Source organism: Corvus hawaiiensis, chromosome 4 (genome assembly GCF_020740725.1).
Source record: "Corvus hawaiiensis isolate bCorHaw1 chromosome 4, bCorHaw1.pri.cur, whole genome shotgun sequence".
NCBI classification, from domain to species: Eukaryota; Metazoa; Chordata; class Aves; order Passeriformes; family Corvidae; genus Corvus; species Corvus hawaiiensis.
The window spans coordinates 209252-649755 of NC_063216.1; the positions used below are offsets into that span (position 1 = coordinate 209252).

At 46.5% G+C, this 440504-nt stretch overlaps 8 protein-coding genes and 2 long non-coding RNA genes across 24 annotated transcripts; 3 read left to right on the top strand and 7 right to left on the bottom strand.

Annotated features, from left to right (window-relative positions):
* Nucleotides 1-14037: 14037 nt before the first annotated feature.
* On the top strand, nt 14038-114009 carry IQSEC3 (IQ motif and Sec7 domain ArfGEF 3). 4 transcript variants are annotated; one of them, XM_048299979.1, is made up of 15 exons: nt 14423-14589; nt 56584-56664; nt 74821-75109; nt 81631-82709; nt 86855-87016; nt 96274-96396; nt 97096-97262; nt 99374-99513; nt 100310-100435; nt 101566-101665; nt 104030-104191; nt 104931-105023; nt 105455-105498; nt 105582-105661; nt 107739-107823. In XM_048299979.1, the coding sequence occupies exons 4-14, from the start codon at nt 81637-81639 to the stop codon at nt 105654-105656; spliced, it is 2265 nt and encodes a 754-aa protein (XP_048155936.1). In that variant the 5' UTR covers nt 14423-14589; nt 56584-56664; nt 74821-75109; nt 81631-81636; the 3' UTR covers nt 105657-105661; nt 107739-107823. The 4 variants fall into 4 exon arrangements, with proteins under 4 accessions (XP_048155933.1, XP_048155936.1, XP_048155934.1 ...); XM_048299977.1 differs by having other exon boundaries at nt 107722-107809; XM_048299976.1 differs by lacking the exon at nt 105582-105661 and having other exon boundaries at nt 14038-14589; nt 107722-114009.
* LOC125324331 lies at nt 90856-100929 on the bottom strand. Its single transcript, XR_007202933.1, has 4 exons — nt 100862-100929; nt 98500-98667; nt 96082-97427; nt 90856-91502 (listed from the first exon to the last, which is right to left on the bottom strand). It is a non-coding gene; the product is annotated as an uncharacterized LOC125324331 (long non-coding RNA).
* LOC125324330 lies at nt 103982-104931 on the bottom strand. The gene is made up of 2 exons (XR_007202932.1): nt 104545-104931; nt 103982-104139 (listed from the first exon to the last, which is right to left on the bottom strand). It is a non-coding gene; the product is annotated as an uncharacterized LOC125324330 (long non-coding RNA).
* A 6793-nt stretch (nt 114010-120802) lies between the features above and the next one.
* On the bottom strand, nt 120803-145584 carry LOC125324326 (sodium- and chloride-dependent GABA transporter 1-like). Its single transcript, XM_048299990.1, has 14 exons — nt 145330-145584; nt 140611-140742; nt 139829-139929; nt 137183-137292; nt 136682-136814; nt 135369-135503; nt 133486-133589; nt 133064-133188; nt 132261-132373; nt 128021-128152; nt 127203-127305; nt 126684-126784; nt 125742-125909; nt 120803-123031 (listed from the first exon to the last, which is right to left on the bottom strand). Exons 1-14 carry the CDS (start codon nt 145577-145579, stop codon nt 122927-122929), a joined length of 1812 nt encoding a protein of 603 aa, XP_048155947.1. The 5' UTR covers nt 145580-145584; the 3' UTR covers nt 120803-122926.
* A 16-nt stretch (nt 145585-145600) lies between these two features.
* Nucleotides 145601-211145, bottom strand: LOC125324325 (sodium- and chloride-dependent betaine transporter-like). 7 transcript variants are annotated; one of them, XR_007202930.1, is made up of 18 exons: nt 205107-206392; nt 204505-204592; nt 195359-195555; nt 191618-191752; nt 190150-190290; nt 188634-188721; nt 186965-187097; nt 183990-184124; nt 182421-182524; nt 180847-180971; nt 180474-180586; nt 179604-179741; nt 178210-178312; nt 171904-172004; nt 170657-170827; nt 167160-167551; nt 156746-156834; nt 145601-145685 (listed from the first exon to the last, which is right to left on the bottom strand). XR_007202930.1 is itself a non-coding variant. In XM_048299985.1 (16 exons), the coding sequence occupies exons 1-16, from the start codon at nt 205255-205257 to the stop codon at nt 167408-167410; spliced, it is 2067 nt and encodes a 688-aa protein (XP_048155942.1). In that variant the 5' UTR covers nt 205258-206392; the 3' UTR covers nt 165172-167407. The 7 variants fall into 7 exon arrangements, 5 of the variants coding, with proteins under 5 accessions (XP_048155942.1, XP_048155944.1, XP_048155945.1 ...); XR_007202929.1 differs by lacking the exon at nt 145601-145685 and adding an exon at nt 147025-147098; XM_048299985.1 differs by lacking the exons at nt 145601-145685; nt 156746-156834 and having other exon boundaries at nt 165172-167551.
* Nucleotides 211146-213321: 2176 nt separating this feature from the next.
* LOC125324435 (sodium- and chloride-dependent GABA transporter 2) lies at nt 213322-244997 on the bottom strand. Its single transcript, XM_048300280.1, has 16 exons — nt 244915-244997; nt 244748-244812; nt 243115-243336; nt 237998-238132; nt 236866-237006; nt 236217-236301; nt 233936-234068; nt 229853-229987; nt 221260-221363; nt 218429-218553; nt 217763-217875; nt 217479-217616; nt 216328-216430; nt 215606-215706; nt 214999-215169; nt 213322-213825 (listed from the first exon to the last, which is right to left on the bottom strand). The coding sequence occupies exons 3-16, from the start codon at nt 243329-243331 to the stop codon at nt 213706-213708; spliced, it is 1821 nt and encodes a 606-aa protein (XP_048156237.1). The 5' UTR covers nt 243332-243336; nt 244748-244812; nt 244915-244997; the 3' UTR covers nt 213322-213705.
* A 10810-nt stretch (nt 244998-255807) lies between these two features.
* KDM5A (lysine demethylase 5A) lies at nt 255808-303785 on the bottom strand. 3 transcript variants are annotated; one of them, XM_048300278.1, is made up of 28 exons: nt 303595-303785; nt 301655-301732; nt 300496-300618; nt 298170-298340; nt 297548-297682; nt 292329-292434; nt 291677-291765; nt 288569-288727; nt 286122-286241; nt 284868-285026; nt 283084-283265; nt 281368-281530; nt 280453-280572; nt 279041-279235; nt 278756-278937; nt 278364-278488; nt 277963-278113; nt 275114-275228; nt 272017-272372; nt 271342-271480; nt 270295-270474; nt 268733-268894; nt 267182-267733; nt 266264-266407; nt 263767-263926; nt 263020-263240; nt 260467-260877; nt 255808-258920 (listed from the first exon to the last, which is right to left on the bottom strand). In XM_048300278.1, the coding sequence occupies exons 1-28, from the start codon at nt 303757-303759 to the stop codon at nt 258708-258710; spliced, it is 5076 nt and encodes a 1691-aa protein (XP_048156235.1). In that variant the 5' UTR covers nt 303760-303785; the 3' UTR covers nt 255808-258707. The 3 variants fall into 3 exon arrangements, with proteins under 3 accessions (XP_048156235.1, XP_048156234.1, XP_048156236.1); XM_048300277.1 differs by having other exon boundaries at nt 275114-275231; XM_048300279.1 differs by lacking the exons at nt 291677-291765; nt 292329-292434 and having other exon boundaries at nt 275114-275231.
* Nucleotides 303786-306902: 3117 nt separating this feature from the next.
* CCDC77 (coiled-coil domain containing 77) lies at nt 306903-325523 on the top strand. 2 transcript variants are annotated; one of them, XM_048299962.1, is made up of 11 exons: nt 306903-307149; nt 308505-308721; nt 309921-310063; nt 311602-311698; nt 313003-313060; nt 313806-313903; nt 314849-314997; nt 315327-315567; nt 316418-316543; nt 316629-316781; nt 318563-325523. In XM_048299962.1, the coding sequence occupies exons 1-11, from the start codon at nt 307070-307072 to the stop codon at nt 318707-318709; spliced, it is 1509 nt and encodes a 502-aa protein (XP_048155919.1). In that variant the 5' UTR covers nt 306903-307069; the 3' UTR covers nt 318710-325523. The 2 variants fall into 2 exon arrangements, with proteins under 2 accessions (XP_048155919.1, XP_048155920.1); XM_048299963.1 differs by having other exon boundaries at nt 313809-313903.
* Nucleotides 325524-327384: 1861 nt separating this feature from the next.
* On the top strand, nt 327385-391944 carry B4GALNT3 (beta-1,4-N-acetyl-galactosaminyltransferase 3). The gene is made up of 20 exons (XM_048300566.1): nt 327385-327526; nt 367210-367313; nt 367995-368072; nt 374640-374735; nt 375288-375378; nt 376224-376324; nt 376697-376764; nt 377287-377365; nt 377796-377862; nt 379579-379722; nt 380122-380231; nt 380701-380801; nt 381429-381505; nt 382091-383078; nt 384186-384484; nt 384848-385001; nt 385688-385760; nt 386214-386367; nt 387095-387221; nt 388008-391944. Exons 1-20 carry the CDS (start codon nt 327385-327387, stop codon nt 388114-388116), a joined length of 3162 nt encoding a protein of 1053 aa, XP_048156523.1. The 3' UTR covers nt 388117-391944.
* A 1575-nt stretch (nt 391945-393519) lies between these two features.
* On the bottom strand, nt 393520-439618 carry NINJ2 (ninjurin 2). 3 transcript variants are annotated; one of them, XM_048299965.1, is made up of 4 exons: nt 439337-439618; nt 396960-397191; nt 395466-395660; nt 393520-394574 (listed from the first exon to the last, which is right to left on the bottom strand). In XM_048299965.1, the coding sequence occupies exons 1-3, from the start codon at nt 439367-439369 to the stop codon at nt 395497-395499; spliced, it is 429 nt and encodes a 142-aa protein (XP_048155922.1). In that variant the 5' UTR covers nt 439370-439618; the 3' UTR covers nt 393520-394574; nt 395466-395496. The 3 variants fall into 3 exon arrangements, with proteins under 3 accessions (XP_048155922.1, XP_048155921.1, XP_048155923.1); XM_048299964.1 differs by having other exon boundaries at nt 395476-395660; nt 439337-439613; XM_048299966.1 differs by lacking the exon at nt 439337-439618 and adding an exon at nt 437177-437195 and having other exon boundaries at nt 395476-395660.
* Between the last annotated feature and the right edge of the window lie 886 nt (nt 439619-440504).

The window sequence follows — 440504 nt, forward strand, 5'->3', positions numbered from 1 at the left end:
GTGCCACAGTGTTTCACGTAGGGCTCAGGCTGAAGCACTCAGGCAATGCTGGGAAAAAAACCCCATGATAAACAATGAAAATGCAACTTCTTCAGTGCAAACTTGAGTATAAAATGACTCCTGTATTACTGCCATGGGTTAAAATGGTACCTCTCTGTACGACTGCACTGAACTAGTGTCTCTGATGCACCTTGAACTGGTTGGTAAGGAAAAGCTGGATTGCAAAGTTCTCTGGCTTAAGTGTCGCTGGGAAGACTCTTAGCTGTGAACTCCAAAATGCCGTTCCTCACATTGCATCCACACAGTTTTGCACGCTCACAGGCATAGCCTTTGTTGACTTAAAAAACCCCCCATGTTTCGGACATAAAGGTATATCAGTGAAACAAAGGTAACAAAAACAGACCACAAAGAGTAGAAAGTCCCTGGAGAGGAGCATGGATGAGGACAGTGTTCCATGCACATTCTTTTATTCTGTATCTCCTTTCCACACTGCCAGAGCACCCCCAGCCCTGAGAGTCCTGAGTGGGGCTGATCTCGCTGCCCACGTGAGATCTGTGGGAGCACAGCACAGCAGTGTGGCTGCAGGCTAATGCTTTTATTTCTGTAATGTGTAATCCTAAGAGCATGGTAACAGGAGGTAGGGATCAAATCCATGTTTCTTGCATAACTGAACAGAGCATTCCCGCTAGGCTACCTGGCAAGAGATCAAATCTCCCATACCAGGCCTTTATAAAAAAATAAATGAAAGAGAGAAATATTAAGAACAGCCATGGCTAAGAGAAAAGCAACAGGTATTCTAAGGTCATCCATTTAGCCATGCTCTCAACAGGCCCAAATGACTTGTTTGACTTTAAAGTCAACACATACAAGACTCACAGAATCTGCAACATTCTGTTACACCCTCACATTCTCTAACAACCATGTACACAATTCTATACTCACAGTCTGTAATACCCAGCTATTTGCCATGCAGACCCAGCTACCATTTCATATTCAAGCCAGAAGTCAGCTATCCAAAGCTCCTCCCCTTTGTTGCAGCCACGGACCCCATTGCTGGCTGTCCTTCTGTTGCCATAACAAAGTCAGGAGTTGTCATGAATTCACTAACTGCCCTCTGACACATGAAGAGGGCATGACCCCAAGGAAGAAGGAGCCAGTTACAGCTCCCAGCTAACATGTTAGTGAGTCATCATGAAGATCATTCTTCTTTTGATTCTGACATCCATTAAGTTCATTTAGAACAGTGTGAGTGTTAAATATTAGAGGTTGCTTCCAAAAAAATTGAAGATTGATACTTTTTTTCCATCCTGAAAGGCTCAAATAAAATTCAGCATTCTGATGAAAATTCACTGCACTCCCTACCCAGCTTTGGACATCACTTTTTAAAAAAATTCTTCTGGACTTTTAATTCCTAAAAGGAGAAGAAAAAGGATGGAATTCTCAATAACATTTCTTCCTTTTTATAAAAATAGCTCTTTTAAAAATTAATATTTTTCAAATCACGTATATTTCAAGTAGGAACTTTAATAGTATTTTATCAGTTTCCAACATTAGCTTCAACGTTTTTAAATGCACATTTTAATGCTTCAAGACATAAGTTATTGCTGGATACAAACTAGGGGATTTCTGAATATATTTGGAAAGTTAATAAAAAGAGAAGCATGAAAAGAGATGCAAGACCCTACATTACAGATTAGAACTAAAAGGAACTGGAGAGAAAGATGTTCTATTAAAAGTCTACTGAAAATATTAGTGTGTACTAAGACATTCTGACAAATGCTTGTCTGAATAGTGACAGCAGGACACACAAATCATTTTAGGAGAGTCTGTTTCCAAACAGAATAATGAGAGGTAAAAGCATGGGGGGAAAAAGAAAAAGCTTTCATTAAACAATTTATTTTCATTATTGTCACCATCAGTTAGGATTCAGTCCTGCACCATTTAATTGTACTTTTGACATTGCCTCCTAAAAACATATTTCAGAAAATTAAGTAATATGTGGTTAAGAAAAATTTGCACTTAAATGGAATTTGCACTTTAATAAAAGCTTGTTCCTCCAGAGTTAGTTTCAAACTGGAAACAATTTTCCATTTTTTCAAACATAAAAGCTAAATAACAGAAATCAATATTCCCTGGGAATGAGACTCACACCTGTGAGAAGTTCATCCAAATTCCTTGTTGTCAATAGCAGGCTCCTGTTTTAGGATTTAAGAGGATGTTCAAATGGTTGGTTTGTGCAAATAATTGATTATTTGATTTAGTTGTTGAACCAAAAAATTAAACTCTGCTTTTTTTCCAAAGACATGCCCAAAACATTGTTTTCAGTGTATTTGGTAAATAATAAAACCTCCATAGTTTCAGGGTGAGTTATTTGCTATTTGTTTGGTCAGAACCAACATTAGTTCTGTAACCTTTTTTTTCCAGGTATGTGCAATAAGAGCAAAGGACTAGATTCATAGAAGAACCTAGGCATTACATTCAGAGATTTTTTTCCCAGTTCCTACTCAAATGGAATTTTAGTGAAAACTCGAAATTCCTACCTGAAATAGTTTCTTTCTGAATGAGCAGTGAAATACATGTTAAACATTTCCAATGAAGCCATTAGTTTTGCATTTCAATCTTGCAGATGCTTTGTATTGCTCTTCAGTATTCACATGAAGCTATTTCACTTCAAAGCTTATTGTGTGAGTCTATTATAATTCCTCTGTGCTGCAGGCCAGATTTCCTGGTGGTCCTTAAGATTATGCCATATTAACTGCCTTGTAATAGCTGTATGCCAAGGTGCCATGTTAATTCCACAGGATTTTTCTCTAGAAACATGAATATTTTTTTGCATTTGTGTTGTAACATCAGGTCCCTACTTAATTCTAAGACCTACAGATGTAATCTTTCTTTTCATTTGCAAAGCAGTAGGATATATATCTCCCACTTCAGCCTTTAATTCCCCTTCCATTTTAGAGTGATGTGAAGAGGCCAAAATAATAGTGTGCAACACAACATCTATTTTAACAGCATTTTGGTCATTGTTTCATAATAAAACCAGTGTATTTGTTTAGTAAATACTTCTATCAGTATTTCTACATGCTAGCTACACTGCATAGCTCATTAAAAAAAAAAAAAAAGTAAAGCTAAGCATCTATAGATTACTCCAGGCTTTAATTTTTTCCTGTTCCTGGGAGAAGACAAAGGGCTTAGAAAAAAACTAACCCGAAATGTTGTCCTCATTGTTTTAAATCTCAAAAATATTCAGTGAGTGCATTTCAAATTCACAAATAATTTTTCATTTTTCATTTTGACAAATGAACAATTTATGACTACATCCATTTTATCATGGCCTTCAGTTGTAGGTGAGCACATCCACTAAAATGAGCCAGGAACCAAGGATTTTCATTAGGAAGACACGACCACAGCCAAGCTCCCAACCTCCCAGCTCAGGCTGAGCTTCAATCAACAACAAAAGACATGTTCTCAGAGCTACACAGAACATGAATATGAACAGAACTGAGTCCAGAGCATCAGGGTTGAGCCCAGAAATCCTGCAAGTTTGTTTGAGGAGGCCTCTTTGTCTATTTTTATCCAAGTATTTTGCTGCCAGGCAGAGGTGCTGAGTTGGATTGCTGAAGACAGGCTGCATCCTGCCCTGAATGGTGAGACAGGACCCGTGTCCTCTGCCTGCAAGGCCTTGGGGCACTCCTGCCTTTAAAGTGGGCGGTTGTGGATGTGTCTGTGTGTGGAGCAGGGACTTGACCTTTCTGGCATGCAAGGAAGTAGGTAGGCACAGAAATGGCCAGGACAGGCCAGTCCAACAGCATTAGGAGCAAGAAACTGGCTTGTAAGGAAGAGTCAAAAGGCTCGGGACCTTCACAGAACAACTGCTGCAGGGGAGAAAGAATATCTGAAAGGATCCAGTCACATAAACATAAGGAAGAGAAGGATTTTTGGGTGTACCTCAAAATGAGTATGTAGGACTTTTCAGAAGCAAATAAAAATATAAACCAGCTAAATTGGTCTAGCAGTGGTGGCACTATATCCAGAGGACAATTGGGGCAGCTCCTACCTCTTATTATGCTGACTGGGATTTACAGTTGAGAGCTCCTGACTTTATTTTGGGCTTAATTCACAGAATCACAGAATGGTTTGGGTTGATAGGACCTCTGGAGATCATCTGGCCCAACTTCCCTGCTAAAGCAGGATGCACAGGATCACATCCATTTGGGTTTTGAATATCTCCAGAGGAGACTCCACAGCCTATCTGGGCATCCTGTGCTCATTCCAGTGCTCTGTCAAAGTAAATAAGTTTTCCCTCAGATTCAGATAGAACTTCCTGTGTTTCTGTTTGTGCCCTGTGCGTCTTATCCTGTTGCTGGGCACCTTTGAATAGAGTCTGGCCCCATCCTCTTGACTGTATTCCTGACAGTCATGCAAATGGTGGCACAACTCCATTCCTCCTTTGAATACAGGCAGCAGGAGCTTGGCCTTGAGAACGGACCATTACCTTCACAAAAGGGAAGGAAATACAAAAAAACTAACGCCAAGCCCAATATTGTTTCAGTCACATTTGGTACCTTATAGACCTGTTTTGTTCAGTTTGGTATAATACTTTTTATGTCCTGAGATCTATGGGCTGAAACACAGGAACGTATGTTATGGAAGAATCCCCTCTGCTGCAGAATCTCAGCCACTCCATTTCCAGGAGCTCAGGACAACATGACAAACTAGTGCCAGGTGTGCATTAAGAACAACTGGTTTTATTTAGGTCCTCCTGAAAATTACTTTTGGTCTTTTTAAACTGACTGGCTTCATTCCACAACCACCGGAGTTAAAGAATAAATACTCTATCACATTTTTTTCATTACATCCAAACTCATGCCATATCAATAAAATGTTATCTGCATCTGAAAGACTGGCAGAAAGAGGTAAGTGGAAGCTGCAAGCTGATGCTCTGGCTAGACAGACTTTTGTGCTTGGCTTGAACTCACTGATTTCAAAATGAGGCCTCATGCACCTGCTTGCCTGGAGCAGCTTATAGGATTGGGGTCAGAACTGCAGCTACCAGGGAAGCCTCTCCCTCAACCCTGCCTCCAGTATTTTCTTATCATCATCATGCTTATATCATCTTTAGTAGCACTAATGCAGCCTGATCTCTCAAAACTATGTCGTACTAGTGGAAGAAAAAAACCAATGCTTGTCTGCCCTCTACTTCTCTGTACTCTCCTTCTTTTTATTTATTATCATTGTGTTTTTTTTAAATGATGACTCTGTGAGAATGCCAGATTTATTTTGGCAGATATGGCTGCTAATTCATATCTACTATCACTGAGAGACATGATCTGAATTTGGGATGTCTCTCTATTTATAACCTGTTTGTTATCTCAATAAATATTTGTGATTTGTTTATCTGACACAGATGACATTTTTGTTATTACAAATATGCTTCTTGGTCATGATTCACATTGGTCTCTATTATTTTGGACTGTTTTCATTTATCTGTAGGCAGCTCATTCTGTTTTATATATTCTGTCACAGTTGGTTGTGTTTTGCCTTTTTGTGCTGATCTCTGTCGAAAAAGCCCAAAACATCACATAAAAAATTAAAAACCAATGAGAATGTGTCCAAAACCACCACTTTACCACATCCGTCCAGCAGTAATTTCAATGTGAAACAGAATAGAAACCTGAACAGATGGGAAGCTTTTAAACAAATCATAACTTATCAGCAAGTAGCTCTGGCTCCTTTAGGATCCAGACCTATACGCTCTTCAAGTCTTACAAAGTGGACTTCAACCCACTTTTCAAGTTTTGCGTCTTCCTTTTGACTGTACTCAGCATGTCTTTATAACAAATATTCAGCCATTCTCTTCAGTTTACTGGGAGCACTTTAGGAACCTTTCTGTCTCTTTTTGCACACTCACTTCTCTTCCACAACTTCCACACCAGTCTTGCCTGCAGACCAAACATCAGCCTTCCCCTTGCCTCAGTTCTGCCCAGCACAGTGACTGACCTGCATCCTGTGCGTCCTCAGTCCCTGCCCTCTGCCACTTCCACCAGTCTCCCTGTGTGTCATGCTACCCAATTCACATCAATTTTTGTTCCCCACCAGCCAGCCACTGTTGTTGCTTGTGGCTCCTTAGCCCTCCCTCCTTCCAGGGACAAGACCTTTTGTCCTTTGCCATTTCTCTGCTTCCCAAGGTGAGCACTGCAGAGAATGCTGCAGAGGGAACGAGTAACTGAACTGTTATCTCTGCAAGGGATGGAACGACAAAGCAGTGCTGCTGTGAGCTGTGGGGATTTTTTTCTTTTTTCCCTCTTTTAAAAACGGGTGTAGTGGTGTTTCAGAAGATATCCTGCTCACTATCTGAAAAGATCTGCTAGGCTGCTCTTACTTGAGAGGCGTGCAAATAAGGTAGAAAATCAGTGGGGAATTTCTCTCTGGCTAAGGTCAATATTGTAAGTTTTCAGCTGCTTGCCTTGTCACCAGATTGGCATCAACCATAGCCAAAATCCCATCAGTTGTGAAGAAATTCACAAGACTGAATGGCTCACACTCAGAGCTTTACCTTACGTGAAGCTAGCTCATGCAACAGGAAAACTAGACCTGTGGTCTGCCACCGTTTGACCTATATCCTGCTCTTTACATCTGGGGCTCCCAAAACAGAGGGGTCTTTTGTGTGCTTTGCATGAGGCAGAGGTTCTACCCCGTGGTGTCAGTTGCAGTAATGTGGATGGTGGTAGATGTCTGAAACAATTCTGTTGTGTTCCTCAAAGAGAAGTCTGGAGGAACTTTTGAGTTTTGAGTTTTGTCTCTTCACATACTCCTTGAAATTCTTTCAGACACCAAAACAGAACACAGAAATATTTGTCACAAGTCAGCATGTCTGAGCAGAAGGGATCCTGTCTGAAAGCAGATTTGAAGGCAAAGGTTGACCTGAACAAAAGCTTGACCTCATAAATAATGGGCAACAAGACATAGGAGCACATCTCAGCAGCGACCTCTTCAGCAAACATTTGGGCTGCCACTAGTTAGACCATGCTGCATATCAGGAAGGCTGAAAGATTACCTCAAAAACCAAAAAACCCCAAAGACTCAAGGTTTTAGAAAATTACATCATTTAAAGAGATTAGTTCATTTATCTTGCTAAAAATAATATCATCAGGTGATTTGATCAGTCACCTTCAAGGGGAGAAAAACTTGAGGACTAAGGAGCTCTTTACCTTCGTGGAGAATGGTATAATTACTCATGTCTGGAAAATAAAAAGGATAAATTCATATAAGAAAAATATTCCAACTTGTCAACGACGACAGAGATTAGCCACAGTGACAAAATATCAAGGAATGAAACAAATTCTCTAACTTTTCCTATCTTCCCAGTGGTACAAGAAGCATTTCTGGAGATACATTTTTCTTAAACTCATGTTCCAAGCTGCATGAGATTATACAGTATGAAGCACATCAGGCCAGATGCTTTATTGGTTTGTCCTGGCCTTAATTTCCCTGAGAAGTCAGCATCTGCTTATGAAACCTGAGCACAGACCAAACAAGCCACACTGTCAAGGTGAAACAGGACTGCACTGAGGGTCTATAAACAGAAAAGGCTCTCTTTGCTTCAGATGAAGATTGAGTAAAGGCAGGAAGAGTCCTCTGGTATCTTCATCTTTAGTCCAGCAGCTAAAAGCCAGGTGTTATGGTCTGCACTCTTACGTTCTTTAAGCTGAATTCTGCAACAAGGTGAACTCTCTTGTGTTGGGGCTGTTGAATTGTTAGTTCATACTGATAGCATAAAATTAGAAGCAAAGGGAAAATATCTTCTGTATACCAAACATAAAGAGTTGAAATGTGGTAAGGACAAATGCTTCTTCTTCTTCTGTCAATTTTTTTTCTCTTCAGTGGAACACAGCTAAGCTGACATAAATATTTTAAATAGCTGCTCATCAGAAAAATGCTGTACTGTAGCCTGAGCTGAAATGCATCCTGTTCATGAATGTTTTTTGTTTTCTTGACAGTATTTGATTTCTGTCATTGCATAAAAAACTTTTAGTTGTAGTATGAGTTTAGAGCTAACATTATTCCATTTCTTTTTATTTTTTCTCTTTTTTTCTGTGTATCTCACGCAAGGTCAGATCACACAAACTTGTCCCACTTGAAAATCGCCATATAATTTGAAGGAGCCAGTCGGATAATACTGGGAGAATCAAGCTCATATTCAGGTTTTTTTTTCATTTTACTGCAGTATTTACAAAAGACTGAACAACTGTCAGCTCAAACAAAAACCTGATTGCCTCTGAAGAAAATGTCTCTGTGTAGCTTTTGCTCTCTAGAATTAATCAATTAAGTGGTCAAAGCTTAATTTAATGAAAAAGGCAGGAGATAATGTAACATTTAGCAACATGAAAAGGGGAAGTGCAACCTGAAGAGAGACCTTGATTCCTTTTAATTTGCAGTAAATAACAGAAGGCTGCAACAGCACAGTTCAAATACAGACAAGATTTTAAAATGTGTCAAAACCACACATCTCAACTAAGGCTACAATCCAGAATTTGTAGCTTCTCCTGATGAGCAGCTGTTTTAAATATTTATATGGCAGTTTAGCTGTACTCGACCTAAGAGGAAAAAAGCCCCAACCAAAATGGAAAGAAACTGAAGTGTTTGTCCTTACCACATCTCAGATCTTTGTATTTGATTTATAAATTGAGATGTTCCCCACTGCTTCTGGTTTTATGGTATCAATATGAATTAACAATTCAACAGCCACAACACAAGAGAGACAGAGAGATTTCACCTTGTTGCAGATGTCAGGACTGCAGACCACAACACTTGGCTTTAGGTGCTGGACTAGAGGGTGCCAGAGAACTACTCCCACCTTTACTCAGTGCTCACCTGAAGCAGAGGAAACACTGCTGTTGATTCCAGTGTTTTTTAATTACAGGCACTGAGTGGTGTCCTGTGTGATTGTGGGCAACACGCTTCTCTTGTGTTCGCTTCATTTTATCCATCTGTTTAGCAGGTGTAAGCAAATAGTGACTTGGCTTGGACTGAGGATGGTGAAACATCTCTCATTGAGCTGAATAGTTTTGGATGCAGCCTCAAGTGAAAGGAGCCTGAGTGAAAGAAGCATTCAGGAGGTGAACCTTTTTTTTTTTCTCTGGCCATGAATTATGCATGAGAACATTATGATTGTCTTGATTCTATCCTCTATTTTGAAATTATTCATCTAATTCCTGCAGATTTTTTTTGGTCTGCAGGCTGTTTGCAAGCAGTTCTGAGAATTCCTACTTGAGCAGCTGCTGACTTCCAGGTGAGGCTGAAAGTGCCCCTGTCTTCCCCCCGAAATCAGAATGGAAGATGGCAACACAGGACCATGATTCTTGCATCTCTTACCTTCCATCTTTCACTCTAATTCTGTGGGGTTTTATGTGGTTTGTGCTATGCTTCCTTTTGTGTACTCCTTAAGAACTTAGATCTGGTGGGAAATATCAGCTGTGGGGATTTCACTTGCGTTTCTGACAGGACGAAGGGGAGAAAATGTTAGGTAAATTAAGGTAGTTGGCCAACATTAAATGTGCCTTTCCTTAAGTACCAAGGACTTGACCTTAAATGCCAATAATCTTTGTTGTATTCTGTGTCCTTGTACACACTTTCCTAAATTCTCTTTCTCCTCAAAGAAAGACAATAGAAATGCAGGTCTTATAGAAGTATAAAAAACCCTATCATAAGCTTATGATAATAAGTCCACAGAATCATAGCTGGGAGCCTAAGCTATATGCCCTGCTTCTCCAACTGGAAGCACTTTGGATACTGAATTACCACGAGTAAGTTGTTACCTTGCAAGGCTGAGGCATGGAAGATGGAGGAAATTGGGATCAAATGCAAGTAATGAGGAAAAGACTGCCTGGGTTTGCTGTGATGACCTCCTGTTCAAGAGGAGATAGTGTAACTGAGAGGAAGGGAATGCCTCAAACAGAATTTCAAATGGAAAAACATGGTAAGTCTCTCCCTGTCAAAAGGCTGGAGTGATTTGTTTGCATCAAGTTTCAGTGAGGTGTTGAAAATTGAAGTGAGATTAGGACCTCTCAGAAAATGTTGCAAGAATACCCTGCAGTGAAAGTTTTTCTGCAGTTGAAACACTTAAACCTGTTACTATCTTCCCTATCATGTATGCTTATTTGTAAACCTTTATTTATGGATTCATTTTACTCAGAGTAAATAGCTAAAGAAATAAAAAATTAAATCATGTAGTATTAGGCCTTTCCATTAAATCCTGGGGCTTGACTCATTTGCATTTTGTTGTGGCTTTATAATGCATGCTTATTTTAATTACTACTGCTGCACTTTATTTGTAATTGTGTGTGCAATGCCCAAGCACCTTGCTAAGTGGATAAGAAAAACACTTTATTCCGTAAGAACATAATTAATCCATTATTATTCATTATTATTTTTCTGGAATGGACTGGAAACAATCAGTACTTTGAAAAATACAATACCAATAAATTATCTATGGCAAAAATAATTTTAACAGAATTCAGGCTTTCCTTATCTTTGCCATTGCTTCCTTCCAGGTAATATCTCTCCTAAAGAGAGAAGCAGCAGCATTTAATGACCTGAAGTTTGGGCTAAATGCCAAAGGTATTTGAAGTCAGAGATCTGTTGTGGTTTTTGTGTGTGGTGTCATCATGTGTTTCCCCCCCACCCCCTTCCCTCCTGCTGCATCCTCCGTCCCCAGCTTCCTGCGTGGCCTTGGACAAATCATTTAACCACTCTGTGTCTGCATTTCCCTTTTTCTGATGGCTACAATCCTACCATTCACCTTCTACAGAACGGTACTTCACCAGTGTGCAGATCTTTGCAAATGATGTATGCTAGGTATTGTGGCAGCATAATCAAAGGGCCACAATGATGGCTGGACAAAAAAGGAGACGTTTTCCAGCTATGTAGGATTCTTGCTCACATAGAGAAAGAAGACATTTGGTTTCTGGTGATGTCCTTGCAGATTCCTCCTGGATGAAAACCCCATCTTTACTGAATTTTCCTATTACAGATGATGATGCAACTCTATTAACTCTTGAAGTTTTGTATGGAGAGCCCTGCATAGTCCCTCACATTAGGCACAAAAGCATTCTGCTGCATTTTCTTTTGGCACATGCTCTCTATAGATACCTGGAAGGTCAGGGCATTTTTGTCCACCAGTCACCACACCTGCACAGAAAACAGGTTTGTTTCTGATTCTCCTACTAATCTGCTTGGTTTTAGCTTACCAATACATGGCTGTAGGTCTCTGTTTAATTTATGACAAAGATTTGTTAGTACAAATCAGGCTAATGAGGCTGGTCAAGCAAATTAAAGGCGCAGAAACAGCGAGTGACTACATCAGGTTCACTCTGTACAGTTGAAGTCACATCTTCTGATAGGCATTGAAGCACCGTGACACAAGATTTCCAAGCTGTTTTGCCCCAGCTCCAACCATCCAAAGCAGGAATATTTTTTCTTTTTGGTTAGTATTTCCTTAAGAATACATGCCACGAGCTGGCTGACTTTACCTGGATAGGCCAGTATGATGTCTATGACCCTTATTTCTTCATCTCTTTTATCCAGCTGTGCTGCAAAGAACATGATGTCCACTGCAAAACCAGAATTCTGCAAAGGGCTTGCCTTAAGATTTTAAACAGCCTCCTCTCTTCTGCCAAATAAACAATCTGTGCCTGAAGTCTCTCCTAGCAATGCTCTGTGTGTGCGTGTGTTTGTGTGTACGTACATGTATGAGTGTGCACAAAGCCACCCCTGTTGGTATCTCAGAATCTACTAATGCCTAAAGCATATTATTTCCACTGCTGTCCCTGGACTCTGTTCCTGTGAGGCAAGACTGAAATACTGGTGTTCAGTAGTGCCTTTGAAAGCAGACAGCATGCCAGCACAACTTCTCAAATGATCACTTCCACTCTTCCCCAAATATAGCTTAGGTGTTTTTACCTCCTGTCTTCCTCCGTGTGCCTTTTTTCACATTCCCCTATAACCATCTCTCCCCTTGCTAAATAATGCCAGTTTCTGCTCAATCTCCTGTCATAAAACATTAATGACACACTAGGCAATGAGATGGAGGAAAGTTTCCCCTACAATTTTCCAATAAAATCATAAATGTGTTGGATTTGAATGCTCATGCTCTTTAGAGTTCACTCTGGGGTCTTCCCCCAACACACAGAGGACATGTGGCAATGTTTCATGATCTCCCAAAGCCACCTCTAAGTGCTTACAAGAGAACTGTGAATAGCAGTTCTGATTTAGGAGGAGTCTGTGAACAGTTTCTAATCCTGGTGATTCTGTTTGCATCAGTTTACGTTCCTAAGGCTATCTATGAACAGAAGAGACTGGAAATACACCTTTCAGCTCATCTGAAACAGAGATTCTCTTTCACATTTCTTCTTTCCTCACTTCAAGAAATCCTTGCTACAGTGCAGGTTTTGCTGATCTGAAAAGGCAAAATGAGAGCAGCTCTAGACTCAAAATCACTTAAAACCAGTTGGTTTTCATTATGTGGCCTTGAACTTTTTGTACAATCAGTCAAATCTACTGACATGCTTGTCTAACACCTGACTGCTTGTTATGCCTCCTGGATTTTCAGCACCCACAGTGATGGGATAGTATTTTAGCCATTACAGAAATACCTTCATGGATCGACACAGAAGTTCCTGAAGTTATTTTACTCCCCTTAGGCAGGTTATTTACTGATGAATGTGCTGTAAAGCACACAGTCTCTCAGACTCAAGGCTGTAAGTTTGCAAACACTGATGGCTGTGGATAAAGAAGGGCAAGAGAAGGTATTTATTGAGAAATGAAGAAAACCTGCATGGAGTCTTACAGCAAAGGCCCTGCCTGTCAGCTCTCACATCTACAGCAAAACTCCACAATAAGCCCTAGCTTATTTTCCAAAGAACCTAAAGGACACCAAAAATTCCAAGGAAGAAGCAAGTTCATTTAACATCCATTTTCCTCAGAAATTCCTTCCGAGAGATTTAACCCTGCATTCAGGTTACACAAAGGACATTGAGGTGCTGGAGGAAGTCCAGAGAAGGGCAAGGAAGCTGGTGAAGGGTCTGGAGCTTAAGTCATGTGAGGAGTGGCTGAGGAAGCTGGGGGTGTTTAGCCTGGAGAGGAGGAGGCTCAGCGGAGACCTGATCACTCTCTACAACTTCCCGGAAGGAGGGTGTAGTGGGCTGGGGATCAGGCTCTTTTCCCAGGCAGCCAGCGACAGGGCAAGGGGAAAAGACCTCAAGCTGCGCCAGGGGAGGCTTAAGTTGGGTATTATGAAAAATTTCTTCACTGCAAGAGTAGTTAAGCATTAGCACAGGCTGCCCAGGGAAGTGTGGAAGTCCCAGATACAAGCAGACATGGCTCTTAGTGCTATGCTTTAGTGGGCATGGTGCTGTTCAGTCAAAGGTTGGACTTGCTGATCTTGGAGGACGTTTCCAACCTTAATGATTCTATGTTTCTAACCAGGTAAAAACAGAGACGTTATCAACACGGCAGCCAAAACTAGACACAATTATTCAAGTCACTCAGGAAAAAAAACCCAAAGAAATCACCGAGCTACCCTGAGTAACGAAACCACAGCAACACTCAGAAACGCCGGTCAGGGAGGAGGAGAAGACCGGGCGTTGGAGGGGCTGCAAAGGGCCCCGCAGAGGGCTCGCCCCGGCGCCGGCCGCTCCGCTCGGCAGCGCAGCGAGGCGCCAGCGGCACGGGGGCGCGGCCGGGCGGACAGGGGCCGGCGGCGGGCAGCGCTCCCGAGAGAGCACCGGGACGGGACCGCAGGACGGACGGGACCCCCGGGCCAGATGGGACACACGGGACACCCCCACCCGCCGCCCCGGTGCCCCCCGCGCGTGCGCGGTGCGGCCGGGGCCGGACCCGCGCGGGGGCCCCTCCCCCCCGCTCCCGTCCCTGCCCCCCCGCGGGAGCGCGCGGCCGCTGGCGGCGCGGATGCGCGTGCCCGTGCGCGCGGGGCGGCGAGGCGCGTGCCCGCATCCCGCGCCGCTCTCGCCGGAGCGCCGGCGGGCGGGCGGGCGGCGGGGCCCGCGCCGGCGGCCGGGGCATGGAGAGCCTGCTGGAGAACCCGGTGCGCGCCGTGCTCTACCTGAAGGAGCTCACCGCCATCGTGCAGAACCAGCAGAGCCTCATCCACACCCAGCGCCAGCGCATCGACGAGCTGGAGCGGCGGCTGGACGAGCTGAGCACCGAGAACCGCAGCCTCCGCGGGCAGCAGCAACAGCAGCAGCAGCAGCCGGCCCCCGCCGAGCCGCCGGCGGCCCCCGCCGAGCCGCCCCAGGGCCCCCCGCCCGAGCAGCCCCCGCCGCCGCCGGGCCAGCCCGAGCCGCTTCAGCACCACCAACAGCTCCCGGCTCAGCCGCCGCCGCCCGCGGGCAAAGCGGCACCGGCGGGGCCCGGCGGCGGCGGGCGGGCTGCCGGCCACCAGCACCCCCCGCCGCAGCCCCACCAGCACCCCGCCGAGAAGGACGGCAGGGACAAGGGCTGCTGCGCCGCGCTGCTCCAGCACAAGACCCCCCAGGCCATCGGCAAAGGCGTCCTGAGCCGGAGAGCGGAGTAAGTGCGAAGGGGGAGAGGGGGCGGGCAGGGGTGGCGACGGGGAGCGGGAGCGTAGCGGGCTCTCTCCGGGCCCGCATCCAGCAGGGAACTGGGTTATACCCCCCTGCAGCCTCGCACGGAGGGAGAGGCAGTGTGTGGGTGGGTGGGGAATCCCTCCCTCGATGCGTTCTCGGGGAGAGCAGGCAGAGTGCAAAGAGGAGCCAGGATGCTGCTTCCAAGACGCATCAGCCTCCCGGTTCACCGCGCTCATTCCTGTAGACAAGTGTCTGTAGCCCGTTTGGAGCCCCTCGGGCAGCTCACCCGCGGTGCTCACACACGGCATCGTGCCCTCATTGTCTGTCAGAAATAAATAGATCCGTGATCTACGATGAGTGCGGTTTAGCCCAGACACGGGAAGCCTCGCAAAGCACAGCAGCGTTGTGGTCGCTTCTGTTTGCCTTAAGTTGCTGGTATCTATCAAAAAACCCCCCATCATCCCTGGAGTGAGCTGGGGTTTTCCTGCCCTCACTGATGTAAGGGGTACATTATATTGCATGTGATGTATATATGTTCATAGAGATATAGATGCTGTACTTAGGTTTGACATTTAGGGTGCTTATCGCACTCGTGTGTGGGTTGTCTTTTTTTCCTGTCTTTTTTTTTTTTTTTGTTGTGTGTGTGGGGTTTTTTTGTTTTTGTTTTTCTTTTTTTGTTTGTTTGTTTGGGGTTTTTTTTGTTTGTTTGTTTTTGGTGAGTGGCACCTGACATTGATCCAGCTCTCCAAAAGGACAAGGTATTTTTTGCTGGTCTCTCATCTTCAGTGAAGAAAGCTTGACTACTAGTACTGGATACTGAAATGTATTGTGTGCGCATGAATGTATAGTAAACAAAGACGAGCATTCCAGCACTATAGGTGGTGGAAAGGGCTACTACTGAAGAACAAAATTCTCTTGGATTATGTATTCAGTATATGCCATCAGTTCACCAGCTGGTAATTACAGCTGCAGTCAGTACTGTAATTTCCTTTGTTTAGGCACTTCGAAAGAGGGGGTTGTTTTCTGGTTGAAAGCCAGAGTTCGTGAAGTTAGAAGGAGAAGGAGCATAGTTTCTGTTGTGGCATCTTTCAGATAAGAAAGAAACTAATATAAGTAGTAAAACTAGATTGAAATATCTTTCCTAGAATTGTTTCTATTGTCTTGGTTATAGTAATGTCAAAACAAGTGAAGTGCACAACACACAAGTACACAAATGAAGTACACAAGCCCAAAACATCTTCCTTGTCTCTTTTGACAATTTAAATAAAGGGACCCTTCTCTCTCATGTTTGTTTTGAATACACAAGCAGAGCTACAACATGGAGCTGGATTTTCCACTGGTGTAAGTAGAGTTACACCACTTCATAATAGCTAAGCATCTATCATGTGGTTCTATGAAAATCAGAGAAGATATTGCTATTGAAAGGAATGCTATTAAAGGAATAGGTACAGTCAAGGCATGCTTGAATCCCAAAAAGCATATGTTTGCTTCTAAAATACTGCACTGTAAGTCTCAATTTTGCAATCACAACTTAGAGGAAGTGAGTGGGCTCCTCAGAGTATTAATGCAGGTAGTAAGCCTTTGCAGGATCTGGCTCTTATTCATTATGAAATAGCTGGAGTTTAAAAAAAGAAGTGGGGCCAGATCCTGAACTCATGCCGATTAGTGTAAATCCAGAATAGCATGGTTTGAATCCCTCAAGTCAAACCAGTAAGAAACCCAAATAAAAATGCATAATCAACCTCATTGTTTTTTCAGGAGTGACTCCCTGCAGTGAAGGCTGTGTAAGAAACATCATCTTGGCAAGGGCTTTCCTTGCTTCTGCACAGAGTTTCTAACATACGTCATTACATGAACTGAAGAATCAATTTCTATGCATAAGCCTAAATACTTCCTCCTTATCTGAGCTCTTTTCACAGCGGGGTTTGACTGGTGGAAGAATTGTAGGGTTTTTTCCTTCATGCCAAAATGCACAAAGAGAAGTGCATTAAGAACACAGCTGATTGCTGGTGTATCATATGATGATCTTTCTATTTCAGATAGATAGAAGGCTGGATGGAGCCTTTTTTGTGGAAAGTCAGGGCTGCTGCTGGGGATAACAGAGCAATCCCTGCAGCGTTCTTTGCTCAGGAAGATTAAAATAGACTGCTTCTGTTTCCTTCTATAGCTTAGGCAAACCAAAATCTTTGTATAGAAAAAGGAAATAGGAGAGGTGCCAAACAGTCTACATTTCTCACTCCTGCAGGTTTTTTTTTTCCCCCCACTGATTGTATATACTGGGTTTCATCCTCTCTTGTCTGTGACTGTTAGAGGGAAATCAAAGAGACTGCAAAATTTAACTTAAAGGCAACTTGGATGAAGGGTGACAAGTCTTTCACCACCTACTGACAGGATGCCCAATACACCTTATGATTCAGCTCACCAACCTGCGAGTTGTATTTTTGCTTTTTTGTGACAGCAGGGGACAGATGCGTTAATATCTGCACAGACCAGGTATCTGGTCTCTCTTCCTTCCTTCCCCCCATGTCCAAAAATATTTTTCTCTCTATTATAAACCCTAAAATTCAATGTTATCTATTTTTTTTCTTAGCTAAGTGTAGAGGACTGACTGCTCGCTACAGAAAATGGCCACTCTAAACAGAACAAAAAGGATATTTTAGCTTGCTGGGATGCGGTGGCTGAAAGCAGGGGTTAAAGCAACACCCAGGCAGTGCCCCCCCATCACTGCCCAGTAATGGAATTTCCTCTGCCTTCCCAAAACAGGAGGTTCTGACAGTGTGTTTAAGTGTGGACTTGTGCTGGTCCTTCTCACCTCAGACATGGCCCAGGGATTTTGCTCATTTTGAGTCAGGTTTGAGGGTTTTTTGCAGCCCAGCTTACCTCAGGCTCTGGATAGAAGTGAAGACCCAAGCTTTTGGACACATGTGACTATTCATGTCAGCTGGGCCAGTCTTCCATAAGGGATGTCTTCTGCAACCGAAACATCTCTCTTATTTTAAGGAAAACTTCAGTCTTATTTTTGCTGTTAGTTTTTGTAAAAACTGACAACTTTTCTTTCTTTAAAGCCTTTAAAAAAAAAACCCAACCAAAACCTACATTTTAAAAGGGAACAAAAGCAAGCCTATCTCTGGAAATGGAAGAATTCCTGAGTTATGCAGAGGCCCCTAGTTCTTGCTGTATGTCTTTGTGTGGGAAAGGTGGCACTGAGCTTACCTATGAAAGGAGAGGAGGAAAAGGAGAAAGGTTTTTGCAGAGATTTTCAGCAAGAATTAGGTTGATTATTATTCCACAGCATCTGTCTCTTCCTACCTTAGGAGGCTATTGCATAAGCACCTCACAGCTTTAAAAACAAAAAAATAAGGTCATTCGTCATGGAATGTTTTGCTTCAAAAACACAGGTTGCCAAATTAGCATAGCAAAGATCACCCCTACTAGGAAGCCTCTTGTCTTAAGGGACCATCCTAAAGTGTCGGCAAATGCTGCGAGTATAAATTTTCCATCCCTTCTTTATCAGAATGCAACCTTCTTTGCCAGTCCCCAGTACCCTTCATTGAGTATCAGGGAAATGCCACAGGGTTGAATTTAGCAGATTAAGTCTAAATGACCCAAATCCTCCTGGTTTTTATCAGAGGAACTCTCAGTAGGAGCTGTCTGTGGAAAGACTTCAGATTCTGAGCCCAGGCATTACTGGGAAAACTCACTCCGATAAATACAATTAGAATAATAGCTAATAATCTGTTATAGTTCCTTCCATCAAAAGACATGGCTGCAATTCACAAACATTTTGTATTAAAGTGGCATTAAAGTCTTCTTTTAACCATGTCATCAACAGTGAAAAGAAGACATAGAAACAGTATTTGTCTGGCGTGACATAATGGATCTAAGTATTGTCTTTAAATTAGTAGCCTTGTTTGCTCTACAAGATAACTCCTCATGCAAAACAAACTCTTAGAACTCTTAGAAGAATTTTTTCTAAAATCACATTTTCCCAGACGTCTTAAAGCTAATTTTGGACTTGCATTGGATTGAAATCTATATTATTTTATTTTGTACTGGTTTAGGATAGAATTTTTTATCTTAGTAAAGAGGCAAATTTTAAAAGATGATGTTAAAGTCACTTAGTTGCTTTTGTGTTCTGAGACTGTTTGCTGTTTTTTTGTTAATTTCAAAAGCTCAATTATGTAACTTTAAAATGAAGATATTGCATATGCAGAGGTGCTGTTTTCCATAATTTTTCTTTTTAACTATGCGTTGATGTTCTATTCTATGGATTATCTCCAGGGTAAAGGCATTAGAAAAACTTCTACAGATTTCAATGGGAGCTAACAATAACTGTAAATATTATGGTTTACCATTAACATATTTTGCTATATTTGCGCATTGCACCAGCACAGAAAAACCTCCAGCAATTAAAAAAAAAGATCAGAACAATTCCAAATGGCTCGTGTACCCCAGATATCCATTCCTTTCACTTTGGGCACACAAGGAATGCTACTTTTGCCCTCTTCTTTCAGTCTCTTGGTTTTCCTCCAGCATATTTCAGGGTTTAACTCCCTTGAGCTTTCACACACCAGAAATAGTTGCATTGGTGCTGCCCTGGGTTCTGCAAATCCCTGCTAGCAATGTACTGTCTCAGCATCAGAAGTTATTTGGAGTCGAGTGCTGTAAGCAGGTTTCAAATGACAGGGGTCTGCATTGGCACAGCTTCACAGATGCTGAAGTCCTGCTTAGATTATTTTGGAATAAAGAGCATACCCAAGAGGAAAACAGAGAGAAGGCTCTCCGACTACTTCCCATTTAAAGATATATCCATGCTGCTTCCATTGCAGTCAGCTAAGATATACCTTATGACACGAACACACCTGCATTGTACCTACAGCAGGGCCTGTAAAATCCAGGCAGAGAAATATGGAGTTAATGATTCACAACAATATTTAAGAAATAACAGACGAAGTGAGAGATGGAAAAGGACTTGGCTTAGGAAGGGTTCAGGATGAAGTTCTAGGTATAGAATTGCTGAGTAAGGACAGCACAAGGACTTCCACCCATAGGGATAACACTACTGCAGGAAGCTGTATAAAGTCCCAGCCAGAGCAATACAGTGTCAAGGCTGAAATTTCTATTGTGAGAAATCTCCTTGGTGGGATGGGAGCATCAGGAAGAAATAACAAGAAAGGAATCTTTGAGAAACAATGTCTAGCAGTGCTTTGGACAAACACGTCCTCTCTATCTTGTGTCCTGAGCCCAGTTAGAGCAGTACCCGGAGTAGCAAAGACTTGTACTAATCATTTAGCAAGAGAAGCTAGGGGCTGAAAACAACAGCAAGAAGCTGAAATTTAAAATGCTTAAATAAGAAGGGATGCAAATGCATTATTTTGGGTTTGTTTTATAAGATGGTGATACTTTTATGTCACTCAGCTGTGTGCTCTGTTGCAACCAGGCTGCTCTTCTGTGGTGGCAAGGGTACCTTTCTTCCATATGCTTTGTATTGACCCATTTGCTGTCACTTCCGAGGCAGATCCAAGGTAAGGCTCTGTGAGAAGGCTTTAGGACCAGTGGACTCCCATGGCAACACTTTTAGCATTCAAAATAATACACACACGGCTGTTTGGAAAAGAATTAAGGGAAAAGTGTCCCAGCTGAGTGGGTGATAACAATGCCCTTGAGAATTCCTGCCAGGGCCTCAGTGCCAGGTGGCTCTTGGGCTGGCTGTCCCACTCTTTGCAGCAACTGGCACTTCCACATCCTTCATTAAATGATGTGCACAGGAATATCCAGTTTAGGCATGCTTCAGACAGTTTATGCACGCAGCAGGTGGCTACTTATATGAGGTAGACTGTACACGTTCCCACCTACTCTGTATTTGAAATTATTTACACTTTTAGTCAGAATAAATCAGAGAAATCTCACCTCAGGATGCTCATGTAGTCCTTAGATAGAGTCAGACCAGAGCTTGTCAGCGGGAAGCTGGGTTTGCTATTAATGATGGTGTCTACTTGTTAAAAAATAAAGTTCACGTGATAAAATGATACGCACTTCTGCAAGAAAAATACCTCTACACAAATCTATATATTAGATTGCAGAAGTGTCTCCGTTTTATTTTTTTTCCTTCTGCCTTGGAATGCAGGTTGAAACAGGAAAAAAGAGCTACAGCCTGTCTACCATAATCTTTCTGTACATAGGGTTTATTCATCTTCTGCTTTTCTGTTATTTTCCCTATAAATGCCATTTTAGGTTGCTTGTTTTCTTCTTTCTTTCCTAGTTCAGCAGTAGTTTATTTCTCTTTTCTAGTCTCAGTTATGAAACCTTTTGTTTTTCTCCCTTAGGACAATGTTATAGGAAGCCAGAAATAATTCTCTGTTTAAGAGATGGAAAATATTTTATTTGCTTTAAAATTACCTGTCGCCTGTGCTTGTTACTTGGTCCACATTCCATGGAACCAGATAAAAGCAAATAAGAAAAAAATAAAAGAGTAATTTATAAAGACAGGGTCTGAAATGTGACCATTTTCTCTTTTTTTCCTAATTTAAAAAAAAAAAAAGTATATATATGTATATGTTTTTTTCCTCTCGAAGAGATGTGCCTTGAAACAAACTAGTATTGTTCTTGTATTCATCTATTCTGGAATATGTAATTTCATACAATTAAGCCCTAGGTGAGAAAATGAGAGTCTTGATTGTTGGATTTGTTCTGCCCAATGGCTCTGTTTAAGATCTCAGTTTGAGCATTGGACTAGCAGTCCTAAGATCAAACTTTAATGCCTCCTAAATTTATTTTTAACCGACGTGCGGTGCTGGACTGACCCTTTCATCTCTGTGTATTTTAAGATCTGTAACAAAGCAGTTGGAGATCTATTGTTATAGACAGGAGTGGGCACGTAGCTCAGGAACAATCCTTTTTCTGAATTCCAGCATAGGAAGCAGTCTAAAGCTCCTGTCCTTGCTTGCAATGTGTACTGCAAGGCAATATGTATATTTGCACATAAAAAAAAGAATGTATTTGCATGAGCATTTGTCTACAGAAATGTCTCAGAGCCAAGTTGAAACAGCACCTAGTTTCTGTGCTTTTTACATACAGAAAAGCAAATCATCTGCTGGAGGAAACCAGTGCATCCTTACTGACGTCAGTACAGCCGTGACAATTTACATCACCTGAGGATCTGTACCAGATTTTGGGTATCTGTCTTCTCACGCAAATACACATCCCTCCACTGGTGTAAATGAGTGCTGATAATAGCAATGGATAGCAATGCATAGAGATAACAGTGAACAATGAGAAAACCATTAAGCAGCATTCTCATTCCTTCTGTAACAGGTTTGTGATGTTCTCTCACGGTATTTTAATATAAGGTGGTAGGAGTTTTGCTGCTTCAGGGTTATAAAGATATATTTGCTCTTTTGATAATTTTTTTTTCTCTGTGCTGTGTATGCACAGTCTGCTTCTCACACAGGTATTATTGTATTATTTTTATTGTTTTTGCTAAGATTATGCTCATTGCTCAGTTCTTATTTTCATGTAGTCTGAAGTTGCACTTTCTGAGAGAGCTAGAAGTGGATCAATATTTTCCATGATTAGTCACATCTAAGAGAGAACATTTTGATGAAATTGAAGTGATTTTGAAAACAAAATTAAAAATGGAAAGTCTCATCCTTCCTGCCCTCCTCTAGCTGAAAACAAGGCGATCTGTGATCTGCAGAACTAATGAAGCTTGGCTTCCAGAAGCTTTGTGTCACAGTTATATTTTCTGATGCCTAACAAGATGTGAGTTCAGATCTAAGCTTCTCCTGGTGTTGAGGCTTTTATAACGTCTCGCTCCAACATGGAGACTTCTCTGTGGAGAAATGGCCTCAGTTCAGTCAGCAGCCTTTTCCTCATAGGAGAACCTACAAAGTTCTCTCTGTTACACCTGCCAGCTACTTTATGGAACTTGCTAGAAGTTAGTATCTCTGAAATCACTGTAACTGACTCAAACTTGGTTGAAACTCTCTGTGGGATTTGCAGTTACAAAGCAGAAACCCACATAGACACATACACACAGAGAGAAACACATAGGAGGAAAAAAGGAAAATATTATATGATCACAGAAATCATGTTTTTCTTAGGAACTCAAGGAGTAAAGATCAAGTCCTAAGATGTATTTTTGAATCCATGTACCAATACATCAGAATGGCTGAACAGTCCACTCCAAATCTGTGACCCTCTCTTGGAATTGGTGTTCTGTTTGTAAAAGCCACTTAAAAGTCTTGGAATAGTAAAGTTATGATGGATTGGGAAATTACTGTAGGAATTCAGGGGACACACCAGTAGAGGTTTACCACTGGCAAATGGAGTCTGTTGTTCCTCCTGTCTTTGCATATGAAGTTGGTGGATCATCTTGTTCTACCTGCCAACATTTGCATGGGCATGGGCTGCTGCTGAGGCTGCTACTGCTAGAGAGTTTATATTTGCTGAAGCTCATTAAAGCATCTCTGTCATTCTCAAGAGAAGTAGAAAATTGACACTGGAATTATTATAGCTCTTAAGAAGGCTTAGGATTTTCTTCAGGCTTTGCTGTACTTTGGATGTTTCTTCAAATTCTGACCTTTCTATTAAAATTTAGGACATTGCTGTCAATCTGTTTGTCTCTGTCATGTTGCTTTCTAGGCACTCCTCTGAAGTGGTTCACATTATCCTGCTCCAGTGTGAGAATTGCTCTGGCACTGTTTCTTCTTCTTCAGCCTCAGCATCCAGCATCTTGGTATGGCAGTGCCTGGGTGGATCCTGCCTCCATGGAGCATCTTTGGATCTGCCTCCTGGAGCAGTGTGGTTTTGACCCTAAGGTTCTTCATAAACTTTTTAAGTGACAGCATTTTCAAAAAGAGAGGGTATTTCTCCATATTTACAGAGATTATTGCCTTTCTTTTTACCTCAGTGATGGAACCGAGCTCAGCCCTATCTTTTCTTGATTTTTTTTCCCCCCTGTGAGGAATTCTGATTCTGCCTCTTTTGGGCAGTTCAGCTCTGCAGTCAGTTCAGAATTCTCACAGATGTCCTTGTCTTTAATTTGCTGGGTTTTAATTTGCAAATCTATTCCCTGTAGGACACCAGTAAATTGCCTGTGTCTGCCTAGGTACTCACATGGCCCCCTTCACCATAGTAACTGAGTATCTGGATTTGTCCTGATGTCCATGGACACTGGACCACTAACCTTCACCTGAACTAGCAGGGAATCTGAGGAATCTCCTACCTTTGCTCTGAGCATTCACTGATTCCCATGCCAAAGAACTCTCTTCAAGTAATTTTCTTCTATAATGTTTTGTGCTAATAAAGCTGTATCCAGTCAAACTGTTGAAGTAGATACACTGCATGGCTCAGTAATTTGTGCTCTTTTACAATCTAGGTAGGTCTAAGAGCCAGATTCTGTCACCACTTAAATGTAAATCTCCGTGGCTGAATTCACTTTACAAGGTGGCTTCAAATTTGAAGAGACATGAGATACCATCATACACATCTTCTGATGTTACAGATCTTCTTGAACTGACTTCCATCCCACAACTGGAGCTAGTTAGAGTTAGCTATTAGCCTGTCAGATTCTCTGCATACTTGCCATGACATTCATTTGGGATGGCACAGCCAACTGCTGTAATGCTTCCCCCAAGAATTCTTAATTACTCATTTGGGAACTGTGATCCCCATGTTAGCTCCAGGAACATCCATTGCTGGTCCCTTGTTTCTGCTGAGAAAGGGGTGAGTTTCTCCTTTTTGTTAAACTGAATACAGAAGTATTTTCTTCACTAGACATGCTCTGACTGGAACTATTATACCACCTTTATCACCTCATTTACCATGGCTCCTACACAGCCATGTGTACAAGCTGATAGGGAATACCAGAGTGTATCCTTGATGGATAAAAAGTGTTGGCAAAGAGCTTGAGTCTCAGACATTTAAAGGTATTTAGCCTCCCCCAAATGGAAGAAAGAATCTACTAGTTTTTAAGGCAGGGATCAGACTTCTGCCAAACTCCATTTGCTTTCACCAAGTTATTTTACAAGCAAGCAGAAGAAAGGAAGTACGGTGACAGGGGAAGAGGGGAAGAAGAGGATGAGAGGCATCTACAGTGTATCTCTACTCTCTGCTAAGGGCAACCCTCAGGCTGGTTTTAAGTCTATGTTAGCCCAGTCTTCAAATCCCAAGCCCAGAAGCACGGCTGGAGCGTTGCCTCAGGAGTACATCCTGGCGGTGTGCACATCTGCATGCTCCCTGAAGGTTCTGCAGCACTCAGAGATAGGACATGCCATAATTTGGGCTTCAGCAGAGGTTATCTGTGGAGGAGGCTACGAGGTGGTAGAAGAGTGAACAGCAGTGGAAAGGAGTTAAAAGGGGAAAGGGAGAGGACCCAGTGGAAACTTTAGAATGCAGGAGAGCTAGGAGCCCAGCAGAGGCTCCTGTGAAGCTTTTGAATGCATGGTTCATTTACATGTGTGACTGTAATGATGCTTTGGTGTAGCTGGGGGAGGGATGGAATGACAGAGGTTTATGTTCTATTTTTATGAAGCCTCTCACTCAGGAGACATTAATAATAAACAGCAAACACTGAACATTATCCTTAACAGATACTGACTGGTTGAAGCCCAGTAGGCAACTCCTGGGCATAAGGAAGGAGCCCACTACTGTATGCCCAGAGTTTATGTGATTAGTTCTCATCACTGTGGGGTGAGAGGTTTATCAGATCTCATAAAGCAATGCAGTTTAACCTGGTTGGGCAGTGCTTGGGAGATCTCCAAGAAATACCCAGAGTGCTAGGAGAGGACAGTGGAGTATGTCTGCAGATAGCACGATTTTTGGGTTGTCTCTGCCTGCCATTAATAGCTCTGTTTATCAGATTAAATGTTGGGGGTTGACCACCTGTGTCTCCTCACAGGATACACACACACAGAGCAAAGGCGTTATGCCTGTTCACATGCCAGAGTAAAATCGTCCTCACACACCTCTCACTGTTTTGTCTCATTGACAACAGGCCTCCTTTCCTGTCTTCAACTTGTGAAGTTATTTTCTTTTGTGTGACGTAGGTTTGAGATGCTGACAAATCCTCACTAAGCACTTTACATCCTGCTACCTTAAGCACAAATAGTAATATAAAATAAAAGGAATCAAAGCAATTTTTCTGCTGCAGTTTTTTACAAGGCTTCATTGCAGTCTGCTAGGGCCAACTCTCAGATCTAACGCCAGAAACACTTGCATTTAAGAAATAAGCACAAATACACATTAATGTTATATTTAAAAGTGCTTCAGGAAGTAAAGCACTTATTCACAGGAGGAGTATTGCTAGTAAATGTTCTTACCAATATCTAAAAGTGCAGCAAATAGCAAATATGTAAGCTTTTCCTCCAGTATACCTCTAACCATGGCAAGATCTTGTGGCAGAATGAATAATAGAAATACCATGCAAATGTAAGTAATAATAATAACAACAACAACAATAATAATGTCTTGTCTGCATTACTGTCTAGCAGTAGATCCTTCAGTTCTTACAAAGGTAGTTCTCATTTGACAGGAGGGAATGAAGACATGGAAAAGTTTTGCTTGAGTTCACCCAACCAGTCAAAGCTGGGAGTAAAACCTGTGTCCCAGGGCTCTGATTTGTCAAGTAGGTGCAGTGCCTTGGAAGAGAGACGAATGGGACAAGAAGCGTTAAACGTTATGAGGTTATGTCTATGGCAAAAATAATATTGCTCTAAATCCTGAAATCTGATTTACTCCCTGGACAGTTTGATATCAAAGAATTTTGGCCAATTAAAGATCTATAATTTGGCTGAAAATCCTTAACAGCCATTCATGATTGGTGTCAGTTATGTACACTAGAAAGAATGAGCATTGGAGGCTGGACACAAAACTGAACATTGAATTTGAGTAGGAACTGAGACACGTGGTTTCACGTTGGCAGGGCTGTGAATGTGTATTACGTGCAAGTCCAGCGAGGTTTACAAAAGAAGCTAGTCCAGCAAGAAAATGTGTTGGAGTAAAAAAGTACAAGAAACCACACACACATACTGGAGGTGTTTTGTTTCTTGCAGCAATGAACCAGATATGAGTTACACAGAATGATGAGGGGTAGAGAAAGAAGGTAGGTTAAGAAGCTATAGTCTGCTGTTTCAGTCTGCTTTAATGGCAGAAAGCTCAGCAAGCACCTGGAAGACACCAGAAATATTCCTCTCATGGCAGCCAAAGGAAAAGCCTCTTACAGAGGCAGGCACTGCATGCAGCCTGGGGAAGCAAAAAGTAATTATCACATACAGAAGTGCATATTAGTAAGTTGACAGAGTACCTTCTTCAAAAAACACTGCCTACCAAGACACAGTTTCTCCTTCCCACAGCTCTATTTCCCCTCCCCCCTGTCCTCCTATTACGTACAGAGCCATAGAGGGGTCTGCGGCCTTGTCCCCTTGTCCCCTGGCACAATCACAGCAGTACATGCAATCACCAAGTCATGCAGACAAAGTCTTGTGCTGTCAGATCTTTCCTGCCTCACCCAAGGAGAGCTCTTGCATGATGGATGTGTCTGGCTTAATTGGATTCTGGGCTGAATTTTAATGTCCAGTAATATGAAGAGCATTTGTGTTTGCCCATCCCTCCTGGCTGTGGTACAGGGTTTGATGGTAACAAGTTTCATTAGCTTACTCTGGTTAGCTTTTACCCAGGGACATCACTTTGAAATGGATCGTCCATCCTACCTGGTTTCCCATTCTGTACTGGGGCAGACCCCAGTGGTTCACAGACCCAAGTGCTCTGTGGCATACGCTGGTGCATGGATGATAGCGGGAACACCCTGGGAATTCTTACGCAACTTGTACCACAGTCAATAGGTGAATTCAGTGAAGACCTAGGCTGCATTTGTTAACAGCAGAGTTGGCAAGGGAGGTCTAGAACAAGGGCTAGAATGCCTTCAGGATGTGAATGTGCCTTGGATGTTTTTGGAATTTCTTTCTCTTACCAGCAAGGAGTTATCTGTGTTGGTTACTTTCTCCTCTCAGCTTGTACTGTAGGAGGATACTGATTTCCTCAATTTGAAAGGACTTAGGATCTTGGAGTATCACAATCTCACTCTCTCTTCATTATCTTCTAGCTCTGTTTTTTTATTTCTCCATTCTGGTGTTATTTGCTGCTGCTTTGAATTCCCTGAGGTGAACGCTAACCAGAGGCACAATTAGTAACTGTTCCCTGGGGACCCAGTGTGGCACTAGTTGAAGATATTTCACAAAAAATAGTTTAAATATGACCAATTTAATGACATTGCTCTATTACTAATCCTTTTTTTAAAGTCACAAAGGAAAGTTAGGACCTGAGTGGCTCCTGATAATACAGTGGCATTTGCAAAGATAGCAAGAATGACACTGGCCTTCAGGAAAAGACCTTAGAGCCCCTCTCCAAACTTCACTGACTCCTTCCAGACAGCATGTCCTGTTTATTCTTACTTAGGTCACCCTTGTTCCTCTTTCTCACTTGCAATTTTAACCTCTCTTTGCCGCAAACCTCTGTTCTACAGCTCTGCTTTGAGAGCAGAGTGTGCAAGCTACACTGTAGGGGCTGTGTTTGAATATAGCAGTGCTGAGAACAAGGCTATGAGGAAGGTTTCTGCTGCTCGATTCCCAGAGAGCTCTTGGGAGGACAAGAAGCATGGCATGACAGCAGGTACTGAACAGTAGGATAGGTAGGATGAAGTGGCATGGGGATGATACACCTGTATCCTTATTAGAATATGTCTTCCTTTCCCTCTAGATATACATATCTGGCAGGCAAGTGAAGTCTGAAGGAATGAGGGGTTCAAAAGTACATAAACATATATAGTCACTCACCATTGTCTATGAACTGTCATGTGCTTTATGTCACCTCTACTCAGTTTTTACAGCTGGTGACTTACATGGGTTTCAGAAACCCACTGAATTAACAAAATTATCAATAAGGAAAGATGGAAGGGAATATTTGCCCAATTTTTTTTTAAAAAGAACTTCACATTTAATTGTTTTGTTTAGTGGTGCAGTGATGACTACAGAAAAAAGTCAGCTCTTTTGACCTGTGTTTTCTGCTTCAAAGAGTAAGTGAGCACATTCTGAACCTGAGACTAAGAATGCCCCAGAGACAGCTTAGGAGAAACTCTGAGTAAGCAAAAAAGAAGTCATGCTACAAAAATGAAAAACTAAGGAGAGCCTTCTAAGCAAGAGGAGTCAAGCTTGGGAAACTTCTGACAGGGCACAAGAAAACACAGGTGGGAGCTCTCAGTAGGCAAGCAAAATGCAGACTGAAGCAAGCCAAATGCTGCCTACCTGTCACCCAGTTCCTGTCCTACACTGGCACAAAGAGCCACAGTTACATGTGCTACTCAAATCAAGCGTAGCCTTCTTCAGTATCAACATTCAGACCACAGCCTGTGGAGCTAAAAGACTCCTCTTTTAGGAGGAGTCTCTCTCTCACTCTTTTAGGCAACCTCTTTTGCCTCTCCATTCCTGAGCTGTTGTAGCAGATAGCGCGGCAGGTGCTGTAGGATCAGCAGCAGCCATGGCTTTACTCTGGCACAAACTTCAGCGATGTATTTATGCTGCAGCAGAGGATGCTCCTGTTTAAACTGAAATAGTAGCTGTTGTGTACTACCACTACCCTCTGCTAGCTGGGGAGGTCTCTGGTGACAGTCTGACCATAGAGTGGCTACCATCTCAGTAGGCTACCATGTGTTTGAATTAAGATAAACTAAAGTGAGCTTAGTGGTGTTTCTGTGGGTAACAAATCCAAGTTTGCTCATCAGAGATGTTGTGAAAGTCCAGAACTGCGTTTGTGAGGTTGGAGTTGCTGGGCAGAATGTATACAAGAGGTCTGCATTTTAAGAAAGAGACATGTGTAACTGGAGGAAGTGATGCTGCAGGACTCAGATGAAGACAGTGTTGTGCAAAGGACTAGCACATGCTGCATGTGGCAAGATGGGTGAAGGAGAAAGACTGGAGTAGCACGAGAAAGAGTAAGACAGAATTCTAATGCATCTAATCCACCCTGGAAGAACAAGCAGTATATAAATTATATACTTATATATATAAGTATATATACAGATATGCATCTTCCTGCATCAGCAGCAGAGCTATGTGGATGAGCAGGTCTGGGCTAACAGGGTTTGGGGGTACTGGCAGCGATATGGGTGCTCAGGACTAAGCTAAAGCAGGTGCTGCAGGTGAGAAGAAGCTGCAAAGCTGCCCAAAGGAAACCTGCCTGCACTCTGCTTGCCACAGACAATTGCTATTAATCTTTTGCTTCCCCAAGCACTGATATTCATATAAATTATGAAGGAAAAAGAGAAGTTCCTCAAATGAAGCAGGAAAGGTTCTGTAGCTTCATATTTATGAACTTAGATAAAAGAGAACTTGATAGGGATCTGGAAAAGTGACATCTCAATTTTATCCTGCCCGTCATGGTGATGAATGCAAGCGCTGGCTGATTACTTGCTACTGACCCCTCCCTTTCCCTTGTCCGCTTTAAAGTTCCATTTCTCAGGGCCTCCTTTTCACTGAACAGTTCAGGCTGTTCTTTGTCCTTACAGCCTTGTGATCTCTACTAGCACCAAGCCAGAAATCACCTCATTTGCTGATAGGTATTCTAGTTAATAACAGCAAGTCCATCCACTGAGGATATTTCTGGCCTGCTTTGCAAGATGGGAATGCTGTTTCAATGACACAATGCTGGCATACCTGTGGGGATGCTTGCACCCATTTGTGTACCTGCATGTTGCACACAGTCTATGCACCCCTGGGAACCTGGGATGACCCATGCCACTCACCAAGCCGTAATTATAATGGTGGAGAGAGCATAACAATTCCACAGATGGCTGAAAATCTCCTGGGTAGAAAGCCTTGCTGAATTTCCATGCACAGGATTTCTCTGTGTGTGTGACTGGGGATTTGACTATGAAGAATCTAAACCAATTTTCTGAATCAGTCTTTTGATGTTGTCATTTTAATTATTAATTACATAAGAATAGGTTTACATGAAAAGAGAGCTCAAGCTATCTCCCAAACAGCATTCAAACCAGTCTCCAAAATAAAGATTTTCCACAGAATAAACTCTGGATCTAAAAAGAAAATGACTCATATATTTTGTCTGTTTCCAGTGTCTTCCAGATGCTTAGTGTGGCATTCCTGTTCTGTTACTTTGCCACAAATGGAGAGTAACCATGGAAGGCAATGAAGCCAATCCAGCTGAAGTCCACAGCCATGAACAGGCAGAAGTGAGGAGAGAGGAGGGGCCCCCTTGGTGTTCTAGTGGACCTGCAGGCAACAGATTCAGATTTAATTAAACTTTGAGTAGCTGGATTGAGCAGTTAATAGAGAAAGTTATTTCAGCCTTATAGAAGTACAAGCTGCATTGCTGACAGAAAAAAAGATCCTGAATAAGCAAACAAGAAGGGTAGTACACTGTATCAGTAGAGGCTGTTGCCTGTTGTGAGAACAATTGGCTGTAGTAATGGACGTGGCATGGCTCCCAGTGCCGCTGCAGATTTCTGCGCACTGCTGCATATCTCAAGGTTCATGCCCATCCTGGTTCTACCACAAGTGAGACAAAGATGCATGGGTAAATATTTTTTTCTTTTTACTTGTGTTTTAACTTTTAGCCCCAACAGATTTTGGATTTACTAAACGCCCTAGGTACAAAGTCTTTGTTAGTGTCTCCTCCTTTTTGTTTAATTCAGTCAAGGATATTGGAGAATCACAAATAAGAATGTCAACACACTTCTTTCCTTCCACACTCCAGTATTTAAATAAAAAAAAACCTCAAAGAAACTCATCATCATCAAGACCCTCACAAAATGGAATGTAAGTTACCCTGCCTGTATCCCTCTTTCCCTACTTCTTCCCTGACACACACTGCTGAGAACGAGAGCCTCAGGTTCCTTTTGGCAAGGATCTGACACAAAAGAAGAAGGAGGTAAGTTTGAATAAAAACTGTGAGAGGAAAGGAGATATGAAATTAAAAATACAGTGCCATATGAAGGCATCCTTTACAAATGATAAAGAAACAAAAAGCAAAACACTTTATTATACCTTGCATTTCCCTGCAAAGTATTTAGAGGGACACAGGAGAGCAACAGTCTGTTGTAATACATGCATAGTTAAGCAGTTGCCTCTGTTTTGCCTCCTCCTTTAACAGACTGAGGGTCTTGAGACAGACTGCAAGCCTTCCCAGGGAGAGATAATAAAGAGAACATTGATACAAGGACATGTTAAGAAAAATGAGTTTCATGAGAGTGATTTATGTAAAGGATCTTGTAATCACCCCAGTCCCAAATGCTGCCTGGCAACTGTGTTTTTTATGAAGGAAGTTAAACATGAGAATGACTGCTGCATGGCCCTCTCCTTCAGAAGGCTGGGTTAATTAAACAAAGCAAAGCAAAACAAGAAACAGCTGGAAGGAGGAGATGAGGTAGTAGCTAATGTTAGCAACTGCTACATTTCAGAGGCACACGCCGTCCGGGAGCCACAAAGCTGCAGCACATTGTGCAACATGGCACTCAGTCATCCAAAGTTTCTGCTCCTGCATCAGATGGCCTTGCTACTTTGCATGTTGAGTAGTCCATTCTCAGATCCAGCATTGTGGTTTTGAGCAGAGCTAGAGGTGAGGTGGAAAGTTTCCCATTCTCAAATGTGCTAGTATTGCTTGATCCCAGAGGTTCACAATTACCTCACAGCTTATGGAATTTCATATGGAGCACATTAGTGCAGGAGCCTCTGGATTTGTGTGTTGGTGTGGAGGACCAGCCTCCAGATGAATTTGAATTTCAGTTTGTTATGGTTATACAATTTAATTTTTTTCTTTCTTCTTGACTGTATTCTCCATTTCCTTCCATTATTACTAATACTTCTTCTTACCTTTCATTGGAGTACTCCTTGGATTGATGTAAAAGCCCTAACTTAATTAGTTGCCAAAGCAGAATTAGGATGCCCAAACCCCGTTGTAACACTCCCCATCTACCTCTTGTACTTCCATCACACTGTTCCTTTCCTCTTTTTGTTTTGCTCCCTGAAGGTTTTTCTTCCCATCAATCTCCCATTGGTCAAAAACGTCACATACTTAGAAAGACAGGGGATTTTTGTTTCATCTGAGGTCAAACAGTAAATGTAAGTGCCATTCCCTTGATCTTTTTGAGAAGCAGAGGCTGCCACAGTCTTTCTGAGCCATTAGAAGCAAGAGAAAGGCTGAGAAAGGTGAACAAAATGCTGGCATCTCCTAATTTCATCCTGACACTTGGAGCTCTCAGTACCAGCTGTAACAAAGTCACTGGTTCTAGTTCCTTGCAGACAAAAGCAGCCATGCTGTAGATGTCTAGTGACAAAAATCCACAGCACTTTTATTCTGTGTGCACTGTAGGCAGCAAAACACTTTCCAACAAACTTGGAGCCTCTAGCAAAAGATCAAAAGAACAGAAGCCAGAACTAGAAAATGTCACAGAAAGAGAGCAAAGGAATGCAAGACTATTACACAAGTCTTAATTACTGTAGAAATAAAGTGTGATAACTTAAACTCAATGATCCTGGCAAGCAAGCCAAGGTGTCCGTGTGAGAGAGTGAGGATTAGAAAACACAGATAGGCTGAGGAACAGCAAAAAAGAATGCAACAAATGCTTTGGGTTTAGAATCTCCCAGAAAACAAATGGAAGAAAGGCACAGACTTACATATGCACAATCAAACTCCTCCCTCCCCAACCATAACACCTCAGCAGCCCACAATGAAGGAACCTGTCTATTCCTAGGCATTCACAGAATCTTTTTTTAGGGCAGTTAGCACATGAAAAGATCAACCTGTTGAGTTGGACTTAGATGGCCTGCATATTTCATATCTACATAGAGACTATGAAATTTTGGGTACTATATAAAAGAGAAAAAAACCCAACCCCATAGAGATTCAAAACACCATAACTCCTTCTCTGCTTGCTAACATCTCATTGGCACCTCCTGGCCTCAGCTGTGGTTTAGCTTCTAAAAGTTGAGTCAGACTAGTTGCAGACATACCTTCAGAGGTTTATGAGTTCAGCTCTGGATTATGGAGAAGAGGGTGATAGGAAATGTCACAAATAATTGTCTTTCCCAATTTAAGGATCATGACAGAAAATTTCAGGCTATGACACTGAACTGTTGAGTGAAGAACATCAAAGAATAGCCTTCCAACCTCTAATATCTTATCCATTCCAGCTCACCACTGTTAGATTTCAAGAATCAGTGTAATATGGAGCTGTACACAGATGTGAAAGTTCAATTCACCCTTAGTCTCTTTGCTATTTGATATTCCTAAGGAAAATCAGGCATGCATTTCCTTTCTGCACATGGCCCTCAGCAGTGCCCAGCCCCACAGGCCATCCCCAGAGCATCCCTTTGACACAACCAGGCAACACCACCTACTCCAAGCATGCTCTCAAGGTGCCCATGACCATTCCAATGGATTCTACTTCTCTTCCTCTATGATCCCAGTTCTATGGTCTGCTAGAGGCTTTGGTTTGCACTTCACAGGGGCTCTTACACAGCAATGCAATTAAATTTCCATGAGTTTCCAATAGTTGTGTGAACTTTATCAGGGCAATTCTTGGCATTTCTACCTTGCACTGAAGCAGTAGCTGAAGCAGTTAAGAAATTCTCTCCCTCTTATACCCTGCCTTAACAAGGGTTTTCAAAAGCTTTTCCGCTTAGAAAAAAAAGAGTTTGTGAATTAAGGAATTCAGAGCATATGTAATTGGAAACAGTTCCATCAAATAATGGCTGTAGACTGGAATTCCCCTCTTGCCCTGAGGGGCATAGTACTTTTTTTTTCCAACCCAGAAGAATATGAATTTCCATTTACAGGATCTCTTTTCTTTCTGAGCACTCAGACTGACCATTATTTGCCACTGAGACACAGCTGCCTCTGGGACAGAAAGCAGCAGTTCTCTGTAATCAGAATCGCCATTTATTCCACAAAATCTGTTGTACAGGTGTTGGGCTGGCAAACTGAGACCAGGCTGTTACTGGTGCCCTGGTGATTTTTGTTAACCAAATGGAGTTTGACAGAAGACTCCAAGTTTAGACACACAAGCATGGAACAGCCATAACAACAAAAAAAATCCTTTTAGTCTTACCAGGAGTTCGAGTGGCTTCAGCATTCCATCGTGCTGAGGACACTGAGCCTTACAGCAGCATGCCACAGCTCAGGTGCAGTGGTGCCTCAGAAGGAAGGGTATCACTTACTGCAGCATCCCCTTTGGTTTCTGTTGGAAGTCTGTAATCCAGGTGCATGCCCAGAGTGACTCACATATAACAGCCAAGGAAGCTTCTTCACCTGTGGGCCCACTGCATGTTTCTAAACAGACCTTTCCAACTTGGTGAAAGAGGTCTAACAACTGTAGTCAAAACTTGTCACAGTCTGTCTGCTTTGGAGTCACCCTGAATATGACCTTGCTGTGAATTTTGTCATTCTAAACAGAAGGATCTTACTCCAGTCCTTTTCAAAGGAGAGATGCATGCCTTTGAATGTGGCAAGGATACAACACAAGTAATGCCCAGTCTTATTCCTAAAACATTTCTAAGTGCCAGTCTTGAACTAGCTGAGCCTCAATCTGTGCCTGTTTCCATATTTTTTCTTATATAAAGGCTCCTCATGCTGCAGTTTCCACTGGTGAAAGGAAACAAAGCTATCAAACACAAATGAAAGGGTAATTTCCCTTTTTCTAATCCAGTCAGCTGCAACAACACAGTCGGAAGTACAGAAAGGCTAGTGCAAAGTGATGAAGAATCACACGGAAGCTTATGGAGGTCTAAAAGCAGTAGAATGGCATACTCTTGTGGGAGCTCACAAAATCCAGCCTGTATACTTGCTTTAGGACAGCACAATAATTGTAAGGAAACCAGACATCTTTCAAGGAATGTTGGTTTCTGAGGACATGCTGCAGTCATGTGCAGTATCTTTAGCTTACCTGCAATCTACAGTCGAGCAGGGCAGCTCTTAGTGCCTATCCAAAGTGACTTACTGATCTGAGCATTTATTTGCAAAGAGAGTTCTATTCAAAGGCAAAGAAACTCAGGGGCTCACAGTGGAGCAGCACATCTCAGATTTGGAATCTGAACAGCAGTGTTCCCATCTGCTCTGAATGACTTTAAAAGGCTCAGTCTTCCAAAGTCACCAGGACATTTCAGGTGCTCAGTTTTCATTAACACTCATGGAAAAAGAGCAGTTAGCTCTTCCCAGAATTACTTAAATCCTTAAATAATCTTCCAGTATATTTTGCAAGGGAAAGTGTTTAGATATCCCTGACTCAAAGCTCCTCCTCACACAGCTCTGCAGCATACTGACTGCCAGATCCCATCTGATGGGATCCCACCGGATGAGATGGGTAGGCATCAGTGGCACTCCCTCTGTTTTTCTCTCCCCACTACCTAGCTCATAAAGCACTTAAGGGATTAATGGGAGTATTTTAAAAGTTGCCTATTGTTCTTATTCCAAACAGCTGCTCTACCTTAATTTTATGAAATATGTTAGTAGTGCCACAGAGGACAAGGTAGCTTCACTGCTTTTTTTGCCCAGCTATGCTCCTCACACAGGTTGGAGTCTCAAGACACTTACGTTTAGCATCCAGATATTAACTTTTATCTCTTTCACATCTTCTCCAGCAACCAGGTTTCTAACACCTCCCCCTCCCCAATACGAATGCAGTCACATTTGTATCCACAGTCACCACTACTGCATGAGGAAGACCATGCTATGCCCCAGATCAGTGAATAGCTGTGCAATGTCTTTCCCACAGTATGGGAGCAGACATCAGAATGCCAGCAGATGGGGTGGGTGGGGAAGAGGAGCTGAGTGTCTTCACAGCCAGTTCTGAACTGTACTAACACCCTTTTACAGGGAAATAGACTGCATTTCTCAGGTGAAGTTCAGCCACCCTAAGCCAAGCTGGACCATGCTGCTAAATGAGGGAGAAAACAATGCACTCAATCTGTGATGATGGGATTGTGCTACCAGAATAACGGCATCTAGTGGCTAGTCTCCAAGAAGATAAGTTAGAATTCAGAATCCCTTTCCACTGAGGACAAGAATAAATTCTTGTAATCTCCCTCTGGCAACATTTGAGAATATTTATGAACACTAAAACTAGCTAAGAAACCACCCACACATTTTCAATGTATGATAAGGTCTCATGAGAACCTGTATCTTTCAATAAAATGTGATGCTTAAGAATCAGCAAACTGTTTTTTGTTCCTGGGTTGTTCATTGGAAGGTCATTAAAAAAAGTTAACCAACACTTAAAAGTCTTTTAGTATTCCTTTTGAGCCAAACAAGCACTTCTTGTCAGGAGGTTGTTTGGATTCTAGCAATTTTTGACTAGTTGTTGTTTAATGAATTGTCATTTAGACAAAAGCCTGAATGCTTTGACTTCTTTTGCTTCACCCAGAAGTGGTATGGGTCATGGCATCTTTGGAGCAAGCTGTCAGAAAGCAACGCAACAATTTTTGCCTCTAATTGGGCCCATTAAGAGAGCAAGGAAACTTCCTACTCATTATTCCAAGAATAGCAACAATGCCTTTTGAAAGAGGATTAGCAGAATATTCAAGTGTGGCAGTACTCCTCTACTCTGAAAGCTCCTCCACTGATGCCAAGCAGCAAGATGAGTCTGCAGGAGGAGGGAGCCTGCACAGCACTGGTGTGGTGGTGTTCATCATTGATGACGTAAGTTGCAACAGGCTGAAAACTCATAGCTATTCCACATGAGCAAGCGAGTTATAGCAATTCCTACTGGCAGGCTCAGCAGAGGAATTCCCGTCTGCAAAAGCTAGCAAATTCCTTGAACCTAAAACCAAAGACAAGGCAAAATGCTAAAACGACATGGAAGGAGGGAAAAAGGCTGCTTTCCATTCTGCGTACATGGTACAGCCCGTCGCTTTTGTGTTCCTTCCTCACACAGTAAGTTCCACAAAAAGGAATATGTATTGGGATCAAGCACAGAAGAGGATAAACCTCATTATTTGAGGGCTGTATTTTGTTTATGTGAGTTGTTTTATAAGGAGAAGATGTCTCAAATGCTTATGTGGAAGTTCGCTGGCGTTTGCTCCTGTCAGCTGGCTGAAGTTTCCATTTTGCTGGCTCTCCATTTTATTTTTCCCTTTGCTTGCAGTAGCTATTAGTGAGGATCAGTTAGGAAAAGAGATTTGGTGTTGCATGTTAGGGCATGCTGCAACTTTTCAGTTTGATCACTTTATTATATCAACCCAAATTAAGTATCTTGCTTATGCTGCACTTCCTGCCTCTTGATATACTTTCTGTCTGAATGGAAGCAGGCAAGGTGTGAGGACTCAAAACATGTTAATGTGTGCCTTGGGAAAGGTAACATTTTTAATGAACCCATGAAATAGACCCAAGTTCTAGACAAACCCTTTATCTCTGGTTTTCTTTGAGCATATGTGCCACCTGCTTTTTGCAGTATAGTGGAATAGATGGAGAATATTTGGTTTAAGTAAGCCTGGAAACTGGAGGAAATAATCCTAATGACAGCTGCACATTCTCATGGAGTTCCTCTTTTATCTCAATCAGGAAAAGATTCTTTCTCCATAAGAAGATATCTGGGGCTCCACTTCTCTACTGTCAACCTACAAGCAGATGTTTAGCCTCGTGCTGCTCTGCCCATTTGTGTGCTGCTGCAAGACTTCCATGAGCTTTAGTGGTGATTCCAACAGAAAGGTGTTGCTTACTTGGTGTGCTGGAGGTTCTCACTGCATTATTGAGGTTCTGTGTTTTCATCTAGAAAGGAGGAGACTGATTAAAATACCTGCAGAGCTGGCCTGTCAGTAACAACTGTGCAGCACAGGTCAGCTTCATTCCTGTGGTTTGTTAGTGATGTGAACCACTTCATTCCAGTTCATTTTGTGCCACCTTTGCTACTTGCAATGAATGGCTTGCTTTGCTCAGCCTGTAAGCCCAGGTTTACACTGCTCAGGTTCGGGGCCTTTTAATGGTTATATGAGTTCATTTGCTATCCCAGTGACTGGTTACATAGCATCTGCAGCCCTGTCAGAGCAAGGATAATGCTTAACCCACACAGACACAGCATAATGCTTTTGAGACAGACATACTCTGCTTGGACCACAGTTTAGTTTATGTAGAAGAGCACCAGGATTCAAATGCCATTCTTCTCACAGAGAAGAATGTTCTGTTCCCAGTGCTGACTATTCAGTAAAGGAACTTACTTTAGGGAGACCTTTAGGGGAACTACTGGACAGAAGTGACTTGCATTCTGTTCTATAGGAAGTTTCTCCCTTATTTAAAGAGTCTTTTTGGTCTGCAAAGTATCCCAAATCAGGAGTGTGGAAGGGCTAGATTTGACAGATACAGGCTTTAGCAGTTAAGTGTTGGTTGTTTCTGTCTTTTAATCAGCACACAGCTTCTTCACCCCCCTGACTTGTTGAGTTCTTTGTGCTGGTTCCTTTCTCTCCTGTGAAATTAATTCTTTCAGCTCCTGTTCAATATGGTGTTAAGTGCCTACTTAATCCTTTGCAGTAGTTTAAGTTGCTGAATAGAGAGAGAGCTTGGGCTACTGCTTAGAAACCAGGACTGAGGTGTTAGAATTGTAGGAGCTTCATGCTACAGACAGGCTTGCCGTGTGACAATGGGCAAATTCCATCGCCTGGTTTCACTCCAGCATCCCCCCGTATGAGCAGATGAGTGTTACTCATTCCCCTTGCAGGGGGCAGCACGAGGTGTCTGCCAGTGGGGTTTGTGGAGGGCTTTGAGAATGCTGCCTTTGAAAGTTGAGCATTGTCACTGCAGTGAGCGCTGGATGGCTGTACATGTTTGACAGCATGCTGTGGAGCAGAGAGATGAGTGGGATTGTGCATTGTAACAAAGGGGAGACAGTTTCTGAGACAGCTTTTGAAGCTCAATTCCATATATAGTTTTAATATATTTTAATTTAGACACAATTCAAGGTGCCACAACTTCAGAAGTTTCAGTAGGGGCTGAATCAGGCAGACATATTGGAACACTCCTAGTGCTGTCCCAAAGCCAGCACTGAGCTTTGGAACTTGAGAGCCTCATATGGAGAGAATCATATACTATGCTCATATACTATGCTTAACAACTCCATTTTCTCTTTGAGTCAGTTTAGGTGGAGCAATTTGACTTACAAACACTGGTGAGAGAGCTCTCAGGAGGGCAGTTTTAAATTGCTTACACGTAATTCCTATTTTTCCAGCTGCTCAAAGCAACAAATATGGGTGACAAAACAACTTCTTCTCCCAACAGCTGGAAGTTGGAGCCTGAAAAGAGTCAAGAGAAAGTATGAGAAAGGCCAAGAAAAAAAACCGGAGAGAGCATTTTGCTAGTCTCTGAAAAAGATTGATATTATTTTTGGTATTTTTTATGTTTTGATGATTAGTTCTATAGAGGTGTATGACACTCCAAATGCAATGGCACAATTTGCCAGTGAGAATACTAAGAAAAAAATGTGGAGGCTGAAATTCAGATCCAGCTTAGCATTTTTTGCAGGTAAGTTCTTTGGATTTAGAGCTCATTTAGGAAGGGAGAGAGCCATAGGTTCAAGTTCCCACAGATTCAGAGCAAAGGTTTTCCTCTCCAGTCACTCAGAATTAGGCAGAAGAAGAACAAAGCTCATTCAGTCTTCCACAGGCCATATCAACAATCGGAAAAGCCTGTTATGAAGGTCATTTATACAACAGTCAGAGGTCTCCTTTTGGCCTTCTGGCACACTCATGAGAGGATGATGTAAGACAAGATACGAGGTAACTAAACATAGAGATCATTGCTGCTGCTCTTTTCCTTTCAAACGGAATTTAGCCCTGCTGAGAAGTTCAGAGTTGACATCACTGAGGTCTGAGATTTCCTGTTTACCTCAGAAAACAAGTACAGCATGGGCTGTGGTGGCTCAGGCTTCCATGGAGTGCCTCAGCAAATCATCATCACCCCTCACCCAAAGGGACGTGCCACAGGAGCATGGGGCTGTGTTCCTGCATCCACCATCACTTCCCTCTTTCAAAGTGTCTTCAGCCCAAGGATCAAAGGTCTTTCCAGACACTCCTAAACAATGTTCCTGCCACCCACAAGAGGTTCACTGATCTCAGTGAAGAAATGGGGCAACTACTTATTTTTTTCCTGAAAGTGAAGTACTTAGCACCTGCTACTGCCAACTGTGCCTGCTCTCAGCATTGACTTAGTGGGACACAGTAAGTCAGGTAGGACTTTGTAATACTGGCACACAGACTGAAGAGAGATTAAGTGGGACAGTTGAAACCTCTCTTGCTGTTTCAGTCTTCTTGTGGCTCATGCTGGATGAGATTGGCTCAGTTGGTTGGAGCACAGTGTTAATAACACCAAGGTTATTGGCTCAATCCCCATATGGGCCATTCACTTAAGAGTTGGACTTGACAATCCTTGTGGGTCCCTTCCAACTCAGAGTATTCTATGATATGGAAATAAATATTATGTATTGTGGATTATATGTGAGCCATGGATTTTTCAGAACAGTATGCCTTGCACACATAATCTCTCTCTAAACCCATGCTCAAGAAGTATTCAGGATGAAATCATTAAGGGCTCTTAAGATCAGGCTGTCGATTCTGCCACCCACAGTAAAATATTCGCATTTGAAAGCGTTTGGTTACAAATGTGAAAAGATTGAAGACAGGGAGGACAACACAGGCATTGCTATGAGAGGCTGCTGTGTGAGAAACCATATTGCTTACTGATTCTCCCACTTGCAATGGCAATAAATGACATTTCTCGAGCTACAGACAGAAGAATAAGATCTGTTCATAAGTAAGAAGAGCCTTCATTTGGATGCAGATAGTTAGCATTTGAGTCAGGACAGCCCTTAAGAGCTGAATTGGCTAGGATTCACTGCATGAGACTTGAAATCAGATTATATACAAACTCAGTGGAAATACTGTTTTAGTGGAAGCTGGAGGAGATCCCAGATGAATAACAATCAGATTCCCTTTCAACCCTTGCTCTTGGACAGCTGCTTCTTTTGTATGTGCTGGGAAAGATTAAAAAGTTTGGAAACAGTATTCACATGGTGCCTTATCACAGTTCTGGGGCATTCTCTGTCCTTCTCACTGCACAGAGGTGCTAGCAGCTTAGTAAGACCAAGGTTTGGCATTCAGGAGTGTGATGTTAAAGCATCGTGTATAGCCAGCCAGGGTACATTCTGTTTCAGTCAAACCTGTTCTGCCTTGGGAAAACTTAAAGGACAAAGGACGATTAGATGTAGAATCGATGCCTGCACAAGCAAGTAGGTGGTCAAAGACACTGCAAGCTTTATTTACCCTTCTCTGGCTGGCATATTGACAGCAGTTATTATATGTTTCCTCTGAAAAGAGTAAGAATTCCATAGAGGCCTCCAAACTCCGCCCTTATATTCTGTACCTTCGACTCTACATGGAGGTCTCGCTGTGTGTCATGGGAAACTTTTCAATCCTCTGGAATCCTTCCAGTTTTTTTGCTAATGGGGAATCTCTCAGTACATGTATGTTCTCCTTACATTTTATTTATGGGGTAACCTCTAATATGGTTAACCTTTGCTAGACTCTCTGATCCTGGGAGAAGCCAACTGCTCCAGGTGGCACCTTAACAGTGGTACCTGAAACATGCAATGGAGTCGTGGCCAACAGTTACACCCCATGGCTGAAGCAGCAAAACCCCCTATTTTTTCCTCTACTGATGCCTTTTATACAATTCAGCACACACTTTTATACAATTCAATTGTTTCTCAAAGAGACGAGGTGTCCTATGGCATTAATCACTATGAGATCTCAATAAATGCTAAAAAAGTGTGGTCCATTCAAGTGCAGCCTAACCACAAGACTCCAATCTGTAATGGAACCTGTTCTACAAGATGGGAAATTCTGTCTCTGTCCAACTGAGAGTGGGTCACTGTTTGGAAGGGAGAATGGGAATAGAATCCAAGTCCTGCTATCATAAGACCTAATGAGACAGACTCTTCTACTTAAGTTATTTCAAGAGCATAACTTTGGCAAGGAAAAATACTGCTATTCTAAGACCTTGCAGGTTCAAAAATAACATCCTGCTGGAACATCTCAATGTACTCTTCCACTGAGCCTTGTCTGTCCTGGGTCAAAAGTAGCAATATGATCTTCATTGCCTTAGTACTGTATTAGTGTAGACACACAAAAATAAAATTGTTATGGCAGTGGTTGTTCCTAGAAATAAAGGAATTAAAGTACCTTGTTACAAGGACATAGAAACAGGTTCTGAAATATCTTATGTATTCCAGTTATTACTTTGAAAAAAAAGGGATGGCATTCTTCAACAAGCCTAGAAGGGTGGGAGAATTCGATTGTGCTGCACAAAGGTACAAAGCCTGACAACCCCAGGTTGGGCAGGAGTATTGATCTGCTGGAGGGCAGGAAGGCTCTGCAGAGGGATCAGGACAGGCTGGATCAATGGGCCAAGACTAATGGTGTGAGGTTCAACAAGGCAAAGTGCTGGGTCCTCTCCTTGGGTGACAGCAACCCCCTGCAGTGCTACAAGCCAGGGGAAGAGTGGGTGGAAAGCTGCCCATCGGAAAAGGTCCTGCGAGTGCTGGTCCACAGCAGCTGAACATGAGCCAGTGTGTTCCCACGTGGCCAAGAGGTTTATTTTTTATTAAAAACTTATTTTGGTGAGATTGTTTTTCATGCAAGAAGCTTCACTGTCTCTTCATGACACCTTTTGTACAGCTCTGGGATCTCTTTATGCACTACACACTTCTTATACCACACAGCTGCTGCCAGAAGTGGAAGTTCCCCCACCACCCAGCTTCCAAGGCTAAACTAGAGTCTAGACAGAATGTGTTCACCACAAGAATCAAGATTTCAACAGCTCCAAGTGCTAAAGTAACCACAAATGCAGATACAGCCACTGCTGTTGCCTCTTCCCAAGATGGGAAGTATTGTCACAGCCCAGCATGCAGGGTCTGAAACCATCGCTGATGTAGCTTCACAGTTGAAGTGTGAAACCACAAATAGCACTGCCAGCTTATTCTGAGCCACATGGTGTCAGCTTATGCTACAGCCCTGCTGGCACCAGGCTACTGAAGCAAACTTGTTAAATCTCTGTTGCTAGAGGAGATTGCCCAGCTGTAAGTACCACGGAGTTCAAAAAGTCTGCATCAGCCATTTTGTTTCAGGAGCAGAAACATAATCAATCCCACAGCTCCTCACTCTGAATTCTAGTAATTGTTTATGAAACTCTCCTGAAATATCTCTGCAGAAATCAGGCTCTTGCAACAGAGGAAAATCTCTTATGTTTATGTTTCCAGAACCACATTTTATATCTTGGTTTTTTTTGTTTTTTTTTTTTTTTTTTTCCAAATACAGAGGGCTCCAGCACACGGTGGGAAGTTCCAAGCTTCATTAAGTAGAGAACAGTAGTGGTTTTGTAAGTGGAATGCTTTAGCAAGTAAAGAGTCCCCATGAGGCACAATGGGGAATAAGGCACTACAGAGATATCCAGGCGTACAGACAGATATAAGTAGCTCATTGAATTCCAGGTGAACTGCATATGGTGGCAGGTGCAGGCTGTATAGGTTCCTATAGTCATCACTGACTGAAGCACTGCTCCTTTGGCCAGGTATATATCTATAAATGAGTGTTAGCTGACGTTGGTATCTTGTTCTTAGATAGGGCATGGATGAACAATTACTGTATGCAAGGCTAAGAAGAGATGCCTTCTCCATTTTTGTGGTGATTTTTCCCAGTGCTGCCGCACCAGAGAGAGTATAAAATAATCCAACTCCTGCAACTAAGACTAACCTAAACTGTCATTGTCTTGATAAATTGACTTGACAGAACATTGTATGTCCTACTAGTTATAAATCTCAGGAATTATTGAACAGTTAAGATGGGCAAAGGGAACAACTCTCATACATTTTCCAAATATTAGAACACCTCATTAATTCCACCTGTTCTTCTGCAACTTTAGCAAGGCCAGGATTTTATGAAGCCCCAAGAAACTGTGAAATCTCCTCTTAACTGAAAACCAGGTATCTGTGATGGTCATGTGCTGAGCATTCAAGTTGCATCCTCTCCCCATTTGTGTTGGTGCCAAATGGTACATTCTTTCCAGAGCAATTACGTATGCAAATACAGCTGCTCTTGGTGTCAGCCAGCTGCTGTGTCCACAAGCAGCCTTGAGCACTGCCTGCTTTCCATATGTCAAGGCCCTGGTGGAAGCATGTGGGTGTGTTTGGAAGGGAAATGGGCAAATTAAATTTCCCCTGAAGCAGTGGTGACTATTGCTAACTGTTCCTTGAGGCATTACAGTCAGCTCTGCAACTGGGCCTGCACTTTTCCTCTGCTCTTCTCCTTCCCACAGCAGTAGCAACTCAGCTCTCCAGCATCAGGGAACAGCACAATTTAGCCTTGGGTATGCCAGCAAGCAGCCTGTGTCCAGTTCTGCATTCCTAATTCTCCTTGTGGTCCTTCTGCTTTACAAAATCACTCCTTTTTCAGTTATGGGTGTCACTGATGCAGCAGCCCCAGATATGTGTAGGTGTGGTGGTAACTGGGATTCCAGAGCCAAGGCTCCAAAACAGAGCTCTAAAGTGTTCTGCAAGCCAAGCCTTGATCTTCCTCACTGCATTCAATTGCATTCCTCGTGTGTCAAGCCCCAACAGCAGAGCTGGGGCACCTCAGCCCTTGGCAGCAGGATTTACTGCACAGAACAATCCTGAAATTCTTGGTGAGTGTGAAGAATAACATCACCACTGACATTTAGTGCATCAGCCCAACATGGTAGGAATGAGCTTTCCAGCTTCTCTTTGGTTGCTGGTGTAATTCACTGTCATGCTGCACTGGTATCCAGCGTGGAACCCAGAGCTGCCTGTGGGGTACCAGCAGCACATCTGGCCATGCAGTGCTAACCAGGGACAGGTCTGCAGCAGACAGTGTTGCCAAGGGCACAGAGAGCTCAGAAGTGAGCCGTGGATGCAGCTAATTTACATGCTTATGAGATTCTGCATTACTGAACAGCACTCCTTCATTTAGATTTGTGTCATTCTCCAGTGCTAGGGACATTTTGATTTTAGCCTCTGGAAAATTCCAGGGTTTTCTTCCTGTACTAAGGGGTTAAGTGTGAGTGAGAAGCCAGTAAAAAGTGTAAGCTTGATTAAAAACAGATCAAATATTAGTCATAATAAATATCCTTTTACTGAGTCCAATTCTGACACTTATTCAAAAAGTAAAAATAATTTATTCTTACTGAGGAAGAGACCTAAATTCCCTTTATATCTCACAGTCCCAGTAATTATGAAAGGGATTGCCAATTCCACTAACACAAGCCTTTGCCTTTTTTTAGTGTTCATATGTATTGGCCCAAAATAGGAGAGAAGAAAAAAGGTGTTTGCTCTGCTAGCAGAGCACTCAGGCAGAGTGCTGGCTCTGGATCTCTTTAGAAGGACCACATACTCATTGGTATGAGCTGAAAAACTGTAATTATTACATGAAGAACTGGAGGGGATTTGAAGAATGCTTATCAGTGTAATTAAAAGTGAGCTTTTGCCAGCTATTTCCGTTTTATGTAGTTATAAACCTATTATTTGAACAAAGAAGGAAGGGCCTTTGCATGGTACAAAATAGAAGAGGTATGAAAAGATGTTTCAAACTACAGAAGATCACTATCAGCATGCATCTGCTGACATGTAATTATTCCATTACACATATAAACTTTAAAAAAATGATGATATTGAAGATAGTTGGAAGTGAAGGATGCTGTCTTGGAAAAGACATGTTATCTTGGAAAAGACATGTTATCTTGGAAAAATAGCTTTCAATTAAGAAATTAATGGACACAGTTTCTGTTTGTGGTAATTATTTAACTGAAATTATTTCAGGAACTTACACAAACTCCCCCTCACACATGCTTTTGATTTATAGCAGCTTCCTAGTTGTGATATCTGAAGTATAGTTTTGGCTACAACTTATGAAACCTCTGCTCACTGCAGTGAGTGCTGCATGTGTCACCAGAGGATCCCCTCCACATGATCAGATGCGCACACACGCTTCGAATATCAGACTGCTCTTTATTATAGAGTAGCTGCTTTTCCTGAATTCCACTACTCAGCCTGTTAGCAAGCCAAAGCAAATGATGCTGTGGCTTGTCTAGAACAAAAAATCATCAGCTGTTTCCACCACTGACAGAGGATCTGAACATGGCTGAAGGTGCACACTGAACTGCATAGTCCAACATACAGTGTTTCCTCCTCCCATGGCCATTTTGGCCTCTTCCTTTTTGTGCTTAAAGGCACCAATCCAATTAGCAGACAGCCATGCTCTATGTGGCTGATGCTTCTCTGGAAGAGAGAAATCCAATTTAAATGGAGTGAATGGGCTCCTGATTGACATGTGATTCAACAATATTTCAGGAGATGCAGGCCCCAATCCCTCTACCAGCTAATGATAAATTCTCTTCTTCCCAGGATGTTTTTCCTGAAAGTTGATTATCAAGTACTATAATCTCCCTCATCCCTGTTCCTACTGTGCCTTAGGAAAGAAATTAATAGCAAGAAGAGAAGCTTCTGAGTGAATCACTTCCGCTGGGCACATAGGGGAGCATGAGAAGCATCCTCCGTAAACACAAAGTGTATTTCATCAACAAGCAATTCTGTAAGAGACACCAACGTATCAACATCAGAGATACAAGTGCCCCTCTACTGAGAGTTTTTAGCAATGCTAGCTTTCCCCAGGCCGTCCCTGTGTCCCAAATTGGAATGTTTTGTTCCGTCCAATTTAAGTACTATTTCCAAATCCCTTCAAGCTGCTATCTTTTATAAAGGCACCGCATATGCATGCAATACATTACGTTTGACTACTTTAGGGTCTGACTTTGTACAGTAGATATTTGATCTTAAGTTTCCTCCTATGGACAATTGCTCTCATGTAGATTGTCTCTGGTTATAACAGAATTAGTGCACAGATAATTGAGAGTGAATTTATCCTCCTTAGTTCACCTTGAGTGAGTTATTTCATCCCATTATAGCTGAAGCATCAAGAGCCACAAAACTGCACCAAGTAATGCCCCACCTAGCATGAGAAATGCTGAAAGTGGGTCCAAAACCTGACCCCAGACTTTGCTTCTGGCTATCACAAGGAGATATCAGTCAGACTGGACCCAGAAGCCAGCATGGACTCTTCCCCCGCAGCTGATTCCTGAGCACATCCCATTCCTTTCCCCACTCTTGCTCATTTCTAGCATGTGGGAAAACCTGGCAGTTAGCCCAACTGTGCCTGGTAGACTTAACAAATGGATGAGATTTCCTTCAAGTGTTTCTGGGTGACAAGATGGACTTGTCAGCAGCAATTTTCACTGAATACAGTGAATTCACAGGTGACACAATTCAGGTGAAATCTTTATGAGAAGTAGCCTGTCACCAAGAGAAAACCATGTGTTTAGGTCCATGGCAGAGGAACAGACCCTGCTGAGCCAGAACACGAGGCCACAGTTAATTTTCACCATCTCCCAGATACATTGCTGACTCTGATTCTAAGTCCAAAAATGCCACCTTACATTAAAGAGGGTCTATCACTACATGCTCAGACCCTCTTTGTACACATCCACACACATTTGTCTAGTGGTCATGTTCTTCGTACTGAAATTGCTGCAAAACACCACAATTTCTTTCCAAAATCCATGCACCCATCTGCCAGTCATGCCACATTTTCCCCCAAGAATTTCTTCAAGGTAAAAGTGAAGATGTACAGGAGAAATGCCTACCACTTATATGGACTAAAGTAAGCTGCGAAACCAACTGTTCAGGAAGATATGGCATTAATCTCCCCATCCCTAGAAGCAGATGGTGATAAGTGAATGGCACATTTGACATATCTGTTGTAGTCACCCAATGAGTTAACCAAAAAAAGATCAGATCACAGCAGCATTGGCTCAGACCTTCTTCCTCCAACACAGGAAATTCCATTTCCCCAGCACGGTGCCCTGTGCTTATCCTTCCAAGCTGTGCTGTTCTGAAAACCCCACAATAGCTCAGAGACACACATTTGTGTCAGTGTCACATTGGATTGTCACTTTCCAAACAGTAGTGTATGTAATGCATATGGTATTTTATACTAGCAAGGGCAATTTTGTTTTAAGACATTTCATAGGGTCTCTAAAATCGACATATTCTAGTGAGAAACTGTAAATACTCTGGCACTGGGAATCTCATCTTCATCCCATCTCCTAGCACTGAAAAAAGAAATTTATAGTAATGCTATGCAAAGGATGTATGACTTAAAATGAATTTTTTTACCAAGAAAGAAGACAATGATTAAGCAGGTGCTAAGTAAGTTTTAGAGGATGAGCGCTGATCTTTCAATAATCAAATTTATAGAGAAACATCATGGAAGAAGACATTTTCTCCAACACTCATGAGATGATCAAGACAAGACAAGTTCCAGACTACAAAACATATTTGATTTTTCATTTCTGGCAGGCAAGCAGAGAGAATAGATGCTCCTGGCAAGTTCCTCCCTCTTCTTCCCTCCTAGCATGACTTTGAGTGGTAGAGAGAAGAAGCAAGAACAGCTTTGAGAATGCTAAAGAGCTGTAGGATGATAGGCACTCAGGTGGACTGAAAGAAGGGCTGCCATGCATCCTGGTGAGGCTGGGCATGCCTGTGTATGTTGTATATTCATCCATCATGCTGCCACAGCACAGAGTTTCTTCAGCAGCTTGCTTTTGTTAGGCAGGAGCTATGTGCTGGAATGTAGACATCATCTAGACACAACTTCATTTTTGTCATACAATTAACTAGGTATCTAAGCTTGTGGAGGGTTACAGACAGAGGTAGACAGGCAGTGGCTAAATAAGTTAAGAAAATGCTTGATCCCTGCATCCTAGCGACACTCAGGTTGGGATTGTAGTAGTTACTGGGAATGTAAAATAAAATTATTGTGATGCCTAAAGATTTTTAGCTTTTTATATTTTTCATACATTTGTAGCTTTGTAGGTTGCTAATACATGGCTGTAGCTCCCAGTACTTTTCCTACCCTTTTCCCCTACATTTTAGAACAATAAGCTAACATTCTAACACATTTCTGACATACTGTTTAGTCTTATTCCAAGAAGAGAACCAACTACAAGGATGTTCTGTTTTCCAATCAGAATCTGGAAAGACATAACCAAGTGGGCCAAAGAAGCCCCTTGACTGATTCCAGTGGGCCAGTACCTGGGGAAATATTACCTAACCAACTACTCTCCTAATTGGACAGTATATGATAGGTATGCTAATCAACTAACCTTATCAAAATTGTAGAATTACTGTACCACATGCAGGTTTTGCCATATTGTGTACTTGAAGGCTTTCAAGTAAAGCTTTGCTTTTATATTACCATTTTAACGTTGTTTGGGAAGGTTTGTTCTATTTCCAGGCAACAATAGCTTCAGGCTTGTTGCACTCCTACACTTTAGTGTCTTGGGTAATAAGGCCCATGCCCCTTAACACAGAATTTTCTCAGTCAGTCACATTTGTGGTTCTGGTTTGTGTAACTGCTTTTCTGAGATAGCCAATATCAACTGTTCAAGAGGAAAGATTTAAAAACAGCTACAGGCTTTCTAATGCTGATAAGTTTGAGTCCTATACATTGGCTTTGGAAAAAATCTGCATTAAGTACTCTAATAGGATAGTCCTTAAAATGTCCAGTTCCTCTCTGAATCTTATCAAATTCTTGCTGTCAACAGTATCCCATAACAAATGAGGAGGCCATCAAATTTACAGGGACTTAATGAACTTAAATTGCAGAAATTACTTTGAATTTATTTTTAATCATGTATGTTTCCTTACAATATGAACCCTGCCCATACTCAACTGCCTCCAAAACACCAGTCTAATGCCCTACAACTGAGATGAGCCATTAAGACAGCTAGAAAATTTTAGTGGTATTCTGCAGTGAAAAGTGAAGAAGTGGGGAGAAGCAGCTAGTTGTTAGACAGTACTCTTTTGGAAACAGTGCCTTTTTGAGATCTCACTTCAACTCTCAGTTCCAGTCAAAAATAGATCTATCACAGAAGGGAGGTGATAGAAGGAGTAAGGTCTGCAGCTAACCTTAGCTAGGTTGTGTCACAGCTCCATTGGTAGGTAGAGGTAGCATTGAGCTACATTTTGGGGGAGTCAGAAGACTGCAACTGGCCTTTCATTAACTTAGCATTGCTAAATAATTCCTGTTTGTGGTTCTCCAGTGCTCATCTTACGAAATGTAACAGCCAGTAAAACTTCATCTGAGATGACTTCAGTTCTCCTTTGACTCTTTCTGCCTTTAATCTTCCCCTGCTAGGCCATGATTTTCTGCGACTCCATCTGTTCTCTTGGCAGTTACCCGAAAAAAAGGCAAGATAGAGACAAGTGGCAAAAGACTCCAGGAAAGCTGAGATATCCAGCACTACAAACAGTGACTTTTGGTCAAAGCCTCTGGCTTTTCTTCAAAAGGCAGAGGTTTAAAGAGAAAACAGAAAGGCTGCATGAGTTGGACTAGTTATTTACTGATAGCACATTCCTTGATTCAGCATTGTCAGATTTCTAAGAACTGCTGTGTGCTTGGGCCAAGGGCAAGGCTGCTGGATATGCAGGCCAGTAGGGCTCAAGGATCAGAACCCAGAGGTTAGTAAGTACTGGCAGTTGGGGAACCCAGTGATCTTCATTTATGGAGCATGCCAGCAATCCTACACAACTGACCAGAGCAGTGGGATGCAGAGGTGTTGCAGCATGGTAGAGAAAAGCACGCTCTGTGTACTCATAGTGAGAGCAATTTTCATTCTGTCTTGTTTTGGCATTTCTTGTAGTCTAAAATCATTCATGCAGAAAAACACAGAGCTGCTCTTTATCTCTGGGAACAGGCCACACAGGATATATGTTTAATTAAAGCTGACTGCTGGAGAGCAGGGAGCGCCACCGTTTTCCATATGCTGTCTGGACCGGGGTTTGCTTTTGTGGGGGTGCAGGAGAACAAAAAGAGGTTAGGTTTGTTTACCATAATGCAGCTCTCAGCAGATGGGCATCTCTATTTCAAGACAGCTCTCATCAGTGCTAAACTACTGGGCACTGATGCTTGGGGGGCAACACTGACTGAGCAGAAAGCCCATGGCACTTGTCCAAAGGGAAGATACAGCATTAAGGGAATTTTAGGAAAGTTTGCCCTCCTTTAGCCCCGTGATGTGCAAGCTACAGAGACTTTAAATTTTTGGCCCTCAGTTCTTGTTCCCTCTACAACGCCAGTTTTTAAGAGAAAAGAAGCTTATCCCCTTGGGAGCCATCGATGAAAGACCAAGGCAGCATGAATCAGGGGCCCCTTTGCAGCACAGTCCAACTTTCTGAGAAGCCAGAAAGGTAGAGCTAACTCCTGAGCTGACTAGACAGCTTGTGCTAGCCAGGAGGTTGGGCACAAGCCTCTCTGAAGTTCATCACAGAGCAGGAACTGCTGTGGCTGGACAGTTCATTCACAGATACCCCTATTGAGGCTGTAGGCAGCTGGCTGGAGGATACCTCTTGTCAGGAGCAATGTTAAAGATATCTGAATAAAATTCAGTCAGCTGTTTTCTCTCAGAGGAGAGAGGGCTAATGTTTCAATTGACAGCATGGGTAACTACTGGGCCAAGCTATCTCTGCATTTAAGATAGGTCTGGACTGTCAAATCCTTGCCTCCGGAGTGTGCATCCCAGCTAGATGGAGCAAGGCACTGACAGGCTCAGGCTGTTCTCAGTCTTCCCTTTGCATCTGTGCTTGCCTTTGTCCTCTGCTGCTCCTCCACACACGGGTCTCATAGTGCTGGAAAACCTTACCCCAGCATGCCTCCTCCTTCTCTCCCTGAGCCCCTTCCTCTTTTGTGCCACCCAACTCACCCAGAACACCTTTTCTTCTTGCTGGTTTTCCCTTCCAAGCTTTCCTCAGAGTACAGACCAAGAGATAATAATTTATTTTTAAAGCAATAAATTGGAAATAGAACAGTTCAGCAGTATCCTGGCAGATGGGGAGAAACTATCTCCACAATCACCTGCCTGATCTGCCCGTGATAGTGTGTGTTTAATTTCAGTCTCTGCAATGGTTTGAAGAAGGCAAAGCAGAGGATGTACAGAAAAACACAGGCAGAAAAGCAAGCCCTGGGCCTACCCTTTTAATTGCTCGACCATTGCCACCTACCAGAGGCATTTAAAAAGAAACAAAATTACAGATCCACACTCCAAAGTAATGAGTGAAGTTACATTGCCTCCCTCCCTGTTTTTCAAAGGCTGAAACAACCTCATGCTTTCTAGGGTTTAACTCCTGAGAGGCCGCATATTCAAGTTATGTAGCCTTTCTGGCTTATGAAGTTAAGATTTGTTTAAAAACAAAATAAAAAGGCAGCATGGAAAGGAAAACAAAAAACAAGAAATCACCATCAAAACTATTATCCTGACTTATGACAGATACTAAATATCTCAAGGCTCACTTTAAACTTCAAACTTGCAAAGGCTGACAACACCACAGGAGGAGGAAATCCAGGTAGCCACCAGACATTACAATCCTGACAGGCCCTCCTGAATCACAACAACAAAAATAATGTCTTACCTGAAGACTTCGCAGTGTTAGGAAGACAGTTGCTTTCCTGGAGCACTTCCTTGAGGCTTAGAAGTGGCAGTGAGGCTCTAGGACACTTGCCTTTTGCACCCAGAGGAGAGCAGCTTTGTCCTGATAACAACTGACACACAGCCTCTTCGGGTGAGAAGGGATCAACTTCTCCCACAGGTTAACCCTCTCCCAGCTCCTGTCTGGGTGCCACGATGCAAAAGTGAGGGTGTGGATTTGCAACATATCAGATATGTGCAGGATCAAGAGATGGAAAGAAAGAGGAAAAGGAACAGAAGTAGTCTCCACGGCAGAACCCAGTTCCTGTGGTGTATGCCTGGGGAGAAAAAAAGAGAAAGAGAAGCAAGCTGTAAAAGAAGAGTGCGAACAGCCCCAGAGCTCCAACTGCTCCTGGGCATTTGGAGAACTTGGATTTAATAGGAATAATAAGATAACCTTCCCTGCTTCCAGTCATGGGAAGAGCTTTCAGCACAGGCTTGGAATACCCATGTGCAACTCATATATTTACCTCCATCAGGCAGTATCTGCTCCTCACCACCTCCCTGGTAGATTCTCCATGAGAGTCATGGCCCCTGGAGTGGGACATAAGGATCCCACTGGAGGCAAATTTCTGCATGTGGGCATGATCAGCATCTGGTGGTGGTACGTAAGGGGCACAACTATTCCAGAGATCTTGGGATCTCCATGGTTCAAGACAACTTTGGTTTGGGTAGAAAACACCCAAGGCTGTTGTTGAGCACACATAAGAAATCATGAGAACCAGAGTCAGGAGCTGACTGCAGCTGCGGTGCTCAGAGTGTGCTAATTCTCTGATGAGGATCTGGGATACTTTTTTTTCTTAAACTGCCCACAGGAGACTGAGCCTAAAGTCCTGAAACTTCACACCACTCTTCCTTTCCCTGCTTCCCTTTTACTTTTCTTTGTGTTTCTACCATGATAATTAACTAGCAAGGCATTTCATCTATATATAAGCTACTATTTCTTAGGTTTTTGTCCATCCTTGTTCCTTCCTCTTTTTCCCTGTTTTTGCTCCCTCTTGTTTGCTTTCTTCAGGTGCAATTAGGAATTGTCATTGTGCATCTGCTGTTTGAATAAAAGCAGAGAACAGTGTAGTTAATTTAGGGAAATGTTTAGATTAGAAATGGCTGAAATGTGGGGTGTCTATTTTTTAAAAGATTTTTTTTGGTAGCTGTTGAAGGCTGTAGAGCAGCTTATGAGGAGCAGCTGAGGGCACTGGAGAAAAGGAGGCTGAGGAGGGACCTTATCACTCTCTACAATTCCCTGAAAGAAGGTTGTAGCCAGGTGGGGGGTTGGTCACTTCTACCAAGTAACAAGTGGCAAGACAAGAGGAAATGGCCTGAAGTTGCACCCGGGGAGGTTTAGATTGCTTATCAGGAAAAATTTCTTCACTGAAGGGGTGGTCAGGCATTGGATCAGGCTTCCCAGGGAAGCCGTGAAGTCACCATCCCTGAAGGTAGTTAAACGACATGTAGACGTGGGGCTAAGGGACATGGTTTAGTCGTGGGCTTGGCTGTGTTAGGTTAATGGTTGGACTCAATGATCTTAAGGGTCTTTTTCAATACAAATGATTCTTTGTAAATGAGCAGTGTGATAGGATGTAGGAGCTGGAGTATTTGTGTGAGCCTGCTTGAAAACAGACTGAAGTACGATCCCACCACTTGCTCGGTCTCTCACTCTCTCACTGCCAGCATCAGAGGGGAGACAGGCTGCGGTTGCTGTGGGGACAATTCGCCACCACTGCAAGGCTTTGCCTCCTGCTGCCTTCTCCTACCGTGAGTAAAGCTCTGCTTGTGGGAGCGGCCGTTGCACTGAAACCCCATGGCTCCTGCCACAGCTGCCGAGCTTCTGTTACCTCTTGCTTGCTGCCCCGGGAGAGCCGGCCCTGCCGTTCCTGCTGCCGCTCCGAGGTTCCTGCTGCAGCCCATTTCGCCCTCCAGCCCGTCCGCCATCGCCGCGTGAGGGAGGGCGGCGGCCGAGCTCGCGGCACAGCGCCCCCTGCCGGCGCGGGAATCCCCGAGGCCGCCCCGCCCGGCCGGGAGCCACCAGCGCCCCTGGCGGCCGCGAGCGGAGCTGCGCCGAGGGGAAAGCGCCGGCGGCCGGGAGCGGCTGGGCCTGCGCTCCGCTGCTGTGCCTTGGTGCTGCCACAGTTACTGTTGCTGGCTTGCCTTGTTACACACACTAGTAAAGAACTGTTATTCCTGTTTCTCAGATCTTTGCCCGAAAGCCCCTTAATTTCAAAGTTATCATAATTCAGAGGGAAGGGGGTCATATTCTCCATTCCAAGGGAGGTTCCCGCCTTCCTTGGCAGACACCTGTCTTTCAAACCAAGACACATTGACCACAGCCCTGACCAAAACCTCCACTGAAACTGACGTAAGGAGCATATGAAGAAGAGCAAGTGGCAACCACTTGGTAACAAAACACCAAACCAACAAAGAGCAAGGAGACCCCAGACCCCAATAATGCTGTTGGTCTGGACTGTCGCATGAGGGATGGGGAGTTTAGGTCATAAAGGTATAATTGTCCAGGGATTTATTTGTTTGGGGTCCCTCTTTTGAGGCACCAAGGTCAAGATACCAAATACCATAACTGATTTTTTGCAATAAACCTATCTAATGGAAATGAGAGCCCAGTGTCAAAAACTTCTGTAACACTAGGATTTCTTACTTTGGATGAAATCTTTTGTCTTTCTTATCTAATAAACATATTTTTGTCTTTTGTTTTCCTGTTTTGCTCAAGTTTTTTACTTCTTAGGGTTTTGCTTTTCTCTTCTATGGTCTCTTTCTCTTGTCATGGTCTCAGTCCCCATACCTGTGCTTGTTCTGTCAGTTCTCCACTACTATTCCCGGTAATCCCCAGCAGTGGTGTGCTAAGGCCATTTCTGTGCTCCAGGGAGGTTTCACGAGAATTGTCTGCAGAGGTTATTTAGCCACTGGTAAGAAAAGATCAACTACTTCACAATGTATAGGAAACATATGTAAGAAAACACATATAAGGACATATTTCTGTCCCAAAAGAAATAGAACTAAAGACAGACAAAACTGTTTTTCATGAGATGTATGGGATTGTGAAACAAATGCTGCTAGAAGGAGAACTTTTGGGTTGTGCACTTTTGCCCCATTCTCCACAGGCTGACATCAGCATGAGAACAGGTAAGGTAAGGGAATAGAACTCTCAGCCCCCTTTTCTCTGCTCTCCTCCACCTTGGAGTAAAAAATGTTCATATAAGAATTAGACTACTCTTTCAGCATCACTGGGAGTCACTGTCCCCTTGGAACAGCTCTAAAAATGGCATTCTCTCTTGAGCTTTCTGCTGAGTGAAGTGAACACTGACCCACTGCGGTTTGTTTTTTCTTGCAGGAATGAAACTGTTTTACACCAGTTCTGTTGCCCAGCAGCTGATGCAGAGCAGAAGCCTTCATCTCCAGACTCCTCACCAAGGTGGGAAATTGTTGCCAGCAAGATCTTTATTTTTTCTACTTCCTTATCATCCATCACTGATCTTCCTGCCCCAGACAAAACTCACATATTACACATGCCAATCCACTTCCATCCTCCCCTACATCCCATGTTCCCAGCACTGCTGTCCCTTGCTTTTCCCTCCCAGAGATTACTGTTTGTACTGTTGTGTAATTGCTTGCAACCTCCCCCGACCTCCACTCACATACACACAAAATGTTTTTTCAGCCTCTTTTCAAATATCTATCTCCATCAACCCACATTCATGCTTGTACCTCTTCTTACTGTATGTGACACTGACATGCACATGCTTCACTCTTCTCCTTCAAATTATTTAGCTCACTCTATGAGGTTCCTGGACACACACTATAACCTTTAAAGTATAGCAAAAGTCACCCAACAAACTCAGGGTTCTGTCTCACACCCTGAATCAGGGTGGGGGGAGCATTTTTGCCTGTGTCAGATGGTCTGAGCCTGCCCCCAAAGAACAGCTGTAGACAGGTACTATTAACTATCACCAGCTTGTATCCAGTACAGCCAGGTGTGGGGGCACCAGCAGTTCTCAGCTCTCCCTCATCAGTGAAAGATGTCAGTGCCAGGACCAAGGAGTCTGAGGAGCTTCAGAGGTACTCGAGACGCACATACGGCATTTAGCTTCCATGCTTGGCCTTGTCCCTCTGTTCTTGCCATCTCCTTCTCCTCTCACGACTTCCCACCCCTACATCCTACAGACCTACTCTGTTTTTCCAGGCCTCATCACCCTTCTGAAAATAGCAAAGAGGTTTCTCTTTAAAGATTTCTCTCATTACGCTGCTAGGCTTACATCTGACCTTTGGCACCTGTGTAAGAAGCCTGAGTTACTAGCACGGCTCTGAACAGAACTGGGCAGCTGAATTGCAGTAGTGAGGCTACTGCATTTTTTAAATGAAATTTCTCTTGTTCTTCTCACTGGAGCAGGCTGTGGTTTCTGATTTCCTTCCAAGAAAAAGTGTGAGTGCTGGACAACTGTGAAGAGAACAGGGGTGGGTGGGTGTGTATGCTCAAAAGTAGGGTTTGGCTACACTTGGAGACAGGGTAAAGAAGCAGGACCCCTCCTGCCCATGTGTGTATGAAGGTGGAAGAGTTAACCCCCATGATCAGTCTGCGCTGAGGGCTTTCAAGCATTGGTAAAGTTTGCATGACAGCCCTTTCATGGCAGATGGGGAGATGGCAAGGAAAAGGAGGCAACAGAGGAGGAGACCATGGAGATTTCTGTGGTAGGGAAAGCCACCTCTCCCTTACATTTCTGGAGTGAGAGAATTTTGTTTAAGTGCTCTAGTTTGTCTAGAAAAAAGGCTCAATTTTGCCATAGTGTTCTATCTTCATACCCTCATCCTTGACCCTGCCCCATTCTTGTCCTAGCCTCCATCTTATTTCTGATCAGTTCCCTTAGTTTCTAGAATGTTCTTGTTCTACAAGGCTGTCAGTCCCACAGTCTTAAGCTCTAGGATAATTTTTGTCATGTTCTTTGCCAGGCCTTCCTTTTGTCCTGGTGATTCTGAAAGGTCCTGCCTATCCCTTGAGCCTGAGTTTGCCTGCCCTGCTTCTGCTGGGGTCTGACAGGTAAATTGAAGAAGTGATCATGTGTTTCAGTAATTTAACAACTTTGCCAAGTTGCATCCAAAGACAAGTCTGAGCCAGGAAATCCTGAACTGGGGATGAATGACCATGACCCCTATAGCAAGTTGCATCTGGACTTCTTGTACTGATCTATGCCTTGTACTGATTTGATGCCTTTTGCAGCTTGTCCCACACTGCAGGCCTCATGCATTCCTTACTTTTTCCCCAGACTTTCTCATGTTCTTGCCTTTTCTAATGCCTCCAGACCCCAATAGCAGTCCTGAATCTGTCTGTGTGCGACACAATATTCTATGCAGAGAAAAAGATGGTTGAAGCCACCGTGGCTGTTTGAAGGTGAGAATAGGCACAGAGAGTTATTAAACTCACCAGTTAAATTTATGCTGGCCATAAAACATCTTCAAGTCTCTGCCAGGTCCTGCAGTCAGACATGGGCTTCCTTCATGTCCGAAGTAACATGTGCAATGCAGTGAGGAAGGCAAAAGCATGACGGAGAGGGAAAAACACAAAGTCAGCATGGAGCTGATATCCATATGCTGTTGTGGAATGGCTCAGTAGGCTTCTAGGAGAAGCTCATCAGATCATTTACAGAGTCTGTCACCCTGCTCAAATCATGAACAGATTCCTGATTGAACCAAAGCAGAACAAAAGTCAATCAAGACTGAAATATGTGGGTCAGACAGCCTGAATAGGCAATCAGTTCCTGGGCGAGCCAAACATACCCCTAAATAAGCTCATCAGGGCTCCCAGTGGGAGAGCCTGGTACGTAGGAGCTCCCTGTGCACCTCTTCTGAGTGCCACTGAACGGACAGCCAGTCACAAGTGGTGCTGTTGTGAATTCTGATAAACCAGCTTGGGTTTATTCTCTCTTTTCCCCTTCCTGATGGTTTCCCTAAATGAGATAAATCCTGTCAGAACTGATGCCACTAATAACCATCAGCTATCTAGTTTTAATTAGAATTTGCTTCATTAATGCCCCAGCTCCTCTCTGCACAGCAGATTAAATAATGTACTTGCAGCTCATTTACACAAACCCCCAAACTGCAAGGCTGAGCTGCAATCCTTTAATTAAACAGCCCAGCTGATCCTTACCGCTGCCTCGGCTCATCAGTCTAAGCCGATTAAAGAGAATAGGGACTAATAAAGAGCATAAACAGGGAAGTGACTCTCGGCTCTTCAAGGGACTTGGAGACTCCAGTGGTGATCAGCTGCTTTCTCCTTCTCTAGCAGGAACCATACCTCAGCCCACATCCCTTCTGTTTGGGACCTGCAAGAACGGTTCTGTTCTCAGCAGGAACCCAGCCTCATCTTGTGGGACAGGAATCCTTTGGGGGACTGAGGTAACACACAGCAGAGAAGGGGAAGACAAAGAAGGACATCAAAACAGTGAGATGAGTGGATGCCTGACTGCAGAAGAGACCAGCAGGACCAGCCATGCAGCTCAAGAGAGGGGCAGGAAGAGAAGCAAATGCAGGGAATAACAGTAGGAGGTTGACTGCAAGGAACAATCTGGGACAAAAGTTTGTCTCTGCTTGTGGTCTCTGATGGTCATTGTTGTTCTTGTGTGGTCTTCCCTAACATTTCTCTGCAAGATTTCTATCTTTTTGCTACCAGCTAAAAATGTCTTGGCTTCACATGGATGGGAATGATTAGGAACATGTCAGTGTCTAACCACTCAACAGAAGGCAACTCAATGAGGCAGTTGAGATTATTCCCACTCATCTTGTTCTGCTTTGCTTCACTGACTGCCACAAGCAGAGCTAGCCCTCTTCTCTCCTCCAGCGTGTGAATTCCTTGCGGGGAAGTTGCAGCTCCATGAGTTTAGCAATGCAAATTTCCCACCTGGCTGCTTTGCTGGGTTGCACCAACAATTAGCAAAATTGGAGCTGTAGGCCATGAATATTAAGAGACAGATTTGATCCCAGATTCTGCCAAAAAGCTCAGAGCCAAAGTACAAGATGAGGTGATGGCAGCAGCAGGCAGATTTCTGTTCCTGAACTCTGAGGTCTTTCCCATATCAAAGGACAGTATAAATCATTCACCATTGTCTCCGCTGGACTTGTACACCACTGGCTTCATGACCGTAAGCCATCTTGCAGGTTGAGTTTCCTTTGGGGATGCCAAATATCAGGCTGAGTGACATGAAGAAACTCCAGGGATGGCAGTAGGAGCTAACCCTGCTCCTTTACTGAGGTGCTGATTAGACTCTAATTTAGCCAAACCCTGTAATTTCATAAAGCAACGGCTCTTTTTCTCGCTGGCTTTTGCCTATTAATGGCAGGGTTTCATTCTAGGCATTTGAATAGCCTAGTAATTGCATTTCCCACTTCTCCCAGTCACATACAGTGGAGACTGGCATCCCAGAACAATGACTTTAAAATGTGTCCAGCAGCAACCCAGTTCTAACAGGATTACATACCATTTTCCTTTGTGTGAGGTAATAAGGCTGAGATGAGAAAGATTTGTTTCTATTAGAGTAATGAGAGGAAATGACGGAGTCACAATTGGAGGGAACAGTATATTCATTCAGTTGCCTTTCATGGGCTTTTCGGAGTCTGCCTCTGTGGTGCTGAATAGGAAATCAGCAGAAAATCACCTCTCCTCCTGTGATGGGAAAAGTTCTACAGAAAACTTTAAGCATCAGGGGTAGGTCTGCTTTGGCAGTGGACTTGGGAATAGCACTGGAGTGCCAAAGCATTGTGGAAGATGTACAGATGAGACCTGACCTGCTTTTAAGGCAAAGGAGACAGAGTTCTCTCAGGAAGAGGAAGCAGTCTTCTGGAAGTGCTTGGATGTGTACTGAGAAGAAGGGCTAGGATCTGAAACATCTTTGGAAAAGTTGGGCAAGCTCTGTTCATATTTTCCTCACTTTCCAGAGGGAGACTGCTGCTTAGATCAGGGTTAAAACATGATTAGTGCCACTGGAAAAGTGTTTACTTCATGACTGTGGACCAATGAAATTATAACTCAATATAGTTTGTAGTTTGAACAGCTGTGGACTCATTTCTAAAGTGCCTGCTGGATTAGTCACCATAACAGACTGGCTGCTTCCTGGCACCAGTTAGTAGTAAAGAGACATGTGAACCACTGGCTACTTCTCCAAGCCAGCCTTCCTGGCATTTCTGGAGAAATTCCTTCTTGCCCCATTTGTGACTTATCAAAGTACTGAAATGGAAGTGTGTGTTCTTGCTGGAAAAAGTCCTTGGTGCTTGTTGCTCCATTTTTATATGTGGGAGGCTGATAAGTGGATGGACAGATTTTGGACAGTTTGTTCAAACAAAACCTTCAAACATCTTTCCTCCTAGCTCTCTGAGCTGCATGAGTATGCTGCACCCTCAGCAGCACACGCTTAAAGCCCAAAATCTGATTTCATCTACTTCTGGACATCTCTGTCTCTGAGTCTTCATGTCTCTTTACCTGAAGTCTCTGTTTCCATTGTACATGCATTTGTTCTTTGTCCTGTGAAGTCTTCCTGGAAGATGTTGACACAAAGGAGCCATGAATATTATCCACTGCCCAGTCACAGCATCACATCCCTCTTTGACTCCCCACTGCTGTAGCCCAGGAGCATCTCTCCTCCCACTACAGCTCTCTGGATCCCCTGGATCACTCTAGGTCCTCTAAAAGTTAGATCCTCCAGAGAAATTCCCAAGACTTTGTTTGGGTTGTGATTGCAATGTTCATTAAGGCTGAGGCCCATGAAGTTGTTAAGAACTGAACCACTCACCAAGTGGATGCTGCCTCTGGACATTACTGAGGTACCTTGAAAAACAGTATCCATCACTCTTTAAGCACTACAGTTAAACAACTGAACTACTCAACATTTTATCTTAATGTGTGAAAGACTGACCTTGCCTGACAGGACAAATACAAATCCAGTTCATGAAATGGGAAATTATAATTTCTGATTTAAGATTGCTGGCAGGATATTGTATATAGAATCTGGAGGTCAGTGCTTCATTTCAGCTCAGAGCTGCTCTGTGGCTTTGGCTCAGGTGTGAAACATGATGATGATTCTAGTCTGTATCAAATCAGATTTATAACCTCCCACTTAAACAAGCCTAACAACTCTGCCTGATTGGCCCCCAGCTGGCAGTGTCAAGTGCATGTTCCTGCAATTAGTGGACCATGGAGGCTAAATTCTTCCCTGATTCTTAATGAAGAAGACTCCAAGTCAGTCTTAACAGGATGTGGACATGCCAGTGCAAAGCAAGCCCCTACACCCATGGTCTTGTGTACTCTAAGGACAAATGACCACACACAGAGCTCACCAGTCTGACTTCTTTCACTTGCCCTGAAGTCCTCCACAGCACCGGTTTTGAAAACACACATAAGTTTGAGCAACATTTCTGCTTTGCTAGCACATCCTGTTTGTGCTTCTCATTTCTTTTCCTTATTGAGGTCATGGGCATGAAGAGAAGATTTTTTTCCCTGCTTCTTAACAGCTCATCTACTTCTTATTCTTCCCTCCCCGTAGACTTAATAATCCTGTTCCAGATAGTACCACTGGAGGTTGCGGGGATGCTGCAAACAGGCAGAGATGGGTCAGCAAAGTTCACATAATTATTCCCCCAGTTCACAGTTTTCAAAGTTTTGATTCCAGTCTGACACAAAGTTGTGGGACAAGAGTAATGTCTAGACCCATATTTGAACTCTTCCTAAGCTGGGGAGTGAGAAGATTCCTCACTTTTTGTGGGTATTTTGTACAGTGAGGACTAGCAGCTTCAGTTGCTTTGTAGGAGCCTAAGTCCAGAATCACAAAGATGTTTACTGAATGTAGATTTAAAGCAAATAAGGAAACACTTAGATTTATATGCAAAAAATATTTTAGAGCACATCCTTAACATCGTAGTTACCAAGAACCTTGGGAATCTCTTACAGGGAGGTATAATTGGCAAATCTTCTGGTACTATGACCTGGGAAGAATGGCTCTTTCTGGAAGCATCCAAAGAAACCAGAGGTCTGTTTCAGATGCAGCGTCTCAGTCCTGTAGAGGAGCTCCACCAGGACATTTTGGCTCCCTCTCCCACACAGGCATTTCCCTGCTCCTCTCCAACAGCTGGTGCAGCTACTTTCAGGCAATTGTGGAGAACATGAGGGTGGGGAAGTAAAGTGAGGAATAGATTAGCTCTTCAGCTCTTCAACAGAAGAAAAATATTTCTGGTGGAATCTGGAATCTCCCTGTCACACTGGTTGCTTTCCTTCCCTCAGTCAACACTTTTCTTCAGGATGGTGGAAGATGCTAGGAGAGAGGCCGAAGAAAACACGCTTGAAGTATACTATTTTGAAACTGCAAAGATGCCCATCAGACGCATTTTCTGAGAGTCTGAAGCTGTGTCCAGCCATTGCCTGGCCACATGTTCTTCCAACTCATTTTCCCCTGTTGCTTCTATCACTTACATGGGTCCTGCCCTAGAGGAATTTAGACTTGGATTCAAGTGCTCTTCTCCCACATGTGCCAGTGCTTGCTATTTCTTGGGCCATGGTAATATGTGTGAAAAAGGATCAATCATAGCCAACTTTACAGCTGTGGGAGCCTCTTTCAACAGCTGTTGAGATCAGTTAGTGGCATTAATACCAGGCAATTCACTCTGGCTTGCAGATGATCCTCATGTTCTCTCTCCTATACTGCAAAGAATTCCTTGCCCATACCATGGCAACTTTTTGGTACCAGGGGAATGCAACATAAACGCCTGCTCTATCCTGTGTTTCCTGTGTGATAATGCTACAGACATGCACGGGAAGAAACTATGCCAGCCTTGGAAATCATCCTGTATCTAGCACTAGAAAACGGGCACAGACGGTTGGTAAAATAATAGCAGATGGACTGTGGTGGAGCTCACACCATTCATCCTAATCCTCTGCTAATATCATCTGACCTGATCTGCATCAGTCAAGATGCACACAGCCCCAAAATGGAGCCACTCCAGACCTTTTGTACACTAAGCTGTGCTCTGGTGAACTTGACAGGTGGTTTCTGTGGACCCTCTGCCCACATGCTTGTTAATGGCTTACAAGGCAGCGACAGATAGGGAAAAGACATGGAAAAAAGAGTCAAGGAGAAAGAAAGGGAGACAGACTCATCCCAACAAATGTAACAGTGCTACTGTAAGAAAAATAGATGGCAAACATACTGTACAGAGAGGAAGAATAACAGGAGAGAAGAAGCAGGAAAAGCAGGAAGATAAAAAATAGCTTAAATGAAAGAAGGAACTGCAGGGAACAAGAACATATGAGCAGGAGATAAATGAGCAGGTCCCTTGGCTGGAATAATCCTGTTCATGCCAGCATTCTTTGGCAGTGACACAGTGAGACTGTGGCCTTTTATTACACATTTTCTTGTAGTGTGATGTCAATCCAAAGGCCTTTTGTCTTTTTGGTGCTCTGAAACACTAACTCACTCCTATGAAAGTTCATCTTCTGGTCACCCCTATGGGACAGGCTCTGTGCTCAGAAACACTGAGTTCTCCCTCTGGAAAAACATCTCTGTGTACTAGAATTCCTGCTCCTGCGTGTGCCCCTGGCAGGTTTTCATATGCTTCAGGAAGAACTGAAGAGTCTGAAATGCTGAAGAGGAGCACACTGTACAGCTGCTCAGCCCACCCTGTTTGGGTTCTGCAAACAGAAGCAGATAGCTGAGGGAGCACATGTAAAAAAGTTGGGAGGTATTTGGACTGTGACCTCACCTGTTCAAAAACTGCAGTATAGCTAGAGACTACTCCGTCTTCTGTGAGAAAACATCATCCTGAAGAAAAGTGTCATAAACAGGACCTGAGTTCAGTGAGATTTTTCTTATGAGACTGAGGAACCTAAGTCTGGCCGTGTCACTTGGAAGTGTGTTCCACTAACTTTTATCCATGCTTGGCACTTTGGCTCTTTCCACACACAGATGGTACCATTGCCCCACTGGAAACACTTTACTTAGTGACTAGAGTTGTGTGTCACCTTTGTCGTGTCCCACACTGGTATGGTGGGACTCTGCTCTCCTATACTGCTCTCCTGTAAGCAGGTCATGATGCTGTTATTGTTGCCTGTGTACCTCGGTTGGCTGCAGTCTCTCTCATTCCCTCTTTTGCAGAAAGAGGGAAGATGGGGATAGGCTAGTGCTTTTTTCCTCGTGCCTTTGGAGGTGACTGGCAAAATATAACCAATTCCTGTAATTTCCCAGAATGCACTGATGTGAGAGTGGTAGGTCAAGATGCACAAACCTGGATGGTGCAGAATGATGTTGTGAAAAGTATCTCTGTGCTGTTACAACACAACTGGATCTGATAAGAATGTTACAGAATGTCCTAAAATGGAGCATATTGGGCTAGATCCTCCACTGAGGAAGTTGCAATCCACAGGAATAAAGCCATTTATAACACAGGCCAGGATACTGCTCAAAACCACAGTAGGATTGGTTGAGTCTAGGCAAACTTCATGGTTTTTTTATGATCTTGCCCCAAAAGTTCCATGTCTGAGAACAGAGAATAGGGGTAGGAATAATTTCCATTCCTCATTGGTAAGAAAAGTTGAGGTGCCCTAGGGAAACATGAGCTTGTGTGACCAAATATGTAAGTTGCTAAGTCATCCTGTTTTCCAAACGGGAAAGAAAAAAGATAGAAAAAGAAATAGGGCCTCAGGGAAGAAATGTGACATGAAGTGGATCGGAGTGTAAGTGAAGCAGCAGAGACAAAATAGATTAAAAACTGGAAAAGTAGAGCTTTGTGCCTGCTGCATAAGGCTGTGGGGGTGGTCACTTCATTGGGGAAAGGAGGCAGGAATGCTAACCATGCTGTTTCTATCTTGGTCTTCAGCTAAAGGGCAATGCAAGATATCCCCTAGATCTGAACAGAGAGGCAAAGTTAAAACCTGGGTAATACCCGATTTCCTAAAGCTGGTGAATGCTGTTTGGATTGTCTGTATTGAGGAGGATGGTGATTTGTGGCTTTGTTACTCTTTATGTTGAGGAGAACCAGGCTTCCTTCTGCTTGGTTTGACACAAGCAGTGACCTTCTACTGGGCTGCAGCAGAAGATGAAGTAGAGATGAAATAGCTGAGATAGTAGAGATGAAATAGCTGAGATACTTGAGAATAGAAACAAAATTTATCTGAGTTACACCAAGATCTTCCCATGAAGTGGCTCACTCACTGCCTTCACAAATCAATTACCCTGATGGCTTAGGAAGGAACCGAGAGGTGCAGTCCAACCTAGAGTCCATCACAACAGGTGGAAAAAGAGAACGGCAGAAGCACTTGCCTAGGTCTATAAATGCCGGGAGTCCCTCACCCAGCTCACTGCTGGATTGGGAGAGCAATGGGCTGAGGAACATGCAAACTTTCCTTGTCTTGTAGAGACTCTCCTGCCTCCCAGCCCTGAATTCATCTCATTTTAGCAGTGAAATTCTGTCTTCTGCATGATTGCACCGGCAGGCTTTTGTCAGCGAATTTGGTGATGTTCAAACCTGCCTCGGGGATGAGGAGCCAAGAGGTCTGACTCGAAGTGGCAGAAAGACTGCTGCTGAGAAGCCAAGTTTCTCTTTCCCGGGGTGCTGAGCGGGCAGTTACACTAATGCAGGATGCCATCTGCTTTTTCCTTCTCTAAAAGGTCATGTTTACCAAACACTGCAGAGGCAAGAGAGGTGTGGGGTTAAAAAAAAGTAATTAAACCCTGCAGAGCAGGGCCTCCTGTGCCTTCAGTGTTCACTTGGTGCTCTTCACACCTCAGTGAAGCACAGGTGCCCTGTTTGAAGCAGCCACAAGAAACCCTGTCTGCAGTGACAGGCCACGGGACCTGTGTCTAACCTGCAGAGACAGCACAGCAACCAGCCCAGGGTGCCAAGCCCTGAGGTGAGACAGGCAGCTCAGAAAGGGGCTCCACTTCCTAGGCTGAGCCGTGTGCTCCTGCAGCTGGTGAAACAGGAGGCATGGAGGGGAAGAGGAAAGAGGGGTGTGCCAAAGAGGTGGCCCAAGTGCCATTCTGAGGTGTCACCCAGACACATGTAGGAACTATAAGAAAAAAACTATGACAGCCACCCACACCACCCAGCACAGCCAGCCTTGCACCATGAGCACCACTTCTCATAAAGTGAGAGCTGCCTTAGCTATTCCAAGCCACCCTCTGGAGGAGCCTGTCTGTCCTCATGGAAAAGCAGAGATCTTAGTCCTCTGGTGGCTGAAATCCATCATGGAGAGCCAGGCCCTCAGACAGGTAGCCAGCCCAGTCTGACACCTGGACAATCATCTTTGCACCAGGAGGGAATGGGGTGCTTCAGAAATGTTTAGCTCCTGTAGTGCTGTTCCATAGCAAAAGGCACAACAACACAACAATGTGGGAATTACACAGCACACAGGGATCGAGTTTAAAGACTAAATCTGAAATGAAGGCCCTGACTTTGGCATGATGGTCCCTGTGAGACAGGAGGTTCTCGCTAGTATTATTACATTCTCTGTCTGCTTAATGCACATCTCACTGAAACCACTTCAAGTGATGCTGAAAAGAGGTTGCCTGGTTCAGTCTAAAGGATGTTAAATTTAATTGATTTCCAATATATTTACTGTACAATACTGTCAAATCTATTTTACAGGTGTGCATTCCAGACCTTTTATGAAACAAATAATGCATACTGGAATGCGTAATGAGCTTGGCTAATTACCATTAATTCCTCTTGGGTAAAACTAGTGTGAGAAGATGGCTGGATGCCACTGCTTTGCAAGGTGTTATGTGGATGTAGACAAAATCAGGATCTTGTTCCTATATTTGTCTTTGTTGGGGGAGACTGTCTGAGAAAGCTGCAGCTTGGCTGGCAGGGGATGATTTGCCAAGATCAAGTTCCAAGTTCCCTGCCTTTCTGGCAGGAGAGACTTTTGCCTTCCATCAGTTTCAGCAGGCTCCCAGAGAGCATTGCCTCCAAATCACCCTAAAACCTGAACTTATAAGCAAATCAGAAGCAATTCTTTTGCACTCAGGCCCCCTGCATGTCAGAAATCTCTCAACTTTGAAAAGATCCCATAATATATTACCAAGCCTCTCTCAGCTTTTTTTTTTTTTTTTTTTTTCATTGAATTCTGATGAACCCATTCAACATATGTCATGGGTGTCCTCAGGGAACACTGAAAGGAAATAAACTGAAAAGGCACTTTGGACTCTGCTAAGTCAGCAGCTGATATTTTTTCCTGAGTAGGGAAGCTCAGGAAAGACAGAGGGAACACAGGTTCTTGCAGACTTGGGGTCTGGACTCCATTCTACTGGCATTAGCTAGTGAACTCATTTTCTAATTCTCTATATGGCACTTTGTAGGTTTTTTTTTGTTCTGACATCTCTCAAGCTTTGAAGTCTCGTATAAGGCCATGAGAGGCAATTAATCAGGCCATTAATCACTTACAGCAATTTAAGAACACTGTATGTACAATAACCAACCAGTCCTCATAAGGAGCTCTGTGAAATGGATGCATAAATTTTTGTGGTCTTTCACAACCAGTCCATGTAGTCTTTGCCTCAGTTACAGGTCACAATCCTGCTCACTGACTGTGAATACCATGCAGAAGGCGTTTGGAAAGTTATACATGGGAAACAGAAATATGGTCTTCCCCTGGAGTGACACAGGGACACAAAAAAGAGCTGAGATAAGCCTCTGCAGGACCTCACAGCCATAGCGTCCTTCTGTGCGATTAGCTAGACCTTTTTGCATAACCATTGTACCTAGCAACAGGGCATCTGAACATCCTCTTCTTTAGTGACTGGTTTCTTAAACCACTCACCAAATCCAGAGGTGCCACTGCTATTGTTTGTTACTTTGTAACAAAATCGCTCTTATTTATCTTCAAAATCTGTTCTTCTTGGAAAGGGAGAGAAGGCGCAAAGAGATGAGTTCTGTGTGCTGACCACATGGGAGCTCTGTAGCTCTGGAGTGATCAGTGAGAAAGCTCAGTTTTAATTTCTTACAGGACTAACATTATTGTCCTTGAGAAGAGTAGCTCTTCTGGCCCCTGAGCCCTGTTTAGTCACTCAGCTACCCTGCAAACCCTTTCCTGAGAGCTCTGAAAATTACTCTTAGACCATGAACTGATCCTGGTATTTAACAGTGATGCAATGGAATATAATGGCTGGAGCATCCAACTTCTGTGCTCCTGCCTGCAGGTCTGCCTCGAAATATCTGAGGGGAAGGGGCTGCGTGTTGTTTCTCAAGTCATGAAGTATGGGAATGTCTAAGCCTGACAGTCAAGATCCAGTAGATAACCATGGTTCATCTCCACAGCTGTCAATTAGAAGCACAGATCCTTGCCCAGCTGGAAACATGTATTTCCATCCAGCAGCAAGGAGGTGATGAGGAGTATGCAAGGAAGTGCAACATCCTGATGATGTAGCAAGTGCAAAGCAGTCATATCTCTCCCAGGACAGACAGTGACACAACAGCTCTGTGCAGACATGGGGAGCTGATACTGCTAGAAATGGGCATATGGGCTTCTCTGGCTTGATAATTTACTGTCACAGATTTGGTCTTTACGCTCCCAAAACAGCAGGGAGGGAGAAAAAAGAGAGTAATAAAAACCCCTCACCGTGATACCATTTCTCCTCTATCCTCTCCCTTCATCCTTCCCTTACTCTAATCCTTACATAAAATCTTCCTGAGAAACCTGCACATAAAAGCTAAGTATCAGAAGTCTTACTTACTTGTGCTAAATAAAAATATTTATGGATGCCAGCTGAATTGTCTCAGTGAGAGCTTTTTCACCATCCCTCTTTCTTGAAACAAACACTGGGATTCAGCTCACAACCCTGACATCCGTGTTGTGAAATGCTAGACTGGGGATAGTGTTTTATATAAGCCCTGAGTCAGATTGTCTGTAGTCACCATTTCTGTTGACAAAGCTGGCTGTGTCTGCCACAGGCATATCAAGTCAGCAGTGCAAGCGGACATACCTGCAACACGAGAGACATTTTTCACAGCAGATGGAATCTATCTGTAATAGTGACTAGGCTTGTTGTTGTGGGCCATAAAAGTCATGTAGGAACACCTAGGAGGAAGAGAACAGCTGAATTTGTAGTCTTCCTTTTTATGTGATTGCAAGTGATTTACATTAATATTGCAGCTTTGAATCAGACAGAATTCAAAGAAATTACAAACCTTCCCTAACTGATTGCGTGACTGTAAAAGCCGTGAATAATGGTGGCATATGATACTTGAGGACAGCAAGTAAAGAACACTGATTACAGCTGAAACTGCAGGGGTGATGCTGGGATTCAGAACTAAGTTGACCTAGCTGGAGTTTGGCCGGGACTTTGGGATTCACACCTTAGACTCTGCGTGGGACTTCTAATTATGACAAGTGGTCAGACCAATTTTCTCATCCAAGAAACAGAATGTGCAATAGCTCCATTCCCTTTCTTCATCCCACAGCCAGGGAGTCTGATTGCTTACTGGCCAAGGGAAAGCAAATGAATTCCCCTAATTTGCTTAATAACATTTTTTTTTCCCCAGAGATCTTTCATGCTATACTATCTATCCTTGCCCTCCTTACTTTCCGTACTGTTTGTTACTGTGATTATAATAGATCCTTGAGCCTTCTTTTGTTAACAAAACCTGTGTCCTACCAATGCAAATCAACGGTGTCACTTGGGACAGAGGGAAAATGTCAGGATTGTTAAGTTTTAGTTTATTTCACGGTAGCATCAATTTTGATCTTTAGCAGTGTATTTTATTTCTTATTTGGGGCTTCATCAGTCATTGCTACTGGAGAACAAAGAATAGGCCTTCCCAAAACACTTCCTCAGAAACAGGTTCAAGATGGGAGTAAACCTGGGATGAATACAGGTTTGGTAAGTGGAACCATAGGGCTGTAATGGTAACATTCAGACTGCTAAGCAATATCAGTCTTTACCCATTTTTTCCACTGCTTATAAGTCACTGAAGTTTACCGCTGAAGCTGAAATTTCCCAGGTTTGTTCAAAGGTGAAGTAGGTCTGCCTTTTTTTTTCCCCAGATTTTTTCACACTAAAAAAACTTAAAAATGGTTCAGCCATTTTTTATCACATTTTTTCCCACAACAGAACATGCAGAAACTATTCCCACTTCAGCAAGAGTGTTTGCTATCGCGTTCTGGACAACACAACAGCCAAACCAGCATGGGTTTAAAAGTTTATATTTAGCATAAAAACATCTAGCTGAAAAATGCCTTTGAGTGCTCCAGTGGAATCTGATTTTGATTTGACCGAATTTTGACCCTGAGGAAATTCCATGCATAAGCACAATCCGTTCTGTATGGCTGTATCCACCGGGCTTGGAGCATGCATGGAGGAGGAAGGCAGGGTTAATGTGTATGTGTGCTTAGCTGATGTCCTTATCCCAGCACAGGGTCTTTAGGGGCTTCAGTAATGCCCTGGGAGAGCAGTGCTGAGGCTGATGGTGCTTCTCACACATCTGTGGCTGAATAGTCCTTGCAGTCTTAGGGCCCTCCTGTGTTTTGAGGAATAACCTAAATGCCTAAGGAGGTTAACGGAGGCTTCTTGAGCATTTTAGATTGGTCCAACACCCTGTGCCTCCCTGGCAAGGGTCAGAATCGGGTCTGGTGAGGGTACCTAGGGTCAGACACTGCCCAGTCATCAGTAGATCCATGGTGATGTGGCAGGTCCAAGGGTTAGTTAGGAAGTCAGTCTTCAAGGTCCAGATCAAGTGGCCTGTGGCCACATAAAGGGGAAAGCTGTGGCAGGGCTGGAGACCAGCACTCTTACAGTGTTTCTGGGGCAGGGATTGATGGCTCCAGGCTGGGGAGAGAGCCTGGGGAACCTTCATATCTGGAAATATATAAGAGCTGCCTGGAAAAGGCCCAGATCAACCTTATCTGTCTCCGAAAATGGCCCTTCTCTGAACAGGGAGGTGGAGGAGAGACCTCCAGCCTTCCCTCCCAGCCTAGGTTAGTTTGCGATTCTACAAAGCCTGCTAGTTTTACTTCTGCATTAGCAGAGGATGCAGGATATCCTGTCACTGTGAATGTTACTCACTCAGGCTCTACACTGTGTGTGACAGAAAACCAAGCAGAGAGATGCACCCACCAGAGGTGATGTCCTCCTTATGGAGCAGCAGGACTGAGCACCGCAAACCCTTAGGCACGCTCCATGTTCTACCCAGAGCAGCCAGGGGAGTCCTCGGGAAAGCAGAGCTAAGCATATGTGCCAGTGTTTAGAGGACCATCATGTCAGGGAATATTTGCTGGCGTCTAGAGTCCATTGAGGCTCCAAGGGAAGTCAAGGGAAGGTGAGCTCTCCATCTGACTGCCTCAGGCCCTGACTTGCCCTAAAGAAGGTCTGCATAGCACATTGGGCACTGTGGCCTTGACTCAGCAGAGCAATTTGGAGTGTGTGTCTTGCTGAATGAGAGCTTATGCATCTAGCTGAAATTGCTTTATAGGGTACAGTCCAGTTCCCACTGAAGTACTCAGGAAGCTTTTGCCATGCACTTCAATGAAAATGTGATCAAATCTATGTCCCCTGGTCGTCCCTTAGGCTGAGGATAAAAATTGCTGCTCTGTTGGTTAAAATCAGAATGGATAGAACGGGGGCTGCCAATAAAAATGTTACAGTGAGATCTGTAAGGGAAAAGCCCTTTAGTAAGATTTCCTGCAATGTGGATGGATGTAGAACAGAGAGAGTTAAAATCAAGAGTTAAAAATATCTTTAGGTGTAGGAAAAAGTGTAGCATCAAGAATAGAACAATGCAAACTTTTATAAGGTGTTCAACCTAAAAGAACAGTTTTATGCCTCATTTTAATGTATTTCCTGACTGATGAGTATGCAAAGACGTCATTTTAAGACTCTTTGACAGTTGGTTATATAGCATTTATGTAAGAGACTGGTTTCTTCTGTGAATTTATTTTTTTAAGTGTAACTAGTGACTACAGGTATATGTATAAAAGAAGAAACTTTCTAAATTTAAGTCCTTCATCTTTCTTAATTCTGAAGTTGTGGTAGTGCCTGGCTCATCAGACTTGGAGCCCTCTTAGAAACTGTGGGAATATTTCTAAATTTGACTGTTAATCTGTTGAACAGAAAAAGCTGCCATTGGAGAGAATAAACTTCCTTTCAAAGTACTAGTACGTGTGCAAAAGTGCTCTGAGGCTTAGGAGGCAAAGTCTATCTACAGCTAGAAGATTTGGACTCTTAAGGGCTTACAGCACTTTTGAAAATGAGACTTAAATGCTTCTAAGTAATCTGGGCACTACAGAAAATCATATCTAATTTCCCTCTTTTTGCTCTGACATCAACACCAATCATAAAAGGATTTATTATCTAGTTGATAGCAGAACTGGTTTTATGTGGAGCAAAACCAAGAGAAAGAAATATGATTCAGAAGTGAATTAAATAATTTGATAGTGTTTAAATATGGGAGGCAGTACATATCCTTGGTTTCAGTGAAATTAAATGCCTTGGTTCCATAGTAATTATTTCCAAAGTTGATGTTGTTCCCAGCTAAATGCTCATCCCTTGGAAACCATTGAAACTGTGTCTGATGGACATGGTGCAGTAGCAGCCAGAGTCCATGTAGGCATGAACGCTCCTGGAAATCATAAATTATTCCTCTGTAGCCACAGGAAGGAGGCTAAGGTAACAATGAACAAACACTCTCACGGTTCAAACAGAACCCCAGAATAACAAAATCTTGTTTGAAATTTGGTGATTTTGGAATATAGTTGGGAAGAGGGGTTAAGTACAGACTTCCTCATCACTTCAGTGGATCAGACATATGCTAATCCCATCCTGCCTGGAGCAAGATGTCAGCTCTCTTAGAGTGCACTGTTGTCAGGCCCTAGTTTTGCACAACTGCTGCTGTGGCTGACAGGAGAAAAGAGAACTTTCCCTTCTCCACAAGATCTCAGTGGCAAAGCAATTTGTGTGTCAGAAGGAGGCGGCTTCTTTCATGGAAGCTCTGCAGTCTGTGATGGCTGTATTGGAGACGCTCTTTAAAGGGTCAGGATCTCAGGGCTGGCTGGCTCTGCTGCCTCTTTATAGTCTCAGCTCTGCAAGAGTTTCTCTGGAAACTCTGCAACATTCAGTCACCCCTGCCCCATTTCCCACATGCCCTTAGACACTCCCAAGGGAAAACTGGTTCCTTGGGATCCAGGCTCCATGCCAGATGGGACTCAGAATGTGCAGGGAGATGCTGAGCAATAGGCAGCAAGTGCACAGGGGTGATTGCCAGCTGCTCCAGAGGGCAGGAGAGCAGTCCATAGGCCATAACACCCTCCTTGGCTCCCCGCCTCCTCCAGCTGCAGCACCTGGAGCAGAGGCAGCCAGGCAGCTCCTGGAGTCACAGGACTGGTTCATACAGGGGTGCCTGCCCTTAGAGAGGGAGGCATCAGAGCTTTGGCTGGATCAGCCTTGAGTCCTGACCCATCACTGGAGGAGACCCCTGACAGCCCAGGCTCCCCAGACATTTAAAATGCAGCTCAGGGAGTGAGTATAGTGAACAACAACAAACATGACCATAAACCAAATATAATATAAACAAATAAAAAAAGAGAAACGTTGCGTTTTGTTCACAGTGACGATCCCAGCGGTTCCACAAGCAAGAAAGCCGGGTGTGAAACGGAGGATCCGAAGGAGGCCGGCAGACAGAGTGGCCAGGAAGGCAGGTCCGACACCCTGACGCTAAAAGCCCAGCATGCGGAGCTCCAAGAAGAGCAGGCAGCGGGGTGTTCCCCTCTGGTGCAGAAGGCGAGCCTCCACCACACGGGCTCCCCAGTGAGAGTGCAGCGCAGCAAAGGGACGGCCTCGTGTTCCCATGCAGCTGCCTCCGATTATGAGCTCTCCCTTGACCTAAAGAATAAACAGGTACCAAGGCTTCCTCCTCAGGCTGTGGGAGAAGGGGATGGGGCGGGTGGGACTGCATTTGCACTGTGGTGGGACGACTTTCAGCAAGTACTTTAGCCTTTTGTTCACCTTGAGCTTTGGCCCTGCCTACCTGCCCCTTAGGCTTCCTGGGGCTGATGGAGGAAGTAGCTTCCCCACCTCTGGCTGAGTCACCCTTTCACCCAAACCTGCCACTGTCTGCTCCTCCTTGCCTGGATTCTGTGGTCCAAAATGGACCTAGAAACCCAGCTGTGAGTGTAAGCTTAGAGATGGGCATCCAGAGGTAGTGCCTTGCTCCCAAGCGTACAGTGCTTGTGGGGCTCCCAGCAGCTGGTTGTTCCAGGTGACCTCCCTCATGGGAGAGTCTCCAAGAACCATCTTGCCATCTTGGATCATGCGGGGCAGGCCCCCAGCACACTTTTGCATTGGCATGAGCTTTCAAGAGGAAGTGGGGTTTATTCAGTGAGTGTCCTGCACAGTATCTACCATGATATTTGTACACTGCTGCCACCACTGCCCTCAGTCCAGAGTAGGATGCTGAAAAGATAGGCAGGATTACCACGCTGAGAGAAAATGACTCAGTCCTAGAAGTTGCAAGCCTTGCCTTCTGTGCCTGAGGCGCCAGCCTAGCTCCAGAACACAAGCGTGCCCGTCTCTAGCTCCATCTCTGGATGGGCTCCCAGCAGGGGACAGTGGGACAGGGTCTAACAGCAGCTGGCCTCCTCCCTCACAGATATTGAGGTGGAATGTGCCCCCTCCCTCCATGTCTCTGCAGATTACAGTCCAGGAGAGCTGTTGTGCTAAACAGAACCTAAAGCATAATTTCTGCCTTTTCCCTGGGAAGGCAGCTCAACCAGAGGCTGTAGGATATGCAGACCATGCAGTCTGTGAGGTGAGGAGGACAAGCAAACACTAGTGACAGTGTCCAGATTATGTTCAGTGGGAGAATTCAGTGGGAGCTGTGCTATTGCAGCTGAAGGGTCTCAGCTAATGAGGTTTTCACAGAAGAAGCTGCTACTTCTGGGACATCTCTCTACCACTTCTCTCAAGGCACTGATTCTGTCCCTAAACATACATGTCAGATCAATGACCCAATAATTTCTGAGCAAAGGAGACACCCTGGCTCTCTAACTCTGTCTTTCTCAAAATACTGCTTACTCAACTCAGACAGAATTCTTGCTTCACACCAGGAAAAAAAAAAGAGAGACTAATTAACTGGCTTCACAAACTAATGTGACACATCCTCAGGGTGGGCCACATCTTGACTGCTATATATGGGCTTAGCCTCCTCGTTGTCCTAGAGCTGCTCTGGTTTGTCCTGGGGAGTGTCTGTCCTGTGTTATTTTAGCTTTAAGGTCATGTTGCCATATCATTGTTCTTGCAGCAGAGGCCAAACCTGCCCTGGATGCATGTGAACAAGAGAGATGTGTTTAGCTGATTGTTCATTAATGGCTGGTGCCCGCAGAACTGACCTTGCAGGGACTGAGCTTATCTCCTTGGTGAAACCACTTTTCTCACAGCAAAGGGGCCTTACAATTTGTGTGCCCCTTCAGACGCACGGATGTCCTCAGTGAATTGCCTCCAGCTCTGGCAGGGGGGATTTTCAGGCAGCAAAGAACACTATTTCTTCCACCCTTGCACTGTAGTATGTGTCTTTATAGGTATTCCTATCAATTTACTCATCAGGTAGTTCTCTTAAATGGTAATAATGGTAGTAGGACCTGCACAGTGCTGTCCCAGTAGAGCCCTACTTATAGCAGAACTTGTAATACAGGAATAGAACTTACACTAAGAAAAACAGGTGGAAGGAGACATTTTTAGTCTCACTGCACAATTGAAGTCACATTTACCTTTTGAGAGAGGACTGAGTGCTAGTAAGGAAGGAGGGTAAAGTGCAGCCTCCTCTGCAGAGCTTGGACCAGTCATTGCCCCTCAGCATCATCCTAGAGAGCTCATGAGTGGCTTCATGTCTCTCCTTGCTCCCTACCCCATGAAACAGAGAATTCTGATAGTGAGCAGAGCAGAAGTACTCTATGCTTGTGATGCCTTTTCCTGGTCTTAAAATCAGGAGTCATACACAGTTAGAAGGGGAAAAGGGATTTTACCTTGGTATTTATTTTAAGGATCCTTAGGTGCACACGGCCAGGTCGAATGCACTGAAATGCACACCTCAATGCACACCCCAAAAGATCTGGTATAACATTATAGATGTTACTAATTAGCAGATCTATCAAAGATTCCCCAATGAGAGGCTCGAGTGAGCCCCCCTCCCTAAGGAACCTTCCCCTGGATGGTTCTATCTCAGGTTACAGAATGTGTTCTGGAGAGGACCTTGGGGTCTGGGGCGCACTGATCCCTAGCTACGAAGCTTCTAAATGTTTAGTCTCTTAGCTTGACAAACAAGTGCAAGAATGTAGGCAAAAAGCACTAAGAATACAGAAGTTGTAAAAAGGTATAACAGGGGTATAAAAGAAAAGGCAAAAAATCTTCATGGCATCACTGGGGATCACAGGAAAGAGGAGCATGCTTTCAGTCACACATACTCTTGGGCTGTGCTGAAGGGCAGCAGGTGTCCCGTGGATGAAGGAAAACACCCCACTAACAAATATCCCTTAGAGCAATGTCCTTCCATTGTGAGAAGCTGGAGGGAGGGGGAAGCATTAAGAATGAGTGAGAGAGAACATGTATGCTTTGTATGTCTTTTTTTTTTTTCTAATTTTGTCTTTTTTTCTTTCTAATTTTTTTACAATGCATGCATTGCCTTGAGTGACTCAGTTTCTGTCCCTGAGCCTGATTCTTTTCTTGTTTTAACATGGTGGCACATCACCATGCTCAGTGGCAACCAGTGCTAACCGAGAATAAGAACAGGCCATGATCTCTCCTGGCAGATTTATGAATTTATGCCTATGGGCAACAGAGCCATGGGGCATGAGCCTCAAATGTTTGGCTGTATCCAGGCCTGCACTTTGGCTTGCCTTAGGCTGACCGTGTTAAATCTCCCTTCATCTGCAATCCCTCATGGCAGTGGATATTTCACAGCCATTTCTAATTCAGCCACAAGGCCTGAATTGCTCAGAATGGGTATTCATATTGAGGCCCAGAAATGTATTAAGCTAATTATTCTTTGAAATCCCTGTGATCCCCCTCCTGCATTTCCCTTCCTTTGGTGCCGGCTGTCAGATCATTCCCCAGAGAAGAGTAGCTTTAAGTAGGCAATTACTTGTGATTCATAGGGTTTATTAGGAGTGAGAGAAGGCCAATCAGGTCTGGCCTTTCTCGCCTCTCAGATGGGAAGAGAAGGTTCCTTCAGCCATACAGACATACATCTCCATTACCCGTGACTGCTGTGGTGCTAATGGATGCCCTTTCCTCCTCTGGAGAGGAAGAACACAGGCTACAGCTGTGTGAAATCCTTAATTCCTTTGGACTGTCAGTTAGCTCGACCTGACAGCAAATGAGTAGGTCTCAGACATCAATAAGCAGTAAATGGCTGGGCTACAGCAAAGAAAAAGAGATGGAGACCCACTGCTACCAAACACAAGAGGGGAGGGTGCCTCTCTCTGGGGGGGGGCTGCGTCTGGCTCTGCCAGTTTTCTCAAGAATCCCCTGGAACAGTCCCTGTCCCTGTTATCCCAGCTGAAAGGTACTGTAGGATTTCCCTTTCTTTGGACAGTGCCAGTTGGCAGTGGACCACATGCAGAACCCATTCTTGCCTCCCTGGTATGAGCCAGAAAACAGACCAGTTGGGAAGTCCTCTCACTTTAGATCTTGTTCTGCTCCTTAATGTCTTAGTCCTCCGGGAGGATGGAGATTATGAACTGCAAAAAGCTGGTGATGTTTTTTATCAAGGTACTGACAGCTTGCTCTGTTCCTTTAGACTTTTAGAAGGATCTCTCCTCACTAGTTATTGAAGTCTGCCATTTTTGGAACTGTCCTTGCATGAGATAAACTGGCCTTTTACTTCAGATCAGCAGTGACATCTTGTCTTGGCCTCTAATAAGATCAGAGCATATGAATTTTATGTTTTCAGAATGGCTGTCACCTCTTTGGAAACCTCAGATAATTGTAAGGCTCCTGCTTCTGCTTTATTTTGCATTTTACAGTTATTCTGTCCCTCCCATTTGTTCCTCTTTCCCTCCTAACACAATTAGCTCTACATTTTCATTAACCAGATCATTATTTTAAGTGCTCACGGTCAGTTGTCAGTAATAACTGTCTGGGTTGGGCCTTTGCAGGTTATTGGTTTAATTTACACTTATCTGCATGAGCCTTCCTCCTGAAGGAAAGCGCCAAGGGATACTTCAGTCTCTTTCCAGGCAGGCCAGCTTTAAAGACGTGTCAGGAGTGCTGGTTTTATGGTGGGATTTAAGATGTCCTTGTTTATTCAAAAGGCCTGCTGCCAGGTCTTGTGGTAAATGACACTGAATCCATGATTACTGTGGGGGTGATTTTTAGCATCATTTACGCAGACCCTTTCTGGGTGGGCAGCAGTGAAAGTATTAGGCAAATGTTCTTGAAATTAGGAGTAAGCAGAGCTCTGAGCCAGCTGCCTCTACAACTGCAGTGATCAACCCCATTACTAAGAAAACTGCTGGTGTTTCTCAGTGCTGGTCTTTGATGTTTGCCTTGGACAGACTGTGAGCTCAAGGGCCAGGCAGACAGAAAACAGAAGCCAACCTGATGTTTGAGCACAAGGCAAAGGTCCCTGCTTCATGTCCAGAGAGGGAAATATGAAAGGATGCACTCCCCATCCCACTCTCTTCCATAAATATCAGCCTCCCAGTACTTGCTCCACAGCCAGGATATCAGTGCAGGCAAAAAATGGCTGGGCTTATGTTGTTCCTCTCTGCCTGTCATCTCCCAAGGTCACATTATCTTCCTCTGCTTCCAGAGGAGAAAGTATTGGAAGGATTCCAGAGGTCATTTGCACTTCTCATAGCTGTCAGACCAGGCCTCCACGTGTACCTACGTCACTCACTGATGGTTTTATCTGTAACTTTATGTCATGTTGTAAAAAAGAAGAAGGAAGCAGGTGACATGACATGACTCTGTGAGCTGATGCCTCAGTCTCACTTTGACTGTGAAAGCAACTTGCACATAAGCTCAGACCTTGTGTGAGCTCAGTTCTTCAAACTGTGTGAGTACTGGGCCAACAAGGCATGGTGAGGGACAAGTGGTATGTCTGGGGATGAGGATGCAGTCAGTAAAACTTGTCCTTTGGTTCTGCGAATGAGCTCCTACTCACCACATGACTGATGCATTGAATCCTCTGCTAATCCAGGACTGACTTAACCAGCACTCTCAGTCCTGCCCTTCATCATTTTTTGGTTTTTCTACATGTGTGCACACACTTATTAACACTACAGTCTGCACCTGCACTCTGCCCTGTGAAGTGCCAGCGATGTAGAGTTCAGCTCATAGTTCAGCCTAAGTCTCAGTGAAGGTAGTTTAAGTTCATTCTTTTTTTTCTTCAACCCCATCTTCCACCTTCATCTTCACACTGTCCCCCTTGTCCTCTGTTAGTCACTCGTTGGAACCAAATCATCTGTCATTCTCCTGGAACTTGTTGGTGAAAACCCAGCTGCAGAGGAAGAGTGGGGAGATTACCAGGAAGTTTAAATTCTAGACTACAGGAATGACTATACATACCTGCTTTGCTGAAGCCAGTTGAGATGGTGCTCAGCTGTGTGTTGATGTATTTACATGTGTTTGTTTTTACCAGCTCAGGAAAATCCTCCTTCTACTTGTTTTTAGTATCTTGTCTCGACACTTAAAATTCAGATTTTTTTACCTTTCAAAATCGAGAGTCTTTCTTTTTCTGGGTATTTTTCTTTTCATTGCTGGCTGACACCTGAAGAACTCACATATCAAAAAGGAAGACAATCTGGGATCCAGAGTGCTTTTTAAGAGACACAAACTCAGAACAAACCCAGCCTCCACTAACTTATATGGAAGTTGATGTTTCTCACTAACTGCTAGATCAAGCCAGCATTCTCTGCATTTAAAAATTGAATTCTCTTCCCTTTTTCTAAATGATTTCTCCTTTCCCTGAAAGTATTTCCTAAGGTTGCTGAGGAGGGGAGGAGCACTAGTAACACTCTGAGACAAGAGATAATGCTTAACATTACCAGGGCACCGCTGAGCAGGAAGACACATTGCTGGAACGTTGTATTCCCAGTGATGAGCTTGCCCTAAAGGCCATCAGAAGTGAGTCTGCAAGGGAAGGGCACCTGCAGGCTCCAGCTTTTATGACTGGCACTCAAGCAAGAGGCATGATCCTGTTACAGCTGTGAGGAAGCTCGTGGTGCTGATGATTTAGCCAGTCATGCCCAAAGGGGAACCTTCTGTTGAAATCAAGGGCATGGCATTGCAGGGAAAAGCTAATTCAGTGTCAGAAGTTCCTTTGACAGTCATTGAGGACTAATCAGTGTAGGGACGGGGGCAACAAGAAGCCATCGGGAGGCAATTGGCAAAAACTAATGTCTCTGTTCTCTATTTTTCAGATCGAAATGCTAGAGCACAAATACGGCGGCCACCTGGTGTCTCGCAGAGCAGCTTGCACCATCCAGACCGCGTTCCGGCAGTACCAGCTCAGCAAGAACTTTGAGAAGATCCGCAACTCCCTGCTGGAGAGCCGCATGCCACGCCGCATCTCCCTGAGGAAAGTCCGCGTCCAGAACTCAGAGAGCTTCTCCGCGGAGAAAGCCCTGGTGGAGGGGTACAACTTCGTGGGCATCCCACTGGTGAGGTCCCCGTCCTTGCCAGCCACCATCAGTGGGGCACTGACCGAGCTGGAGGACTCCTTCACAGAACAAGTTCAGTCCCTGGCCAAATCCATCGATGATGCCCTCAGCACCTGGAGCCTGAAGACCATGTGCTCCCTGCAAGATGGGGGCTCGTACCAGATCAGGGAGACCTTCAGCGCTAGCTCCATGCAGCCAAACCAAGACTTAGAAGCTGAGCTGCAGGATCAGGAAAAGGAGGAAGGTCTCCTGCCAGATACTCTACCCAAGAGCAGCAGCACTCTCATGATGGCTTTTCGAGATGTCACAGTTCAGATTGACAACAAGAACATCTCTGTCTCCTCATCTACCTCGGTGTCCATGGCAAACTGTCTCAGCAGCAACGACCAGGCTGGGCTCTCTCAAGCTACCAAGACTGAAGAAAGCCCAGGAGAAGGGAAGGGAGAAGCCAGTGAACCACCGTCTGCCCCAGAGAGCTTGCCTGAGAACAGCCACATGCTCACCGAGGTGGATGTCAGTACCAACGGCACGGGGGACAGCAGTGCTGAGCCGGATCAGATGGCGGTGCAGAAGCTCCAGTTTGACACAAGCAATGAGGCAGGGCAAAGCAAAGGCTCCGAGTCCGAGAATGCAGACAACTCAGAGCAGCTGAGCAGCAGCAGCACCTCCACTTCAGCCAAGTCAGCCTCTGAAGTGTCCTCAAAAGAAGCCCTGCAGGCCATGATCCTCAGCCTCCCAAGGTACCACTGCGAGAACCCAGCCAGCTGCAAGTCCCCCACACTTTCCACAGACACCATGAGGAAACGCCTTTACCGCATTGGACTGAACCTCTTTAATATGTAAGTAACTCTTCCTCTGCTTCCCGGCCTGTGTTATGCCTCACAGGGACAGATGATGGCAGGCTCTTGGTCTAGATCCATATCCAGGGAAGTTCGTTTCTATTCAAGGGCATGACCATCTGGGCATGCAATGCACAGGACAGGTTGGCTTCCCAGAAGCTCTTTCCCTAAATTCTCCCAAGCACTGTCCTTCTCTTCTGCCTAACAGAGGAACAAGCCCTCTGTCCCATGAGTAGTGTCCATGCTCTCAGAATTCACTGAACCTTCAGTTCCAGTTGCTGTCCATTTGGCATCCACCAGATGAGCCTGGAATCACTCTGGTTCACTCTGTTGCAAAGGAACAAATGCAGCTGGGACTGTAAAGCCAGCCCTGGTTACTTAACATAGGGCAATTCCAAGTAAAGAGACAGAGAGACAGAGGTAGAGCTGAGCATAGCTAGCCCAGTATGAGTCATAATGGCAAAATTATGTCTCTGGCTGTCATTTTTCTTCAGATACTTGGGTAGATTTTCGCCTGACAGACCAGGTTTAGTCACCTGTCTCTCACATATCTGAGTTTGATATCCTATGAGAAGGCTGTAGGTGTGAAAGCAAAAGCAGAGCTGAGGTTACCATCAGAGGAGGGTAAGTCACAGGGTCACACGTAGATTGGCAGAAAGCAGCTAAGGAGTTTTAGATTTGCTCATTGCCTTTTGATGAGACTTTTCTCATCTAAGCAAGCCACAAGAAGTACTGGGTTTTACTTTATCATCACGCTCTCATATCTCTGTCTTTCATTTTCCACTTGAGTCCCCTAACAATGAGGAAGAAATGTGCCCATACTAGGAGAATGTTTTTCCACACGTTATTGTGGGCATTTTAGTCAAAGCAAGGACTGATCGTTATGCAGTCCTAGGCAGAAGTTTGTCACAGACAAAGGGGCAATGCACAGGACTTATATATGTGTACCATGGAGGCTGTGGACTCCAGGAGGCAGGACCCAGGAGGACAGGTTTTTAGGATTGGTCTCAGAGCACATCTAGAAGGGAAGTGATGTTAGGTCAGACAGTTTTGGGACTCTTACAGAACTGAGAAGGACATGTTTCCAGTTCTAAGGTCAGGTTGGAGGACAGGAGTGAGGAAACTAACGTGTTAGCCTTGGGGAATGACACCTTTCTTCATTCTCTGAGTGGTATCTAGGGGACACATGGTTCCCTTTGTGACTTCCTATCCAAGGGGCTGGGAAGGCCATTAGGCTTTCTGCAGTTATTTGGTTGTTGCTTTCCCTGTCTATTTCCAGGAGAAGCCAGAAGAAGTTTACTATTGTGGGGTTTGGGATGTGGGCACTGATCCGTAGGGCATGGAGCTGAGGCTGTTGTGTGCGTGTGCTCACATCCTTTTTCCTGGCTTTCCCTGGAGCAGGAGCTGAAAGCCTGCAGTTTCTAGTGGAATCTGCCACAGTCTATCTGGCCTTGCCCTGCATTTTTGGAAGGCAGTGCTCTGGCTCAGAGCACGCCTTTGGAAACACATCGATGCAGTGTCACTTTCCCCATCCTTGCTGCACTGTGAGGGGGTGAAATCCCTGGAATGGCGAGTGCTTCATTATGCAGCACTGCTGTAACAGCTCAGTGTGTGTGGGCAGCTGGCTGCGTGGGCAGAGGGAAAGCCAGCAGGACGTGAGGAATCCCGCAGCATTTGCTGGCTCTTCTTCACACCCCTGCAACACCAAAAATGAGTAGCAGGGACCAGGCTCAGGAGAGAGGGGAGTAGAGTTGTCTGCTGCACATCTGGGTAAAAGCTGTATGCTGCACTACATGGGATACATCTGCAGGTGTTCAGTGGCAGAGATGCTGTATTGCTATCAGGATTTTGTGGAGAACAAATTGAATCCTGGGAAAAACTGATGAAAGGCTGCTGTTAGTGAAAGAATATTTGAGTTATAGTCTAGGCAGTTCAGGAGAGCTGTCACAGCTGGACTGTTTCATCCTGCATCCTCTGATGGCATTGTGTTTGCCACCTCTACTGAACACCTGTACATCCATGCCAGTGTGTGCATTTTTCTGGCCATATTCAGCTCTCAGCTCCTCTGGAGTGGATCCAAACTCAGTCCAGTGACCGGAGTCACACAGGTGTAGCTGAGTTCATCCTCATGTTGTGAACACCATACTGTCCCTAGCCAAACACCAAAGTGTGCAGGTGGACGTTCATTTTATGAATCTCTGTTGCTTAGTTTGACTTGTGTCCTGACCATATCACCTTTGCACTTAGCAGGGAACTTTACCTGTACTCTTCCATGGTGAACCAGTAGGTCTGTGTGATAATAAAGAAGGTGTATTGCTGCTTTTCCATGAAGAAGGCCTGGGGTTTTCAGTATCAGATCTTGCACTGTCCTATTTATAAATTTGATTGTTCTTGCAGCCCTCTCCCCAGGGATGCCACACTGCCCAGGATATTTTCTTTTGACATTACAGAGTAAGCAGAACTATTTCAAGCCCATCTACTTTTTATATGCCCGTGAGGCCCCTGTAAGGAGCAGGCCATTCTGCTGAATGCTGATCCCCTTATAGCTAGACATATGTTGCTCACCCACATACTTCACCACCTGACAATGTCACAGTCTGTGCCTGTGCATATCATGCATTCGCGTGCTCTGAAATCTCATCCTATTCTTTCCTCACCCCAGGAAACTGCCTGAGCAAACTCGCTCCTTGAGCCTTGACAAAGAACCCTGAATTTGGATTAATGATGGAAGTATAACATCATTTCATGAAGTCACCCTGTTACCTCTCTCCACTTGCTGGCTCAAGAAGTGTGGCAGTCTTCCTGCCATTGCAGTGATTCACCTCAGCAAAGCACATCATGACAGAGACCCTTCAGTGAGACAGACTGAAATATAGGAAGAAAACTTCCTGCACAATACGCCCGTACAATTTGTTCTTGTCTGCGCTGCGAGACAGGCACCACATAGGCTCGCAGGCACTCCTAGGATACACAGGGGCTCATAAGAAAGATGGGGACAGATGTTTTAGCGGGGCCTGTGGCAATAGAACCAGGGATAATTGTGTTAACCTGAAGGGGGGCCGGTTTCAATTAGATGCGAGGAAGAAGATTTTTACAATGAAGGTGGTGAAACACTGGCACAGGTTGCCCAGAGAGGTGGTGGATGCCTCATCCCTGGAGATATTCAAGATCATGTTGGAGGGATCTCTGAGCAACCTTGTCTAGTTGAAAATGTCCCCACTCACTGCAGGGGGGTTGGAGTAGATGGCCTTTAAAGGTCACTCCCAACCCCAACCACTCTGCTTCTGTAAGAGCTGCGTGTGCAGGCACAGACACTAGCACACTAAGAAGCAGAAAATCACTCCCACAGCCAGGCAATCAGGCCCACTCAGCACCAGACCTGTTCTCGGAGAGACACAGCCACAGAAGGAGAAAAGCCCTCTGTCTGCAAGCCACACACTGCTCCCTCTCTTCTCTGACAAAGCATTCTCTGGGTGCCTTCTCTCACACACAGAGATTTCTGCCTGATGGCATGGATCAATAGAGAAGGGACAAAAAACACAGCTAAGGGTGGGGGAAGTGGAGGAAGAGATAAGCAAATCTGAATATGGGATTTCTGTTCAGGCAGCCAACATCAAGCTCAGGTGAGGCAGGTAAAAAAGTATCACTCAACACTGAGCATTGAAAATGTATGAAAAAGAGAATTATTTATGTAACAGAAAAAGTGCCCATCTTTGGTTATCCCCCTTGGAGCCTTGAGCCTCGAGCCTCATTTGCCCATAGACCATGGCAGCAATGTCTCCTAAGTTTCTTCACAGAAGAAAGAGCCTTTGACTCTGGAGCAGATGGATGGCAGAAGAGTCACTGACAAGGTGTGGTACAATGCAGCAGGACCCTTTGAGGCAGTGGCATGCCACTTGTGATTACCAGGTGACAGCAGGTGCTGCAAGTGACACAGCAGGTCCTGTGACATCTTTTTGTCCTCAGCAGCAGCTAGGGGGGCACATAGCAAGTCACATTTCCTCACGCTAACCAGTCCCATTGCTGACACACACATGAACTCGTAGGAGCTCAGCCGCGTACCAAGGGCTGCATTGATGCAAGCCATGGGGTGAGCCTCTGAGAGATCAACGCAAACTCACCATGTCTCTGTCCTTCCCTTCCAGAAACCCAGACAAAGGCATCCAGTTCCTGATCTCCCGAGGCTTCATCCCGGACACCCCCATTGGGGTGGCACACTTTCTGCTCCAGCGGAAGGGCCTCAGCCGCCAGATGATTGGGGAATTCCTGGGCAACAGCAAGAAGCAGTTCAACAGGGACGTCCTGGAGTAAGTGTGGAAATCTCTTCCCCTCCTCCCTGCACTCTAAAGGAGTTGCCAGCCCACTCTGCCCCTGGCTGCACCAGGAAGAACTTTGTTGTCCTCCATGCCACTTCATCCCCACTCTTCAGGAACTCCACCATTGCCAATCCCTATCTGGCATCCCTCAACACATTTCCCAGCTATGTGATTGACCCTTAACATCATCAGTTTTTTCATTTCAGTCCCTCCTCAGAAGGCCTACGGTCACCTAGCAGGAGTTCAGCACTGTCAGGTGGTAGAACTAGACATGGTGGCAGGTTTGGGGGCTGCGAAACTCTGAGGCTATCCCATCCATATAAAGCACTTCTGATGCCTTCTGGGAAGTATTAAGAGAGGCAGAGGAGGAAAAATATCTGCTCCTTGCTGTGAGACCAGCAGGGAGAAGTGAATACTGGCTATACACTCAGTTTTCTTTCTGTCCAGGTTGGAAATTGGTGGCCCTTTGAGTTTGTCCAAGTGCATTAGGAGGATAATAAGAAGGGGGTTGGTCCTGTTTGTGGTGAGGAGGAGGTCTGCATATGAAAACATGCTACTAAGGGCTTGTCATTGCCACAGCAGCCACAGAGCACTGAGGAACATCCTCACTCCAAAATCTCCAACAAGCTGAGCTGTCCTTTTCCAGAACAAAATCTGAGGTTTCCTTCCTGCTTCTGTTCAGTGGCTGCCTGTGCTGGATTGCTACCTTCAATTCTCTCACCGTGACCCTCTCCTGGACACAAGCCATGCATCTCTCAGCCTACACCTCTCTCCTCATGCAAGTCTAGCTCATTCAGAGACCCATTTCAAGGCATGACCAGCACTCAGCTAGGCTTTTCTTTTATTATGCAGAAGCACAATTCTTAGTGAGAGCTGCCTTTCCATTAGGCAGGAAGTCCTTTGCACTGGGTCCTTTATTATGTTCTCCCATTCTCCAAAATGTTCTCCATTTCCCTTGAATTTTGCAGTGGTTTCTCTTGAACCAAACCATACAAAAACTCCAAATCCCATACACGCACCCCACTTCTACTCCAGGGAAAGACTGGAGGATACCAAAGTTCAAGAGCTAAATCTAGGCCCAAATTTTAAAATTGATTCCAGCTGCAATTGCTGCTTCTTATTGTTGCAGGCACCTGGCATGTGGTCTATCTCTTTTTTTAATATACTGTAGGGGTATTGATTTGGCCAGCAACAAGACACATGTACTCTCCAGCCTCTTCATGCTGAGAGCTACAATTAAAAGTAATTGCCTCTTTTTCTCCAGTAAGCATTGTGTGGGCTGCTTCCCCTGACAGATAATCTGCTGAAGTCCAAACCTAGCCTCTGCACACACAGGGAAATATTGCAACAACAGTAGGCTGACACTTCCTTGTAATCCTAAATCTGGCATCATCCCAGCAAATGACCATGTTCCTCTGCCTCACATAGGACTACGAACTCTGTGTCACCAGCTCCTGGGAACAGTCCCTATTGCAAAGCCTGGCGTCAGCCTCACTGTCCAGGAGCTGCTACGTTGGGGTTGCCTGTCCCGTTTCTGCACGTGGCCCGGGGGCCACTGGAGCAGGTGGCCCTACTCCATCGTGCTCATTACTCGAAGCTTCCACTGCCCCTCTTACGGTAACACTCCAAACGTTCAGTGAAAGAGTGACCTTGCCCATCCTATTAACAGCTGTAGAAAACAAGGCTCAAAGATGGGGACTGAGATATTAAGGATGTGTGCACATGGATATATCTTGGGCAGGGACTGAAGAAGTATCAAGCAACTGGGTCTGAATTCAGGGTTCAAACCTGTGTCTGATCTCTCCAGGCAACAGATGATATGCTTGCACTAACAATCTGTGCTGCCATCCCCTCTTCACAATAAATGGCTGATTCGTCTTCCTTAAAGGCAAAGATGAAAGTAGGCTTAAAATACACAAAGAATATTCTAAAACAGGAAGGAAAAAAACATGCACGTTCAGCTAGTTATAGCTGTGCCATTTGAAGGTACTTTCTTCCTGTGCCAGTTCCGAGCTTGGGGGTAGCGATGGTTGGTGGGCTTTGCAAGCAAATTTTTTGTCAACGGCTCATGAGGGCTGGATGGGCAATGGCTGCACACCCAGCAGCATGCTATGCATGGAAACAAGGCATTGAAAGGAGAAATTATGGCCCAGAATTATAATCTTGGTTATTTTTCCTGTCCATGCTGCAGGAAGAAGAGGGCTGGCAGTGTTGTACAGTGTGCTGGCATTTCCAGTGCCCTGTATCTCAAGGGCTGGTCACAACTTATGAGCTGTTTCTATGGGAACAGGAGGCAGATCAAAGACCTTTTGGCATTTTAGAACTGTCTAAGACCTAATCTGGTTCTCATTCCCTATCCAACTCCCATCAACTAGCTCAGGAACACGGACACAGGTTGGGAGAATAAACTCTGCAAGGGCTGTCTTGCTGTCCCCACATCCACCCACGCTTAGCGAAGTTAAGGTACATGGTATTCCCTGGAGAGCATGTGGCAGACAGGAGAGCTCATACAGTAGCTTTTGCACAATTTGCCCAATACCACAGTCATTTCTGTGGCCCAAATGGGCAGAAGAAGAACAGGCACTTAGTCCTGCCAAGGTCAAATGCCCAGGCAGGGTGGCTGTGAGCAGGCAGTAGTGCTTGGACAGGCTCTGATCATCTGCAGCGAGCAAGCCTGTATGCAGGCAGAGATGCCTGTGCTCTTTCACATCCCAAACCTGACCCTGGAGCCTCCTCTACCTCCCAAAAGCAATTTCAATTATTGATGCCACTTGCTATGTTAGTTTAGCTTTCGCTCGATGTGAAAACTTATGTTGCAGTTGTGTATTGTAAGCAATGTTTCTATTGCAGCCAGGTTGAATTAACCCAGCTGCATGAATAAATAATAAGACAGCTTTTAAAACATCTTCAGAAGTGTCAGCCTCCCTTGTGCATTTGGAGGCAGGGCAGAACTGCCCAGGTTACAAACTCTAGACTCAGCTGTAATGTCCAGCCATAAGTCTGTACTCTGCAGAGTTCCCTTGGCTCCTGCAGGTATTGAAGCTGTGCTGGCTGACAGACAAGCCAGCCTCTGCCTGTTCCTGCTGTCAAACAGCAGAGCTGAGGAGTGCCGAGTGGCACCTGGCACTGTGAAGATGATCCCACTTTACTGCCCACCCAGTAAATGTAAAACTCCAGAGAAGTGCTATGCTGGGTGCAAAGCCTTTTATGCAGAAGGGCAGGGGTTGAGGTGAGGCAAGCAGTTTATGAGGCTTGAGCACTTTGGTGTGCTGTTTTGCCTTCCCACACCTTCATGCCCAGCCCCTAAATGCCCTGAAATTGTAATCTCCTTTCCATCCTCCTGCTCTTATCTTTCAACCTTTAACTGATTTTCTTGGAACTCAAAAAAGATGTCTGGATAACAAACAAGTAGTTCGACATACTAACCCAAGGAATAACAGAGAGAGCAGGAGATTTTCAACAGTTTCTGACTATAAATGGCACACATGCATTGATAACACTGAACCACTCCAGTTTGTCTCTTTAGGAAGATGCAGTATGTAATTAGCTTTTTTAGGAAAGGCTTCAATCTTTAAAACTAGGATTTATCTCACCTGTTGTTGGCCACCACCAAGTTTAGTGTCTTCTAGAAATTTATTAATTCCGTTTGTCAGTGGAGAGACACAGGGCCCTCCAGAGTGTTGTTTTTCTCAGTGTGCTAGTTTAGGCTGGACGCACAGCTTTTAGGCATTTGGTGTTACAGGGCATAAATCCCACCTGTAACCTATTTTAAGCATCCCACAGGAAAACCATTCACTGTGATCAGCATCCCACAGTAAGATCCAAGAATCTCCTTCTACAACCTGCCCTGCTGCCAGCTAGGAGGAGTCACTGGTGACCTACCCCAGGGTTTCAGTGTCTTCCAGTCCAGGGAATACAGCTGGAGAGAGGTAGCCCAACCTGTTAAAGCACCTATGTGGTACTGAGCAGTTTTAATCAAATCTATTTGTCAAGTACTGCAGAAAAATAATTTTGTTGCTTTGAAAAAGTCAGGCCCAAGGCATTAACACAGTTTTAATATGAGACACATCATCGTTCTTGCATCCTTTCTTCATTCTGTGTTTATTTGTTGCTTTTGTTCTCTTTCCTTCATACTTTCCTTCACTTTAGTCCATTCTTCCCCTCCTGTTCCTGACTCAGGAATTGCTTCCATTTATAGTTCATTCATGAACAAGATAATGTGAGTGATTTCATGAATGGAGTCAGCTGTGCTGCTGGTACTGGATGGTTTGTGTTCGGCTCGTGGGACTTGGAAGTGCAGATGTGGCTGTCCTGGTGCACTTACTGTCAGAGGAGAAATGGGCAGGGATTCCAGCAGAGGAGACATTGTGCTGAGTTGGGGTCTGGTTGGTGTTAGAGTGTGGAAGTTGCTGCTGGAGACATTCTCCGTGCGGGTGAGCAGGTCTCCTGTCTGTCAAGCCTGTGTTGTCTTCTCTTTCTGTCATGGAGAGTCAGAGAGAGAAAAGCTGCTCTTAGTAAGTGCAGAGCTGGGAGCCCAGCAAAAGGAGTGTCTCTCAAAGAAGAGTTATGTTCCTCTTGGACAGGCAGAAGGACTTGTCAGGCTAGGCCAAATGAGCTTTCTTTCCCCTTCTCACTGAGGTTGCTACAGAGGATCAGTAAGGGACTTGCATCACAGGAGGGTTTGAGCAGGAGCAATAGATAAGGATGTGATGGAAACAGGACAGAGGGAAGAACGTGTTCTGACCTCCTGCTGCAAGCAGGGCTGTAGCACAGACCAAATGTGAGTAAGAACAGCCTTCCCATGCCAGGTTTGTACAGGCTGAAGGTGAAGCTTGAGTGTGCCTAGTCCCCAGGGAAGTTCAGGAAGGAGCCTAAGTAAGTAGCCATGTGAGCTACCAACAACCACAGGAGGGCGAGTAGGCATGACAGCCCCAGGGAAAACAGGCAATACATGTCCTGTAGCATTCTCCAGAAAGGGAAGACTGGTGTGGGCTGTGGTCTCTGTTGTAGAGACTATCTTTCCCAAGAGGGTGTGGAGGGCACGACTGGGACACACACCTGCTAACTTTTCTCTCTGTTCAGTTAGCACATGCAGGGCAGTCTCCTCCCAGGGAGCTGAGCTCTTCTATGATTCACCCAAATCCTGGTTCATCTTCAGAAAGCTTGTAGAATTAGGGAGACTGCGGGAAGGGATGATTTTTATTAATATCTTTGTGCCTTGTGATTTTAAACTTTCCACCTGGCTGCCTCCCCCCTTGCTCCCTCCCTGAGTGGAGGCTGCAGGTTCATTACAGACGCTTTTAGTTGCATCCCAGCTCCTGCTGCACCGTCACCTGAGCGGAAAAGCTGGAAAATAGGTCATTACACTTGGGTGAGCAGATCCCAGCCCCACATGATACAGCTGCTTCCTGCCTTCACTGAACCCTTTTGCCACAGGCTTTTTTGCCATGCCTAGCCCTGTGCTAAATCCTCACAGCCCTTCCGCCATTCTGTCCATGCACTTTGGGGGGATCTTTGCCCTGTAACCTGGGAGGCAGCATGGCTACAACAGAAATAACAGCTGAGCAAAATAATCCATCTAGGAGCCCACTCTTTGGTCCTGGTACCTGGTGTGCAATTCTCTGCACTTGCGAGGTGCCTCAGGGCAGAACAAACTCCTCGTGTACACAGGTGGCACGAGAGCCCTCAAACCCTACCATCTTGTTTATGAGGCAGGGAGCCAGCGCTTTTCCTGCTCACTTCAACAATATGATCCAAACATCCAAAGTCATATCCTTGAAGATAGTGGGCTAAGTGAATCTCTGGGTGCACTGCGAGCTCAATTTGTGTGGCTTCTTGCAATTTCATGGGCAGGAAGGAGTTGAAGCATGAGATTTTATAAGGTGATTACTGTGTCCCTGCATCATCATCCCTTAAGCCTCCTGATGGTCCTGGAACAGGCATCTCACAGGTGTCCAGCTGTTTGTGGAAAAATGAACTCAGCACTGGTTTTGGCTTGTGCACATAAGCTGTTGGTTTATTCCTGGGAGGCAGAGAGCCAGCTGCTCTCATATCTTTTGTCCGCTTCCATGATCTCTCCCTTGGAAAGAAAAGACCTCCTTGCTCTGGTTTCTCAAAGAAAAGTTGTGCTGTATTTCAGGGGATGTCTGACACAGTTACCAGAGTGCATTTGGAAAGTTAATGTGTGTCTGTGCAGGAATCCGACATCAGGGAAGGCTTCAAAACTTCCAGCTGTCTAGAAGAGGAGCAGGAACATGGCAGCCCCATAGCACAAGGCTGTTTGGCTCTTTGAATGGACTTTTCTGTGTCAAATTTGGTCATAAAAAGTATCAGACAAGTCTGATCCACCTTTCTTTCTGTCTGTCTAGCAGCAGAAACAGCAGCCTGGTGCCTGATGGCTCCTCTAGGAGCTGTTCTTCAGGCCTTTGGCACAGGATTTGTCAGATAAACCAAATCCAAGCACAGGCTGACTTCACTTGAATCAAACGTTCTTCCTAACCTGTCCTTTCTGCCTGGTCAACTTTTCTCAGTAAGCAGGACAGGGGACACTGTTCTTTGGGCTGCGAGACAAATGGAAGAGGCTCCCAGGAGTTAGAATTTACAAAGTAAGCCTGCATCAGTCAGCCTGTGAGAGAAACTCTCATAGAAGAAGCTGAGCATAACTCATGCAGCAATGCCTGAGTTTGAAAACAGCTATGAACAGCTGCCCTGTCCCACTTGTCCTAATAAAGGCTTGATGCTTTCTGTATTAAGGAAATGGACTTTATTACTCGAGATTTGTACAGAAAGGGGAGGATGTGTTAGAGCAGCCTGTGTGGAGGGGGAAAGACTGATCAAAGAGGGAAGGAGTAAGCAAAAGATAGATGATTTAATGCTGGTGGATTTGAGTTACTAGGGTGACCTCAGAGGTGTCCCTGGGGTGTGCAAGGACTCTGTGTTCACATGTCTGGAAGCAGACAATAGCAGCAAAATCACCGAGGTCAGTGCTGAGAAACACTGCACACTGGAAAGGATTAAAAAATGATAACAAAAGCCCAAGTGCAGAGGTGGTTGCAGCTGTGAACACAATAATGACTAATAAGAGGAAAACTGTTCTTACTATCAAAGATGAATTCCAAGAGGCAGAATGCCTTGATGTTAACCCAAGGGAGTGAGTATAAGTATGAGAAAAATAAAAATAACAAAGGAAAGAGGCAGTGGAGGAAGTTTTTCTTATGCCAAGTGTTTCTGCAGTCCATCTCTTGGAGAGATAAAAAAATATTTCATGGAAGATTTCCTATGAGAGCAGTCCCTTTGATTCTCTTCTCTTGCTCCCTATTTGTTCCTGAATTTCGATTATATGGACTTTGTGCAGAGAAAGAGCCCACAATTCCTAGCTGAGGTTGTAACAACTCTAACCTCAGAAGATACAAAGCACTTTATGTTCAGTCAGAGCTCTTGGTAAGTTATTCTGCGGGTGTCACCCCAGTTAAATGATGACATCTCAACTCCTGTATCAATAAGGCAGTGGAGGAGACGTCTCTGAGCATTTGAACTCTGTCCCTCACCCATCTGAGGCATTGTGCAACAGATTTTTATTCTAGCAAGGCTGCACATGGCACTCAACAGCTTAGTTCACAAACCACTTCCCGATAACCCACAGCAAACTGCAGCACTTAGAAAAGACCAACAAACACATCCCCAGTTTATCTCAGAAAGGAAGAAGAAACTGGTAACAGCACATCCCTTTATTAGTAGAGGTTTCTTTGGCAAAATTTCCAGATAATCCTAGGAAATAGAAGGATGCAGAAGAAAGCTAATCCCCTCCCCCTCCTTTTTCTCTGTACCACTCCTCACAAGGTCCCAGACAACCTGTCTTGGGGAAAATTTCCTCCTTAATAACCTTAAATTTGGGATCAGTTTATCCTTTACCACACGACAAAGCAACCCAAACACAAAGAATTAAGTCAAGGGGTTAAGGGGCTGATAGATGTAGAATCCAAAGTACAGAGAAGCAGAAAATACAAAGTTCCTGAATTTTTAATACTCTTCTAATGTCAAGGTGGTCCCTTTAGCAAATTGGTAACTTGTATTTAAGGAAGGCTTAAAGTAAATGGGATTTTGGCACCTGTGACTTTCTTCATCTGTCAGACAGAATTTCAGCTTTGAAAATTTATTTTTGGGAAAGAATAATGACAAGCAGGAAGGTAAATTGTACATACCAAAGTCAGCAGAAAGTAGATTAATTCAATGTCTGTCTTTGATAAAATAACTAGTTTTCTAGAGGGGGACATACAGAACATAATTCTAGACTTCAGCAAAGCATTGGACATGAGAAATTTTTTGTTGAGAGTAGAAGAGAGAGAAATTAGCAGAGGAATCATAAATGGGGGAGCAAATTGGCTGATACAGACATTAGTGCCTACGTACTCTGCTGAAATGGGAAGTTGGGCCTAAGGGACATTATGAAAAGGGGTTTCTGAGTCTAGTCTTTTGATTAATGCTTGCAGTAATGACCTGAGCACAAAAGGTAGGAATATGCTAACAAAATGTGCTGAAGCCACATGGGAAAGGTGTTGTCATTACAAGTGACTGAAATATCATGCAGTAAGAATCAGTCGATTATTGACTAACACAGAGAGCAAGAACTGTAGTGGTAGGTGCTGGAGACTAACAGCAAGGCCTTTATGAGATGAGAATGCTTTAGTGGGGAATAAGAGAGGTGGCATCCCCTTCTTGGGGCTTCTAAATTGGCCTTGAGTTACCAGTGGGCAGTGAATCGCATCGAAATGCAAAGTGACACCAGATGAGCAGGTGATGTTGCAATGTTATTTCTGTACAACAGCTCCCGTTTCCTATTTTCTCTGAGCTGACTCTGGTCTTACTGATATTGATATAGGTGTCTAAATATCTGTCTCAATAAAGATGTCTATATAATATCTATACACATATATATACTTTCTCTGTGTATGCATATGTGAATGTATATGCTGTCTATGGTATGATACGTATATATCATGGTGTATACATACACACACATATATATAAATATATAGTAAGGCAAAAGAATTGCTCACCAGCTGTAGAATGCAGGAATCACTTGTGTGAAATCACTGCCCGTTGTAAGCAGAATCCAGGAAGCCATAGTGATGTCCCAGGGCCTTTCCCATGGGATTGCCCTTGGGGACTGGGCCTTGGTACCACAGTGAAGGAGCTTGGTGTCACCCACGTGAGGATGTTCTGATGAAGGCTGTGTCCCCCTCTCACAGCTGTGTGGTGGACGAGATGGACTTCTCAGGCATGGAGCTGGATGAAGCCCTGCGGAAATTCCAGGCCCACATCCGCGTGCAGGGGGAGGCGCAGAAGGTGGAGCGGCTCATCGAGGCTTTCAGGTAAGAGGAGTCCTTCAGGTAAGAGAAGAAGCCCTGCAGCCCCACTGCTGCAACCAAGGGAAGCAGGGAACACAACACACCCAGGGCAAAAAGCCAGCAGTCATGGAGAGAAGGGCCAGGGACTTCCCTTCCAAAGAGGGGGATCATGGAGGGGCTCCTGAAGGATGGAGTTCTCTGTGGCACTGCTGTGTCACAGGTGTGGCCTTGTCAGATGCTCAGTGGCATGAAGGGTACAAGGGGCCAGCATGAGGCCAGTCCTGACATGGCTGCCAGCAAGGGATTCCCTCTTCACTGGTGACCCACGGGAGGAGCAGCAGAGGGGCTTGCAGGGGGGCTGGGTTGCTCCCTTGGTGCATCCAGAGGAGTGCTTTGTGCTTAGCAAGGCAGGCTGGAGCAGACACCTCTTGTATTACTCTTGTGCACTGACGCACTCTGAGTAGTCCTCTCCAGTCTCACTTGCTTTTTTGGTTCCTGAGGACAAGGCTGAAGTTTCAGTGGCCTATTTCAGCCATTGGTGGGGAAATTTGCCTTCAAAGAGCAGTCAGTTCCTTCGCATTTGTGTGAGAGGTGGAGTGAAAGGAGGAATTTGATCCACTTGTGATAAAGTCATTGTCAAGCTGGAGCAGAGTGCTCCCATGTTCCTTGTTAATTGTGTTAAGTATGTTAATGTTCCATGTTGGTGCATCCCTCCTGCTGCAGCCAAAGGTACTGCATGTGTAACCCAGATGTGGTCCAGCAGTTTCACAACCCAGACACCATCTTCATCTTGGCCTTTGCAATCATCCTCCTCAACACGGACATGTACAGCCCCAACATCAAGCCTGACAGGAAGATGATGCTGGAGGACTTCATTCGCAATCTGAGAGGTGAGGGTCCTGCCTTGATTTTTTTTTTTTTTTTCCCCGTCTTGCTGTTCCAAATTCTGCCTAGATGAAGGCAGGAAACACCTAGTGGAACCGCCTTTCTCCAGGTCTGCTGCTGCTTGCCTGTGCGCCAGACATGGAAGGCCCTTTGAGGTGCCTTCTAGGGTGCTGGGGAAGGGAAATTCTAATTAGCTTTGTTTTCTGCAGGAAGCTGTCCAGCCTTCTCAGAAACCAACCATTTTCCTTTGAGAGATGGCTTCATCTTTTAAAATATCTCATTGCTTGGAAACAGTCCATTGTATTACATTTTCCTGTTGTTCAGCTCCATCCTTCTTAGACCCTGCTGGATTGTGCTAAACAAGCCCTACTTGCTGCTTTGAATATATGAACACATTTTCCTTCTATTCAGGATAAATCTTCCCCTTCTTAATTGCCTGCAATTACTTGCAGTAACTGTAGGTGTGACAGAGTTCATGCATACATTACCTCTTTGCAATTTCTGATACATCAGTTCCCCAAATCAATTTTCTTCTATTTTCAAGGTCGGTCCTTTCCATCCCGGTAATAGGTTGTTAAAAGCACTTTTTCAGATGTGGTCACAACATACTCATATACAGAGCTACTGCCTCGTCCTTATTTTCAGATATAGTAATGCAGCTGAGTATGGTTTGGACTTTTTGACATCATGTCTAGACAAATTATTGTCTAATTTCCCAGCCATATTCACTCCTAGGTCATCCTAGGTCGGCCATTTTCCAAGTTTCTCTTACTGCACATCTGCAATTCAGATAAAGCTCCCTCAAAGTTTTCCCAGCGTAAATTCCTGTCTTTTTTGAAGATTTTGTACTTCTCTGGGTTCCTTTGACTTTTTTCTTTGTCCTGATTGCTGTACAGAAAGCGTCATCTCAGCCTCCCACACCTTCCACAGTTTGTCACCTGCTTCAGACTGGTATAATGTGACACTGAGGCACTCTTTCATGTTAATTCCATGGATACTGAATGGGGCTGCTACCTGCCATCATCCCCTTTAGTACTACAATTGATAGCACTAAAAAAAGAGGGGTTTTTTTTTTATGTTAACTTATACTTAGAGTTGCCTTAAAATCTGTCAGTTCACACCACAATGAATTAAACCAGAATGAAGGTCACTCACCCCCAGTGTGCAACACACCACAACTCATAAGAGTGAGTGAGTGTCGCCCCATCACAGACAAGGGGAGACAGCTCAGTCCAGACTCACCTGCAGGCCAATGCCCAGGCCAGCAGCTTCAGCAGCCTGTGTTGGAAATGTTATTCAGGATACAGTTGCAAGGATGTGGGTAAGGGAGCCAGGACATCTCAATGCCTCTCCATTCCTCAGCAGTTCCCCACCTGCATCACTCAGGATAGGACATCTCAGACCAGGGAGCTGGAGGGAATGCAGAGAAAATCGGTATAAAATGACTGGAGGAATTCAGTTTGGAGGAAGGACTGGCAGCTTGGTTTGCAGTGTTTGGTTCAGGGAAGGGTGAAAGAAAAATTTTGTGCCAGTCTCTGAAGGGTCAGGCAGCAAAATTTGGAGAATTATCCAAGGAGATGTAGAAGAGAAAAGGGGCAGGGTCAAGGCAGAGATATCACAGACAGAATTGCAGGAAAGTATTACTCCTAGGAGACAGCACAGAATGAAAATGGTGGCGATTACCAAGCAGACAAGGAGAGGTGATGCTTGCATTGGCAGGAAGAGCTGCTGAATCCCATCACAGGCCGTCTCCATATCTAGCACTTCTGATGATACAAAATCAATGCAGGGGTTGCTGAGTGGCCCAAGATATATGAATGTGAAATTGTGGCTATAAAACCTTAGGGAACACATGGAAATGAGCCACCATGCAGAGCAATGGAATAATGAATGATGAAATCAACTGCATTGGCCTTAGAGATGTCAGTCTCTCCTGCTGGTGCATTAGATGCATTAGAGAAAGAAAGGAGACAGCCTAAAGTGAAACACTGCTGTTCCCCTTCAGCCTTCCCAGCACTGCACAGTGCAGAGGCAGTAGTGACCTGCCAGGGACCACTGGTTCTTCCCTTTTCTTTTCTCTCTGACTGGCCTGCCCAACATTTTCTGTGTTTGGCAGGGGTGGACGATGGTGCTGACATCCCTCGGGAGCTGGTGGTGGGGATCTATGAGAGGATCCAGCAGAAAGAGCTAAAATCTAATGAGGACCACGTGACTTATGTCACCAAAGTGGAGAAGTCCATAGTTGGAATGAAAACGGTGAGCACCCATAACCCTGCTGGCACCCACTCAGCCCCTCTGTCCCCCACTTCCCTCCCTGCCCTCTTTTCTGTATTTTTCCTCTATGCCTTTCTTCTCTTACGTAATACTTTCCTTGCTTGTCTTTATAAATTTACTCCTTTTTCTCCAAACTCTTTATTCCCTGCTATCTCATTCTTTTCTAATTTTGAGGGATCTCCTTGGCCAGAGTTTACAGTATCTAGTGCAGTAATTGTTTGCCCAAGAATTTTACTGCAGGTCCTGCCTGCCAGTGCTCAACTGATAGCTCTGCAGTGTTTCAAACTTTCAGGCCTTTTAAGGGTGTAGGAAGTGAATGGCAAAGTGATAGAAAGCAATTTTATCCATCTGTCTCTAATGAGGTCCCTAAAAATTGCTGGGGTTAAGAGATCCCCAAATGCACAGCCAGCTTCTTTGGCAGTAATCAATCTGTAATGCAAAAACAGACATACTGTGTACCCAAAATAAAGCAGAATGATTTCTCAGAGCCCAGGAAACCTGCAGATGAGCAGTGACCCAAGGATTGGGAGCCAGAGGTAGGTTGTGTGAGCAAGAAGGTTGCCTTTAGCCTGCCCTCTGATTTACCCGGATCACAAAGGCTTTCTCTGTTACTGCACCAGCAGGAGAATTGATGGTAAGGAGTGGTGGTGAGGAGGTGATTTGTGCGGGCAGAGAGGGTGGAATTGTGTCCCTGGGCAGGGTTGTGCAGTCTGAGGGTGGGGGAGACCCAGAGTGGCCCCTCCTTAAGCTGCTGCATGCCCTTGTGTGCTCTCTGCAGGTCCTGTCGGTGCCCCACCGCCGGCTGGTCTGCTGCAGCCGCCTGTACGAAGTGACTGATGTGAACAAAGTGCAGAAGCAGGCAGCTCACCAAAGGGAAGTTTTCCTCTTCAATGACCTGCTGGTGGTGAGTGTGCTTTGGCAATTAGGCACTGCAGTAAAAACACCCACCCTAGTTTCTGTAAGGAAACCTAAAACCAGTCCTTAACATCCATTTCCCCCCTGTTCTAAGGACAGACTAGCTCCCAGTTCATCAACATTGTAAGACACTGCTCTGGATCCTTCACTGTTAAAAACCTACTGAATCTAAAACTCCAGTAACCCTTGAAAAAACAAACTGTCACATCCCACAGCCATCCAAGCAATGTCATTGCTCTCTCCCGTGCCTTTGCCAGCAGGGAGGTTCATTTCATGAAAGGGAGGTTCATTTCTTTGTCTGTTTGTACTATAGTAGACAGAGCCCTCTCATGCACTTTAAATCTTTCCTGCCAGACACCTTAAAATCACTGCCTTCTAACGTGGAAAAGGCTGTAGCAGACTAGGTAGCACTTACCAGACCCCCAAATGTGTAGAGTATTTTTGAAAGTGTCCTGCCCCAGTGATGGCATTAGGCAAGTACAGGAGAGCAGAGTTACACTGAGGCTGGAAGGAGGCCAAACAAAATGAAAGTTCACTGAATTTAATGGTAAAGTGAAACTCTGGTTTCTGCCTGCAGATGCAAGGCTAAACCCAAACCCTTTTGTAGAAGGAGAGGGTAAGAGAGCTTTACCCACCTATCCTTCTGCACCCATTTGTGCAGTCGTGAACCTGGGGAGAGGCTCTGCTCCTTGCAATCCCTCTACTCCATGGGAGAAACCAGATCCATAATATCTAGTGCTGAGGTGTGAGGGCAGCACAGCATTCACATCTGCTCTGGCTCTCAGCTCTAAGGTATTTATGACAGGCTTCCCTTTGCCTTTTGATCCGTTCCTTGGTGAAGAGAATTACTCTTTCAAAGTCAGAAATGTTGTAATCAAAAACCCAGCAGCTCTGGGAGAGAGCTGAGTGGGCCCAGGGCGATGCCTACAGGATTCCAGAAGTGTTGTTACAAGTGGAGCATTCCAGGCAGCTCTCTGGGCAAAGAGCAGGTCATTCACCAAACACTGCTCCCATGTACACTTAGCAGAGCTTGCAGAAAGCTTTTTTTGCTTTGAGCAGTTTGCATCGTTCTTGCCCCACTGTTCGCCAGCACCAACAATGCTTCTCTCCCTCCAACAGATCCTCAAGCTTTGCCCGAAGAAGAAAAGCTCCTCAACGTACACATTTTGCAAGTCAGTCGGCCTGCTAGGGATGCAGTTCCATCTCTTTGAGAATGAGTGTAAGTCCAGTGCTCCTTGGCTGCCTGCAGGGGTTTGGCAGGGAGAAGGGGAAGGAGGGAGGGGGCTGTGGGAGTTTGCATTAGGAGAGATTCTACCACGGTTAAAAGTGCAGGAGAGAAAACTGACGCTTGGTGCCAAGGAGATCACTCTTTAGGTACAGTGTGATGACAAGAAGCTCCTGGTACTTCTCCTAGGTCTGAGCACCTGCAGAAGGGCCTCACTGAAGGATCTGGCTTGTCATGGTTTCAGGAACAACGCCAGTGGTGAAGACTGGGGGAATCAATCCCAATATACATCCTACAGAGCTCTCAGAAGCCAACTCTAGGTGCAGAATCTTGTTGACAGAACTGCTGCTGCCAGCTTTAGCCCGTCTCCCCTCACGCCCAAAGTCACAACCCCCACCACTGCTGTCGGGGTCCCTCTCCCCGCCGCGCAGCCCCGGGCGGGGGGCGCTGAGGGCGGCACGGGGTTTCCCAGCCCCTGCTCAGCCCCGCTCCCATTGGCTGCTCTGTGCTCCCTGCGCGGGAAGGGCCCTCGGGCCGGGACGGCCTCAGCTCCTCGGCACAGCCCGGCGGGGCGGCTGCAGGGGAAATAAACATCTCCCTGAAACACCTGTCACGAAGCGGTCCATATAGATTTCTTTTCCACGGCCTCCTTGTTTGGCACGCGTGTTACAGTAATCCCCACTGTAACACACTGCCTTTGATGCTGACAGAGGCTCAGGTGCTGCTGCCCCCTCCCCGCACAGTGCCATGCTGTGCTGAGAGCTTCCCAAGGCAGAGGCAGAGCCCTTGGATCAGCACCCACCAAAGCATGGCGGGAGGCCAGCCCTAGTCAGCCTGACCTTGATGGTCTGGGAATAGAGCCATGATGTGTCATGATTGGGGCTGGTTGTGCCGTGGAGGAGTTCCAGAAACAGGCAGGCTTCCTGCTGGCACAGGCAGAGGGGCAGCACAGCAGTCCCCGGCAAGCATGGCTGATGCCCCTGGGGCTTTGTGAGCACATGAAGAACATGCTGCAAGGCAGGCAAAATGTAGCAGCGCTGAGGCTGTACTAAGCGTTTTCCATCCCTCCTCTACTCCATTGGCAGCGTGAGTCACTCCCCCAACACCCTCCTCTGCAGCACGAAGACACTCCCACATCCCTGTGGGAACTATAGGGTCATTCATACCTGAGCATGCCCAGGAGCCACCATCAGAGCTGGAATCAGCTTTTAGGGGTAGCGTGACTATCCTGAGAGTGCCCAAAGATCTTCTGGCAAAGGCACCCTGTTGTGTATCCCCTGCAGAGACAGTAAAGCAGATGTCCCAAAGAGCTTGTGATCTGAACAGAGGAGAGAGACACAGGGTGGGAAAAGGGCTTGGCACGCAAACAGGGGGAGCTGAGATCTGGCTGAAAATAACAGGTTAGGCCTTGGCTTGCTTGGGAAAGGATGATAAAGGAAGGCTGCCCACGGAAGGCAGGCAGATGCAGGAGCAATGGGGAAGAAGTGAAAGCAGGAAAGGGGAAGACAGAAATTAAATTTAGAGGAATGTGAAAGGAAAGGAAGAAAGGGATTGATTGAAACCACCAGCCATAGAGCAAGTGTTAGAGGAAGTCCAGTCAAAAGTGTGGCAAGTTCTCTGCACTCTTGTGTTCTCCTGATTCTGTTGGCTGAATCTCCAATCACCACCTCCATGCACACAGCCTGATCTTTAAAATGTAAGGCCTTTCGCTGTTATATTTTCCTCTCTTGGCATGTCATTTCCTTTACATTCCTGTGTGTTTTGCCTGTGGAGAGTACTAAGCAGAGACCTACAAACCCGCATCTTTCCCTTTAGTATTCTCTCTGCACAGTGCAATGAGCTCCCCACCCATGCTGGGCCAACACTCCTCCTGTGTTCTCTGCAGATGAAAGGAGAGGCTGGGGAGAACTCTTGACACTGTGGATGCAATGGCTGTTCTGGCTTTGGCTCCAGAAGACAACCTCTCCTGCTGCATCTCTCACAAGAGAAAAAGTGTTGTTGGCCTCATAAACACTGTTTACTCTTCCGCACATTGAGACAAGCTTTACAGTCCTGCCTCTGTGCTCAGGTTCCCAGGGCTGGTGTTGCACTAGTAGTAACTAAGAGCTAGAGTTCCCTGCTTTTGGCAGCACTGTGGTGCTGGTGACACTTGCCTTGCTGCTGCGGCTTGGTCCTTCTGCTCTCTTCAAGGGCTGCAGTGCTGCAGGCTCCCGCAGTTTGCAGTGTGACAAACTCTGGGTGTGCAGTTGCATTGAACTCATGCTGAAAACTCTCTGTCCTTCAGATGTACCGAAACAACCAACTACTCCATCAAGAATGCCTAGCACCTCTTTATTTTGTTGACACGTCTTTTTTCAGATTACCCCCATGGCATTACACTGGTGACTCCAGTCTCAGGCTCAGAGAAGAAACAGGTACTTCACTTCTGTGCTCTGGGTGCTGAGGAAATGCAGAAGTTTGTGGAAGACCTGAAAGAGTCAATAGCAGAAGTGACAGAACTGGAACAAATACGAATTGAATGTAAGGGTCTCTCATAAATTCACACTCCAATGCCATCACACTGCATGTGACTACAAGGGAGAAAGGGTAAAGGAAAGGTTCTTCAGGAGCAGGGGCAGAGGATGAGCAACACAAGTTGCACAGGATTGTCCTGGGTTCACTGATAGGATGAAAAAGCTGTTGGGCTCTGTGGCCACTGGCCAGCAGGAGAAATGGAAGGACTTAACTACTTCTGATGCTTATGAAACATGGAGTGTGATACAGTGGCCTGGAATAGGGAAGCTTAGCCTGTCACACCCAGAAGATTCTTCTCTGCCCTATACCCCTTTGACTATGCAAATATGATCTGTAGATAGCTGGGATAGATCTGGTACCTTTAACAGGGTTGTCCTTCACTCCAGGAATGTCCAGAGGATGAGCAGTCTGTGTTAGACAAGATGTCCGTGTAGCCTTTGATGGCCTTTCCATGTACAAACCAATGAGCCAAAGTAGCTCAGCTCCAGTGGTCCCCATCTGTGAAGCACTAGCCAATCCTGTATAAATGTAGGTCATACGTAGAACGTTGTATGGCGATACCTTTCTCCACATGTCAAATCCTCTGCAGTTTCTGTTCTTCCTTGGCTGTTCCTCTCTCCCTTCTTGACGCTCGTGATTTTCTTGCATTAATTCTCCTTGCTGACTTCCCATTTTGCCCCTTCAATATGCTGGTGACCTTCCCTCCATCCATCTCCTCAATTATTTCCATGTGTCTGTTTTGCAGGGGAACTGGAGAAACAGCAAGGGACAAAGACTCTCTCCTTAAGGACCAACGGAGCCCAGATGGAACTGCAGTCTAAGCAAGGCTCTCCAACAGGTAAGAGGGCGCCCAACACCCAACTTCTCTTGGTCAAGCAGTGCTGCCTTTACAAATGTGTTCTCACTGATTCCTGTGAGAAAACCTGCAAAAAGAAGTGTTCAATTTCGTATCCTTTAGCCTTGGCCAAATAGAGGAAATATGAGAGCATATACATTCTTCAAATACCCTAGAAAAATCCCTGAAGTCTCATTACCCAGTCTGTAGCTGTAACATCTGGTAAAGAGGTGTTACTGGTAGAGCATGGGTAACTTCTGAAGAACCTGGCCCACTTTTCTTCCCTGAACTGGTAAAACCTACCCCATTAAGTTGCAAGAGGGTCTGGATCGGCCTTGCACCTCTCCCTTTAACTCTCCAGTCCACAGTATGAGGTCCAGCTCTTGACTAGAGGGGCAGACCTCATGAGTGAGATCTTTTGTTTTGTTTCAAAGGCAAGAAGGATTTGGGGGAGAAGGTCTCGGACAGCACAGTGGAGGTAAGTAGAGTGCAGAGCAGCTGAGGTAAGTAACTCTCCCTCACTTCAGCTCTTCTCACATTCTCTGTTGTTTCTTTTCTCAGGTTTTAATCAATGCCTCCCCAGCCAGACTGACAATTTTACCAATTTCCAGAGATACAATTAAAAGTTACTGCTAGGACGGGTAATACAACTTTCAAATCCAAACTAAACTTCAAAGCATTTTCAATCCGTTTTTATAACTGTAACATCCTTCATGGACCAAGCTCCAAACGCTGTAGACTAACCCACCCCACTGCTTCTGGGGAGACTGAGAACCCCACTAAGGACTTCCCTGACATGCTAACTCCATGCAGCATCACATGCAAATTCCCCTCAGCCCAGCTTTCCTGCACAATCTCTGCAGCTCTGTCTCTCCATCCCCCTGAAGGGGATTAAGCATGGCCTTTGTACACCAGATTTCCTTAGAGCTTCACCTTCCTAGGTAGGGAGCTTGGCTGTCCTGTGTACATCTATCTTTGCAGGAATGTCTAGCATCCAGTGGGTTGCCTGTTTCTTCGCAGACACCCATATTCCCACTGCCTGTGAGGAAACAGGAAAATGCAATCTTCACACTGAAAATCTTATCTACTACTTCCTACTCTCTCTCTCTGTCTGGAATATCTCCATTCTTCTGAACTTGCCCTTTTCCAGGGTAGTTCTTTCCCCTCTTATCAGCATGTATTTACTTGAAGAATTCAGATTGTCTGTGGAGAGTGGGTGCAGCTTCTTTTCCCTGGAGAGCACCCTATTTCCCTGCAGATGCCCCCTTCCTGGGAAAGGTGCCTCTGCCAGCCAGTTTCCTATTCCTGTTGGGAGAAGCGTTTCCTTCTGTAGAATGGCTTCCATGTATCCTAATATCATTGGCACTTCATGGCCCAGCAACCAGTTTTTCCTATGAGATGTTCCACCACCTAAATAAATATTGACACAATATTATATCCTGCTGTGCAGTGAGTCTGAGCAACCTCCATGCCTGGATAGGGACAGACAGCTCATCCTTGTTCCAGCATGGTGGGAGGCTTGGTCACTCCACAGCTCCTCCTTTCCAGTTGCTGGTGTTGCTGCAAACCCTGTCAGACCATCAGGGCAGCCCCACTGTCCCACCTGTGCCCCTGCCTGGCTGGAAGTGCCACGCCAACCTGTGAGCACTTGTTTCCTACCCAGGGCTTGTCACTTGACTGACATTCTGTTTTGAGCCAGCAACATAGCTCTGGTTTGGGGTCTCCATCAGCCCATGTCCTTGCCAGGAGGAACTATAACTTCATCCATCATTTGGGAAGCATTATTTCCCTGCTGCGCTTCCCCTGCTAGGAACCTCCAGTCCAGGCCAGCTCCTCCTTTTCAGACTGGTCTCAGTGAGCTCCCTTATTTGATTCCATTATCAGCACCTCACTGTGGAAACCCTGATGACCTCCTGCTTCCCTACCTGCTTTCAGCTGACCAAGTATTACTCTGCCAGCAGAGGAGCATTTCCATTTCTCTGAGATTATCTAATCTGCTGCCATTTCATCATGAATTTCTTTAATCATTGTATGAGCTAGATGGGCATTTTTTGTTTCTTTTATTTTTGTTTTTTTGAAAATCATTTCCTTTCACTGACAAACCATCAAATGGATCAGAGAGAGCTGCCTTTTGCTAGGCTATGTCAGGTTTCTGCTTTTTCCTTTGTAAAGAGATTAGCCAGTCACGTGGAGTACCTTCCTACTCAGAAAGGCAGGGAGCTGGGAAAGGCTTGAGTTTCTCTGTCGCTCTCTATCTCAGACTCAGCTGCTGTCATTTTGCTGAAACTACAGCCTCGATTACCTGAAACCTTTCGGTCTGGTCCCCCTCTCCTTTTTGCTGGTGGGAACAAAGGCATGACCTCGAGGTCTGTTCATTACCATGAGAATTCACAGACACCACCACTCCTAGAGTCGATTCGTGCTCCCTGTGCTGTTTGGATAATCAAAGTTGCACTGCATTTGGGAATGCCGGCTCTGCTGCCTTTGACGTGATGGAAAGGACGGGGCATTTAGGCTAGATGGGGACAATGGGGCAGTTGAGGGTGACTGTGCGGCCAGGGCCGTACCTATTTTGTTTTTTGAGGGAGGGAGGGTTGAATGCATGTAAGGTTGTCCGGTGGCGGGGGTTCAGGGCAGCCAGTAGCAGCAGATGGGAAAAGTCTTGTAACATTTAATGCTTCTTTGGCTGTTTCTAAACTAGGTGTCAATTCACAACAGGCTTCAAACGTACCAGCACAACTCTGCCCTGGGGCCCGAGAGTGGAATGCAGCCCAGCATGCGTCTTAACATGCCACGGGAGCGGCTGGAGACAGCACTGGTGCCCTCGCACCCCGCCTCAGCGGGGACACTTGTACAGTGCCAGCAGATTGTCAAAGTCATTGTCTTGGACAAGCCGTGCCTCGCTCGGATGGAGCCGGCCCTCAACCAGACTCTGACACGCTACGTCACCTCCGACTCCTGCACCTCCACCCCCTGGCACGGTGTGGGCAGTGGGCTCCCTGGGACCCCCATGAAGCTGGTCCATCAGCCTCCTCTGCCACCTCCACCCCCTCCCTACAACCACCCCCACCAGTATTGCCCCCCCAGCTCCCTGCTTCAGAGGCGCAGGTATTCCAGTGGCTCACGCAGCCTCGTGTAGCCACACCACCAGCACCAAAACAGCACAGACTTCCCCGCTTCCCGTCCCCACTGCCTCCCAGGGACCCTTTCTGCCTACAGAGATCTAGTTTGTGATTTATTTTTTAGTAAAACAAGAAGAAAAGAAAAAAAAAAGCCAACTGACCTAACTCTTACCCTGTCTCCCCTCAAGATGATGCTATTTGTGAGGAGCCATCTATAGAAACTGCCAACCTCCATGCTCACATATCCTCACACCTGCCAGCCCAGCTGGCCTCTGTGCTTGTGCTGTCCCCATGTAGCACTTTGCTGCCCTGTTCCTGAGAGGCTTGATGACCTGCTGCTTTCTAGGCACTGTGTCTTCCGTTTCCTATTCCTCAGCTTCCTTTCCTGCCTTGCATTTACCTGGCCATAGGTTTGTACCCACCCTGAAACTTTGCCAGCCTCAGAGAGAAACGGACTCACCCGTGCCAAGGGCCGACTTTGGGGCACTCCTGGGGGTGGAGTTCTCCCTGCCACCACTGCTGCCGCCTACTAAGCTGGAGCGAGAACTTGCCCCACTTGCCACGCTTCCTCCTCATCGCTCTCCAAGTATTATCTCCTTGCAGCAGCCGGCTCCAAGCAAAGGAGTGCACGAGTGGAAGAGAGTTTGAGAGGAGGAGAGACTGTCCTGAGCTGCACTAAAACACAAAGATGGCCTCACTGAACACCAAAACTTTTTCTGTTGTTATGTTGGAGCATTGTACCAGAGAGCTCTGCTGAGACCTAGCAGACCTCACCACATGTAAATACACCTGTATGGTAGCGTACGTATGCGCATGCTTACTAAGGAAACACCAAGCAGTTCTGAGGGAGCAGAAGAGAGGGATTCAGCCCGGGGATTTTCCTGGAATGGATGTGTACTTTTCCAAAGAGATGGCACCAAGAGGTGCCCTCCCACCTCAACACACTCACACACACACACACACACACACACACACACATGATTATGTTCTCTAAAACAGACCCACCTCTGCTTTCCTCCTTCTGGCTGGTTTTGTGTTTCCTGCCCACCTGCATTTTTGTATTCTGAAAGCAAAGCTGAGTGTTATGTTCATCTTCTGGGGTGGGTGTTCCATTCACTTGAGCTCTTCCACCTGTGTTAGAGGGAAAGGGTGTTTTGGAGACCACTCATATGAGGTCCCATCTGTATCTCTTGCCTGGCTGTATTCTTACCTCCATCAGCCCCTTCCTATAGGAAAGCTGCCCAGATACCAGACTCCAAGGCCTCTTCTCTCTCCCTCTCTATCCCAGCTTCAAAGTGAGAGGAGGGGCAGATCCTGAGATAGAGATGACAGCTCAGCTCCTCTGCTTTATTGGGGACATTGACGTGAAGGAAGACAGCATTAAAAACGGGCTGTGGATGTATTTTTAGAAAAAAATCTCTTTGTGCAGTAGGAAGGGGAAGGTATTAATTAGCTTAAAGGCTTTGGTCTCACTCCTTCATTCTATCTCCCTTCGAGGTTTAAGAAGATCAACTTCAGGATTCTAAAATAGGACAGAATGCCTTTTAGGGCCTTTATTTTCATTTTATTTTATGAGGGAAAGACAGAAATGCTCTTCCTTCCTGTGCAAGGCTGAGACATGAGCACTGGGTGCTGATGATGTAATGGTAGAGTGAGGAATGGCAGGGGTTGTTGCCATTGGTGGGGATGTGCAAAATGTCAGGAAAAGGGAGACAGTGAAGACAGATGCAGAAAACTATTTTTTTACCTTGTGGGGTAAAAGGCACACAGCAATTTCCTTAGGGATTGTGCCAGCGTGCTCATCTCTAGGGCTATTGCCAGTGACAAAAGCCACAGTGCATCAGGGACAGGCCCAGTGCTCCCTGGATGCCTGCTGGCTGTGCTGGAATGTTCAGGGGAGAGAGTTCAGCTGTGTGACCTGGGCAGAAGCCCAGCTGGAGTTAGGGAAACGGACAGAGGCTGGAGTGAAGGGTCCCTGCACTTGGCCAGCCCGCCAGGGCAGGAGCCTGCTCACCTCCAGGTCCTCTTCTGTCTGAGCCTGACCCATGGACCCAGCTGTGCCAAGAGATCTGAGCTGTTTGCTTAGCTGGGCACCAGGCTGCCACTTTTATCTGCAATAGTAAATGTACTGACTGGGAGCCCCCAAGCATAGCCTCTGGGAAGAATGCAGAAGCAGATGACAGAAAAGATTGTAAGAAAACCCTGAATAGAAGCCCAGTCTCCCTCCAGACCAGAGAAGCTTACTCCTAGCCAGCCCCCCAGGGCAGTTTGGATGCTCTGCATCCTGAACTGGATGCTGGGAGAGGTCCTCACCCCTGGCCAGGGCTCAGCCCCTCACCTCCCAGCCAGCTGTGAGGCACAGCTGGCCTGATCTGCTGCTGACTCCCTCCAGGGTGACACCCTGCTTCATCACAGCAGCCAGAACCTCATCTGAGCTGCCCATAGCTTCCCGAGAAAGCATGTGTGGCATCTGCCATTGTCTGGTCAATGCAGTGTGTGGCTGCTGTTGGTTTTGCTCTCTGCTGCAGTGGAAGGGGTGTCCAGGAGGCACTGGCACTGTCCTCCCTTCCCAGTAGTTCTTTTGCTTTCTGAGAGGAATAGCAGTACTAGGTTTGGGTTTTTTCCAGAGTGCAGTGAGCCAATGAAGCTCTGTGTGTGTTAAAATAAATAAATTAGATTTTACTTGACATTTAACACAAAGTGACAACAGCAAAAAACCTTAAGATACTTGAGGAAATAATTTTTTTAGATAAAATATTTATAACAATGCCTATGAAGTTCCTACACAAGATGTTTGCTGCTTTAATAATTGATTGGGAGAGCTACACGGATTTTAAAGAGGGAATAAGGAAACTGCCTTGAGACTCCCTTCTCCATGCTGGATGAAGGGTAGAAGCGAGTGAACTGAAGTGCTGAGGTACCTGAGGCACAGAATTCTCTCAGAGCAGGTTAGTTCTGTTTCCCTGACCTTGCAAAGGCTACTGCTGGCCTTGAGCTTTGGACAGAGAAGCAAATGTAGATAACCCTTGCTGTCTTCTAGCCTGCTGGCTACCACATCTTCTGTTGGGTTTAGCTGGAGAGGCACAAAACTACTCTATTCCAGGTTGTCATGGAACAGGTTGGTCAAAATTCCACTGCAGAGCCAACCCCTTCGGACTTTACTTCAAAACACAGATTTTTTTTTTTTTATTCTTTGGAAGGTTGGTCTCGAAGGATGAAAGCACTTTAAAACATATCTGCACCTCGTCTGATCTATTGTATTGTCTGCTCCCACGGTCCTCCCACGCGCGCCAGTGAGACACACAGACTCAGTGTAGCTGCACAGCTGTGAACAGACACCCTTGCACACACACTGACAGGGTGCAGGCTAGAAGGAGCATCTCAGTGACAACCTAATGAAGGACAAAATGTGTACCACAGCCCACCTGGAGGGACCAGCCCAAAGAAAAATCACCAGCTCTTGACAGCGGTGATTCTGATCATGAACCTAGCACAATCTTTCAGGTGGAGGAGTCAGGCAGGGAGCTGCTGCAAAGATTAACTCAACCCAAATGAACCAGTGTCTTTTTGCTGCCAAATTCATGCCCTTCTATACTAAAAAAGGAGTGGGGGGAGAGAAAAAAGAGATACCGAGTGAAAAGTGTTCTGCAGTGGGTGTCAGGTAGTCAGTGGACAAATGAGAAGGTGGCTTTGGTGAACAGTAGGAGAGACTGAGCTGTGTTACACCAGGCTCTATCCTGATGCTTGCTCATGCTGGTGCAGGCCCAATGTAATTAATCTGTTTGCACCAGTAGCAAAGGGATGGGCAAATGTGACAGGAGAATCGAGCCTTGCAAACACTCTGGGTTGAATGCAGTGCTTGTCCACTGCTGTAGTAGTTTGTAATGCCATAGTCTGGGCCGCTGGGTTAGCAACACTCCGTGCTTCCACAAGGCTTTCAAAGCATCCCACTGTTCACGTTTTCTCTCCTTCCTGTAGATGAAAGGTGTGGGTATGGTCCACAACCAGAATTTCATCAGTACTCATAGTGAAAGGTACCACGAGATTTGGAAGCATTGGAGGGCCTCTGAGCCATAAGGGTTTGAGTTTTGTTACATGTTCTTCAAAGGCTAAACCTGCAACTACCTGCACATGTTTCTGAGGTTTCCAAAAGAAATCTGAGCCCTAAACCAAGGATGCTGCTGCTTGGCGGAGTCTCTGCTTTGAAATGCAAGTTGCTGAGCAAGCTCCCCCCGTCTCCCACTCCACCAGCTGCCTCACTGTGCTAGTGTAGGCTCCAGGGACTGCCGGCAGTGTTTCGTGAGCTAGAGCTGTCCTTGTCCTGCCCTCTCGTTCACAGCCATGCCTGGGACAGCAGCTTTGAAGTCACCCAGCTCTTCAACACTAGTCACGACCCCATCTGAATGTGTCTTTTTAAAATCTAACAACAGAAGTGTTACCTGTGCGTAGGCTTTTGAAAGCACCTGTCTCTGTCTGTACCTGTCTCCTGCTGTAAATATCACCAACAAAAGCTTCCTTTGGGAAAAGTGGTGTGGTCACACCTAGCAAAGAGTCCAAATGGCTAATATTTTGTAACAAAAATAACAAAAATAGATCAGAGGTATTTTACCTGTTCACTCAATAGAGTTTTAGAAATTATATTGAGATAATGTCACTTGTGCGCCAATGTCTTCTTTGCCTCAGCCCCCGCCGCGGTGTCCCTGGGCTGCAGCTGTGTGTGCAGGCGCCACGCACCAAGGGGTGCTCCCATGGAGTGCTGAGCATCCCGGATTCCTGCTGGCCTCGGGGGCAGCCTGCTCCGGCTGCTGCTGCTTTCTCGTCGAAAGCAGCTGGAGCTAGCTCAGTGCTCAGGCTCTCTGAGGATCAGATCCAGAGGAAATCAGGAAGCAATAAACTTGTTCAGGAGGTGGCAACTTAATTGTGAAATTCACCCCTGCAGTGAGGCAGAGAGGAAAACGGTGAGGGGGGAAGGCAGAGCCCTTCTGTGCCGCAGCTCATTGCTGTCCGTCTTGCTGGATGCTCTCGGCCGTGCAGGCTGCGCCTCGGGGAGGGAGCCCGCACAGCCTCGCCGAGCGCTCGCTGCTGCCCGTGCGCCGCGGCCCGTGTGGAACGGAGGAAGCCGTGCAGCAGGGACCAGCACACGCCGTGGGGCAGTGCTCACAGCACCTGCCTGCGCACAGGAGCACGCCTCGGAGAGCGTGTAGGCGCCTCTGCAGAGCGTGCTGCACAAAACCGTGGGGCACGGGCACCAGGGGCTGCCTGAGCAGGACAGCTGTGCTGGCTGCAGCGTCACCGCCGCAGCACATCTCACCAGCCACGCAGGCTCAGGCCTGGGGAACACTTGGATGGGAGACACGTAAGGAAAATGACGTTTCCTGTGCAGATCAGATATAAGTGCGTATTTACACAAAGCATAACCCCAAGGTTAATGAAGCTGACCTTTGAGAGAGACTCAAGCACGTGCACACAAAGCGAGCTCTCCTCTCCGAGGGCAGGGGAGCCAAGCTACATCTCTGCAGCTGGGTCGAATAGATGCTGGATTCAGATTGCACCTGCCAAAAAACCCTTGTCTATAGGTTGCAAATTCTTTGCTGGCTTCAAAGAATCCCTTAGATCCCCAGGCCCACCATGAAACACTTGGGAGGACAGAAATCCCTCCCAGACACAGACAGGATATTTCCCAGGGATTCAGAGGCTTCCATTTATGTTTTTGTGTGCCACGGATATGTTATAAATCAGCCCATCCCAAACAGTCATTTTCTAAGATATTTTGAAACAGAAGATTATTGAAGTTCCTGGCGGATGTTTAGATCACACACCTGGCTGTAAAGATGAAAGCAATAAAACCAGATTGTCTATATGTGAAATACTCCTCACTTGCTCCAATGTACAGATACTGTTATTAATCAGAAGATGGCAAGTCTCTCTGGGAAGGATACTATGTAGACATACGTAGATAGTGCTGGTACAAAGAATTAGAACCCAAAAATCAAATACCACAATTGTCACAGTGCACCTGTACCCTGCTATATCTATACGGCATCCATTATGTGCAATAACTGATACATAGTGTGGTTGGAATTGATCAAAATACACGGCTCTTTTCCACAGAGAATCTTGAGATGCAATTTTTCTCTGAAACTTTTCAGATAGACTTTTAATTAAGCACACATCCCTCAAATGTTTTGCTGTGGGTGGGGTCTATCCACCCCTGTCAAGCAAAATGCAGACTCACCACTGAACTCAGCACTTCGCAGCCTGCTGCCTCCTGCGTTGAAGGTGCTGCCTCTGGGGTCAGAGACCCATCCCAATGCCCCCACAGAGATGGGAGTCCTCCCGGAGCGGTGTGGTGGCAGGAAGGTCACCATAAGCCAAAGCTGCCATGTGTCTGCAGTGTCACTGTTGTGTGCAGGTCGCCGTGGGTCCCTTTACACCTCGTCTGGGGTACTCTGGGAAGACTGTGCTGGAAGGGGGTGCCTGGGGCACAGCTGACCAGAGCCAGGCTCCACCGCTCCCCACAGACTGAGGTTTCCTGTCATCACCAGCTGCTGGGAAAGAGTCATTGCCCAGACCCTTAATTCAGCAGCCTGGAGTCATGCACATACGCCTGCCTGACCTGGGAAAGGTGGCTGAAAATAGGCAGGTGCCTCAGGATGATGATGCAAGGTTAGCAGGGCTGTGGGATTTAACCAGTTTGGGAACTCCGTCACACTTGGTGGGTCTTGAAGCTACTTTTCTGCAGCTAGTGAGTGCAACTGAGGTTAAATCTGGCTGAGGAGCTGCTTTCTGTCTTAAACCATACAATTCGTGAGCTGGGAATGTTCTCAGGCATGTAGGGCAGGATCTTATTTTATACAGCACCCATGCTCCAGCCTTGGGGTCTTACAGTGTGGCACAGTTATCAATGACTTTTTTGAAAACAAGAATCCTGTCTTCCTAATCCTTCCTCCTCATGAAGGGTAGGGTGTCCCAAACAATATCAAGTTCATTTGAAAAAAAACAAACACAAGGAACAGAAGGATCTTCTTCCACAGGAGTGTAGGATCAAGGCTGTAGCAGTAAAAACACTTCAAGTGATACATACCCATCCTGATATTCTATGTACAGCTTCCTATTCCCTCCCAATACAGAAGGCTTGACTTTTCAGTTCATTTTCTTTATCTTGTGGATTAATCCCAGCCAGCAACTAAGTACCTTGCAGCTGCTCACTTTCTCCCCCCCTCCTCTACCCTTGGTGGAATAGGGAGGAGATTAGAAAAAGTAGAACTTGTGGATAGAGATAAGAGCAGTTTAATAACTGAAATAAAGTGAAAGAATAAAAATAATGAAATGAAAATGCAAGAAAGATGCACAATGCAATTGCTCACCACCCACTGACCAATCCCCCAGCAGTGATCAGCAGCTCCCAGCCAGCTCGCCCCAGTGTATGTATGGAACATGAAGTGCTGTGCCATGGAATATCCCTTTGGCCAGTTCAGGTCAGCTGTCCTGGCCATGCTCCCTCCCACCTTCTTGTGCCTCTCTCACTGGCACAGCATAGAACCTTTAACATAGTTGTTGCTACGTAGCAACAACTAAAACATCAGTGGGTTATCAACATTATTCTCATACTAAATCCAAAACACAGCACCCTATGAGGCCACATGAACCAGGGCAGAATTGTCTTCCCTTTCTAAGAGGAAAGAAAAGAACCCATCTCCTGGGATCTGCCCTCAGCCTTTAGTGTCAGCTCACAGCTTCTGGCATCCCTAGTGAAAAGGACAACCCATCCAGCAGCTCAGGACATGCAGCCAGAAAAGAAATGTGCAAGGGAAAAGCCAGAGCCCTATTTAAATAGCTCATTCATAGTAAAGCTCCAGCCATCTGTCGACTTGCCCTAGAAGAGGCACAGCTATAATAATTAGCAGAGGGAAAGGCTGCAGAGATGCCAGTGAAAAAAACCATCAGTTTGCTAACATTTTGCATGGGTCTGTCACGAATGCAATGGGAAGAAGGAGAAGGAGTTAAGAAGTGCAAAAGAAGAAAGATCACTGTACTTCTTCAGAGCAGACACTGCTGGCAGGGTGGGACAGAAGCTTTCCAAGGGCTGCAGGATGCTTTGGGCTGGTGCAATTTGGCACTCAGCATCCCAAGAGCAGATGCTCCACAGGGATTGGCAGCAGCCGATCTCACTCAGGTCCCGAGGCTCTGCCCTGCAGAGGAGTTCCCACAGCTGGAGGGTCACTCTGGGGTCTGTGGTACTGCCAGGGATGGGGGCAGCCCCCACGGGGCTGGGTGCATGTGATCCCCACCAGGCAGTGGCTGGGATGCTGCCAGGGGGTCTGGGCTGCCATATCACTCACCGTGGCTGTGCTGCCCACCCAGATAGTTCCCATTTAAACAGTGCTGGCTGATATAGTTCTGCCCTCCATTCCCAAAGAAAGAGCCCACTCTTTCTTTTCAGAGCTCAAAACGTCTGGAATCTCCTGTGAATCCATTGGTGCAGCCTGACAGTGGCACCTACCCAGCGCTTGGCTGCACTCCCTAGTGCCAAGGCAAGTGCCCAGGGGTGGGATACCCCTATACCCCGGGCTTGCAGAGCCCCCCCCCCCACACTCTCCCACTCCCTGCAGAAGTGCCGCTCCGACAGCCCCTCCCGCAGCCTGGAGCACACCAGTGCCACTGAGCCTCGGCTGCCGATGCCCAAGCACTCACGGTGACTGGGGCTGTGACAGCTGCCCTGTCACCACCTCCCCCAGGAGCATCACCCCTCACAGAGCTGAAAAGCCGCTTTAAAATAAGAATCTTGGATAATAACTTCTAATCCCTTCATTTGCAGCAAGTGCAGAGAGGGGACAGAGATGTCAGCTCTCTTTCTCTCCCCCGTGCAGGACCAAACGCACTTCAAAAACACATCAAAGTATTTGTGCCACGGTCTGGGCAGGCAGCGACACAGAGTGGCCGCTTGGCCAGGACATGGTGGCACCATCAGGAGGGCAGGGAGAGGCAGAGGAGGACGTTGCCCCTCTCCAACCAAGCGCAGCCATCCCTCTCCATCTCTTGCCCTCCTTCACACCCAGGAGTTATTTTTAGAGGTGTGTCAGTCAGCTCTGGCGTGTGCTGGAGGGGGATGCACAGACAAGAGGGTGGCAGGCGAATGGGCTCAGCCACTCAGACAAGAACAAACTATCCGAAAGGCACATGGGCTCCCTGGGACGGGCAGAGAGCAGGGCAGGGAGCTGGCACTGCCTGTGTGCTGCGATGGGGGCACAGATGCCCCCAAGTCCCAGGGCCAGCCCAGGGGCTGATGTACCCCCAAGGCTGTGTAAGGGGCTCTGGAGCCACTGAGCAGGCAGCAGGCAGTGCTCTTTGGGTTGATGGCAAGGGATGAGTTTACACGACAGAACCTTTTGTCTGGACAGACACAGAGCAGATTTTTTCTGGATCTGGGTCAGCAGCGTCAGCACAAAACTAGCAGGCGCATTTCTTTATGGGGTCACTGCAGGGATATTTGTATTTTCCTGAACAGTTCAATGCAATACAAACTGGCCAAGAGTCTTCTCCAAGCCATGCAGCCTTCAAAGGGAGAAAAACATCCAGCTCTGCCACCATGCCCTGCTCTGCCAGTGGCCCCTGGGCTTGTGGGAGATGCAGTGATCAGGCAGCAGTGCCCCCCAGCAGGTTACCTGCCCCTGTGTTCTGGCTGGGGGACCCTCGGAGGCCAGCCTGCTCCCCATATCATTACACCAGTGATTCAGACAAGTCCCTTCCTGATGAGTTGGTTTTTTTCATCTGGAAGCAGAAACACCTTGACCCCCCAGGATAAATCCCTTCATGACCACTCTCTACAGGGCTGCAGCTGTGGGGGTGAGGGCTGCTTGTCCCCAGGAGCTGTGGTGGGGACACATGCCACCCCACGAGGGCACATGGCTGGTCCCTGGGGCCCGGTGAATGCTGGTGCCGTTTTCTTGGCAGAGCAGTGGCATCATGCTGGGCTGTCAGGAGGCATCTCCATCAGCGTCATGGCTGTCTGGTATCGGCGCGGGGAGCACTAACCTCTCCTGAGCATCTCCAGACACGGACACTTCCCGGCTGACAGCATCACAGGCATGATGGACACATACTTGTCAGGAGCCCCACAGTGCCCGTGGCAGTGCCGCCTCAGCCAGGGCTGCAGTGGGGATGCTGGGATGCACCCCAACCCCCCTGTGCGTGCACACCACGTGGCCTCCAGTGCCAGTGTTGACACACAGAGCTGAGCACCGCGCCTCATGCACTCAGCTCCCGAGGAAGACAGACAGTGCTTGGTGAAAGCTGGTAGCCCTCAACACAAGCCAAACCACAGTGGATATGTCCCCTCAGTGATGCAGACCCTTTCCCCATTTGGCCATCAGCATCAAATGCAACCAGGATCCTCCAGTCTCGAGAGAAGCCCCCTGGAATAGGCAAGGGATCAGGACAAATTGCTCATCCAGAATGACACCAGCTTTAAGGGCACCCCTGATGCACAACACAACTCCTCTCCACACACCATTTAACAGTGCTGTGGCGAAACTACAAGCTGCACAGTGGCTGGCCAGGCAAAGCCTTGCAGTGCCACATGGCATCATATCCTGTCATGGACATGGCACACGTGTTTTACAACCAGCTGCCAGCTGTTGGAGCACATCTGCTAGAATGGCAGCAGGAAGAGCTCCCCTCTCCCATGGGAGAGGATCACACCCCGATCTCCAGGGGAAGCAGCTCTTGAGCAGCAACAGAACAATCCTGCCTTTCCTATGGCCCATGTCAGCCCCCACAGCAGCAGAGGATCAGGGCAGTGGCTTTTATTTTATATTTTGCAGGCCTCAGGAAAAAGAGGATTTCAGAGGGATTTGAACACAGGTCCCTAAATAGCTCCTTAGAATTAAGAGGTTTCATAAAGGATTATTTCAAGTGGCTGCCTATGGTGGGAGGGAGAGGCTGGTAGTGCTGGGCAGGCGAGGGGGCAGAGGAAAGGCAGGAGTGCTGTAGGTGAGCACAGGGGACCACAATCCCCTTCTGAACCACAGCAGTGGGAACAGGGGAGCATCCCACACCCTGGCTATGTGTCCTCTGTTTTGGGTGAGTCAGAAGGAATGAGGAGCAGAGTGGTGGTCAGCAGATGTGACACACCTTGGGAACAGGACAAAAGTGGTTCTTGCAGTCAATGAACAGGTATGGCTGCTTTGACAGACCCACCCACAGTGGCATTTCAGAGGTGTGGGATGAGCTTAGGGGGGTCTATCGCCATCCCTGACTCTAGATGGGAAACCTGTGCCTGATGGAGGTGGGAATGCTCTTCTAGTGCTAAGGATTGGATGAGTTTGAAATGCTGGAGAAGGGGATCAATCCATCAGACAGAGCTTGACTAAGGGCAAATTCCTATTTGCAGGGTTATGCATGCCAGACTTCACAGATCCAAATATTCATGGTGGAAATAAAGTAGCGCAAAAACAGGAAAGGCCACAAAATCTTTCAGAACAGGCACAGCTCTGTGCACACTGGTGGAATGTGGGTTGAAATGTCTTTCTGAAAATACCAGGAGATAGTATTGCATGGCACAACATTTTCTGGTGCAAAGAGGAAGAGAAATATCTGGAACTTCATTATAATTTTGATATTGGGATGGAAATTGGTTCTTAGGTTCTTAGAGCCTCTGTGGGATCCTGAGCTCCAGCTTTCAGTAGGCAGAAGGTTTGAGCAAGAGGCTAAGCCACAGGCATGCAGGAAGGAGTTCTAAGCTGGAAGAAGAAGTGAGAGAAACAAGGAAGAGAGGTTGGTGATAATAGAAAGAGATAGAAATAAGGAAAGAATAGAAAGGAGAAGAGAAAGGGGGAGAGCTGTAATTTGACAGTAGTGGAACTAAGAAAGCAGGAGGAGAAAAGCTGAGGTAGATAATTTCCACTGGACAGATGATAGCAGGGAAGGACTGAGGCAAGAGAACAAAAAGGATCAAGGCAGGAGAGAGAGCAAAGGAGAAGGTCACAAGCAGAAAACTGAGTAAATGGTTAAATCTCACCAAATATTGTTATTATGAGCAGCCCCTGCTGCTACATCTGGAATGATGTACCGCAGGCAGGGCCACAAGTCAGAGAGATGCTGGGGCTAAAATCCTAGCAAATATGAATTGGGAGTTTAGAGATTTCCTCAGCAACCAGGGAAAGAACTTTGTTTTCTGGACCCTTCCTTCTCCACTCCTCTGGAGGAACAACCTTTGAACAGCTCTGACAGCAATCAAACTCTTTGGCCAAGAGTTAAAAAAATTACCACTGACACTGATTTGGTCTTCCTCAGACCTGAGCTGCCCCAATGAAGTTGGAAGAAAAAAAGTCTTCCATGGTTTTAAGGCCTCGCTCAGAAATTGAGTCCTTTGCCCATCACGCACCTATGCCACCCTCAGTCTGCACATGAGGGGAGGGAGGTTGTGGGATCTGGATGCACAGGCAAAAGCAGGTCTCTAGAAGGGTCATTACTGCAAAGTTTAGAGCTTTAACACATTTTTTGAGCACAGATGTCCCTCTCTAAGGTCATACATGTTTATAAAGAGTGGTTTCCTTATTGCCCTGGTTCATAAAAATAGGTGAAATTGAAATAGAAGTTTTCAGCTATACTGGCACAGACAATTAAGGGACAAGGAAAGATGACACGTCTGTAACTGGCTGAGATTAATGGTAATGAGCTATGATTGCAGCTTTCAGTGTTTGGTTTTTGGCTCTACAATACCAAGCCTGTAAATTCAGCATTTCCTCATGTCTATTTAACAGCTGCGGTTTTTTTGACACAAACACTGTAACAATTACACGTAGGACAGGGCATGATCTCAGCTCAGGGTGTTGGACACCACAAAACATGAACTTACTGCCCAGCAGCCATAACTGCTGAGGGCCATGTGTACAAATACAAATTGGTTACACATCTGAAGCAACATTAATCAAGATTCACCGATGAGTTGGCAGGGGACCCACTCCTGAAGGGGTCTGACTTTAGCTTTCACCAGAAAACTTCTTTGTTCCTTCTGTTACTGATCCACAGGCTGGAAGATTGGCAGGAGAGCAGGTTGGCCCCGTGCTCTGGCGAGTCCTGGGGACAGGGAGCACAGGGCCAACCTGCAGCATTTTGAAGCTACTATTGGAGTGCAAGACAATTGTGCAAAGGCTCATCACTCAGCTGTCACCTGCAGTAGGACCCTGGGGGACTACAGTGTGTCACTTCCGAGACCAGACTCTTTGGTAGGAAAGGTAGGTGGGACTTACCTTTTCTCGGATGCTCATTTATGCGTTTGTTGACTCTGATCTGGAGCTGGGAGTGTGAGCAGACCTGGCAATGCTGTGCCAGGGGAGGGGAGAGACTAATCAGCACTGAGTCACAGCATGTGTGCTCATCAAACACTCTGTGTACAGGGCTATCTCTGTGCGGGGTCACTGGGAGGCTGGCACAACCGCAGCGTCACTGCCACACCTACACATGGTGCTGTGATCAGCCACCTCCTTTCACAAAGCTTTATCACCAAGAAATATGCTGCTGTTTTAGGAAGGCTCTGAAACACTTCCCAGCCTTCTCCAAGGTGTTACTCTCCTCCAGCACCATCTACAAGAACTCACAGCCCTCTGTGGTTTGTGTGTTGGGAGTTGGGATGTGCCAGTGACAGCAGCTGACTGAACAGACACTTCCCAAGGGAAGTCAGCACTGGTTCACAGGGGTGGGTATGAGCATGGTGGCTGCATCCTGCCAACTGCCTCAGGAGTTCTTGCCTTCCACCAGCTGGGATTTAGGTGTGGCCACTTCCTGAAAAAGGTGCAAACTGAACCATCCATGGGCATTATGCTCCACCTTACTGTTTCCCACCCAGGGACAGAGTCAGAGAGCGTGCTTGGCAGAAACTACCCTGTTTCTTCTTGGGTGGAGATTTGCACAGTGCTGTAAAATCTCTATCACGCAGCCTTGCCTCTGCATGAAGCTTGTGGTCAGTGTAGGAGACTTGAACAGCCTGTAGCAAGGAGCCCTCCATTTACCCTTTTAGCTGCCTTTTAGGTCAGGGTGTGGCTACTGCACACAGCTGCAAAGGGCAGGATGCTCCAGAAGAGAAAGGCTGCCTGCTCCACTGGGCTCTGGCTCACAGTGCCAGCCCCAATGGATGCAGCGAACACGTCTGGAGACTGTGCAGGGCTGAAACACGGCACCTGTGAGCAGCACACACTGTCCTTAAGGCCTTCTCTGGGTGTAGGGTCCTACAGCTACCAGCATGCAGAACTCCTCACTAGAATCCCTTGTTCTGCACTAGAATCCTTTGCTCTGCACATCCCCTCCAGTTACGTATTTGCTGGTGTTTTATGCTCCATCAATCAACAGCCATCTGGGATTTGAACCTGGTGGCAGCAATCTCTCTGGGGTGAAGCACAGCCGTGTGCTGCGCGATGCTCTGTGGAGTTTCACATGGAAAGGCAAGAAAACCAGAAGTGGACAGGAATCAGTCTAAGCTCTCTAGAGACACCACCTCTCCTCAGGAGGAGGAAGACGTGGGCACCAGCTGCTCCTCCCTGAGGGCCTGGACCAGGATGTTGCAGGATGAAGATGGTCACCGCACAACGCCCTGGTGGCAGCTTGTTCAGGGCCTTGGTCAGCCATGCCAGGAGGAAGAGCCATGAACAGGTTCCTCCACCGGGTCCTCTCTTGGACAAGCAAAAGCCACTGCAGAGCCAGGGACAGCAAGCTGTGCCAGAGAAGCTTGAGGGACAACGTGGAGTGGGCAGCTACAGGGCAGGATGAGGAGTTCGGGCCTTCCTCCTACACGGCAGCATCCGAGATCCTCCCATTCAAGGACGTCTTTGGCTGGAGGCCGTTGTTCTGAGCGTGCACCTCTGGCCTGGGCTGTGTCATCTGCTGCAAACGCTGCCCGGGAACGAAAGGAGAGAGTGTGTCAGCCAGGGCTGGGGGCAGCAGCTGAGGGCTGGGACCCTCGGCCCAAGGCTCAGAGCTGACCCTGGTTACAGGGCGAGGGGATGGTGCATGGAGCGACTCCTCCAGCATTTGGCAGTACCCCGAAAGCTTCTGCAAGTCACCTTTGCTTTGATGCTGCACAGAGCACAGCAGCTCCTCCTTTTACCTGAAACATGGGGAGCACCCTGATAACAGAGGCAAACTGTTACCAGGCGAGACCAGCGGCAAGGAGGAACAAGAGAGAGCTGCAATGCCACAGGCTTCAGAGCAGACTCATTTTCCCATTAGGGTTGATTACAAAGCATTACTAAGTAACTACAGCAGCTTAACAAGGTTGCAGTCTGTGCCTTTGATGCAGATCAGAACATCGGCCTGCACAAACCTGCGCACAGCAGCAACTCCTGTCACCCTGAGCTGATCAAAAGAAAATTGCAGAGTCAAGTAGAGTGAAGCAAGAACCCAGGAAAATATGGAGGGGCAAATCATTACGGGAAATGTGTGGCATCAAGAGTGATGAAGAAGAATGAACCACTTTTGCCAGTCAGGGAGGGACTGATGCTGAGCACTGCAGAAGAGAATGCAGAGGAGGATTAAGCCTGACATGAACAGACTCACTAAGACAGGTAGAACCTCTTTCCAGTAAAGGGAAACAAGCTCCTACCCTCCAACACCACTGAAGTGGCTGTTGCTGGGTGAAGTCCCTGAAATGTTCACTGAACTGCTTCTGCCATTCATGGTATTTTTTCCCTCTCTCACATTCATGCTCAGTAGGATCAAAATGACTTGTAATCTTTCCTGTCTGTCAAAACCACTTTATTCAGGATTGGCATCTAATTTCCCTCCAGCTCTATTACAAATTAATCCAGGATCTGTGCATATAAGAGGCCAAGAATTCTCTCTGTCTCTCTGCTACCAGCACAGGCACACACAGATTAGCCTACTTTCTTCCTGCTGCCATCTGCTGCTCACTTCTGGGTCTATGAATGATTGAGAGGGGTCTGGGTCTCGTGATGTTTGTGGGCAATGTTAGAGGAAGAGTCAGATAGGGAGGGTGCACATCAGCCACTCATGCTGTTTACTGGTACTGATGGTTTGCACAAGATGCTGAGGGGATGGGTGGAAACACACTCATGGGGCTTCCCTCCATGCCCCTGGGGCTGCACAGGAGTACACAGCACTCTGGAAGCACTATGGATGTACTCAGCACAAGCCCTTGGTCAGGAGGAGTCGAGCTACTCCTGGGAGGTTGCAGAGCAGTCGGGGCTCCCCCAGATGCTGTGATGTGCTCTCTCCATTTCCAGTGAACAGGATTGAGAGCAGGCAAAGAGTTGAACCCATATCTGTGCTTTCAGGCTTCCCTTCCCCCTTTTCAACTCACATTATGAGTGAATAAGAAATCTTTTAAATGTCTGAGAAAGGGCCTACTATTGGAATTGCCCTGGCCTTGAACCTGAAATCAACAAAGTGGCTTGACATAACACCCTGGCTTGAGTCCTGCAGGAAGGACAAGTACCTAAACCCAGCTTCAGATGAGAAAACAGAAACTGAAAGCAGATCTGAGACCCCAAATCCACCAACTTCCCACATCAGAGCCCATCCAAATGGAAGGCTGGGAGGAAGAAAATGCAAACCCACCTGCAACTTCACCTCAAAGGTAGAGAACCCGAAGCTGACCTCAGCCCAGTAATTCCAGCCATAACTTTTCTGAGTCAAACTTTGTTAAAATACGGCATCCCTAAAGTAAGCTCATGTGATTTAGATGGCATCTGGTTGCTGTTCCAGCTGGGCTGGGAAAGCCATAAATCAACACTCCTAGGGTGACTTCCTACACCTGTAGCTTGTGGCAGACAGCACCGAGCCAGGGACTTGGGGCACAGTGCTCTCAAGACTGAATGTCAACACTGTAAATAAAATCTGGACAGTAGGGTGTGACCTAGAGGCTCATGATTCACTGCTACATAAAATCCTGCGCAAATTACTAAAGAAAATGTTTTAAACAAGGCTAGTGTGGTGGGTATTGTGGGTCTTTCTTGTTTCCTAACCCCTCAGTGACTGAGTGAACTGAAAAGCACATGACAAACCACCCCTGTGCTTGTCTCTGCTGCTGGCAGGGCCTAGCCTGAGATATTTCAGGATTCAGGCCTGGAGGATGCTGATCTCCCTGCTGAGGAGTGCCAAGAAAACTTGCTCATAGCCAGGGACTGTCAGGAGCTGGGATTTCTCTGGGTCAAGAAACCTCAAAGATTTCTTCCCAAACTCTTCCATGGCTCCAATACCCCACACCAAAGGGATATTCAGGGGAGGAGGGCTCCATTTTTGTGGTGGTGACCACACAAATCTCAACGAGGAACAACAGACATAGGGGTAGACCACTTGAAGGTCTACCTGCATGTCCAGCCACAGCCCAGCAGAGCTTCCAGGGTTCAGATGTGTCCTGCTCAGCTGTGCTGGCAGGTCCTCTCCAGCGAGCCCATGTCACTGGAGGCTGTTCAGTGCCCTGGGACTGATCTGAGCCCTCCCTGGGGGAGAGGGTGCACAAAGCTCCTGCAGCACCAGCCTGCTGCAGTCTGACAGCTCTGTCAGCACAGGGCTGCTTGGTCCAGGCTCAGTTTAGGGAGGAACTTGTCCTGAGCAGAGAGCAGAATGGTGAAGCTGTTCCTACCTGCCGGAGAGTCCCTGTTGAGGTGAAGAAAGAGTAGAGCATGTACCCTGGAATCAGAACCATGGAGGACAGGGCCATGAGCCAGCCGATGCCTTGTCCCCACGCAGGATAGACATATTTTCCCAGTGTCAGAGGGGTCATTTCCACCACACTGAAGAAGAACACACCCTGGAAAAGATCCCCAGCCATTGCAGGGGAGAGTGTGCAAAATCAGGGTCCAGCCATTCTTTGCTTCATTATCCTCTTAGGTCCCAACAGCCTTACAGGAACCCAACAGCTCTACATTAGTCTAGATTCTTTCAGCCCACCAGCTGGTAATTTCATATAATTTCTTCCTATCCTATGTAAAAAACTGGAATTGGAATACCCCTGATTTCCTTCTTCACTAGACTACTCAGACAAGCAGCGCCCCCACAGCAGCTCCTATGCAAGTTAACAGCATCCTCACAGCTGGTCTCAGGAGTCTTCATCTTCCTGTCACTGGCCTTATCACACCACTGCCTGCACTGCTTCTGCTGAAAGGGTAGGAGCCTGCAAAGGCCAAATTGCTCTGAAGTCAGTTATCCTGCATTTGGTGATAGGTTTTGTTCTCATAAGCCTGTCAGAGGCTGAAGCTGGAGTAGCTGAAAGCCAGAACCAATAACAGCTTTTTAAAACATTAAATTATTTTGCTTATCTTCTGGCATCTCATTAAAAAAAAAAAAAAAAAGAATTAAAAACTGATGGCCTCATTTAGATTAAAAGCAATCATCTAGAACTTTTTTACGGGTGATTTCCAGCAGGCAGAGTGAAAGAGGCTCCTGTACCACTTCATCCATCCCAAGTCTGCCTAGGACCCCCTTGCACCAGACCTGTGCTGGGTTGAGAGCACAGTGTTTCCCTAAAGCCCATTTAGAGGCCTTTCTAAAGCCCCTCCTGCAGATAGGATTCCTTGGGTCTTACCAGGCAGACAAGAGGTGTGAAGAAGGCCCAGCAGATCTTCCACCAGATGCAAGGCTTGTAGCCAATCATTTCTTCAATGTTCCTGTAAAACCTGTTCACACCTACAAGAAGAAATGAGCACTGGAAAAAACCCCCATCTCTGCACCATGAGAGGTCCTCCCCTCTTCTCATGGCAGAGCACAGGCCAGGCACAGCAAGAGGGTGACGATGCTGTGGCATGAGAAGCATTAGCTGGAGGGGACGGGGTACTGGGACACAAACTCATGCTAACAGCTTCCATGTTCCTGGTGTTCTCTTGAGGGCCCAGAGGGAAGGACCCCGGGTATCTGCCAGTCTGTGCAGAGGTCTTTGTGATGGCCTGCAGAAGTGAGAGGACAGCCTTCCACTCCTGATTTCCTGAAGTTATCAGTCTAAGCTATTTTCAGTTGCAAAATTGTCATTGTTGTCACTGGCTTCGGCTTTTTAAGTAACTCACTATGCCCATAGGGGAAACACAGGAACGAGGTGTTTTGTGCTTACCATAACACCAAGAAATTGAGATGGTCTCAAAGAAGACAAGAAAGAGAAGACACATGCCACTAGCTGAGTAGTAATCAAACAGCTTGAAGACATAAATGCCGCCCTTAAAAGACAAAAACAAGGTCAAGGAGCTCAGTTATAGATTATGATCGACAATATCAGCCAGCAGCTTGGATTGCTACTGTCTCTGACTGTTGGTTTAATGTTAATCTCCTTGGACAGTACAGCCACTGTTGCAATGTTTCCACTGGAGTCTGGTTCCCAGCAGCAAAACTGATGTGCTCTTGCAGACAATTACCCAGCCTGTTTCAGCATAGCCGAGGGTGAGGAGAAAAGAAGAAATTCACTAGGCTCTGTTATATTCCTCTGCTTTAGAAGGAGTCAATTTAGTGTGCTCTGTCCCTCCCAGGAGTTTTGCCTTGCCTCTTCATGAACTCACACTGCTCCACAAATGGTCTTCAGACCACCCAGCCCTCAGTTCCCCTCATGTGAACCTCAGCTTCAGCTCCAGAGGTTAAAGCCCCCAAGAGACCAGGTTTTTTTGTGTTATCTTAACTCTTTGCAGCAAGCATTCCCTAAATTTGGCCTCTGTTGGCTTGAGTCCTTATTGCAAATAGCGGAACACCAGGCTAGACTGACCTGTAGGTCACCAATAGGATGGAGGCATCCTAAGTCACTTGAGATGTAGCAGTGATGAGCAAACCCCTTTATCCAGAATAGCAGAAATGCTGTCACTTCTCCCAAAGCTTTGGTGTTGTGCTATGCCAGGGTGGCCAGAAAGGTGTCAGGAATGGAGGGACAAGCATAGCCATCTGTACCTGCGTGATGTTGGAGAATCCAATGAGATAAGAGATGAAGCAGACCACTGCGATGAAGATCTTCTTCCTGGCTCTCAGAACTCGAGGGTACTCATCCAGCAGGGCTGTAATGAACCCTTCCACAGTGCAGAACTATGGGAGAAGGCATACACCAAGGATGGATGGATGGATGGATGGATGGATGGATAGATAGATAGATAGATAGATAGATAGATAGATATAAAAGTATCTTAGCCTGACATCAACCCCACACACATTTAACTTCAGTGCTGAGAACCTTAGTGATTTATGGACTCTCTGCAGACTCTAGAAAAGAAAGAGGCATCTCTGCACAAAGTTGGTCTGAACCATCTTCTGAAAATTCATCTCTCTCCCCACTGAATATAGATAGAGCTAAAATCACTGAAGTTAAATACTTAAAAATAGCTGAGATAAATCTCTGCCTTTTGCTTCTCATGAAAAGCCACCACTTTCTTCCCCCAAACTCTCTAGGGCCTCCCCATCACTGCCCTGCTCCCCACGTGCCAGGGCCTGCGTCACAGTTGTGTGTCTGGCTGCTGCTGGGACATATGCCGGACTTTGATCGCTCTTCCCTTCTTGCTCTTCTCTGCCCGTGGCAACAGCACTTGTGCTGTTCAATGATCTAAAACACTCAGTAAGGACCTGCATTACCCAGTCTCGTGTGCATGTGAATAACATTTGACTACCCAGTCCTTGGCTTTATTTCACTTTTTCAAGCACACAACATTAAATGCATGCAGCACACCAAAAGCCCAGCCTCACAGCGCAGCATCTTTCTAGAGATGGAAACCCCTGGATGGTTTGTGCAGCGCTGTACCAGGCACAGTATAATAATGTTGTCTGCACATAACACATAACAAAATCCCCATGAGTGTTGCCTTCCAGTTTTCCTACTAGTTCTGCCTTCTGACACAAGGGCAGTTGGACTGTATATATGTGAAGTGCATCCTTCCCTCCTATTTCTTGATAAAGTGTGAGATTTACTTTTATATCTCGCTCCCAGGAACTACAGGTAACATACCTCTCTCAGAGAGCACATCATGCCTCTAGCTACAACCCTGGAAATTTATGAGGGCAGCAAACTGGCTTCCCTGGTCACGATGAGCAAATGTACAGTGCAATGAAAACTGAAGCGGTTTCATCACTTTTTGATGTCAGTGACTTCCCTGTCCCTGGGGATAAAAAACGCCCCTGGAGTGGAGGTGAAGGTATACAGACCAAAAAGAACAGCAGGGGGTTGGGAAGATGTGTGGAAGAACAATGGAGAGCCTGAGCCTATAGCTGGGCAGGGATGGGGGAAGAGCTTGCACGCTGCTGACTGCTGGGGCTGGCTTCCACGTGGGCCGGAGCAAGGCAAAGGGAGATGTGCATGCCCAGGGTTTTACACCCGCACAGAAAGCCAGTATTCCCAGAGCGTCAAAGCTCAACTGCTTCCACCTGAATTTTTAATGAGCTAAGCTTTTTTGTTGGACACGAGTGCCATTAAAGCATCTTTTGCCATTCATGCATGGGTTCAGCTGCCTTTATAGCCACTGACAATGAATTCTTCACCCCATCCCACCTGGCTTGTTGTCTGGAAGAGTCAGGACTGAGCCGGCACCAGAGTGTGAAGAGATAGCATGACTAAAAAACCACTGTCCAAAGCCATTCCTTCCACATGGATGCACGGCCAGGCACTGCTGGAGCCATTGCAGGGCCAGGGGATCTGAGACCAGAAAGGGAAATGGGCTTGGAGGGAAACAGGGGTGGTCAGGGGCAGAGGGTGGAGTCCAGCAGAGAAGAAGCAAAGAAAATGGTGCCGTAGATAATGGGATGGAGTAGAACTGACAGCCCTTTGGTGCAGGAAGAAGGATCAAAGTCAGGGAATGCACAGAGGGAAAGACAGGGAGATGGGTGATGAGGAACAGGGCTACAAAGTGAGTTGAATTCTCTTTGTCTCCTATGAAAATTAAGCTCCTGTGTAATGGATGAGGTGGAGAAGCAAATGGTTGTACATTGCTTTTTCTAGCCATAGAACAGGCAATTTACTGGAAATTGCCTCATGACAGCCTCAGACTTCATAGGGGATGCATCCTGGAGGAGGCTCAGCTTTCCAGCCCCAGGGACTGCAGCTGCCTGGCCTGAGGTTCACTTTTCCCAGCCTACAGACCAAACCTTGGCTGCTTGGACAAGATATGTAGGCACCTGAATGAAAGCATTCTGCTTTCAGAGTGGTGAGGAGCTGAGCACTGGGGCCTCCTGTTCTTGCCTCTTCAGTCTGCTTTCCAAAAAATTCTGCTTTTCCCACCAACTCTCTCCAGCCACAATTTTTAGTACATATTCTTCTCTTCCTCATATATCACCCCACGATCTTATTTCTTTCCTAAGCATTTTATTTCCATTAACTTCTCTCTTTTGCTCTTTTTCCTGTTCAGGGACTTAATTATTACACAAGCTGCTGGGTCCAGTAATCTGGGCTTGGGAGTCAATATAGTCAGGAGCTCTGTCTGAAGGAGAGTCTCTCTCCCACCCTCTCCCAATGTCAAGGGCTTGCTATTCCCTCCTCAGCCACACAGAGTTCCCTGCTGGGATGCACGGACCCGTGGGTAGTTTGACCACAGCTGCCAGATGTGCAGCCGAGATCCATGAGAGTGGTCTCACTGCTGGCAGCTGGAAAGCCTCATGACCAACCCGTGTGAGGTGGCCTCATATGGGGCAGACACAGGCTGACAGTCACAAGACTTGCCAGCTCCCCTGGGGAATAAATGCCTGACCTGGAAACTGGTAGGTTAAAAGGAAGCATCAGCATATTACGAAAGAGGGTCCAGACGGGAGAGAGCTGCAGCCCGGCTGGATCGGAGCAGAGGGAGCACCAAGGCACGCGAGTGAGGGCACAGGAGGGAGGTGTCTGTCAGAACTGGGCTGCTGACCCAAATGAAAAATACCCGCTCCCCATCTGCAAATGCCACACAGGATGTGTAATCAGCACGTAGAAAAACAATTATTTTTTTAACGGAATGCTTCAGAATGCATGTGGAATTGCAGCCACTGCTGTTGGTTGCTTTATATGCATAAGCTGCCATGCTGCTGCTGGTGTGTTTGAATGAATCAGAGCTCCAGCACGCAGACAGAAAGCTTCTTTGCATGTATTTAGCTGTGCTTTTCAAAAGCTTGTTTTCCTTTTGATGCTTCATTCCCCCCCAGCCTCTTCCTCCAGGCAACGATAGCCCCCCACAGACTGCCTGCCCTCCCAGACTGCCTGTCAGAAGGGACGTGGAGAATTTCAAGGGGCATTTTAGAAGCAAATGCAGCAAATAAATTCCACAGAGTGCTTACAGGGCTTGTTGTCATGTCTCGGACTATTTACCAGCACTGAGTGAGTAATCCATGGAGATAATTTTTTTTTTTTCTGTAAATGTAGCTTCTTTCAGAACATTTAGGCATTATTTGATTTTTTTAATTCTTTTTTTTTCTAAATAATGTCTGTGGTAATGCAGTCATGAGCTTTATAATCTGTTTATGAGAGTGTGACATGACTGAAAACCAGATTTGGTTGATTAGATTTTTCTGGAAACCAAGTGTGATTGTGAAGGAGGCTTGGGTTTATGAACACTACCTGTAATCCAAGAGAGCATCCATTTTGTACTGGAGGTTTGTGCTGCAGCAGAAGAGCATGTGGGCACAAAGGAGGATATGACAGACCAAGCGCAGGCTTTTGCAGGAACCTTTGATTTTGATGCACTCAAAAGGAAGGCACGCAGCAATTCACTGCTTCACTGGGTAGCTACTTTTATGTGGAATTATCAGGAAAAAGAAGTATCACCACTTGTAAAAACACGGAGATAATGGTTTTTGTTTTGTTTTGTGAGGGCTCTGAGGGGGCAGGGTGGAGACATCTAACAACTACATCTAACTGCTTCCCCCTCAAGTATCTTGTAAAACTTACCTGATGGCAAAGCAATCAGGGTACCCAGGGACCAGCCTCTTCCAAGGCACGACTCCTGCCAGGACCTATCCCTGCTAACCTATGGACCAGGCCAGGGAGCTGCAGCTCTGCTCAGGGCTGCAGCTGGCATCAACAACAATGCCAAAATGCTGCATGAAAGCACAGCCCTCACACCACGAGAGAGTGAAAAAACGCTCTGCTAGCACTGTCCCAAGTGCAGAAGGGGACACCACCCTTGTACCTGAAGACATTTTTGTATCTTCCCTCACTTTGTCCCTGGGTCACCTGACTCACCTGACTGTCCAGACCCAGCATCATCAGCATGGAGAAGAAGAGGATTGACCAGAGTGGGGACAGGGGCAGCTGTGTGACAACCTGCGGGTAGGCGAGGAAAGCCAGTCCAGGACCTGCAGTAATGAAAAGAGGGATGAGCCCATGTTTACAAAGCATCTGATGGGAAGTCTGGGCTAGGGGCCATGGTTACATAGAGAGATAACAATTACAGCCAAGAACTGTGGGGTTTTTGTATAGGAGCTAGGAACACCTGAGCCTTTGTGCCTGTGACACAGCAACCCAGTGGGATGCATGGAGGCAGGATGGGGAGACAGAAATGACTGGAGAAACAAGTCCTGCAAGCAAGAAAGTCATCAAATTATTGCAACCAAATGGAGCTGGAGCACTTTGCTAGAAAAATAAACTGATATTCAGAGCTGATTACAACTTTCCTGGTGCCCTTTTTTTTTTCCATCACAAAATGCTGTTTCTTGAGATAAAAGCTTTCTCTGGGAAGACAGCAATTTCAAAATATGTCTTTCTGCAGAAAGACACAGTCCCAATCTTGGTTAAAAAATTATTTTGAGATCACAATCTCAAGCTTTTGCATGAAAAAGGGACTTCAAATTTTGGTCACATCTACCAAAAACAGGTAGCATCTATTCTCCATGGGAAGGTTTCAGACAGCAAATGGCCTAAATATTTCACCACAGCAAAATAAAACTTCGGCACATCTAGTCAGGAAAGACCCAAGAGCACCCCATGCTCCCTTACAAATGGTTCTTACAGGTTGCTGTTGCATTTGAACATGGCTTTCTGCCTACCTGAGGAGGCCAGCTCTGACACCGACTTCTTTGTGATGTGTGACATGAAGCCAATGATAGAGAAAATTACAAATCCCGCGAATATGCTTGTGGTGGAGTTTATACAACAGACAATAATGGAGTCTCTGGAAGAGAGAAAGAGTGAGAAAAATCCACCTGCAAGTCCCTACCAAGAGCAGAGGGTGGGGTAAACAAAAGACCAAGCCCTGTGGAGAGCTGGTGCTGTCCCTTGGACAGGTAGCAGAGGTGACATGCTAAGTGTCCTGCAGGCAGGGAGCACCTCTACAGAGATCACAGTGTGTCTGTCCCCTAGGCTGCATGTTGCCAGCAAGGGGACAGCCGAGATCAGGCAGATTCACCACAACCCCCTCCCTCACCCATGAGCACTCCCTGCCACACAGGAGGATGGAAAAACAACTGACCTGTAGACGTTGTTGTGGAAAGTGTTGTAGCTCCCCAGAGCAATGAGGGAGCCCAGCCCCAGGCCGTAGGAGAAGAAGATCTGAGTGGCTGCGTCCATCCAGACCTGCAGACAAGGAGCCAGAAGAGGAGTGCAGCAGAAGGGGACTCCGTGCTGCAGGTGCATGTCCTGCAGCAGCTCAGAGCAGGACTAGCAAGGGGACTGGGTGCAGACTGTGGAGCTGTGGCCTTGGGTGCACAGCCCAGTGGGGTGGCCAGGACCTGAGGGAACCCTGTCAGTAGGGCCGAGTCAAGAGTTTCTTACTAATATCTAATCTGAAGCTATTCTCTTTCAGTTTAAAGCCATTCCCCTTGTCCTATCACTGCATATCCTTGTCAAAAGTCCCTCTCCAGAGCTTTCCTGTAGGGCCCTTTATGTACTGGAAGGCAGGCGATCTGCATCCTTCCCATGTGTCCAGTGTATCAAAGTGCAACCTGGCCCAGCATCAGACATATATCCTCAGCCCTCCAAAATGTGTGAATCAAAGCTGCTCCGTGGGATGGAGGTGGATGGATGAAGGGTCATGCATCCTGTTTAAAACTACAGAGGAGAGGAAGGCAGCTTGAAAAGCTGGCCCAGTGCCTTAAGGTCTTAAAGCTTAGAAAGCTGGTGACTGGTGACTCTGGAGTCACAGGAGTATTGCTGCTGAAAAAGGAAGAGTCTTGTGACTCCTTGTCTTGGGGTGACCTTATGATGTGTATCCCATATCGCTGCCTATGCCCAGAAATTAATTTTTGTGCCTTTCTATGCCTCTAAACTGAGCCTGAGAGGGGGAAGGAAAAAACTGAGCAAAACTTTCTCAAAGCAGTTTGCAGGTTGTTCAAGGTCACACAGAGATAGCAGGTTTTTTTTCCCCCCCAGCTGCGGCAGGGGAGCGAGGAAGCACCCAGCTTGCTGCTTTCCAGTCAGCTTTTGGCCAGTTTTTTCAGTTTCTTGTTCTCTGGAGAGAGACTGAGAGTTGGACTTTGCTTTTCCTTCTCTGGAATTCCGGATTTTCTCCCTTTTCTACTGGACTGCTTGATTGCTGTAACATCAGAGCACATTGGGAGGACTTTCCACCGGGCACAGAGGGCCTGGCCCTGGGCCAAGCCCCAGCTCCGAGGAGACCAAAGGGAGGACTCTGACACTTCCCCAGGTTTTTCCTCTACAGCGAAAGATTTTACCATTTAACATTATTTTCCTTTTCCCGTGTGTTTGGTAAATAAATAGTTTTATCTTCTTCACTTTCCTTCGAGGAAAATTTATTTTTTTCCTGAACCTGGTGGGGGAGGGGTGGTTGTGCCTTCTCTCAGAGGATATATTTCTAAATTTGGCCAAACTGGAACACTCCTAAACAATTTTGCCTTTGCAGGGGTCTGGGGTCCCCTCTGGGCTTCCACTGACCAAGGCAATCTTACTGGCCACCACTCATCATCTAAGCACTTCCAAAAACTGCTGCTGTGTGTGCTGCTGTGTCTTGGGCTGCTTCTGAGGCCCCCATGCCAGCACCACCACATCGTCCTTTCTCTGGGACCACCAGAACAAGGCCAAACCACCAGCCCTAGGACAGTCAGTGAAATGAGCCATTCCCAGCCCAGAGGGGAGGTCCCTCTGTCAGGATGACTTCTGACTCTCCCTGCCCTGTGGATAACACTGCTTGAGTACAACAGAGCTGCTGCACAGATTTCCACCCATGAAGGACCTGTCCCTCAGCTTTGTCTCAGCCTGTGGGACGTGGGTCATGACTGCTTGAACAGCGTTATTCCAGCGTTATTTTAAGTACTTACAACATTCATGGGAAGTGCCTGGGGAAGCCTAATGCAGACAGAGCTGGGAGATAAGAGCTTTCCTCACTAGGCTACAAACCTCAGAGTCAGAAAGCTTCCTGAAGTCAGGCGTGAGGTAGAAGAGGATCCCCTCCTTGGCTCCTGGCAGGGTGACTCCCCGGAACAAGAGGATGAAAAGCATGAAGTAGGGGTAGGTGGCTGAGAAATACACCACCTGAAAAAGACCCCATGGGAAAGAAGCCATCAGCCCACCAGTGCCCAGGAGCTTTCCTGCCCATGCTATTGTTGCATCTGGTGTGTCCTCTTGTGAGGGGGGAAGGCTCCCAAGCACACCCACTTTCAGCAGCATTTCCTTGCATTTGCTGTCTCTCATTCCCATGCTAGTAACATTTCTGGCTGTTTGAGGTTTCTCCCTGCCAATGATACACAAGGGCACACTAATCACAAAAGTAGCATGCTAAAGTCTGGATGGAATGCCCAAAGACAAGGGAATTGCACAGGGATAATTTTAGTGCACAGAAGTAATCCCCTTAAGTCATAACATCCTTATTTTGCAGAGCTAAAGCTGGTGTTTCTCTAGACCAATGCATCAAGCAAGACGATTCCACTGCTTTCCTTTCAGCACTGTTTCAGGATCTCACAGGTATGTGCCATCCCTCACCACAGGGCCCACACCAGTAATCACCAGGGCTTTGCTGTGGCTGTGTAGCTAAAGCCTGCTTGAGAGCCACTGGGGAAGTTAACAGCTTAGGTTACCTACCCCTGAAGTGCTTCTTTCTGATCTCTCCTCTAGATTATTCCTTTCATAATAGTGTCCCGCTGCACCATGCTGTGCTCTAAATAACACATCCCAGCATCTCAGCATCGCTGTTTCACTAAATGAAGCAATTACCTTTCTGCTGTGCTAGCCTGGAGTGCTGCACAGGGAATAACAACGGGCTTCTCGTCTGAAGGTCTCCCACCAATATCAAAAGGGCAGCAGGGAAATTTTCAAAGGAGATGGTGAGATTTTTTCCACCAGAGGCAGTTTAAGAGACTGTGATTGTCCAAAGGGGGAGACCACAAGAAGCTTCGCTCTCTCAAAGGGCTGTCCCAAGGTGGGAAATACAGGCAATTTCTGACAATGCCTCTTCTCAAAAAGAGTGTGCGCTCAGACCTAAGACCTTACAGGGAAGAGCTATTCTCTGCACTTAGAATGAAAATTACCATAAACATGGTAACAATTTTTACAGCTGTGAAAAGTAAATGTCAGGAATTTAATAGTATCTACTGTGATTTTGCCTCTAAACACCATAATCTCAGTTACAGACACAAATAAAATTGAGTCTGGAGGATATTTTGACAATGCAGCAATGAGAGGCAGCACCAAAAGGCCCATCCCTCACACTGTACCTTGCCCGTCCACTCCACACCCTTCCAGATGGAGAAGTAGACCAGCAGCCAGGCCAGGGCCAGAGTGCCAGCCAGGGGCCAGCGGATGGTGCCAGGCTCCCCCAGGCCCCCGGACATCTGGTGCATGTTTCTCCTAAGGGTGGGAGACACTGTGTTAGGAGGAAATCCAACAATCAAGGGATTTGGAGCTCCCAGAGGTGGAGGGTGAAGGGCCAGGTGCAGACAAGCGTGAGAACCCGCAAAAGCCTAGAGGGAACGGAGGTTCATGGTGATGGGATGAAGGGAGGAGAAGAGAGGTGGAGAGGCTGTTTGCCTGTCCATCCACCTGACCTGCATCTGCACCGCGCACCCCACGGCCACCATGGCCAGTGGCTGGCTGTAATGCCCTCCAGCCAAAGCTGCCCAAGGGACAGCGCCAACAGGCACAGCCGCAGCCCTGGTGGGCAGGCACGGTGACCGCGGCGAGGGGAGAAACCTGGTGTGGGCAGGCTGGGGACGTACTCCCAGAACTCGGTGACAGCGCTGGTGAGGTTGGTGGTGTCGTTCAGGGAGTAGTTGGAGAAGCAGTGGTCGGTGTTCCAGGCGTTCCCGCAGTTCTGCCACGGCAGGTCCTGCACCGGCACAAGGACAGTGGGGTTATCATTCATGTGAGATCTCCCAGCTGAAATCTGGCTTCTTTTAAACTGAAACCCCGTAATTTTTTTGCAAAGAGAATGGGCAGCTCCACTGGATGGGCATGCCCTCGTAGCCAAAAGCATGGAACAATTTTCCAAGATACGATAAATTGGACAAGAATTTTCCAGGAAAAAATATCATTATGTTATTAGGGCAATGTTGTAGGTCCAATAAAATGTTAGCAACTCCCCAGATAAAAAGCCACTTCCAATTAACTGTTGGTAATTAGTAGCTACAAATTAAAATAATATCAAGGGATATTGTGTTTATAACCAATACAGCTTTTTGCTGGCTTCAGTCAACAAGTGGTTGGAATCTACTACACAAAGAATAAACAGTGATTTGTTTCTTATGTTTCATTTACTCCAACTTCAATGCTTAAAAAGCGACACAGCCCTGAGAATGGAGGCAATGGATACACAAACAGACTGTTATAACACAAGCACAGGAGTAAATTTAAAGGTCAGTAGCTGTTTCATGCTGTCCACTGCCCTGATTATAAGCAGCACAAAGGGATTCCTGGGAGATGTTTACACTGTGGGTAGCAGTGTGATGGCAGCACAATGCTACAGACTTAGTGCAATCAGCTCTGGCACTGCAGGCAGTGAAGCAGCAGTGTCAGGGGCCGTGTGAGCGTGCAGGGCAAGTCACCCGAGCCACGTAGGGCCACGGCTGAGCCGGCCCAAGGAAAGCAGCTTGGATATGTCTCCCTGCGCAGCTATCTCTTTTCCCAAGCACAGTGCGTATAGATAAATGCGGAGCAGCTATTCTGGGTGATTTCCCTCTGCAGATAAGACCTGAGGCTCCAGCTCAACAAAGCTTTAAGATGTTTGTATCCATCCCTATTCATCCACGAACACAGACCTCTTCCAAAATACTATCTGTGTTTTAAGTGCCTTGTGGCATCAGTGCCCTTAAGTGCTGCCCTTACTGCTCCGTCTAAATCAGTTCACTCCAGCAGATGATACCTTCAAACGTGGTATCCTGGCAGAACGGTGGCTATTGGAGGGGCGGGGCTGACATTCCAGTGGCCACCCAGGCCACTGCACCTACCCGGTGATTTCGCTGAGGACTTGCTAACTGCATTGAAGCAAAGGCAATGGCTCGGGCAGCGCAGCACAGCATCTCTTCAATGTTTGCACATTAGAGACGCTGCGAAGCTCTCACAAGGAGGGGCAGGCTGGGGGCAGTTTGTTGCTGCTCCATTTCCTCTGAATTTCAGAGGACAGAAACTGCAGAAGGCAGGCTGGGCTCCTATTATAGTTCAAAATACTCTTAGTCAAATTTAGGAGGGACATGGGACAGACATCAGCCTAGCTTTTTCATTTGTGCCTTGGGTCCTTTTGGGAGTTTGGAATTATCTCTGGCAAAAGAAAAGGTCTTGAGCCAAACACCTGGATCTGCCTATGTACATACAAGCACTGTCACCAGCCGGGTCTGTGACACCTGAATGTACCAAAGCCTCGTCCTGCCCAGGCTGTAGTTGGGATGGGTTCCTCTGGGGAAGACCACTGTTTATTTGGGATGCGCCTGAGAGTGCATCTAATCACCCACAGCCAATAATTTTGATCTAGATCCAGGAGTCTACAGTAATAGCTAGTATTGATGGTAGAAGCACAGTTGGGAATGCCAAACAGAAACTCAGAAAAAGTCTTGATAGATAGTGGAAATTTTTGCTGAAACAAAAAGTAAAACTGGATGTACAGTGTCCACTCTAGCATTTCAGGGTTATATCTAAATGACATTCAAAAAGATCCCATTTGAACCACGGGGTTGATGTCTTTGAGGCTGCAGATTGCTCAGAGAGTTACATTAAGGAAACTCTTACCAGTTTCTGGGCTGAAATAAATAATTCAGGTACCAAGAAATTAATACAGGGTGTGATTCTAACCTTCTATGGTAGAAGACCCTGCTGTGGAAGAGGAACCCACTATAAACCATAACACCAAAGCACACACTAAGAGACAGTCACAAGCAGATGTCTAGATACTTTCTGAATCATTTTCCCAGCAGAAAAAAAATCCCTTGGATATCATTTATCAAGAGAGGAGTGAATAAGAACTAATTAAGATAAGGAGTAAGTCCTGAGAAATAAGACCATGATGTGACAAAACCTGACAAAAGCAGTTCTGGAAATATGCAGCTCAGATTTGAGCAGCCCTAGAAATAAAACAGAAACACAGGGTGAGTTTTAAAGACTGATGAGAGCAGGGTTCCCAGTTCCCAGTTCCCATAGAGGGGCTGGGACCATCCCCTCCAGAGGGCAAACATCACTACCTGTCAGCACTACAAAACTGCCTCCAGGGCTGATGAACCTCTTGAGGAAGGGTTCAGCAGGATGCTGACAAGGGCTCTTTACACAAATGGCAAGCAGCCAGTGCCTGCTTTGGGGCATAAACAAATCACTGCCCATAAAGGAGTGAGGACCCAGACCACAGCCAGGACCATGCTGCAGACATGCCCGTGACTCACCGCAGTGAAAGAGTTGAAGAGATAGTAGAGAGCCCAGGCAATGATGACAATGTAGTAGATGTTCAGCCAGAAGGACAGAACCATAGCTGCCAGTCCCACACCTGCAAATGAAGGCAGAGAGCAGCATCAGCCCAGGTCTCCAGTACCCAAGGGAGCTCATGGGCACCACAGCAAGTTTCTTTTGAAAACCAGAGAAAGGGAATTGGCTCATCAGAGTGTGCTAGAATTGCACTGTGAGCTGGTCAGCAAGGGAGGCTCATTCCCTCGGGTGTCTCACCCACCCATTTCCACTGGGGGAACAGTGCTACCTTTCAGTGTGCTACCAGTACTTTATGGACAGAGCTCCATAAGAACAACATCTTGTCACTTCCCTGGCAGAATCACACTTTCCCACATCCAAGGCATTTCTAAATCACCACTAGCTTCTAGAAAACAGCTACTCCAAACATGGCAACAGGTTGCATTCCCATGCAATTAAAACAAGCATACGTAGGGAGGTTTGGGAAAACAAAGGGTCTCCTGCAACCAGAACCCCTCCATCACAGTCCATACTGCTCATAAAGTTCCTTCTCACCACACAAAGCTGCTTGAACGGAGCACAGCGCACAGCGACTGCAGACATCGAGGTCAAGGACAGCTTGACAAAGACAGAGCAGAAAACCCCTCCCCTCACCTGCCACCCCATCCCAGTCCCTGGGGATTTGCTGATTCGCCCTCAAACCATCAATGGGGTTTTGTGTGTAGTTACGTGCCATTGCTGTCCCAAACACACAGCACAGTACCTTTGAACATGGGTGCTAATCTCCAGACTCCCAGTCCACCAACAGAGGTATACTGGCCCAGAGCAGTTTCCAGCAGGAAGAGAGGAATCCCAGCAAACACCAGCGTCAGGAAATAAGGGATAAGGAAGGCCCCTGAAAGAAGGAGCAATGTTATCAGGCAGTTTCCACTTTGATCAAGAAGGAAATGCCTCCAGGTGCATTTTCTTGCTCTGCAGCACCTGTGAGATGAGGAGCAGCCTCTCCCAGAGAGGACAGTTTGCAGCTGGAGTTGGTGTGTTCAGTGAGTCTCCCACTGAGGTCACCACTGCTTTCCCCTTATCACTGTGGGTATATATGTACCATGTATACACAGACATTGACCTCACTAGCTGTGCAATGCCAGGCTCACTTTGTTGTTAACTGTTTAGATAGTGCTAAACCCAATCTGACAACAAACCCAAAAGCTTGGACACTGACATTGGTAATTTGTTGATGCTTTCTGTCTTACCTGCAGACACTTTCAATTCTTCTTCTTCTTGAGGGAACAGTGCACAGGAATATCTGGCATTGGCCACTGCCTTCTTTGTTTATAGCTAATTCAGTCTTTTAAGAAAACTGTGACCAAGACTGTATTGGCTCTAGTAACAGTGCTATATACCCCCCCATCTGTGTTTTAGGTTTTACCCTTAGAATTCCTAGTGAAAATATTATTCTTCTTCATGGCCCTATGGAAATCATCTCATCACTAGAAAGGAGGTAGAACACCCATTCACTAGAGATATTACTGGCACCCAGTTTTTAGAAGAGCAATTAGAATAGGAGAGCCTTGCCGTGTGATTGGAAGGCTGTACAAGTTCAGGTCATCCTGACTTCTAGGACCTGGGACAAAGCTCATTTTTACCTTTCTTATGCATGCCATAATTTCTGTGGAGGACAAACTTTTGCAGAAGATGCTGGCTGGGGGCAGAGAGAGGACCCTCAGTTTGCCCAGAAGCAGCTGGCCATGTTCAGGACAGCACTGATTCCTGCTCTAGCCATAGGGCTGAGCTGTCAGTCTGAGTCTTCTCCAGATACTCATGGGAAGCAAACATGAGAGCCAGCAAGCAGAGCCACTCTGGAGAGCTGTGGCCCAGCTTGCACCCAGCAGAGCCAGGCTCCAGCAGCTGCTCTTCGAGGGCAGGGAAGCAGCCAGGCACAGCCAGGGATGCTGGCTCAGGGGACATCCAGCTGGGGACATGTGCCTGCCAAGCAGGGAGCTGAACCCAGCTGGGAGAGGCAGGTGCCAGCACCCGGCATGGGAGTCCATGGGAGGCAGCATGCAAGAGGAGCTGGCAGTGGGTGGTGGGGAGAAAACACTCTCCGTGCCAGCAGTTCGGTGACCATGAGCCTGAATCACAAGCTGGCGTGGAAGCGCAGGCTCTTGGCTTCACCAGCGGCCTGGCGCAGAGGAGAGAACAGCTTTGGGCATCCCTGTGCCTGCTCAGCATCCTCCTCTGTGCGCTCGCTAGACACCACAGCCTGCGGGGTCCAGTCCCCTGGGAGCCCTGCGGGAAGCCAGCGTCTGCTCCGAGGACACAGCAGCTGCCACCCTGCTGCTGTGGAGTTTGGAGGCTGAGCTTTGCGGCAGAGCAAGTGCCTTCCTTACAAGCAGTTAATGAAATTTGGCTGCAGCCCTGATGATCCTGCATTTCTCATCTACAGCAGGTCAGGAAGGTTTGTAGGTAAAGGTCTTAATAGACTGTTGGGGAAAAAACCCACCAATTAAACTTTTGGACACAAGTCCTTTATCCTAGCTTGACAAAGATGCTCAAGAATAGTGGAAAATCTACAAACCAGACCATCTCCTTGAGCTGAGGGCTATTGGCAATGACACTGTCACTCTGGAGGGCCAGGTCCCCAAGCAGGCATGGATAATATCCCTGGGTCCTGTACAGCCAGATGGAAAATCCGTTCTGCAGGCCTGTGCAAAATATGGTTGTGTGTGACCTTGTGAAAGTCCCAGCTTGTCTCCAGATCCATGGGTGTCAAAGGGTGATGACGCTCGTCTTGCTCAGAGCACTGACCCTTGGAGGCAAGGAAAGATCAGCAGCGCCTGGCACTCACTGTGCAGCCCCAAATGTGCCTGCTCCTAATGTCATACAGCAGAGAATAACAATTAATCCTTAAAACAGGGAACACTGCCCACGAATCAAAAATTGAGCATTACAAGCATTACACGCTGTTGCTTTGAGTCTCAGTGCACAAAGGGGGAGTGCAGGATGCTTATTTAAAGAATTGTTTTTCTCTCAAGTTATTCAAGCTTAGGATCTCACAGGCAATTTTTAGCACGCACTGAGCCGCATTTAGAGTGAATTTGGAGCCCGGTACAATACAGAGGGACTGTATGAGGTTAGAGGTTGGTGTAGAAGCTGGAGCCATGGGCACAGCTGGGCACATCCAGCTGCGTGCAGGGCCATCAGGGAGCCCAGGCATCACTTTGGGTGAAGCCTGCCCCCCGCAGCGGATGGGCCGAGCGCTCAGCTGCCGTGCCCTGGGCTCCCTGCGCCGAGCAAACCAGCCGTGAGCCGATGCAGTGTGACAGCGGCAAGTGAGACGACAATATTTCCATTCAGTTCAATTTATCTGTGCGTAATGGAAGCAGCCCACACGACCGCGCGCCGAGCAGCGTACATGCAGGACGCTAAAATTAGAGTCCCGCCCACAGTCTGCTGCGCTCCGGAGGCGCCTCCGTCGGGGCAGAGCCGAGGCGGTGCCCGGCCGGCTGCGAAGGCGCTGCCGTGCGCTCCCGCTGCCGGTGACGCCGCCGCGCGTCAGCGCTGCCGCCCGGGGCCGCCGCTCAGCACCGCGGGCTGCGGGAGCCGGCAGCCGCCGCCGGCAGGGCCACGGGAAGGAGCCATCCAGGCTGCCGCGAACGGCACGAAGCGGCACGGGAGGCAGGGGGTCTGGGAGCAGGCAGGCACCGATTCCCGCATCTCACCTGCCTGGCGTTTCTGCTTACAGCCGGCTGCTCCCTCTGCGTGCCCGCGGCTGCCAGGGCAAAGATCACCCCGTGTGCCATTGCTAATGCTAATAATAGTGCTCCACACCTCTACAGCACCCTCTCTCCTAGGTTCTCGGCTGACTTTGTTTGTAGGATCGATTTTAGCTTCACAACACCCCTCATCTAATTATAGGCATTGTCATCTCCACCTTTATGTGTGAGGAGACAGTCACGGGCAGCACAGAGCCGGTGTGAGACTTGAGATGACGCAGCAACCACGGGGCAGACGCTGGCTAACAAGCAGTGCTGGGACCTAGCCGTGGGGGAAATGTTCCATGGGGAGAGCTAGCAGTCAGAGTGGGGCTAGACAAAGACGACAAACCTGCACTGTGGCTCTGGCATTGGCGGCACAGGCTCTCGGGGCAGGCCTGGATGATCTCATAAACCTCACTCGGCTGCACATTTCCACCTTTCCACAAAACCCAAAGAAGCTGTGGATGCCCCATCCCTGAAAGCGTTCAAGGCCGGGTTGGATGTGGCTTTGAGCAACCTAGTTTAGCGAAAGGTGTCCCTGCCCTTGGCAGTGGGTTTGGAACAGGATGATCTTTAAGGTCCCTTCCAACCCAGACCATCCTATGATTCTACAATCAGTTAGAAATCTTGTCAAATTTGCTAACTTTCTGGTCTCCTGTTTGGACTCACTCCACATGCTTCAGAGAAGGGGCCTAGATACCCTTAAATGCCATGAAGTTAAATGGACAGTTCTTCAGGGAGCAAGACCCTTCTCCTCTTTTCCAGGGTTGGAGGAGAAAAGCATCCTACACCATCTGTGACACAGACAGCAGAAGTGGGCTAGTGATATGAGGCGTCATGAGAGCCAAAGGCAAAAGGAAAATAAAAAAGACATGGAGAAGAAACTTGAGAAGAGACCCTCAGAGCAGCATGAATGAATGTGGCACTTGGGACAGGGGCTCCAGGCTGGGAAGAGCTAAGAGGGAAGCAAAGAGCAATGTGGGAACACTAGCAGGCAAAGCTAAAATTATATATACAGCCTTGAAGGTGAGGAAAAGGGGTTTGGACCTGTGTGGGAAGTCTGTAAAAGGGTTCAGGGAAGTGAGCAGCTCTTCAGAGGGGAGAAGGAAGGAAGTTTTAGTAACAGGCACAAGCAATGGGAGAGCTGGGCACGGAGTGAGAAGAAAAAGCCTCTGCTTTACTGACACCAGCCCATACTCCCCTCCACAAAAGCATGTCCCTGACAAGGCTGAAGAAATAGCACCATTTTAGAGGGGAGTTGAGGCACAGAAGTGTGTTTTCTGACTTGATCCAAGATGTGCAGAAATTGTGTAGCTGAGCAGGGAGAATTCCCTTGAGAGTACACTGGACTGAGGAGAACCCCACCTTCAACAGACGCAAACTGGTGTCTCTGGAGGTGCCCCAGAATCCAACTGGGTGTCTATTTGTGCATAGCCCTCCCTGTAAATAAATGAGGTCCCACATGATTTTTATTTTTTTGTAGCCCTGCAAATTTGGACAGCAGAAGTGTGACAGAACTCAAACTGATTGTTTTATTTCTGTGGACTACTTCTTCCCAGCCTGCACTTGCTAGTAAAGCCCACAGGTCATAGAAACTTGTCTCCAGACAACTTAATAATTCCCATCATGTGGGAGAGCTCTCAGCTGGAGGACCACCCATTTGCCCAGACCCACACCAAACCAAAACCTGCTCAGGAACAAGGCTGCTCACTGTGCATTTCTCTCACCTCCTCCATTCTTGCCGCAGAGATAAGGGAAGCGCCAGACGTTGCCCAGACCGATAGCATAGCCCACACAGGACAGCAAGAAGTCAAATTTCCCCTTCCAGGAACCTCTGTCTGGGATCTCCTTCTTCTTCTTCTTCTTCTTCTTGGTGCTCACAACCTCAGGGCTGATGGGCTCCGGCTCCTCCAGGGCTGCCTGCTTTACCTCAGAGGGAGAATTCAGCTCCACGGAGGTGTTGTCCATCTTGCCCATGGCGACTCAGAAGTATGTCCACTCTTGCTGAGGGGCTGGAGGAGCAGGAAAGGCAGTTTCTGCCCTGGCCACGTGAAGACAAGATGGGAAGCACTGGGCAAAGCTCCTGGTGAGAAAGGAGAGAAGGAAGGTGTCCTGTGTCAATGTGATGTGTCAGACTTGGTTGTTACCAGTACGTAACAAATCCCTCAACTCTCATCTTACCTGCTTCTCATCCCAGGGCTCTGCAGGAAGAGCTCTGGGACCAGTAGGCATGCAGCAAAACCACAGGTTGTAGGTGACCCACCACAGAGCAGTTCAGGCAGAGAAACATATCTGTCCCATCTGAGTGACAGTGGAGGGGGGCACGATGAAGGTGCCACAGCTCCCAGGTCTGGGGTCCCAAACTGAGTGCAGCAGCCACAGAGCCATCTGAGAGTTTCTGTGGCCCAGCCAGCCAGGCACAGCTTTGCAGTGGCACCTCCACAATGGATGTGCTTCACTTGGCAATCCCATGCCTTAATCCCTCACCACGGCAGCAACACAGCCGTGTTCACAGCTCTGCACCTGCAACATCTGGCAAGGGAATCGCTGCTCTGCTCTGCTCCTCCCTGGGCACCACGTTGCATGTGTATTCAGCTGGTGCTCACTAGTGCCTAGAGCCAGCCTGTGAACCACTGAAATCCCACTCAGCCAGGACTCCAAAGTCCTGACGATTAATTGGATGAGTCTGACAAAAAAAATTAATTAATACCTGCATTGATTTTAGGCCCTAAGAAGTATATAACCATCACACTAAAACAATTTGGAAAGTGAGCAAGAACAGGCTATGTTACTACACCTGTCTCTAAAACAATATTGCACTCGTGTCTTGAAAAATAAGTGCAGTTCTCCCTTCCTGAAAAGTCAGAAAAAGGCATGGAAGAGAGCCAAAAGGCTGCTTAAAAGTGTGGAGCAACTTCCAAGTGAAGAGAGTATAAATAAAACAGGATACATTGTTCTGTGGAAGAGGTAGCTGGCAGGGGCCTATAAATGTGTCAGTGTCATAGAATACAAGCATTCACCAGTTCTGACGCAAGAACTGCACGGGATTAAACCGTGACTGGCAGGTGGTAGGTTCAAAAAGAGCAAGAGGTGATATTCCAGAAAATGTGCAGCTATGGAGCAAGACTCCCCACTGCAGGACATGCTGGATGCCAAGAGCTTATGACTTCAGAAAAGGAAATTAAGGAGGTAAATAATGGAAGGAAAACGCACCAGGAGCTACTACTGCAATTCTGCAAAACCCTGAGCTGGAAGTTGTTGAAGGTTGAGGGATTCTTCCAAGGAAATAACACTCCCTGCTTTTCCTGGTTTTATTCTCTCCCCTCGGCATCTGCCCTCAGCCAGTACAGAATACAGGACTGGCATGGGGTTTGCTCTCACCCACTTCTCAGCCCATTTTGCAGAGACAAATTTAATCCTCACCAGGGGCCCTGAGGGTGATCAGTGCTACAATCTCCCAGACATCTGTTGACAAAAACATTCATAGATGCAAACACTGGAAAACAAACAAACAAACAAAAAGAAAAACAAAATGGGTATATCAGGAAATGAATCAATGCTGTAAAGAGGTGTCATGCTCTAGCAGTTAAAGCTGACCTTGCTTGAGCTTCTTACTATTGGCAGTCTAGTCTCCTAGCCAAAGAATACCTATTTGTCCCATGGATGCTTGGGGGACTCGTGAACTGGTGTTTCTAAAGTGTCCTAGACGGACATGCTCTCCCAAGTCCTGGCTCAATGGCAGTATTGACTCCTGCATACTACAGTAGGCATCCCATAGTTACAGCAGGTGAATTTTGTTTCCCCACAGAATTCATCACTGAGGTTAGAAAAACTCTATCAACTGCGAAGGGAATGGCTGAACCAGGAAATAACTGTAATTCTTTCTGATAAGTCAGTGGAGAAGCCAGAAGTCCCTTTGCTGTGGGATGAAGCGTGTAACCAAACCCTCTGAGCTATGGAGCCCACACCGAGCCTCACAACTCCTCTAGCCCAAGGACGGTTGCAGTAAGCCCAGCAGTAAGTGGCATCATGAAAATGGTTTCTGGGGAGAAGAGACCATTTCACATAGCCCATGAGGCAGATGCCAGAAGAGACCATTGCAAGACACTCAGAGCAAAGGTTTTGGTTGACAGATCCCATTTCCATCCTACACCTTGTGATAGCACTGTCACACCAGCTCCTGGCTCCTCACCGAGGCAGGGAGAAAAAGATTATACAGAACATGTAGAAGGAAACTAAGATAAAGACAATTTATAAATCAAAATAGAAGAAATAGCACCAAAACCCTTAGGAAGAAGTCAGAGCTGGGCTAAGTCAGGATAATTAGCTATACCTGGAGACATAACAAATTGGACTCAGCAGAAGCCATTTGGACTCACTTCTTTTTTTCTGTAGACAAAAAACAGTAGGTAAGCTGCTGTCTTTAAAAAGTATTTATATATCCTGCTCTCCCTGTGCTCTTTTCCCTGTTCCTGTTGCCACAGTTCTGGAGTGATACTGCAGCTGGATGGTCACACCTCATATTTCATATACCTGGGGTAAGATGATTAAGGAGCAGCAGACCACACTGGCTATTTCTTCTTACCTGAAAAGTGAGGTCCTTCATCTCCAGCTCAGAAAGGACAAGCCAGATTCATGGAGGTTTCTCCACAGTCAAGAAACAGAAAAACAAGCAAGATGATCCCACTGAGGATTCAGCCCACCTACAATCCCGTCTCTCTACAGTGATGGATGATTAGGGCAGAAGGGCTCATGCATGTCCCACAGCCCGGCTGTGCCATGTCCTTCCCCAGACACATAGCCCTGACCAGCAAAACCACAAGTGTCTGTCAGTCCAGGCCAAGTGTTTGACTCCTGTGTTGCTCACGTGCTGGAACAAGTGGTCCTACTGGGATGAAATGTCAGCCCGTCCAAACTTATCCACATGGGTCTCCTCCAGCATGAGCGCAGGGCTCTGTCCTGTGCTGACAGCCCAGAGAGAGCAGAGTCGGTTCAGCAGCTCTCTGTCATGTCAGATTATTTGTTCTGAAAAGCACACGGCGCTTTGGGCGCAGCAAAATGCCTGAAGGACTCAAAAGGATAATCAATAAGAGCAGAGCTACAAGCTGGAGGTGGGCTCTGCTTTGCAAGGACTTGAAGACAAGGTCAAAGAGTTGCAACATGACACTATAGCTGGTCTCTCATTCAGCTTCTTCCAAATGCACCATATTCTGAAGCCAGAACTTTCCAAGCAATCAATGAAAGCTAATGCCATAAATCCCTGGCAGTAGAGGAGTTACCTGTGTTTCACCAAGCTGTGCCGAAGGCCTGGTCTTCTGCTGCTCAAGTCAATAAAGACAATTGCCTGGCCCCAGTGGGTGCAGAGCCAGGCTGAAGTGCAGTCTGGCAAACAGACCTTCTTCTTTTTTTGAGGGATTTCGCTTCAAATAAGAAAACAGCACTGAGAAAGCATTGCTGCCACTTGAAACTCTGCTGCCCGAAACACCATTGCTAACAACAGTGAACTTTTTAGTTTCCCCTGCTTCAGCATGAAATATTAACAATCTCCTCAAATTTGACAGAAAGCAAAAATTACAAAGGCATAAAATTGCCCAAAAGGAATCAGCAAGATGACCTATGAAAACATATGTAAGAAATACTTTCACACACGTCCCCACCTCTTATTTGCCGGTGATTTAACAGCCACACAAATCGCTTCTGACCCATGCAGGTAGAGCCACAATTAGTTTAATTACAGAGTGCAGGCTGTTGTTCAGTCAATTAGACTTTTCCTTCCATCCACACCATTTTAATGACAGCCAAGTAGCCCCAAGGTTCGTGTGTCTTGTTTAGAGCTGTGACCGGCTGATCAGGGCACAGCAGACTCTCGGTCGATTTTCTGCTCACTGCAGCAGCAGCCGATGCTGGAGCTTCCCGCACCCGTGGAAGCTGGAGGGTCTGGGCAAAAGCTCTCTGTGGGAGCCTGAGGATTCTGGTAGTGCTGGCCCCACATGGAGCCCACTCAGGGCTGGAGCATTGCTGTCCTGTCCAGCTGGCTCACAGCCCTTGCTGTGTGCTGCCCAAGAGGTGCCCCTGCAGTCACCCAACCTTTCATCTCCCTTCCCCTGAAGACAGGTGATTGCTTGGTTGGAGAAGTCAGCACTCACAGAGGGTGTAAAAGAAAAGTAAATCAGCTCTCCTGGGCGATGGAGCTGCTGGGTGGCCTGCAGCTCCACCCCCTTTTCCTCCCTCTTGCATAAGATCTGGGTTGCTGATGCCCAGCTCTGACCTGCAGCTGCCTCAAATGTGCCTCATCCTCCAGCAGCCCATGTCACTCTTAATAATGTGGCAGGTGAGGTTGGCACGATGCCACAACCTTATCCAGATGAGAAAGGGCAATCGGGGCATGAGCCACATTTCATAAACCATCAAATAAATAGGACTTTCACATGAGGCCAGGACACATCTTGCAGCCCCCAGCCATGATCCCAGGAGGGCTATGGCAGTACCTCACAGCCCAAAAAAGTTTTTGGAGCTGCCGGGACTGCCATGCAATCGCTTTGCCAAGGGGCACCTTCATTTTTGTGTTATACATGCAGGAGGAATGGGGCCAGCTATGGCAACAACCTCCCCATCTCCAGGTGCCCATTTGAATTTCCTCTGGCTCCTCACCCCATGGGGGAAAGCGGGATCAGGTCCTGCTCCTGGCCGCAGGCTGTGCTTCACCCACCACTGCTGCTGTCCCCTTGGTGTCTGTGGCCACCTTACACTGTCCCTAAGGAGAGCAGGGGGTTGTGCCTTTTTTGGAAGATGCAAATGATGCAGCATCTGAATCATTTTAATGTTATCACTTAAAACTCATCCTGGTCCCTGAGAAGCTTCCCCGGGAAGCAGAGAGAGGGCAGGACTCTTTTTGGGCCCCAAGAGACTGTCCTGACCCAGTCTGAGCCACCACAGCAGCGTGAGGATCAAGGCCAGGCCATATCCCACTCCCTCATGGCCTCGTCTGAGCAGACTGCACGTTCCCAGATTGGGAAAGACAGACAAGTTGCTTAAAGGCATCCCTGTCTGCATCCTCCTCAGTGAAAGTACCGCGTTAAAAAGATTAAAGGCCGATTTCTGCTTATTTTAAATGTGCTGATTAAATTTAACAGCCTTTTCCTTTTCTTATATAGTGCAACCTGTCACGCTGGGATGCCAGTTTCATGATGTTGGTAGTTTATGTGGTTTTGCTGTGTTATTCTTTTGCTCTGCCTGAAGCAACATGGACATTTTTAGCCCAGCTTTATTCTGCAAAGACCCATCTGTCTGATCCCAACCACAGTTACTTTTTGAGTTAACTGGCAAGTTTGACCCATGCTTGAAAAAAGAGCACAGCTCTCAAAGAAGTTCCTCGAGAAGCAGAGAATGGAGGGAGAGAAGAGCTTCAGGTTAGTGTTGCTCCAGAAGAGGGGTGGTGGGGTGACCTGCTTTTCCAGGGAGGCTAACGGAAAAACCTTCCCAGTGCCTTCAATGAGAACATCAGTGTGGCAGAAGTGCCTAGAATGGGCACAGAGAGGGCAGCTTCAGATGGAATTTCTCACTTGCTTCATAGCTCCTGTGCCTGTTCGTGACAGCCCAGCGTGATGTCCAGGCACTGCCACCAGGATGTGGACAGCCATCCACACTGGCCCCTTCTCTCTTTTCCCCAGACAGGCTGCACTGTCACAGCTCAGTCAGTGCAGCCTGAATTGCTGCTCACTGGCCACTACCTCACCAAAACTATGCCTCTGAACCAAGATTTTAGCTTAAATCCTGATGTGAAGCAACATCCTGGGGGAGACTTTGGCCTTCCCAGGGGTAAACTGCCCTGTCTTGCCAGGACTCACCAGTGCTGTGCAAAAGCCATGGCTGTGCAGTGCATGAGGGCGAAGAAATCGTAACTTCATACACATAAAGCTGGATTTGATGCAGCTCCAGAGATGTTGCTAGTGATGTCAGTGGTTATTTGCTGTATTTGTCTTGGTATGCTTTGGTGCGGTTTTTTTTGGTTTTGTTGGGTTGTTTTGTTTTGTTTTTTTTTTAGTTTTTGCTCCTTTTTTTTTTTTTTTTAAATGAAGTCATTGAACTGAACACATTGGGCAAAATTTGTGTTACAAAGGAAAGTGATGATATGCACTTGAGAAAGTCACCTTGGACTTTGTTCCCATAATTTAAAAATGATAAAAATGAATAAGGAATAAAAACTGTGAAGGAAAGAGCAGAAACAAGCATGGGAATGATCCAGCATCTGCTCTGAGCTGTCCAGCATTGCCAGGGAGCTACCTTGTGTAGCAGAGGAGCAAAGGACTGGCTGTCTCCTGGGGCTGGGAAGCTCAGATTAGGAAATGACCCATCCACAGGGCACAGACAAGTTCAGCCTGCTCCACACCAGCCAGCACCTGCTGCCCTTGGAGTAAGATGAGCAGGTAAAAACCCTACACTGCCTCAACAAATCTCTGCTGCTGCATTCAGATGAAAGCACAAAGAGGAAGGTAGATGGGAGAAGGATGAGAGAATCACAGACTTTCCCCCTGCTCCTTCTGCGCAGGGTCACAGCAGCTACCCAGCACCTCATTCAGAACACAGCGCCTCTGAATGTTCCTGTCACCATTCTGGCACACGTATCCAGCTCCAAAAAAAGACTAGAGCCTCACCAAGCACAGCACAACATTGTTTTCCTGCTGCAGCACGGCCAAGCTGAAGAGAAAATCTGTGTTCATTCTCAGATGCCAAACTCTTTGTTCTCCTTCTCCACGAACCCAGAGAGATAATCATGTTCCAGAGCCCTCAGGCTGCCACACAGCTCCCTTTGTTAATATGCTTTTTTTGGGGTGGAAAATAGAGAACAGCAGAGCCAGCTGCCTCTGCAGGAATCTTGCAAGAGCATTGGTAGCCTGCAGCCCCTTGGCTGAGGTTTTCCTCAAAAGAGCTTGGAAAGCATGCTCATTACCCAGAGCACCATTCCCTGCTGTCCAGGATCAACCCGCAACTAGCTGGGCATTATTATCTCCTATCCTCACTTCTTGTGCTAAGCTCGATAGAGCAGTGCAGAAGGAGCAGCTCTTCCCCCAGGACTTGTGATCAGGAGATAAGGCAGAAGAAGGAAAGGTTGTCCCTGTTGCCTTGGCTGAAGACTTGAGTCACATCCCACACAGCCCATACCAGGGTGCAGGCCCTGGCCCTCTGGCACCAGGAACAGCCTTTACCATATGAGCATCTCCACAGGGGCCAGACAAAACACCCCCTTGCTCTATCCCCAGCAAACACAACTCAGTGTCATGGGCATGTCCGCCCGCAGTATAATGACATTAGTTGCTTGTTCCTTCAGAGGAAAATGCATTTCCAGCTGCATTTTTGTTCTCCACACAACAAAATCCCGAACTGTTGCAGAGCTTTTCTTGGAAATGTGCTGGAGGTCTCTACCAGGTGCTGGCAGAATCACAGCAAGGTCACCAGCAAATTGAGGAGCTTTGGTATCCAGACTGCAGCTCCAAGAAGCACTCATGGGAGATAGAGAGCAGGGAGATGGTAGGAGGGGAGGGAGGAAGGGGATGGGTGAGTTTGTCCAGGTCTCCAGTGCTGGGGAGACAGAGAAGGGATGGGGAAGGCTTCACCAAAGGAGAGAGTCACCTCCTTTAGGGTCTGAGTCTCTTGCAGATAGTTAGGAAGGAAGGGCACAGACACAGACTCCAGAAACATCCCAGCAGCTGTACAGGTGAGGAAGCTGAGTTCACTGCCACAGACCACCAGAGCTTGCAAGACCTTTGTGAAGGGGCACCAAGAACCTGGAACACTGTGTGTCAAGTTGATCCTTGGGGCTGAAACATATAAGGCTAGGGAGGGCTATCCCAGCTCCAGGGAGGGGCAGCTGAGCCTATGCCTCTTCTGTGGGTATCACCTAACCCACTCCCTGAGCCCTACTCACTGCAGACCCTCCCCAGGGAAGCTTGCCCCAGGTTTTCACATAAGTGCTGAGACAGCCTCTTTACTGAGCCATCATTTGCACTCACTACACTTTTCCCCAGCCCATAGGCACTGTGAGAAGCTTTCCAGTATTTGGGACCCCAGTACCATTTGCGGGTCTGCTCTGGGACAGTCATCTCCCCTCTTGCTCTGCCTGGTAGTGCCAGCTCCCTGGATGGAAGCAGGAGGTTGCTCACGCAGCAGGGCAGGGAGCAGTGCCTGCAGATCCTTCCCAGCCACCCCCACTGCAGCATGGGGGAGAGATGGTTCATGCCCCTCTTTTCCACCCTCTCCAGCCCAGGATTTGCTCAGTGAGCAGGTTTTGGAAGCTGGTTGCTGCACCTGCCTGTTAACATCAAGGGGAATCCAGTTAGCTCTGCATGGGAGTGATAGAGGGAAAGTTGCTGCTGTCCCAGCAACCGGTGTCTTTCTTGACCAAGAGGACATTGCCATGGCAATGGCAACCAACAGAAGACATTTAGGCATTGCGGTGGTGCAGCTGTGGGTAAAGCTGTGCTAAACCTGCTCTGCTTCACGCTGCTCCAACTGAGCACCAGGCAGGGCTGTCCTTGTTTGCTCAGCTCTCCATCACCTTTTGGAAGACAAAAACAATCCTGCATCCTGCCTTGTCCTCAGGGTGCTGCGCCACTCAGCCCCACATCCAACGCAGCATGGATGAGGAGAGCTCAGCACCTGCACTGCTCTTGCCCAGGGATGCTCGTGCAGGCAGGTGGCTCTTTGCCACCACTGCTTCGACATTCCCTTCTCTGCCCCCAGTGCTCACACCCCAGACCACACACTGCAGTCCCAGTGGACTCACCTGCCTCACAGTGCCAGCCGGTGGCGGGTCCTTGGGGCGCACAGAGCTGCTCACGGACACACCAGCCCAGGGATGTACATACAGACCTGCTCCCACAGGCAGAGGGGAGCTGTGAGCCCCTCCTGCAACAGGGCCCTTCTCTCCCTGCCTCACCCCACACTGCTTCTCATTGCAGTATCGACAAGTCCTTAATGAGCTTTGAGCTCATGTCCAGTCAAATCAACACCCTGCATGTCGTGGGTGTGGGGCGGGGGGGTCCCACAGCCCCTGGAAAATCACGTTTGCTGGGAGAGAAGAGGCTCCAAGGGCATGGGCACGAGGGAGGACAAAGCGAAAGGGCCTGATGCCAAAGAAGGGGGAGACAACAGGCAAGTGGGCTGTGAGGGGTTGGTTGAACCCATATTGCTGCAGCAGTTCCTGCAAGGATTTGTTAGTTCCTGCAAGGATCAAGTGCATTACTGGCTCTGGGTCAGACTTATGGGGTGGAGGGGGCAGCCACAGGAAAGCGGATACTTCTTTTTGAAGTGGCAGGTACCAACCATCAGCCAAGGAAAGGAGCCACATGTGAATAAGCAGTTGCTTAGTGTGTAAATCTTGTCATTGGCTCTAAAACAGTTTGTGCGTAACCTTTATTTCTCTTTCCTTTTCCTTTCTGGGGCCCAAGATAATTTCCATCCACTGGGATTAGAGAGAAGTCGCTCTCAAAAGCAGCATGGGGGAGCTGCCGACGCCGTGAGCATCACCTCGTTAGAGGCAGCATTGACAGAGAGGCAGGGGAAGGAGCCCAAGTGAGTTAAAACAAAGTTCTCCCCAGAGATGACACCTTAGCACTTCACCAGCTCCTCTCTTTATGTTAAAGCAGAGCTAGGGGTGCTCAAAATAGTGACAAAAGTACATTTAGTGGCTTTCACTGCTGAGGAGACAACACAGTGCCCTGACTCCCCTCCTGCCCCCACACACAAGCAAGGGCTGGCTTCACCCCATTCATGACATTGCACCAGCTGCGTGGAGGCTCAGGTGCGCTGAGGGTACCAAGGTAACACCACATTTTTATTCCTTGCTATCAAAACTCACCTTCTTTAAAGGTTCCCCTGTGTCTTAGAGCAGGCAATCACACTGTAACCTTACCACCACAGCTAACCCTGACACAGCTCATGAGCCAAAGCCCTTGCCCCATACAGATGGGAGGGAAAACAGCTGCCTCAGAGCTTTGTTGAGGTTGCTGCTTGTGGTACCACCTACATCTGTGCTATTATCCTGCCAACAGGCTGTGTTTAAAGATCACATTTCAGACTAAGTGGTCACTAGAGGAGATTGGAGGAGGCAGTAAGACCCCCATCAGGCTTTTTTGGCCATTAATGGAGAAAGACAGTGGTGCCAGAGAGGCTGGAAAGAAGGAAAATGGAGAAAGAACATTATTTCTACTGGGTAAACCCAGGGGGCTTTGAGAGCTGAGTGGCTCTCCAGCACACAGGCTGGAGGCATCCTGACAAAAAGGCATCCTCTCAGAGCTGAAGCAAATGCAGTGAGTGGCAATCCCTTCTGGAAGAAAGCTATGGGTCTGACAGAGCACCCTCATCCCTCTCAGGGAGTCTGTGTCCTCCACACCACTCTGGGAGTTTGAGTACCTCGTATTTAGCAGTTAATGAAGTTAAAAGAGAAGTAAACTACATCTGTCTCAGGAATCTTTCCTTTAGGCTCTTAGCTGGGATAAAAAATCAGCCAGTGAAAATGTGCTGCCTTTGCTCCCTAGGAAACCCATCCTGTATCTCTGCAATTGAGCACAGCCTGCACTGCCCAGGCCTGCAAGCACAGGGAGCATGCAGTGCACAGCAGGGAAATCATTATCACCCACCACGCCATGCAGCACCGCTGGAATTGCTGCCAGCTGAGTCCTGCAGGAGCAAGATCAAATCCCTGCCTGATGAACTAAGGCTCACAGTGTCTTGGAGAGCTTTTCTTGTGGCAGTAGGGTTGGAGCTAGAAGATCTTTAAGGTCCTTTCCAGCCCAAACCATTCTATGATCCTGTGATGCAAGTCTTGGTGAAAGCAGAGCTGGCAGAGGCACACTTCCCTGTCTCCTGGGAATTGTGCAGACACTGCCCTGGATGTGCTGGAGCCTGTAGGAGGATCAGCTCTCCCTTGTCTGCCGAGCTTGCTTTGCAGTTGCCACGGAGCCCAAGCCAGGTGAGGGCTTTTTGAAGGTAATGTTGTGTTACTGGGTCAGATTTGCTTTGGCCAAACCAACCAAATTAAAGGAGGTACCTGCAGGTAGTTTCAGAGGGGAGCCAGCAGCAAAGCCCCTGGCCTCCTTTTGTCAAAAAGAGTGGAACTTCAGCTATCAAGATATCGTAGCTCACCCTTTTCTGAGTCTGGCATTGGCCCATCCATCACTGTTCTCTCTCAGTCTTCAATCTCTCCTCAAGCCCAATTGCTGATGTGACACCTCCTAAAATAAAAAGACAGAGAGAGACATTAGCAATTTGCTTGCAGGGCAGGTGGAGATCTCAGGCCTGAGGGAAGCAGCCTGTTAAATGTGTTTTCACAGCTCTCCATAGAGTCCTGGCTGAGGAACACCTGAGAACTGCAGTGGGTCCGCTGGAAACACCACGTGCCATAGGCAGACTCCTTTCACTGGAAGCACAGCAAACCATCTCCCCACCTCATGCACTTCTGGTCTGGAAAGAAAACAGGCCAGAAAGTGACCATTTCCACTGAAGGGATAAGAACTGAATTTGAAAGCCACAAGTGTTTTCGTATCACATTTGTTGTGGTAGTTAGAGGCAGAAGCAGGCTGTGAGTATCAAAGGTGCTGGAGAGAAAGGCCTCTTACCATCAGTCTGAGCAATGCCTGCTTTTCCAGAAAAAAGGGAAGTAGGACGAAGAAAAGGAGAGAGTACATAGATATTTCATACTTGGCAAGAACTAGACATGGACTGGTAAGCCCAAATGAATTTGGGAACATGCCTTCGAAGAGAAGCAGAATTCATTGGAAAAGATGGGATTTGGAGCTGCTCTCTTGGTTGTTTTCCATGAACGTTCATGAGACTAAATTTTGATTCACCAGTGTGTTCTCAGAAAATGAGAGCTTGGCTGATAGACAAATACTCGCTGGCTTCAGTATTTGCATTCAAAGCATTTGGGCTGCCACCTCCAAAGCTTTTGGTGGTTTGGGAAATTTCCAGCAAAAGAGCCCAACCCCACCAGATAATCTGTGTGAGTAAACACAAGTGCAAAGAGTGTTTTCTGAATAACAGCTACTGGATGTGATGACAGTGGTGAAAGCAGCCAAATAATCAGGCTAGACATCTCTTAGTTTAAAATCCATTTGCAGAAATCATTAACACAATCATTGCAAAATAAGCAGAAGTATAATCACTCAGGGATAATTTGCAAAGAGGAATAGGGCTGCACTCACTGAAAAGAGCTGTTATGAGATATGAGGCTGCCTGGCTCTGACTAACCCACCACGTCCACCACCTCCAAAGAGAAGCAAAGCTGGCCAGCACAGCAGGGCTGGCAGGCACTGCTTTTTTGAGCCCAGTCTAAGGCATGGCCTCCTCCTCTGCAACCTCAGCAATCCTGCCAACCTGCAGTGGGGGCCAAGCTGGCTGGCCTCTTTCCTCTCTGAGCAGGCTCAGAGCTCAGGTCTGGTCTGACTCCTGACACCCAGGCCATCCTATCCTAAAGGGTGGCCGGTAGGGAATAGACAGGGAAAATGTGTGAGAGCAGGATAGGTAAGGTAGGACAATTCCTGTGCTCATTCCTCCCAGCGTTCACTCACAGGTGCTGTATGTGACTCCCAGCCCAGGTGGCCTGTTGAAAACCCCCCTTGTGGTGTCCAGAGTTTCTTTGTCACCAGTGGCTGGACTGTTAATACCATAATCACCTGCCAGCCTCACTGACCTCTTCTCCCCAGGAAAACTGCCAGAATCTCTGCTACTCCTCATCTTGGGCATTCCTGGTCAAGTTGGGATGAGCCAGTCCTATGGCATGGAGAAAGGTCTTGCCCCCCACACTTACAGCTCTCCACAGGCTGCCAGCCATGTTTCCAGGGCACACAGCTTCTTTGAAATATCCTTTCCCTGGAAACCCGTCAAATACTTTTCACAGATAGTACTTTTATTTACAATTACCTTCAGCCACTGGTATTAAATCTGCATTTATGCCCCTTGTCCCTGCAGCTGCTAGGAGCCCTTAGGAACAATTTCATCTGGAGATGACTTGTTTCAAAGACTGGGCATTTTTAAATCTCTCCTGCTGTCAACAGCACAAACAAAACAGAACACGGTGAAGGAATAAAAATGTAAAAGAAATATGGCAAGAACAAAACTGAAAATAAAAACAAGAAAAGAAAAGGAATTTCCACCACTGGAGGAGATGAAAAGTGACCTGCCAAAGAAAAACAGATTGGGTTGGAGTGCTTTTGTTCAGTGCATGCCTATTCATTTTCTTTCCCCTGGAATACTCTGGAGACAGGGAGAACTAGTGAGATAATGTCACTGGATATTCTGGCAGTAAGACTTTGTCAGCTGTGAAACAGCCAAGTTCTGTTAAGCTCAGTGGTTTTTGTGTTGTTTGTCCTGTGCACCTTACCATAATTCATGTGGTTGAGAAACACCTGGGAGAAAAACTTCCTCTGCTAAAAGATTTGTCAGCACTGAGATTTCGGTCAGCAGAAAAGACCTGAAGGACCAAGAGTTGCCCAGCACAAAATGAAGAAGATCAATCTGACAAGTCCTGAGATGTCTTATGGGAGGAGGGGGATATTAGGTAGCAGAGAAAGAAAAGGCCACTAAAATAAAATCCATGCATTTAAAGATGCCTCCATGTAATTTTCCATATTCTTTCTTTTGATGAAGAGCCTTCACCTCCAGTTTGTGTGGGTAAAGTATTTCCAGGTGTGTGACCATTTTTTCCATTTGGCTGAAATAAATGAGGCTGTATACATGGATGTTTCTGAGAGAAGAGAAGCACACTGCCCCACACATTATCGTGTCTGTGGCTTTTGCCAACAGCTAAAGCCCAGTGAAAGCTCAGCCCTCTGCACCGTCACATCTCCTTCTCCAGGCACAGCACAGCTGGAGGTGGTGCTTGAGGTGGTTCCTGTGGGTAGCCCAGCCCACTCTTCTGGTAGGGCTGACACCTGCAGCATCTCACTGCGATGCAGATTCAGTTTCCCGCTGGGCAAAGCCAGACCTGAGTTGCCCTTCCAAAGCATGAGGTTTAATCACCAGTACCCACCTCCCAGCAGCTGCCAGCAAGCTCCCAGGCTGATTGCTGGTGAGTCTCTAAGTACTGGTGACAGTAAGGCACCTGCTTTCAGCTTTCTCCAGACATGTTCCAAAGGCTGGAGTCCCCAGAGTACGAGCATGCCTTAGGTCCAGGTGACACAGGGACATGGAGGTTCCTGGGTGGCCCCAGGGGCCACATACCACCGGTGTCCCTGGTGTGATTTGGGAGCAGATTTTAAGTGTGGCAGTCTCCCCTCACCCCCTTCTCCCCAGCTATCTTCCCTGCCACAGGGGTGTTTGAGTGACACTGGGTGTGCTCTGTCCCTGTGACATGCCCAGCAAGCATCAAGGAGCACAAGGCCCTGGGAACCAGAAAGTGAGAGCTATCATGGACACCAGCCACGGGATTTCTGCAGGGAGGATTCCTGGCAGGACCTGTGTAACAGCCGTACCTACCCACTGCAGGGTGTTCTCTTAGGTCGTGTCTACCCAACCAGTGTTGCCCAACTAAATCAAAACAAATTAGGCTAAATTAAACCAGAGCAGCCCACTTTGAAGCATGATTATTCCAGCTTAAAGTCCATTTGGGTAATAAGTGGACATAGTCACATTGATGAAAGTGTGCCTGTGCCTGCAGGCTGTTTTGATAAATGTAGTTAAAACAACCTGATCATCTTTCTGTCAGTGAAACTGCAAGAGACTCACAAGGGACTGGAAAGATTTAGCTCTATTGCTTCTAATCCATCAAAAACAGTGTGAACAGTAATGCTATGTTCAGCTTAGCTCAAACTTGATCCTGATGGACTTAATATAAATTAAAATTAGTGTGAATGGAACATAAATAGAAGTGTCTTCACATACTTTGGAAGATTTAACTGAAATCACATACTCTGTGAAACCAACCTAATTTTAAAGTAAATGTGTCCCTAGGTCTAGTTACATCATTGGTGTAGCTCTTATGATTTTTTTTCCCTCTTTATTAAGAGGCTTATGCTAATAAAAGCTCTGAGGTAGATGCTTTAAATCAGCATAAATACAGTTATACTGATGGAGCTTATGCCACTTCCCAATAGAACAGTATGGCCATGCTTTCCTACAGGGAGAAGCCTTATTGCACAGCTGTGTTTGACCTCAAAAGCTCAGGGGTGTGGGAAAAGTGTGATAGATGTGGAGGAAAAAGAGGACAGTATGAGATGGAAATGAGGGTTACTGACAGAGGCAGTATAACCACTGTCTACCACAGGTGTTCCATCATGATAAGGACACAGGCCTTGGAGATAAGGAAGAGCAAAGGCCTGGCTCCTCTGTGAAGTGCCACACAGGGGCAACCTCATTTATTACTGCATCGGAAGGGACGGAGCCTCCACTGTGAGGGGAAATATCTCCAGCCTGCAGCCTTGCTGCTGCTTGGCTGTGTGGTGCACACACCCAGAACCAGCCTCTGTCTGCAGCAATCAAGTTTCACACACCCCCAGCCTCCAGGGAAATTGCATCTATCGATAGGATTGGGTGGTGGGAAATTGCTTTGCCATCGCTCGATGTGTCCTACATCAGCCTGCCCGAGGGACTCTGGCCAGAACAACCAGAAGGTGCAGCTGACACCTCTGCCCACGGTCACTAAAACACCCTTCTCTTCCTTCCAGAGAGAGAAGAAATTTTGGAAAGCTTTACCAAGATTACAGATTACCTCTACTTGTAAATCCAGAGCCTCACAAACTCAAGATGCTGACAGCAACACACTTACCACCAGCCTCTGCCACAATGTCACAGTAGTGATGTCATTAAGACAAAACCTACCAAAGCACAATTCTCCCCCAGATGCCCTAACACACACACGCCCATGTGGAGACACTGATGTGAGATGTTCTGTACCTCTAACTTCCCAAAAGGGATCAGCCCCCTTTCACCTTTCTCCTCTTCACATGAAACCTCACAGGTACCCCAAGGCCAAACAGCAAAGGCTTTGCTGCTCCCTCCCTTGACCACAGAAACAGGAAAGTGAGCCTGAGCTCAAAAACTCCCAAATACAAGGGAAATGCCACCCCCTGTCTTGTACTGCAAAAGAAGCTGGAGTGGGGGTCATAGTAAAAAAAATTTCAGGCACCAAATAACTTTTGAAATCTAATTGCAGCAGGTAACCCATGAAAAGAAAAAAAATCAATTCCTGTTATTTTCTCAGCTTAAATACTGTAAAGTGAATATGTTCTGAACGTGTTCAAATATCCTTCACCCACAGGCTCTGAAAAAACTAACTGTGCCTGACCACACTGCTTGCCTATGTGGAGATACAGACTCCCATGCTTGGGCTCCTGGACAAGGGGGTTTATGGGACGGGACAACTGGAGGCTGCTCCTTAGCTTCTGTTTTACTTGGCTGGTAATTTATGCTTTGACTAAGGTGTAAAACAGGTGTAAAGCTGAGCCCCGAAAAAGCATTTTGAGGTGGGAGAGCCTGGTGTTGGTGATGAGAGATAGACACACCCAGGGAAGAACTGGACAGGGCACAAAGAGAGAACCCCACCACCATCTCCCTGTTCCTTGACTGATGTATGCATCACACCAGTGCCAAGGGGAGCCACAGTCACCTAGCCTGGCTGGGGAGTTCACATCTCATCCAAAAGCACTGCACAAGAAACTAACACTGCCTGGGCATGATTTCCCCAAAGTTCTGAACCAGGCCAGTTCCCATTGCCAGGCTGCCTCCCACCATCCCAGCTAACCCAGGGCTATGGACTTACACTGCTGTGCCTTGCCACTGGCGGGATTTCTCTTCAGCAGCTCCTGGACCCACTTGCATGCTGCTTGGAGCACTCCAGCATAAAGACCCCTGCTTCTGGAGAGCCTGATGAAGAAACACCAGCTCCAGCTCTCAGGTCATCCTCACTTCAAAGCTAGAATGTGGGGAGGAAGCTCCTGTTACAGCGATGGCCCTTCTCCAGGATATGTGAAAGTGACAGGTTGCTTTTATGCTTGAGGGAAGTTTTATTTCTCTGTGAGAAAAAGAAGATTATTTCATGTCCTGTTGAAATACGAGGTCCAGAAAGGCACCAGATGGCCTGTAATGTCTCATCCTCCTCCAGAGACCACTGTCTACACCATGGTACAACAAAAGCTGCACACTTGATAAAGCATGTTTTGGAAAAGTTTAGTGGCCACTGGCAGATAACGATTGAGTGTAAGCATGCCTCTGGTCCAAACCAGCCATCCTAGTCCAGAGCTCCCATCCTGGCTGTCACCCAGGCTGGGCAGGAAACTATTCTACAGCCTGTAAAAAAAACCAAAACGAAACAGGAGAAAAAAATCAAAAAGCCACTTCACAGAATGGTCTTGGCATGTCACCAAAACCAAGACAGGATGGAATTGCCCACAACTGGCTTTGCACAGACATTGAAAGCATTTCTCCCTGGGAATCCCTTTCCTTTCCACATAGCTTTCCAAGCTCAGGCTTGACAAACCAGAACAGGCAGCTCTGAAAATACATGTCCTCCTTTGCAGCTGTGGGTCAGGGATGCAAACCAGAGCCAGGATCATGCTCCAAAAGCAGTTGAGGGGGCAGGGCTTATTGTGGGCTTTAAAAACAGCACAAAGCAAAACACCCTCCACACTGTCCATCCATGCACTGTTAAGACACATTGCTTCTCTTCCCCTGGCAGGTTCAGGAGTAAAGTCCTTCACTTTAATGTCCCAGCCCTTCCCTGCAGCCTTGCACAGAGAACTGGACAGCAGCACATGCACATCTCTTCAGCCTCTCGAGTCTTAAATTTTAATTTTTGAAGAAGTTATTTTATCTTCTCCTTTGATGAACATTACTCCCCTCTTACCCCATTCAACCACAATTTAGCTAATTATTAGAAACTTACCATATGTAAGCACGTGTAACCTGATAAAGCAAAGGACTTCAAGAAGACCTGATGACTGCTATATGCCCTCATGACTGCTGACTGTCTCTTTCCCAGCCCTCATTTGCTGTGCAACCAAGTCACTTGGCTCACGTCTCTTATTTCCACCTGTGCAAGGCCCACCTCTCCTCAAGATGGGGGAAGCATCTCAGCAAACCCCTCCTGCCACACACCAGGGAAGCAAAATCTCAGGGAAGTCTCCAGGTTCCAGCACAAACCACACAACCACTGCAGAATACCCATAACTCACACAAAACAAACACAGCCTAAGGTCTGAGAAACCCCTATTCTTCTAAGAGTTTTCATTTCCTCCGGTTCAGTCCTTACTGCCCTTTTTCTTCTTCCGACCCTTGGCAAGCTGTGTACCTGCACAGGGGAAATCAAGAGCTTTGCTCAGGATGGAGCAGTGGTTCCAGTCCTTGGCAGCTAGCCCCTGCACCAGGGGCTGTGGTGGGCACGGCTTCTCTCCAGCCCAAAAGCTAAGGCGAGGGCTGGAGGGAGGGCATGGCTGCACCTCCAGCTTGTTGGAAGCTACAGCAGGTCACTGTCCTTCGCCGTGATCACCTGGGACAGGAGAACGTTTGAGAGCCAAGGAGAAATCCCACTGCAATTCTCCTCCCTCCAAAAAACAATGTTGAGGGTTGAAGTCACAAAACTTGAAGAGATCCTGGTGATTGATATTTGATGGTTTTATCTTTCTTTCTTCAAATTTTGTCCAGTACAAGTTTTCAATGACCGTTTCCTTCTTTTTTTACCATTTGTCACTGTCAAAGGAAGAAGGGAAAGAAGGCCGAAGTGGGAAGGAACAGGAATAACAGGATGGAAAAGGATAATACAAGACCTTTTGTCTTGATTTCTTTTTTAACAAACTATGTTCCTGTCTTTCCTTCTGGAGAGAGGGGTGAAAATGACCTTTTTATGAAGAAAAAAAACCCCATCAAAACCAGAACAATAAATGAACTGGAAACCCAGAAATGGTAGTTAGGTGTTTACAGGTGTCTGTCCTTTCTTCTGTATACAGTGTTTTAATTCCAGCTGGGAGGAGCAGCACAGTTTGGCCACCTTGTACCTTTTCTTGGACTCCAAATGCATCGTGTCTTGGCACGTTATCAACAATTACGGGGGAAAAAAAATAAATCTCTCCCTCCTCTCCATACCAGCCATTCAGTAGTGTATTCCTGGTGTGTGCAGGACAGGAGCAGTTTCCCATCAGACTCAGAGGTGCCCGATTCCAGGGGTTGATGGAGACCTGTCAGACCTGTCACATGCATGCAGCAATGCTTGAGATATTTGTGTAAATTTAACAAACCACTACTTGGTCTCTAATTGTGCTGGGGGTCTCACAGCAAAAAACAGCCACTGGTGGCATTTTCCCCTGTTCCCTCAGCTGGGTGTATGCGGGTGTTTTTAGTTTTTAAAGGAAAGGGAATTAAATGACACTGGGTCACTGAGCTTTGACTTAAAATTCCTGAAACTTTGTCAATTCCATCCAAAGAAACTGGATTAATTTCCTGATCCTGGGAATTCTATGATTGCTTTCAATGGACACAGCAATCTCTGTGTCTGTTGAAAAAAATCCTCTGGCTTTATTAAAGTAAGTTGCTTCCTGGCAGAGATGGGACGCTATTGTCAGAATATACATAAGGAACAGAGGAACAAGTTCATGTAGTGTTTATTTTCAATAACACGGCCCCACATTTGTGTTCCAAACCGAAAAGTTGTTTCTGTCTAGGACTTTTGCAGTGTTACTCAACTGCCTCAGAAAAAGAAGTGAACACATCTCCACAACTTCTCTGACAGCACCACACTACCTTACATCTCAAAGGCATGGCAGCAGGAGCAAAGGGGCTAAATGTCCTACCAAGGATTGTGCAAGAACCAAGACTGGGAGGGAGCTGCTTGTCCCACCAAATCATGAGCAACACTGGTGGGAGGGAGAGGAAAAATCATCAAACTACTTACCATGAGGCCTGACTGCAAGCCTCTGGGTGCTAAGCTCTTCCCACAGTATTTGCAGCATGACATCCAGCTCTTTAAAAAAATGAAAATACAATAAATGGTGTCCTATGTGATGCTGCAGTCCTTCGCAGGGAATGTGAATGAGGTTTGCCAGCTTTCTCCACCTTCCACAGTAAAACATTTTCAATCAACTGATAATGTCCCAGAGAGGTACAAATTCTGGTACTTGACTTTCAGCATTCATTTCACCAGCAGTTTGCAGTTTTTCGTTTTTAAAGGAAAGGAAATTAAACGGGGAAAAGATTGCCCTATGCTAATTCTCCAGTTAAACTCAGAGGAAGCTGCAGCAGATAAGGTTCCCATAGCAATTGGAATAGGTACCGAGCCACGCAGATGAGGCCCGATTTCCCCCCTTGCTTTCAGTGCCGGTCGTTTATCTCCACACAGCACGGGGAAAAGCAATTACTTGGAACAAGGAACAAGGGAAAGGAACCTGTGGCATCTGTGATTCATTTTGATGGCCATTCTCTGGCGTGGTTGGATGCACCAATATTGCAGCACAGCCGTGCACCAGCACGTGTACCCTTGACCGCAGCAGAGCTCCCGGGGTGCATGCTGCCACTGGCTTTTCTGGTGGGTTTAGCTGTGAAATTTTGACAGGCATTGAAGCAGGATTTGGCAGGGAGCTTTACAGCCCCAGCCTCCACAGGACAGAGTCATCTGGCATTGCACCAAACCCCGCATCCAAACACAATTCCTCCCACCCATCACATCACATTTTTGACTACCCTAGCAACAACCAACCTTTAATTTGACAAAATCTGCTTCCAATGAACCCATCTTACCTATTAATTTTGCTTTATCTTGCCTGAGCTGATGATTGTTGCGCCTGATTATGTCTTCCTTGTCCCCTGAGCAGTCATCTGCAGCAAAGCCAAGGGAGTGCAATCATTCTCCCAGCCTCTTCCCAAAGCTACTCTGCAGCACAGGATCAGGCCTATCAACTCCTTCATTAATTCCTCTACAAAATGCCCCAGCAGTGCAGTTAAATCTGTGGGCGTGCAGTCCTCAGGGTCTCATTTTCCCAGCTGTGCTGCAGCTCTTTTTTTTTTTACCAACTGCTCTGGGACTTTTCTTGCACTCCATGAATTTTCTGAAAGAATTGTCAAATATTCATCGGTTTCACTCTCGGATGCGTTTTCACTGGGCCGTGTAGTTTTGACCAACATCTAGTCCCCTAGATAGTTATTCCTTACCCCCTTTTCCAGACTGAGACTGCCTTGAGATCCATCATCATCAACTACGATGGCGTTGAGCACTCTGTCACTCCTTTCCCTTCCAGTGACAGCTGAAGCTGTAACTACTGACACTGCAGCCTCCTTTTATCATTGGCTATGATATGTTCCTGGCTCTCTCTCCCTTGCACATAGGTCACCTAGCAATGCACTTTCCTTTGTCATCCTCCAGCTTCTTATGAACTACTGAACCAACTTACTTATTTCCTGTGCCAATGCCCCATCATTTTGTGCTTTTGCACCCCTAACTTGGTTCCTTCACACCTTTAATCTCTGCTCTCCTTCACCACTCTCACCACTGTGGTTTCTTTTCCTCCTCCCAACAAGAACACACTTTTTTTTCCCCTTTTTTCTTTTTTTGCTACAATGTTGTTTTTCTCTTCCTAACCTGTGTCAGTACTGAAGGGCACTTCTGACAAAAGTGTGCTGCACTCTCCACAGCTGCTGACGAGAAGAGTTGTCCCCAAGGTGTAAAAGAAATGCTGTTCCCAGTGGGTGCAACCAGCTGTCTGGAAGGAGAGGGTGTCCCAGATGCTTCTGTCACAGATGTGAAGGAATGAAGGGAAGAGAAAAGAAACCACTTTGGGAAGCAGAGAGCAAATCAGTCTGGGTTATGGAGGAAACATCCCAGATGCCTTAGAAGTGGGTTTCTCTCTCTGTGATGATCACCTCCTGGACCGGAGGAGACCATCCCTCGCGCCTCAGCTCTGACGGCCCCACCACGTGCCGCTTCTTCGGCTGCGGCAGGTCCTCCGCCGGGGAAATCAGCTGCTTCAGTCGCTGCGGAGAGGAAGGCGCTGTTAATTAAGCTGATGAGCAAACTGACAGCCAATAGTGATCCACAACCATTGCCGGGGGCAAAGGCATCTAGAGAGCCAATGCTCCCAGCTCCCTGTTCCTCTCCTGCCGAACGGCCGTGAAACAGAGAAGGAGAGCAGCTTTGCTTCGCCTGCTCTCTGACAATTATTCTGCCCCTGAGCTCAAATCTGGGCTGTGGACTGATAATCTGATGTACAGTGCTCCTCACAGACCTGCTGCTGTGAGGGAGGATGCCAGCAGTTAGCACCACAGACATTGTCTGTGGCAATGGGAAAAACACCATAAAGCATTGCTTTTCCTATACCAAGTAACTTTCCCTTGATTTTGGTGGGAGCTGTGAAGCCTTTCAAACGGACTGATCATCAGATGCTGGGCATCTCCTGCTATGATCCAAAGCAGGGTGGTAGGCGATACCTACCTCAGTGGCATTTCCCAGGTAAAGCAGTCCCTCTGCAGACTGGCTCCTGCCCCAGACCATCCTCAGCTCCCCTCTTCCAGTCAGCCAGACTGTGCTGGTGAAGGCAGGGCTTGTGGGCTTGTGAGGCAGCTGCCTGCCCTTAGTTCCCTCTGTCCTGTGCAATGCAGAATGCTACAGGCTGTTCCACACACATGTATGCAGTGTTGTGACAACTTTGGGGAGTTTATTCTTAAAAAATGAAAATATCTTTGACCTCTTCAGCAAAAAATGCTGGTTGTCAGCGACAGCTGCAGTGAATTTCTGCTCTTCTTCATCCCATATTTTAAGTCACTCTGGTGCCACACAACTTCCTGAGCTCCTGGTTTTCTCCCAAAGCCCAGTAACGATGTCCTGCAGCTACCTGCCAGCTCCATGGGACAGCCTATCATTTCCCAGCTGAAACCTGACTTTCACAGTTACTAACTTTTTCCATCACAAGCTGTTCAGGACAGTGCATGCTCCTCCCATGCAGAGTGCATCACAAGCAGAGCATCCATGACTCCTTGGATTCATTTTAGTGCTCCCACTCCTTGTGAAGTGTCTGTCAGAATCACAGATTTTGTTCATTTATTCAAAACTATTTGCCCTGTGATTTCCAAAATTGACCTTGGTCTGCAGCTGTTCTGTGGGCACTTCATGGTGAGTTTTTAGTCTTTGGAGCTCGAGCTGTCTTAATCAGGCACATTAGGAACCAGCATTTGCATTTCTTGGTCAGTCAAGTGTAACAAGAGGAATCAGTTTGTTGCAGTGACTGATCATAATTACCAATTACAAACTTGCTTTCAGTGAATGGTCTGCAATATTCAAAGACTCTGTTCCTAGAAACATCTGTGTCAGGAAATTAATTCACTACAATTCTGGAGTGTGACTGGAAAAAGACAACAGGTACATCTTGAGAAAATTTGTTTTAAAAACAGGTACAGCTATCCCAGAAGGTATTTTGTGGCTGGCTTTGATTCTCCCCTGAATCAACCCAGGTTTAGCAGCCAATACCTTCCCACACACCTGAACCGCATCCTTGGAAATTTCTTCATCCTAATGTAGCTGAGGAGTCCCTGGAAATTTCAATTAATAGAATGTAAACAAGGACAAACTGAAAACCCCTTGATCAAAACAGGCCAAATCAATTCCTCAGGTGTGCTCTACAATGAGCATTAACACTCTTCACAGCAGCATTTCGGTCCAAGGGCTTGAAGCACTTGGCCCCTGGTGAGAGATAGTGCTTGTTTAGCAGGCAGGACATGTGGGCAATTACTTCTCTGACAGCTCCAAGGCCTCATTTAGACATAAAAAGCTTCTGAGCTGTGGGGAGTCAGACATGTCAGCCACCCCGTCAAACTCTTCAAACCAGCCATGCATCATCACTAAATGGCCCAGAGCACAGGAAAATGCTGTAGGAGGTGGAACTCGAAGTGTGAACTTGGAGCAAATCATACCACAGCACCCTGGATTCCCCTGCAGTTCCTCATGTTGGGAAGTGTACGCCTTCCAGCTCCCTTCCAGACTCATAATCTCTTCATGTCTGCCAACAGCAACCAGGAGGCCAAAGGGTCAAAGGCAGCTAAACAGGAACTATTTTAGTGCAAAATTCTTCTTCTCTGGCCTCCTGCCTGCATGGCTTATGCCTCTGTCAGTGTTCCACTGAAGACTTCAGTCGCTACCAGTCCCATCTGGACCTTGTTCTGTATCTTTTCCTGAGCCTCAGAACAGCATTAGCCCCCTCTGCCACAACTCCTGCCTCTCCCTATTAAGATTCTTATTTCCAGTCAGTAAACAGGAGCCACTGTGAGCACAGATTCACCTTCCCTGAGACAATGGAACAAATGAAGACTACCTGTACCCAGCCCACCCCTGGATGTGTTGGCAATGCAGGGCCCTCCTCTCCATAAGCCCACCATGTGACTGTCACACCTACACCACAGCCACAGGGATGCTCTCATCCCCTGTTCACCTGCTCCCTCTGCCCACCCCACCCTCCAACCAGCTGCAGTGAGAATGGGGAAGGACCAGAAGAGAAATTGTGTAGAAATTTAGATGTACTGTACATCACTCAGGTGTTTCTTCATGGGTCAGGTGAGGTGTCATCTCCATGGTACCATCTCCCTAGATACAGTTCTTCCTAGGACAAGGACAAAGATGTCTACAGTGAAAGAGGACAGGCTCGGGCATGGCACAGGGTAGAGCCTTACAGCTCTGTGAGCACATCCTCTTTAGTAACTATGGGTAATTTCTTTTTTGAAAATAACATGGTCCTGACCCAGGGCTACAAGAGACAAGAAGTAAAGGCAAAACAGAACCTGTTTTTGCACTTGGTTTGCATTGGTATCTACTGCATATATACTACATATATGTCCCTATATTGCACTGAGCATGATGGTGCAACACCGCACAGAAGACTGCACATTTGATGATCAGCCTGGGAGCTGTGCTGAGACCCTCCCAGCTCTCCCAACTGCCAACGAGAGCTACAGAGCATTCTGGGGAGGGGCCACTCTCACCAGCCCTTGCCTTCTCAGAGGAGAAATGTGCCAGGTACCTCCTCCCTGGGGCTCATCCTGAACCATCTGTGGGAGCAACAGCAACACGCCCAGTGACCGCAATCTCAGTACCTGTTTCAGGGGTCCTTTGGTTTTCAGAAGGATGAAGATGGCATAGAGAGGAATACAGACCATGGAAGAGAGTGCCATCAGCCAGCCTACCACATAGCCCCAGGGTGGGTACTCGTAGGAATTGTTGTATTTCAAGGGTGTGTACTTGATCAGGGAAAACAGGAAGACGCCCTGGGGAGCAGAAAACACAAACATAAGGAGAGCCAAGGGGCAGTGAGGCCCGGCAGCCTGGCCACCCTGCAAGGACTGGCTGCCCTGCAAGGGTGGCAAGGGTGTTCTGCCTTGCATGAGCCAGCAGGGACCTTGCTGGCTGCAGAGAGCAGAGCCTGGTGCATGCTGGCTGCACGAGGAGTTCTCAGAGCCAGGGCCAGGCATCTCTGCAGTGTAAAGCCTTCAGGCTTCTGCAGAGTTCAAATAAGCGAAGTTGGAAGCAGCATTGAGGGTCCAGCAACATTGAGATAGCAATTTATTCATATCAAAGACAAGAATTTTTGTTCTTCCTGGCAGAAAGACTTCAGAAGAACCACACAGGCACAGATTTACCCTCCTGGGGCTCTCTATCTACAGAGCTCTCAGACAATTTGGGCTGGTTTAAAAATTTCCCAAATCTTCAAGTCCTGCTGAAGCCTGGGGACAAACAACTAGGAATCTTTTGTAAGTTATAGTTATAGATCCCATCTGTGTTCCCACTGAGGTCAAAGAAAACAACTCTCAACATCAGATACAAAACCAGAATTTGGCTCAGAAAGCATGTAAAAGTCAGTGGAGCAAGACTGGACACAAATTCAAAACAGGCAAGAACTTGCCTGAATTTGGGTGCATTTTGTTTAAACACAGTCACAGAAGTTTTGGAAGAGATTTAATAACATAGAAAGCCAATGGCTATAGAAAGATATTTCTGAACCATGGGCAGTCCCAGGAACACAGGCTGAAGCAAGTTTTTCAGAACAGGGTAATTCTCACTGGTCTTCTATTCATAGGTAATTTGACCAAACCTCTCCAGGCTTTGAGGATACATTTCCTTTTGCCTTCACAATACACAATTGGCTTCTCAGGCTCAAATAATTTTCCAGGCAAAACATAAGGCTTTACAAAGGAAATAAATGGCTACCTCAGCTATGGACAAGCTTCTGCTTCTCCACAGCAGTTTAAAAACTTTACAGCAGCACCTTGGAGATAAGTCAGCCTTTTCTTCTGAGAATTTGGGGACCCAGAGTGCCACATCATGATGTCATAATTGCACTTACCAAGCACAGACCCGGGGTGAACACCAGCCAGCAAATCTTGATCAAGGGCCACGGCCGGAACCCAATCATGTCCTCAATGTTGTCGTAGAAGCGGTTGGCACCTTGGCCACCAACCAGCACAAAGTCAGAGGTCAGATTGGTTTTGTTTCCTTCAACCACTATTCACATCAGATCCCAAACTTTCTTTATCCTTGGTGTTTACTCCTGGTGAAAACATGGCTATCCTAATAATAGAGCAGCAGGTGATGGGGTTTTCTGGGATTGAAAAGGCCCATCTGTGGCTAAATAGAGATGGAGGGGCTTAATTTCATCCATAAGTGTCAGAAAGATCGACACTGAAGAAAAGCACAGTTCCTCAGACAGCAGCAGCTCTTAGTGAGAGGATGCAGCCCATGCACTGGTAAGGACTGCAAAAGGAAAAGAGGAGTTCCTGGTTTACAGAGAAGCAAGGGAAAGCTCGTGCAGGTTGAGCACATGGGATTGTGCGAGTCCAGAGTGCTAAAAGGAACAAAGAGAGTGGGGAATGCCTAACAAAACCCTCTCTTCGTAAATAAACGTGCTGGTATACCAGGGAAGTCATGTCAAGAATCACGACTGAGGTGGGCAGGACCCCTGTCATCAAGACCCTGTCTTCCACAGAATATTTTATTATTGGCATAAACTCTGAAAACCTGGCAATTAAAACACCTCTGAAAACCAAATCTTCCATCTGCAAGTGCTGCTGTACTGTCTGGTGAGAGCTGTCTGATGGGTGTCTGATCTCCTTTTCACTGGTTTCACTTACTGGGTTACTTTGTTCACAGCGTGTGGGATCCACCTAAATCTCATGGTGCCCTGGAATGGGATACAGTTCAGAAAAGCACCTAGAAGTCCTGCCACCAGCCAGATTCTAACCATTGACTCTTCCCAACCCAAAGCACAGAGGGCAAACATATGCAATGGCATAGAGGAGACAATAAACTGCAGATGGATTTCAGCAGACCTTGCAATAGGCTCTAGGATGTCTCCAAGTATCAGGAGCCTAATGTTGGCCAGAAAGAGACGTAAAATGAAGAAAAATCAAAAAGTCATTTATAAGGTGCCCTAGCACCTTTCTAACCACAGCTAACCAGATATACCAGACTGCCTTAGGCAAAGTAAGATGACAATATTGGACAAAAAAAATTGAGCTAGTCTGTCCAGAAAAACGGCTACCAGTTAAGCACCTCTGGGATGAAATAATACCGTATTTGTCTCGTTAAAGTTTTATCTTGGTGCTTAGCTGATAAAGAAGGATTCTGCTTTTGGGGATGTTCATCTGTGAACTCATGGTCAGGTCAGTTCCCAGTTGCAAACGTGGTAAGATTTTGCTTCTTTATATCTCAACACCAGAGGGCTGGACTGGGCAAAATATGTGCCTGTAGAACTGGCCACACTTGTGGATGTTTGGAGTTTGGTGAGTTGTATTGTGGTTTGTGGTTTTTTTGTCTCAGAATTACATTCTCATATTACATTTCCTTTAAATATAGTAATTCTACAAAAGCACATTATGTGTGCTGCTTTTTTTTTTTTTTTTTTGTAATTCTTTGCATTATTTTCTATATCCCATGACTAATGCTTGCAGAAAATCTCTTTTAAACCCAGCTTTTTGAATTATTTGGTGGAGGGGGGAAGCAGGAGGATAGTTCTTTGAACACCTCTTGGTGTTGAGTTGGCAAGTTAAAAACCCGCCTCAAGCAAAGACAACAAGCTGTGGTATATCAAGGGACATGCAGCCTTGTGTGGGAGCCCAGCCTACACCAGAGAACTTCCAAGCTGTAAATATCATGAGGCTTCAGATAGAATTTCTGAAAATATATTGGGGATGAAAGGAGATGAGGTATATAAAATTAATTTTGCCAAAAAGCCGAAATCTTCCACAGGGTGAGAAAAAAAAAAGAGATATAGATCATGTGAATGGCAGTTTAGAATATAAGCACAGCACAGTGTCTTCCACAGAAACACACTGCCATGTCAGACATATGACAGATAAATTAATTCATAATACAGCTTCATGGCAGATAAAGTTTCCCTGCCAATTTGGATCTAGGATCTAGTCAAAGAGACATATCAATTAAAGAAATATGAAAATGCTAAACAAAAAGAACACACACACACATCCATCCCCCAACAAGAAAAAAAAATCCCACAACTTATGTTGTTAATTATGATGTGCCTCCACCTGTCCTTGTCCCTTTTCTCTGTAGGACAACCGCCAGGTCCTAAATTTCCATGGCCTCTATGGCAGTCAGAGGGTGATGTGATGAAACACAATGGGGACTGACATGAATGTCCTCAGAGAGTATATGAACAGGAAGCTTTACATAGTCTACACTTCACAGGCAGATGAAAAAGTAATCAAGCTTAAGAAGTCATCAGTTCAACCACTCAACACTGGGTTGTTGAGCAAATTAGAAGCTGGAGGACACATACTGGAGCAATGTGCCTTTCCTTCCCAGCACATTAGAAAGCTTAGATAAAGTTCCTGCAGAGAAAACCATAAAAATTTCCCCAAAGAGATTTTTGTTGGAGTGCACAAAGATGTTTGCTTCTATCTCCAATATTTCAAGACAAGGAGGAATGGGATGCAGTCACTGGACAGCTAACCATGAATGCTAGTACCACTTCCCTTGTGCAGATCAACCCCATATACCTTCAAAGTGGTTGTGTGCTCTTCTGACAAATCATTTTGCCACGTAAATGCACAGGAATAAATTTCACAGGAATCTAACTAGAGATTTGCTAACATCCTTATCTCTTGTCCTTATGGAGCCCTTCTCATTTTACGCAGCTTATAAAAACAGCAAATGAGGCCCAAATTAAAAGGGACAAAGATTGAATTTTACTTTTAGCATATTCAAAAAACAGTGAGTTTCACAGTTCTGCTAGTTTGGAATCTATAAAAACTCTCTCCCCGTTTTATCTCCCAAGTTACATTTACTTGCATTCATCTATATCAAATTTCACCCACAACATTCCAAAAGGTGATGACCATGGCTCCACGCCACAGTACCAAGCGTGTATCTGCTCCCTCTCTGTCTCAAACCTGCAGCATCAACACCTGCACCAGGTCTGTGCAAAGAGCCAGCAACAGAGGCACCCTGGCACCACAGCTGCACATCCCAGCACCACGGCCGCGCATCCTCTGCGTACCAGGCGCACAGAGCAGACCCGTTATGGCCCATAAGGAAGGTTGCTCACAGCCAGCGCATCTGAGAGCATTCAGCACACAGAGCCAGAGCAGGCCCAACAGGCAGGATCCAGGCAGGAGGAGGCTGCCATGCCACGCCACGCTGGGAGCCACGCTGCATGTGAGCAATGGAACCAGAGAAAGATTTATCATAGCACAACACGGGTTTACCCCAGGGTCACCCACAGGTACCCTCTGGCATCAGTTTGCTTTAGCTGCGTAAACAGCCCTAGTGATTTCAGCCCCGGCTCTCCTATAGTAATGGAGGCTCTTGCTTTCTCCCAGAACAGCTAATCTTAATGTGCATGCTGTGACTGCCTGGGGAATCTCCTCTGCAGCACATTTTGGTGGCATCATGTTGTGAATCTCAAACCCCAAGCCTGCTTATAGAAGGGCTGTCTGTCCCAAAGTGGGAGGGAGAGAGGAGAAGAAGCAGGGAGACACCAGAATCCCTGCAGCACTCTCCTCTAGATCAGCAGGTCCAATGCTGTACAATCCTTCCACAGGCAGGGAGCAGTACAGGGGAAATCCTCAGGTCTTTGGGAGAGCAGCTGCCTGGCAGCAGGGGGAAGCTGCCAAGTGGTGGGTGGCTGGCGTATGTGCTGGGAGAGGGGAAACTCAGAACGCATATTTGTGTTAGCAGAAATGTTGTAATTCTTCACAGTGTAAGCAAGAGGCTCAGCCCTGCCAGTTCTGAGGCTGGGGAAAAAAGCCCTTTAATCAGTGCTAGTCACTTTTTTCCCCCACTATAATGCCTCACCTCAGCCCTCTGACTACATTTTTGACCAGAATTACCCCAGTGGATGCAAAGCAGAATGTCAAGAGGGTAAAATCCCACTGTGTGGAGTGTGGCACAAATGAACCCATGGTTGTGAGGAAAAGGGTCACTTCTCTGTCCCCAACTACTCCATCTCCCTTTAAGGCTGCTGGGGCAGCATCACCTCTCCTGTTACTCATTGTCTGCCATTGCTCCTCTCCATGGGTCATCAGAAAGGGCATGTGGCCTGTGTGACTGTAAAAGTGGCATTAAACACCAAAGCATAATTCAGTTTAATCAATTAACCTAGCATGGTGATCCCCATCCTGTCACAGATGGATGGGGATCTCCATGCCCCTTTAATCCCAGAAGGACTGGGCAGAAGCTGACTCAAATCTGGCCAGGGTCTGCTACTGCAAGCTGTGAGGTGAGCTTCCTTTGAAGGAAATCTTTCTAAAATAAATCTCTCTTAGGGATCTCCTGCATTCCCTAGAGCTCGAGACGAAGCAGCTGGACCAGTCACCCTTTCAGTAAGAGAGGAGTTTATCCAAACCAGCAATTGACTCCTGCTCTATATGAAGCATTTGGAGAAACTGGTAAGCCCTTCACCAGCAACTGCACTGCAGCCAGTGCAACCTCTATAAAACTGTAAGCACCAAAAGGAGCACACAGGGACTGACTGCCCATAACAAAGCAAAGGTGGCACCAAATGGAATTGGCAGGTGGCAGATTTAGAATGAGGAAATGAGAGTGACTCCTCACACAACACCTGAGAAAGCCATAGAACTCCTTGCTGCAGCATTTTGGGGATGATAAATGCTTAGCCAAGTCAACTGGAAAAAAATAACAGAAGAGAAATAAATAGATTTCGCTTCTGGCACTGGAAATTCCTGGGCAACAAAATGAGTATTGCATCTGGTTTTAGGACACCCAGCTCAAGAAAGACGTGTAGCTGTCAGAGTGGGTCCAGAGAAGGACCATGAAAACTAAGAGAGGACTGAAACACCTGTCCTGTGAAGACACACTGAGAGAGTTTGGGCTGTCCAGCCTGGAAAAAAGAAAGCTCCAGGGAGACCTTGTTGCAGCCTTTCAATATATAAAGGGGGCTTGTAGAGACATGACAAGGGCTAACAGTTTTAAATTGAAAGAGGAGAGGTTTAGAGTGGATACAAGGAAGAAATTTTTGACTCTGAAGATGCTGAGACACTCGAACCGGTTGCCCAGAGAGGCTGTGGATACACCACCATTGCAAATGTCCAAGGCCCAGCTGGACAGGGCTCTGAGCAACCTGGTCAAGTGGAAAGTGGCCAAGAGGGTGGACTAGATGACCTTTAAAGGTCCCTTCCAAAACAAACCGTTCTATGGTTCTATAATAAGTTGTGAAAAGCTGAAGAACATTCACAGAGAGTATCACTCCTAATTTTTCTTCTATTGTATTCCTTCATGAGCTCCTGACCACTGAGACCCAATGTGATGCTGTGTTTGCAATCTTTCCCTGAGGTTATGATGGCAATGCTGTTTGAAGTAGTTGGAACCAGCAGATGTGTGACCGTGGGATGTTGAGGTCTGGTCTAAGCTGGCATCTACTGCAGCTGTGCACAATCCTTACAGCTATGAGGCTCCTGTAGTTCCATGAAGCAAAGAGAGGGAGCAGCTGCTCTGCATCACACACAAGACTCTACCCAAAACCCATCAGCCTTGAACAAGCTTCAGGGAGAAAAATCAAAGCCTTTGTGCTCAGAAAGAGATCTCCCCATGGGATATCAGAGAAGACTCTTCTTACTGCACAGACTAACAAGCAGTTGGTTTCCTCCTGATAGTTCATGAAGTTCAGTTTTATCCTGCTCCTGACTGAGTAGTTAAGTTACAGACTTCACTGAGAGCCAAAGCAGTCCCTCCTGTTTCTTTTCTGAGTGCCATCACAGCCAGGATAAACAGGAAGCAGGAATCATCACAGAAGTAGCACATAGCAGGTTTTCATCCCAGCAATTTCTGTTAGATTAACTGGCAGGACTAAACTAAATGCACAGTGTAAGTAGACAGGGACAGACACCAAAGAACAGCAGTCACTCCTCTATAGCTGATTATCTAATTCAAAGGGCAGATGGGAAGAACAGCAAGGTAGTTCAATATGAGGCACCTATGGAGAAGGAAAAAACATTCCTAGTCTAAATGTGGAGCAATTAAGAAATGTTGCAAGGAAACACAGTGAAAACTAGACAAGAAAGAAGATAATTACAGCACTTCTTTGCCCCCTGAGGATCTTCTCTATCCACTCCCACTTCTCAACCCCCATTCTTGCCTTGATAAAGAGCAAGACAGACTTTTGTCCTCCACTTACCATACACCCATCCTACACAGATGACTTCAAAAACAGCCAGGAAGAGCAGGCATGTGCCACTGGCAGCATAGTAGTCAAAGAGCTGGAAGATGTACATGCCACCCTGTTGAAGAGGTAGAGAAAACAGAGCCATGGCAAGACCATTCCACGTCAGGGAAAAATGGGTGGGCCAAGCAGAAGAATAGCAGCAGAAACACTGAACCTAGAGCAGGCAGGAGAAGAGCCTTCTCTTGGGGCTGCCCTCACTCTGTTCCAAAAACACCATCAGGCCTGGTGGCAGGAGAGTTTTCATGCCTATTCTATGATACTTCTGGGCTAGGCAGGCTTCTTTGTGCATAAGAGCAGGAGCTGGTTTGTTTGGCTGTTTTTAAACAGTTAGGAAGTTTCCAGAATAATTTTTGACATACCATGTAGCAGTGCAGAACTTAGCACCCAGAAAATTGTGATCTTGAGCACCAGGATATTCAGATACCTCATTTTTCTTCATCCAACTTTACATACTACTCGTGGCCCAAGCTCTGCAATGGCAGAGGCTCATGGCTTTCCTGCTGCTTCTGACTTCAAGCTGAGCCCTGCAGAGTTGTCATCAGCTACCTGTACAGGCCCATGGATGATTTTCATGTGATTTCTCCAAGAGAAAGCCCCTCCAGGTCAAGCAGATGCTTTCAAATAATGCTGAAAGGCTCTAGACACACAGTGTCACTCAAATCGATTACCACAGGAGTTGCCTTCAGCCAGGATCCTGCTGGAGGATCATTTGTCTGTGTCTAAGGGGTTTAACAGGAATTAGCTGTCACTACAGAGCCCACGGAGGCAGCACAGGAGCTCTAAGACCCTCACCCAGGCTTGTGGTACACACAGAGCACAGCACAGCACCATGCAGGAAGAGGTGCAGCGTTTAGCTGCAGAGCAGTGCAAACACTGTGTGCCTGGCACCGCACCAGCACAGCTCTGCTCCTTCTGGTCCCCAGGATCACAGGCTTCCCACGGGCTCCAGCAGGGTTATGGCACAGCCATTACCCCCAGGCTCCTCTCCTGCTGCTCTGCTTTGTGTGGAAAGCAGCCAGCAAATGATCACTGCCCTTAGAAGAGCTTGTTTTCAAACAGCTCAGCTTGTTTTAGCTCCCAGGTCTGGTATTTGCATGAAGCCGTGTGTCAGGCAGCCTCTCTGGGCTGTGGGACCAGGGTCTCTGGAAGGCTCAGTGATGCAGTGAGTGCACCAGTGTCACACGGGGTCAAAGCAGCACTGGCTGTGAGAGACACCAGCTAATGCATTAGAAATGAGAGACAATTAACAGCATCAAAGACAAGCTTGCAGTCTCTGCCCAGACCTCCAGAGCTGTGTAGCACGGGGTTTGGTGATCAGCTGTACAACCCAGCTACTCCTTGCTTACCTCAGTGACCAGCAACAAGCCCAGCAGGTAGCATATGACTGCAATGGCCAGGATCAGCAGCTCCCGACGCCCCTTCTTCCGAAACACACCAGGGAACATGTCGATAATAGCTGTCACCATGCTTTCCACACAGACGAACTGCAGAACAAAACAGGTCAGAGAAATGAGCGTCTCTCCTTCCCCAAGCACGCACTTCTCCTCACTGTCCTTTTTGTCCTCCCACCACCCAAATCCTTATTTTTTTAATTTTTCTTTTCATCTGTCTTGTTTCCACCAAGGGCCAGCAGAAACAGAGGAAAAAGACCTGGTTATCTGAGTACAAGGGCTGAGGTATTGCAGAGCAGAGCCTGAGCAAAACACCTGCCTGATGGACATGCGGGACACCCTCTGCTCCCCTCATGCCCGCAGCAGGGCTGCACGCTGCGCTCTACGGGGTTTGCTCTTGGCATAACAGGGGTATGGGTTTGTAGGAGGTGGGCACACCAGTGAAAAGAGGACACATGGATTGCTCTGGTGGGATGCAGCAGGGAGAAAACATCCCCATTCCCCATCCCAGACTGCACTGCTCGGTGCTGGGCCTCACTCTGTAGTGTGCTCTGGAGCTGGCACAGAGAGGGGGAGATGTAGCTGGGACACCCTCACACACACAGGGAGGAGAAGCCAGCAGAGATGCCAGCAAATAAAACCACTGTCCTGCCATTGGCCCTGGCTCCAAGCTCCCACAGTGTGAAAGTGCTGCACACAATGTAGAGAACCTATTCAAGGTACCAGCAAAGCACATACCCACCTTACCCTTTCCAATGGCCATGGGGAGTGCTCAGGGTGGGGACAGGCACCTGCATGTTAGGTGAGGAGGAGAGTTTGCTGTACCTGGCTGTCCAGTCCCAAGAAGATCAGCATGAGGAAGAAGAGGCAGGACCAGAGCTGAGACACAGGCATCATTGTTACTGCTGTTGGATATGCTATGAAAGCCAGGCCAGGACCTGCCAACAGACCACAGGATGACCACTGCCCTGCAGTACAGAGTAAGCTCACATACTTCTTTCAAAGCTCCTATTGCCACAACTGCTGGCCCACCCACGGCTGAAAGCTGTGTTGAGGAGTACTGGTCATGCAGACCTCTCTGCAGACACCCATAGTCATAGAGGATGTAGAGAACATCTTGGGTTTCACCTCAGAAGAGTGCCCTCCCCTTCAGGCTGTTTGTTTTCCCTTGGCTCTGAAGTCTCCCAGAAAAACTTACCTGATTCGGCCACTTCTGAGATAGGTACACCCTGCTCTCGAGCCATGAAGCCCAGCACAGAGAAAATGGCAAAGCCAGCAACAAAGCTGGTGGCACTGTTCAGGAAGCAGAGCGTGATGCAGTCCCTGCAGGAAGGAGGCCAGAGAGAAATGGGTGTTTCCTGCTGCAGAATGGATCCACTTAGGATCATGTCTGTACTCAGCTTCCCTGGTTGGACAGCACTAACCAAGAAACAGCAATGTTGTTCTTGAACCCACTCAGAAGTAAAAAGCTCAGAGCAGAGCCAAGAGCTCAAGAGTTATAGGACTATACATGGCATAGCGGGTGAACACAACCACACAACACATAGCAATAAAAAAACTGACAAGAGTCCAGAGAATAGTAAAAACAACAGAGAAAATGAGGAAAACAGAAAATTAGAAGAGAAAAGAGGTTGCAAAAGTAAACATAGTCAAGAAAGAGGAGTATCTGAAAGCATGAACACATACAGGTTCAGCAGGTCTAGTAAAACAAGGGTAGTAGGATAATAAAAATCCTCACCTGACAAGGGCTGTGTCTACACTGTCCTTATTAATTATGCTCAGGTGGAGGCTGGCATGTGCTATGCTACTTGTCCTGAAACTTATGTGCACTTGCTCCTTGTGAAAATTGGGCACCACTCTCAGCTGGCTGGGCTGGAAGCCCCACACCCCTGGATCCTGCCCGGGCAGCTGCTAGAACTGACCCACAGCATCAGCTGCTGTGGGGCACTGTGGGCACCCGGAGCTAAGCTGCCAGAACAAGGCACCTAAGGAATTAGAGGAAGGTGTCAGCACACTGCTTTATTGGTGACAGAAACATTTTGGAAGAGCCAGGGGAAAGTATTAACTGCCCAACCAACAGCCATGGCAGCACCTTTTGGAGAACAGGACAGATGATCGATGTCTCCCAAGCACAATTCCATTTCACCATCTGTGCTGGAGAAATATGTGAAAGAATAACAAAGTCCCTGCTTCTCGGGGCTCTGTAGAAGGTGTCAAAAATGGTCCTGATAGCTCCACTGAGCTCCATGTCAGGCCATGGATAAAATAGATCTGTAATCCAAGGGCAAGGAGAAGGCCAGACAGACTTGATTAATCTCCTTGATAGGATCAAAAGGCCACTGGCAGTACATTACTCCGATGGTAGTAAAGCACTGGAGACTGGGGGCCCGGCCATCATCTTTGTACCACCTCCCCTGTGTCGCAGATGTGATGGCAGAGCTGGCCATGTCACCCCTGCCCATTCACTCTGTCAAAATAGACTGTGCTGTCTACACAGTGGCTGGAGACACTCTCCATTTTCATTCCTCCCTCTCCTCCAGTCTGTCGTTTCCACGCTGACATGTGGAAGTCAGGAAGCACTATTTAAGCCATTTTCTGTACTCCTCTTTTCCCTCAGCCATTCTCCATCCCTGTGCTGAGTCCTCTGCAGCTTCTGCACTCTGAGCAGCTCATTAGTCACAGCAGCATGACCCAAGGTCTCCTCCTCTGATGCAGCTCTGTGCCCTCTGAGAAAATTTCCAGAAGGAAATGAGGAGTGCAGGCTCTTCCTACCTGTAACAGTTGTTGGTGTATTTGTTGTAGCTGCCCAGAGCTGTCAGGCACCCCTGGCAGATGGCGTAAGAGAAGAGGATCTGAGTACCTGCATCCAGCCAGACCTGGAACAGAGAAGATCAGTGGTCTTCAGATCTGGCTACAAAATAAACAAATGGCTGTGCCCTGTCAACAATAACTCCTCCAGTCATGGAGAACAAACGCTGTGAGACAGAAAGGGGATCTGCAGCAAATGGAGAAACTCAGATACCTATCTGGAAAAACTGAGCTATAGGACTGGAAGTCCTTCAGGAGAAGTCTCTTGAGGAGACCGTATTTTCACATCCCACTCAAGGTGACACCATTTCTCCATCCCACACTTTTGCATTCAGGGTAGAGATGGCATCCCTGATAGCATGGCTCTGTCTGAAGCTGTCACTGCAGATGTCTGTGGTCCCTACATGACCCAGATGATTAATCTCCTTGCAGAGCCACTGGTGAGTCACCCCAAATGAGAGTGTGAGCAACAATCCGTGTACTCCCTTCCCTGCTCCCAGATCTGTTTCCCACATCTCTGAGGCCACAGTGCAGGGTGAAGAGCAGAAAATTGCCCAGCTGAGAGACTGCAGGCCAGTCACCCACCCAGGCTCCCCTTTGCTCTGGCATTTCATGGGAAAAGCTGAGTGGGAGAGCTGGGCTCCATGGGAGAGCTGAACTGTGGGCTGAGCTGCAGCTCTGCTCTCACACAGTCCCAGGGAAAGCCCTGAGCTGGGAGTTTCAGGCAGGCAGGGAAACAGCCCACCTTTCTGATGGTCTCCAGGTTCCCCACTCATTCTCTTTTTCCTCTAAGCAGCCCCCAGCTGCAAACATCCCAGCAGCTGGAATTTGGTAGCCTTCAAAGAATCCCAGCCCAGGCACTGCTGCCTAAGTTCACACTGATTTCTCACAGATAGGTGGGTAGGCAGGAGCCCTTCAGGCACGGACACACATCCCACTTGAACCAAAGCCCTACCTTCTGCCTAAACTCAGTAGCAGGATCTCACTGAGGGTTTCCATGAGCTCCAACAACTGGTGGCAGGGATTGACCCTTTGGGCAGCCCCTGCCCCAGGCAGGTGGGACCAGCCCCCAGAACAGGTGAAGGGAACCCAGCTGGTCACAGCCCATGTCACATGCACGCCTTTGGTCTCTGCAAGCACAGGGACCCCACATGTCCTGGGAGGGCCTTGATGGAGCCAAAGTGCTAACCAGGTCAGAAAAAAATTAAAAGCGATAGATTATATACCCCCTTCCTTAATTATCTGCATTTAAAAGCCAGGAAAAGTATCTGTTACATGCTAAATATTTGATACACTCTTCTGGTTTTGCTGAGCCCATGAGTGGAAATGACCTAATATACACACATGCTGCAGACCATGAGCAAAAAGGATATGCTGTTCAGGTGGACTAGACCCCTCTCAGAAGTTTTAAGGATCCTGGTTCATTGGTCTCCTTTCAGAGATGACAGCTAGATGCTCAGCTAGCAGCAGACCCAAAGGCCAGAGCATTGAGAACATTCTCGTGGCCAGCATTTGCCTGACACCATCCCTCACCTGTGGGTCTGCCAGCCTGGAGATGTCTGGCTTCAGGTAGAAGATGATGCCCTCAGCAGCCCCTGGCAGCATCACCCCTCGAACCAGCAGGATAAGGAGCATCACATACGGGAAGGTGGCAGTGAAGTAAACGACCTGCAGGGGCAGGGAAACAAGGGGAGAGAGGGTCAGCAGGAACGAGGGCAGGCATCACCTCACCTCACCCCACCCCAGCAAACGTCCCTGACTGCTTTTGGCTGTAGCTGCTGCTGCTAACATAGAAGAGGGGTGGGAAAGAAATTAACCAAGCTTACATCTCACTGGTGGTTTAGTCAATTGACATTTTGTTCTTCATTCAAGACTCTGCCACTGGTTGCTCTGCTTTGTTTTCTCTTTCCAGACAGTGTGATTTCCCTGCTCTCCAGCTGTTCCCTTCATCTTTCTAAAGCTGCAGAAGAAACCCAGATCTCTTCCTGTCACTGAGTTTTAACGAGGAGTTATTAAAATGGTCCTATGCCCAGCGAGAGTTTTCCAAATTAAACACCAACTTTTGCTTTCCAACTTGAGACACCTATGAGGGGTCTCATTTCCAGGAGTGCTCATGCATCACTCTCATCCCTTCAATGCCTCTGAGCTCACAGGTAAAAAATGGGGGCAATTCAAAGCCTTTAAAGAAAATGTAGACTTTTATTTTCGTAATACCTATTTTTACTTCTTTTTGTGTGTGATGTAAATAGATATTACAGTAGAATTAATCATCTCTAAACCATTGCTCAATATAACCTACTCTTTTTTTCTATTTGCAAAATATTTGTCAGCAAGTTGCAACTTCCTAATATTTATTCATTACTAAAATTCATCCAAGTAACGTGGAGGCTTGTTTACTCCATGGATTCATAGTGATGGGCCTAAAATGACTTTTTTTGTGCTTAGTAATAATTGGTCAAATAAGTCACAGTAAATGGTACTTTTGCTGTTCCCTGATTGAATGAGAATGGCAGTACTTTGGGCACAAGTATTAAAATCTACCTTCAGAAATCACTTTTAAGGAACATTTATGCACAACAGCTGAATGCATAAGGAAGAGAAACATAGGGCAAAATGAATAAAAGATAAAGGCTTTTAAAAGAAAATGAGTCTTTATGAAGTTATTTGAAATTATTGTCCTGAGGTCACTATGGTTGCTTTAAGTTTGGATTCCTTAAATCACAGAAACACAAACATAAGGATCTGGCAGGGTTATCTCATTAGAGCAGCCTCTCAGGCAAGCACAACCTCCTGTTTAATCTGGAGCTGTTGAACAAAGTTATGCACCTACTCAGAATTCTTGGGTCTTTCCCACTGCTTATCTTAGTACATTGTCAGCAAAGAAAAAGAGGGGAGCAGTTGAATTTTTTGACAGTGCCCCTGTAATACTCAAAATTACTGCCTGCAGAGAAGACAACTGGCCTGTTTGACTTGTAGTATATCTGGGGACAGAAACCCCTCCCTTAGTGTTGCACCACATCCATAACACCTGGCTGGTAAATAGCCAATAGCCCTGTATCCTAAAAATTTTGATGGAAAAGTCTTCTGTAGTCTCAGGAAGACCATTCCATTTACTACATGTAGTCACTGCTTCCTCTCACTTTCTGGTCTGGTTTTGCCAAACCAAATCAGCTAAATCAGCCTGACTGAGCTACTTAAGCTTTCGCCTTGTGCAGATAAGTTTTGCACACTGGGGCAGCACGAGGCAAAGGAGAAATTCAGTGGACAAGTCTGAGAGCTAAAGAGAACCTCGGGAGACTTAATTATTTTTCCATGCAGATCACAGCCTGTCGGACCCAATCCCTTGTGAAGATGGCACTGTGGTATTCAAATTAGGGGGCATCAGAGATTCAAGGTTTAAAATGCAGACCATCCATCACCTCTCCCCATAAATGTGGAGTCTGGCTCTCCTTCCTTGAGAAATGGTGGACAACAAGTCAGGACTAGCAAGAACCAGTAATCAGCAAAAACTGGGAAAAATCTAGTCAGGGGAGCAAGTTATCTCATTCTGTTGAAATGGGTGTCCAGTGCAGTTTTAAGGTAGCAGATGGGATTTGACACTGAAACACAGGTGACAAGTACGAAACGGAACACTTGTCAAGAGTAGTGATTTGAAGGAAGAAATCTGTTGCAGAAATTAGTTCCCTTCCTTTGCTATTGGGACATCTCCTGGACACCCACAAGACTAATCATCAATCATCATTAATGATCCACCATCTCATTGCAACTCCAGGAAAGAAAGAGGTCCTGAGCAAGTCAAGGCCATGGCAGTGTCCCTAATACCCAGCCCAAGGCATCAAACACTCACTCACTCCAAAAGGAGAATCAGTCCATCTGCTCTACAGGATGAACCTCAGGCTCATCCCAATTGGCTCCAGCCCCACTAGCAAAATGCAGAAAGTGACCAACTGACCCAAAACCCGCAGATCCAGAAGGAGCACAAAAGAGAGAACAAGGACACTTTTCCCACCCCAAGTGCTTTGCAGGACAAAGAAGCAGGAGAGATTCATTATCTTTTCACTGAGCTGGTTATAGGCAGCAGCTTGTCTGTTTTGCTCAAGTGTTTAATTATTGCCAGGGATGGGAAGTCTGTCACTGCAGAGGATCTTGTTAAAAACACCCTCAAGCCACAGCAGGACAACACAGTGGTGAGTGCATGATTCCCAAGGGCACTTGGGGAGTATCCATCAACCACTGTGGGTATCTGCAAGGGAAAATGTGACTCAAAACTCCCCTCAGTTCGCAATTCTTTCCCAATTCTCCCCTCCCTGATGGACCTACTCATTTATTCTTCCTCTTAGGGTTCAGACACAACTAGTGTATATCAGCATGGCCCCAACAGGTTTTAGGTTTTACTTTGGTGCTGTGTCTCCTGCCTCTACTTCATGTAGAAGGGAAAGAGATTGGGGAAGAAATATAAGATGGGTACAAGGAGGCTTATGACCTGGGAGGATAATCTCCATTCCTACTTTGCCTGTTGACTTGACCCCTTTCCAGATGCAGAAGTAGCAGATGGTCCACGCCAGCAGAAGACACAGAGCCAGCTCCCAGCGCACAGTGCCCAGTTTGTGAATACCATCCGTGAGCCCCAGGACTCGCTTCCTGCCAGTGTCCAGGGACAGGGAGAGAAGCATTAACACTCCACACCACTCACCCATACAGACCCTTCCCATTTACCCCATCCAAAGACTTAACAGCCTATCTACGATACATCTGCCCGTGGCTCCCAGCCATGCAAATCATGCCAGCTCTGCTTAAGGCTCCCCTCTCTAGTCATCTCTGCTCCACCATGTCCTGTAGCTGACCCAAACCCTCCCACTCTCCAAACCCATGGTGCCATGGCTGTCAGACCCACACCACACAAAATCAACACCTGCTCCCCATCGCTCCCTGAGCCTGGCAGCTCCCCAGCAGAGACAACTCAATCCAAAGCAGGCCACCAAAGCCACTATCAGCCCATGGCCACCATTCTTTCTCCCCATATGCTATAGACACCCTATATATAAGCATAAATTATCTTTATGATTCCCATGCCCTTCCCTCAGCCTCCTTGCTTGACGATTCACCATCATAGGTAGGCCACATGAGAGCTCAGCACTGCAGCTCATGCAGTTCCCACAAGCCCAACCCCACATTTACAACTCCTCTGCACATCCTGCTCCAAATTAGTCCACTCAGTGTCCCCTTGTGCTCTCCACAGAAAACCTGAACAACTGTTTCAGAGGGGTCTCAGCTCTCACTAAATAGTATGTGCAAGGAACAGGGCAGGAGAGGGGACCCAGCACTGTGCAGACTTTCTGCAACCATGGGAATTTATCATCTCTACGTGCCCTGTGGTGGCTGCAACAAACAAAGGACAGTCAACCTTTTCAAAGGTACTTTAGGAGCCAGAAATGGGGAAAACACCCAAACCCAACTGCTGAAGCTGAGTCCCTGACAGCCCTCTTCTTTATAAGACTTTCCTCAGTAGCATATGGGGTGGTCGGGTGGCTTCACCGATGACCACCTTATCTGGGACACTGTCTGGCCTGCTGCAAGACCCCTCATTCAGACTGTGTTTTAGTGCCTCCAGCCCCAAGTTCCTCAAAATTCTCCTCCTTCCTCAAATTCCTCTCTGGCATCTCATGCATCCATCTCAGATCCCTGCCCTCCAGGGACGATCCTGAACAGCCTGATAGACCACTTCCCTTAGACAGCAAGCAGGACTAGGTCAAAAGAAGGGAAAAGGCAGTTTTTCCACTTTGTGTTTCACTGTGGAGGACTGTTCAGTCTGCCCTGGCCTCTCACATTTGCCTACCACGTGTACCTCTGCTTGCAGCAAGTCCTCGCCTGCTTTTGGTGCCTCTCCCAGTGGCCACACTCACCCAGGCAGCTCAGTGCCAGAAAGCAAACACACCCTCAAGGTGCACATGAGCACCCCTGGGCAGGCATGCAGTGAGCTGCTTTTGAGGTGTACCCAGCCCTCACACCCTGGGCTCTGTGCCCATCCCCTTGGCAGCTCGTTGTGCTCCCCATGTTCAGATCTGACACGTGGCACCTCGCTTGCTCCTACAGACACACAGCCCCCTGCCCAGGCACTGCTGCCGCTGGAGCCTTTGGATGAGAGCGAGCCTGAACAGAGGGAAAACAATCACATACTCCCAAAACTCAATCATTGAGGAGGTGGCGTTCGCTGGCAAGGTCCTGTTGTCCAGGCTGGATCTATTCAGAATGTCCACACAGAGATCTACCAAAAGAAAAGGAAGCTGATGAGGTGAGAAATTCTCTAGGGCTCCTCCACGAAGGATGCTCCTTGCCCTCTAGATCCTAACCCTCACTCTGGCAGAACACAGACCCTTCACCCTGTGCTATAGAGCATCTCATTAAATTCTTGCATCTCATTAAACATCACATTAAACTCTGCCTCTCCCCAGCTATGAATCCCAATCCAGCAGTAGCCAAAGGCTTCAGGAAGGGAAGAGGGGAAGGAGAGAACAATTCCCTGCCAAATTGAAAACAGATGGCTGCAAAATATACATTATCAAGGGATAGTGACTATGAGTAGCCAGGATAGAAAATCCCATTCTCTTTCCACATCATGCACCATTCCCTGTCCACACATGCATGCATATGTTCACACACACCACAAAGGCCTTCCTGTTCTCCTTTGCCATCCCCAACCCTGTTACAGAGCGTGAAATAACTAAAAACAGAGGAGATGGCACACATCCAATGCACCTCATCTTGCATTTTGCCAGCCAAAGACAATCCACTGGAAAACCAAGGAAACCCAGCTGTTGTTGGGAAGCTTCTCTCTATTAAGAGAACATACGTGGCTTTCCTTACAAACAAACCCATGCTAGGGAAGCTGAAGGAATTGGATCAGCTCTTCTAAAGGCTGGTTACTTCTGCTGGGATGGAAGGGCAGAGAGACCTGTTAGTGAAAGGCCCACAGGATAGAGAAATTTAACTAATTGCAGAAATTAACTGATGCAAGAGGAGAAGGGAGGGAACCAAGCTGCTGCCAAGCAAAACAACCTGTTCAACATGTTAAAAAAGTCCTGATAAGGACATTCACGAGGATTACCTCACATCTACCCCATCTTCCCAAGCTCAGCCCAAGCACCTTGAGTAAAGCCAAAGCCGGGTCTTCTCTGTTGGGCAGAGTTAAGTGAATTGTGAGCACAAAGAGATGAGACCCCTGCTGAATGTAACGGTATGGAGGCTGTGTGGATGTGATTAACCAGGAAAACAGTGCCCTTAAGAGTTTTGTGTTACTGGTTCTTTCATTGGGAGACATGAACTGGCAAAATCCTCCAGTGCAGGCTTGGCCTGATCTATCCCAAAGCTGAGTGCACCGAGGAAACTGTTCAGGCACTGGCAACAACCGTCCCAGTAACTCCAAACAAATGGGTAGAGTAAGGGAACTGTAAGATAAACTGTTGTACCATAATAGCTAATAAAAAGCTCCTGCCACATGAGGAGGGCTCTAGATTGGCTTGAAAACTCTACCACTCACCTCTCCTGCTTGCCAGAAAATGCCTATTTTTTGGTGACATCACATTGCAGCTCATGAGAGCTTCTTATCCAAACAAAAAAAAAAATATTTTCAACAAAACACAAATAATTTCTGGGAATTGGAGAGAAGCTAGAAGCTGACCAAGGGAAGGTGTACCTGAGTTCCAGGGGTTATTGCAGGTGGCCCATGGTAGCACTGAAGTGAAGGAGCTGAACAGGTAGAAGAGTGCCCAGGACAGGATGATGATGTAGTAGACATTCAGATACCCCTCAATGACTTGGGAGGCATATCCAATTCCTATGAAGAAAAGCAAAGGAGGTGAGGATGGGACTGGCAACCAGCTCCAAACACATCAGACTTAACCCCGAACAAAGACACAGGTCATGCTGTGGCAAGAAGGATGCAACACCAACAACACGGCCCTCCAGAGGATAGTGCAAGATCTACATAAGGGAAAGAGGAAGGATTTTGTGACTGTGCACGCAGACAGGAAACATTGTTGGTAACTCTAGACAGGTCTGTGGTGAAACAGCCAGAAAACCTTACGCTGCTTTGAAAAATAAATTTCTGATGGCTACCATGCCACTGCATTATAGTGCCTCTTCTTTAGAAAAATACAGCTCTTGCCTCTGAAGAAAAGAAATGCAGCTGAGTCTCTTACTTCTGAAAAGACTCAGGCAAAAAACATCCTCACAGCTGATACACACCATGCTCAGCTTTGGTCTTGAGTCCTGCTTGTGCCCATTGCTGATCAAGACCTCAGAAGAGTAATCAGGCCAGAAAGGCCCAGTTCAGTTATTTAAAACTGGTTGTCAGTGACCTTTGAGATGCCACTGCTGTCCAGCTCCAGGCCAGTGCCAGAGCACAGGGGTCTCCAGTGCAGGAGGTCCCAGACCCCCAGGGAGTTTCAAATAGCACTGCATGCCCATGCTCGAGCAAACTAACCAAGCTCCACTCTGCCTGAGCACAGGTTTCTCCAACTGCAGAACATGGTTAATAAGCTCTCCCCTAGACAAGAGAATTGAGGAAATTATATTCATGAATACAATAATCCCATTAAATAACCTTCCCTGGGGCCCCAGAAGTCCTGGTTCTTATCCCCGTGGCTTAACCTCAACCCCATCCCATCTCTGGGCTGTCAGACCAGTGCATACAGTCTGATTCCCCCAGTTTGCAGGATGTCAGCCTGCAAATGCTGCCACAGCAGCCCTGGGCACGGGAGCGGCAGGGAAAGCACTAGAAACCAGCTTTCCTCATCCTCTTCTCACTATTTGTTCTGGACTACACACAGGTGTTTGTATATTGACACTTCCATCCTTCCTCCTTCAAGCTGGCCATCCTGCTTCTCCTCTCTCCCAGGCTCTGAGCTCCTCAAAGCAGAGGTCGTGGTTCAGCTGGACCAGCACAGCCCCCAGCCAGCACCACACACCCTCACTCACACACAGAGGGGTCAGGGAACTGCCCCTGCACACAGCAGGCACCAGGAGGAGTAACAAGGCTGTGAGAGAGAGGATGGGAGGGAGAATAAAGCAGAAAGAAAAGCCAAATAATAATATTTTTTTAAAAGGATCTGAGCCACTAATTGTTAGGAAGTGTTGCCAGTAAATACTGTAACTGGACTCACCTTCAAAGATGGGACATATCTTTCTCCAGGCCGTCACCCCTCCCTGGCTGGTGTACTGCCCCAGTGCCGTCTCCAGGAAGAACAGGGGGATCCCACAGGTGAAGAGGAAGATGAGATAAGGGATGAGGAAGGCTCCTGCAGAGAGGGTAAAATGCTGCCTCAGAAACCTCTTCAAAAACGTTATCCTCACAACCTCTTGCCAGGTAGCTGGGACCACAGCTGGAATCAGCTACATAAACATAAATGTTTCTCAGAACTAACCGTGCAACCTCTGCTAAAGAAACAAGGCCTGCACCGCCATCATTTCTCAGAAAAAAATACAAGGGTGGTCTGTCTTGTGCTACTGCGGTGCTTCTGCATTTGGCATGGGCGAAAACCTAGAGGTAAGGAATAGCCAGACAAGGAGCTAAAAAAGTATAGTGCTGAAGAAATTCTCCCTGCTTCATGCTCCTGACCTCATTCCAGATTTCAGCAGGAATGGGGTGAACAAAATAACTCCTTGTTTCACATAACCACATTTGTTCTGCCTTTCATGAGAGTCACAGCAAAACTCCCACTTGCCCAGAGGATACAAACCTGGAGGCTGGTGACATTTCTTGGTAAGTAATAAATTTGCCAGGATATAAATTTACTTGAGACATATTTCACGTCAAATTTGGAAAGCAGATTGCACCAGAAGAATGGAAATAGGGGAAGAGTATCTTTCCAGCATTTTCAAAATGAAGAAGTTTAACTTCTATCTTCAAAATCCTTTTTTTTTGCTAAAATGTAGAGAAATGTCTGAAGAGAAATCAGCCTGAAATAGCCCCCAGACTAACCCTTGTCAAAATGGAAGAGGAAGGAGAGAAAGAACATGGCTTTTTTCCAGACACAATAACCAACATAAACAAAGCATAAGAAAAAAACCAAAAATAACAACAACTAAAAAGTTTAATGCCCTGAAAAAATGGTTTAATGCTCTGTTCAGCTGTCTGAAATTTTCTGCCTTTTCAGTTATGCTGCCAAACCAAAACACCAAATATATTCACTGCCCTGCTCAAAACCACTCCTGAGATCTCATTTTCACAGCTGACCTTCCTTCCGTCATTTCACTTTTTCCACATCCTTAGTGTAGATTTTCACACTTCCTCTCCCCTCCAAACAAGATAAGGTGACTGCTTTCCTCACTGAAACAACTGTGGCAGTCTTGCCACTTCATACAATAAACTTTTGGTAGTGAACACCTCTCTTGCCAGTGCCTGGAGAGCATCTCAGCTGCTTGCAACCAAGATGAGGGTGCCTTTCTCAGCCACTGTCCCCCCAGGCCCTCTCCTTCTGTGCCAGCACAGGCATCCACACTGGCATTCCTTCCTGTGACAATTAGCAACTAGGAACACTTGCCCTTGTTTTTAAGCCAACAGTGTTGCAATAACAAAGAACCTCCAAATTTCCCCTAAACACAGCTGTGTGTAGCTGCAGGAGACCTGGGGCCTGAGGGAAGGAGGCTGGTTCTGGGGGTCAGTCTGGTTTGCAGAGTAGGGAATGGGAACTGCAGGCCCTGAACTAGAGGCAGCAGCTGCTTTCGGTGCTGCAAGATATCTATGCCAAATCTGCAAGACAGCTTTATTATCCTGCACACAGATGACCCTTTCAGCAGATTCCAGACCCTCTCTTCTGATAGAATCTGTCGCAGAGATTGACCCATTTTGGTCTCTGAGCAACAATGGTTTTCTTACACCTCTATTGTCTTGTGTCTCTTAACTGTCCCACAGCAGTTACCAGCTGAAACTCCTGTTGTGATCCTCTCCTCAATTTGCTGCTCCACTGGAGGAGACTCAGCCTTGAGTGGGGCCCCCAGAAACAGATGCTCTTCCCTTATGCGTCAATAAGAAGTTCAGGATGCTGAGCAATCAGATCAAATTTGACAGTGCAGCAATAGATAAGGTTACAGCTGGTCACTTTACAGAAAATTAGCACTATTGTTTCCATGGCATCTGTCTTTATAGCTGTATAACCATCTCAGTACATCCAAAGGTGGAGAAAGGTGACAGGACAGCAGTCTCCAGTTTGGGGGGTGAGGGTGGGACAGGGATGCAGCATTTGTAGGTGGAAAATACCTTTTTTGCAATTTCAATAACTTTTCCAATAGTGAGAATATCCTTGAGTGTCGTGGGAAAGACACTGCCTTGTCCTGTACCAGAGTTCTGGTTCCCTAGAGCCCCAGAGAGAGAAAAGTACCTTCTACAGCAGTACCATACTTTTGGCAAAGGGAATGTGTGAGCTGTGAGGGAAGGACTCTCCCATCCTAACCTTTCCCAAGCCTAGCCTCGTTGCCCTCTGAATCACAGCCTTAGATATTCCAGAGTAGTTTAATTAGAAAGAAAAATGTTATTCAATAGATATTTAAAGTGAACAAAAGTAGCCTTTTCACTTATGCTAATTAGCATACAAATTGCAAGGACTACTGAACTGGGTACCACAGGCATAAACTATGCAAAGATATCATCTGAGCTCAGGGAGAAATTTTCCATGCAAACCCCATGATTCCTCTCTCAAAGCATCACTGCAGAACAGGCTCTTCAATCAGATGCACCTCCAGTGTTTCCTAACCCCCGCCCATCTGACTTGCTCTTGGTGCCTCCCATCAAAATATTGGAGGATCTGCTAAAAATCATCCCAGGTTCAAGAAAAACTCAATTCCATTTTCTTTAACCATTTCTTACCATGCCCCTCTCTGGTTTGGAGGACATATTTTATTGTCTCTTGTTTAATTTGGATAAACTCCAGCAACAGCACAGAGGACAGGAATTTGGAAGGCCTCGGAAAAATTACAGAGGAGCCACTCAGCTATTGGTGAAAGCTCATGGCACCTTGGAAAAGAAAGGCCTTTGGGGCATGGTCTGCAGAGAAAGGAAGCTCAAAGAGAGGAGGGAGGAAAGCAAGTCCCAGAGCATTATTTCAAGGTGTCTCTAGAGAACAAGAACAAAAGAGAAGTTATTGCTGTATTTGACATGTAATTTGTTATTCCTCCTTTTCTTTTATAAAGTTAGATTTTGATTCACCAAGAAAAGTTAGTGACAGTCAATTATTCCCTTAAGTTTCATTTTATTGTTATAAGAAATTTTAACTTTTAACCATATAATGATCTTATTGAAGTGTTACTGCAAGAGAAAAGGAGAGCCATGAAAAGAAACAAAAGGGAAGGTGAATGAACCTTTTTTGGGGATGTATTTCCCTAGCAGTGGTTTGATCACTGTACAAATTGCTCCTGGGGAAGAGGCAGAAACCTCCTCGTAGGGTCCATCAGGCCTTGGCAAGGATACCAGCAAAGGATACCAGCACTATCTAAGCCTTTCCTCCTCTGTAACAAGGGCCTGAAAAGATGGAGTTGACACCAGGAGTAGGAAAAAGGAAATATGTAGGAAGAGGTCACCGTTGGCTTTTCTGACCACTCACAGCATTTGGTATTTTCCAAAGACCAATAATTTCTTGAGATACCCAAGAGCCTTAAGTTGTTACTAGAGTTCAATTTTTTAAGAGTCTAGATTTGAGATTGCTGTTTTAAGAAAGAGTACCCGCTGGGGAGCTGGATTCACCCCTGAGTTTTTATTCCTCCTAGTTTTGGCAGGATCTAACTTGTTGAAGGAGAGAATAAGAGAGTGCCTGAGGGTACATGGGGCATAGGAGAAATGGGTTCAGGCATGCACGTGTCTCTTGTCATACCTACAGATCTGGAACAATTCATGTGTGCTGTGAACTCACCACCACCGTTCTTGTAGCAGAGGTATGGGAACCTCCACACATTACCCAGGCCAATGATCTCCCCAGCCACAGACAGCACAAACTCCATTTTGTTCTGCCACTGGCCTCTCTCTTCCATTTCCTCCACTTTTATCTCTTCAGCAGATGTAGTGGCCCCATTGGGTTCTCCTTCCTTGGATACAGTTCTTGTCATGGCTCTGTGGGACAGAAGAGAAGGAGAGCATGGGATGTAGGGAGCTGCTGCAGGACCCACTTGTGGGAAGAGGAGTGAGGGGACCAGACACCACAATAGATGTGTTCCCAGTATCAGCATGAGGTTCCCTCATCCTCTGGAAGATGGTTTCTTTAGTGTCAGCACAAAGTGTTCTCCACAAGTTACATCTCCACAAGTTACATCTGAGCTGAAGGGACAGAGTGAGAAGTTGCTGTTCAGGTGAGAAGAACCCACCTGCACTAGCCCTTCATGGGACTCATCCCAGAATTCACCCTTCCCTCCCCACAGCCCCATTCCTCATCCTTCCCAAACCACCAGTGTAGTGTACCTCCATCTGCCCCTGACTAAGTGCTCTGCACCTCCATCATTGCTGGAAGCTTGCCTGGGACTTTGGAACCAGCAGTTCAGACTAAGAGAAAAGGAGCTGGAGCTGAAGCAGGGAATGGAGGCAGAAGGAGTTTCTCCTCCCTGTGTGCTTTATACAACAACTCTTTCTAGAGTGGTTTCAGACAGCAGGATAGAAATATGAATAGGATAAATAGTCTGAACAAGAATGGACAACCTACCATCTTACTTTAAGGTATTGCTAGGAGTGTTTTCTTCGACCACCAGGACACCATGTTTCACTACCACACATTCATGCCACCTCAGCAAAACACACACACATTTTTTTGGCCTAGGCTCTCCTCAATAAAGAGGTACCAGCACCAGTCCTCCACCTTTGCCCAACCTTGCAAAGAATACAGGGCAAGGAAGCAAAGGCCCTCGGGTGAGCAAAAGGGCCTCAGCTTGTGAGGTGTTTCAGGTCTGAGCAAGGGAGTACTGAGATTAGGCAAGCTCAGGTACTGCAGTGAAAATAGTAGGGGCAAAACACCCAGCCATGGAAACACAGAGCAAAGTCACTGTTGAAAGAGGCACACTGAATATGGCTGGGCCTCTAGGGAGGCACATGAAAGACATTTTCCAGTCTACACTAAATCCTGAATCGCACGTAGCATTTTCTTAATTAAGCAAAGTTAGTGGCTGCTTGTTACAAAATATATTTTTCTATCATTCACAGTCTTTTTATTGGCTATTAATTTAAATCCAGTCAAAATTAACACAGGTGCTTAACACTGAATCTTCTATCCGAATTATTCTTGCATTATTACAGACATTTGATTATGAGAAGAAACTGAAAGGTGAAGAGAGAAAGCTCCCTTTGACTTAGCTAAAAAATTTCTCCTCAAGATCTCATTCTAATGAGTTACCTGAGATAGGGATGCACATGTGAGTCCAGACAAAAACACAGACCTAACACAGAGCAGGGGAGCTGGTGAGCCGTGCCAAGGAAGTCCTAAATCTAGGTACATCTAATTGGAGGCATTACTGAGCAGAAGCTGGCCTTCACTTTCTAGAAGTGACTGGCTTTAGCCAGACATACACTTTTCTTTGTTCAGATTAGGAAACTACACTGAAAACAAGTCTCTCCAAAGCAGCAGCATCTCTGCTTCCATTCCCATCAGCTGGGACTGCAAAGAAATCAGGGCTTTGTTCCTTTGCAGCAACTTGCAAATTCATTTTGCTGGTGGTTCGATAAGTTTTTTAATAGCACATCTCTCATTCCTTCTGTACCACCTAAAGGAACATCCCCATCTTCAGGGAGCAACAGGGACAGCAATCTGCATCACCCACAACACTCAACATTTCCACTGCCCCTGCATCTGCTCTGGGCTATTTAAATGCTCTCTCCCAGGCAAAGACCAAGCTTGGCTCTGGAGGCAGGTCAGGCCAAGGACCTCTCCCAGTCAGCACCTCAGTGGTGAGCAGGACCTCATCACCTTGGATGTCCTTTACCTTATAGGACCACCAAATCATCTGCTGACCCTTTGCACCAGGATGGCGCACCAGGACCATGATGGCAAACGATTCCCTCCCTCCTTGTGCCTGGTGTCTCTCCAGCCATGTCCCTCTGGACAAGCACCAGGTGTGAGCCGTCTCATGGTGAGTAGGGACTACCAGGGAACCTGACCTAACTGGAAAGAGCAAGTGTAGACCCTAATACCTAACTGTCCTGGCAGCCAAGGAATACTGTGGCATTTGTTGTGGTGTAGTTTTCAAGGAGGCAAGCAGGAACAGGAGCTGGTGGGCCATGCTTGCACTTATCCATACAAGACAGCATCATTACCAAAGTGTCTCATTTACTTCTGTAAGTGAAATTATTTCCTAAACGCTAACCCTCTGGATATATCAGGCCCTGGGGCAAAGAAAGATGCTTGTGTATGAAAAGACAACTTCTAATGAATGTTCACAGCAAAACAAGTAGTTCTTTGACACAGGCATGTTTCCTGCCTGTTATTCAAGTAAAGAAAGGAAATCAGATCTCACAGTGTAATACACCAATTGCTCTCTAAATGCCCTAGGCAACAGGCTTTGTTCCCCCATCTGCTTTCCTGAAGGGCTCATCTTATTTGCTTTGCTATCAGCAGCAGATTTCCATGGACTCTGACTGGAGGACCGAGTCTCATGCAAGACATCAACCAGCGTAAGAGAGGCTACAACAAGAACAGGGGGACATAAACCATAGAGGAGAGCAGTCAGGGGCCAGTGAAGACCATCCTCCAGGCTAATGTAATTTCCTCTTCGAAAGCATGGCAGAAAGATCCTGGTTCCTGTTAAATTTGAGAGGTTTTTAGAGCTACTGCCAGTAAGAGCTTAAATGTGGGCAGTACTGCAGTGGGTACAACCAGTTTCCGTGTCAAATGCAGATGAATGAGGGCACTGAGGAAGCAACCTCTGTTTTATCCCCAGCCCTTGCCCTTTATGGTCCATATGCTGGAAAGCACCTATTTACTGGTATGGCTTGCACTGATCCAAACCACCAACGGCTACAACACCTGTGGATCTGCATGCCAGCGTGAAGGTGAATCAGCCCTCTAACAGGCTCCTACAAACCTCTAACCACACACTTAAGGAAGGTGGTGAAACCCAGGAATCAAGGTACACACCCTAAATGCTGGCTTGCAGCAGCAGCTCTGCAGCTCACCAGCAGCTCAGTGGCACAGAGGTCCTTCCAGTCCCAGCTTTGCCCCCTTCACTTAGCCCTACTGCTGGGTTGGATCGGGAGATGGAATCATCAGGTCCTCCTGCCAGCCATTTCTCAGCTTCTGAAGCCCAGGCAAAGCCTTTCTCCCCACTGCCTGCCTGCAGCAAAGCCTGCCAGCTGGCTAATCAGTTTATTCCGATGCTGCAGCACAGTCTCCTCATCTCTGAGAGGAGCAGAGCTCCACGCACTGTCAAATGTGAGAGATAAAGTAACACGTACTTAATGAAACGTGTTTGATCTGTCACAGTCCTTGGCACAGTCTAATTTGCTGCAGTCCAGGGCACGTTATCAACTACAATGATGTTTAAGTCTGGGTTTATTGAGAATGTCCCAAGAAGCTGGCAGGAGAAGACTAGCTAATTCTTTGGTTTTATTCTTTTAATGTAAGGTGGATCCAAAAGCCAGCCTATTTCTACTAATATTTGTGGTTTATTTCATTTTTGCTAGACCTGTTTCACACATGGGTGCAGAGGAGGATCACAATCAGAGAATCACCTCCTCTCACCTAGCCCTGGGAAGGGAATGCATGAGTGCCAGCCCACAGCCCCAACCCTGTCACCAGCCTCCACCTCAGGGACACCTGGACCAGGACTTGGACTCTGTATCTGTCCTCTGACTCCTGAATAAGCCAACATGAAGGATAGAAGTTGGGATGCTGCAATGAGGAACACAGCTGGGACAAACACAGAACAGCAGGGGAGACACAGCACTTCTGCCTTGATTTTCCTGATTTAAAAAGGGGGAAAGCTATGGCTATGAAATCAAACCTTTTCAAGTGGGAACAGAGGGTGGATTAAACTGGTGCCCAAAGTTTTGGCCCTTCATGGCATGAACTACAACTTCTCCCTTCCCAAACAAAGCCATGCACGTTACACATCCCCACTACTTCCCTCTCTGCTTTGCCTGCTGTTTCTATGAGAAAACCTATTCGTACACTTCCTGGCTCTTTTCCTGAACATTTAATCCTCCTGTGCCCCTGGCTCTATATGCTCTCAGGCCAGATGGGGACTCAAATAACTTCTTGTTTCCAGCTAGGAACAATTTGGTTCTCCCACAGCAGTCACAGCCACCTACTGTGTTACATGCTCCCCAACAGGCAAACATTTTCCTTTCCCTTTGGTTGCCCTCTCCTTAATACATGAGTTTGGAGTAAAGACTGTGCCCCTCACTGCTCGCCTGCACTTTTTCTGCTGTTCCTTCACCAATGTTTGGAAAAAAATCCTATGACTACTTCATTCCCAGCCTCTTTTTCCCTTTGCCATGAAGTTTTCCCAACTGCTAAAATGCCATCTGATGCAATCCACAGTCTACCCCTCTCCTGGACGCTCTCAGCCACCGCCACCACCACCACCCTCTCTCCTCAGCTCCCTCTGACCCCACCGGTCCCTTCTAGAGGTGCTCTGCTGTATTTTCAGCCCTCAGCACTTGGAGGAGATGGGTTTTTTTGCCCTTCACAGAAATGACCTGTAGTTTGTCATCTTCCCACAGAGGGTAGTGGGCTCCCTCTATGCAGCTCCATAGGAAATGGTACAGGATTTGGTGCTGGGCTTGCTGCATGGAGTTAGCCATATTTTTTTCCCAAAATATTTATTGCTGGGAATATAAGAATACACCTGGGTTCATGTAGGACCTGGAAAGAGAGCAGGCAGCATGCAGGCAGCCATAGACACAGAGCAACAAGTTCCATTCTTGAACATTTGAATGGGGCAACACAGTCTCCCCTTGGTCACAAATTTTGGACTGTGTTTGCCCCACACCTACCACCATGGGATCCTTCAAGAGTGGTCACAAAGGGCAAGGCAAACCAAGTGGTCACTCAGCAGTTGCCTATAATGTGCTGAACAAACAATGCAGATATGCAGAACAGCATTTTTTGGCTTTGTTTGGAAACAAGATGCCACTGAAGGTGGGAGGTAGAAATAAAAAGAGGAGAAAGAAAGTATCATTTGAACCAAAACATAGTGCTATCCTCAGCCTCTCTCAGGGTAAAAAAGGGCTTTTTTAAAGTTACTCAGGTGAGGCAAGGAACAAGAGAGAGACAAGAGAGAGAAGCCACCTGGAGTTTTGGCGCCAGAGGAAGAAGCCAATAGCAATTCTCCTAAAGCTTTTCTTCCTGCAAGCTTACTGTCTGTTCCTGACTTCTGTCAGACAAGAGTTCATACTGCTGGGAAGTTCACATCCTCCGCTTGACCTCTTCTGCTGTTCTAGCATAAGGCAAATGAGAGGAGCACAATCTCCAGAGGGAATAGTGAAACAGAGAGAACAGCAGACAGAAATGTCTCTAAAAAGCAGCTGATAACATTTATGAGAGGAAGCAGTGTTAAAGCTCCCTTGGACACTTGAAGGCGCTGCCTGAACTGCAGAATGAGGAATCACAGGTGACAACACAGACAGCTGCACTGCATTTATATTTCTTGGTTTCATGTTGAAACAAGCAGCAAGCAAGCACGTAAGCTGCAATTTAAGATGGAGAGGGAAGAATCAAGAAGCAAGAAGACTGGGCTGTGTTACAAAAGGAGGAGCAGGACAACACAGAAAATTCTCTGGTTGCACAATCAGAGCCAGCAGTTAGTCGGCAGCTGAAACCCTGCGCTGCATTTTGATGGCAGGAGGTGGGGGCGACTGTGGGAGCAGAGACAGGAAATCAGGGCTCAGCGAGGAAGAGCAGAGCCAAGGTACAGCTTAAGAAACAACACGGTTGAATTAGTGCATGGGGGCTGCTACTGCAATAGGGCATCTCTGCAAGATGGACAAGAAAACACTAGCAGTGGAAGCACGTGCTTTCCGGCCAATCTAAGAGCAGCTACAGGAGCAGGGACAGCTGCTTCCAAACGGGAATGCTGCTGGAGAATGGCTCACTCCAGCTGCATATCAGAGAAAGACAAGGAAAGATGTAGAAAAACTGATCAACTCCAGGACAGCAGATGAAATTAAAATGCCTTTCATTTCAAGCAATTGTAAGTTAGTTGGCTTCTTTACACTTTCCAATTAACTTCCAGGTTCTGTGGGCTGCAGGGTATTCTGAAAGCATCTGTTCAGCAAGGTTCGTGAGGCACAGGAGGCTGATACAAGAATCAGATCCTACCTGTGTTTCTCCAATGTGAAATAAGAGCACTGCTTTTGCAGTCAGTGACTTTGCTACTTACTGAGACCAGAAAGAGTGAGCTAAGGAGCAACTGTGAGTTTACTAAAGACACAAACATCTGCAATACAAGCTGCAAGAATTATAGAACCTCACCCTTCAGAGCACACCCAGTGCAGGAGGGTGCCAAATGGCTCCTGCCCTGTCTTCTGCTGCTGGACAGGAGAGCCTCCAAAGCCCCTAACAGTGCCTGCACTTTCCTGAGGATCAGTGGCAAATCTCTTGCTAAAAGCAATGTAGGCTGCTGTTCCCAGGGCCAGATCAGTCTCTGTTGGTGTCCATGGCTCACCAGCCCTGCTGCGGGCTACAGAGACGCATAGGTTGTTTCTTTCTCTAGCCTAGAAAAAAAACAGGACTAACTGATGAAGTCCATAAATGGTATCTGAATATGACCAGAAACCAGCCTTTGCATCAAACCATATACTCTCAAGACCTCCATTAAGCCCATAGTCTGGCTGTATCCAGTGCAGCACAGCAGGAAGGCCAGCCACAGCAGGATCCATCCTTCTTACAGAGCACCAGTGATAGGTCTGGTACAGACACAGATCCAGGCCCCAGTGGAGTCCCTAGAGCCACCTACCTCATGGCTGGAGGTGTCTGGCTGAAGTCCTGGGGCTGCATCAGGCTGGCTCAGAGGTCCTTGTGTGCAGCCAAAGCATGTGGCCAGCGCAGCTCCTGTCACTGGCTGGAGGAGCAGAGCAGGTGAATGGCACAGCGGGTGAAAAGTCATGCTGGCTCCTGCAAACAGGCCCCTGCACAGCAGGGCAGCGACCTGTGGTGCAGCCCAGAGGTGCTGCACAGGGACAGGACAGAGTCTGCAGGATGCCTACAGGGCTGCCACCTCTCTGAGGCAGCAATTTCACAGAGCAAGACACCAGCCAGCAGCCCTGGGCAGGTGAGATGAAGAGATGGAGGCTGCCAGCCCCCAGCCCTGCAGCTTGGCCACCTGCTGCCATTCCAGCACAGCCTGAGGCTGGGGGTGAGGGCCAGGGAAGAGTGAGAAGCAAAGCCGCTGGAGCAGGAGAGCAGAGGAGCCAGCACTGCAGCCGGTGGTTCAGAGGTGGGAGAGCAGCACAGGGAATTTGGCATCACAGTACTCTCGGCACTTGTATCTAAACTCCTCCAGGGAGGCACACCTTGCCTGACCTCCCAAAAGTGCAGCCTGAGGGCACTTGCTGTCAGTGATGGGAAAGAAACAGGGAGCACAGAGGAAGAGCACTCAAGCGAGACTCTTCCAAAAGGTAGGCAAGGTTGAGGCATGACACATTGCCTTATGCTTCCCAGCAGGGAGGATGAGGGGAACGAGCAACGTGTGTGGCAGAGCCCGGTCCCTCAGCACAGACACGTGTGCAGCCAGTGAGGAGGAGGGTGACAGGGGCTCCCTGCCATGACTGTCCCCTCGCTGTGCTCCCTGCTCAGCCCTGCAGAAGGATCCCAGCACCCTGTGTCACATCCTGGGCAGGCTCAGCCATCTTCAGGCGCTGCTCAGGATGAGTCATATCAGGTGAAATCAGCACAGGCAGAGGCGCATGGACACCATGACTCCAGCAGTGCCGTGAGCGTTTTCCAGCAGTTCCTGCTGTAATGGCACACTGTAATGTGGTGGGACTGCATCCCACCTGCACCCTCCGAGGGGCCAGGCACCTGCTCTCCAGGCTCGGGCACCGAAACTTTTCTGTAGCCCTGCCCATGAGCACGGTCAGGTAGAGATACGGCACAAGGCTCTTTAGCCTGCCCTCTGCAGGGACCGCATCTGCAGCCATGAATCCGGCAAAGTTGGGCTGTTGCAGAGCTGCAAAGGTCAGGTCCAAGGTTCAGGCTCTCATATCAGCTGCTGTCAAAGAGGAAAAACTAGGGCAATGGCATTTCCACTGGCATGAGATGAAAGCCCTGATTAGTAGTGATTACTTTAAAAGCACTGTTGATTTAAGAAGACACAGATCAGGTGTTATGAAACCCTCATGTATTCTGCTTGCATTTGTTAACAAATATGCGCACAGATCCCAAGAGTTTAGCACATGCAGAAACTGTCTCCCTGCCTCACCCCTACAGGAACAAATTTGATGAAACCTCAGGGGCGAGAAGAACAAGAAGTGCACTCCCAGGCACATCTTTTAAAACTGCAGCCCCCAAGTCAATGCACTAGGGTCAGCACCTCTGCAGGGCAGCACAGGAGGAGAGGACTCATGCTGGCAGTAGCTGGAATGCCTACAGCCTACTCCACTCCTAGCACCTTGGCTCCTGTACCTATTATCAACCAGTTATCTCTGCCCTTCATCCCTGTCCCTGTCTCACTCACTCTCATCTCTCTCCCCAATCTTTCTGCTGTCTGAGTACTTATCTATCACTCTTTCCCTTTCTCTCTGCTGCCGCAACCTTCAGTACCAATTACTCATCCTTCAGGCACGTCTTTGCTCTCAGCTTCCTGGCACCCCCTGAGCAGCATCTCAGCCTGTCCTTTCGTTTTCCAAAGGAACCATTGAAAGATAAACCTCTTCCCTGGGTTGATCCAAACTGATTATTTGCTCCTTATTTTCCATCTCACTTTTCCTTTGCCTAACGTTGGGAAGATTTTGCCCTTGCAGATTTGCTGGCCCGCTCTCCAGAGCACGGCGAGCAGCTGGCGTGCAGCAGCTGGCTGCGGGAGCACTGCAGTCACCGGCACTCCCAGGGTGATCTGCTCAACAAGCAAACGCCCAACTCACCTGAACCCAGCGCAGGTCTTCCCCAGGCAAGCCCCTTCCGTCCTATCCTGTCCTTTCCCGTCCCACTGGAGTCCAGGCAGGGAATCCACTGAGTGCCAAAGAGATACAGCAAGAGTTAAGGCGGAGACTACCCTCTCTCCTCCTCCTGTCCCACCCCTTCCACCAGCTCCCCCCACCAAATTATCACCCAGCTCATGTGTGGGTGGTGGGACTTAGGGAGGGGAGGTGCATCAGCACAGAAGAACTTTCTCCCCTATTCCCCTACCACATGCACCTCTCCAGACCTTGAACTGTGGCCCTGACAAGAAAGCAAGATGAGAAAACAGCCACAGGCGGGCAGGGTAAATGCCCAGAGTTTGTAAATATCAACTACAGCAGTCAGGGAGTAACTCCACATCCTCTTGTCCTCAGCAGGGTGGGAACTCTTCCCTTGCAGACCCCACAGCATGGCCCAGGCTGGCTGCCACATATTCCCACTGTTCTAGGGCTCCACCACTTTAGTGGGATAGGGGCATCCCTCAATGTCATCCTACAAACATGCAGAATGAATCTCCATGAAGCACTACATTAAACTTTCTTCTGTGGCCAAGCTCAAGACTCACCAACACCATCCAACAGGTGGAGCAAAAGGCAGCGGGTGGCTGAAGGGGGAACGCTTGCTCTGGGGTCACGCAGCCCCCTCAGTGCCTGTGCCGTATGCTGGGAGTACAAACACAGCTCATGGGACAGAGCTCTGTCAGCAAGGAGAGGCATTGCTGGAGTCTTTACAGTGTCTGGGTGCTCACTAGAAGTGAGCAATCCCTCTGTGCCTTTGCCCTGGCAGCTTTCTTTGTATCCATCTCAGCCTTGATGTGCTTTTCCGGAGCTTCTCATGAGCAACACCAGTAGCAGGCATTCCAGTTACACCGTTTTTCTCAAGATACTTCAGCTCAGCTTCTCTCTTTTTCTTTTTAATGGTTGTGTTTAATGCTATCACTGTTTTGTCTTTTGCTTTGTCTGTTAATGTGCCTGCCAAACTCCTACTGACCTTTTCATGCACCCATGTGGTCAAACCAGAGCAGCATGCGGGAGGGAACATGGGACATACCCAACACGTGCTCAGCTATGTCTGGACTCACCAGAGGAGCATTTCTCAGCCCCTCAGTGGGAAACACAGGAGCTGACAAAAGGCCTCAATGCCACAGTGTGGGGAAGAAGTAGGTTTACCTGCCTGCACACTCTGTAGAGATAGTTTGTACTGCTGTCTCTAGAAAATCCCCCACGGGTGCTAGAAGCCAGTGAATCAGATCCCATTAGAGCATGCTGGACTGCCCTGGGGACAAACGATGCTGCAGAGATGTGTAAGGGGAATCAACCCTGGGCTGGCTGGGATCCTCAGGACAAACCACTGAGGCCAGTGCTGGAGGCAGTAGGAGAAAACGTCTCCATTTACCTGGGGCTGTTTCTGGGATTAAACACTCCAAGCATGCCATTGTCAAAGCTCTGGCTTTCACCTACCCCATGGGCTGGTTGAGAGGATTGGTCTCATACCCAAAGAAATACAGGCTGATTCTTCCTTTGTGAGATCTGGCATCAACATCAGAGGGGACAGGCTACGCCTTCTACCTCTTAGGGGCTGTCTCCAAAGTCCTGAAAGACGGCAAGGTGAAGAGCATGTGCTGGCTCTGCATTGCCTCTGACCCTGCTCATGGAGGACAGTGCCACTGCCTGTTCTGTCACAGAGGACTGGCATGACCCAGCACAACTGAGAAAAAGGTGCAATAGAGGTTATCCAGATATGAAAAGGGGATTGAGATAAGCCTAGGTAAGCAGAGCTGACCTAAAAACTTGATTTATCCATACTGAAGGGTTGCACAGGAACATCGCAGGGTTTTTGCAAAGCTGTAGATGGGAAATGACCTGTGACATTAAGGTAAAACAAGAAGAAAGTCAACCTAAATGAAAACTTTATCCAGCAATGTGTGAAAATCATTCTCCAGGAGGGAAAAAAAAGGCTGTTTCTGTTTTCCAGCCCAGAAGGTACCAGAAGTTACACTCAGGCTTCAGAGTTTCCCACCAGGCAATAATTCACAGGGGTTTTAAATCCTGCTATGGGCACAGGGCATATTTTCACCACACCAGCTTCTATGAGAGGGATTTCACTAGTGTGATGACCCAGATTGAAAACCAAAAATCACCTTCTGAGCAGCTCAACTGATGGGGTACAGACTGGGCTCAGTCCCATCCCAGGAGAGAGCCAGGAAAGGGCTCTCCCTGACCACCAATTGCCACCTTCGCTGGCACAGTCAGCCCTGAGCAGGGACTCTGGGCTGAGCAGCTGTGTAGGTAGGACAGGGCTGCTAAAGGATGTGACAATCTGACTGCAGGTCACCCCATAATGTGTGCTCCTCCTCCGTAAGTGTGGGTGAGGTTGCTCTTAAACACTCATCCCCAAAAGGGAAGCACTGCTTGCAATAAATCCTGGAAATGTCCAAAGCATCCCCCATCCCAGGCAGCATGAACCCCTCCCAGACCTGGGACCCCCTTGTTGTGAGCTACTCACACACCAGCAGCACTCAGATCTCCATATCTCTCCTACGGTGCATCCTGAGGAAGCCCCATTCCTGCACCCAAGGGTGCACAGGGGAACTGGGGCAGCACTGCTGTCCGACCACACAGAGGTACCCACTCTCTCTGCAGTTGCTAGCTCAGAGCCAGCTGCACGGGTTTCCTTCTCCTCTCATGAGCAGAGTAAGAAAACTCTCTTTGAAAGGACCAGATTCCCTCAACCTGGCAGGCCCAGAGCTGCTGAAGACCAGGACTCAGGCTGCTGCGCCAACCTTTGGCCCAAAGGATGGCTAATCCCTACCTCAGATCTGTCCTGCACCTCCTCAAAGCTGTCCTCTTCCCCACCCTGCTCACTGCCTGCCAGCTGGCAGTGCCCTCTTGCCTCTCCTTTTACCATTTCTTTTCTTGGAACACATGCTGGCTTTTCCTATCATCTGGGTGTCCCCACCCTTTCAAGCCAGCTCTAACATGCCTGCTGAAGAGCCAGCCCAGATCAGCAGGCTGCCAACCTCAGGGCCATGCTCCCTGGCAGCAGCAAGGCCTGGAACCCCCGAGCCAGTGAGACACAAGGCTTCAAGGCAAAACAACTCAAATCTCCTCCTAGCCCAGATTTTGGGAGAGGTTTGTCAGCATGACACCCTGTGGGTGAATCCAAGCTGTGCTTTACAAGCATTAGAGGCTGCAGAAGCAGTTGCTGGGGCAGTTGTTGGAGTCAGCGGAGCCTGCAGCCCTGGCTGCCCCCCTCGCTGAGCCACCTGCAGGGAGAAGCCACGGCTGCCCATGTTTGCACAGAACTTGCCCAGAATAATCCCGCCTTGTAACACTTTTGCTAACAAAATAGGAGAAACTCTGGTTCCCCCATGGGCACAACACTGCTGCTTCTTATGCTGAGAACATGCCTTGCTGACTGAACAGTATGTTTGCAGGGAATTTTCCCCTAGGCATTAGTATAATTTATTTTTTATGTTTATGGCTAATTTCTGCTTGAGTAAGCCTGTGACTTCTGACAACAGTTTCACTGTAACTAATCACAAGTGAACATAACCAAAGCAACAAGAGCTAATGAGGCCCCACAGAACCCCGACGGGCTCCAGCAGCCACAGCACCGCTCTCCTGCTGGGCTCCAAGGGAGGAGGAGGCTGCCAGGAGCCTTTATCTTTGGAAGTACAGGCAGGGTAAGACATCCCGTTTCACAGCATTCCTGGTACGGGAGAGGATGAGGCAAGGGCAAATGGCTTAGGAGCCCAGAGTCAGCAATAAAGGTGGTCAGCAGGGAGGACTGGCAATGCTGGGGAGACATCTGTACAGCCTCTCTGAGCCCCACAGCAACGCTCACTCTTGATCAGAGACCAAGAGGATCACAGAACAAAGGCAGGCAGAGGACACGAGGGTAGGTGCCTGTTTGCTCCTGCTTTCCCTCCCTGCTTCCTCAGGGCAGCTGAGCCTGGTGTTGTGGGACATGTGACAGCAAACACCTCTGATGCACAGGGCACAAGGATGTGAAGGACAAGGTCAGATGGAGACACAGAGAGGCACCTGTTGCTGCTGCCCAAGGTGTTGCAACTCTGGGCAGGTCAGGTGGAGAAGGGGGTAACCAAACCACTGATAACTTCTTGGAAGTAACAGCTTCCCAAATGTGCCTTTGTGCTCCCCCACACATGCTTCCCTTATCTTTGCCATGCAGATCCCCCTCCTGCAGGCTGCTAATGATGTTAGCACACAAGGGCTCAGCCAAACGCCTGCTCTGTGAGATATGCTCATTTGCACCTGCCTGTAGGACACACTTAACAGATTATTTGGGGATCTCTGCTTTACAGGATAAGGTATCCCTCGAGTTAACATGTTCATCTTACTCTGTTCTCTCCATTTATGCACCATGGCATCCAACACATCCACTCTTCTTGTCACCAAAATGTGCAACATGACTCACAATACATGCTTCTACAACAGCCATGAAAAATTGCCTTGTAGACATCACTAAAGGTGAAAGGAAAAAGACTTCTCAAGCATCTGTTCAAACATCCCAGGATTTGGGATGCTCTCCATGACAGCAGATGCATCCTCATCCACAGGTCTGTCCCTCAGATCTGAAGTCTTTTCCCTGCCCTATGTGAGCATCTCCATCCATGGACAAGTAGGGCTGAGTTTTCTCCCCAGGCACCACTGACCCAGAAAGGGAAAAGCAGAGCCTGGTTTTCATGGACAGATGGATGGACAGGTCATTCCAATCACCAATGACCTGGGGCAGAATCTCAGGGACTTCTTTATTTGTAGGTGAACTTCTCATTTGAAAAAAAAGGAAAAAAAACCCCAAAACCAAACAAAAACCAAACCAACAAAAACCCCACAAAACAAACCAAACAAAACCAAAAATCACAACCACCACCACCACCAAACGATCCATGAAAAAAAAGGCTCTTTAATCTCATGCCTGTTATCTAGTAAGTAATGGGTTGAATTCTCAGACTAAGTTGTAGATTTTGTATTCTGAAGGTGGGAAATACCCAGTGACCACACACCTCTTGTCTAAAGAGAGATCAGCATCTCCCAGCTGGTGAAAGTATGGTGCAAATTCCACAGACTGCAAGGCTGATCTTGGATGCAATGAAAATCCCTTTCACCATATTCCAAATCATAAACAGTCACTGTATGCTGAAATCACCATATTCCAAATTTCACCAAAATTTTTTTTTAAGCATGGGGTCTTAAAAGTGCTGGGAAAAAAATTTCATGTCTGGAAATTTCAAATAAATTAATTTCAAATTTAGTTCATCAACCTTTTCAATGACCAAGATAGAATATACTTGGTTCATATGTCAAGCCAGGTGTCATCAAATCTAATACTTTCCTTAAAGTCCTGTCAGAAACAAGACACTAATTTAAGAGTATTCAGCAAAACATTTGGTTCTCTCGCTTATCTGACCTACCTAGCTCATCCAATGTTTTACAGCAATCGGGTCATGTAAGAACACAGGCTTGGGAGATTTCCTGGCTTGTATATAACCAGATCAACAAGCTACATGCCCAATTCACTGGACACCAGTCTATTTTGAAACAAAGAAAGTCACAAGCCTTTCAGCAAACTCACACTTTGCCTCCATGCAGCCAAGTAGACTTTCTGTATCAGCCAGATTTTAGAGATAGCTGCAGACAATCACAGTTTTCTATTATGGTTAAAATATCTTCCCAGTGGGACAAACCTGTTATAGATAGTACTGGAAAATGAAAGCATAATTCTATTTAAGGTTAAAATTGCATGAATAAAAAATCTGTTACTGGAATTTCTGTATTGAACTCAGTTCTCTCATTTCTAGCAGTAATTTTTACCAGCCAGTTCCGTATCCATGTGGCAGGGCAGCTGGTTGGCTCTGTCTTCCTTCCGTTGTGAGTCTCCTCCAAAAGGGGCTTTCCCTGGATTTCTGGATTCTTTACTACCCTTAGCTCATGCATGAGCACCTTGAAGCGCAGTCGTAGCAGGAGAATCTGAAGCTCTGAGGCTTTTAGGCCGCCCATGAAAACTGTGGCAGCCAGCTGAGCTCCCGACCTCCCAGTGTTCTCCAGAGGCAGGGAGGGAGACATGCAGAAACTTGAGATTTTGATGTGGGAGGTGCAGACCTACCAAGGGGGCAACCCATGGTTGCACATGCAGCCTAGTAAAAGGAACCCACCCACCTCACAGTCCCTGTGGAAAATAGGCTGGGAAAAGGGAAAACAGGCTGGTAGTGAGGTTTCCACAGCCATGCTGGAAGGAGCCAGAGAAGCCCTGGAGGGCCACAGCTCCGAGGGCGCTCCTGCCCGGAGGTGAAATCTGCACCGCCACAGAGCCTCCCGGCAGCAGATCCCCTCCGTGCTCATCGCACTTTCACAGCCTCCAGAACCAAAGGTCCGCAAACTCCTTTCCGTCACAGACCTGTCTCCCATCTCAGGTTCCTAGGCTCCAAGAACACTAAACTAGGGAAAACTAAGCCCAGGAAAACCAAACTCAGGAACATGTCATTGCCTAGAGGACTAAACCCGTTCGTGCCACAGCTGGGAGCAGAGTTCTGAGATCACCGTTCCCTGCGGGAGGCAGATGTCTGCAGAGAAAAGCTCCACAGGGAACCGGGAAGGAAGGGGGAGTAGAATGGCCGTGTCACCGAGGCGCCGCTGCCCCTGACGGCCGGGCGCCGCTGCCCCTCAGCCGGGTCCCCCTGGCCCCTCACAGCCGGGGACCGCTGCCCCTCACAGCCGGGGGCCCCCTGGCCCTCACAGCCGGGCGCCGCTGCCCCTCACAGCCGGGCGCCGCTGCCCCTCACAGCCGGGTCCCCCTGGCCCCTCACAGCCGGGCGCCGCTGCCCCTCACAGCCGGGTCCCCCTGGCCCCTCACAGCCGGGTCCCCCTGGCCCCTCACAGCCGGGCGCCGCTGCCCCTCACAGCCGGGTCCCCCTGGCCCTCACAGCCGGGTCCCGCCGCCCCTCACAGCCGGGTCCCCCTGGCCCTCACAGCCGGGCGCCGCTGCCCCTCACAGCCGGGTCCCCCTGGCCCCTCACAGCCGGGGGCTGCTGCCCCTCACAGCCGGGGACCGCTGCCCCTCAGAGCCGGGGACCGCTGCCCCTCACAGCCGGGTCCCCCTGGCCCCTCACAGCCGGGTCCCGCCGCCCCTCACAGCCGGGTCCCCCTGGCCCCTCACAGCCGGGTCCCGCCGCCCCTCACAGCCGGGTCCCCCTGGCCCCTCACAGCCGGGTCCCGCTGCCCCTCACAGCCGGGTCCCCCTGGCCCCTCACAGCCGGGTCCCGCTGCCCCTCACAGCCGGGTCCCCCTGGCCCCTCACAGCCGGGTCCCGCTGCCCCTCACAGCCGGGTCCCGCTGCCCCTCACAGCCGGGTCCCGCTGCCCCTCACAGCCGGGTCCCCCTGGCCCCTCACAGCCGGGTCCCCCTGGCCCCTCACAGCCGGGTCCCCCTGGCCCCTCACAGCCGAGTCCCGCTGCCCCTCACAGCCGGGTCCCCCTGGCCCCTCACAGCCGAGTCCCGCTGCCCCTCACAGCCGGGTCCCGCCGCCCCTCACAGCCGGGTCCCCCTGGCCCCTCACAGCCGAGTCCCGCTGCCCCTCACAGCCGAGTCCCGCTGCCCCTCACAGCCGAGTCCCGCCGCCCCTCACAGCCGGGTCCCCCTGGCCCCTCACAGCCGGGTCCCCCTGGCCCCTCACAGCCGGGTCCCCCTGGCCCCTCACAGCCGAGTCCCGCTGCCCCTCACAGCCGGGTCCCGCCGCCCCTCACAGCCGGGTCCCCCTGGCTCCTCACAGCCGGGTCCCGCTGCCCCTCACAGCCGGGTCCCGCTGCCCCTCACAGCCGGGTCCCCCTGGCCCCTCACAGCCGGGTCCCCCTGGCCCCTCACAGCCGGGCGCCGCGCAGCCCCATCCCACGCGAAGGCCGTGGCTGGGGGCCTGGGGCCACCTTGTGGCTAATGGCGCGGATTGCTCTAATTCGCTTTAATTTGCTTTAATTCGCGGCTTCCTGTGCCCGCGGCAGCAGAAGCCTTGGCCGTAGCGTGGTGCCCATCAGTGTCCTTGTGTGCTTCAGGAAGCTGAGCGCCTCCGGCTGCTGGCTCAGCTCTGTCCAGGCTCCAGCTTCCTCAGGGTTTCCTGGGAGCCATCCAGCTTCCCAGGGTTATGTGTCCTCTGGCTGCCCTCCTCGGATGCTGCAGCTACAGCACTTAAAACACAAGCTCTTTGAGGTTTTGGTTTGTTTTTTTTTTTACCCGAACAGCCTGGAAACGAGGGACCCTGTTTGTTGACATAACACACAGATACCGTATCCACCACTCAGCCCTTCTGCCATTCATAGGAAAACCAAAATGACTGGCTCCAGAGCACCTGGAAGGTAGTCAGCGTGGAAAAAGACACAGACCTGCAGAGGCAAGGGAGAGCTTCCCATGATCCCTCACCTGCAAGAAGAAAACACAAATCCACATGCTCCTCCACACCCCAGGAAGAGCCCAGTGACTCATCAGACAGATGACATTTCTGCAATGGCTCCAGCAGAAGGTGGCATTGCACCCTTCACCAGGGTACCCTAGGCCTACCACTTACAGGAGCCTCTGAACCACTGTTCCCTGTTTTCCTTCCTACCCTAACCAAGCTTCCTCTCCTCTGGCCACCTTCCCGTATCACCGTGCCAGTGTAACAGAGATCCAGACCAGGATGTCCAGCACAGCTCCACTGACACACATCTCACCTAACACGCTGTTGGCAAGGAATGCTGGTGGGACAAAACTGAGACAGAGCAGATCTAGTCAGGAAAAACATAGATTTAATGGAATGAATGGAGAAGCTCCCAATGTCCACACTGGAGCCACAGCTCTGAGACTCTGACACTCTTTACTCCAGGGTCAGTCCTTCCTTTCTGCCCACCAGAAGCCTGGGAATGCTCAGGAACACTGGTGCTTGACGTGCCCCTTCAGAGCTCTCTCCAGGGAGAGAATTAAGGTGCATTGCTAACTCCACACAGACCATCTCCATGGCAGCCTCTTCCTCAGCCCTTCAAATCTCCCAGAGAAGGGAGCTCAGCCCAGAAATCCCTCTCTTCTTGGCGAGTGAAGAATCCTTGCATTATCCAACAGGTGGCAAAGGCTGTACAGAAACCATCCAGGGGGGAGGGAGGGAGAGCCACACTGGTCCTAGCAATGAGATTCAAGCTCTGTCAGCGTCAGGAGGCCAGCTCTGGTGGAGGGAAGGGGCTGTCCTGTTCCCGGCCTGGAAGGCAAGTCCTCAAGTGGGCAGGTGAGTTGGCGGAACCTCTGGAAGGCAAAGACAGGCACTAAACACTGCTGCAAGGACAAAAGGTGATCTGGGCTCTCCCCTGCCAGTCACAGGTTTCATTTGGCCCGCCAGGCCCAGCTGCAGATCTGGTCCCTAAATGCTGCAGATGTCCAAAATAAGGACAGTCAGCACTGCAGAAACTGAGGGGATAAACTCATCTTCCAACTGCTTGTCCCAAGGCAAGGTCACAGGTCACTGAGCACGTGAGATATCTAACACATGGACAATGGAAGAAAGCTCTGTCCTCCATTTGCTCCAGGCCAGGGCTAGAAAACAGTCCAAAGGCAGGTTGGTGACCAAGGACCTCCAGGTCATGCCCTCCATCAGCACAGAGCCTGTGCTCACAGGATTGGCTTTAACTGGGACAAGTGCATGAGGGGTTACTCTCACACCACATCATGCTGTGCAGCCTTGCCATGCCCCTGCAGCTGTTCCCACTCCTCCCTGTCCGTGCTGGACACGGGGGTCAGGGACCCATTGCTGTCACAACCCATTCTTGAACACTTGCAGGAGGCAGGGAATGAGAGGGATCCTGGGGGTTCAGGACTGTTTGTGAAACCTCACTCTGAAACTATGAGCTGTGGCAGGGATGGGATGCTCATCTGGAGCAAGGCCTGGTTTTCTAGTTCCCTGCCCCTCCAGTGTAAACCAGGGCAACCAGCAATGCATCACAGCAACTCTGGAAGCAGGGCAGACCCAGAGCATTAAGAATGTGATGGAAACTCCAAATTCCCAGTGATCCCCTCCATTCCAACCCTATGGCCTCAGCTTAGATTGGTGAACTCAGCTGACCGTAATGCTCAGGGGATCTGGAGCTTTCTCAGAGGAAGTCCTCAAGCCTCAGTTAAGGGCAGCATGGAGATTATCTTTATCCTCTCTATCTAATGACCTTCTTCCTGGTGGTACTTGTGAAGAGATGGAAGAAATAAAAAAAGGGTACCATGAGGCAGCAGCCAGCTTGGAGCAGCCCTCCAGCAAGGTAGAACTTAAAAAAACCCAAGTCCGTTATAGCAATTAACTCATTCAATTGATTTATTCTGGGCTCCTGGCTAATCAACCTGCAACATACAAATGATTCTGCTGCAGGGCTGGAGATCAACACTGAAGCACAGCCCATGCCCTCCTGATCCCAGAGCACCCACCAACCTCACCTCTCTGAGGGAGCCTTTGATGGTGGAGAGTTTGTAGACAACCCAGAGAGGGATGCACACCATGGAGGAGAGGGCCAGCAGCCAGCCCAGGGTGTCTCCCCACCACGGGTACACGTACTTCTTGTTGTACGTCAACGGGGTGTATTTGATCAAAGAAAACAGGAAGGTTGCCTGGCAAGGTGAAAGAGACCAAGAAAAAAAAAAAGAGAACGAAAATCAACGCTATGAGCAAAGAGAGGTCTTCCTGGCGAATACACACCCGCACAGAGACTCATGGTAAAAAGGAGCACCTCAGGGCAGCAACAGAGGGGACTCCAGTTAAACAGGGTTTGCTGGGACAGCCCCCACAGGCAACACTGGTCATGGCACCAAGGAGCTTGTCCCACCAGCAAACACCTCTGTCACAGCAGACCCTCTCCCCATTGCTGAGCCCCACACCTAGCCCCCAAAGCAACAAGCACAAATAACAAAAGGCCCCCATAGTACAGGCCACACAACCCCCTACACATATGCACATCCCTCTGTATAAATGCAGGTGTCTGTATCTCAGGGGCACCCAGCTCTGCCCATCTTCCTCCCCACAGCTCTTCCTCCTGTGTGCCCTCACCATGCAAACTGCAGGGGTGATGAAAAGCCAGCAGTATCTGATGATGGGCCACGGCCGGTAGCCGATCATATCTTCAATGTTATCGTAGAAACGCTCAGCACCTGCAGAAGAGGGCAAGGATGGGATCCCTCACTGCCACCAGGGAAGGAGGGCAGCAGGGTCTGTGTGTCCAGGGTCCTGCTTCACCACTGTTTAGGTGCAGTAGCCTCAGCACAGCCAACAGTTGGGTCAGGGAGCTCCTCAGGAGTGTGGCCAGCTTCAGTCTTTGTCCTGGACTAACTTCCTATGCCCCCAGAAGAGCTCGGTGGGTCAGCAGGGCCAGCCCCTCATCCTCTCCAAGGCTAGGACCTCGGCCCAGGTTTTACCCATACCTGGTGACTGCCAATGCCGATAGAAGGCTCTCAAAAAACGTTTGATTCTCAGAAACCTCTAAACAAAGGTTGAGAAAAGATTTTCCAGACATCTCCAATTCCCCAAGGAAGGAGGGTGTCAAAAGCAGGAGCACATAGGAACATGCAGGGGAAATCTGCCAAGCAGATCCCCCAGGGTGTTCCTGTGAGGAAGTCCCTGCCAGTTGAACCCAGGGGCACCAAAGCAAGGATTTAAATTCTGCCTTGCACTGCAAAGCAATTACCAAGTTGAGCTACAGACCAGCATTCTGAGGATGAACCAGACAAGAGCCTGAGATGCCAGAGCTGGGGACCCCCGTAGTTCATACTCACCATAGACCCAGGCGATGCAGAGAGTCTCGAAGATGGCCACAAAGAGCAGGCACATGCCACTGGCAGCATAGTAATCAAAGAGCTGGAAGACATACATCCCACCCTGGGAAAGGCCAAGTGGGCAGCAAGGTGAGAGAGAGGGGGAAGGAATCAGGCAAAGAGCTAGAGCCAGAGCAAGAAACAAACTCAGTATCTTCCCCAGAGCTGGAGGCATCTCCCTCTCTGGGACAGGGCACATCCCTTTTACCCAAGGCCTGACAGAGACACGCAGCCACCCTGCTGCTCTCAGGAGTCTGCAACCCTTCATTTCAATGCAGGGCAGCACAGCGGAGGGCAGCTGACTGCCAGAGATTGTGGGGATGTTTTAGGAGAAGACAAAACCTAGGCAGCTCTTGTAGCTCGAAGTGAAGATGGAAACCCCCTTAAGACACGCAATCCATCTGATTTACTTTAAAGTCCCAATTTGCAGAAGGAAATAACTACATGCAGCCTGGCTGTTTCACTACCCAAGTCTGCAGGGCTACCTACAAAACAGGCCTGTGGGTAAGTCCAGGCACTATGTTGCATGTACAACATCAGAGACAGCTTTTTCAAAAGTTATGCCCCAATGAAAACAGAAAGTGTCAAGAGCATTCTGGCAGCATCAATCCACACACACATATTGCTAGGCAGAGTTGAAAGTTTTGAACAAGAACAGTTAAGCTCCCAGGCAATTAATCACAAGGATAATACAGAGGATATCAGTATAATAGATAAGGGGTGCACTCAGGCTTGACAAGCTTCTTTGTACCAAGTGCTCCTGTAGCTCCATTCAGGAAGAAAGAGAAGGACAAACACACTCCCCTTCCCATGCAACAAGCTACAGCTGTAAAGGTTTGGTTTGTGTAAAGATAAATTTATAACCAAAACATAGGCTGTCCAGAGCTCCAGCTATCAGTCTTGGCAGGAGAAGTATCAGGACTGTTACTGGCACAAGGGGTAAGTGCTGGAAGGGAGAACATAAATGGCATGAGGAGGGCAGGGCAGCCTCCTGCAGGCACAGGGCGCAGGGCAGCAGGATGGGACTCAGCAGCCCCAGTGGTGACCCCACCACCCACCAGGTCCCACTCTGTCCTGTCAACCACCATGCAGGTGGTCTGAGCCCAAAATACCTCTGTGAGCATCACCAACCCAACCAGATATGAGAGGATGGAGACCAGCAGGATGAGGGTCTCCCGGCGGTTCTTCTTGCGGAAGATGGTGGGGTACATGTCCACAAGAGCCGTCACAAGACTCTCCACGCAGACAAACTGCAAAAAGCAGAGATCCCACCTCTGTCAGCCCATCCTGACTAGCTTCCCAGCCCCACTGGCTCCCCCTCAGCCAAGCTGAAGCCTGTCCTGAAGAGACAGTGGCTTTTGTCTCGTAGGGAATCGCTCTGCTCCTGCGGCTTTACCTGACTGTCCAGTCCCAGCAAAACAACCATCAGGAAGAAGAAGCACGCCCAGAGCGGGGAGAAGGGCAGCATGACCACAGCCCGAGGGTAGGCGATGAATGCCAGGCCAGGCCCTGCAGGGAGAAGGGCTTTCAGAGCAGGCAATGGGCAGCAGCACAGCACAGCTGGTTGAGACGTGCCTGAGGCAGCCACGCAGCCAAGGCACAGCCTGTGGCCATGCAGCCTCTCACTCCAGTAATACCCGTGCTGTGCATGAAACTCAGGCTCCTGGAGCAGTGAAGGAGAAGCAGGAAGGGAGGGAAGGGGACACAGCAACCTCTGGCTTCTTCACTGTTGCAAGAACTGGGAGCCAGGGGAAGCCTCTGAGCCCAGGGACCATGGCACAAGCCTGGGCGTATGCCATGCAGTCACCTCAGCACCCTCCCCACAAGAGACAGCAGCTGCCTAACCCCAACCCTCACCCTTAGAGGCAGCTTTTATTAGCCTCAAACCACCGCCACTACATCTCAGTATTTCATGAGTGTGCACTCATTTGCACTCATTTCTCCCTGCTTTTTGGAAGTGGAAAGCAAAGGACGGGAAACTGCAGCTGCAGGCATCCCCCTGTCGCTGGGGGCTCAAGTGGCAGCACCCCCACAGCCCCATCCCACCAGGGTCTCCACTCACCTGACTCGGCCACCTCGGCGATGGGCACACCCTGCTCCTGTGCCATGAAGCCCAGGATGGAGAAGATGGCAAAGCCAGCCACAAAGCTGGTGCCGCTGTTGAGGAAGCACAGGGCCACACAGTCCCTGGGAGAAGGGGACAAAGCATCAGCCACGTATGACCCACACCCCATGGCAGCCCCCCAGGACTCTTCTGCCCCAGCCACTGTGTCTCTCCCAGCACACCTGCAGCTTGACTCAGCACCAGAAGCTGCAGAGAGATGCCCCAGGCTGGACAACACAGCAGGACTCCCCCATGGGAAGCCTTGTCCAAGGACAGCATAAAAATGCATTTCTCGCCTAAGCTCCTTGCTTGTGAGATAGTCTTCCTACACATCTAAATGCCAGGAGTTTTTTTCTCTTTTTTTTCCCCCTCTCTCTCCCCTGGTCCCCCCTGTAGCAGCATGTAACAGTTTATTTTTGTCTGAGAAGGGAACATGGTTTTTTTTCCTTAATAGATTTCTTGGACCAGTGACAATCTTCTGCGTTCTCAGAACTAGTAGGTATCTCCCGGTGTTGCATTATGAGAAAAAGATAATCACAGCCATCCAATTTATTTTCTCTGATCTATTCCCTTTTGTCTCTGTTTCATCTCATTCTCATCCATCAACACTTTAAACTGAACATCTCTTATCTATCCAATTCCTTTTCACGCTCCAGTCTCTCTAGTCCTCTTGCGACTGCAACCCTGGGGACAACAATAACATTTGCAGCATCATTCTGAGATATTCTGAACCAAACTGAATGCACCCCTTCTGGCATTTCATGGCCTGCTCTGACTTTATTAAATGCTAATCTGAAAATCCCATGTGATTTTTCTGTATCAGTCTTTATTTATATAGCATTTTTGGGGCTCTGTGCTCCTCCTTGCATGTTAACTAGGTCTATTCTTGGTCTGCAACCTTTTCTAGAGAAAAAGTACAATTCATGAAAAGCCCCTGGTGTCATACAAATTCAGATTATTCCTTTCAAAGCACAGCTCGTTGCATTGTCAAAGACTGCACAGCACCCAGCACTGTTGCTCAGCCTTTGCATTTGTTTTCTAAGGCCCAATGAATCTCCCAGTTGGAAAGGAAGGCCACACTCCACCAATCCCAGCTACCCAATGGGAAGCCCAAGCCAGAACCTCATTTCTCCAGTGGCTATAAACTGCCTGCTCGCCACTCAAATTATATTCTCAGTAATTTGACACAAATTCTCACATGTTTCAAATAGTTCCTCATCCTTCCTGGTGTTTCTCCCTCTTTCCCCTGGATGTATCAATGACAGGTCAAACCCTCCTTGGAAAGGCATGGGCTGGAAGGTGCTCTCCCCTTACCTGGAAGGTGGGAAGGGGTGTCATGGTAGAGAGTAAAATGAGGGGATGGCCAGATCAGAGAGATCTCTGCAGATTTACACCTGAAAGGGAGCCTGAAGAATTCCCTTGCGGTGACAGGAAACAAGAAATGGTCAATGCTGTTTGATGCCATCTAGGATCACTGCCATATGTACAATGGTTCCTACTGCCCATATCCTTCTCCAGGTCACCAAAGGTTACACCTGCCCTGGTATAACAAAGTGGGACACCACGCTGATGTCCATCTCCCCTGTTAAAGCCTGGTTCTGGCTTCTTATCCAAACTAAGCTTGTAGAGCACAGGACTGACTCATCAAAACTGGGTCCACGCCTGGGAACAGGCTAGTCAAAGGTTTGACACCAAAACTAAGAACAGCATTCCTAGAAATGCCGAACAGCACAAAGGGTAAAAGCACAGCACAGCATGCAAACAGACACCTCTCCCCTTTCTACAGCAACTCCCAGCTGCAGTTACAGAAGCTCTTTACAACCCTGCTGCTGAGCAGCCCCTGTCATCCTCTCCATGTTATATATTAGACTGGGGATGCAAAGGGCTAATGTCCAAGGACATGTTGAAGGCCAGAGACAGACCCATTACCTCTTCTTTTCCTACAGCTTTTTCTCTCAAAACTGGATGTGGGAGAAGGGACATGAAAAGAAACAAGAATCGCAGCCCAGCTGCTGTTGGAGAGGCAGCCTCGCAGCAGGAATGAACTCCTAAAATGACAAAAGATGCCAAGCAAGGATCACGTAGCCAGTGGTGTGCCTGAACCTTTGATGGCAACAACCACAATTTTGAACTTAAAAGATGGGAGGAGAAGTCAATGCCAGGAGCAACCCAATCAGTAGAGAAAGTGTGGAAAGACAGGTGGCCTCTTCCTCTCACACAAGCCTTTTAACTGTGGGGATGGATACACCTACAGCAAAATCAGTTAATTTTCACTTGACCACTGCAACTCAGCAGCCCGATTCCATCTGGCAACCTGGTCCGTTTCTGCTCCTGCAGTCCAGCATGCAATAAACAGAAGTCACATCTGCAGGCTCATATGTAACCATAGATAGCACACAGGAACCAGTGACAGCTGTGCCAGTCACTGCCTCCAAATGAACCACAGAAGGATAAATCACAGGGTGAAAGGACTCCAGCTGAGAGCCATTAGACTTCACAGTTCTGCTTCCCCTGTGGCTACTCATGCACCCATGTAATAGGAGAGGCTGTAGTGTGGGCTGGGGTCACAAAACTAGTGAAGAGGATCTAACTTTGCCAAGTGTGGAAGAGGGGACAGACAGAAAATTCCCCTGGGTATAAAGCACAGAGAACTGGATCTGGGGAGAAAACACCTGGAAAGAGTTTTCCTATGCCTTGAGTAGAAACAGAAATCATGACACTTCCACAGGCCAGCAGCCTCCAGCAGATCACTGGTGTTAAGGGAGGGGAGGGCTCGAGGCAGCAGTTACCTGTAGCAGTCGTTATGGTATTTGTTATAGCTGCCCAGAGCCGTCAGGCATCCCAGACAAATTGCATACGAAAAGAAGATTTGAGTGCCTGCATCCATCCAGACCTGCAAGGGAGATGCAAACAGAGGTGAGAAGACAAGGCCAGCACAGACGGGAAGAGGCAGAGCCCGGAGGCTGCTGTAAGCACCAGAAAGGCCAGGGGTCAGAAGGCCAGCAGTGCTCCGCATTGAAACAAGCCTTTTCTAGAGGCAGCTTGTACAGTGCCAGGAATTGCAGTGCTCAGCAAGGCACCCAGTGGGGCTAGGAGTGCCAAAGGGAAGGGATACGTCAGGCGCCTCATCCACCCAAACCACATGTAGCTCTTCATCACCACCTTTCTTTCTTTGACAAATCTGCAGCACCCTGTGACACTCCAGAGCCTTCCAGCAGCAGGAGACCAGACAAACACTTTCCATGAGGGCTGAAGGAGCCCTCTGCCACCAGAGGAAGGGTACTTGATTTGAACAAGCCTAGTCTCCCACTGGCCAGCGTGAGTACATACAGCTTGTGGTGGTGGCCCTTCCCTCCAAGACCTCACATAAAGGCTCCAAAACTTAAAAGAAATTCAACTGGGTAGGAGTACTAGAAATAAACAGAGATGATTGCAAAAGACAGCTCCTAAAAGAACATACAAGAACACTGTTATTCCCATGAGGCACTCTGCTCTCACTGTCAATAACACATCCCAGAGCTCTAAGGCTGACAGTTGTCAATGCCAAATTTCATCTGAAAGCCTAGCTGTGTGCAGTCACCAATTCAGTCACTGTCACTGCCTTCTGCAGACAGTAGTGAAAGCAGGAATCAATGGTGAGGAATGAAGCAATGACAAAGATTATTAAATAAACCTCTGTTCTCGAAGATCTTTTTTACTAGGGGTTTTATAAAAGAGATAAGACAGTCATTCAGCCAGTGCTGAAGGGTAGCCACATTCTCGAGACAAAAGAAAAGCAGAAGAAGAGTATTACTGGGACAACTGTATGAGGAAAGTCTCCGTTTGACTACACTCCCCTCTCCCAGAGTAGCAGTGCCAGTAAGCCCTCGGACAAACGCCAGCCTTGCCCCAGAGCCCCTCTGAGAAGAACAGGAGCCAATGGAAAGCACCACAGTGGTTTTGATGACTTCAAATCACACCTGTATCTGTCAGCCAAGACCTCATGTCCTGAGGCAATGGTCAGCTGGACAGCACCTGCCCAACCACCCCTGTTGCTCAGGCCAACCTCACCAATGCATGGTTCTGCCTTTCCTCCTTTGTACTGGCCAAAGTTTAATCATGCGGTGAGAGGTTTTGTTTTATATTTACCTCTTCTCTTTCCAGGGCTGATGGGCCTTATGAAGGCGTGTTGCAATCCCATTAGCTGCCATTTTTCCAGAAGAAGTTCTGGATTTGGCTCAAGGCACAGATGCACAGAATAAATCCTCTCCCCGCCCACTGCTGCCAACCCCAGCAGGGAGAGAAGGCGAAGTGCTGCTAGGGTTAGGTTTGGTGAAACTGCTCTCCCTGACTGTTCAGCAAGCCACTTGTCTAACATTCAACCCCACAGCCTTCACTTAAGTCCATGGAAACCCTGGACTCTAGGTTTCTGATCAAGCAGAGAGTGAGATCAAATCTCTGATTTGTAGAATGGGAAGGGACAGGTGATGAGGTGGGACTGGAACAACTAATTCAAGGCACTGGGAAGTCAAAAAGTAATTGACCTCAGTGTATTTTACTCTTTTTGGAGATGAATGGGAAGATGGGTTTAGAGCATAAGGTATTAATTTTTTTCAGTTCAAAAATATTAAAAAAAAGATCAAAGCTCTTTTTTAAATTGATTCCTAAAGCATCAGTGTGCTTGTGTGGGCAGTAAGGGCACAGCTTTCATTCTGTAGCTACATTTTAGGCACAGCAAGACACTGAGGTGAGCTGGACCAGCAGACACCTTTGCATCAATATTTAAACATCTTTGCAAAGACTGGGATCAAATGCTTTGTTAGGTTTGCTTTTTATTTTGCTGTTCATTGCTAGAGCTTGTTTTCTATCAAATTTGAGCTCAAAACACACCCTCTCATGGGGTTTGTAGCTCTTGTAGTTTAATTTGTCAAGATAACAAGACTTTTGCCATTAAACTGCCTACCCCACGCTTGTCATAACATTAGACTCAGTTGATGCTTTTCAACCAGATTTAACAGTTGTCAGAAACCTCAAGGATATCAACTACCTATGAACTGCACGACAGGGAATGGGAAAAAGACAGAAACTCAGGGTCCCCACTGAGCAGAAAGCTACAGGGAAGAAGAGTCAACCAGTGTTATATACCACATAAATCACACAAGCAAAGGAGAAATACCCCTCAGGCAGGAAAAGAACTGGTGCTTTACCAGCCATGCTGGAAGCCAAATATCAAGAGGCCAAACTTCATTAGCTCTGTGGCTTATGACGTGCCTCATTTCTAAAATCCAGTGATAACCCTGACTGTAGCAGAGACCAGCGTGGGGTCTGTAGGCTCCTCACTTCACTGCCTGCTCTGCCCAATCTAACACCTGTGGGGTGCACACCTGGCTGTGTGGGAGCCCAGCCCCACAGAGCTATCTTCAGGGAATACAGGACCTGTCTTAGCATATGATCCCTGTTTGAAGCAAGGCAGCCTGGGGCTGAAATTGTAAATAAAGCGAAGCTTGGCTTGCAGAGCTTATGATCCTACTTAGCATGACTGTGAACACCAGCTCAGGCTGCATGCACATTATTTCACACATTTAAAGGTTACCACAGCTCTTGGGCCAAAGTACAAGAGACATCTACAACCTTCCCAGTCTCCTTGCAATTCCCAAATTGCTTGGGGGTCAAAGGACTGCCACAGGACTGATGCCATGTGTGCTCCTGACCCACTGGTGATGGAGTCAAGCAGCAGCAGCAAATCCCAGGACTGTGGGGTCACTGGGATTGGAAGGGGCCCAGCCTCCTCCAGCCTCTCACCAGCAACACCACTGCCCTTCGAGACCCACAGAGCTCATGGGGGCTACATGGACCACTCATTTCAGCAAACAGCCACTCAAACCTTTCCTCCCCAACCTGCTGCCTGTGCTTGTTTCTCTCCCTGTAGTCACTCAGAGAAATGGTTTTTTCAGCTGTTCCCAGACCACTCTGACTAAAGGGCCTCACAGGGTCAGGCAGGGCTCTCTTTCCACTGCAGATAAAAGCATCCTGCTGCTCTCTGGCCACTGCTCCCAAGAGACTGGTAAAGTTTATACTGTTCAGATTTTGCTGGCATATTGGCAGCACAGGTATTTTGATTTAATTGTTGTCTGCATTTTTCTAAGCCATCCAGTTTATTTAATTCATAATTCAATTTCTTTGAACGTGTTGTTTGCTCCAGTTTGCAATAGCCTCCTACTCTCTGCTTTTAGCCAAAACCTTTACACCTGAGCTGCAGTTATCCAAGATGGTTATGGCCATTCCTTCATCCCTTAATTTTTTCAGCAATATTCATTTTATTACATGTACTGGAATTTAATAGCTCCCAGTACCAAAACAGATCCTTCCTTAGGAAGTTCTCAAAGCACATACAAATAACAGAAAGACCACTTTTGACCAAAATGTTATTGAACCCTGGGGGATGCCACACATCAGATATAGGTGGCATGCTGAGAAGCACTGAACTGCCCCCATCAGCAAGCAGAGATGACACAGCACGGAGTGAGGACATGCTGCGTGGAGGGTCACGCTTGCTGTAATGCATAGCAGAGAGCAAAAACCAGCCAAATCCTGAGCCACAGTTCAAGCAGCATTTCTTTTGCCCCCGACATCACGGCTCACGAGTCAGCCTGTGGCGCTGGCACTACCCACCAGCCACCCACTGCACCACACAAACACATCCCTGCCTTAGAATGGAAGATGGTGACTCCTATGGTTTCACTGCAAGACTCCCAGGGCACGATTTCCAGATGATTGACATTTCCCTTCACTCAAGACTGGCCCATAGGTCCCAGCCCAAAGATGCAGCCCACGTCCCACAGTGCTGCACCAGCACAGAGCTGAGGCCCTGCTGCACAGCCCAGGGCAATGCTTCCCCCATCCCCATTTATCCCAGCAGAGAAAAGACAGAGAATGGGTCACTGACATTTCTGGAAAATGTTCCTGTTCGTCCTGCCCAGCCAACACCCAGCCAAGCATCACATTCCCAATCCTGAGCCCCATCCGCCTGGAAAATACTCCTCGGGAGTGAGGAACGGGGGCTTTGTTCCCAGTTAATCTCCCTGTGCCAGCACTCAAGGCCCCTACAACGCCCTGCCTGAGAACACTGACCTCATGTCACCCCCACACCTCAGGACACCGGGGGACCTGTAGGGACATTTTGCACCCAGGAGGGCCCTCCCACCACTGGGGTTACTTTAAACACATGAAAACAGGTCCCTGGTTCGTCCCAAGGAACGCAGCTGCCTGCCCCGGGGAGGTGCAAAGGGGCGAGTGGTGCTCCGAGGGCGCTCCTTGCTGCCTGGGAAGCCGGGCTTTATGGTCCTCCCCGCCCTGCTGCTTGCGGGCAGACAGACAGACGGACAGCTTTATTCCTTCCTGCTATGTCAGCGCTGAGATCAGGCTCAGCAGGGCTGCACGGCGGGGCCCCACGGCAGCAGGGCTGGGAACAGGCATGGGACAAGGAGGCGGAGGAAGCCGTCTAAGGTAAATACAGCTGCGGCTCACCCCACAGGGATGCATCGCTCCGGCAAGGCGGAGGAGACAATTCCAGCCCCGAGCCCCTCTGGCACGCTGTGGGAGCATCAAGCTCTCCCTGCCTGCAGCCCGGTACCTGGCCTCTGTCCCCCGGGCGGAGCAGGAGCAGTGCCCGGGCCCGCGGCCCCTCTGCCACGGCATGGGGTGTGCGGTGGGGACAAGCGCAGCTGCCAGGGACAGCCCTGCCAGGGACAGCCCTGCCGGCGCACGTGTCCCCCACGGGCACAGCGGGACAGCCTCCGCACCAAACAAACACAACGCCTGCAGAACGGGAAAGCGGGGTGCCGGCAACAGCACAAACCCGGCACACCGGGTCAAGGCAAAGGCCTGCCGGGAAAGCAATAAATGAGGGGAACAAATAATATTTAGCAGGCCTGTGGTCGCCCTCACCTCGCACAGGGAAGCGGCGGCGTTCGCTGGCCATAGAGCAGCAGCAGGAAGGGGCTGAATTTGGGGCTCTGACCCCTTCCCAGCGTGGCTGCAGAGGCCCATGGTTAACCCAGCAGGTCCCAGCCCTTGAAGATGCACACACCTCTCACATCCTCCCCGTGGTGGCTGGAGGGGCTTATCCTCAGCTCAGCATTGACTGTACGAGCTGCCCTGGTCCAAACCTAGACCTCAGCATTCTCCCTCTGCAGCCACAGGCAGAATGGACAGACCCCCCCAACAAACTGGGGGCATCTTCTTTTGCCTTCCCTTCCTATCCTATCTGTTGGGAAGCAAGATCCGTGTGGGAAATCTGCAGGGGAAAACCCTGCTCCAAAACACAACCATCAGGGAAATGGGTGAAAGAAAATGAGAGGGACATAGGGAAGGATATTCAAAAAGTAATGCACAACTCGGCTGGCCATTGGCACCTCCCGTGCCTCCCTGCCCCCCGGACTGGGATACAGCCCCCAACTTTAGGGGCCTTCAGCACACCTGGGATGGAAAGCAGCTTGTCACAGAAGCTTCTTTCTTTATATAAAGACTGAATGAAGTACAAGCAAATACAGCAAGGTGGGAGTTTTCTGGAAATTTCAGGAGGAAAGTAAGAGTGGGAGGCTTTGAGAAACATTTGCTGGTTTTCTAGAGACAGATAAACTCAGCAGCCTCTGAGCACAACTCTCTCTCCATTCTTGCTCATTAAAGCTAATGAAATTTAGCTAAGAGACTTGATACCACAGTGAAAGGAGACCATTACATTTCTTCTCTTTAAAGCAAACCCAAACACACAAGCCATCACTTTCTGCATCAAGCCCATCAGTTTTCTCTTTATATCTGTCTGTCTAAACAGTGACTGGCAGTGATATGAAAGCTTCAATCAACAGAGAGCTGACAGCACCTGAGAAAAGTTCTTTTAATGACAAGTTTTACACACTTAAATCTTATTTCTACTCTGAATTCCTCTCATTTCATCTTCTCACTAGTGGATTCCACTATCCATCCCTCTGCTTAATGACATTCATAAATTTCCAGCATTTCCTACTGAATAAAACAATTGATAAAACTGATAAATGCAAAGGGTGGAGTGATCAAAAGTAGAAATGGAGGATGACCCCAAAACCCTTTGTTGGTCCACGCTGTGAAATACACAGAATGATTCTGGAGCACAGCAATGCAGTCAAGGAGTGGGAAAAGACTTTGGGCCTAATTATGGCTGACATGCTAACGTCATAATATTAAATATTCTACGTATTAAAAAAATGAGCTATTGCCTCGTTTTTTGGACTTTTTTTTTGTTTGGGGACACAGTTCAACATAGATGATCTCTTTGGTGGTTTTGCTGTTATCTGCTTGTATTAGAGCATAATTGGTCTTCATTATTCAACACCTTGGTTTGGCAGTTCTCTGTATGGTCTGATCTACATATCAAATGCAATTCATTTACCATTTTAATTATAGGCATTTCACAGATTGAGGAAATGAAGGTGCAGGAAGATTTAGGGCACTGTAGACTTCACAGCCAGAAGAGACCATCATCAATCAGCTCGACTGAGCTCTCATAGACAGGATTTCCCAGTTCTGTCCAAGGTCACTTGGCAGGTGAAAAGTGATTTCCACACACCAGGCTGATATTCTGACACTTAATCACATCTCAGCTGTTGCTGCTCCCCTGGTAGAATCTGATAAATAATTCATCCCCTCTTTTCACCTAGTTTTTCATATGCTTTAGAGGAGCTTTGATTTTGTCCCCTTACATATTGTTTGCTCTTTTTTTAAACCTCCCTTTGAGATGCCTTCTCATAAGGCTCAGATTGGAGAGGTTATTTTAAATTTTTTTTTAATTTCCAGAATCCCTTCCCAAGCACTAAAAAATCTCCCATTTTTCTGGGCAGTACAGGATTGCTGGTAAACAATTAGAGCTCACTGTCCTTTGAGCACAAATCAATTATAATCGACTTGGTCCCCGTGGGCTGGCAGGACTCACACCACAGTTCCTGCACAGAGACGGAGGGGCACAGCCACACACGTGGGGCTTGGGGCACTAACCCTTCCCTCTCCGAGGGGAAGTCACAGGAGAAGCTCCAAGCCCTGCAACACAGTTCAGTGGGATGGTTAAAACGTGCTACAGGAAGGCAACTGTTGCTGCCAAATCCTGCTTTTCTCCCTCAGAAGTGAAGCATTCATTGGGGAATGATGGAGTTGGGGAGGGAGAAGCAAGTTTTTTTCCCTTGGTTCCGCAGAGTTTTCCTGCCCTGGTTCAGAGCCATCTTCTTATTCTGTAGGGTTGCTCTGCCTTTCAGCCAGCATTTTCCAGGCTGGAAGGAAGCTGTGCTTCTGAAGCACAGGCTGCAATTGAAAGAGTTTGCCAGGACAGACCTAATGCAGACACAGCTAGAACCAACCACGGCACACCTGAAGTGGCTTAGTTCAGTCCCCTGGGCAACACAGCCACGGTGACAATAGGACTTTTCAGAAGGGAAGGAGCACCATTCAAAAATATTATTTCATTTCAGAAGCCTCTTGCACCTGATCAGCACAAATGGAGACACTAACACAGTACAGACCTGTCCTCGCACCCTTCCACACTCTCCTGCACCTCCATGCCAAGGGAGCAGCTGTCCTACCCCGCGCTCCTGCCATACATCCACCAGCACTTATGTTCCCATTCGCAAAATTAATAACTGAGGCAGCATTGGTGCTAGACCAGAAAGAGTTAACGGAGTTACCAAGGGTTTTGCTGGCCTATTTTCCAGGCAGGCACCCTTTAATCTCCTTTGGAAACACCTTCACACAAAGGCTGGTACAGCAGCTCAGCTGGAGCCAGGATTTAACATGGAAGAACTTGTCCCAAAGAGATTAAAAGCTGCAGTCGGGCGCTGACCCTCCTGTCAAACAGGCAGGAATTTCTCACCAGGGATGGGAAGGAGAGGAAGGCAGCCAGGCCCCAGGGGCTGCTGCTGCAGCATGCCACGGCTCCCACCATCCATGCACCTGGCATGCTTCCCAAGGAAGATGGAGCAAACATGCCAGAAGCAGGGCTCATCCCCACAAGCTGCCGGCACGGTGCAAAGTGCACCCATGCACAGTCTGGCTCCACAGCACAGGAGCCTCCTCAGGAAAGGGGAGGGACAGCTGGCACCACCTGTGATAGAAGGTTACATCCCACTGCCCATACCCCTGAGCAATTCAGAGTCAACTCAGGAAAATATGGGAACAGCACTGGCGGGCAAGAGAGCAGGGACTATCAGAAAACACACCAGTATCACAGCTCTGCCTTATGGCCACAGAGGGGGAAAAGAGGGGTCAGAAGGTAGAAGTTGGAAGGAAGAGAGTAGGAAAACAAAAAGGAGAGAGTGAGGGCTGCCAGAGGAATCCATGCAAGCACAGCTTAGCCGTTCATTCCCCCCCGCTCCACCTTACCTGAGGGTCCCCAAGGCGACTGATGTCTGGATAAAGGTAAAAGAGGATTCCCTGGGATGCCCCGGGTAAGGAGACTCCCCTGATCAGCAGAACAATCAGCATTACATACGGGAACGTGGCAGTGAAGTACACCACCTGGGAGGAGGAGGAAGGGACAGGTGTGAGAGAGCAGCACGGGCCAGAGCACACAGTGCCGGCCGGTAGCACAGCACTGACCCAGTCAGGCTGCTTTGCTGAGCACCTTGCTGTCTCCTGCCGTAGGAAGAAATGCATTTTAAAATGCACTCAGGAAACTTATGACATGCCATTGCATGTATGGAGCCAGAGAAAACCTTTTTAATCCGAGGAGTGATCCAGACCCTGAGCCAGGCTGTCAGCAGGTTGGAGTCAGAGTGGGTCTGCTAAAGCCAGTGGTGTAATATCCACATGCATCAGAGAAGGAGCTGACCCCAGTATCCATCTTCACATCCCTACTCCAAACAGAGCCCGAGTCACACACACACAGTCTCTTCTCCATAGCGTTTAGTGGCGAGGGTGAAGGGGTGTGCAGGTGAGAGATACGCCCTGAAACGTGATAGCCACTGAAGGACCACCGGGGACAGTGCTGGGGTCCCCAGCTCAGAGCTGGAACTGGCAAAGGGGTTGTGCCCAGCCCTCTCCACTGCAGCAACTCGGAGCTGCTGCCTCTGAGTGACCCCAGCTCAATTACCCATCACGGGCATTTTGGACAGAGCAGGGCTGCGTGTCTCAGAATTGCCACCAAGCATGCAGACCCAAACAGGACACTGAACATGCGTCCTCTTGCTTTTTATGCCACTAGCCCCATCAGCATTGCAGACATACTCAGGGTAGGGTTAAAATCCCTTTCTCTAGCAAGGGAGCGACATCCCTTGGGGGAAAGCTGGAAACCAGTATCAGCTAATCCTTTCAGGGACTTCACCTGTGGTAAATGTGACACTCACTTTGGGGATTACCAGGGTACTTTCAGGACTGTTCAGGCTAACTGCTGTAGCATGCCACAATGACACCACATCGCAGTCTGTTTCCCACACAAACTCGTATCGAGAACTCATGCAACCTCCTCAACAATTCAAGTAATGTCATTAATCCTTTTGCATTGCTTCCACACCTTAAAGAATTATTGACCATCTGAGAAGAGGTTGTTCACTATCATGCTAGGCCAAAACAGAAATGTTGCTTCTTCTGGTTTTTCCTGTGTGGACGTGCTGAGCGAGGACTTGCATCAGCATGCTGCACCTGAACGCTACCCTACAGCTCTTTTCTCGGCTCTGGCAGTTGTGCACTGGAGAGCTCATCTCTGGAGGAAATGCAAAATGTAAGGATGTGAAGTGATCCATTTCTCACACCTGCCCATCCACCCAGAATAAGCTGCTTTAAAATCCACCTAAAGCCCACCACCCCTTAGCAGGAGTCACAGGCTGTGGCACATCTTCGGCAGTTTCTGCCTTAGGGGATGTCCTAAGGGGAACAAGCACATGACTTCCCTGGACAGTACAACCACCTCTGCCCTGCCCCTGGATAATCTTCATGATCTGAGTAGTGATTCAAAAAGAGATTTTGTTTTCTGGACCCACTCTGATAGACTCCATCTGAATAAAGCAATGTCCAAAGCACCTGACGCTGCAATGCGAGTCCTCCCCTAAGTCAGGACACACACTCTCCAGTGATTCAGTTTTGTATTGCAGGACAGGATTTGAGAGATATCCCATCCTTGAAAAAACCCAATACTAGACTATCATCTCTAGCTGCAGCTCCAGGTTTTCTGTGCATTTCGTGTGCCCTGCTCTACATATCTCAGCAGTCTTGGATAACACTGACACAGATCAGTGAAAAATGCCTCCTTGCTGAGGCTCTGGATTGCCTGAGATGTCTGTGTGAACAGATCCACCCCTGTCCCTCTAAATCTGCATCCTGAACACTGTAGAAACCAAGGACAGAATCCTTCAGCACAAGCAAATGCCATCATTCCCCGTAGTCTCAAATTTTCAAGGAGCCTCTGATTTAGAGCTGTACAGTGACAGTAAATCAAATCTGCAGGCCCTGCAAGTTTAACCATCATCACTGTATTTACCACACAACCAAAGTCTTCCTTCAGGAAATAATGGGATGCAAGTCTAAGCTTCCTCAGCCATGAAAGCCAGATTAAAAACAAAAATCATAAAAACAACTCATTGTCTTTGAGCCTTAGTGCACATTCTTCCAGGATGCCAGGCTGCACATACTTGGCTTAATCTCTAAATAACATCAGCTTTGATGAGCTCAGGATACAAACTGGTAGTTGTCTGGCATATGATTTGGATTCACATTTTGGTAACATCCTATCTGCTTTACAGCCCATGTGAATTAGTGTGTTAAGCTTTTCACTCCACAGTCACTCACACCTCCACCGAGACCAGAGGCCTGAATTTGGAGAAGCTTTTGCTGGATTAAGATTGCCAAACTTCTATCTAACAACAGGAACATCTGGATCTAATGAGATATTACTCAGTGCTTGGCTCAGGCCCAATCTTTTTATTTTTTGGGCATTGTTAGCACTAACTACATCACTAGGAACCTTGCCAGGATCAGTGTGATTGTTCTGTCACATGCTGGTCAACAACATCCAGAGTTTTATTTGAATCTGATCCACATGCCTCGGCAAAGTGGTTCCATCTGTGACAACCTCCTGCCTGTGAGAGCACTCCTGGGGGTCGGGCTGTCCCTGTGCTGGAGGATGAGAACCACTGCTGATCCAAGTAGGGTGACTTCAGCTCAGGGTGTTTGATCCTCCACAGGCAACTCCTCAGAATTAAGGAATATCTCTTTCCCAGTGGGGTATATTCCCACAGCCATCATTTTAGTCAGGTTATGAAATATGTGGAGGGTTGATAAACCTATGGACACTGTTGCTTCACTGAAAGAAGGTTTCTGTTTTCAGGATCTCACCATCACTAGTACTTTTTGCTAAAAATCATTTGCATTTGGCCTAGAACTTTTATCTAAAATAGATGGAATTTTTTCTCAGGACTTCCCACACTACGTTTGCTGTATCTTAGTATCGTATTAGGTGTTATTAGACTGCCTCTGCTTTCTTTTACCAGGCTGCCACAGCAAGCAGTTGCTCTTTTCTTCTAATTTTACTCCATGGAAACCAGAAAATATTATCCCTGCAAGCTGCTTGGTTTCCCTGTCATGTTTCATAATCCCAGACCATTCTGGAAGCAAGAGAAACTGCTAACATCCATGCCATCAACTTGATGGAAACGGGTGCAGTTAAAATTTACACCCCATCACACATGATGGCTTGTTCAAGACATGCAGAGAAGACACCATTTAGGAAACGCACTAAACCTTTTCATTTCCATCTGTTCTTGCTGGCTCCAGACAAAGCTGGCTAGGAATGGGGTCAGGAGGCGGTAGCAGAAACTAAGTAATGGGGTCAGTGCAAATGAGAGTGGCACACTGTAACAGACGGAGCATGGAATGGAGCTGGACAGTCACACCAATCCTTCCCAAAAACAGTCAAAGAAATAACTCTGTAGTGACTAGTGTGGGGAAGGAAAAAGGAGACCTTTATTGCTGGAGAACGTGAGCAACTGTAGGAAGAGTGGGGACAAACAAAAAGAATAAAAAGACAACTCCCATGGTGCTGAGGCAGAGAGGGCTTTGAGGCCATCACGGTTACCTTTGTTCATATCTAATTAATTTGAAGGTTTTCCAGCTGCACTTGCCAGCAGAGGCAAAAACATGCTGCTTGCTTACCCTGTGGTGGGAAGGAGGGGAACAAGCAGCCACCCTGTACAGAGGAAGAATGCAGGGTCTCCTGGGCCTGTGGATGGAGAGGGGCTGGATGGGGATATACCTTGGAAGTTAATGCTCTGAGATGCCTCAGTGCTCCCATCCTTTCCTACCCAAAAGCACAGAGCCTGGCTCACACTCCTGCTGCACACTGAGCCCTTCAGCCTCCTGCCAGCTTACGCAGACAGAGGTTCCCGGGGACCTCAAGGACCTCTCTGTAGGTGAGTAGAACCAGTGCTCCAGCTGTGACCAAGGAAAGAAGCCTGACCTGAACCAAGGACTCACCTTGCCCGTGGACTTGACCCCTTTCCAGATGCAGAAGTAACAGATGATCCAAGCCAGCAAGAGACACAGAGCCAGCTCCCAGCGGAGACCACCCAGGTGCTGGATGCCGTCAGAAATCTTCAGCACTCGCCTCCTGCATTGGGAGGAAGCAAAGGAACATGCAAGGGTCACTGATGCTGGCCACTAACATTCCCAACACCACGCTGGTTCTCACCTCCTCAGTGCCTGATGGCTTTGGGGAGAAAAGCTGTCTTACTCACCAGGGCCAGGTCTGAGCTGAAAGCCCCGAAGGAATTAAGCAGTGCTCTCCTCTGAAAAATACTGCCAGCCTGGCAGGTCATGCATGGACACGCAAAGTTCACCTACATTTCTGACATGCTCCAATCCTCAAAGTGAGGGATACACTGCACTTACCATGCAGAATCCATCAGGATCACCCAAGAAGCAATGCTGTCCAACCCCTTCTCCATAGCACACTTCTCTCTTTTGTGGCAGCCACATAATTCACCTCAGGACACGGAGCAGCACAGGGCATCACATTCTGTGATTAAGACCCAACCACGACCACCATAATCCCCACTGCACAGTCAGAAGAGGCCACCTAGAGCATCCTCTTACAGCCAGTGTGGAGATAAAATCCTGGGCTATGTAGACCTTGGTACAAATGGGGTCAGATAATAGCAGCCTTTCCATGCCATGTGTATGTCAAATCTTCCTTGTCACTTACAAAAGGAAGGACTCATCCTCCTCCATCTCCTACACCACACAGTTGGACCCGAGTGTGAAACCCCAGGGTGCAGTCCCAAAAAGCCAAGCCTGAGACAGGCAGAGAGGGACTTGCACAACACTGGAGCCCAGCAGCAATGTCCACGCTGCTGCAAAAGACAGCAATTATCCCAAAATAAAGGTGCTGCTGGGGAACCCTAGTCTAAGACATACTGCTGCCCTCCCTGCCCCACAGCCTTGCAGCAGATTGAGGGGGTGAGAGAAGGCTTGGAAAAATCACGCTGCTCTCTCAGATGCACTTCGTCACGTTGCTCTTTTCCTGCTTCTAGGGACGTGGACTCTAACCTGTGGAAATGGTGCCCATGGACTGGAACTAACTGGGTGCTGTACTGCAGCCAGGAGAGACCTCTGGAGCATGCCATCAGCTCACTGGCAGGTCAGAGCTCCTCAAAGAAATGCTGGCCTCCTACCTCCCTGCCCAGCGAGCACAGGAACAGATGCTGCATTAGAAGCAATGGACGGTGGAAATTTCCAGTCCCATGCCCGTTATTCCTCAGTAACACAGGGACGGTCACAGCAGTGATGGAAACAACAACTTTTCCAGTGTTCAGCCTCAGGAAAAGCAGTCTAAGGCAGGCCACCATCTAATCACTTGTGAGCAGCAGGCAGAGGGAGAACACAGGCTCGGAGAGCACACAGGAGACAAAGAAAATTGAAAAACTTTGAAGTTTAAAAGCAGTGTCCCTGTGCTGAGCTGAGGAAGCCCTGGGGGTGCCGCGTGTGCGCTCCATCCACCGCCAGGGGCAGCGGGGGCAGAGCCCTCCATCCATCCAAACGCACAAGGGAAATGTGTGGTGGCAGCAGAGGGGATCCCTGCACAGTCACTCAGCCAGGGCTCAGTGCTCAACTGGGCCGCCAAGGATCATCAGAGATCCTAAGCCAACAGACTTATGCCCTCATGCCAGAAATAAAGCTTCTCTGTACCTCAGGGTAACTAACACAAGGGGAGAAAACAATGAACACGAGGGACCAAATTTCAGTGTGAAGTTGTCTGACCTTAGCACTGGTTTTGATTTTGGTGAGTTTCTCTCCTCAGCACAACTTGCATATTAGTCGCCCTGTAGTGAAAACACCACTTCTTTTTCTCTTTTTGAGATGAGACTAGCTCACCTACAAAAGTGACCACCCACCATGCCAGAGCCTCCTGGGAACATGCTGGTGTCACACAGCAGCATGGATTCAAAGGAAAGAGGTCAGTGAGACCAAAAAGGCCAAAAGGTCCAGAGGGACAGGAGCACAGCTTCAGAGAAGGACAAAATCAGGTGGCTCTGAGGCATGCCAGCACAGCTCCAGAGCAACACCATGGGCCCAGTGATGTTAACTTTGGCTGACAGGGCTGCTCTTGAGAGCCGTCACTCTGACCTGCCCAGCCTCCCGCCCTGTGTCCTCTTCTGGCAAGGGCGGGTTAATAGGATGTGCTGCTGCAGGGTTTGTCCCTTGCCCAGGGAAATCATGTCTGTGAGGGAAGGAGTGTCCAGGCCTGTCCTTTACTTACTCCCAGAACTCGATGACCGGGGACGTGGCGTTTTCGCTGGTCACGTTGAACGTGGAGTTTGCCTTCTGGAGCTCCAGGCAGTTCTCTGCAGGAAAGGCCCAGGGAGAGGAGGAGTGTAAGCAACAGTGCCCGGAGTACCAGAGGATCTGAAAAATCCCTCCCTGTCCATCCACAGTGTTGAGACTCACTGACATTGACTCCAGGACAAATTTCACACAGTCCCAAGGACGCACAAAACAAAGTCCCTTCTATGGAAAGGCTGGCAAGAAATCTAGGACACTTAAGATGACAGCAGTTAATTTTTCCTTCCAGTGGGCACAGTCCTGATCAGCACTGGGTCTGTGGCTAACACACAGAACAGGATGACTGAAAGATGCCAAGAAGGAAGGTGCCCATGGTAGCTGGAGCCCAGAGCAGGAGTCACCAGGGAGGTCACCACTGTCCAGCACTGGTGCTCTCTAGCAAAGACCCAGATCAACCAAGCCTCTCCCACAAAAGTGCCAACAGCACTGCAGTGACCCAGCACCCCAAACCCCATGTGTGCCACCCACACAGGAGCAAGACACTCTCCTGAGGCTCGGCCCTGGGCAGCAGCAGGTTTCCTTCAGCTGAGATCTGCTGGAGGACAGGGAGAGGGCTCCACACTCACCTGTGTTCCACTCGTGGTTACAGCTGCCCCAGGGGAGGTTGATGGTGAATGAACTGAAGAGATAAAACAAGGCCCAGGCCAGGACAATGATGTAGTAGAAATTCAGCAGTATGACGATGACCTGTGAGGCGTAGCCAATTCCTGCAGAAAGCGAGCCCCGAAGGCAGGTGACCCACATGCCAGGAGCAGGATTCCCTTTGGGAGCTGCTGCTCTGCAGCTGGAGTGCGCTGCCAGATGAGTGTCAGTGGGGCAGCCACCAGAGCCACCATCCCCTCCCCAGCGGCCACCGTGCCACATCAGTGGGCACCCAGTCAGGGGCCCCAGGCACCCCTTTTCCTGCTGCCCCACCACAGCCTTCCCTGGTCAAAGGGTAGCAATGGGAGGGACCCTGGGCAGGGGATGGGCAGATTATGGCTGGAAAACCACCCAAAGGGCAGAAACATCCCATGGTGCTGCACCTGCTGAGTCACATCTCTTCTAAAAAATATATTTTTTTTATATTTTTCACTTTCCCATTTCATTTTTATTTGGGAAGCTCTTGTATTAACACTGCACACCTGCTCTGGGAGGTGTTAGAGAAACATCTAAAGGTTTTGGCACGTGAGGAGGAGGCAACTGTGACTTTCAGAGAAATCATGGAAAGTGGCTTGAGGCTGGATAACTGTGATGAGACAGTGCTAGAAACAGAGGATCTGACTAACAATTCATTAAGAGAGCTGACATCTTTCCCCGGTAAGCTTTTAAGCCACCTGCAAACTCACAAAGATGACAGAGCATTGACTTAAAAAAAACAGCAGCATGTTTTAAGTTCCTCATAACCACCAGAAGCACTTTCCCCATTTACCTCTTAGAGGACAACCTTGATCGGGCACAAAGCTCCTGGCCAGAGCTGTGGCCCTGAAGAAGGAAACTGGGATGCAATGTAACAATGAGAACTGTTTGGTGAAAAAGGTGACCAATTTTTCCAGCACGATTTTGGAAAGGGAGCAACCAGTGGCTCCCAGGCAGGTGGGCAGGGGATGTGTGGAGGTGCATAACAACCCAGGCTGTGGGGAAACACATCTCTGCTCCTCCTCCCGGGGCCCCGGGGTCTCCCCACCTCACCACACCCTCCCAGCTCCCCCCACTCACCTTCAAAGAGGGGGCAGATCCTGCGCCAGGCCGTCACCCCTCCCTGGCTGGTGTACTGCCCCAGCGCCGTCTCCAGGAAGAACACCGGGATCCCACAGGTGAAGAGGAAGATGAGGTAGGGGATGAAGAAGGCACCTGGCAGATTCAAGTGGCAAACAGAAGAATAAGCCCCATGAGGTGACTGAGGTCAGACTGTCTCCAGCCAGTCACCAGGCAGGTTCCTCCTGGGTGGGACAGCCAGGGAGGGATGGGGGCTGTGGAGGTTGGAAGATCACAGACAGGATGTCAGGAAAAAAATTCCCCCACATTTTATCTTCTGGAGTGATGTGATTACATGAATAATTCAATATATACAAAGATTGGAGAAGGAAGTTGTCAATAGCTGTATGGAAATACAGAGGAACACTGCTGTAAAGACATTACAACTTCTAATGAGGTTGGTGGCTCCTTTCACACTGATTATTGTGACTGAGTAAGCTGACAAACCCATGGATGACAATACCAAGGCTCTGAGGAGCACATGGAGACTGACACTTTTGCCCAGTCTGTGGGTTTGCTTGCCAAAAAGCAGCAGACATGCAAAGGAAGAGCAAGTAGTGCAGGAAAGTATGTAACTCACAGCAGCAGCCAGGGCTGCCCTCCTGTTCCAGCCCTGCCATGACACAGGCAGGGAGAGAGAAAATGCTTCAAGCTTTTGATTACCCCAGTGTCTCGGTTTTGAAAGACAGGTGTCTGCTAAGGAAGGCAGAGGCCCCCCTTGAAGTGGCAGATATAACCCCTTTTCCCTCCAAGTTATTATATTTTGAAATCAAGGGCCTTTAGGCAAAGATGTGGGAAATAGGAATAACAGTTTTTTACTCTATATATATATATGTATATAACCAGTCAAACAAAACAACAACAACTATGGCAGTAACAGCAAACAATCACAAACCCAGTGCCAGCCTTCTCGGCTGTCAGGCCCTTTCCCCTCGGGTGCAGTTCCGCTCGCAGCCGGCAGGGGCGCTGGCGGCTCCCGGTGAGCAGGGCAGGTGCGATGGTTCCCCCGCGGCTGCAGGGGGCGCTCCGGAGCGAGCTCGGGGAGCACGCGGCACTGGTGCCCCGGGATCCCGGGAAGGGATGGAACAAAGGCTTCACAAACCCCTGGGCAGCCGATCCCGGACTCTCGGGAACAGGAGGCTGGAATGGCAGGGACGAACGCAAATCCCGGGTGGCAGACGAGATGTATCCAGATGGGAAAAAACCACGGAGGCCCAGGCAGGCAGGGCGAGCAGGGCTACAGCGTAGCGAAAGCTCGAAGCAGCAGCGGGGCAGGGCAGCCACAGCCCGGTCTCCAGCAGGGCAGGGAAAGCGGCTTTTGGGGTCCCGGCGTTGCTTCCAGCAGGAAGAAAGAACGGCCAAAAAGAAAGCAGCAGCAGCTCCTTTCTCTGCAGCTTCTCTCTCCGGACGCTCAGAGCGAACTGCCCCCACACCCAGGTGTAGACAAAAGAGTAGCCAGGCCCGCCCCACTCCCCTTTTTGTCTTTCTTAAGTACAGCTATTTGTCCCCTAGCAACATGCATATGGGAGAAAATTCCTTTAACAGGAAAACCTAAGACTAAACTAAAACCCCAACACCCAGGTTAATGTTGAGTACAGTAATGGCCTTTACCCCACAGAGCACAGGAGACAGCCCTGCAAGATGGTCCATGCACATCATGTGCCACTGACCCGTCATGTGCCACTGGAGCTGCTCAAGCCCTGCTGAAAGGCAGGGACACAGGTCAGGAAAGAGGTAGACCCAAGCAGAGAGCAGCATCTTGGCTGTGGTGGGCTCAGATGGCGTGCAGGGTCAGGGGTGGCAACCCAGGCAGGCACTAGTGGTGGTTTCCCTGCACAGGCCTTCTCCCTGCCTGTGTGATGCAAACTGGCTTTGGGCTCAGCTCGGGGGGCGTGTATGGGAAATAACAATCCTGGTGCACGAGAACTCAAAACGCAGGAGATTTCATTAAGAAGCTTAGCCGGCATGCAGGGGCAGGGAAAGGGAAGGGGGACTTTGGGGGCTGGCCAGGATTCCCCCCCTGTGCTCATCTCAGCCGGGTACAGAGCCACAGCCCCCCCTTCTTGCAAGAAGAAAAAGGAAAAGGAAAATAGACAAGGGTGGGAGGCACCTTGGCAGCTCCCTGTGGACAAACAGGAGCTGAAAGGGGTGCTGGCTTAATGGTTTGGCTCCATGATCTTAGAAGCCTTTTCTAATCTCAGTGATTCTGTGACACCTGGCAGCCCTGCGGGAACAACGCACATCTGCCCACATGCTGACCCTCTACCGGTGAACAGAAGCTGGTGAAGGCAGATGGCAGGGGAAATGGCGTTGTCTCAACACCATCCCCTCAACTCCCACCTTGCACAAAATCATATCATCATGAAAGTCAAGCCTGTTCCCAACAAAGATTGTTGCCATATGAAAGGTTGTATTTAACTAAACTCCGGGACAGGTCTCTGAGGCAGCAGGTCAGGCTCTCCAGCCCAGTTTTCCTCTATTTGCAGCCTGCAGTCTGACTTGTCCCCTAACCTCCAATTATCTCGAGTTTCAGGAGGGTCCTGACACGTGGGCTGTGAAATAACACAGAATCATGGTGGAGAGAAGGAAAAATTTGCAGAGACCTGTCTCTGCAATGCCCTCATATCCCAGGTTAGGGGACACAGGGTGAAATGACTCCATAACCAGCCCCAGTGCCCTCTCCATCTCACTTTCAGCAGTGGGGGCCCTTGGGACTGGCAGATTTGGGGTGCTGGGAAGGGGGTGCAGTGCTGGCAGCCACACCACCAGACAGGCTTCCCTGGTATTTCCCAATCAGCGGGGCCAGTCTGCCCAGTGAGGGCCTGACCCTGCCACTGCAGGTGAAAGCAAGCGCAAACAAGAGCAAAAAGAACAGATTTTTGCTTCTCTTTGTTGTTTTTCTCTACTGTGTAGGGCTTTGGTATCAGGCACTGAGCATTAAATATGTAAGGGACTACTCTGCTTTTGTCATGCTGAAATATCCCTAAAGAAAGGAAGACTGGCTCTTTGTATAACTCAGATTTTGCAGATACCATTTTCTTGAAGAGGCTCATATTTAGGCAAGCAAAGCAAAAGCTGAGAGAAGTTATCACCACTGCCTGCACACAGTTCAGCAGGGAGAGGAAGAGTCATCCAGCAGGGCAGAACTACCTCAGACTCTACTCTTGTACCAGAACTACCTGTGGCACAAGAGCTGATGGTTGTAGGCTGGCCATGATCAACCTGGGGTTGGAAATTAAATAAAGGCCCTGCACCTTTGTAGAAGAATGGGAGAAGCAAGTGCCTAGACCAGCATTCCTAAAGGAGTGTAAGACAAAATCTCTGGCAACTTTTAAAATTCAACTGGAGGCGTTTCCTGCGTTTTGATACAGTACTGCCTGGGGTAGGCTGGGTTCCGTGAGGCAGAAGGGAGCCTTGTGTCCTGCACCACCTCATCACAGTGCTCTGCCCCAGGAGAAATCTTACAGAAACCGCTTTCCTGGCTGCACAAGAGTCTCATGCCCCATCCTTGCTCTAGCCTCGTGGAAGGCCAGAGACGAAAAATCTGCCTGGGACTTCAAACTCCTCACAGTCTCTACTACTTCACAGGACTTTGCTTCAGGCCCATTTTTCCAGGGAAAAAAGGCTGAGAAATCCCTCTGTGTCTTGCCTGTCCTGCTCACACAGCAGCTCCCCTCTCCCCAGAGCTCTCCCTGAGCTCTCACCTGGCACCAAGGGGTGCCTGGACAGGATTCCAGGTCCTGCTCCATCGATGGAATAGTACCCAAGGAAAGTTGCAGCAGTGGGAGCAGACACAGCTCAACAAGCAGCCAAGAAGAATTTCCCACATAAAAAGAAAATGCGGAAAATTCTCCTTTTTCAACAGGGAAAGAAACTGCCCGACCACCTGGCAAAAAGAAACAAGCACTGAACAACACACAGCATGAAAGTAGCTAAACAGTGTTTAATCCTCTCTTATGCCACTGGGATGAAAGCAGTTTAGTGAGGCCCATGAGACTACCCCAAGCTCAAGCCAGGGGATTTCGGCCCTGAGCCCTCAGTGCTCACTCCCCGCCAGCTCCCAGCCAAGCGCCGCTTCCCCTCTCCCCTGCCCTTCCGGAGGACCCAATTAGCAACTAATCACCAGACAGGGAGAGCAGCTCCCTCTCTCTACATCTCACTGAGTCGAAGTTGAGAAAAACCTTGCGTTTTCATTTTTTAAAGTTTTGTCCTTTAAAAGGCAGCCACAAACTGCAGAAGCCCCCAGCAACCCTCCACCTGCACGGCGAGCCCACCTCTGCCGCCACGCCGCAGCACAGCGTGGCCTCGGGGATGGCGGAGCGCAGCCCGAGCAGGGCTGGAGCGCAGCAGCAGCACCCTGCCTCCCTATCCGCACACCCATCTGCACCCTCACAGCCCTGCCACGGGGATCAGAGGCAGGGGTCCCCTCTCCTGCACCTTGCAGCTCTGGCAGATGCCAAGGGAGTACCATGGGGGGCAAGAGGGGTGCTGTACTTATACACCGAGGCAGGAGAAACCCCTTCAGTCTGCCCTGTCCCTGCCACCTGCCTCCAGCGCCCAGGGGACAGCCCTCCATGGGCACACACAGGAGCAGGACCTGTGTTCAAGAGCTCCTGGGAGTTCCCCTGGAACTTTCCTCCTCACAGAGCCTGCAGAGACACTGGGGCCCTGTGGCCTCCCCACCGCTCCCTGCTCTCCCACCAGGACCCACCGTCTGATCCACACAGGATGCCTGGCGCTCCTCAAGGAAGCGATGCCTGAAGCGAGACACACTGCTCAGAATGCTGAGTGCTCTCCCTGCTCTTCCTGCCTCCCCTCTGCAGAGAGCCACCTACTTCACCAGCAGGACCAGAGCTCCACACACCTCAGGTGTAGCTCCACACAGCTTCAGCCACCAGAAACCCTGCGACATTGCCATGTCCCACCTGGTTCAAAACAGCCCCTGGCTGGGGCCCAGATGGCAGTACCATGTTGGCAGGTTGGCATCTTCTCTTTGGACTCACGAACTGGGCACAGCTGAGAAGCTGGGAGGGATGGTGGAGTGGTGCTGGTGGCCAGGTGCCCCTGGCTGCACTTACCTCCACCATTCTTGTAGCAGAGGTAGGGGAAGCGCCAGACATTTCCCAGGCCAATGATCTCCCCAGCCACAGACAGGACGTACTCCAGCTTGTTGTTCCATTGACCGCGCTCCAGGGTCTGGTCCTCCTCCTCTTCTTCCTCCTTCTCCTTTTCCATGCTAGGGTGTGTGGGCACCATTTCACCATTGCTGACAGCACCAGGGACACTGTAATCCATCCCACCTTCAGAAAGAGTTTCCTTCATTACATTCAGCACAAGCCATGCAGAGAGGCAGAAATTTGGACCATGGGAGGCAAGAGAGGGGCAAGGACATGCGCACACACACCTCAAACTGTTCTTCTCTTGCTCCTCATACTGATTCCTGCTGGTGCTAAGAGTACAGTGCATTTTCACTGCTGAGTCCAAAACCAGTCCTTAACAGCCACTATTAATTTCATTATTTTAGATTGCCTCATCTCAAAACACTCCTGTCTCTGGAAGCCCATCCTCCAAGCCCAGTGTTCCACAGAAGACCCAGCAGCTCAGGCTGGAGCTCCCACTGTGCCAGGTATGGGGAACAGACTTAGGGCTGGAGGGGGATGACAGCAGGATCAAATACTTGACAAGGTATTTTATAAGGGTTTCTCTTCTCCTATTGCTGCCTACCAAGGTCTGGTTTTTCAGACCATGCAATGGATGCCACAAAGCACAGAGAAGTCCTAGATACAGGAAGAGAACAAACTGAAACGATAGGAAAACAAATTTATCCTTTCGATGGTAGCAACTTTTGCTGACAATCTTCAAGGCTGCATGAAAAGGTGATTTTCAGAACGGTGCTATCCTTCTAATAGCAGGATAAAGTGTGCAGAAGTCACGGGCATCTGGGATCTTGCCTTTCTCAAGGTCTGCCCTTCCAAAGATCTGTCTGTTTCCTGCAGAGCTCCCCACAGTACTGCTCTCAGATCCTGTGGCACCATCTCTAAATACACGTGTGCTAAGAGAAGATCATTAGAGAGCAGGTGGGCACCCCTGCACTGTCCCTCCTTCCCCCAAATACCTCCAAGAGGACACCATGTGGAAGGATCAGGGAGGGTTGAGCCTGTTCCTCGCAGGCGGGATGCCCCGCTGGCTGCCAAGTTCCACAGCACAAAGGGTGACGATTGTGGTTCTTACCAATTCCCAGTGTCAAAGCTGGGGTTGCTGAGGACCTCGTGCCAACGAGGGCACCTTCCCCCGCACAGTGCCAGCCCCTAAGCCTGCTCCCTACCCTGCAGAGCGCGCTGCCCCCGCCGAGCCTTACCCGGCCATTCATCCCTGCCTGCAACTCCCTCGCCAGGAGAGCAGGAAAAGGCGCTGGCAGCAAATGACACTCTCCCCTGTCCGGGGAGAACTAAAAAAGGGGCAACTCAGCACTTTCAACCTCTCCCCTCCCCCGACTTAGTCCCCCTATAAAACACTTGGAGACATGAAGAGACTAAGGAACACTGGCAAGCATTTGACAGCGGCCGAAGGGAAGGACTGGGAGGACCCCTCCACGCTAGAAAATTATTAAACAGGCAGAAAACGCTCCGTGACCTCTCATCCACGGCAGCCCCGGGAGGGTGAGGGGCACAGGGGGAGCAGGGCAGAAGCAGACGGGGGCAGAGGTGTTACCTTGCGGACGGCGCTGTCGGGGCGCGGGCGACGGGAGAGGCGAAGGCAGGACCGAAAGGTGCTGGCTATTTGAAATGTGGAAAGAAAAAATTCAGCGGTGGTGTAATCCTAGACTTCGCCCAACCCACATTCCTTCCCCCACCCCCCAGGGCTGGACAAAAACCTACACATGACTGATTTCATGGCCAGTGCGAAGGGGCTCGTTCCCCCGCCTGGGAGAAGCGCTCCCGCTGCCTCTGCCGGGCTCTGTCCCGGGCCGGGCCCGCCAGGCTCCCGCTCTCCATCGCCTCTCTGCCCACGCTGCCCCTGCAGAAAGGGGACACCACCACACACAGGTGCCTCCGCAGCGCTGCCTGACGGAGTCGAAGCCCCGAGACCTGCTGGGAAGAGGTAAGAGACAAAATATGAATTCCTAGTGAATTCCCTCCCATCGCTGCTCCTTGGTAGGGAGGTCATGGGCACAGGGCAAGGTCCTGCATCGCAGCCTGACCCGCGATTTCCAGGACTGTGCTGTGGCCAGGAGCAGTGGCAGGCAGCAAAGCTGGAAATAAACTCAGCTAAGCGCTCTGCTGCTTCTTACTAAGGGCCCAAAGCAGCCTCATTCAGAAAGCTGGCAGGTTGCAAACTCTCTTCCCTCACACACAGGGATCTTTGCCACCGGTCTTTCCCAGGAGCCCCATCCCAGGACACCACTGCAGAAGCTGCAATGGGAACAGACAATCAAGCAGTAGATGAAAAATCACATAGCAAGGAGACAAGCTCCAGTTGTGCATGCCCAGCACTGGGCTGCAAAATGAGCTGTGCTTGCTCCAGAAAGAGGTCTTGGGATTACAGCAGGTAATGATGACATGAGCTCAGTGCTTAGAGGCCATAAAAGAGGCTAACAGAACAGGACATTATTCATGGTAGATATGTTACAGCTGTGATGGTCCAATGATGTAGTGAGGCAAGGTTTTAAAATATTTTTATTATGTCTGTTTATAAATATCTGAGGCAAGAGGGGACAGAGAAAAAAAACCACCTTTGGGATCAGTGTCCTTGTATGAAGTGTGTAAAGTGGCAGCAAAACGTGTACAGGCAGCCTGAGAAGGTGGTAGGAGAAAAACAGGAAAGAACCAGCAAACACTGTGGTGTCACCGCATTAACCTGTGGTGAGCCCACACAGCACCAGACTTCCCACGGGAGAAACACGGAAATGGAAGAGGCGCAGGCAGAGGTAAGGAACTAATTCAACCAGGGAGTGATCAAATATGGAACGACTCCTCATTTCAGGAATAGATGCCTTGGTTGAAAAGAGGGTAGGTAACAACAGAGGTCTAGGAAAAAGGAAGACAGAGAAGATGAATATATTGTTCACTACATCTCACAATGTAACAACTAATGTCATTTGATGAAAAATTAAGATTTAAAATAAATTTAAATACTTCTTCCTCCCACTGTGCATAATTGAACATGGTACCTGTGGCCATTACTGCAGAATATCATTTGGAAAGGAACCAGGCAAACCCACAGAGAGCTGCTCCTCTTCTACAGCAATTAAACAGGGTGGTCCAAATAAAACTGCTCCACTCCTCAAACCAGTGATTCTTGAAAACCAGGGAAGATGGTTTTCCCATAATTCCTCTTCCAGAAGAGGAATTCTGCAATATGGTGAGGAACGGGAAACATCCCGTTCTGTGCAAAAACCATCTGACAGTGAATAGTGCAGCTGTTAAATAGGCAGGGTAAGAATGCAGGCATTAAAAACAGCAGTAAAGACAAATCATATCTTGCCTTGTGCAACAGACTGGTGCAAGGAGAGAGGGGATTGATTAAGGAAATATTTCTAGAGACTGTCAAACTCTTGAATTTGTCAGCATTGCTGCATGAATACCCCTCCGTAAGCACAATTACTGCTGCGTACAGATAGCAATAATCTTATCAACAAGACGACAAGCTAATTGGCAGGAACTAATAGACTATGATAGGAAAGTGTGCAATCAATTACAGACTATTTGACTTCCACCCGATGAGATAAGGCTGCGCTGAACACAACAATAACTAGAAAATGAAAACAAATGTTCAGTGTAAACATAAGCAGTGAGGGGAAATATTAAATCTACAAGTGCAAAAGCAAGCTGGAAAATCCTGAGCAAAGCATGTTTAAAGTAAAGCATCACTTTACTCATATTCTGGAGTGAACTAAAAAAAAGTCCATATAGTTCTGGGAGATGTTACTTGAAAGATAGATAAAAAAAAAAAAAATTCTGTGGAAGATAGAAAGAGAACCAACAAATACCACAAAGGATCAGTTAAGACTACAGAAAATAAAAGATAATTTCAATACATATTTTTGAAATGGTAGAAGGCAAAGAAACTGAGAGGGACTTTAATCAACCCATCAGAGGCAATAAAAAAATCTAAAGGGAAAAATGCAAATAATGAAATCTCAATGTCTAAGATTTTGAGTCTGTAACTGCATCAAAGGCAAGGGCAAGAACAGGGACAGTCAAAAACAAAGCCTTACCAGTTAGGCTTGCAAGAAACACATAAGAGAAATGGAAAAAGGTGGATTTTAAAAAGAAATATCAAAAAGGAATAAAACTAGATATGGTGTAGTAACAGGAAAACAACTTCATCCAGAGATCTACCGAGACAACACCATTTAAAAAATTCAATAGATACACACACATATTTATATGAATGAGGAGAACACCAGGGAAGAGCTTTTGTAGCAGTATGTGCCACCTGGAACTGTGCAAGCTGAACCCCCCGGGCAGCTGCAGAACACCTTCCTGCCAAAGCCACAAGTGCTGGCAAGCGGCAGCACTGATGCTGGCACCTGTCCCACAGGCATCACTCTCATGCCAACCCCCAGGACGGCACAAGGGGGTTACTTCGTGGGGATCTCCCTGAAAAGGGTGTGAAATGAGAGGCTGCCTGTTCAGGAACCCCCTCAGAGCACAGGGCTGATGATGGCACCAGCCAGAGCAGCCACACTCCTCCCAGCCCCATCCCAGGCAGTCAGGCTGTCACCCATCGTTTCCTGGGACAGTCCATGCTGGAGCAATGCCTCCAGAGCAGGTCCTGCAGCAGCCTCCAGGTCCAGGCAGGCTGCCAAGCACCGAGCAGCTGTTCCAGCTGTGCCGCGGGGGCACGGCTGGCTTAGACGCTTCTCCCCAACACCCATTTTGGAAAGAGCAAGAGCTCTGGACCAGGGGTGTCACTGTCAGAGTGCCTCACACCTCAGCCAAGACAAGAGCTGGAAAATCCTAAAGGCCGGTAATTGATGTTGCATTTTGCTCTTATCTTTCTCTTTACCTTAGAACATTCGCCAAGATTTCTGCCTTCAACTTGGTCCCAGTCTTCCACCAGCAGCTGAGGCTGTGCTCCCAGGGAAGTGCTTACAGCCCAAAGAAAGCAGATGTGGAACAAAAGCCTCTGGAGATAATAAGGTCCTTCCACATTGTCTGGGTCAGGTGTACATAAGAACTGGCCCCAGCCCACGCCAGGAGTGCTGATGCTTCATGCTCTGGTAGCAGCCACAGAACCTACTCCCAGGTCTGGTCTTGCTTCACGTTTATGTCCAGCTGAGCAGAGAACAAGCGTTGGATTTCTCTCCTCCAAAGCACCAGGCCCCCTCCAGCCACCTGGAGAGGTAGTTCCAACCTAAACAGAGGAGGGTTTCAAAAGGCACTGTCGGGGTCCCTCTCCCCGCCGCGCAGCCCCGGGCGGGGGGCGCTGAGGGCGGCACGGGGTTTCCCAGCCCCTGCTCAGCCCCGCTCCCATTGGCTGCTCTGTGCTCCCTGCGCGGGAAGGGCCCTCGGGCCGGGACGGCCTCAGCTCCTCGGCACAGCCCGGCCGGGCGGCTGCAGGGGAAATAAACATCTCCCTGAAACACCTGTCACGAAGCGGTCCATATAGATTTCTTTTCCACGGCCTCCTTGTTTGGCACGCGTGTTACAGTAATCCCCACTGTAACAGGCACCTACGTAGAGGAATGAGGAGGGAAAAAGAGGAGAGGGAAATGTTTACTGGGGGACAAGCACAACCTCTCGCTGCTCTGCAAGTAGCAGCTACTTTTAAATGAATTATGCTCCAAACCACCAAAGTCTTTCAGGAGAATGATCTGGGCACAACTACTGCTGCTGCTTCGCATTCCGAACACGAAAAGCCATCAGCCACATCTGGCTTTTGCTGAGCACTGAGAGCAACTGTGCCCCCAGTTCCACCTCCTCCTCTGCCCCTCTGCCCCTCAGCACAAACTGCCTTCACGTCTGCTGGGGCAGTGCAGTCTTGTGAGCCACCTCCCAGCTTCCAGGAACACAATTTGCTGTTATGTTATCTGGGAACCAAAGGCAGAGCAAATATGATGCTTTTCTTCCATCTGATAACCACCCTGCTACTGGCCTGCTCAGCCTGGAAATGTTTTTCAGCTTAAGCAACCATGGCTGTAGCAAGCAAAATTGTCACAAACATGCACAGAAAGGGGATAAGTAGAGGCTGACACTGGCTGGCACATTACAGGAACCTGGAGACTGCTCAGTGGAGAAAGAAGCCAAAGCAAGCAGCAAGGATTGACTCCTGCTTGAGCCACTAAGCTCTGTCCCAGAAAGGCATGTACATTTTGAAATTACAGTGGCAGAAGCAAAAAGCCAGCGCCTGCAGTTCCTGCATGACAGAAGATTCTGCTGCAGCCTTTCAGACAGCCTCATTTAGACAGAGCCTCCCTAGTGAATAACTGCTTCCAAATAATGGCTTGAAGGATGAGAATCCTGAGGCTGGAAGAACCCTGTCCTCACTGGATGCCTGCAGAGCAGCATAGACCTCACTTCTGTGCCCAGGTTTGCGCTGTGAGATACGTCTGTGTGTGGACACCATGCTCTGCACACTGGAGATAAACAGGTGACATTTCTGCATGAGCCAGAGCTCAGGGACTGCTTCAAGTGTGGGCTGGCATGCTCAGAGTGCTGCAGAACCTGCTCCTGAGGGTACCACTGCCGTCCCCCTGCTCCTCTGCAGGCAGGAGCCGCGGGCAGTGCTTGCACTGCGCTCCGTGTGTAGGTGACAGTGTGCGGGTTTGCTGCTCTCTATGACCATGGCAGAGCACAGGAGGAGATAAGCTGAGACCAAAAGAACAGTGCCCCTAGAACTGCTTTGGTTGCAACACAAATTCCCAGCAGCAGCAGAGCTGCAGATTCCTGTCACCCCTCCCTCAGCTGTGCCCAGTGCCAGCAGTTTCCCCCAGACCAGGATGAAAACAGCAGGTGCTCCTTGGGTGTGCCCTTGGCTGTCTGGAGCACCAAAGCCAAGACTAAAGCAGGAACACACAGCATTGCATGCACAGTCACAGCTGCAGTGGGAGTGCAGCAGGCAGATCTGTATCTTACCTCTGCTTTCACCGCTCCTTAGTACCCTGTCCCATTAAGCACTCTGGCCCTTTGCACACATGAGCAAGGAAAAGTGGTTTTTCTGCTCAGAATACAAAAGCACCCTCATTTCTTTATGGGCCAAGGGCAAGCACTGCAAGGTTATGCCGATATAAGCACATATGTATAGATACCTACATAAATGTTTATAAAATAATAAAACACAATATAATATAAGCAGGAGCTGAGTAGCAAGCAAAGACTCCTGAGCCTGGAGACTTCAATGTTTTTAGCATCTCCTTCTCTTTTCCCCTTAACTCCATCAGGTACCACCAGTTCCTCAGGCCTCTTTCCTATTTCCACTTTACAGCAACCTGAACAAACCCTTGCAGAGTAACTGCAGGAATAGAGCCTGAACACATCTTAGGGATACGGCAGAAGTCACTGCTCTTCCAAAATCTAGTCGTGGGCCTCCTGATGGGAGAGTTGGTAGTTGCATGAACAAATTAAAACTCACCAGTTTGTTGTTGCAGCCAAAGAAACAACGGGAGGACCATATACCAAAGGAAATCATAATTCCAGGCTAGTGATGACAGCAGTGGTGCTTAAGTGGCCCCACAGTGAGAAGCATCGGAGGAACAGATTGATCAGGTACAGGGTAAATTGAGGGATAGAGAGGGAGCTGTACATTGGGACCACTGATGATCTTTCCTTATGCTCTGTACATCCTACTCCTCTGAGGTGAAGATTTAAGTCTGAAAGAGACTGTCTGCAGGAAGAATGACAGCAAAGCCATTGATAGAGCAGGGATTTGCATATCTCTGCACCCTGTCTGCCTGCAAGGGGGATGTTCTGGCAGAAAAAAGGAAAAAACTTTCCTCAGAGGTTGGACAGGGCTGTACTCACTTAACTGATTCCTCCACAGAAAACCCATAATCTGGTTTTAAACAAGCAAGATTTGGGCAGTGATCTCAGAGCATCTGTTCATACTTCTTTAAACACTCTAAAAAGTAAAGAAAAAAAAAAAGATACTTCTTAATTCATGACTACTGGGCTGGTAACTACTCAGAACACAAAGTTTCCATTCTGGGAGAAAATCCAATAATCAGATAGTCGTTGGTTGGCAGAGTGAGAGAAGGTTTTTAGAAGTTTCTCAAGAAAGAAGTTTTCTATGCAAAAGTTGACAAAATAAAAACTCGGGCATTTAAAAGATGGTCAAAAAGAAATAAAACATGAGTTCAGTTTTTCCAGCTTCCAAAAATCAGAATTACAGCAGATTTTTAAAAATCCTTGCACTGTCAGGAGATGTTTTCTCTTAAAAACATCACAGGCAGCCCTCATCTGAGCACAAGGAGTGAGTGAGAGCCACCAGCTCCCGGCCACTGCTCAGCAGCAGCAGTCTGTCTCTTGCTTTGCTCCTCTGGTCTCCAGCAGCCCAAGGCAGTGCAGGAGGAAGCAGAGGGACCTGTGCTGCCAGGTTGCCTCTCTAACCTGCCCTTGGCTGCCCTGCTGAGGTCCCTGCAGACAGAGAAGAGGAGCTGCACTCCCCAGCACTCATCCACTGAACTGGCCCCGTGCGTGGTGGGGCTCTGTCACATAACATGAGCAAGGCCTCGAGCCTTCACTCAGCTTCCCAGGTGGGTGGAATTCTGCCTGAAGCAAGAATCACAAGCCTTCACACCATGGCTGATCCCCTGTCTACAAGTCATTCCTGTTCTGGTAGTCAGTTGCAACATCTGGCACCAAGTCTCTTTCTTTCAGGCTTATTCAATTTGCCTCAAAAAAAGAAAAAAAAAAAAAAACAAAGAAAAAAGAAAAAGTAATTTGTCAGTTTTGATAACTTAAGGCAATCTTATTTTTCTATTGATGAGTGCCAGAGATGAAAAAGTTAAGTTAAAGTTAAGCTTCAGATTAGATGCAGCGGATGCCTGAAGCAAGCTACCCCTTCCAGCCAAGAGTCCTAATGATGCCAATGGGCAGCTTGCAGTCCCCCAGCTTTTGTGGGAGTAACCAGGCAGCCCTAAGAGGGTGGGAGGCAAGACCTCCCCTGCTGGGAAGGAAAAGAAGTTTGGGAGGAGCAAAACAAAAGTCTGCAAAGGAAGTTTGTCCCAATTCCCTTTGGCCTCACTTCCCTGAGAGCAGGGACTGCCCAAGGTGTAATGAAAGGCCCTGGGGGACAAAAGCAAAAAGCACAAGGACCAACCGTGTTTCTTTGAGATCACCAGAGCTGAGAGAGAAACAGGGACGTGGAACAGCTGCTGCTTAGGACAAGGCGAAAGCAAGCTCCTTTTTGCAGAAATCTCAGGTATTGCTTGTCCAGCAGCACTCTCTGCACAGTCTGTAAACAGGAGTTACACAAAGGTCGTGCCCATTTTCTGCTCCAAACAGAACAGTGGGAATCTGACCCATCAGCTTCCTGGAATCACATTACTCAGCAAGAAAAAAACCATCCTTTAAGTTATGAACAGCTCTTCCATGGCTGTGTACTCTTCCATTTGTCAGCTTTGTGTACTCTCTAACACCCCTAAATCCCAGTCTGACCATTCCAAGATTATTTGTACCAGGAGCCAGAGGAAGCCAATGCCACGGTGGATGGTAAGGCCCAGGCAGTGAGAAACCCTCACCAGTAGGATACAAACCTGGGTCATGGGCTACACCAGCGGCGCCTCCCCTGGGAGCAGCAGGTGGGAGCAGCAGCACCACACACTCACCTGGGGCTGCGCCAGCAGCAGCAGCCAGGGTTGCTGCCAGTGGTTCCACTTCTCCACCGGGGCTCTCAGCAGCGATTCTCTCCCAGGAATGGTTCTAGGCAAAGCTAAAGCATCTGCCTCCTGCCTCTCTCCTGCCTAAGAGACTCGGGAAAGGAAACAATGGGATGTAACGCTATCAATGCACTGACAATATCTAGATTAACTCAATTTCCAGCTGTATGAAGTAAAAAGTTAAATCGTTAGCTGACAGGAGTAAACAATGTGCTACTCATCCCACAGCCCACTAAAACCTGAGCTGTTTCTCAAGTTTGTAGCATGGGTTTGTGTCACAGAACAGCAGCAGCAAACACCTCCCTTCTGCGGGGAGCGACAGCCGCGCCCATTGCTTGGGGTTGAGCCGAGCACGGGCCGCACCAGCCTGGGAAAGGATGCGGCCCTTCCTTCTGCTGGCAAATCAGCCACCCATTAACGGCAGGTGCCAGGCTGGCCAGAGACACCAACCATCATCCCAGGACCTGTGTGCAGAGGTGGCTGCTCCCCTCGGATGTAAGCACCCACAGCAGCTCCCCCTGGCACTTGGCTTTAAATGACTTTTTGCGGGGGCTGTGGGGGATATACAGACAACCAAAAACTGACCTCTGAAAAGCCTCCAGTTAAGACACAATGCCCCACCTCGGATTAAAACTATTCACTGCAGCAGAGCTTTTGTTTTAAAGGCACTCAGAGCACAGCTTCTTACAAGCATTTCTGTTTTTCAACAGAAAAACAGAGCTACTTTCATTTCCTCTACCTACAACTTAACACTCGAGCCAAGCCATCCCATTACACGAAGCTCAATGCTCTCCATGTCTTGCTGTGCAGTTTCCAGCTGTCCCACGCATTTATCACCCTCCCAAAGCCAGCGTGGCTGGAATTCCGATAAGGGCTGGATTTTATTGCACCTCCCTGCTGCCTCAGTGCTCCAAGCAGAGTTCCTGTTTGGTTCAGGCAGGCTGACCAAACACATTCTTAGCGACCACAGCTGCAGAGGATGTGAAGCAGTCCCCTGCTTTTCATTTGCATTTAACTGGAGTAAGCCTCAAATCTTGCTTTAAGCAGACTACAGCACTCAACTTCTTAGAGCAATTTTAGCAGTTATTTCAGGAATATCTAAGAAACTTTTTCCACCCCTAGGAAAACAGCTGTATGGAAGATCATTTTCTTGATAGACTGTGATGAACCCTGTGTACATCATGCCCATTCAATGAAGGGGAGAAAGATGATGGAACCAATCCTCCTCAAAGCAACATGCAGGCCCATGAGGGATAAAGTGACTGGTAACAGTCACCACTATAATCTTAACCCAGTCTGGTTGCCTTCTGTGATGAACTCTATGGACAAGGGGAGAGCAGTGGGTGTTTACCCCGATTTACAGCAAAAACACACTTCGGGAGTGGATGGACAACCTACAATGGCAGTGAAAAATGGGGTGGACTTCTGTGCTCAGGCTTCAGCAGTCACCAATCTGAAATCTTGGGAGACAGCCAGCTGCAAGTGCAGTACCTCGGGTGTTTTTTCTTATCCACCTGGGTGGTGGCATAGGCACAGTAAGATGACAGCAAACAATGCTGGCAGAGGACAGGAGCAGCAGAGCCCAAAACATGGGAAAAGGGAACTCCCATTCAGTTGGATCTTTCCTGGCTGAAGTGATGTGCTGATGGAAAGTTTATGCCCACGAGTCCTGCATCGGAGAAATTACAAACCAGAAGGCCTGGGGCTAACAGTGGCCAGAATGAAAAGGAGTCAGCAGTACTTGCAGCTGTACAGGCCAGCCCTGTGGGAAGCTGCACAGTAAAAGTATGAGCAGCAGGTAAAGGAAGTTATTTCCCCCCTGTATTCAACATTTTCAAGCTGTATGTAGGGTAACATATTATATTCAGTTCTGGGCTCCTCAGTACATTGACCAACCTGCAACAAGGACCACCAAGACCATCAGAAGGCTGCAGTTCACACCATGGCTCAAGGGAAGCTGAGCTGGGCTTGTTCAGCTTGGAAATCACGGCTGCAGCACCTGCAGGCTCCAACTACCTAATGGATGATTAGAGAAAATACAGAGCCAGACTCTACAAGTGGCAGCAAGCACACTACTGCAAGTGAATTTTGCACTGAAGATGCTACAAAACCAAAGGGGAAATCAGAGAGGTCGTCGAATGCTCATCCCTGGAAATACTCAACATTTTACTGGACACAGCCCTGAAAAATTTCACCTGCTTTCAAAGTTGGCACTGCTGTGGTCAGGAGGTTGACCTGGATGACCTCCAGAAGTACCCCCAACCTAATTACTCTATGATTCTAAAAACTGAAAAATATCAGTGCAAGTTTCACAGTGCGGCTGATACAAGAGACAACTGCCTGTTACCTTATGCTGTGTGACTGTATTCCAATCCCTTCAGATAATGCCCATCATATCAACAGTATTACCTTATGAAGTAGTAGTCCAGGCTGCACAAGCATTCAGTTGCAGATGACCTGTCAAAAGCATAAATCCTAAAAGCAATGTACTGAAGGTCAGGAGTGACATTTATCTCTCTGCAAGCAAAGCTGCCAAATTCGTGGCCCTGTTTTTTTACAAGAAAAACCTGAAAACACATAGTTTGTATAAGCTATACAACTCAAGCCCTGGCCATTTTCAGCTCCTCACAACAGCTCAGGTAGTTTCTTTGATCTTTTTTGTCAGACACACGAGAAGAAGTAACACCAGCAGTGGTGAGCAGCCTTCGTAGACTACAGCATTAAGACACTCACCTTTCTAGATACACGAGCTAATGCTCCTTGTGCACTGAGATGTTGTCCCCAAAGCATGAGAGTTTTCCCACAGCTGTAGCACACCTGTAAGAACATTTTTATCTTGGCTTAATTTTGGCTGGCTTCTCTGCATGCTTTTACAAAAATTCAAACCCCTAGGATCTGGAGACAATACCACAGCTGTAGCTTCAGGTTTTTCAACCACTAACTACATATCTACGGGTTTTTCCAAAAGTTAACATTTATTCATAAGTTCATACTATCAGCAATCCTTTGATAGGAATTATGCTCTTAAAAAACAAGCTTAAAACAATAAGATGTAAAGCTAATAATGGTCTTCAGTTTATGAACACCTTATCCAAAAGCAGACAAGACATCTGTGACCAGAAAGAAGTGTGGCAACCTCCTTTCAACAGTGGAACAGAGGCTCTCCATGTGGCTACATGAAAAACAGCTACTAAAAACGTGACTTTTGCATATGATTTGCACATTTCTTTCTGCTGTTTGCTCTTTCCTGTGCTTGTTACAAGCAGAATGACCACGGTTGCACTGTAGAGCTGTTTGTTTCTTTCCATCTTGCTGTAACTAGTGCTACTGTCAACACTCTCCACCACACCTTCTACGCAGAGAAACAGGAACATGCAATGCAGCTTTACTCAAAAGGTCTCTTTTCCAGTTGATGGTGATTACATACAACAACGACTTCATCATGACAGAGAAGGCAGGAATGGTTACGAGGATATGCTCAGTGGCCCACAGGAGATGCTAACCATATTTTCTCTGTTGTGTCACAAATGCTAGGAGTCAGGAAAGAATACAGAACACTGGGATTCTTTAAGAAATCTTGTACTAGTCTACTTCTGGAACGATTAAACATCTGTGACAGATAGTTTATCCACTCCATATAGGGAAACATTTATGTAGTACCATCAGTTAAAGCTTGAAGGAAAGTAACAACTGTTTAAATCAGTTTACCAAAACTAAGCATACATTGAGAAGAAAAAAAATGTAATTGGAGGCAAAAAGAGGGTATGTCTATCTAAAGCATAGACTCCTTCATAAATAAGTAAACAAATAATACTCTTAAGTTTGCTAGGGTGCCCGTTCAGCCACATGCTTAACCACAGCTCGCTTTTGCTTTTAACACCTCATTAAGTCTTTAGGGAGCAGGAATTAGAAGTCTGTGTCCAATTTGCACTCAAAGCTCCCAAGACCCTGGATCTTCTGCCCTCCATCTTATTTCTTTTGCACATTTTCCTCTTTTCCTCTTCCCAGGTAGCAGGCACACATAGAAGAAAACAATGAAGTTCTGTCTACCTGAGCTGAGTTCTTTTTTTTTTTTTTTTTTGGATGGATAATTCTGCCAGATAAATAAACTTCCAAGTATTAGAGAACAGGAGAAGGGACACAGAACAGTCAAGACAGCACACTTTTGTTTTTGTCAATATTTCTTTAAATCCCAGTCCAGCTCCTAGTAAGACTGGACACTACTTACAACACTCCTAGAACTGCAGAAGAATGGAAACACAATAGGGAGCGAGTGGAGAGGGGGACAAGACAGCCCAGGGGCTGACTTCAGACATTCACATACACAAGGCCAGCATCCACTGGAGTCATTAAGGCCCAGATGCCCCACTAACAGGAACAAACCCAAACACAAAGGTAGCACATGAAATGTATTTACCTATTTAAACACAGGCAGCTGGTCAAGCTAGAATGGGGAAGGTAACTGCTAATTCCTTGTACTACAAGGAAGGAATGGAATAAAAAAACCCAAGCCCACGGGCAGGTTTTTGCTTTGTGAACCTCTGTCTGTGCTGCTGGTTAACAGTGGTAAGTATAAAAAAATCAAAGAAAAATAATCTATTTATAGAACAAGTCAGTAGTCTGAGACATTTAGAAAAAAGTAAAAACAAGTCCTTCTTTAAAAATGGATTTACTAAAACAACTGTCACCCAGGATGACCCCAAGCCCTCTGGTCCTCTGGCAAAGCCAGGGGCAACTTCAAACAAGAACTGTTGCTGATTGTACACTGGTACACATCCAGCAAAGCCAGCAGGGAGGGGGTTTGCACTGTGAACAGCATCTGCAGACTGCTTGCTGGTATCACAGGAGGCCATGCCCGTAGCCTGGTGATACTGGAAAGAGTTGTGAGTGAAACTTTTCACAGAAGCACATGTCACTGTAACCTCTGAGGTAAGTGGGCTGTCTTCTTTCCTTCCCATCCCTGGGTACAGATCTCAGAAGCTGTGCCCTGGGTGCTGTACCTCCTTGCCAGCTCCATCCTGCACCACGCAACTTTAATGTGCAGGAGTGCAGACCTCTAAGCAAAGCCTAGAACAGGAGAGAGCATCCCTGTGGAAAGGGAAGCACTCTGCTCTTCCCAAGGTCTGGTCTAGCTGAACATTATCAATGCTTTCTGGCCCTCCTCAGGACAGGAAGATCGGTTGTTTCCCACTGAGGAAAAAATTTTGCCTAGTGGAGTAGAGTTGGGTTTCTTTTTTGGTAAACAGAACCTTTGCTGATTTCTGAGATTATGAGCTCCTCTGCCCTTTAGCTACAAAAGAGAAATGAAAAGAAATTCATCCACTTGCTCCCACCCTTATAGTGTAGTGTTAGCTGCCTGGATATGGAGGCAATTTCACTCTCCCAAGACATTCCTCTACACGCTGGGTTGGCATGGAGAGGCGAAAGGTAACTTCCAAAGTCACCTCCTCAGGGTAACCTGGTAGGTCTAAGAGCTCCAGCCCATGCCCACCAGTTCCAGGCCAGCTCCACTGCCAACACATACTTCTAACACCCTGAAGTGTCTAATCTAACAGCCTCGAGTTTGCTCAGTCCTTGAGAGCAACAGCCACACTCAAAGATGGAAACACTCAAGTCAGAACACACTGGCTGGAGCTCCTCATCAGGCGGTGTCTGCATAGATGAGCCGGTACCACGGTGCCTCGACATTCCCGTTGTCCGAAGGAAGCCAGCTGTCAGGAACGGACCAACTCCACTGCACGTCTGTACATCCTTGGAAGTGAAGCTCAGGGGCTACATCAGCTTCAAACCCTCTCTTTCTGAAGGGTTCCAGTGGTCCATTTCCCAACAAGTTCTGGGCATCGAGAGTTGCTAACTCGTCTCCTTGAGATCTTCCACTGGTAGTTTGTAGCTCAGCAAGAAGGGAGGAGGTGGGGCGTGAGCAGGGCTGCTGGGGCCCTGCAGGGGTTTCTTGGCACAGTTTATACAGATGTAATCCTCGTTCTCAGCCATCTCTGGGGAGACCCCAACACACACCTGATGGAACCACTCATCGCAGCCCCCGTCACACTGCACCCAGTCCACCTGCAAGAGAGCACAGCAGCAACACGTAGCATGTTACAAGGAAGGACAGACAGGCACGGCTTCTATGAAGAAAATACCTCCTGTTAAACCTACCTGAGCTACCAAGAACATAACAGCTTTGGGGCACAAATGATTGACCCTAGAGAGCTTGTTTTAACAAGCTACTTCAGTTTAAAACAAACTAACTCTTCTAACAAACCTTGCCCCTCTGGCATCCTGCAAGGATACAAACACATGACTGCTCCTGAGGAAGATGACTCAGCTCTCTGCAGATCAAAGGAGGTGTGCTAAAACACATTTTAAATGTTCAGGGATGGTTACTTCAGCATAGGTGAGAGTCTCCAAATACACCCTCTTAGACTGCATTTTCAAACAGTGGCTTTTGCAACTCAACGTCCTAAGTGTCAGAACATTTAAGCTACAATACAAACTGAGCTGAACTTGCTGTAGAACAATTTGTAAAAGACAATAAATTAATTAGAATGTAGGAAGGAAAAAAGACGAATTATGTGATTTCTGCAGTTCTTTGAATAAAAGTATATGCCAACTGGAGTCAGCGGGCAGAAAGTCAGATTTGCAGGGTAAGAAACACATATTCTCCATCCCAATGCAATCCACTGGTACAGCTATAAAAATTTTTACTGCTGTAGTTCTGCTTTCAACTTAGAGGGGAATGTGAAAATGTACCAGAAAAGCAACAGTAGTGGCAACCTATATAAAATGAAGAAACATTATCATCATACAGATTTTATGTTAGTTCTTAGCCAACTGCTCCTGAGCAAGTTGTCCAAAGTGATTAGTAATGGACATCAACAGCTGCAGCTTCGGTCATTACATTCCTGTATCTGCCATCTTTTGACAAGTATGTATGTATGGCATTCACCTCTTGAAAGTACAAAAGTACAGAAATGTACAGAAAAAACATTTGGAAAAGATTTTTGATCATCAGTCTGTGTTAAAAGCTGACAATCAGGACTGGCAGTACCACAGAGGCAGATCAAGTTTCTTTTGTAATAATCCAATCAGGTCTAAAATCATTGATTATTTATCTCCAACAAGCAAAATGAACCACTGAAGTTTGTAGATCAGTCAGCCTGCAGCATCACTGTTCACAGAGTGTATGCAAGAAACACAGAAAATCTACTTCATTTAGGAACATCACACATCCCACTCCTGCTCAGAAACACAGTAAAGCCAGGAACATTTCTGAGTCAAAGAATTAATCCTTTGGATCAGCCAATGCATATGTGCATGTTGCACACAGTCAACAAAAAATTACACAGCTTTCAGAAGTTAAACTTCCTGACCAAAACAGAGTACCTTTTCCCAGACTAATTTTCCATCTTCCGTTTTGAAGTACCTAAGAGAATAAGGAAGTTCTACAGTTTAATCTGCTAAATCCATGTACCTACCCAAGTACTACTCAATCCTCTCTCATTTCTAACCACACCACTTTGGTTTCTCATGCTGTTCAACTTAAATATTAACTGGCACAAGAGTTCTGACTTAGCACGGAATTTCCTGACAGAACTAAGGGGAAACTCACTTTGTCCTTGCAGGGCCTTTGGCAGTTCTGAGCAGCACACACAGCATTCTCATCATCTGACTCTTCTGCTCCTGACCAGTCATACTTGGAAGGAATATCCAGAACCTTCTTCTCTCTTTTTTTCTCTGTGCTCTCCTTTGCCAGTTCTACCTTTGCAACAACTGCCTTCTCTCGCTTCTTCTTCCGCTCCTCTTCCTTAGCCAGTTTCTTTGCCAGCTTGTTCAGCTCCTTCGTCTTATCCATGGTGAGTTTTAGCTTCTTCTTCTTGGGTTTTTCCAGTTTTTTCAACTCTTTAGATTTTTGCTTCATATCTCCAAAGAACTGCTCTGCTCTCTCCAGTTTTCGTTTACGCTTCCTCTCAGAAGAGTCCCTCCCTCTCATTTTCAGTGGTTTTTCATCCATGCTGTCATCCTTCATAGAAAAAAAGATACACTTTATTCAAATTTCAAATTTGAATTTGATACACAAAATTCAAATTTCCTGCAAACCTGAGGTCTGAGAAATGTACTTACCTCTACCTTTACCCTGATATGGCATGAAGAAATCTAGTCAACAACATACCGTTACAAATTCTAAACAAAAAAAGCACTTAACTTCATTTTCATCATTCTATAAAAAAATTTGTAAGTGTTATCAACTGTGTCAAAGTACAATCAGCCAAAAATACCCAGTGGAAAAAGTAAATTATCAGCAAGGGTAAGAAGGCAAAATAAGCAATCATTACAACTCCCATCTCACACTGTTTTTTAATAGAAGTTGAGAAGATTAATCATTTGTTAGATGCTCTTGCTTATTTTTCATCTGAGGTCAGTCTTGCCTGTAATTATTTTTGAGAGAAAGCAACTGCTGTTTTGGAGATTAAGAAAGAGTAATTGGTGAATTCTTAAAATGTATCATCAACTCAAGCAAGAAGAGAAAGCAACATCCGTTATTTGAACAGCTTCCAAACTGGCAGACATTGTAAATATCCTGGCGTCATCAAGAGCTCTTAAATAACAGATTCAGATCAGAAGTGGGGCTTAAAATTGGCTAACTCTGTCCCTGCAGGTAGCATTCACAGTGACAAGTCCCATTTATATCTGAAAGATTCACTTGTGTAGTCCTTTGTACAAACAGGACTGACTTGATTTCAGTTAATGCAGCTATATACCTTACCCTTAATAATTATTAATAGATTAAAAACATACCAGAAGCCAGTAAAGAGACTGTTTACTGTACATTACTTAATATAGCTACTCCACCCAAAACCAAATCCTCTCAAGATTATTTTACTGAAGTCTACTTATTTTGTATGTGAACAGACATAGAATATATTCAATTCAAAACGAGCAAGTTTTCAACAGTCAAGCAAGTATTCATACAGGTTAACCAGAAAATGTTGTAACACATACACACACTCTACACCTCTCACCCCACTCTCCTGGAAAAACCATTGCTTAACTATTAATATAACAGTCTGGCATATTATTTATAAATTGTTATTTGCTGGCATTAAAACTGCTCTTCAATCAACTCCCTGCCAAAACCATTACATTAAAAGAACATTAAGCTTATGTAGTACTCAGGCTGAAAGGTGGCAAAGCAGCAGCACTTGGGAGGCAGGGGCAGTTTTATACTACACAGCTCCAACTGATGCAGTTTGGCACCACTTTAACTCAGCCACTGTGTATGGATGGCACTCAGAAAATGAGACACCAACTAATATGTTCACCTAACCTCACTGTTCACAGCATGTAACCTTCCGTCCTGTATTACTGTACACCACCAAAAAGCCAGGAAAGAACCATCGTCTTGTGTTCTTCCTGTGCAGCTCAGTAACCCAACAAGCCATCATGTAATCCACAACTACATATGGTCAAATTGACCCCTAACTGCAACTGACAGATGATAAAAAATGGGCTCCACTCAAGTTCTTCAACACAGCAGCTGACCTTCTCTTCCAGCACACATCCCTTGCCCTCCGCATGAATGCAGCTAAGTGATTTTGACTAGACCTCAGAATCAGCAGATAAACCTGCCTGATCCACTGGCAGCTGGGCAAAGCAATCAGGACATCTTCATTGCTATGTCTGTGTTAGTCTGAGGAAGAACACAAATCTTATTGTCTGCATTATCAAAACGTGTTTTCCTCAGTAACAAAGTTCTGTAACATACAAGTATCACATTATATAAGCCAAGTGTAACTTTCCATCTTTCTAAATGTTTCGTGTAACTCTTTTGCAGATTAGTTCTGTTTCCAGGCATAATCAAGAAGAGTGTTTCCTCCCTTAACCTGTTACCTTCTAAAATAAGGTTTGCACATGGGACTACTTGAGAAAACCGTTCTAAATATGGTTGACTGTAGAGGATAGCGCTACGGTAGGAGTGATCAAGAACTGAATTTCTGGACCACTTTTTCTGTTATTTTCTGTAATCTATTACTCTCTCCAGGTGAAATCCAAACATGTCAAGCAACTGAGCACTCAGCTATTCAAGATCATATTTATATAAATCCACCAACAGCCTGTGGTGGGATTTTTGTTCCACACGGGAATATTTCTTCAAGTTCCATACCTCCATGACATGAAGAAACCTGTCCTCAGAGGGTGGATGAGTGGCCTGTAAAATGCGCCAGATGTGCTGAGTTTCATCCAGAGATACCTCCAGCAGATCTCCTACCATCATCAGATCTTCCAGCTGAGCTTTTGCTCCAGGTGACAGCTCCAACACAGGGGGCTCCAAACTGCGAGGTACCAGCGGGCTCTTCCGAGGCTGCTTCCTTGGAGTGCTAGAACCTTTCAGACAGGAGCCAGGACACAGAATCATTAAGGCTGGAAAAGACCTCTAAGATTACTGAGTCCATGCCAAGCCCACCACTAAACCAGGTCCCCAGGTGCCACACCCACATGTTTTCTGAACACTTCCAGCGACAGTGATTCCACCACTTCCCCAGGCAGCCTGTTCCAATGCCTGACCACCCTTCCAGTGAAAAAATTTTTCCTAATATCCAACCTAAGCCTCCCAGGCAAAGCCACATAAAGATAAAAGGAAGAGATCAAAACCAAATGACATACTTGTTACAACAATCTAAGGTGGGAAACAGTAACAACCAAAACACACTGACACAGGTTTATGTATCAAACATCAGGAAACTAACTGCAAAGTAACCCTGCTGTACCTTCCTGCAGACAACCTGTACTGTACAACCCGTATGGATAACAGAGCAGTTCCCCTCCTCACTGACTGCTCAGCCCAGTTTTTTAATCTTAATTGATCTTAATTTACTTTTAATTTTACCTCAATGTATACAAAAGCAAATACCTTGAGAGCAACTTTTAGAAGCAGAGGAATAGGCATGTTCAGCACAAAATGAGGGAGCAGTCCACATGTGTGTCACCACCTCTTCTGACTTAATGGGGATTTCCTCATCACAAAACAAATTGGGCTCCAAGCTGCTGGAAGATTTTACACTGGCATTGTCCTGAAAAAGACCCACAGAAAACATGCAACATCTGAATCCAGAAAATACCTACTTCAAAGTAAATTCTACTAGAGACCAAGCAGTCTGCTGCTCCTAAAGCCCTTCTCCGAAGCACTCCATCAGAGATACCAAGACCATGTGCAAAAGGTAAAAATTACATCCCTACTTAAATAGTGGATGAACACAGGATCTGTGGAGATAGGCAAGTATATTTATAGTTGCACATGAGAAACACTTGACAGGTTTCCTCACTCAGCAGTCCCTCAAGTATGGTCTTCACAAGTCAACATGATGAGAAGAGGCTTTCTCTTAGCCTACATAATTTATTATTTTGCTTGAAAAGTCTGACTGGAAGCTCATAAAGACCTGTATCTTCCATAAAGCAGGGGTAAGCTGAGTAAATTACAGTGACTACAGAAAGAAATTATTTAAGATTTTAGAGGTATGGAAAAAAAGGGCATTCCAGCACAGCAACAAATATCAATATAATGACAATCAAACACTGCCCTGGGATCAGTACTTTTACAGCAGTCTTAAATCAGTTTAAGTTCGGACCAAATACTGAAAGAAGAGGGCTGTAACACCTGAGACTGTCGTGAATGTTTCCATGAACAGAGTAACGATGGCACTGACTTGTGCTCAGCTCAGTGTGTTGTTTAAGACACTGAACAGCTCGAGGCATTAGTTAAGATGGATGCCTGACTGTTTGGATATAGGGACATGTACCTTCAGGTGCAGGAAGAACCCATTAAGGGAGATTAGGAATCTCTTTGCAGTAGGAGAAGCTCTGCTTGACTTTGCATTACATTAGGCAGAGAAACCAGAGGAGCACAGGCCCACCTGAGTAGATTCCCTGATGATTGGAATAGAAGACAAATTTTCACACAACCAATCAAAATTCTTCAGGTGTAAACTAGGAGACGCAAAGTTAAAAACCAACCAACCAAAAAAAAAAAAAACCCCAAAGTCGCTCAGAATTTAATTATTTTTATACTGTTGACTTTTCCATGTTGGTTTTTTCAGTTTTTGATGCATAGACGTGTTCCAGTGTGTGCTCCAACAGATTTTTACTTCTAGGTTTCTACAATTACATATGATTGACATCCAAATCAGAAGGTTAAGTAAGAGATTTTTAAATGATGACAACAGAATCATTAAACAAATGAAATTATGCTCATGCAAAACCCTGAGATCCTGGCAAGCATATGCCATCCTTCTTGACATATGTTTTATCACAGCCTCAGAAAATGCCACATCCTTCAGAAATGCCTTATTAAGACTCCTGATGCAAAGAACAGTTTTGGGGATTATTTTTATATATAAAACTAAATTCATTAAAAGCTGTAGCACCCAACTGCATTCTTGTTGGCATTTCACTGGGGACTGTAAGATAAATCTGTGTATTTGCATCAGGATGCTGAGAAACAAAACGCTAAAAATAGGAGATTTCAGCAAATCAGACCTGGAGAATGTGCTGTCCCTCTATAAATTAGAACATCTACCTTAGAAGAATTTACACATCTCTTAAAATAGCATCTTCTAAAGTAGAGATAACACTATCACTAAAAAGAAAACATTGCTCAAGAAGAAACTGTGGCATTGTCTTTTTCTCTACATATATCAAAAGAACAATTCAACACATTGAAAATACCTGGTTATTTCCACAACTGCCTTTTCTCCTGGAAGTTCTTCTCTAGTTAAAGAACTTTAACAATTTAACTGCAGTTACAATTTCTGAACTGAACCCAGATGCTAATTTTACAACATGATCCAGACGTCTCAAAAAATTCCACACTCCAAAATGGAACACATATACCTCCTTTATATAAGGGTTGAATGAAGAGGAAGGTATGAAAACATGAACACAGCTCTGGCATCAGGAAACTTCTTACACAGCATGCAGTTTTTGAAGACTGATCTTTTTGCTGTGCAAAAACTTTCCAAGAGCTCTCCATACAGACATTTATATATACGACTTGTGGTATCTCGGAATGTGGCATAAAGACAATGTCCATCCTCCAGGGTGTTATAAATACAAATCCCTTTGTAAGTGTATCTTCTTCCTCAGCACTAAAAGGCACCTTTTGAAATTCAAACAGGACTTTGGAAATTTTGAATAAAAACATTACAAAACTTCACAATTCAGTGAAGTTTTGAGTCAATCTCAGTCCAGAATGGAGACATTCAGAAAAAAATCAAGAACTACCTCTTCTGCCACACACCCTAGGGCAGAATATACACAGCTTAAGATACAATAAATATTGCCAAAAAATGGATTAATAAAAGACAGGTATTCTGTATTAACTCCATGCAGACAAACCACTCTGGATTACTTACCTTTATGTCATAGCCATATGTCTCCCTGATGTCTTCATCAGAGTCTGTCTCTTCATCATCATAATCCAAAGTCTGCCGTGGGGATGAGGACACACTTCCTATCACTCTGTTAAAGGCTGACTGCTGAAAACTTGTCAAGTGTCCCTAAAAAAAAATGGAATATGGAAGTGAAACAATAAAATTTCCAGGAAAAATCTGTAAAAACCTGAAGTGTTATTAACAAAGGAAACAGTGGTTCTTTTGGCCTGAGGATAACTGCCTGGACATCACAAAAGGGACCAATCACAGCAAGACGTGAAAAAGCATAGGGAAATATCCAAGTAAAAGGTTTCATTAGATTCTGAGTCCCTGATTTTTAATAATAGTGACCAGAAAGATCTAGATACTGCTCTTCAGTGCTACAAATTATAGCCTCTTCACCACAGCATGACCTGACCTCAGTCTCAAGGTGAAGAGGTCAGCTATGGAATTATCAGTGTTTGACTACGTTCCTCGCTGAAATTTACTAACAAGACACCAAATGCCTGGGAATCACAACCCATGAGAAATTTAAATACTGAGACCTTGGATTCTGTCACGAGGAAAATGGAATTTGGACACCAAGGTAGCAACTGGTTTACACATCTTGAAGCCTGTACCCAGCTGTTACAGCTGACCTGATATTTCTTACAAGCACCTTCAGCAGTGGCTATTGACAGTGAGTACAGAGCAAGAGACCTGTTCCTGAACAGCAATGTACCTGGACAGAAGCCAGCCAAAACCTGAGGTGCACTAAACAAAGTAAGAAGTTTTACCATGTGTAGTCCACAGCTTTTCACTGCCCTCCCCTCTTCCCCATGCCTCTCCAACAAAAACAAGGCATTTTGACACGCTAAATTAGGGCAAGCACAGCAAAAAGCAAGACACTCCCATCCCTACCTGCAGGTCGGGGTTAGCTGCTGCTTTCTGTAGCTCTGCACTGATGATTTTCTCTGTTTTCTCCCGAGCTGCCTGCTCCACCATTCGCTGGCTGAGCACGGAGAGCTTGGCCAGAGCAGAGGACAGCTCGTCGGTGGCCAAGGCCTGACGTGCTCGGTCCTGCCAGCTCATGGCTCGCTCTGTCAAGCACTGCAGGGCCTCCCCCTCCGGCAGCCGCACCGGCAGCTTCTGCAGGGACACCAGCAGGGACAGGATGGTCTCCAGCCGCGGCCGGCGGGACCGCATGCACAGGGGACACAGGAACTTCACTTCTTTGGCCTGCCAGCTGGAGCCCTTCTTCTGAGAGCTCGTTTTGGGCAGGGGCACACAGCTACTGTGAAACCAGTCCTTGCACAGCTCGCACTGCAGCATGAACCCGCTGGCAGTTTTGCGGCAGATACAGAACTTGACTTCTTCGATTCGGTCCACCATGGTCATCTTGGCCAGGTTGGCTGCCCTGAGAGCATGCATGGCTTCAATTTCCTTCTGTTCTCGCTCCTTGAATACAGCCACCTGCCCAGCGAGGACAAAAAACATGGCATGACCTTCACAGCTAAGAGACTTTTCATTTTATTAGCAACACAGGAAAAGAAAAAAACCCAGCCAACTCAAACATATAAAGAAATGTAAAACCAGCCCAAAATTTAGGAACTGCGTGATCTAATTGAAACTTTATCTAAGATACCTCCTCCTCAGTTGCTCATTACTTCCTAGGGTCCTTCTGATAGAGATGCTATGTAAACTTTAGATAACCTTCTCACCATCTACAAAGTTTCTGAAGTTGGTAATTAAATCTGTCATAAAGCCACCAGAAGAACAGGTTCTGACGCCAGAGAAGAAGTCAGACTCTGTTCCATTCATCAGTTTATTGAGACAATGCAGATGAGCATTGTTTCAGAAGCATCTTGGTGACCACATTTCTCAGACAACTTGCACTTCCTTAATGTTTCCCTTCAGGTAACTACAACCGAGCATACCACAGTCAAATAGACTGTGTATGAGCCATATTAATGAGCCTGCATATATTTCCTTTGTTCCCAGGGAAAGGGCAGCCAGATGACAGCAAATTCTTCTGATAAGTGGCATGAATATCCCCCAAAAAAGAGCAACCAAATAAAACACCCCCTTCAAGCCCAGTGCCCACGACCAAGGATTTGCAGGCTGACCACAAAATTGACCTAACCAAACGTGTTGGTACTGGTTAAGGCAGAGCTGCTCCTCATTACTTCAACGTGATTTCAATTAGTGTCAATATTATGAGCAGCCACAGATATTAACCCGAGAGCATTTAAGTCTTACACATACCCAATGGTATTAAATACCAGCAGTTACACTCTGAACTGTGCTTCCCTCTACTTTCACTGCAATTGAACCATACTCGTGTCAAACACCACATTATGAGGTATCTGTTCCAGTGAAATTTATTTATCAGCTCTTCCCTAGGATTTCTAGAAAGATGAGAGACAACTTAAGCCTATGTTATCAGGAGAGAGCACCTTTCATGCTCCTTACCACAGCTGCAGCGTCCCTGGCCTCCTCCAGGCCATCCTCCAGTTCACTTAAGGATTCCAAGTCAAGATCTTTCTCCTTTTCCTTCTCCATCAACTCCTTTGCCCTCTTCCGCCTATTCTTACTGCTCCCATAAACACCGATATCAGTTCGTGGGCTCAGAACCTGTAACCACCAAGCAAACTTATCCTGTCAGAGCGAAGGATGCCAAGGACATCTCATAGAGGAATGACAGCAGTGTCACCAGAGAACAAGAACTACTCAGCAATCTAACACCTTTGATACCTGTCAGTCAATGTTGGGAAAAAGAGAATGAACAGGTAAGGACAGAAGTATCTCATAGTTATGGAATTTGAATGTAACCCGCACCACTGTGACACGGCAGGTCAAACTGACAGCCACTGTTTTCTGATTAAAATGACAGAATCTATTCAGATTACACCATCATACATATAGCTAACCAAAATACTACATGCAGTTAGATACTCACAGTTCAACATTCACTTTAAGGGCCTTTACCAAACAAGTCTTAAAAGCTATTTCATATTTACATCAGCAATTTGGTACTTGAAAAACCCCTAAAAGCATGCTATAAGCCTTTTAATATCAGTATGAGAGGCTGCAAAACTCTTTTAAGGACAAGAATAAAGCTTTAAGTCACCTTGACTAGTTGGAATGCATACTTAAATCTAAAATTTAGCAAATTAAATTCAATGTAGGAAAGCTCAAATTTCTACATTTAGGAAAATGCAAAATCTGAACATATTAAATTATTAGTTAGGCAGAATAATATACAGAAAAAGCTGTATCTAGAGTGTATCACAAAGTGAACAAAAACCACTGTGATGCTGTTGCAACCGGGAAAATCCCACTGGAAAACATTAAACATCAGTACCCCTTTGAGATTCAAGATGTAATTACTGCACTTCACATGGCGCTAGGGAAAGTCACAGAGTGGGGATGCTGTCTGGATTTGGACATCTCACTAAAAGTGAAGACAAACTGCAGAGAATTAACAACAGCATAAGAGAATGAAAAATACAGCCTCTGAGAATGCAGCTGAACTGGAACCTTTTTCCTTAGAAAAGGGAAGGCTGTCAAGTAGATATGATAGATCTTCAAACACATGATAGATTTCTATTAAAACAAGGACAGTGACTACATCCACTGAAGTGAAATAAACGGTAGCTAATTTTTCTTATAGTTACACAGTTTATACAATATCTAATCTATTTTCTTAGCATTTAAAACAGTGAGGCAAGTGAAAACATTTATCAATTTGAGACAGGTCTATGTCCATTTCAGGCCTACATTTCTTCAATGACAAAATAATGCTTTACTTTCCCTCTTCCTTCAAAAGTAAGAGATGAGGCTGTCTACACATAAAACAGGACTAACCAAACAGACTTTTTGCCTTTTTCATTCTTTTCACCTGAGAACAGCTGAAATTACATTCTATCCTGAAAAGGAGCTGTAATCCAGTTAACTGAACCAGCACTGAGGGCCATTGGGACCAGTTTCTGACAGAGAAGTGTGTTCTCCTGACAGGGAAATGTGTTGCTCACCTGCAGCAGACTGTAGCTGGAATTCTTCTTGAGGAAGGTCCTTCCCGTGCGCTCCCTCCAGGCACGAGCTGCAGCCACCTGGGACTCCAGCTGGGGCAGGGCATCCAGGCGCACCGGGATGGGGCGGCCTTTGGCAGACAAGCTCTCCAGCTGCTCCAGGTAGGCATAGTTGCTCCCATTCTGGGGTGAAATAAATCTTTCTAAGCCAACAATTCCACCACTACATCAGTTGCCAGCTTAATTTCAAGCCATACACTATTTTGTCACTGCCTAAAATAAGAGTTCCATAGGAAAGGCAAGGAGGGCAGTGTTTCAATTTACTGTTATTTTAAACTATTCTCTCATACAGTTTTTACTTTAACAGTCATTCTGACATGGCCAGCTGGCTTAGGGAGTAAGACAACAGTCCTTTTCCAGACAATTATCTTATATGCTATCTGCTTAAATCTAAGAGTTGTATAGGGGCTGATGTGAAATCAAGTGGGATTCTCGCTTCAACTCCCAATAAGTACCTGGTATAAGATAAGCAGTTCTAGTCCAGTGATCAACACCTAGAAATACCACAGAACTCTGATCAAGTTATGTGGGTAGACTAGTAGAAGGGGAGGTTACTCAACTAACTCATCTGTTTCAGAAAATTATGGCCACCAGTGCCATTAAATCTTACATTTTAGTGAGAAAATACCAAAAAAATTTCCACAACCAGATGCAAAACAGAAAACCTGAGAGCATCCTCTGCTGCAGCTAAATATTTCCAGTGACAATATGCTGAACAGTTCCAAAACCAAACACCGTATCATAATGAATTTGCTAGCTTTTACATCCACTCTGAAATGCATAAAAGGAAGGGAAATAGAAATTGGATAACCACTGGGGAAACAAATGCACAGGAAGAAAATCAAGTACACAAGATCTGGTAAGCACATTTAAGAGCCATAGCAGGGCTTCTCTTCAGGTCACCTTTGCGAGGAGAGGTGCTAGGAATAAAGGACACATCTAAATAAAAGGATGCAAGCAGAAGATTCCAGTCCCTGCTGTAACCCCTACCTGAATGGCCTCCACTTTGGCTGTCCAGTCTCTAGCCCGCTGCAGGGCTTCTTTCAGTGCCAGCACATTGGGCAGGTAAGCAGGGATGTTCTTTGCTTCATTCACGATGCCCTCCAGAGCCATCATACTTTGGCGTGGTCTAGAGTAAGAAAAACCCAATTCCAGCCTTCTCTCAAAATGCCAGTCATCTAAATCCATAAATTTGACAGGCTGGTGATGCAACTTCATCACTACACTGCAGTGTAGGATACCATGGCTCTATGCTTGGAGGGTGCTACTGGCTACCAAATACAAGGAGGTGAGAAAGCTGATGGACGTGGCACAGTCGAGCTCAAAAGGACACAGCATCACGACCCCTTAACACCAAGAAAGCTGTCTTGTGTAGATAGCATAGTCAGGGTTCTTTGTCGAGGGGGATGAATAGCAAAGACAGCAGCAACACCCACAGCCTCCTGCCACTGTGCAACATGATAGGGAATCAACACTGCTGCCATTCATCAATCTCAAATCCAACTCTTGAGCAATCTAACTGCTGGGAGGTAAATAAAAAACCAACAGCAAAAACCAAAGGCAACTACAGCTTCAAGGACCCAGCTTTTCACCACACTTCTCAAAAGAGGATGAGAAACATGAACATGTGTGACCTCTAAGAACAGTTTGGAAAGGAACACTCACCTGGCCTGCAGGCAGACCTTGGCCTTCTCCTCCCACCTCTCTGAGACCGTGAGCAGCTCCTGCAGCTCCGCCATGGCTTTTTCTACAGCGTGATGCGGTGCCAAGCCCACACCAGAGTCAATCAGCTTCTTCATCACATCCAGGGTGACTCTCTGGGGATCCAAGAGGGTGGATCTCACCTCATCCAGCCACCGTGCCTGCTGCAGTTCTTGCTTCAACCTTGGCAGTTCAGGAAGTTCAACATAAAGGCCAGAGCCCATGTCTATCAACTCCTGCAGCTTGGAAGAGTCTGGGATCTCATCAATCATAGCTTCTTGAGCACGCTCATGAAATTCTTCCACATCATCGAGCAGATTCTGAAGTAACATACAATACAAATCAATTAGGAAAAAACACCCACAGAATCCAGAACAAAATCCTACTGAGGGATCAGTCAGCTGTGATCTTGTATGTGATTATCACATCATCAGTCCAAGCTTCTACACACAATGCTAGCTAGCTGTCACAAGCCAGCAGGTCTGACAGAAATTAAGTAACAGACCATCTAAACTTATTTGATGGCATAATGTTTCATACCCTATGAATGAGTGGCCTATGAGTGGCACCAAACTCTGCACCTAAAATAGTACAACTGCAAATGACTACAGCTCCCAGCAAGACAGAATATTTAGCACTGCCCAGTCAACCTTAGCTTTAAAGTAGTGGGAAGAAAAGGGACATCTGCAAACAGGTCATCATTTCAATACAGTGTTAGGGGCATTACAGTAATGACTGCAATACAAAGCAGAAAAAAACATGCTGAGGAGAAATAACAAGCCAGAGATGTATGAGAACACAAATACCAAAGATCATGAAAATAACAATGGCGAAGTTTGAAATTATTATTCCCTAAAGCAGGACCACCACTTATAAGCATCAGGGCTTTATTGCACTAAAGAAAGAAATGAAAATGCAAAACCCTCTTATTAAGGGAGACAGTTTCACAGAAATCCAACTGCACTTGCTGCAGTTGTCCTCATCCTCATGTTTTGGCACTGCAATGAAAAAAAATCAGACAGCAAACAGACAGGAAAGAATCTCTGCGGGAGATTGATCCAAGGACATTCAACCAGTATACTCAACTGATTCACCCCCAAGTCTCCTCCAAAAAGACAGGCATTTCTGACAGCAAGTCGATGGCACAATGAGGAGCAAAGCCTGCATTTCCTAACCCTTAGCTTACTGCCCTTTCTGCCTGATGCTGCTTTTCATGACCGTCTGGAAATCGGAAAGCATTTATAAGAAAGAACAATATCTGCTTTATAAAGATTTTGATTTAGGGAACATACTCTGAACGTTCCATAGTGACAACAGTAAATTATTACAGTTTAATAATTACAATGCCTTTTGTGCTAGAAAATACTCATCATCCAACATGACAATTATTTTGCTATTCACTATGATGGATAATTGCATTCAAATGCCATGCTAAAAGCTAGTGAGTGCTTAGGCATAAATGATCATTATCTGACTTCATTCAGAAACTAAAAGACTACAGTTTGTAATCAGTAAAATGATAACATTTATTTATTGACTAGTGATTATGCTGAAGCTTCAAGAACACGCACATGCATAGGCAGAGGACTTGAACTAGAATCACTTTCCTAGTGCTGAGGGGCGAGGGAAGATAGACTGGTTGGGAGAAAGCATTATACAAAAATACAAGCTAAAACTGTTAGGAGTTTATTGTATGCCTGCAGTCCTTTCACTTATGAATTATAGTTTAATTAGAAGCAGGTTTTAAATACATTAGAAACAAAAAAAGCCCTTCTGAGAACAATCTTACAAGGTCTACTAATCGATGATGATAAAATTTCATTAATAAATACTAGTAAGTATTTTTAGGTTGTATGTGGAAAGAAGTGAATTAAAACCATGCTATCATATGAGGATGAGAAAGCACTTTCCACTTTATTAGCTGCTGGGAAACTCATTAAAGAACACCTTTGAAGGACAAAGGTCAGCATCAACAAGCCTGGCAAACCTGCACACTAGAGCCCTATGGTTTTCTGAAGGAACCTGTTTTTGGCAGAAACATGCCAGTATTATAAAAACAGTAAGAAATTCCAATATAAAGTCTCTCTTATCAACACTGAAGTATCATGGAAAAGTTAATATAAAATTAATGAATGAAGGACAAACACTAACATACACTTATGGAAAAGAGGCCTTCTCAAACAAAACTTTTTTTAAATGTATGTTTGGCTATATAGCAGCAGCTGCACCTATGGTAATGTTCAGGATTTTAGGCCCTCTACACAACACTCGTAAAACTGTACAAGCAAAGCATACAGGTTAATAAGTGATTAACATACACCTCAAGAAGCATTTCTCTAGGCAAAAAAATCTTTGTTAAGGATGTTTCTTAAGGAGTTTTCTAGAAGTTGGTTAGTAGGTGAAATACTATTTAGTATTTCATCACCAGTGACAGAGAAACAAATTAAGATTGCTGCTGAAAACACTTGCTATAATGCAGAGTGCCAGGATGATAAATGGTAATAGCAGCCAGGGGAATCAGCATGATCTGGATTACTTATTAGTCTAGATTCACTCACAGACAGGTGCAAAGATAAATATGAAGGGCAAGAGATGCAGGCCACGCATACAGATGAAGAAGGCTGTAGCCTGGAAAGCAAGGCTGAGATGTATTTACAGAATAACTGACAACGTGGCAGTGCTTTCCTGCTGCCCTGAGAAAGCACACCAGGGCAACCTTCAGAGGTTTCTACAAAAACATATAAAGGGTAGGATTCACCCAGAAACTTCACCTCTGCAGAGAGCATTAATGATGATGGAATAAGAGTAACCAGTTCAGAGATTTAAAACTGGGCTGCCTGGACAGTGACAGGGGAAGGGGATCTTATATCTTTGTTTCGCTGCACCACCACATCTGACAATGCCTGTTGCAGCAGGCACCTTAAAAAAGTGCACATATTTACAACAGAAGCTTTTCATCTCCACTCCAGGCAAAATTATCTGTTAAAAAAAACCATACTACCATAAATCCAGAACAAAGTTAAAAAGCACAACATTATCAGAGCAGCAGATGCAATCTTACCTTTACTTGTCGGGCCTGGCTGATAACACACGGCAAGCTGAACAACTGCTGCACAAATGCTTTAAGCTCCTCCATAGTCAGCTTGGTCCGTGTCCTTCCACTGTCTTGGCTCACTCTGCTGTACAAATGGGCATAATTAAGTATTAGGTGAGAGATAAGATGATGATCCTTGGATTTATTCAGGGACAGAAATTATCTATCAAGATTACTGAGAAGTTACCAAAAACATTTCATCACCTAAGAATTCAAAAAGACAAACTTAACCCAAACTGAACAAAAATTCCAAAAACTTGAAAACAAGATTTAATACAATTTCCCTAAGCACCTTCAGGATAATTTACCCTGCCCTTTGGGGGTACCATTGTCTAGATGACTTTCAAACTGCTACAAACAGGTAAAAGAATTTAACCCCATAAAGTTTGCTTTAGGCAGCTCAGAAGTTGATTGCCATGCCAGGCACTGACAAGAAGTCTGAGATATGTGACAGCAACAAGTTCCCAACACAAGTCTTATTTTCTAGTGCTTTCTCTCTTGTAGCAGAGAACTGCTGAAACCAGCCTTGCAACAGAGGACTGCTATTGAGCGGGCCAGGTTCTGCAAAGACATTTCCATTAAATAGCACTCAAAGCAAGTGTAACGAGCCCACTGAATGGGGTAAAACACTTAAAGTGACACACTGCACAAATTAAATACTTAGTGTACAGATCACTGGCAGGCACAACTTCCCAAGTACAACAGATTTCAAATACTGAAGAGCTGTTCCCTGCTAACAAGTCTACAATTTAATACTACAGAAACAGTAAAGAAAAACAGTGGACTTACATAAAACTGTAAATGTAAAATTAGATTAATGATCGAATATAATTACACACCAGTTAAACCTCAGAGTGGAAGAAAGAATCCTGCAGGCTTTGACTTGCTCCAACAGACAGTAAGGAGACCTGCTGTGCCCCCAAAATCCCTGAGTGAGGGCAAACAGGGTACAGGGCTCCAAGGGACAGGACTGTGAGAGGGCACACTCAGCAGTGTCACACTGGCATGCTGGCCCTAGCCCAACCACAGACTGCCACAGCACAAGATGCTGCACAAAAAGGTACAACTATCCCTACCTGTGGAAACTCACATCTTCCAGGAGAAGGCAAAGATCTAGGAGTACAATATTGCACACAACTTCACAGCTTCACATTATTCATTTTTTGGGTTTATTCATGAGATGGCTAAGGCACAGATTTTCTTTTGCTCATCTGACCATGAGTTTATTGCTGCATTAACCCCTGCCAAATTACTCTGTGTGAACACTTGTTTTTAATTTGCCTTTTTAATAACCTTATCCTTTCTGTAAATGTGATCCTTCTCCAGGTGTTAAATATGAACATAAATGTTACAGAAGCAGCTGAATTTGACCTTTATAATTACACTGCCTAGCACTGTTCAAAGAAGTTTCAAAATCTTCCTCAAACCTCAATTTTGTAAGATATTTTTAGTTAGCATACAACAGTCCTCAAATGTATATACAAGTCCTTTTTTTGCCTCATAAAATTCTTTTATCTTTAGATCAGACACGACACTGAAAGTTGCTGAATCTTTCTACCCCTTGTCCTTCTTGGGGTAGTTCCAGAAGCCCACCAAATCATTAACTGAAGAGTTATTTCTTCTTACATATATATAATGATATCTATCTATCTATCTCAGCAACTGAAGGACTGTTGAGAGAGGGCTGACATACTCCAACAGCAGGAGGAAGAGGAGGAAGCAGCAACAGACCAGGAAGTCCTGGGAGCTACCAAAATAACTGAAGTTCACTAGAACAGGGCAATGCAACCCCTGTCATGCTGCTTCCCTTGCCTAGGCCAGAGTTCTAAGTGAAAAATACTTCGAAAGCAGTAGGGTCCTACAACCAATAAAAAACAAACAGGAGAGCCTTCTTTAGCCTCCAAATACAGAAAAAAAGCTTCTCTATTGTGTATTAGCTTTCCAGTTGGAAGATTGTTACACTTGGATCTGTGGTGCAACTAACATTTTAGTATTTTTAACTCTCTCAGAAAGTCTTACGTAATACACAAAAACCACACACACAAGAAATACAACCAACTATTAAACCAAATCTTATCAACAGAGGAACTGCAGGCTACATAAATTTACCATACAACTGCTGCCACAAGACTTATGGTCACCTCATCGAATTATTTTCTAGGGGACTTTTATTCAGTGCACAAAACATACAGGAGAGAGGAAAGAACGTGCTCCTGAAAGCTCATGAGAGCAGAACAAGGCCCACATCCAGCACACTGCTGAGGCAGGGCCAGGGGACAGAGTAACACTGAGGCAGCCACAGGCAACAGAGAGAACCAAGGGAGTTACACTGCCCCAAGTCACTGAGGCAAGCCACTACTTTTCAGCCACACATCACTGCCTCCCACGGTCCTTCCCAAGAAGTAACAGATTGGCTCAAGCTGTGGACTGTTCTTGCTCTCTGTACTGCTGTGCTCCCCCAGATCCTTTTGTCACAAACACCCAAAGTCCAAACTTTCCTTACATTTTTACCTCTAGCTGTCTTTCCCTACAACTCCCCCACACGTTCAGTGAAATACTTCATCAGCAATCAAACACAACTTCTCCAAAGGATTTCACATTTCAGTACATAAGTCAGCTGACACTCCAACTAAGTCCACTTCTCTGGCCCTTTGTGCCACTGTATCTGCCTCCTCCCCTCCCTACCTCTTCATGAGTCACAGCACTAAGGAAAGGAAACACTGAACGAAGTTTGCACACAGGGTTCTTAACTCTTCCAAGTTCAACAAAGTAACAAAGAGACAGATGGAAGGCACTGAAAAAAATGCCTATCCTACCTGTGTTTTTGCTTTTTGCTCAGAAGGAGCTGAGCTACTGAAGCACAGGTCTCTGCTTCTTTCACAGCATCTCGGAGCCTGCGGAAAAGATCATTCTCCGGGTATTTCCTGTCTTCAGCATCCTCCAACATTACTCTCAGCTCAATCACATCTGTAATAAGAGTACATAAATAATTTGTATGTGAAAACAAGAGAGATTTTAGATTGCTTCAAAGGCCTTCAATCAAGGTTCCAACAGGGTAGTTCAATTTGAAATACACAATGGTAATTTGCATTATACTCTTGCATTAGCTCATTTCTTTTTTCCAATACCCAAAACACAGTATTTCTCTCATTCAATGAGAGCAAAGAACAAATGTAGGAGTTTCAGGACATCCTATTAAGAATGACAGAAGTCTGACCTTTCTTGTGGTTGAGATTGGCAGACAGAGCCTCTGTAACTCTACTGACCCAAGTGTCGTAAGACTGTGCCCTCACTTTCACTCCATACAACAAAGAAGGAAGGTCTTCTAGTGGATAGCGGTACCTGAAGGTGTGGAAAGAGAAGACAGAGAAAGTATTAATGCCCACATGAAAGTCAGGGTATTGCTAATATTGAGGTTTTCCAGCTACAACAAGGCCAGAAAAACAGAACACATACAATACCTGTTTGCCTGAGAACCAAGAAACAAAGAGGATAAAAATACTCCTTAAGGAAGAGAGGAAGAGGAGTGTGACCAAATGTATTTGGCCACTGGTCTACAGCAACCTATTAGATATGGAAGAAAAGTAGACAAAAAAAAATCCTGTGTACCTCAGACACTTCTTCTGCATGGGACAGGGACATAAATCAGAGGGATGGTATAAGCACACCAGGCGCTCGGGATTACAGGAACATGTAAGAGCTGACAAGAAGCACGTGGTTCTGCAAGCTGTGCACTGACGTTCATCATCTGGAACCAGTTCAAACACCTCTTCTTCAGACATCAACACTCCCTGACAAAAAAAATTAGCCACTTGCTCAAAAATTCTAATGCAAGCAGGGGAAGAGGGAAGAAAAAGTTCTTTTGCAAGCAAAGGGTTGTCTCTTATTACTCACCATCTGCACAACAGACTCCCTCAGCCGTGTCTCTTCCTCTATCAACAGAGTCATCTCCTTGCAGACCATGGCAGCCAACCCAACATCCAGGCACTCTGGATCTGCAGCCATCTTGAAGATCAGCTCTTCGTGGGAGAAAACACAGTGACGTCCCAGCCTTCGGTAGTGGCTCACACACTGACGTCCAATGGGAAGCTACAGAAAACCACACCATCATCATCCTGGGAAAAAATCATCTCTTAGCTTCCATTTTCCTTCCTTTGTCAAAAACTGGGAAAAGACTGAGACTAAGAGTTGTATTTGATGGGACAGAGAAATTTGTAACAACCTTAAATCATGTCACAGATGAGGAGAAAGAGGGTATCAATGCTGGGGAGAGGCATCTTCCATAACCTTACACACCTAACTTACAGACAAAAGTTTAAGAGTAGTCCTAAGCTCTTTTTACTTCCAGTGGCAAGAAACTGGCACCAAAAAGAAGTCATCTGGTCTACACCAAGGTGAAAACATTGCCCTGTGGATATTACTGTGTGGAATGTCGATGTCCAAGCATAAGATTCCTAGTTAACCAAAACTGGTATCACTCATTTTGTGCCTTTTAAAGCAAAAAGCAGCTAAATGGATTTGCCACGCATATTTCTGGTTACATTTTGCATAAGCAAAGGAAATTTCATGTGGCTGGCGCAAGTTTAGCAGTTTTTCACAGAGGTTACACACATATTACATCATGAGCACCGGAGAAAAAAAAAAGAGCACTAACACACTGCCAGTCCTGCAGACAATTTTTCTGGTAAGTGAATATACGCCTCTGAAAAAGGGCTAAAATTTCCATTTGTAGTTTAAAAAACAAAGCTAGAGATAGATAAACTAGAGATGAGATCATAACTTCCAACTGTAAACCCTGGATAGTAACAGAACACTCCTTTGACAATTTCCTGAGCAATCCACGTGAGCTATGCACTGGTGTGGCACAGCTATTAGAACAGCCCTAACATGATTAAAAGGCACAATGAGCTGCCACAAAGGAGGAATGAAGACTGTCATAAGCCCATCTCCAACACTCAAATGACAACAGCACTTCAAGACAGGACACAGACCTGTAACAAATTCAGAAAGCGGCATCACAGAAATACTAGCTAAAGGTACCGTGAGATGCCACTTTTTGGTTAATCAGCAATTAAAAAGGAAGAACATGCACCAAAGTTTCAGTCTGAAGTTGCCTAAAATTATGTGCTCACCAAAATTACTTTGTATAATGGAAACTTCCCTCAGTTTCTAACTGCTGTCCCAAGAACTATAAACATAAAATACACTATTTAACTGAAAAAACTACTCAGGTAGTTAAGCTACTAGCATATCACTTTCAAAGGTCACTGACCAGAGACATAGCAAATATATACAAAAGAACAGACCCAGTCAGCAGTGCAGAAGTTCACAGCTTCAGCAAAGTTATATCCCTGGTTAAATCCAGAGTGATAAGCACGAGGAAAGGTCACAACAAACTCGCCAGCACACTGATTGGTCCTGAAAACCTAATAAAGGAAGGATAAAGGAAAGAAAAAATATGTAACGTGCAACAGCTTAAGACACAAAAGAGCAAGATGTTTGAACACCACTTTCTGTACCCACAGAACACTACAGGCAACACAGCTAACCCAACAGTGGTAAGGATTGTTTCTGCCTTCTTAACGTGAATACTCAATTTACAGCCTTATTCAAAAAAAGCTGAATATATAAGCCAACAGTTGGAAATTGTCTTTACGAATCCCAAAAGGGATGTTTCTCTATCATCATTTAATCCATTGTACCACAAAGCACAAAAGCTTCTGGAAAAAAGTTTATGGTTTGCTTTGCTGGGGTATTTGCCAGGGAAGCAATTTATCCTGAGACAAAAGCAAATGACAGTGACTGCTGCTTAGGGAACTGCAGTCAATTATGTCTGGTCAGAAAACCATTTTGTAATGCTGAGATTTCTACTGAACATAAGACAAGGATTTTACTGTCAAAAGCTTTTAAAGGCATTTCATACAAACTTGCTGTTACAAGATTTTTTTTTATTAAAAATTAAGTGTAATACACAGTGTACGCTTGCTCTAGAAAGTATTTTATGTAGGAAGCTTGGCACACTCACTTCTATTTCCTGGTTAGTCTAGGGAAGAGTCTAGAAAACAGCTTTAAAAAACACCCTGTAAGTAATGAATATGCAAATGCCCACCATACAAATTCTTCAGAGTTATGCCAAACCATTGTTATACAAATCTGGCAGAGAAGGAAAGAAAGAGAGCACACAGAAGTACTTATGTAAGAAATGCTTGTGTGCTACTCACTGGTACGCCATGTTCCATCAGCACATTGGGGTTCATAATAGTGACCAGCTGGTGCAGGAGATCAGGCTGGGATTCAAACAGCTCAGGAGCCAATTCCTTCATCACATCTTCCAGCTGCTCTGCTGCATGAGAGGGCACACCATACCATGTCTTCGGCTCTCCCCTACCAAAACACAAGCACAGGAAGGAACACAATGAGAGGGAACTGATGGCACCACCCAGCTGCAAAGCACACCTCACAGCCAGCAGCACTGTCCTCATAAGCCACTTCACATCTAGATTAAAAAAGTGTCTTTAAATCAACAAGCATCTTCTCCAGGACATACTATTCTAATCTGAAAAAGCAGTTACAGTCCAACACAATTCTCAACGTACCTGACAGTAGATTTACCTTGACAAGCCTAACATGGAACATAATTGTCACTTACCATGCTCCAGAGGGGTAAAATGGGCAATTATTTTCCTTCAGAAAGAAGGAATTAAGTTTAATAAATAAAAGCTTGGCTGTCACAGCTACAGTTTAAGAGAGCTCATGGTATTCCTCCACTCAGTTAGGCTTGGAGGAGTCATATTCCTAAAACCAACAGAACAGTGTACCAGCCATGGGAGTAAAACACATGCAATCTTTCTAATACTCACAACTAATTACTAAAAACCTGTGATCCACTGGACTATTAAGATGAAAAATGCCAAATAACAGGGATTAGTTAAGTACAAGGTCACAAAAATATTAACAAGACCAAAACTAAACAAATCATTACTCAAGCACTATCCCAGTCCTTTCTTAACCAAGATAAACGATGATGACCCAGCATCTGCAGTGCTGGGATGCGTTTTCAGAAGGCATTTCAGTCCGGACTTGGCGTCCCGCGGCTCCGCGGATGCGCTCCCGCAGCGCGCAGAGCGGCGTTCCCGCGGGCTGCAGCGCCGCCTGCTGGCAGCGCCCGGCCCCGCAGCGCCGGCAGGAAACCAGCGGCCCTGCTGAGCCCGCGGATCAGAGCTCGCCAGCAAACCTGCTCCTCCGCAGAGGCGCAACTACGGCCTGAACGCCAGCAGCTCATCTCTCCCAGGTGTCCAGCAAACTTCCTGACGATTCCCACAGCTCCCCCTGTCCTCCGCCTGCTCCACTCACTGCAACAGAGTCTGATGGACTGGGAAGACTGCAATGCCCATAGTTAATCTGGCACGAGTCTTCTCTTCAAACACAAAAGCTGAACACCACAACAGTTCCAGGACTGTTCCAAAAGGCAGAATTACCTCCAAATTTCTCTTTACGAGTATTTCCGTGTATACGTGGATCTGCTGCTGAACAGTCAGCTCTGATGCCTCTATAAGCCATGAGACAGCAGACTCCACTTCCAGCACAGACACATCCCAAGTTTAAATCATAAAGCAGTGAACCAGTGAACTCAAACTCAGTTCTAAACAAAAAATCTTTTTTAAAAAAGATGGGACCCTGTAAAGCATGATTTTACAGTGACACTGGAACGCTGGCCACAGAAGAATATTTCATCAGTTAATGAAAAGCTGTAATGTGCTTTAAAAAGTATCTGTATTCACTTTCAACGAGCCACAGCTGAGAATATGGACCACTCATCACATTTAGCTTTTTGTTTACAAATGTCCTCAGTGTGCAGAGGCACTTTCAAGCAGAACTAAAATTTTCCTAAAGCAAACAGGGCAGCGTAAGGGAGATGCACAAAGGACAGCCCATACCAGTGCAGGTAGTTGATGGAATAGCTCCAGTGGTCTTCAATATGCCAGCAAAACGAGGAGAAGCACATCCCTACGTACAGCCAGGGAACCTTCATGCCAGAGATGTCTGCATTGATGTGAGCAAGGACTGACTGTTCTAGAATGGGCATGTTGTTCAAGTTCCAACCAGAGAGAGCATAATCCTGCCAAAAGGAGGAGAAAATCTGAACAAATCAGAAGAACATAATGACACCAAGTCCAGAAAAGGAAATTACAGATGAAAACATCAGCCTATCCATTTCTATAGAAGATAGTGGGGTATTTCCTGCAACAATGAAACATCAAAACCAGAAATAATTCCTTAAATACCTTAGTCATCAAATAATCACACCAAGATTTTAATACCAGTCCTAATATTTCAATGTAGCCCATCTTCTTTGGATCAAGGCTTAAAACAGTTAGGTTTTGATTTCTTCCCCATCACAAGACTGCAGGTTTCATGCTTTCCTGGTGAAACAAAATACCAGCAACACCAGCAGAAGAACTAAAGCTAGAAGTCTTCAATAATATAGGACAATTTTAACTTGTAAACAATGCAGTGAATCTCATGTTATTATTTCAGCTATTCTAACACTCATTTTACCACGCTGTAGTTTACATTGATCTACTTTACAGATTACTTTAGAAAGCTTTCTCAAGGCAAGAAATTCCTACGTGCTCATTTTTGAGAGGACAACATCACCTGTTAAGCACTCTCACCTTTACTTTCAAATACACACAATTTGTGCAAAAAATTATAATCCAGGCAACCTTGAAAGCCCACTACTGTGCTTTAACATTAATTTACTTTCCACTTTTACAAAAGCTATAAGCAGAGATCGACTGGCATTTTAGATATATCCCATAGCTGCTGAAAGGACCGGTCAGGCCCTCAGCTCAGCCAAACACTGCTGCCGTTTCCTTTGCTCTGACACTACAAACACATTGCAGTGAGTCAGAAGACTTAAGTGATCTGGTTAAGAAATTTTTTAAGTGACTACCTTCATACAAATAGCTAAACAATGAGTGCTGACTCATAAAGCAGCTACACAACCACTGCACAGCCAACAAAGGTACACACAGGAAGGTGCAGGAATGGGTGGAAGGCAACAGTGAGCAGGATTACCTCTTCCAGTGAGCAGTATAAATTGATTTGGGGCTGTGTAATCAGGAAACCACACCTTTATTATATCTGAATTTAAGCATACAAGCAGCAAGAAAATTGCTTTGCTACAGTAAGGTCTGAGGGAAAATAGGTAATATACTTACCAGATGTTCTTTATAAAATTGTTTATAACTGAACACTGTATCTACATCTTTTCATTCTTATGGTATGCACAGAGAAACAAGCTAAATCAAATTAGTTTGTTTCACCCATTAAGAACCTACTAAGGAGGACAGAATCATGTTTCTGTAGCTAACTCTATAATGAAAAGGTTTGAAACAAGAAAGAAAGATTATTTTTAAAGAGTCTCCTCATATTCAGACAAACTGTAACAACTTGCACATCTTTGCCTGCTAAGATTAAGTGATAGAAAACAGGAGTGACTTAAACCATGAAACAAACCTTGATTATCAGCAACCAGATCCGTAAAAGAACCTCAAATATCAGATTAATGCCCCGCTCAAAAGGAATGTTTAGTACATGCAAAAGCCTGAAACAATTTCTTCATGAAAAAATCCGCACTGATTTCTGACCTAAATTCTTAATGTGAAATCTCATGCAGAACAAAGAATGGGGTCAGTTTGCATATCCTTTTCCTCACCTCCTCCTCTGGCATCAGCTTTCGTCGGCCATCCTTCACTGGGAAGCCACTCCCAAAGTCCTTGGATGAGATGTCGGCCCCATATTCCACAATAACATCTTCTTCTATGCTGCTCACTAATCGCCAGAATTCTTTCTCTACCAGCTCAGTGGGAACCATCTGAAAGCAGAAGAGATGTTATGGTATGTGTAGATAACAAAAATTATCATTCAAGCAATAAATCACTGTTAACTCTCCATGAATTTTCATACACCAAAGGCGACTCCCCCTCTCCCCTCCATCTCTCCAAAGTCATAGTTTGGTCTGTATTCCTCCGTAGTGTCTGGAATGTTTCAGAAATAGGATACCACATCATGAGGGAAGGAACAGACAAAAAAGATGGAATCACCAGAAGTACAGCAAAAAAGGGGAAGAAGAGACAGCCAACAGAAATCAAGCAGCAAAGAGAACAAACCAGCATGCAAATTCCAAACTATTTCAGAGGATAATGACCAGGATCTCTAAACAAAAGTAAGGAAATTCAGATACAAAATTGTGTTCAGGAGTTTGATATTCGTATAACTCATCATCATTATTACATTTATGTATTTATTTATGAAGAATATTCTTAAAATAAGCTTTGTTCTATGTCCCAAAGTTGTATCATAAATTGGAGTCCTTAAAAGGTAGAGGCTTTAGCAAGAATGCCCATAAATTACCAAAGAACCATGAGAGCAGGAAGACCTTGGTGCTGCATGCAGTCCACAGGATAGTGGCACTGCACCAAAGCAGAAATGCTAGTTTTAAAAATGCTGCTGTGATGCAGAACAAAAAACACAAAATCCCTGTGATTATCAACCAGATTCAGTCTGACTTTTCTACAAGAAAATACTGTAAGAGGAAGGAAAACAAAGATTTATCCTCTGGACAAACTAAACCAAGACAAAAGGCATAGGAAGGGCAGGAGAAGGGCCCCTTTGCCACACAAGATCAAGATACTTAATTCAGTTTATCAAAAAGGGTAAGAACTTTAACTAGACTATGCCCAACACAGTAAACTCTAACAAGCAATAAAGCTGTCTGTCCACTGGAGGAAAAGGGTGAAACGAAGTTGAAATGAGACCAGATGCCAGCAAGCTAAATTATTTGTTTCCATGTTTGAAGCTTATGGTGCCTCTTTAAACAAGGCTAAGATGTCTTAGCAAAAATCCAGGATCAGCTGAAGCCTCTTCTCTTTTTCCCTTACAAGGAATCCCAACAAAAGCTGAAACTCACATGGACCGGCATGTTGAAATAATCAGACTTGAAGTTATCAGCCATTTCACCAAAGCTCTGGAGAGTATATTCCCTGACAGCTTGTTCAAATCCGAAGGCCTCACGGGGTTTGTTGCATTCCTAGGAGATAGAACACAGAAATACTGTTTCCTGCAGCAGACTCTGACACAGTTACATTTTTAGCAAAAAAGCCCTAGTGTCCATCTGAGTCCTTAGCCAGCACAATAAGCTACCAGTTTTGAGAGCTTTCGCAGCCGAGGCAGCCATACCACAACGGAAACAGAGCAGAATTAATGGCACAGAAGCTAATCTAACACTGTACCCCAGTGCTCCACACTTCTGCTTTCCTGTCCAAAGCTACATTTCATCGGCTACTGCTGCCAGCCACAGAGCAAGACTATGCACAAGATGCTTAGGCAGCCAGAGGACATTTCTGTAGACACACTGGATTCAAGCACCTGCAGAATAACTGCACAGGAACAAACCCCCAGGAGTTTCAGTCTTAACAAGTCAGCAAATCATAAAAAGATTTGACACTGTGAAAATATGTAAGAGGGAAGAGGAGAAAGGAAATTAGAACAAGGCAACACAGCCAACAACAGACATGGCCCATCTGACAGAAAACCTCCAAGTCTTTCACTGTTCTATCCCCATTCATCCCGAAAAGGCAAAACATACTGGTGTGCATTTCAGCTCCTCTCCCCACTCATTTCCAATGTGTCCTTCTCAGCACCTTCGAAACTGACACCATGTTTACATATACAAGCATATCAGAACACAAATATGATGTACAACAGCTTTTCAGTCATAAACAGGACTGGAAAGGAATTCATCAGTAGTTTCTCTTTTTTTCAAGAGGAACTATCCTTAGACTACTCCCAACATGTATCAAAGAGGTTCTTAAATGGAGCCTGCGACAGAGGATCTGCAACATCTGTGAACACTGTCAAACAGTGTTGACCTAAATACATATAAACAGCCCTTACCCTATTCTTCCCAGCTTCTGTTCCAGTACCCTGCCGTAAAATTACATTAAGCATCTGTGCAAAATTAACATCTAAAGTAAAAACTGAGGCAAAAAGTACCAGTGAATACTTCAAACATCTTTCTGCTGTTACCTGTTTACTCTCCAGTACGTATTAGAGCTATGAGCTTTCTCCTTCCACCTCTTACTCTCAGCATATTTCTGAAACTTTTCAAGTGTTTTCTGTATCATTTACCAGTAAAAACTTACTGGCACCTTATCTTTCCTGGGTTTGTCCCTGCCTATGTATTTTTGTTCGGTAACAATCTATCCCTGTTTTTACTAGCAACAGTGAAATTTGATTTGAGTTTCCACATTCTTAAACTGTTGCAGACACTCTATTTACTACCACAGCCTCTAAATTAACTCCATATTATATTGCTGCAGTTTGCTAATACTTCTTTATTGCTCCTTCTCAAGAGAAACTAAAGAATTAGGTTCATCCACTCTGTCAGCAGCAGCCCAATGGGAAGGTTTCATCTTCTCCCTTTCCTATGAATTTCCACCTCTCTTTAAGCAGCATTTGCCCGAATTCATCTGACCACCTCATCTCTCAGTGAAGGGTTAGAGCAGCAAGCTGATTCACCTCCTGTGGCTGCACAACTCTCCATCCACCACCACAAAGGAAGCAGCAGGAGCTGACACTTCGGAAGGGCATGGGGGGGAAATGGGCAGATAAACGTGTGCACAACTGCTCCTTCTGGAAAAAACACAGCCTGTTTCACAGAGTGAAAGCCAGCCTCATAATTACAGAGTTACAAACAGTAAGCTTCTTCCTCTGAATCTTGCATCTACCAACTTTCTGAGCTTGCAAAATTTGTTTCCTTAAGAAAAATACCAAGCCAATCAAGTGATGTTTGCTGTCTGGTAATCAATCATCTCTTGGAACTGGGTAGCTCTTCCTCCTTGAGTAATGAAATTCAACTAGCTTCCACTTTCAGAGCTTGAGCAGTTCCCTTTTTTAGACTAAACCAAATCTAAAATAGCTACAACAAAATTTGAAACTAGTTCTTTCACTTTCTGCTACAAGCTATTCTGAACAATGCTGTAACATCTTTCCAATAATCAAAGCTCCCTGTTATACCTAAATTTCATAGTTTACTTCATAGTTTACAAAATGTGTCATCATTATGTGGAAACATCCACTATAACCCTAGTTCTCACCCTAATTTCCCACTACCACATAATCAAATTGCGTTTCAGCTCTTAATATACCAAGGTCAAAGTTTTAGCTGTCACGTAACGAAGGCTGTGCCCAAGCTCTAGAAGGAATGTTTCTCTCTCTATGAATCATCAACCAAGATTCATGGCTCATCAAAACAAACTATGCATTCTACACAGATGGATCGCTGAACTGCTCTTCTTCTGATCTTTCCAGGTACAGAGGTGCACGTACAAAGCTGGAGTAGTTCTTGAACTGTACCTCAGCCACGCACTTTGGACATCTCCAGTCACCCTTGGGTACATCAGGAAGAGGAGGAATCAAGCAAAAAGTGTGATAGCTGTCATCACATCCATCACACAGTAGCAGTTTATCCTCATTATTCCCTCTACCACAAAATAAGCAAACATAGAGATCAACCTGTGAGGGGAAAAAAAAGAAGAAAAAAAGTTACAAGAAGTTTCTCACCCAGAGCCTGCCTTACTTAAGCTAAGGAACAAAGGATGATATCCCCAAGTCCAATATATGAACATTAACAATCTCCCCTGGTTTTTGAGATGCACTTGAAATCACAGATTATGTTTCATTCCCAAAGCAGCACTATGTGGGGGCAGGGGGACTTTGGGTGCTGCAAAATAACTATCCAGGTCAGCTGGACCATCTTTTGCTATTTAACTCGAGTAGCATCTCATTTATGTTATTCTAAAGCAAAGAGTAGGTTACAGTTTTTTAGAACTCCCTCTCTTCAGCCCTCTTATCGTGGAAAACAATTTAAACTAAATCTCTACAAAGACTGCATGGCTAAGGAAAATCTCAAAACAGTATTTCAGAAATACACACATCATCACTTGCAACAGTACAGTGATATCTTTGCAATGAAAAAGAGGTAACAAAATCCACAAACCTACAGATTTCAATCTAAAAATTCATGAGGAAGCGAAGGAAACCACATGTAAAGCTACCAACTTTTCTCATTTTTTCCAAAGCAAAGGATAAAAACTCCAAATGATAAGAGAAGTATTAATGCCAATACAATAGCAAACAATTTTTGAAAGTTGTTTGAGATAGTCTCTCAACAAGAACAACACTGACTGAGACACATTCTCTGGGGCCAGAGAGAAAACCACATGAAGAGGTTTCAAATTTTCTTTGCTGTTGCTTCCTGTATTGTGCAAAGAACTTTAATTAATATAAACATTTAATATAATACTGAAGAACTGTAACAATCTAAATGAAAAAAACCTGGGTATTACCTTATCATCGGTAAAAAGTTACGTATAAATGTTTACTAACAGCATGAACTTCATGAATGACACCTGCTCCAAATTCTGCTACTACTCCCACTGGCCCCTGGCAACTCAGGCTGTATTTCCTTCACACAGCTCAAAATAACACCAGAAGAGGTGGGGCTGCTTTTGGTGGGGTCTGTTAATTTAATCAAGATGTCACAAAAACATGTGCTTTTCAGCTGATTAGGCTCAGGTGGATTAAATACTTAATGACAAGCCCATCTCCAGTTACACCAGCCTAGTTAAGTATGCAACCTCCTAGCTGTGCAATAATATACTTAAGGAGACTGCTCAGGTTTCTTAAGAAACAATTTTAAAAAATAATGCAGTTCTACCCAGGGATGTATCATTTTCCCCTTTTTAAAAAAAAATCCATGCACTCACCCTCATGGAATATCATGTCTGTCCAAAACACCAAACCAGCTGCTTTTGTTGCAAGCACATAGAAGGGAGGGAGGGTATCTTAGCAGGCACCACAAGGTCCTCTTCCCAAAACTTAACAATGCATGAAAATGGCAATCCCAAGAGGAGACACTTTTATGGTACTCACTAGCTACCTCTCCCTGGTAATACCTTCTTCTCTCTAAATTCCTATTAACATATGCAACCTCTATGCTAGCATAAGTGATGATTTGCCAAATACAAAAACTGCACTGAAAGAGATATTCACAAGCAGCAGACCTGTGATTATGCAATAACCACAAAAAAGTCCTGCTAGCCATGTAATAAAACAGTGTAAGACTATGATGATGTATAACTATATGCATCAAGGGGAGAGGAGATAAAAAGGTGTATTTTATCTCCCAGTTAGTAATTCACCAAATAAAATCAATTTCATAGTTACCACTCTACAAAAAGATAAATAAATGATGGAGAAATACACAAAACTGCACCACAGTATTTTTCACACAGAAGTTATATGAGGTAAGTGCATCACCAGTGCATTTAGGACTGCTTTCCTTATCCAAGTATTTAAAAAAAAAAAAAAAAGCGTGGAACCAAATAGTACTAAGTCACAGAACTTCAAAAGATTAGTTACAGCAATACAGTTCCAAAACAACAAAACAACAGTTCTGTTGTTACAGCATTTTCATTTTCTCTTATAAATACTGGTTAAATGAAAACAGTAAGCAAATAATAGCTCTCCATTAAAAAAAAAAAAAAAAAAACCCAAAAAAACAAGAGACAAGACAAAATATTTTAAAATTTAAGCATAGTTAAAATTATCAAATGTATATGGCCTAGGAAAACCATATACTCAGAAGCAGTAGCACAACTGAAAAAATTCAAGTCACACAAATCCTAACTTATATGCAATGGCACAGTGATCTGGTTTTTAAATATCCAACTTCTCCCACTTTTCCTTCCCCCCACATAAAAATGTGATCACTAGAGTCTTTAGGTTGCCTTGGCCTTCCATGGCTGAAATTTAAAATAAGCTTTTGTAAGTGTTCTCAGGCTAAGAGAAAAAAGAACCACTGAATTCTAAGTGAAGAGTCTAATTCTTTAGACAATAAGAGCGCGGATCTTCGTTCATGGCTACGTACACACGTTAAGTTATGACACTTTAAAACTAGGAAGCCACATGCTATGAAAGACATGAAGAACAACTATACATTGCTTTTCCATGGACAAACATCAGAGCACTGAACATTTTATTTTTCCTATTCAAATTCAAAATACAAAAGACACAAAATGTGGAATTGCTAAGAACAAACCCCTGAAGTACTGGAGCACCTCAGAATGTCTTCTAAGGAAAAGAAGCAGTATTATAGCTGTCCTGCTAAGGGGAGCTCAAACAAAAACTGAACCACTGAAGGAATTCAAGCACATGGCAAGTATGATGAGCAAAAAGCTTCACACTGAAACAGCCTTCCTGCCCAAAAGATTCGAACAAAAGCCTAGAGCACAGATTGTTTTTCAAAATACTGTTCTTTCTTCCTGTAACACTATCACCTGCTGCAGCATGCACTCATTCATCTGTTGGAGGGGTGGGGGTTCTTTTAGGGGAAAAAGAAAAATCTTAGTAAATCAACCAAGTCTTTTCTATGAGAAATCACAGCAAAGGCACCAAACTTACGAAGTTGACAGAAAGAGTTCCTTTGCGCTGCCTCATCTGCATTCCAAATGCTTCTGATCTGGTTCCCTTGCGCCTTCGCGTCACCTCATCTTGAAGTAAAATGAAGTTAAATGCTATTAATATCACATCAAGATAGACTTAACTTGTAAAAACACCACAGATACTCAGCCTGGCACCCTGCCTTTCAGATCAGAAACTATTTAATAGTCCCAAGAAAGCAAAAGTGTCACGTTATACCTGGCCAATCTAAAATCAACAGGGATTAGCAAAAATGTAGTTTGCTCATCCTCACAGATGATCCCAATGGCCTCATGAAACACAGTGAATTACACTCCTAAGTTGTGCACTTTGCTGGCAGGATCAGTTTCAGTATTTTTAAATCCTGCTTTCCCTTTCAGTCACTCAGTTCATGGAACAGCTGCTTAATTGTTATTGTTACTATATAACACATAAAGAGCTGAAACTCTGCCAAGTTATATGAAGCAGAGTAATGAAATTCAGTAAATCTCTGTAAATCTCCCGTGAATAAAACCCTAGAACACGTAGCTTTCTTTTTCCAGTTTTGATTTGCTTTCTTCTTAATACTGTCTCTAGAGACACTCAGAAGATTTGACAGTCTCACTACAAAGCAAAGAGCCCAAGATTTAATTACCCTCTTTATCCTTTGCTCCCAATGCCAGTCCCATCATCTTGGGTCCAGCTCCAAAGATCTGCAGTTTCTTTAGTTCAGTGTTTCTACTCATTTCTCCTGCCTCTGCCTAAAAATAAAAACAAGACCACATCAGCACAAACCACCAGTATTTCCCCTCCAGGTTTCTTCACAATTTGTTTCTATTCCACTCTCCCACAATATTTACTCATCAAAAGAAGCAGGACTGAAAAAATACCATCTTCTGTTCCTAAGGCAAATGGAGTAAGAGACAGAACTTTTGTCCCAAATTTTCAAAATTATTTCCTATCTAATATTACAAATCAACTATAAGAAGTCACCTTTACACCAAATAAAAGAACTGGGTTTCTCATTTTGCAAAAAATAAGAATGCCAGAGCAACTTTTTCCAAAATCACTATGATTCAGTCAAGTGCCTGGATTTTAATGATGTTTCAACAAGATTTCCTTATGTGCTTCCTTGAGTAGAAACATCCACACAACACTAATGAGTTCCAACCAGCTTCCTTAAGCTTGGCTGCTTCTGGGCTTATTTGTGATGAAATGTTGTGAGTACAACTCAGATCACAGCTACTCATGTTGCAAGCTCAAAATCAGAGGTAAAAAGACCCATTTGGTGACAGCTCCATGCCCCTGCCAGCGATGTTTCCCGAAGCGTTCTGCTCAAATGAACTTCATTCTGTTTCCCATTACTGACCTACCTCATTTTCTCACATCACGGCCATTAATCTAACAAGAACAAAAAGAAGAAAATATTCTGCTTTCATCTGCAACACAATCACCCTGGCATTTTTCTTTATGTTGCCTCCTTATACTTTGAAAAATCTCTCTGATGTGGTATAGAAGGCCATTAAATCCTCACTGTTCAAAAACTTCCTCCTGAAATTCACTGATCTTAAAAGATCTCAGCAAGCCTATCCATTTTGAAGGCAGGCATGTAATTTTAAAGAAGTTATTCTTCAAGTAACTTCCTGATGGTACTTCCTCTGCTATTTTTCAAAGTTACAGCCTGATATCTCAAGCCTGTCCCTTGGGGTGACATGCCTTCAAAGTTTTCAATCAATTATTTTAAAAAACCCTAAAAAACTTCTTTTAAAATAGTGTTCAACATAAATTCCAATACATTTGCAATAAACATAAAAAAAGGATGCTTTTTTTTCTGCCTAAATCAGTTGTTTTTCCTGCTTTCAGAAGACATTTGAAGATATGGTTTCCTACGCATTATTACTCTAAGGAATTTTTGGTGATATTTAGAGTCCGTGTTTCCACTGAGCTGGGTATGCATTATGCTAACAGGCATCTTTCCAACCTAATTACTGCTAATATTCTAATTTTGAATATTTATATAGTGCTATTAAATTATTTTCACTTTAGATGTGACCAGCTTCATAAGCCCACTGTGCAAATTTTTCCTCATCAATTCCTCACTTTTTGGCTAACGAGCCATAAGGAAACACACTCAGAGACTTCCTAGTCCTTCATTTTCCATTTGAAATTCCTTACCAACTCAACCATTCTCTCAGCTAATAGAACCTGACAGAATCAACCCACATATTTCAGCATAGACATCATTTCAACAACGCCTATTAACAATCTCCTACTATTGTGACCTAAGATAGTTTTCTCAATGACATACAGAAAATTATTTTACTATCATATTTACTCAAAGTCAATCATTAACAACAGCAGTAACAAAGTTTTACAGCTTAGTTTAAAAATACATTACCTAAATATATTTTCATAACTCCATTGCCCAGATTTACCTGGATACCTCTAAACCTTAGTGGAGGAAATCCATTCATGTTCAGGTGGAAACAGCTACAGAGTTTTGAAAAAGAACAGTTTGCACATTGAAAGAGGAATGATTTTAAAAATCAGATCCCTGTGTAACCTCATGAACTCTGACAGGATATTGATGCTCAAAGGTGTAAATACCAAGAGCATTCAGAAGCCCCACTGAGCAGATTTTCTGCTGTGTTCTTTAAGGCTGTAAAAAACCCCAAACTCAAAACTGTGAGTGCATGGAAGCCGCAGCACTCGTGCACTCCTTGCCATTTTCTCACTGCTAAGAGCACAAAACTCCAGCTCACTTTTGCATTATACTTTCTCCACATAAGTGAAACGAACTTGATTACACTGTGATTCTATTCTTATCTCCTCTTTGTCCTGAAGGATACAGACTTTGTTTCTTTTACCTTCTCAACTGGAAGTACAACCCAAGGGCTTTTCCATGATTCCATTACACTGGATTCACTCACTATTCTCTTGTCTCACCCCTCATCAACTCTGACACATTTGCATCGACACTCCTCCAGCCCCAATGCGCAAGACTACAATGGTACAACCAACAACGAAAATATTTACATGTTTGGGGCATTTGTCAGCATCTCCCAGAGTTCTTTTGTTTCACTATTTTATTTCACAGTTATTCCCATGGAAGGAAATCTTTCAAGCCAAAAAAACTGAAGCTTGTTTTATTATTCTGCAAGCAACCAAACCAGTAAGAGAAATCTGAAAGCAGATATACTACTTAGAATTGTTTTTAAGAAAATTCCCTGGACATTAAGTTAATATCCTTTGAAAAGACAGCACTTTTTGTTCCAGTACTGCATTTCTTTACCAGAAATCACCATGACATAAGCCCATTAGACAAATCCCTTGTCAGCTAAAATACACCCCAACAGATCCTCTATGAAGATACACTACCCTTTTCTAAGAAAGTATTCTCTTAAATTTAAGCTTTCCTTAAGGATATTCTCTTTTCCTAATCTGAATTAATTTACTTTTTATTGTAATTTTCTTTACAAGCCTTTAGGAATTCAGCTGCCTTTCTCCAGCTTTTATTTGTGAAAGCTTTTTTCAGAGAAAAGAGAGAATAAAGCATTAAGTTTATTTTCTGAACAGAATCTCTCACCATCTAATTATTCTCCTCCTATTCAGAGACAATGTTTTCAACTGACATTTGATTATAGTAGCCAAAGATTCTCAAGCTACTCTTCACAGAGGAGAACACCTATTCCCTATCTGCTTTCATTTTTCACATTCTCCTAAAATCCCAAAATCTGCTTTTTCAAAGTCTGTCACCCCCTTCTGCTGCTGAGGATGTTTCTCTATTTCGGTAATTTCTGATTGATATATTTACACTTTCTTATTCATTACCCATTCTAAGGTAAGTTATCTTCAAGAAGATGCAGAGGATTTTTGGAAACTACTTTCAGCACTTGGAAAAGATCTACAGAGATGCAGAGGTCCGTGGAATTATCCATGCTCACTAACCAGGCATTGGACTACTCGGCACACTACATACAAATCATTCGGACGTTTCTGCTAGAGCAGAATGACATTTATTTAGCAGGTTTTTACAGTACTTGCATATCACCAGCTCTCTAAAGACTGTTTAGACAACCTCTGGTACAATTCCAGGTATGTATTTCAGACAATTAAACAAGAGTCCTGTCTACAATAAAGAAGTGCACTGAAATCTGGAACAATGTCTCCATGTTCTCACATACTTATTTATTTACACTGCTACCGTTTCTGGCTACTAAGGGAAAATCTGTCTCTAAATGCTGCTCCAGGGATGACTGAAGATAGTTATACACAGCTTTCAACACAGCCAAAACCTGCTTCTCCTGTCTGTAAAAGCAGGATGAGTTTTTCCTGTATTCGAGAACTTATTTCAGCCATTTTAATAACTGTAAAGCTTAAAAGATAACTTGGCTACAAGCCTAATAAAAGGCATTTAAATATATATATATATATATTGCAGACGATCTAAATAAAATAATCTCTTATTTCTGAACTGCAGGCCCTTTAAACAAAGTGAAGCAGCTTTACAGTGCCAGGATCACCAAAGAATCATCTTTCCGACATGGAGAAATGACAAGTACCATTACTCTACTGAAATCAGCAGGAAAAAACATCCCACAGGATCTTAGTAACATAGTGACACTTTTACACCACGTGTGAGAAAAAGGACATACTGGCACTTTGCCATAGGAGTCACTCAAATCCAAAGAGGAATTCCACATGACAAATGACTGCCGCAGTTCATGCAGCATTCTCAGGTTTTCTGGATAGCTCACTACCAATACTCTGAGAGATCTGGGAAGATCAACAAGCCTGGGACTGCTTGTGTGATGCACTGCAATATGGCTGTGATAAGTAACATCAAGTCAGCTTTGGCAAGCTGAGAAAACATACTGAAAAAGACAATTCAGTCTAAGTCACCAGAGAAGAAGGTAAAAATTTATAAAGGATACTCAAATATCTCAGTGACAAGAAAGATTGAAAAAAAAAAAGCAGCTGAAGAGCATTTGAAAAAACTTTGTAGTGCTGGAGCTAAGTCTAGAATGGTATGAAGCAAGTAGGAAGTTGGTTGCATATAAATCCAGCCTTCACCCACGCTCTGCTGGTGAGCCAGCAGGGAGCTACCAGACTTCATGTGAAAAGCCTCAGGATGCTGCCTGCAAGGAGTACCTCTGTCAAAAGGGCCTGATTTAAATAGTGCAACAGAGCCATCAGGGCAATACCCTACAATTATTTCTAGTAAGACAGCATTTAAAATGGTGGTGATTCAGTCTGAATCAAGATTTTCTCGGGGGTTCCTTCCAGGATTTAATATCACCTACTAGAATACCAGAAATTCCTATAACACCAGTAATTCAGAAGGAAGGAAACTGCTTTTCAGCAGAAAATCTGTAGAACTCCTACATAGCTCCAGCCATCACTGATGATCTCACACACCTGTTTCACTTCTTCAGAAAACTTGCCTGCCCGGCTGGAGATAGTTAGTCCCACACACAATTCCACAATTAACAATTACCTACATGTGTTTGCATTTATGTAATTAAGAGGCATATTTTAAGAGGTTTTTTAGAAGTTCTAGGACTTTGCACAAGCAGAAGCTTTAACATCAATACACAAACAGCTTTCTATCTGTCTAGTTTTCACAGATATATTCGTTACCAAGGTACTTAGGCCACCTGTCAGAAAACAAAAAGCAGCTTTTAGAAGTTTTGACACAAACAGTGCCTCTGATGTATTAAACCAGGTCTCAGAGTGGCAACCTTCTCTGGGCCTTACTTAAATGAAGACTGCTTCCTGGTGGTTGCTTTTGAGCAGGCTCCCACAGCCAAAGGCTGCTGCACTGGTGGGAGAAGTAAGTGTTCTCTGTCTGTAAGAGCTGATTAACAGGAGTACCTGGGATTTGACACGCCTGGTTCTCTTCAGCATAACATTCATCCTTGAAGCCTGCTTTGGGGAAGCCTGGGCATCTGAGCTGAGGTCCTCAGCCTCCACCTTTTCCTTAAGATCCAAGTTAGGTTTTTGGATGCCCTAGAGAAACAGAGCACAGGACACTGTGTTGGTCACGCAGCGCTAATCATTCCACAGCCTGCGAATCATTCTGTTTGCTAAGAAACAGGACGAGTGAAATCACACAGCACTACACACACCACCTGAAAAAGAGGCAAATTAATTCATGCACCCTTCAAATAAGAAAACTGAATCCCAACTACCAGGTTATCAAGAGAAAAATACACATTTCCAATTAATTTCCAATTTCCATCTTTTGCCTTGTTTTCCTTCCCAACACAGTTGACTTCAGTCCTACAAAGAAATACCAGAAAATAACTCCACAAGGTCATGTTACAACTTCTAGCACCATTCTGTCACAGATAACTACAAGGGTGGTTCTAGCTTTGTTGGCACAGCTGGAGCTTCTAACAGCACTGACCCTATGTCCTAGTTTCACCTGGAGTAACACAGCACTCTGTGTGCCTTTTGGGTCCCCTCCTCATAGCATGAAAGACAAGCGTCTCACCATGAGGCTGACCCCGGACTGGAAGAGCTCGTAGGGATATAAGATCCGTTCATAGTGAGACTTGAGTAATGACCCCGTGCCTTTTCCTGGCAGGTAGCCAAGCCGACTCGCCACTTTAGACCATTTCTTCTCTTTGGTGACTACTTCAAAGCCTCCTTTGCTGGCAACAATCTGAAACGCATAAATAAAAAGTTACGGGTTTTGAGCTGCTCTCACCAGCTTGCATAAAGCAAGAATCATTTAAACCAACCAAATGTTAAAAGGTTCCATGAAAACTGACAGAATCCTGAAATTAGATTTTGTTTCCTGAAAAACTAGTCCTTTAATAACAAAGCACTTACTTATTCTTATTACTTCAGCTATTTAATGTGATTTTTAATTTACTAGCAAATGTAAATCACATACTGTCCTGGACAGGAAGAGTCCAACAGTTAAGATTTATGATGTGCTGGAAAAAATACAAAACCTACCATCAGAACAAACTGAAAAGTTAACTCTCACCAGACTTGTACTCTGCTGTAAAATACAGGTCTGGCCAGAAATAAAACCCATCCTAACAGATCCCAGGCACAAAGGAGTGTTGGAGCTCAGAACTCTCACAAAACCCTGAAGGGAAGAGAGACTACTATAAAAAGAGGAAAAAGTGAATTTACCTTCCAACTCAGTCCAGTTATTACACGTGACTTCAGTTGGTTTGAGACCAGTAATTCACATACAGAACTAGCACTGCTTACATCTGTATGTATACAGAATAAAAAACAAGACCATTTGCCTGCAAGCAATGATCATAACAGCACATGAGTTGCTTCCTCAGAAACATTGGCCACATTTCCACTGCCTCCATTCCTTCTACAGTTTCACTGACAAGCAGTTTAAAACACAAATGCATTATAATTTAATTTCTATTACTGTAAGACTAATCATTTTTACAGCAGTGCAGTTTTGCATTGCATTTCTTTACTAAATTTCAAGCTTAATGTTTCACACACTTTTAGAAACCTCAAGGCAAAACCATTTTGTTAATGGAGTGAAATTTACGGTTTGCTTGGGAGGCTGAGGTAAATTGAGAAGCCTGTGACAGTCAGAAGTAATTTTGTTAATTCTGGTTTCTCCTATAATCACACAGAATTACACTTAAATAAAACAATAATATTATTGGTCATTATTTTTCCTCATATTTACACAAAAGTTCTAGAAAAGTCTTTTAAAATGAAGCCATTCCTGAATTTCAACTTATCTTTAACATTTCCAGGAAAACTTGCTTTCTGAAATTATCTATGCATGAACAACAGCTGAAGAAGCCAGTAATGAACTAAATTAACTCAGAGCTGCAAATCTACAGCCAACTGAAATGCTCCAGTTCATAACAGTGATCCAGATATTTTCCAGTACCTCTCTGACATTCTGCATATCCCAGTAACCCACCACAGACACAAAAAGAAAAAAAAATACTGAAAGACATTTTATCAGCTTTTCTTTGCATTTTATCAGCCCTTCCAGACTTTCTGAAACACTTGACTTTCTTTAAAACTAAAATATACTCAGGTCTTTACATTTGTACTTACCTAAGAGAAATAAATCTTCATGGGGAATGGAAACTGATGCTCTAACCTAGAAGCACTAGAACTACCAGAACTTCGGTCTTTTCCCTGCAAGAAGAAATCTACCTATTTATATTTATTAGCAGCTAAGTTTATAATGGTACGTGTATTCTGCCAGTGCAAAACCAAATTCCAACAGAGATTTGTGCGCAACCTTTGAAAGACGTTTGGTGCGTTCACCAAATGTAACCACAGAAATATTCATTTCTAGCCAGCCTTAAGCCAAGTCTGTTTTGGAAATTAAAGTAAGTATTCCTGATGCTGACATCATAAATTCTCAAAGGTGCACGTTTATGAAAACCTCTGCTAGAAGAGAGGAAGGAGAAACTGCAACAATTCATGACAGACTTGCTGGTCGGAGCTGAACTTCACACAGGCATACAGCTGCCTTCCCCAAGAACACCTCAGTCTTCTGCAGCTCCACCACATGTAAAAAGGGAGAACTAAACATCAAGTGGCCAGCTGACATCAGGACATTCAAGCTATACAAGGTAATAAATACCTGCTGTATGGAATCCAACCAAAGGCAACTAATTTAATTATGCTGTGACATGTTTGGCATAAACATTCAAGTTAAAAATGTTTTTTCACTGTATTTTTTCCCACTTATTTAATCTCTGGATTAATGAGGTTAGCACTGTAACACAAGCCCTCCCTGTTGCTTGGTTTCTTGAGCTTGAATGAAAAATGAAACCCCTGTCTGCCTAAGGCCTACAAATACTTACCTTGCTCAGACCATAGAGATCCAGTATTTTTCTCTCGACCACAGGGATTTTTAAATTGGATCCTTGGAGTTCCCAAAATTTTGCTAACTGATCCAAGAAGTCCAGTTTCACTCTTGTCATTGCCTGAAATCGGTTAAGGTAGACAATCACATATGTTCCAAAACAAATTTCACAAAACCTTAGAGTCCTGAGAGAAGACAAGATCAGTTTTTATAGTGTTGCCATTTTCAACATGCAACTTGGCAAGGGAGATATTTCTTAGTCATGTGAAAAACCCCTAGAAACAAGAAATATTGCTAAAAAGAAAGATCTTTGCAAAAAGAAAATTGTATATGCTTTTCTCTCTGCATTTAAGACCCTATAAATTAAACTCCTACCAAATAATTTCTTGGTCTGAAACCAAAATGCATATTTATGAAATAATCAGCATTCCAGGGAAAAACACAAGAACAATTATTAAAATATTCATTGGTGGGGAGGAGGGGAATAACAAACAGTTTTTATATATGCCTTAACCACACAAAGGGCCTCCTCCCTGGAGTATTTCTGGAGTACTCAAATCACTTTCCATAAGGAGACCCATTTACAAGCCAAATGACATTTTGGTATGTGAACAAAGCAAGGCTTTGAGAAATGTTGTAAAGAAAAGGAAAAACCAGGACAGAGTGGAGCTCATACTGCTTTCAATAAAGCTCACATAGGTTTTTAAATCATAAAATTAACCATCTATAATAAGCCTATAAAAAATCATTTTAAGCCTTAAAAGGCATTATCACGACAGTATGAGGTAACCAGAGGCATCAGAACAGCAGTAAGTATTTTAAGAGGAAAAAAAATCATTGCCTGTGGAGCTCTGAAAGCTAGACACTGGCTGCTCTTACTACACACATGATACTTGGAATTCATTTTAGACATTTCCAGTCGAATGTGAAAAACTCCTGTGGTTATTTTGGGTAATAAAATAAAAACCAGATTTTCCTCAAAGACAGGGAGAGTTATTTTAAATGAACTCTGCCACTGCCAAGTATAAACACTGATGTGGTGTATGGGTTTCTAAAGTATCCCCCATCCAGAAACCTGCCAAGATGCGAATCTCAAGCAGGGAGACATCTTGCTTTCAGTGCAAACACAAAATTGTATCAACAGTGGAAACACTCACCTCCAGTTCATTCAGGCGCTGAATTCGTGGAGTGAAACGAAAACTTTGTACTTCACATGCAAATGGAGGCTGCCAGTCCTAAACAGAGACAGAAAGACATTTTATTGCTTCCAGAAACTTCTCTGAAAAATGCACAAAACCAAAGACCCTAACAATGCCTGAGTAAACAAGCTTCCAATCCTAAATTAGTTTCTCAGAACAACTGGTGATATCATTTTCCAATTTTAAGACATTTTTGTGCTTATACAACAATGTTCCTCCCACAATATTTGAGTTTGAAGAAAGATCCTCACAGATTTAGACATGTCAAAGAAAATAAGGTTCAAAGCATCTCAGCATGCATTACCGCATGCTAAGTTTAAATATGAGATACACTCTGTAGCTGGTCAGTTATTTATTTACTTTAAAAAAAAAATCCATATATCTTGCACACTGAAAAATCCTCACTGTCAGTAGCAACAAAGACTAAATCAGGCACATTATAACACATCTAACGTTTTCCTGCTTGTCTACAGTCATTTCAATACAGACAAGACCAGCAGTTGGGAGCCCAATTCTCCTAACAAAAATGGAGCCTTAATTAATGACTTTCTCAGCACCATCAGGGGTCAGTTCAACCACAAGTGCTTCCCAGCCCTGTCTCTCAAAACTGTGTTATGATGTCAAGTAATTCAGCTTTTTAGCACTTTTTACCAAAGCTTCAGTTACAGTAGATTGTCTACCTGGCAGTGACTGCAACAGAGGAAGGACACGCCATTCCAGGTGGACAAGCCACGCCAAGTATTTATTATTTGCTCTGCTGCAGCATATAAAGGCCTCAAGCACAACCTTAAAATACCTACAACTTCTAGTAACAGAAAAGAGCAATAAATCAGTCAGGTTACTATGAAGCATCTGATTTCGCAATTACTGCAGGTTGCAAATCAACCCAACGCGTGCATCCTGTGAAACCCTGCAATGCAAAGCAGCTCAGCAGTCCCGGAAAACACAAACGCACCCGACGGCGAGGAAGGTCCCAGTTATCCTCAATGAACTGCATCTGGATCAGTTTCTTGTGGCCTCTCAATCTGAGCTATTCTGGGTATTTTAGAAAGGGCAGCCCCTCGGAGGTCAAGTTTTCACTGTGTCATTAAACCAACTGAACACATTCCGGGAATCGAAACAGGCCAGGAGAGAAGGAACCATGAAATCCAATCAGCAACTCGGATATTCACGTAGTTCTCAGTTACACGCTTTCTCAGGTTTTCACCTCTCTCACTGTTTTCAAGTCTCTTATTAACAGCTGCATTTAAAGTTTATTTGTACTTTAATAACTTAGCGATGTAAGTGCCTTTTGCCAAACTGCCGGATGTCCTCTCTGTGATGACCTGCTTTGCCAGGTCACTGGGCAAGTGACCCTAAGTAACGACCAAGTCATTGGAGACATTAAGCTGCTGCCGCCTGACGAGCTGTGCACAAACCTAATTCCCGTACACGAACAGGTTGGCCATCCTTCTCTTAACAGTCTAAAAATTATGTTTATAAACAACGACCCATTATCAACAAATACCCTTCCTCCTCCCTCTTCCCCGCCCGGAGCAAACGCCCGGTTTCACCTACAAAGCCTTCCCATTTTTCACAAGACTGCTGGTGTTTCGGAAGTAAAAATAGCCTGAAGTCCCGGACACCGCCATGCACCATTCACTTCTCAGCTGCTCCAAAGCAGCCTCCACAAAGCCCCACTCGGAGATCAAAGACTCTACAGGTTCCTCGGCGTCCCTGGCACGGACACCGCGGCCTATGGAAGGCGACACACGAAACCCCGAGCGAGTGTGGAGCGCGGGGGAAGGGCCTGCCCAGCTCCCCACGTCCCCCGTTCGGCCACCGAGGGCCGAGCCGCGCTCAGACCGCCCGGCGCACCCCACGGACCCCCCGGGCGCAGCCCCGAAGGCGGGCGGTACCTTGGGGGGCCGGATCTTGCAGATGCCGGTTTTCTCGGCCAGGCCGCGGATGCGGCCGATGAAGCCGAGCGGGTCGCTGAACTCCTCCCAGCTGGGCTCGAACACGGGGCACTCGGGTGGCGGCACGAACTCGGCCGCGTAGCGCGACCCGCCGCCCCCCGCCATGGCCGCAGGGGGAGGGGGGCGCCGCCGCCGCCGGGAGCGCAGGGCGGAGAGGGGCGGCCGGGAGGCTCAGGGGCTGGGCCGGGGGCCGAGGCGCATCCCCCGGCGGCGCTGCCGGGCGGCGCGGCGGGACCTGCTGCCGAGTGCCGCTGTCGCTGTCCCAGCCGGGGCCGCTCCCCCCGCCCGAGCCCCGCTCCTCGCGTCCCGGCCCGCCGGAAGTGACGCGTCTTAGTAATCCCTCCCCGGAAGTGTGGAACGTTGCCTTCCGATCCAAAAAGTAGTTCCTCCGCCACGCTTCTCCTGGCGTGGCGGCTTCCGCGCCGCCGCTCCCGGGGACGCCCCCGCGACAGATTCCAGCGCAAACCCGCTCCGCCCGCCGCCCCTTGGGGCACTGCGCACGGCAGGAAGGGCCGGAGGCCGGGGAGGGCGGGGCCGCCGCCACTTCCGCCGCGGAGGAATGTGCGACGAAATCCAAGGCATTCACTTCCGGTTCTGCGAGGCCGCGTCGCCCATTGTCTGTGCCGGACGTCAGGAGCGCCGCCGGAGGCCACGCCCCCTCCGCCAGAGGCCACGCCACGCCCGCCCGTGCCCTCAGGAGCCGCTGGGCAGTAGCGACGGAAAGTGTCAGAATGTGCAAAAGACCCGCAGGGATCATCGAGTCCGACTGCTGGCCCTGCACAGGACCATCCCCAGGAGCCACACCATGTGCCTGGAGCGTTGTCCAAACGCTTCCCGAGCTCCGTCAGGCTGGTGCTGTGCCCAGTGCCCTGGGGAGCCTGGTCCAGTGCCCAGCCACCCTCTGGGGGAAAAACCTTCTCTGAGACCCAACCTAAACCTCCCCTGGCACAGCTTCGGGCCATTCCCTCGGGTCCTGTCATTGCTCACCAGAGAGACCTGTATCTTTTGCCTATCCATTGCAACACAGTCTTCCAAAGTAAATTGCATATTTCATTTTTTCTTTTAACAAGAACTGTGCCTTCAGTGTTTTATCAAACGCCACGTTTCACTTTATTCTTACCGATTCAAACCTTGGTGCCGATGTTCTATTTCAGCCTCAGAAAAAGTTAATTTCCTCCTCCCGTTACCAGAAGGCTTTACAAGATCTGCTGCACACGGATCAAAACATTTATCTGCATCACTTTCCTGCCAGGTTAAAGAGGTGTCACCCACATTTTACATGTGGGAAACACATCTCCAATACAAATGGCTAATTTTGACAGAAGCTATAGGTAAGAGCAAACTGATCACATAAGCATGGAGCAAATTGAGGTTATTGTGTTGTTGCTAAGTGTTCTTCCACCCCAGTAGGGGGTTGCTGACATGGATGCTTGATACTTTTATGTGAGACTATATAATCATGTGGAATACAGATGTTTCCTTACTAGCATCTGGGAATTATATATTTCTACCACCTCCTTCCACTTTTTTTGTTTTTCTGTTATTATTTGGTTGTGTCTCTCTTCTGATGAGATGTTCCAGATTACCTTTGAGGAAATACATGTGTATTGTATTCCCAAGAACAGGATCACCATGTACCCAGTTTCTAAGATAAGGAATGAGTGAGCCAGGAATACCAGAAGGAAAAATCTCTCTGCTTGAAAGGTTTGTTTTGAGAACCAGTCTTTGCTGGTTTCCCTGTAGGCTCTTCAAGGTTGTTTCGGTTTTATGTTAAGATGTTTAGGCTAGTGGAGGTCTCTGGAAGGCAATGCTGGGAATGTTACAGGTTTTCCTAACAGTAAAACCTAAATAACCCAGATATTTAGATAACTGAGGGGGCATTTTTTTTCATCTTATCAGTTCTGCAAGAGATCCTTTTTGAAAGAGAATTTTAAGCTTTTCTCTATTACCTGCTCTGGATTTGGGGCTATTGGCCTTTAAAACAACTGTCCACGTGTGCCCCATGGCAGTGTTTATTCTTCTTGGTTATCTGGAGGTATTTATCGTTTCCCTAAGAGAAAACTTCAGCCCCTCGTATAATGTATTCAGCTCCTTTATGAGCAGTGGGGAGAGCACCCAGTCTAACCACAGGGAATCGTAAATGTCCTGAGCTGGAAGGGACCGACCCACAAGGGTCATTAAGGCCAGTCCCTAACAGCAGCCTCTCTTCTGGACTTTGCCAAGAGAAATTAGCGAGCCTGCTCTTTTCTCTATTTCATAGGAAAATTGATTGCAGAAGAATCACAGAATGTTCTGGGTTGGAAGGGACCCACAAGGATCAGAGTCCGACTGCTGGCCCTGCACAGGACCATCCCCAGGAGCCACACCATGTGCCTGGAGCGTTGTCCAAACGCTTCCCGAGCTCCGTCAGGCTGGTGCTGTGCCCAGTGCCCTGGGGAGCCTGGTCCAGTGCCCAGCCACCCTCTGGGGGAAAAACCTTCTCTGAGACCCAACCTAAACCTCCCCTGGCACAGCTTCGGGCCATTCCCTCGGGTCCTGTCACCAAAAAGAGATCAGTGCCTGCCCCTCCTCTTCCCCTCACAAGGAAGCTCCAAATTGTGATGAGGAAGAACCTCATAGTTTTGTAAGTGAGCCTTTTTTTTTGTCGCATAGAAAGTCCATTTCTTTAAACAAAATGTTAAGGAAAAAAGAACCCTGGCTTATTACTGAGCAAATTGTTCTCTTTTCCAGCACACTTAATAAATTAGGAAATCGTTTGGTTGCATAAATGGCAACACTACTACTAGGTACTACTGGGAATACACGAGGGGGATGAAGAGGTTAAAGGCATTGGGATGACCTAAAGAACACAGTCAATTCAGCCAGAATTTGAGCCAGTAACTTCTTGTGGCTGCTTTCTAATGCCAGGTCATTTTCAAAGAAAAACGGGCGTTTTGCGTGGCGTTTTTTGCTGCTGTGGATAAAGGTTGCATTTATTTTCCCGCAGCCCCACCGCGGCCATCGCCAGCACGGGCTCAGCAAGCGCAGGCCCCGCGGCCCGCCCCTCACAGCCCCCGTGCCCCGGCCATGGCCGCGCACGCGCCGTGACCCCTCCGCACCCCGGGACTACAACTCCCAGACGCGCCAGCGCGGACCCGCTGCCGCCCGTGTTGCGAGCGCTGATTGGCGCAAGCACTCGGCCCCGCATGAAAGCCTGTCTGTGATTGGAGGAGGCGGCGGGGGCGGGGCGTCGCGCCGTTTAAGCCGCGGCGGGCCCAACGCGGCGGTTGTTTGGCCGTTGGGGCCGTGAAGCGGCGGCGGCGGCGGCGGCGGCGGGACCCCCAGCCCGGGACCTTTATCCCGGGGCTTTTCCAGCGGGGCTCCCGCCGGGCACCCCCATCCGCCAGCCTCCCGGGGTGCCCGAAGCCGCTCTCCCATGCTCGCGGAGATTCTGGCGCTCCGCAGGGGCACGATGAGCGCGTCGGACCGCGCTGCGGGGACCCCACGCTGCACAAGGTAGTGAGCGTGGGGGCTGCTCCTGCCGGGACACCGCGGCTCCCGGAGCCCTTTCCTTACTGCCTGGTAGACTGGCTTACCGTAGGACACCTTTCGGTCTGCTTCTCTGCCTGCTGTGCTTCCTTGTTTTTCTAGCTTTCCGTTTCTGCTGCTCTTCGCTTCAGCAGTAAAGCGCCCACCCTTGTGCCTGGGTTGCCTCTTTCCTTCTAGTGTTATTTCTCTAAGTGTATTGTTTAAGGCGTTTCTGGTCCCGCAGCAAGTTCCTGCGTGAAATACGTACACTTTTGCATATTTCATGCTTTCCTACCGTGGTGAGAGTTTTCACGGGTGTGCACTGGGGTTCTGATCCAAGCAGCTTTGGTGAGTGGCTCCATAAAGGTCACCATTGCCTCGGTGTCACCTGCCAAATCTCTATCATCAAAATTCCTGATTCTCCAGGACCAAATTCTGAACTGCGTTTTCACTAAGCAACTCTTCAGTCAAGAGGCTTCTTAGCTTCTGTTATTCATAGTATTGCTTACAAAAAAAAGTTTGTCATATGACTATAAATAATGAAAAGAATGCTTTCTAAGGTTTTTTTTTTAACTGTGCATCTCTATTTGCAAATTTGGTGCTTGTTTAAGCAGATTAAGTGTTTGAATGCACTAAATATTGTTTTGAGGAAAAATACAGTATGTAATTATACATATCCTTGATTTGATTTGCATAACATTGACTTGCTTTCCATGTAGTACTTCAACATAAGATTCAAGAACTTGGCAGCTTCTATTTCAGCATAGAGAGTGGACAATCTGTGTGGATAAGAACTTCAAGTACACCAGAAAGGAAGGCACATAGATTCCTAGACCTATACCTTAAATTTTAATGGCTGGTGCATCTGCTAGCCTGAATTATCATCTTTATTCGATGGCCTGTCTTTAGAAAGTGTTTTTCTTTCTGGGTATCGGTGACTGTCACAGATTGTTTTCCTGTTTATTTCATAGTAGCTGCTGCTTCTAATTGAACTGCAATGGACTTTTTATCCCCTGAGTTCTGTCCTTCTATTTTTTTTCTCCTCTTTTCATAATCCTCCTCCCCAAATATTTTATGAGGCTTTGCTTCCCTAACATTTATTTCTATCTTCTCCATCAGTTGGGGCCTCCTCCACAGTACCATACACCTGCAAGCTGTTCTTTACCAAAGGTCCTGCTTCTCCTAAATGCCATGTTGCTCTGTTAATACCCAGAGAACAATCAAGCTAATCTGTGTTTTAAACTGAATCTGTGTAAAAGTTTAAAATCTTTTTAGCTACTTTAGAAAGTGCTTTAATTTTCTTGTCTGAAGCTTACATGTCATCAGAGCCTGTTTCTGTCCAGGCTGCCAACCCACCGTGCCTCATCCAGATCTGCCGAGTCCCAGGCTCTGAGTCAGGACGACTTCACTTCTCTCCCGTCAATCAGCGAGCGCTTGGCCCATCTCGATCCCTCCCATGAGCTGCTGGAGTATTACCGCAAGAAGATTGCTGACTTTGATGAGGAACATGAGGAGCTGGTAAAAAGGCTGGAGAAATACAAACAAGCATATGATGAGCAGGTTAGGAAATGAGTTTTTGAGCAATGGTGGACTACACTCACAAGTTTAGTATTTTTATTAAGTTGAAAACTCAGCATAGAAGTCTTGGGATTTGCCAGTAACATGGTAGAGCTATGAAGAAACAAGTAGATTTTGGGAGTTGATGTTAAAATCTAGCTGTCTGTCCTCTGTCAAATCAAACAGAAACATGCTTGTAGGATATTCTTCTAAAGTCATTATGTCTTGGTTATATCTGCACGGTAGGAATTTTGCTTCTTTTTTTTATATTAAGGCCTGAGTTTAGATGCTCATTTTCCACGTTGTCCAGCTTCTTTCCCTTTCTTCTTGTAGTGAAGGAGTGCTCTTTTGGCCTAATTTAATAGGCTTTGACTTATGGATATAATTTGTATTTACTGCAGTGAAATTCATAAGCTTGCCCATAAGCTAGTGAGCAGAAACCTAAAAATTTGCCTTTTAAGAGGAAAAAAATCTTAGACAATATCTGTAAGATATGCAGTGCTCTGATATGAGCTATAGCATGTATCTGCCTAGCAGTCACCTTTGTAATTGTGCATGGTCCTTTGGGAACAGAACAGTCACTTCTGAGGTGATTGAGGTGCCTTCTCAAGCACTGGCCATGCTTGAAGCAGCCTGAAAGTCCTTGGGGAAATACGTACTGTCCCTCTTGGGAAAAAGAGGGGCAGGTTGCAAAATAATGCTTTTTTTCATGCAGGAATGGTTTTCTGAAAGGTTTGTTAGCTTCCCACATCAGGTGGAAAAACCTAAAACATACCAGCTAGCTGGATTTTTCTCACTGCTAAACCATACAGATATTTTAATTTTTATTCTTTGGTGATTTATTTCAAAAGTAAATGCTATTACAGAGGCTTTGCTAGGTTTTTGTTGATGTCAGACTCCCCATAACTGCTCTGACTACCAGTGTGGTAGTGCAACCACTGGAAACTGGAGACCCAATCTGAGACCTTATTTCACTATTGAGTAGTGACAGTGATTCTCAAGGCTCTGAACTCCCAGCTGAAACGTTTTACAGTATCTTTTTCCAATACTGCCCTCATCTGGTCAAATATTATAGGAGAATAAAATAATTCTTGAGCTGGCTGTTCTATGCCAGTTACAGACTCAGAGCACCAGCAGTTTGGAGTTTGTAAGTGTTGCCCAGTGCTACGTTTCATTTCAAGTACCTCATTCTCCCCACTTAGCACCAGTTGCAATGGGAAGTCCGTCACTTGGAAGAGGAGATTGCAGAGCTGCAGAAGGCTTTGAGTGATATGCAAGTGTACCTCTTCCAGGAGAAGGAGCGAGTCCTTCGTCTGTACTCGGAGAACGACCGCCTGAAACTCAGGTGGGCTGGCTTGCAGGGGGGCTGAGCCACTGGCAGCAGCAATTGGTGCGCTCTGTTCTCAGCCAGAGCTGCAATCTTCAGAGCAGCAATTATTCCACGCTTCTTAGGGTGGGCTCCTATAAAACTGTACCAGTCTTGGAGGTGCAGTGCAATCTGTTGGGCTGCTAAATGTGTTTCCACTTACTATTACTCCTGTTCTGGTAGTAGAAGGAAGAGCAGAAGTTGAACATTGGTTCAGATTTGAATTGTGCGTTACCGTCTTGAAAGTGAAATTCTGATTGAAGCTGACTCTGGTGGGTTGACCTTGGCTGGATGCCAGGTGCCCACCAAGACTTTATTACTCACCTCTGCTGGATAGGGGAGAGAAAATGCAAGGAAAGGTAAGGTGAAAATAAGGATGGAGAGCTCATTCACCAGTTACCATCGTGGGCAAAACAGACTTGACAGGGGGAAGTTATTAACAATTAAATGACCAGAGGGCTGGAGCCTCTCTCTTAGGAAGACAGGCTGAGAGATTAGAGGCTGTTCAGCCTTGAGAAGAGGAGGCTCCAGGGAGCCCTTATAGCAGCCTTCCAGCATTTAAAGGGCCTACAAGTGCTGGAGAGGGACTATTACCAGGAGCATGTAGTGACAGCATGAGGGGGATGGCTTTAACTGAAAGAGGGCAGGTTTAGATCAGTTGTTGGCAGGAAATTCTTCACTATGAGGATGGTGAGGCACTGGAACAGGTTGCCCAAAGAAACTGTGGATGCCCCATCCCTGGAAGTGTTCAAGGCCAGGTTGGATGGGTCTCTGAGAAACCTGGTCTTAGTGGAAGGTTCCCTGCCTGTGGCAAGGGGACTGAAACTAGGTGATCTCTAAGGTCCCTTCCAACCCAAATCATCCTATGAAATCAGAGTAGGACAATGAGAAATAAAACCAGATCTTAAAATACCTTCCCCTCACACCTCTCTTCTCCCAGCTCAGCTTCATTCATGAATCTTCTACCTCCTCCTCCTCCTGAGGAGCACAAGGGGACAGGGAATGGGGGTTGTGGTCAATTCATTAGATATTCTCTGCTGCTTCTTCCTCCTCACTCTCTTTCTGTGCTCCAGCATGAAGTTTTCTGTTAAAGATTTAAGAACTTAACTCAAAACATGTGTTGGTGTGCTTTGGCACTTCTCAGGGGTGTGATAAAAAGTCTGATACAGCCCTTAATGTAGTTTGCTTTAAAAACAATGAACACTTAGAATCTTAATGGATTTTAGGTAGGTCATAACTCTCAATGCAAATTCTTTCCACCATGTGCTATTGTATCAGCGTACATAGTACTGTCATACTTGAAAAGAGAAATGCTCTCCAATCCCAGCAGAATTGGTGGCTTTCTTGTGTTGGCAACATCAGGAATGTCTGAGAGCTTGTTTTTAAAGCAATATTCTCAGGAACTGCAACAGGTTGGAAATCTTGCAAGCATCAACAAGTAAAATAAAAGGACAGTGTGTCAAAATGTTGTGATGTATTTAAAAAAAAATGTGCTGACCAGTTCCTTTGAATTCCAGGGAACTGGAGGACAGAAAAAGAATCCAACAACTCCTGGCTTTACTGGGAACAGATGATGGAGAAGTTACATATTTTCATAAGGAGCCTCCACATAAGGCAAGTTCCATTTTTCTGTAGATCTCCTCTTTGGGTTGTAACGTGAGTATCTGTATCCCAGAGTCTGACCACAGACCAGATCTGTCCCACAAGTCAAAGGTTGCTAAATGAGCCCAAAGCAGGAGGGATCTGTCGCAACACTGGGCTTTAGTATAAATGCTGAAAGGTAAGTAGGAACAAGCACACTGAAAGTAGGTCCTCTTAGCATCAGCCTCCTCCTACCTTCAAAACATACCTCCAGGTCAGCCTCTAAAATGTCAGATGGGAGTCTGAAGTCATCTGGCAAATGGTTGTCAAGAAGATGGCAAGAATACCACAAAAAGGGGGGCGAGGGGAAGTGCAGAAAATGACCAGGCACAGTGTTTGAAGATCAGCTATCTCAGAATGCCTGTCTCTTACAGCTTCAGTAAAGAAGAATATGTCAAGGTTGCTGCAGCAGTTTCCTGGGCTGAAGACGGCTGAAGAAGCATCCTCTCTAGGCAACATTTTGTTGTGTATTTCAGAAATGGTGTTGAATTGTTTAAATGGCAGTGCATATGATGTGCAGTGTAGTTGAACCTACTCAAGGAAGTCATGAGTCATTCAGAAATACAGAGACTATGATGGGAATATAGGATTTATTTTGGAATAAGGTGCAGAAAAAGGCTGAAATATGCTGCATTGTTCATGGTTGCTCTGCACTGCTTAAGCACTTCAAAAATCATGCAGAAGCTTTAAAATTCCTGGTTTAGGGTAGCTCTAAAATTAGGCCTATTATGTAATATCAACCTAAAGATAAGCATTGGGGTTTATAACCTGCTCTTTCATGGCCTCCTTTTTTTTTTTAGGTGGGTTTCAGTTCAACAGTTGAGCTTCAGTATTTTTATCACTTAGCATTTGTGTCAGGCTTGTTCAGTATCTTGAGTGAATGTGCTGACAAATTAAGCTTCATGTTTCTCTGTCTTGCTGAGACAAGTAGTAGCATAAAAGAAGGAAATAACATCATCTTCACCACCTTCTCTCTGTTCCCAAAATACTTTTTCCTGCTGAGGGTGCTGATTTTCATCCTAATGAAGCCATCAAAGTCAGAATTACTTCCCACTTTTTCTGGTGAAAATAATAGGGGCAGTAATGGCAAAACTCAACCATGATAAAAGAAACTTTTCGTCATGGGCATTACACTTGTGAATGTCTTCCTTGTCTTGTGGTAGAAGTAAGGTAATGCTGTTCTTTTGGATATCTCGTTTTAACCTTTTAAGATTTGTTCTTGACCACTGCACCTGTGGGGAAGTCAGATGCTCAGTGCAGATGTCTTGTTTCTGTAGGTTACTGTTCCACAAAGGCCAGCAGAGACCCAGGAACAAGATGATGCTTCTAATGCAGGTACCACACCAAGCTGAGTAACAGCAGCTCAGCGCTTTTCTTTGTGTGTGTCTGTCTCCTGTATGCCAAAGTAATTCCTGTCTGGGAATGCTTTGGTAAATCTCCATTAAGTGCCCTAAATATGTCCATACATATCCATGCAGTACTCCTGGCTTCCCTCCAACATCCTTTAAAATTACCTTAGCTGGCTCTCGGGTCCCTGATGTGCTCAGCTGAGGAAGAGGCTGTATGACTGTTCTGGAACTGTGCAGGTACCAGCTGGCCAAGCACCTTTGCCACAGCCATTCCAAGCTGTGAGGTTCTGCTTGCCTTTAGTGTAGACTGTTGTGTGGGTCCATATGCCTACATACTCATTTTCTCTTTTGAAATAATTGTCTCATCAAATCGACTGAAATTAGCCAACAAGCTCAAAACTCATTCAAGCCCTGATGTTTGTGCAGCTGTGACATCTGCCTATTCATCAGTTATTTTAAGAAAATGTGTCAAGTTTTCTTTCTATATATGCCAACAAAATTAGGAGGTTGCCTAAATATTGCAATATGATAGAGGGGATAAAGGTATGTGATCACCCTAAGCTGTAGAATTCTTTTCTTTCAGCTAACCCTTCTAGAAGTAATTGTGACTGTAGCAGTGGCAACCTTTTTGCTGTTCCTGTAGGCTCACCAGAACACACAGAATGTCATTCTTGGAAAGGTACTGCAAGTACATTGGAAAACCTTTTCCTACTTTTGTTAAATTTCTTCAGTAGGTATGGAGAGGAATACTTCAAAACCAACAGCAAAAGGAGAGAAACCAGAAAGTCCTGAGAGATATAAAAGAGATGATGAAACACTTCTACTACAGGTAAAAACATTTTCTAACTGATGGACGTAATTGCTGGCTTGCAGAAAATTATGATGAAAAAGTATGCCATCTGCTTAGATAAGATGTAGATGTACCAGTTTTATAAATCCCTGCATCTTACTATGGATTCACACTTTGTCAGTTTACGTATCTGTTTCATTGTTGTGAATGTAAATGTAAGAACTGATTCTGGAAGCTTTATGTAAGCAGATGTTCCACTAATGTCAACTGCAATATGTTGTCCTTAAGTATAGAATATGTAATTGATGATATCTCTCATAATTTGATAGCAGATATGAATTTACATTAAACCCACTGAAGATGTGCAGGGTTGGGAGTTTCATGGTAGTTTGACAAAAGCAATGTGTTTGAGACAGTATTAGGCAGCCCCCATAAGATGCACTGATACAATGAAATGTTCCTTTTTCTAGACTTCCGTCGAAGTTTAGGTATAGGTAGCATGACAGAAAGAAAGATAAAATGTGCAGAATCATGAGCTGGGGAAGATGGCAGAAGCTGCATGTAAAGTATGAGTGAGCAAGGATGAATCAAGAAAAGCAAATAATAGACAAACTTGTACAGCAGATACAAGTTTGGTGGTGGTGGTTTTTATTATTATTATTTGTTCAAGAAAAGGTACGAAAGTCTCTGCACATTCCACAGGATTTGTTAGATGTGTGCAATTTAAATCTTAACAATATCTTCAATCTATTGTTGCTGCTCATGGTATGCCTCTCTTGCCTATAGCATGATTTATTAAAAAATGTTTTAGTTGTTTGAATACTTAGCATTAAAACAAAACCAAAAGATTGAGAAATTAGAACTGCCAAAGGTATTATCAGGTACAGTTTTTGATCTGAATCTTGGAATTTAAAGAGACTTGCAAGGGCAGGAGCAGAGCTGGTGTGAGGTCTTGTTCAGTAATGTCTTTGTTTGCTTATTCAGGTGAAGGCCCTGCAAGCTCAGATAGAAGAACAGACACAATTAGCCAAGGACCAGGTCGAGGCACTACTCGAGGACAGGCGGATTCAGATGGAGGAGGCTGAGGTCCGGCATCGGAGGGACCAGGAGAAGATAAAAACTGTAACAGAAAAGTGAGTGTTAGAGAATGATCATGATGTAGTCATGAGATAAGAGAGGGAGCAATAGAAATGTTATGACTTTCAGTGTGTTGCTTCCTGCAACAGGCAGAAAAGCAAATTATGCAGCCATCTGGTAGTGTGTGTGGAAGATGAGTGGGATAATCTGCATATTAAAAACCCTCTTTCACACACTGGAAGAACAGCACTTCTTTCATTACATGGGTGAAACTCACATTTAGATCACCTATCTTCTCCTCTGGTTCTTCCAACTTGCAGTGATGACTGAAATTAAGGTTAGGCACTAGGAAAGAAGTTAACTCCACTGGGATCCCTTTTTGCAGGCTCCATAAGACCCAAAATCTCTTATATGAGAGTACCCGTGACTTTCTCCAGCTCAAGTTTGATGCCAGAGCCAATGAGAAAGCGTGGATGGCAGAGAAGGACAGTCTGTTGAGGAAACTTCGCAAAGATCTGGATCATCTTGTTTTCAGCACAGAATCAGGAAAAATGAGGCAGAGAGAGCTGAAGAAGATGATTCAAGAAGATGATGGAACTTCAAAACTCCACAGCAGAGAAATAAAGGTAATTTTTTTTGTCTTTGACAGAGGCTCTTAAACAGTTATTGACTAGAACGTTGCAAGCACCTTGGCCTTTGCACAATAGGCAGTCACTAGCAGCAGTTTCAAAGCTGTACTGGATTGCCTTAAGTGACATTGTTGTTGGCACTAATCTAAATAAAAAACCACTCCTGCTTTGAAATCAGCATCACTTTCAAATTTCAGATAAAATATATAGTTAGGATTTATGGTAGCATGTCACTGTCAGTTTCTTTCATGTCCAGAAAAAATCTCTCATTCTGTAAGCCATGTGGTAAGTGGGGCCAATGGTTTTTAACCTGCTGATTGCACGTGGCTCTCTGTTCCTGTAAGTGCTCAGAGCTAGTGGTCTTAGAATGCTGTGTCTGGATCTTCCTTGCTGCTGTCAGGGGAGAAGGAGTCCTCTCAATTGATGCCTTCCAGCTCTTCTCTAGGAGTCTGAATTTTTCTTCCACTATACTTCCAGTGAGAAGTTGGGAGGTAGGAATAAGAATTGGAAAGTAAACAGGCAATAGGGAATTGTTTTCATCTACCACTGGATGCAGGTGCCTCTGAAATGCAGTACTGGCAAGCAGCTGTGAAAGGGGAGTTACAGCATTAGCTGAATGTTACTTTTAATGATGAGCAGTCATACGAAACTGGTAACTTAATTCAAAGGTTTTGGTAATGGAACTGATGTTAGACTATTGTCTTCACATACTTATTAGCTGTAGTTCCAGTTGTTAATTTTTATTTTCCTGTCATATTGGCAATGTTATCACACTGCTTTTCCAGAGCAGAGGAAGTTTTTTAATCACAATCTTGAGTTGATTCTTCCTGTTCCTCCTATGTCCTAGTTACTGCAAGACAAGCTAATGCAGGAAAAGCACCTGTCACACATGTACAGAGAGCAGTGTGTCTCCCTGGAGGGAGAGGTGGCTAGGATCCGTGAGGAGAGAGATGCTGGCAAAGAACTCTTTAAGGTAATTAGTCTGTAAGCATCTGCTAGCTGTGTGGAGATCTTGCAGCCTTTATTTTGTATTGCCTACTGAGTTCTCATCTCCATAGGAACGCTCAGAAAAGATGGGGAAGCGCCTGAAACTGATGACTCAGCGATGTGAGACCTTGGAAAAACGTCGTAGTATGGAAGTAGAGGGCTTCAAGAATGACATTAAACAGCTTCAGCAGAAGCTGAAAGATGTAGAGAAGCAGTTCTATAAGGTAACAGCTAAGCATTTCTGAGGCAGACTATTATGGGCTTATCCTATGGAGGTGTATTCTCAGTATTTAAAGTGGTATTTCCCCTGGAGTTAAGGAAATAATTCCTTTTCTAAGTGCTCCTTTAAATATCAATATCTGACAAAACCTGCCTCCTATGTATTTTACAAAGCAAAAAGATTTGTCTTTGTTTATCAATTAGGCATCAAGCTTACCAGGAACTGTCCTGGCTACACATTAGCTGTGTATTTTTGTTTCCACTCTCAAGTTCTAATGTGATACCTGTAGCTTACTTAACTGTCTCAAAATTGCAAGGCAGTAGTTTGATTCAGAAATTTATCCTGCAAAGAAAGTAATTATTTATTTTCTTTGTGGGAGCCATAGTGTTTGGTTCTGTTCCAGTAAGAGGTAGATCATTGACTTACGAATTGTGAATATTCTATTTATTACTGTGTCGATATGTCATTTGTAACTTTGCAAAAATCGCTGCAGAAGCAATGGCTGGAAGTTGAAGCTGTGTTCTCTGTATAGCTTCCAGATGTGTAGATGAACATCAGAACAGCTTAGAAGGGAAGCCACAGCCTTGATGTTGCGTGGAGTTGAGGATGAGACATTTATCTATAATATGCCTGAGAGGATGATCTTGGCATAGCTTAGACTCTCCTTCAGGAGCCTGGCAGTGCTACTGATTCATTCATTTCCTGTACTTTTGGTGCATAGTTCAGTTTACTCAGACTAATGCATTTATTTTGATTAAAGGTTTCAATTTATATATATATATTTTTTTTAATGGCCTGTGGGTTTTTAAACTTTATTCTTTAAGGACTAACAGCATAATTCAAAAGGGGGGAAAGTGTGTATTATACCTTTACTGTAGACTTGTATGTTTTATATCTGTGGGTGTGCTCTTAATTGTGCTCTCAATTTCTTAACACTGTTAACCACAAGAGGGCAGGGGAACAAAATACTTGCACGAAGTCTCCAGAGTGATCATTAAATCCTTCTTATCACTCGAGGTCAAAATGACTACTGATGACTAAATTTCCTGATTTGCATATTAAAATCTTTGACCAAGAACTACATGATGACAATAAGAAACCATAATGGGTGAGGAGAATAGAGGGATTTTAGGGTAGCTCCTAATGCTGTGCCCTTGAAAGTGACTGGGCTGGCATGCTATTCAGTTGCAGGGTGACAGGAAATGGCAGCCCTGGCCAGCTTGCCATCAGGAATTCTGATTATCCAGCAGCCTTTGTTCAGCTCAGTACAGGCCATGTGGCACTGCCTGAGTTAAGGCATTGTACTTGAATTGCTCTTGAATCCTGTGCAGTTCAGAGGGCAGCAGGTCAGCCACAGCAGTTAGAACACCTAGTTTTAATAGCACAAGATGATAAAATGTCATCTCCTGAGGTACTTAGAACTACATAAGAGTTACTTGATAAATACTTTACCTTGCCCCTTTTTGTGGGTCTCTAACTAATAGAGGAACCAGAAAGGAGTCAACAGGCTATGAGTCAACTTGGTTATATTCTATTAAGATTTCTTCCTTGCCAGTAATATAACACAACAACATAATGTTATGAAAGGTTTGTTCTTTTTTGGTTCTGGATCACCTTTCTATTGGTGATGTGCATTATCCTAGTGCTATTAACTTACACATTCTCTTTGCTGGCTAGAAAGGGTCTCCTTTAGAGCTCTCTCCCTCATATACTTATCATAATACTCCCTAAGTTGTATTCTGTACAACTTTGTTTTTCCTAATCTTTTTTTCTTTTTGTTTTTAGGTGGCTCAGAATTTGGGACCAGACCAGGATCTTGCAATTCTGCGTGAGGTCCGCCAAGGAAACAAACTAACACGTAAAATTCAGGGAGAACTAAAAGACTTAAAAGCAAAAATCTATAGCTTAGAGGATGAACTACGGCTCTGCTGAAGCTGAATTATTAGCTGGCATCCTAATTTTAGGAATGGGACATTGCTAGACTTGAATAGTCATATGCAAGAACAGCTCCTGCTTGTTTGTTTCCTGGCATCCATTGACAGAAGGTTTGAGGAAATCTGCAGTTAATGTCATAAGTGTGTACATGAGCCATTCCTAGTGTACCAGATTATATTGCTGCTTGAGCTGAGAGATGGCACCTGATAAAACTGACTTTAAAAGTGCATGATGACTGATATATCAGGAGTGTGTCTATGACTATATCTTCATATCTGTGGAAGGGATCAGTGTATAGTGTCTTTTGTCTTTATTTGGAGCATATTATAAACCACATATATGGTTATAATGAAATTAATAATCATAGAAGGATCTAGTTCAAGGTCTGAATTTTGGATGGCATTTTCCTATGTGAGAAGCAGCTTTTAAAATAGTTTATATGATTACTGTTTTGGTGCTTAGCACCTCAGGATGTAACTGGAAATTCTCATATGGAAAGTCTGTACTAAAATGTCTTACATTTGACTCCTGGACAGCATATTTTAAAATTACTCCTGGACAGTATTTTAAAATTACTCCCCTTTTCTTGGTTTTAACCTAATTGGAACAAGCCTATCTGGTTTAATACGGTGGGGAAAGATAACCCATTCTAGAACTCATCTGCAAGGATGAGCAACATCTACACGTGTTCTGAATGCTTCGTGGGGAGGAAGCCTGAAATTCAGTTTCTCTTCCCCTTCCTCCCAGTTTTTTTAACACACAAAGGAAGCCCATAATAAAAGGGATCTAGTATCTTCCTTAACCACCTTATTATCTGTCTTTGTAGCTCTTAACAAGGTCATGGTTATGTGCAGAGAAATCATGGTCGGCTTTTGCTACAGCAGTTGTTGCTGCTGAACAAACTGGGGTGGAAGAGCAGGTGCTCAGTTGCTACATGAGAACTACAACTGTAGCTATATAATGATTCTCTAGTCATGTGGTGATTGTCTTCCTACCAGACATCACAGCATCACTGTTATAGAAAACAGGTGAAATCATGAGAAGGGTTACAACATGGCTTCAGCCCAGTTTGTAATTGCAGGTATTCATGCTTCTACTGTAGCATCAGCAAATCTTGTCCACCTTGCAGCCTGAGAGCAGATCCTTAGTGGAAAATGGATTTCAGTGCCTCTGTCTCTTACTTTACCTTTCTTTACTGTGTTTCTGGAGTATACACCATACAGGCTACTAGCACTTCCTTTCTCTTTGAGAAGAACTTAGTGTGGGAAAGCAGGCAATTTCTTTTGTGTGTGGAAGTGGCCGTGCAGATTCTCATTTAGTGTTTCATAGTAGATATGGAGAAGATGGTTGTTTTTGTGCTGTGAAGATTTGGAGAAGGAAGAACTGTTTTTATAGTGTGAGCTAAAGCAATGCAGGAGGGGAAATTCCCTTAAGACATCCATACCCACTTCAGTTGTCTTAACCTTTTTGTGACAAACTAGCTGTCCCTTATGGTCCTGTACTGTGGCTTTTATTCTGTATGTGTTCTTGAGGGCAATTGATCACAGACTTCAGTGTGAATGGCTGACAGTCTGTACCTGGCTGCTCAACTACACTGCAGCTTGCAAGGGGCTGTTTTAAAGGATGTTGCACTGATCAGCTGAGCTGAAAATGCTGAACTGTTCAGAAACTGGTTCATGAACAACTTGGATGCCGATGCGATGTGGACAGTTAAGGAAGGCTATTTAATGCTATCCATCATTTTGTCTCACTCTGTCCTAGCTGACTGGTACTTTCTTAGAGAAATCAAGCTAATTAAAGTGAGTTTGTAAGTGAAATAACGTACTACTGGTTTGATGATAAGATATCAAAGTTATCATAGGGCCTAAAAGGCTGCTTCTGAAAATTGCTATGTAATGAAGCCTTAGCCACTCATTCAGCAGGATCCATCTACTTAAATTCAGCTGATAGGAACCTAGCAAAAAGGTCTCTTGAACCTATGGAATCCTGTTTATTTTCAACTCTTCCAAGCTAAAGAATTGCCTGTGAGATGACATCTTCCTCACTTGAAAGCCATGAAGTGTATCTGGATAAAGACTTCAAGCTTTGACATTCAGGTTTGTAAGACTGGGAGGAAGTACTGGGGGAAGAAGGATGTAAATGTTTAATTTCCTGTCTTCCTTACCAATATTCTTTAATACTTGAAAGACTGAAAAAAATAAAATGACAACATTCCTGATCTGCTAGTGTATCGAAATCAAAGTACAGTTTGAACATGATTCTTATTATGTCACTAGGCTATGAACACTTCCTATGTGAGGGGGCTGGGAGGGAAATTATGGTATTGTTACTCTGGAAATCCGTTTTGTTTGGAAGCTTGAATATTTGTCCAAGTGCAGGAAGTGCAAAGTATTGTACATGCTCTTTCTGTGTGACATCACGTGATCGTGTGAAATGTTGCCAAAACAAATGGGGACCTTCATGCCAAGAACTGCTTTAAAGAGCCAAGTGCTTCCCACCACTGACAACTACCCTTTAAAATGTCAACAAAGCGTTATTTGCATTTTCAAAAGGGTTTCCTGGGAGAAGTTCCACTACCTTAATTGCTGACTTTTTTCCCACAATTTTTGGGTAGAAATCAAAAAATAGCATTTACTCCAAAGATTGATTAGCTTTTTTGCTAATTGAAGTTAGTAATGTGACTTTTATCATTTCAATACAGGTAATGCCAGGTTTTGAGTGTAGGAGCATAGAATTTGAAAGACTTGCAAAATGTCTGCTTCTAAGACTAGAGATGCTATAGTACAGGATTAAAGGCTAGAACTGGACAAATGTTATTATTGTGAGCCAAGATACTGAAATATCTCTTGCATAGCTAGGAGAAAAATGAGGAGCAGGGGAAACCTTATTGTTGTGTAGCTTTATTTAAGTAAAGGAGTGCCTACTTTTCAGAAGGAATGTGGAAATATTGCTTAAGGCCCAGAACCACAGATGATTCAGAGGAAGAGAAAAGGTTGTGCAAGAGCTCATTTTGTCTTGCATTAAGAAGACTGATTAATATGTGTCTCTTGAAGACAAAAAAACAACCTACCAAAGGCCTCTCTATCCTAGCAGGGCAATGCTGAGCAACAACAAGTAGCTTGAACCTGAAGTTAATTTAAAAAGGCATACATTTTTAACAGGAAGACTGTGCTTTTTTTCTTACTGTAACAAACTAGGTGTGGAGGTAACAAATTCTCCATCTTTATCTTCAAAGCAAAAAATGATTTCACCTTTGGAGAAGGTAGCTTGTTTTAATAAGGTACTGGGTTTGACCCATTAGAACTTAATGAAGTATAATGACTTGAGCTAACAGGAAATCATTTAGTGGTTCCTTCTGGCTTTAACCTTATGATGTATTTATATGCAGTATTTGTAGGAGTTTTTTAGTTTTCATGCAGTTGCTTTAATTATAGGGACGTGCTGTGTCAGCTAACCCTACACAGCAAGGTTACACAAGGTAAAACAAAACCAAACCAAAATTTAAAAAAATCCCTCATGATCTTCCTGTATCACAATCTGCAGTAATTTCCAAGTGAATTGATGCTGTGACTGCACTCAGGCACATCAGCAGTTCTCCTAGGTGTTAGAATAAGTCCAAGCAGTAATATAGTATATGCTTGTATGCAGTGGCTATATTTAAATTGCTTATGTAAATAGGATTATCAGTTCAGAAACACATACATTTTACCACTGTGGATGGACTCTCTGGGCAGCCTGATATTCTGGAATTGAAATGTTTCTATGTAGGCCAGTAATTCTTTGATAATCAGATAGTATTTTTGAGACTAGCTGGGAGCAACATGCCTGTGTACTTTGTTCTGGTAGATTTGTTCATACTCATGAAAAGTGATGTTGGTCAGACTTTTAATCAAAGTTCACAAACACATGTAATTTGGTGTACTAGAATGTGTTTGTGCCTGCTCAGTCAAAATCCTAATAAAGGTGTCCTGTTTGTCCCTATTCAAAGTGGCATCATAGGTCATTAGTAGGTAAGGGACATTTTAAGAATTTTCTTTCTAATTTTTCTGCAATAATTTGCTTTTCTGTTTTCAAGTTGCTTTAAATTGTAAGAAGGTATCCCCTTTACTCCCTAAAGAGTTTTTGTTAAATTTTCAAGTCTAGCTGTAGAAGTATACACATTTTTTAGCCTACGGATTGGGATTATGCACCAGAACATTCTTGGACGCAGTGTGGAAAGTGTGAGTGGTGGGAGCTGCAGTGATTCCTTTTGACTGCTGTCTTCAAAAGGTTTTAGACAAAAAGAGCCAAGTTTGTTTGCATTCTGAGGTTGCATCAAAAGTTAAGGACTTTCTGTCCAAAACAGGCCATCAGAGGTAAGCAGTGTTTAACCCACAGGCAGGAAACATTTCTGCTATGACTGAAGTATTTGAGAAGAGTGTGGTGGACTTCTGGTATTTCCCATTTAGCACCAAATGAACTGTTGGAGAAAGGGCATCTTTGAATATAGGGTAGAGTGGCTGCCTGTCAAGAAAGCTCCAGAAATACAGCTTGAAAAACAGAGCTCTCAAAAGGGTTGACTGTTCACTTACCCTGACTAAATTGCATATTCTAAGAATTGCAATGCTGTTGGACTTGGGACAGATCTGTAAATACAGATTATTTGGGTTTATTCAGAAAACCCAGAAAGGCTTTTAACACAGAAGTGCTTCAATGTTAAAGCAAGACAATTATTAACTGCACAGGCATGAAGGGATTCACTCTTGAAATGGGTTCAATTTTAATAAAAAGCTCAGGATTTACTCTGGTGAAGCATGTCTGGGATGTGCTGAATGCGCCTGTATTGATTCAGAGATCAAATTGCTTTTCTTTTACTGTAAACATTTATCTCAGTATAGAGTCACTTCTAAACCAGTACAGCAGTTTTTCCTTTTCAGGCCTAGCTTGGGTGGACAGATGTCTGCAGGGAATGCTGCTCATCTTTGTGTTCTGTAACGTCTCTGATGACTATAATGCGTCTTTGGGACTTCTTGAAAAGTAAGGATGATGAGCACAGTCACTTAAAATATAAACCAAGTATTACGTTTAAGACAGGGAAAGGAGAAATTTAGGCAAGACTAGATTTAAAACATGGATTTCCAAAATTATCAAATACATACATACATCTTTCATTATGGTAAATATCTAAAGCCTGCAAAGTGTCTTGAAAGTGTGCAGTAAAAGGAAGTCTCAAACTGCAGCTCAGCCGTGCCATACAAACATTGGCAGTGTAACTATTGGTAAAATATGACTGTGTTAGCCCAACCCCCTGTATCAACACAACTGAATCAGGCAAGGAGGTCCTGTTGCAGGTAGGTTGTTAATTGTGGGGCCACACTGATTCCCTTGCAGCAATGTTCAACTGCAGCGTTGACAGGGATTTTCCTGGGAATGCTCCACCAGTAATGCCTTTTAGAGCCCAATCAAATCCTGAGGAGCTGAAAAGAGAAATAATGGGGAACCGTGCTTTCAGAAACTGCCTTTTCCTCTTAGAAACACTTCTGCCTTTGAGCCATTTTGATGAAAAATGTTGAGATGAAGTCATTTGTGCTTCAGAGCATAGCTGAGGTCAGGAAGAGGGGTATGGAGCCACCAGGGTGGTGAAGTCTAGGGACAGTTGGGTCTCTTTGGTGTGGAACTTGTAATTAGTGTTGAAAATTGCACAAGAAGAAAGAAGGGAAGGAGCAAGTGGCAGATAATTGAATCTTTGGGGAGCCTACAGAGAAACTGTTGGCATGGAGCTAAAAGTGATTTACAGAACAGACAAATACTTGTTAGATAACTAGAAGCAAAAATATAACAAGAGGCAGAGAGATGCACAGAGATGGATCTAGAGAGGGGAGCCAGGAGGAATGGGAGATGTGTGTTAAGTGCTGCACTTGTGTCAAAGGCTGCTTTTATCCTGAGGAAACATAGCCAAAATAGAAAACAAGCAGCAGCTCAAACAAAGCCAAAAAATACTCCAGTTGGCTCTTCTGGCAAAGAGTCAGTTTCTTTGAAGTGGGTATTCAGGGTGGGCTGGGAGATGTGTCCTGAAGCCAGCAGCAATGTCCAACATTGAAGGCTGGTCCATCAGGCAGTCAGCAGTGCCAGCTCCCTGTCTGAGTCATCTCCACACCCCACGGGCCCTATTCCTGCACCCCCACCTCCAGCTCACCTGCTGTTCCTCTCCCTGAAGGGGCAACCCCAGCATCTGCTGCCATACTGCACACAGTGAGGGTGAGAGGTGGAAGTCTGGGCATGCACTTGTGTGACTTGGGATGCTTGAGAATTCGGGAATATAAGACTGCAAGTAGACTTGAGATAAAAACAGTTAAGTGAGGTGGTTTTAAACATCACTGCCAGAATTTTATTCCTGGACATCTGTTCTTTCTGCAATGAATCAGTGGTCCAAAATAAATTATTTTAAGTACAGTGCAGAGCTAGTCAAATTTATGACTTCACTCTTTATTACACATTCAGATTAGTTTTGTTCCTTAATACTGTTCTGCTGTAACTATATTGTAACAGATAGCACCATGCCATAGTTATTTCCTTAAGCTTTTTCTCCAGAGACAAGAGCTTTTCTGCACTACAGCACAGTTCTATCAGGAAAAAGTTTGTTTCTTTAGAAGTTGACAATGCTACTGTTAGTCTTTACTTTCACTTTTCCCTTTCCTCTATTTTAGTACAATGTTCACTAGAGAAAAATGTGATTACTTATTTTAATATGCAGCAAAGTGCAGTTGTTATTTTTCAAGCATAAGGTTGTTCATTAAAGAAATGCAGATAACTTTCTGCTAAGAATACATCATTCAATTCTCATTCTTTAAATGGTAAACAAAGTTTCATTTAGATCTGTATTTATTACACACTTCTCTTAGTATTTTCTGCCTTTTTTGGAACAAATATAAAAACTTGGTTTATTTTTCTCATGCTGGATAAACCCCAGACCAACATACTCTTAACCAAAAAACTCTTAACAGTGTTGTGTTCTCATGAGTAGTCCCTGCCTTGCAATGATTAAGCTGCCCACAGCTTCCCATTTTTAGTTGTGTGGGTACTGGTGGTGTCTGGCTATTGGCAGCTCTTTCTGTTTGCACTGGAGGAATTATTCCCCATTATTGAGGCTCAGATGATGGATGTGCATCTGCGGCCTCAAAGGAGGTAGGAAGGAGGAACGCAAGCATTGCATCCTCAAAAGCTGCACAATGGCCCTTGTCCCTGGGAGGCTGGGGAAGTCCAAGGACAGAGCCACTCCCCAGGCTCCCCCACCATGGGGTTTGCTTCCGACTTGAGAAGCACCTCTTTCCAGCTCTGCAGTGGGGTATAAACCCTCTGGATGTGCTTCCCTTAACAAGAGAAACCTCCCCAACACACAGCTTTGTGAGACATTCCTATAAAGGAAGCTCTCATCCCTTGGTCCATCCCAGCTGTGTGACAGGTAACAGCAGCATCTCTTGGTGCTGCCTGGATGCTGGGAATGTGCTGTTCAGCACTTGATGCCCGGGACTACGGATGCTGCTCCAGCTCCCCAACCAGTGCCAGCACTCTGCCAGTGTCAGCCTGTCCCTGCTGGGACTCACACCACTGTTCTGTCTCCTCAATGCCATTTTAAAGGCCTTTGGCACATTTTTTAAGCTAAAGAACAGCAAGTGTCCTTTTGTGCAGCCTCACATGTAAGAGTTTATCATCATTTCATTAATTTTAAAAATCACTTCAGCCTGAGGGTTTCTGTTCATGGTCCCACACAGCACAGGAGCTGCATCTGTGCAGGAGCAGAGCTGTGAAGGGGAACAGCTGCCACCACTGACCCAACTCCCATCACACATTTTTGGAAAGGGGTAACTCTGGACTAGCTCCCCAGCTGGATACATGACGTACATCCCGGATGTTATCTCCCATTTTCCTTCACCGAGGAGGAATCCAGTCTGCAGCCTCCAGGACAGCTTGGTGATGTGAATGAAACCAACAGCATGGGAAGGACTCTCAGAAATCACTTCAAAAGTGTGCTGGAGGTGTATAATGAGGCAGTAATTTCACCCAGGGAGCGTCCTGGTCTTCTGAGCAGGCTCTGACATTCTCCCGCTGAGGGGTCTGAACGTGTAACATCGCATCTGCTCTGCTGCTTCAGAAAGCAGGTTTGGAGGCTTCACCAGCTCTCTTCCTCCTCACCGAGCAACGCACTTCCAACTACATACAGCTGTTGCACCGGGTGAAAGACACTTTAAAATTGATTCAGCTGTGTGTAGTAACAGCGTGAATTGGAATCGTCCCCTCTCGTTCTACTCCCCTCCCGACAGAGGAGTTACCATCTCCTGTGCCCTCACCGGAGGGATCCACCGACGCTCCTGCTGGCACGGAGACCGGCTCTGAGGGGGTTTGGAGCCTCCTCCGCCACTGAGGCGGCTTTCTGTGGCCTGAGCAGGAGCGGAGCCCTCCGGCAGCCCTGTCCCGGGGGATGTGCCCGCCGCCGGGCTCTCGGCGGGGCGGAGGCAGGTGCGGGGGGCGGCGGCAGAGCGGGGCCGGAGCTGCCCGCGGGGGCGGGCGCCGCCCGCACCTGGGCCCGCCCCGCGAAGGAGGGGTGGGAGCGGCGGGGCCGGCGGCGGGAGCGCGTCCCGGGGCGGCGGGAGCATGTCCCGGGGCGGCGGGGGCCCGGCGCCCTGAGCGGCGCCATGCGGGGCCGGCTGCTGGCGCGGCTGCGGCGCCGGAGGCAACTGCGGCTGCTGCTGGCCCTGGGCGCGCTGGCCCTGGGGCTCTGGGCCGCCTACCTGGAGCTGGTGGCGGCGGCCGGCGGCGGGGCCACCCCGGAGCGCAGTGAGTGACCCCGGGCGCGGGGAGGGAGGGGAGCGGGGGGGTCCCGTCCTTCGCAGCCCGGCAGCCCCGCGATCCCCGGGAGCCCCGCGATCCCCGCGATCCCCGGGAGCCCGTGCGCTGCCCCCGTTCCAGGCCGGCGGGGGGACGCGGGGTGAGCGCAGCCACTGGGGTCTGAGCGGGGCTTTGGCCCCCGGCAGGAGACGGGCGCTGGGGGTTCACTTCCCTGCCTTTGGTCTAAGGGGTCTCACCCCCTCTCTGTCGGGAGACCCACCCAAGTCTGACCGTGCTGGAACTGCAGAGCCCAGAGCCACGGCTTTGAGATGTCTCTCGTTCTTGGTGCCCTGGTGCGAACCTGGAAGGCAGCAGAGATGCTTTGAATGCGGCTTTGATGCGAGGAGAAGCGTATGCAGAGCAGGAGGGAATGCATACCCGGGAGAGGCGCACCGCCCGCCTGCTAACGGGCTCGCTTTGTGCGAACTTTCGGAAGCACGGCAGGGCTCGGGCGAAGTGCGTTGAGCTGCGCTTTTCTTTCTGAAGTAGAGAAACATTCTATCAATGTCCTGTGGCTTTTTACGCTTCTCTTTTTTGAGCTACAGAAAGGTTTTGAATGGCTCGTGGTTTTGTAAAAGGCTGTGATGTTGCTGCTGCTTTTTAATAATATCAGTACTTGGTACTAATCTAATTTGAAAGTATGTTTTCAATTACATGTGAGTGCTTAACTATTGATATTTTCCAGCGTATTGGTCCTTTCATTACGTGTTGTAAACCTCCTAATTTTCACTCCATGAGTCAGGCTTGGTTTCAGTCTTAAAGCTTGGGACTGTGGCTGTGCAAGGGGCACTATGAATGTCTACTTCTACAAAGTCCATTACAGGACTTCAGCTTGTACAGTTGTTCTGTATAATACGTGATGTTACTGCTAAAAACACATATTTATTGTTCCAGCAGTGTAACAGATCTGATTTCTATCCTCTAGTAATAATCTTCTTTTTATGCCTGGTGGAATGAGAAGGTGAGTTGTTCTACGAGTCCACTTTGCATTACATCTTTAACACAATCTCACCGTGCCTTTTACTGTACATCACTTTGGCAAAACCCCACCAAAAATGCTTAGAGAGGATTTGTAGAGGTGGGCAGAAGGCTTGTGTAGAAGCAAGGGAGAAAAACGCCTCAGAAGTATTTAAAACAGTGGTTATGAGGAGAGAGGGGCTGAGTCAGGTGTTTGGAGTTGTACAGCTGGTGGTCCTTTCACTGCCAGCAATGCAAAGGGAGAAGGAGGGGTGGGAGAAGTGGGCTGAGAGAGTGGGGACAGCAGAGATGTGCAAGAAAAAACAACTTTCTTAATGAATTGAGTTCTTCCTCTTTGCTTTAAGACAGGGTTATTTTTACATCTCTGTTGTAAAAGTAATTCTGTTTTAAGACTGAAACTGGAAACAGTGAGATTACTACAGTTACTACCAACCAAAACAGAACATGAGCAAAATAATTGCATTATATTAAAGTTCAATTATATAAAATTCCAGGTTCTCCCAAATCCACCAGAGACGTTGCTGTTCGTTGCAAACAGAAGGTATTTAAATGCTGCTGGAAAGGGTGGGAGGGTAAAATCCTCTGGCAGGCAGTTCCTCACGGCTCAGCATCACAGAGGGCTGTGGTCACACTGGGCACTTGGTGTCATGTTTTCTTGGCTTTGTAGCCAGAATCCTGGAACCTGCTAACAGGAGGAAGGTTAATCTGTGACCTTCCCCACCCTTCCTCTTGCCCTACTACCTCTAAAAGCCTGTTTTGTTTTAAGAGAAATCAGAAATCTGAGCAGAAGACAAATAGCATTTGTTTTCTTTTGGTTGTTAAAACTAAGTAATATTTTCTTCTCTGGGGACAGGGACGGCTGTGTTTGTGACTCCATGTGGTGACTCTTCCCAGGATCCCAGGAAGCTGATGTAGGAGGGAGTGGCTCTCCAAGCAATTAATACTTTTCCCCTTGTTTCTGCATTGTCTTCTGTTGCATGTCCCGGTTGGGAACCCTACTGTAAGTCACACCTGGGACCAGCCAAGAGCTGCCACCTCAACTTAGCTGATGCAACAGCCTCCCCAGTTATTAACGATAAAATACAAAAGCTCTCTCTTGGGCAACTTTTCTAGACAAAAGGCTAAAAGGCTCCTCCATTGGGGCCAGAAAGATGAAAAGCTGCTGGGTTTGGAAGATCTACAGGAGATCAGTGTTTCCATCTCCTGTGTCTGTAATGGAGTTTCTCTTTGCCTCCCTAAAAGGCACTGTAGAACAGCCTGTGTGTGGAAAGCCAGGTATGTTTTTGTCTTTCCAGAGAAGTGATTCTTCTGCTTGCAAAGCTGTAAGGACTCAGAGAAAAGACTTCTTTTCCTCTCAGCCATGCATGAGATGGAGCACAAACCCCTCCGATGCCCCCACACCATCCCTGCTCTCAAGTCAGTGCCTAAGAACAAGTCTTCAGGCATGGTGGATCCTCCCAGCTTTATGTTCCTCTCCTCCTCTTACCCCCCAGACCAGTGTGTGGTGGAGAGAGCAGATGTCAGATGCCCAGAGGGTGGGTGTTTGAGTAAGTGATGCTTAAAAATTGGGGCCCTGACTGTCCTCTCTTGAGATATGTGCAGCTCTGCTGTGCAATGAAGTCAAGCATATAAAATAGTTTGGATAAAGTGAATAAGGAGTCTAGGAGAATATCCTGTAATCATCAGTATCCATTGGCACTCATGATGCTTCATCACCATGTGCTGTGAGAGTCTCTGGCATGAGGTTCACTTTGCTGTAATGTTAAAGTCAAAGGCTGAGGGATCAGCCTGAGGTGCAGAACTCGTGCCTGGTATACACCATGGGTTGGGATTTTCGTGTGCCAAAGTTGACTTGGGCCCATTTCTAGCTGTCAGGGAGGTCGGGATGGGCTGGACAGGCAGAGAGGATAGTGTGGGCTCTTGTGAGTGATGGCTTTCCTTTGAAGGTGATGCTGGAATGAGTAGTTGGGCAGGTAAAGGAAAAAACTCTTTTTTGATTTTCTTGTGATGTGAGTGTCTTAGGGTGGTATTCCTACATATTCTTCCTAGGGAGCCTTGTTGGCAGGACCATGTGCTCGTGGGTAGGAGGGCGTTTCTGTTGTTGTGGGGTTTGCCTTTTTCTTCCTTTTTATTTTTTTTCTTATTTTTTTAATTGAGCATGTTTGGCTGGCTTGCTGCCCTGTAGGTGTTTATAGGAATCTTAAACATGTTTACAGCTGAGTGAAGAGAAACAAGCAGGCTGATGTGAGCTGAAGATGGGCACACTCACCTCACACGAATTGTGGCCTGTTGTCATCCAGAACAAGCCGTAGCAGGCAGGACACTGCCTCCCTGCCAGGAAACCTGAGGAGCTGGAGACAGTCTGTTTACTCCTGCTGCTGACAGGCACTAACCTCTCTGGAGTGGGCTCTCCACTAGGATGTTTTTCTCATCTTTATGAGCTGCTACACAGCACACTTTGCTCCTGCTGGAGATGGGGAGACTTTATTATTTCATGGGTGAATGAGGTGTTGCGGAGGGAGAAAACACAGAGGCCTGGAGAGCAAGTCCTGCATCGTGTCTTTAATGCTGTAATGCAGTTCGCTCGGCATCAGGGATGGAAGGGACAAGGGCAGGGAGAGGTATTTCCTCAGGGAAGACCCTCATCCCAACATACTGCTACTTCCCAGAGCTGCTGCAGTGCTGTTTGGATGGAAAAGGTGGTGGGTGTGACAACTCCTTCTGCTACCTCTGTTTTTCTCTTCTGTGCCCAGCAGTGCCTCATCTTGCCCACCTGTGCAGAAGGGTGTGCCTGAGGGAGCAAGGCTGATATCAGTGGGCTGTGTTTGCAGGCAGGATATGCAACGATCCCCCTTTGCTCTAAAGTCTTGTGTCAACATAGTAGAAACAAAGCCCCATCCCTGAAGCAGCTTGGAGGTGAGGTCATTCCCAGCCATTGCGGTGCAGAATCTGTTTTTTCTGCTGCAAAGACTATGGTATTTCAGGAGTCTACAAATCATCTGCACTGATTTCTTTTATTGCAGGTGTGTATGTTGCACTGAGCCAGGCACAAGGAGGGTGCTCAGGATTAGAGTAGAATCGTGGGAGGTGCAGCTGGTAGGAGCAAGAAGTTGGAAGCCCCTTTCTTAACTTGCCTTTCCTGACTGCTTTAACCTACCCCTGTTCCTCCACATTTTACTGTTGTGAGTAAATAACACTGGGAGTGTGTTATCTTCCTATCTTGGATTGTGTTTGTGGTTTGTGTCTCACTTAGATTTTCAGACTGCTGCTTTTCTAACTGAGGAGTGCGCACTGCCACTCTCTGAAGTGGGAAATAGGAGAGGTTCAGAAGAAACCGTGGAAATGTGCAAATAGAGAGGTCCTTATGGCAAGGCTCCCCCCTAATGTACATCTACATTACTCCCTACATTAGCTCCCCCCTAATGTACACCTTCAGTACCCCTTTGCTTCCCAGAACACTGGCTTCTCGTGCCTGCAGCATGCTGAGCTCTGGTCTTCAGGCACGTGCAGGTTGCCCGAGTACTGATGTGAGTGGGCAGTGTGTGTGTTTGTGTGAGAGGAGCGTCTGCCAGAAGGGTGAAGTTGGGCATTTAATGTCATGTATCAGCTTCCTCCTCTCGCCTGGGCGCAGGGACCCCTCAGGAGCACAGCCACAGCGGCAGGTTCACTCGCGCCGTGGGCCGCCCGTGCAGGCCCGTGCAGGCCCGTGCAGGCCCGTGCCGTCCCTCAGCCGCAGGGCTGCCTGCCCGGGCCCGCTCGCTATCGCTCCTCCGCAGGGCTCATTGCGTCTGTGCCACGAAGCTTGCGTGTGGCATTTCTGTACGTGCAAGGACACTTGGGAGACCTTTGCTCACAGGGGTCTCTGCCAGGCAGCACCGTTCCCAAAGCACACTGTGGGGTGAAGGATGGGCCCTGCAGGTGGGACAGGGGCACTGCCAGGGGGTCAGTGCAGCGTCCCTGGAGGGTGACTAGAAGTGCTGTGGCATCCTGCCACACTGGCATGTGCAAAGGGAGCCAACATCCCCAGCCCCGTATTCACAGCACAGACTGCTCTCACAGGCTCCAGGGGAGAATCCAGGGTTAGAGGGGATCTAATGTACTACATCCCCTGGTAGCTTGGTTTGTGAGGTTCATTGACACACCGGAGGGGAAGCCCAGGCCTCAGGCTGCCTCTGCCGTGCTTGTCCTGAGCCAGTGAACCCCTGCACTGCTGCTGGGGCAGTGCTGCAGGTAGGTTGCAAACCTGGTGCTTTTTCACCACTTGAAGTCAGCTGGGTGTTTGTTTCTGTGGAACTTGGCCTGCAGTTTGTCTGGCCTCAGCAGATCCCCAAATAATTCGCCAAGATTACATATTACCTTTATTTACAAACTCCTGTGTCATCTCTTCACGTACTCGTGTTAACTGACAGATTTATGTAGTGGCGTGCCAAAACAGCATGTATTCATGTACACACCTTCCCGTCTTGAGTTGGACGGGGTTAGGATAACTTGGATCTCAGAGGGGTGCCCTCCTGTGCATCTCCCCCACACCACGGGCTTGGAGAGGAATGATTCTGTCTTCTGGAGATGTGTTTCTGTGTGCTACAGTGACAGAAAGGCTCTGCCTTCTCTCACCTGGAAATTCAGGCAGATGTGAGAGAAGATGGACATCATCTTTCATCTGGTAGTTTGAAATTACTGGCATCTGCAGGATGGGAAAAGGCAGGATGCTCTCCTGAGGACAGAGACTGCCTTGTAGGTTGTGGCAGTTGGGAATGGAGTAATGATGGGGTTCTTTCTCCAGCGCTTACAGTGCTGGCCTCAGGAATTTATGGGGTTATATATTTTGTTGAGTTTCCCTTTCCTATTTGTTCTTGCGCTGCACTGATGTTCCCTCTTACAGTCACTTCCCAATTCCATTGCTGTTTTTAGGCTTGCAGTAATAGCTGAGAAGGACTTTCCAGAAAAGGAAATAAGGTGGCTTACTTACACGTGGTGTGAGATTTCAGAAAGACCCATGTTTCTGGGTGGAAACAGTTGTGAATCTGGTCCTCGGATACTCACCCTTTTCATGATGTTGGAAATTCACAGTCTGTGTGTGTCATGAGCCAAGCCAAAGTACACTGGGACCTTGACCAGAGCTGCTCTGTATTTCTGTTTTCCTGAGAAGACTTTCCCATGCCACAGTGCAAAGTCCTTGATGTTCCTGATCTGGAGAGAGTTCCTGATGCTTTGAGATGCTTAGATGGTCTGGGATGATGCTGCCATTAAGTTCTCCTAAGACATCACAGAAAAATAATTCGTGTTGCCGTAATAAATAATTTAAGTCAACTACACGGAATAATAATAATATTTGAGTAGTCAGTCTTTAAGATCTTGAATCATTTCAGACAATACAAAGCTTGTTGGGTGGACTTGAGTCCCCTTGAAGCATCAGTGCCCCATCACTAATTCTGATTTTGTAATTTCCTAAGGCTTAGTTATTTCAGCATCCTGTGACTATTTCCCATTTGAGTTGTTTTGGGGGTTTTTTGAGGGGAAAAGAGGTCAATGTGGTTTTTTTCCCCAACTTCTAAAACAAGGGGATTAAACTGTCACCGATTACTTTGCATTGCAGGTCTTATACCCTTACATGGCAAAATTGTCCCATCTGGGGCTGTTTGTCCTTTTCCATGTCGCTGTTTTCCATCAGAGATACAAATGGAATATCCTAGGCCTTTGCATCATCCATGGGGCTTTCCTTTCTCGCTCGTTTCCATCTCAGTGACCTTGTTAATTTCTGACAGTTCAAATATTCTTGGGTTGTTTTCTTTTTTGCCAGTTGGAAATTGACAGCCAATGCTAGTCAGTAATGTAAAAACACTGAGTACAGATCAGAGACTTGACTATAGCAGGCGTGTGTTATCTTTTTTGACTTTCTTTTCCTCATGCCCTCTGAATTGTGACCATTAGGAGCTAGTAGCCTTACGTGGCAGCCTGTGTTTCACTGAAATGTGTAAATCCACGCTCACTAAACAGTAGTTCATTGTCACATGCTGTCGTATTCCATTTACCAGTAAAAATATTTGATCTATGTTATCACCTGTGATGGCTGCAAATTGCCTAGTAGAGCTCTCTTGGAGTGAGGATAATCTGCATTTGTGATATGTGTATTTTTTCCTGCCATTCTAAGTAAGTCTGCTCCTACCTTTCTTGAAGAGGCCACTTACTTATTTCCATGTCATTAGCGTGGGCTTGGCCCATATATTTGGAGTTGGCACCTCCGACAGCTTCCTCAGCGCTGCCGCTCGTTTGAGCCTAGCTGAGATATCTGCAGCCCTTCTCGTAAATACTTCCCTTCCTAAATTAGTTTCATTTGTATTCCGTAATGCAATTTTCTGTAAAACTGCAGTAGTCATGTCTGGGTGCTATTAACCCCATCTGAGCTGCTGAACAAAATTTATAATGGGCTGAGAATATCCTGTCCAGACCACCCGATACTAATAGCCTCCATTACCTGCTGCAGCAGCAGCTCACTCTGCATTAGCTGCCACAGTCCATGCTTTGTTGTAAGCAGGCCAGTTGGGAGTGTTTTGTTTATTTTCCATCAAAAATGCAAAACAAACAATCTGCCAAAACCAAGTTTTCCCATCAAATATGACTGAACTATAATTTCCAGAGGTGTACCTTGGTAATAATTGTCTGCCTTGCATAAGAAGTAAATAGCAATTGCAAAATGAGACTTCTCCTGTGTCTTGAAAACATCAGTGTGTGCTTGTATCAGGGTAAATTCTGTGAACAGCAGTTATGCCCCATAGTCTGTACTCTCACACCAAGGGAGAGAGTAGTTAGCTGCATCCACTTGGAAATTCAAAATAACATCCAAGCCAAGGTGTTGAGAACAAAGGCATTTTAAGTTGTTCCCCAAATCATATGTTGCTTCTTTTTCTTCTTAGGGGAATAACAACAACAAAAAAAAAAGGCAGTGAGAAGGTTTGTTTTTAAATCTAGAGTAGAGCAAGGGTGAACCTTGAAGAGGAAGGAAACACAGGGCCTGTGGACCTCCCTCCGTGTCAGACTCCTCTGTTGTGCCAGCACAGTGGCCCGAGGGAGGCTGGGCCCTATCCCCCTTCCCCTCCCTCAGGGTGCCTGGGGGCACCGCTACTGAATGTGAAGAGCTGAGAACTTGCAGGGAATTGGATCAATGGGGAGCCACCAAGGACCACATTCCCCCTCCCCGCTCCCCAGAATACCCAGAATATGGTAGGGACCATCTCATCCAGGAATCCCAGGCGTGGGCTGGGAAGGAGGCTGGAGCCTAAAGCACCTGGGGGGAGGCGGAGAGCAGCCTCTGTGCCCAGGAGGCAGCAGAATGGTGTGATTCCCAGGAAAGGGGCCCTTAGCCCCCTCAGCCTCTTCCTTCTCCCACGCTAGACCACCTTTCATGCCACAGGTGTCCCAGCTTCCCGAACAGCCATCCTTGGCCATATGCAGTGCCTCATGTTGTGAGCCACCTCACTGCCTTCTGTTCTGGGCCCCATAAATACAGGGACTATGGCTGCTGGCCCACAACTCCCTGAGCTTCAAAGCCTTCTGTTTCCAAGGACTTTTAGGGCAAAGAGGTGTCCCACAGCAGCAAGGCAAGTGGTTGCCCGCTTTTTTGTGGGAAAGCAAATAGGGACACAGAGGAAGAGGGGAGATGTCATCAGCCACGTGGTAGCAATGTAAATATCTGAAAGGATCTAAAGTCATACGGGTTCTAGAAAGATTTTTGGTGCTAAACACAGCCTGAATGGTGGTTTGTGTAAAAGGGTTTTACCAAGTTGGTGCTTGGTTTGTCTCCGTGTGCTGGCTGGAGCACCAGCTGCAAGCACCTCAAGCCCCAGAAGTGGTTTTGTGAAAAATGAGGTTCACTCTCCTGTGAGAATTTAAAGGCTTTAATATAAAGACAATAAGAGACACATAAAATAAAGCAAAGGGATAATGGCCGGGTGCCTTGGCGCTCTGCCAAGAGCACACCTGATGCCCGAGGTGAGTCCTTTTCATACCATTTTTACTGTCTGTTCTCTATTCATATTAAAACTTTTCTTGGAGCTGTTCTGTATGGCCACTCCTTGGTTCCGCCTTTTTAGAGCATGCGTAGTCTTCTGCCTTGTGGTTTTATTTCTTTTGATTCTTGGGGTTGGGCCTGCTAGGTAAGAGTCGATGGTAGGGTGGATCTCTTGATTACTCAGACAGTCAGGGCTGATTGCAGCTTTGGGCCTCTTTGCCCCCCGGCCAGAGCGGTGATAGCGGCTCTCGGACCCTCCTGGCCGCCCGTTCTCGAGGCAGAGCAGCCTTTGGGCCCTTTTGTTCCCTGGACAAAGTGTTGATCAGCAGCTCCTCGGGCCTCATCCTCTGCTCGCTTGGAGGTTCTCTTACTTGCTCACACTTGCTAACATTCTTGCTAAAAAGAGAGAAAACTACATCCACACAGCAAAAAAGCATTTCTAACATGATATAATATCTACCTTTATACTTTGCAAGAAGCCAATATTATATGTTTATAACAGTTTGGACCATCATTCTCCTCTCCCCTCTCAGGCAGGGGCGAAACCCCCTTTATACAGGTGTTTAATTATTCAGGGCCTAAGCAGTCAGGTTCGTGGGAGGAGGAGCATGGCAGGGCTTGCTTCGTCGCCTCTTTCTGCACATGTGCCTGGGCTGCTCTGTGTCTGTCACCAATTCCTAGGGCCATTCCTGATCCTGCTCTTTTTCAGCTGCTTCCTCAGTCAGGAAGAGCTTTGTAAGGTACATGGGTTGAAGGACAGTTGTACTGCTCCGTGTTGTGCTGTGTTGGGAGCTTATTTATCCTTGAAAAGATGTATTCTAATTCTGTCTTTGCTGTTTTGGTTACTTTTTCTTCAGGGAATTGGACGCGCTTTGTGGGACCAGGGTTTGACAGAATTCAACCTTGATAGTGGGTGTTTTCCTTTTCCCTGGAATTACTGGCTGGAGCTCATGGTCTGTATTTATTTGCTCACGTTGCTCACCTGCTCCAGTAGTGGAGCTAAGATTGCCAGCACTGAGCCTGAATTTAATTTGCTTTTTCTGCCAGTGCCTTTCATCCATTGGCAGTTTCTCTGTTGCTGGCGTGGTGCTGCTCACCTGCACCTAGTCTGCAGCTAATAAATGCCTCCAGCTTTCACGTTCCTTTCCCCTTTCTCTGAGCCATCATCTTCATCCCTGCTGCTGCTCTGAAGAAGTCCTGGTGTTGCTAACATAGCTCTGCACTTGTGATTCCTCCGAACATGCCACCCTTCCTGGCAGGTCTTCCAAGGCGTTTCCAGGCGTGTCTCGCTGACTCGCACCTCTTGCTGCGGTGGGGAAGAGGGTCCTTTGTGTGTGCTGGTGGGGCAGGGGAAGGTGCACTCCCTCTCTGAACTCCTGCTGTACCCTGCCTCAGTCTGGCTAGTATTATTTCAGTTTGTCTGAACTGTCTGATCGCTGTCTGCATTCCATCAGCTCCAGCCATGTGGCCGATTTCCTCTGCTTTGCAAATTGTAATTGCTTTGCCAATTAACTCTGGGTCTTCCAGTACTCTTTTTTGAGTGCTTTTTCCCAAAACTCCATGCTTCCCAAAGAGCATGACTAGTTGGGAGTTTTCTCCTATTTTTCATTATTATTCTTTGTAAATTTTGTTTTCACCTTTTTCTTATAACTCTGTGTTATAAGATACCCAACATAGGCAGTTCAAGGAGGGAAAGAAGCATTTTAGAAAGTTTTGCAGCTCATGCAGATGAAGAAAGAAAAGTAGAAGGTAAAACCAGCAGAAGAGGATGCATTTGGAAATACAGATGACAGAAATTATTTAACAAAAGTAAGTAGTGGCCAAAAATGGGACGTGGTGAGAGGAGTGTCAGAGCAGAGTGATCAGAAAATGCCAATGGCCACTAAAAAATTGTCGTGGAAGGAGCTGAAGGCTAGATTAGAAAGAAATACTTGGGATTTCAGTGGAGCAGAGAGGTTGGAATCAACAGAGATCAAAAAGAGAGATGTAGAAAGAAGGGGGCACAGAATAAACCACTGCCTTATGTTTAAAAGAGGTGGAGGAAAGTGCGGGGATAAAAGTTACAGAAGCTTGTAGGGATCATAAGCAGCTCTACCAGGAGGGTTAAGAATGTATTTGGTGTCATGAGGGTGTTTGGTGCTTTGAAAATCAGTAGCATGGTGGCTTTTTACTGTGGTTGGTGTCTGCCAAGACACCTGGTTCCCCTGTGTAGGGCCCTGTGCTCAGTGCTGCAGATGCTGCTCTTGGTTGGCCGAGTGTGGTTACCTGTTTTGTCCGGGTGTCAAACAAACGCTCAGCACTTTGCCAGTTTTTTTGTGTAGAAAAAGGATTTGCTAGTGTAGTCAGGAATTTTTAATGTATCCCTCTTTATTTACAAAGGATGTAAAGTCCCTTTTCTCTAGGTACAGTGAAAACTGAATAAAAGATGCTTGGTTTGCACGTAGTCCTATGGTTCATGGTCAGGTAGCATTTAATCCAGAAACTCTCTAATTTGCTGATGTTCATGCTACTTCTGCTCCTTTCATAATCCTCAGGGCTCCCTTTCTGCCTTTCCATGCTTTTTGGGGGCTTTCCTCTTACACAGAGGGATAGGCATTGTTTGCTGGAACCAGTGCAAGTTTGCCTCCAGACACAGGGGAAAATTTGCCCTGCTGAGCCCCCACCCCAGGCACCGACTCCCACAGCAGGGACGGCAGGTTGCAGGCGCAGCGGGACAGGCATCCCATCCCTGGGCCGCAGTTCTGTAGCAGGCAGCACGCTGGAGAAGGGACCACGATGGGAAAGAGCCGGAGCAGGCTCTCCTGTGAGCAGTGTTTGCAAAGTGATGCTTGCTCAGCATGGCACGCTGGAGTCCAAGGCGCACCAGCTCCAGAGCTGTCCAAAACCGATTCAAACTCATGGGATCCTACTGCAGGTTTAGAGCCTCGCTTATTCCTCTGGGCAGAACAGGAGTCCTGAGAGCGCTGCCTGGGTCCGGGAGCAGATCCCCCCGGGAGCTGCAGTTTGTCCTTGCTCCGTCTCTCAGCCGTGGGGAGGGATTTGCCCCCATGAGCATGGCAGCCCCTGCCCGCCACTCTGGTATCTTCAGCTGGCAGTGTGCGGTCGGGCCGCAGCCCTCGCCTCGGTGCTGCCCAGCTTTGCACAGCGGCTGAGCTGCTGCTGCTGCCTGGGTGGAGAGCCGGAGGCTAAAATTAGCAGGGAGCTCTTCTCTTGCCAAGTGCTGTGTCTGACCCAGCTGAGCCTGGCGGGATAGAGAGGAAAACACTCTTAAATCTCTCCATGCAGAGCACCCTGTGTGCCTGCTGCCTTCTGGGAGGGTTCCCTGCCAGGGGTGGGGATGTCTTGCCCTGGGATGCTCGAGAGGATGCTGAAGCAGCTGGGAGAACAGGGCATTGCCAGGACAGGCTTGGGACATGGTGGGAAATCCTGATTCTCAGAACTCTGTTTCCTTCTAGTTCTTCTTTTGAATATCATATAAACAGCTGGCAAGGCCAGCTCTTGCTCCTGGACATCTTCAGAACTGCAGGCGTCTGCTCGCTTATGGAAAGGTTTTCTGGGTAGATGTGGGGTTTGGCTGCCCTAAGAAAATTAGTGTCTGTTTGCCACTGCCACCCTGCCAGAACAAACTGCTAAAGATTTCAGTGTCCCCAGCAGCCGCCCTAAAATGAGAGCTTGTTTGCTCTCTATTACAGGGTGGCCTCCAGAAGGGGCCGTGGCCTGGTGGTTACAGCACAAATTTGGGGACATACGCCAGCCTTGTCTCTGCTGCTGAACAGCCAAGGCTTCAGAACAAGCTGCTTCGACCTCTCGTGCCTCAGTTAGGCTGTCAAAGGTGTCAGTGACAATTGTTATTTATTCTTTTGAAATACTTAATGTCCATGAATGGAAAAGCATTCACTGGGTTCCATATGCGTTCAGTGCAAGGGGGAAGCCTGTTGTTTCATTCTTCTGCTGGACCCAGCCTGCCCTGCTGCAACAGCCCTGCTGGTTTGGCTTCCCCAGGCATTGCTACCACCCTGCCTTTTGTGAGCCAGCTCTGCTGTTGTGTAATGCAGGGGCAGGAGCTTGTCTGGGCCCCCAGAATACGGATCTCACCTCTGACCTTTCCCATTCGTTGCACTTGCCTGAACTGCACAGCCTGGGGCAAGAAATGGGTGGAAGGGTGCAGCTGAGGTGATGGCTTTTAACCCTATTCCTTTTTTCTGGGGCCTTTGGATAGAGCTGTCTGTGGTGCGTACAAGGGCAGCACAACAGCAAAGTGTGACCACTGCAGGGAAATTACCGAGGGGTTTGCACATTATTGGTCTTGTCAGCTGTGGAGGAGGCAGTCTGAGGGACACCATGAGCATGGTGGAGCAAAATGAGCACCTCTTGACAGCCTAATAAAGGTCAGAGTAAATACAAACAAGCTTTACATTGGGATTTGTGTTCTATCTGCAGTGGTTGGCAGGCTCTACTTCTGAGGAAAGCTGGGCCAACTCCAGGAAGAAGAGAAAAAAAGAGGAAGGCACATTCATAGTCTGTCTGATGACTGTTCTTGCTGAAAGGGACATGAAATTCCCCTTTTCCTGCAAATAGCAGAGAAATGGGAGCAGCTGGGATAGCTGCCCTAGCTGTGTCTTACGCACTTGACCAGCAACTTGCAAAGTGGCCTCTCTGTACCTGGAGGTGTGTACAGACTATGTGTGCCAGCCCCCTGCCAGTCTCCATTGCATCAGAAGGACGGAGAAGAGAGAGAGCCCCAGGAACTGGAGGGGATGTGGTACGGGCAGGGTCCACTCTGGCTCCTGTCTCAGCTCTAGGCACAGGTGCCTCCCTCCTCTGTGGTTTCATTCTGGTGAAGTAAAGGAAACAAAACTGTCAAGTAGGTCTCTGGCTTCCCTTTCCTTTCCCTGCCGGAGGTGGAATGAGGACTGTCTGTGTGAAGGACATCAAGGTATTTTTAGGATGGGTGAAAAAAGGCAAAGTATAAAATACATGGGAAAATATGCCTCCTGCAGCTGCAAGGGGACCTGCTCGGGGCTACTGTTTTTGCTGGAAAGGATTTATTTGCCTGGAACCCAGCAAGGTGAAGAAAGCACCTCTTTCTTTCACCACTGGGGAAGGCCGGGGAAGAAGGTGGCCCTCACACAAATCTGGCAAGTCCTACTACAGGATTTGTTCCTGATGCTGGCACCCCACACTGCTGGCAGCTCCTGGCTGTGTGTGCTGGCAGTGGGAGTGCAGGAGGGCTGGGGATGGGGCGATCCTGTGGGGCAGTGGCACTCCTGGGGCCGGGGCCTTAAGGCATTTGTGTCACTTCAGCTCACAAGCCTGTGAGGATGGACTTGTTTTTTCCTGGATGAGCCCTGTTCTGTGATGGAAAAGTGGGTTTTTCCTGTACTCGCTGGTAACAGTGAGAGGGACCTCCTTGCCCTTAGTGATCATCATTTACTGAGAAGTGGGGAAAGTGATTCTTCTGTGTTCTCTTCCCCTTGCTGAACTCTGTTCTGATGTTGACTGCTGGCAAAAGTACAAATTTCTAACCAGCCAGCCACTTGAAATGGCCTGCCTTTGCTGTCTGAGGCTATCCAGGAGGAGCCTGTTTTCTCTCTGCTCTGGTTTCTTCTGTTGGTGCCAGTCAGGCTGTGAGCATCCCTGCCCAGGGCCCTGCAGAGTTGCTGGGCAGATGCTACGTGACATTAAGTGCTTTAGGCAATGTGCAGTGTGGAGGCTGCCCCTCTGCCCTGGAGAAGGCATTGGGAAGGGACTGGTGCTTCCCTGGAGCTGGAACAGTGTGCCTTGCCAGCACTTTGGCAAACGAAGGGGGACTGGGGTGTGACTTGGAGGGTGCCCCTATGTCCCTGTGCTATATTTAGCTCTGCACCCCCTTTGTTTGAAATCCACCATTGCTCCCCTCTGTAGAGCTGGGCATTTACAAGGTCTACAGAGATCTCTGCTCAAAGTTAAGCTGCTAAAATTCACAGAGATGCCTTTCTTGGGCTCAGCAAGTCTCAAGACTGTTTACAATTCTTGTCTCAGACCCTGAAACTGGAGGGGTTCAAGTGGGTGACCTGCCACTCTTTCCTCAGGGTGTTTCATTGGCAGGCTGAGCAGGACCCCTGTATCCCCTGGTGTTAGATCTGGGTGTATTTCTCTAATTGCTGAGCGAAATGATGAAAAGGCAGCTTAAGGCTTTAGTCACTGGAAAGCTTTTTTGGGAGAGTGGAACTTCATACTTGCTTGGCTGAGGCTAGAAGCCCCTGAAGGAGGGCAGCTCAGGAGTTTGGTACTGGGCTGGTTCTCGAATCAGGCAGTGCTTGGTGGGGGGAGTCTCCCGGAGCAAGCATATGCAAGTTTAAAAAAAAAAAAAAAAGAGAATGAGAGAAGGTGGTGCTAGTGGGGAGTAAAGCTTTTGAGCCATCACTGTGCTTGTGGCAAATGCTCAGGACAACCCTCATCCAGCCCTGGCCACCTTGGCAGGACAAGGCAGAGGCATGAGGCTTTAGTGATTTTTCTCATGAATGTGGCAGATCCATTTGTGCAGTTGGAGGCACATAAGTTATCATTTTTCTTTAATGCCTTCAGGTTTTACCAGCTGTGTCTGTTGAGGGTGCTTGGGATTTGTCATTTCACTATATGGCTTAAATGAAACCATATGGTTACCTGTGTGCATTTCTTTGCATTTCTTTGTAAACAATCCAGATTTTAAAAATTACTATTATTATTTAAAGTAGATGTGTCTGGATCTGTAGCTTTGTAAAGAAATAACTGTAATTTTATTCCTGCAGGTGTGTGTATCTCAAGTTCTAAAGGCATTTTCCACGTGTAGAGGGACTCTGTGTGCTCTGAGCACTACCAAATCAGCCCAGAGTCCAGAACCTCAGAAACTAGCAATTGAATCTCTCAGGAACAGAAAGGTCTAACCTAATTTTGTATTGTGTGCCAAGTAGCCTCATGATAGCATCTTTTAAGTGTCCTGTGCTCCAAAGGCACCTGTGTTCCTTCTGTTTGCTGAGCACATCTAATCAAACCTGTCTGTTCCAGGTTAAGAACTATTATTTCCCATAGAAGAATTGCAGCACCTGTACTTCACTGTGTGTTGTTTCAGGTGGCCAGGGAATTTGATGCTGAGCTCCACTGCCAGGGCAGTTTTACATGCACTTTGCTGACCCAAGGTGGCCTGTGTGGAGCTGATCTGTAATGAACACCCAGTCACAGCTCTTCCCTCCCCACTCTGAGCCAGAGGAGGCACCGTGTGAAGTGGGGGTGAGGTCAGGGTTTTGGCAGCTAAGCAGTGTGCTGCTGCTCTTAAACAGCACGCTGACAATGCTTGCTGAATTGTTTCGTAGACCACAGGCGCATCTTCAATGCCAGCATTACTGTTCTGCATAAAAGCCTTGCAGGCTGCAGTGGTTTCCTTTGTGGAACTAGGGTGGAGCCAGGGTGTGGGAGGCTTCATCCCACTCTACCCTGATGTTTTAACATTACAGTTAATGTTAAGATACAGCCTGGGATTCACGAGATCAGTCTTGGATCAGTCTTAAAGCATCGTGAGTGATACAGGCTGTCTTCTGCATTTGTTGTCCACCAGAAGAGCAAGTGGTTTCAGGCACTTTCTCTCCAGTGTTGGTCCCTTGTTGACACAGGGTTTCTCTTGTTGCCTTCCCACGTGCATGGTGGTAGCCGGGGATCCTGTCTGTGTGTGGCACTCGTGCAGTGAAAGCACCACAGGTGAGACTTCAGGAAGCAGTACATGTCTATTACGTGCTGCTGTCTCCACAAAAACTGTCCCAAGGAACCACTGTACCTTTGTAGGCGCATCACAGGTGTGTGCTGCAACTCCTGTACCAGCACCCTGCCCAGGGGAAGCACCTGGATAACCCCAGCCTGTGCGTCGGTGATTGCAGCACATGTTCATTCCTTTATGTTGTTGCACCAGTTTTCCCCTCCTCCCTCCTTCCACACCCAAAGCCCCACATCGCTCTGCTCCTCCCTGCAAAACATCTCTCCTCCTGCCAAAAGGCGCCGTCCCTTCATCTCTGAGGCTGTCCACCCACCTCATCTCCCAGCTTCATGTTCCTCCCTGTGCTCTCTGGGCGTGTGGATGTGCTCCCCACACGTTCACTCCTCTTCACACATACCTGTCCACCCCTGCGTGCAAGTACCTGCTTGTTGCTGACCTCACCTACTTACTGCTGTTTCATAGTGTTCCCCTGAACGTTTTCATGGCCGTGAGAGCCTTGCTGTTTCCTGCCAAACCCCTGGGACTGCACAGCTTGCAGTATGTTACAGTCTTTTTACCTTCTGGCATCCTTTGAAGTGGAGAACAACGTTGATGCATGCGAGAGGTCAGATCCTGGAATAAATAAGACATGACATGGCCATTGCAAGTTTCCTTTCTAGGGTTGCAACCATGCATTTACATTTCAAATTCTGCCCACTATCCCATACCATCTCCTCACCTGGAGAGGTGGCACTGTATGAAATACAAGGGTTAGAATGTACAGAGCTCACAGTTGGCAATGGCACAGCTGAGAGCCTCTGGGTGAGAATCAAGGAGCAAACAAATAATGCAAATGTCATTGTGGGAGTCTGCTATAGACCTCCCAGCCAACTGACAACACTGACAAATTATTCTTTGAGGAGTTAAGGGAACACTTCCAAGTCAACTGCCCTTTTCCTTCTGGGGAATTTGCCAGAAATTAACTGGGAGCATCACACAGGTGGTACAACCTGGGTGCAACCAGAAGATACCTGAAAAACCTGGATGACAACTTTATGGAACAGGTCCTGAGGGAGAGGACTCAGAAGGATGCCCTCCTTGATCTATTGCTTGTCTACAGAGAGGGTCTTGTTGCTGAAGTGGAGATTGGTGGCCATCTCGGCCACAGCGACCACGAAGCAATCAAGTTTAAAATCTCTGTTGACAGGAGAAAAAGTTGCAGCAAAACCTCAGCTCTGGACATGAGGAGAGCAGATGAGAGTCCAAATGACTTGGACACAGGACTAGAAGGGATACGAAGTAAGTTTGCAGACCATCCAAAATTGGGAGGAGCTGCTGACTCCCTCGAAGGCAGGAAGGTCCCGCAGAGAGACCTCAACAAATTAGAGGGCTGGGCAATCACCAACCATATGAAGTGCAACAAGGGAAAGTGACAGATTCTGCTCCTGCTATGGGTAACCCTGGATGTACAGACGTCGAGATGCTGGAAAGCAGTGCCACGGAAAGAGACCTGGGGGTCCTGGTTGATGGAAAGCTGGACGTGAGTGAGCAGTGCCCTGGCAGCCAGGAGGGCCAACTGTGTCCTGGGGAGCACCAGGCACAGCATCAGATGGGCAAGGGAGGGGATTGTCCCGCTCTGCTCTGCACTGGGGCAGCCTCACCTCGAGTGCTGGGGGCGGTTGGGGTGCCACAATTTAAAAAAAGACATTCAGCAATTAGAGAGTGTCCAAAGGAGGCAACGAAGATGGTGAAGGGCCTGGAGGGGAAACAATGTGAGGAGCGGCTGAGGGCACTTGTTCTGTTCAGCCTGGAGGAGGCTGAGGGGAGACCTCATTGCAGTCTACAATTTACTCATGAGGGGCAGACACTGATCTCTTCTCTGTGGCGACCAGTGACAGGACCCTAGGAAGTGACCTGAAGTTTTCTCAAGGGAAGTTTAGTTTGGATGTAAGAAAAGGTTCTTCACCCAGAGGGTGGTCACAGCACCAAGCCTGACAGAGCTCAAGCATTTGGACAACAGTCTCGGACACATGGTGTGACTCTTGAGGGTGGTGCTGTGCAGGGCCAGGAGCTGGACTCAATGAGCCTTGCAGGTCCCTTTCAACACAGCATATTCTGTGATTCTGTGATCTCCGGAGGCAGAGATCTTAAAGAGTTGTCACTTGTAGCTCGTTAAGGCAAAAAGAATAATGTTGCTGAGAAAGTTTAAACTTCCAAGAAATTATTCTTAATTTGGGAGTCTTGTTTGCGCTTCCATTAGCCAAGGTAACAGATGTTAGTATTTGTCTGGTCACTTCGAGGTTAACAGGGCACAGCAGCACATAAACAACACCAAGGCAGTCTGTAGGGATCTTGAGATTTCAACCCTGTAACAAATTCTCCACATTTTTTGAAATAAAGTGTCACAACTGAATTTTGTTCTGTTGATGCACTGAGAGGGCCAGGTCTGCTTTGTCCACATCTGAAGGGAACTTGTGCAGAGGGTCTCCTTGGCAACCCAGGTGCCCTGTGGCGTTTGCTAGATCTCCTGTCCTGGCAGAGCCCATCAGTGAGTGCCTCTGTAGCTGTCCTGCGGGAAGGCTTTGATGGGAGGGTCTGTGCCGGGAGCTGGTGTCAGTCACTGCCTCTCTGCTTGCCAGGGAGGACTGTACTGGCTCCCAAAAGCAGGGTGTCACAGGGAGCCCTTCTGCCTTCTCCAAGCTCTCGCTCATGGACCTTCTCTGTGTCACCTGAGAAATTCAGGATATTGAGGATAAAAAGAAGGAGGGGTACTTGTGAGTATATGAAAATGCATGATGTCAAAGCCCCTCTGCGTTTCATTGTGGTGCTGGAGATGTTGCAGAGAGAGGAGGCTGACTGGTCATGGCCAAGGGAACTGGGTATGAAGTGGGTGATACTGGCTGAGGGTGGGTGGAAACAGCGAAATTAGAGGAGGAATCCAGACCCTAGCCACCGTTCTTGCTTGGTATGGGTTGCTGCTGGTCTCTGGGACCAGCTGCATGTGGAGTTGAGTACAACTGTCACAAGTAACAGTCCCGTGGACGGTGCCACGATTTAGGACACTTTCTCCAGACCATGTGCACACAGGTTTCTTTATCGATCTGTTTCATCCAAGGGCAAATGCTGGCTCTGTCAGGTCATTTGGGCTTCTTGGCAACTTCTAGAAACCTCCTTGTGCAGCTGTGGGCTTCTGGTGGCAGTAAGCAACAGTAACTGTGGTACCCCAGCACACACCTTGCCGGAGCACAGCATTACCTGTGCCACAGCACTGCTGGGTGAAGGTCTGCAGGGACTCAGCTACCAGTTCTGTGCACTTTGCCTGGGGATCTGGCAATGGTGGAGGAAGAAACTGGCTAAACAAGGAGGATTTGGCTAAACTCCAGTGTGAGAAAGAGCTGCAGCTGGACTGAGTGGCAGCTGTTAGCCCAGTCCATCAAACGAGGAGAAGACCATGCCTGTCTACCATGCAGGCCAGGTAGGGGAATTTCAGTGCTGGTTACATGGAGTGAGTAGCCGTGGAAGGGTTGCAAAGGGACCAAGAGACGGAGAGGCTGGGGATCAGTGGGAAATAGCCAGAGCATGAGCTAGGATTGGGTTACAGATAAGCATCTGAGGAAACAGCTTCAGTGGTCAGGACTAGTGGGTAATGGAAAGGCCTAGGTCTGGGGCAGCTGGGTGGGGACAGTCAGAGGCAGTGGGACAGCACCATGCCCTGTGGATGAGCTACCATGGTAGCATCACATGCTGATGTGTGCAGACAGCACTGGAGTGGCACGAAGGTGTCCATGCAGCAGTGGCACTGGCAGCGTTGTGTGCTGAAAGGACAGGAAGATGCAAGGAGCTGCTTGTGAGTCCTGTGAGGCTGTGGGCCAAGCACAGCTCCAGTTTGAGAGGGTGGACCTCCACAGAGATCCTTATGCACTTGCTAGCACTGAACTGAACCCAGCAGGATTAACACCCTTTGGCTGCACCCAGCTTCACCTGCTCCACAGTAGGACACCCTCTACCCTCCTGTCCTTTGCATTGCTGTCAATCTGGGATGAAACACCTGGCTTTCCCCAGGGATTTGCTTTAGGCAAGCCAGTCTCACCTCAAAGAATTCCTATGGGAGGGGAGCAGAGGATGCCACGACAGGGTCCTAACTGCAGGAAGTACTCCGCTTGACATGGTCAAACTTGATGGCTTAGGGGCACCTGGGTTTGAAAGGTGGGCCCTGGAAGTCTGGTTTTGCATGAGCTGCTCTCACGGCCATTTACTGGTCAGCCCTTGCAGGAGTGTAAAAGAAGGTCAGAACTTCAGGTTCCAAACACTGTTCTCAAAACTCTGCTGCTCAGGGCAGTTACTCCAGATTTATCACAGCATTTCTGAGCTCAAAGCCAGGCCTTAAGGAGCTAATTAAAGTAGGCTGTGTGAGATTTGAGATGGTCAAACCAATACATCCTTCATCTGCATAACTGGATCCCTCTGAGTTACTGGAGTTGTTTGAAAAGGCCGCAGTGAAACCAGACACCTTGCACCCGAAACTGAAAAATACAAGGAAACCTCTATCAAAAATCATCACACGGGCTGCTCAGGAGAAGCGACCCAGGAGTCACTCACTAGTCTGTATGGTAAAAAATTGGCTGTGCAACAAAGCTGTCTGCCTTGCTTGCTGCAGCTCATCAAAACATAAATAGAGTGAGGCCAGGGGCTGGATCTAAGCCCACAGAAGCCAGTGGTAGGGCTCCCACTGGGCTGCAGCCAATATGGTCCAGAGCAGCTTTGTTTTAAAAATGGAAGAGAGCATAAACAGCATGACTGAGCTCTGACATTCCCTTGAACCCAGACAGATCTCTGTCCGGAGCAGAGCAGCTAGCTCTGAGTGCTTCAGTGCTCAGGGATACCATGAGGTCTCAGAAGGACCAAATGGAAGGAATAGCAAAGGTGGCTGAGGCAGAAGAGCTTTTCTTGTGACATGATTTACTTGTATAAGATACCTATGTCCTTTTTTTATTTTCTCCTGTGAAGAGAGACAACTTAAAGGCGGTCCTACAGCAGAATTCAAAGTGGCTTTAGAGATGACATCAGTCTCTTGATTTGCTTCAGCACCATACCACTTAATGAGAGTTACACCATGAACCTGAAAAGCACTGTTTGTAAAATAAGTCTACTGTGTGTGTGCTGGGTGCTTTCAGCATGGTTAATCCGGTGCTGCAGGAGCCAGTGATGCAAGTGCTGTGGCTGGAGTTTTTTTTAAGCGTTGGATAATTTTATGACTAATAGTAACAGTTGCAATTATGCATGGTAAGAGAAGAGTAATCACAATTTGTGCTGCAGGGCATAAGCTGACTGTTTCTGTAGGTCATGAGGACTTTTTTTTTTTTTTTTTAAAGTAATACAGCTAAAGGTACTTTTGAAGGTTGTTTTCTTCTGCCTTTTAAACACCAGATGTTGGCTGCTGGTCAAAGGTGGATTATCTGATGGGATGAACCAATGGCCTGATCTGCTAATTACTAAATTCCTACGTAAGGCTTTTCTTTCCTGCACAGTGAGGTACTGTGCATACGCTGTGACTTTCAGAGAGACCCTTTCTTGTAAGATGGAGTTAAAGCACCAGCTCTGGTCCCTAATTGAAACCAGCAGCATTCAGTAAGTTTGGACCACATCTGCCTGCTGAGTAGCCCTAGGCGGGGCTCTGTGGTGGTTTCTGTTCCATGCACAGGAACTGCATCTCTGGCAGAAGGTCTTAGAGTTGAGTGAAGAAATTGCAGTAGATAACCTACCATATTTATTTCCCTTTGTTTGTTTGCTTGTGGAACTCCCAGGAGCAGATCAAAATCTCCTGGCATGTATTTGATGTTGTTTAGCAGTCGTATGGGCACTGCTTTTTCTTTTCTATTTTCCTCCTGATCTGGCTAAGGTTAGCCTTTAGATAATCCAGGCGTGTTGTGAATGCTTGTAAGAAGTGAATTAAAAGTTGGCCCTCTCTGAGTAAACCAAAACATGGTTTGAAAATATGTTGGGGTTGATTCTTCCAGGGTGGTTCAATCACTCAGAAAACTGGAAGAAAGCTACTTTAATTACTGGGAAAATGAGTGGTAAAAAGAGTCTTTTTAATGTTGTTGGTTGTGGCAGCTTGGTTTTGCTCTGTTCCTTCCACTCCCATAGCTGCACAGCTCTGTACAAACTGTATACAGCTGTGCACACAACTGAGCAGCTGGGCAGTTTGGACCATTGGGCAAAATCCCTGGTGGGCGATGTTTTTGTTTTTAAAGAGCAAAAAATAACCTGGCTTGGTTTTCCAGCATGCGGTTTGCAGCACCACTGGTTAGAAAACATCCTTTTGATATGAAAGCTGAGCAAACTGGAACAAGCTACTAAAAAGAGACAAAATACAGGATACTGAGATGCTCTCCTGTATCACCTCTTTGACTGTAATTGCATTTTGGCATCTCATGGGTCCCACTTAGTCTGCACATCGTGTTGCTCCTCTGTGCTCCCCTGTGGCTCCTGCTTTGCTTGTGGTATTGAAGAGTCAGGATTTCACTAGGGATTTATTCTTCTTTCTCAGGTTCACAGGTACCACAGCCTCCCCAAATCCTGCTCCCATCAATCTGTTAGAGTTCAGAGCTATGTCTTGTCAGGCTGGGGAGGGGAAAGGACTTGCTTTGCTGTGAGAGATGTGATCCTACACTGTAAGGACATGAGCACTAAGGGTTCTCCCAGGCCCTTGTAGCAGGTGAGGAGTCAGCAGGGCCATTTGGTGTCCATCACACCCAGCCCCTGCTGGAGCTCTGTGAGCCTGCTGTAATGGTTTAATTGGTGCTTTTCTCATGTCTGAGATGGGGAAGTCCTGGGTGGAAGGAATAGCTTATAAATTTTTTTCATATGACAGTTTCTCTTTTCTCTCCTCATAATTGCTTGTTTTCTTAGATTTACCCCAGGGTGAGGGATGAGTCACAAAATCTAATGGGCTTTTGTGAGAAGAGCCTTGGGCACCAAGCAGGGAAGGACCAGGGAGTGGCAGCTGATTTCTTGGGAGCAGTCCGTGGCCACCAGGTAAAATGTAATGGTGCTGGAGCCACCAGGTGTTCTCCATTCGGGGTGTAGGCTGGGGCAGCTGGGGAGAACGTTTTGGCTCCATCACCAACCTGCTTAAATGACAGCCTGTCCTGGAGTCAGTCCTGGAGCTTGACAAGGCAGCACCACAGCCTGGCCTGTGCAGATGCCTGCTCCTCGCCTTGGGATTGCTTACAGCCAGAGGAGAGGAGATGAAAGGGAGATGAGGGACCAGCTATCATTTATTAATGCTGTTGAGTTGTGTTTCTTTCCAGTGCTGTAAGACTGGGGCAGGACTTGCAGGCAGCTGATGAAAGAGGACACAGAGCTCACCAGGAAACATGAGAGAGCTTTAAGGAGGAGTGTCAGGAGGGCCGCTGGGAGAAAGGAAGGTCTGTGTGCTCCCCCAAAACAGAGGCTGTAAGAGTCTGAGAGGGCAAGGGAGTGCCCTTGAGGGAGAAAAGAAAATAAATAAAAAGCGTGGAGAGGCCAGCTGAGAACGGATGGAAGAAACTGGACAGTCATCTTGTTATTGCAGAGTTAGTAGGAAAAAAAATGGGTTTTTTTTCTCTTCTGTGATATTTCCTGTTTGCTAAAAATTTTAAGCTACTTTTATGCCCAAGGTGTATTTCCTCTCATTTGAACTACTGCTGGGTGAGAGCTTGCCTATCCAGAGAGCCCACTACATTGCCAGCATAAGTGAGCTCAGGTTTTGTGAAAAAGACCTGTAAGACTTTTTGGAGTTAGATATGGGGATAGATTTTAAAACATCCTAAAAATTTCTGTGGAGTCTATTGGAAAATTCTGCATGCTCTGTTTTTTTGTAACTCTTCGCAGTCTGTAGCAGGGATGAAGTTGCTAATTAAACTCTTCTTTTATTTGAGATGACCCAAAATAGTTAGAAATGTTCATAAAGGACATCCCTCCACAAGGGTTGCTCTCAGCAACTGAATGCTTTAGGGACCAGATTTCACCAAAGTTCTGGGACATGCTGTGTGTCTCTGGTTTTGTGACAGTCATGCTTTTGATCATATGCAAAGATGAATAAAAAATGTTGCTCTGACATTTCCGAATTATGCAGTTACCATCATTTGAAGTTAAACCCAGTGAGGCTTATTTTGCCAGCTTCTGAGATACAGTTCAGATTTTTTTTTAAACTAGAAAGCAAGGGTTTTTTCTTATTTCTAATGAGGATCAGAGTGCCCAGAGGCCTGATCTTTCCAATAGAACCAGTAGCATTTTTGTAACAAATCTGTGTGAGCCTGAGTGCACAGACCCTGTGAATCAGACTCTCCATCCTGGTATTTTTTTGTGTTTTAGAAAGTGAAATAATTGAGCCTCACAGTACTTCTGTGAATCAAGTTTGTTACTCTCACCGTGAAATGTTGACTGAAAAACAGTCAAGGAGAGCATGCTGGCACCCAGGACACGCCAGAATTTACTCATTCCATGTTTACTCTTCACAAGCTTTGTCCTGGTCCTTCATCAGTGCTGCTGTTAAGATTACTGAATTTTCACACATCGACACAGCTGCTTTTCAGAGAGGGTGAAAGCCCCATCTTCGCAGTGCTCTCTGAACCAGGGTTGAATGGACTCCTCACGTTACAGTCAGTGTTGTGAGAAGGTGTGACAAAACTCACTCAGGCAGCTCAGATCCTGAAAAGCAGGTAAACCCCAGTGTGCAATATCTGTTGAGTGAGTGTCACTCTTGATGTTGGCTCAGAGAGTGAGGGCTAGGAGAGCACGCTGGGCCCTTCTGTCTTCACCTCATGCACTGCTCTTCCTCTCGGCTTAACTCTTGCCAGGACCCAGGGCAGCACAGAAAGGAACCTGGTGGAGGTGAGCAATTTTGGTTTGCTGCCAGTTTACCTGTTAGCATATCCCATCACAGCAGGACTTTTTGGATGGATAAGCTCCTGGACAACAGACTGCTGAAAATCCCATTGCATCAGTTTGGCATTAACTCTCCAAGCAGAAGCGTGTGTCCAACAGTGGCACTTAGGTGTGTTATGAAATATAATAGACAAAGCCCTAACATCCTGCAGCAAACAGGATTTGCTTTCTGCTCCAAGTTTTATAAATCCTATGAAATGCTGATGTGGTAGCCTGGATATTATTCTGTGGTTGCTTTATTTGAATGAAAAGAGAATTCGTATGTCATTAATATAGTAGGAATATGAATAATAAACTTAGGTTGCAAAACCTTATTCCTTCTGGCATTCAATCTCTTCTCTTTTGTCCCTCCATTCTCATTTTCCAGGATCACAAAGATTTTTGATCACAGACTTTAAACTTGCTGTGAAGAAAGTGCATCTCTAATGGGGAGATGGAGAGCACAGAGTGAGAGAGGAAACCTCGCAGTATTTTTGCAAACTCTGAAGTAGTTAATTGTATTGCCATTTTAGGCTAGGCTCTAAACAGGCACATGTGTGGCTTGGCTCAAATCCCAGCACTTTCCCTTGGGACTTCCTGCTTCCAAGGTACTTACAGGCATGTTTTTCAAAAGTAGTGAAGTTGTAAACTTTTGGGGTTGAGAGTTATCAGTGTATTTAGATGACTGGCTGTCTTAAAACTATTTCACAGATTATTTTTGCCTTGTGTGGTGAGCAGACTGGAGTTAACTTGGAACAAGGCCAGTTACAGCCCTGGACTTTGTGAGAGAAGACTTTGCCATGTTAGGGACCTGCTCCAGAGAATCCCATGGGAGACAGTCTTAGGGAGCTTTGCAGGAAAGGACTTTGGGATTCTGGTGCAAGCTGCTTTAGGTGACAGTGATGCTGCTGTGAGCAGGGGTTCAGACCAGATGATTTCCAGGGGTGCTGTCCAACCTCAGCAATTCTGTGCTTTGGTATTAGCATGCATTAAAAATAGATTAAAAGGGTATTGAAGAATGAACTGCCCTGGGCTATTTTTGGAGCCCAGGAAGTCATAAACACACACAGCCCTCATCTCCATCCCAGGAGACATTGCTCTGGGAACTTTTCCTATAGAAGTGTGTAGCACATAAATTGTACTGTAATGTTTCAGAGCCCCAGACCTGAGATCTGATGCTCTCCTAGCAACGTAGAACCTGGCGCTTTGTGAGTGATTGGGGTCAGAGGCACATGAAGGACAGACAATAAACAACTTTTGGCAAAATGCAGTTGAGAGGACAGCTGCTTTCACTTGCCTTCAGTTTTGGCAGAACATGCTAGAAATGGGTATTTTGATATATGTGGTTAGGTTGTGTAAGACAGTACACTCTTACCATTATGGAAAAGGACTGAAACTGAACAGAGTCAGGGGAGCTTGGTAGGAATCACACCAGGAGCCTGTGGAAAAAGGTCAGTAAAACTTAGTAAAGAGACTAAGAAGGATGAAATCTCAGGTCAGCATGTAAATAACCGATGTCAGATGGCATTTTCAGTGGATATTTATTCTGGAGCATGTACAGGAATTACTGTGTGAGTTTCCTGTACTGAATTACACAAGAGGCAGATTGGACAGTTGTTAGGGTTTCGTTTGTCCTGAGGTTCATTAGCTGGATGAGTGCTGGGCAGTAGGAAGCCCTCTTCTTGGCTTATGGAAATTTCCAGTGCATTGGAAAAAAATGATAATTTTGCAATCGGTCCTTGCAAGCCACCTTAAGCAGTGGGAAGGGCAATTTTAATGCTCTGGTAGAAAGCTACAGCACAGTTAAATATTCCACTGAAACAGGATAGCTCTGTGAGGCACGCTGGCCCAGCTCCAAGGCAACTAACCCGGCTGTCTCCTGCTGGGTGAAGGATCACCTCCTGGAAGCCCTCAGGAATGCCTGCTGGTGGCAGGGATTGCTTGTGGAAAACAGGGGCCCTGCAGCAGCATTTGGCTGGCCCCTGCAGTCTGGGCTCTGCAAAGTTCAGCTGCGTCTCAGCTCGTGAATGGCTCTGAGTTTGTTCTGTCTGGGGCAGAAGCTTAGCAGAACTCAAACCAGAGATTTCCCAGTAAATAATTTTTCAGTTCCATGGAAGTTCTGAAAGAGCAGTAGAAGTGGTTCCCCTGATTTTACGATATTTAGGGCAGTGTGATAAAGCACTAGACCTATCACACAGGTTTTACCAATACAGAAGGTAGCACAGAAATGAGTTAAATTTATAATACAGCTTAAATGTCATTCACAAAGTGCAGCGATGGCACAATTTTACCATCATATTTCAACTGTTAAAGCATTTTAATTTGTGTTTCCAACTCCCAGCAATAATAATAATAATACATATTTAAGCTGCATCGCAGTGGAAAAAAAAGCCCCAACAATCTGCAACAACTCAAACTCCCTTATATAGGGAGAGAATGACAGGAGATATAGTATATAAGGGTTTTTTCCCTAAGGATGTGGATCTTTTTCCACTTGGTGTTCAGAAAGGATCTACACTTGGAATCAGCTAAAAATGAGAGATGCAGTTTAACAATCGCTGGCACTTCAGATAAGAAAGATCTTCATCAGCTTCAAAACCCCTCTCAGTGGGGGGCGTGCCTATGGATCAGCTAAGAGCAGAACAGTTGCTTTGTTTCTTCTCTTTCTGCCCTAAGTGCGCGCGTTATTACTGCGTGTACTTTGCTAAAGCAACCTGAACCTGAACCTTCTCTGTCAGCCATTAAAAAGTCCTTTAAACTACTCGAATCATAAACCTCCCTGGTTCTCAGCTGTGCTGTGCCTTACACAGGAGTCTTATTTGTGCCTCCTATGATGGTATGTCTGCACATCTGCAGATGTGCTCATTGTGAGCAGATGACAGCAACCCACTGGAGTCTTTAGAGGAAAGTTCAAGGATGGCGTTCCACGCACGAGCAGGAGGGCAAGGGCAGGGCAGAGCCGGGCGGGGCAGAGCTGGGCCGGGCTGGGGGGACGTGTCGAACCGAGCCGGGCTGGGCGTGGAGTTTGGGGGCTGCTGGTGCCCCAGGGCCCCTTGGCTCGGTCCCGCTCCGCGGGAGGGGTGGGCCAGGGGCGTCTCCCGGCTCTGCCACCTGGAGCATCCCTCCTCCATCCCTCCTCCATCGTCATCCCTCTCCCAGCTCTGGTGGGTTTTAAGGATCTTGAGGGAAAAGTTAGGCTCTGGCGTTGCAAAGAGAGAAGCCTTGGGATGCTCAAAACAAATGAACTTTTAAGATGAGATTTACAGAGCAAACTAAAATTGTTCTTTTTGCCTCGTCTTGTGTGGTGTTTCTTAAGTCTTCTTGAGAAAGTTTTTAATTGAAAGACACCACATTAAAAAATTATCCCACGTGAGAGTGGATGGAGTCTGTCCCAGTTTAGTGGGCTGAAAATATTCAGTAAACTCAATAAATCTTCTTTCAAACAGTGGGATTTAGGCGTGAGTGTCTTAGCAGGCTAGGGTAGTGGTAAACACAGGCTCGCTCTTTCTGTCTCTGTGGATACGTGGGTATAGGTTGAATATCAGGAAAGGGTTTTTCACTCAGAGGTTTTTTGGGCACCGGAACAGGCTCCCCATAGGGCAGTGGTCACAGCACTAGCCTGACAGAGCTCAAGGAGCATTTGTACAAGGCTCTCTGGGATTCTTGGGGTGTCCTGTGCAGGGCCAGGAGTTGGACTCGGTGATCCTTGTGGGTCCCTTCTCACTCAGAATATTCTGTGATTCTGTGGGACAAAAAGTATTTTCTGTGAACTCCCCCCAGTTCCTGCTTTCTTAGTTATTTTTGTCAAGTATGTTGCACAGGCTAGTTTGAGATCCAAAGCAGGACATTTGATGTGGGAGTTAGTTCAGAAAGAGGAGAAACAATATTTCAGAAGTTCATGTTTTGGAATTATGTCACTGGGTAAGAGCTCTGTAAAGAGAGTTTACACAACCCTGATTTTTCCTCATAGCAACCCGTGTTGTGTAAATAAAGCTGTCCCAGAAGCAAATGTCTGTGCTTTGCATCCTGACCCATTGCCAGCATGCATTTGCTTGGAGGCAGGATGCCTGAAGGGAGGACTGGCAGCTTGTTTTGTCCATGTGAGCTTTGAGCCTGTGTCGTGGAAGAGCTCGAGCTAGCTCTTGCCCCGTTAGTATTCTGAGGCTTGGTATGGTTTTAAGAGGCATAGGTGTATAGGATTTCCCATTACTTATTAAAATGTTAGCCTGTCTTTGCATGTTTGTCTGCCCTGACTAGCAGTTGGTATTTGATGATGATTCAGAGGAAATCAGTGTTACAAATCTCAGCTTTGCTAAATAGAGATGCTGGTGTAAAGGTTGCATGCACAGTTCCACTGCAAAAACAGATGAAGGCTGGCATTTAGGCTCGGAGGCCAGATAGAGCTTTGAGCGTAGATTTGGTGGTGTCAGCATCTGATGAGAAATTTCAGACATTCTTGAAGAATATCCTGATATTCCAGTTGCCTTTTGCTGCCATTTTAATCAATGTTTGATCATGTTTATAGCAGCCTTCCAGTACCTAAAGGCGGCCCACAAGAAAGCTGGAAAGGAACTTTTGACGAGGGCAGGTCAAGACAAGAGAGAATAGCTTTAAACTGAAAGAAGGCAAGTTTAGATTAGCTATTAGGAAGAAATTCTTTATTGTGAGGGTGGTGAGACACTGCTACAGTCTGCCCAGAGAAGTTGCGGATGCCCCATCCCTGGAAGTGTTCGAGACCAGGTTGGATGGGGCCCTGAGCAGCTTGGTCTCGTGGAAGGTGTCCCTGTCCATAGCAGAGGGGTGGGAACTGAATGATGTTGAAGGTCCCTTTCAGCACAAATCATTCAGTGATACCTAAGTCTGAACTAGAAGTTGTAGTTTCGGATCTTGACTCACAATTGTGGAGGTAAACTTGTACACAGGGATTGCACCCAGGTTCCTGAAATTCTTGGGAGTAGTTTTAGAGCCCCATCCAAACCCCAGTAACGTTATTAGAAGAGCTTCATCTGACTCAAAGTGCAATCATCAGATTGTTTCTAATGTGGCATACCTAGAGAGCAGTACCAAAGCAGTACCTCAGTCACCGCACTGCCAGTTCCTCTGTTATGTTAGAAGACTTGTTACATTGCTCTAGGTTTGATGTTCATCAGTATGCCTGCTTCTGGTTCCTCCTCAGCAGAGCTGTTGGAGAGCTGCTGTGCTGTCCCACAGGCAGAGGGGCCTCTGTCTTCAGGGCTTTGTTTGATGTCAGAGCAGGGTGTCCCATGCAGAGCCACGGGCAGAACGGTCCTTCTGCTGTCCCCAAGAACACAGGCAATTGAAAGTAATTTAAACAAACCATAAGGTACTTGTGGGGTGGCCTGCAGGAGAGTTGGCTTCCTTGCCTTGAGGTCAGGTCAATCCTACCTGCACCATTTCTGGCAGGTATTTGTCCAGCCCCTTCTTTATTTTCCTCTGTCCAGAATCATGTCCATAGTCTGCCTCCAGGCACCACTGAAGCTGAAAGTGTGGGGCAGTAATTTTGTTGCAATGCTCGCAGAGACCATGGAAACGATGCATTTCAGCAGGAGGTGACTTCAAGGGGAGAAAATGGCTACAGCAGCTTTGAGCAAAATGGCAAGTAGAAATGGCAAGTGAATGTAAGCAAGGTGTGGGGGTTTTTCTCACAGAAGCAGTGAATGGCATTTTCTACGGCACAAAGTTCCACAGAACTTGACTGAAAATCAAGCTGCAAGAAAATATTTTGGGAATGCTGCATCTACATGGAAGTGGCAAGCTATTGAGCCTCAGGAAAGTCCTCACCCAAGATAAAAAATAATGCATTATCTGTGTTTGGTAAAGCAGTAGCAAATGTTGACTTGAAGGTCTATTGCTTAGTAGATGTTCAGCTTCACATCCTAGACAGCTCCTGTATGTAAAAAAAAAAAAAAAAGTCTTGGAAAGCTCTTTGGGCAGTCTGTGTGCTGCAGTGTTTGGATCCGTTGAGAAAAATGCACTTACCAAAGCTTTCTGAAAGCCTTGTGGATGACCTTGTTGAGCTCTCTTGGCCAGTCCTGTTGCAGAAAGAAAAACAGATGGCGAAGACCGCTGAGCATAAAATTGCCATTTTCTTTCTTTATTTTTGTATGTACCTCCCCATGCTCAGGGGAGGCAAGCTGCCTACATATGTTACTTCTTATTAACTGCATTTATTCAGATCCCGTGGACATCAAAGCAGCAGATCTGTTGGTGGTTGAAGGCATTTAGAAACATGCATCTCTTTGCAAAGTAAGTCCTCACTGCAGTACATGTGAATAAAAGCAAGCAGGAAGCCTGCCAGGTCCGAGTGCAGTGCCTGTGATCTGTTGCACTGAGGCACTGATAAATGGAGGCAAGCTTCAGCTTTTAATAACTTGTTACCTCAGTGGAACAGGCCTTTGTTGCCTCTCCTGCCTGTAAGGGCACGGCTTCACCAGTGCCCCCAGATGACGGGGAGAGTGCCAGGAATACCACTTGCAGTAATCAAAAACAGGTGGAACATCTGCTTTTCATGCTAGTCACCTTGAGGTTTAGGTAGGAATTTTCTAAGTTGTTACTATTATTTGTATTGAAAACAAAATACAGCAGACAGCAGAGTGTGAGTCAGCAGTTGAGGATGTGGTCACTGGGAGTGAACTGGTAGAAACCCATGCAAGTGTTCCAGGATTAAAGGTATTTTTGAAACAAAAATAATGCCTAATGTTACAGTTCACCATCAAAGTAGCAAATTATTTTTACCTTAGAAGCAGGAATAAAAATCAAAACCTAGCCTTGTATACAAACACCTGGCTCTGTGTTCCTCTCACAACCTGCTGCTTTTTCCAAGTGCTCCAACTACTGAAGTTTGAGCAAGGCAAATCTCACACCAGTAAATGCTTTGATGCAAATCCCATATTTTAAAGATAATGACTGGCAAAAGGCTGGTTTGGTAAGAGTGATTCCATGGTGAGAGCTACTCAAATACCCTTACTCTTGGTATGCCTGGAAGCAGCCCTCTTTGACACTGGCCGTAGCTGCTTTGAGAGTTTTATAGCTGTGTACGAAGACTGTAAAAAGAGAGAGACTGCTCTTCGTGGCAATATTGTACAGAGAGGCAGACACAGAGGCAGCCCGTGTGCAGCACAGCGTCTCAGGCACAAGCACACCATAATTGCAGCACAATTGCCATGCCTTCTGTAAATTAGAGAGTGGAACTTGCCAGCAGTTAAGGATTTTAACTGCACAGCTATCATGGCCATAATGCTGAAAATGTATTTTACGATTTAAAAGCTTCTATATGTGTTTTATGTGGTTTCAGATGGCCCATGGAATACTACAAGAGGGTAGCAGACTAGATAGCATTTCTCCCTGCTTTGCTGCAGAAGTTAGCAGTGCCAAAATAATGTGCTTTTATCTTATGCTGCTGAAAGCAGCAGTAGATGCTCTTCTGCTCAGTCTTCATTTGAGCCACTGTTTCTTCCTTCCCCTGAAAAACAAAGTGCTCTGCTCTTCCCCCTTCCGCAGTCTAATCCTTGAGGACTCCTCAGTGCAGTTTGGCAGAGGAGAGGAAGGTGTGGAGGGATTAACTGCATGACTGAAGAGATGAGGATGGGCAGGAGAGGACGCAGGGCTCTTGTTGGCAGCAGTTGCCTCAGGCAGGAGGCTCTGACTGCCCAGCCAAAGCAGGGCCTCTGTGGCTGGGCTCCTCAGCTGGCTGCTGGTCACAGCCACCCTCCCATGCTGGCATGAACTCCTGAACCTCCTGTGCCTTCAGCGTGGCAAGTGAAGACAGGCAAGGGTTTGCAATTGTTTTGCTCCAGTACATTCTGGGTTGAAACAGAGGCATTTCTGGAGCTGGCATAGGAGCTCATGAGGCCCCATAATTTTGAAGGATAATGCAGCAACATGATGATCTTTCTCACTCAGATCCAGCACTGCATCTGCATGTGTGCATATCCTCACTGAGCTTTCAGACAGCAGGCAACATTTGCTAGATAATCTTTTGGCATGGCTGGCTTTAGTGATTTAACTAGGGCAATGGAAAATTTTAGTGACAGAAGCAAGATTTTAATTATATTTTCCACAAAACCGGTTGGTGCCCCAGCCATTGCTTATCAGTTCCTCCTTGCTGCATGAAACACATTTCCTATACTGCTGTGGGGAACAGCAGCAAGGTATTAAATTGTGGGTGAGTCTGGCAGTGAGACTGCTTTAGTGCCCTGGATAGTTAATGTCTGCTTATTTTCTTCTCCTTCCCAAGTGCAATGCTCTGCCTTTTCCTCCGTCATACTCCAAGTACTTTTAATGTTCTGCAGCTTATTGTCAGTGTGCAAAGCCATTCACAGAGCAGTGAATCAGAGTTGTACCTGGAGGAAGAATGGGGTAATTTATTCCTGCACACAAGGTTCCTAACTTGAGATTTGTCCCTGGAGGAGGTCAGCAATCTTATTTGTGGGTTCTGCACTAACCAGAAATGCAAAGGTTTGCAGGGCTCCTTCTGTAGCCCTGGGTTTCATGCTCCTTGAATCCTTTTAACTGCAGGAGTATTGTTCCAATCTTGACCTGAGGACAAGGAGTTCACTCTTTTCTGTCTATCCTTTTAATTGACTTAAACAAGTAATCAAAGAGACTCTCTTGGCCTGGCCCTACCCTTGAATGGGAGTTTTTTGGCAGTTTCTCTGACCCTGTCTGTGATTCATGGCTTGACCCAACTCGCCCTTATGTCCAGAAACTGCTGTCCCTTTTCACTGTATCCTTCACCCACATCTCTGTTTCTAGAAGGTCAGTTTACACCTCATCTTCATGATTTTTGCACTCGGTGTTGTGGGGCTGCGTTGGTGCGTGTGCTAGGCCAGGAGATGGGTGTTGCTTCCCCTGCAGAGCGGCACCAGCAGTAGGGTTTGCTCTGGTCAGGGTGTGTGAAATGCATGTCAAACTCTGTAAATACCTTCTTGTGTTCAGTTTCAAGCAGCCTTCCCCAGCATCTTTTGGACTAGTATGTTTGCAAGGCACCTAGTGGTAGTGTCTGGGGGTATTGGGTATTGCACCTGCATACCTGTTCAGCCAGGAATAACACTGGGAGAGACCTCAAATTGTGCTGAAGTCCCATGGAATAACAGTAAGTTGAAAATAATCAGGATAAGAGGAGAAATAAGACCATCCAAGAGAGGGTTAAAATATCAAGCCATGTTGAGGCGTCTGTGGATGCTGGGGGTAATGGAGAACAAAACCCTGCTTCATTCCTGCCAGTTTCTTTCTTGCCCTATCCTTGCAACAAAAAGAGGAGGAGAAGGCTCTCAGATAAGAAGGAAAATGCTTTTGTGCAAAACAGCCTGTGGACCTGCTCTTTCATGAGGCTGCTGAGTGAAATCATTTAGCAGGGTTACAAAAGGGCTGGCTAGCATGTGGGTGTTAATAGCATTTCCAGCTATGTAAGCAGCAGTAACAACGGCAGAGTAATCAAATCTCATCTTTCAGAGGGGAAGTTGATCACCTGAGTGGGTCTGGGATTTCCCCTTGCACGATTGCCAGGTATCTCCACAGGCTAATTGAAATGTCGAGTGCTGTCTGGGGCCGGGGGCATGGCAGTGGCAGGCTGGATCTAATCTCTGAACACACAGAGCAGCTCTGGTCACACTCCTGCCCCGAGGCCTGATAGCTCCCTGGGTACTGCTGTCTCTTATCTCTGGCTGCGGCTTTCTGCTTTTTTCATTTTTATTTTTTTTCCTCTTGAACTGGGCTTCAAGTGCATTGCTGTGGCAGAGTTTTTACTGTTGGGTGAGAGCTCTCCATCTCCACTCACAGCTTCCTTCGCTGACTTTTAACCCAAGAGTAGTAAAAAGCATGGCTGAGAAGAGGCAGCCGTGGCCCTTGTGCCTGACCAGACCCTAGGCAAGACTCATCTCCATCTTAGTTTCTCTTGGTACAGCTTTTTTGTCTCTTAATGTTTGATTCACTGGATCTGTGGGCCACTGGCTCCAGACTGGCTGCCTCTGGTGGGGGTTTCTGCTGTAGGATGCAGCATCTGTTTTGGCCTCCTCTTCAGCTTCTTTGCCTTTTCTTTGTATTCACCCACCTCTTTTTCCCAGTAGGAAGCTCAGGTCCTGAAGGCTTCCCATCTTGAATCCAGAGGAGCAGCTGAGGGTCAGCCCTGCTGGGCATTTGGGTCCTCAGCAGGCATCTGCCAGCCAGCCTGGTGGGAACAGGGAGAAAAAGGACCACTTTTGTCTGAACAAGAACCACCTTCATGTTTTTGGGCAGTGGCTGATCTCTGTGAGACTAGAACCTTGGACCACTGGGGTGCAAAAGTAGAAAGAAAGATGGGCCTCTGCTTGTAGAGAGGAGATCAGACTGATGCCAAGGAGGGAGGAGTACGTGGCAGCAAGGCTGGCTGCTTCTTCTGGCAAGCTGTGCCTGTGTCAGTGTTGCCTTCCTTGGAGGTGTTTGACGTGAAAAAATAGCCTTGGAAAACAACTGGTGTGCTTGGGGAAGTGATGGGAAATGCTCAGGAAGTGATACCCAGAAGGGAGAAAGGCAAGGAGCTGGCTGGTGCATCTGTATGACAGGCTAATGCAGCAATGCCTGGCCCAGCATCTTCCCCTGGCTTTGGGACAGGCTCTTCCCAAGCCTTTGATTTCTGCCTTCATGGGTTTTTTGCCTTTGCCCATCCTAGCCAGAGCCGGCTTTGTAGAGGGACTGGAGCAAAACCATCAAAGCTAATAGTTCTGGCATTCCTTCTTAGTAACACTGAAGTGTTTGCTGAGGTAATTTAGTTCTTGACTCCTGCTTTTTCCAGGCGTAGGCTTGTTGGCTTTAAGTAGCCATCAAGAGAGTGCTCGAGCTGGTGAGCACTGCTCATGGAGAGCTTGAGGACAGGCTGAACCTGTGGTAGATCACCTCACTCAGGTGCTCCTGAGACAGGGCAGTGGATGTGGCCTCAGGGCTCCACTCTCCAGCTGTCACACAGGAGTGGAGACCTGCAAGGCCGTGTCTTGAATCCTGTGACATGTGCTGTGGAGAAAACCTTGGTGAGCAGTTGGCCTTGGGAAGTGTTTTGACTGCAGGAAGCTGCCGGAGATCTGTCTTTTCTGTAGTTTCCTCCCTTTAGTGAGGAAAGCATGGGGAAAACCAGGTCCTTCTCCAAGGGTGTCCTGTGGAGACCCCCAGGGAAAAGCCAATCTTTTCAGAAGGAACTGGAGTGCCAAGAACTTTCTCTAAGGGGAGTGTTGATCCTATTTTATTCTGAAAATCATTTCCTACCACGCTGAGGAATTGGCTTGCCAAAGTGCAAATTACCCAGCAAGGAAATCACTGCCTCCAGATTAATTCGTAGCTCCTTTGTCTGTTCTGTGCTTGGCTGATGTGTTAGGTAAATATTTGTACAACACAGAGAATTGCCTCCCTTTCTTCTCTTTTCCAAGGGTCAAAGAAATGTCAGCCTTTGGCACTTCTGTGCAGCCAGGCTTCTGTGTTTGTGGGGAGGCAGGCTCCGTGCCAGCCATGGAACAGCCAGAGTGGCTGCCTGTGGTGGCCAGCACCCTTCCCAGCAGAGGCAGCTTACTGATGCTTCGTCCTGAGCTTATTCCACGGGGCAGTGAAGTGCTGAGTTTAACAATGAAGCCAAATAACCTCTCCCTTCTGCACAAAAGAAAATGACCTGCTTCTCTTGGTGTCCTCCCTCAGTGAATCTCCAGGGGTGAACTGACTTCTATTGCCTTTTTTTCCCCCCCTGATTTTCTTGGTTTCTATCTAGCCAGCTGGGCTTCAGTGATCCTTGTGGCTCCCTTGCAAGTCAGGATATTCTATGATTCTGTGATACTGGGTGTATTCTCTGAAAAAAAAAGCCTGTTGTCCTCTCCCACTATTATAAGGAGCCCTCTAAGTAGCAAGTGCTGAACTTCACATGAACTACAAAGTCTGTTTCAGCCCCATTCCAAGTGGGGCCATGTGTCCAGTTGCAGGATACTCACAAATAGTGGTTTCTGCCTCATTGCTCTGAACAAGGGGGAAACTCACCAGTGACGTGTAAAATTATGTAAAGACGAAGGAATTTCTCCTTTTTTCCCATGACAGTCAGTCTCTGAAGCACAAGTTGTGCTTAGCTGCATTAATCAGTAGATTACTCACCCAGTGTCTGAGAAATCTTCTGCAGAAGACAAATACTGACATTGATATTTTTAGTCATAAACTTAAACGATTAGCTTCAAATCAGAATCTGGGGGTGAGAAGATCTCAGTCAGAAATTTGTGACTGTTCAGTACCTAACAGGGCCTGAATGAAACCCACACATCCAAGCCAACACCCACATCAGGAAAGCAGGACACCCTAGTTGCCTCTGAGCCTTGTCTCTCACTTCAATCTCTGACTGCTTTCATATTCCCCACATTTCTTGCACTTTCTTTTTGTTAACTGCCCCCTTTGATCAGCACACCAGAGGAGGCAGCTTCAACATCTTCACTTTCTGCTCACCTCTGTCAGACCCTGTGGGACCCAGATTCAGGAGCAAGTGGAGACAGAGGTTTTCAACCCTATTTGTAGTTACAATAATGGGCCAAGAGCTTAGCGCAGCCAGGGAGGGGGATCTGGCAAAGGGCTGTCTGTGAATTCTAGTTCCTGGGGTGGTTTGGGGTTTGCCTTGGCCTCTGTGTAGCCCAGAGATGTTTGGGGGATGATCTAAGCCATGTGGCTTGTAAAAGCCCCCTCCAAAGCAAACGGATGGAGCATGCTTCTGCCTAAGGCACAGCGGGTCTCCCGTGCTGCTGGTTGGGTGGGCACGGTGCAGGTAGGTGGGTTGGGTGAAGGTGGCTGTGCTGGCTATGAAACAGCAGATGTTTCCCCAGCAGTGGGCTGTTTGTCCCCCTCAGAGCACGTTCCTGCTGCCTCTGGCTGTAGGAATAGTGTAGAAGGCTCAGACCATTCACCTGAACGCTCAGACCTGAAGCTGTCGGGGTGGTTCCCTGTATATACCAAGGCAGCCAGTTTCTGTGGGCCTCCTAGAGCTTTGGGGAGGAGCTTTTTCCAGTTTTAAAGAAAAAGGGGAGAGAGCCTGGCTCTGCTCTCTGGTGTGTGGGTGCTGAGCTGGGCTGCCACCAGCCTGGCAGAAGCCGGGGCTGGTGGAGGTTTTGGCACTTGCCCCTCAGGCTGGAGCTGTCGTGCAGTGTGGGCACAGCACCGAGCTGCTGGCAGGCTGGTTAGTTGCTGATTAAGTGCCAAAATGTTTATCAGATCTGAAAACCACAGAGTGTGAGGCACTGTAGCACTGCTGGGAGGTCTGAGCTCCGCTCACCAGCACTGCCTCATTAGTGACAGGGGCAGCAGGCATGGGGAGCTACAAGGTTCTGCTGCACCTGCTCGTCTTTGTCCCTCCTACGCCTGGGAGGTCACTAAAGCTTTGGAAGGAAATCAGAATTGATCCTGACTTCTGGATTGAGCAGAATGAGAGGGGGAGGGAATTTCAGATGAAGTTGCTTTGAACCTGGAAGGTGACTTCACTTGAATAGCAATGTCCTTGGCTGCATCACTGCCAATATTTCAGGTGTTGCAGATGAGTGTCCATAATATCCTTCAAGAAAAGATTAGCTTTTTATTGTGAAAATAGGTGCATATAAGAATAATATGCTTTTGATGGTTAAATTAATTAGTAATCTAGTTACTGTCTTGTTTTTCTTTAGCACTGCTAATTGATAAAAATTGATGTTCTTTAGTTTGACCACTGGGATTATCTGAATAATCTAAAAGATGTTCCCAGTCCTGTGGTGGTTAATGAAATCTCTGACATATATTTTAGAACTATGATGAATCTTCAATTTATGTATTAAATCAATAAGAAGGAGGGAAGAGCTTTTAAGGAAGATAAAGGCAATTTTTCTCTCTGTGCCAGTCTGCCAACTCCAAGCAACATAAACAACTCCTGGTCTCCACTGGACCATTCCAGACTGTTAGAGGTCTCTCAGCCTTGTAAAGACTAGTTTATTCTGGTGACTGCTGTACTTTTTTTACCCTGTTCCCTGACACCTTTCTGTTTCCTCTGCACAGGATACGAAAGCTGGAGGGAGCTTGCTAAGGTTCTGTCAGACACCAGTGTCCCAGGTGGGGACACAAGCCTTCAGCTTGACTACCCACAGAAGCTGGGACACCAGGTGAGGAGGCTCGGGCTGCCTTCTGAGCATGCAGAAGGGCAGCCCTTCCTTTCTGCTGCTGGCCCCAAGAGACAGCTCTCTCTTCTCACAGGAAAGAGAGCTCGCCACAGGGCAAGCTCTGAGCTGACTCACAGCTACGTGAACGGACAATGGCTCCGCTGTAGTCAATTAAGTTATTTTAGGTGTGCTGAGCTGCTGCGGTGGGACGAAGCTGGCTGGGTTTGTGGCACAGGAAGGCAAGATGGAAGCAGAAGCGAAAGATCAGGAGAGAGTTTGTTGCTCTCCAGTGAGGCACATCTCAGTACTGTTGACTGAAGGCAGTGATGGAAGACGATTGCTTGGACATTTTTGAACCACAGATGGGGGGAAAAAAAACCCCAGAGAATGACCTAAGTTTTAACTCTATGCTAGCACACAGTTACAAAATACTGACATCCTTTTCCCTCAGTAGTTCACCGTGGAAATGTGCTGTCAAAAAAGCCAGGGAGCATTTTCATCCTGCTATGTCCATGATAACTGGCCTGTCCTTTGGAAGGGGAGCTTGAGAACTTGTTTTATTTTCTTAATTGTTCTTATGACCAGGTTCGAGCCCTCTTGTAGAGCTTGTATAGAACTATCTTGTACTTGTCACTGCCATGTCATTTATCAGGTTATTTTGACTTTTCTCTACCTGTATTTCAGATCCAAGAGCTGCAAAGAGGTGGGAGGAATAAATCAAATGGTGCAGCTGTGGACAACCCTGTCCCATGGATGCCAGAGGTGGGTGCCTTTCTCCATCATTTTGTGTGAGGGGGGCATAGCTGGAGGCCTGTACAGCAAAAATGAAAGGCAGGGACGTCTGCCTGGAAATTAATTCATTTTGCTAGAAGTCCATTCCCTATCACCTTCTCCCTGCTTAATGACACTTCCAGACCTGACTAATCATCTGGAAAGACTGGAGTGTCCAGATTCGAGATAATTTGGTGTCTCAAGGCTCCGAGCACCCACCCGCAATTCCCTGAGAGCAGGCAGCCCACTGCCTTCCTGAAAAGTGAAGTTTATTCAGGGCTAGGGTGTGTAGGGCCAAGCATCCAACAAGCAAATACATGACTGTGGCACACAGAAGTGCCACACTCTGCTCTTGCTCTGGCTTTCACTGTCCAACCCCTGCGTGTCATACGTGGAGATTTCTCCACTTCAGTGGCACTTCCATGAACAGGGACCCTCTCTGGTGACCCTTGCAGACTGGGGTAAACACTCCCTTTGTTTCCTTCATGCCTCGATTATTCTTTCCTCCCCTGTTCCCTTATCTCATCATTCCTCTTCAGATAAGGGAGCAATGCAGCCTGCTTGTAATGAGAGGGACACCAGCCAGGGGGCATTTAGTTAATGGAGCCAGCTCACTAAATTCCTCAAGGTGATTAGAGACCTGCACAAATTAAAGGGCCTCTGTGACTCCCGCAGGGAGGGAGCAGGCTGCTGGGCCTGCACTCAGCACTTCAGATCTCACTGTTGATGGAGGGAGCGTGTGTCCATCCAGCCAGAGCAAGGAGCAGCTCAGGTCCCTGCAGCAGGAAGCAGCCAGCACCAGCCACCCTCCAGTGCCCAGAAGCAGAGCAGACCATTGATCTGTTCTGCATCAGAGCGTGGGCTCTGGTGTGCTGGGCACAGCTGGAGCCTGGGGCCTTCCTCCAGCTGCAGGGCTGTGCAGGCAGGTGCAGGCAGGGCTGCCTCCCAGGGGAGCAGCTGCTGGCCAGGAGCCAGCGGGATGTCAAGGGCTGCTGCTGTGCCCAGCGATGACACCAAGCATTTGCTGCTCCCCTCTCCCATGGCACTGGGCGATACAGGCTCTGCGTGGCATCCCCCAGCTTCCCTGAGGCTGTGCCCTGTGTCACTGATCCCCTCCCTAGAGATTTCTCAGACCTCTGGAAAGTGGCCACCTGTGGTGTGGGATGAGCCTTTACCGGGTTAGAGTGCAGCTGGTGGGGTGCACACTGTGGCCTGGACACTTTTCTCTTTGGCCTTATAAGGCAAAATTTCCTGCCCTTGCTGCAGCACTGTGTGTACCCAGAGGGTCAGCAGAGTCCCCCTGACTGCAGACAGAGACCAGTGGTTCACCAGTACCAGCTGCAGGAGGTGGAGAGGGATCATGGGCACGGCTCTGGATAGAGCTGCTTGCTGTCCTCCTAACCACTGACTGAAATTTCTCCCAGCCTGGGGATTAAGTTTTTCTGTGACTCTGCCCAAATTAATTACCCAGGATTTATAATCCCATTGTGCCCTTCCCACAGCATCTCTAATAACTTAATTGCAGCCTTATTCCTGGGGCAAGGGACACCTGGTTGCCTCACACAGGTCAAGGAGCTGGGCTTTGTTTGAATAGAGAGGCATATTCCTGACAATCATAAATAATTAACAGGGTTTCAGGGTGAGCTGGCAGCCAGCACTGCCAAAAAAAGGACAGGTTTCCATTTTCCTCTCTCAGTTTCAGGATATGAGATAGGCAGCTTAAGTCTTCAGCCTTGGATAATGTGGTAGGAAAGTGTGCTCACTGGAAATCCCTAACTGAAGTTTTGCTCTGGCATCTAGGGGAAAGCAGGGTTCAGCCTCGCTCCTGGTTCCTCAAGGTGCCTGGGCATATGATGGTCCCTATCCTTACTGTCACTTCCAGGCACCAGAGCAAAGTCTTCCAGCTCCCAACATCACCCACTGCCTCCTCAGGCTGGAGAGGTGTGGGGTGTTTTGTTTCATTAATTCAGAAAGGTGCCTGGCTATCATCAGGGTGAACCTGCCCTGTGGGCTGTGAGTGTTACCATTTGACAGTGTTCTAGGTGTGGGGAGGACTTTCAGGAAAGTGACTGGTTAGCCAGACTGTTCTCATTCACCTCTGCAAAAGCACCTGCTCAGCTCTGAGACGAGAAAGGTCTGGGCAGTGCTGGGGTGCATTTAAAATGTCCTTTCCTCCTTCACGTCTGCGCAGCCTCAGGAGTTCCTTCTCTCTGAAGGGAGGTGTGTGGGATGTCCAGGAGCACAGCCCCTTGCAGGCAGCACCTGCACAGTTGCACAGCTGCTGCACGAAACCAAAGGATTGTGCTGGAGTGTTGTCCTGCTACCAAACCTGCCCGAAGAGGAAGCATCCTTTCCTGAGAGGACTGAAAGACAGAGCTGTTGCTGCTCTGCTGATGTCCCTTCCCTGTCTACTCGTGCCCACCCAGACAGGGGGGCTGTGTTGCTAACTTGTCTTGATGGATTCCCACAAGTGCCCAGCACAGCAGAGCGTGCAGCCAAGCCCAGCTGCTGGCTGCTGAATGTCACCCAGTCAGGGGAGCTGGGCCAGGCAGGAGGAGGGGCCGCAGCCACTCCGAGGAGACAGAAGAGTCTTACAAACTCAGGAGTTTCTGGTTGGCAGCACAATGTCGCCTTTCTTCCCTGGCTCAGGCCCTCTCTGTGCCCTGTTTATCATTCTGTGGACTGCGTGCAGCTACGCAGCTGATTTGCCTCTGTGGTGCCAAAGCCACCCGGGATTAAATTAGGAAAGCCTTCTCTTCTCCATCCTGTTCCAGTTACAGGGCAGGAGGTCGTGTCTCTGCTGCTGCAATCCTCTCAGCTTTGTTGCTTGCCCAGATCTTTCTTCCCTGGCCTCCTTGCTCAACAGGAGCCCCTGGGTGTGTGGTGCCACCCCCCAGATAGTTTTGACATGAGAGGGTTTGGGCTAGGAAGAGTTCTGGGCTCTGTGTTCCTGCTCCTCCTCTACGGTCAGTTTTTGTAGCAGGGGCTGATAATCTAACATTTCTCACTGGAAGGAAGCGGAAATACCAAAGTCTTTTACTGCAGCGCCAGGGCTGCAGGCAGACATTACTGCAGCATGGGAGGGTCAGCACCGGGGTCAGACCAGCCACAGCCCTGGAGGGGCATGGCTGCATCAGTGCCAAGGCAAGGGCCTGGCCCAGCTGTCCCCTCCCTGCGCTTGTAAGGGTTCAGCTCCCCCTCACCGGGACCGTGCTGTCGCTGTGCTCAGGAGGGGACAGCCTGCCCGGCCCTCCCTGGGGTGAAGAACCCCGGTGCTGTGCTCCAGGGCACACTCACACTGTGCTGACTGTGCCCGTGGGGTGCGACCTGTGCCCGTTCTGGGTCTGAGCTGGGATCGTGCACTGCTGCTATTACAGCAGGGTGATAAGCAACTGGGAAGAGGTGTTGGGACAGGGAGAAACCTCAGGGGCAGGAGGAGCCCTCTAAATGGGAAGCCACAGATCACATAAAACCAGCTCTCATTGGAAGCTCAGACTCATGGCTTCTATACCTGGTTCTGGCCAAATCAGTCTATCCAGAATTTTCAAAGCAGATGTTTTTAAGTGGAGAAGGGGAACTTGTCACTTGCTAGGTCCTAAATTTCCAGCCCTTTACAAAACAGGGCCAGGTAGTTCCAAGCTGGGAAGTCAAACGTAGCAACCATGTTTTAGAATCACATTCTAAAAACCGTGTTTTAGAAAATCCATTGACATTTCTGTGTGCATGAACTGGGAATGGTGGTGATGTTGATCTATAACTGCAATCTGCAAAAGCCCTAAGCAGGAGATTTTTCCGGCATGTTCCGTGAGAGGATACTCATATAGCAAACAGAGGAATTTCTCAGCTGCCTGTAATGGGCGGCCATGAATTGAGTTGGAGGGACAGAGGTGATAGAGTTTCAAAACAGCTGCTACACTGATGACTCGTGGGGGTCTAAAATTAAAGCTCAGCTCAGTTTTCAGTCCCAAAGCAGCACTTTGGGCAGCCAGCACTTATCTGTCAATAATGTTCTTTTTTTCCCTTTAAGAGGAAACAGAAAGTAAGTTAAGCTGCTGCAACTCAGGATAAAATCTGTTGATTTAGAAAAGATTTTAAAATTGCATGCAAGAAGTATTTATTATTTACCAGTTAATTATTTCTAGTAGCTGTGAGTGCAGGAAAGCAAAGTGATCTCATTAACTCCTGCCAGAATCTCCTCTCTGGAGGCTTTGTAAAGACTTTTGTAGGAGGCAGGAGTGTTGGGCTAGAAATCTCGGGAACTACCTCTTTACGTATTGATGGTACACCTAGTACAGTGGTGTCTGCCTTATTTTTTAGTAGGCTGCCCTCTCCCTAATACTGCCAAACTGTGCAGTAAAGTGTTGTATTGCAGGGGGACTGGTCCAAGTTCTACTCTGCAAACATTTGAGCAAGTCTAGCCAGTCTTTTGGGGTTTGCCCCATAAATATCTGGTTTTGCGTTTGGGCTGCCCCGTGTCAAAGCCAGGCCAGCTTCATTGCAGTCCCGAGCTTTGGGAGCATCCCCTGGGTCTGTCTGTGGAAGGAGTGGGTTGCAGTGCCAGCTTGTCCACAGTGTGGGAGTGTTGTGCTGCGTTTCACAGCGCTCTGAGCCTGCTGCCTGCAGTGTGCAGAAAGGAAAACCTGCATTACTTGTGGGTAGCAGCAGGCTTCCATAGGACTCAGTTTCTGGCAGTGACTCCGTGGGAGCCCAGCCTGTTCCTCTCACTTCATGTTCCACAAGAAACAGCAGTTGTCATTATTTGATTTGGCTGAGAAAAGCAGTGTAAGACCCTTGGGTGTGAACCTGGATTTGGCCAAGGGGCACAGGACTGCGCAGCAATTAAATTGCAATACAGTGTCATGCTTGCAGAGATTTGTGTCGCAAGTTCCTGCAGAGTCCCGGGTTTCTCTGGGCTGCATCCATCACCCTGAGCCCTCCATCTGTCTCCACTCTGATCCTGTGCATTGCTCTGAGGAATTACATTCCTTTTGTCTTGCTGCTTTTCCTCTTGTCTGGTGGGCAGAATCCAGGCTGAGGGATGTCAGCAGAGGAGGGAAGAGGAGGAGATGTTACTGGGGGGCATCGTGGGCTTGCAGACATCCATCAAGCCCTGGCACTGAGGACACCAGTGAGAGAGGGCTGACGAGAGCCCACTCCAGAATCGCAGTGGTTGTGAACGTGCTTTGCCTGGCACACAGAAATGGTTTTCACATGCACGACTAAAGTCCACAGCTCGCAAGGAGCATTCCTGGTGCAGAGCCAAATCTGCTTCACGGCCTTCCTTCAAGCCACAGTTCATTTCAAAACACATCCCCAACCCACCATCCTGGCAAAAATAACTCAGTGGAGAAGTTTCTCTGCCAGGAGTGCACAGAGAGGCTGGACCCTCCTCCACCGAGCTGCTTCAGGCCTGCTAGAGTCTCTCCAGTGAAAACTAGGAATTTGCTGCCATCTGTAGACATTTGGGTGCTGTTCAGGCCGTTTCCCCAGCCCTGCTCCCACAGCCCTTATATAGGCAAGGCAGCCACAGCAAAACCACCACAGTCCCAAGGCAACCTATTCCTTTCCTCAGCATTTTGCCATCTAAGGTAGCTTGTACTGTCTCCAGCTTATTTATTCCTCACTGTTGGATGCCAGTCCTGCAAGGAGGGTTTCAGCATCTAGCTCCACTGGTTGCAGGCAGAAACTGGACTTTGTTGGGGGGTAGACAGTGATTCCCTTCTGAAAGGCTCCGACAAAAATAAAGTCTGTCCTTTGAGGAGTGTGTTGCTGAAGTCCCACGGTGGCCAGCAAGCTTTTCCCAGCCCGGCTGTGCTCCAGGTCTCAGCTGGACACCGACAGCCTCTCCTGACAGGGCTGGCTGCATAGCGGGGACCGGACTCACACTGCACACCCTCCTGTGCTGCGCGGGGTGGAACCCCCACTTCCCTCAGTGTTTCTGTGTCTCTGCAGGCACATGGAGGCCATGCTGCCCACTGACCTGCCTGTGCTGCTGCTCCCCGCCCTGCCAGGCCTCCATCTCCCCGTCCCCACCGTCCTCTGTGAGCTTTACCTCTGAGACATACTTTGAGAAGGTGATCTGCCATCTCCCCTCCCTAGGGCGTCCCCTCTTCCTCAGGTCAGGAAAACAGCCCTGAGATGGTGAGGGAGTCCAAAACACCTTCCTGCAGAATGTAAGATGTTACATCATGGGGAGCTATTGCCACCCTGCAGCGTGTTCCACACCACGGCCTCGGAGCACGGCCCTCTGGTCAAACACCTCCTTGATGGAGCAACTCCCAGCCGTGTAACTGAGATGTCCCAAGCATTAGCACAGTTCCCTGGTGCTGTTCAGTCGTGTGGGCCAACCCCACACCCTCAGCAGATGAGAAGCATCTGGACCTGGACACCATGGGCTCTGGACCCATGTCTGCTGCAGACCAGTCCATCGTAGCAGAGGAATTTTCTTTCACTCTCCCAAGCGCTCCAGTACCGGGGCCCTGGCCAAGGCTGTCAGAGCAGGGGAAGGACGCAGGACATGGATGCAACAATTCATGGTGCCCCACTTCTGCCTTCTAGTTCCAGGGCCAGGCCAACCTGCACGTGTTTGAGGACTGGTGTGGCAGCTCCATTGAGCAGCTCAGGAGAAACCTCCACTTCCCTCTCTTCCCTCATGTGAGTAAGACCATGACATGCAGTGTCCCGCACTGCCCAGCTCAGCTTCCCAGGTGGATCACCCATGCTCCCTTCACATTCTGTCCCTATCTCGCTCTGTCCTGCTGTTTGTTCAAATCCACCACCTCCTTCTCAACCATCTGCTCCGTCCTCCTGCTGAGGGAGCAGGAAGCTTTCACGAGGGTTCAAGTGTGGCAGCTCCTCTGCTGCACAGGGGAGGGTCATTTCACGTGTACTGGCCTGCCAGGGCTCAGACACAGGCTGAAGGAGCCCTGTATTTGGTGCTCTCCTTCCAAGTGGCTAGGGAATGCCATGGCCTGTCCCCACCATCTCAATGGCATCCCCCATGTAGCTCTTCCCTCCACAGCAGCACCTGCTCCACCTCATTTCTTATTTGCTTTGCTCTTTTCCTCTGCCTCCATCACATCCTGTACCCCACCCAGAGAAAACCTCGTACTTCCCTCTGCTCACCTGTCCCACGGTTTTTGATTCTCCCCTTGTTCCTGTCACATCTAAAATTATTTTTATAATTTTTTTCTTCTTCCACTTCAGACAAGAACTATGCTGAAGAAGTTGGCTGTGTCCCCAAAATGGACCAACTATGGTCTCCGGATATTTGGCTACCTGCATCCTTTCACCGATGGTGAGGGTTCTGAGTGCCTCTTGTCACCTTCCCCTCCTTCCCCTCCTGGTGCTGCACCACTGGTGCCCTCATCCTGGCAAGCCCAACACCAGGTCCCTCGTGTGGGTGGCGTGCGTGACTGGCCGTGGCCTTGGCGTGGCTGGAAACACATCTGCCTGCCTCCCTTGTAGGGTGGAGAGGAAAAGCACAGAAGCAAGCAGATGGGAAGTGCTAGATAAATAACAATGCTGTTGTGAATGCACAGCCCCATGGCGTGTATGTGGGCACGAACAATCCCCGAGCTTTTCCTCCCTCCCTCGCATGGCCAGGACTGTACATGACATCACTGATGTCCCTGCTGCTCCCATGAATGCCAGCTGACAGCAGCTGGCATCTGTATCCCCAGCTGCATGCCTCTGCCCGGAGCAGCCTCTGGCACTCGCCCTCTGTCACGGGCCCTGGCCTGCAGCTGCCATCCCCGTGACCCTGGACAGAGAGTGAGCCTCAAGCGCCTCTGTCTCCCTCTGTGGCTCCATGTGCACATGCCTCCATCCAAACAAATTTGCTCTGGAAACAAAAGGGGTGTCAGGGAGACTTAGCATAGACTCGTTAGCATTCTGGGTTAGGTGTCAGGTGAAGCCAGTGCAGGAGGGGCAGTGAACCAGTGACATCTGTAAAGTTTGTTTTCAGTCACAGCAGAGTTAAGAGAATTCAGAGAGGGTCAAAGGAGGGAAGGTGATAATATCAAAAGGGAAGGTGTGGTCTCACCAGGAAAAAGGGCAAAGATCCCATTTTAGAGGAGCAGGATCTGTTCTGTGCACAAGCCCTTACCCAAAGCCCTACTTACTCCCTCCATCTCTCGACAGGGGAGTTTCAGTTTGCCATTGCTGCGGATGACAATGCTGAGTTCTGGCTGAGTCCAGATGAAAAGCCCTCTGGTCTCCAGCTGCTGGCCAGTGTAGGCAAGGTACAGTGCATGCTGCACGGCTTCTCCCATCGAGACTGTAGTGTTTCTGTGGGAACAGAGACCTTCCTGACTCACTGCTTCCCTGGACTTCCCAAGTTTCTTTCTCTGCCCAACTGCAGAGAATGTCAGTGCAGATGCCAGATGGGTATGACATGTGATACCTTAAGCCACTTACCTCTTGGTAGTGCTCTTGGGAGTCCCTTGTTCACAATTAAGGGACTTCAGTCTGTCCACAGGTGGTGGATTTCACAGATGACTTACCAGGAGGAATTGGAGGGAAGAGGGAGCTCAATTTTCCCTTTTTATCACTGTCAGTGCAGTAACAAGGGAAGAAACTCATCTTAACTAGAGCCATCTTCTGTCTCTTCACAGACAGGGAAGGAGTGGACCGCACCAGGAGAGTTTGGGAAATTTCACAGCCAGAAGTCAAACATGGTGAGGTGAGCGAGCAAAGTCCCTCAGTCTCAGCCACCTCTGCACATGACCAGGAAATCACAAGGACAAGGGAAAAGCACCCAGGCTTGTCCTGAAGAATTTAGCAGTACAGAGAAAGGGGTTACTCTGGGGTATTGCTGAAGCTTTGCTGATTTATTGCAGGAATGCAACACTGAATTTTTCTTCCCTGGAGCAATCAGTCACCAGTACATCCATACTCCCCTATATGAACTATATCCCGAGCTTCCTGCCTTGGAACTGGCCAGGTTTCCCAGAGGCCAAAACCCAGCAGCTGACACTGAGAGGGAGTTATTCAGAATTAACTGAGAAGGGTCTGGAGTGCTCCAGGTGCACAAGTGAAGCTACCTATCTCAGTGTCAGGATCTGGATTTTCTTGGCAGCGCTAACCTTGCTTACCCTGAGAATTAGGTTGTTTCATGGGTGTGGTTGCTCTCCACTCATTGTCTGCTGACAAGCTAAGAAATGTTCCTTTATGCTTCTAGTGACAGACACCTTGTTCTTCACAGGCTGTCAGCGGCAGGCAGGTACTATTTTGAGGTGCTGCACAAGCAGGATGACAGAGGAACGGACCATGTGGAAGTAGCAGTGAGTCTGTGGAAATGGTGGTCCTGTATGTGTGTCCCCACAGAGCTCGGGAATGATGTTTGTAACCATTTCCCTCCTTCCCCAGGCCACAGCTCCTCATTCCATGAGAGGTAGCTAATCCCTTCCAGAGCCCTTACCTACTTCTGTGTGGGGTAGTCCTGGCTATGTGTCAAGACCCCTTCCTCTGCTTGCTTGGGATAGATCTGCCTTCTCTGGAGTCTATTACAGCTTTTTGTCCTTTCCTGTTGTGGATGTGTCCTGGGGGATCTCAGCTCATTCCCAGTGTTTTGCTGCTGGGTCAATTCGGTCCTAGTAGGGAGGAAGAGGAAGCTGCGAGCCCACATGGTGAAAAACATCTTCTGTGTGTTCCTTTCGTTCAGCCTTGGTTAACTCCATAAGCACTTCATTTTAATGTGTTTCTCTGTTCCAGTGGAGGCTGAATGACCCAGAAGCGAAGTTCAAAGTCATTGACTCCCAATATCTCTCCCTTTTTGCTAGTAAGTATCTTCATCACAAGTTTTCCCAAGCACCTCCCCATTCTTCCTAAATGTATCAGCATCCAGTGTTTCACCGTGAATCATTGTCTAGCCAGGCATATACCAGCCATACACATCATTAGGAGAAAAAGGTGGAGACAGTTCAGGGGAAAGACTTCTGGACAAGGGTGTGAGTCATTATTAAACACAGGAGAATCGGAAGTAAGGTTGGAACATTATTTCAGGGGAGTCTAGAGGTAGAGAGGAGAGTCTCTGAAGGTGAGGAGTGTTCTAGATTGAGAGTAACACAGGATGGAGTTTGCTTGCTGCGAGCCGGGGGAACGTGAGTCCCATGACATGGGAGCTGTGGGGGTGCGCTGCCAGCTGGTCACAACCAGGGAGAAGGGGCTGCTCTGGCGCTTCAGGAGACCTCACTCTGGATCCTGAACACAGCAGGATACACTGTCCGTGCTGGGGGATGCTGCTTTCTCTGTACCAGCCTCTCGTCCCTTCGAGTTGGTGCTGGATTGCTGCAGACACATCAGTCCAGTCCCTCCTCTTTTGTCAACCCTTCTTAGCACATCAAGTGATGGCATTATCAGTTAAGAAGCTCCTTAGTCCTGTTTACCCTTACCTAGGTTTGTCAGCATCAGCTTCCTCTGCCAGCATTCCCCCTTTCCATATCTACTGCTGTTGCCTTCCAACATTTCTGGGCTTTTTTCCATACCAGCCCTTGAGTGCAGGGAAGACTCCCTGATGTAATGGAGACATCTGTTTGCTGTGTCTTGGATCGCAACCTGCTGCTATATTTTCTGAAACCTGCCATTTGGCCAGGACTAGGCTTTCCATTAGGTCTTCCATCTTCATTCTTTTTCCATCTGCTCTTTTCTTCTTATTAATTCCCTGTAGAATAGAAGACTGACATCCCAGAAGATCCCTTCGTGATTAGGTACAGTGCTGCAGTCACATTTTTATCTGTCACCTTCTGCCCATAGTTTTTCCCTCTTTCATATTAGCCTTTGGCAGTATCACATGACATCCCATTCTTTCTGGGGTCCCATGTAGTTCAGTACCCAAAAGTTGCACACCAGTGCCCTTGGCAGGATATTGCTTTTCCCTCATGGATATTTATTCCATTCCCCTCATTTTAGAGTAAGATCCATGGAGACATGAAATCCTGTGACAGCAGCACCCACGGAAAAATGTAACCACTACCCAGTCTGGAGTCTGAGCTTCCTGTTGCTCTTGGCTTACTGTGGGGCTTCATTCCCTTTCTGGAGTAACATCCTCCTCAGTAACTGAAGCTCTTGCCCCAAGGTCCTGATCCTTTTCCAGCACAGGCAAAAGCTTTGCTCCTCAGGTTTCTCCTCCCATTCACCTTTCTTTATCTCCTTTGAAAAGAAACTTAATCCTAATAATACAGAGGTGTCCAGTAGTTCCTGCCAGCATGGGGCCTATTCAGCACACCACTGCTGGTGTGTCCAAGGCAGGAGGTCATTTTCCTGCACTGCTCATCACTCTGTGTGTTTGCCTTTAGTGACAGCCACGTTCCCACCCCACAGCTTCTGTATCTCCAGCTTTCTGTGTCAGAGCCTTTCCTTTGCCTCTGCCAGAGACAGCATTAGTGCCACGGATGCAATGCCATTTGGCAAGGGCTGACAATGGAGAGAGGTGCTTTTTGGGACAAGGGACAAATTAGCCCTTCTGTCCCCCTTGTGTTGTGTCTCTGGTTTCTAGACGAGACGCTCTTGAAGATGGATGAGGTTGGGCACATCCCGCAGACGCCGGCCAGTGGCAGGAGCCGGCCTGCTGATGGCGCCGGCAGCAGGGCACACCCCGCTGACATGTTGAAGCCTGACCCCCGGGACACTCTTTATGAAGGTAAGACTTGCAAAGCAGCTGAGGAGGTAACTGCAGCCTGTGCAGGAGCACAGCTGGGAAGGATTGTCCTCCCACACCGCGGTTATCTGGGCCATGCTTTTTTATCCCTGGTGCAGAAGAGAGGGGCAGCGACAGTATCGATCACTGTAGGAGAGAAAGCACAGACTAAAGCCAGCTCCTCTTTCTTGGTATGCAGCTCACACAACATCCCCAAGCACGTTTTTGTGTAAGCATCTTAAAGGAATGTAAAGAGTTGAGCTGTGCAAGAAAGTTTGTTTAATCTGTTTTTTACTATTTCAGATGGATAAATAGAACCCGGGGACAGAAGTGGCTAAGCTGGTGCGTGGGTTGCAGCAGGGCTCCTCCTGCAGCTCTTGCCTGTGTGTTCCTTCTCCGCAGTGCCTCTGCTCAGCAAGTCCCGTGTGCGCCGGGCCCTGCCAGACTGCCCGTACAAGCCCAGCTACCTGGTGAATGGATTTCCTCTGCAGCGCTACCAGGGGCTCCAGTTCGTAAGTTGGGTTTCTTAATCGGGTGCTTGCCCAGGAATACACGAGGAGGAAGGAGAGAGATCCCATTAGCCATGGGGCCTGAGCTTGCCTTCACAGGGAGTCTCACAGTGGCTGAGGATTTCGTTCTCCATGGGGGGACTGTACTACGTGTGGATTACTAAAGTCCTCTCTTCAGGAGGACTTGCCCACCTCTCTCCCACTTAGTTCTCACTCTGTTGTAGGACTTAGGCTCACAGTTAGAGGGGTGGACAGATGCTGAGAGAGAGAGGAAAAGGCACATCCATACATGTATCCTGGCATGCTTTCTTCTGTTTTCAGTTCTCACAGCCTGCTACTGGAGAGGCAGAGAGTGAGCAACTCCTGCTCCCTCTAAAAAGGGCTGGTTACCCTGAAACTACATCTGGGTCACCTTGTGACTGATGTCTGGCATTTATGAGGGTTTTACTTTGTCTTTCTCCCTTCTTCCCAGGTTCATTTATCCTTTGTTTACCCAAATGATTACAGCCGTCTGAGCCACATGGAGAAAGACAACAAATGCTTCTACCAGGAAAACCCTTATTATTTGGAAAGGTAGGATGCTGTGAATGTGGGTTTAGCAGGGTGGGGAGGAGCTTGAAGGCTGGAATTGGTGTGGAATTTCATGTTCACTTCTGTAGAATTTTCTTAATTCTTAAAAGATCCCCTAAGTCTTGCAAAACATTAAAGCATTTATAGTTTCTTTTGATGACTTAAGTGAAAATATGTTTAGGTCTCAAGTGGAAACTACCAGTGCTTTTCTTGCACTGTTAACCCAGTAGCTGAGTCAGAGCATGTTTGCATCAGGGAGTGTATTCCCAGCAAGCTTGGCCTGCCAGTGGCTGGAGCCTTCTGATAGCTGACACAGTGAAAGCCAAACCATGCTCACTACCAGGCCTCCCTCTGGGGGAAGAAATGCATGTCACTCATCCTCACTGGTGCCCAAATCCCAGTGGTGGCCCCACAAGGGAACTGCCACTTGCATGCTCCCTCCCTGCAACAGTCAGACACCTTGTGCAAGGACTCCCACCCATTCAGGAGGACTTTTTTGCAGGTTAAGGAGGGTCACTTTCCTAGAGAAATAACTGATGATGGCCTCCCTGTGCTCAGGATCTTCTTCCTCCTTCCAGGAAAGGGCAGAGTAGCTTTCATCAAACTTGTGTTCTGCTCTTCCCTCTGCAGATTTGGATTTTACAAGTACATGAAAATGGATCGGCCAGAGAACAGCCTGGACTCTGGAGAAAAGACAGAGCAGCCAGGTAGGGGCCCTAATGCCAGAACCCAGAGGATCCTTTTATCTGGCACTTTGGAGTGTGGTCTTGCAGCACCAGCTGAAAGAAGCTGTTGACTTTCCATACCAAGGAAGCCACAGCCTTTCCCTGCCAGATTGCTGTGTCTGGGAGGAGACTTTTGCTGCCACTTTTACTTCTCTTAAGGGCAGGTTGGGAGCTCACCAAACAGTGGGCTGCATGACAGCTCTCAGGCCCACAGCTTAGCTCAGATGCAATTCTAGCAAAAACACGGGCAGGAGCAGCACAGCCAGAGGTGTGCAGCGTGGCAGCCTGTGCTCACACCTGCCCTGCAGGGCTGTGGCCAGACCGACAGCTAAGGACAAAGCTGGAGAGCTCCACAGCCTGTGGCAGTGGTGGATAATGGGTGCTGAGGAGGCTGGTGGCAGCAAGAGCACGGCTTCCACGTGAGAGAACATCCCTGTCCCTCTGAGCGGGAGAGACAGCACTGAGAGGAGGCGAGAAGTAGCTGCCCCTCCTGCCTGCTGGGTGCCTGGTCAGGGCAGGGAAGGCAGTGGGAGGATGCCAGAGGTGTAACTTCGATTCATCCTGCAGGCTCCCAGGAGGGGAACCTGGATGACCTGCAGTACGAGGAGCAGGATGTGGAGAGCACCAGTGCCCCCGTGCGCCCCGGCACAGGGAGGGCAGAGCCAGCGGGCCACGCTCCCAGCAGTGTGTTGGGCAGTGATAACGTTCCCGAGGACTATTCCCTCCGGGAGCGTCGCCGGCTCCTCTCGCTGATGGGTGGCAATGCAGGAGAGGAGATACGAGGGAGAAGGACAAAAAGGTCTGGTGTCAAATCAGCCATGCTGGCCTCTAACAACCAAAGCCTCGGCCTGACTGGGCTGGAGGGAAGCCCAGTAACGAAGAGACCCCATTTAAAAGCTGGCGTCAAAGACAATTCCAGGAGCCCTCCGCAGCATGCCAGGGCCATCCAGGGGAGAGCGCCTGTCAGAAGGGCAAACCCTCCTTCTAGGACTGTGACTCAAAGGCAGCAGTCGCTTGGCCACCCAAGGGACTCAGGGGTCACAGTTCCCACAGGGGTGAGACCTCGAGGAGATCTCAGCACCACGAAGGACGGGCTGCAGCCAGCAGGCACCGTGCCAGCTGGGGAAGGAGGCCCAGTCCCTGGCAAAGCCGGGAGACACGCGGTGACTGCTGCCAGCCCCAGGCAGCAGCCTGGGCTGCCACAGTGGCTCAGCCAGGTGCAGTCCTACATTGCTGAGCAGAAGGTGGCCAACAAGGGAGATGTGGGCAAAGGAGAGGTGCAGGTGGCATCCCCTGTGAAGGACAAGTCCGGAGGAGCAGCAGAAGAGGAAGAGGAAGAGGAGGAGGATGAGGAGGATTTCGATTACGTACCAGTGTTTGACCAGGCAGTCAACTGGGAGCAAACCTTCAGCATGAGCAACCTGGACTTCCACATGCTGCGCACAGACTGGATTGACCTGAAATGCAACACCTCAGGAAATCTGCTGCTAAGAGAAAAGGAGGCCCTGGAAGTTACACGTGTCTTCCTGAGGAAGCTCAACCAGAGGAGTAAAGGGTAAGGCACAGTGAGAAAACTGGGGGTCACTGTCCTAGGGCTGGTTTACCATGCTGCAGGGGAATGAATACCTGTTGTGTGAGGAACTGGTGAGAATCAGAGGATGAACTAGGTGTGGTAAATAAGATTTCAGGCAAGGAATCTGTGTAAAAGACTGGACTTCAGGCACGCCTCTTTTGCCTGAGAAATGGTACCAGCTTTTGCTGATGCTCTTTTGTTACATGGTCTTGGAATGGTTCTTCTTCTCAAGACTTACCATCCCTTCTGGCAAACAGACACACTTCCTCTGTGCCTTCATAAGCTAAACAATCTGACTCCTGACCCTTCTGTTGGCCTGACCTTAATTTTTATAATTTTTTTATCCATCTTTTTCCATGCAGGTTTCAGTTGGTGCAAATCTTCCTATGCATAAGTGACAGTATCCTGGAATGGCTGTTACTAGCTTCTAATGCCTGCTGGAAGTAGGCCTAATGCTACATATTAAGATCACATTTGCTTTTTCAGGGTCACATCAGTCAGTCAGGTGTAACTGATCAGTACACACAAACTTTTCTCAGGATTTTTAACTGACGAGCATCTATGTTATAGCAGAAACTCTTGTTATGATCCGAAAGGGCATGCCCTGGCATTTCATCCAGTTTTGGCCATTCTGAAGGTACAGGTCGTGCCAGTTTTTACTGTATGATTGCTCAGTCCTGCTCCATATTCTTGTTTGATAAGCTGTCATGAGCTGGTTTCAGTAGCCCAAACACGCTCCCTGTGCCAAGATCGTTGTAGGTGGTGTTGAATACACTCACTATTACCAGCCCTACACAATCATTCAGACACATTTGTTATTTTCTGTGTCACCTTTATTTCATTTCTCTTGCCAAATATTTTCTCTTGGCTGGAATACCAGGTCTTACCCACATGCTTGTGGATTTAGGAGAAACAGGTGCTAAACATTCCCATGGGACTTTGGAAGCAGTGCAGCAAAGCAGGGGGAAGCTGGGGACAAAAAAGGTTGTGCTGGCCTGGAGGAAGGAGCTCAGCAGGGCTGGAGGTGGGAGAGGGGGGCTGGAGGTGGGAGAGGGGGGCTGGTGTGCAGGGCAGCCGTGTCTCCTGCAGGCGCTTCCAGCTGCAGCGCATCGTGAACGTGGAGAAGCGCCAGGACCGCATGCGGGGCAGCCGCTACCTGCTGGAGCTGGAGCTGCGGGAGCAGGGGGGGCGGCTCGTGCGCCTCTCCGAGTACGTCTTTGCGCGGGGCTGGCAGGGCGCTGGCGGCAGCGAGGAGGACGAGAGGAAGATGAGGAACCTGGCATGGGGCCGCCGGCGGCATCTGATGGCTGCGGCCAACGAGCCAGAGCTGTGCTGGCCCCAGGGATTCTCCTGGAGCCACCGGGCCGTGGTTCACTTTGTTGTGCCAGGTAAGGGGGACCTGCCTCCCCAGGACATCGAGGGCAGTCCTGGGCAGTGGGTCTGAGCCAGTCTCAACCACCTTACTTGGGTTACTTCCAGTTTCTGTTCTCTCCAAGTTAAATACCCTCAGAAATGTGATAGGGCCCAAGCACCCATGGCTTGTAACCTCGGAGAAAACCCCTGTCACATGGTGGGAAAGAGCCCACACTGATTCCTTGGCTCCTTGGAGCAGGTTTTCAGCCTGGGCCTATTTCATCATCCATGAAAGGTTGTTGTGGTTTAACAGAAGGCAAGAAACCTTGCCTGTTATGAAAAAACACCACCATTGAAATCAGCTTGCTTTGATTCTCCCTGTGTTGCAATACAACTAGTGAAAAACCAGGCACGTTGGGTGCTGCAGTTCATCTCTGACATGGAAGAGCTATTCCGAGTCACTAAGGATCCCTACTTCAGCATCATCATCACAGACTACAGCAGTGATGACATGGATGTAGAGAAGGCTCTGAAAAGGTCGACCTTGCACAGGTGGGAGCACTGCTTGGTCACAAAAAGCCACTCACACACGTGTGCCTGCAAACAGCACATCTGGGAGTCTCTGTGTTGACCAGCCACAGCCTGCTGCAGCTGGAAAACCAGACTCCATCCATCCAGACCTTGCACATACACATGAATATGTTTTTGTTACGATGTGCATACACATATTTTCATGGAATCGTTTTAGAAAAGTGTAAGGCAATACCTGGTGTAGTCTTCCAGCCAAATTTGTTGAATTTGTCTCTTGTTTCAAGATTGCAAGAGAGAAGAGAAAGCAAGTCTCACAGTGATGGGGCAGGGGGAGGGCAGAAAAGACAAGAAAGCTGTGAGAAGTGGGACAGAGAGCGTGGAGACCTCTGCTTGCTGGAATGACCCTACTCTGATCTGAAACAGCCTTTGCTGGTCATTTCCCTGACGTGCCAGGGGTTTCCAGGTCTAGTCCTAGGACAGAGCTAGGCTAGAGCTGAGAAGAGTTTTGCTAGGCACTGCACAGGGGCAAGACTCTCTGAGCACACTGGGGCTGGGAGCAGTGCTGGGCCTGTGTGCTCCCCCAGCAGAGGCTTCCTGTGCTTCACAGGGTGCACGGGGCCAGGGCAGCTCCACAGCCCAGTGCTGGTGCAGCGCTGCCTGCGGTGCTTCCTGTGCCTCTGAACTTCCCCTTCACCTCTGACCCCCAGCTATCGGTACCTGAAGCTGACGGGCAATTTCGAGCGTTCTGCCGGGCTGCAGGCGGGGATAGACCTCGTAACGGTGAGTCAGGGGGGCCTTGGGGTGGACAGGGAAGTTTACAGGATGTGTCTGGTGTTGCCACTGCCTTTGGTACTGAACACGTTGGATTTTAGGGAAGGGAGTAGCCTAGCAGACCAGTTCAAATGTAGGTGTGTTTCCTGCCCTTCCAGAGTAAGGGTCTCTTTATTCTGAGGAGCCTGTGCTCTGTTTGATTCTTGTCCACCTGCTGGGACTGTCAGACAGGAGGGAAAGCAGCAGCAGCAGCTTTGTGATCCTGGCTCTGCCAGGCCACAGTCATGGTATTTCACACTCCTCACTGAACATCCACTCAATGGACATTTTTCCAGCCCTTGGGATTTCAGTTTCTGATGCAGTAATGAGACTTTGGCTCCCATGTCTCTGTCTTCCTGCCCCTCAAGAAAGACTTACTGAAAGTCAACCTGTTTTTTTCCCAACCGGTATGATTGGTTGCAGGACCCGCACAGCATTGTCTTCCTGTGTGACCTCCACATCCACTTCCCAGCTGGAGTCATTGATTCAATCAGGAAGCACTGCGTGGAAGGCAAGATGGCCTTTGCACCCATGGTCATGAGGCTGCACTGCGGGATGTCCCCACAGTGGCCTGATGGTAAGAGGGTGTGGAGCCTCCTCGGTTCAGATTCTGGGAAATGGGGAAAGAAGAAAGTGCCTGCCTCCTCTAGATTTGTTCTTCTGGTACTGTCAAGGTCTGGAGCTCAAGGTACTTCTAGGTCCACTGCGTGCGTGTGTGTTAGACATAGGGTGGGGTTTAACAGCATCAGGTACCTGGAATTTGAGATCAAAAAGTTAGCAGAGCCCTTTGTCTGATGTTGTTTCCTAGGGCTCTTTATGGATTTAAGGACCTTGGAAAAACCCTCCTTTATTCCTGTCTGTCCGTATCTCTCTTTTCTTAGGGGGCACAGCCTATCCCGAGGAGAGCTGGTAGACCAGGGCTGAGAGAAACAAGCCAAGCTGGAGGGAGAAAAGTGGCACAGATCATCTTAGCATAGGATTTCCTTTAGACAGAGGTGGCCATCCTGAGCCGTCCAGGCACAGGGACAACCCTGGGAAGCTGGGACAGTCCAGGAGCTGTGTTGCCAGACAGGAGATGTGAGAGGCTCTGCTAACAAGTTGACAGGACAGACCACGCTGTCTGTCCACACGCCTTTCTCATTCCCAAAGCTGGTTGGCATGGTTGGCTCTGCTTTGGTGCTGAGTTTGCTCCCTGGTGCCAACACTGTGCTAAAGGTAGCTTGAGTCTCACTCCAGCAGCTCTGCTAGAGCCATCAATGGTTCAAAGCCCCAACAAAGCTGTGCCTCTTTTGTGCTCTCCTCAGGCTACTGGGAGGTGAATGGGTTTGGTCTCCTGGGCATATACAAGTCTGACCTGGACAAAATCGGAGGCATGAACACAAAAGAGTTTCGGGACCGCTGGGGTGGAGAGGACTGGGAACTCCTGGACAGGTAGGCATCCATCGTCATTGTTCAAGTGCTCAGGAGGGGAAGCCCATCAGATCTTGGAGAACCAATGACCACAGGAGTGGGGATTTGAGGGGATTGAGATGACTACTGCCGCCATAACCTTGGCCAGTGAGGGAGAGTCTTTGAGCAAATCCTGACCTCAAACCTAGTAGGTGAGGGGACACAAAACACTCTGCTGCAGCTACTAGTAAGAGAAGAGCTATTTTCTGCTGCCTTCCAGCCACACTGCTGGTTGGTCTCATGCAAATCAGGCACTGGTGATCGTGAAGACTTTGTCCTCTTCAAGCAGTGCAGAGCACAGTCTGGGTCCCTCACATTTCCCATATAACATTTAGCAATTGAATTGCCTTGAAGACCAAATGGTGGAGAGCATTTGAAGATCATTAGGTACAGTTAAAATTTCTGAGGATTTTGTGATGAGGGATCTCCGCTGCACAAATCCTGGGCCTCTGGGTTTGGAGTCGTAGGGTTTGGGGCCTGTCCTGTCTTTTCTGTCAGCTGACTGCAATCCAGTGCTGCCAGCTGTCTTTCCTCCTGTCTTGGCATATGCAGGCACTCCTGACCAGTCTTGCCCTCAAGGGTGCATAAGCACTCAGAAAGTGTCATTAGATTCCTGCTTATGGCTATGGGATGCCCCTGAGCTCTTCTGGACTATCCGATTTGCTTGCAGTCTCTTGTCAATAGCACAACTTAAGAGTTTTCCTGAGGCTGAGTCCCTCAGTACCTTTGTGATGAAATTTTCCCTAAGTCTACTCTTCTTTCTGCCAGGATCTTACAGGCTGGGCTGGAAGTGGAGCGTCTCTCCCTGAGAAACTTTTTCCACTGGTTTCACTCGAAGCGGGGCATGTGGAACCGACGCCAGGTGAAGACACTGTAGCCTTCAATCCCAGAGCTGTTCAGCAGCTGTCCACCATCTCATCCAGATGTGCACTTTACTGGGGCACACAGCCGAGTGCCCAAACTCTTCCTCTGCCTCCAGAGCCCTCTGATGGGATGGCATAGCTGAGGAAGGGATGATCAGGCTAGCGGAGTGGGAGCCTCTCTTGTGAGCCATCGTATCCAAGATGTGGGATCCATGTGTGGCTGGGAAGGCATGCGGGGGAGATGTCGACAAGTGAAGGACTTGCATTTCCTGCCATGCAGTCTGGTGGAAGGTACAGTGGGAGAGGTGCCTTGTTTCCTGTTGAGTCTTGCACCAAACAACACAAATCCCACCTAAGCCCAGAATGGTTTATTTAGAGCAACGCAGCTTCTCATTCAATACTTGAATGAAAAAAAAAAAAAAAAAAAGAACCCACAACCATCCCCATTTCCTTTCCTTTGCCACCTCTCCAGTATCCATGGTTTTGGACCGGGGACCAAAGTTCTCTGATCAGTATTGCACCCACATGCCCATGTGCTGGCTCAAGGAAATCTGGATGCGGAGGAGCTGATAGGCACTTCAGGCTGCTGGTGCTTAGATGGTTCTCTGTGCTTTTCACTTTGGTCATTAGGAAAAACTGTGCTCGTGTTGAGCAAATTATGGGCCGTGGATGGAGATGCAAATACATTTCCCTTACAAGAGCCACGTTTGCCTGTAGCTGGGCGAGTGGCAAGGGTGATGTTACAATTCCACCTGAATTATTGATCCACTGCCTGAGGGTAGTGGAGGGTCTGTACAGAGAAGCTAACAGGGCATCTCAGGAGGAACTTTGCAGCCTTATCTGACAGACGTGTGTTTGTCCTAACAATATCAGGGAAATCCTAGCAGGGAAGAAGTGGCAATATTTTATTAATTGAAATATTGTGATTTGTCAGAAGAAGAGACAGAGCTCTCAAAATCCTGTACATTTATGCAGCATCTAAAAGTTAATAAGTTATGGCCTCACAGTTGGGTCTTGTCGTAGCTTGACTCTTATGTCAAGAGCAGGCTTCTTGGTTGAAGAACCAGCACAGCTGCTGGTGCTTCATCTCTGGAGCAGCCCTGGGAGCTCTGGCCTGGTACGGAGGAGGTGGCCTCAGGTCTTGGCACATGCACTGGGTGTAATGAACAGTGAGGACAGATGAGTGAATAAAAGGATGGGCAAACCCATGCTGTCACTGATGCAAGAACTGTGGAGAGAGAGCTGGCCTGGTGCTACAGGGAAGTCTCATCCCCTAAAACTCCTGTAAGTGTAAGGCAAGATTATTTTACCCTGTAACCATTTTAGAAGACTGTTTAAACCCAGAAATCCCAGCTCACTCAGTGCTTTACACTGGAGCTTCAGTGTCCCCATACCATGCTGAAAAGGCTGCTACTGGTCTCAAGCTTGAGAGGAGAGTGTGACAGAGGATGCTGCTCATGGTGCCCAGTTCTCTGGGGAGTTGCTGGGAAGGAGTACTGGATGTATGCAGAATACAAGCAAAACTGACGTGGTACTAGATTTTTTTGCTCTTTGCTGGTGGAGTAGATGCCAATTCAGAATAGGCATTCATTTATTACTGGGTCTGTGGTGCTCGACGAGTCCATCAAGTTCCGCTACTGCAGTAGAAAACTGAATGTGCAAGTTCTGGCATGTGAGATAGAAATTGTGTCAAATCATCTGTTTGCATCAATCTGGGTTTTGTGACTGATGGATTTAGAAAAGGTCAGCCAGATACCAGAAAGTTCTGCTGTGCAGTGTGCAGCTGTGGTGAGATGTAGACAGGAGGTGGTTGTGTCTTTGAATCCGTGGAGCCTTTGCCAGAATGGAGACACTGAATATCCCAGAAGAGGCAGCCTTAGCCAGCTGCCCAAGCCAGAGTAGTCTTCCTGTTGAGGGAAAATACTTTACCCATGCAGATCCTAAGAAATTAAATCACTGCAGTTGGGGTGAGAGGGAAGAGGCTGACAGAGTCAACACTTTTGTTTTTTAAGTATTATAAGAGTTTGGGAGACCAGAGCCCCGTGATGCAATGTTGCAATAAGCTCTGTTTCTGCCTGGAATGTGCAGTGTCAGTGCTGCTCTGGGTGCATGTCAGAGCCTGTGCTTCCCTCAGACACAGGCACAACTCCATGAGTGTGCAGGTGAGCTGCTTTCCAGGCTCCAGGACTGTGCCTGCACAGCCTGTCCAGGCTGGCTGTGTCACGCAATCCCTGTGGAATGGGGAGAGGCTGTCGGGAGGGCGAGAGCCGGGACACGGCGAGCGAGGCGTTAGCAGACCCAGCTGTCTGGCCCCATCAAGTTGGGACCAGCATGGTGCCCGGTCTGCAGGTGGAGAGCTGCTGGCTTCGGTGGCAGCTCCTAAGTCGAGCACAGGGAGCAAGAGTTACTTGTACTGTGGGCTTTCACATCTGGCTGTGGATGTGGTCTGCAGCTCCTAAAGTTAGCAGCTGGCATTCACCTGCAGACACTGGCAAGACTTAGGTGCATCCAGAAGGTAACTCACTTGGCTTAAATGACATGAGTAGCCCCTCTTCCCCACCACAGAGGACAGCCAGCAAAGAGTGGACTGGACAGTAGGGTGCACCCCTCACTGCAGCACTGCCAGCAGAATTTGAGGATTTTGCCCCCATTTTTCAGCTGTGACTGTACTCCTTCCTTCACAGCTTGTAGCCCAGGCCAGTGGTAAGCAGAACTACCTCATGAGGACTCCTTGGTGGAGATGTAAGGAGTTACTGGTTTTCAGTCCAGTTTCCTGATGGCCAGTTTCCCCACTGTCAAGGCTGCCATCTCAAATGTTCTTCCCTTCCAGTGGGAATTCTCAGTTGGTATCCAAGCATTGCAGTAGTAAGCTAAACACTAATTGGCACTAGCAGGCAGCCTCCATGGAGGAGCTTGGGGAGCCCTTGGGGACAAAACCTGTCTTGCAGCCCACATGCTCAGAGACCTCACTGCAGGTTGTAGGGAGGGAGCTCACAGTCCCCAGTTTACTGGCCAGCAGCAAACCTTGCAGGAGCAGTGCTGGGCTTCGCTCTGGGGCTGCTGCCCCTCTTCCAAAACAAGCTGCAGTTTTTCTCCCCAGACAGAGTCACGAAGAGGGGGAGAGCAGGAAGCACAGCAGGAGCGGATCCCTCAGCCATGCAGTGAAAGGACATGGCCAGGAAGCTGACTCCTCTCAACAGCTGGTCACATTTCTGTCACCAGGATCTTTTTAGGAAGCTGTGCTGGGGTTTCTGGCCTTCATGTGCATCCTGGCTGTGTCCTGCCTGGACAGCCAGAGGAAGTCAGTTGCATAGGATTTTCCTTGCACCAGGCCAGGAGCAAGCTGCTGCGGAAGCTCTGTGGCTGGGGAGATGATGGACCATGCTGCACAAGAGACCTTCCCCACGGTGGGATGTGACCAGGCTGGGGAGTCCGGGCCACCGAGTGTGAGGTGCCGGGCAAGGGGGCTCTGCCTACAAATGTGACTGTGTCTTCAGGCCTGAGCTGTGGTGCTCGGGCTTGCTTTGCAGGTCAGCAAGGGAATGAAGAAGGGCTGGCTTTTAATCTGAGCAAAGTGCATTGTGTGAAAATTATGATTCGTTTCATCGTTGTCTTGATGTTTGCCCGGTATGAACATCTCTCCTCATTGTCTACAAATGTCTGAAGTTGATTGTTTTTTAGATACAGATGCCTTGTGTTGAAAATCTGAGTTGTCCCTTTGAGTTACCTGCCTTAAAGTGGCTCTGTGCCTTCAAGACGACTCCTGGGCCACCTCTCTGTTGGAGCTGGGGGATATACAGATTCTCCCTCGTGTTTTATAAATATATTGTCTTCCTACAAGAGCTCTCTTCTGTCTGTGTGTTACTTTGCACCCACATCACCGTGCAGCAGGGATTAGAAACCAGGTGTTGCTCCTCTCTTCATTAACTGAAAGCACAGCCAGCACCAGAGATCACTCTCTGCTCAAGCCAGCAAGAGCTGGGTGGGAGATGCAGTGGGCAAGGTTAGCCAAGAGTGAGCCCTGCTTCAGTCCCCTCCAGATCTGCAGAAAATGGGATGGCAAAAACCCAGGTTTTTTGCTGTCTACATGGGTATATCATGTGAAACAAGGTGGAAACAGTGGACAAATACACATTCCAGCAAAGCATGGGTGTGATGTGATGAGAGAATGTGGGAAACAGTGGTACCCTTCTGGCAAGCAGAGGACAGTTCCTGGAGAAGACCACAGGTGAGAGCCTAGGCCTGAGCTCGGTACTTGGCACAGCCTACATACACAAATGGGAGGTCCGCTCTTTCACTGCACCTACTTCTTTGGATTCAATTTTGGCCCATTTTCGCTTCAACTGGGCGTTCTTTGAGTATCAAAAGCTTGGCAGCAATGGGAGTCACACATGAAGAGGGGAAAAGGCAGCCACGGTTGCTAATGAGTGTGATTTCACTATAACAAGAAATTGATATTAAAGGTGATGGAGAGAAAGTATTCCAATGTGCTGCCAGCCTTTTGCTTGCCTGGGATGGGTGACAGAAGCCCTCTGTGCTCATGCAGGCCTCACGTGCTGCCATACCCGATCTAGTTGCTCTCTGAAACAACGATGAAGTTAAGATCTGGTAATGAAATTCCCCCCACTGCTTCTTTCCCAGCTGAATCTTTTCTGTTTTTCCCTCTCTTTACATTCAGTCATCAGTGCTAATTGCTTTGCCTCCTGCTCCATGAAGCCATGAGTCCTAGGGTTTGGGGTCTGCACGCAGAATACGTAGTTTTTTACATTTCCATGAACCCAGCCAGCCAGCAGTGGCTGAGAGCCCTTGGCTTTGTGGTTTCACTGTGCCTACAACTCATTTTGCTACCTCTACAGTGAAGCATTTTTCTAGAGGAGGCGGGATAAGAGGCTTCCCAGAAACATCCACCCCTGTTTGCTGCCAGTCACAGCAGAGACTGAGGACCAGGTTAAGCAGTAAACTCAGAGTCTCCCCAGACCTGTCATCCCCCAGAACAAGTGGGGAGCAAGTCTCTGCCTGCTTCACCAGAGGCCAGACTGTGCTCAGCTTTGCCACTTCAGGTTCTGGTAAATACATAACTGGTACTTTCCACCCTCCCCTTTTTATGCAACTTTCCTTCAGCTCAAAAAAGTCCCTGTCAGTTTCAGGTGCTAAGCTGCTGCTGGCCCGTGCCCTTACCCACCTCCTTCGTGGCCAGGATCATTCACACCCTCTCAGAAAAAAGCACCTCGTGTGACTTACACAGAAAACTGGGGTTGTAAAGCCAAACGCAGAGTACAAATGAAGTCTGTCTGTATCTGTCAGACACTCCCAGTAGCTCCTGAAGACCGGTGTGAGGATGCTTTCATGACATTTCTCTCTCAGGGATGGCAAGGATATACAACATGAAAAGTCCTTATTGAACTCTGATTCTGCAGTACAATGGCAAAAATCATTTAATAATCAAAAGAGCATGTAATTATTTAAATAGGCGTACATAAGGCTATTAAAATACCATTTTTAGCATGACTATAGAGTTAAAAAATTTAGGATCGAAAATTTTTACTCTTTCATAAAAATCTGGAAACTCATTAATTCAAAGGGGTTTTTTTAAAGGAAACAAATTGTTCTAGTACAAGAGAATTACCAGAGCTGTCAATATAAACCAAATATATTTTAAAACATTTATATTAGTGATAAGACTTTAAACCATAATGGCAATTTTAAAAATCAAATAATATGCTATGCAACCGTGATTTTTCATTGTGGCAATGAGCCTGGGCTGTCCCCTTATGTGTAATGTTTCTTCATTTTCTCCTAAATATTGTCAGGCTATTCTGACATCATTCCTGGAAGGTCCCTGATGATGACATCAGACCACAATAACTATTTTCTGTCCTTGTTAACATCCCAATGCTGGAAAGATCTGATTGTTTTCTTAACTATGTCACATTTAATTTTAAACAACCAGGAAAACATTTGAACTGGTTCTAGCTATCTTCATGTGCACACACCATTCTATCCTCCTAGGAAAACTTCTTTTTTAGTTTGAGAAATCCATTCCAACATTTGGGAGGTACATTACTAGATAGAATTGCTTTAAGGGCATCAACTTATGTTTGAGACACAAAAAAAGCCAGACTTATTTATTTAGCCTAAAAAGTAAATCAATCAGTCTTCTCTACCAAATGAGCCAATATTGAGTATATGAAGCAGGCAGCAAAAATAATAAAAGAGATTTACAGAACTGCATTTTTAAAATGTATAGCTGCTGCTGTTCCTGCAGTTTTCTCCTGCAGAGTTTGCTCTAGCTTGGAAAGGTGATGTTCCCACCCCTCAGAACTGCAAAAGCATTACAGTAAGGGGCCAGTGTGCTATGACACACACAGAGTTTTGAAGTTTAACCCAGTTTTCTGGATTTGTCAATTGGCTCCTGCTGAGGTCAGTGGAAATGTGGAGGAGAGCTTTCCCTTCCAGCTGCACTGCTCAGATCCTGCAGGGAAGACAAGAAATGCTGGTAAGGTCACCTCAGGCTCCTCTGTGCTGCGTGGCCGGAGAGCAGCAGCCACAGCCACTGGGTCCCTCGGCGCCACAACTGCCCCTACACACGCTGGGTGCTGCTCTTCAGCACCTGCCCCCTTCTGGATCCCAAACCAGCAGTGTTTCTGGAGAGGCTTCTGGCCTTTGCACCCGGCCTCACATAGCATGTGTCTGTTGAGCTTTCTCCTTGGCCGTTGCCCTGGTGTGTGGCATTTAAACTGTGTTTACATTTTGCTGGTCATGTGAGCAAGAAACGTGAATTTTGCTTCTTGAGCTAAAGTGCTTTGATTTAAGAACATGCCATTCCCTCACTGATGTGACATGGGAACCCAAGCATTTGGATGAACTCTTATTTACAGGGCTGCCTTGAAAATGAGCATTAGGTGCTTAAAACAGTCCCTACCAAACCACAGTGGCTGTTGTGAAGAGCTCTTCCCCCCCCCCCCCCCCCCCAATCTCACCCAGCACCTTGCTTTTCTTCTGCTCACATAGTGCTGCCATCTTTGAATTCCTCCCAGAACACACCTGGTTTTCCTCCCCACCTTTAGCTGCCGTCCACAGCTGCTGTTCCTATCTAGCATGAACTCTGCAGCCTTCCCAAAACCACTTGCTGCTGATAAATCCCAGCAACTGGGATGTTTGGTGTTCTTGCTTTAGAGACCAAATGAAGAGAACTCCTCCTCCTCTGAGGGAATTTGTTCAATGGCTGCAGGTTTTTGTGGGACAGCAACGTGCCTCTGGAAAGGCTTTGTTAATTTGTGCAGCTCTGCTTTCTCCCCCTTGCAGTGGAGATGTTTTCTGAGACTGAGAGCCCTCCCAGGGGCTGGCAGTGATGGGAACTCACCCTTTCTTACCTGAGTCCATCGCTCCATGAATTAATAAGGTCCAAAATTCCTGGTAGGGTAGAGGCCGGTCTTCTGCACCCCGAAGGCTGTGATGAAGATGTTGAGGATGACTGTGATGAAGATGAGAGCTGTGGCAGCGTTGTTGAGTATATTCAGGCGGGGTTGCTTTGCAATATCGTTCAGGTTCAAACGAGCTGTGCAACACAGTGCAAAAAGAGAGAGGGGTTTGCAGACTGACTCCAAGTCCCCCAGCTCTTGCAAGCCTCCCCCTCCCCCTGTGGTAAATACCCATGTGCTGAGGCCACAGAGCAGAGGGAATAATCACAGCAATGTTACAGGAGCCACAGCTTGCTCTAGGATGACATAGAAGGATGGAGCAGAGAAAAGCTCCTCTTTGTTTTGCCATGGAGGTTCTGTGGCCCTGCAACGGGCCAACCCTAAATCAGTGAGTTACTGCTGCACACCAGCCAGACACATGCCATGGTCCCCCCAGCGCTGCATGGCCGTGGGATGTGGTGAGGGCAGGCTGTGGGACATGGCAGACAAGGGCAGCAGGGCTCTGCTTGGACCGGGAGGCCAATTCCTCCTTGACACCCAGATGTCACATATGTGCTGGCACAGCTGTCAGCCCTGGGTACGCGGCTGGGGTTGGTCCTGGCTCATGGACGTTGATCCCTTTGGACTCAGGAATACCCTGGTTACCAGGGCTGTCTGGCCAATAAGCCATGCAAACAGCAGCCTTGTCGTGGTCCCTTGTGCCCTTTCTCCTCCCAGCTGGTTCCAGCCATCACAGCTGCCACCAGGAAAAGCTGTGGCATGTACGACAGGGGAGGGAACATGTCCTGGATTTCCCATAGCCTCCAGTTCTCTGTGCCCCATAAAAAACCATGTAGGATATACAGGAAAATGCAGCGTTTTGCAGGGGTTTAACACTGGGAATGTGTTGGAGACTGAAATACAGCAGCTCCTCTATCAAATGGAGCACTGGGCAAACCAATGCTGGTGTTAATGTACTGTCTGTAGGGCACTAGGAGAACCGTGGGATCGGTTAAATGTGAGGTTAATATAGGGCATAGCTCTGCCTAAATTGTTCTGTTAAGCCCCAGATGAAGTGAGATGTAAAATACAGCTAAAATGTAGTGTCTGCAAGAGCTGCATGAAGGAGCACATAGCAGTAGGGGCAGCAAGAGGCCCAGCTTGGCCAAACCCCAGCTGTTTCACTGGGACAGGGGGTCAGCAGTGAGAAAGTGAAGGAACAGTTGTGCTCAGAGGTGTGCAAATGAAGAACAACCCACCCACCATTTTGAGTAACACAGACCACCCTACCACCCACATCATGCTACCTTCAACCCTCCTGCAGCCCTGGATGGAGACAGAGGGGAATGGTTTGGGGCAAGAGGCTTCTCCCTTCCACCCCCATGCCAGCCAAGCCACAGGGTACCCTGCCCCTGCAGCACCCTGCAAGGGTGCACGCGCCTTGGTGGCCACCTTACCAGTGATGATAAGGAGAATCCCAATCATCACCTGGAAGAAGAGGGAGATGCTGATGAGCACGATGAGGGTGGCATAGTACTGGAAGGATGTGCCCTGCTCCAGCACGGCTTTGAGCTGGGTGACGTTGGCCATGAAGAGCGCCACGTCCAGCATGCTCTCTGCCACGCTCTTCTTCGTCGCGTAGTGGTTGATGTTCATCGGCCCGTTGATCCGCAGGTGAGGATTCACGCCCTGGGGAGACAGGAGGCATCACATGCATTGCTAAACCAACACACACATCTGTGTCCAATGGGATGCTCTCTTCTCCCTGGGGTTTACCTAGAAGGTCTGGGAAAGAGTCAAAGTTGCATGTTGAGAGTACCCAGTTTCCCCTCACAGTCGCCTCGTGGTATTAGTAGGCACAAGATACTTGTAGTGAGCAAGAGCTCAGCAAGGTTAAAAAAATAATGGGTATTTTTGTGGAAAACGAGCTTGTCCAGAGTTACAATAACGTAGATTATCCAAAAGCCAGGGATTTTGCAAGGAATATTAAATTCTCTTCCTTCAGGACACAGACAAGCCTCAAACTTACAGGGCATTAGAGAGAGATCTTCTCTTCGGGTTGGCTTTTGTGTTTAATATCATTGCCAATGATCTGGATGAGAGGATGGAGTGCACCCTCAGTTTGCAGGCGACACCAAGCTGGGTGGGAGTGTTGACCTGCTGGGGGGTAGAAAGGCTCTGCAGGGGAATCTGCAGGGGCTGGATCAGTGGACTGAGGCCACTTGTGTGAGGTTCAACAAGATGAAGAGCTGGGTCCTGCACCTGGGTCACAGCAACTCCATGAAGCGCTACACACTTGGGGAGGAGAGGCTGGAAGGCTGCCTGGTGGAAAAGGACCTGGAGATGCTGGCTGAACATGAGCCACCAGTGTGCCCAGGTGGCCAAGACGGCCTGCATCAGAAATAGTGTGGCCAGCAGGACCACAGGGAAAGGATCATCCCCCTGTGCTGGGCACTGGTGAGGCTGCACCTCAAATCCTGGGTTCAGTTTTTGTCCCTTCACGATCAAGAGGGACTTTGAGGTGCTGGAGTGAGTCCAGAGAAGGACAGTGGAGCTGGTGAAGGGTCTGCAGAGTAAGTGATCTGAGGAGCAGCTGAGGGAGCTGGGGGTGTTCAGCCTGGAGAGGAAGAGGCTCAGGAGGGACCTTATCACTCTCTACCGCTCCCTGAAAGGAGGGTGTAGCCAGCTGGGGGTCAGTCTCTTCTCCCAAGTGACAAGCAACAGTAACAAGAGGAAATGGCCTCAAGTTGCACCAGGGGAGGTTTAGATTGGACATTAGGAAAAATCTCTCTTCAACAAAAGGCTTGTCAGACACTGGAACAGGCTGCCCAGCAAAATGGTTGGGTTACCATCCCTGGAGGAATTCAAAAGACATGCAGATGTGTCACTTAGAGACATGGATTAGTGGTGGCCTTGGCAGTATTAGATTAATGACTGAACTTGATGATCTTAAAGGTCTTTTCCAACATAAACAATTCTGTGGTTCTCTGACTGTCAATGGCTGGGCTTTATATCTCCTCTGAACACTTTTTGCTGGCTTTTGTCTTCAACAAGATGCTAGGGCAGAGGGAATGATTTGTGGTTTTATTTCCGAAACCAAGGGCAGTATTTCTTCAAAACATAGGGCACTGATGCAAAAATGCAACAAGACAAGGGGTGGGATCCATCACACCTAACCTTAATTAATCAGTCAGGCAGGTTTTTTTGGCAGTGGAAAGAAACAGCTGTTTACAAAGGCCAAATCACCTGGTTGCCCTTAACCTAATTACAAGGTGTCGGTAATTTGGCTGCTTTTAGCCATCCATTGCTAAGTGAGTTCACCTGTTGCTGTCTTGACCCAAGTGGTTAAAAATAAAAGAAGTGAAGTGGATGATAGTTTTGCATTCACCCAGAGCCTCATAAGCTGGTAATTGCAAAGGCAACAGTTACAAAAGATGTAGCTGTATCTGCAATACACTGCTATTCTTTCTAAAAAAGAAAGAAAAACAACGCTTCTATATAGCAGAGAGGCTTCAGTTCTGAGTAATCAGCCTCCTGTCAGGTGCCGTGGAGACCAGCAGCCTTGCTCTCAGCACGCCCTTTAAAACCAGGGCTAAGGGCTAGCCTCGGCCTTTCTTTTGCTCGGGAAAGGGGGAGAGATTTCTTCGGGTGCATACTGGAAGTGCCTACATCAAATGGTAAGTTCTGTTTTTCTCCTTTTGCACCTGATAAAGTAGGAAATGTAATCTTTCCTGCATGCTCCAGGCAGGTCACTAGGGAAGGGTCATGGCTCGTGTGTTACGCTGTGACCTTGGGTCTCTGTGTGCAACCCTGGACAAGAGTGGCTTTCTTTGTGTTGGGAGAGCATGAACCCAGCCAGTGATCCTGGGAGAGCAGTGTATGTGGGGGTGTGACCGATGCTGAAACTGGGGCTGCGTTTTGGAAGGGGGTTGTGGTCACCCTGATGTGACAAAGATGTGTGAAAAAGGTGAGTGGGAAAGGCTGTGTCTGTTGTGAACTGTGATCCCTATCAAGGGACAAGCTTGGGGTAGGAAAGGGCTTTTGGTTTGGTTGGGGTTTTTTTAATAACACTAGCTCAAAGCATTTAACTGTTACAGTTTCTGACAGTGGCATTCCCTGTGGTTTTGTGATTCCTTTGCAAAGCCTGTATCTCTTGCTGTGGAGGGTAGAAGGTAAAAGATATTGGAAGGAGGTAAATGTAGAAGTCCAAAGAACTGGTAGAAACTCCAAGGCAGTGTGTAGGTGTTCGAGACTCAAACATTACAGTGTGGTGTTGGGGGCAGAGTAGAGGAATCTTGAGGAAAGGAGGCCACCAAAAGGTCAGGTTCTGTGACTGCATTTTAGAAACCTATGTCGGGGGACTGCTCCCCCTCAGATGGTTTAAAAACGTGATCCTGCTGAAACAGAAAGGAACCAATACCAAATGGTGCAAGGTTGGCAATTTGATTCCTCTCATGTGCTGTTTTCCTTGTTCCTGAAGAATCAGCCCCCCTCCTGCAGTATCACAAGGCTGAGCATTGATAGTTTATCTCTGTGTAATGATGAGTTAAGGGTGTGAGAACAAGGGCGCTGTACAAACAGGGCAGAGCTGCTGTTAAATGAGTGCCTGGTACCAGGAGGCTGAGACATCTGTTTCTGGTTGCTTACGTGGAGAAAAATAAAGCAAGTCAGGAGGTCTTATTGAATGAAAACACATCCTTCTTTTGAGCTGCCCTCACGTTCCTTGACCTGGAGGGTGAAATGGGGCAGAGTTGCAACGTCCTGAGCTCTGTGTCCCAGATGATCAGGCAGTGAAAACAGACAGCTTTGACGTGGGCTTTTCTCACGTGGATGAGTGTGATGGCATGTTCCCATCTGGGACATGAAAACACAGGCAGGTGCTGCTCTCCCATGTGGAGTAACTGGAACTGGGAAACCTTCACAATAGGAAAGGTGTGACTGTAGATTCCAAGTTCTGTCAGTCCAGGCAGATCCAGAGGGATCTCCAAAAGGATAATGGATGATGAGAGTCGGAAACGAAACTTGAATTTGGGCAGCTTAAGATTTGTGATGGGCAGCCCTCAAATGCCCACCTGGCTATACCCTCCTTTCAGGCAGTTGTAGAGAGCAATAAGGTCCCTCCTGAGCCTCCTCTTCTCCAGGCTGAGCACCCCCAGCTCCCTCAGCCACTCCTCATCAGATTTGTGCTCTGGTCCTTTCACCACCTTCGTGGCCCTTCTCTTGACACACTCCAGCACATGGCACACGTGACTCCTTATGCTGCAAGGAAAAGTTACAGTGATCCAGGTTTTTATGGATTTGGCCCTCAGTGTTCCATCTAGTCCAGCAGCTATGAATGCTTATTCATCCTTATTCAGCCTGATGTCTTGAATAAGGAGAGGCTTAAACAAACCAGGACTCTTCGGAGACCTGGCATTTGGATTAATGCTGGAGGATGGATTTGCTTGGGATGCCTGTGCCATAACTGTCACCAGTGAACCACTGTTTGTGGGGTGTGTATGCATGGCTGTGGCACTTTTTTTGAGCTGCCAGAATGCACACACAGCTTTCCAAAGACTATTTCTGCTTTTGCTTTCTTTAAAGTTCAGTCCTGTAAACCGCTGCAGCTCAGGAGCTGATTCACAAGCAACTTGGGTTTCCCTGTAGGAGGATTGCCCAGACAGCTGTGGGAGGTTGTGTGGTATCACTGAAGAGATTAAATGGTTCCCTTTTGGCAAACAGAGCCCTAAGTCAAGTCACAGGACATACCTGAAGGCTCACCAAAGTGATTTATGTCATCAGGCTAGAGCTGGTGACTTTCTAGTCACTTTGAAAGGGTTCCTCTTAGGAAAGTGGAGATCACTGCCTTTTCTTCTCTGTAACATGTCAAAGAGCTGGATCTGGCAGTCAGACACCAAGCTCATCTTAAAAGCGTTGTAGCAGAGCCAGGACGTCTGCTGGAAACAGCACTTTCCCAAGGGGGCTCTCTCACTATTGCCCACTCTCTAAGAGTAGGGAAATTAGGACCTGAAAAATTCCATCCCAGCCATACTGGATGAACTGGTGCTGGAGCTACTTTCCTGAGTCTCATTTCTGGATGTTTCCATATGAAACAGCCTCTTTCCCTGCAAAGACCCTGCTGGCTTCAGTCTGACCTCAGGCAAATTCCCTTTTCCTTTTTCTCTTGTGTAAACCTGGCACAGGTTTACAGATCACCTCAGGGACTGAGTGAGGCACCCATCTATGTTTTCTAAGTTGGAGGCTTGATTCTTACTCAAAGTGTGCACATGCACACAAATATTTAACTCCCACTTCTATTGTTATTTTTAACTTTTGTAGGAATTCTTATGCAATGAAGGATGAGTATCACCACGAGTGGTGGTGAGAAAATAATGGAGTTTTTCTTTTATTTCTTTCTTTCTCAACTTGTCCTCTGGTTTTGCTGTAGGGAGCTCTCAGGTCCCCAGGCATGTGAAACCAGGCTCTGGTACCAGAGGGTATGCTGAGCTCCACAGCTCACTGTAACTACCTGAAGAATTTCCACTAAAATTAGTTTTCGAGAGCAATTCTTTGGGGTTTTCATGCATTTATTTTTACAAGAAATAGCTACTTTCTTCTGTAAACTTTTGGAGGAGCTTCATCTAAATATTTCTTTCAAAGCTGCTAGATTTTGGGTCAAGGGGAGCACAAAGCTTTTCTAAATTTTCTTGGACAATTTCTACAAAACCTGCAGTTTACTTGTCACATTTTTCAGATTAGGGGAAAAAAAAAATTGAGAGCAGATCTAATTGCAAATCTCTGTGTGCTTTGTGGGTTTTGTGACCCTGTCCCCAGGGAGAACAGCCTGCAAGAGGCAGTGGAACAGCATGAGGCTCACAAGTATGAGAATGATAATCTTTATGGGAGCAGTCTGTCAGAGGGCAATGTCTGAATAGGAACTGTATGACTGGCCATTACTTCCAAGGGAAATGCTGGAGAATGCCAAAGAAAACAGACACAAATGTAGGCTGTGCACTCCGAGGGGTAAGCACAGAGATGGCTGCCACGGAGCTATGCTGGGCCGTGAACAGCCAGCCCCACACAGCATCAGGCACCAGGGAAAACCCAGGGAATGTTTCCCCAGCACTGGCCAGTCAGCAGCTTCAGAAATACTTTGTAAGCATTGGCTGGTGAAGGTTAAAGCACCCCAGCAGTCATCATCATCATCTTGCAGGGTAGGAGAGGAGCACAATCCCCTTGCTGTGGGCAGAAAGCAGAGGGGTTAAAGGCCTGGCTCTCAATCAGTGCTTCCGCTTCTAAGGGCACAGTTACTGGCTACTGTCCTTTACCAGGGAAGCTCACTCCCTGCAGCTCCTGACCACTTCACTTGGGGTGAAGGGAACAAATATTTTTAGCCTAGATGCCCAGGCACAGAGAGCAGCAGCACCGGGAAGAGTGGCGATGACCAGATGCCTGCTCACCTGATGGGCTGGGATTCCCTGGCAGAGTCTTACGTGGGTGGGGAAGCAGGTCTGTGCACAGCCCCACGTGTGCCAGAGAAGGGACACACGAGGAGCACTTTGGTCAGTACTAACTGTATTGTGAACTTGGTGAGGCAAAGCCTGTTTTTCTCCAGTTTGGCACAACAGCAAGTATCCTGGCTGCTTTCCATAAACAGAAGTAATAGTAAACCTCATGGTGGGTACTGCAGGCAGAAGGAAAACTGAGTGTTCAGAGCCAGTCCCCCCTCCTCAGCCTGTGTGGAGGCTCTTGGCTAGTCCAGTTGTGCTTAGGGTTTTTTTCCTTTTAATATAGCCATCTGTTCTGCTCACCAGGGGTCCTGTTCAGAGCCAAGTGTTGTGTTGCCTTCAGTTCCTATTGCATAAATCCCAGAAAATAAATCAGAGATGTTTTCCTAGTATCTCTCCCCATGTACCAGACTGGTCCAGATGGAGACCTATCTCTGAGGTGTCCTTAAGGTTCTGTGACAGGTCACTGGTGAGTTTAACAGAGAGAGCTCATTGACCAACTGTTTGGATGAGAGCTCTCCAGCCAAAAAGTGACTTCCAGGAGCTGGCAGCCAGTGCCTCTTCAGAAGTGGAAGCCTAGGCAAGTGGCAGGCATGGATTCTGTGCGCTTGACAAGCACTGTTCATGTTCTCTGCTCTACCAAACTTGGCCTCTCCAGTTGCTTTGTCTGCCTCCTGTGTCTCGTCTCACACCTGCAAGCCGACTTGGTGAGGTCTCGTGGGCAGAGACACCCGCACAGTGCAGCATTTAGGCCCCTCACCCTCGAGCCGAGGGGTGCCAAAGCAGGGCACTGCTGTCGCTCAAGGATGAGAGTGCAGCTGGGCGAGACTGCCAGCAGAGCCCGTCCGTTCGCCAGCAGCAAGGCTGCCTGAAGGCTCGCGGCAGCTCCTGGAGGCGGCCGCGCCTCGCGTTCTGCCAGCAGCACCGCGGGGCCGAGGGCCGGCCCAGCGGGGCGAGGCACGGCCCAGCGGGGCTGAGGGCCGGCCCAGCGGGGCGAGGCACGGCCCAGCGGGGCTGAGGGCCGGCCCAGCGGGGCGAGGCACGGCCCAGCGGGGCTGAGGGCCGGCCCAGCGGGGTGAGGCACGGCCCAGCGGGGCTGAGGGCCGGCCCAGCGGGGCGAGGCACGGGCCAGCGGGGCCCCAGAGGGCCGGGCGCCTCTCCGTGCCCTTGCCCTGCGGCTGACACGGAGCCGGCTCCGCTCCCGCCCGGCTGCGGCAGCCGCAGCCTGCAGAGACCTGCTTGTCGCATCGCGTGTGCGTGCCCTGCTCCTCATCTCTGCCTTTCCGTGCTTCTCCTCATCTCTTATTCATCCCGCAGACCCTCTCTGCCCGTCTGCATCTTCAGTTCAGCTCCTCCTCTCCTCCTTTATCCTCTCCTTTTCCATTCTTTTCTCGCCCTGTGCCTTTTCCCTTGTCTGTCTTTCACGCTGTTTCCTGCCATCAAGCTCCTCTGCTTCATGCACCGCCTTCCTGGGTTGCTGTCTCCCTGTTCTCCCCCACTCCTCTCCCCCTTTGGCACTCTGTGCTGCTGTCTGGCAAGTTTCTTGAATCTGTTCCCTCTGACGCCACTCAAGGCTTCCTATGCTACAGGGCAACATAAATTATGTATCACTCAAGTAACTGTGTTACCAAATCTATATTAAACTCCCTCGTTAAGTGTATTTATGATACTGAATTGAAGGGATCCAGGAATCGACTGGCAGGTTGCAGGGCTGAGCTGGAATACAAGATAATTCTTCTTTTCCAGGTAGCTGGGATGAGGAGAAGGCGGGAAGGGTGGTGGCAGTGGTGAAGGAGCCTCCATCCATAGCTCAGGAGCAGTTTGTGAGTTTGGGGCTCAAGAACTGCTTGGCACCAGCAACTACAATGTGCTGATGCATGATCTCTGATTGTTGAACAGAAGCAATCGGGTGTGTTTGTGTGTGTGGGGGACAGCTCTTTGAATATATGGAACTGGGAGTGCACTCAAAAGGATTAGTAGGAACAATTATTTCTAAAGTCGGGATATAGAAGCTGGAGCCTATTCAAATCACTAGTGTTTTATCCCAGTGTTTTGGGGGAAGGGGAAAAAAAGGGGGCAGGGGAAGAGTAAAAAGAAAAGGGGCAGAAGGGAAGACTAAAAACAGCTTTAGAAGAAAAAATTCAAAGTAGGTTAGCAGAGAAAATGAGTTTATAAAAAATGGAAGAGCAGCCGGGAGGCACAACAGTAACTACTGCATTGTGCTTACAAAGCTAAACATGTTAAGATGAATAAATCCCCAAGCTGGATGGCTTACGGCCCAAAATATTAAGAAAAGCTGGGTCTGGTCGCAGGCTGCTGCCAGATCCAAAGAGCAAATGTGTTCATATAAATCATTTTAATACAAAACATTCATAAAGCAAGGTCCTAAAACTGAACTCCTTCCAAGTCTAAGCGTGTTTGTATCCAGTGTTGAGGGGTCAGGTTGATCTCTGAAACTGAGGGAACGTAGTAACAGCTGTACTGGATCAGACCAAAGGTCCAGCTCCCCTCTGACTGTGGTTTGTAGCAGATGTTTGAGGAGGGCAAGAAAAAAATCTTAGAATGGGACAAGTCTCTAGCAATGGTCCCTTGTGGCCCGTAACTCTGTACTTAGAACTGCTCCAGCCCTGGCCTGATGCTGCTTTTCATGTGAGGTAGCCCAGGGTTAATTTGTCATTTGCCATGTGCCTCAGGGCATCCTAGTTGCTCTTTCTGGATTTTAGTTTTCCCTATCTGTAAATTAATGTGAATCCTCATATGGGTGACGTGTAGGAGGAGAGAGATGGGTAAGATCTCCTGTCAAAGTGCAGTCTGTTCCTGTGCTGTGAACACAATCCACCTGGACTGAATTTGTCATGCAGGGAAGCCCCTGAAGCTGCTGAAATCAGGTAGGTCATTTTCTCATTCCCAGGGGGGTTTACATCTTGCAGCATTTCCCAGGTAAACCTCGCTGCAAGGCACCGGAGCTCAGGTTCATCTGACGATTTTGGGCTTTACCTGCCCCTGGCCACCCTCTGAGTGCTCGGGGCTCTCCACAGAAAGGAAGCTGTGGGAATCCAGGTGGAAAGAGGGAAGAACATGGCTGAGGGTTTTGACAGAGCTGATGGCCCTGCATCCATAAGCAGTGAGACTCAGGGGTTCTGGTCTCTCACATGCACATGCCACACACACCACTGGCCATGGACAGCTGCCACAGAGAGGTGCCACATCCCCTCCTCAGGCATTCCCAAAAGGTAACTAAGAGAGAGCTCATCTATGCAAGACAGCTCTCGAACTTGTCACTGGTAGCTCTGAAAGGGCGTGCCAGTCTAGTGGGAAGCACTGGCAGGCTCAGTTGCAAAGCAGAGGAAAACACCCAGTGAAATGCCTTAGAGACCTAGAGGTGCTCCCTTCTAAGCAGCTGAGGTTGAGCTTGTGTCACTCTGAGCCTGTAAGCAGGTGAGATGAGAGAGGAGCTCTTTGCTCCTCTCATCTCTCAGGAGGAATTGCCACTGTAGTTCAGGTCAAGAAGGAATTATCTGAGTTGCAGAGGCAGGGATATGTCCCACAAGGAGGGGATGCTTCCATTTCCAGAATCAAGTGGTGCCCAGGCACCTCATCACATCATGGGTGTCCTGTTGTGGCAGGCACAAACTTGCTTAGGAGCACACAGGCAGCCTGCAACAGAAGCAACCCAGAATCTGATCCAGTTTTCTGACAGATGCAGCATCACCTCCCTTCCTTCAGACTGCAGCTTGCTGAGTCCTCACTCATTGCTGGAACCAAAAATTCCCCCATTCTGCCTCTTCCTTTCCAGTTTTCCTCAGTCATTGGTACATTCAGTGCCTTTTGTTTGGGGGAACACAGACATTGTTTTGGGGATGATAGTGCACAGGAAATGTTCAGGTTTCTCTGCTGTTAGCTGAAATTATGTGAGTCTGAACAAAGAGGAAAATCCAGATGGGGTTTTGTGCCAGAATCTGTATTTTTGGCCATATGAGACAGAAACCTGAAGCAGACAAAACCTTGATGGATTTGCCTCACATCAAAAGGCACACACACAAAAAGGAAAAGGCTTCCAGTTTGTAAAACTGGAGATGTGAGAATAGATTGAGCTTAAAAAAAAAAAAAAAAAAGCAGGGGGGAATTATTTAATTAGATAAATGGTGGGATGAGGCATAGTAACTGTTAACTGGGTCACCAAGGGAGCCCTTCCTATGTTCAGAGCAGAGGAAAGAGGCAGCACAACATGCACTCAACCCCCTGGATCCGGAAGGAAAATCAGGAACTAGCGGAGCAAGTGCCGTGCTGCTTTATATGAGTTTAATAACTTGAAGGCTGGGCCAAGGCCCTGCCTTAGGACACAGTGCAGTAAAGCTCATGGGGGAGGTTTAAGGTGGTTATGGAATGGAAGGTTTTCCTTGGTAATTAAAAATATTAAGTTTGGCTTCTCCTTGTCTTCCTGGAGTTCTTTCAAGGGTGGGGTCATTCTGTTGTTTGGGTTTATAGCTTGCTATATTGACAGAAGGATTCATAGGATGAGATTGGTTTTGCTTTTTCTTTCCATCCTCTAGTCCAGCTTGATGGTGCTGTGAGAGTTAGGCATGCTAAGTTCAGGGCAGGGATTTAATGGGTCATAAAAATGGCCATTGGTGTATCAGTACTTTAAACATAAATTGTGAATTACTGTTGGGCAGAGATGAGAATTGAAACAGCTGGTGGGCAGTAATATCCCCCACTTTGGAAAAATGGTACTTGGCCTTCCCTGTCCAACTTCTACTGAGTTCAGTGGAGGTTAAACAACACATTTATCTTTGGCCTAAGTTCACAACGTTAAATTAAATTATACTCCAAAAGTGTGGCCCTGAAAGCATCACCTTTAAGATACTTTGTTATCCTGTGCCTCTGCTAATATACTAACATTTTTTTTTCCAGTGGATTATGAATTTGGATATAACTATGACAAAAAAGGGTTATATGCCTTCTAGACAGGCGTTCTAGGTTAGGAGGTATTGCAAAAGTGCATTGAATAATTTGGAAACTTCTCTGAGCAGCTGCACAGCAGGGATTGAAGCTTAAGAGCAAAGGTTCAGAAACCATAGTTCGCTGGTCTTCAAAGATGCTACTAAAACTCATTTAAGATAGTGCTGGAAGTATCCATACAGTAAAAGAAATGCTGCAACCATAGAGCTCTCTCTCTCTCATTTTCCTTCTACTAATTATCTATTAAATTTTAATTTTGTTTTAATTTCATGCTTTTGTATTGCATTTGAACTAGTACACAAGGCCCTGGACTAAGTTGTGACTGGAAGGTAACAGTGAATAATGTTTACAACAAAGCTTGGGAGGAGAGCTCTGTAAAAAGAGCTACTTCAGAAGTTGATCATGCATGTAAAACTGGCCCTTATTAAATCTGATATATTTTTTTAATGGTTGATGTAGCCCTAGATTGTGTTCCTTTGAATGTTGGATACAAACCACATGACACACATTCTTCCCATAAAATTTCTCCTCAGTTAAAACTGTCCTGCTTTAACACTACATGTCCTGAATGTCAATTTTAGCCCCCTGAAGTCTTCAATTTTTCTTTCCTGCGCTGCAGGAAGGACACTGCGGTAGGGCTTGGAGAGATTTTATATTTTGGGCTGTTTCTCATGCAGCTGATACTGTGGCTGTTTAGTTTTATGTAAAAGGAATATTAAAGATCAGATTAGAGAGTGGTTTAGAAATAAAATCGGCCTTAACCTAAATTCTGTGCAACCTCACTTGCTGACAGTGCACAGAATGCAAGCAAGCAAAACTTCATTCTCCTATTTCACTTTTTAAAGCAATGATTTAGAGCAATTGTGCTGTGAAAGAAGTGTTCCTGTACAGCCTTAGATGGTGAAGATCTGCTTGTCTCAGATCTGGCAGGAAAAGGAACCCACACCATCGCTTTCTACCCCAAGTCACAGACAAAAAGGTCTAGGGTACCACATCTCAAGATTAGACCATTGAAGTGAGCCAGAGGATGGTGCTTGATGCTTCCAGAAGTGTTGAGGACTTTCTAGATTATTGACTAGAAAGGAGCTAGTAAGCATTCAGGGGTCCCTAAGAAAGCTCATGTGGCTGAAGTTGGCTTGTGAGAAGGCTCTGCAAGCAGCAGATGTGTGGGGAGGGAGATCAGGTGCCTGGTTCCTGCCTGGCCAGTGGAGCCAAGGTGTCCTGGATGTGTTCGTCTCCCATCACAGCAGCAGGACATCAGACCTTGTTGCTGTTACCCATGCAGCATTCCAGACTCATGGAAGCATAACTGATTCATAAATCTCCCACTTCAAAATTAACAGTGGTCTCTCCTAACCATTAAGCTAGATGTTGATCCTTTCAATGAGCCTGACAGGGCTGGAACTTCTGGTGTAACCAGTGGGAACTTCTCAGCCACAATACCTTGCTTAGGCAGCTGTTCCAGGCAGCAGTGCAGGAGAATACTGCTCTCTGAAAAACTGTGCTGTCTGAGGCCTTACTAGTCACCTGAAAGGAGGTGGATGGAAATAAACTCCAAGCTTCATTATGCTGACATTTGTGAAGTGCCACAGGAAGTGCTTTGCATTGGGGAAGCCAAAGCAACATTTAAGCAAATGGCTGTGGAATGGCCTTTTGCCTGCAATTATTTTCATTCAGGGACCTGTTTGGTGCGTGCCTGACTCGATGGCCAGCTGTGTTCCTACTGAAAGCCGTGGGGAGGAAAGATCCACTGACCCCCTGTGGGAAATAGGAGCTGGAATTCAGTGGGCAGCCCAGGGCTGTGGCTGTCTGTCCAAGGGTGCTGATTAATAACTCCTATTGGCTTTGGATTTGGCACACTTTCAGCATTTGTGCGGGTTTGAGGCAATCTTCTCTAGTGTAATTAATTAAGATTAATTTAATTAGACTGTAAAAATAAAATAAGAGAATCGGAGCCCAGTTCAGCTGAAGCTGTTCTTGCTTTGACAAGCAAAACAATGCCTTTGAATCAGTTTCCTTGAATTAATCTCAAACAAGGAGTTTCCCTGTTCAGTATCCTTGCTGATAACAGAATTGTCTTCTGGAGGAAGAATGTTACATCAGTACATTAGAGGGGAAAAAAATCCCCCAGAAGACCAAAACCACACACACACCCCCCAAGATAAGATAAATCTAGAACTACAACTTGGTTATTGGACACCCCTGGTAGTTGTGAGATTAGTTGGTGGTGTCTGAGATCATAGCAGCAAGTATGGATGCCCAAACAGACTGAAATTATCGCTGCTGACAAGCCAAGAGAGCTCAGATGGACAGCCAGAGCTGCTGTGGAGGTCACATCACTCAGCTGTGTCACATCTTAATGTGGAAAGGGAGCTGAAGCACCCAGACCGAGGCCAGGAAAGAGGTCAGGAGTGGTTGTTGTCTCCAGCTGTGCTGTCGGCTCCGCTCCAGCTGCTGCCATGGCACCTGCACTTTTGCACTTGTATTCTCTTACCCCTGGAGTGTTTGGCAGGTGGTTCATGTACCCTGATTCACAATTCATCCTGGATGAAGTTTGCAGGAAAAGCTATTATCTTTGGTGCCATAGACACGTGGAAAAAACACAACCCATGATAAGTTCTTTCCTAGCAAAAGTTTTCCTTGCCGTGACCTACAGACTTCTGCCTGCGAAGTTGGGATGGAGATTTTGTTCTGGCAATTTGTGCACCATCCTATCACTTCTCTCCCTGTGGTTTATTCAGGTCATGGATTAACCAAGCATTCATTTAGTGACACCTTGCTCTCTACTGCTTCCAGTAAAACTTGGTATAGCAAGACATCAGTTATAACAATTACCTAAAAAACCCCATGAACTGATTTTTGATTTTTTGTTTTTGTTTTTTTTTTTTTTGGGAGAGGGGAAGCAGAAAATCCCAGCAGCTTCTCCCCTTTCAAACAGGTTATTTTTTTCATAAAAGAACCATGGAGTGCCAGCACAGTTGATGGCTTTGAAATGCCAGCAAGAGCTGTGCTGGGGCATCCTCTGTGCTTGTCAGACGCCTGAATATGAGCCACAGACCTCTCTGAAGAGACAGGAAGGCCCATGTGTCAAAAGCTCTATTTCTGGAGCCTACATCCTTCATGCCAGGAGGTTGTCACAGAAGAGGCACCACTGTCCTGCTCTAACCCTTGAGCTGCTGCAGGATTTATCCATGGAGGCTCAGGGCCCAGCCAGACTCCGCTGGCATTAATGGAACACGTAATTGATTTTGTGGTGGAGCAAAAAGACACATCCTACAGCCCTGTGAGTAGAAAAGGTCTGTTCACTTAACGAGGAAGGTATCTGATGCCTGTAGTCCTGGAGTACCTCGGAATGACCAGCCACTTTCCCAAGGCCAGCTTACACTGTCATTGTGGATGTTTACCTTCACAGTACAAACAAAAAAGGGGTGTATTTATTGACGGGGTAAACAGGCCCACTTCTCTGCCCAGAAACCAGTTTGGTTAGTCAGCTGGGTGTTGACAGGAGAGGGAAGGAAATCATTATGAGAGACTGCGTAGCAGGCACGATAATGAGCCATGTGGTTGGTACCAAACAATAGAGGCTTGTGTGGAGCCTGGGGAATGCAGAGATAATTTTACCTCTCCAAACAGGAGGGCATCAAGCTGTGCTTCCCTGCCTGGGAAGTAGGTCAAGAGGAAGTGCACTTTCAATTCATATTCATCTCATAATTATTTCACATTCTCAAGAACAGTATTTCTGTCAAGGGGAAGCTGCTACTGTGGCCAGTCTCGTGGAAGAGCAATCCTCCCCTCAGAGCAGCAGCATGCATATTTGAAGCTTTCAGCACCAGCATCCATCAGCACTGCCTTCTGCATGAGCTCTCCTTGCACTTGTGCTCTTAGTCCTGACCTTGCCAAGCTTCATGGTCGCTCCGGGCATCACCAGCAGCCCATCCAGAGTGCCTGATCCCAGCACGAGACTGCACCACTTTACACTTGCCAGTGGAGATCACTGGAGATGAGATTCATTGCTGCTCCTGGTACTAAAGCAAACAGTCACCTTTGGAGGTCATCAGGTCCAGAGCTCTGCTCAAAACTCGGCCAAGTGTGGAGATACCTAAAGTTCCTCAGGGTCATATCACTGAAGTGTTAAATGGATGGGGTCTCCAAAACCTCCCTGAGCAACCTACTGCAATACTGGACCACCATCAGAGAGATTTGGTTTTTTCCTAGAGATCTCAAAGGTGTGTTTCGGAGATGGATGTCAAAGGTTAAGTAAGGATAAATCTGTATTAGACTGGGTAGAGAACAAGTGTTCTGCAGTCAGCCACAGTACCTACTCTTGGCTTTTTGGTTTATAAGAGCCAATACATATACCTTGCATAGATGTATCTATATCTCTCTAGATGTATATTTCTGAAGCAGGAGACAGTCTTTCCCAGAAAAAAAGTCAGATAGCTGTGTTCAAAGTAAATTTTCCCATGATTTGAAGGAATGTGTAGAGGAACAGTGAGTAGAAAAGAAAAACCAAACAGCTAAGCTTAAAGAATTATGACAATGCGATGACTGATTTAGCATTCAGCTGTAGAGAAGTGTAAACATGAGACTAAATACAGCCACTCCAATTGAACAAATCTTCTGTTGTATGCTGAGAAACAATAGACACAGGTGGGAAGTGCTACTGTTAAAAAGCACTTTCCTTTCAAGCTGCAGTGTATAATCTCCACGTATGCCGGTTACTGATGTTTCCTTAAAAAAGTGACCTAATTTTTAAAAAAGAATTGCCAATAGCACAGAAAACCAAATCTGCTGCACCAATTGTGTATGTTCCAGATCTTCTCCTGTAGTAAAATATTTAGTAGCTAGTTTGTTCTCTGTCCCAGTTAAACCTTTTTTTTTCATAAGGTGTTCTTGGTTTCACCATAACTGAGAAATAGTTGCAGTATCATTTCATCATTGTGTTTCCAAGATAACTAAATTCAAGTCCAGCGGGGATAGGACTATGTGGGTGTTATTTTAGTCTGGAAAGAGATTTAAAACTTTAAAACCAGATAAGAAAGGAGGCTGGGTTGATGGAAAACAATCAACTTTTTTATTCCTGCACTGGAATCATTTCTCCTGTTGCATTATACATGAAACACAAAACTCAGCCCTTGCATCAGTTATATGGCCTGAAGTACCAGTAGCATGCCTGGGATGAAGAAGTCTTTCCCTCAGGTTGACAATTGTCATTTTCCTCCTGACACGTCCACGTTTACTGCATATCCCAAACTCTTGGTTCCTTCTGCTGTGTTTTTAATTTTTCCTGGCTACTAGCCATTTTTACCTGTTTTGTGCACTATTTTATTTCCCTACAAACAGCAGCATTAGTATCAAGTAAGTAGCTATGATGTTGGAGCAAAGTTTCTATAATGTTTATTAGGAAGACTATTTTCTCAACAGTTCTCTTCCTTTTTTCCTCTTCCCTCATGCTATTGCAGACAACTTGATTTAAGGAGGAAAAAAAAGGAGAAAAAACCCAAACAAACAAAAAGTCCCCACCACCCAGAAAACAAAACCAGAAAAGCTATTTAGTAGTTGTGCTTATGCATAGCTGAATGCTCCTTTTGTGTATTATCATACTTGCCCTCAAACAGAAAAAAAAGTCTACCAAGAATTAGCTTTATATTCCTGCCACATTTTTGCTTAATGAGTGCTCAGCTGTAATCAAGACTCTAATTTCATAATCATTAGTCCTTTCAGCTCTGGTAAACTTCTGCATCGTCACGTACACTTGTCCTTTTCTTCCTTATGATTCTCAAACCCAGCATGTAACAGGAAGGAGGAGCATCAATGGGGCAACTTCATTCATCTGTTCTCAGCTTTTTAGGGGACACTATACGTTTTCCATCTTTCACCAAATCAGTCCTAAAAATCTGGGAAGGTAATGCTATGTCTTAGTGTTTTCCCCCAGGACTCTCCAGTCCAACACAGCTGGACTAACAGCACATTTAATTATCACTGCTATTAATAAAGCACTGTCTGGGGGTGCTCGGTTTTTCCTTCCCCCTCTCAGGCCCAGTTTAAAGGCATAGAAAGGTACAAAAATTAATTTCTGGGCACAGGGCAGCAATATGGGATACACATCATAAAGTCACCCCAAGACATTCACAAGCTTCTGAAAAGTTTAACAGGAATGAGTAAGTAAGTACTTGGTATTTTAGTGCTTATTTAAACTTCTAGACTTTTTAATCTCATTTTCCCAGTAGCCTCTCTTTTCTTTGGTAGTAATGCCTAAAACATATTTCCAATAATTTTCAAACCGAGTGGAGCTGGTTAATTCCTAGAAAAGAGACTGCCTGTTCAAGCTTAGTAATTCCTGGTAATGACTCTGTAATTAGAGTGAATGAGAACAGGACCTGAACCCTAGTCCAGCCTATTCTGAAGAGACATTGAAAATAATCTCATTTTTTCTTGTTAGAAAAACAAGAAATGTCAGGATGTTAAATGAAGAACTTTCCATCTTCTAACTTGTCTAAGGAAAGACACAAGATTTACTCTCTAGTCTGTTTCCTGCATCTCTGTCTAGTTTTGTGTCTGATGCTCCCCATGGCCTATTTTGCCCAGCAACCAAGAAAATGTTGAATGAATGTGTTTGGGAAGAGAAGTTCAGACAGAAGTTGTGAGATCTAGACAGGAAAAAGTGAATGAAAACTAGAAATTATTCTAGGAAACTTTACTAGATGACTAAAAACCACAATTTCATAATGGTGAACAAGGACATCTTTGGTCAGCGGCACCTCCTTGTTAAGTGAGGAAGTAAAGGCAGCTTCAAGATATGTAAGATAAATGGGGAAGAGGAGAAGAAAGAGGAAGGAGGCAGCAATTATGTAAATTAGAGCCTGTGGAAATATAAAGAAGGGAAAGACGTGAAAGGGAGCAAAAGAAGCCTCTACCTTGCAGCCTAAGGACAGTAGGGCATTTTAAAGGGTAACAGCAGTAAAGTATTTTCTAACAATGGTATGGCTCACTTGCTTAGCAGAAGATGGTGAAAGTCTTAATGATTCAGGAACAGCAGAAATACTCAGTAGTTCTCTTTTGTGCTTAAAGAAAATCAGAGCAATGTAATCAAGCATCACGGGAATGCAGAAATACTTTCCAGCCCTCACAAATAGCCATGAAAGATGAAAACCAGCAGCCATAAAGAATAAAAAAATAAAGCCCAGCATGCCTAAACAGCACCAGGCAAGCAAAAGAGCTGTGTGAGGTGCACAGCTTTCTCTTGCTAACTTTTAATAAGTTTTTGAGCAATATGGAGACTTTTGAGTCTAGAGGAGAGATACCTCAGAGAGAGGCATTGATGAACTCAGTAATCCTGTCTCAGCTTCTTTGATAGCAGAGGGCAAATAATGAGAAAGTTTGATATGGGATTCAACTAGCAGAGCAGGTAAGGGAATAGAAAATATTGTGCCCAGTAGAAAGTGAGGTTTGGCTTTTTGGGCATTATTTTTTTTGTTTCAGAAAATATTATTTGAAAATATTCATTGTGTTAAATGATACTCTGTCAGATTTCTTGCCCTTTGCAGACCTTTATGAGCCCCACTGATGTGCTCTGTTGGCCAGAATTAGCTGGTGCTATAGCTGGGTTTGGCACAAATGTTGAGTGCTAGAGCTGGAACCATCCAAACTGGGTTTGACGTGTTGACTGCTGCTGTGCTGAGGCAGCTCAGTATTTTTATCTGTGTCGTTTCTTGAGCCCAAAGCTGGCTTAAAATAAGTGTTATAAAAGACTCTTGCAGGCCTGGAGAATAGAATATGTGAGAGGCAGCCTGTGATAGAGGGCATGCGGGCCATGAGGCTGCAAATATGGCTAAGGGAGCAAGTGAAACTAATGCTATTTAACAAAAATCTATTCATATTTATTTGTGGAGGTTGGGAAGGCAAGAGGGGATCACTGAGCTTTGTGTGTCATGAAGTGAAACCAGCCTCAGATGAGCCAGTATGAATGAGTAACTTGATTCTAATCAACGTGGCCACACTCCAGGTAATTTTGCCAGGCCAGTTTGCATTGATATGGCATGAAATAATAAAGGTTACTGTAACTATTTTTCATATCTAGTCTTTCTAGTAATTGCTAGGTACGACTCAAGTGAAATACAGCTTATGAGCATTAAGAAGCATCCAACTGGAAGGCAGTTTCAGAAATGGATTTAAGGGTCCTAATGGAAGTAGCACTGAACGTGAGCTTTCTGTGGGACACAGCAGTTCTGCAGTGATGACAGGAGCAGACCTGCGTTCATAAGATTAATTTGTTTAATATCACAATGTTGTGAGAAACTTGCTCACAGCTGAGAAATCTATAAAATCTGGAGAGCACACAGAAAAGGACATACAAATTGTGAAGATGCTGTAAAATACCTTGTGATGGGAAACTGAGAGAGATCCAGCTGTCCTGCTTAAAAGAAAAGTTAATTCAGGTTTAATAAGTATCAGGTACTAAACCAACTTTGTAATATTGCTGGAGAATGCATACAAACCCCTTCTAACAGGAAGCTGAATTGAGGCTAAATTTAAATTGAAAATGAGGACAGGGAGATAACTTGCCAAGAGAGGGGGTAAATTCTCCATCTCTTGAAATCTTTAAATTAAGATGCAACACCTTCATATGCTCCAGTCAAATACCAGTTACTGGATTTGGTACAGAAGCAGCCAAGTGGTGCAGCATCAGCCTTACTCAGAAGGCAACACTGAATAATTCAGTGCTCCCCAAGGACTCCTGAGTATCTGTTTCTCTTCCTAAACTTCTGAAATGCATTGCTGTACACTGGTAAACTTGAGTCAGCTTTGCTGCTGATATAGCAGCAATTCTGGCCACCTATTACACTGAGGTAAAGTTAGTCAATTCTTCACTTTAATTGAGTAACCTGTTTATCATCTTTGTTCAAACGGATATGTGGGATCAGGATATCGATGCCAAAAAGTGTGAATTTAAGAGATTCCAAAATCAAAGGTGTTTATAAGGACCTTGCCATGTGATTATGACAAAGTACATTTCTCTTAATACTAGATATTTGGATATTTTTTTTTTTAGAGAAGCTGTATTTTCCCTGCAGCGACTCCTCTGCTTTTGCGTAGCTTCTTGCCAGAGAACAGCACACATTCTAAAACCTCTGCCATCTATCTTTATCTTTTATTAGTTTCCTCTCCATAAATAATCTAGCATGGCTTTAAAAGACAATAAATTGTAGAGTTAAATAGACGGTAAAGGCCGTGCCTCATTCAGATCTGGTTGTGTCCTGACATCAAAAGTTTCTTTTGTTGAATGGATTCACCTAGCTATAATGATATCCCAAAGATGTAAATGGCAGGTCAGCAGGATTATCCAAAGCTTAACTGGGTCTGTGTCCCTTGAAAAGGCAATGGAACTGTACTCATACTGCTGCAGTTGCATGACAAGCTGGATGGGTATTGAGCCGCCTGAAGGATCTGCTTGATTTGTCTTTTCCTGTCATGGTTACTGCAACAGAATACATCTGCCTGCTGTGCAGCAGCTAAGCCTGCCCGGCCAAACTGTGCATGGCAAACATCTGCAGAGATATCTGCATAGCTGGGAGCAGCACAAAAACACAGTGGCAGAGGCATGGTCGTTATCTGAGTCAAATCCTGAACTTCAACACTCCTCTGCTTCACTCTTCTGCACTGCAGCAAGGTGATGCTATGCATCAGTGCTCCTGTGAGAGCCCACCTGGAGCACTGCATCCAGCTCCCAGGCCCCCAGCACAGGAAAGGTGTTGGCCTGCTGGAACAAGTCCAGAGGAGGACACTGAGTTGATCACAGGGCTGGAGCTCCTCTCCTATGGAAACAGGTTGGGAGGGTTGGGATTGTTCAGCCTGGAGAAGAGAAGGCTTTAGATAAGCCTTGGAGCTCTTTCCTCCACCTAAAAGGGGCCTATGAGAGAGAGGGAGAAGGACATTTTCCGAGGGCATGCAGGGATAGGGCGAGGGTGAAGGGCCTTAAGCTGAAGGAGGACAGGTTTACAGTAGATATTAGGAAGAAATTCTTTACTGTAGGGGTGGTAAGGTGCTGGAACAGGTTGCCCAGAGGGTTTGTGGACTCCCCATCCCTGGAAATGTTCAGGGCCAGGCTGGGTATAACCTGGTCTAGTGGAATGAGTCCCTGCCCATGGCTGGGGGGATTCCAACCCTAACCATTCTATGATTCTTTGAAGAGGTAAACCTTTTGAGAACAGGTTAGAAAGGGGCTGGTTGTTAGGATGTGCTGAAACTGTGGGTAGTTGCTGGGTTTAGCTGGTAAATACCCAGCTCTTGCTGGTGTTTACTTGTAATAACCTCAATTACATGCTCTAGCAACCATCACTGAATTTCTTGTAGTGTTGTTAAAACTCTTCTGTTCAGCTGGAAAAAACTTGCGTCTCAACCAAGAGTTACATATAACCAATAATTACCTGGGAGATAACTGACCGCGTTTAGGTCTTCCTCTGTTTTTCAAGATCAAGAAAGGGAAACATTTTATGCAGAAAATCTCAGTCCTCCACACATCTGAACTCCTCTATTGTATTAATCAATGTATTATAGGCACAAAGTGCTTGTTCAAGGTATCTTGCTACAGAGTTTGGAATTTGCTCTGTGTTTACTAAGACCACACAGTTGTTCTTACAGTGCTAGAGTTGCAGAATGCAGGGAGTATAGATACTGTTGTGATAGCCAATGCCTGGACACTGAAGCCTTAACTAGAGGATGTCCAAAGCTGATCATGGGAGTCCCTGCAGCCTGAGGTGAGGAGCCAAGGTTTTCAGCAGAAAGCTGTAACTGATCCAGACCTTGCGTGGCTCGGACCCAGAGGAGAGCGCGCAACACGCACTCATTACTTGGTTACATTCACTTTGTTCTGATCTGGAAGGATGATGCTAAGTGCTTCAAAATTGTCTGGGAAAGAAAGGTTAAAGGGGAAAAATATCCTATATTATGTTGAGAGAAAATGTTTCAACTACCCCAAAAATATTTTAAATGTTTTGTGACATAAAATACCAGGTCAATCGAATACAAAATAAAGAGCTATTTCGAAGTGAAAAGATTAGATGTCTCATCCTGAAATATTTAGATGGAAAACTTTCACAAATTTTGGTATTCTCAACACAGTTTCAGAAAGATTCATTGGAAGTTTTTCCAGTGGAAAACTATTCCGTATCAAGATTTTATTCTGACTAAAACTTATAGCTGAGCTGTTATATTGCTGCAAGTAGATGTTAACAACACTTGTTCAATATTTCATCAGCAGCTCTTTCAGGACTCTGAGCTGCCCGGGGGAAGAAAAATACAAACCCAAAAAACCTCCACATTTCCTGTGAAATGTTCATATGTCACAGTTGTCAAACTGGCAATAGCAACACAAGCATATATTTGCAAAGATGGACTTTTTTTTGTTGAAAGAGAACTCTTCATTCCAAAAAAGGCTATAAAATCATTCTAGACTACAGGGGAAGAAGTAACTTCCCTTATGACCTGCTTTGTAATGAACCCAGATTGTCCACATGTGTAGCCCCACCTGATAATATTCATGTTCAGTGGCTTACAGATCATAATCAGAAAAGAAAATGGAGAATAACTGTTTGAATAGCAGCTGCTCCACAGAATATTCATCAGTTTAGGTCACAACTCAACAATGTGGTTCAGAAAACATAGTCCAACATTTGGAAAGACATTGGAAATGGTTTAAATTTTTCCTTGTTTTTCATCTTGGCAAATATATCCATAGAAAAAAGACTGCTGGATGATTGCATAGAGACATTGAATGCATGCCACTGGTGAATAATAGCATATATAGTGGACACTGATTCCAAAAGAAATTTTCATGTGTTGAGCTATCAAATTATATTTTGGCAAAAAACGTGGTGGTTAGCATTATATTTTGTGGTCAAATGATGTCAGCCTCTGTGGACCAGCTGGGTCTACAGAATGAAGAATTAAGGGCTTGCTATCAGAAATGCCCTGTCCCTGTGGATAGTCAGGTCGCTGGAATGTTAGCAAAATCACTGCAGTGGATCTCAGCTTTTCCAGCTACAGCTGGGGTAAGGGATAGCTGCTACTGCAAACAGAGCATGAGTACTTTTCAAAATGCATTTAATCCCTTGGAGTACACCTAGAAATAGAGGGGGAAATGGAGAAAGCACTTCTTACCTCAGCTATACATTTGACAGTTAAATGAACAAGCAGCCCCATTCAGACTGCCTTGTGTTCTGGACAGCTTGCAAGTCTGCACTCTCAGGAATAGAATCTTGAACTCACTGAGAAATCACTGCCATGTGGAAATGACATCTCCATATGAAAGAAATTATTGCAGCTACCTGGAAAAATGCACAGAAAGGACCTTCCTGGCAGTTCTTTTCCTTTGGGAATCCAGGCTCCCATAGAGAGACAGAGCACAATGAAATCTAGTAGTGGTGTCAGTACAAATGGTTTTCATCCTGTTCATTTCTTTCCATGCCAAAGACCACCCCCCCCCCCCCCCCAAACCCTTTCTGCTACTGTGGCCGGAGGTTATGCAATGTGCAAGCCTTACAGACGTGTCTGAAAGTTCCTGAGGAGTAAAGTAGATGCTGCTCCACCACCATTTCCCTCCATGACCCCACATACCACAATCATCTTTAGCACGAGTGCTCAGTCAACGTCCTGTTGCGTCTTGACGCAGAAGGAGTAGCTCATTCCAGTGGGAATGTTTACTGTGTCTTGAGGATGTCCCAGCTGAAATGCTTTAACTATCTACTTCCAGCATCCCTTCATCAGAGTCAATCGGAAAGGCTCACGTGGCTCCCTGTGGAACCCCTCGTGATGGGATAGGGTTGGATGTGCCTTATTTGCCTAATGGCTGCCTCCAGGCCTGCCCCTACTCCTGTGCTCCTTGTGCCCATGCTTCATTCTGCCACTGCCTCCGGGCTTATCATCCATCTCACCCATCTCCTCTTACTCACATCTCTGCGTGTTTCCCAGGTTGCCGTGTATTCTTGGGTGCTTTGGTTTGGTACAGCAAGAAATCCTGTGTGCAGCCATTTATTATTATTATTATTATTATTATTATTATAAAGAAATTCTGCAGGTACAAAGAGATTAGCAAGTGCATGAAGGAGTGAACAAAGAGAGAGCTTTTTTGAGGGAAAAAAAGGCTATTGATGCAAATGAATCAAAGTTGGCATCAAATTTCATAATTCAAAACCACTATCAAACCAGGCTCAAAGGAATCAGGAAAATAATAAATCCCTACAGAGTACTGAAGCCAAAGTTGATCACATATTTCTTAATAACAAATTATTAGAAGAAATGTTGCCTTAACGAGGCTGAGATGAGTTATCACCCCTGCCATTCAGCAGCACTATCAAACTCCTGTAAAGGACCAGATTAAAGTCCAGCAGATGTGGTAGCCTGACCCTTGTAAATCATCTTCTCCCCACCATAAGAGTGGCCTTATTGGTACTGATAAGTGAGTGGGATTCATTGAAATCTACTTTAGATTAGAAAGGGAAGGGTTGGGGTTTTTTTTCCTAAAGTAAGATGGAGAAACCATTTTCCTTTCGTTTCCATTCACAATAAACAGAGTGTGACTCAGGATAGTTGGGAAAACCCACGAGCTGAAAAGCTGGATACCTGTTAGGAACTCGAGTGAAAGACCAAGAAAGGCTTTGTAAGTGTCAGCTCCATGTGTCTCTGGAGCACTTCTTGCTTTGTCTCGTATACAAGTCGTAGGAGGGAATTGATAATTTCAAGCTCAAGCCCCCTCAGTGACAACAAATAGAGTCAAATTATGAATCTGCTTTGTTGCCTCAGGAGAGAAGTCCCTTTCTCATAGAGTGGAGGTTGAAGAGTTCCAGATGTCCTCCAGGTTATAGGCGGAGGTACTGAATGTAAATCATGCCTTTCTTTCCGACCCCTGTGGGTTTGGCTGGAAATGCAAATGTCCTTGCTATTTTACACTTCAGATATTTAGCAATGCTTCTCACACCGAGAGAAGTTTTAAATCAGCAATTTAAAAACCTAAAAGAAGAAAGGCTAATACCCATGTTATTCTTAATTAGTAAGCCAGAGCAATTGTGTATAACTAAATCAGAGCCTGGAGTGTGAATTTTGCAGGAGTTACAAAGTGATGATTAATCCCTAAGTGAGGATTCCTCTCCTGTTCTTTAAAATCAGGAATTGTTCTTCCTCTTAGCAGAGGAAAAAACTTTGTTAAATTATGTTTGCCAAATCCTACTGGCAAATATTGGCTGGTAAAGACAAAAACTGTTGTGCTATTAATGCATCAAAATTAATTATGCCAGTATAACTGGTTATCTTTGGCACAAGTACAGAGCTTGAGGGACCAGACATGGGGCTGCCCTCTTTGTTACCATGGTAGACAATTATGAAAGGAGTACAGATCTGGACTTGCATAACTCAAAAGCAGTTCTGACCAGATTGTAAATTTCCAGGTTAAGAGTAAAAGAAATATTCCTTTCTCAAAAGCTGTCGTTTAGGACCCAGAAGGAATCTGACCCATTTGCAGGGGAAAAAAAATATTACAGTTGAAAGAGGTACGATCAATGTTGTACTACAAAGGAATTTTCACAAACCACTCTGAAAAATCCACTCAACTTGCACTTACCCTGGTACAAGGTGGTAAAAGTAACTTAGGTATGGCATGAGATTGGTATTTTTAGCTTGAACTTCTCTGGCCATATCTTCTGTATTTGGGGCTGAATATGCAAGCAAAATAGTGAGCTGTTCTGTGAGACTGCAGTAAACTTTTCAGCCTGGGTGGGATGGTGTGGTCTGGGTAAGATGGTATTTGTTGCTTTAGATATCTGCTTTTCTTGAAATTGAAGCTTGGTCAAATTGTGATCACTTATAGGTACAGCAAGGTAAACAAATAACATCTGGGATGTGGAAATATCTTTTCTACTTCCCAAGAATTAAAAGCACCTCTTTTGATAATCCCATGGGTGCAAGGCTGCAGAAACTTCATCGGGAAGTGGCAGGCAACAGTGAGCCTGATACATAAAGATATATCAGCAAAATAGTCAGTAAGGTTTTGTGTCTCCTGATTATAAAGGAACTTCCTCAAACTTATCTGTAGAGCTGCCTGCAGTGAGTAGTTGAAGCACACGTAAGCAGTGTGCCAAGCAGCGTGCTCTTTGCATGTGCCAGATGTAAGCAAGCAGTGATTTATGTGTGCAAATGCCTCTGTGAATACGTGCACACGAGCTCATAGGGAATTTAACAGGAGAGCTTTCGAAAACTTGAATTCTGAGCTGCTTCCCACAACTTGTTTGTTCTTTCACATTAGAACAGGCTCTGCTTCTGAAAAGATACAGAGTGGAACTTCACAAGAAGCCGAGGGGATAAGAGTTGTAGCTCAGTAACAAATGGAGGTGAATGCTGGTGAGTCATCTGCTCAGTTTTGAGGGCAGATGGCTGGACAAGAAATCGCAAAACATTCTTTTAACACCACAAAAATCTCTCTAATCTCTGACCATAACTATAGGGCTGTTCAAAAGCAGAATCTGGAAGGATGGGAGCAGTTCATTTTCTCAGAATTTAGCTTCCAAATACAGCTGCTAAGACCAATTTGTAAACTTTTAACCTGTGTCTAACAACAGCCCTTCCACATCTGTCACCTCTGTACAGGAACTGAGTGCCAAAAGGAACAAATGCCTGTGCATTTGTAGGGAGCCAAAAACACTCCAGTGATGCTGGCGTTGAAGGTCCTTTAAGGATCCTGACCAGGTGCCCTCCAGCTCTAGGGCATGCAAAACTGGACAGAGAAAATGGACTTGAATGCCACAGTGACTCATGATGCTTGTTGAGCTTCTCTGTATTTTAGCTTAGTGATGGATGCTGTCTCAAGCCACAGGGAAGCCATGTGGGTATATCTGATAGGGAGTAAAGCATTACACAGTTCTTAGAGGCTGTGATGCCCTGCCATCGTGGAATGTTCAACCCATAAAAACTATTCCAGTTGTGTGTCATCAATTCTAATTGCCCCGCTTCGTTCTTTTGTGGTATTGTATAATACATCTCCAAGAGGACAGAAATATTCTCTCTTCTGCATTTGCAGCCGAATACAACTTCAGAATTACACCAGTTATTCTGCTAATCTGCCTCCTGACTTGGCTGAATTATCTCAGAAAGTAGCTATGGTCAACAATAAGAAAAAAGAGAAACTAGCGGCCACAGAGTATCTTCTGTACAACTCTGAGGGTTACACCTTGTAGCTATGGTGATCTAAGAGTCCAGAGCAAACGCTCCTGCTGTGAGTCTTGTGCTCTCTTGCACTTTTGCTTTCCTAAGACTCTCTTCTGAGCCAAACCAGCTCAATAAGATAAGCTAAATTAAAATAAATAAATAAAATCTTTTAAAAAATTAGAAAGAGAGCATTTTCTCCAGCTTTAATGAGCTGAATTATCTGTGAGAAGGGTTCGGCAAATTCCAGCACAAGGGCAAGGTGGGCTGTGTCTCTGGGAGCAGGAGATAAGGAGGGAGCAAAGGGTCATAGGCTGAAGTGGAGCAGGGCCTCCCCCTTTTGGGAGCAGCAGGCCATTAGATCATCCTGATATCTAATCTTTCTGGTTGTTAGTCACTGCTTAGACTGGGGGTGTCTTGACAAAGCCTTCGTTGCTATTGTTGTTACCCTTATGACACAGAGGAAACATGACTGGTTTCTCATCATTTCCTTCGTGTAAGCAGTGAGTAGGAATTTCAGTGTCTCCGTACCCCAGGCAATGACTACTCAACAGCTTTTGCTGTCTGAGGAGAGTGCTGGGCTGGGAAATAAGAATGGTGTTGACTCTGAAAGTGGCTACAAAGAGCAAGATGTAATCCTCATGTGAAATATAAACTGAGAGACCCTGAGGAAAAGAACCACTTTATCTCCATGTATGTTGTCCTCTTGAGGTCACTTAGGTAAGGTCAGGGCAGCAACATTTGATGATATGTTCATGCCAAAAAGTCATATGCAACCCAATTCAGCCATAAAAACTGTTAATGATGCAGTAGAAGCTGTATTTCGCTGCAGGTTTTGCTACTGTGGCACCACAAGCAACATCTTCACAGTATGGCATATGAAATATAGGCTGAGATTCATATGTGGCCCAGAGTGATGCAGAATTTCAGGTTTTGTGAAAGGTGTCCACTCTGTGGAGTAGCTGCCCTGCAGAGATGAGCTCACATTACAAAGTGAAAGTCTGGATCCAAAACTTCCAGCAATTCACAAGCAGCCTACACCAATCTCTCACTTCCAGTCCATAATTTTTCATACACTTATATACGGTTATGTGCATATTTAGAGTCCGGACTAGGCTCAGTAAACATACAAGAGCGTGCCAAGAAGGAATTGAAGCACAGTACATAGAATTTCACATTAGAATCAAGTAGGTGTGAATGAACTCCCCAAGTGCTCTGTGTATTTGCACAGTGCAATCATGGGTTGCCTGGTTTGGGTGCTCAGATTGTGTATGTGGAATGGCAGCAGTTGATTTACTGAAAACGTTAAGAAATACATTACAATGCCTGTGGAAGTTCTCCATGAAGAATGTTCCCAAGCTTGCCTTTACATGTTAACTCTTTTCTGTGTGCCCTCTGAAGTCTGTACACAGTAACCTATTTTCTACATGGCCAAATCAGTGGCAGTATCTGTGGAGCATCAGTTTCATTTGCCCCTCCTCAAGAAGCTCGTTCATCATTTGCAGTGAGCCTTAGATAAAAGACCCTTCATTTGTGTAAAATATTATTATCGTTGTTGTTGTTAGGCTAGTGTTTTCAGAGGGTTTTATTGGAACCTGATGTCCTGCCAAAAGTAACACCCTGGGAATCTTTCAACAACTGTTCCTGGGTGTTCTGTAGATTACTGCTGTTTTCTCATACACTGTCCCTGGGAATTACATTCTCAGATTAGAAGAACGTCCGTCCCCTTCCCCCTGTGAAAAGAACTGCTGTTCTGGCTCTATATTAAGGGATTAGGATAGTGTTTTTTTCTGGTGACTTATTATTCAGGTTGTGTTTTGTTTTCTCATTAACCCCTTTGCAAAACAGGTTCAAAATGTAAAATAAGATTGATGTGTGAATGATCTTGTAGCATTATGCAAACACTTTGCATAGCTGACAATGGCCAGTTAAAGGAGGACTGGTGGAAAATTGGTTGCAGACATTCAGTCAGCAACTTTCAACCCTGCAGAGACAAAGAACCTTTAAGAGCTAACTTTATAATGAGGAGCTATAGTACAGCATGGCAGAAATTAAAAGGAGGCCCAAATCTTTCCCTTAGTGACAGTTGTGTTTTTCTGAGATCTCCTGAGTAGACGTTGCTTTGAGAGACCTTTGGAAAGAGGTGTAGCAAATGAGGCCTTCCTAGGAGACTGTATTGGGGAAGCAAATACCTCAGAGCCAGAATAGGAATGGGAGGAGATTAAAGCAGAATAACCATTCCTCTGAAAATTGAACGCCCAGATTCTGCAAATAGTCTCGTTCTGAAGAAAGCATTCACATTCATAACTGAACACGTTAAGTTTTTGGAGTGGGAAAACAAAGCTTTGCAGGAACTGAAGTTTCTTATGATTCCTTTCTCACTGTACCTAGCGTTTATCCTGTAGTTTCTCCCTTCAAGATGGCCAAAGGACAGAAGAAGTGGGAACCACTGATGCAGAACAAATGCCCTGGATTTCAGGTGGAGTTCACTCAGTGTGCATCGTGTACCAAAGCTGGATCCTTGTAAGGGGATAGCCAAAATGCTGTGTCCAAATGAAATCCTTGCTGTTTGAGGAGGGATGAAACAGATAGGGAGGAGGAAGAAAAATCCTGGACCATGTAGGGCAGGCTGGGCACTGAATGACAGTGTTTGAAGGGCAGTTGTGGTGGTCTTTAATTGGCCTGGGCTTAGACAAAGGGCTCGTATTAGCTCCCAGTTCTAGTTATGCATTGAAACATTTACACATACCTAGCACAAAATGATTGAGGAGTTTATCCCTGTGGTTTATTCACGTCTGATCACACCCTTTCTTTCTGGGTTTCTGCCTCCCCCCGCAGAGCTCACCCCTGTTGGAGCAGCTCAGCTTTACTGTCAATATGTTGTGCAGCAGCCTTGGGGTTTTGTGGTGCCTTTCTGTGCACCCACTACAGTCTTTTTTGTTGTTGTTGTTCTTTCCCTGAAAAAAAAAAAAACCAAATAAAACCCAACAGAAAGAAATGCCAGTTTGCCTCTTTTTCTTATCCATGGCTTCTCATATTCTGTTTCAGCACCCTGATACTCTGTTTGAGGCTGCTGCTAGCACGACCAGAGAAAAGTGGGCAACAGAAACTTTTTTGCACTTATTAGTATGATTGTCATGACCAGTGGCTTTTAATATATATTTATCCCTACCTGACAGGGAGATAAATATTTAGTGAAATCATTTTAATTGTTCTCTCCAGTTTTTGACTCTGGCACCAAACAGTTTTGTTTTCTTGGGCCTTTTGAAGACCTTTTACCTTGTAATCTATCTTCTGCCCTCCCTACATCATCTCAACACCTCAGCTCTGCAGCACTTGAGTACAGAATGTGAATTTCCCTCTGCTCACAGGTATCAACATGTTAGCATTGGCTGTGTACGTAACGCGTGTGCCTTGGGCAAAAGGCAGACTGAATGCTGCTTTGTAACAGATACAACATTCCCACAATTTTGTGTCCACAAAGTATCATCTACAGCCCAACCAAGAGGAGTCACAGAGTCCTAATGCCCTTCGCAATGCACCAAGAGGAGAAGAGGGCCTTTAAAGGACACAGATGTTTCCACACAAAGATTGTGATCAGTAAATCACAGCCTTCTCTTAGCCTGTGTGTTTGGCTGGTCCTGACACAAACTTCCCACAAGTACGGCTCTCATTTCTGCTGAATCAGCCTTACAATTACGCCCACTGAGCAGACGATAACAAGAGAGAAGTACTTTGTCAGTGTGCAGGGTACAAATGTATCATGTGTATGGAATTGTATCATCTGTATGGAATTGACTGATACAGCTGGAGGAGTTACTCGGCCAGATACTGCCCCTCAGTTCTCAGAGAGGTCAAGAGTAGCACTGGAGACAGCGTCTTCTGATTTAGGGATAGCCACTGGGAACAGCACCTGCCAGCCATATCTGCATCTCTATGTACCCACAATGTACTCCATAAACAGATTTATCAACCCATGGACATGCATGTTTAATGTACAGGGCTTGTGGTAAAGCTCAGTGTTCCTTGCTCTTGCGTAACTCCTTTGAGGTTTAGTTGGCTGAACTTTACTTTTCATAAGTCATTTGATAATATGTAAAACAAAAAAATGGGAGGAACATAAAAATGATATTAGGCACACCAATAACAGACTGACCAGGCTCCTAGCTGAGAAACAAGTTCTCATCAGATAGGAAAACACAGGAAGGGGAACAAAGGAAGAAAAAAAATTGCTTTTGGATCAGAATAAGGAGGAATGTATTGTTATAATTTGCAGCCACAGAGTGATGCATCTTTTTTTTTTTTTTTAGCCATTCTTTGCTGTTGGTGATGACAGGGACACCTTTCCCTGCATCTGGCCAAGCGTCTGAGTCAGCTGCTCCCCCAGGAGAGATAATGTCCCTGTTTGTTGTTGTGTGAGTGAGCAAGAGGAAGCGCTTTGGGACGGCCCTGCTCCACCCTGGCCGTAAGCACCTGAGTTCACCACCACGCTGGCCCGCAGCCGAGCCCCGAGCCCACTCCCCTTCCCAGGGAGGGGCCTGCAAGGGAACTGCAGCTTTGCCACGGCCCAGAAAAGGGAACACCGTAGGACTGACCCTGTTCAGTAACTCAGGGTGATGGCTGGGGGCTTGTGGCTGAAGGCAGGGCAGAGGGGCTTGGAAATGAATCAGAGGGCTCCTCAACTCAATGTCACTAGCCAAAAGCTAGTCTAATTAGTAGCCACCAAGACCTGTTGCCATCTGCTCTTGAGTTGCCTGTCTGAGCCTGGTCCTGGGTTCAAATCTCTACACATGGATAAAGATCTACAGCGTGCCTGATAGCTCCTTTTCTTACGGTCTCAGCAGAATAACTGGGTGTTAGATCAGCTCAGAGACAAAACACACCTCTTGCTACACTTGGTAGCTCAGACTAGGGGCAAGCAGGGCGCTCCATCTTCTCTGGTTTCTGAGGACAGAGTCTCTGTTTTCTGCATCTGCTCCCCTCATTTGGCTTACTAATGTTCATAGTCTGTGATTTTATGGCACACACCCTGCTGGAGCTCTCTTCTGGGGCTGTACTCCTCTTTTTTTTCCCTTCTCCTTCGTGATTTGCTCCCTGTGCTTACTTAGTGAGGTTTTGGTGTATTTGTTTTGGTATGGGTTTTTTTCTTCTTTTTTATTTTTTTTCCCTGCTTCTGGGATGCTGAAATTATTCCTTCCTCTGAACATGTGTTAGCTTTTTGTATTTTGGTAGGCCCATATCTCTTTCACCCAATATCTGTGTAGCTGCACCTGGATATGAGTAGTTTTCTGCCTCAAACTCCGTTGCACCCTGGCTCCTCATAGGAGAAGGAGGTAAGAGGGGCTTTTATTGTACCAGTGGACTTTGCCCATCCCTCTCTGGGTCTGAACAGGCCAGCATTATTTCACAAGTGCTAAATCCACTCACAATGGTTTTAAATGGTTGAGCTGCTGAGCCAGCTGAACAGCAAACACCAGAGGGGAAACCACATTTCGTGAGCGCTTCAGATTCCTTCAGACTGTACGTGGAGCCATTAGGAGCAAAGTAAAAGCCCTTTGACACAACTCCCTTCGGCAACTTTTTCACAACCACATGCCAAAAATGGGGGCTGGCTAAGGAATTGGTCCAGAGTCAGCTCCCAAGAATCTAGCACGTGAAGATGGAGTTCAAATCTGTTCTGGTTAAAAGAAAACAGCAGCACATTCTGTTTTCTTGTAGCATATCAATCCTTTGCTGGATGTCTCCCTGATCAGCGTGGATTGGCAGTCAAGGTATCACCATGGGCAAAAGATGAGAAAAGCCCCAAGTCTCAATGTTAGGTAGGAATAGTTTCTATTGCATTCGTATCTGTTAACTGTTTTCCTTATTTTTTACACCTAAGTGAAGAACCCAGATTGTCTATCTGTTGTCTTCTGATAATCATAGACTAACTAGATCTTCAGCTAACATAATCAGCCAAGGAATATTCAAGAATTCAAGCAATTATCCCATTGCAATAAGACAGATAAGCCTGTCTAAAGGAGCTGCTATTTCTGTCTCTGTCCAGACATATTCCCTAATGAACTTCTTTCACAATGATCTGGGTTAGCTTAGACACTCAGTGATGGAGGTTTCCTAGCCCAGACAGTCTTGATAGAGTGATTACTTTGAGCGTTGCATTGAGGCAGCAACAATAATTGATGGTGGTCATGAGGAAGGATGAACCTCCCTGTTTAAACTTCAGTCAGCAAAAACCATGTGGCCACAGCCTGAAATCACACAGAGACGTGCAGGAACATTTCATCTTGAATCAGCCAGAAGGAGGTGCAAAGTTCAAGTTGAAAAGTTGCATCAAGAACCTGAGTGGTCATTCTGAGTCAGAATTTCTGTTTAACATAGTTCAGCTTGTTTCGCTTTGGGGTTTCATCCTACACCACTGTGGTCAAGTGACTCTAGTTCCAGCAAGGGAGAGGTGTGAACAGAGCTCGGTGCCTGAACTTTTGAAAGTGTGTCAAAATTTGTTTCCAACTGATGTTGAAGTTAACATTCATCAGGGAAGGAATTGTGTGTGGTCTCTTGCTGACAGCTTCAATTAATGCTCTTCTTTACATTGTGTGAATTAACATCTTTAATGGTTTCATCGAAAATTGTTAGAGATTAAGAATTTAGCCAGTGAGAACAAAGATGAAACCAAAGAATACTGCTGCTCCGTGGCCATTCACCCATCCAGAGATGCTCAGTCTTTCCTTCCTCCTTCTGTCACCTTCTACTGCTGTGTCCTTGGGTACGTTGGTGGTCATTTAACCATCTCTGCCTGACTTAATATTAGTAAAATAGGCAGGAAAACAGCTCTTGCTCCATGTGGAGATTGCGAAATTAAATTCATTGATAGTCATAGCACGCTTGGAGAACGAGGGACAGAAGAACCTGGTTCTCACACAAATCCTGGGAAAGTATTGCTGTGCTGTTATTTTCTGCAGAAATACACCTTCAGTAAAACATAGGTTACAGAAGAATGGCTGGTGCCCTTTGGCTCTTGTTAGATTGGTAGGAGCAGTTGTTTTTCTCTCATAATCAAGGTCTGTGGTGAATTTGGGCCTTTTTTTAAATCTCACAAAATATTATTCAATTATGTGACTGCAAAAGAGAAAGCTGCGGCAAATATGCATAAATATTAGGGAAAAAATAAAGAAAAAACCAAGAGAGCATGAACAAGCCACAAACCAGTACATTATCTCATTTTCTTGTTCTCATTTCTCTAAACCTGCCAACAGGATTCCCCCAGAATTTCCAGCACTCACTGAACCTTGACCCAAGCAGCTTCATGAGAAATTTCGTCCCCAAGGGTTATGTTGGATAGCAAGTTCTAAGATCCTGAGTATAATGGTTTTCACAGCTGTAATTACAGACTCACGTATCTGATTCATGTAATTTGACAAGGAATTATAGCTTGGCTAGTTCAAAGGAGTGTGTCAAGGTGGATGGTAACTGGTGATGTGGATCTTGCAGTCTCTGCACACGGGCCCTTCCATCATTCTGGGGTCCAATTCAGACGTTTCTGTTATATGTTTACATACCTGAGGCAGTCTAGATTACAGTCGTAGAGCTCATTTCTTGTCTTGCCTTTCCTCACAGACAGTTTTATAAACATTTGACTCACAAGCCAGGCATAGGGAAATGGCAGTGAAAATGCCCATTCACCCTTTTGTACTTGGAGAAGCTCACACTTCTGTGTGTGGTTATTGTATGCCTGCAGCACTGCCCATTTTTGGTTCTCAGAAGAGAAACAGAGCAAATTAATACAGATTTTACAGGAAGGGCTGAGAAATGGTGACATGGACTGGAGGCTTCCATTTTCGGTGGTCCAGGGAGGGGAGGTGCTGTACCTGTGTGGCAGCTGGGGGCAAACAGAGAGAAGCACATGCATGGATTAGCTCTTGGGCACAGGCTGGAATGAAGGTGAGAAGGGCAACTATTTGACAAACGATAGAAAAATTCAATTTAGGTGTGTTTTGGCAGGTATTTCATGCTGCAGAGGATTCCCACTCACAAAGATGTCTCAGTGGGAGGTTTTGTTGTCGGCCAGCCAGGAGAGCTGTGTTGCCACCACCATAACCAGGGTTATGATTACTCACTAAAACCAACACTCCTTGTGCACTCAGACCTGCAAGGTGCAAGTGTGGGTGGATGTATCTGTATCTCGGTGTGTGAAATGGCTGCCTGGCAAGACATGGTGCCCCTGAGGGCTGTGGCTGAGGAGGAGATGGTGCAACAAGAGAAGTGGCACTGGTGGCCAACGAGCAGGCCAGGCCAAGCTGGTGGAGCGGCGCGGGGCGGCAGGCTGGTTGTCCTGGCATGGTTTGGTGTGGCTGATGGCTGACCTTGTCCCCCAAACAGGGTGTGACCATGCTGACGTGCTGTCACTCAGTGGATCATGGGCCCCTGCGTGTCCCCTCAATCCCCCCGTGCTGCACAGGTGCCATCTTGTCACCCCAGGTCCTGTGCCAGTTCACCTCCTTCCCATCCCCACAGGGAGAGCCTGTGCCCCCTGGGCCTTGCTCCCTCTCTGCTCTCCCTGCTTCAGTTGTACAAGCTTTACAAAGAAATTCTGTTATTCTTAATAGACTTTTATAGCAGTCAAGCTCTGGGGTTCTCTTCCCTTACCTCAGGGTGTGTGGCAGCACCCCCTGACCCAGGTCATTCCCTCCTTCCCTCCCAATTTTCTCTTCAGAAGTGTCTGGACTTCATCAGATTGCTTTTACAGAGCCCATTTTTTGTCCCCCTCTACTTTTAATATTTTAGTTGTGACCTGAGCTCTGGCTGTGCTATGGTCATCAGCCATGTCCAGTGCACAGTGTGGGACCAGGCTCCCTCCCTCCCAAAAGACATTGCTACTTTTCTTTCACTGCCCTTCTACAAGGTGGAGTGTGAGGATCCAGGTCAACCACTGGTGTAAGGATGCTCCAAGGGTATATTTAACTCCACACGTGCCTCATCTTCCCCACATGCCTTAAAACCCTGAGGCCAGTTCCTCAGGGTGAAAAATACTATTCCTGTGTTCGGGAAGGGCCTAAGCAAACATTCACCCTAAGTGGGAAAGCTGGCCATGCCCAGGTAGAGCAGGCAGGAGGAATGGAAAGGGAACAGGAGAAATACTGCATCTGACAATAGAACCAAGGACCAATTAGTACTGATGGCGAGAAATAGTCTCCTCCTTCTCAGCACGTGTGCTCACACTTGTCTGTGTCCTAGTGTGAGTGTTGCTGGTTTCTGGGACCAGCACAGGTAGTGCTACGCAGACTTTTGGGTCCTGGCAGCTGGGGAACAAAAGCATAGGATCACTCTTGCTCCAAAGTGTAGTAATCTATTTCACACCTGTCTTTTGACCAACCGGGGCAGAGTGAATCTCTGCCCAAGCCCTGTAAAGGCTTTACTCTCAAGGAGCAGCCTGAAATCTTGCAGTCTGGGTGGCGTCCACTAGTGAGAGCAATCATTGTTACTGCTAGGGCCTTCCCTGCTTCTCCCACTGGCTACACCAAGACCTGAACCTTCAGATTACTGGTCTGAAGTGAGGAGTAGCTGCCACTGAAAGGAGATATTCTGTTGCCTCTCCATGCTCTCATGGCCACGCAGTCCCAGTCATGGGCAGGTGTGGGATCCTCCCAGGCACCACTGCAGGACAGCAAACCAGAACATTACCCCTGCCAAAAAGTGTTTCATTTTCTTTGAATGTATCTCTCTGAACCAGCTTTGCCAGAGTCAAATGAATATCAAAGGTGATAGAGTGTAACCCTGGGAGTGGGGTCCTGTTTGAAAGGCTGGAGTACCTGAGTTAGTTTAGTTAAAAACACAGTGAGGTAAACTCTCAGACTCTTGATAACTGGACTGCACACAATGTACAAAGATGTGACAGAAATGGATTTTTCTGAAGCACTTAGGTTTCTTTTTGAAAGGCTCCTTCTCAGTGCAGACCAGGCCCCAATTACAGAACCCAGATAATGCTACAGAGGTCCACTGGGGCAGGCACTTTGCTTCATTGGCCATACAAGACTGCCACTATTCTAGAAAATGGCTGAAGGAGAGGAGAGGTCCTGGAGCACTAGAAAATACAGACTGGCTGCTGCTGCAGGAGCAGGCAAACACATGCCCAAACCAGGAACCTGTAAGCACATCACGGCCTTGAGGCACAAGTTAAAGCCACAAAACACCAAAAATCTGAAAGTCTAACCCAGCTGTGAACACTCTCTCTGCATGCCCTTATCAGGTCTAGACTGAAAGTGGGATGTGAAAGATGGGATTTACTGTGATGAGGGGGACTTTCCAATAGTTTTGTGGGCATTTTGGAAAAGTCCACACTGTTACACCTATAGCTAACTCTATTTATCTGCCTTTCTAAAATCTGCCTGCTGTAGATCTGGCCAAAAACTGAGCACTGGAAGTAAACTATGCAATTACTTGAAATCTTTTTTTCTTGCAAGTTACTTGTAAACCTGTCTTTATTTCCACAGATGTATTTTCCATTCAAGGTATTCATGAAGCAACTTCTGCCAAAAAATTTCAGTGTAGGGTCTGTTTTCCAGAATGATTATTTTAGCTGTTTACTCTTTTTACTTTTGAAGTATGAATGATTCCCTAAATGGTGAGGTATTACTTCTGCTTCTCATCCCAGAGGATTGTAATTTTTTTTTATCCAAAGACTGAGAAACTATAAAAAGAAAGACACAACATACAGTATATAACCTCTTTTGCAATATGACCATGGATGACATTTCATCCGGCGCGCATCCCTTAAACACCCATTTGTACAGAACATAACACCCATGCAAGAAAACATAAAAATATAAACCTAATAAAATTATGGAGCCCTTTAATGTCAGCCCCAATCTTTGCTCTGCTCTGCAATATCCATCTGGGGCTCTAACAGACCTAGCTGTGGCAATATGTGTGTTACTGGTTTCAGCTGTCCCCAGAGCTTCTCCCGGTTACTGCTGCTGTGGTGGGAGTGGTGGAGCGGATGTTGTCTCAGTCGCTCCCATTCAAGGGCTGGGACATTAGCTCAGATCACCGATGAAACGGGGTTGTGTTAAGATGCCAGACCGTGAGCTGCAGCAGCTGAGGTACACAGCTAAACAGATTTAATGGGCCTTTTGCTGCTGAAAAGAGCTGTCCTGTATGGCTGTCTCCTCCCCTGTCCCCCCTGCAAATCTCTATGGAAGGGTTGGAGGCGAGAGTCAGGGGGGACAATAGCATGAAGAAGTGCAGACAAGTCAGTCAGTGTTTCTATCAAAGCCATACTTCTAATTTATAAACCTGTGCTTCCTGAAGTAAGAGGAGACTGGTGATGGGATCTTGTTGGATTGTTTTGTTTCTATCCCAAATGTGTTTTTCAGATCCCAGCTACCTCAGGATGTACTCTGCTATACCTCACCAGGATACTGCTCTCTGCCTGGTTTCTTGTCAGTGGCAGGTGTTTAATAGAGGAAGGTGAAAGTTTCTCTTGGAAGCCACAAAGAGAGACGTCCGGGGAGAAAAATGCATCTTTCAGATTAAATACTGTCAAAGTTTTATCTTTTAATATGTAAATTAGTATTTTTAATTAAAATAGTTTCATTCCAGTTTTATTTATTTTCTTAGCACTTGACTGGCTGGCATAAATCAGGTAAGGCTGCACAGTCTTGTGCCTTTTTTCTATTTCAGCACCATTTCTTTTTTGCATCTGTCTCTGCACCGTTTGAGGTTTTGTTGGTCTTCCTAGAAGTCAGAATGGAAAAAAGACTCCTTAGAAACACACAGAACAAGAGAATTTTTGTAAGGGAGAAGGTGGGTTAACGGGAGATACTTCTTGCTGTTAAAAAGCAGTCCTAGGTGTCACTTATGGAGAGCTGGTGTCTAACTTCTCTCACACAAGCTGCCACTTGTACTCTAGTCGGCAATTGTGCCATTGCCTGTAGGGAACTGAAAAGCATATTTATTTTTATCCTGCTACTGGCTTATGGAATTTGAAGGTACCTTTTTTAGCTTGCATAACTGTAAATATTGTTACTGGACCTCCCAACCTCTTTTAAATGTTTGCTCGCCCCAATATTTGACCTTGTAACCTGCCCCAGGAGATGGCAAATTCCACAGGCTGATGACATGCTGGATGAGGGAGTCCTGTTACAGACACTTTCAATTTTGCTGAGTGAGCTCCTGTTCATGCTTCAGAATAATCAAAAAACATTGGGGACTGATCAGTTCTCCTTAGAGCCTTCTTAAATCTTGATTGCCTTTTCCTGCTGTCTCCAATGTGAGCACAAAGGTCCATTGTTTTAATTTTAGTTACCTGCCTAGCCTGTCCATGTCAATGTTGTATAAGACATGCTAGGAAGTACTGTGCAGCTGCTTCAGGCACAGGACCCTCGGTCTATAAATAAAAATTCCTATTTCTATATTGTATCATAGTTAACTTTCAAAACTGTTCCTGCTGCTCCATCCAGGGGCTCTTTGAGGAGGAGTGAGTCGCGCTACAGCGTGCAGTGCACATTCCCCGAGATCTTCGCAGACCCACAGCTGGAAACTTCCAAGAAGATACCTGCTCTGCATTCACTGCTCGGAGCAGGGACTCTAAAGAGGCTTTGAAATGTACTTTCCACTGAATAACACTTTTTTTTCCTCTGCCACTGACCACTCCTCCCCTCACCTCACACTTGTCAAGTCAAGTCATTTACAGGACTCTCTGCTTGTCTCAGCTGTTGCCCTGAACCCAGATTCAGGATTCTGCAAACTACACCAATTTGTCATGAATGGGGATTTAGATCACTTCAAGAATCATCATCAAAGATATTTGTGAAAGTGATTTTAATACGATGTTGTAAAAATGTGACTTAAAATATTCGATGGCAAGCTTCACTCTGCTATTATACAGCACAATCATTTGAACAATGATTCGAAACTACTAAGGCACAAGTCAAAGTTAGCAAGAAAAGAAATCAAAGTTACCAAGATAAAATCAAAGTTACCAGGGCACAACTCAAAGTTACCATATGACAAGGTTATGTGCAGTATCAATCACTTACCAAAGATCTGCTGCTGGTAAAAGGTCTCTGCTTTGAGGAGCAACCCTGAGGGTCGTCACAGTAAAGGGGAAATCACTGCCATGCAGTCAGGCTGCTTAGCCAGGAGAGCTAAAGAAGTCTCACTCAGGCCTTTATTTATAGAATAAAGTGGTTGGCTTGTAGTCAAATTGCATGTGATAGTAAAGGTATGCATGAGACTCCTTGTACCCACAACTTTCTTTGTTCCTTGATAAATGAGTCTTGGAAGAGCCACTCGCTATTCATGTGTTAATCGCATGATTGGTGTTCCAAGCTCATGCCTCGATGCTCACTGGGTCAACTCTGCTCCTTTGTGGGTTTTCAGAGAGCAGATTGAAACCAGAGTTGCTCTTGCTCCATTTGCAGCTCAGGCCTTTACATCCTTTGGAGTCCGAACCAAACTACGTTCGTTTGGTTAAGGGGTTTTATCCATCACACCAGTGGGTGACACTGCCTCCCCTGGCACTGTGTATTTCCTGATCACAAGTGTGCAGGAGTCTGTGTGCCTTCACCTGGGTTTTGTACTGCCTGCTGACTTCCCTGGGAGGCGTCACAAAGAAAATCTTGGCAGCACAGTTATTCTTGGGGCAGTCTGTGTAGCGGTGCACGCTCTACACCTCCCTGCTCTAGAAACAGATAGGATGTTCTTTTCAGTCTGGCAACTCAAGGAACCTTTGACCTTCTGGGCTTACTTCTCTGAGTATTGTAAAGGCCGATGATGCTGGTGATCACTTTTGGCTCTTCACTTAACCTCAAGATGGGTTGAAAGAGAAAACTTCAAACCCCAGATTTTTCAGTAGTTTATGAGACTTTTAATCAGTGAAGCTGATTTTTTTCATCTATTATACCTGGACTTCATGATAAACCTGAAACTTTCCATTGAGCGATTTAATATACAAGTGTTAATTTGACCTTTTTGTTTAGCATAATTTTCTTGTCCTCTCTTTACCACTAGTTCCTGGCTTAATGACATCTATATTTTTCCCCTTATTGTCTGGTTCTAGGAAAGACTAACCTTTATCTCTGCCAGTCCTTAATAAAGTACATTTTCACCAACTGTTCATCCTCCTCACTTATTGTGTCTATTATTGAGCATAGCTACTCCCAGGCCTTCAAAAGCTGCTCTGCACCTCATATCTCAGTGGAGATAGATTCTGCAGGTTTGGAGAGTCTCAGTCCTTCTTTCTAGTTAAGGATAATGGTCCTGATTATTTCCAAGGGCACAAATCTTACCATCTTAATTTCTTTGACGCAGGCCGAAGAAATAAAAGTTGTGACCCCAGATAAACTTCCCCACTGCCAAGTCTAAGGATGATTGAGACCATTTCAGACAGAAAAATCATCTGCAAAATTTGGACCCTGATGCCACCTACTCAGGGCTGGAAGCTGTGCCCTAGGCAATGCTTCATATTCTTCCCTTCTCCACAGTTGTCTGAAGTGCAGATCTGGACTTGACCTTCTAAGGTTTGATGGGTCTTTGTGATCTGGGCTTTTGATTCCATTTCATCTCTAACAGTCTCTTTTTTCCAAACCCTTGGGTAGTTGCCCTTTCCGAGAACGCACGCTGCGCATAAGAAACACCCTTCTTAAAAAATACAAACACTCAGAATAGGAACACAGAGAACTGAAAGAGCTTCACCAAGAAGTTTTGTTTCTCTATAAACCCTACATAGGAAACCTTGGCCTCTGCACTCCCTCAGTATTTGCTGTATTTATTTCCTTTTCTCCTCTCCAGATTGAGAGTACTTTCTGCCAAACAGAGGAAGGCTTTGTGAGATGAGGGACAGATCAGACTTATGCAGCTTGTAGAGTATGTGCTGCCTCCTTCTGAGGGCTGAAGGCTAATCTCTTCCTCTGCTGCCCCTCCTTCCCTAAAAAGCATCTCTTTTTAGTAATGTCCCTCTTCTTACCCTTATTTTTTTGGAAAAAGGCTCATAATTGCTCTTGGCAGAACACAGCAGACATCCTGCCGCTGGTTTCTCTTCAAAGGGGAGCAGAGGAAAAAAGCAGAACTGAGTTTTCAAAGGAAATTGGCTGCCAAAGCTGAGGAGCAAATGATAGGAGCAGTGGATATTTCCCCCAAACTGGGGCTCTTACCCCCCGCTTCTCCCTCCCACAGGTATTTCCCCAAGATGGACTCACGCGAGGATTGGTGTTGTCCCTTTCCGAGGCCATCCTCCTGCCCCCGGTCTCTTCCCCAGCAGCCGCAGCGAGCGCAGCGCCCTGTGCTCCCGGAGACTCCCTCTGTGCTGGACCAGGACGCAGCTGCTGGAACAGACCTGCTATTCATGTGCCGGCGGCCGCCCGCCTTGGCATGGGCTGGGGGGTGAGAGAGGGGGTGGCAGCCAATTCTTCATTGTCCAGGCAGCCCTGGAACAAGTGCCCCTCTTAGACTTTCCATGACACTCGTGTTCATTGCGTGTCTGCGCTACCTCTGCGAGCCCAGCTGAGCCCCATGAGCTCACTTGGGCAGGGACACGGTGATGCAGCCAGTGTACCAAGAGGTTCCTGGCATGGGCTGTGTGGCCACAGCAGCCATCCCCATCTCTTCCTTCTCTCCCCAGCACACAGCAGAATGTACAGATGAAACACTAAGGGGTGAAGAAACGAGGTCCAGAAAGTTGTGCCTGCTAACTGCTGCTGCTAAGATAGTGTTACAGCTCAGAGAAAATTCGCACTTTACTCTTTTTACAGTCCCTTCTTCTCATTTTTCTCCCCAGCCCTTCCTTTCCCCTCCCCAACACTTTTTTTTTAGTTGAATTTGATATGTCTGGTCTTAGCTGAAATGAAATCTTGCTTTTCGCTGAAGTTAAAAACAACTACGAATGACACTGGAATGGAAATGTGCGCAGCCGGAATCAAGCCACAGTGTAGAAAAACATGTTGTTATTATTGTTTGGTGGGTTCCTCAGGCAGAAAAATCAGCAATATTTCTCTAGATTTTAGAGAAAGTGCTACTGTGTGCTACTTGCAGATCAGGTAGGCGTGTTTGGCTTTTGAAGGAGAATTTCTGTAGTTACAGTATCATAGAAAATTTATGGTGAGGAATATATTCTGTTTAAACAGTTCAGCCAAATGCGTGTTCTAATACTCCAGCCTGCCTAAAAGTGCTGACAAGTCTGTCAGTAGACGATCCTGTTGCATTGATGCTTCCCAGCAAAAGGCCTCATTTTGCAGTGAGAATACTAGTGCTTAGTACTGCAAGTTCATTTCAAAGTGCTGATGAATTTAACCTCTCTGCATTCCTCTTAAACAGCTTTTTTTTCAAACTTACAGATATATGAGCTGAAGCAGTGAGATGCGTTTAGGG

Excerpts from the sequence above, each read along its gene's own strand:
- IQSEC3 (XM_048299976.1), top strand. The coding sequence starts at position 14,081 with ATGGAGAGCCTGCTGGAGAACCCGGTGCGCGCCGTGCTCTACCTGAAG. Across the intron at positions 99,514-100,309 it reads CCATAGTTGGAATGAAAACG|GTCCTGTCGGTGCCCCACCG; the intron begins GTGAGCACCCAT and ends TGCTCTCTGCAG. Across the intron at positions 105,024-105,454 it reads TAAGCAAGGCTCTCCAACAG|GCAAGAAGGATTTGGGGGAG; the intron begins GTAAGAGGGCGC and ends TTTGTTTCAAAG.
- LOC125324326 (XM_048299990.1), bottom strand. The coding sequence starts at position 145,579 with ATGGGCAAGATGGACAACACCTCCGTGGAGCTGAATTCTCCCTCTGAG. Across the intron at positions 139,930-140,610 it reads ATTAGCACCCATGTTCAAAG|GTGTGGGACTGGCAGCTATG; the intron begins GTACTGTGCTGT and ends CTTCATTTGCAG. Across the intron at positions 132,374-133,063 it reads GTCAGAGCTGGCCTCCTCAG|GTCCTGGACTGGCTTTCCTC; the intron begins GTAGGCAGAAAG and ends TCATTACTGCAG.
- LOC125324325 (XM_048299985.1), bottom strand. The coding sequence starts at position 205,257 with ATGCCTCTCCTTGCTGACAGAGCTCTGTCCCATGAGCTGTGTTTGTAC. Across the intron at positions 180,972-182,420 it reads TACACCAACAACTGTTACAG|GGACTGCATCACGCTCTGCT; the intron begins GTAGGAAGAGCC and ends TCCTTCCTGCAG. Across the intron at positions 178,313-179,603 it reads GCTTGTTGCTGGTCACTGAG|GGTGGCATGTACATCTTCCA; the intron begins GTAAGCAAGGAG and ends CCTCTTCAACAG.
- LOC125324435 (XM_048300280.1), bottom strand. The coding sequence starts at position 243,331 with ATGGATTACAGTGTCCCTGGTGCTGTCAGCAATGGTGAAATGGTGCCC. Across the intron at positions 237,007-237,997 it reads GATCTGCCCCCTCTTTGAAG|GAATTGGCTACGCCTCACAG; the intron begins GTGAGTGGGGGG and ends CGCTTTCTGCAG. Across the intron at positions 221,364-229,852 it reads GTCGCCTTGGGGACCCTCAG|GTCTGGATGGATGCAGGCAC; the intron begins GTAAGGTGGAGC and ends TCTCCCTTGCAG.
- KDM5A (XM_048300277.1), bottom strand. The coding sequence starts at position 303,759 with ATGGCGGGGGGCGGCGGGTCGCGCTACGCGGCCGAGTTCGTGCCGCCA. Across the intron at positions 300,619-301,654 it reads AGCGCCTGAATGAACTGGAG|GCAATGACAAGAGTGAAACT; the intron begins GTGAGTGTTTCC and ends AACCGATTTCAG. Across the intron at positions 278,114-278,363 it reads CAATCTCAACCACAAGAAAG|ATGTGATTGAGCTGAGAGTA; the intron begins GTCAGACTTCTG and ends CTCTTATTACAG.
- CCDC77 (XM_048299962.1), top strand. The coding sequence starts at position 307,070 with ATGCTCGCGGAGATTCTGGCGCTCCGCAGGGGCACGATGAGCGCGTCG. Across the intron at positions 310,064-311,601 it reads AACGACCGCCTGAAACTCAG|GGAACTGGAGGACAGAAAAA; the intron begins GTGGGCTGGCTT and ends TTTGAATTCCAG. Across the intron at positions 314,998-315,326 it reads ATAAAAACTGTAACAGAAAA|GCTCCATAAGACCCAAAATC; the intron begins GTGAGTGTTAGA and ends CCCTTTTTGCAG.
- B4GALNT3 (XM_048300566.1), top strand. The coding sequence starts at position 327,385 with ATGCGGGGCCGGCTGCTGGCGCGGCTGCGGCGCCGGAGGCAACTGCGG. Across the intron at positions 367,314-367,994 it reads CACAGAAGCTGGGACACCAG|ATCCAAGAGCTGCAAAGAGG; the intron begins GTGAGGAGGCTC and ends CCTGTATTTCAG. Across the intron at positions 376,765-377,286 it reads CAGAAGTCAAACATGGTGAG|GCTGTCAGCGGCAGGCAGGT; the intron begins GTGAGCGAGCAA and ends TGTTCTTCACAG.
- NINJ2 (XM_048299965.1), bottom strand. The coding sequence starts at position 439,369 with ATGGCCTCGGAAAGGGACAACACCAATCCTCGC. Across the intron at positions 397,192-439,336 it reads GGGACAACACCAATCCTCGC|GGCGTGAATCCTCACCTGCG; the intron begins GTGAGTCCATCT and ends CTGTCTCCCCAG. Across the intron at positions 395,661-396,959 it reads GATTCTCCTTATCATCACTG|CTCGTTTGAACCTGAACGAT; the intron begins GTAAGGTGGCCA and ends TGTGTTGCACAG.